The 465,214-nt window shown below is 57.1% G+C and overlaps 126 protein-coding genes and 3 non-coding genes across 129 annotated transcripts; 54 read left to right on the top strand and 75 right to left on the bottom strand.

Annotated features, from left to right (window-relative positions):
- Nucleotides 1–1,027: 1,027 nt before the first annotated feature.
- Nucleotides 1,028–3,026, bottom strand: SYR1 (arginyl-tRNA synthetase; the record flags this gene model as incomplete). Its single annotated transcript, XM_066778801.1, has 2 exons — nucleotides 1,028–2,686; nucleotides 2,739–3,026. 2 exons carry the CDS (start codon nucleotides 3,024–3,026, stop codon nucleotides 1,028–1,030), a joined length of 1,947 nt encoding a protein of 648 aa, XP_066631238.1.
- A 3,374-nt stretch (nucleotides 3,027–6,400) lies between these two features.
- Nucleotides 6,401–7,615, bottom strand: SLS55_007383 (uncharacterized protein; the record flags this gene model as incomplete). Its single annotated transcript, XM_066778802.1, has 2 exons — nucleotides 6,401–7,497; nucleotides 7,612–7,615. 2 exons carry the CDS (start codon nucleotides 7,613–7,615, stop codon nucleotides 6,401–6,403), a joined length of 1,101 nt encoding a protein of 366 aa, XP_066631239.1.
- A 7,312-nt stretch (nucleotides 7,616–14,927) lies between these two features.
- Nucleotides 14,928–15,289, top strand: SLS55_007384 (uncharacterized protein; the record flags this gene model as incomplete). Its single annotated transcript, XM_066778803.1, has 2 exons — nucleotides 14,928–14,933; nucleotides 15,044–15,289. The coding sequence occupies 2 exons, from the start codon at nucleotides 14,928–14,930 to the stop codon at nucleotides 15,287–15,289; spliced, it is 252 nt and encodes an 83-aa protein (XP_066631240.1).
- Nucleotides 15,290–16,412: 1,123 nt separating this feature from the next.
- SLS55_007385 (uncharacterized protein) lies at nucleotides 16,413–17,768 on the bottom strand (the record flags this gene model as incomplete). The annotated part of the gene is made up of 1 exon (XM_066778804.1): nucleotides 16,413–17,768. One exon carries the CDS (start codon nucleotides 17,766–17,768, stop codon nucleotides 16,413–16,415), a length of 1,356 nt encoding a protein of 451 aa, XP_066631241.1.
- Nucleotides 17,769–19,080: 1,312 nt separating this feature from the next.
- On the bottom strand, nucleotides 19,081–20,820 carry SLS55_007386 (uncharacterized protein; the record flags this gene model as incomplete). Its single annotated transcript, XM_066778805.1, has 2 exons — nucleotides 19,081–20,471; nucleotides 20,529–20,820. 2 exons carry the CDS (start codon nucleotides 20,818–20,820, stop codon nucleotides 19,081–19,083), a joined length of 1,683 nt encoding a protein of 560 aa, XP_066631242.1.
- A 1,917-nt stretch (nucleotides 20,821–22,737) lies between these two features.
- On the bottom strand, nucleotides 22,738–23,956 carry SLS55_007387 (uncharacterized protein; the record flags this gene model as incomplete). Its single annotated transcript, XM_066778806.1, has 2 exons — nucleotides 22,738–23,318; nucleotides 23,452–23,956. The coding sequence occupies 2 exons, from the start codon at nucleotides 23,954–23,956 to the stop codon at nucleotides 22,738–22,740; spliced, it is 1,086 nt and encodes a 361-aa protein (XP_066631243.1).
- Nucleotides 23,957–25,064: 1,108 nt separating this feature from the next.
- On the bottom strand, nucleotides 25,065–27,129 carry SLS55_007388 (uncharacterized protein; the record flags this gene model as incomplete). The annotated part of the gene is made up of 5 exons (XM_066778807.1): nucleotides 25,065–25,749; nucleotides 25,801–26,012; nucleotides 26,072–26,298; nucleotides 26,355–26,676; nucleotides 26,764–27,129. 5 exons carry the CDS (start codon nucleotides 27,127–27,129, stop codon nucleotides 25,065–25,067), a joined length of 1,812 nt encoding a protein of 603 aa, XP_066631244.1.
- A 2,122-nt stretch (nucleotides 27,130–29,251) lies between these two features.
- Nucleotides 29,252–30,232, top strand: SLS55_007389 (uncharacterized protein; the record flags this gene model as incomplete). The annotated part of the gene is made up of 1 exon (XM_066778808.1): nucleotides 29,252–30,232. One exon carries the CDS (start codon nucleotides 29,252–29,254, stop codon nucleotides 30,230–30,232), a length of 981 nt encoding a protein of 326 aa, XP_066631245.1.
- Nucleotides 30,233–32,248: 2,016 nt separating this feature from the next.
- Nucleotides 32,249–33,637, top strand: SLS55_007390 (uncharacterized protein; the record flags this gene model as incomplete). Its single annotated transcript, XM_066778809.1, has 1 exon — nucleotides 32,249–33,637. One exon carries the CDS (start codon nucleotides 32,249–32,251, stop codon nucleotides 33,635–33,637), a length of 1,389 nt encoding a protein of 462 aa, XP_066631246.1.
- A 6,010-nt stretch (nucleotides 33,638–39,647) lies between these two features.
- Nucleotides 39,648–40,529, top strand: SLS55_007391 (uncharacterized protein; the record flags this gene model as incomplete). Its single annotated transcript, XM_066778810.1, has 1 exon — nucleotides 39,648–40,529. One exon carries the CDS (start codon nucleotides 39,648–39,650, stop codon nucleotides 40,527–40,529), a length of 882 nt encoding a protein of 293 aa, XP_066631247.1.
- Nucleotides 40,530–43,900: 3,371 nt separating this feature from the next.
- On the top strand, nucleotides 43,901–44,470 carry SLS55_007392 (uncharacterized protein; the record flags this gene model as incomplete). The annotated part of the gene is given in 2 exon segments (XM_066778811.1): nucleotides 43,901–43,909; nucleotides 43,928–44,470. The coding sequence occupies 2 exon segments, from the start codon at nucleotides 43,901–43,903 to the stop codon at nucleotides 44,468–44,470; spliced, it is 552 nt and encodes a 183-aa protein (XP_066631248.1).
- A 1,277-nt stretch (nucleotides 44,471–45,747) lies between these two features.
- Nucleotides 45,748–46,356, top strand: SLS55_007393 (uncharacterized protein; the record flags this gene model as incomplete). Its single annotated transcript, XM_066778812.1, has 1 exon — nucleotides 45,748–46,356. One exon carries the CDS (start codon nucleotides 45,748–45,750, stop codon nucleotides 46,354–46,356), a length of 609 nt encoding a protein of 202 aa, XP_066631249.1.
- A 1,943-nt stretch (nucleotides 46,357–48,299) lies between these two features.
- On the bottom strand, nucleotides 48,300–52,144 carry SMC3 (Structural maintenance of chromosomes protein 3; the record flags this gene model as incomplete). The annotated part of the gene is made up of 5 exons (XM_066778813.1): nucleotides 48,300–48,607; nucleotides 48,663–49,079; nucleotides 49,166–51,842; nucleotides 51,898–52,057; nucleotides 52,107–52,144. 5 exons carry the CDS (start codon nucleotides 52,142–52,144, stop codon nucleotides 48,300–48,302), a joined length of 3,600 nt encoding a protein of 1,199 aa, XP_066631250.1.
- An 897-nt stretch (nucleotides 52,145–53,041) lies between these two features.
- Nucleotides 53,042–54,592, bottom strand: SLS55_007395 (uncharacterized protein; the record flags this gene model as incomplete). Its single annotated transcript, XM_066778814.1, has 1 exon — nucleotides 53,042–54,592. One exon carries the CDS (start codon nucleotides 54,590–54,592, stop codon nucleotides 53,042–53,044), a length of 1,551 nt encoding a protein of 516 aa, XP_066631251.1.
- Nucleotides 54,593–57,128: 2,536 nt separating this feature from the next.
- Nucleotides 57,129–58,437, bottom strand: SLS55_007396 (uncharacterized protein; the record flags this gene model as incomplete). Its single annotated transcript, XM_066778815.1, has 3 exons — nucleotides 57,129–57,303; nucleotides 57,403–57,746; nucleotides 58,027–58,437. 3 exons carry the CDS (start codon nucleotides 58,435–58,437, stop codon nucleotides 57,129–57,131), a joined length of 930 nt encoding a protein of 309 aa, XP_066631252.1.
- Nucleotides 58,438–59,277: 840 nt separating this feature from the next.
- Nucleotides 59,278–59,951, bottom strand: SLS55_007397 (uncharacterized protein; the record flags this gene model as incomplete). Its single annotated transcript, XM_066778816.1, has 4 exons — nucleotides 59,278–59,563; nucleotides 59,693–59,741; nucleotides 59,799–59,855; nucleotides 59,906–59,951. The coding sequence occupies 4 exons, from the start codon at nucleotides 59,949–59,951 to the stop codon at nucleotides 59,278–59,280; spliced, it is 438 nt and encodes a 145-aa protein (XP_066631253.1).
- Nucleotides 59,952–68,093: 8,142 nt separating this feature from the next.
- On the bottom strand, nucleotides 68,094–69,407 carry HSV2 (Phosphatidylinositol 3,5-bisphosphate-binding protein; the record flags this gene model as incomplete). Its single annotated transcript, XM_066778817.1, has 2 exons — nucleotides 68,094–69,083; nucleotides 69,162–69,407. The coding sequence occupies 2 exons, from the start codon at nucleotides 69,405–69,407 to the stop codon at nucleotides 68,094–68,096; spliced, it is 1,236 nt and encodes a 411-aa protein (XP_066631254.1).
- Nucleotides 69,408–69,842: 435 nt separating this feature from the next.
- Nucleotides 69,843–71,373, top strand: CDC11 (Cell division control protein 11; the record flags this gene model as incomplete). Its single annotated transcript, XM_066778818.1, has 7 exons — nucleotides 69,843–69,851; nucleotides 69,949–70,024; nucleotides 70,084–70,200; nucleotides 70,271–70,358; nucleotides 70,417–70,554; nucleotides 70,609–71,076; nucleotides 71,130–71,373. 7 exons carry the CDS (start codon nucleotides 69,843–69,845, stop codon nucleotides 71,371–71,373), a joined length of 1,140 nt encoding a protein of 379 aa, XP_066631255.1.
- A 2,313-nt stretch (nucleotides 71,374–73,686) lies between these two features.
- On the bottom strand, nucleotides 73,687–75,398 carry SLS55_007400 (uncharacterized protein; the record flags this gene model as incomplete). The annotated part of the gene is made up of 2 exons (XM_066778819.1): nucleotides 73,687–75,096; nucleotides 75,180–75,398. 2 exons carry the CDS (start codon nucleotides 75,396–75,398, stop codon nucleotides 73,687–73,689), a joined length of 1,629 nt encoding a protein of 542 aa, XP_066631256.1.
- Nucleotides 75,399–76,990: 1,592 nt separating this feature from the next.
- On the bottom strand, nucleotides 76,991–77,819 carry SLS55_007401 (uncharacterized protein; the record flags this gene model as incomplete). Its single annotated transcript, XM_066778820.1, has 2 exons — nucleotides 76,991–77,312; nucleotides 77,446–77,819. The coding sequence occupies 2 exons, from the start codon at nucleotides 77,817–77,819 to the stop codon at nucleotides 76,991–76,993; spliced, it is 696 nt and encodes a 231-aa protein (XP_066631257.1).
- Nucleotides 77,820–78,103: 284 nt separating this feature from the next.
- Nucleotides 78,104–79,984, bottom strand: DIP5 (amino acid transporter; the record flags this gene model as incomplete). Its single annotated transcript, XM_066778821.1, has 4 exons — nucleotides 78,104–79,092; nucleotides 79,145–79,463; nucleotides 79,525–79,730; nucleotides 79,780–79,984. 4 exons carry the CDS (start codon nucleotides 79,982–79,984, stop codon nucleotides 78,104–78,106), a joined length of 1,719 nt encoding a protein of 572 aa, XP_066631258.1.
- A 3,907-nt stretch (nucleotides 79,985–83,891) lies between these two features.
- Nucleotides 83,892–86,645, top strand: cwf29 (RNA-binding protein Cwf29; the record flags this gene model as incomplete). The annotated part of the gene is made up of 3 exons (XM_066778822.1): nucleotides 83,892–83,987; nucleotides 84,070–85,007; nucleotides 86,039–86,645. 3 exons carry the CDS (start codon nucleotides 83,892–83,894, stop codon nucleotides 86,643–86,645), a joined length of 1,641 nt encoding a protein of 546 aa, XP_066631259.1.
- Nucleotides 86,646–86,936: 291 nt separating this feature from the next.
- Nucleotides 86,937–87,978, bottom strand: SLS55_007404 (uncharacterized protein; the record flags this gene model as incomplete). Its single annotated transcript, XM_066778823.1, has 4 exons — nucleotides 86,937–87,228; nucleotides 87,298–87,343; nucleotides 87,419–87,725; nucleotides 87,829–87,978. 4 exons carry the CDS (start codon nucleotides 87,976–87,978, stop codon nucleotides 86,937–86,939), a joined length of 795 nt encoding a protein of 264 aa, XP_066631260.1.
- A 3,162-nt stretch (nucleotides 87,979–91,140) lies between these two features.
- On the top strand, nucleotides 91,141–92,348 carry och1 (alpha-1,6-mannosyltransferase Och1; the record flags this gene model as incomplete). The annotated part of the gene is made up of 2 exons (XM_066778824.1): nucleotides 91,141–92,239; nucleotides 92,302–92,348. The coding sequence occupies 2 exons, from the start codon at nucleotides 91,141–91,143 to the stop codon at nucleotides 92,346–92,348; spliced, it is 1,146 nt and encodes a 381-aa protein (XP_066631261.1).
- A 2,984-nt stretch (nucleotides 92,349–95,332) lies between these two features.
- Nucleotides 95,333–96,610, top strand: SLS55_007406 (uncharacterized protein; the record flags this gene model as incomplete). The annotated part of the gene is made up of 1 exon (XM_066778825.1): nucleotides 95,333–96,610. The coding sequence occupies one exon, from the start codon at nucleotides 95,333–95,335 to the stop codon at nucleotides 96,608–96,610; it is 1,278 nt and encodes a 425-aa protein (XP_066631262.1).
- Nucleotides 96,611–97,522: 912 nt separating this feature from the next.
- SLS55_007407 (uncharacterized protein) lies at nucleotides 97,523–99,858 on the top strand (the record flags this gene model as incomplete). The annotated part of the gene is made up of 3 exons (XM_066778826.1): nucleotides 97,523–98,168; nucleotides 98,247–98,954; nucleotides 99,020–99,858. 3 exons carry the CDS (start codon nucleotides 97,523–97,525, stop codon nucleotides 99,856–99,858), a joined length of 2,193 nt encoding a protein of 730 aa, XP_066631263.1.
- Nucleotides 99,859–101,037: 1,179 nt separating this feature from the next.
- On the top strand, nucleotides 101,038–102,265 carry SLS55_007408 (uncharacterized protein; the record flags this gene model as incomplete). Its single annotated transcript, XM_066778827.1, has 4 exons — nucleotides 101,038–101,171; nucleotides 101,232–101,285; nucleotides 101,370–101,634; nucleotides 101,807–102,265. 4 exons carry the CDS (start codon nucleotides 101,038–101,040, stop codon nucleotides 102,263–102,265), a joined length of 912 nt encoding a protein of 303 aa, XP_066631264.1.
- A 639-nt stretch (nucleotides 102,266–102,904) lies between these two features.
- Nucleotides 102,905–104,332, bottom strand: SLS55_007409 (uncharacterized protein; the record flags this gene model as incomplete). The annotated part of the gene is made up of 4 exons (XM_066778828.1): nucleotides 102,905–102,930; nucleotides 103,094–103,210; nucleotides 103,266–103,440; nucleotides 103,496–104,332. The coding sequence occupies 4 exons, from the start codon at nucleotides 104,330–104,332 to the stop codon at nucleotides 102,905–102,907; spliced, it is 1,155 nt and encodes a 384-aa protein (XP_066631265.1).
- A 1,541-nt stretch (nucleotides 104,333–105,873) lies between these two features.
- Nucleotides 105,874–107,334, bottom strand: SLS55_007410 (uncharacterized protein; the record flags this gene model as incomplete). The annotated part of the gene is made up of 3 exons (XM_066778829.1): nucleotides 105,874–106,246; nucleotides 106,306–107,194; nucleotides 107,268–107,334. The coding sequence occupies 3 exons, from the start codon at nucleotides 107,332–107,334 to the stop codon at nucleotides 105,874–105,876; spliced, it is 1,329 nt and encodes a 442-aa protein (XP_066631266.1).
- A 585-nt stretch (nucleotides 107,335–107,919) lies between these two features.
- SLS55_007411 (uncharacterized protein) lies at nucleotides 107,920–109,181 on the bottom strand (the record flags this gene model as incomplete). Its single annotated transcript, XM_066778830.1, has 6 exons — nucleotides 107,920–108,009; nucleotides 108,065–108,558; nucleotides 108,608–108,724; nucleotides 108,776–108,890; nucleotides 108,945–109,043; nucleotides 109,098–109,181. The coding sequence occupies 6 exons, from the start codon at nucleotides 109,179–109,181 to the stop codon at nucleotides 107,920–107,922; spliced, it is 999 nt and encodes a 332-aa protein (XP_066631267.1).
- A 1,044-nt stretch (nucleotides 109,182–110,225) lies between these two features.
- SLS55_007412 (uncharacterized protein) lies at nucleotides 110,226–111,199 on the bottom strand (the record flags this gene model as incomplete). Its single annotated transcript, XM_066778831.1, is given in 5 exon segments — nucleotides 110,226–110,317; nucleotides 110,336–110,569; nucleotides 110,623–110,804; nucleotides 110,854–111,081; nucleotides 111,141–111,199. 5 exon segments carry the CDS (start codon nucleotides 111,197–111,199, stop codon nucleotides 110,226–110,228), a joined length of 795 nt encoding a protein of 264 aa, XP_066631268.1.
- Nucleotides 111,200–111,455: 256 nt separating this feature from the next.
- Nucleotides 111,456–114,309, top strand: SLS55_007413 (uncharacterized protein; the record flags this gene model as incomplete). The annotated part of the gene is made up of 6 exons (XM_066778832.1): nucleotides 111,456–111,592; nucleotides 111,843–112,795; nucleotides 112,877–113,016; nucleotides 113,065–113,276; nucleotides 113,336–113,369; nucleotides 113,623–114,309. The coding sequence occupies 6 exons, from the start codon at nucleotides 111,456–111,458 to the stop codon at nucleotides 114,307–114,309; spliced, it is 2,163 nt and encodes a 720-aa protein (XP_066631269.1).
- Nucleotides 114,310–115,121: 812 nt separating this feature from the next.
- Nucleotides 115,122–116,953, top strand: SLS55_007414 (uncharacterized protein; the record flags this gene model as incomplete). The annotated part of the gene is made up of 2 exons (XM_066778833.1): nucleotides 115,122–115,242; nucleotides 115,299–116,953. 2 exons carry the CDS (start codon nucleotides 115,122–115,124, stop codon nucleotides 116,951–116,953), a joined length of 1,776 nt encoding a protein of 591 aa, XP_066631270.1.
- A 1,550-nt stretch (nucleotides 116,954–118,503) lies between these two features.
- SLS55_007415 (uncharacterized protein) lies at nucleotides 118,504–119,299 on the bottom strand (the record flags this gene model as incomplete). The annotated part of the gene is made up of 2 exons (XM_066778834.1): nucleotides 118,504–119,232; nucleotides 119,291–119,299. 2 exons carry the CDS (start codon nucleotides 119,297–119,299, stop codon nucleotides 118,504–118,506), a joined length of 738 nt encoding a protein of 245 aa, XP_066631271.1.
- Nucleotides 119,300–123,512: 4,213 nt separating this feature from the next.
- Nucleotides 123,513–124,389, bottom strand: SLS55_007416 (uncharacterized protein; the record flags this gene model as incomplete). Its single annotated transcript, XM_066778835.1, has 2 exons — nucleotides 123,513–123,598; nucleotides 123,657–124,389. The coding sequence occupies 2 exons, from the start codon at nucleotides 124,387–124,389 to the stop codon at nucleotides 123,513–123,515; spliced, it is 819 nt and encodes a 272-aa protein (XP_066631272.1).
- A 2,568-nt stretch (nucleotides 124,390–126,957) lies between these two features.
- SLS55_007417 (uncharacterized protein) lies at nucleotides 126,958–128,008 on the bottom strand (the record flags this gene model as incomplete). Its single annotated transcript, XM_066778836.1, has 2 exons — nucleotides 126,958–127,900; nucleotides 128,004–128,008. The coding sequence occupies 2 exons, from the start codon at nucleotides 128,006–128,008 to the stop codon at nucleotides 126,958–126,960; spliced, it is 948 nt and encodes a 315-aa protein (XP_066631273.1).
- Nucleotides 128,009–130,207: 2,199 nt separating this feature from the next.
- On the bottom strand, nucleotides 130,208–133,115 carry CTI6 (Histone deacetylase complex subunit; the record flags this gene model as incomplete). The annotated part of the gene is made up of 5 exons (XM_066778837.1): nucleotides 130,208–130,896; nucleotides 130,955–131,205; nucleotides 131,312–131,608; nucleotides 131,814–132,257; nucleotides 133,111–133,115. 5 exons carry the CDS (start codon nucleotides 133,113–133,115, stop codon nucleotides 130,208–130,210), a joined length of 1,686 nt encoding a protein of 561 aa, XP_066631274.1.
- Nucleotides 133,116–133,895: 780 nt separating this feature from the next.
- SLS55_007419 (uncharacterized protein) lies at nucleotides 133,896–135,965 on the bottom strand (the record flags this gene model as incomplete). The annotated part of the gene is made up of 2 exons (XM_066778838.1): nucleotides 133,896–134,830; nucleotides 134,897–135,965. The coding sequence occupies 2 exons, from the start codon at nucleotides 135,963–135,965 to the stop codon at nucleotides 133,896–133,898; spliced, it is 2,004 nt and encodes a 667-aa protein (XP_066631275.1).
- Nucleotides 135,966–138,749: 2,784 nt separating this feature from the next.
- On the bottom strand, nucleotides 138,750–140,256 carry SLS55_007420 (uncharacterized protein; the record flags this gene model as incomplete). The annotated part of the gene is made up of 3 exons (XM_066778839.1): nucleotides 138,750–139,206; nucleotides 139,260–140,135; nucleotides 140,189–140,256. 3 exons carry the CDS (start codon nucleotides 140,254–140,256, stop codon nucleotides 138,750–138,752), a joined length of 1,401 nt encoding a protein of 466 aa, XP_066631276.1.
- Nucleotides 140,257–145,959: 5,703 nt separating this feature from the next.
- SLS55_007421 (uncharacterized protein) lies at nucleotides 145,960–147,136 on the top strand (the record flags this gene model as incomplete). Its single annotated transcript, XM_066778840.1, has 2 exons — nucleotides 145,960–146,773; nucleotides 146,838–147,136. 2 exons carry the CDS (start codon nucleotides 145,960–145,962, stop codon nucleotides 147,134–147,136), a joined length of 1,113 nt encoding a protein of 370 aa, XP_066631277.1.
- Nucleotides 147,137–148,099: 963 nt separating this feature from the next.
- On the top strand, nucleotides 148,100–149,806 carry SLS55_007422 (uncharacterized protein; the record flags this gene model as incomplete). Its single annotated transcript, XM_066778841.1, has 1 exon — nucleotides 148,100–149,806. The coding sequence occupies one exon, from the start codon at nucleotides 148,100–148,102 to the stop codon at nucleotides 149,804–149,806; it is 1,707 nt and encodes a 568-aa protein (XP_066631278.1).
- A 302-nt stretch (nucleotides 149,807–150,108) lies between these two features.
- On the bottom strand, nucleotides 150,109–152,142 carry SLS55_007423 (uncharacterized protein; the record flags this gene model as incomplete). The annotated part of the gene is made up of 5 exons (XM_066778842.1): nucleotides 150,109–150,715; nucleotides 150,774–151,104; nucleotides 151,163–151,936; nucleotides 151,975–152,073; nucleotides 152,127–152,142. The coding sequence occupies 5 exons, from the start codon at nucleotides 152,140–152,142 to the stop codon at nucleotides 150,109–150,111; spliced, it is 1,827 nt and encodes a 608-aa protein (XP_066631279.1).
- A 1,735-nt stretch (nucleotides 152,143–153,877) lies between these two features.
- Nucleotides 153,878–155,659, bottom strand: lag1 (Sphingosine N-acyltransferase lag1; the record flags this gene model as incomplete). Its single annotated transcript, XM_066778843.1, has 4 exons — nucleotides 153,878–154,570; nucleotides 154,606–154,968; nucleotides 155,075–155,388; nucleotides 155,476–155,659. The coding sequence occupies 4 exons, from the start codon at nucleotides 155,657–155,659 to the stop codon at nucleotides 153,878–153,880; spliced, it is 1,554 nt and encodes a 517-aa protein (XP_066631280.1).
- Nucleotides 155,660–156,741: 1,082 nt separating this feature from the next.
- Nucleotides 156,742–158,481, bottom strand: MDM34 (ERMES complex subunit; the record flags this gene model as incomplete). The annotated part of the gene is made up of 1 exon (XM_066778844.1): nucleotides 156,742–158,481. The coding sequence occupies one exon, from the start codon at nucleotides 158,479–158,481 to the stop codon at nucleotides 156,742–156,744; it is 1,740 nt and encodes a 579-aa protein (XP_066631281.1).
- Nucleotides 158,482–161,047: 2,566 nt separating this feature from the next.
- Nucleotides 161,048–161,626, bottom strand: SLS55_007426 (uncharacterized protein; the record flags this gene model as incomplete). The annotated part of the gene is made up of 2 exons (XM_066778845.1): nucleotides 161,048–161,284; nucleotides 161,333–161,626. 2 exons carry the CDS (start codon nucleotides 161,624–161,626, stop codon nucleotides 161,048–161,050), a joined length of 531 nt encoding a protein of 176 aa, XP_066631282.1.
- A 1,078-nt stretch (nucleotides 161,627–162,704) lies between these two features.
- Nucleotides 162,705–164,386, top strand: SLS55_007427 (uncharacterized protein; the record flags this gene model as incomplete). The annotated part of the gene is made up of 3 exons (XM_066778846.1): nucleotides 162,705–162,828; nucleotides 163,757–163,986; nucleotides 164,042–164,386. 3 exons carry the CDS (start codon nucleotides 162,705–162,707, stop codon nucleotides 164,384–164,386), a joined length of 699 nt encoding a protein of 232 aa, XP_066631283.1.
- A 2,749-nt stretch (nucleotides 164,387–167,135) lies between these two features.
- Nucleotides 167,136–167,611, bottom strand: SLS55_007428 (uncharacterized protein; the record flags this gene model as incomplete). The annotated part of the gene is made up of 2 exons (XM_066778847.1): nucleotides 167,136–167,292; nucleotides 167,343–167,611. The coding sequence occupies 2 exons, from the start codon at nucleotides 167,609–167,611 to the stop codon at nucleotides 167,136–167,138; spliced, it is 426 nt and encodes a 141-aa protein (XP_066631284.1).
- Nucleotides 167,612–169,969: 2,358 nt separating this feature from the next.
- On the bottom strand, nucleotides 169,970–170,829 carry SLS55_007429 (uncharacterized protein; the record flags this gene model as incomplete). Its single annotated transcript, XM_066778848.1, has 3 exons — nucleotides 169,970–170,185; nucleotides 170,240–170,553; nucleotides 170,616–170,829. The coding sequence occupies 3 exons, from the start codon at nucleotides 170,827–170,829 to the stop codon at nucleotides 169,970–169,972; spliced, it is 744 nt and encodes a 247-aa protein (XP_066631285.1).
- Nucleotides 170,830–171,825: 996 nt separating this feature from the next.
- On the bottom strand, nucleotides 171,826–174,590 carry SLS55_007430 (uncharacterized protein; the record flags this gene model as incomplete). Its single annotated transcript, XM_066778849.1, has 3 exons — nucleotides 171,826–173,124; nucleotides 173,181–174,206; nucleotides 174,261–174,590. 3 exons carry the CDS (start codon nucleotides 174,588–174,590, stop codon nucleotides 171,826–171,828), a joined length of 2,655 nt encoding a protein of 884 aa, XP_066631286.1.
- A 347-nt stretch (nucleotides 174,591–174,937) lies between these two features.
- CBC2 (nuclear cap binding complex subunit) lies at nucleotides 174,938–175,678 on the top strand (the record flags this gene model as incomplete). The annotated part of the gene is made up of 5 exons (XM_066778850.1): nucleotides 174,938–175,003; nucleotides 175,065–175,177; nucleotides 175,229–175,273; nucleotides 175,327–175,518; nucleotides 175,570–175,678. The coding sequence occupies 5 exons, from the start codon at nucleotides 174,938–174,940 to the stop codon at nucleotides 175,676–175,678; spliced, it is 525 nt and encodes a 174-aa protein (XP_066631287.1).
- A 402-nt stretch (nucleotides 175,679–176,080) lies between these two features.
- SNO1 (Senecionine N-oxygenase) lies at nucleotides 176,081–177,017 on the bottom strand (the record flags this gene model as incomplete). The annotated part of the gene is made up of 2 exons (XM_066778851.1): nucleotides 176,081–176,678; nucleotides 176,734–177,017. 2 exons carry the CDS (start codon nucleotides 177,015–177,017, stop codon nucleotides 176,081–176,083), a joined length of 882 nt encoding a protein of 293 aa, XP_066631288.1.
- A 622-nt stretch (nucleotides 177,018–177,639) lies between these two features.
- On the top strand, nucleotides 177,640–178,732 carry SLS55_007433 (uncharacterized protein; the record flags this gene model as incomplete). The annotated part of the gene is made up of 4 exons (XM_066778852.1): nucleotides 177,640–177,680; nucleotides 177,761–178,180; nucleotides 178,300–178,560; nucleotides 178,624–178,732. 4 exons carry the CDS (start codon nucleotides 177,640–177,642, stop codon nucleotides 178,730–178,732), a joined length of 831 nt encoding a protein of 276 aa, XP_066631289.1.
- Nucleotides 178,733–179,866: 1,134 nt separating this feature from the next.
- Nucleotides 179,867–182,317, bottom strand: SLS55_007434 (uncharacterized protein; the record flags this gene model as incomplete). Its single annotated transcript, XM_066778853.1, has 4 exons — nucleotides 179,867–180,511; nucleotides 180,797–181,657; nucleotides 181,762–181,828; nucleotides 182,298–182,317. The coding sequence occupies 4 exons, from the start codon at nucleotides 182,315–182,317 to the stop codon at nucleotides 179,867–179,869; spliced, it is 1,593 nt and encodes a 530-aa protein (XP_066631290.1).
- A 1,519-nt stretch (nucleotides 182,318–183,836) lies between these two features.
- On the bottom strand, nucleotides 183,837–186,345 carry SLS55_007435 (uncharacterized protein; the record flags this gene model as incomplete). Its single annotated transcript, XM_066778854.1, has 3 exons — nucleotides 183,837–184,947; nucleotides 185,198–185,595; nucleotides 186,235–186,345. 3 exons carry the CDS (start codon nucleotides 186,343–186,345, stop codon nucleotides 183,837–183,839), a joined length of 1,620 nt encoding a protein of 539 aa, XP_066631291.1.
- A 911-nt stretch (nucleotides 186,346–187,256) lies between these two features.
- SLS55_007436 (uncharacterized protein) lies at nucleotides 187,257–188,459 on the bottom strand (the record flags this gene model as incomplete). Its single annotated transcript, XM_066778855.1, has 1 exon — nucleotides 187,257–188,459. The coding sequence occupies one exon, from the start codon at nucleotides 188,457–188,459 to the stop codon at nucleotides 187,257–187,259; it is 1,203 nt and encodes a 400-aa protein (XP_066631292.1).
- Nucleotides 188,460–190,898: 2,439 nt separating this feature from the next.
- SLS55_007437 (uncharacterized protein) lies at nucleotides 190,899–193,946 on the top strand (the record flags this gene model as incomplete). Its single annotated transcript, XM_066778856.1, has 1 exon — nucleotides 190,899–193,946. One exon carries the CDS (start codon nucleotides 190,899–190,901, stop codon nucleotides 193,944–193,946), a length of 3,048 nt encoding a protein of 1,015 aa, XP_066631293.1.
- A 2,697-nt stretch (nucleotides 193,947–196,643) lies between these two features.
- On the bottom strand, nucleotides 196,644–198,271 carry SLS55_007438 (uncharacterized protein; the record flags this gene model as incomplete). Its single annotated transcript, XM_066778857.1, has 2 exons — nucleotides 196,644–197,988; nucleotides 198,054–198,271. The coding sequence occupies 2 exons, from the start codon at nucleotides 198,269–198,271 to the stop codon at nucleotides 196,644–196,646; spliced, it is 1,563 nt and encodes a 520-aa protein (XP_066631294.1).
- Nucleotides 198,272–199,063: 792 nt separating this feature from the next.
- Nucleotides 199,064–199,481, bottom strand: SLS55_007439 (uncharacterized protein; the record flags this gene model as incomplete). Its single annotated transcript, XM_066778858.1, has 2 exons — nucleotides 199,064–199,098; nucleotides 199,157–199,481. The coding sequence occupies 2 exons, from the start codon at nucleotides 199,479–199,481 to the stop codon at nucleotides 199,064–199,066; spliced, it is 360 nt and encodes a 119-aa protein (XP_066631295.1).
- Nucleotides 199,482–200,260: 779 nt separating this feature from the next.
- SLS55_007440 (uncharacterized protein) lies at nucleotides 200,261–202,685 on the top strand (the record flags this gene model as incomplete). The annotated part of the gene is made up of 6 exons (XM_066778859.1): nucleotides 200,261–201,134; nucleotides 201,190–201,372; nucleotides 201,427–201,776; nucleotides 201,836–201,903; nucleotides 201,958–202,246; nucleotides 202,491–202,685. 6 exons carry the CDS (start codon nucleotides 200,261–200,263, stop codon nucleotides 202,683–202,685), a joined length of 1,959 nt encoding a protein of 652 aa, XP_066631296.1.
- Nucleotides 202,686–202,769: 84 nt separating this feature from the next.
- On the bottom strand, nucleotides 202,770–203,577 carry SLS55_007441 (uncharacterized protein; the record flags this gene model as incomplete). The annotated part of the gene is made up of 4 exons (XM_066778860.1): nucleotides 202,770–203,191; nucleotides 203,247–203,314; nucleotides 203,367–203,484; nucleotides 203,535–203,577. The coding sequence occupies 4 exons, from the start codon at nucleotides 203,575–203,577 to the stop codon at nucleotides 202,770–202,772; spliced, it is 651 nt and encodes a 216-aa protein (XP_066631297.1).
- Nucleotides 203,578–205,075: 1,498 nt separating this feature from the next.
- Nucleotides 205,076–207,058, top strand: SLS55_007442 (uncharacterized protein; the record flags this gene model as incomplete). The annotated part of the gene is made up of 5 exons (XM_066778861.1): nucleotides 205,076–205,348; nucleotides 205,462–205,705; nucleotides 205,810–205,934; nucleotides 206,082–206,861; nucleotides 206,954–207,058. 5 exons carry the CDS (start codon nucleotides 205,076–205,078, stop codon nucleotides 207,056–207,058), a joined length of 1,527 nt encoding a protein of 508 aa, XP_066631298.1.
- Nucleotides 207,059–207,314: 256 nt separating this feature from the next.
- On the bottom strand, nucleotides 207,315–208,519 carry SLS55_007443 (uncharacterized protein; the record flags this gene model as incomplete). The annotated part of the gene is made up of 3 exons (XM_066778862.1): nucleotides 207,315–207,836; nucleotides 207,899–208,072; nucleotides 208,340–208,519. 3 exons carry the CDS (start codon nucleotides 208,517–208,519, stop codon nucleotides 207,315–207,317), a joined length of 876 nt encoding a protein of 291 aa, XP_066631299.1.
- A 2,408-nt stretch (nucleotides 208,520–210,927) lies between these two features.
- Nucleotides 210,928–212,726, top strand: SLS55_007444 (uncharacterized protein; the record flags this gene model as incomplete). Its single annotated transcript, XM_066778863.1, has 4 exons — nucleotides 210,928–211,153; nucleotides 211,210–211,932; nucleotides 211,998–212,457; nucleotides 212,552–212,726. 4 exons carry the CDS (start codon nucleotides 210,928–210,930, stop codon nucleotides 212,724–212,726), a joined length of 1,584 nt encoding a protein of 527 aa, XP_066631300.1.
- Nucleotides 212,727–213,617: 891 nt separating this feature from the next.
- On the top strand, nucleotides 213,618–214,945 carry SLS55_007445 (uncharacterized protein; the record flags this gene model as incomplete). Its single annotated transcript, XM_066778864.1, has 4 exons — nucleotides 213,618–213,737; nucleotides 213,816–214,060; nucleotides 214,193–214,584; nucleotides 214,689–214,945. The coding sequence occupies 4 exons, from the start codon at nucleotides 213,618–213,620 to the stop codon at nucleotides 214,943–214,945; spliced, it is 1,014 nt and encodes a 337-aa protein (XP_066631301.1).
- An 828-nt stretch (nucleotides 214,946–215,773) lies between these two features.
- SLS55_007446 (uncharacterized protein) lies at nucleotides 215,774–216,936 on the bottom strand (the record flags this gene model as incomplete). The annotated part of the gene is made up of 4 exons (XM_066778865.1): nucleotides 215,774–215,960; nucleotides 216,041–216,464; nucleotides 216,524–216,591; nucleotides 216,647–216,936. 4 exons carry the CDS (start codon nucleotides 216,934–216,936, stop codon nucleotides 215,774–215,776), a joined length of 969 nt encoding a protein of 322 aa, XP_066631302.1.
- Nucleotides 216,937–219,140: 2,204 nt separating this feature from the next.
- SLS55_007447 (uncharacterized protein) lies at nucleotides 219,141–219,743 on the bottom strand (the record flags this gene model as incomplete). Its single annotated transcript, XM_066778866.1, has 1 exon — nucleotides 219,141–219,743. One exon carries the CDS (start codon nucleotides 219,741–219,743, stop codon nucleotides 219,141–219,143), a length of 603 nt encoding a protein of 200 aa, XP_066631303.1.
- Nucleotides 219,744–222,713: 2,970 nt separating this feature from the next.
- TAL1 (Transaldolase) lies at nucleotides 222,714–223,921 on the top strand (the record flags this gene model as incomplete). The annotated part of the gene is made up of 4 exons (XM_066778867.1): nucleotides 222,714–222,752; nucleotides 222,877–223,191; nucleotides 223,245–223,628; nucleotides 223,682–223,921. The coding sequence occupies 4 exons, from the start codon at nucleotides 222,714–222,716 to the stop codon at nucleotides 223,919–223,921; spliced, it is 978 nt and encodes a 325-aa protein (XP_066631304.1).
- Nucleotides 223,922–224,366: 445 nt separating this feature from the next.
- Nucleotides 224,367–225,282, top strand: SOD1 (Superoxide dismutase [Cu-Zn]; the record flags this gene model as incomplete). Its single annotated transcript, XM_066778868.1, has 4 exons — nucleotides 224,367–224,379; nucleotides 224,707–224,886; nucleotides 224,953–225,201; nucleotides 225,260–225,282. 4 exons carry the CDS (start codon nucleotides 224,367–224,369, stop codon nucleotides 225,280–225,282), a joined length of 465 nt encoding a protein of 154 aa, XP_066631305.1.
- A 637-nt stretch (nucleotides 225,283–225,919) lies between these two features.
- Nucleotides 225,920–228,751, top strand: SLS55_007450 (uncharacterized protein; the record flags this gene model as incomplete). Its single annotated transcript, XM_066778869.1, has 3 exons — nucleotides 225,920–226,060; nucleotides 226,195–226,558; nucleotides 226,614–228,751. 3 exons carry the CDS (start codon nucleotides 225,920–225,922, stop codon nucleotides 228,749–228,751), a joined length of 2,643 nt encoding a protein of 880 aa, XP_066631306.1.
- An 884-nt stretch (nucleotides 228,752–229,635) lies between these two features.
- On the top strand, nucleotides 229,636–231,432 carry rio1 (Serine/threonine-protein kinase rio1; the record flags this gene model as incomplete). Its single annotated transcript, XM_066778870.1, has 1 exon — nucleotides 229,636–231,432. One exon carries the CDS (start codon nucleotides 229,636–229,638, stop codon nucleotides 231,430–231,432), a length of 1,797 nt encoding a protein of 598 aa, XP_066631307.1.
- A 789-nt stretch (nucleotides 231,433–232,221) lies between these two features.
- atg17 (Autophagy-related protein 17) lies at nucleotides 232,222–233,942 on the bottom strand (the record flags this gene model as incomplete). Its single annotated transcript, XM_066778871.1, has 3 exons — nucleotides 232,222–232,499; nucleotides 232,591–233,599; nucleotides 233,649–233,942. 3 exons carry the CDS (start codon nucleotides 233,940–233,942, stop codon nucleotides 232,222–232,224), a joined length of 1,581 nt encoding a protein of 526 aa, XP_066631308.1.
- An 801-nt stretch (nucleotides 233,943–234,743) lies between these two features.
- On the top strand, nucleotides 234,744–237,062 carry SLS55_007453 (uncharacterized protein; the record flags this gene model as incomplete). Its single annotated transcript, XM_066778872.1, has 2 exons — nucleotides 234,744–235,190; nucleotides 235,242–237,062. 2 exons carry the CDS (start codon nucleotides 234,744–234,746, stop codon nucleotides 237,060–237,062), a joined length of 2,268 nt encoding a protein of 755 aa, XP_066631309.1.
- Nucleotides 237,063–238,976: 1,914 nt separating this feature from the next.
- On the bottom strand, nucleotides 238,977–240,082 carry SLS55_007454 (uncharacterized protein; the record flags this gene model as incomplete). The annotated part of the gene is made up of 2 exons (XM_066778873.1): nucleotides 238,977–239,905; nucleotides 240,004–240,082. 2 exons carry the CDS (start codon nucleotides 240,080–240,082, stop codon nucleotides 238,977–238,979), a joined length of 1,008 nt encoding a protein of 335 aa, XP_066631310.1.
- A 912-nt stretch (nucleotides 240,083–240,994) lies between these two features.
- On the bottom strand, nucleotides 240,995–244,943 carry SLS55_007455 (uncharacterized protein; the record flags this gene model as incomplete). Its single annotated transcript, XM_066778874.1, has 4 exons — nucleotides 240,995–241,194; nucleotides 241,289–241,518; nucleotides 241,578–241,736; nucleotides 241,837–244,943. 4 exons carry the CDS (start codon nucleotides 244,941–244,943, stop codon nucleotides 240,995–240,997), a joined length of 3,696 nt encoding a protein of 1,231 aa, XP_066631311.1.
- Nucleotides 244,944–246,442: 1,499 nt separating this feature from the next.
- MYO1_1 (class II myosin) lies at nucleotides 246,443–253,613 on the top strand (the record flags this gene model as incomplete). Its single annotated transcript, XM_066778875.1, has 3 exons — nucleotides 246,443–246,652; nucleotides 246,703–246,846; nucleotides 246,897–253,613. The coding sequence occupies 3 exons, from the start codon at nucleotides 246,443–246,445 to the stop codon at nucleotides 253,611–253,613; spliced, it is 7,071 nt and encodes a 2,356-aa protein (XP_066631312.1).
- Nucleotides 253,614–254,489: 876 nt separating this feature from the next.
- On the top strand, nucleotides 254,490–256,012 carry SLS55_007457 (uncharacterized protein; the record flags this gene model as incomplete). The annotated part of the gene is made up of 2 exons (XM_066778876.1): nucleotides 254,490–254,768; nucleotides 254,843–256,012. The coding sequence occupies 2 exons, from the start codon at nucleotides 254,490–254,492 to the stop codon at nucleotides 256,010–256,012; spliced, it is 1,449 nt and encodes a 482-aa protein (XP_066631313.1).
- Nucleotides 256,013–256,510: 498 nt separating this feature from the next.
- On the bottom strand, nucleotides 256,511–256,880 carry N19M (n19m, NADH-ubiquinone oxidoreductase 9.5 kDa subunit; the record flags this gene model as incomplete). The annotated part of the gene is made up of 2 exons (XM_066778877.1): nucleotides 256,511–256,554; nucleotides 256,694–256,880. 2 exons carry the CDS (start codon nucleotides 256,878–256,880, stop codon nucleotides 256,511–256,513), a joined length of 231 nt encoding a protein of 76 aa, XP_066631314.1.
- Nucleotides 256,881–257,181: 301 nt separating this feature from the next.
- Nucleotides 257,182–258,720, top strand: WBP1 (oligosaccharyl transferase glycoprotein complex, beta subunit; the record flags this gene model as incomplete). Its single annotated transcript, XM_066778878.1, has 3 exons — nucleotides 257,182–257,323; nucleotides 257,391–258,229; nucleotides 258,289–258,720. 3 exons carry the CDS (start codon nucleotides 257,182–257,184, stop codon nucleotides 258,718–258,720), a joined length of 1,413 nt encoding a protein of 470 aa, XP_066631315.1.
- A 13,839-nt stretch (nucleotides 258,721–272,559) lies between these two features.
- Nucleotides 272,560–274,507, bottom strand: DBP9 (ATP-dependent DNA/RNA helicase; the record flags this gene model as incomplete). The annotated part of the gene is made up of 2 exons (XM_066778879.1): nucleotides 272,560–274,244; nucleotides 274,294–274,507. The coding sequence occupies 2 exons, from the start codon at nucleotides 274,505–274,507 to the stop codon at nucleotides 272,560–272,562; spliced, it is 1,899 nt and encodes a 632-aa protein (XP_066631316.1).
- A 548-nt stretch (nucleotides 274,508–275,055) lies between these two features.
- SLS55_007461 lies at nucleotides 275,056–275,145 on the bottom strand. The gene has a single exon. It is a non-coding gene; the product is annotated as a tRNA-Asp (tRNA).
- Nucleotides 275,146–286,617: 11,472 nt separating this feature from the next.
- Nucleotides 286,618–288,140, bottom strand: SLS55_007462 (uncharacterized protein; the record flags this gene model as incomplete). Its single annotated transcript, XM_066778880.1, has 2 exons — nucleotides 286,618–287,766; nucleotides 288,135–288,140. 2 exons carry the CDS (start codon nucleotides 288,138–288,140, stop codon nucleotides 286,618–286,620), a joined length of 1,155 nt encoding a protein of 384 aa, XP_066631317.1.
- Nucleotides 288,141–289,025: 885 nt separating this feature from the next.
- Nucleotides 289,026–290,080, top strand: SLS55_007463 (uncharacterized protein; the record flags this gene model as incomplete). Its single annotated transcript, XM_066778881.1, has 3 exons — nucleotides 289,026–289,092; nucleotides 289,616–289,727; nucleotides 289,780–290,080. The coding sequence occupies 3 exons, from the start codon at nucleotides 289,026–289,028 to the stop codon at nucleotides 290,078–290,080; spliced, it is 480 nt and encodes a 159-aa protein (XP_066631318.1).
- Nucleotides 290,081–290,994: 914 nt separating this feature from the next.
- Nucleotides 290,995–291,381, bottom strand: SLS55_007464 (uncharacterized protein; the record flags this gene model as incomplete). The annotated part of the gene is made up of 2 exons (XM_066778882.1): nucleotides 290,995–291,353; nucleotides 291,378–291,381. 2 exons carry the CDS (start codon nucleotides 291,379–291,381, stop codon nucleotides 290,995–290,997), a joined length of 363 nt encoding a protein of 120 aa, XP_066631319.1.
- An 829-nt stretch (nucleotides 291,382–292,210) lies between these two features.
- On the top strand, nucleotides 292,211–296,097 carry SLS55_007465 (uncharacterized protein; the record flags this gene model as incomplete). The annotated part of the gene is made up of 5 exons (XM_066778883.1): nucleotides 292,211–293,031; nucleotides 293,090–293,499; nucleotides 293,807–293,865; nucleotides 295,226–295,421; nucleotides 295,520–296,097. The coding sequence occupies 5 exons, from the start codon at nucleotides 292,211–292,213 to the stop codon at nucleotides 296,095–296,097; spliced, it is 2,064 nt and encodes a 687-aa protein (XP_066631320.1).
- Nucleotides 296,098–297,553: 1,456 nt separating this feature from the next.
- On the top strand, nucleotides 297,554–299,457 carry SLS55_007466 (uncharacterized protein; the record flags this gene model as incomplete). Its single annotated transcript, XM_066778884.1, has 3 exons — nucleotides 297,554–297,764; nucleotides 297,836–298,236; nucleotides 298,327–299,457. The coding sequence occupies 3 exons, from the start codon at nucleotides 297,554–297,556 to the stop codon at nucleotides 299,455–299,457; spliced, it is 1,743 nt and encodes a 580-aa protein (XP_066631321.1).
- Nucleotides 299,458–302,492: 3,035 nt separating this feature from the next.
- On the top strand, nucleotides 302,493–304,894 carry SLS55_007467 (uncharacterized protein; the record flags this gene model as incomplete). Its single annotated transcript, XM_066778885.1, has 5 exons — nucleotides 302,493–302,599; nucleotides 302,651–302,718; nucleotides 302,772–302,777; nucleotides 302,825–303,078; nucleotides 303,131–304,894. The coding sequence occupies 5 exons, from the start codon at nucleotides 302,493–302,495 to the stop codon at nucleotides 304,892–304,894; spliced, it is 2,199 nt and encodes a 732-aa protein (XP_066631322.1).
- A 1,995-nt stretch (nucleotides 304,895–306,889) lies between these two features.
- On the bottom strand, nucleotides 306,890–307,607 carry SLS55_007468 (uncharacterized protein; the record flags this gene model as incomplete). Its single annotated transcript, XM_066778886.1, has 2 exons — nucleotides 306,890–307,539; nucleotides 307,601–307,607. 2 exons carry the CDS (start codon nucleotides 307,605–307,607, stop codon nucleotides 306,890–306,892), a joined length of 657 nt encoding a protein of 218 aa, XP_066631323.1.
- Nucleotides 307,608–308,868: 1,261 nt separating this feature from the next.
- SLS55_007469 (putative NRPS-like protein biosynthetic cluster) lies at nucleotides 308,869–312,208 on the bottom strand (the record flags this gene model as incomplete). The annotated part of the gene is made up of 3 exons (XM_066778887.1): nucleotides 308,869–311,793; nucleotides 311,846–311,903; nucleotides 311,955–312,208. The coding sequence occupies 3 exons, from the start codon at nucleotides 312,206–312,208 to the stop codon at nucleotides 308,869–308,871; spliced, it is 3,237 nt and encodes a 1,078-aa protein (XP_066631324.1).
- Nucleotides 312,209–316,559: 4,351 nt separating this feature from the next.
- Nucleotides 316,560–318,229, bottom strand: SLS55_007470 (uncharacterized protein; the record flags this gene model as incomplete). The annotated part of the gene is made up of 6 exons (XM_066778888.1): nucleotides 316,560–316,594; nucleotides 316,650–317,344; nucleotides 317,411–317,772; nucleotides 317,891–318,006; nucleotides 318,066–318,092; nucleotides 318,142–318,229. The coding sequence occupies 6 exons, from the start codon at nucleotides 318,227–318,229 to the stop codon at nucleotides 316,560–316,562; spliced, it is 1,323 nt and encodes a 440-aa protein (XP_066631325.1).
- A 1,246-nt stretch (nucleotides 318,230–319,475) lies between these two features.
- Nucleotides 319,476–320,676, bottom strand: SLS55_007471 (putative secondary metabolism biosynthetic enzyme; the record flags this gene model as incomplete). Its single annotated transcript, XM_066778889.1, has 3 exons — nucleotides 319,476–319,505; nucleotides 319,570–320,553; nucleotides 320,623–320,676. The coding sequence occupies 3 exons, from the start codon at nucleotides 320,674–320,676 to the stop codon at nucleotides 319,476–319,478; spliced, it is 1,068 nt and encodes a 355-aa protein (XP_066631326.1).
- A 6,146-nt stretch (nucleotides 320,677–326,822) lies between these two features.
- SLS55_007472 (uncharacterized protein) lies at nucleotides 326,823–327,751 on the bottom strand (the record flags this gene model as incomplete). The annotated part of the gene is made up of 2 exons (XM_066778890.1): nucleotides 326,823–327,493; nucleotides 327,553–327,751. The coding sequence occupies 2 exons, from the start codon at nucleotides 327,749–327,751 to the stop codon at nucleotides 326,823–326,825; spliced, it is 870 nt and encodes a 289-aa protein (XP_066631327.1).
- A 2,858-nt stretch (nucleotides 327,752–330,609) lies between these two features.
- SLS55_007473 (uncharacterized protein) lies at nucleotides 330,610–332,743 on the bottom strand (the record flags this gene model as incomplete). Its single annotated transcript, XM_066778891.1, has 6 exons — nucleotides 330,610–331,169; nucleotides 331,243–331,344; nucleotides 331,411–331,672; nucleotides 331,721–331,823; nucleotides 331,879–332,221; nucleotides 332,566–332,743. 6 exons carry the CDS (start codon nucleotides 332,741–332,743, stop codon nucleotides 330,610–330,612), a joined length of 1,548 nt encoding a protein of 515 aa, XP_066631328.1.
- Nucleotides 332,744–333,702: 959 nt separating this feature from the next.
- On the bottom strand, nucleotides 333,703–333,796 carry SLS55_007474. Its single transcript has one exon. It is a non-coding gene; the product is annotated as a tRNA-Glu (tRNA).
- A 5,576-nt stretch (nucleotides 333,797–339,372) lies between these two features.
- SLS55_007475 (uncharacterized protein) lies at nucleotides 339,373–340,609 on the top strand (the record flags this gene model as incomplete). The annotated part of the gene is made up of 2 exons (XM_066778892.1): nucleotides 339,373–339,564; nucleotides 339,623–340,609. The coding sequence occupies 2 exons, from the start codon at nucleotides 339,373–339,375 to the stop codon at nucleotides 340,607–340,609; spliced, it is 1,179 nt and encodes a 392-aa protein (XP_066631329.1).
- A 504-nt stretch (nucleotides 340,610–341,113) lies between these two features.
- On the bottom strand, nucleotides 341,114–342,321 carry SLS55_007476 (uncharacterized protein; the record flags this gene model as incomplete). Its single annotated transcript, XM_066778893.1, has 2 exons — nucleotides 341,114–342,063; nucleotides 342,318–342,321. 2 exons carry the CDS (start codon nucleotides 342,319–342,321, stop codon nucleotides 341,114–341,116), a joined length of 954 nt encoding a protein of 317 aa, XP_066631330.1.
- A 1,979-nt stretch (nucleotides 342,322–344,300) lies between these two features.
- SWS2 (mitochondrial 37S ribosomal protein uS13m) lies at nucleotides 344,301–344,776 on the bottom strand (the record flags this gene model as incomplete). The annotated part of the gene is made up of 3 exons (XM_066778894.1): nucleotides 344,301–344,612; nucleotides 344,674–344,718; nucleotides 344,774–344,776. 3 exons carry the CDS (start codon nucleotides 344,774–344,776, stop codon nucleotides 344,301–344,303), a joined length of 360 nt encoding a protein of 119 aa, XP_066631331.1.
- Nucleotides 344,777–345,240: 464 nt separating this feature from the next.
- On the top strand, nucleotides 345,241–346,506 carry CPR2 (Peptidyl-prolyl cis-trans isomerase B; the record flags this gene model as incomplete). Its single annotated transcript, XM_066778895.1, has 6 exons — nucleotides 345,241–345,351; nucleotides 345,413–345,490; nucleotides 345,547–345,563; nucleotides 345,628–345,812; nucleotides 346,005–346,220; nucleotides 346,295–346,506. The coding sequence occupies 6 exons, from the start codon at nucleotides 345,241–345,243 to the stop codon at nucleotides 346,504–346,506; spliced, it is 819 nt and encodes a 272-aa protein (XP_066631332.1).
- Nucleotides 346,507–347,283: 777 nt separating this feature from the next.
- Nucleotides 347,284–349,390, top strand: DED1 (DEAD-box ATP-dependent RNA helicase; the record flags this gene model as incomplete). The annotated part of the gene is made up of 2 exons (XM_066778896.1): nucleotides 347,284–347,492; nucleotides 347,551–349,390. 2 exons carry the CDS (start codon nucleotides 347,284–347,286, stop codon nucleotides 349,388–349,390), a joined length of 2,049 nt encoding a protein of 682 aa, XP_066631333.1.
- A 1,679-nt stretch (nucleotides 349,391–351,069) lies between these two features.
- SLS55_007480 (uncharacterized protein) lies at nucleotides 351,070–352,981 on the bottom strand (the record flags this gene model as incomplete). Its single annotated transcript, XM_066778897.1, has 3 exons — nucleotides 351,070–351,717; nucleotides 351,771–352,742; nucleotides 352,859–352,981. The coding sequence occupies 3 exons, from the start codon at nucleotides 352,979–352,981 to the stop codon at nucleotides 351,070–351,072; spliced, it is 1,743 nt and encodes a 580-aa protein (XP_066631334.1).
- A 1,507-nt stretch (nucleotides 352,982–354,488) lies between these two features.
- ATG1 (Serine/threonine-protein kinase) lies at nucleotides 354,489–357,389 on the bottom strand (the record flags this gene model as incomplete). The annotated part of the gene is made up of 2 exons (XM_066778898.1): nucleotides 354,489–357,185; nucleotides 357,285–357,389. 2 exons carry the CDS (start codon nucleotides 357,387–357,389, stop codon nucleotides 354,489–354,491), a joined length of 2,802 nt encoding a protein of 933 aa, XP_066631335.1.
- Nucleotides 357,390–359,066: 1,677 nt separating this feature from the next.
- SLS55_007482 (uncharacterized protein) lies at nucleotides 359,067–362,241 on the top strand (the record flags this gene model as incomplete). The annotated part of the gene is made up of 3 exons (XM_066778899.1): nucleotides 359,067–359,274; nucleotides 359,328–359,422; nucleotides 359,797–362,241. The coding sequence occupies 3 exons, from the start codon at nucleotides 359,067–359,069 to the stop codon at nucleotides 362,239–362,241; spliced, it is 2,748 nt and encodes a 915-aa protein (XP_066631336.1).
- A 633-nt stretch (nucleotides 362,242–362,874) lies between these two features.
- Nucleotides 362,875–363,307, bottom strand: RPS28A_1 (40S ribosomal protein eS28; the record flags this gene model as incomplete). Its single annotated transcript, XM_066778900.1, has 3 exons — nucleotides 362,875–362,936; nucleotides 363,038–363,121; nucleotides 363,247–363,307. The coding sequence occupies 3 exons, from the start codon at nucleotides 363,305–363,307 to the stop codon at nucleotides 362,875–362,877; spliced, it is 207 nt and encodes a 68-aa protein (XP_066631337.1).
- Nucleotides 363,308–363,936: 629 nt separating this feature from the next.
- HIS1 (ATP phosphoribosyltransferase (ATP-PRTase) (ATP-PRT)) lies at nucleotides 363,937–365,128 on the top strand (the record flags this gene model as incomplete). Its single annotated transcript, XM_066778901.1, has 5 exons — nucleotides 363,937–363,953; nucleotides 364,018–364,052; nucleotides 364,138–364,629; nucleotides 364,697–364,837; nucleotides 364,893–365,128. The coding sequence occupies 5 exons, from the start codon at nucleotides 363,937–363,939 to the stop codon at nucleotides 365,126–365,128; spliced, it is 921 nt and encodes a 306-aa protein (XP_066631338.1).
- A 2,272-nt stretch (nucleotides 365,129–367,400) lies between these two features.
- On the top strand, nucleotides 367,401–370,260 carry SLS55_007485 (putative NRPS-like protein biosynthetic cluster; the record flags this gene model as incomplete). Its single annotated transcript, XM_066778902.1, has 7 exons — nucleotides 367,401–368,717; nucleotides 368,819–369,131; nucleotides 369,189–369,448; nucleotides 369,499–369,563; nucleotides 369,620–369,794; nucleotides 369,847–370,195; nucleotides 370,241–370,260. 7 exons carry the CDS (start codon nucleotides 367,401–367,403, stop codon nucleotides 370,258–370,260), a joined length of 2,499 nt encoding a protein of 832 aa, XP_066631339.1.
- Nucleotides 370,261–372,194: 1,934 nt separating this feature from the next.
- SLS55_007486 (uncharacterized protein) lies at nucleotides 372,195–372,823 on the bottom strand (the record flags this gene model as incomplete). The annotated part of the gene is made up of 2 exons (XM_066778903.1): nucleotides 372,195–372,523; nucleotides 372,748–372,823. The coding sequence occupies 2 exons, from the start codon at nucleotides 372,821–372,823 to the stop codon at nucleotides 372,195–372,197; spliced, it is 405 nt and encodes a 134-aa protein (XP_066631340.1).
- A 2,952-nt stretch (nucleotides 372,824–375,775) lies between these two features.
- On the bottom strand, nucleotides 375,776–377,643 carry SLS55_007487 (putative NRPS-like protein biosynthetic cluster; the record flags this gene model as incomplete). The annotated part of the gene is made up of 4 exons (XM_066778904.1): nucleotides 375,776–376,104; nucleotides 376,167–376,763; nucleotides 376,828–377,445; nucleotides 377,544–377,643. 4 exons carry the CDS (start codon nucleotides 377,641–377,643, stop codon nucleotides 375,776–375,778), a joined length of 1,644 nt encoding a protein of 547 aa, XP_066631341.1.
- Nucleotides 377,644–378,010: 367 nt separating this feature from the next.
- SLS55_007488 (uncharacterized protein) lies at nucleotides 378,011–378,972 on the top strand (the record flags this gene model as incomplete). Its single annotated transcript, XM_066778905.1, has 2 exons — nucleotides 378,011–378,104; nucleotides 378,161–378,972. 2 exons carry the CDS (start codon nucleotides 378,011–378,013, stop codon nucleotides 378,970–378,972), a joined length of 906 nt encoding a protein of 301 aa, XP_066631342.1.
- Nucleotides 378,973–385,291: 6,319 nt separating this feature from the next.
- Nucleotides 385,292–387,489, bottom strand: SLS55_007489 (uncharacterized protein; the record flags this gene model as incomplete). The annotated part of the gene is made up of 5 exons (XM_066778906.1): nucleotides 385,292–385,712; nucleotides 385,807–386,020; nucleotides 386,082–386,185; nucleotides 387,190–387,236; nucleotides 387,289–387,489. The coding sequence occupies 5 exons, from the start codon at nucleotides 387,487–387,489 to the stop codon at nucleotides 385,292–385,294; spliced, it is 987 nt and encodes a 328-aa protein (XP_066631343.1).
- A 689-nt stretch (nucleotides 387,490–388,178) lies between these two features.
- SLS55_007490 (uncharacterized protein) lies at nucleotides 388,179–388,703 on the bottom strand (the record flags this gene model as incomplete). Its single annotated transcript, XM_066778907.1, has 1 exon — nucleotides 388,179–388,703. One exon carries the CDS (start codon nucleotides 388,701–388,703, stop codon nucleotides 388,179–388,181), a length of 525 nt encoding a protein of 174 aa, XP_066631344.1.
- Nucleotides 388,704–389,099: 396 nt separating this feature from the next.
- Nucleotides 389,100–392,184, top strand: PEP3 (tethering complex subunit; the record flags this gene model as incomplete). The annotated part of the gene is made up of 4 exons (XM_066778908.1): nucleotides 389,100–389,316; nucleotides 389,372–391,113; nucleotides 391,170–392,032; nucleotides 392,115–392,184. 4 exons carry the CDS (start codon nucleotides 389,100–389,102, stop codon nucleotides 392,182–392,184), a joined length of 2,892 nt encoding a protein of 963 aa, XP_066631345.1.
- A 2,071-nt stretch (nucleotides 392,185–394,255) lies between these two features.
- On the bottom strand, nucleotides 394,256–396,660 carry SLS55_007492 (uncharacterized protein; the record flags this gene model as incomplete). Its single annotated transcript, XM_066778909.1, has 2 exons — nucleotides 394,256–396,599; nucleotides 396,656–396,660. 2 exons carry the CDS (start codon nucleotides 396,658–396,660, stop codon nucleotides 394,256–394,258), a joined length of 2,349 nt encoding a protein of 782 aa, XP_066631346.1.
- A 1,241-nt stretch (nucleotides 396,661–397,901) lies between these two features.
- On the bottom strand, nucleotides 397,902–398,801 carry SLS55_007493 (uncharacterized protein; the record flags this gene model as incomplete). Its single annotated transcript, XM_066778910.1, has 1 exon — nucleotides 397,902–398,801. One exon carries the CDS (start codon nucleotides 398,799–398,801, stop codon nucleotides 397,902–397,904), a length of 900 nt encoding a protein of 299 aa, XP_066631347.1.
- Nucleotides 398,802–399,342: 541 nt separating this feature from the next.
- On the top strand, nucleotides 399,343–403,180 carry SLS55_007494 (uncharacterized protein; the record flags this gene model as incomplete). The annotated part of the gene is made up of 4 exons (XM_066778911.1): nucleotides 399,343–399,571; nucleotides 399,622–399,953; nucleotides 400,032–402,503; nucleotides 403,148–403,180. The coding sequence occupies 4 exons, from the start codon at nucleotides 399,343–399,345 to the stop codon at nucleotides 403,178–403,180; spliced, it is 3,066 nt and encodes a 1,021-aa protein (XP_066631348.1).
- An 8,482-nt stretch (nucleotides 403,181–411,662) lies between these two features.
- On the top strand, nucleotides 411,663–412,466 carry SLS55_007495 (uncharacterized protein; the record flags this gene model as incomplete). The annotated part of the gene is made up of 1 exon (XM_066778912.1): nucleotides 411,663–412,466. One exon carries the CDS (start codon nucleotides 411,663–411,665, stop codon nucleotides 412,464–412,466), a length of 804 nt encoding a protein of 267 aa, XP_066631349.1.
- A 569-nt stretch (nucleotides 412,467–413,035) lies between these two features.
- SLS55_007496 lies at nucleotides 413,036–413,158 on the top strand. Its single transcript has one exon. It is a non-coding gene; the product is annotated as a tRNA-Val (tRNA).
- A 553-nt stretch (nucleotides 413,159–413,711) lies between these two features.
- On the bottom strand, nucleotides 413,712–414,515 carry SLS55_007497 (uncharacterized protein; the record flags this gene model as incomplete). Its single annotated transcript, XM_066778913.1, has 2 exons — nucleotides 413,712–413,762; nucleotides 413,862–414,515. 2 exons carry the CDS (start codon nucleotides 414,513–414,515, stop codon nucleotides 413,712–413,714), a joined length of 705 nt encoding a protein of 234 aa, XP_066631350.1.
- A 610-nt stretch (nucleotides 414,516–415,125) lies between these two features.
- Nucleotides 415,126–416,956, bottom strand: SLS55_007498 (uncharacterized protein; the record flags this gene model as incomplete). Its single annotated transcript, XM_066778914.1, has 4 exons — nucleotides 415,126–415,547; nucleotides 415,601–416,625; nucleotides 416,676–416,803; nucleotides 416,855–416,956. The coding sequence occupies 4 exons, from the start codon at nucleotides 416,954–416,956 to the stop codon at nucleotides 415,126–415,128; spliced, it is 1,677 nt and encodes a 558-aa protein (XP_066631351.1).
- An 813-nt stretch (nucleotides 416,957–417,769) lies between these two features.
- On the top strand, nucleotides 417,770–419,886 carry SLS55_007499 (uncharacterized protein; the record flags this gene model as incomplete). Its single annotated transcript, XM_066778915.1, has 2 exons — nucleotides 417,770–417,778; nucleotides 417,802–419,886. The coding sequence occupies 2 exons, from the start codon at nucleotides 417,770–417,772 to the stop codon at nucleotides 419,884–419,886; spliced, it is 2,094 nt and encodes a 697-aa protein (XP_066631352.1).
- A 98-nt stretch (nucleotides 419,887–419,984) lies between these two features.
- On the bottom strand, nucleotides 419,985–420,492 carry SLS55_007500 (uncharacterized protein; the record flags this gene model as incomplete). The annotated part of the gene is made up of 3 exons (XM_066778916.1): nucleotides 419,985–420,083; nucleotides 420,144–420,346; nucleotides 420,432–420,492. 3 exons carry the CDS (start codon nucleotides 420,490–420,492, stop codon nucleotides 419,985–419,987), a joined length of 363 nt encoding a protein of 120 aa, XP_066631353.1.
- A 510-nt stretch (nucleotides 420,493–421,002) lies between these two features.
- On the bottom strand, nucleotides 421,003–424,933 carry SLS55_007501 (uncharacterized protein; the record flags this gene model as incomplete). The annotated part of the gene is made up of 8 exons (XM_066778917.1): nucleotides 421,003–421,337; nucleotides 421,394–421,609; nucleotides 421,686–421,771; nucleotides 421,823–421,963; nucleotides 422,032–422,401; nucleotides 422,681–422,919; nucleotides 423,735–424,362; nucleotides 424,900–424,933. The coding sequence occupies 8 exons, from the start codon at nucleotides 424,931–424,933 to the stop codon at nucleotides 421,003–421,005; spliced, it is 2,049 nt and encodes a 682-aa protein (XP_066631354.1).
- A 3,087-nt stretch (nucleotides 424,934–428,020) lies between these two features.
- PGN1 (glycoside hydrolase 28 protein) lies at nucleotides 428,021–429,185 on the top strand (the record flags this gene model as incomplete). The annotated part of the gene is made up of 2 exons (XM_066778918.1): nucleotides 428,021–428,834; nucleotides 428,896–429,185. 2 exons carry the CDS (start codon nucleotides 428,021–428,023, stop codon nucleotides 429,183–429,185), a joined length of 1,104 nt encoding a protein of 367 aa, XP_066631355.1.
- Nucleotides 429,186–430,463: 1,278 nt separating this feature from the next.
- SLS55_007503 (uncharacterized protein) lies at nucleotides 430,464–431,582 on the top strand (the record flags this gene model as incomplete). Its single annotated transcript, XM_066778919.1, has 2 exons — nucleotides 430,464–430,472; nucleotides 430,869–431,582. 2 exons carry the CDS (start codon nucleotides 430,464–430,466, stop codon nucleotides 431,580–431,582), a joined length of 723 nt encoding a protein of 240 aa, XP_066631356.1.
- A 1,217-nt stretch (nucleotides 431,583–432,799) lies between these two features.
- SLS55_007504 (uncharacterized protein) lies at nucleotides 432,800–434,535 on the bottom strand (the record flags this gene model as incomplete). Its single annotated transcript, XM_066778920.1, has 2 exons — nucleotides 432,800–433,913; nucleotides 433,964–434,535. The coding sequence occupies 2 exons, from the start codon at nucleotides 434,533–434,535 to the stop codon at nucleotides 432,800–432,802; spliced, it is 1,686 nt and encodes a 561-aa protein (XP_066631357.1).
- A 940-nt stretch (nucleotides 434,536–435,475) lies between these two features.
- SLS55_007505 (uncharacterized protein) lies at nucleotides 435,476–436,943 on the top strand (the record flags this gene model as incomplete). Its single annotated transcript, XM_066778921.1, has 3 exons — nucleotides 435,476–435,485; nucleotides 435,536–435,640; nucleotides 435,694–436,943. The coding sequence occupies 3 exons, from the start codon at nucleotides 435,476–435,478 to the stop codon at nucleotides 436,941–436,943; spliced, it is 1,365 nt and encodes a 454-aa protein (XP_066631358.1).
- A 6,872-nt stretch (nucleotides 436,944–443,815) lies between these two features.
- On the bottom strand, nucleotides 443,816–444,267 carry SLS55_007506 (uncharacterized protein; the record flags this gene model as incomplete). The annotated part of the gene is made up of 2 exons (XM_066778922.1): nucleotides 443,816–444,099; nucleotides 444,261–444,267. 2 exons carry the CDS (start codon nucleotides 444,265–444,267, stop codon nucleotides 443,816–443,818), a joined length of 291 nt encoding a protein of 96 aa, XP_066631359.1.
- Nucleotides 444,268–452,995: 8,728 nt separating this feature from the next.
- On the top strand, nucleotides 452,996–454,165 carry SLS55_007507 (uncharacterized protein; the record flags this gene model as incomplete). The annotated part of the gene is made up of 1 exon (XM_066778923.1): nucleotides 452,996–454,165. The coding sequence occupies one exon, from the start codon at nucleotides 452,996–452,998 to the stop codon at nucleotides 454,163–454,165; it is 1,170 nt and encodes a 389-aa protein (XP_066631360.1).
- Nucleotides 454,166–455,056: 891 nt separating this feature from the next.
- On the top strand, nucleotides 455,057–455,683 carry SLS55_007508 (uncharacterized protein; the record flags this gene model as incomplete). The annotated part of the gene is made up of 2 exons (XM_066778924.1): nucleotides 455,057–455,062; nucleotides 455,117–455,683. The coding sequence occupies 2 exons, from the start codon at nucleotides 455,057–455,059 to the stop codon at nucleotides 455,681–455,683; spliced, it is 573 nt and encodes a 190-aa protein (XP_066631361.1).
- A 1,051-nt stretch (nucleotides 455,684–456,734) lies between these two features.
- On the bottom strand, nucleotides 456,735–459,034 carry SLS55_007509 (uncharacterized protein; the record flags this gene model as incomplete). Its single annotated transcript, XM_066778925.1, has 2 exons — nucleotides 456,735–458,973; nucleotides 459,030–459,034. 2 exons carry the CDS (start codon nucleotides 459,032–459,034, stop codon nucleotides 456,735–456,737), a joined length of 2,244 nt encoding a protein of 747 aa, XP_066631362.1.
- Nucleotides 459,035–461,930: 2,896 nt separating this feature from the next.
- On the top strand, nucleotides 461,931–462,752 carry SLS55_007510 (uncharacterized protein; the record flags this gene model as incomplete). Its single annotated transcript, XM_066778926.1, has 2 exons — nucleotides 461,931–461,937; nucleotides 462,058–462,752. The coding sequence occupies 2 exons, from the start codon at nucleotides 461,931–461,933 to the stop codon at nucleotides 462,750–462,752; spliced, it is 702 nt and encodes a 233-aa protein (XP_066631363.1).
- Nucleotides 462,753–465,214: the final 2,462 nt, after the last annotated feature.

Raw genomic sequence — 465,214 nt, forward strand, 5'->3', positions numbered from 1 at the left:
ATCCTATGACAGCATCCAGACACAAAAATTCATGTGCAGGACTCAATATCTCTGGAGGGACAGATTTGAGAAGGGTAACGCTCACCCCAAGCCAAGCCATCCCATTTAGGACGTCCCAGGCAGAACCTCGAGAAAACAACCATCACCGCCGCCGCCACAACGGCCAAAAGAGAGAGAGATGAAATCAAATGGTGGCGCAAGGCTGCCATGCTTCGCCCCCCGTCACCACACCACACCACAGTCACAGTCACCATCTCGAAAAAAACGCACGCGCCACACGTCCCACGATCCACGACAGTGGCGGTGTAAGTCAGCGCTAACCCCCACTCGATTCTCCGAGTCCGATCCTTCTCGTCCTTCTTCCTCCTGTCGAAACTGTGGGGTAGAAGGATTGATTTTCCAGGCCACGGTCCAAGCCGGCTAACAGATCGTGGCTGAGCATTATTGTTATCGTGACGATATGCAATATAATGAGGAGGGACCAAGCATTTCTGCCTCGTTGCGGTGTGGCCCCATTAACTACATACCTGGGGAACCCTTGACAAGTGATCCTTCATGGCCTGACTTATGTATTGGTTTCCTGAGTCGACTCGCGAAGCAACATGCGTTCATGCGGGTCCATGAGGCTGAACATTTGCCTTTTGCAAAGAGGCTGTGCAAATTGCACGGTCCTCAAGTCTCGCTTGTCCACTGTGGGAGAACACCTTGAAATGGTACAGGCGGCTTATTAAATGTCCACAGGATGCAAGTAAAGGGTCCATCGTGATGTTTCAAATGCTGTCATTTCACGCTGTCAACGTCTAAACTGCCGTGGCAGAACTTCTCTTCTTTTTTTCTTTCTTCCCTGCCATATCTCGGGCCATATGATCGAACCTTCCTCCTCTTGATCCAACAGCCATGCATGCCTTTCGTTTTTTGTTTTTCAGTCGTAATTCCGTATTGCACCAGCCACAAAGGCGGGGGCGGTCATCATCCGCCATTGCACACAGCCTCATCCAAGGCGCTAGGTCCATTTCCGCACAACCGTTTACATGCGCTCAACGGGAGTGATACCCAACAGGGCCAGGCCGTTCTTCAGGACCTGCCTGGCGGCAACGTACAGCGCCATGCGAGCCTTCTTGACAGACTCCTCGGAGCCGACGACCTGGAGATGGTCGTAGGACGAGCTGACCGCGTGCGTCATCTTGAACAGGTATGTCAGCACGGTGGCGGGCTCCTGCTTCTTCAGCGTGTCGTTGAAGACGTCGGGCCACTGGGCGATCATCCTGAGAACCTCTTGGGCGTGCTTCTCCTTCAGCAGCGACAGGTCCGCCGAGATGAGGTCCTCTTCCTTGATCTCCGCCTTGCGCACGATGCTGCACAGACGCGCGTGGGCGTACTCGAGGTACGGGCCGGTGTCGCCCTCGAACGACGTCATGCGGGAGAGGTCGAAGTCGTAGTTGTTGATGCGCTTGCCCTTCATGTCCTGGACCATGACGGCGGCGATGCCGAGGATGTCGGCCGTCTTCTCCGGGTCCGCGACCTGCTCGTACTTGGCCTGGTTGCTCTTCATGACATCGTGCATCTGCTCGCCGACGATGTTCAGGACCTCGTCGAGCGCCTTGGCAGTACCAAGACGTGTCGACATCTTGTTGACCATACCGAAGTTGATGTGCTGGCACTTGTCGGCAATGTCCTTGCGGCCCATCAATTCGATGATCTTGAAAAGCTGGGCAAGGTGCAGGTCCTGCTGCGTCGCGACAACGTAAATCATCTTGTCGAAGTTGTAGGTGTTGTAACGCTCCACGGCAGCGCCAATATCACGGGTCAGGTAAAGCGAGGTGCCGTCCTTCTTCTGGACCAGAGCCTTGCCCAGCTTCTTGCTGTGCTTGGTGAGGTCGACGATGACGGCGCCCTCGGAGTTCTCAGACGTGCCCGACTCCTGGAGCTGCTTGGCAGCAGCCTCCATGCTCTCGTTCTTGACCTGAGACTCGCCAGAGTAGACGTCGTAGTGCACGTTCAGGCGAGCGTACGACTTCTCGAGGGCCTCAATGGAGACGTCACGGCACCACTTCCAGAACTCCATGGGCTCCTTCTCGCCGTCCTCCATGCGCTTGAAGTAATCACGAGCCTGCTGGCTGACGCTCTTCTTGACAAGCTCGTCCAGCTCGGGCTGTGCCTTGGCAGCCTCGTCGTCCTTGCCCTCCTTCTTCAGCGCCGCAATGGCGTCCGTCTTCTGCTTGATCTGCTCATCCTCCTCCTTCTGGATCTTGGTCATCTGCTGGTACACCTCGACCAGGTGCTTGATGGGGTCCGCCTTGAGCTTCGCCTCGTCGCCGAACTTGCCGTAGCCGACGGCCAGGATACCGTATTGCCTGCCCCAGTCGCCCAGGTAGTTCATGCGGATGACCTCCCATCCCGCACCCTCGTACAGTTTCGCGAGGAAACCACCAATGATTGTGCTACGGAGATGGGCGTAACCGAAGGGCTTCGCAATGTTGGGCGAGGAGAACTCGATGATGATCTTCTTGCGGCCCTTGGAGGGGTCGGATTCGTCCTTCAGGCCGAAGGTCGGGTTGAGACCGTAGGTGCTGCCGCTCTTGAGGATGGAGGGGATCACGAGCTTGCTGAGCGGCTCGGGCTTGAAGAAGAACTGGAGGAAGGTGCCGAAGACGGTGGGCTTCTCAACGAGCGGCGATTCGGGGAACTGGGGCGCGCGTGAGTTCAGCATGCGGAGTAGTGCGGTGGTATGAGCTTACCTTCTCAGCAATCTCCTTTGCGAGCTCGTCGGGCTTCTTGCCCTTGAGCCTCAGAGCGGGGACGGCGAGAGTCAGGTCGCCCTTCTCGAGCGACTGGGTCCATTGGAGGGTAGGGTATATGATCTTGGGGTCGACGCCGCTGGCCTGCGAGAGCAGCTCGGTAATGTGGGAACGGTAGATGTCGAAGGCATTCAGCTCCGGGTGGGTGTTCGGCGCCTTGGGAACGTCGCTGAGGCCGAAGTTCTTCAGGGTCACAGCGACGTCGTCGACGGATGGGGCTTGTGCCATGGTGAGGGTGCGGCGTACGGGGCGGTTCAGCTGGTGCGGGAAGGAATGGCGGAGCTGAAGCTTCGGGGCGGACAAGGCGAAGGCTCGGCGCAGCGGTCGAGCAGGCTTGGGGTACAGGGCACAGAGACTAGAGTCCAAAGGCCTACGCAGAAGATGGCGGTGGTTTTGCATAGGCTCGTCGAATTCCAAGTGGGGTCGCCGCAATTCAGTCATCGATGGCAGCCCGCGCCAAAATTTCTTCCCATGACTCAGGCAGCCTTGAACCCCACCAGCCACTCGGTGCACCACGCCTCGCGCATCAGGGCCCATCGCCTGGCGATCTGTCAATGGTATCCATGCTCATCCAGGACATTTCTCGTGAATTACGAGAGTATACGGCGGTAAGCGGAGGCTGCAAGGTAGCAATGCTCGGAGAAGGATCAATATCGATGGTGGCATTGCAGTCAGCACGTCTCTATCTTCACAAATCTGGAGACATGCTCCGGGAGATTCAGCGGCAGCGGAAGCGCTGTGCCGATTTCGCTATTCCTTGTCCGCACACACCTTCTGACAGGTGTACGAGCGTCATTGTTGACATAGCGCGCGCTTAGGAGAGGGTCTTTGCGGGGGCTGCGCTTCGCTATGGCGCGCGGCACGGTCACATTTAATAGATGGGCGCTGCTACATAGGGCCGTGATCAACTATGTGCTGCGCCTTTCAGGCAGATCGTCTACGCTCACCGCTTGGTCATGGCAGTTGGAGTATGACGGGCGCCTGTGGCTGAACTCAGCCCCGCGGCACAGGCGCCAGTCGACCCCACCAGCCCGTGGAGCAAGCGGACAAGGCACACATTTTGACGCCCAGCGGATATGAGCCCCCAACACTTAGCCTCGTAGCCTCACGTGAGTATTGCTACGTACATACAAAAGGGTTCTGCGGTAATCACAGTCCTGCTTTCTTTCTCTTGTGTAACCCGAGAACCATCCACTCAGACACATCGCCGCTGCCTCCTCCAACAACTCACCCCTCACCCACCCCATTTCCGCCCCCGAAAGAACAAACAATGGCCGCAAACCCCGCCACCCTCACCACCACCACCACCGCCGCAGGGCGCAATGCCAAAATCTACCTGGCGCCGAACTACCCGCCCAAGATCGAGGGGCGCTCCATCTTCCTCGCGGGTTCCATCGAGATGGGCAAGGCCGAGGACTGGCAGACGGTCGTGACGGACCGCATCGCGCACCTGCCCGTCACCATCCTCAACCCGCGCCGGCCCGACTGGAACAACGACTGGAAGCAGAGCAAGGACGACGCGCGCTTCCGCGAGCAGGTCGAGTGGGAGCTGGACATGCAGGAGCGCTGCGACGTCGTCGCCATGCACTTCCACCCGGACACAAAGGCCCCCATCTCGCTGCTCGAGCTCGGCCTGTTCGCCTCGTCCGGCAAGATGGTCGTGTGCTGCCCCGACGGCTTCTACCGCAAGGGCAACGTCGAGCTCGTGTGCGAGCGCGCCGGCGTCCCGCTGTTCAACACGCTCGACGAGTGGGTCGAGGAGGTCCTTAAGAAGCTGCAGGCTTGAATGGAGAGAGATGAACGCTCGCGGCTTCTTGGGGCGAGGAATGCGTGCAATGGAGTTGGGGCTTTTTGATCCAGCGTTGAAGCGACGACGGCGTGCAGATCATGGCCTTTTTTAACAGTTCTTTTCCTTCTTTTCCTATCTGCCCGTCTCTGCCTATTCCCCATTTACTCGCGAAATCATGCCTTTTTCTAAGAGATATCTTAAGTATCCGAGGGGGGACGACATTACTTCTACTCTCAAATATACATACGTTGTCCGACTCGACATCTTTCCATTCCCTGTTCAAAATCGAGACAAACCTGTCTCCACGGTTCCGGGAAGGCCATCATCAACCACCGGGCTGAGCCACGCATGAATCTTACAGGATCCCCGAAAGGCTGAGGGTAGCTTCTGCCCGATCGCGCAAATTGGGCTCCCAGGACAAAAGCAAGGATGACTTCGCAGCATCTTACCTGCCTAATCGCTGTCTTATCTCGCATATCACCGTTGCTCCGAATCTGCCCGCAGAGCACCTCTTTCCTTCCCCTTACATCATCGTTCTCGTTCCCAGGAGCACGCCCTGCCTCGGCTCCAGAGAGCTGGGCTTCACAAAAACGTGTGACTCAAGCGCAAAGCGGTTACCAGAGAAACGACGAACACATGTCGGCGAGGCGTGCGTGCTTGCGGTAAGCGGTGGCGAGGATTTTGATAACATTATATCCGACTCGGTCTGTCTTACAGCTACACACTGAGGTTGCCCTCACTTCATTGCTGCCCAATCATTCTTCCAATCGCTTGGATCGGTCCCGCTCCGTTGCGTCCAAGATTCCGAATGCGCCCTTGCCTCATGCACGCGGTGTCAGACGTTCCACCTTCTTCCTGCGTGTACTGTGTGCTATTTTTTGCCCTTTTTCGGATACTAGAGAACGAACCTTGACACGAAAATTGCAAACACTCATTCGACGTTGTTGAAGGGAAACCATCGTATCAAGAATTTGGCCATGTAAGACACTGCCCCCATAATGATTTAAAGATAAGGCACCAAGCCGCTTAGTCTTTGAGAAAATTCACCCCAAACAAGAATGCTAAAAAGAAGTCCGCCCGCTGATTTTGCGTCCCAGTACAATGCGATCCCTTGAACGCACTGAAGAACAGATGCCGCGGAGAGGGTATGAAGAGAACTTTCAGATATTATAGGAGGGAGGTTAAGAGGATTGAAAAATGAGCACTCGCGCTACCTTGCTACCCGTGAAAAATATGAAAGACGAGAAGTTGCATAGTCCAGGCGTGTGCTAAGAGAATAGAAGCGGCGGATACGGCGAAGGAAGCGCAAAGATAAATATCGTAGTATCAATACCCATGGAAGCGCTGCTTGTGAAAACACATGCAGCCAACAAGAGCTTCATCTGGGATTTTGTCGTCGTAAATGTCGTTCGTAGCGTCGTAGTCGTAAGCGGCCATAAATCGTGATCTTCCCATGTTGCCCTCCCCGAAAAAAACAAGAGAGAAAGAAGCAACTTTTCCCTTTTTGGTCCTCTTGCAAGAGCTGTCTTTTTTTGCCACCCAGGTTTTTGGTCGGCTCCAATCGCCATTTTCCACCAACGACGAATAGAGACAAGACTGTGAAAGGGAAATGATAGACCACCCGAAGAACAGATTCTTTTCTGGACGATTCAAAGATCAAGAGGTATGGAGAAAGAAAGAAAAAAAGGAACGCGAAGGGGATATCAAATAGCCAACCATGTCCAAACCTAGATCCATCCGAGTAAATGCGAAAAATAGCCGAAATTGAGTTCTACACCTTCAATCCACGGTAACAATACCGTTATTGCGGCGCTTAGAACCGCTCGGGGCGGTAATACTGTCGGGGGTCGTCGGCATAGCGAACCCTCCTTTGTTGCCTCATGGGACGTTCGAACTCGGGAGCAGGATCGTAGCCACTGCGACTACTACCACGCGGCAGAGCACTGTCGCGATCGCTTCGAGACCGGCTACTGCTGGTGTTGGTAGTCACGCGACTGCCTTCTGTAAGGTATTGCTTCTCTCTGCCTTTGGTCTCGGAGATGATAATCTGTTGATTGCCGTCTTCTCCGGTAGTGACTCTGAAAACTTTGCGGCCCATGTCGCCTTCGACGAACATGTCATCACCCTCCATTCTGATCACCATGTTTCCATCTTTGACGGCCTTGCGTGTTGAGGTGCTGCGAGATCCATCACTGATGCGGCTAGCACCGTCATAGCTATGCTGCGAGTGACTGCTGCCTCGAGGGCGAGTGGCGTTGCTGGAGGCGCGACCGCGAGTGTTGGTGCGAAGGTTGTCAACGCCAGCGCCAGAGCTGCCGTTCATGCTGTTCAAGTAGGCCTCGACCTTGTTAACGTCGGTGTGCAGTTTGTTTTTCCTTCTATCATCAGCAGTAGCGTCGCAGCGAAGAGCGTCGTCGAAGTCGGTGTGAACCACGTCTCTGTTGTACATAGTGTTGCGTCTAGTCCTCTCACGCTCAGAATCCCTAGGTCGGTCAGAGCGGGAAGGTTGGATCATGACACGGTCTCCTCTGGATACTGAAGGGTAATACTGGTTTCGATCGGAGCCAGCGACGGAAGAACGTCTGCCGGGCAGTTGAAGCGATTGAGTCATCTCGACTAGGTCCTCTTCGTAGTCAGCCGCTCTGTCATGGTAGTTGACTGACAATGGCCTGGCACGAAGGACGTTATTGGTCGTCTGTGACCGCAAGCTTGGTCGCCGTGGCGGAGGCTCAACAGCGGTTGGACGAGGCGGTGGTGGCATAATCATCCTGTTTCGCTCGGTTGGGGTATGGCGGTAGTAGCCATCCTCGTCCTCATCCTCATCCGAATGATCATCGATGGGTGCCTGTTGGTACAGAGCAGGTGCCATAGCAGGTCCGTAGCGGGGGTTCGGCAAGTTCTGTAGAGGCGCTCGAGGAGGATACCCGTCACTCCTTCTGCTTATCATACCAGGCCGAGCTTCATAAGAAGCGCTGAGGGGAGAGTGAGGGACTCCGGGAAAGTACCCGGCATTAGATGCTGCACCCATCATGGCAGCGTACTGAGGAGGATTCCACATTGCAGGCGGTGGGCCGTGAGGAGTATTCATCTGGGAATAGTTGTGGCGGTCTGAGAGACTAGATCCGCCGTAGTAGCTGTGTGGCCTCGGGTGTGAGTAAACTTGCGACCTTGTCGACCCTGCAATCTGAGTTTCAACAAGCGGGTGATGGTAGCCAATTGGAGGTCTGCTTGGAGATGGAGGCACACGGGGCGATTGAGGGATGTACGAGGAGTAATTGTTGTCCATTCCAGTCTTCAATGGCGGTGGCCTTTTCCTCAACCTTGCCAGGCACTGGTCACAGTTGGGATCATCGCAATCAGGACCGACACTGTCGCGACGCGAGCGGCTAATGGATGGGGCCCTGTTCCGTGTGGAAGACTGTCGCACTACCACTGGTTTCTTCTCCTTGTGTGTTTTGGAGGTCTTGGAAGGCTTGGGGGTCTCGCGAGCCTGGGTGCTCTTCTTCCTGGAGCTCTCGGAAAGTCTAGGGCGCGCATGGGTAGGAGCCGGAGCCGGAGCCTCTGGGACGGCAGGGGGAGCCTCTTGTTTCACGGGCGAGCGTCTTCTATTGTTCGAGCTTGGGGCGGAATCAGCGCTGCTACCCGTGGCGGCGGTGCGGCTCGAATACCCTGAATCACTTGTGAGGTCCGTCGGGCGGGCGGCGCCATGAGTCCTATGCAATTCGTTCTGCGAGGCGCGCTTGGCGGAGACATTGGACTGAGGTTGCGACTTGGGCTCGGTGTAGCCTTCGTCGGAAGACTCGTCCGTCTCGCAGGTGGGTTGGAAGCGCGGAGCCATGGTGGTGGAGAGTGGATCGGCGGGAGTCGGTTCGGGTAATCGATGGCGGCGGCAAGCAGACGGGCGACAGCTCCAAACGCTCGTCGCAGCAGGCGGAGTGCGCGCGCGCTTGGTCGTGGATGGTGTTCAGCAGTCGAACAATGCGCGCGGAAGCATGGCGAGGGAGATCAGCCGGGCAGAGAGGGTGAGGCCGGAGGCGGGGTGATGCGAGGAAGCATAAATTTAACAGCCGACGGGAGCACCAAGGGCCGTTGGGCCGCCTGAGGGCAGGTTGGGCAGGTAGGGCTGCTGCAACCCGGGCAGATTAACAAGCACGCCGGCAACAGAGGCAAAAAGCGCGCAGCGAAGTCCGCCAGGACCGAACGGGCGCGGGGCAGAGCTGGATCTGGGGAGCGACGAGGGAGAAAGAATCGAGGGTTGCAGGCGACAGGAGCGGGCAGGGTAGTTATTAGTCGGGCGACTCATCCAGATCGCAGCCTGCGCCTGCGTCGCCCGGAGGCAGCAGCAGCGGGAGAATCTCAGCAGTCGCACACGCCCTCGCCCACATTGGCCCGACGACGGCCAAGCCAGCAATCACGTTTCACGCCTTCCGCCCGAGTGCCTGTGTGGCGGCGCGCCTTCCACCCACACCTCCCCCGGCCGGACGCGCCCCAGACGCGACCATCCACCGCACCACCTCGTTCCCACGAGCCCACGAGCCCCGGGCGCACGGCGCAAAGCGCGCTCTTGATCTTCACGCGCCCACGCACGCGCTGCAGCCTGCCGCCCGTCGACACAACGTGTTTGCAGTGCGATGTATGCCGGTCCACAGTCACGGGCCTGCGCCTGCTCGCGGTGCTCTGATGCCGCGCCCCGGAATTTGCAGAGCGTTGGCTGCCGTCGCTCCACGCCCCCAACCCACCGTCGGCCGGTGAACCGGCGGCCAATGCGTGGCCCTCGATCCGCTCACCTAATTCCAACCTTATGCGCCCCGACTGAACAGCCGCTCTGCTCCGGCGACGCCCGCTTCGTCCATGCCGCCCTGATCGGTGGCCAGATGCCGGACCTGACGTCGGCCTCCTCTCTGAGCACCGCTGCGACCACGGCCCCAGCAGCCCCAAAATCCGAGCTTTCGCTCTCGCCGTTCGATAGGCCGGGGCGTCTGCAGCCTTCCCCGGCACCCCCGGATCGTCCTGACCATGCTGCTGGGGTGGCGTCAACGAAGCACACATGATCTTGTCTCGGTCCCGTATTTGCGGCTCCAACGCACGACGGCCAGCGCATCAGTGCCCGGTATCCCCCCGCGCAAACATGTCGAGCAGCGTCAATCAGCGCCCATCAGGAACGTGCGAGGACATCTGGCGCCGCCACCCCTGGAGTACTCAGGTACCTGGCTTATCCGCTTGTAGTCTGGATCACGGCTGAACGACCACGGCCGCTTCCGGTCAGTCTCAAGCCTTCCGAGAGCCAGCCACGTTGGAGCACCGGTCGCACTTCCCCACATGCCAGCTAAGCTGCTGGAGGAAACGTGGAAATTGCGAGTGCCTGCTCACTGGCCCGTCCATTTCCGAAACATGGGGAGGCGGGCCAGATCAAACGTCTAGACTACTTCACCACTTTCCAGTGCACTCTGGTCGATGAAGCACACTCAAAGCTTTGCCGGTCCAGTTAGACCTCCCGTCAATCGCCAGCTACGTGGATCTGTGCGACGGACAAAAAGGCTCACTCCCGGGCCGCCGGGGCCGCCAGTAGCTGCCTGAGGATCCAATTCCAACCTAAGGCTCCCGTCATTTGGCCGATGCAATCATCAGCTGAGAGCTCTACAGTCTTACAAGAGCCGCCGAGCATGCCGGCCTTCGTATCTTTTGGAATGCGTTAGTGCCGTCTTGGATCCCAGCAATTGCTCATTTCTATCGTCAGTTGGTGCGCTTTAAACAATACGCGCGTATGTTCGGCTTAAGCTTCGTACTACTCCCTACCATTACGGCAAAGAAGGTTATGACTGAACCGTGTTTACTGAAGCATACAAAACAATGACCCTTTGGTTGAGCGGTGGACAGTATGGCGTCTTTGTATCGTCATAATTGGGCTTCCTTCGCATATTCTGCGGCAGTTCCAGAGATGCCTAGAACATCTTTATGCACGCCAGCCACTTGTTGCAAGGCGCCCGTGCATAATTTGCATCCGTCTCTTTCAACCGGGGCCTATTGCGGATCAGATGACCGGTACAACCATGACGAATAGGAGCACCCACGACGCTCGGGTGCAGCTGGAGACGGAGGGCGTCCCGGCAGCTGCGCCGGCCGTCACCACTGTGGCGACTGGCGGCGACAGAGGTCGTCAAGCAGCGGCCAGACCGGAGGCTTCGTCATACAGTCGACCCGCCTCAATGAGAGTGGTTCCAAAAAGGCGGTCACAGTCAGCAGTCACCCTGGATTCAGTCGCCAGCCCTCCCGACGGGCTGTAGTCCAATCCCCAACCGGCGGCCTGCGGTCGAATGACGATCGTTATCACGATCCGGCTGTTTTGAGCAGTTCATGCAGCGGCACTAATGGCGGACTGGCCGCATTGTATGTGATCCTGCGGAGGCCGGCCCTTAGCAACAGTGGCCTCCAACCAGCCTTCGACGACCCGATTACCCGAAACAACTTTTGCGATAAGTGGCAGAGCCTGCATCGATAGCCTCGGCGGCAGCAACCCCAAGATCCATTCCTTTAGGTAACAAAGGCCTCCGGTGCATATATTGCCTGCCATATTGTAACGGTGAAGAAACCAGCCCGCATACATTCCACGCGGAGCTCTTCCCGACCCTGACGCCGGCCTTATCCCGCTTTTCTGGCCGCCCTAGTTGTCTTTTACTATCACGTTATCAGCATGCTTCGCAGCCGGCGGTCACAGCAGCACGCGCATCAGCAATAGTTGTGGACACTCTGCCGGCCTGCAGGCATCCGTGCTCGGCCCTGCAGTACTACAGCCATGTCGTGGTAAGTCTGGGGCAGCAGGTGCAGGGCAGCAGCAGGAGCACGCACATGACTTCTCGAATCGTCGGTGCGAGGGAATATCACAGCCTGTACTGCCGAACCGGGGGGGTGTTCAGCCCACGCTACACAGCTGTTAAGAAGCTAGCTCCGTCGGCTACAGAGCTAAACAAAGAACCAACAGGTAGAGGACGGAAGCATTCGCAGCTCGTATTTCCGCCTGTTGCCGTGGCAAGCTGCGCTGACGTCGCTCCGCAGGACTCTAGCTCCGCATCGTGCCGTATGCCGTGTTACTGGGAGCGTGGGCCTAAGCGATCTACCACCTGAAGCCGAGGGCAGAGCAGTGTTTCAGATGGCTCAAGAGGTCTGAAAAAGCAAAGTGCGCGTCCTGGCGGGTGGACAAGTGCGGTAGGTGAGAGAAGAGAGGGGCACGGCCATGTCCCCTCACAACATTGCCCGGAAGCGCTGAGGATCACGACGGTAGGCATTCCTTTCATTGGACCTCTCTCCTGCAATCGAGCAGGCAGCAGCAGTGGCATCGAGCGTCACGAGATGATCTCCTTCACGATGGCGTCAGTCACATCACCCTTTCCCGGGGTTCTCTTGCCTCGGTGCCCAATGGTATTCCCATAACTTATCCGTAAGAGCCTCATGTGCGGAGTAGGTTGGCCGTTTCCCTGTTTCTACCCTGCGTCTGCAGCGCATCCGGCACTGCCGTTCATTTTCCCGCCGTTGATGAGACGAGCATCGATATCATGGTAGAAACGGGGCGACGGCGGCGGCGGCGGCGGCGGCGGCGGCGGCGGCGGCTGATGATGAGGGCCAAATGACTCAAGCCATGAGACGAGGTTTGCATGATGGTGAGAAAAGTGTTGGTGTTCACGCGACGGGCAGAGCGTCGCAGCGCTTGGAGGCGGCGGAAATGCCGTTGATCGTGTGGTTGGTTGGTAGCGCGACCCCGCCCTGGGCAATGCAGGTAAACACGCCAACACAGCAGCGCGTCAACGTGTGTTTACATGGAGCCTGCATGCGGCCAGCGGCAGGCGGCTATCCGTTGAGCCGTTTCGAATTTGTTCTTATTGTTGTTGGGTTCGGTTCTGCGCAGGATCGCGGATGCCTTATTTGTTGTGATGTCACACTACAAGTGAAGTGTCCATTGACTCACGACTTGCTCGCCCTTTGAACCATACACTACCATACTGAGTCTTCCACTTTATCATCGCCATGGGTCAAAATCAGCCTGTTCGCTCTTGATGTCACATCAGGAATGATATGCATGACAATAGAGCAGTGTTCATTTCCAAGACGGCAGCAAATGCCGTGTGTATAGATGACGATGTTGACATGGCCTTTACCAGCGCTCTTCGAAGCACTCGAGTGTTTCTTCGCTCCCGTAAGGATCCAAACGCCTACGTGATTTCAACCAAAGCGCAATTTTCAGTCCAGCGGTAGTGCTCCGCTCATCAACACTCAAGCTCTCACACAGCGGCGGAACCGTAGACACCCCTTCACAGAATTGACGACCAGCCACTTCTCTTTTACAACCTGAAAGCCACTGTCTTATCCATCGCATTTCTGCTGACCAGCTCCGCGTTACAGCATCTCACCAGAGCCTCTAAGCGGCCGCTCACCACATACACACACTTCACATCCCACCCTCCTCTCCTCCTCCGAAGAAAACCCCACAAACAACCCACCATCATCCGTCGCACCGCGCCCGATCGAAACGCACATACACGCAGCTCAGCTGGACAATCGCAGCGAAACGCGAACCACCAATCACAAACACGGCATCGGGAGGAAAACCCCTCGCTTCTTCCTTACCCCATTCGCGATATACGCGTGCGCAGCACCGCTCAGATGAGGTTGGGCCGGCCGGCCGTTCCCCCCCACCCCACCTCAATATTCGCCGGACCCGCTCCCGTCGCCATCGTCGTCGTCGGCTTTGGGCCATTTCAGGAGTTCCTGGCGAGAGAAAAACGCAAGTCTCGGGTTGGTTTGTCGGCAGTAACACCCGCGGGGTCGCGCGCGCGCGCGTCATGTATCTATAAATAAAACCCCGGGGGAAAGGCGGCACGGGAGGGGGGCGGCTGGGAGGTAGGTACATAGGGTAGCGTGGGCCGGGCCGGGGCCCCATACGTACCTACTTTTCTTTTTGGCCCCGTTGATCGGCTCGGCTCCCCCGCCCGCCCCCCGCGTTTCAGCGGGCGTAAACTAGCGCATCGACGCGAGCTGGAATTACCGGGACGTTTTTCGGATCGCACGACTGCGCGATGCGGTTTGACGTTGGCGTGTTGTTGGAACTGGATAGGTGGGTGGGTGGGTTGGTTGGTTGGTTGTTGGGTTCGGCGGAGGGGCCGGGCCGGGGATGGGGTGGGAAGTAGTTGTAGTTGTGGTTGTGCGATAGTGGTGGGGTGGGGAGAGCTGAGGTGGGACGGATGGGATGGTTGTCCGAAAGTTTGTTTTGGTTTTTTTTTTTTTTTTTTGGGGGGGGGGGGGGGGGAAGGGTGCTGGTGGCGGTGCTGGTGTGGTGCGGTGCTGGAGCGGAATGGCGTGGTGCCGGCATTCTGGTGGGGGGACGGCGCAAGAGGTTGTTGAAGATTTGAGGGGGAGCTTTCTTTTACCCAGCCTTGCGGACGGGGTTGAGATATCTGGATGTAAGTTCAAAGTTATGTAGTTAAACTTGCATGTTGACACCGTGACGTTGGATCAATGCCCACTTGAGGGCGTGACTTCTCTGTTAAGATGCGTTGGGTAAGGGTGAACTCTTCCGCAACCCACTATGACGGTAGGGTCTGGGCAACCAGGACAATCGAACGTCATGTTCACTACCATTCAGAAAGATGCTTACTGGTACGTACAGAGAAGGCTGTGGTATTGTCACTGCCGCTTTTCATTCTACATGACCACAAACCACCTCTTCGGCGGCCACAGATTTTCGGCTTACTTTAAGTTCAATCGAGTCGAGGACGATCTCCACATCTCCAGTGCACAACAGCAAGCACGGATGAGTTTAATCCATGATTCTCCACACAATGATGCCACGGTCAAAACCTGTTGCAACCAACCCAGCAAACCACAAACTTCATGGCACAAAGCATTCAAATCAAATCCTCCTCTTGCCGCAGAAGCATACGAGGCCACTACGCTACATGTTAACACATTGATTCAAGCAACATTGAAGAAGTTCACCGGCCGCGTCACTTTTTAGAAAGTGCGCTCACCTCGACATGAACGAAGGATTAGTTGACAATCTCTCCAAGTTAAATCTCGGCGGTGTTATTATGGGTGATGAACGAGAACAAGACGAAGAAGAGAGATACGATGAAAAACACGAAGAAGACGAATCTTCCGAAAACACCTCCGATAACTCCTTCAAACCATTCGAAGACGAGGTTGATGAGAACAAAACCTTAAAAGAAGTCATCCAAGATCTTGACCAGCTGGAAGGCTTCGTCAAGAGGCTTCTCAGAGTTATTCCTGAACTACGGGATAAACTCCAGCCTCGAGTAATTTGTAAGTAACTAATTATAAGAGGATAAAATATGTATGTAACAGGATGGACAAGTAGCATTCGGGTAAACAACAAAAACTTTCAGCAGCTATGTCGTTCCTCCATGCCGTGACGCGGTAAAGCAAGCAGCAGTTAATCCCCCAGCAGGTACACTCCACCATTTCTAAGGATACCGTCTACCTCATCAAAGGAACGATTGGGGAGAAGGTCACTACCGTGCAGATGGATTGGTGCCTGTGGCGAAACAGGGGGATCGAGATCCGTAAGCTGTCGGAGGCGGAATACCTCAAGCAAGTCTCGAAAGAAGCAGTTACGCCCACCCGAACCGTCAAGATTGGCGAAATGGCCGGGATCTCCGAGGACATAAAGCCAACGCACAGGATCGGCTTATAGGCCATGGCCCAGGTGACACACGCAGTAAACCTGACGGCACAGAAACTTGCCGAAATCGACGCTGCGTTGAACCGTCAAGAAACGCTCATGGAGGAAGCAGGGAGCAGACCCTCTAAGTCCAAGATGCGTAAGCTGCTCGAGGAGCAGTCGCAGGGTACCACCCGGTGCAGAGAATTGCTGCAAGAGGCGTACGATGCCCAGAACAAAAACATGTTCCGGAACAAGTGGTCAGGAACGTGGCGAGCGCGAAACTCGTATGGGAGGTACGTAAGCTACTCGAGGTAGCTGTCGTAGGACACCAGCCGAAGCAGAGAATTGCTGCAAGAGGCGTACGATGCCCAAAAGACGGGACAGAAATAGATATAAATATACAGATACAAATACAAATACAAACGGCCGGATCAGGTTGCTATTACAGCGCAAAGAAGAAACTGAGATTCAAACAAATGGGGGTATCGCAAATAATCCACGCCCACCAGCTCTGGCCTGGTTGGTCATCTCCACTCCTCTCGTACGTCGTCGTTCCTTACCTTCTCCTGCCTCTTCCCACCACCTTCCCCCACCTCCCTCCCCTCTCCATCTTTCTCAGCCGCTGCCACCCCGCCCCCCTCCAACTCCGCCACCTCCCTCTCCGTCCCGTCCGCCTCCACCGGCTCTCGATTCGCAGCCTTCACTGCCCCGCCAAACTTCCCCGCCGGCCCGTGATAATCCCCTTGCACCTCTTTCACTTCCTGTGCCGGCAACTCCTGCCTCTCCGGGCCCGTCGGCAGCTCGTGCGGCTGACCGCCACCCGCTTCCTGGTTGGTGGCAGCGGCGTTCGGATCGTTGCGGCTGAGACGGCGACGGCGATGGCGGCGGCGAAGGAAGAGCACCGAGACGATGAGGGCGATGCCGCCGATGGTGCCGACGACGGCGCCGACGATGGCGCCGGTGTGGTTGTTGGAAGATGAGGAGGATGAGGTAGTGCTCGAGGAAGAAGAGGTGGGGGAGGAGGAGGAGGACGAGGTTGAAGTGCGTGTGGTTGCTGTGGGGGGGGGCGGTTGGTTAGAACGGAGGAGGAACGGATATGGAGAAGATGAAGGAGAGGAAGCCTCGACAGTAGTGTACAAGAAAGCACACCGCACTACTCACCATTCGCAAACAACGCCTTCACCGCATCCGAGCTCCACTCGGGCTCCGCGTTCCCACCCGAGCCCGCATACCACTCCCGCACCACGCTCGGCACCTCGTACGCTGCCGCGTCCGCATCGTACCCGTCCGCCCACCGCATCTCCGTCATGTCGAATACGCCCAGCCCCTGCTTCCACGGGTCCGCCGTCGTCCAGCGCGCCGCCGTGTCGACGTTGTTGTCGGCGCCGCCCACGCTGACGAACTGGCGGCGGCCGGCACCTACGGCGTGGCAGCCGTGGTTGAGGCGCGCCGCCGTCGCGTTCGGGCCGCGGAACCAGCGGAAGGCGGGCAGGCTGAGGACGTACGTGTCGTTGTACGTTGCGCTGCCCTCGGCCGCGTTCCAGCCGCCGTACAGGAACAGCTCGTAGGAGCCGTTGGCGCCCGCGGCGCCCGTCTCCTGCGCGCCGACGAGGCAGAAGCCGTCGCGCGTGCCGGGCACGTCGCCCGTCGCGACCTGGCTGTACCACGTGTCGTTCGCGGGGTCGTACACGGCGATGGTGTCAAGGTCGAGCTGGCCCGCGGCGTTGGACAGCTCCGTGCGGCTGCCGCTCTCGCCGCCGAGGAAGACGAGCAAGCCCGGGTCCCCGAAGGGCACCGCGGCGGCCTTGCCCCACATCTGCGTGCCGTACGTCGTGAAGCCGGTGGCGCTGCTGTTCGTCCACTCGCCGGATGTGAAGTTGTACGAGACCAGCCCCGGTACGGGGATCTCGGAGCCCGTGTCGACGGCCGGGTCGGTCTGGGACGAGTGGAAGCCGCCGGCGTAGAAGGCCGTGTCGTCGCCCAGCACCGCGCTGTAGCCTCCCACTGGCCGCGTGAGGTTGTTGAAGGCGGCGAGGTTGCTCTGGCCAACCTTGGCCCAGGAACCGCTGCTTGAGTCGTCGGCTGTGAACTTCCATAGGCCGAGGTTGGGCACCGCGTTGTCCGGCGCGCGCATGCCCGCCCAGAGGTAAAAGGAGGACGAGCTCTCGGAGGGCCAGAGAGTGGGGAAGGTGAAGATGGGCGTGTCACCGCGGTCGATCTCGTTCATCTCAACCGAGTCGTTCGTCCAAGAGGCGCGCATGTCGATAGAAAGCGTGGTGTTTTGCACGCGCGGGACGATGGTGTCGAGCTCGCCGCTGATGTTTTGCGAGAGTTTGCCGCCGTCGATGTAGAGGAAGTCACCCACGACAGCGGAGCCATGCTCACTGCGGCGGATGAAGTCGGAGGCAGATGGCGCTTCTTTCTGAGCGTTGGCTGTCAACGCAGTGTGCAAGAGAAGCGCGACCAACAAGCTCCAGCCCGGCGGTTTACGGTCAAAGGAGGGAAACATGCTGGATGCTTGCCTTCCTTTCAGCACATTCGAGACGACATGAAAGTAAGATGAAAAGACGAGCAGAAGCGAGAGAAAGGAGCAAGGCAGGCAATGCCAGCAACAGCAGGCAGTTCGCCCCCAAACTTCGCCCATCCGTCAAGGTTGAAACCCCTGCAGCGGCAGTCTCCATGCTTCGCTTCGGCTAGCGCCTGCTGCTGTGCTGCACGCAGGGTGTACAGTATGCAGAGTGCTGAAAATGTAGCCTGCACATACAAGCGCTCAGCAATCCTCCGAGCCGTTGGGTGATCCTGGTCTCCCCGCTGACAGGCACCTTCCCCTGTCGGATATATTACCGACTTCCGAGAGCTCCGGTACGCGAAGCTGCCAGTGTACATCAATTTAGAGTCCGGGGAAGTTCGTGTGTGCGGCAGGTACGAAGGCGTCTCGACAGTGTAGCGCAGGCGGCTGTTGTGGGGTCATGGCGGGCCAAGTTGGTGCGAGTCGAAGCTCAGCTCCCCCCGGCCGGTGCCACGAAGAGCGTCACGCATCGGAAGGGATTCGGTGGCGCAAGGCAGCAACGAGGGGCTGCGTCGTGCATGTGTCGGAACGAGCGTGTTGATGACGACAAAGAAGCGTGGTGGGGTGACGCGGAACTGCGGAGAGTGAAGGCTGGTCGGAGCCCATTGGTCCCCGGCCGACGCACGCTGCCCAACACGGCAATGCTAAGCCATTCTTCCCGCAACTTCAAACGTCGCAATCAGAATACTGATTTGCGCACTTGCGCACTTGAATGCGCGGGGTTGCGCAATCGGGCCACTCACCGCGAGCAATCCCGAGTCGAGCCCGTCGAAACATACCGGCGCAAACCCGTCGAAGGCAAAGTTGGGCAATTTAAGAGCTCTTGGTGAGTGTTCCTCAAATTCAGCGGGTGGTGGGTGAATAGCAAAAGTGGTGATGGCACAAGTTGGATTTCTTGCGTGGAAGCGCAGGCGCAAAAAGTTGCAAGGGACGGAGTCACCAAGGTGGGGTTGTGCCCAACACCGGCACACGGCTAGAAGACGTCCTTTTAATATTTTTTTTTTTTTAGAGAGTTGACGTCTTTGTCTAGATGTAATTGATGAATTCCTCCATCTAGATGAGTGCGTCATCTCTTCTTTATTCTGTCACGCATCACTTCACTGTACAGTAAGTGCCTTTAGGATATCAGAACTCTTCCCATAATCTTCGTCTATATTGATAGCGCATATAACAACATGAGGTATCTCAAACATCAAAACAAAAGCCATAAAAGGCGTACCTATACACACCGGTTTTTTCACCCACGCATCCTCTAGTACAGCGCATTGATCAACTCACTCGCCCTCTCCGCCGCCACCATGATGCCAAACTGCGGGTTCACCGTCAGCGGCGCCACGATGCTACCGTCCACAACGTGCACGTTCTCCGTGCCCTTAACCACCGCATTCTCATCCACACACTCGCCGATCCTGCAGCTGCTGCTCCAGTGGTTGACCATGCCCTTCGCGTACGCCGACGGGGTCGTGATGTACGTTCTGATCTCGTCCTTGGTCGCGTTGCGCTTGATGTTCAGCGGCTCCAAGCCAGCGGGCAGCTTGGCGAAGAGGTCGTGGATGAAGGTGGCGATGTCGTCGGCGTCGCGGTTCGTGGCGTCGCTGTAGTACACGTCGTCGCTCGGGCCGGCGACGAACTTGTCGTCCAGCACAACGCGGCCCTCGGACAGCAAACCCGACGTGCCGTACACGTTGAGCGTGATGGTCCTGTTGTCGTTCCAGTCGCTGTAGCCGGCGCTGTCGATGGTGCCCTGCACGCCCGTGGGCGCGCTGCCGTCCGTGTGGTTGACGTACGTCCAGAAGACGCTGGTCTGCGACGCGAACGAGTACGGCCCGGAGCGGTGGTCGAGGTACATCTTCTCGTCCGACGCCACTGGCGCCGCGTAGCTGTGCGTGTACGACGACAGCGCGGGCCCGGTCAGCTCGATGAAGGTGTTGGGGTTGTCGAACAGGCGCGCGCCGACGGCCGTGTTGTTGATCCACGCGGACCGCGCCTCGTTGAGCTTGCCGCCCTCGGCGAGGCGAGACAGCGTCTCTTCGTCGCCGATGCCCGAGTACATGAGCAGCGAGGGCGACTGCACGGCGCCGCCGCTGAGCACGACGCGGCCGGCGTCGGACAGAGGGATGGTGACCTCGTTGCCGTCGACGGTGGCCACGACGCCGGTGGCCTTGGCCCCGGTGCGGGCGACGCGCTGCACGCGCACGCCGTGCTGCAGCTGGAAGTTGTCGCGGGCGAGGGCGGTCTGCAGGTAGGTGGTGACGGGGCCGCCGCGCTGGCCGTTCGCGTAGTCGTACGATGGGCGGCCGAAGACGCGGAACTTCTGGTCGGCGGCGTCGTTGATGACGACGTCCGAGTAGCCTACGCCGTCGACAATCCACTTGCGCGCGGCTTCGTAGCCGGTCTGCAGGTAGTACTTGCCGTCCATCGAGTACTGCTCGACCGACGCCTGGCGCTGGTACAGCCGCTGCGTGGCAGCTTGCACATCGGCGTTCTTCCAGCCATCCGGGTGGAAGTCGTCCCAATCAGACGCCGGGGGTTGGAAGTAGAGGCCGGCGTTGATGGCGGACGAGCCGCCAATGGTGCAGCCGCCGTAGGCGTTGACGCGGCTGCCGCAGACCAGGTCGCCTCCATCGCTGAAGATGCTCTTGTCTGATTTGAATTAGCCGGAATGCTTTGAAACGTGTTGCGGGGTTTATGCAAGCTTACAGAGACCCGGAACGTCGACACGGCTAAGGTTGGTGCCGCTCAGCCAGTCGGGGCGCTCGGTGCCGCCGACAATGCCATAAGACTTGCCTCCATCTTCCAGGAGGAGCGTCTTCTTGCCGGCCTCGCTGAGCCTGTCGGCAACAATGATACCGGCAGGGCCGGCACCGACGACGATGGCATCCCACTCCTGCTTCGTCCAGTCGGCAGAGTTGACTGCGACGTCGAGCAGGGGGGCGGCGACGGAGAGGGACGACAGGAAGCCGAGAACGACGGCCGTGGTAGGCGACCTCATGTTTGCAAAAACGAGTGACTTGGGAGAACCAGATATGAAAAAGCGAGAGAATAGGTTGGTCGACCTCGGCGTGCAGCTTCAGTCATCCGGGAGCAGGCGAGCCCTCTCATATAGAGAGCGCACACGACGGTCAAACGGGCGAGAGAGATGGGGTTCCACTCTGTACGAATAGTAGACCGTCTAAGCCGCTGATCCCCTGTGGTGTAGCATCGTATTCGTTCGGCGGGCGGGGGCGTGCGCCAAGCTCAATGAACCAGCCCTGCGCCGGCGATCTGCTTCGATTGATGAGCGGTGGGCTGCCTTAAGCTTTGGGGCCGTGGGCTTGGCCATGCCTGCAATTGGCAGCGTGCGTGTTGTGGCGCGAGAGTCGAGAATGTTAGCAGTGCGACGGTGATGTCCATGGCGAGCAGCGGGGGAGGCGGCGGCGGCGGCTAAGGCTGAGAGCCACTGTCATCACTGTCGAGGAACGGTTCATAGGGTTGCTAGCCTGGTAGCTAGGGGCTGTGCCGGCGTAGAGTGCTCGGTATTTTTAGCTTAGTACCTGTCTAGCGGACCTATGGAGCGCAGGTCGGGCTCACAGGCTCGCTCTTCCGGGCCAGAGCTGCCGTCACCAGCCGGGCCGAGCGGTAGCCAATACGACGACCCGGACCGCCTGTCGTCCCTCTCGCAGCCCCTGGGCCGGTGCCGTCTAACGGCCCAAATTTGACCGGGGAATAGGGCAGACTTGTCGTTAGTCAAGGAATCGCGACCCTTCCGCCTGTCAATCGTCGACAAGCTCCAGTCCCGCTTGCAACGGAGAAAGAAAAAAAGGATGGAGCGTGGAACAAGGAAAGCGCGCGCGCGTTCACGTTACCTCTTCATGCCTGCAGCCATCGCCTCTTCCCATCCTACTGCATCTGCACCACCTCGTGCATCCGGTTTCCGCGCTTTCTCGCAGACACAAAACCCTTGCTGATGACACCCTGCTACGGCCGCTGAACCACATTCATGATTTTTCTCCCTCGCTGCCCGACATCCGCATCTGCGACCATCTCATGCCACGTGGCATCCCCTGCTTGTAGCGGCGGCAGTGTTTTCCGCAGCGTATTCGTGTGTAGCTTCCGTCGGATGTGCCCGGCGATGCACACCGCATCCGAGAGCGCGTCTCAGCCTGCGCGACCCGAGTCCCTCAGGCTGACGAGGAAGAAGCGTTCCATGGGCGCTCCCGGAGCAGAAGCCCGGGTCCGAGTTCCTCGGCGGAAAAAATGGCGTGTAGGGCTGATGACGAGTGGGTCCTGTGCCCACGTATGACCTGCATCTGCCCATAGGATCGTCGCAGATAGCGCGTTCCTCAAGCGCTGCCAAGCTGTGGTGAGAATTGGATTCCAAAGAAACCCGGTCTTGTGTCGAGGTCGATCGTAATGCTTGCCGTTTACTTTCTTGCTTTGGAAAGTTTCTCTCATTTGCTGCTACCTTTTTGTCTCTTCTTCTTCTTCCCTCCGTTCGACCGCAGAATGTAAAATCTCCAGTTTTTTGTTCAAGACCAGGCCGTTGCAATAAAGAAGCAAATCGCTTGAAGTCCATGTGGTATCTCCGTCCGCTAAAAGCTCCGAAGTGCTGATGAAGAGCAAAATCCAACCCTGTCCGTTCAGCAGCAATAACTAACCGGCCCGAGAACTGTAAAAGCAGAAGACGCTTCAAAAATTACCCAGCAATATAACTCCTGGCTCGAATAGTGTCATTACCATGATGCTCTGTATCTCCCCTCATGCTGACTCTATGTATGATCTGCAGAAAGGACGAGTTTTGCCGTGTCCCACGGGCGTCGTATGAGCAAAGCTTGGGGTGGCGAAAAAGGGTGAGGAAATGTAGGAGGGAGGACCAAATCAGTTGCAAGAAGAGGTGGAATACACACTTGGGAGCCAGCTATCCGCCGGATCAGCTCGTTGTCGGCTTCTGGCCGTATACCATATGCAGCGTGTAGTACGCATGCACCTTCGGGTCCCTGATGGCCTTCCGCGCGCCGGCGATGAACACCTCCGTTTCTTCCCTGCTCCAGCCAAGCCCACGTTGCAGGGGACCGGCAGACGCAATGCTGAACGCGTCAATGACCGCCGCCTGCATGTACAAGCCGGCGGTCCTGAGCAGCTTGTTCTTGGCCCACGAGCCCAACGGCACCTTGATCTTCTGCTCGACGACGTTGACGAAGCCGGCATCGCGGATCTTCCCGGCGACCTTCTGCGCGACGTGGAAGTCGTTGCCGAATTTCAGGAAGCCCTCGCGGCAGGCGCGCGTGTACTGCATGTATCCCCAGTCGTCCGGCATGGAGCCGTCGTCGCTCTGCGGGAAGAAGTCGAGCTCCTGCAGCTCGATGTACGCGCCGGGCTTGAGCCAGTCATACGCGTCGGCCAGCAACTTGTTCCAGTTGCGAATCGCCGGCGCCATTGCGCGCAGGTGGATGAGGTCGAACGGCGCGCCATAGACCCAGTCGCTCTCGATGTCGTCGATCAGGAAGCGCACTATATCGCAAACAAAATCTCAGTCAGCAACCGAATCCCCCTCCAAGGTCCCCAATCCTTCTTCCTCCCCCGCCGCCCACGGCGCCCAGCAAGACAACTACAATGCAAAAACGAAGAGGCAAGGTTCTCTTACCATTCGGCGGCACGAAGGTCGGCTGGATGGGGCTGAGATCCACGCCGATGACCTCCGCGCTCGGATACGCATCGCCCATGTCGACGCACCAGATGCCCGTGCCCGTGCCGAGATCCAGGATGCGGCCGGGCGCCTCGCCGATGGGCGCGAAGTGCAGCTTGTCGCCGCACACCGCCACCGTCATCGCGTGCTTCATGTCCTCGCGGTCCTGCTCCTGCTCGTCGTTCGGCAGGCTGTACCGGCCCTGGCAGTACCGGTGGTAGCGCCGCCCGTTCTCGAACACGTAGTCGCGCACCGACGACGACACCGACGTCGTCGCCGACCCGCCGTCGTCCGACGAGTAGCCCGACTCCGCCTCCGACCGCCCGTCGTCGAAGCCTCCTCTGTCCTCGTCGTCGTCGTGCCATGACTCGACGTCGATCTGCGTGCGCGCCTGCTCCGCGGCCGCCTCCACGTCCTCGTCGGTCTCATGTCGATGGGCGCCCCCCGGCGACGAGCTGAACATGGTCGGGAGAGGAAAGAATAGGAGAGGAGGGCGGAAAAGAGGAAAAGGGAAGGAGGGGCTGCTGCTGCTGGGAAGCGAGCGGCAGGCGAGCGCGTTTCCCGGTACTCGGTGGGTTTCCCAAAGGTTCGTGCGCCCTCGCGCAGGGCAACAGCGGCGGGGCGGGCGTGTGCGAGTCTCTTTGTGCAACCGGGACGCGAATAGAGGTGAGCGCGTGTCGTGGGGGTGTCCGGTCGCTGGGTAGGATGCGTGTGCAGCGGGTGCAGAGCGGTTGCAGGTCGGGCTGAGGTAGCGGAGCCTTTTTGGGACGGATGACAGCGGTGGAGGCGAAAAAGTCGACTGCGCTAGGGTTATGGCCTGGTTCCTGCAAGTGTCGCGAATGCGGGTGTGCCGCGGTGGGTTTGCGTTTATAAGCGGAGCTGGCAGCGGCGGCGGCACTTGTTTCCTTCTCTTTTTGCTTTTCCCTGGCGTTTGCGGAAGGCGCGCGGTGAGTGGAGGGCGGGCGGCGAGAGCTGCAGCTGGTGATGCGGCGCGGGCAGCCGGACAGTGCCGCAATGGCCGACAGAGATCTCGCGTGGCCGTTGGGGTGGAGCTGGCTCGTTGTCCTCCCCCAGTTTCCGCCTCTAGTCCGCCGCTTGCCCCTTGCACGCATCGGCCCGCAGCCTTGTCTGGGCAGCTGTACCGACGCGCCGCCAGGAAAATCAGGCGCCTGTCAGCGCAGCCGACTCCGTTCCAGCATCGCCACTGTGCGACCTGGCCTCGTGTTTGTGGGTAATAAGCGTAGGGCGGCGACAGGATCCTGGTGCTGCTGAGCAAAAGCTGCCGGCTGTGGCATTCGTATCTAGCATTACATATCTCATCTCGAAAACGTACAGTACATCCAACACATGACCAATCACAACGCCCCGGCGTGACTTGAAGAAAGGGGCCACGCCTGCACCCACCGCCTTTCCGCCCGTAGCTCCCTGAACTCCCACGTTGCGCTGATCCAGGATCGCTCCGGATCTTCGGTCGGGTCTAATTCCGCTGCAAAACCAACCCGTCTGATCTGTCTCCCCCGCCTTGGCACCCACCTCCCGCCAACCACACCACACCCTCACCCCTCCCGGCTTCACGCCGCCTCCCGAATGTCCTGCAACGAGTGCCGAGGCGATGCCCGTTGCGGCGACGCCACAAAGTCTGCTGCTCTGTTGCCCGGGCTCGGGCTCTGCTGCATCTCGTTCGATGGGATGGTCGACAGGTCGCCCCGCGGCCCAGGAACGCCGAGCGGCCCTGGCCCAAATCCGCTCTCCAAATCGCCGACATTCGCCCGTCCCCCGGCCATCATCGACATGCGAGTGTCGGGCAGGTAGAAGCCGTTGTCGCCCATCTGCGGCGTGCGGTCGCCGTCGCCGCCGCCCATCTGCTGCTGGCGCGGCGTCGTGTTGATGTTGAGGCCCGACAGGATCTTGGCCGTCATCTCGCGCTGCTTCTCGCGCACTTCGTGGTACGGGTTCTTGGTCGGGTCGTTCTCGTCGTCACCGTCTTGGCCGGGGTTGGCCATCTCGTACTCGAGGATCTTGATGAACTTGTAGAATCCAATCGCGAAGGCACATCCGATCGCGGGCCCAAGCCAGTAGATCCAGTGCGCACTGTCCCACGTGTTGGTGACGATGCACGGTCCAATGCTGCGAGCAGGGTTCAGAGAACCTCCGGTGTAGTAGACACCGCAAAGTTCCGCAATGAAGAGGGCCAGACCAATGCCAACCGGAGCAATGAAGGTGGCCTTGTGCTTCTCCTTCGCCAACATCAAAATCCTGCGTGATGTATTAGATGAAGAAGTTTTGCTTTCGCCATGCTTTACTTACGTGAAGACAAGCTCAGCTGTCATGAACGCCTCGATGAACAGGCCTTGAGCGATCGAGGTTCCATCACTTAGCGTCGTGCGGACATTGAGTGTAGTCGGGAAAATTGCCAAGACAAGCGCCGAAGCCGTGATGCTGCCAGCGATCTGGGCAATGAAAAGACAGACCGAACGCCAGGCTCCAATGGCGCCCGTCGCGAACAGCGCCAAAGTGACCTGAAAGTGGAATTAGCTACTAGCTTCAACGGTGGCAATGCTGAGTGTGCTCGACATACCGCGGGGTTGAAGAGACCACCAGAGATACGGAAGAAGACCCAGACGTTGACCATCAGGGAGAAACCGAAGGCGAGCGAAATGTACAGCATAACGGCAGGGTCGAAGCCAGTCGTTGCGTTGGTCGTAGTCGCCTCGGAGGGTGCCAAACTCTTCGCATTGGCAACTTGAGTGCCAGCAAAGGCGAAGAATAGGAACATGGTCGTTCCAGCCCATTCACCAACAGCGGCTGAGAATTGTTAGCGGGTGAGACTATAAAAATGGCCGTTGTAGAGCCGGGCTTACCAACGAAGTGATTCTTGAAATCACTGTTCATCCACATTGTCCATGGCAGCCTTAACGCCAGGAGCTCACTGTCTCTATCCCGCGGTCGGTTACCGTCATCACCCCCAGCCGCAGCATTGAAATATCTGGCTGCAGCATAATCGGCCATGTCGCCATAGTTGTATGCGGCTGTGTTGTAGGTGCTCCTCCAGGAGTCTTTCGGCGCGGGGGAAGGCCTGACACCGTTGACGATGCTCTCTGCCTTCGCCTTCTTGGCTTGCTCCTTGAGGTCGAAGATAGAAAGCGGCCTTCCGTTTGGAGCGACGAAAGCGGAAAGGCTCGGCTCTGGTGATGTGCTTCCACGGCTGCGCCATGTATCCCTGTGAGCCTCAGCCGCAAGTGTAGAGGTATATGCTGAATTCGACCTTACTCGGCCGATTGCGTTGTTGTCATAGTTTGTCTGTGTGCCGGAGCGCTCGAGTGTCGAAGGGCCAGCAGTGGGCTCCCTCTCTGCATCCATGGTATAGTCTGGGAATGGGTAGTCCTTCATGCTACCGGGCCCTACGTTGGACCTGCGCTTGTTGCCCAGAAGAGAGGATCTGTCTTGAGACCTTCTATCCATAGAAGCATCGCGCTCATGCTCATACGGAGGGGCCTGGAAGGAGGTTCGGGACTGTGAGACCGGAGTCGAGGTCTTGGGCGGTGGGATAGAAGGGGAGGGTGTGCCGAGAGTTGGTCGCTCCATGGCATGTCCACCAGGAGAAGAAGCAGCAGGGATGCCTGCGAGAGGATTCATGCCGTCGAAGCGGGGTTTTGTAGCACGAAACGGTTCGTATCCAGTGCCGTCTCTGGACGCAGTTGCCATGACCCGAAAGTGCTATGGAACTTAAGCCGGGTGAAGTCTCTGTTGTGTGGTCAGTGACGTCGACGCTTGAGGCCGAGTAGCTCTCGCGTACCAGATGCCTTGTCGGCGGATAGAATATTGAGATAACGATGCCTTCCGAGGAAGAAACAGAGTTGACAGATGGAAAGTTGTAGCTGAATGGTATCGTGAAGGGCTTCACTTCAGTCCAGTCCAGTGAGGATTTATAGTTCCTCACAGACAGGCACCCAGCCAGCCTCTACGACAGCCAGCCACCAGAAAACTCAGACACCATGATCCTAACTGCAGCTAAGTGTTGGCGAAACGTGTATCTAGCGCGCGAGCGATCGACAAAGACCGAGTTGCCACGGTGAACGGACGTTATCCGGAGCGCGAGAACATGGAGACCCTCGACAGCGGCGTCAAGCACAGTGCAGCATGATGACAAGCGCAGTGCAGCATGATGACGAGCACGCGGAAACGGGAAGGGTCCTATGGGCCATGATTGGGTGGTTGGAGGCATAGGGCTGTTCACTGGCAGGCACAGGCCGGATGCGGCTCAATTTTGGATCTCGATCTAACGGTGCTGGGAGCGTTTCAAGGTTGGGCAGGACGTCATGGACGCTAAATCCAGGCACAGGAAAATGAGGCTGCACTCGACCGATAGACGGCGTGGTGGAGGGACCGAACGGGGGCCAGGATGGCATGTCGTCTGACCCTGGCGCCGGCGAAAATGGAGCGCGCAAGCCAGGAACGGCCGGCTCCCACAACGGCGCGTCCGGCTGTGTCTCTCCGCGGCCCGAGAACCTCCGCCAGAGCCAGGCGCTGCCAAACGCCGCCTGCTGGGCGCAATCCAGAATGTTTCTGAAGCGCTGACCGCCCTACACCGTTGAGCATGGCACCGAGCCGTTGTTTGGCATTCGCGCCTCGTGGTGACATCTGCTGCAGCTAGAAGCACCATGGAAGGCGGCTAGAAGGCAAGAAGGCGGTCGTCCAATCAGCCTGCGCGCCTCACGGGCCTGAAACGGCAGCGCGCTCGTGTGTTGGGCAGCGTCATGTTTGCGCGTGGCAGGAAGGTTTGACAGTGCCGGGTTGCCGGCGACATACGCGGGCGACCGGGGACGATTGCGGCCGGGGGGCGGGCATCGCGGAGGACCACGACAGTGGTGATGAGGCCCAAGGTGGAGGATCTGAGTCGAGCGCTGCGGGGAATGCAGCGATGGCAGCGTTGATATTTGTTGGCGACGCGCGAGAGCAGGGGGCCAGGGGTTGCCCGTCGTTATCGGCCGAGGCAGGTGCGGCCGGCGGCCGTGCGGCGTGCTTGCGTGTGCCTGGCACGTGACTCGTGTCGCAAACACATTGCTCTCGGCCTCGTATGAAACTCCACACCTCCTTCGGCTCCATGTCGCCCTTTTCCCATCCTTCCGCCTGCATGAAGCCGGCCTCGGCAACAAAATCACCGCACCTCGCCTCCCTCACGCCCCGTCTGTCAGGTCCGCTAGCCTGCCGCGCCCCACACTTATCTCCGATCATGTTTCAATCACCCGGCCTGTACGTAAACGTGCTCGGGCATTTTTGTGCCACCACAGCTTCTGCTGCGGCCTATACCGCTTCTGCACCCGCTATACTGGGCAACCACGACGCAAGTCGCAACAAAGGGTCACCCTGATGGCCTCCTGCTCCAACCTTATCCGCGGATCTGTTTGTATCAGCCCTGCGCGGGCACCAATCGATGAGATGGACTTCCCAAGCGGTACCTGCCGTCGTCAGATCCTTCCCAACGTGGAAACGCTGAGACGGGCCTGTGTACTGTGACCTGGAAGCATTCTACGGCCGGCACCCGCGCCAAAGCGGCACCACCCGGCCCCGTCGCCGCCACATCGTTGGGGAGCTCAGACGTTGGAAACATGCAGAGCCCGTCCGAAGGGGCTTTTAACCGCTGATTGCGAGCTACCCGATTCCTTCACTGAAGCGAGCTACTTAAAAAGCGCGCTGGTGTCGTGAAGTGTTTGACCAAACCCCTTTCAACGCTCTTTATTCTTTCGATTCTATCAAAATGAAGTCCTTCGCTGTTCTTTCCGCTCTTCTCTCTACGGCTGCGGCCTCTTCCAACCTGTGCGCTAGGGAGACTAGCTCGCGCATGGTCTATCAGTTCGAGGATGGTACATGGGTTGAGAACCTTGCCATCCGCCAGAATGGCAACCTCCTCGTCGACCTGGTCGACCGCCCTGAGATCTACCAAATCGACCCCAACGGCAACGGCTCCTCTCCTTCGCTGGTCTACCGCTTCTCTGGTGTCACCAGTGTCTTCGGTATCGCCGAGATCTCTACCGATGTCTTCACCGTCGTCACCGGCAACTTCTCCCTTTCCACCTTCGCTGCCACCCAGGACTCGTTCGGCGTCTACCAGGTCGACCTCAGCGGCAGCGAGACCGGGGTCAAGAAGATTGCGGACCTCCCTGAAGCCGAGTTCCTGAATGGCATGACCACCCTGAACTCCAACTCAGTGCTCGTTTCCGACTCGCAGGCCGGTGTTGTCTACCGCGTTGACATCGCAACCGGCGAGTACGAGCTTGTGCTTGACGACGCGACCATGAAGCCTCCGTCGAACGCCTCGATCCCCATTGGTGTCAACGGCATCAGGATCCTTGGTGGCTACCTTTACTACCAGAACCTCTTCGCAAAGCTCTTCTGCCGCGTTGCCATCGATTCGACCACCGGAAAGCCCACCGGCCCCTACGAGACCCTCGCCACAAACGCTTACGCCGACGACTTTGCCATCACCGACCAGGCTGTTGCTTACGCCGCGAACGGTTTCGAGAACGAGATCCTCAAGATCACGACTGCTGGTTCGGTCGAGGTCGTCGCCGGATCTCTCACCTCCACTCTCGTTGAGGGCGCCACATCAGCCATGTTTGGAAAGACCAGCCAGGACAGCAGCGTCCTCTACGTGACCACTGGCGGTGGTCTGGCCGCCCCGATCAACGGCACATATACCGAGGGTGGAAAGATTGTTGCCCTCAGCGGCCTTGTGTAAAACGCCTGTAGCTGCTGTAACAAAAATAATTACCTGAAATCTGAAGCTTCCGGCTTCAAGGCCACCACTCCGTTCCCGCTGTTTCATCTAGTCCCACAGTCGTCCGGCCGTAACCTAACTGCCTCGCCCACCCGCCCATCACAGCTCGAAGAACCATCCCACAGCTCTCCTGCTCCAGCTCCTTCCATAACTCAGCTCCTGGCACTTGTCGTATAGCAATCCCAACGTCACGCCTTCCTCGCACTCCACCCACGCCTTGACGCTCTGAAACATGCTCGTCCCGTAAATTACAACCTCGACCCTCCTGGGAGGCGGCTGGGAGATAAGCATCCGTCTCCACGTCGGCGTCGCCGCCGCGACGTCGATCACCGAATTTCCGTCTCCCTCTCCTTCCTCCGACACCGCCGCCGCCGCCGCCGCCGTACCCGTCGCCTTGATCCGCGTCTGCCGCCGCCGCAGCTCCTCCTCCTGCCTCTTCCACCCCTCGCTCATCTCCTCCAACGCCTTCATCGCCACCATCGGCATGTACCCGCCGTCGTGGTCCGCGTCCGGCTCGTCGTAGCGGCCCAGCCGGAACTTGCGGGCGAGGAAGTCGTTGGCGACGGGCACCAGCGCGCGCGGCAGCGCGTCGGGCGCGCAGCGGTTGGCCGTCGCCGTGCCCGGCTCGTTCAGCGGCAGCAGCGGGCCGCGGTCGGCCGCGGGCGTGAGGAACAGTGCGCGGCGCAGCGGCAGCGACGCGCGGAGCGTGTCGTGGAAGCGGCGGTTGACGCGGGTGGCGGCGGTGAGGAGGGTGCGGGGGTCGAGCGAGAGGAGGATGAGCTCCAGGAGCTCGGTTGTGTTGAAGACGGTGGTGACGGCGGCCGACATGGCTTTTGGTTTTATTTTTCTATTGGAATTCTCTACGGGATGCAAGGCGGTGCTGCTTGGGTCCCGCGGCCGTGGTTGCGGTTGATTATGATCGTCTTGTAACGGTGATTGCTTTATGATTTGCGGCGTGGGGTTGTGTTGATCAATGATGTGAGGTTATAGTAGGGTAGTGCGTATAACCCAATGCAGCCCAGTGCCTAATTGGTCGAGTCATTTGACACTAGGGCGCGCGAAGACAGGAAGAGTGTGTGCAGCAACACCAGTAACTTTAAATGCCTGGACGCTGGCTAGGCAGCAGGTCCAGACACGTCCGAAGTTGGTCCGCAGGATTCGTCCGGTCCAGAGCCATACTTAGAGGCCACTGTCACGGTCGTTGTATGTTATTGCAAGCTCCCCTTGACGCGAACCTTACAACAGGAAGCCAAATGGATAACTGAGCGCATGAGTTACTCGGGTGGCTCAGATTCGCAAATATATAAAGACAGGCCGTATGCGGATCGATTAGGGAGTTCCCCACGCCGCTGTTCTCGTCGCAAGTCACACGGGGGTGAAAACATTTGGAACGATTCGCACAACGTCCCTGGATGGCTGATCAATCAGGGATGTCCGAGGCACGGCATGAGGGTGCGATGCGGCCACGACTTTGGTTTCGCGGTCGCGGGGGGTTGACGGGGGAACGCGGTGACGCGGGTAAACAGCGCGTCATCAGATCAGGGCAGCGCCAGCCATCCCCAGCCTCCCGATATCCGCGCTCCACCAGCCACCCGCAACCACAGTTATCCACGCCCGCCGCCGAGTTGGACCCCAGACTTTTGCCTGCATTCTTCGCCCTTACTCACAGGCTAGTCTGCCTCTTCTACCCCAAATTCTCACATTCTGCTCTGCTTCTCCACGTGCGAGCCGCAGACCGGGTATCGTCTGAGCTTTGTTTACTTGACCGCCTTACCTCGACCGCGCTATCGTGCTGAACGCAACAACCCGCCCTACCTTCGAGCTGCGGCTCAGCCTCGAGGCACCTCCAACTACTCGACATCACATCACCGCATAGAAAAAAGAAAAACCATGGCGCCGCTCCCGCATCTCCTTAACGCGTTGCTCCGCCGCGGGGCCTCGCCCGACAGCCATGCAGCAACCTCCGCGTCCTCCAGCATGGAAGCCACCGTTCATGAAGTGGCCAAACGCGCAACGAAGTCGGTTGAATTCGGTTCAGGCGCGCGCCCGGCCACCGACTTCAACAACCAAGGCTTCCTCGCCCTGTTCGCACTGATTGGTGCCGGCATGGTCCTCGGCTCCATCTGGTTCTTCTTCTGGGCCAAGAACGGTGGCTTCAAGTGGCGTGGCAAGGAAGACTGGGACGACTACAAGAGCACTGTCCTGCGCCGCAAGGGTCCTGATGGCCGCACGCTGTCCAACGCGACCAAGAGCACCAGACTGGGCGGTGGCAGCGTCGTGCACGGCGGCACCTACGGCGCCCCGACCAGCGTTGGCTACAGCGACACTACTTCCATGGTTGACGAGAAGGAAGAGCAGCAGCGCAGGGCTGGCGAAGGCATCAGAGGCGGAGATGGCCGCAAGAAGCGCCGCAAGGACAGAGACCCTGAGCTCGCCGACTACCGCCACGAAAAGCCCGCTCGTGTCGGTGGCATCAATCGCGCTCCCGACGGCACGCACTACGACTACACCAACACTGAACCCTCTGAACTTGGCTCTGAGCTTTCTCAACGCCCTCTCGTCAAGGACACCAAGCCCAAGGACAGGAAGACCGCCAAGAAGGAAGCCGAAGCACGCGAGAAGGAGCTCCGCAAGGCGCAAAAGGAGGCCGCCAAAGTGCAAAAGGCCAAGCTGGCCGAGAACAAGAAGCGCGAGAAGGCCAAGGCCAAGGAGATGAAGAAGGGCAAGGGCAAGACCGACCGCTCCTACTCTCCCGCCGCGCCCGACTCGCCCGAGCGCCGCACCCACCGCCGCTACGATGACGAGATGACCGAGTTCACCGAGGCGACGAGCTACACGGGCGGCTACACGGCGACCGAGGATGCGTACACGGATGTCTACACCAACAATGACGACTCCTACTACTCGTCCTACCGCCCCAATGCCGAGGCTAACATTGCCCGTCCCACGCCCGCTGCCCGTTCATACGACGCACCGTCGTCTTCCCCTCGCCAACACCACCGCAACTCGTCCCGCCGCAGCCAATCCCACACGCGCAGTCAATCGCGTACGCGCAGCCAGTCTCACATCCGTCGCCAGAGCAACAGCAGCCCGCGCAAGCAAGGCAGCAGTAGCCGTCACCACAGCCGTTCCCGCGGCGGCTCGCGCCACGACCTTGGCAGCAGTGTCACTGAGAGCGACACTGGCACCAAGGTCTACTCGCACCACATCCCCGGCCTCAGCGGTCCCGCCGCGCCCCCGACCATCTTGCCCGACGAGAGCATCAGCCAGGTCGGTGCCCCTGGCCGCAGGGGTCGCAACGTCATGGACGGCTACAGGCGGACCGCGCGCCGCAACAGGAGGGATAGCTTGAGCGACTCGGAGTAGAGCTTGACTGGTTGTAGAGGCGCTCGGTGTTTGATCATTGCTAATGATCAGTGTCAAATTTGGGGGGAACCTTTCTCCAGATTGTTTTGTTTTTTTCATCTCTCTTTTTCTTGATTTTCCCACTTTTCACGTACATAATGATGATGGACGACTGAGATACCTTGCTCTCGAGGTCCGGGGTTTTTGGAAGGCAATGGCTAGCAAGCGGGCGTTCAGGGTTCTACCTGGTTTCGTCGTTCGAACCGGGATGATGGGTTTACGATCGGGATGATCAACACACGAAGTAGATGGGTAATGGTATGAAGGAAGGGATACCATGAGCATTGTAGATATTCTAGCGCAAATGTAATGCAAATGCAATGCAAATGCAACCGACGAAGTGACGGGGGACACGTGCGAATCGTGGATCTAACGTCCTTCCCCCTCAAAACAAAGAAAAAGAGGGACGAAAAGAAACCACAACTCCTCCGCAACAACCAAGCAGTCACAGGATAACTCTCCGCCTTGGTGTATGCCCCGAATGCTTCCTCCCTCCATGCTGCAATGCAAGATATCCCCCGCTCCAACCGCCACCACCACAGAACGGAAAAGAAGGAAGGAACAGGGAAGTTGTAAGACACAACACGGGACGATCACGCACCTCATGTCACAAGATACAAGAGATGAGAAAAAGGAAAAAAGAGGCAGGCAGGGAGAAGGAAAACCCGAGCCAAGGATCCAAGAACTCGGTTCATCCGAGAGCAACGCGACAGGGTCCGTCCTTCCTTCTGCTTGCTCCCTGGTACATGCATGGCCCTGTCCTTCCAACGCCTAAGACCGTTTTCTCTCTCTTTCCATTCTTTTTTTCTTCTTCTCTTCCAGCAGGTTTCACTCATGCGCTTGTCTCACTGGCGGTGAAGATCGCCGTTTGGAGGCCACGTCCATTGGTCGAACCGTTCGCACGGAGGAAGGACGAAAGAGAGAGAGAAAGAGGAAAAAGAGGTAGATGGAAAGAGAGGCTGAGCCGTTACACACTTACGCTCTCACGCCACATGGTCAGAGTCAGTGCTGAAGGGCACGTACATACATACATACGTACAAGGACTTCCCAAGACCCCCCCACATCAAACCCCAGCTCTGCCTGCCGCTCATACAGGTGAGACAAAGAAAAACCCTTCCTTAGCTTCCGTGTGGGTAGAGACGGGGACAAGGAGAAATAAGCGGTGTAAGGTTACCCTTCTTCTCGTTGAAAAGAGTAAGGCAGGGCGGGTACGTACATACATAGATGGCGATTGGGGTTGGGGGAGGGGAGGGAACCTTGGTAGAAGGAAAGAATGAGGAGGCCTTGCGACACCACTGGCTTCTTCTTCTCTTTTTTTACTTTTTCCTTTCTTTGGACTTCGCCTCTTTGCAGGGAAGAGAGGGCATGGAAGGACAAGGCCAAAGACGTGATGGATTCGGCTTCTTCTCAGTGGGAATCGTCGGAATCTTTTTCCTCAGACGTTCCTTGTGCGCGCAGAATCGAGCACCAAGAAGAAAAAAAGAGATTTAACAATATGAGACAGATTCTAGAACGTCCCGTCGCCGCGGCTGGCTACAGTACCGAGGCCGCGGTAGTCAGGTACGGCAACGGACTAAAGAACGGCATGGTCGCCCAGCGATAATGCAACGAAAGAGACACGGACTAACAGATGCAGGGCAGACCCTACCTGGATGGTGGGACTCGTCAGTGTCACGCCATTTTCCACGACACTGCTGGACTGGAATCCCGGTAGCCAGGTATGTAGATCAACAGGGTCCGCCCGCCCATTCCAATCTATCTACCTACCCTGCTGTCCGCCCGTGCTGATCCGTGGTCGCGTACATACATGCATGCTGTCAACGTGCATGTATGTACGATGCACACACACACACGCGCGCCTGTCGACGCAGGAACAACCCCCCGGGGCTCTACGGCCAGATGGGTAGTAAGCCTTGCTTTTCGACCTCCCCCATCGTATCGGCGGCTCGTTACGCTGCTGGCGCCATGCATTGTACCCGGCCCCAGCCTTGCGGCAGCCAATGCCGACTGCGGGCAAGCTGGCGTCTGTCACAGGCCGCGAAGCAAATGTGTTACTTGGTTTCTTTTCCGGAGCCCACTTGCAGCCGGTCCAGCCAAAATATACGACTTTTCTGATTCGTGCAGGGGTTGGGAACACGGCCCCGGCGTGCCTTTGAACGATCCGTATGCCATGATTTCGAAAGAGCGGCGGAACAACTTGCCAGCAAGATCGACGGTGGTCTAGACCACCGCCATGAGCAGCCACATTTCTCACAGCGTGGAAAGTGATGGATGGAAAGAGCGCCGCCGGACGCCTCCGCCTTACATTCGCCGGTTCGCTCTCACGTAAGACCCCGGCCAATCTATTGGATGGGGGACAGGAGGTGTGATTTCCTAAACGAGCAGGGGCGGTTCATCGGCTGAGGTGGAGCCGCACTAAGAGAATATGTGGGTGCGGATTTGGTTAGTTGTGTGATGTGTGCGGGGGTGATGGGGGCAGGGCTGAGCAGAGGGTTGAGTGCTGCGCCAGTCACACCGCTGCTCTGACTTTGCACACCATCAATAAACGGCGACAGTGAGAAACGAATACAAATGCGGGAATGTTGTTGCCTGAGTGTAGCGTGAGAGGCAGTGTCAATATTGATGACTGAGCAGGTGGCGAGGCGGTTTGCGTGTTTTGGAAGCCTGCGACAGTGACGGATATTGCAATAGAGGAAGAAAATCAGCCTCATGGGGCGTTGCCGGTCAGGAGGAATGGGGCAGGCAGAAGGGACAGGATACGAAGAGGGCTGTGGCTCTCGTCAACGGTGGCGACAGTTCAAGCTCGCTGGTGTGGGTGGCTGACGCGAGAATTCCGGAAGGGAATGGAAGCGAGCAAGGAAAGAAAGAAGGATTCAAGATGTTGAGGGGAAAAGCAAAAGGATAAAAAAAAATAACAGCGCAAGGCAACGAGGTAGCAAGGCAGCGAGGCATCTGGTGCAGGCGCGGAAGGCGGGCGCATAGAGCCGGGGTGAGGTAACCTTGGGTTGTTAGAGCCACAGGGGCGGCTGCTTGCAGCTTTCATGTACGACGGTAAGGTCACCAGGTAACTTACTGCTCACATCTGGCAGTCAGCGGTGAACGAACCTGGAACGACTCGAGGCAGAAACCTGCAGCTGCAGCTGCAGCCGGGGCAATCGATGACGCAATGTGTCGTCCGCGGGGCAACCGACAGTGTGGTCTTTCCTCTCGCTCCGCGTCCTTGGAGCTGTCTCAGGCCTGGCGAACGCGTGAAGGAATGACGGGCACAAACGAGGCTGGGGACACGGAAATAACGGAAGCGCGGCCTGGGCGGGCATGACTAAAGAAAAAGCAACAGGGGCGCAAAGCCTCATTATCAGCCGGGGTTGTCATGCTCCGCCTCACAGTCGTCCTGGGCTCGGTGCAAGCATCAGCGGCGTCTGGTGGATGAGGCGCGCGGAGAGAAACGAATTGCGCGGTAGCACCGTGCCTGTTTCATCGGGATGATGTTGTGTTCCGTGACCGACCGCAAGACAGTCTCTGCCCGGTTTAGGCAAGAGGGCGAGGCGGAGGGTGAGGAGTGAGCGAGAAGATGGCCCAAGAGGGCAAGGGAGGCGGTGGCGGCAGCGTCGCGACCTGCAGCCGGCGTGCATACCCGAGAGGATCCGCATGCGGGTTTGCAGAGAGGGTGCGGCGAGGTGACTGGCCGTGGGTGCAAGATCGGCCGCGATCTTCAGGCATCGCAGACTGTGACAGCGGGGAAGGCAGCTGGACCCTGACTCGCGCGCTGCCATCTGACCTCACGACCGCACACCCTCAGAGCAAACCCACACACCCTCCCACCCCTCACCCGCCCGCTCCGAGCGCTGTTGCCGAGTCATACGCCCGCGCTGCCCACCCTCCGCCGCTCTCCATGCATTACGCGCAGGACGCGCACAACGCGCCTGCAGCACTGCCGCCACGCCCTGATAGGCCGCACCCGCTGCAGACACCCTCTTCCCCTGCGTGCGCTCGCCACTCCGCACACGCGCCAGGGACGTTGCATGCAACCCGAAACCTTCTCCGCTTAAACTGGACATGCGGTCGAATATGGGGAAATGCAGCATGGCCGCGCAAAGACACCGCCATGGACGAGATCTCTCGATCGAGTCGAACATGGTCGCCCTGACCGCTGCTAGATTATCATCGTCACTCTCCTCCCCCCTCCTCCGTTTCTCCCCGGCGGAGGAGACGTATCGCCGTAAGTCTGCTGCCCAGCGCTAGCCTGTCGCATAAGCTGCCACAAGCCCGCCATCGGCGCCTCACATGATGGGATGCACGCATCACGTCTACGCCGCGCCTCCTCCCCTTCACAACCGAGCGCTCCGCCCTTACCCACCCAAGTCCCACCCTTTGAATATTAGCAACCACCATGGCATAGCTGAGAGCAAACCCATTTTCGGGAAGGAAGTGTGATAGCGCTATTGCCTTTCCAATGAAAAAAAAGTATTGTTTCCGTCCCGGACGGGGCGTGAGAAGGAAGGTCGCCACACCGCCGCGGTATCCTGGCTTACTACTACTTACCGCCCATTAACGTCGTCCTCACCGCAACCCAAAGACCTAGTCCCAGAGTCGCATGGAGAGCGAGTGAAAAGCCAAGAATTAAAAATAAACACACGTAAACCAAGGCTCAAACGTACCATGGCCATAGCCCTTTTTTTTTCTTCGCATCCCCGCTTCGGCCCAAGCCGACAAGGCTCGTTGCCCATAGCAATCCATATTCCTTCCATCGCTAGCGCCTCCGCTTCGTTCCGAAGGGTGGATTTGAGAAAGAGAAGAAGAGAAAAAATAAAGTGTAGCCGCAAAGAGCGGGAAAAATTAACAAGCGAGGCGTCGTTAGTTGTTCTGGGAGGGACTGGCGCCCGCTGAGCCCAGCCCAATACGCCGGATCATCAGGTAGTAGGAGGGAAAGGATAGAGGAGGAGGCGGCGGCGGCGGGCCCACGCGCCACAGCGAGAGAGAGAACGAACAAACCCCTGCATATTCGGCAACATCCACGGCCCTAAAAGAGCCGCATGATGCTAGCTTGGAGCTTAGCAGCCGGGCTAGCAGCTGGTCACTCGCCCAACCGCGCCGTGTCCACCAAGCACCTGCGCACTTTTGGTTGCAAGGACTCATACGCGTAGCCCATCATCCATCCTCGCCTACGCGTGTTGTGGCCGCCCGCCGTGTGGCTGTGACTTAGTGCGTGTTGCTCTTTTTTGTTTGCCCCACCCAACATTAATCACACAGCCGCCCAAGTCAGGCCGACGGATGATGGGCAATGAGGCGACGGGGGGATCGATGAAATGCGAAAGCGCGCGATCGTACTTCTTAATTTCTATTGATGCCTTGATTTACCCGCGATCTACGCCCGCGCCCGCCCGTGCTAGCCGGGGGTGGTGGCTGGGGTGCGGTGTGTGTGAGTGACTGTGTGAGTGTGCCTCGTAGTTGGGTGTTGCGGGCGCTGCGCACATGGGTGTGTGTGGGTGGGTGGGTGTGTGAGGAAAGTCCAGTCATCCACCACCTATCGTCATCTTCTGCGCCGCCCTACACCGTACATATAGTCCCGCCCACCCTCGGCCCCCGCCCCTCTCCCCCCCAAATAAGCTGAAGATCGCCCGTTATCCGCCCCGAGCTGGATATTTCTTTTTGTTGTATTTCATACAAACCTGGGACCGTCTTGTCGTGCCTAACCTCACGACGCGACACCTCCACCATTCTTTGATCCAGCTGGCGTACCAACACCTGCGCGGCTGCTGGCCCTTCAGTCGTTTGAGGAGAAGAGAAAAGGGAACAACAAGCGAAACCAGCGGCTTGCTAAGGAAGACGAAAGAGAAGAGGACGAAAGGAGCCAAAGGGAAAAAAGGAAGACAACAGTCGCTTACCGTACCGACGGCGGGTGACGCAAACCCGCCGCAGCAACAACCTACCTCGGAGCAAGAAGAGCCGGAAGGAAACGCAACCACCACAATGCCCACACGAAAGGCATCATCCCAACAACAACAACACCACAGCCGCCGGCACTCGTGGCCGCCCTTCTCAACGCGCCACCTCCTCGCCGTCGCACCCGTGCACTTCCACCTCAGCCCCTCCGGCTCGAAGAAGCGCGCGGCCGCCGCCTCCACCACCCCCTTCGGCCCCTCCTCCTCTTCATCGTCGGCCGTGTCGCAAAGACCGCCGACACCCTACGTCACGGTGTCGCCGCCGACGCCGCCGGAGCAGCCGTCGCCGCTGGAGCAGCAGCCGTCGTCGTCGCTCCCAGACATCGACGACGACCCATTCGCCCACTTCTTGAGCCCGATGAGCGACGAGGACGACCCCTACGACGAGCTCTCCTTCAGCGCCGGCATCATCCCCTCCGACGACAGTGCGACCGACGAGGACGACGACGTCGCCGGAGGCGAGTGGGACGCCGACGAGACGAGAAGGAGAGAGGACGACAAGTTGAGGAGCAAGTTGGCAAGGCGATGGGCCAAGTACATCGCCAAGTACCGAGCCGCGGCGGCGGCGGAGGAGGAGGAAGAGAGGTGGAAGGGGGATGGGCAGGAGCAGCGGAAGAGACGAAACGACGAAGTGGCGGTGACGGACGAGGGCTACATGAGCGAGGAGGGCTCCACGCCGATGCATGTGAGGAAGCCGCAGAGGCCTGGCCCTGAGCCGACGGAACCGTACAGGACCATCGTGCGCGAGCCGACCAAGGGCAGGGCTCAGGACCTGGTTGACGGGAGGATGAGGAAGAGGAGGAAGCACCGCCATTCGTGGAGGGCGCCGGACCATGACCTGTTTACGGTCGTCGAGGAGGGTGAGGGTGCTGTGGATTCCGAGATTGAGCAGCGCTACTTTTCTACGTGAACAAGGGTACGGGAGAGGCTAGGGCCATACAAGTGAGCAGCACTATTTCCCCAAGCGTCTGGTGCAAGAGACTGACATGGTTTGGTTTTCTAGTTTGTTAATGCGCAAGCCCGGAGTGGCTGTGCTGCCCCCAGTCGATTTGGATTCATCGTCATCAACGAGGCCCAGAACTTGAGAGGCAGCAACAAGGCCTTCGATGCAGGAGTCGGAGGCGCCGACCGACTTCTTTCGACCGACGCGACAGATCACGATCTGCTTTCCATCGATGAAATGCTCTTCCTGTTGGATACGATGCTGTGTCTTTTGACGGCAGGGATCCCTAGATTGTGCCGTGTGCGGGATGTGGACCTCGGGCGTGGGCTCGCAGCAATGCCGGAGGCCTGAGGGCCTCGCTTGCATCCGCCACTGTTGTCTTGCATTGAATCACTCCGACTAGCTGCACGGCGGCAAGACGGGCCGTGGCTAGTGTGTTCAGGACCGTGGAAGCAACAGTGGTGACGGCATCTGCAGCCATTATCTTTTTGCGAATCGTTCGGCGAGTGGCTATGATAAGCGATGGAGGTGGGGGGATTGATATGCGGGCAGATCTTTCTTGGTACTGTCATCTCGGCCGCTAGAGCGGGTAGTTGCTTCTTCGTTCGTGGTTAGGCCGGGGGTAGCTGAGTGTTTGGTGGTAGAGGTCACGTGGAGCCGCAGTAGTGGTTGACAGTAGGATATTAGTAGCATGTCTTAACGGGGTCTAGAATGCATCATCGTTTACGGCGCGGAAGTGAGATCTTGGAACCCGGCGACCGGTGCTGCAGCGGCAGGCGTTCCTGTAGGCTGCGAGGCCGAGTCCGTGGCTTGCAGGCGCAGATGTAGGCAATGGATGACGCGGTTGGTGAGACAGCGCAACCAGTGAGGCTTCGACGGCTCTCTCCAGCAGAGAGTCGATGCTGCAGGTGCTGGTGTTGGTGCCCGACGGCAGGGGTATCCTGATGATGCTCTAATCGCAAGGCGAAGCGGAGGCCCTTGGCCCTTATTGCTCTGCAGCAACTCAGCATCGACCGCGGCACCTAGCAAGAAAGCAGGGCTTCTGGCGGTGCAGCGCCAACCGGGAACCCATGGCAGAGGAGCTGGAGACGGAATGAAACAGTTTCAATTGAGGATACTTTGGGTAACGAGGGACCAGACCACTAGACGCCCGAGTTAGGCAGGCTTGCGCACGATTGGCCAGCGCGGGGGGCGTCCGTACGAAGAGGAATGGAGGAGCGTGGGTGGCCAGGAACAGGCTGCCGGGAGCGCAAGGGTGGTGGTGACGGGCACATGGCGCGGGTTAGGCGTGCAGGGCTTTTGCGGCGCCTTCCAGAAGCAGAGGCGTGCAGGCGCGGCACGGCCGGCGTGAGTGGAGCTGGAAGCATTGGAGACACAGGTGGAATCCTCGTATCACGGTGCGAGCCAGGAAGCCGGGGCGCATGTTTCCAGCACGACGGGCATGCTGGGCCCAGCCACCAGGCCACGGAGCGATCGGCGCGGCCCTGTGGCGCTCCGCGATCGCCCAACCCGGCGGGCCCTCGCGGTCGCTAGCCTCTTGAACTCTCCATCTTGCATCGGATCTCTAAGATCTGGCGGGCCCGCGGCCACGGAAGGGGGTCAGCAAGAGGTTGCATGCTCCACGCCACGCGCCTCGTGGCTCGCCCCAGCTGCAGCAATGCGCAATCGTGGCAGCGTGCCGTGCCATGCAGGCGACTATTCTGGCGAGACGCCGCGACCAGAGCAGAAGTGTCGCCTCAAGTTCCATCGCTGTCCTGACCATCTGAGTCCAATAGCGCAAGGGCGCGCGCCTGGCGACCACCTTGGCGGCCAGCGTCGTCTGCGAGAGCTGACCGAACCATCTATAAAGCCGGCCGCGGGGAAGCCGCAGCAGGAGAGCAGCAGATCGATTCCGCGGCCGACAGCTCCCTCCTCTCGCCCGCCTGGGACCAGTCGCATTCTCACGGCTCGCTGCAGACTGCACCCTCGGCAATCGTGCGCCTTAAGGTTGGTCCCGCTCTTCCGCCCAGCGCTAGCTCCTTGGGGTCCTGCTGCCCAATTCCGTGTGGGGACCAGCTCGTCCGGGGGGTCGTCCCGCCTTGTCCTCGCAGAGGTTGCTGATATTTGCTCCAGATCTCCAGGCCCCAGAGCCCCACCACGCACCTCCGGCCCGGACACCGTCCGCATCGAGCTGATCGAGGCCACCGCGGCCCCTGCAGGTACCGCGCAAAAGAACCGTGGAAGCGGCAAGCGACCCGCATACGGCGTGAATCTCCCGGTGTAACGTGGGACCGCGTGTCGAGAGCGTGAAGACGGACGTCATTTGCACCTGTGGTCGCACAAAGCAGATAAGCAGCCCGTCCGCGGCCGACGCGATCAATCTTCATCGGCGCACGGCCAGCGGTCCACGGCGACGGGTATTGGCGGACAGGCGAGAAAGGCTGCAAGATTGTGGTGAGCAGCCGGGGGACGACGCAGAGGTAAGCTCAAATCAATCTCGCTACGCTTCAGACACGCACCTGCCCTGTCACATCCCGGCCCATTGCGACATGTCTTGGGAGCATGCGGCGCACGCAAGATGCCGCCGGGCATGCACGCGCTCCCCTCCCCTGGCGTCGGGCTTTGGCCCTTCATCCGGCACGCCGTTTCAAGACTGCTCGCTTCGCACTGGCCCCGAATCTTGCATCTTGGGCCGTTGGCGGCGCGCTCGTGGCCGCAGCCAGCCTAGCACCCGCATGGCTCAGGAATGCTGATCGCCCCCGCGGCCAACACGCTTTCGCATCGTGCCGTCGAACCCCGCTGCAGCAGCGCCGGCGGCGCCAATGGCGGGCCCTGCCCGCCGTGAAATTAAGGATCGTCATTTGTCGAAGACGTCCTTTTTCGACGTCGCCGGCGGCCTCGTCCCGCCCCGACCATCCTTTTGCCGCGCTGCATCGGGCGTTGGCTGCGGTCCCGATGCTGTATCGTCTGGCTCGGGCGCAGCCTCGCGGCTTCGATCGCCGAGGCTGAGACGCATCGGCGCCTGGCTGGACTGCTTCTTTTTCCGACGATAGACTTTCTTTTGCGCGGGCCATCGTCCAGTCTCTCCTCAAACAGCAGCATGCAGTCGCCATTGGTTGCCCGTCTCTTCATTTTGCTAATTCCTTCCAGAAGCACTGTGCCGTCAGATGCCCAGCAGAGGCAGAGGTCGAAGAAGAAATATCAGCGACGCCAGTGCCTCGTCCAGAGTGTCGACTAGATCATCGTCTAGACAAGGGACCAACTCGTCGTCCAACCTTTTAAGACGTTCAAGCCGCATCGCAGAACGCACCTCCACCACAGACCTCAACTCCTCCTCTTCCAACAACGCAGACGGAACAATGGCTCACGTTGCCCGCCGCACGCAGACGAACGACAATGTCGGCGCCCGGGTGGTTGAAGACGTGGGGCGATCTCGGCGCATCCGGATCGACGGCGAGAATGCTGGAATGCGCAATCTGAGCTCGCGCGGTCGGGATCAGAACTCAATGGGCCGCCCAGGCGCATCAGGATACTCCATGGAGGTTACCGCACAGCCTCCGGGCACTGCCCGTCCCGGCCAGCCCATCAGGACCACCGTCACCATTCGCCTCCGCCGCTCCCGCGGGGCTCCCGACAGCGATCTCGAGGACGGGCGCCTGCTGGCTGTCGCCACAGTGGTGGCCAGGGGTGCCGACGGGGCTTACGTGCCCGTTGGCCCCGACGCCTTGACTGGGCCGAGACTGTTCGACTCCTTCCACCCAATCGAGAACGACGCGGACGATGTGGTCGGATATGCCTACTTCCCGGACCTTTCCATTGGCCAGGAAGGCATGTGCAAGATCCGGATTGCCCTGATCCGAGTCACAAGCGGTCAGGGAGAAACGACGGAGATCGTGGACACACGGTCGATCATTGTCGGAAGGAATTGAACGTGCAACCCCAGCGGTAAGGAAGCCCTTGACTGCGCAGTGATCTTCGGCTGACGACCGTAGGGATTGATTACTGGAGTTTGTTGGTTTCCGGGTCCGGACTTTTGGCTATGGGTTATCAGGCGGTGTTATGCTCGGGAGTTGTATGAGGAGTGGTATATTGTTTGGGGCCATTGCTGTACTGTTCAAGATGGGCGGGAACTTTGGAGCAACATTATCGGCTACGGTTAACGGGATAGAACTCAAGTGCGACAATCTTAAGACAAGTCGGTCATCTTAATTGGTTGTCTGCGGCGAGTGAGGCGCGTGAGAGCGGCAGGTTGGGTGAGGATGCCAATATTGAGCGAAAGGCTGTGCAACCGCGGCGAGTCACGGCAGGACGGCAATACGAAGGTACAGTCGCTGGGACTTTCCGCACCCTGGCGGGGGGTGGTGGAGCGGCGGGCATGTCGCACTCTCACGTAATATCTCTGGCGGTGGGATCCAGATCCAGACCTCGACAGGCATATGCCAGCATCGTCGGAGCAGTGGTTGCTAGACCCTGTGCACGGCGCGCCGCTCATTGGCGGGTAGAGGTGGTCGCGGAAGCGGGAGCGTGGGCGAGGGCGGGCGTTCCGATGGGGCCGTGGGTGGGATGGAGGCCATTGCTGAGGGCAAGAAAAAGCATCGAAGACGTCGTAATCGTTGAGTGGGTGGGGAGATGGGAGAGCAAAAGACGATGGGAGCAAATGGCGAGTGGAGACGGAAATCTTGGAAGCTGGCAATGACGCACGTCTCACGTGGGCCCGTGCGCCGGTGCTCAGTGCTCCGGTCCTCCCTCCGGCCGGCTTACTCTTCACTCAGCGGCGGTCGAGAGGCAGAGTAATGTCCGCTCGCGTAGTTTTGGGAGGCCTGGGGCGACGGCTTGCTTCTGTTTCGTTGCACATGGAGCGCATTGATTGAAGAACCTCGAGCCAGCCGGTTGCCTGGTTCTATATATCCTGCGGCCTGGGCGTGTGAAACTGAGTATGCACCACATCAGGCCACCGCGCGCCGACAACGTGATTTCGGGCGTCAGGATGTACAGGGCGGGGCAGTTGCACCCTGGCTGCACTGGCTGGACCCTTGCGGGGTAGCTGCTGTGCCTGTGCCTGCACTGCCTGACTGGACCTCTCCATCTTCCCCGCCCCCGCAATCCTCTCACCTGCTCAACTTCACCCGTCAACAATTTGTTTCTATCAATTAGGGTCCAGCGCATCAATTGACCATTGAGCCGCCATCTCCAACTCCACACAAGCATGACCGATGCCGCAGCCGCCCTTCGCGCCAAACAAGCGCCTCTCAAGGATTCCTACCGCAGCGACCCGTCCGCCGCTCTCGTTACGCTGAAGTCATCCGGCACGCTCGACAGCAGTAGCATAACCTGCAAGCTCTCGACGGGCGCCGCCGTCTCTCAAGCACAATCCAAGATCGCCGGGCTACACCCGCGCGCCGGCGGCGAAGACCCTACAGTGTCGGGCGAGCTGTGCAGCGGCGACATGCTGCTGGAGGCACTGGTCGCCTGCGCTGGCGTCACTCTCAAGGCCGTCGCTACCGCCCTCGCCATCCCGCTTAGCGGCGGCTCCGTCCACGCTGAGGGCGACCTCGACTTCCGCGGCACCATGGGCGTTGACCGCGAGGCCCCCGTTGGCTTCAAGGCCATCCGCCTCGGCTTCGACGTACAACTGGACGGTGACCTCGGCGAGGAGGGCGACGCCAAAATCGAGAAGCTGGGAAAGCTGACGGAGAGGTATTGCGTCGTGCTGCAGACGATCGCGAAGAAGCCGGAGATCAGTGTAAGCGTGAGGGGGAACAGTGAGGTGGAAGATGGCATCGAGAGGGGATACGCATGGGGACAGAAAGGCTAGCTCTTATTTAGACCTGTAATCGATTGTTGGCCTGGAATTACCGGTTGCTGTTTGTACATACATACAGCCCAGAACAATAATAATGCACTCACCACTGGCGAAATCGAGGGCACCCACAAAATACATTCATAATGGAGGGTACATCAAAACAGCAAAAAAAAACCCCACCGACCCCTGTTCCGAACCAACAACCTGACGGTTTGAATGTGATCCGCAAACATGAGTCCGTGGTAAAAAACCTCTCGACTGATGAGATTTTTGTGCTGTCAAGCGAAAGAGACAGCCGCTGGTAGAGCTTATATACCGTCAACCAACCATCCTCCCATCAACCAGTGGGCGCTTCACCCCACAACCATAACCTCCGCGTTCACTCTCACCGTGTAACGGGGTCCTGTGTGAGTAAGAGTAACTTCATTGTAACCCCCACTTCTTTTCATCGGCGCATTTCAACTTTGTCGAAGTCTCCATCACTTCACGGTTACACTAGCATCCGACGTCGCGGTGCATATGTGCGCGTCAGAAAAGTTCCTTGTATGGTAAGCAAAGAATCATGAGTCCATACCATCATCTCATAGTAATGTCAGACAATGTGGTAAAACGTTTGCGTCCGGTGCTGAAGACTCAGCTTTGGCCCGGAATATTCGACATGCAGCATTTATACCTATGATACTAGGCAACGATCCTAGATCGGAATCTTCCCGACCAGCTGCTCCGGGATGTTCTTCTTGCCAATCCACCTGATCCACTTCGGCGCAATCCCATCCAGCTCTCCTACCAGCCCAACCACGCCGACCTCCTTCTTATACTTCTCCCACTCCACCAACAACTCCTCAAATATCTTCTGCTCCTTCTCCTTTAGGTCTTCCCTCTCGCCCGGATCCTCAACTCCCAGCGCTGCGGGCCCTTGGGAAAAGGCACATACATAAGCTTCCACCTCCAATTGATCAATCCTGCGGATGAACCGTCGTCTCTTTACCTTCTCAATCAAGCCCTCCCAACTCGCGCCCCGCAGCGGCGGAATTTCCCTCCTTTTATACTCCGTCCCCGGATGGTTCAACCCCGCCAGCTCCAAAAAAACGTCGGCACAACATCCATCACCGTACAAACCGCCCCCGCCACCTTCCCACCCGCCGACCTGCCCTCTGCAGGCTATGTGGTTGTCTGTTCCAGTCCGGGGGAAAGAAAGTGTAAGCAGAACGAAGCAGAAGACACGTGCGACAGATTCACCATGAGCATCGACCATGCGTCGGCGAGCACATGGACGCGACGTGGAAATTGGTGAAGCGTGTTCCCGATGCATCCTGGACTAGGGCGTCGATGTTCGGGGTTTGAATCTGGGAGCCAAAGCAGCTGCAGTCAGAAAATCCAAGTCGTCGGCGACGATGACGAGGAAGTTGGGTCTTTTCTCAGTCATTCTGGCGGTTGGTTCGCTTTGAAGTTCTTTCTGAATGTAGGGAGAGATGCATCTTTCCTGTTGCAGGCCGGCTGCTTTCGAAACTCAGACGAAGTAGGAGAGGAAGCAGAATCTCAATATAAACGCTTCACACGCGCAACACGCGTCCTCGAACTCTTCAGGAACCTGCCGCGTATGCACATGCGCGACCTTATTAGTCCCACAATGGCTGAAATACTTGTGGGGTGCATTATCTACAGTGGCCAATTCGCGGCAATGAAGATTGGTGGCCGGCAAAGGAAGCCGACGAGGCATTGCTAGGAGGGATTCTCCACTTGTGCCGGAGAAGGGTAAGTTGCCGGTGCTACAGTATGGCATGCGCGATTGCGCTGTCCCCGGCAATCCCGCTCATCAACACCTCGCTAGATGAACGCCCAACCGGATGCAAGAAAAAAAGACCATCGATGATCCGGCTCCCTTTCCATGGCCTATCCCAAATACCCGAGTGATACAGAACACATTCCACCTTTCTCGAAACAGAGGTTTCCTATCAAGCTCCCGGCTTCTGTTGGCCTTCGATGAACTTCATGGCAGTGTCGCGGTCGACGACATCGATACTACTGGTCTTGTTCGTGTAGCTGACACCGTAGCACTTCTCCGCCACCATGACCATCTCCGGCCTGAAAGTCGTGCAGATGAACTGACCGCCACCCTCATTGTTGTTCGACAGCGTCTGCAGCATCTGCGCCACAGCCGTGCGGTACTGAGCATCCAGATTGGCATCGATCTCATCGAAGAGGTAGAAAGGCGCAGGGTCGCACTGTTGGATGGCGAAGACCAGAGCAAGGGCGCACAAACCTAGATAGTCGCATCAGATAATCAGTTGAAGAGGATGAGAAAGGTGTGGACTTACTCTTCTGTCCACCACTCAACTGCTGAATCCTTTGCTGCTCGTCGTGCTTCGAGTTGAAACTGACACTGATCCCAACACCAGTGTAGTTTTCGACGCTCTGCCTCCTCTCTTCCGCTTCACTATCCTCCTCTTCTTGTTCGGCACGGGCTTGGCTATCACTCTTACGCTGGATGATCAAGCGACCCTTGCCAGCCGGGACGAGCTTCTCGAAGACATTGGCGAACTCACGACTCACTTGCTTGAAAGTACGCTCGATTGCTTCGTCCTTCCGCTGATCGAGCACCTCAATCAGCTCTTCAATGGACCTCTGGCTGGAATCAAGCTCTGAGCGACGTTTCATGAGGGTGTCCCGTTGCTTGGTAAAGTTGGCGTACTGCTCGAAAGCCTTCTTGTTGACGTGTGAGTACTTCTTCAGCGCTTCGTTGATCTTGTGCAAACGCTTCAGTGCCTGCAGATCAAAAAGTCAGTCCAACCGTGCTCTACTCTGAAATGGGTTTGTCAACTTGCCTTGTTGGATTCCATGTTCTGGTACTTCTCGAAAGCCTCTTCCGGCAGCACGCCCAAATCACGAATATTCCTCTGGCACTCCTGATTCTTGCTGTTCAGCAAAGCCTTCTTGGCCATGCTCTTCTCCATTCGTTTTTGGTGACGCTCAATAGCGCGTGCCACCTCCTCCTGCTCAGTCTGTTTCTCAGCCTTGGTCTTCTCGAGCTCAGCAAGCTGAGAATTGGTCTGATCAATGTTTTGATCAGCTTCCTGCAACCTCTTCTCAGCAGTCTCAAGAGCCTTGTTGATGCGCTTGAGCTCGCGCTGACGGTCCTTGAGCCTCACAGAGCTGCCACCACCGGAATCCGTGCCATCTTCAAACCCCTGGGAATTGATCTGGTCCAACCGGAGACGGAGGTTCTCGCGAAGCTCAGACTCCAGCGTAGTCTTCTGTGCTTCAAGTTCTGCACGATTGGTGCTGAGTTTGGAAAGCTGCCGACGCAGATCCTGGATAGGTCCGGCCAGAGACTCAAGCTGCTGCTCCTCTTCACGAGAAAGAGCTTTCTTGAAGTCGGAAGTCAATTCGGAATCATAAGCCTCCTGTTGTTCTCCCAACTCGCGGACGTTGGCTTCGATGTTGTCCCTTGACCTCTGCTTTGACTCAAGAGCCTCTCGCTTGTTTTGCAAGTCGGTCATCTTCGCGCGGAGTTCCTGTCGCATTGGGCCATAACTATTCTCCAGTTGCTGCTGTTTTTGCTGAATCTTCGTGAGTTCGCCATATGCGCGCGTGATCTCCTGGTCCTTCTGCTCATTCAGACGCCGCAGTTCTACTTGGCGGGTCCTCTGCGTCTCGTATTCCTGGCGCCACTTGGCCACGTTACGAACACCATCGATACGGGAGTTCCGGGGGTCGTGGAAACCACCCGTCAAGGCACCCTTCTTATCGGCGCGGTCTCCCTCAGGCGTGATAGCGCTGACTGCGTGACTCCGGGCATATTGTGCGGCAACCTGCAGATTAGGGCAGATGATGGTCTTACCGAAGACGTGCTGGAAGGCGTTCTCGTACAACGGATCATACTGAAGCTTAGTGATCATATGCAGAGCATCGCTAGCCTTGGGAATGTTGATTGGCTTTGACCTCAGCCGGTTGAGAGGCATGAAAGTTACACGGCCAGCTTTCTCCTTCTGTAGAACTTCGAGGACCTTTGTTGCAGTCTGTTCATTGTCGACGACGTAATGGAATAAGCTGGCTCCAGCCGTCACTTCCACAGCAGTTTTGTATCTGTCAGGGACCTCGAAAAGCTCTGCAAGAGTGCCGTAAACGCCCTGAAGGTTCTGTTGCTGTTTGATACGCCGAACGGCGGCTAGACCACGGCTAGTGTTCTGGTCCATCATATGAGACAGAAATCTTTCCGCACGGCTGAGTTCGTGCTGAGCGTTGCTGATCACCGAATCAAGCTTGGCTTCTTCCCTCCACAGCTCCTTTCGCTGGTCCGAGAGTTGGTCGCGCTCTTCCTTCGCCTTCTGTACCTCTTCTGAGATATTCTGCATGTTGTCGCCGCGATTCTCGATGCTAGAGCGTAGTTTGGCAATCTCGGTATCCAGACGGCCAATTTCAGTCTCCAACTCAGCGATGTCCTCTGTAGTCTGCATAGCGATGGCCTTGCGGGTCGCCAACGAGATATTGACTTCGTCAATTTCTTTCCGAAGCCAATCGTCTCTCTCACGCTTCGACCGGAATTGTGACTGGCGTCCTTGCTTGGCCAGCAAGCGTTGTCTGGTGCCTTCGGAGTCGGCGAGTTGAGTCCTGATTGTGGTTTCTTGCTCCTTCAGTTGGTTGTATTCAGGCATAATCGTCGCAAGCTCCTGCTCGCGTTGCTTGATCTGCTTTTGAACCTCCTGTAGGTCGGCATCGTGACGGTTCTTGGCTTGCTTTGCGGCTGCCTGGCCATCCGTGAGCTCGTTCACCTCCAACTCAACTGCGGCTCTATCACGCGCAGTCTCACGCCGCTCCTCCTCCAACTGGCGCTTGTCGACCTTGAGGAATTCGATCTGCTGCTTGAGCTCCGCAATCTCAGCATCGATCTGGGAAATCTCTTGTTCGTTCTGAACGAAGCGCTCCCGGTTATCGTCGGTCTCGTCGACGCCAGCCTGTCTCTGCTCATCCATGGTTTCCAGCACCCTTTGGATCTCCTGCTGCTCGCGATGGTAGATGGTGTATTCCAAGCATCTTCGCTCGCGGTCCTTCTCTTGGTACGCTCTCAGTTCCTCCTTCTCTTCCTCAAGCTCCCCAAGGCGCTCCCTGATGTAAGCCAGCAGGTCGTCGATCTTCGAGCGCTTGTTGTCCGTTTCTTGCATGATCTTCAAACTCTCGCTTCTCCTCGCCTCGTACACTTGGGTACCCGCAACCTCCTTCAGCAAGTTCAACCTCTCGCCATCTTTCATGTTCGTCAAAGCGGTGACACGGCCTTGCGGGACAATGTAGTACGGGTTCGATCGCGAGAAACCGGCCGACTCCAGCAGGTTCATGACGTCAGCCTTGGTCGCGTTCTTGCGGTCAAGCGAGTATTCGTCCTTCTTGAGACCAATCGTACGACGGAGGATGACCTCGGGTTTTCCGGTGGGGAAGCGGTCGTCGCTGTTGTCGAAGATGACCTCCACGTACGCCGACATGACGGCGGAACCCGAACCTTCCTGCGCGCATTGTCAGTTGCGATGCTTTTATTGAGAAGACAGAGTGCGGGCTTACGTGGAGAAGAGCCTGGCGCTCTTCGCGCCCCATCTGGGTGTAGGCATCGCTAAGGACGAAGCGGATTGCGGCGAAGAAGTTACTCTTGCCCGAGCCGTTGCGACCGACGATAACATTGTGTTTGGGCGAAAAGGGCTCAATGACCGTCTGGTCCTTGTAGCTGCAAAACGGATCAGCGCGCTGCCGCGGTTTGTCTAGGACCGACGCACCTCTTGAAGCCTTGGATAATAATCTGTTTGATGTACATGGTGAGCCGCGCCGCGCGAGAGTGCTGGGTATCGTGCGCCTTGGACCGGAAAGTCGTCGACGGGTGAAAAGAGGGACGCGTGGGATGGGTTGTTAGATTCAGGCGACCATTGTTTTCGACCGCGAGCAGGAGGTGGTGATGCGCCCGGGCTGCTGTGGTTGGAGTGTCTGGAGGCAAGCTGCGGGATCAGCGACGCGTCGCGAGGAGCGCGTACACTGGGCTATCTGGCGCCCTAGATCGGCCAATCATCGGCGTTTCTGTGTCAACGCACGTGCCAGGGCTGCAGAGCGGCAGGGTACGCACTTTGTTCATCTCATCTTTCAATTAACCTACTCAGAATGGGTTTTCAGAAGCTCAGTATATTTCAAAATCTCTTCACTGGTGAAGGAATTTAGGTATTAGAAGTTTCCTAGAGGACATAAATGCTGAGCAAACGCAACCCATGTGAGTAGTCATGCATACTGATAGATACCATCCGTGACCTTCAAAGGCAGATTGATGGCTAAAGCAAACTTCATGGACATGTCGCCATGTGTTGAAGTGGAAAGGTTGGTCCGAGGAATGGCTGCCAGCTTACGAGAGCAGGACATGCACACTACTGACAATATACACTCTTCAATATACAACCACAGCCCAGAGCTTGAAGGAATTGTTGGTTTCATAATCCATGAAAGTTCATAAATTTTCACTGCAGTGAACCTGCGAGTGGGATATCTTGCGGTCTATCGCCGACCAAAGGCGCACCAAACCATTAACTCACAACCAAAACCCCAACCCGCCACTTTGCGACTCAGTCGCTTACCAAAACCGCAAACTCAAAAGCAATTTAACAAGAATGAAACGAAGTTATGTAAAGGATCTCAGTCGGTAAATACAGTCATCTGGAGGTTGACACCTTTACAGCGCCAGGACGGCAGCGACACCGCCAAAGAACAGGGCGTTTTTGACACCTCCCATAGCAATGGGGGCGGCCGCGCCAGTGAAGACGGGCGGGGTCGCGCTGGGAGTGCTGGCGGGAGTAGTGGCTGAGGCAGCGGCCGTCGAGTCACCGCCTTCAACATCGCTGGTCGCGGGCTCCGAAGGAATGGGATAGTTGCTGCCGCTCGGCACTGCAAGGGTCATGGTACCGCTGCCGAGCTCGTCGGTGGTGGAGGTAGCGACGCTGCTAGATGCCTCGCCGTCCACATCGGCAGTCGACGAAGGCGCAGGGGTGGTCTCTGCAGGAGTGGTCTCAGCAGTAGTGGTCTCAACAACCGGGACAGACACTGCCGGAGTGGTCTGAGCAGGAGCAGTCTCGCCGGGCTGGAGCATAACGGTCGTGGTAACGATGATAGGAGCACACGAGCCAGACTCGTCAGACCCGCTCACATCGGTGCCGCTGGCAGAGCCCGAGCCGGAACCAGCAGGGGACGTAGCGCTAACGTCGCTGCCGGTAGGAGTGGTGTTACCGCCCGCGGCAGCAGTCTCACTGAAATCAGCACCGCTACTCTCACTCGAGCCGGCGACACCGTCAGCAGAACCAGAGCCGGAAGCGGAAGCAGAGCCGGAGGCAGCAGCACCGGTGGAAACAGCAGTGTTGGACGAGGTGGACTGGGTGGGGCTGGTGCCAACAAGATCGCAGCCCTCGTTGGCGATGCTGATGCTGTCAGAGGATCCAGTGGTGTCGGTGAAGTTGTAGCTGCAGCCGGGGTTGTAGTTGGTGATCTTGACGTCCTCGACAAACATGCTCCAGGGCATGCCGGCGGCGGCATCGTACGTCGTGTTGCCACCAGCCCATTGAATGGTCCAGAAGTCGTTATCGGGGTCACCGCCGGCCCAGATGCCGAGGCGGATGTTCATGGGGGTCTGGGGGAAGTTGGTACCACCGTTGGCATCGGCGTAGTTGAGAGTGCGGACGGCGGTTCCGTCAATGGCCCAGACGATCGACTCCTTGGTCCAGTCCACCGAGTAGGTGTGGACAGTGTCCTGGGGGGTGGCGACGTCGAACTGCTGCATCCTGTCGTAGGTGGTGGTGTTGCCCTTGCCGAAGTAGTTGGTCTGGACGATGCTGTTGGTGCCACCCAGGAACTCCCAGTCAATCTCGTCCAAGTCCTCGGACTGCAGGACGATACTGCTGATGATGCCCTGGCCGGGAGCGGACTTCATCTTGACCTCGACCTTTCCGTAGAAGATGTAGAAGTCGGTCTTGATAGTCGGGGCCTCGCCACGCTTGGTGATGGTGAACTCGGCTCCATCGGTTCCGTACTTGACGGCGGGGGCGACATAGCTCCAGCTGGTGTTCTTTCCGACGGAAAAGTCGCTGTTCCAGGACTTGGTGTTTAGACCAGCGTTGACGGGGCAAGGGAACTGCGAGGCGTTCATAGGGTTGCACTCGGAATAGGTCTGCGCGGAGGCAGTGGGAATGACTGCTGCCAGACCAGCGGCAACAGCGAAGGCGGTGGAACGCATGGTGGGTGGGTTGTTAAGAATTCTGTTTGAAACACAGGAGAGAGCGTGACAGCGGCCGGGCGCTGGGAGAAATAGATACGGAGAGCGTCTGAATGAAGGAGTGGCGCTCTCGAAAGAAGAAAGAATGGCTCACACGATTGGCCAGCAAAAACAAAGAGTGAGGGTGGTGAAAGACTTGGTCGACAAGAGCCCCAGCGAAAACGAACACGGCGCCAGAATGACGGGGCGGCGCTGGGGTTTTTGAAGGGCGGGCAGGGCGCCCATCGCGGTATAGAGGCCGCCGCCCAGGAGGTGTTCCGGATGTTTCAACATGGCCAGGTCGCGGCGCTACTACGCGCATCGCTGTGGGGCTGTCGGTCGCTGCCGCACCATGGGCCTCTGGCGGCCAATCACAGCCCGGCCAAGCGACCCTGTCAGTGCCTGTTCCGACCCAAAACAGGGCCCGCCAAGACCGCACCTGCCCTGTGTCCGGCCAGCGCGCGTCGCTTGCCACTCGCTCGCTGCCGCCGCCCGCTGTCAAGCTGGCTGTGCAGTGGCGCTGAGCTGCTGCGCCTGCAGACTGGGGCCCCGACGCTTTCTTCGCTCTCCTCCAATCCTTCCTATACGCACCCCTTGATGCGTGACCGGCGCCTGAGTGCGACGTCGAACTTAACTCGGCCTGCCAAGCTGGGCTGGCTGCAGGGCACCCTCCGCAGTCATCTCGCATAACATCAATCTCGCACCACCAAATGAGCATGGGACGACGGGTGCACGTGCTACCTCCGACGCCTGGCGGCCGTTTATCCGGCTCGGCCGGGGTCCGATTGCAACGGCCTGTCCGCTGGTGTTTCGCGTCCCCAGCCAGCAGCCCTGTAGGGCAGTCGAAACCACCGGGATTGATGTCATGCTAGGCGCCCGCCTTCTCCTTGGAGCTTGATGCGGGAGCCGATCCGCCCCTGACGCTCGCGATTGATCTCCAGAACCGCCTCCACGGACACTTATCGACAACAGCCCGAGACGCGGCCTTCCGTAAGGCGGACAGCCGGTGCGAAAAAAACAAGAGAGTTCGACGTTGGGTCGCTCGGCCTCAAGCTTCGGGCTGCTTGCTTTCGTGACGCGTCGGAGTGCTTCTTGCGTTCCGATCATGTCGGAGATCCGTTGCTGTTTTCGTAAAGCATTAATGAAGCTCAGGCGCTTCGAATACGCTCGCTTGATGCAGCCCACCATGATCCTCGGTACACGGCCATGCCCAGCCTCGAAAGGAAGGCAAGATCGGCATTTGTCGATTCTCTCTTTGCGGATCGGAGCCTTCTGCCGACTCAAAATAGAAGTCTTGACGATGCATCCCCAAGCATGTCCAAAGTCGTGGTTTCGAAACACCACACCCCGATACTAATTTCCCGTTTTCACCGCAATTTCATCATCCACCTGCAGGTCGAAAATGGACTGGTCGCGGCACTTTTCAACTCGAGACGTGTGTTGCCGCACGCACACTTGAGTACTGATTGTATGTTACCTTTGTGCCGTTTTTGTTGGGTACGATGTGGTGGTCGAGTGGGCCGCTGATCGAAATAAAGCTGGAAGCGCAGATCGGCATCCCGGGAGACAGGTAAGCCCCTCGAAGCACTTTTCTGGTTGGATCGGCTCGTGGCTCGCCATCAAATCCTACCGGCGACGGACAAACAAAAGTCTCCATGATCCCCCAGACACAGGGAAGATCTCTACGTCACGCTGCAGATCACGCACTCTTTCCTCCCTGAGGTTCCTTCGCGCACTATCAACGATGACCTCAGGACGACGTCCATTCATCACATTTGTCTCGGCGGTCCTCGAGCCCCATTCGCCTGGCCAACCCTGCCAAGCACCCTTGGTGGATGATCGAGGGTCGTTGCAATCAGCACACCTTGCGATCGGCCTGTTGAACACTACCTGTATCGGTGCTGGATTTTCGAGTTCAGCAAGGGATTGCTCCTCTTGGCTGCATAAAGGACCTGGTGTGGCAAAGAGTCGTATTCATTAATCGGGTCTGCTTTGTGCGAATCACAACAGCCTAGAGCCTTTTACAGTATCTTGGTGGGATTGTCTACCGAAGAAAGAATGCCACGTGGAAACGGCGAAGTGAGCATATGCCGGTACGAGGAATGCTTGATACTGAACAGACAACCCGACGACACGATAGTGGTTGAATAGGCTCTCAATGGATCTTTTATTTTCTTTTCCCCCAAGGAGAAACCAGCTCGATGCATTATCAACGGCACATGCATCAGCCCATTGTGTTCTTGTATCACAAAAGCAAGAGAGCATGGATCTGTAATTGATAGAAAGACATTTGATCCGGACCGGGGTACCTGAAACCTCTACCAATAACTGACTCCTTCGGCTAAAGCCGCTCTTATCATGTGTTCTTCCCCGGTAAACCCAAGCAAAGAATACACCCAACCTCGTTCTTGAGAAAAAGATCCAGTTATCAATCTGCTGACTCAAGCTCGAAGATAAAAATCCATCAGGGTGCCAGAGACGTCCTACGGACAAAAAGTCTGGCAGGCTCTGTTTCCAGCTACACTGCCGCACTCTTCGCATCCTCGTCGTGGTCCTCATTTGTGGGAACAATCATGACTTGTCGGATACGTTCAATCTCCTCTGTGGAAAGGCCGCAAATGGTCCGAACATATCCTTCGGCACTCCCATACTTCTCACGGATCATGGCCAAGGCTGCGAGCATGCTGTCCTTCCTGCACAGACATCGTTAGTCATTATCTCTGGAGACAACCCCTCAGCAGGTCTTCACGCGACCAAAACGCAATAGATCAATACAAGAGATATCCACATACTTGCTGCCCGACATCCTCTCCGCGCCTTCCTTACCGGCGCCGGTCTCCTTGAATGCAGGATTGTCCGAAATCTTCTTGATGAGCAGTGGCTTCACATGCGCGAGGCCTACTTCGGTGAGGGCGTATTCGTCTGCGATCAGCTCATCCTCCACTCCGAGCATCGACAGCAACACCGCCACGAACACGCCGGTGCGGTCTTTCCCCGCGGAGCAATGCACAAGCAGCGCGTTCGGCTTCTCGGCCGATGCCTCGTTCGCGATGTGCCTGAGAATGGTGCCATAGGCAGGGCCGGCGGCGGCAAGGACCTCTCCGTAAGCTGCGACGAAACCCTGCAGAAGACGGTACTGCGTCAGTGAACGTGTGTGTGGACGAGGGGGGAAGCAGATTGGCGTTGTCAACGGAGCGGGATGCCGATATATGCGTGCGCACTCCATCCTTGATCTTTTGCCCTCCTGGCTTGACCCAAATGAGTGCTGCAGCAGCTCTCTCTGCACATCAACAGTCTCTTCACACGTCCCCTGATTGATTCCATTCACCCATCATCACCCATCACCATTACCCACCTCTCACCCCAAGTTACCGAGAGAAAAGCGAAAAAGGAAGGAAAACGAAAACGAAACTCACCTCCAACCCCTTGCTCGCATACTCCCTATACCTCACCGCCAGCCTCTCAGGCACGAACACCTCGTCCTCAAACACCGGCACCCACACCCTCCTCAGCATCTCCTCCTCGCCCTCGCCCTCATCATCCACCTTCCCTCCCCTCTTCTCGATCTCGGGCCTCGACCGCAGATCAAACACCCTCGTCACGCGCAGCCCGCGCAGGATCTCGCGGTCGGCGGCCGAGGCGTGCGAGGGGTCGGCGCTGCGGAGGAGGGTGAGCGCGCGGATCGCACCGCCGCCGGCGGTCGGCAGGTTTTTGCCCGCGTCGCGGAGGTTGGGGATGGAGGGGGTGGGGAGGAAGGGCTTGGGGAGGTGGGGGGAGGGGGGGATGGCTGTGGACGGGGTTTCGGAGGCGCCGTGTTCGGAGGGCATGGTGGTGTTGTTGTCGGTGTTGTCGATGATGATGTTGATGATTGTGGTGGAGGAAGGAATAATGGGGATGAGACTGGGTGGGACGGTGTTGCTGTGGAGAATCGAGTGGATCGATATGGTCCGCCTTTTTGGGGAATTTATACCTACGCCTGTGGTTTCTGGTTGTTGACGTTGTTGTGGCGCAGCTCCTGCAGACCAACGAAGCTGTCGCCTGCTGCGGGCCGCGGGGCCCTTTACCTCGGCTCGCGAATTGAGGCCCGTTTGGAGTGATTTTGGGCGGTGCCTCACCAAGTTCAAAAACTGTCACAAGAAAACGTGAAGACAGATAGATGGTCATAAAGTGCATTGCTCGGAACATGAGACCCGCGAACCAAAGCCGAATTTGACGTCTTGTCTCAGGCGTCCGGAGGTCGCATACAAAAATCGTTCCGTACAGGTCCAATGAGGCACTTCCTCACTATAAATGTCGTGACTCGCTATCTTACTTCACAATGCTTGACTTTTCTAAATGTGAGTTAAAGACTCCTACAGTTGACTAAAAACTATATGCCCAGACGCCGTGTCAACCGAGTCCTTCTTCATTCAAAGACAAAGGAAGGGTACTCTAAACTTTTGCGCCACAACAAATTAAACGCCCTCCGAGGCGCACCACGCAATTTCGTATAGAACCCAGATCAAATAAAACTCCCCGACTACTAGTACATCGATTTTCCCTTGCCGCTCGCTGTGAAACTTTCAAATGATAGGGAATAGCCTGCTCAACAAATTTGGCTGGTATAAAACTTTTCTGAGATGGTAAAGGTATCTCAGTGGGAAAGAAAAGAACAGTCGAATCCGCAATCACGCATCCCGCTCCACGTCACGTTCCGTATCAACATGTTGGCTGGTTGATCCCTCGACCTTCTCCGACTGCTCGTCGCTATCTTTGTGGAACGTAGCATGCGACGTGAGGCTGTTGTTTCGGGAGCCATCGGTAGTGCAGGAGCCTGAGGTCTTCGGTGGCTTCGCATCTGCGCTGACGTATTGGTCGTAGGACATGCCGATGCGCTTGGCGGCTTTGAGGGTGCGACGGTTGCGGTACATCCACGAAAGGTGCCAGACCACAATGCCGATTTCGAGGACCATGCTATAGAGAGTTAGTACTTGTTTGATAATAGGAAGCCGGCCAACGCTGTGTACACATGAGTGCAGGCTTTGAGGGGGAAATAAGAGAACCCCCAGGTGAGCACAATATTCGTAGTAGATGTTGACGTACCAAACGATATAAAGAACGCCTCCAAGGTAATCAAAGGTTTGCTGGACAACTGTAGCATTGGTTAGCATTGCTGCGAGCGTGTATAATTTTTGCCTGAAGCTCTTACCCAGGGCTATCAACGAGAAAGTAGCACCAGCGAAATCTGTGGTCAGGAAGAGGAAGCCTGGCACTGTAAGTAAAGGAGTGGACGTTTCGATGAGTGCAGACACATACTGATGTCCTTCGCCCTTCCATCACGCTTCCATTGTTCCCAGTACATGGGAAGCAAGCCCACAGCGAGCACAACAGCTGCGATTACGCCAACAGTAATAATTGGCCACTCCACACCTCTTGAATAGGGACCCTGAACCGGTTAGTTGACGAAAATCTCGTATGACCACATGCAGCGTACCCTCAGAGTCAAAATTAGAAGCGCCTCGATGCCGCCCGAGACAAGCCCTGTGACCACAGCAGCCAAGGTGGCTGTCCAGACCCTCCAATGTCTACGCAGCATTAGCAAACTGCCGGCGGTATTGTGGAGGCAAATGCGTACTCATGGTATATCAAGGTTTGCGCCCAGCAAATCAGTGTCAATGCGCAGAACACCTGGGGTTGGACTTGTAATGGGATGTTGAAGTTCTAAGGATTGTTAGAAAGAGCCCCACGACTCGCAGGCCTGAGAATACGAACCTGTACGATATTGTAGACGCCAAACGGCACGGCAGCTGAGACAAGTCAGACGGTGGCTGACGAGGATGACAGCGATGCGGCTCACCAGCAGCCCACAAGAAGGGCATGATCCATGGCAATCCATCGGTCTGCTTATGCCGCCAATTGGTGTATATTCTGTCTTCGGTCAACGACTGATTCAGCCACGTGTGCGCGCGATTACGTACTGTGGGAGGATCTATCACACTCGTATTAGAATCGGGCATCGAAGGAATCTTGGGGAGTCACGATGACATACCTGGACACACCAGCATCTGCAGTCGGCGCAGCAACGTTAGCAGCCTGTTGTGGGGGTGCATCGTGTCTTGGTTGCCTTACACTGCAAAAAGTTAGTGTCGGTGTCTCGGAATTGAAGTCGGCTCCATTGACCTACCAGTGCCGATAGTCTGCAGCCACGGGAACTGTCAGTGAGAAGAAGATTTGGAAGTCTGCATGCGGCACGTACACCTAGTATGCTCGCCGCCTAGTATCCCACGATGTCAGTGTTATGTTCAAGAGAGGGAGTTAGAATGCGGAACGTACCGGCGGGATGTGCTCCTGGGGTGCCATGACTCGTAGCTGAAAGTATTACAATGTAGTTCAGGAAGGACACGGTGTGGAAGAGAAGGCAGAGAAGGAGAAGATTGAATAAGTAGTGCACGACAACAAAGAAGGGCTGGCGATGGGGAGCTGAGTGTTGAGTATTAAAGCCGGGCAGCGGCTGGCCAATTCGATGATTGCATCAGCCTCCTAGCAGCATCGCGCCGCCACCGGTCCATAAAAGATGCACAAAGTAGGAAGAGCGCAGCATTTCGGTCCCGGCCGGATCAGGCAAATGGCGCAACGCTGGTTGGGCGGCGGGGGCGGGAGACAGGCAGGGGCTCCGGGGCTCCGGGCGAGCAAATGTGACGAGACATGAATTTTCGGCAGCAAGCGCAGTTGACGCAGGAATAGGCAGCGGAGAGTTAGGGTTCGTGAATGAGCTCGGACGTCACAGCAAGACGGGTCAGCCGTAGGTCTTTTTGCCCCCCTGCTCCCTGTAGCGCGGCGATTGGCGTGCAGCCGACAGCGCCACATCGCCCCAGCACCGCGCTCCTCGCCCGCCCATTCGACGCTGCCCCAGCTCCGTGAAATACTCAGCCTGCGATCCGCGTAGTCAGGCACCGTGTGCAGCTGGCCCAGCTCACCTGATGGCGTGGCCTCCAGCACCGACGACGGCCGACGGCTGCGATGCCATGGCCAGGTGGAGCCTGCTGGCCGGCAGGTGCCTGTACATCGGCTGCCACGGGGCACAGCACATGCAAGCGACCAGCGAGCAGCGCATCACGGCATGGGCGCGGTGGAGAGGGGCGCTGGCGCGGTGCTCCCGAATAACGACATAGTGCGCGACGGCCGCTGCACGTCATCCAGGGCCAGGGGGGGCGTTGGGCGATGGCCTGTCGCGCGACGTCGCCGGGGGTGCAGGCGTGCAGGGAGGGCGCGCTGCCGGCAAGTGAGAGAGCGCAGCGGCTCTCGCGCGGCCGCTGGATCTGCGAACACGCGTTCTCCATTCGCCAGCATCAGCAGTTGATCAGGGAAGCTTCGTGGCGTCGGAAGCGCTCCCCCGTTTCCGCGAGCGCCGTGCATGATGCACGGCCTGGACTCGATCGTGGAGGAGTGGAGCGGCCGAGCTGGAGGACGAAGTCATGATGGTGCTGGAGCTGGTGCTGTCGAGCGGGCAGGCGCCGGTCAGCGCGCGAACACTCAGGGTCCCCCGGAAGCGTGGCCGGCCCAGTCTTTACCATTTCCACCCTCGCACAAGCCCCACGGCCTGGCCCTGCGAAGCTCGCCGTCTGGTCCGGCGCTGCCGCCGATCGGCCAGTGGATGCACTTCCGCCCAACGCTCGGAAGCCCACCTGTCGTGTAACCGACACCGCGCTCTCCGGCTGCTGGCAGTGGACCTCCTCCATACTCATCTCGCCCGCAACCTTCGCCAGTCGCCGTCTGCCCGTCGTCCCAATTATCCCGCCAGCCGCGCTGGGCGCCGGCAGTGCCCAAATGCACGCCCGTCGTTCCACCTTCCCCGCGATACGCCAAAGCCCGTCTCCGTCCGTGGCTCGCCAGCATTCCGGGGCTATCACGATGAATCCAAGCCTTCCTTCTGGCCCACGTACGGCACTGCATGCACGCCCAAGCCTCGCTCTCTTCGAATGGTCTGGCCTTCGCAGTATCTGTCTCTTCGGCTGCACGCAGCAGCCGGTGGCTTGCCCACCAACGGTCCCACCAAACACTGGAAGAAGCACCCGACTGAAAGAGGACATGTTCAGCGGAAGGGGGAGTCAATGCTCCGGGCTCCATTGACAGCGTGGGCTGTCCCCGCCAAAGCTGCCAAAGCTGAGGTGCACGTTGCAAGGATGCCACTGCACCCGCACTTCAACACAGACGGTAGCTCGTGCTCCCGCCCGCCGCTAGGTGCAGTAAACGAGGCGAAGGGGCCCTCCCGAGGCATATGCACTCCGCAACCCCATCCACCGTTCGGATATAACTCAGCCCGCCGATCTCGTCTAGCCCTTCATCTCCGTCTGGGAATCATCAGCAAAACCTTTCAACCTTGATCACCCCATTGCCGTGATTCCTCGAGGGCTAGGCGTCCGTTCGCGCCGTTGAGCGATGGCCTGAGGATCTGCTAACCTGTTGGGCACACCTGCACCATTTTGAGACTTGAGCACACTAATCTGGTTAGCTTACTCGACCCGGAACCCATCGGGCCATTGGAAAAGTAATCCAGGGTCTCCGCAGCCCACTCGTGCTCTCCCTTTGAGGCCCGACTACCGAACAACACCCAGTGATTCGGAAGCTAGATCATCTCGATACACCCTCTTTGGAGTAAAGACTGGCCCGTCAATCTGGGTCACCAATCTCCGATGTCCACCTAACAACATGCCATGTCTCAACATCAAACGGCGGCTTTAACCTTACATGATAGGCTCACAGCGCCTGGAATTGCCGACTTGGCAATGGTCCTCTTTGACGGTTAACTTTCCTCATCTGTGGTCACGACAGGATGAGTGTTGCAGCACCCATCTCTCGTTCTCCCATACATCAGTGCTCTGGTCTCGCTCAGCTCTCTGACCCAGGCGGATTCCCACTGTTTTTCTCTCCATAACTCTATCACTCAGCCGCGGACGGCAGATACCGGGTTGCCCTGCCACTTCCTCCAGTAAGATCAACGACAACACGAACCCCCATGGACCGCGGCTCGGTAATGCATTCCTATCAACGGCTACGGGCCGCTCTTAGCTCAAAGCCTCTTAGCCTCACCGGAACCACTGCATCGCGTCCGTGCCTACTGCACTGCGAAGTTGGCGTTCTGCTGGTTTTCTGTTTCACCATCCTCAGCACTTGCGTAGTGCGCCGTCCACTTTTACCGGACTTTGCTTCTCCGCGCGTGCAATGGCACCTTTTGTTGCAGCCCCCGCTCAACAGGATACGTGTATCCTCTTGACCCCTCGCTTACCGCCGATCCCCAGCTTATTTCGCTATCAGCCTACCGGGTCAAGTCTACGAGATGCTTGTCCCAGACGCGCCGCCTGCATCCACGAGGTTGTTTCCAACGTAACCGGGCACTTGGGACTCTCGGGTTCGCAAGATTATTTTCCCTCATGGCTTGCAGACTGCTACGTCATGGCCATGGAATTTTTTTGCTTGGCGCATATTGAAGTGCCCCGGAGACGAGAATATTCTTGGGGTAACGGTGCGCGCCCTCCCTGCATCCCCCGCAGCAGTGGCAGCGCCAATTGAAGGTCAAGCTGCCCGCTAGGGTATGCGCCCTCGTGCGTTCAGCTGCTGGCAAAAACCATTGCATCTTGAAAACCAGCAGACGGATTGAGGATCCAGACGCGCCTGAACCTCATCATCTCGAAAACGGAAGTCACCTCCGATTGGTTTGCCTGAGTGTCATGCGAGTAACAGTATTCGGACACGCAAGCCACGACTGGAGCGTTGAAAGATCAGCTCTCGATGTCCACTTGCAATAATTGAATGACCCTTCAAGGGCAGTGACATAACTTCAACGGGCGCTCGATTATGGTTGGCCACTTTGTCGACCGACGCCAACTTCATGCCTCATCATGCCCCTGACCCTAGAGCAACCCGTCCCGCATTTGCACATGGTTGTACGTCAAGGTGCGCGACCAGCAAAATCATTGGGCTGGAAAGACCCATCACGGTAGACAAAGGGAAAACAACGAGGCTGGCTGACCGATTCTAGGCCTATGACGACAATCTCAGCATCGCATCCTAACCCTTGTGCGACATCCCAGCATACGCCAATCTTCGCTATTCAAACCAATGCCCCCTGCCACTCAGAAAGGCAGCGAAGATGCTATACGTCATGTCTAGCCTGCGTTCAATGTTCTGATCGGGCTCCCGTGCTTCGATTTGGGCCAGTGTCCTAGCCGACTCAATCCACGTACGACGCAGGTCCAGCCCAGCCCGCTCATATTCGCGACTCATGGCAACCGATAATCCACCCCACCACTAACCCCACCGATGCCCCACTCCTCTCACACACTTTTTGTTCATCCCGCATGACACCCCGGCTGCTTCGGGCCACGGCAAGAACGCGAATCGTCGGCAGACAGCGGCCCACCACGTTTGCCTTTCCGTAGGTCTAGACTTGAGTGGTGAGAGGCAGGGCACAGAGCCTCTGTGCCGCACGACTACCATTATCTCCGGAGCAAGGAAGGCAGCCAATCGTCAATTCTTTTATCCCAAACGCAGCTACCAGCTCTTGGTGGGCATACAAGCAAGCATGTGAAGATACGAGGCCTACGGCGAAAAAGCAAGGAGCACTTACCCAGTTGAAGATCCACGTTTCCCCAAGTCTCCCCCCCCAAGTTTGGCTGGCAGCACGATTGTCGTGGTCCTGCTCGATCTCCGTCTTGTCTCAGATCCTGCTCCGTGGCGGCGCTACCATATACCCATGATTCGTCTAGAGTCATGTCAATACCGGGTGTTCAGCCTTGCTGCCCTATTCGCCCCACAAGACCACTTCCTTAATCGTTGCTAACGCGGCGCGCAGATCACTTCTTGTTTATCCTTCGGGGCCTTTCACATAGCCACAATGTTCCAAGCGAGCACGTTTGAATCTTTGCCAGACCTATGTCAGCATGGGTACTGGAACGGTAGGACAATCGGAGAGGCATATGAGGCGCCCAGCAAAAGTAGAAGGATGATATGTGGGTCGTGAAGGCAGTGCTAATAAAAAACGGCGCAAACCGAAGGTACAATAATCGTCAACGGTCCCTGCAAAGATCAACAAGGTGAGGATGGATAGTCAGGTGGATCCAATGAGCTGGTCGATCTCGCCGGGTGGATCTTGCTAGTTCTACGCGTAAACCGCGACCATCACCCGAGCTCACACCGCGCCTCCTTCCGGGTTATGTATGTCTATTGATTCGTCCCCACAATTTCATAACATTAAATTTTTGGCTCCAGCAATATTAATAGCCTATGATTTCACTTTCAGCCTTGCGCACCCTCTCTAAATATTATTTGGCGGCTATCGCGGTTAGCTGAAAATTCCCGGATTGGTCAATTCACGTCGATTGCCTTTTTGGGAAAGTTTGAGAACGCTTCTTGCTTTTCCTCGGACCGGTCGGACCAAAGGCTAGAAGGGGATGGTCCATCCTGCTACGTTAGATGGCAACGATGCGGGATCAAGATCTTGAAGGTGTTGGTGGCCGTATCGTTTTGAAACCGCACGCGCAATCCCGGTGCAGCGTTTACGCTGTGCTTCGAGCGTAGGTGGCTGAACGCTCTGTCTGTTGTTCTCAACAATGCGAACAAACCGCCGCGAGGATGTGATTCATCGTTCTCTGTATCGTTTGAACTAGTCTCCTGTAGTGTATCGCTGCTTGTCGAAAGTGTCTCTCCCAGTGAGCTTTGAGACCCCCTCCCCGCCAAATTTCGACCAAACGCCTTCCTCTGAGGCACCGTCGATAACCATGAACGAAGTACGCGTCTCCTTCCTTCACAAACTCCTACAGTATCCACCTCCAAAATCCTTTATCATGCAGACCGCACACTCCCTCCGCTTTCGCATGCCAGGCCATGGCGGCACCCGCATGAGAGAACCTCAAACCCAATCAAACCCACCGCTACGGCGCGGAAACGCCATGGCCCGAGCCGCTGCAACCGCCTATGGCCAGACCAGTTTGATTGATCCCATCGTCCCGCATGTGAGGCCTTTTCTTGCGCTCCCCTCTCTCCAATCCCGCTTCCTTCCCACCAGCCGGAACCGCCACACCAAGGACTTGCCGCAATCTGTACAGCCCCCCCCCCCCTCTTTCTCACTCCACCGGAAAACGCCTAATAAGTGGGAACGGCGTTCGAGATATGCCGTGGAACACGGATCGGTCACATCGTCCCCCCATACCCTTCCTCCCCAGCCCGGAGATAAAGCCCATGCGGCATGAGGGAGGGAGGGAGCGGGAAGTTGGATGATAGCTTGCCGCTTCTTTGTGCGCGCGATGGACAGCGCTACGATCCTGATGCATGCACGTTCGTATCAGTGAGACATGAGCTGGCAACGGCTCTCACCCTTGCCTCGGGGTCGGCGGCTTCCTGCCCGTTACGTGGGGATATTTGGAATCAAATTGCTCTGGTGAGCAAGGGGTGTCTTTTGGTCGGTTGAGGAGAGGGATCCTTGAGTGGGTTGCGTAGGCGTTTTCCCTCTTGCTGGCATTCAGTGCCCTTTCGTGATCCTATTGCCCATTCCCCACGTCTGTTGTGATGGCGAGAGGTCTAGACACGGACTGGATGAGGCACATTGTTGCCCGGACCGAATCGCTGAGGAGCATGTTCGGTTGTTACAACCCCTTGTGTTTAGCTAGCTACGGACTATGTTCATACTACTTGGATATGAAATTCGCTTGTTGAGAGTCGTGTAGTGTTGGGGCGACCCAGTGTATTGTATGAGAGGCAGCTTGCGTAGGTGCTAATCCTCTTGGTGGGTTTCAGTGAGTGGTGGAGGGCTGTATCAGACCCGTCTCTCCTTATTATAACCACAATGGAGAGAAAGTGATTGTGTCGAAATCCTTTATTGATGTGTTGTGTGCCCCACCGCAAGCCGAGAGACAATCTTGGACGCAGTAATAGTTCAATGAGAGCCTGCTGAGCTGGGATGTGTGATGCGGCTATGGGCAGACGATTTGCTGAGTGAGAGGCATGCCTCAATCTTGAACACGCGAGCTTTGAACAAATTACCCTCACGCTGTAGACGAAAATCGATAAGAGGCAACGGAAGGTGAGGCTGAACGGCTGGTGCTTTACAAGCAAAGAGGATTAGTGAGGTCTTCATTGTCAGGGCGATGATTATAGCCTTCACCAGTTCATAGGTTTCTGTTTGATTCTTGCAAACTGCATTGTATTCATATGTACTGTCTATAACCGTGACGACTTGACACTCCTTCATTCCCGTTTCTCACGAAAACCTGTGGGACATGCAAAGGTTTCGCCAAGTCAGACGATCCATTTCGATGGGTCGGACAACGATGCCAAATACCACCCAAAAACTCCAGCTCTTCCTGGTATCCCAAGGCCCATGCAGTGTGTACGATTCGTTTCCCTCGAATCCAAAACGCCGGGCGTGGTCTATGCAAGTTTGTACACTTCTAGTCAAACGAACGTTAATGCAAATCTGTGGACTTCGACGGTGCCAGATGACTGGGCATCACTCCAGGATTTTCTTCCAGCCATCTTTCCAAACAGCTCTACGACCATCCTCGGCGATACCAACTCGGAACCTTTCCCAGCGCGCATCCTGGCCGGCGCCTATAACAAGGAGCTCCGAGTCGTTGATCCATCCGATCACACCCTTCGGCGGACGACCGCCAGCAACACCTTGGATGGGAGTATTCCAGTTGAGGCCGCCTCCCATGGCGGAAGATGTGTTTCCAACAGCAGTGCTGTTGGTCCCACGGCGCGTAGCGGACAGCTCAGGCTCATCCCCGATTTCAAATTTGGCAGATGCAGTAGAATACACGTCGGAGAAGATGCGAGGGACCATGGGTATCTTGGAAAAGAAGCCCCACTTGGATGCGTGCGATGGCTCCGCGGCACCGTTGCCGGACTCGAGGGCGCCAGAGAAGTCGCTGTTGACACTCGGAGGGCGACCGCCGGCCGAAGAGGGGCGAGTCGCATGGGGCAAGTCGAATATGTGCAGGGTCCCGGTATCTGACGTCACCGCCATGAAGGCGTTGGACGGCGAGAGCGCGATGGAGAAGATGGTAGCACTTTCAACGCCGCGCCGGTACTCACCGAACTTTGCGCCATTGTCAGCCATCCACAAGCGGATCAGAGTGCCTTGCTCGCTGGCGGTTGCGATGATCGTCCCGTCCGGGCTAAGGGAAAGGGCGCGGAGGGCGTTGGAGTGTGCGGGGATGATGTTGATGTTCCGAGTGGCGAGCTCGAGTATCTGCACCTGGCCGGGGGTGCGTCCAGGGAAAACAACGATATCTTGGTTCAGGCAGCACAGGCCGAATGGGTTGTTTGCCGTCTCAAACTCCTTCAGCTTCTCCGGTCGAGCCGACAGCTTGTAGACATGTATGCTGTTGAGCAGCACTGCGACGAGGTACTTCTGATTGAGGCGGACGCGTTGGACCGGGGTGTTGAACTCAAAGGTCAGAGTGGGCTCCTGCTTGCCCTCGTTCCAGAAGATGATCTAGATAGCACCGGGGCGGACCTGTTTAGAGAAGCTCAAGCTGGTCAACTCCAAGGGGACACGGCGGCCGGTGCTCACCTTGTTCTGGGCAAACTTGGGGCTCTTGCCGCCGCCGACGAGGGCGAGGTAGTTTGTCTTGCCAACCATCTCGACGCAGCCCAAGCCTTGGCCCAGGTCGCGCACCTTCACCGGTCTGCAGTCCGGGGCATCGTAGATGCGGAAGCCGGTCTCGAGGGCGACGCTGAAGTGCGAGAGGTCGCTGTTGTACGCGACGGACAGGGCCGGCGGCGGCGGGGAGTCGTTGATGGCAGCGCGCGTGTTCATGGCGGAGGCGGTGGGCGCTGCGGGCAGAGGTGCGGCCGCTCGAGTCGCGGTTGACTTGAGCCCGGCGGCAGACGATGAGCTGGCGCACGGGGCAGCGGGGGCTCATGGCGACTCGAGCTTGGGCGCGCGCCGTGACACGCAGCTCCTCCACGCGTCGGGCGGCTTCTGGAACAACGTCGCGCCGGGGCGCGCATCCCTGTCGCTTCCAGGAGCAGCGGAGGGACCCTTTGGAAATTAGGGGGAAGGAGCGGCCGACGACTCTCCACTGCCTTCTCCATCACCGCGCCCTCAGCGTCCTCCTGTCCTTCCGCCCACCGCACTCCACCAAGCCACACCCTCAATTGACGCCGACAGTCGCTCGCTCAAGTGCAGTCCTCGGCTCATTGACATTCACCCCCTTCTAAATCCTCCGGGCTTCGCCTGTCTCCGCCCAACATGAACGCCGTATGACCATCCCTGCCCTGTCTCGACCCGCGCCATCGTGCGCCGCATCCTGCGCGCGACCCTACTCCCAGATTCCCGCTGACCGGTGCTTCGACAGATCAAGATCCGCAGGAAGAAGAATGTCAAGAAGGGTATCCAGTTCTGTCTGATGGTCTGTGGCGCATCAGGCACTGGTATGTCGCTCCACACGTGTACATTGCCCGCACTGCGCTGACCTTGCCGCCCAACCCAGGTCGCACGACTTTCGTCAACACCCTCTGCGGCCAGGACGTCCTGAACCACAAGGACTCGGACGACCCGGCCAACGCCCACGTGGAGGAGGGTGTGCGGATAAAGCCCGTCACCGTCGGTACGATCCTAGACCCAGTATCCGCGGCCAGTCCGCCCATCGAGGAATTTCACTAAGCATTGTTCACCAGAATTAGAGCTTGATGAGGAAGGAACCCGCATCTCGCTCACCATTGTCGACACCCCCGGTTTCGGTGACCAGATCGACAACGAGGCCAGGTACGGACGCGACTGCATCAAGCCAAGGTGCTTCCATTTTTTGTTAACGGTCCCGCAGCTTCGGCGAAATCGTTGGCTACCTCGAGCGCCAGTACGATGACATTCTGGCCGAGGAGTCGCGTATCAAGCGTAACCCTCGTTTCCGTGACAACCGTGTCCACGTCCTTCTCTACTTCATCACCCCGACCGGCCATGGGTAATATCCTCGCTGTCCCGGCTATGAAGGTCATTGCTGACGTGGAATCTGCAGTCTCCGTGAGCTGGACATTGAGCTGATGAAGCGCCTTTCGCCCCGCGTCAACGTCATCCCCGTCATTGGAAAGGCCGACTCTCTTACCCCCGCCGAGCTCGCCGAGTTCAAGAAGCTCGTCATGGAGGACATTGAGCATTACCGCATCCCAGTGTACAACTTCCCCTACGACATCGAGGAGGACGACGAGGACACCGTCGAGGAGAACGCCGAGCTGAGGGGTCTCATGCCCTTCGCCATTGTTGGTGCGGAGGATTTCGTCGATGTCGGTGGCAAGAAGGTTCGCGCGCGGCAGTACCCTTGGGGTGTTGTCGAGGTCGAGAACCCGAGACACTCCGATTTCTTGGCTGTGAGGAGCGCTCTTCTCCACAGCCACTTGGCGGATCTCAAGGAAATCACCCATGACTTCCTGTACGAGAACTACCGTACCGAGAAGCTCTCCAAGAGCGTCGAGGGCGGTGCTGCTGCGTAAGTTTTCCTGTTCGAAAGACATGCAAAGAACAATCACTAACAAGCCATAGCGATTCGTCGATGAATCCCGAGGATCTGGCATCTCAGTCGGTGCGCCTAAAGGAGGAGCAGCTCCGCCGCGAGGAGGAGAAGCTCCGCGAGATCGAGCTCAAGGTCCAGCGCGAGATCCAGGAGAAGAGGCAAGAACTGTTGGCACGCGAAAGCCAGCTCAAGGAGATCGAGGCACGGATGCACAGGGAACAAAGCCAGGCGCTCGGCTCGGAGACACCCGAGATCCCCGAGGAGGCGGCTTAAGTGCATGCAATGACGTCTGGGGGCTAATGGCTACGGGGGTGTACCAGTACTGGCTTTTTTCTCTTTTTGCAGCGCGGATTCCCCCAATAATTGCGAATCCGACAAAACTTCTAACGCAGCAGGTGCAGGGAGCAGCTTTAAGAAGATCAGGGTTTCTTGTTTCTCGCACGAAAACGGTGAAGACGGGGAGACTCTGCTTGCCAAACGACAACCGTCTGCCGATCAACGCAGACGCTGGCTACCTTCGTTTTCCGCCTGTTTTCTTATGTCACCTGGCCATCGTTGGGACACCAACCCGCAACCCCTTCCTCTCTCTCCGGCTCTTGGCTTTTCTCTCAACCTTAGTACCCTCTTCTTGACTTATTCCCCAAGTTTCTTAAGTTCTGATATGTAGCTAGCTTTTTAGTAATCGGTTGAAGTAGCGAATGAGTCTTGAGTTGACGCTGAAATACGTGGTGTCTGCGTACTGGTGGAAATATGCGAGCGCGTGAGGGGACCCCTGCGCTTTCGGGTGGTTCGACTTTTCTTCGCTTTTCCCTCATGTTCTCTTGATACTGGCGTGACATATCGAAGCAATCTGTCTCGTCAAGCCTTTCGCAAGCGATAACGTGCATATGTGTCAGCACTCGAGGCTCGGTAAGAAGCTTGTTGTTGCTCTCACTACTCGGCCCGGTTTTGACGGCCGCTTTGGCCCGCCTGCGCTGTCCGTCCCGTCGTGCCGTCTTTCAGGGACCACTCGGCCCGGCGCTTTTTTCTCTCAGGACTTCTTTTCATACGTGGGATAGTACAACGTCTTAGGCGGCGCAGGTTCACTTGAAACGCGTTGCAGCTGCGATCGCTACCTGCTTTCTTCCTGAGGCGGACGAGGCGGAATTCGTTTCACAACTTTCTTTTGGTGGCTGATGACGGCCTCCGGGCAAACGCGAGGCTGAATTGTTGGTGTCAGGCTGAATGCGCGAGGCCGACTCTGCCATGCGTGACGCACATCCTGTGTGGGAGTCAAGCTTTGTTTTCCCCTTTGTTTGACCGCTTGGTTTCCAAATGGCATTCTCGGACGGAAACTGTTTGGGGGAGCACAGGTGTGGTGTTAGGTTTATGGTAGTAGCAATATGCTAGTCTGGATATGGTAAGGATAAAGGGGGGAGGATAAAGGTTTGTTGGTAGCCTCTCTCTCTCTAACTCCTTGGTCTTGTCTGTTTGATCATCCGGGTTTTCGGAGATAAACGTCGTCGTGGTCCCGTCTGATTGCTTTACCGCACGCTCATTCTGAAAGGACAGAGCAGAGCCGTGGGAAAGAAAAGATGAGAACAAGTTTGGATCAGCATCACATGCGTTCCAGCCACGAATGCGCGGACGGGCGGGCATCACCAGAGTCGGGCGTTATACAGGGCGGACGGGTACGACAGTAGTCTGCTGAACTTCGTTCCATCGTGTCGATTGTTGCGAGGCTTTTCTACGGCGCTAATAGCACTGCCTCCATATGAGGAACCAAAAAAAAGTATAAGCAGTAGTGAGAACAACTTCGTTGTCCACACCACCAACCCAAAACAAAGAGCTAGCCCATGGAGCAATATCGGCCAATGATAGCACGAACCAAGAAGAGTAGCACAAATGCAACCGAAGCGCATCGAGTCAACCCTTGGTTACTTGCGGAGAAAAAAGAAAACAAAGGGCGAGGAGAAATTTGTACCTCCTCCCCGCACGGCAAGGCAGCGGGGCCGGAGGATTCATGCAGTAGTCAAGCATCTGAAAGCTTACACGCCTGCAGACGCTAGTAATGACAAGGGTGGTAATATCAATCCTGCGATGCAGGGCTAGTAACTCGTGCCACGGGGTGCGCCGATAAGGTAGCCGGTCAGATTGACGGGAGGCGGGGAAGAGAAGGCGCAGTGAGCCAGAAAAGTCATGGGGATTGGCCCAATGAGACGGTCTGCGAGGCGGACTGCGAGGCAGACTTGAAAGGAGCCCGAGGCATATCCCAAAACCAGCGCGACGAAACACGGTTAGCCTTGATCGCCGTTGGTGTTCTCCGTCCGTTTGCGCTGTCCCGTATCATTCCACATGCTCGAGCCCCCTGATCCCGGCTTTCTGCGCGTCGTTCCCTGTTACTGCGCCTTACGGATAAATCTTTGCAAGCGTCTCAATTGGTCCTGTCTCTTATTTCTTCGTCGCTAGTCTATAGCTAAAAAAAAAAAAAATCTCTATGCTCCGTCTTATGCAAAATCGTAAACGCCGCCAATAACCCAATGATTCAATGCTCCATATGCTATGCAATAAACTTTTTTCCGCCCTTAGTCTCACTGTCTCACTGCATCACTGCCGCAGTTGGACTCCCATGTCCATCAGGTGTGCACACGCGTCCCATTGATGCTGGTCCACGGACTCCATCTTCGGCGCCAATGGCTTCGGTGCCTTGTCCGAAAACTGCATGCGTTTCGCAGCCCATTTCCGCTCAGTGTTTGCGCTGCGATCCCAGGTAGTAGGAGCGGCAAGGTCCTTGTTCCTCGCGGCAGCGTACTTCGCTGCTGCGGCGGTGGGGTCGAGGTGAGTAACGAAAGAGATCCAGTAGGCATGGATTGCTGATTGGAGGGGCTCCAGAGTCGCGTTTTTTCCGGTGAAGCCGTTCCAGACGCTCCAGCTCTCCGCTGTGTGGGTCGCTGAGCCGACACTCCACTGATAGGTCCAGACGTTGTTGTTCTGGCCGCGCGATGGTAGGGCCCAGGACAGAAACAGGTTGGGGCATACGTAGCGGATATCGCCGTAAAGTTGAGCTGCGTAGCTGCGGAAGTTCTCACTGTCGATAAGAGGCTTGTACTGCGGGTGCGAGTGGAAGAAAGTAAGGTTCTGTGGTGTCAAGTCCGGAAACTGGCTGGTGACGAAGGCGTCGGCGGCCTGCAGCGATTTGCCAGCGCTAGAAGGTGTGAACACAATGCCTTCGTTGGTCGTATCGCCCACGAGAATGGGGACTTTGTGCTCGTGATTAGCGTCGAAGCTGTTGTACCTGTATTCGCGCACGATGTCGCCGTCCATGACCGGTGCATACATGTACACCGGAGTAGCCTTGCCGCCAGGCAGTGCGTGGGTCTTGCTACGGGTATTGGTCTGAAACGCCGAGGTATTGAGTTTCCGCAGGCATGCGAGCGAGTCCCACTCGCCAGCGCATCCCGTATCGTTGAGGATGCTGTCGTACTGCCACTGAGCTTGCTCGGCTGTCTGCATGGCAGGCCACGAGGCAGACTCCAGTGCTGCTCCGACGAAGGATGCATTGTTCGTGGGATTGGCCATGTGGATAACGACTGATCCGCCGCCTGCGCTGGCGCCACCAAGGACAATGTGTGCTGGATCGCCACCAAATGACGCGATGTTATCCTTCACCCATCGCAACGCTTTGAGTTGGTCTTTCAGGCCGTTGTTGGAACTGAAATCAGGAGCCGACTTTCGCGACATGTTTGGCTTCGGCACCACGCCACCCAGGAAGCCGTAGGGGCCAACTCGGTAAGTGAAGGTGACGACGATCATGTTGCCTCCACTGGTTTCCACAAGCGATGTGCCGTTGGGTGACTTGGCTGATCCGCTGAAACCGCCCCCTTGCACGTAAAAGAAAACAGGCAGCTTAGCGCCCGCGGACGCCGCAGATGGGGCAAAGATGTCGAGCTTCAAGCAATCTTCGGACACACTGGAGTCGCCTGGCCGGGAGTCAACACCTATACAGGTTGGTCCGTGCTGTGAAATGCATTAGCAACGAGCATCCAAAGCGCGCTAGGTGTACGGGATAGAAAAGAATACGAGCTTGGAGGGAAACTTACTGAATCTGCACAATACTCCTTGTCTTCGATATCCAGATCCCTGGGAGCGGCGAAACGCAAGTCACCCACGGGCGGCGCTGCGTAAGGGAGGCCCATCCATTGCGTGACGCCACAGCCCAATGGCGTGCCGCGATATGAAGCGTAGGAGAGCTTGACCAAGGGGTCAACAGCGGCGACCTCGACGGCCAGGAGAGCGAACAAAGTGAAAACGGCACGCATTGTTGCTTGCAGATAGAGCGTGTGCTGGGGTCGGGCGACGAAAGAAATTTAAGTGTCTGCGCAGCACAGCCTCTGCTGGATGGTGTTGGTTGAAACGGCAGAGCGAGTCAAGCCATGTACGAAAGAGTTGCAGATCGACGGGCTGTGAGGTGGAAGGCGGAGTGCGATGTTATAGGGATTCCCAGGGTTGGTCTTTTTTAGGGACGCGGCCAAAATCATCAGACGCTCCTGCGGTAAGCTAGGCCCGGTAGACGGAGCCCTAACGAAGCTGCGTGGGAACAACAAGAGGCCAAATTTGGAAAGCACGATGCGGCAGCCCCGGTGGCTTGAAGCAAGGCCCGTGCTGAGTCCAGAGCAATACGACACGAGCCAGAGGCCGAAGAATGCAAGTCCGCGGCCGAAACTGCGGCAATAGGAGGTGCGCGCGCGACGGCAAGGAGACAGTCGAGGGTGCGCCGGGGATGTTATCATCCAGACGCGTCCGTCATCGCAGATCCACGCGGCAGAGGCAGACGGTTTCTGCGTCATAGATGGCAACCCCGGTGGGCTGCGGCTGAAGAGGAACTGGTCAAACAACGAACCCTGCTAGTAGGCGGTTCGTCTGGCACCGCACGAGTCGAGTGCAACGGCGTCCGAGCCATCGTATCGTGTGTTCGCCAGGCTGGCGGGCACAATCGACGCAGCAAATCCAGGGACCGGAAGCGCGCTAGCTCGCGGCGCATGTGCTCGACGGGGCGCGCGAATGGCCGTGTCTGGGCAGTCAGCACACATGGCCGGTCGGTTGCGGGTCGTGCTCGCGCCAGGTACGGACGGCGGAGGGAACCGCTAGGCCGGGGCGGCGCCGGGGCTGGGGCCCGTGGGCTCCATCGCAACAGAAAGAGGGTGTTGGCATGGGCAGTGGCAGTGGCAGTGTCGCGGGGCTGATTCGCGCGCGGCAGATCTCCAGCTATTTTTCCCAGCGCCCGGGCCAGGCCCTCGCATAACGCTCCCTCGCCTTGGCCTCCCTACCCGAAAGCTTGTCGCTTCTGCCTGGACGGGAGTCCCTTCTTCATCACGCGCAGCTCGTGTTCGTTCGACCCCGCCTGCACATGGAATGCACTCTGTCACCCGACCGACACCTGCTCCCTCTCCTTCCGCGCCTGGTGACACTCGGTCCTTTCTGGACCGGAGCGGAGGGTGTCAGCTCCTTCACCGCTGGCCGTAGCCACTGTCGCGCACGCTTTGTCATCGTCACACAGCTCGAGCCCGCACCCATGTTCCTCCTCGTACGATTTTTGGTGCCCCGCTGTCTGCATCTGTGTCGTCGTGGTCTCGCCGTGATGGCTGAATCCGTGCCAGTGTTGTCTTGAGGTCAATGTCGCCGTGGATTAGAAGCAACTGTCGCCATAACGACCGTCATAGCTGGCGTTGAGGATCGTGAATAAAGTGCCATTGTGCTGCTGACTCACATGCCGAAGCCGTCTTGGTCGTTTCTGATTAGCTTTTGCGGATCGCTAGACGTCGAACGGTCTTACCTGTGCCAAAGACAAAGACGTTTCAAGACTGCCGGACAACTCGCCTCGTAAACCTCTCCCATTCTTCTGTAAGTGCAGTTATCCATGTTCCATGTAAATAGCCAGCACGAGAAACGTACCGTTCAGCTCCGCGCTGTTGTCCATCGTCCAGAACCAATACTTGATCTTCCAGAAGATATACTCCTCCCTCTCAAGGTACCATTGGTCGCCCGACCACTTGGGTTTTTTTCTCTGGCACGACAGCTGTCGAGCCATGACATCGGCGACGTCGTGACCCTCAACGAAGCGCCGGCCCTTCAGAAACCGGACGACGACAGGAACACCCTGCGCCGCGAAGAGGTCGTCAAGTCTCTTGAGGCGCTGCAGAGCCGCCTCATTGGCGCCACCTTGGCCAGGCACCCTGTAAAGAGCAGTTATCTGAAAATATCTCGACGTCGGCAGGCCAACAAATGCTTGGAACTCACTAATCTCTGATCTCCTGCAGCGCAATGATGTTGTCCGTCAGGACAATGACCTGCTCCTCCACTCTCCACCTCTCCACGAGTGCAGTGCTCATGCACTCGTTGACAGCATGGGTCTCCATCTCGTCCGGAAACATCTTCCGCTTGATTCTGCGGCCGACAACATGGTACAGCTCCTCGTCCCTGCGCTTCCAGGCGGCGGCGACGCCAGTCCACTTCGGCTCGTATTGGTTCTGGTAATTGCCAGAACCGTCGCCGTACATGACAAGCGTGGACACGTGATTGGCAGCCCGGCGGGCGAAAGCGACGGACGCGTCGTGGTCCAGCCTGCCATCCGGCAAGCGGTCGGCGTGGACGAGCAGGTTGAGGGAACGGGCGCGCTGGGTGCCCCAGATGCGGTTGTCGGGCAAGCCGACGTTGGCGGGGGCGGGACCGGTGGTCTGCATGTTGGTGAGTTGGTTGTTTCTTGATTTAATCGAAAAGGCAAAGAGCAGTCAACGAAGAATCAAGGTGCTGGTGGGCGAATGCCGGGAGGCACTCCATCAGTTGCTTAAGAAGGTCACCCACGACGCTAAGCCCAGTTCGTCGATCATAATTCGTATTTTAGGAAGGCACGGCACTGGAAATCTAGCCAAACAACACAAGACCGGGCGGCCACGCACGCGCGACCACGATTGGTATATCCTCCTCTACCTCACCTGCAAAGACGTCTACACTCCAATACCGACCCTTAGAACAGCCAGGAAACGAATTTCGAGTAGAAGCTCCGCTCTCCCTTGTTGTTCGCCGCCTGCTGAGCCAGGAATTCCTGTTCTTCGCGGTCGATGACGTCCTTGCCAGTCCAGAGGTCGGCCTCGGTAGGCTTGATGCCCTCCGTCTTGTGCCACCACTTCCACCCGAAAATCATGATGATATAGAGCGGGATGCCGAGGTATCCAGTGATGAAGTTCTTGTAGTCGAAGTCGCCATAGTCCTCGTCATGGGTGAAGACGTTGAAGTTCTTGGTGAAGGCGATCAGGATGCAGAAGCCGAGCGCGACATAGCTACCCCAGATGCCGAACGGCGATACGTACGCCAGCGTCTCCTTCGGCACGTTCTGCGCCTCGCGCGCCCTGACGAAGTAGATGTGCGTCACCAGGATCGAGATCCACGTCAGCAGGCCGAAGATCGTCACCAGGTTGACAAAGTAGCCGAACACCTTCTTCGAGTCGTCCGACACGTTCATGTACGCCAGCAGGCAGAAGAGCGAGGAGAGCCCGAGGGCGTAAACCGGAACGCCGCGCTTGTCGGTACGTGCCAGGATCTTCGGGGCCTTGCCGGTGCTGGCGAGTCCGTAGATGGTACGCGAAGCAATGTACAGATCCGAGTTGGCGGCCGAGAAGACGAAGAGCAAGATACAGCCGTTCAGGATACCCGGGAGAGCATCGATCTGGGCAATCTTAATGGCGACGACGAAGGGAGAAGCAGCAGCGCTGTTGGACTTCTTGTTGGCGAAAGCAAGATCGGGCGAGTCGGAGGGAACGATCATTCCCAAAAGCAGAACCGACAAGCAGTAGAAGAAAAGGATACGGAAGAAGGTCAACTTGATGGCCTTGGGAATGGTGCGCCTGGGATTCTGGGCTTCGCCAACAGTGACACCGACGAGCTCAGTGCCAAGGTAGGCAAAGACGGCATTGATCATGGAGCTCCAGAAGCCAAGAAACTTGCCGGTGGAACCGGCTTTGTACCCAGTCAGTTGATGGTCAAGAACTCAACAGTGGGCTTCACTTACTGTCAATATACTCCTTGAACGCGCCAGGGTTCTTCCAGTATCTGAAGCCCGTTCTGTCATGGGTAGGGCCGCCGCCGAGTGCCAGGATAAGAGAGAGAAGGATCAAAGCGATAATGATGACGACCTTCAAGCTACTGAGCCAGAACTCGAATTCGCCGAAGAACTTGACACCAAAATAATTGATGGAGACGATCGCGATGAAGAAGACAGTGATAAATACACCTGGATTCACCTTTTCCGGTGCCACCCAATACTGGATGACCAACGCAGCAGCCGTGAGCTGGTTAGGGGTGACAATGATGTATTTGAACCAGTAGGTCTACACCTTCGTTAGCTTCCAGTTCGCGGAATGTTTGTTCCAGCTTTGTCCTCAGACTTACGTAGCCAAGGGCGAAACCAAGGGAGGGGTCGACGAAGCGGTTGGCGTAGCCAGAGAAGCCAGATCCGAGAGGAAGCCATGCAGCCATTTCACCGAGACCAGCCATGACAGCAAACACGAGAAGACCAACGAAAGAGTACGAGATCAGGATGGAGGCGGGGCCGGATTGCGCCAAAGCCTTGCCAGTGCCGATGATCAAACCCGTACCTGGCCAATTGTCAGTTTTGGTTTATTTCACAATGGGGGGGCCACATACCAATTGCACCACCGATGGCAATCATAGTGATGTGCCTGGCCTCCAGACCGCGGTGCAGGTTCTGCTTCTCGCCGGTCTGGTGCACCTCGCCCTCGGCGGGGTCGTAGGAGGCGTGAGCCTCATAATCGGTCTTGCCGAACTCGGCATCGCGAGCAACCTTGGGCTCGTCGGACGACGAGGTGCTGCTACGGTTCCAGATGGCCATGTTGGAAGACGTGGAATAACTCCTTGAAGTCGGAGGGATCCTTTATGTCCCCAGCTTATCTCACAGCCAAGAAAGCGATGTTCTCGTGACGGCTCCGGGATTGGTCGTATGTGCTCGATGCGGGATGCAGGCAATTGGGCTAGCCTGGAGCGGAGGACACTTTGCCACGAGCGAAGCCGATATACTTTCTCGCGCCCACCAGAAGCCTGAGGATGTCCAGAGTCAGGAAAAGGCTGGGGATTATAAGGGCAGCCGGCGGCAAATAAGAGTGGACCCACGTGAGGAGATGCAGGAAGGTCGCGCCCTGTGATGACAAGACCTAGGCCGATGTCGTGAGCAGTGCAGCAACCTTAGCTCGCAGTGGAGCGGCAACGGACGATACTCTCGATTTGGAGCGACGGAGAGATGGTCAGGCTCAGGCGACATGCCACGGGCAAGGCCTTATACATAGCGGGCGAAGGCGTCCTCCGCCGAGACATTTCTCGCGCTGTACGGGCTCGCCGGTTTGGACAAGGGTAAGAAGCCGCTGTGCGACGGTGGCATTGGCTGCGAGGGCGGAATCAGCGTTCGCCGCACGCAGACATCAGCCTTGACATGCCCGCCCGCGATCCTTGTGGAGGGCCAAGGCTGCCAAGTCGCTGCACCAAGGCCGCGGACTCATGGGTGCGACTCCATTTGCCGTGATTTGCGGAGTCGGGCGTTGATAAGGGCGGATTCTCTTAGCGGTTGCGCTCTTGTCATGATAGCGACGCTCGCAGATACGCCGCCAGCGCGGTGGTTTGCCCTCCGCATCGCGACTCTGCCCTGCTCGAGGCAACAGGGCGCACCGGGCGCACCGAGGCTGCTGGCTGCCTCGCGATCAGCCTCAGCCGTCAGCGTTGCACACCGGAAAGCGAGCTATGCCAGCAGCAGTAGGTTGTGGCGCCCACGCGCTGATTTGGCTCGCGCGACAGAGGCCGCTGCAACGCCCGACAGCCGGTCCTAGCCGGCGCCGCGCCGCGCGGCATTCCTGGCCGTTTCTTCTTTGCGGCAGCCTCCCGATGAAAACTCTTTCTATCTCGACTCCGGCGCTGCTATCGTGCCGTAATTGCATTTTGTTACCAGCTCACGGACCAGGCTCGGCATTTCCCTGTGCCGCTGAGTCGCGCCTGGGGTACACAGTACTCCAGAGATGCGAGCTGCGCGACGCTTCACGCGACCGGCCGAGGCCGTTCTTGGCCTGCGCCATCTGTCCGCTCGGCTTGCTGCTTCTAGAAGCTCAGCTTCCCCGCCGTCATCCTGCGCCGTGCTCTCGGCACCTTTTTTTTTTTTTTTTTTTTCGTTCCGCTCAGGCCTGCCGCTCTCACCACGAAAAGTTACTCATATCTTCGCTCACTGATCACTGACTTGTTTCTTCTTGGCTGCCATGCTCGATATCAGGAAGGGCCGAGCCAACCCCGTTGCTGGCTGACCCTGACGATTCCGGTGACGTTGGCGCGGGCCAGGGCAGTAGCTATAACATAACGAAAACCTCTTTCCACGAATCGTTTCCGGGTTGACGGGCTCAGGGACCTCAGCTTCTCCGCAATCCTCTCCGCAATAAGATCCTTCCCCGCAATGTTGGCGGCGCTCTTGAGTTCCTGGTGTGTCAATTGTGGGTCTGACATTCTGTCACCTTCGGCCTTTTTCAAGAATATGATTCGTCACCGCTGACGCGACGGATTGGCATTTCCGACACCATCGTGAAGTTTGGTGGATTTCGTGCATTTCCCGAGGTCCCCAATCCATCGTTCCGCTACCAAGAAAGACTAAGGCCTATGGCGGTGTTTACATAACGCGCTGGGCAGAGTGGAAGAGAGGCATGCGTTTGGTGCCAAGCTCAAAGCGCACAGACTGTGGAGGTGGAGCATTCTCCACAGGACTGATCCTCAAGGAAGACCGACTTCAACCTCTAAAGAAATCAGTATTGAGTAGTCCCCGATTGCCATCAAATTCCGAAGCACGCCTCATACACCTAATCCTGCACCGTAAAGCAGTGATTGCAAATGCTTCATCTTGATCACTCACTCAGGACGGACACAACAACCTCACCCCGTCAGGTCCACTTAGCTCAGAAATCTAGACACTTGCTGCAACAACCACACTTGCATCACCTTACTTGACAACGGCATCATGGCTCCAAGGCCACCTTGGGCCCAACAATCCGATATCTGGAACTCCGTCTCTGAAGTGAAGCAGAACCGGACGCTCCTAGGAATGCGAATACTTGACCAGGCTAACGGCGGCAAAATCAACCAGCTATTGACCCATGCAGAGCAAAGACTCGCTCTCGAAGTCTACGAGGTCTACTGCGGCGGACCTTATCCGAGACTTGAGGCCTATGCACACGAACAGTAAGGAGACTAACTGCTTTCGCGGCTCACTGACAGCGACGTCAATTTAACCTTCTCACTTGATGCCATATCCTTCATGTGAAGCCATCTATACTCACCCATCATATAGGTTCATCTCACCCTCTGCAGAGAACGACATCATCGAATCAAACCAAATCGGCAGCTGCATCGGCCAAATCTTCAACCGTGAGCACGCCTTGAACAACTGTTTCAGCATCTCCTCCCAGAACGCCGGTTTCCAGACCCGAACATTCCTTCAGTGCATCTACGACGAGCAAGTCTCCCTTCCCGCCTCTCAAGCACCCGCAAGCCGGCTAACAAACCCGCCCCACAGCGCCGGCAACCTCTTCCCAACCCTCGTCGAACCAGCACAAAACCCATTCAACGACGCCGACACCGACGACATCCTCCAACGCGACGCCGCCACCACATCCGCCCTCTCCAACCGCCACCTCGTCGGCGAGCACAGCTTCGTCTTCGTCGAGGGCATCCGAGTGCAGACCTCGCACCGGCGCCGCGGCGTCGGCCGCGCCCTGCTGAACGCGCTGCTGGCCGAAGCGGCGGCCATCCTCCCGTCCATCCGCTTCGCCGCGTCGTGGCCGTGCGCCAGCGACGGCGACCTAGACGACGTAGTGGACGTCGTGCACTTCCGTTCAGCGGAGACGGCGAACGACGGCGCTGGCTGTTCGCCGCGACGGTCCGGGCTGGGCCAGAAGCGGGCGGAAGCGTTCCACCGCGCGGCGGGGTTCCGGCGGCTTGGGTTGACGAGGTTTTGGGCGAAGAGCCTAGAATGATTGGGAAAAGCCTAAAAAAGATTGACGTGAGGGTGTATGGTTCGCAGGGGAACAAAAAATTTATTCGGGTTAAGGGTGCAGTGGCGGTGGTGGCTTTTCTGAGAAGGGTAGCTGACGCCGATGCATTATTGCCAAGCTGGGGGCGTGGTCTTGGGTTTGGATGGAGTGGCTTGGGCTATGATGGGGTTGGATGGATAAGAGGCTGGTGGTGCGCCTGAGATTTCACGAGAAATGCCGAAAAGGGAAGGTGATGCTGGTTGGTCAGAGTTGGGGAACATGCGGATGCGTGCATGGCGCGCGCCCGAGCCGAAAGCTCCATCTATCAGGGACTCTTAGTCGGAAATAGAGCTTTCCACCTGGCAAAGATCTATATTTGGAGAGCTGGGCCATTGCCGCATCATGATCTAGTGAACCAGATATACCCTCGTACCTCGTACCTCGTACCTTTTTTGTGTGGTTCGGACTACTAGAGCTTGTGGCTGGATAACGTCCGTCGGGTGGCTTTCTGGCGCGTCCCGCGTACCTAGGTTCCACCGACCGCTTAGTCAGGGGAGCTCTAGGTTGGGTAAACGTCGGCAACGGCGTCGCCAATATTTCGTAGCGCGCGTCATTATTCCTCCCGTCTTCCGCACCGCGCGGGCTCCCACGGCGCTACTGAAGCTCTCGCGCTACCAGCTTGAGCTTTCTTTCCTACTCTACACCAATCACACCTGAGGACTTCACCCCCGCACAACCACCGCCATGAACAAGATCCGCCAAGTCAAAGAGCTCAACAAGCGCGAGCTTGAAGCGGGCATCACCCCCGAAGCCTCGTGGCACGCCGACTACCGGGACACGGTGCGTTCACACCTTCGCTCTTCTCCCACAAATTGCTCCAGCCAGCGCGAATTCGAGCTAGCTAACACAACCACCCGCGCAGGCATTCATCTACATCGGCGGCCTCCCCTACGACGTCTCCGAGGGCGACATCGTCACGATCTTCTCGCAGTACGGCGAGCCCGTCTACGTCAACCTCGTGCGCGACAAGGAGACGGGCAAGAGCAAGGGCTTCGCGTTCCTCAAGTACGAGGACCAGCGCAGCTGCGACCTGGCGGTGGACAACATGAGCGGCGCGCAGGTCATGGGGCGGGTGGTGAGCGTCGATCACACGCGGTACAAGAAGAAGGAGGGCGAGGAGCTGCGGGACAATACGTACGGGTTGGGCGAGGAGGAGGGGGAGGGAGAGGCGGGTGCGGTGGTGAAGGCGCCGGAGACGGAGAGTGAGAGCGAGGAGGAGAGGAGGCCGGTGTTGAAGGAGGAGAGGGAGTTGGCGGAGCTGTTGAGGAATCATGATGACGATGATCCGATGAAGGCGTATTTGATCAAGGAGAAAAAGGTGGAGGTAGAGGAGGCCGTGAAGGCGTGGCAGGCGAAGAATGGCGGCGGTTCGAAGAAGAAGAAGGATGAGAAGAGGAAGCACAGGCATCACAGATCACGCAGGGATCGGGATGACGATGACGAGGAGAGGAGGCATCGCAAGAGACGTCACCGGACCCGCTCGCCATCGGAAGAGAGGTCGAGGAGTAGAGAGCGCAGGCGGCGTGATCATCCAGAAGACCGGGATCGGAAGTCCAGGAGGCGGGATGAATCTGAGGACAGAGATCGCAAGAGTAGGCGGCGGGACGATTCAGAGGATGGTGAGCGGAAGAGCAAACGTAGGGACGATGGGCAAGACAGGCGGGACCGCCATCGCGACTATTCGAGGGACAGGGAGAGGAAGAGCAGACGTCGTGGCGATTCGGAAGACGACTATCGGAGACGTGACCGATCAAGGGATGCAGACGTGAGACACAGTGACAGGAAGCGGAGGTCGCCATCGTGAGAGATCATGAGCTACATAGTGAGCTGAGGAAGCGTAATAACACTTCATTGCTCGTATATAACACATCAAAGCATTCAAGATGCATGTAAATGGCAAAAAGGATAACCGCGTAGCTCACTTTGCAATGTACGGAGTCACTTGGAATTGTTGACTCCTTTGTTATGGAAAAGCAATTTTGTCAAATATTGCGAGGATCAGGGGAAAAGAGCCGGTCATCAAACAACTGAACCAATTAACCGGTAGGCTTGCGTTCTTGTAGGCTAAACTATTTTTTGCAAAGGGTGGTTTGGAGAACGGAGTTGGTAGGTGTCAGCATGCGTGTTGGAAATATACGTTGTCCACTTTCACGCTACGACACACGTTCGAGATCAGATAGTAGAGCACTGAATCACATCTTCACGGCTACAACTAGGTAGTCCTTGAAGGTTTCACATAGCACATGAATTGATGATATTTTGTTTAGTTATCCTGACAGTTTCCTCTTGGCCTCTTTACGACCATGACGGACACCAGCGCAGAGTCGGGAAGTCACGACGTGCGTACCTTCCCCGTGTGACAACGAATATGTGTCGGGGTTTCAGACAAGCCTGGAGTCAAAGATCTACGCAGCCGCGTGTGAGACTGCAAGTAACGAAGCGCGCGTTTTGCTCCAAGCAGTGGGAGGTGTCGATCTGAACGGGATGTTTGCGCTTCCTTTTACACAGAGTGGCTACCTGCCGACTTTTGCGTAACCAGTCACATGCCCAGTCGTTCCCAAAGCGTGCGAAGAATCAGCTGCTCGTGTGGGAAGGCGCGCCTGGCTGGTCTACAAAAGTCAACACAAACGGCCCCACCTCACCGGCTCCTTAGTCTACGCCAACCTACCATCCTAGCTGCAGAACTGTCCACTCTGACGAACCCCATCGGCAATATGGGTGCCCGCTGCCTAATCTTCGTTTACTATCGGGGCGATTGGCACATAGCTCAGTACTGCCAGTATGAAAACACAAGACATCATCTTCACTCTTGATTAATGACCACTACACAGATGGGACGGCCAACCCTCCTCCCAAGGCATCAAAGTCCTTACTTTCGTCCGCGACCCGGCCAACATCGCCAAGCTCAAAGCTGTCATCAACGCCGGCCTTCTCTACGAGCCGTCGGAACAGCAACTGGACAACTGGAAGGCGGAGTCGCAAACTCTCGAAGAGGATTACCGAGTGCGCGATGAGGAGCACTGGAACAAGTATATGCAGTTCATCCAAGAGCAGATTTCCAAGGGCGCTACCCCACCTGCCGGTGGTGATGGCTACGAACCGCTCGCCAGGCCGCTGGAACAAGTGTGCCCCACGATGTCCTGCTACACGGGTGCGAGGATTCTGAAGTACGCGGCGGAGGCAAAGGCGCGGTTTCCAGTTTTGAAGTGCTTGCATTTCCACTTGGATATTCAGGGGGCGTACGTTGTCGACTTGGATGAGGGATTGCTGGAGGTCTGGGGCGACGGAATGGAGCCGGTTGAGAATGACCGATTCGACAAGTATGAGTGGGCAGTGAAGAGCGGCGGTCCGCCGGGTTCGTGTGTGGGCATGTGGGCGTTCGAGGAGCTGCCGAGCAAGGAGGAGTTCATCAAGCACTTCGAAGTCCCTGAGGAATGATGAGAAGGCGAAAGAAGTCGCAAGGTCAGGTTGTATGACATAGTACGGCAACAAGAGAAGTGGCATCTCTACTCCGATTCAAGACGGCACACATGCAGGCGATCCATGCACTGGAGGCAAAATTCAGGACAAGTGTTATTTCATAAATGACAAATAGAAATCTTTTACGATGGGTTGACATCAAGCGTGAGGTCGTTTGCGAACACCTGAAGTTGAAGTACACTGCGCATGCTTCACTTTTCTTTGCCGCTTCAATTTCCAATGGCTCGGCCTCCTGCCTTTTATCATCTCCTAAGCATGTACAGGTGCATGTTGTGGCTCAGGTCTCTCCTCATTCAACTGTCTCCTCTTGAAGAAGCGCTCCGTCGAGCCCATGGGAAACGAGAAGAACAGTGCCTCCTGACACATCAAGTGGCCCAGCGTGTAGTAACCAAACAGGCCGGACAAGAACGCAAACACGCCGCCGGCCTTCTTCAGTGCCACCGACGTGTCCGCATTCCCGTCTGCTGCGGCAAAATAGCTGGCAGCGACAAGGCCGAAGGCGAGCTCGACAGTGGCGAAGATGGCGATGTAGACGAGGTTTCTGTCCCGTGTCAGACCCAGTTTCTTGTAGGGGTTTGGAGGGGGTAGTCGAGCGGGACCGTTCACTTACATTGGCAACGCCCCTATCAGGAAGAACGTGTTGAAGACGGTCCACACTTTTTTTTGCCTTTGGTCAGCAGCTCCCCGATGGCCGCCTCGCGCCAGGCACACATCCCCCACCACAGACTTACATAGCATGAAGAATCCGAGCGCGTTGTTATACTCGACCGTGTCCGTCCCGTAAGAATCGGTGACGCCAAACGAGGGCGTGATGATGGCGCCGAAGCCCGCGTAGAAGAGGCCGAAGGCGCTCAGGACGGTGTAGCCGTACGAGTTCCCGCGCACGATCTCCCACTGCGCGGAGATGACCATGCCGATGCCGGCGACGAAGAAGAAGTTCCCGATGAAGACGTTGGTCGTCGTGACGCCGCGCCATTCCATGAGCGAGCAGGACAGCGTCGTTAGCGTCGTGGCGAAGGCGCCGATGGCGAGGGCGGTCTGGGGGAAATTTGGATGTCAGCTCTTTCCGGCATTCCTGGGTGCATGTATTGTTTCCAATTTTCTTTTTTTTTTCTCTTCGTCTTTGGAATGAGACACCTACCGGGCTGCCGAGATTCTGGCCAACGGCGGGTGATACTATGATTGGCCGGGAAAGTTCCGAAAAGGCATTCTCATGCTCGTTTCTGGATCCATTGGTGGCTACTTTCAGATCAATGGTGGGGAGATCACCGTTTGACCCTGGTTTCGACATGGCGCAAGTCGGTTTGAGCCGGTATGGGCAATTCGTACGGTCGTTCGGCGCGAGTGGTAACAAGTTACGTCATTCACAGGCGAGGAGTAATAGAGGAAAAGGCTGGGAGAGGGGAAAGAGAGCTTGATGTATGTCAACTATAAGCAGCTGCGCCATTGCAGACTGCGATTGCGTATGTCTTGGTGTATGCGTAGTTCGAGCGCCTCCATGCGCTAAAAATGATTCAAGTCTGAAGATCAACCTGTGTACGTGCAGAGATGGATCTGCAGTACTAGATACAGGAGACTTTTGGATCTTCTTAACCGGGAAATGTTCCTAGTGTCTGACAAGTGAATCGCGAAACGACGAATGAACGAATTGTCCAGTGTGGAGCACGGAGCCGATCGAGAAAAGTCGCGGTACAGATTTTGACGCTCCAATTACATGCGTGCTTTGCGTGTAGGGATCTTGTTGGCAACCCCTCCCGGTGGTCGTCGCAAATCGTGGTGGATCGGATTGTCGAAGTCCGGAGCACGGCATCAACTTCTCCAGTCACGTCATCCGTAGCCCCAAGGGCCCGCAGCGGGGTAGGGCTCGCCGCCTGAATCATGAGCGCGAGAGCCAGCTGTGACTTTATAAGTGCTGGAGTCATGGTCAAAGAACAGCTCCTATGCCCTGGCGCTGTGGAGGTATTGGCTATGTTAAGCTCGAGTCTGTCTGTAAGTCGCTCGGTTCCGGGGCTGGTTCTGTCGCACCGTCCGGCCGCAATCATGGTGTCAATGTCTGAAGCCTATTATAGCATCTTGCCGCCGTCTAGGATTTATTCATGCTTTATTGGCTAAGATTGCATGGGGTCTGGAGCGAGATTAGCAAAGGGCGTAACTTTCAAGAGACTCGAGACGTCGGTGCGTCGAAGCGGGGGAGAAAGCTGGGAAAAGGAAAACAAAAGCACATGTGAGTATACGGAAAAGACTAGTAAGAAGCAACATCCTTTGTATGCGTAGACCATATAAACGCGAAACGGGATTGGACATAGTGAAGACTCGGCAAGTTCACCTGTGAGCCGATCAGTTGCATCACCAGCGTACAGTATGAGAGACCAACTCCATGGTGATCCAGTCTTGTGTGTTGAGCACCGCTAGTACGCCAAAGCACACCAGCGACTCTCTTCCGTCATGGTTACCTCCCAGATTGCCGCTGCAGTTCCCTACGCGTGGCCTTTCGACGCGTCCTTCTCGCGGGAAACGACCGCATTCGTCATTATAGATATGCAGAACGACTTCTGCACCGAAGGTGGCTACATCACCCACCAGGGCCACGATATCTCGGGGGCGCGAGCAATCATCCCAGCAATCCAAGCGGTGTTGCGTGCCTTTCGAACGGCCGGATGGCAAGTGTACCACACACGAGAAGGTAGCGCTCTCCTTGGCCTTTTCGATGCTAATAACAGTACTAACGAAATGGTCCGCAAGGTCATCGTGCCGACTTGTCAACGCTTTCTCCTCGAGAGGGTTTCCGGTCTCGCAACAATCCCTCGGGTCAAGGCATCGGCGCGCCTAGCCCCCTCGGAGGACGACTTCTTATTCGGGGAGGCAAGGGACACGACATCATTCCTGAACTCTATCCAGTCGAGGGCGAGCCGATAGTCGACAAGCCGGGCAAAGGAGCGTTCGCAAACACCGACTTCGAGCTCTTGTTGCGCAACCGAGGGATCCGGAATCTCGTGATCGCAGGCGTCACGACCGACGTGTGTGTGAGCACCACGGTCCGCGAGGCAAGTGACAGAGGATTCGATTGCGCAGTGCTCAAGGATGCATGCGCCAGCGTGGATGTGGCACTGCACGAGGCGACGTTAAGCAGCATTGCCGGCGAAGGAGGCATCTTCGGGACCGTGCTAACGGTGGAAAACGTGCTCGAGGCTCTGGGCCAGGCCGCCGTTCGCTAGGGGCTGCGTATGCACGGCTGCGCCTTAGCCGGGTCCTGGTGAGACAAAGATAGCAAAATTGCATGTCTCCGTCGGACGGTATGATGCAACAACAACGGAGCTGTTGGTGCTGGAGCGTGCAGCGGCCGCTTATACGCGGAGTGTTTGGCATCTAAGCTTTCACAAGCTCTCTAGTGGGCGATCGTCCCTCCTGTCTCCGGTGAGCACAGGCAGTCGTAAAGGGCTCCACACATGGTGCCATGTCGCGGACAGAGTGCCGCTGATGATGTCCCGGCGCGCGGGCTCAGGACAGGCACGGCCGGCCAGTTGATGACGGGGCCCAGAAGCGGGCGCCGGATAGCAAGGGCGGCTAGGTCTGAGAGATGGACGATAGGAGCAGCGTGTGCCGTGCGTGCAGAAGGCGTGCATGTGGCCAGTATAGGAGCAGGCCGGCTCTCAGCGGAGTCGTAAGCTGCAGGCTAGCCAGACGCCTAAAAACGGACGCGGTTGAGACGCCGCGCAGCCTGCTCCGCTCCACGATGCGCGGCGCTCTGGCCAGGGCGGAGCGTGTCGCGACCCCGCGAGGGCGGTGCATGAAGACGGCAGGTACGGCGGGTGTATAACGCGTGTTGGTTCCTTGCCTGTGTTTGCAGGCGCGGCCAGGGTGCCAGGGCACAGGGTGCCAGGGGAGGGGCGCGGCCAGCCGGGGCGGCCGTGACAACAAGCCACGCAAACGCGTGGCCCCCGGCGCCGGATCGCGCGCATCGGCGAGAGCATAAAACCCTCGGCGGCCAACGGCGCGCAGGTGCAGGAACCTCGCTCGTGTTCGATTACCACAGGGCCGTCGGCAAGGACGTTGGCAGTCTGAGCAGTAGTGAATCTGTAACACTAGGCCCGAAGCGAGGGGTTCGAGAAGGAAGCTCACCACAATTTAGAGCACCAATCAGCCGCCCGCGCTGCCTGCACCGCCGCCGAGCCCGCCCTCAGCTGAGCTGAAACAACCCAAAATCCGCTTGGCAGGGCCGTGTTCGCTTCCTCGACGGCCGCCTGCTATAACAGATCTTCGAGCTCCGACTCGTGGCTTCCACCCTGCCCTATCTGTCTCCCCACGCTCAATCTCCGCCTCGGTCTCTGGGCTCCACTCAGGCCGACAGGCCTCCAACCACGCCGGCTTTCTTAAAATTGACCGCCAGCCGCCAGTTCACCCTTTCCAGATCCGCAAGCTCCAGTCTGCGCTCCGGCGGCCCCCGTCGCCCACCATGCTCACCTATCGCCGGGCCATCGTAATCGCCGCCGCCCTGCTCACCTTCTTCGTCCTATTGCGATCATCGCACACCACCGGCCCGTCGGCCAAGCTTGTGGTGCCCGAATCCAAGCCCGCCTCCAACGCTGCCCCCCAGCCCGATGCGATCGACGCTCAAGCCCAGGCCGGCCAATCCTCCGAGCGCAAGACAGAGAAGACTGCACCGCAGGCGGTAGCAAAGAAGGAGCGCCCGCAGATAGCTCTCGAGGATCTGCACACCAAGCCGTTGCGCCAGCAGCTCGAGTACCAGTTCCCCTACGACCCCCAGGGCAAATTCCCCGCGTACATTTGGCAGACATGGAAGTACACGCCCGCGTCCGGCGAGTTCGACGAGATCTTCCGCGAGCCCGAAGCCAGCTGGACCATCCACCACCCTACCTTCGTCCACGAGGTCATCACCGATTCGGTCGCCGTGCATCTGATGCGCCACCTGTACGCCTCCATTCCTGAGGTCTTGGAGGCCTACCACTCGCTTCCGCTGCCCGTGCTCAAGGCCGACTTCTTCCGCTACCTCATCCTGCTAGCCAGGGGAGGCATATACTCAGACATTGACACTGCGGCGCTGAAGCCTGCCACCGAATGGGTGCCCTCTGACGTTCCACGCGACGCGTACGGCCTGGTCATTGGTATTGAGGCGGATCCCGACAGGGAGGACTGGCACGATTGGTACTCGCGACGCATCCAATTCTGCCAATGGACCATCCAGTCGAAGCCGGGCCACCCTGTGCTGCGCGAGATTGTCGCAAACATCACCGAGGAGACTCTGAAGCGCAAGCGCGAGGGCACCCTTGTCGCTGACGTCAAGGGAATCGTCGAGTACACTGGGCCGGCGCTGTGGACGGACATCATCTTCGATTTCTTCAACGACCCGCAATACTTCGACATGAGCACAAGCACGAAGAACATTAGCTGGGAAGATTTCACCGGAATCACTGCCGCGAAGAAGGTGGGCGATGTCATAGTGCTGCCGATCACCAGTTTCAGCCCTGGCGTCCGCCAAATGGGTGCTGGGGAGGACGACGATCCGATGGCCTTCGTCAAGCACAACTTTGAAGGTTAGTCCCAGTTACACGACTGCTAGGTGCTGTCGCACAGGCATTTACTGATCATTTTCCAGGGACGTGGAAGCCCGATAGCGAGCGTCACATAGGCGAGATCTACTAGTCGCCGTCGCACTGCTCACGACCGACACGAATTTTCTTCAACAAAAAGCCGTCAGCCCTAATATTCTTGTAACTACCCGGGCGTGGAGCGCGATCGGTCCTGTCGCTGCGTGTCAGACTCTCGAAGTTGTTGCCATTGGACAAGCCCCACAGCAGCTCAAAGCCGTCGTCTAACGGGCTGTGGATTGCATCAGAGCTGACGCCCATCCCCAACGGCCGGACAGTATCAGACGCGCCTCCCTTCTCCTCCCCCTAGGATCTATTAAATCGTATTCTTTGGATAATGTGAATATCGCTTCTCAACCGTATGACACGGAGCGGATTCTTTTGGTCCTCTCCAGGCATCAGCAAAAGTTTCGGCGAGGCGGAGTTCGGGACTAAGTTGTGCCAATTTCTCTTCGTTTTTGGTCCGATTCTAGAATACATGGGCTCAAGTGCTGAGTCTTGTGGCGGCCATATCTTGCGTTTCCGGCTGGAAACTCATTTTTTGTTCAATACACTTGTACGTTAAGTGCTGATCTTTGTACCAAATTTTCTTCAGAGGCGGAATCGAGGACACATATACATGCTCAGGGAAAAAGCGGAATCGTCATTGTTGAACCTTCACAAGCTCTAAAGCTACTTGGTGACCATCGCACGTTGGTTGACGTTGTTGATACTACTCTGCTGCGTCCTCAGAGCTCAAGCAAAGTACTAAGAGTAAGTGATCGTTCATTCAATTCAAGGAGATGACAGTATACTAGGCAAGAAAAGCGCCGCCTTGTGTTTTGTTTCTCAATGCCCAACCCATGACTATGCAGAGAAAGAAACGAAATCAAACACAACAGTCTATGAGCCCGCCCAATCCTCATCTAATCCACAAATCAAACGCCTCGAACCCAACAGTACGAAAGTTGCATGCGAGATGTTTCTCCTCATGTGTATCCTCCTTCCCGGGTATCTAACTTCCATTTTGGGTTTCCTCTCTCATTACTCGACTTATATGCTTCGCCGCGGTCTTCTTCTTCTTCTTCTCCCTCTCCCATTCTGAAGGTGGGTGGAGGGTGGGGGAAGGAAGGGGCCCGCCGTTCAACTACGCTTCCCGGACGGCGACCGCACCGCGCCCCACATGACGCCCCAGAAGGCGAACAGCGAGTCGCCCATGGTGGGCCGCTTCTCGCGATGCTTCTCGTCCTCGTCGAGCCGGACGGACCGGCGCGATCGATGCGAGCGCTGGGAGCGTTGCGAGCGCTGCGAGCGGTACGAGTCCCCGCGGACCGGTCCCGCCGGCGGGGCCGTCCACGGCGCGAGGCTGGTGTTGGCGTTGTTGCCGCCGGCGCCGGCGTCTTGGTAGTAGCGCGAGAGCTGTTGCTGGTTGTTGACGGGTGGGGGCGCGGTGTACGCTTGGGGCGGGGGCACGAAATGCTGGGTGCCGTGGCCGGCGCGGTAGGGGTCGTTGCTGGCCATGGTGGCTGGTTGGTTGGTTGTGGTTTGGTAGGATGCTTCAGTGTTTGATGGATGTAGGAGAGTGTCGGATGGAAGAGGAGGCTAATTCCGGATTTTTAAACTCTCTCTCTTTGTCCTCGACGCCCTTGCTTTTTCGCCGTGCGGGATTAAAGTCTGCCTTGTGAGGGGGCAATCAGGCGGGGAGAAAGGATGCAGAGGTTATGTAGTGTAAGCGAAGCCAAGGCAGGATCGCCGGATCGCAGGCTAGAGATGGGAGTGAAACTTAGGGTGACGAGAGTACAAGGACAGAGGCAGTTGCATGCGTATGCGCATTGGCACCAGAGCGGTGCGGGAGGAGCACATTTAAACAGCAGGAGAACAGATCATCGGGCATGCTGCAAGTCAGCTGCTCGGTGTTGTCGGCGGGTCACTAGACTTTTTGCTTCTTCGTGATGGAAAAGCTTTCATACGCTTTTCAAGTATCGTCGAGTACCGACGAATGGCATGGCATCTGAAGAGACTCCGGTGACCCTGTGCCAAGAAGGGGCCACAATTCCCGGAATATATGACGTTTAGGGTGAGTCAGGCCTCTGCGGTGTGGAGGCGACAGCGGAGAGGTGGACACGCCTTGGACCGTGAGACGTGCATCCGTTGCGGAGTGCAGCAAGGCTGAGGTCGGGGCGGAGTGCGCGGGTACAATGGAGACAGCTGCAGGCATGCCGCGGGTATAGATACTCAGGCTGCTGTTTGCTTCTTCGGCATGCGTGCCTGGCGTGCCGCGAACGCTTCACTGCATCTGCAACCACCATCACCGGCTGCAGCCAGGCAGACATGGACGATCGGCTGGGCAGCATTTGCCGCGCTTGCGCAGGTAGCGCCTCGGCCTTGCGCCCGGCGGCCCATTTTGGTAAAAGGGGACCCTGGTCCAAGAAAGCGCTGACGGCAGCCTGCAGAGAGCAGCAGCAGATCCGGCTGCGTGCAGAGGATCGCGGCGCGGCCAGAGGCGAGGGTACCGGCGGGTACTTTGTTGGCCCCCACCCAGGGGATTTCATAAAGCGCAGACGACTGCGCCTCCGAACAATATCATGTGGTGTGCAGAGCGTGAGGGGCAGCCCAACTTGCAGAGGCGGCCACGCGACTTTTGAGTGGCTGTGACCAACTCAGCCTCGCGCCCTCGTCAGCCACCGCGCACTGTCGTCATCCGTCCTCGCCGCGCTCTCTCTTAACCCTCCTCCATCCGGCATTCCGGCACATTGCCAACCGCTGCCAATTGCTCCTTTCCTCTGCCGTTCCCTGCATACAGCTAGTGAATCACCACTCATGTCGTACTACCAGCAACCGCCACCCGGCGGACACCCTCCACCATTCCAGCAGCCCTGTAAGTCTCATTGCGCCCCAACAGCTCCCAAGGCTGAGCACTTGGCGCTGACGTCGCTCCTTCCTCGTCACTTTGTACATAAAGACTCCCCTCAGCCGGGCTACAACCAGCCCCCACCAAGCCAGTCTTACTCGCCTTATCCTCAACAAGGCTATAATCGACCACCACCGCCGCCACCCTCAATGTCGCATCACCAGTACCCTCCCCAGGGCGGTTACCCGCCCCAAGGCTACCCTCCTCCCCAGCAGTACGGCGCCCCCGGCTACCCGCCGCCGCAGCAGCAGTACGGTGCTCCTCAGGGCTATCCGCCACCGCAACAGCAGTTTAGCCCTCCTCCCGGCCAGTATCCGCCTCAGCAGCATGGTTACGGCGCGCCGCCGCCCGGGCAGTATGGCGCTCCCCCGCCAGGACCTCCTCCCGGGCAGTATGGCGCGCCGCCTCCGGGTCAATATGGTGCGCCGCCTGTGCAGGCCTACGGCGGCGGCCCGCCCGCGCCTCCTTCACTAGGATACTCCAGCCAAATGCCTTTCGTCGACACAAGTATGGAAGCTGAAGCCCTCCGAAAAGCAATGAAGGGCTTCGGTACCGACGAAAAGGCAGTAATCCGCGTGCTCTCCAAGCTGGATCCTGTGCAAATGTTTTCGGTCCGCAACACATATAACCAGCGCTTTATGAGGGACCTACTGCGCGATTTGGAAAAGGAGACGAGCGGCGACTTTAGAGAGGCGCTCCTGGCTTGTGCTCGCGGCCCTCTCCAGCAGGATGCCCACACTCTGTTCCACGCCATGAGGGGTGTGGGAACCAAGGAGTCGGATTTGAACGATGTGCTCTGCGGCCGTACCAATGCCGACGTCCACGCCATCAGGGCAGAATACAGGAAGATGTTTAACAAGGACCTAGAGGCCGACCTCAGAGGAGACCTATCCGCAGGCACGGAAACGCTATTCGTGATGCTTGCCGCCGGCACCAGGCACGAGGAGTCGACGCCGATCATCCCTCAGAACATCGAGCAGGCCACCACGGAGCTGCAGAATGCAATGGGAACCGGGCCGGTCGGCTTGAACAAGAATGCCGTTCACGCTTGCCAGGTCCTTTCGCAGCGGTCGGACGGCGAGCTCCGTGCCATTGCGGACACGTACCAGCGTCGCTACCACCAGTCGCTCACCAAGGCTATCGACTCCAAGTTCTCGGGCCACATGAAAGATGCGCTGCATCTTACCCTCACGCGTGCACTCAACAAGCCGATGGCGGAGGCTGAGCTTCTCGAGGATTCCATGTCGGGCGTTGGTACTCATGATAGGCATCTTATCGACCGTGTCGTGAGAGTCCACTGGGATCGCGGCTTCAAGGAGGCCGTCAAGCAGGCTTACAGGGCGAAGTATGGAAAGGATCTCAGGAAGAGAATCGAAGGCGAGACGAGGGGCGACTACGAGAGGATGCTCGTTGCTATGATCGAGTAAGCAGGCTTTTGTTACGGCGTTCATTGGCCACAATTTCCTTTGGTTGCTTTCTTGATATTATACCCCCTATGCAGACGATGGGAATTAGGACACGACTCCAGTGACCGTGAAGGACGGGTGGGTATGCTTTAGTGTTGTAATGAATTCTTCAGACTCGAGTCAGCTACCTGCTTTTGCTATAACAATGCCATATCATCGAGTCATACAAGGCCTATTAGCTTATTGGTGAACCGCAAGTGCAGCGTAGAACGGGCAATTGAAGTGTTAATATGGAACGTTTATAGACGGGGAAAGTGCCCAAAAAGAGGCTCGGCCACCCAGCATGGCGTAATTCTAGCGGTCTGGCTCGACTGAAAAGGAACAGCATCCAGTCGCCGGGTGGGGTGAAGTAGAAGTTAAGACGGCAATGGCCCATGCGGACGAGCTGTCATTTGAGGATCTGCGCGTTTGATCGGCGACTAAATTCGGCTAGCGTCCCGCAATTCTCAACCTGTTGGCCCAGCAGATTGCAGCAGCCAGCCAGGAGACGATTCCGACCGCTCCTGTTCAGTCGGCAGGAGATGTTTATCGGCTCAAAGGGGAGCGCGCTAGGCGCCGTGGCGTTGCTGACGGATTGCGCAGGGTGCTGACGAGCGGCGGCTGGCGGGGCGCTGGACGGGGATTGGGGATGGCTGCGCGCAGACGCATCGGAAATGGGCCGCGCGGAGGCCGAGCGATGGGCGCGAGGGAGTGCGAAGCAAGTAAAAACAAGGCGCTAAAGTGACGTAGAGGGCAGCCAGTGCCACACGTGGCGCCCGAGCGCCGCATCTGGCGGTCCAGGCGGGCTAAGTTATGTAGTCCTTTCCGGGGTCGCAGCGATCTGATTATTTACCTCTCGCCTCTCCATCGTCTCCTTCGATCGCGGAGGTAGACATGGACTCCTCCTCGCCCAACCGTCGCAATGGCTCGCCCCTGCGCCGCGCTCGTCGCGCCTCTGCCAGCTCTGCCGACGGCGCCGTCGCCACCTCCCCTGCGCGCGCTGCCCAACAGACCAGCCGGCTCTATCCCGTAACATCGCGCCCGAACCTGCAACCCCGCGAGTCGGCCATCCGCCTTCGACGCCTGCCATCGGGCCAGGTCGGCCGGCTGGAGACCATCCCCAGCCTTCGTCAACAGAACCAGCAGCAGCAAGAGGAGCAGCATGAGCAGCTGGAGCAGGACATGCGGCGCCAGGCGCTGGAGAACGAATGGCAGGCCAACCGCCGACGCTCGAGCTCCGAGCCGCACCGGCCGACCTTCGACGTCGGAGAGCTCACCCGCGCCCGCACCGGGATCAACAACATGCCCTCGGTGCCCGAGCTGCCGCAGAACAACAATACGGACGCCACAGCCTTCGAGCCCACCCAGCCAGCACGCCCGGGCTTGGCAAACGGGTCGGGTCGTTTCCGGCGGGCCAGCGTCGCCGCGCTCAACGGCCTTGGCCTGCATCGCAACGCAGACGGTGCACAACAGCCGCCCCACCAAGCCCTGCCCGAGAACCTGTACGATTCCAGGATCGTCGATCTGCTCGATGTTATTGGTATGTCGCTGCCGCCACGGACCACCACGCGATAAACGGGGCCCACGGCTTTCGGATGCTGACTCTCCCGTTTGATAGATCCCGAGGTTTCGGCGTTGTCCTCCTTGACCAACATCCAGAACTCCCTCTTCGTCCCCCAGCTGGGTAGGTTTGTGAACAGGCGGCCTACCTATGACTTGTCTCGTCTTCCGGCGTACCCCGCCGCGGCGTCGAGGCCTCAGACGTCGTCGAGGGAGAAGCAAGGCGAGTTCGAGGCCACTGCTGCTGGCGGCCCCCCCGTCAGACCACTGCAGCACATGCCAACGATGCCCGAACTGCGACCGGTCGGCAGTGCAGAACGACCAAGGACCAGTGCGGACCGACCCGGAACTCCGAGTGAACGTGCCTTTAGCATCACCTCCGCCTTGAGTGAGTCACGTTATGCGGTGCTGCCCCACGGGATCACGCTCGATGGCTGGACCGAAGAGGACAAAGCTGAGCTGAACGACTACGTGCGGCACATGCTTCACTCGCGCCGCTCCAGGTTCAAGCGCAGCTTGAAAGGCTTCGGCAAGTATGTCAGCAAGCCTTTGGGATTCCTGGTGACTCTATACGCCACGCTCATCACTCTCTTCGGTTTGGCCTGGGTGCTTTTCCTGATTGGATGGATCTATGTTGGTGACCGCCAGCACTACATCATCAACATCATCGACAATGTGCTGGTTGCCCTCTTCGCCATCGTGGGAGATGGCCTCGCCCCGTTCCGTGCCGTGGATACCTATCACATGATCTTCATAGCACATTATCGTACGTCACCCCTTAGCTCAAACTGACTGCTTGTATCTTTCGATGATGTACTCACACGTCCACAGACCGAAAGACCTGGAAGCTGCGGAAGGAGAAAGCCTTACCGAAACTTCAGGACAAGAACGACCTGCCCAACGAGCCGGTGCCGCCGGATACTGATGTCGAGGCTTCGAGACATGAACAGGAAGAGCTCAGCGTGCTCAACCCCAAGCAGCAGGCTACTTTGGTGCACCACCAGGAGAAGTTCGCCAAGTCTCATACTTTCTACAAGCCTCACGAGACGGACACGCACTTCGCGTTTCCCCTCCGACTCCTCATCGTTATCGTTACTCTTCTGGACTGCCATTCCTGTCTTCAAATTGCTCTTGGGGCCTGCACATGGGGTATTGACTACCATGTTCGCCCTGGAGCGCTAACCGCCGTCATTCTGTGTTGTTCGATTACTGTCAACATTACAGCTGGTATCCTGATTTCCGTCGGCGACCGAAGGACGCGCAAGAAGGACGTCATTGAAAGGATGTCCCGGCAAGAGCTCACGGAGGAGGCCATCCACAAGATGCAGAGACGGCAAGAGAAGCACGACGAGAGGTTGCGGCGACTGGAAGAAACAGGCGAGGAGACGGATTTGGAGGACAACAAGGAGAAAAAGGGCCGCATGAGTTTGGACCTCTTCGGCAGCAAACGCAGTGAGGACCGCCCGCGCAGGAGCTTCGACGTGCTCCGGAAGACCGAGGATAACTCGCGCCGGAGTCTTGATGTGTCGAGGAAATCGGAGGACAGGCCTCGTCGGAGTCTCAACATCATCCGGAAGACCGACGAGCCGCCGCCTCGGATTAGCGAGGCCGATTCGAGACCAGACCTGGGCGATGTCGACGTGACCACTGCCGCTGAGGACCATCGGTAGAAGCACCGGGGGAAAGATTCAAGAATCTCGTGTCAACGCGGCTCTTGGGTATCGTATTCTTCGTTGATTTGTGGAAACCTTTGTCTCTGGTCAATTAGACCGCGGTACATGACTGTCCAAGACCGGACATTAAAAATTGGTCTAGGGATGATGACGGCAGTGGATTCGAACAGCATCCAGAGAAAACAAGCGTATGACGGCGACTGCACCTCCACGTTGCGAGAGTGCCATATTTTCAAAACTTCTTTAGGATTACGACGGGATACTTTTAATTTCTAGTTCGATGAGATGGTTGGCTTACGGGTGGGCGTTGACACGATTGTTTGATGGAATACCCTTCTGGTTGCATCAGTAGTGGCTATCTCTGCCACCAACAAGGCTTTGATCAAACGAAAAAAGCTGATATAATGAGTACTAAACATGTTTGGAACCCCCTCGAAACGGTTGCTTGTTCATGTGCGTTTGTGGAGTTCCAGTGGGGATTGAGTCGGAAGTGAGTTGGGTCTCCAGACCATGGCGATATCAAGCTGTCGAACAATTAATGGCTCCCCGCACTTTCAGTCAAATCCGCAGCTACTTTAGTCACTTAAGCTAAGGACATCAGCTACTGGCGTCCGGCTAAAGCAGTAAGGGTTTACCCCGGATTCTTTCGACTAGCCTAAATCATTGACAGAGCAGAAATGTCGTCGGCACGGGATCCGGCACGCACCGAAAGCGGGCAAGGTTGACCTTTTGGCTAAATGCAGCGACGTGCCGAGCCGTTCGTTCTGCTGGGTGCTCACGGACACACATGCCCATGACTCTCCGCTTTCATCAGGTGGCTGCGCTTGGCTATGCGGCCCGAGTGCGGCGGTGTTTTAAGCTTTCGTTTCAGCACGACTCGAGCATGTTTTCCCTTCTCTGCGTTACGGCCCGCCTGCCGGCATCCGCTCGTCCATATGATGCGGCCTTCGGTACGCTTTACGGGCAGGGAGGAAAGTATTAACGTGGCCGACTAATTGCAAGCAGAGACAGCCAAGCCCTTGGAAGCCATTCCTCGGATTTGTATAAAGTCTCGAGTCAGGGAGCATTTTGGATCTGCTTCTGTCCATCCATTCCTCCTTACCGGGTTTCTTCTCGCTTTGCCATTCTTCCTTGTACACGTTTTCTTGGCAACACAGTCTATCCCCATCACTGGCCATGGCGATGTTCAGCTTCCTTTCGGTACTGGCCGTCACATTGCTGTCGACGTCGATCAATGCCATGGCGTTGGAGAAGCGCGCCACGCTACAGCAAGTCCAAGACTATGGTGACAACCCAGCCGGCGTGCCCATGTACGTGAATCAGTCTCCATTTGGTTCTCTACGAACAATCCGGCTAACCATAACACACAGGTACGTCTACGTCCCCGCCAAGCTTGCTGTCAATCCCGGCATCGTCGTTGCCATGTAAGTCTTTTTACCCAGACCGCCGACCCCCTGGTCTCCCGAAGACAAACACGTGTAGAAACTGACACGATAAACGACGGACAGCCACTACTGCACCGGCAACGCGCAAGCCTACTACAACGGCTCGCCCTACGCCACGCTCGCGGAGCGCTACGGCTTCGTCGTCATCTACCCGAGCAGTCCCCACGACGGCTCGTGCTGGGATGTGAGCTCGCAGGCGACGCTGACGCACAACGGCGGCGGCGACAGCAACTCCATCGCCAACATGGTCACCTACGCCATCGACAATTGGGGTGCCGACGCCAGCAAGGTGTTTGTGACAGGGTCGAGCTCGGGCGCCATGATGACGGTGAGTCCCTTTCATCTCCTTATTTCGCCACCTTTACCTGTTGGTGTCCTTCATCAACCAGTTTCCTATATCCGGGAACCCACCACCACCGCAATTGTCCAAGCGGTTTTTGAGAAAGAAAAAAAAAAGGAAGCACCATGCTAACAAGCCCGCTCCCTTCCACGAACAACAGAACGTCCTCGCCGCAACCTACCCCACCCTCTTCGCGGCCGCGACCGTCTACTCGGGCGTGCCGGCGGGCTGCTTCGCGTCGTCGACGGGCGCCGTCGACGCGTGGAACAGCACGTGCGCCAACGGCGAGTCGACGGCGTCGCCCGAGCAGTGGGCCGACGTCGCGCGCGCCATGTACCTCCCGACGTACGCGGCGCCGCGGCCGCGCATGCAGGTCTACCACGGCTCCGCCGACGCGACGCTCAAGCCCCAGAACTACGCCGAGACGATGAAGCAGTGGTCCGCCGTGTGGGGCTACGACTACGACGCCCCCGAGCAGCAGCTCGAGAACACGCCCGCACAGGGCTACTTCAAGACCGTCTGGGGAGAGGGCGTGCAGGGCGTGTTTGCGAATGGCGTCGGGCACACGGTGCCGATTAGGGGGGATGATGATATGGTGTTTTTTGGGTATGCGACGTGAGGTCGATTGGACGGGGGCGGAGGGTGGAGGGTGGAGGGGAGGGGGTTGTTTCTTTTGGCCCTGTCGTGCTGGTACCGCTCAGACCTGTGTTGTCTGGAAAGCGGGGTTGGTTGGTACCTCGTGAAATGGCCAACGTGTGTGTCGTGGAGGGACGTTGGCGGTCGAACGGGATTTCTGAATACAATGAGCCGTAAACACCAGTGCTGGTGGTCACTGTCATGCACTGATCAATGGTGAGGGGGCAGGCAAGATCAAACTACTGGCGTAAAGCACTGGCACCTCGAGCGTGAGACGGTAGTTATGGCAGCTGAGAAAGTACATTGAACTTCTGCGAGGACTATCGATCATCTTGGTGGCACGTCTTCTTCCCCACTTCGCCTTTCCGCGACATAAGTCTGAACAGCTATCGTGTTATGGATTCTCCACTCGTTAAGTCGTCTGTCGTAAACCGACATAGGTGGGATCTCTTCGAGCTGACCTTCCCCAATATCGAAAGCTTGAAGCACGCTTGGAATAAGCCATAGGGTTAATTCTTCACTGCCGGTCTGAAAATCCGCACACGGCCCCTCCTATGTAACGGATCAATGATCGACTTTCGGTAGTTTACATGCAAGGCTGAATTGGTAAGTGCTCATAGTGCTAGTAGACGAAAGCCACGTAGCTGTCTATCAAAGCTTTTCTGCGGTCGCAATTGGTGACACTGGTCCATTCGTAAATTTGAGGGCAGTGAAAAATGTTTGCACAGCCTGCAGATCTGATGGAGAGAAAGTCGCCGCAACGTCTACTTCGGTCAGCCAGGACTTGAAAAGACTGAATGGGGTCTCATACATTGATCTGGGCGCACAATGACAAGCGCACCCTGAGCGGGATCGATGCCGAAGTGCTTGTAGGCATGGCCGTGAGTATGCGTGTAATCCTCATCGTCCACGAATACTTTATGGAGATCTGCATCCAACACATGTTAAAAATCTTCCCACAACATCAAATATATCTTGCCTACCTCGCATCTTCCATTTCCCAGTGACTGGCTGAAAGTAGTCAGGGATCTGTTCCTGCTCCATTCCATGACGGCGTCCTGATAGAACGACGATTGGCTCAATCAAGCTATCGATATCAGCACCTTTGGGCGTGAGCTTGGCCACCAGCCCATGTGGTCCTCCGAGGAAGTCTGCGAGCTATGGGATCATATCAGTGCCGATGTCGAACTACCATGATGAAGCAAATGAATACCTTTTGCAGCCTCGAGACAGTGGTTTGACCTTCCGTACTACCAGCAAATACCACAAGTCTCCATCGTCCATCTGCGATTAAGGCTCTGGCCAGTTGCATAGGCCTTGCATCACAGAACCTCACGACCTGCGCGCTTGGGAAGCGCATGCCCACAGTAACGTTCTTGGCCAAGTGTTCTGCGCTGCCCTTGCTGTCAATGATGGTGGAATCGTCGTATCGTGCCGTCAATCCCGCCATGTAACGCCCGGCCTTGATGAATTGCTCGCTGACATATTCCGGTTTGGGCGCGTTGTCACCCGTCTTGAACAGCCGTGCAAAGCTCGTGTCGAAAGCAATGAGATCGGCCGCGACCTTCTGGCGCTCAGAGACGTAAGTGTCGATGATGGAGTGATGGACCTGTCCAGTCAATGCTGATCCCAGCTTCCAGCCAATGTTGTAACCGTCTTGCAACGAGACATTCATCCCTTGACCGGCCTTTGGGGAGTGCGTGTGGCACGCATCTCCGGTCAGGAACACACGGCCAGACTGCGAGAAGCGGTCTGCCAACCGTTGCCCAATGGCGTAGGCAGACCACCATGCCGTCTCGGCGAACTCCATGCTGTAAGGCTTGAACACGCGGCGGGCGGCCTCGTGCAGGTCAGCGAGCTTGACGTCCTTCGCCGCAACCCCTTGTGGGATCTCGATGTAGAAGCGTACGAGGGACCCGCCTTCTCGCGGAATGATGATCAAGCTACCAGCGTCGGAACGGATGATGGCCTTCTTGCGGATATCCGGAAAGTCCGTCTGCGGATAGACGTCCATGACCCCCCAGATGGTGTCGCTGCTGTCTCCGACCATCTGGATACCCAACGACTTGCGCACCACGCTATGCGCCCCATCGCACGCCTCCGCACTCCAAGTCAGCTCATCCCCACCAAGCCGAGGATTGTCCAGACAGGAAGAAGCACTCACCAACACATACTTCGCCCGAAACTCCTCCGTCACCCCATCCCTCTCCGCCCACACCCTCACCGCATACGCCTCTGGATCCGCCCCCGCCGCCTCCCCATCCACCTCGACCCCCTTCACCTCCCAACCATACGCAATCTCGGGGCCGCCGGCCTCCCCCACCGCCCCGATCAGCAACCTGTTCACGCGCGCCTGATTCAAAATCACATGCGGCAGATGCGACAGCCCGGCCGGGGCATCCGGCGTGACCCTCGTCCGCTCGATCCCTCCTTCTCCCTCCTTCGGCGCCCAGAACGTCACCTCCAGCACGTGGTACGCCTCCTTGAGCAGCTCCTCCGCGATCCCGAAGCTCTCGAAGACCTCGACGGTGCGGCACTGCACGCCGTCGGCCTGCCCTGTCTGCAGCGGGCCCCGCCGCCGCTCCAGCAGCGTGAACGGCACCTTGTAGCGCGCGAGCCAGGTGGCGGCCGAGAGCCCGGCGGAGCCGGCGCCGCAGATGAGGACGGGGGTGTGTTGCACCATATTGGATTATTTGGGGAGGGGAGGTTTTTTTTTTTTTTCTTGTTTCCCTTTTTGGAGATTGGTTGGTTGGTTGGGGCGGGAGGTTCGGATTGTGGTGTTGCGGGAATGTGGGGTTTTCAATGGGGGAAAGTGCGGGGAAGGTGGAGGGGTGTGGCGGAGAAATAGAAGAGATGGGAGGATGACAGCGAACGCCTTGATATATATTTTCTTGTAAAGATTCGAGGGAGTTGTGGAGTAGTAGTCTGCAACTCCCGATGTGTGCAGCCGCTGCATGGTCGGGGTAGTAGTCGTCAGCCGTTAGCGTCCCGTTCACCCTAGCGTCGAGCCGAGGCCGAAGCGTTGCTTCATCGGGACTTGCATATGGGAAAGAGACTGGGGTGCTTGAAGGAAACTGGCGGAAGGGGCAGGGAATTGGCGGAAACGGGGGAATATGATGGGGCACTTATTGCCCTATTTCAGTTTGATAAGCTTTGGCGAGTAGACCCAGAGATCCCGACTCTCTATCCCGACTCTCTGGGCATCAATCATGTACACTTCGGGAACCGGAGGTGTTATGACTTCCTGCTTTCATATCCTTGCCGCTTGTCATTTTGCATGAACCATACTGCTAGCAGTTCAGTCACCTGCTCGCATGAACAATTCACATCTTGAGACTCGAAATGATTAGCACTGAATTCGGCGTATCTCAAGCGCGGTGACGAAGACCATGCGTTTTCAGCACAGTCAATTGTGTTTCAGACGCTTTATAGAACTCCATACGAAGAGAAGCCGTTAAAAATTGCTTTTCACAGCCGTAACGGGTGGGGCATCTAAACTTTTCAATGTCAATATTATAAAAGACTTGGCCGCCACATCCACATTTTGTAGGAACGAGCGGCACCAGGACATGAAAATAGCCCAATGGCCCTCTATGCCCTCTGGACCCTCTTCCTCTGGCTCCTGCGGAGATCCTTCTCCCTCTCCTTCTCGAGGTATTTCCTCTGCTCATCGGCGCTCAGGTTCTTGAGCTTCCTGTCGCGCTCAGCCCTCTTGGCCTTGTCGGCCTCCAGCTTCCTTTCCTCCGCCTTGCCCTCCTCGTCGGCCTTCTTGATCTTGCGAATCTCATCCTCACGCGTCTGCTTGACGCGGCGCAGGGCCTCGGGCCGGAAGTGGGCGACGTTGACGAGCTGGTCGGGCATGCGCAGGAAGTGCTGGAACAGAGGCTGAACGTGGGAGTAATCGTCGTTGGACGGCAGGGAGAAAGACAGAGAGACGCGCTTGCGAGAAACGGTGTCGTCAAGCCTGTCGCGACGCGATTAGTAAAACAGGCCTCAAAACAGGAACTGCTGGTCTTCGCTTACTTCTTCGGTTGGTCCATTGGCTGGTCGGACACGACAATGGCCTCAAGCGCGTCACCAGATTCCTCGATGGCCTTCACAAGTGCCGGGGTCAAGAGAGCCTCGGTGATCTCAGCGCTCTCGCTCATGACAGTGTACGATATGGGAAGCTTGGGGTGATCCTTGGTGGACGTGAGGGAAAGATCGTAACGGTCGTCCCTCAGAGTCTTCATCAGGTTCTTGTGGACAACAGCCCACACGAAGCCATCGAAAGTCGAGTTCGAAACCTTGCCAGCGTTGGGGATGAGCTGGCTCTCCCTGCCGTCAAAGGCGTAGATGGTGGCCTCAACGCGCTCAACGGGGGCAGGCATAGTCTCAAAGAACAGGCCGAGGATTTGCTCGCCGTAGCGGATCAGGGGGTTGTAGCGCTTCAGCAGCGACAGCTTGATGTCAATGAAAGCTGCGTTCTGGCGGCCGGTAGCGTAGACCGAGTACTCATTGGCCGAGACCTCCTTCAGCGCCTCGTTCTCACTTCCAAGCTCCTCGGCGCTGAGCTTCGCGAGACCGCTGGCCTGGACATCGTCGACGGTCGGGGCCTTGCGGCCAGAGTAGCCGACGCTGGCGAATTCCTGGCGCAGGAGGGGCGAGTGGGCCTTGACGAAGGCTTGGGCCTTGCGCCTGTTCGCCTTGGTGCCCCAGACATGCAGAAGGACAATGACTATGATCACTGGCAGGATGAAGGCCTCCTGGTAGAAATCGGCGAGGGTGGTGCGCTCCCAGACGCGGTACCACTTGGTGTAGGGCACGGTGGCGGCGCCGGTCGCGAAGGCGTCCTGAGCAGCGTCACCGATCACGCTAGAGGGCGAAATAGAAGCCGGGCTGGGGTCGGGAGCGCCCGCGAAGTCGGCGAAGTCTGGGGTCTGGGGGTTAGCCTTCAATGGCTGACGAGAGAGTATAGCGAGCTGCGCTGCTGCAAGCTGACGTACCGGCATCGCCAGCGGCGGCCGAGGGCGAGGCCTTGGAGCCGAGGATGTTGTTGAGGAAATTGGCCATGGTCGCTGCGACCTCTGGAGCCACCAGTCGATGGCTTGAGCTTGCGTTGGCGGTCGGGAAGGGAAGGTCGGGGATGGAGGAACGGCGTGAGGCGGCGGTCGAACAACCTGGAAGGTCGTCTGTGTCGCCGGCCCAGCTGCGGCAAAGCAAACTTGGCGTGGGGCCGAGGCGTCTGTGCGGCCACGACTATCTATCTTCTACCCTATCACCGACCACGCTCCACAAGCCCTCTCGCTTCCTTGGCCCAGACCGCCCGGCGTCCCTTTGCCATTTAAAAGCCAACGAAGCCGCTTGTCTCAACACGAATTGCGCCGATAGCCTAAGGATCATGATTGCTGCCATCCATCCGCCGAAGGCAGCAGATTCGGGTTTGAGGCCTGAAGCCACCTGGCGCTTCCGGATATCCACCTAAGCTTCGATTCTAGTATGAGAAACGGCCCCGATCGGCGCACAACACTACCATGGCTCACTTAGACCCCAATGGCATCCTCCCCTCTCAGTTCCGACCTGCTTATGATGGTACGTTTGTCAAGGCGAAATGTCGGATTACATATATTTGTTGTCTAAATCTTGCTCTAGAGGGAATCACTTGCGTTGTTCGGGGACTTGGGTCTTCAAGGTACCCTGCTGCACGCCTAACCTCAGGTTCTCCAGCACCAGAAGCTCCATATCGCGCTATTGATGGAGTGGTCAGTGAAAGTGCTTGTTCAGGCGGCAATTGCGAACATACCTGAGTCTCGAAGGTTGCGGTTCCGATGTGAGGCAACAGCACAACATTCTCATTCTTCAACAGTCCAGGGTGAATCTTCGGCTCCTCTTCGAACACATCCAGGCCAGCACTCCACACTTTTCCAGAGTCCAGAGCATCGACCAGCGCCGCCTCATCCATGACGGGTCCTCTGGCCGTGTTCACGATGACAACACCATCCTTCATCTTGGCGAACTCCTTGGGGCCAATGATGTGTCTTGTCGCGGCGCTCAGGCCAAGGTTCAAGCTGATAACGTCCGAGGTGTTGAGAAGTTCGTCGAAAGAAACGTACTTGGCGTTGCCGGCGGCGGCCTCGGTGCTCTCCGGGAGACGCGAGCGGTTGTGGTATTGGATCTTCATGCCAAACGCTGCAGCACGCACTGCAACAGCTCGTCCGATGCCGCCCATTCCAAGGATGCCCAAAGTTTTCTGGCGCGGGTCATGGCCAAGGCCGAATCCAGAGCCTCTCCACTGGTCTGCGTGTTGTCAGCATCCTGAAGATACCAGTCCTGCGGGTGTTCTTACTCTGGCGCACGGCGGTGAAGGGAATGGTGATTCGGCGAAGAGCACCAAGGAGGAGGAAGAGAGCTACGTCTGCTGTTGCGTCGTCGACGGCTTGCGGCGTGTTGGCAACAGAAATGCCTGGACCACGAATCAGCAATGGTTATCCTTCATTGTCGATGGGGGGCATACCCTTTGCAGTGCATGCGGCGATATCAATGTTGTCGTATCCAGCGCCATTGTGGCAAACATATTTCAGGCTGCTTGGTAGTGCCTGGACCAGCTCTGAGTTGAAAGGGCCGGTGAACTATACAGCTATCAGCGCCGATTCCCAAGATCGCTTGTGTTGTACTCGGCGTACCTTGGTGGAGTCGTTGCTGCGGTAAATGGCGACGACATTGTCGTACTTGCCGCCCTTTAGATTGGAAAGGAAGTCCTCGCGCGTGCCAGTCGGGAATTCCTGTTTAGTGACTTGTTAGCAGCTGGGTGCCGAGCTGTCACATGCTGGGCCTACCAGGAGCTCTATGAACGAGGAGCAATCCTGCCACTCCTTGCGAGCGTGGGTGATGTCGCCAATGAGAAGGGCTTGTTGAGGCATTTTGGGTAAGAGAAGAGCAATTGCAAGCAGGAAAAGTACGGGCGGCGCGTTGCGAGTCGGAAAAGGCGGACTATTTATTCGAGCGGAATGTCTTGCGGGACGAGCCCCGCGATGCCTACTTGGCAAGGGCGCGTCAATCGGGAAAGCATTCGCGGGGTCAGGGACCAACACGTCATTGGCCGAGACCAAATGCCGCTCGGCCGCTTCCGCGGACAAACTCCCCCCAGACTTTCCTCCCACACGGCCCCAATCAATCAGCCCCAGCGTCCCCGGAGCCTTGCGACATCCGGCTATATCTGAATCCTGAGCCATGAAGCGAATCACTCGGCCCGCAGACGGCACCAGGTCACGCGAACTCGGTCCACATCTCCCTTTTCGTCCTGCGCCGCAACTTGCTCGAAGTGGATGCCGTGACGCACGGAAATCTCACGTGGGGGTGAAGAGGACGAGGTCTGGAAGTGTTGAAGATGGTCGGCATTTGAACAGCACTCTAAGCCCTGGGGAATCCCCGCGCCGCCAAGCTCCAGGCTTAGATGTCTCGTCGGCACTTCCTCCAGGTCGTGATACCGGATCCCGGAAACACCAAAAGCTTGATTGTGCTTCCACACAGCAAAATCGCGATGGAACACCGCCCTTTCTCAGCTATGTGGACATGTATTTGGAGTTGACCTACAATCCGTGGGAATCTTCAAGAAATGGATACGTAGACGGTAGCAGAAATCTCGGCCGTGGCGACTCTTTCACCACTTCGTCGAAGCATTGCCTTGATCTTCAATCCGAGAAAATCAACAATGTGCGCTTGCCCGAGGTTTACAATCATCAGTCTGATTCTGAGGCAGACCTGCCACTACGCCTTCACAATCGAGACCCAACCATGCCCACACGTACTGTACCCAAAAATGAGAGATAGTGTACAAGTCCGGCTGAACGTGGTATTCTACAACATTTGGTTTCATGCCGCGAGATCGCAATAGCTCAACTGGGTATCATTCATTTACTGCGAATCGCTTGTATCTGATGTTGCTCCTCTTCCGGGTACTCGCCCTACTTGTGCATGAGTCCACCAGCAACTACCACGCTCTGCCCGGTACAGTAAGGAGTCTTCACAAACATCTCGACTGCGTTTGCCACCTCGTCTACGGCCGGTCAGCGACTCTCCAGCTCGAACCGTTGGATAACACCCTTACCTGGTTTCCCAAGCCTTCCCACCGGAATGGTGTCGACAACACCGGGGACGGTGTCCGTGGAAGGGAACATGCCAGTATCACCAATCATTGCCGGTGCTACGTCGTTGACGGTAATGCCATGCTCAGCGAGCCTCGTGCTCAAGTTCTTCATCATGCCAAGCTGACCACCTTTGCTTGCAGCGTAATGCGCACCGTTAACTCCTTTGATGGCTGTCAGTAGTAATTTCTGTCAAGTCGAGTGCGTGACGACATACCAGCGCCATAGGCGGCAATGCTCGAAATGAAGACAATTCGCCCCCATTTCTGATCTCTCATGCCCTCAGCAACGCCCTTACACAGCAGAAAAGAGGCTTTGAGGTTCGTAGCAATCGTCAGATCAAACTCATCGACCGGGATGTCCCAGATCTGGGGATAACGCTTTCCTCTCCCAGCATTGCTGTACAATGTCAGTGATAACATCAGTACCTGACACGCATGCTGCTTACCTGACGAGGATGGAAATGGGTTTTCCATGGGCCTTGGCGGCCTCCTCACATAATGCGAGCGTCTGCTCGGTGTCGGAGAGGTCGGCCTGATGAGTAGTGATTTTCACAGAAGGAAATTCCTTCTGGAGCTGGGCAACTAGCTCGTCAATGGCCGCCTTGCTCGATGAGTATGTGAGGGCCAGATCGATTCCGTACGGGGCCAGTTTGCGAGCGCAAGCCCCGCCTATCCTGTAGGCCTGTTATTACACCAGGAAACATAATGCAAGCGAATCTACACCGCAACATACCCTCCAGAGGCTCCAGTGATGAGAGCCACGCGGCCCTTCAAGTCATTCTCGGCAGACATGGTTGCTCAGTCTGTACGTGTTGGGATTGCTCGTTCGACTGGCAAATGAGCCGGGGTCAGTACAGACTTTATGAGAAATGTGACGCAGGCTTGAGTTTCGTACGTGACGGAGCTAACTGCACGGCAAGCTACCTAGCGTCTCTCGCCGGGCGGGGTATCGGTGCGCACGGACGGGGCTCCTTCGGCAATTGAGCAGCGCTCGTCGTCGGCATCTGCATCTCACGTTTCCCTCTCCGCGAACTCGGTCTCCACCATCATGCAAGCACCACCGCCGCCGCCGCCTCCGCCGGAGCCCTCATCTCCCGCGAGGACCGCCGACAGTAGCGACGCTAAGTCTAAGCGCACTACCATTGCTTGCCTGACCTGCAGGAAGCGAAAGAGCCGCTGCCACCTGTGAGTCCCACCGTGCAACAACCCGTCGGCCCAATCGCGAGCGAGTCGCAAAAGCCGACAGGCGTCGCCAGTATCACCACTGCACGCCTTTCTTGAATGCCGAAGCCCAGACTCTCGCTCGGGAACGAGGGGGCGCCCGGACTTCGTTGCACTCGCTGCTCGGCCCTCAGGCCAACTCCCATACACCGGCCGCCGCTCATACCCCGCGTCCCGCGCTGTCTTATTTCCGGTAGACTAACACTGCGAGCAGTGAGTATGAGAACGACAAACCGAAGCTCCCGTGCGAGCGGTGCAAAGCTCAGAACCTTGAATGTGTCCTTGGAGGCTCCAACCGCGGTGGCCGGCGAGTAAGAAGGAAAACGCTTACTGACAGCATCGGCGCCACACGCAACCTCACAAGCGCCTTCTCTGTTCCTGGCGATAATGTAGCCTTCCACGGCCTCGGAAACATGGGCACTACCACCACACCACCGCTGGCTCAGCGGTTGAACTTCCCGAGCCTCGAGCCAAATCCTCCTCGACCGACTCAAGAAGAAACGTCGGCCCAAGGCACCGGCACGACTCCTATGGAGTTTGACAACCTTCAGAATCCCTCAGATGCTCTGGGAATCCTGGCTCGCGTGGCCGAGGAAGACACGCCCGCTGCTGTGCAGGATCGACAGAGCTTTGCGCGGCCAGTCGACCCGGGCTTGCGGGCATCACCATATCGGCTGCTCGCTGATGGCAAGCTCTCAGTGAACCAGATCGTCCAGCTCATCCAGCGCTACCGTAATCTATACCATCCATACTACCCTCTTGCGCCCCCGCATGTATTCGACCTGGCTCGGCTCCACGAGATAGCCCATAAGGAGCCACATCTGCTGACGGCTATTCTCGTCATCGCATCGAAAGACCTTGTGGAGGAAACACACATGTACGAAATCTGCGCGGACCACATGAAGAGCATGATCTCGGATCTCGCTGCTGGTGGCCCTGGCGATGTTGATGCAGTGGAAGGGTTGCTGTTGCTCGCCGAGTGGGCCCCTTTCACGCAGAGAGCCCAGTCCGGGAAAGTTGGCAAGGGTGAAGAGGACCGTGAAGCCTGGAATTCCAGCGGACTAGCCCTCAGGCTGGCCTACTTCATCGGCTTGGAGAAGTATTCCTTCAAGGTAACGGATGACGGCAAAGACCCACAGTTTAGTCGCAAGCTTTTGGTCTGGACGGGTATGTTCTATTCCCACCCACAAGTCGGATTATGATGTGTTTGCACAACGAGGCTGATTGCCCTTGAAGCCTGCTACATAGCAGATCGAACCATTTCCATCAGGATCGGCAAGGCATTCTGGTCGCGAGGACCTGGTCCGCTAACCAGTCTTCGCCGCGAACACTACCCCTCTCTGTTACCGCAAACCCCGAACGACGAGGACTACGCATCCATATTCCAAGTAGGCAGTCCGTCTTGAGACGGAATTAACCTGCTAATCCAAACACAGGCAACACTCGAGCTGACCTCCCTTTTCAGCAATGTGCATGACGTTCTATATTCCAATGTTGGCACCTCGTTCCGCTCCCACCTGAGCGGATCTTACATCAAATTCATTGATGACTTCCGCGCAGCCAGCTACAGCTGGAATGCAGTCTGGGGCACGTTGACGTGCTCGCCAAATTTGAAAGCCATGCTTCTGATGTCTTACAACTACCTGCGGTAGGCCACCATACCAAACTCATGGCACTCCAAGAGCTGACGGTTGGCGTGCGGTCCAGACTCTACGTGAACGCATTTGCATTCCAGGCGACGGTGCGCAGAGTACAAAGCACACTGGCGGAAGAGCGAACTTCTGCGACAAGCCCGATGATCCCCCAATCGCCGTCCCGGCTGTTTTATGTAAGTACGACTAGGGTCCGGCACATTCTACTTAGGTGGATAGTGAAATTCTATATCCGGATACATTTTTACAGTTACTAAATTTGCATCTCCATCTGGATGGTTGTTTCGACTACCCGCGCAGGAAGAGTAAACCAGGCACAGTACGCTAATTCGTCGGCTTTAGAACAACGTCGGGGCTGTCGGAGATGCACGCTTTATATACGAAGGCCTCGATGCAGCAAAGGCAATCTTGACGACTTGCAACAACTTCATCGACCCAGAAAAGGCCCTCCGGTTCATGCCTCTCCGCTTCTTCCTGTACCTGGTGTACTCGGGAGTCTTCCTATTCCGAGCGAAGATTGTCGGCGTGATCGAAGGCGAGGAAGAGCGAGGAATCAGGCGCATGATCGACGAGACGATTGACCGACTACAACGCTCGGCAGTGGGGATGCAGCACCTCGGAAGCCGCTACTCGCAACTGCTCAAGCTGCTTTGGGAGAAGGCCGACAACCACAAGCCACCTGCCCGCGGTAGCAGAGGCAATCACGTCGGAGGACACCGCAACAGCCACTTTGGCGATGCCGCCACGGCAGGGGGGTTGGCGCATGCCACGCCTGCGGCATCGTCACAGGCCGGCAGCGGTACCAGCATGGGCGAGAGCCCAATGGCAAACGCAAACAACGCAAATGTCGAGGGCATCGGCGACTTCACCTGGACCGACTTGAACACCATCGGAGAGTTCGCGGTCAGCCAGGGCCAGTTGACGGGGATGGACGTGTTCGGCGGGTTTCTGCCGATGGAAGTGGGTAATGTGTGGGATATGGGCCCATTTGATGGTGGCGGGGAGATGGGCACGGGGATGGCATTCTAAGGACATCACAACAGGTTACGGAAACTTGGACCATCCGAGCCCCGCAAATGGACACTTGACCATTCTTGCGGGAATACATAGCTGAATAGCATGGAGTGCGGGGATATGACAATCAATGAGTGGAGATGAGCTGGCATGCGGGGGAGATGCGGAGTTGTCTTGTCTCGTGCCATGGCGGTGGGCTGGCGATGCGGCGATGAGGTGTTGAGGCACGAATGAGAAGCGCAGGGAAGCAGCTGACTAACTGCATCGGGACAGCCGGCTGGACCATTGCAGTAAGTCAGCACGCGGGTCCAGACGGGAAGAAGCCTTCGGTGCATCTGACGGCTCCGAGACATGTCGCGGGCCCGGGCTCGCCGTGCGACGAGGAGAAATGGATTGGGAAAAAAGACCCCCGGCGAGCGGGCGACGTCACCGATTTTTGCAAGTGGTGGGGCGCATCTGGAGCTTGGGCGCCGGACGCGGTGAACAATCGGCACAGCCATCGGAACACCGAAGCCTTCGAGAGCGCCCCGAGTGAGTAATGCTCCTGTGCGCCATTGGCTGCGCGGCGTCGGTCGAGAGCGCGCTGCTGAGCTGATGCCCTTCGCCCCGCAGCACTCGAGCCTGCCGCTCGAACTGCGACAGGGTTGGCGGGTTGCCGTCATGCATCAAGAGGCAACACTGAAGCTATATAAAATGGAGGCCGCTCGTGGCTTCTTTTTCTCAAGCTTCTGCTCTTGCCTCTTTCACCACGCCCCCATCCCCTCGTCTGAGGCTGTTTCTTTCCCTTCAGATCTCATTAGTTGCTGCAAATCAGCACAAAAGTCAAGATGGCCCCCGGCTACCAGGTCAGTTTCCTCCCGGCTTCCCTTGAGAGCGCCTCATTGACGGCTGTGCAGATGCACGCAGCGGATGGCCGCAAGAACGGCGACATCTACAGAGATTACAATGGTCGGCGACGCCTGCCCCAAAAATCCACGGCACAAATTTCGGCTGACCAAACACAGACGACCGCAACGCCACTTCCGAAGACACGCTCTACACCACCAGCAATGGCGCCCCCTACCCCCACCCCTACGAGACCCAGCGCTGCGGCGAGAACGGCCCGTTGCTGCTCCAGGACTTCCACCTTGTAGACCTGCTCTCGCACTTCGACCGCGAGCGCATCCCCGAGCGCGTCGTCCACGCCAAGGGCAGCGGCGCGCACGGTTTCTATAGGACCACGGCCCCACTCGACGACCTCTCATGCGCCGACATTTTCAAGCAAGGCAAGCAATGCCCCATCACCGTTCGCTTCTCCACCGTCGGCGGTGAGCGCGGCTCGCCCGACTGCGCCCGCGACCCGCGTGGCTTCGCCGTCAAGTTCCGCACCGACGAGGGCAACTGGGACATGGTCGCCAACAACACCCCCGTCTTCTTCCTGCGCGACCCGGCCAAGTTTCCCCATTTCATCCACACGCAGAAGCGTGACCCGGCGACCAACCTCGGCGGCGGCGATGACTCGACTATGTTCTGGGACTATCTCTCCCAGAACCCCGAGTCCGTCCACCAGGTCATGATCCTCATGGGCGACCGCGGCATCCCCGACGGCTACCGCTTCATGAATGGCTACTCGGGCCACACCATGAAGCTCGTCAACGCCAAGGGCGACTGGGTCTACGCCCAATTCCACTTCAAGTCGAGGCAGGGCAACAAGTTCCTCACGCAGGAGGAGGCCGGCACCAAGTCGCCCGACCACTCGCAGAAGGACCTGTACTACGCCATCGAGGAAGGCAACTACCCGGGCTGGGACTGCTACGTGCAGACCATGACGCCCAAGCAGGCCGAGGACGCGTGGGAGCACAAGAAGATCAACGTCTTCGACCTCACCCACGTCTGGCCGCAGGCCGACTACCCGCTCCGTAAGTATGGCGAGTTCTTCCTCAACGAGAACGCCAAAAACTACTTCGCCGAGATCGAGCAGTCGGCCTTCAACCCGTCGCACATGCCGCCGGGCGTCGAGCCCACGGCCGACCCCGTCCTGCAGTCCCGCCTGTTCTCGTACCCGGACACGCACCGCCACCGCATCGGCGTCAACTACCAGCAGCTGCCCGTCAACGCACCGCGCGTGCCGTACCGCATGGCCAACTTCCAGCGCGACGGCGGTATGGCCTTCTACAACCAGGGCAGCCGCCCGCCCTACCTCTCGTCCATCCAACCCATCGCCTTCCGCCAGCGCACCATCGACCTCAACAAGACGCACGGCCACTTCGTCGGCGAGGCCGTCACGTTCCTGTCCGAGATCCGTCCCGAGGACTTCGTCGCGCCGCGCGCGCTGTGGGAGCGCGTCTGGGACGAGGGCGCCCGCAACCGCTTCATTGGCAACGTCGCCGGCCACATGTCGACGTGCCGCCGCGAGGAGATCATCAAGCGCCAGATCGCCATCTTCCGCGAGGTCTCGCACGACTTGGCCCGCCGCCTCGAGATGGCGACGGGCGTGCGCGGCTACGAGGGCATCGCGGGCTTGCGCTTCAACGGCTGCCACAACGGCATGGCGCTGCGGCCGGAGCTGCGCGCCGCGAATGGCCAGACGGAGGCCGTGACGTGCAGCGCGACGCCGAACAATGGCGCGCCGAGGGCGGGGACGCATAAGGAAGAGTTGCTGAACGCTGGTAACAGGTAGTGTGTGATTTTAAAAGGGGGTAATCGGGAGGTAAATTTGGGTTTCTTGGTAGGGATGACGGCTTCATGGTTCTAAGCTATGTGTATATGTATAGCCTTTTCTTTCTCTTCTTCTTTTACTACTTCTTTCGGTTCTTATCTCCCTGTGTTATGAGCAACGAGAATGAAAATCTTAGACTTCCTACATACACACACTTCTACGCGCAACACCGGTCTCACGTAAGATATACTACTCTACGTCATTTGTGAAGTCCACATACTTTTGTCTCGGCCTCTTTTCTTTAGGGCTCCTTCTATGTGTGACAGTCTCTCGGCTTTCTCCTCAAAGGTCCCTCGGTACCTCACCTCCCGCGTTTGAGACAAAGACACATAAGCGGTGTCTCATGACCATCGGCCGTTGCCACACACACACACGCGCGCGCGCGCGCGCGCGTAGCATGGTCGTTCGGTCGGTCGGTCGGCGATATCGATGATGTCACGAATGGCTTCGTGGCAATGGGGTGAAGACAACTACCGAATATGAAGGTGGGGGGAAAAAGAGGGGGAAAAAAGGAATGGTCGAAAAATGTGGTTGGCCAACCAGAGAGTAGCCATAGCCTAACCGCTGCTTCTTTACTCAAGTCACACCCGGAGGCTTCGTCCATAATCTATTCGTCCGGTGTCGTGTCGTGTCTCCTCAGGCCCACTTGCAACGAGACGGAAAACATAGAGTGCCTGCCTATCAGGCATATGGTTTCGAAGTTACCACGCTTTTGGAGGGGAGAAACGAGCATGGATGCTTTGCAGTGCTCTGGGGAGATATCCAGCTGGGCCACTCATGATGTCGTAATCAAGGTGAAATATACGGCTTGGGGGTTGGCCTCGCTGTCTCGGAGAGGTCGTTGGCGTAGTACGTCGGATGGGTTCGGAGGGAGCTCGCACGGGTTAGTATGGTCAGACTAGGCTTACGTCGCTTGTATGGGAAGGTAACGACGTTGGTCTAGCAAGCAACATGGTTGTAGACCATGACAAGTACGCGTTTCAGGTTTTTTTTTTTTTATCTTTCATGACCGGGGGTGTGCTATTCCATGAAGTGTTAGAACATGACAGAGGCCAGTGAAGAGCCAGACATACCCGCTGTTATCATTATTTGGATGTTTCAAATGTCTGGCCTAAGCGGTTCGTAGCGTTGTAGTCAAGTCAAAAACCAAGCCTTCTTCTCTAGTGCAGCGCAACGAGCGGTAGGTATGTTATCCAAGGTAGGGTATGATCCTTTGTAGAGTCCGATCAGCATCTAAGAATATCAGTCGCTATGTGCTCCAAACTTAAACCGGGCTAGTCAACCATACGGTTGTTCTTTGAGTTCGGAACTTAAATACCAGTGACTGGAGTGAATGTCCCGAAAGAAACTCGGGTCTGCATTTATATCGTCTACCCATGATATCATAAAGTATTTCTTCGTGGCTCAGAGGCCTTCTTCCACTCTTCGCGTCCTTGTAAGATGCCGAAGTCTATCATATAGCTTGCATCTCTAAATCTACCGCATCACACAACGTCTCATTCAGCCCGCCTCTATGAAGACTCAACCTTCTTCATGGCCTCATCGAACTCCTTCCAGTCGTACATGATGTAGATAGCACCACACTCCTCCTTGAGCATCTTGGCGATTCTCTCCTGCTCCTCACCCTTCTCATAGGGACCGACGTAGCCGATGAGAGGGATACCGGCATTCTTGGCGGCAGTAGCACCGCTCCTGCTGTCCTCGATGGCAACACACTCCTTGGGGTCGACACCGATGGTCTTGCAGGCGTGGAAGTAGATGGCCGGGTCAGGCTTCGACGTAGGCTTCGGGAGAGAAGAGGCAGCGCTGAAGACGTGGCCGTCGGGGAAGTAGTGGTCGATCTTGACCTTGCGGAGTGAGGCCTCGACACGGGACAGAGCGGACGAGGAGACGACGGCCAGGCCGTACTTCTTCTCGGCGGCCAGCTTCTCCAAAACCTCGGGCACGCCTGGGCAGGGCTGGGCCTTGGCCTCCAGCTTCTCGATGACCTTGCCAAGCTCACGCTCGACGTAGGCGTCGAATTCTTCGGGGGCGAGCTCGAAGTTGTATTTCTTGGTGAGGGAGACCATCATGCCACGGAAGTTCTGGCCGACGAAGTCCTTCAGGAGCGAGGGGCCCGTGTAGCGGTCCGAGATGCCTTTCTTCTCAAGGATCTCATTGGCAAGCTCGGCGCAGGCCTCAAAGGCCAGCTCCTCAGACAGGACGAGGGTGTTGTCGCAGTCGAACAGAATCTCCTTGATCTGCAACGCGTGAGAATCGTGACAGGGAAGGCAGCAAGTCAGAGTAAAGCGAGCATACCTTGGGCATTTTGGCGGACTCGTTGATTTTGGCGCGGAGAGGAATGGTGAGAGATTTGAGAGGGGTGCAGAGGTGAGAAGAGGCTCGGAACAGTGGAAGTTGGAGGAGAAAGCGGTGGAGCGGGGCAGGCCTGCAAGTAAACAATTTGTATGGGCTGAGGCAGTGACGCAAGCGGGGAAGCCAGAGTGGCCTGAGCTGAGGCCGCAGATTCGCCGAGCGTGGGGCGCGGGAGGACCTTGGAAATGCGAGGAAGGAACGGAGCAGCAGGACGCGTGAGAGAGCAGGAGCGGCAGGCGGCAGTCAGGGGCGGAGGGGCGGCGCGTGAAAGCTGGTGTGGCCGCGCGCTACCTACGGCAGCTGCAACGCTCAACGCTCCTCCAACTGCGGAACCCAGCAATCGCGGGGTCATGATCAGGCCCTAGCAGCGATCAACCGCTCATCAGCTCTCATCACCCTCAGCCTCCCACCACTCATCGACTTCTGCTCTGTCCTTCCTCCTCAACATTCTCCGACTTGCCGCCAATTGCTCGAGGGCGCGGTCGTCGCGGCTCCGGCGGCCGAGCACCCACACCCACACCCACACCCAAACCCACGCCCCTTGGCGCGGCGCCTGCACGGCTCAAGGGAGCCAATGCTCATCCCCCAGCAACCCATGCCTTCGCCCGAAAGTCCAATGAGAGCGCTGTGCTGCATGCTAGCCCCCCTCCGCATTCCACCGGCCCTTTCTGACGCAGCCCACGCCCAATCACTGCCCCGCCTTTCTCGCTAGGTTGAATGTCCACAGAGTACTGCATGAGGCATCCTCTGTGTGTCTGTGATACAAAACATGCAAGGCAGGCGTTGCAAGTGTCATCACACGTGTGCCTGCAGCTTCTCCCCCTCTCTGCCCGTGGTAGACAGGGACATGCCCGTCCTCACCAAACAGCGAATCATCGCGGATGGGACCTGCGGCGAGGCGTGTGTAACTGTCGCAAACTTTCTTCCCTCCACGCCTGTTTCCCCGAGGTATAAAACCCGACGTCATTTCGAGCAAACCCATCAATGCATATTTACTAACCCAATCAAGTCACCAGACTCAATGCCAAATCCTTCAACTTATTCCCGCACGGCCTTTGTTCCCCGCACACGCCTACAGCCCCGGACAGACACAAGTAGCTTGTAATGGGTTCATTGCAAGCTGTCGCAACGGATAATATATGACCCTCCTCCGTTTCTTGTCACTCGCAAAGGGTTCGTTGGAAGTAGAGCCGGGGAATGCATTGGCATAGCATTCATCCTGCGTGATTGGCCATCGAAGCGACGCTTCCACCCGTTCACATCGAACTATCTTACCTCATATCTCACCGTTGCTGTAGTATTTCCAGGAGTCAAAATTAGATCCTTGCCATAGGATCTCTCTTGGAGGGTGGTGAGTGGGCCCAGGTAAGACGTTTAGACTCAGAGCGAACATGTAATCCGATATACTGCCAGCCTACGAGTGGACGACAGCACTTCATGGGATTTGGAGAAATGTAACGCCACCTAGCTATCCATTGTTTGTGGCTATCTTGCCTTTGACCTTCCTCACTGTCATACACTGGCGAGTCATGTTAGTTTCTCTCTGTCAACCAGCCCGACCGACATTAGCTGAACTCGTCAACAGCACCAGCCAGGCGTGGACGCATTGCGCCGTCACTGTGCACCAAGAGCGAGACCATAGACCCGCCTCTCCCTCTTATGCCACCCCTCCACAAGCAGCTTCGAACAGCCACGTAGCAAACCACGGGCACGCCGATCGTTGAGTAGTAACCCCCCCTGCAAACGGCCAGGGTCTAGCGAAAGCGCTTGCCGAAAAGGGCAATTCCATTCCACTAATAAAGCCATCTTCGAAAGCCATATCCCCACCAGACACGAGGCCGAGGCTGAAGCTAAGCAGGCAGAAGAATGGTGGCAGCGATGAGGAGCTTATCCCCGGTAAACTTTATAATCGACCGAAGGCCCCTGAACGTAAACAGCCGAGGGTGTCTGCTGATGTTCGCGACGTAAGAGTACTGCCAGATCATCTCCAGCCGTACTCTTGCAGTAGGATGATCGACTGGTGAAGGTTGCTGGTGGTGCTTTATAATACCACCACCTGGTAGCAAACTAAGCTAAACCTAATCGATCTACAAAGCAAACAACCCGCTGTAGCCTCATAAAGGAGGCCCTGCCGACCACTCTCCAACAAAAGGCAGATCGGGTTGCCGAGTCGGCCAACAAGAAGAAGAAGAACAAGGGCAGGGCTACGAGGACTCTGTAGGCTGGATGAAGATATCCCGGGTACCGTCAGCTTCAAGATGGCCGAGGAGAAGGCCAATAACATCAAGCTGGGCCAGCGTTTGACGAGAAACGCCCCTCAACCGCACAATTTCGCTTTTGTGGAAGGCGTCTTCGAGAAGCGTTCGGCCTTGGAGAAGCGTGTGGCCCTTGAATACAAGACTGCCGACTCGTGGAGGCTTGTCGAACGGCGATTCTCGAATCTGGCGATCAAATATTTTTTAGTCCAGCAACTCATGGACATGGACCATGATAAGACCGGGGTATTCCTCCCGGAGAGATGGGACGAAGAGAACATCCAGCCGGACCAGGCAACTGACTGGAACGCTTTTTCTATTCTGGCCGAAGATGAAGATACTAAGCCATTCGGCTTTTCCCTCTCACCCGACGCTATGTATTGGCTATCTCTACAAGCCTTCAAGGTCCAATGGACCTCAATCGCAACGTTTAAATCCGCTGTGGATAATTACCGGAGGGGAAACTCTAACTGTTCTCGTACAATCCGCTGAGGGGCTGATTATGCCTGAGCCGGCATTCTAGGACTTCATGGTCGTGGCTTACCGCAAGATCAATTTCCAGTTGATCTTCCAGAATACCATTGTCCGGCATCTAAAGACGAACCTTCCGCGCCTGGAACCATTGCTGGGCCGGGTTGAATGATGGGGTCTTGCACAGAGGAGCTGACAAGATGACTCCTCTTGCGAAACTCGTCGATAGAATCTCCAGCATTGGATAGACGATGGCTTGAATAGCCGTCTTTGGGGGGCGTATGGCAGGCGCTGTCGAGTCCTTGACCCAGCTCTAGTGCTATGTGTATCTTCAATTACAGCTTCTACAGAGCGAGAAGAGAGGATCGGGATAGCTCAGATAGGAAAGAAATTGGCCAGGGTGGTTATTATTCCTCTGATGGAGTGTCTTGAGTGTTCGGCCACTCAACTGTGAGGGATCGATATGGGCTTAGCGTCGCGTACTATCCGTATATATTCTGCTTCGTGCTCTCTGCCTTCACGTTACTTGCCCTCTGGAAACTACTTCTCTATGAAGAGGTGCTATCGAATGTGACAGCGGAGTTTCTCTTACGTTTGCAATCTCCAGCCGGGAACGACCTCTATCTGCTTAGAACCACTTAGAAAATCTCCCACATCACTCCACCAATCTCAGTCAACCCAATCTATATCCTGGTATGTCCGTATCATATCAACAGCATCCCTTTCAATACACAAGTCCACAGCCATAAAATTTCAGGCCACCATGGCGACTGCATCCAAATTCATGCCAAACATGCCCGCCGATCCCGCACAGTGATGCGAGAAGCTGATCGAGAACGGTATGAACTTTATGGTTGGCGGGGTGTCATTCCCGATGGCTACTCTTGAAGTGTTTGTGGTATTGTTGGCGGAATCCTTGCACGAGATGTGTTATCATCATAGTAGTAGTGAGCTTTCGGTCCAGGCCAGGAGACTGATATTACCTGCGCTGCTAGCGAAAGTGGCAATTATCTACGACTGCGAGGATCGAGCTGGCACAGAAGTAGCGCTGATACCTGATATGAGGGAGAGGCGCTTCGTTGCGCTCGGTTCGGCGGTGGCGGCGAGATGTACGTAATTTGTTGGACTCCGGCTGTTTTCCTGCTGCCACTAAGGGTGAGAGGGGCGGCATGAGGAAGCAGATGATGGAGAGACTGTTGAATGGAAGACGCTCAGAGAGGTGGGGAGAGCAATAGGCATGGCGATGCTTACCGGACGATGGTCCTCTGAGTGATGGGTTTCAGACCTTGATCAATGGCCGGTCGAGCTGACCATCACATAAGTAGCGAAGTTTTGCATGGGAGTCATAATGTGCAATGGTATTTGTGTGCATCGTCTGCAAAAGCCCAATCTCCCCATCGTGCGCCTCAACCTCCCCTCACCCTCCCCTCCCTCGTCCTCTATGCGTTCGTCACATACTCCTCGTAGGTGACCTCTCCGGCGGCCAGCGCCCTCTGAAAAGCCGCATTTTCTTGGTCTAGAATCGCTGTGGTTGCTGTTATCTTGTTCTATGATAGGAGGGGGATCACGGTCAAGAAACTTACCAAGAGCCTCCTCCTGCTCCTTCTGCGCCTTCTCCTCCTGCTCCTTCTGCGCCTTCTTCTCATCCTTCTCCCGCTCATCAATCATGGTCCTAATCATGCGGAGAACCTCATCGCCAACAACCACTCTCTTCGAAAGACCACGGTCTACAGCGAAAGAGGCCCAATAGTCGGCCCAACAGTTCCCCATGATGGGCCGACCAGAGATGCCACCCTTCTTGGGCTCGTGAGCATGGGCCTTGACGAGGGTGAACCTCACCACGCAGGGGACACCGGCCTCTGTCCAGTGCTTGCCTTGCTGAATCTCATGGACGCATTGGTGAATGCTCGCGCAAGCATCCTCGCCCCAGCCGCCGTCACCTGGCTGGTAGTCGCGAATGCGATCCACCACGCCCTTGACCTCACAGTAGAGATCTATCTGCCGGTCGTCACTGCGCAGCAAGCCCTTTCCACGGTCAAGTCCGAAGTCGACCGCCTCCAACTCCGCTGGCCAGGACTTCATCTTGGAGTCGGGCTCAAGGCAGGTGAAATGCTCATGCCAGTGCTTGTCATCATGACGCTTGTAAGCCACTGCGAGGCCGACCTTGTAGCTGTCTGCTCGCTGCGACTGGTCCGTCCACAGGTCGAGACGGCCAGCCGTTGGCTTCACCTTGCGAGCGATCTTGACGCCCTCTCGCATGGTGTCGGCGTACTCGACCTTGCCGAGGAATTGGTAACCGGTCTGGGAAGAAGACATGATGTTGAGGGGGTCTGGGAATGTGTGTGTGGTGGTGTTGGTGTTGTTGTTGGGTTGTGACTTCTTCTGGTTGTCGAAAAAGGTGTGTCGAAGTTGAAGCCGAGGAGGAAGAAGGGTCGAGGGGAGGGTGGGCTTTTATAGATCGGCGGCGGCTCAGCCTTTCACACTGGTCAGCTGGGAAGGAACGACTATCGTCGAAGCAATTGGGAAGGAGCGACCCGCATTTCAGTTAAATTCAGTCTAGCCCGCCAACTTTCACAGTGAGTGAAGTGAGTCATGGGCCAGCATGGCGCCTTCTACATTCGCTCCAATTCCTCCAGTACGTGCCGTAGACACGCTTCAAACCAGCCTTTGGGAGCCTGCATGACAGCGAGCATCTCAGCCTGCTCGAGGCACATGCGTGCCATCAACAGCTGCGACAGCACACGGTGACCGGTGACGTAGTCTGCGCTCGAGTGAGATGAAAACTGTGGCAGCTGCTTCTGAGCCATGACTTGACGAGATTCCTGCCCCTCTTTCTTCCCGATGCCTGGAGGGTGCTGGCGGACACCCACAAGCGCGCCCGTGACACAAGTAGCCCTACTGCTGCGCTTTCCATCGCGAACGCTGATGCAGAGGCGACAAAATTTCTCGCGAAGGGTTGAAAAGATCTTGAACTGGCGAGACAGGGGGCGCCCGCGCATGTCGTCTTTTCCCTTTCTCCCAGCCTCTTGAGTCATTTCCTCCTCTGTCCTCGTAGCATCTCCCCTCACGCGGTGAATCGCAGCCACAGCATCCCGCTCCATCGCCCACACCCACTCCCGCAAGTTCACAAGATCCCTCAAGTCGTCCTCATCATACACCCCGACTCTTTCCCAATCTTCCTCCACCCCACCCCGACATCCCTCGCGAGGGCAGCCCCCTCTCGCAAACATGAAAGAGTCGCACTCTCCCCCCATCTCCCCATCATCACCACCCTCCCACTCGACCTCCGCAAGGCCCTCCGCGACCGCCGCGAACGGCCACAGAGTCTCCAGCACCACCCCGCCGCGCCGGCCTTTTCGCTGCGCCATCTTCAGCGTCGATTCCTCCTCACGAGCAAGCGCCGTCCCACTGCCACCCCTCTTCCTCGCTCCTCCACCTCCCCCGCCATCTACACGGACAATAACAACAGCAGCAGCACCGCCTGCCGTCGTTCTACTCGCAACCCGTAGTTTCGTCGTCGTCGTCGACGAAGGTGGTGCAAGCTCCACCTCCTCTTTCTGCTTCCTCATACTCCCTCCATGGCTGGTGCGGCCGGTACGAAGAGAAGGAGAAGGCGACGGCGTGATGGGAATGCCGTGGCCGCACTGGAACAGTTCGATCGGGTAAGGCATCTTGGCGAGCGAGTGTTCAGATAGTTTCATGGCAAAGGCCCCACGGGCGGGTGAAGCGAAAGAGAACGATGCGTGCAGAGAATAATTACACGTCTCGGCGGAGAGTAAGACTCCAGAAAGAAAAGAGACAAGGTCGAGGTCCGGCGTGATGTCAAAGACCGAAACGGCGTAAGAAGTAGTGTGAGTCGAAAAGCGAACTGATCGACAGTGACCAGGTCTAGCACTTTATATTGCTAGGAACGAGCAGTGTTGCAACTAACCTTCAACTTTTGACAAGCATCGTGCAGACGGGAGAGCCCGGAGACCTACCGCTAACAATTGACGGTTCACAGAAAATGCAGGAACGCGATCAAAGCCGGAGGAGCGAGACGGTAGGGTGCATATGATCATTGAAGGCATCAAGCATGCCGGAAGCCGTCTTCATCATGACAAGCAATCACCTCTGCAATGAGACACAAAGTCTAATAGTAGGGCCGAGAGCCCGCGATGGGTTAATATTTGCTTATCTCTGTAATGGGTTTGTGTCGTTCTTTTAATGTATGAGTGTGGAGGGGATTGTGTATGATTGGGGGGTAAAATGCAGTCCACAATGCCGCGCAATGATTGGGGATAGTCTGAAGTGAAGCATATTCACATCCGAATCCCCCTTCTCTGTCAAACAAACAAGCGACCGAGAACAACCATTCCTTCCGTCCCTTCAGCCACGATATCAAGAGTGGGGTTTCCTTTCTTTCCGCCTCCTCCCCGTTCGTTCCGTCCAGTCTCTTCCGCTCTTCTCCAGCCACCGCTCCCGCGTCGTCCTAAAGTACTAGCTTTCCACTTCTCTTTTTTCCGTCGTATGGGTCCGTAACGTAACCGTCGTAGCCAAGAATGCTATGCCATGCCAACTGTGTGAAAGCCATGAGAGATTGAGGGCCCTGTAGGTGAAGTCGCCTGAGGGCCTCTGATCACTCAATGGCACGATTCAGCCCAGGGCCATTGCCTGAGCCTCAGTCTCGGCATCGCCGAGCAAGAAGTGTCGTCAAGAGAAGCTCGTCCTAACCAGGAACGCCCGAAAAATGCAAATGAAACCAATCCACAAACCTGGACAAGTAGGACGCCCAGCTCTCACCAACCAGGGCCACGCTCACCAGTTCCTCAACGAGGGAAACGCTTTCAACAACAAGCAGAAAAACAGTGACAGAAAGAGGCAACGAAACGGGAACCCCGGATGTCAAACGCTCTTGCCCAGCGCCACAGGATCGGGGTCTCTGCAGGGGCCACCTCCGTCGCTGAGTTCGTCGGTTGTGGCCTCATTGCCATGTTCCTGGGATATCAGAGCATCATCTGGAGGTTCGGAAAGCGCTGGTGGAGGTACATACCCAGCATCGACATCGGCATCAACGTCAGGCGGACCCACGCCATCATCATAGTCATCCTCAAAGTACTCATCTTGTCCATCGATGGTACCATCGGGATTGACTTGCTGATCGTAGTCGTGCTGAGGTGTGTGCTGCTGCTGCGAATGCTGGGCTTGCTGCGCCTGCCGCGGGCCGGTGCCCTTCGCTGCCTTCTTTCCCTTCCGACCTTTCATCTTCGCCTTCTCCAACAGACGCCGTTTCTCCGCCATGCGCTTCTGCTCCTTGCGATCTTTGATTTCGTACTGGCGAATCAACGCCCGCGGAGGCTCACCGAAGATATCCTCGTATTCGCAAAACTCGCAGATCCAGATGTCATCGCGCGCTGGCGGGTGGTGGTAGTTTGTGTATTCCTGCTGCAAGCGACGGCGGCGAGCCGCCATTGCGTAGATCTTTTCGGGTTTGCGACGCGGCTTCTTCGGCTGCTGTTGTGGCGTGGCTTGCTGGGTATTGGGAGCCGGCGGCGGCGCCTGCTGACCCGACGGCGGCGGGTGCTGCGTTCCGTTCATTTGTGGACTTGTTTGTGTACCGTGGGTCGACCTCGCAGCTTGTGTCGGCAGAGGTATGCGTGATGCGGATGGCGGACCTGCAGATGAGGGTGCAGGCGGAGGTGCGCGTGGGTCAGCAGCAGGATAAGCGCCGTTTGCACTGGGCCAAGCAGGCTGGTTGAGCGAGCCGCAGGTGAAGGTGAACTGCGTCTTCTGCGGCGTGGTTTTGGCTGCTTCTTGCTGCAGCAAGCTGACGTTTTCCTTGCCCTTGCTCTGCTGCTGCGAGGAGTGGCCGGCGGCGTTTGCGTTTGCAATGGCAGTAGAGATGATGCCGTGGTCGTAATTAGCCGCTGCTTCGCCGTTAGCCGATTCACCTCATGCGCGCTTGGACGCAAACGCGGGCGAGTGCATACCCTTTCCGTTTGCCAGCGCACCGTTCGTTCTTGCTCTGCCAGCGCCGCCGTTAGCATAAGCGTTGAGACTAGACGTGGAAGCTCCCAACGGCCGTCGTTCGTTCGAGGACCTCGCTGCTGATCTGCCATACCGTCCTCTGCCAGCTCCCGATATGCCCGTGCCCGAGCCCGGCGCGGGCATGGCCGACGAGCCGCTGCCGTAATATTGCCCCACGTTGTTCTCTCCGTCGTGCGCCGCGTCGCCGCCGTGCGTCGAGATGCCCATGCTCGCCATCTCGGCCGTCAGGTTGCCGTGGTGTCCCGCGCTGCCCGACACCGGTATCTTTCGCTTCTTCTTGTTGTTGGTGTTCTCGAAGGACTCGTAGCCGTCGGCCGATGACGTGGATCCAGGTGGGAGGGGTTTCGACACGCCACTGCCCAAGCCGCCTGTCGCTGCTTCAAGTGTCAGAAGACCCTGGCTAGAGATTTTTCGCCGAGGCTGAAACCAACCAAGCCGCTCGTCGTCGTCTTCCTCGCTCTCGGGCTCCGAGTGGTCTGCGCCGCAGCTGCACTTGTGCTCTTTCTCCCCGCGCTGCTGGCGTGTCGAAATGCTCTGCACCTTGTCCGGGTGTGTGTAGGGAAAATCAAAGACCGGCGACGAGCTCACGGGCGGCGACGGGTAGGTGATGGAATCGGCCTGCTCGGGCGACAGCCGGGCGCGTAGGCGGCGCTTGGGGAGCGCTGTGGACTCAATGTCAGCGTCTGCGGCACAAAGTTTGCGGTGCGAGAAGCGTCATACGCCTGATAGGACGGTCTGGGTAGAGCGGAGAAACTGTGTCTGGGGAGGAATGGCGGATGGAGGTGGATCGCCAATCGTAGCCTGCCCATGAGAGTATACACATTAGCGAATAAGTCGCAAGGCGTACGAGGTCGCTGATTAAGGCGACACTTGGGAAGGCCGGACGAGGCATGGCTGGTTGTTCCCTGGCGCGCGGGCGTGGTGTGTGTGGGTGGTGGTAGTGGGGCGCGACGAGGGTTGGGCACAAGGAAGCAGCTGGGTGCAAACGAACCGGATCCTCGATAGGCATCGGTGGCGGCTGCCATGACGGAGACTGTCTCCTTCCGCGTGGGGGGAATTGCAGTCAAGCGGTGCGCGCGCAAGATGCAAGCTTCTTCCTCTGGAGACGGCTCACACAGTTAGCTGCAAGATTCTCGCTTTGCACTCGCCCCTTGGGCCGCCACACGCGAGCACCCGGTGGGTCCGCGCCGGGGAGCAGAAGCGCGGGCGCGGTACTATGCACGCGGGCAGCACAGGCGGGCACCGATGGGGGGTGGGCCGCCGTGTGGGCGCGGGCGCCGTGGTGTGCGGTGTATCTCGAAATCTCTCGGCAAGCTGGCAATGATGCGTTGGCCCCAGCTACCTTTGCGCGGGCCGGGGCTGCTGCTGCCGCAGGGAAGGGACTGAGGGCATCGGAGAGCACGGGCTGACTTACAACTCAACGTCTTCGATGAGGGTGGGCGACTGTACAACGATTGTTCTGGCTTGCGGTTACGTCGCGGACATGGGGAAGAGGTCAAGTCGTCGGAGATCCCATGCCACTTGCGCTAGCCTCCATCGGGGAACGGTCTTATAAATTGGCCGGATGTCCATCTCGCAGGTTCCGACGTGCGTCATGCCGCGCTTCCCTGACCGGTCCTCGTCGAATGCCCCTCTCACCGTGCTCCCGAACCCGTTGCGTTGGTCAGGGCTCCATGGCGACGCCGACCTGCGATCACAGAGCCCAGCACAGCTAAAGCCGGGACCGATGCCACGCCAGGGTCCAGAAGCCGAAGCGCCGAGTCGTCAGCGATGAGTTAAATTCCATTCATTGCTTTTGAGCCGATATACACCTCTTCGCGACAAGCTGCAAAGCCATGGCCCCCGCGAGAGGCGCGGTCTCGCTCCCAAACGCCAATGCTGTCAATACCGCCAATTCCCGGTCTCCACCAACTTTCCGTAAACGCCGGCTAATAGGTACAAACGAAATGTCGAAGCTTATGCAGCAGGCCACAACACGTGGAAATCGGATGAAGCAGCAAGGACGCCGGGGCATCAAATCCCAACCCTGAGCGCAAATGCAGGCCCATATACTACCGCTTGAATATTCCCAGAACGCCTGATTCATCTTCGCACATTACCCCGGATATCATTTATCCCGATGTTCGCCAAACCTCTGCTGCCATAACACCAGGTTTCGTGTCAGCACGTCCATCATCTCAAGGCTGTTCAGTGTGCCGTAGTTTTCCTCTTTTCCGTCTGTTGTCTTGACGAGGGAATTGTTGCCGTCAGTGGGAGTCATCTTGTCCGGGGTGTCGCCATTGACCACATGGAGCGTCTTCACAACAGCCATAGCCGAAGTGGTCGTGGATGTCTTCTCGCTGGCCATCTCGACTTGGACACGCGAGATGTATTCTAGCATGTGTGAAGCCGTTCCGTTCATGTCTTTCCAGCTGATCTTATCGAGCTTCGACACGCCCATCTTCTTTCCACTCTTGGTGTTCCTTCCAGCTACAGGGACGTCGCTGCCGCTGCCATTTGCTGCTGTATCTGTCCCATTCACTGGCGACCCCTCTTCATCTTTGTCTTTGTGATTGCGCACGCCATTTCGACCTGGCGACCCCGGTGCCTTGTCGACCGAATTGACATCGCGATCGCGAGTGTATTGGTTTCGTCCTATGCGGTTACCGCCGCGCTTCTGGCCACCGGACTTGCCATTTCTTTTCGGGTTTGTTGCGGGCGCGGTAGGGGTATCGCGGGTCTGGTTTGCGGGCGTCTCGTTCTCTGGCTGCTCGGATTCCTGTGGCGTCTCGCGCGCGGGATGTTCTGTCTCCATGTCTACATGGAACTGGTCAGCAATCGCGCCACTACTGAAGCACTCCAATCGATCTCGTACCGTCACCACGCCTTCTATCAGCGCGTCCTTTCCGTTTACCAGCGGCTTCTGCTCGCTCCCGCTCCTTTTCTTTCTGCTCTCTCGCAATTCTCTCCTGCTGACTCCTTGCTGCCGCACCACGTGGTTTTTGTTTCTGGCTTGCCGAGTTGCTCTTCGAACGGCCATCCTCGTCCGAATCGAGACCCTCTGAAGGGGCGGGAGAGCTAGAGGAGCCTGATCCTGTTCGTTGTCGCTTGATGCCTTGTTTGACGCTGCACGCAGGAACCAGTCAGCAAAGCAACACGGCTCTTTCGACGCTGCATGCCGTGGCCGACAAAGCCACGTATTCGGCAGTCGGCAGCAATTGACTCCACTCACTCTTCGCTTTCGTCGCGGCCTCTTTTGCCTTTTCTGGTGCCGTTTTCTGATGCGGTTGCTCCGCCTTCGCCCTTGCTATCTTCTAGAACTTGACGGAGGACCTCGTCGTCGTCGTACGCCGCCCGACTGTTCATTGTAGAACGGCGCTTCGTAAAGGCTTCAACGCTCGCCCGTGACGCTTTGTCCTTATCTCTCGAATTTCTCGACTCGGACTCTTTGGAAACGGACGACTTCCTTGCGGTGTGTTTCGAGGGCACCTTGTTGCCAACAACTGGGATATAGTGGGAGTATTTCTGTCTGAATGCCGCTCCCGTTAGCAGATGTAGACGCATGCAAATGGCGATTGGTGGTCTTGAGGGTTGGAATTGGCGCCGGTGGCGTCAGCTGAAGGCGAGCAGGAGGCAGCGTCGCGACGCCTTCCTGGAAGCAGGAACCGTCGATCGACTGAACGACCTCCAAAGAAGGGGACAGATGCGCTGCCAGAGGCGGGCGCCCTACTCACCCTTTGGGACTGGACAAGAGGTTGTGCAAATCCTTGCGGCAATCCTCGCAGAAGTAGTTCTCTGGCACCGATTTTTCCTCCATGATGCCCACGCAGCCGCCGTGTTGCCATACTTTGCATTTATCGCACTGAATGAAGAGGCCGCCGACATCCTCGGCCTGGAGGTCCGAGCCGACCGCCAGATCCTCATCGTCTGACGGCGGGCCCGGGTACTCCTGGTAGCCGCAAATGCAGCGTGTTGTCTCCTCCTCATCGTCGCCGACCTCTTCGTCGAGCTCCTCGTCCATTTTGGCAGCCTCCTCCTCCTCGATGTCTTGGGCGCGTGTGCGGCGGCGAGTCTGAAGCTCCTCGCTATGACGGGTGCGACCGGTGTCGTCCCCGTCATCGGACGAGAGCGAGCCAGGCGAGTCGGATTTGCGCGGCGAGGATGCTTTGTTGTTGGATCTGGTTGTGCGGTCGCGGGAGGAGAGGGAGGACGAGGAGTTGCTGTGCGCTGGCGGTGGAGCGCGCGACGAGCGGCGTAGCGTCATGGTGCAATGCTGCGGGAGAAGGGCGGAAAGAGTGAGAGCGGTGGCTCAGAGCAGAGTCTGAGGTCTAGAGAGACTCGACGAGGCGGGTGCACGCGTAGGGGCGCCGAAAAGAGCGGCAGCCGGTGTGCGGAGTCGAGTGGAAGCTGCCGGCGTGGGAAGGGCGGAGCTTCAAAGCTGGGAGACGATTGCGGGGGCAGAGTGAAGCTGGAGAGCGGAAGTGGGCATTCTCTCAGCAGGCACGACGACGGCGAGCGTCTGGTGGGCTGTGCGAGGCGTAGAGGGCGAGATAGACGGGTCGAGTCTCCAGTGCGGGCAACTTCAGAGCACCGCGCGAGAAACGCATTCCAGGCCGAATGACGGCGCTAGCGTCCGGTTCGGCTTAGCGCTCGGCATAGGCCCCAGCGCACGTCAGGACCGTCGGCTGTGCGGGTCAGGCGCCGGGCAGCTGAGAGCTGCGAGGAAACGACTTTCTGAGAGTGCAAACATGGCGGCAGTGCGCAGCAGGGTCGGGCATGGCGGCGAGAGAGCTGCGGAGAGATTGCTGTGAGTTTCGGCGAGGCTCGCAGGTCGGGGCGGACGAGGGGTGAGGACGAGGGCGTGTTGGGGGCTCTCGGTCGGCAGCGCAGGGCGAGCGCGGACGCGCTGGTCGGCAGCAGGAAGCTGGCGGTTAAGCGAAGTCTTGGCCGTTTCCGGGGCGGCCTGCTGCGTCGCTGCGTCGCTGCCTCTCTGAGGTGATGGAGCTGTTTCCCCAACGCCCCCTCTGTGACGGCATCGCGCGGGGGTCGTGCACGTGGGCGCTGGCCTGCACGCGCCGGCCACTCAGCCCGCCTTGCATCCATCTGCTCGAGCTTCTCCCGCCGCACAATCTTCTGCACCTCCACCCGCTGAACTCTTCGGCTCGTCTCGTCATGCGCATTGCCTGTAGGATCCAAGCGGCCATCAACCCTTCCAGCATTGTGACGCCACCGGCGAAGATCGGCCATTACTACCAGCCTTCGTCGGCACTAGGCTCTGCCGTGCCTAGCTTCTGTCCCCTGTCTCTGATCATGATCTCCCCTCACCATCAGATCACGCGGCGATGTCGGTCCGCGGATTGCAGCAGTAGAGGCACTGGAATGGATGCAATTGAACGACTAAACTGCCAACAGAGGTGGCTGGGCAAGGCTCAACCTTCCCAACCACGTTGCAAAATCAAGCAACCCGACCTCACACTCTCAAACACCAATTCTCCGGGGTATCGTCCTTCCTCCTCTCTGATATCATGTTTTCTCTTGTCTTAACGGACTTTCCTCGTCCAGTCCATGTATTCTCTGGCGCTCGCCATATCTCCATTACTCGAAGCTGGTACACGCTTTCGCTGCGCTTGAAGTGTTGGCAAAAAATGACGCGGAAGAACTGACATAGCGAGAAAGAGTGTACGCATCGAGCATCGAACTTCGACTGATCCAATGGCGGGCAACGCCTCGCAACGCGACGGACGACGACCTGTCGGAACCGGCAGCCATCTGCGCAAGTACCTTGCAGGCGACTGCTGGCCGGACCGCTTCCAGGTTCAAGCGTAGTTCGCGTACCTACTGCGCGCGCGCACCTTTGCGCCATACTTGTAGAAGATCCAGGGAGCCGGGATCAGCACTGCCGCAATGCTGCCGATCATCGTCAGTGTCCACTGCACTCCCAGCGTCTCGAACATCGGCCTCGAGGCTACGTTCATCCCTGCAGCGAACCCGTATCTGGCCACGGTGATGCCCCCCAGCGCGCTTGCCGCATACGGACCGTAACTGTCGATGATATACTGGAAGCTCGAGATCTGGATCGAAATGAGGGCGTACCCGAAAACAAAGCACGCCCCTATGCCGGACCAGGGAGAGATGGACGGGTAATTTGTCCAGGCTAGCCAGAAGATGCAGATGGCGAAGAAGGGCGACGCCACCATGCAGGGCCAGAGCCGCGACTCGGGCGGGAACGTGGCTTCCGGTCCGTCGATGACTTGACGCTTGGCCAGAGCACGCATATCGAGCTTGTACCAGATGGGTGTCAGGGCCGTACTGAAAATGGTGCCGGCGCCGATAGAGAGGAAGACTAGGGTAGTCTCTCCGCTGGAGAAGCCGTACGTATCGGCGAAGATGAACTCAAAAGCAGACAGGAAGACAAAGAGCAGGACGTTCAACACGACGGTATAGATACCCAAGATGATGATGACGGGCTCACGACACCAGAAGATGACGGGCCGAGGCAGCGTCTCTTTGAGGCGAGACCACAGGCCGCCACCCGTCTCCAGTCCGCTCCTGTACCGGTGATCGCCAGTCACGCGCCGCAAGTGCTGGGCTTTCCAGGTTTGGAGAAGTGGAGAGTATGTTTCTGGCAGCCAAATCAGAGCAGCAATCCAAACTGGAACACTGATGAGAAAGGTGATCCAGTCAGCCCAGTAAAAGCTCACTTTTCCGTACTGGACGATCCAGCCGCCTGGGATCGGTGCGAGTGCGGTGGCTGTGAAGTATGTCAGAACAAGTATCTAATTCAATCCTCGCTGGCTTGGAGAGGTCGAGTACTTACGAAGTGTATTCATGAGTGCCAGTATAGGATACATGATACTTCTCTCCTTTGCGTCGAACACATCGTGCATAACGCTTCCACTCACCGCACCCGTCACACTCGAGAACAGCCCGACGACCAATCTCGAAATTACCTGCCCGGCCAGGTCTCTCGAGAGGGCGGTCCCCATGACGGCGAGGAGATACACAAACCCGGCGATGAAAAAACACCAGCCCCTGCCGAAGGTTTCGGACAGGGGGCCCACGAACAGCGATCCAACGGCGATACCGATCGAGAAAGCAGCCGTGTTGAGAGAGGCAGCAATGCGGCTAATGCCCAACGCCTCGGCCGCTGCGGCCGTGTACGACGAGTCGGCACTACCGGACCAGGTCTGCGTAAAGGAGAGCCACGTCACAATCCAGAAGGCGGCCATGCGGCTCTTGAGCGGCCAGTTGCGCGGGTTGGTGGGATCGTTCACCCCGTTGCTGTGGACGGGGATGATGCGTTCCGGCTCCTCAGGCGGTACAGGTGCTTCCCGAGGCGATTCAAAGAAGTGCGACGGATCAATCACTTCTCCAGGGTGGCGGGAGAAGTGGCTGATGATGGACTCGGTGGACTCCCTCCGCGGCGGGATCACGGAGAGACGTATGACGGCGGGCGCGAAGTCGTCGGAGTTCATGGAGCTCGTTGATTCGATGATCGGCAGCGACTTCTCGTTGGTGGAGGCGTACCCGCTGTCCTGCTGCGCCTTGACGGACTTGGACGAGGAGCGGATGCTGTCTCCATCACTTTTGGACTTCTCGCTGTTGACCGAATAGTAGCTGCTCGCGGAGTCCTTGTCGGAATGGATCGACCCGGCGCAGCTGCCCGCATTGGACTTCCAGACCTGCGAAGACGAGTAGCTCTGCAGCTGCCCCTCGACGTCGGACTGCCACTGCCGTTCGATGTTCGGACCAAGGTTGGGCAGGGGCAGGGTTGGCGTCATATGTTTCTTGACGACATCAGGCGCCTCCTTGGACCGGTTGTCCTCCTCGTGGTAGGTGTGCTCGACGTAGCGCCCTATCTCACGGTACTGGCGTATTGACTGCATGACGGAAGCTTTGCAAAGGGAGGTATGGGTAAGTACTCTCTTGTTCCATCAACAGGCTTCCCAAGAAGCACACTGTATGTTCGAGACAGGATATATTGCAGGCAGAGAAGGCAGCGAGGTGGTAAACAACAGGGGAGCAAGAAGAGGAACTTCTTAAGTACTTGGGAGCAAGCAAGCAAGAAAGAAAGAAGGCCTACTAGCCAGGCGTGTTTGAAGTTTTGGGGAGATTGAACCGAGGAGGGGCGACATCATACCAAAGTGTGGCGCTAACGGGCTATGTCACTCCGCCCAATGTCCACGATGCCACTCCCCGTGGCCGCGCATTTCGACCACCGCGTCTTGTGCCTGTTTTCCCGCTTAGTGTTCTCTCCAACCCCCCTACGCAGGACGGATATGGGTGTGCGATGGCACCTTGCTCCACCCGGCCTCTCCGCTTGTCGGCAATCTACCTGTATTCGCCTCATCCTCAGCTGGACCGTGTATGCGGTGGATGGGCGGCAGGAGCGGAGAGCGAGGCGAGAGATCGAGGGTAGCGAAAGAGAGCGCAGGGGGTCTTGTGGACGAGATGCCCTATGGCTATTGGTGCCCTGCATTTTCCGGAGGCATGCAACATGAAAATTTAAGCGATAAGGAAGCACCGCCTACATGCAGGTATCGGTATCAGATCGGCATCGATGGTGCGTGTAGAGGCGAGGGCCTAGAGCCTGGGTGCTGGGGAAGGGGGAGAAAAAGTGGAGTAATTCTCCGAGAATGGGAGGGAGGAGAGAGGGTAAGAGTGTATGGTAGCTTCTAATGGTTGTATCGAGAGGCGTCAGCGGACTTTACACGACATACGGTGCGGTGTTGAAAGGCCGTTCTTCCTTGATCGACACGCATCCCTGCTCAACGTCCCCAAGCCGAAAAGCACGAAATCCACCCACGTTTGGCAGCCCGGATCTGTCAATATCGGCAGTGCTTCCGATGCCGCCGTCTCAGACTGCAGGTGTGCCCCAGCCCGTGCATCTTGCCGTCTTCTCTGAAAGTTATACGCCTGGGTGTGACGATTGCGCGGCCGGCCCCTTACTTCCTGATGGAGCCACAGAAATTGAAGTGACTAACTACTGTCGCGGTGCGGCGGACCGAGGGCCGCGTTCTTGTGTTTCGGAACGTCGAAGAAACCGTGGGAGAGGTCTGGCAAGCCGAAGGGTCATCTGCATGGACCCGGGTTCCCGGTGCGGCATGCGCCAACGAAAGGAAAAAGGGAGGCAGAGACAGCGCGGCTGGTGATGTGACCGAGCAGTAGACGCCTCAGCCCTTTGGCATGTCTCCCTCTCGGATTGCTGCAGCCGCACACAAGCGCCGGACGAGTGAGGAGGGACTGGGCCCGTCCATGAAGCAAGATAAGCATTTCGGTTGGCAGATGCGGCGGATCTTGGGACGACACCAAATGACGGCATCCAATAATCACACGCATGCCATGCCGCCACTTGCCTCCGTCTGTTCCTATGTACACCTCCCAGACCCTCTCGCCTTTTCCCCTCCACTAACATGTGCCATGATTACGCCCGAATGTGAAAGCTCGCCGTTCCTACATACGTCCAGTGCCCGGTTGCTCCAGCGACCCATCTCCCCCAAATCATCCGTACTATTTTTTTTTTTAAACTTTCGACTATGACGTTCCACGTCCCCTCCCTCCCTCCGCACGACCGCAGCATCAATCAGCAGGAAGTGCGAAAGGCCAAAAAAATTCTTGCGCAACATGTGTCTTGGTGGTTAGCAGGTGCAACCGCCACGTGGGAAAGTGATCCGGCAATCGGCCAATACGCGTTGCGCAACGGCCGTTGACTGAAACCTCGTACATGTCAGGGGGGGATGAGGGACCTATCATTCAGCAAGGGTGTAAAAACCTTGATCGGCCCGCCGTCATGACCTGCGCGCCACTGACAAAGAAGACGCTTTTACTGAAAGACCGTCGGGGAGGGCAGGGAAACGCGGTCGTCGGCAGCTTAGGTCCGGCTAAGTTGCATGCTTGCTTTGCTAGGCGGAAATATTTCTCCCTCCAATTTTTTCTCCGGCGTGACCGCAAATCAAGGTAGAAGGGTGTGATGTGAGTGAGTGAGGGAGTGGTCCAGAGCGGACTCAATTGACTGGCTGCTCTCTGCCGTACGCCTGCAGCGCGTCCTCGGCCGCGGAAAAGACTGGGAAGAATGGCTTGCCAGCAGTTGTGCGAAGAAGGTGCCTGCCTGGCAGATCGGCGCTAACGATGGGAGGAGTCACTGTGCAGGGATGTTGGAGGTGGACGGACGTTTGCCTTCTTCACGGTATCAAGGTTCAACCTGGCTTGTCACGTACCATCTCCAACGGCCCTCGGCGCCTCACTGGACCGGCGAAGTCAGCATGAAAGAAGAAAAAAGTGTCTCATGCATAGAGGAATGCGATGGGCGCAGCGCAGGCTGGTAGCCACAGCTTGATGCACGGATGGGGTAGACTGATAAGCAACGTAGCACCACATCGACTATCCATGTCCAGCTGAAAGGTCTGGCGCAAGTACCGCCTCTGTGCAGCAGGAATGATTGTTGTCCGCTAAGTTAGCCTTGATCGCCTACGCTCGGTTGCAGTTGTGCTACCGGAAATCAATGGGTGCATCTCAAAGATCGTGAAGATCGAGGCAAGTAATGCGAGCAAAGAATTCTTCATTTTGTACAAAAAGTATCCACAGAGAAGGGTAAAGGGTCGGCCTAGGCGCTTGAAGGCATCTCTCCGCTCATCTCGTCCTCGAGGCGCGTAGACAAGGTCGTTGTGCGCTTAGATGCATTGAAAATAATAACGGTTCCACTCCTTGCAGGTCGCGCCACTCTCGCAGGTGGTGGAGCCGGAGTAGCTCGCACCGCCACACTGGCCGTACCTGGCAACAGTGCTGCCAGAAGCAGAGCCGGCGCTGCCAGTGGAGGCAGAGGGAGTGGCGCTAGGGGTCTCCGCGGCAGTCTCGGCGGGAGTCTCGACAGGAGTCTCGACAGGAGTCTCCGCAACCTCGACCGAGGTCGCAGACGTAGCGACTACTGCGCTGCTCGAAGTCTTAGTGGCAGTAGGGGTGGGGGTGGCGGCAGCCGGAGTGGTAGTCTCGACTGCGGGAGTGGACGTACTGCTGCTGTTGGTGCCAGCTGCCGCCTGGAGAGCGGACAGAATAGCATCGTAGGCAGGCTTCTTCTCCAAGTTGTCATCCCACGGAAGGGCAGCGCCGTAGCCGGAGAAAGTCGAAGGCCTGTCAAAAAATTGGTAAGCTCAGAACGTCGATCAAGGTTGTTTGGTACTTACACCCAAGAGTACTTGTCAGTGTAGTCCCAAATGGTGATGCCCTTGCAAGCATCCTTCTGGTTCAAGCAAGCATTGACGATGGACTTGTAGTCGGTAGCCTGCTGCTCGAGGTTGGCGTCGGTAGCCGGGGTCTCCATGCGAATGTCAAGCTCAGTGATGGCGACCTCGACGCCAAGCGACGCAAAGTCCTGGATGGTGGTCTCCAGAGCATCCTGGCCAACAGTGTTGCCAACAGTGAAATGGGCCTGAAGACCAACACCGTCGATCTTGACACCGTAAGACTGGATCAGCTCAACAATCTTCTTGGCAGCCTTCTGCTTGTTGCCGGACCACTCAATGCTGTAATCGTTGTAGTACAGCTTGGCGTCAGGGTCGGCGGCAGCAGCAGCGGCGAAGGCGATGGGAATGTAAGCCTCGCCAATGGTGTTGTAGAAGACGAAATCGCGGTGGTTTCCGTCGTCGTCAAGAGCCTCGTTCACAACGTCCCAGTGGTCGCAGCGACCCTTGTAGTGGGTGACCTCGTTGGTGATGTGGTTCTTCAGGATCTCGACCAGAGTAGCGTTGTCGAAGCCACCGGTCTTAACCCAGTTGGGCAACTGGTTGTACCACACAAGGTTGTGGCAGCGCAGCTTCTGGCCATTGGCCTCGGCGAGATCGGCGATGACATCTCCCTTGGTGTAGGAGAAGCTGTCCTGGGAGGGCTCGATGGTATCCCACTTCATGGAGTTACCAGGAGTAATCTGGCCGAAGTCGGCAGTGTTGTTCAAGCCGGCGACATAGTCGGTGTCGGTAAGCTCCGGATTGTCAGTAGCGGAGCCAAAGTACTCGAGACCGGCGGCTTGCGCAGCCGTGTTCAGACCAGCTGCAGCACGGCGCCTACGTAAGTTCAGTCAGCGTCGAGCAAAGTCGACGTAAATGGGGGGGCTCACGAGAAAGGGATGGCCTGAGCGGCCTGGACGGCAAGCAGAGAAGTGAAAGCGGTAGCAACGAATGACATTTTGGAATAGACTTCAAGCCTTTACAAAGTGAAGAGCAGTGTTTGAAACATGCGGAAACACAGGAGCCCATATATACTCCTGGCCACGGTAGGGAGAGAGTGCGACGCGCCGCAGTTCCGTGTTAAGAGGGTGATGGCGCCAACGAGCAAGCGAGGCCCGACGGCACTGCGGCGCTGGCGGAGAAACAGCATCAGAACAGCCAATGAGCTCTGGCGCCGTGTATATTGAAACGGCGTTAACTGGACAAAAGAGTAAAACGCACGGGAAGCAGGGGCGAACTTCCGCCAAGCGAGCGGTTCTACGAAGCGAAACGGCCAGAGTGACGTTTGATCGCCCGGAGGCGAGCCTTAGGCCGTTCCTTTCGCAAATGAAGGCGGAGAAGTCCAAAGTTCCTCCGCCCACGGCTCAGCCTCGAGAGAAGGGCGGAGCGGAGGGCTAGGCCCCCATCAGCCTCGTAGCTCCCGCCCGGCGTGCTCTGTACGAGGCGTGGCAAAGCGCAGCCCATCGAGTGGGGAGGGGAAATACGTGGCCGTCGGTTCTCCGGTGAGGATGTTGTGCTTCGCGTGACTACCGACTCCAGTAACCACAAACGAGCTTGCTCCGTACGATCAGGAGAGTTCTGGGATTAGATACTGAATGCCCAAGCAGCTGCACGTTCTGTGGGTTAAACATAGACGTCTACCTGATTCGAACGCTTGCTTCTATCTTTCAGGGCCATGCTTCTTACCTACCATGCGGGCGATGTCCTCTGTAGGACTGGGACGACATGCAGTGCAATGGCCGGGTGCGGAGGCCTTTCATACTCCGGAGGCCCTGGGCAGAGGCGCAAGGCCAAAACGTAGTCTCCAAGCCTGACACATGGGTCAATAGATCAAACGGACACGCAGGCCAGACACGGCCGACGATGTTTCACAAAGACAGCGAAACGGGCGGGCAGAGCTCGATTGTTCGCTTGGCTGAGGGCGAGGCCGCAACGGGGCGAGGAAAGCGAGCGTTTCAAACGCCAAGAGGGCGTTGCAAAGTGTGCAGGAGCACGGCATGGAAACAGTGCGGCGGGGAGCAGTGGGTTCGTGTCGCGTCAAGCCGGTGGTGGTGCGCTGTCGCAGGACGCTGGACGCTGGACGCTGTAAGCGGGAGCATGAGCTTGAGCCCCGCATTGCATGGTGGTGGAGCAGGTCTGGAACATGAGCTTGTCGGAGGTCTGGCCGCCGTGCAGGTCGCCGGTGAGCCATGGGACGATGCGCACGACGGTGACATCGGCCGCGGAGCAGCGGCGCCAGCTGACTTTTGACGGCCGAGGAGAAGCTGCGTCACCTCCGCTGCTCGCTGGCTCCGTGGCTCCCCATCATCCCGCACGGGCCGAGCGAGCCGAGATAGCTGCTGGTTTGGCGTTGATGACTGGCGGGCACGGCGGGCGCCCTAAGGCGGCGGCGCACGGGCCCCGGGCAGCTGCTATTCCGAGCACGGTGGTGGAATCACAGGACGCTCGCAATGCCGGCGACCCGTCTGAAGAGCCTGCAGCTGATCCGACCGCCCTCAAACCCTCGCGAGTTGACGTACCCGCGGCGAGGCCGGGCGGGCGACTGCTGCTGACCGGCAAAGCTGCAGGCTGGCGGTAGCGTGCAGGGCTGAACGACGCCAGGCAGCCGTCGATTGGCGCACCGTGTCGCATGCGCGGCGCGCTTCTTTTTTGCTCATGTGCGCTGGCGGGCCCGTTGCAGACAGCGCGCGGCCCGAGTGGTGCGCGACGGCGAGTCACCGCAGGGGCGTCGGTGAAGGTGGGCGGGCCCCCGTCAGAGTCAGCCCTAATCTAACAGAAGGCAGCAAGGCCAAGCGCGGGTTATTGGCCAACCGATTCCACTACTCCCCTAATCCCTGCAATCTTAACCCCAGACACCGTCCCCTCGGTGCCGTAGTCCGACTGCCCTGCAAGCCAAGCATTCCGCCCTCCCACCCAGGTACGCAATCAATGGTTATATAAACACGCCTGCCCGCTGCTCTTTGTCCGTCTTCTATCGACATCCTCAAACACCAGTGCGACCTGAGAAGCCAGACAAAACCAGCAAACAACTCTCGACTACGCCTCACCAACGCTCAATGCAAAACACTTCCACCTCCACCACCACCACCAACCCTCAGTCCGCCATGGCCCACCGCACATTCACCCAGTCCTCCGCCTCGACAAGAGCATCCGTCGAGGCCGGCTCCCCCAGCGCAGACTCGCAGACCTTCTGCTTCAACAACAACAAGCCCATCCCCCGCTCCGTGCCCTCGGCTGAGCAGAACTTCTTCGGCGCCATCAAGGAGAAGATCAGGGAGCGTTCTAGAAGCCGGTCGCGCGTCCCTCGCTCGCGCTCGCGCTCGCCTATGCCTCCCACCCGCCTCGACTCTTCCGGCTCGCCCTCGGCCTCGCCTGTGAGGAGCCACGGGGTGCGCCGTGTCGACTCGTCGTCGACCACCAGCTCCACCCTGTCGCCCGCGCCCTCAAAGCGCCAGAGCACCGACAGCAGCTACTCGTACTACTACGGCCGCCACACCAACCAATGGCTGTTTGGCGGCTTCAGCGTGCGGGAGACGGTCAAGGACGCGTATCACCACATCCGCGGTGAATCCCACTAAGCGCAGTGGCGACGATTAAACTTCTTCTGTTCAAACCAAAATTGCGGTGCCGGCATGCTGCTTCTTTCAGAGATTGACTCTCTGCCTCGTTCATTGCAAAACACCAACCAGCTTGGCTCTGGGAACGAGATCGACGACCCATGATCAACGAAGAACGAGAAGCAAGAGGGGGGACCATTTCGAGTTGCAGGGGATGAGCACGGATTGTATGGAATCTTAATGCGGAGAAGATATTTCTGGATTTGTACAGTTTGATTAGACACTCTTATACCCCTTGGAGAGATTCTTGTACCAATAGTTCTTCATCATCTTTGGCTCCATGTTCTGGAGCCCGAATATTCAACACTTGTTTGATTGAACCCCACTGCCCCCGCCAACACGTGAAGCCAAAATTGGAACCTTTGATTGCGTTCGATAAAGCTTGGATGTGTCTCTCTCGCTTCATTTGCCACGCGCATTACGATGCCCCGTTCCACTTTGGCGGCAGATAACAGGGCAGGCGCAATGGGCAGGGTCTCGGGTGATCTCATTGGCTTGGCGGCGACAAGGTTTAGCGCGCTTGGCAGCCCCTTCTCCCTGAATAACTGCGCCGTAGGGCTGAACATCACCGCCCATGCCACCAACCGGCCTCCCCGAGCTCTCGAGCGTTTCTGCTGGCTCCACCCGTCGCTCATCCAAACTCCTGATGTCCTCATTCTGCGCTCCACGCTGCGACGGCTCTTGTGTTCCGCTGGGCCGCCGCTAGCAACTGTGCCCCTGTCATCAGGGATCATCTGCATTCGGTGCGCCTTGCATGCCGCTGATTATGAGTCTAGCAGGGTTGAAGGGCTGAATGGCATTTGCCATGTTCAGGCAATGTGTGATGACACAACCGCGGCCACGTCAACCCCGTTTCACGGCTCTTCCGGTCCTGTTCAACCCGCATGTCGTTGCAATGCGCGTCTTCCGGCTGCCTCGACAGAACCGTTGGCATATCTGTCCTTTGCTCCGACTTCTACGGAAGCCGAGGACTATTCCGTCGGGTCACTCGGCGGCGAGAGATCATCACTCCCCCACCAAGCGCTACGATTGACTGCAAAGCTTGTCTTCCGAACCAAGAGCGAGAATCATTTTGATTGCGAAGGTACCTCCGTTCGCTCGTGACTACTAACTCAATCCAGCATGTGCTCTTAGCTTTCTTCTGAAGATCACACAGCTGTGGGGACGGTGTTGTCGATCGCTCCTACGTAATCCAGCTGAAAGCATGCAGGATCAGTTGGAAATTCCAAGGACGCGGTACCTCGATGATTCGTCCGGTGTCATCACACAAGACGGCTCTTTCCGTCTGGATCGACCCGCCTCTGCCGGTTAGCCTTCTCTACGCACATGGGTCCTCGTGGAACACTGTATCAATTGACCATTGTCCAGGCTCGGAATCTGTCTAGCGTCTTGGTGCAACCTTCGACAACCAGAATGTCGGTATCTAGCCTAGACGTTAGCTGAATGGAAGAGCGGCTGGTTAAGTGCCGTGTAAAGTCAAATATCCTCAACCAATCGCGGGAGAGAAGACTGCTTGACGGACAAGAGCGATCGACATGAAACATGCATCGAGAACACAAAGCAAGACTCGACATACGCCGCACCGTTTTGCAGCAGCTAGAAGACTCTGGGTCTACGTCATACAAACCTAACAATAACAACAACCTTTCTCGACTATTTTTAGACAAATGAACTGGGGTGTCAACTTTCAACCAACGTTTTCCCGAATATTTGCCCTCCCTTCTCCGTCCATCCTCGAAGCAGAGAGCTGAGACAAAACCTACGGGTGTGACGACCTGATGAAGAACCATTGGCCTCTCAGCGCCTCCGCACTTCGTGCCACAGGATTTTTTTTTAGGCCCAAATGTCGACTCTTCAGCAAGAGCCGGACAGTAACGAATGTAATGTTGGCAAGGAAGAGAAATAAACGATCTTCCATTCCAACCCCATCAGGAGGACCAGACTTTTTGGATCACTTCGGTTCGGGAGCTCAAGGTAGTAGTAGAAGTGCCAACGAAACAAGTGATACTACAATCACACTGGACGCAGAATTTGCGGGCAGTCAACATCGTTACATTTTCCAAGAAGAGCTAATCCGGGCACCGTACTTGAGTTGGCTACCTAAGATTCTTAGATGTTGCTGGGGAAACTCACTCTACGGTAAGGGTGTCTCATTCTGCATTTTATTTACCCGTTGTTTTAGCCCAGAAATGGCGCTCGGAAGGGGAAGCACACGCCGAAGGAATGACTGGCACTGACGTCAAAACAGTCCCGAATCGCGGCAGTCGGCCACCAACTCCGAAGGGTCAGCCTCTAGAGGGCCGGACCGCACCCTGCAACACCGAACACCGGGCGAGGCGGGCGCAGTCCTTATCGGAAAGTGGAAAGGCGCGCACGAAAGCGATGAACCCTGAGCCCCGCAGCGGAGTACTGCGAATCATGCAATCCCACCCACTCTTCCAGCCACGGCCCTCCTTCAAATGCTCCCCGCGAAACTACTCCGCACCCAATTCCGCATCGCGCAGACCTCAATCGTACTTAAGAGCTGCCGTGGAACGCGGGGAAAAACAAACCGACAACACCGACGACAGCTGCCATGACATCATCCGAGCACAAGCCCGCGGGGCTGCCTGTCCCCAACTCCACATCGTCCTTCTGGCACAGCGAACCCAACCAATTCCTCCTCGGCCATCGCACCACCGCAGAGCTCCCCGCCGAAGCCGACTTTGTCATTGTCGGCAGCGGCATCACAGGCACCTCCACCGCGCGCTTCCTGGCCGAAGATGAGCGCACCACGGGCAAGAGCATCGTGCTCCTCGAAGCGCGAGAGGCCTGTTGGGGAGCTACAGGCCGCAACGGAGGTAGCTCACCATTACTCGGATCCCTCCTGACCGGCTGCTGACCACCCACCAGGCCATTGCCAAGTCCTCCCCGTCGCTCGCGCCCTTGATGTGACCCAATTCGAAGTCCTCAACTACAACGCCGTCAAAGCCTACATCGAAGAAAACGACGTGCCCTGCGAGTGGCGCTCGCTCGACGGCTGCCGCGGCTACTACTCCGCCGACATGTTCTCCGTCGCGCAGGCCGAGGTGGCAGCGCTGCAGGACAAGGACCCGGAGCTGGGCAAGCTGGTGCGCGTGGTGACGGACAAGGACGAGCTGGCCGCGCACCGCATCAGCAAGGCCGTCGGCTGCACGCTGACCAGCGCCGCCGCCTCGCTGTGGCCCTACAAGCTGGTCACCTTCATCCTCGAGAAGCTCGTCAAGGCCGGCCGTCTCAATCTGCAGACCAACACGCCGGTCGAGTCCATCTCCTCCACCGGTACCGACGCGGCATCATCATCATCGTTATCCCACCCACACACCCTCCACACCCCGCGCGGCGCCATCCGCGCCCGCACCGTCATCCTCGCTACCAACGGGTACACGTCGCACCTGCTGCCCAACTTCGCCGACCTCATCGTGCCGGTGCGGGGCGAGATGTCCTCCCTGCTGCCTCCGCCGAACGCGCCGCGGCTGGCGGACTCGTACGGGCTGTGCGGGCAGCCGGGCCAGCCGTCCCACGGCGACGACTACCTCAACCAGCGGCCGTACGAGGGCGTGCCTAACCCTGCCGGCCACTACATGTACGGCGGCGGCGATGGCGCGGCGCAGCACAATCGCCTCGGCGTGTGGGACGACAGCGTCGTGGACGAGGGCATGGCGGGGTGGCTGAGGCGCAGGCTGCTCGAGTACATGGAGCTCGGGGGCGAGACGGAGGGGTTGGAGGAGCTGAAGGCGACGCATCAGTGGACGGGCATCATGGGCTATTCGAGGGACAACGTGCCGTGGGTGGGCAAGGTGCCGGGGGTTGGGGTGTGGTTGGCGGGTGGATATACGGGTGAGGCCGCCTCCTTCCGTTCTTTTCTTTTTCCTTTTTGAATTTTGACTGACCGGATTGACAGGCCACGGCATGCCGAACGGCACGCTTTGCGGCAAGGCTGTCGTGGAGCTGGCACTGGCGGACCAGGACGGCGTGCCTGCTTCCGAAGCGCAGCAGAAGGTCGTCAAGGAGGTCGGCTTGCCGAAGGCCTACCTCATCACGGAGGACAGGTTCGCCGAGGTTCGCAAGATGCCGACGGTTGCCGAGGCGGATGCCCTGGGCGCAATCGGGAACCATGCCAGGCAGGAGGCGCAACCTAAGCCGCGTACGTCGGGCATCTTTGAGTATGTGAAGAGCTTTGTAACCTCGTCGTCGAAGTAGTGAGGTTTGTTTCGAAGACGGGAAGGCGCAGTTGGGCTGATTGGATAGATCAGAGTGGTGAAGGTCTTGTACAGACGGTTCTGTCAATACACTTTCCGTAGATTGATGCTTCTACTGTTCTCTGGTAGTTGCATCTCGTCTTGCGAACACTTGACGAACTGGGCACTCGATGCTTAGTTGTCTACCGTGCTTCACGCTTGATATCTTGTAAGTGATATCCAAACAGGAACGCAAGATGGGTTCCCCTGGATTCCAACTCCTGAAGAGCATAATGTCAAGTCTGTCCCGTGAACAAATCGGAGGTCCTGGACGGGTATGTTAATATTTCAGGACTCCATATATACGCGCCGGTCGTTGGAGTTCCATCTGTATGTTGATGAGCTCCCTTAGTTGCAGCATGATGGTTAGCGACATCGAATTTACAACCTGTTACCAAACTCGGTAACCAGAAAAGTGGCCTTGAGGATCGGCCATGCATCGAGCCGAGGAACAGGGAACCTCTACACTTTTGCAAAGAGTCAAGCCCTTCCTGAAGCCTTAGTCTGTTGCTAGGTTATAATCCGCTCTTGGTGTTTACATTGCAACTCCCAGCTTTTCCTCTTCAAGCCAGGGCCAGTCTAGATGCTTCGCCCGCACGGACCACGACGGGAGACTGCATCGTCTCCCGCACCAACCAACGTTCAAAAGTTTGTCTTCTTCGATTGAACAACCCTTCAGTAGGCGAACCCTAGGCAGCACTTCCAAGAAATAGGAGTATTGTGGACGCCACATCATCGAAGCTTTTACACCATCATCAATGGCTTCAGGCAACAGCCCAATTACAGAGTAGCGCGCTTTTAGCCGCGTGGCGTCGGATCCTTCCGAGGTCTGCATTTAACATGCCGATATCCCAGTGTTTTCCAGAGCTACACTTGGTACGGGAGGCCAAGGCCTGGGAAGACAACACATACCTAAACGTCAGCCATGTGGAAGTGGACCAGGTCGCGGTCTCGACGGCCAGACGTACCGATATGCGAACCACGCGATACACTTCCACTTCCCGCCGAGATCACGCGGCGGATCCTATTCTTTGTATCGGAACCGACCATCACTTACGACCGCCGTGAACGGACGTACAAGTATGGAGGCCCACGCAACCTTCACCACCCATCGGACGACATCGAGAACGCCCGGCTCGTGTGCAAGGCCTTCGCCGACCTGGGCGCCGAGTTCCTCTTCCGGAATCTGATAGTGTCCGCAGACTACAAGCAGCTCGCGCACGTTAAGGAGATAGCGGAGCATCCACGTCTCTGCAAAGCAGTGCGCTCGCTTTACTACGACTGCCGCACCTACGACAACATCTGGACGAAAGCAGACGGCACCGACATCGACGACGGCAGCGACTTCGAAGAAGACGAGGACCTGGCAGTCTACCGAGGACCCCCCTGGGCGCCGGACCAGCGGCTCCTCTACAACGAGCAAGAAGACATCTTCAACGAATCATTCGACACCGAGTGCCTGCGCGCCGCCCTCACCACCCTCACCGCCGTGACCCGCGTCCGCTGCAAGCCGCGCGAGCGGTCCCACCACGACCCGGGCGACGTCTCCTCGGCCGGCCGGCGCGGCTACGACCACGGCGGCGGCACCCCCAGCAGGGACCGCGACGCCCGCCCGCTCTACCACCTCGCCGCGGCCATGACGAGCGTGCCCGGCGGCCACAACATCCGCACGCTCAACCTGACCTTCCACATCACGCTCCTCGCCGACGCCCAGCTCGCGCCCGCGCGCTTCGCCTCCCTACTCGCCGCCCTCGCCCCCGTCACCAGCCTCACCCTCGGCCTCCGCACCGACGAGGTCGACCTGTGCAAGTCGCGCGACCTCGCCCGCTACGCCGCCGCCTACGGGCCCCACGCCACCGCGCCCTCCCTCTTCAAAGCCATCCTCGCCCACCCCTTCTCCTACCCCTCCCCCTCCACAACCACCACCTCCTCCTCCGCCGACGACAAACCCACCACCACCCCCGCCGCCCTCGGCCCCCTCGCCGCCCTCGCCGACGCCCTCTCCCCCTCCCTCCACCGCATCAAACTCATCCTCGGCCCCGACGGCCGCCGGCGCCGCTCCACCTCCCCCGGCTGGCGCTACTCTTTACCCCTCTCCACCTTCCTCGGGGCCGCCGCCTCTTCCACGTCCACCACGTCCACCACGTCCACCACCGCCACCCGTCCCCTCCGCTGGCCCAACCTCCGCTACCTCGCCCTCGGCTGCCTCGACGCCACCGAGCGCGACCTGCTGTCCTTCGTGCTGCCGCGCCGCCATTCGCTTGCCTACGTCGAGTTCGACCGCGTCGCGCTCACCCAGGGGCAGTGGTGCGTCGTCGGCGCCGCCGTGCTGGAGGCGTGTCCGGTGTGGCGCTGGAGCAAGGCGAACCGGCTGACGCAGGTCGAGCCCGTGCGCGAGGAGGTCGCGTTGCCGAGGGAGGTGGCGGAGGCGGTGAGGGAGGTGCGGAGGGGGCGGCAAGGTGGTGGTGGTGAGGATGGGGGAGGGGGAGAGAAGGAGGAGGAAAAGGAGGTGATGGTGGTGAGGTGGGATGAGTGCTATTTTGAGGCGGCTGAGGAGGATTGCTGTTCGACGATGGGGGGAGGGCAGGGGCCGGATGAGATGCGGGGGCCGGGGTACGGGTGGCCGGTTTGAATGGGGGAGGCGTTTTTGTTCTTGTTTCTTTTTTTCGTTGTTATGTTGGGGTCTGAACATGGTCGGGTCGTGGAAGAAACGATAGCACGGCGTTAAATGGGGTGGGGGGAATCGCAAACGGGAAAGCGAAATGAGCGCATATATACGTCTATAACTTGGAGCTTTCAGCCTTTGCAATCATACAATACATATACATTACCATATAAATAACCACGACCGATCTCAGGGTATCTCTGAACGACCACCTCCAACCTCCTCCCCTCCATCCAACCCGACCTCACACTTATTCACTCCTCCCTCCCTCACGTCCGCCTATACACATCCTTCGGCCCATCCCCCTCCATCTCCGCCACCATCCTCCCGTCCGCCTCGCTCAAATGGCCTCTCCCGTGCTGCCCGCCATCCGCCTCCAGCACGCCGGTCCCGGGGTCCAACTCGGCCGGATGCTTCTCCGCCGCACCTCCATAATGCTCCGTCGTCATCCCTCCACCCGCCGCACCATACGCCCCCATCGGATGGTACTCCCCACTGCCACCACCACCACCACTGCCCTGATGATGATGCCCGTCGACCCCCGTGGCGAGCGGACTTGTCCCGTCGTGCTGCGGCACGGCCAACGCGCCTGCGTTCTTCTTCTGCTTCTTCTTGTGCCGCAGCACGAGCCAGGCGACGAGCGCGACGGCGGCGAGGCCCGCGACGCCGCCCACCACGCCGCCGACGATGGCGCCGGTGTTGGTTTTGTTGTTGTCCGAGTCGGACGAGCCCGAGGAGTCGGACGCGGAGCCGGTGGCGGTGGACGTCGCCGAGGCGGTCGAGTCGGCGCGCGCGACGGTGGTGGCGAAGATGCTGGCGACCGAGGTGTCGTTGAAGCCGCCGTCGGGCTGGGTGAGCTTGGCGTTGCCGGAGCCGCTTGGGTTGGAAAGGTCAGTTTCGGGAATCTCTGTAAGTAAGGGGGGAGACGACGTACTCTCCACCGATCACGGCGTAGACGTCCTCGGGGACGCTGTACTCGGCGCTCGCGTCGAAGCTCTTCTGCCAGGTCATGGTGGCCAGGTTCAAGACGCGCAGCGGCGGCAGCTGCGAGTCGCAGACGTGCTCCTGGTCGGTGCCGTTCTGGTTGATGAGGCCGCCGAGCACGATCATCTGGGCGTCGTTGTGCACCGCGCAGTGGTGCTGGTGGCGGCCCTGCTTGTTGCCCTGGAGCGCCTCGGTGTTGGAGCCCGTGTAGTTGGCGCTCTCCATCTTGATCCAGCGGAAGCTCGGGACGCTGAGGATGTACGTGTCCGAGTATGCCTCGCCTGCAATCCGGCTCTGATTAGCGCAGTTCCGACCTTTCTTCCGGCGCCAGGAACCAACCTTCGTAAAGATTCCAGCCGCCGTACATGGCGATGTTGAACGAGGAATAGTCCGGTGCCGCGGAGACGACGGAGCAGGTCTCCGCTCTCTTTCCGGGGATATCGCCCTGCGCTTGGACAATGTTCCAGCTCGCGCTGGCAATGTCATACACAAATATCCTCCGGTTGTCGATGAGCTGGAACGAAAATGCTGGAGCTCCAGTTGTAGAGTTCACCTCGGTGCCGTTGTACCCTCCCCACACCAGAATCACACCCTGCTCGCCCATGGGCACGTACACCATATTCCCTCCCACGCGAGCGGGCACAGACACACCCGAGCTGCTCTGTGCCGTCTCGTTCCGCCATGTCAGCGCGTCCGGATTCGAGGCGTCAAAGCGCAGCATGCCGGTGGGCTGGCCGGGCTTGTAGACTCCCGAGTTGCCGCCGCCGCTGAAGAACGACAGGCCGGTGCTGGGGACGCTGGCGGTGCCGGCGAAAAGACGGTTGAGTTTGTTGTATTCGCCGCCGGATACGGTGTGGCTCGACCACTGATTGCTCGTTCTGTTGTACGCGGCGAGCACGTTGTTCTCGGTCGTGGAGTCATCACTCAGGCCAGCGAAGACGTAGAACGTGTCCAGCGTGGAGAAAAGAGCACCGCCCTGGTTGTGGGTCTGCTCTTCGAGAGTCGTGGTGGTGTCGAAGGGCACGGATATCTTGTTGAGAGAGCTTGACGCTATTATGGTCTCAGCCTGAATGTCAGTGTTTCCGCTGAGGTCGAAGTAGTAAAGACTGTCGCCTGTCACGGTCAGCGACTGTGGTGAACATGAATGGGACCGAACTGAGCCCGCATACTCGAGAATGTTTCGCCGCTGGCATCGCCGTCGAAGTGATAATCGCCGCCCATGAAGTATAACCTGTCATCGACCTTGGCAACTGCGAGGGTGGGTTAGCACGGGCTACTGGCGGCCACAGTGAGGCACGCTCACGCTTCTGGTTGTTCATGTAACAGAGATCGCCGTCACCACGTCGCTGCAGCTTGCTGCCATCCTCTACTGGAAGCGCGCATGCGTGCCGCGCGACCAGCGACACCCACAACGGTGTCCTCCACGAACCGCGCATTGCAACCGCAAGCTCCCGCAAGGGCACAAATGACAGAAACAGAAAAGGAGGATGCGGTACTCTGCGGGATGATAGTAGTAGCCGCAAAGATGAGTGGGTAACTAGGCGGTCCTACCGCAACTAGGCGACCAGAGAGAGGGGGATGGCAGAGTTGTGAGACTTGAAAGAGCACCCGCGCAGTCGGATTGCTCCCAAGGACCAGGGAAGCAGCCGGCGCCAAAAGGCGAATCTTAACTGCCCAACATCTGGGACACGAGGCGCTATCATCATTGGCCAGGCCCAAAGCGTCGCAGAGATGAAAATAACCGGGGGCGAGCCCTTTGACTGGCCCATTTTCCGGCCCCCATCCGTGGCGGTGTCGTCGGCTCCAAGGATCGTCAAGTGAGACGGAGAGGCGGCCGGTCGATCTGCATCTGGCGAATTGGTCCGGAGAGGTCTAGCTCTGTCTGAGCGAATCCTTCTGAGCATTCGAGAGAGGAAAGGACGCGCTGAGACGGACCGATGACGCCAGTGAAGCGTGCCGTCCGCGAGGTCTGCGGTGCGTTGTCAATTGCCCGTGCAAAGCGCGAGGCGGGCGGCCGTCAACAAGCGGGCAGGTGGCAGGAAGCTTTAAATTTTGCCCCTGCAGCAGGCTCCGGCCGGGGTGGGAGCCGCGTGCGTCACTGGCTCACCAAATATAACATGCTGACTCAGCGCGGCCGGAGCCTCTTCCGTCCGGGCGTACATACCACACTGTGGTAGCGTGCCTCCCCGCAGTCTAACGAGAACAGCAGCGAGGCCCGGTAGCCGTTGCTGTTCATCGGCAAATTTACCATCTGCCACTACGGAGTATCGCCGCCGACGTCTGTTAGCACCCGTACGGATCCTCTAGCGAGCCCGCAGCCGACGGAACGTCCCTCTTAACAACCAGGTCCCCGCCAAGAAGCTCCTCCTCGTAGTGCTCACCCGCTCATGTCGTCATCCTCACGCCGCCGTCAGCCTGTCCTTCAAGGCCACTTGAGTCGATACACACAACGGAGAGAGAACAATGTACATCCATTCGAATCTTTTGCCGGCATTTGCATATCCCGAAAACCCTTACCTTACCTGTCTCCCTAACCGGCCGTCTTTTAAGAAAGAGAAATCAATGCCTTCTTCTTTTTTGGAATTCCATTCCCGCTTTTTTCCCCGTCTCGAATTCCGCCTTTACGTTCCAAAGTGGTCTATCCGGTAACTAGAAAACTGCAGGATGACGAGGGGTTGCTGGTGTGGGGGGTATGTTCTAGTAAATGCTTGGAGTGCTCGCTTCCGCAACCTATGCTTTCCTTTGCGAGCCCACATTTTCTTCTCTTCAAGACTGCTTTAATCTGATGATGATGATGAAAGATAAAAAATTTGATGGTAGGGGGGATAGCACAAAAACAAAACAAAACCTATATACGCCATCAAGTCACCCTTTCCTCGGAGCGGCAACAGTGGGTACTCTTGCAGTCATACCGATTTCATAACCTTGGAAGGTGTCCAAAAAACGAGCGACAGAAGGCATACCAGGTGGGACAGGATCAACCCATTTCCTTTCCTCAGCCTTGAAGCCGAAATCCGGTTCCGGCGGTTGGACCTTCGTCCGTCACCTGTGGTTCTAATCCTTCACCGGCTTCTCGCATCCGATTCTTCCAAGCAACTCCTTCCGGTCGCTGGTACCAGAAATGCTGATGCCGCTGGTACGGCTGCTGCTGCGCTTGTACAGCCTCTCACTCCGTCTCCTCGTGGGAGTGCCAAAGTGCAGACCCTCGACGCCAACCTCTTCCTCGAGGGGTTTCCCGTCAATCGAAAGGGCCGCCGGGCCGTTCGTAGGCTTCCCGTGCTTGCCAAGGTCGCCCTTCTCAGTATCGTCGACGGACTCGTCCTCGTCGCCCTCATCATCGCTGCGTGTGTCGTCGGCGCCCTGGCCGGTCACGACCCTGTATGCGACCTTGATGATCATCCACAGCCACACGAGCGTGATGACCTGAAGGCCGCCGAGCAGACTGAGGAAAGCCCAGCGGATGCGCATGTTAAAGCAAACCGGTCCCGCCGGATCCCGGAAAGGCTGCCACATGTCGCGCCAGATGTCGTTACCGCCATCGGCCGGGGTCATGGGTGAATCGGGCAGGCGGTCGCCGGAGACGGTATCGTAACAGCCGTAAGGAATCGCGCTCGGGACCGTCGCGTACAGCGACCAGCAGACCATCACGTACAGGACGTGCCGTGCGATGACCCAGCTGGCGATGAAAATACCAAAGCCGACATCGCAGGCGGTCTGGTATCCGAGATACTTGAGGAGCTTGGCACCCTGCAACGTGGAGAAAATATCAGCAACTGCGTAACCTTGCTTTGGAATGCCGGTATCCTCGCGATCGCGACCGCGACCGTGATTTGGCCATGACTGGGGCTTCCACTTACCGCGAGGAAGATATCGACCACATCCATGAGGCACAAGATGACGTTTCCAACCCTGGTGTGATAGTAGCTGTAGCTCATGGACACGAGCGCGGTCGTGATGATGTGGTGCGTGAACATCTGCCAGTGGTCCTTGCGCCTCTCTTCCATGTTTATCACGAGGATCTGCTGCAGCCAGAAGGCAAACTGGAGGAGGTAGTAGCCCTTCATCAGGCCGGTGATCTGACGAATCGGCCAGTGGTTCCACATTTCGAAGAGATTCAGCCAGTACGGGGAGTTGTAGTTGATGTACTGCGGTTACACGGCGTGGTTAGCTCGAATCCAGCAGAGCGTGGCTGCCACCACGCGAGGCGGTGACCGCACGACGATGGCGCAGCAACGAAGAAAAATGTCTCACCATGCCCAGCGTCCAGGAAATGGAGCAGTAGACCAGCAGCCAGCCCTGCTCGGCGAAGCGAACCGTCGCCTTCTTCTTCTGGATGCCGCCCAGACGTGCCAAGGGCTTCAGCACGAAGTCCATCGTGGCAGCCCGGAGCGCCGTGAAGACAACGATGCCGAAAAAGACGAAAGGGAAATCATCCCAGCCATGCGTGTACTTGCCCGTGGCGGCATCGTAGTAGGACAGCTCGAAGAACTTGCGGGTGGTAGTGCGGGCCCGGGGGAAGCAGGCGTGGGTGAGTGCGAGAAGGAGCAACAAATTGACTGAGATGCCTGTAGGGGATGCTGTCAGCTGAAATTCTTACGGCAGGAATCGAGAGGCTGGGGCCGTACCAATCTGATGCGCTTCGAGCCAGGCACAGAAGGCGCCTACCAAGCTATCATCGCGGGCCTTCTTCCTGCGCACCTTGACCAAATGGGTGCTGCCGTCGGCTGCGACGCCAGAGAACAATTGAGTCTTGGGCACAAGAGTCGGCACGCCGTTCGGATTCTTGTCCAGCAGGACACGGGTCTCCGTCGTAGGCGAGGCGGCGGCGTGCTCCATGACGGGCGAAGCTATGTCACGACCGCTGGGAGCGGTCTCGGTGAGGGCGGGGGGCGGTAGAGGGGTACGTTGTGTTGAGGGGAGCTCGAAATAAGCAGGCCCGTACTGGCATGCGCAGAGCTGTGGTTTTGTAGGTTGAGTGGGGAGCTCGCTGTTTCAAGTCGAGGCGGTGTACCTGGCCTGAACGGGGATTTTAATGCGTGTCGTCAGCTGCCTGGGAGCAGAGGCTCGGGGTCAATGGGCGGGCAACGGGTGAGAGGCGTGCGCGCGAGGGCTAACTGAAGGTGCGGACTCTGTTGAGGACTCGGGCGGCGTTGCGGGGAAGCTTTGGCACTCAAGTGCGCTCGTCGGCGTGGACTGAGATGCGCTCAAAATTGGGCGCCGTGGGAAATCTGCAAGGCCGCGGAGCCAGCAGCTCCAAGGGTCTCTGCCACAGCCAATCTACGCCCTCACAACTCCCCTCGTGCGCCGCGCCACGCCCAAAATGCAGTAGGCGCGGCGTGCGCGCGTCGATCCGCACAGTTTTCCGCGTTTTGGTCACTGCGGTCTGCGCCAACTGTGCTTTACACGAGGCAGATCTCCGCCCGTCGTCTCGCCCAGCGCGCGTCCGTGTGACTGGCCGGGCCTCACCCGTTGCCAGCCCAGTCCGAGCTCCCCAGCCCTCAAACGTCACAGATCGCACGTTGCATTCGAAACAGGCCCGTCGTTGTTTTAGACGTCGTTGCCAAAAGAATGTGTGTCTACAGTCTAGGTGCTTATGCCGCGCTATGTATTCACCCGCCCGTCCGCGCGCTACTGACCGCCACCTCCTTTCCCGCCGTTCTCCCAAAGGGTATCAAAAAATCAGGGAACTTGCAAAACGAACGCCAATCGCGCGGTGCCAAGAGTATTTCTCGCGCGTCAAACCACCACCCGCTAATAAGCCGAATGTCGATCAACAGATCCCCTTCCAAACTTTTGTCCTGTACAAGCCAACCTCTTGCTCTCATCTCTTGCTTGCTTGTCGAACGGTAGAAATACAAAATCTACAGAAAACGATCGTAACTCGTGAGCTCCGCGTGGGGAGATATACAACAAGGAAATTAGGCGGCGTATGCCGGTGGTGCTTCCAGCTCTTCGTCGCGACGATCCCAGAAGCCCGTCATCGGGTCGGTGCTACTGCTACCCTGACGGGCTTCGCGCTCCTTTTCGTCGCGCACCTTACGCGCAATCTCGTTGGCCATCTTCATCATCCACGCCTGCTCCAAGATGCCACCCGACGTCGCCGCCTCACTGTACGGGAGCGCCGAGCCTTGCAGTCTGACGTTGGATGGGGTAGATGGGTTGTAAGAGTGCGCAAAAGGCGCCTTGACGTCTCTCGGGAAAGACCGGAGCGGATGCGAGGATGCAGCCGAGTGCTGGGTTTGCGGGCGAGAAGATGATGGAACGTTGGCAGTAGATGCGCATTCGTGTTCGTTCTCCTGAAGCTTCGACAACGCCGCGGCGGATGGGACAGTCGCTGGCGCTGGCGATTTCTCGAGGCTGTTTTTCCGGGTGCGTCGGCCGGACTCGCGTGGAGGCGTCGTCGGGGGCGTCATGAGATCCTCCTCTCTTTCCTCAGGGATGACGGACGAGCCTTCCACGCTCGGCTCCGGGGTTGTGGTGTCGGTCGCGACACTGTCTGTATCTGCACCATCCTTGTTGCGGCGCAAATTGACGACCCTCCTCTTCGCCTTCCTCTGCGCGTGCGCGCGAGACCTGCCGCCTCCCAACCCCAAGCCAGAGTATGTAGAGTTGGAGCTCGCAAGAGTTGGTCGCGAGAGTGTACTTCCGTTGTCTGTGCCATCAGAAACACTGGCCGTGCTCGGCGACGCAACGCCGGAAGAGGAATGGACGCGCGAAAGGGTCGACGAGGTGAGCGGGTGGAATGTGTGTGCACCTGAGGTCTCGGCCCGATCCGCGCTGCTTGCCCAAGCACGGAAAACTGTGTCACGAATCGAGGGAGTGAAAAGCGACAGCGTCCGATGTGAGTCGTTGAGCGTGGCAAGCCGAAGTAGGTTCTTCTGCGAGAAGGATGCGTGGATCTCGGAGGACGAGTCTAGGGAAAAGGACGAAATTTGGCTGTCGTCGAGCGGGTTGCCGTACAAGTCGACGGGGTCCTGGGGAGGACTTGCAAAAGGATCCACAGGCGCTGGAGTTTCGGTTCCGCTTCGCTTCGCGTTGTTGACCATCTCGTCCATTTCCCTGTACTCTGGAGACCACAAACGCAACGACAGGCGGTGCAGGATTGCGGGAAGGTCCTCCATGAACAGTACGCGTAATTGTTTCTCAATCTCCTTCTGTAGGTAGTCCCGCACGAAAGGTATCGTATCGAACGTGGAAGACACTTTGAGCGACTCAAGGGGGTCGTTTCTGAAGACCAGAGTGAGGCCTTTGTGGCGGGAGAAGACGAGGATTACGAAGCCAGAGAGGCGAATATCGGAAAGGGTGATTTGTAGAGGAATAGTCAAGCCGGAGTCGGCGGCGAGGGGTTGGGGCGACGCGAAGTTCGGTTTTGTCGACAATAAGGTGTTCAAAGGATTCGCTTGCACGCGCGTCTTCAGGGTAAGGAAGGCGTCGCCCGAGTAAGTCATCTTGAAGATGCCACGGAAACGATCCTCAGCCAGATCGCCAATCTCGAGTATCTCCAGCTCCGGCGGAACAGCTCCAAGGTTCAGCTCGGTGACGATGATGTCGTCGACGATGATGGGCGGCTTGGGCGACTTGTTCAGCGCAGCCGTCAGCATCTCGCGGGCGCGCGAGGTGTCCGCAATGAGCGGCGACCAGTTGAAGTTGAAAGCCATGGTTGGTCGCGGATGGGTGGCAGCGCGAAGATTTCAAGGGTCTCGCGCGTCGGAGGCCGGTGCGCGGATGACGGAAGGTTTGGTGGACGAGGTCGCGTGCCGGGTTTGTCGGAGCTATGTCATCAGCTGGACATGGGAGGCGGACTGATGCAAGACTCGACTCGGGGCCTGGAAGGTAATATAGCTAGGGCTGAGCTTGTCGGGGACGGGTGGGCCGGATGACGGGGGAAGATGGGGGAGGGAGAAGTTGTGGTGTGACGACAAGAGGATGCGCGCGGAGAGAAGGCAAAGGATTTCTCATTCTCGTCGGCCGGGAAGTCACGGACCACCACTGCTTCCCCGAGTGCTCCCGCCCGCTACAGCGCCCTGCGTCATAGCGCTAATCATTTAAGGGTTCCGCCAACACGGCCGGTAAATTGCAGTCACTGCCATATCCATGATAGCTACACTCCCGTTATAGGCTCGCGCATGAACATACCTCCAGCTAGTTGCCGCTTTGGGGCGGGTGAGTCAACCGCTTCCTGATTTGTTCACGCCTGCTTCGTCCTCTGCACAACGCCGACCCCACACCGTCGCCCCTCCTGGGCCTTCCAACACCAACGAAGCTCCTACGCCAGCTTCCATTTGAGACGGCCCCGCTGACTCGAAACGAAACTCAGGAAGCTGATCATTGTCAAAGCTCGCTGGCGACAGCGGTAATGCATGTTCTCCCGGACCCCGACGAGGCGCTGCGCTGCCTCTTCTCCGCACTTGACGACAACCGCTAGCGCTGATGCCGTGGTCCGCGGCCGCGAGGATACCCCTCTTGCCGATGAGGACGACTTCATCAGGCGTGCAAGATGGGCTTGGGGATGGTGCAACTCCTCCTTCCGTGAGATGAGGCACGCAACGGCCAATTGGTCTGGGCCTTGGACAATGGCAGGTTTGGCAGTTCTCACATGACGCGCTGTCAGGATACCCGTTGCAAACGGAGATTGTTTGGCCTGGCCTCAGCGTCAACTCGGCGTGCGGAAGAGCTTTAGCACCCGGTGGCCCGCGCTTGTGGCCCAGTGCCAGCGAAGCACGGTTGAAAATCGGTCTGAGACAAGTCTGGCCGGACATCAGCCCCAAAGGCAGGAACATACCGGACGATGGTCATCAGGAACGCGTACAGCGCCTAAACATTCCATTGCAGGGCTTCCAATTACCTTCTACACTAATCTTAATCACGATAGAGAGCGTGCAAGTCCCTTTCCCATCCGGCGTATCCAACGCCAGCGAAGCACAGGTGAAGGACCTGAGACGAGACCCACAGGTAGAAAAATCAAGGAACGAAGAGGTTGGTAGCTACCCTTGTGGTCGCCGGTTGGACGGCTTCGCTTTACATGGAGCCAATGGACCTAAAGTTGCTGGGCGAAGTAGCAGCGGCAGCGAGGGGGGAAGCGACTGCTAATGGACCGCGCACCGCCACTGAGTCATCACTGCATCCCTGTGGAGAAAGAACAGGGTCGAAAACCATGTCAGAAAACCGAGGCCGATGAAAAATGCCGTGAACATGCCAACGTATTCGAACGCCGATTTTGCTCCTGAATATCCCGGAGACTGTTGTAAAAGAGCTTTGTGGGACCCAATACTCTGGCGCTGAGCTTCGTCCATGTTATCTCCATCGAGATGTTGCGGTTGGATGAAGGCATTCTGTGCCTGAATTCTCGTATCGTCTGTCCTGATGTTCACAGTTGACGACCCGGGAAAATATGCAGAATGCATCTTCCTTTCGGCCCCAGGAGTTTCGTCCAGAGCATTCAGGGCTTCATTGGTGGCGTGCAAAGTATCGTTTCGTGCACGTCCAAGGTTTTGGAGCCGCGAAGTTGCAATGACTGCTCGCATGACCTTACGGATGCTCGTCGAACGTTGTCTAAACTCCCTGAGCTCAATCCCATGTAAGTCCATTCCTGCATCTGTGCATGTTTTGGGAAGACTTCGTCAGAGCATCGATCTGCGCTTCCGTCAGTGTCTTACAACTCTCGCCAAACGCAAAACGCAGTGTCAGGAACGAGGCGCTTTGCTGTTCATTGACCACTCGGTTGGATCGCTGCTCCTTCTCGCGCTCACTGCTGTCTAGTGGGCTGAGCCGGATGTACCGTTCGTTCTGCTGCAGCCGGTCATAGACGTACGAAGGGCTGCTGTGCCTCGGAGGGTGCATATTGATCCTTTCGCATAGCCTCCATGTTGAGAACGGCCTGTTCTCCGCTCGAAGATCGCGTAGCACCTTGATCAAGGCTGCGGTGAAGGAATTCTTCCCAGGGCCCGATGTGACCGAGTCGTGGCCACAGGCAGCGAGAAGCTGATAGGTTCTATTCCCTTCCATAACGCTCTTGTGGGCGTGTGCAGCGAAGCAGGTGTCCAGAATAGCGAGCGCATCTGCCTTTGGTCCTTCAAGGAGACTCTTCTCCGCTTGATGCCACTGTGCTCGAGCTGGTTCAGCACCTCTTCCAGCGAATGGCTCTGTTGCTTGTGGGCTTCTCGGTGGTGTCCCACTAAAAAATTTTAGTTTCCTCTTTGGGTATTTCGCTTTTGTGGCAAGCACTCACGCAAGGAATTCCAGTAGACCTGGCTCGGTAGCTGAAGCTCTCCTTGCTGTTGGACGATATTTGGAATGCCCGGTGTAATACACAATCAAGAGAGTGCGCGGCCCATCAAAGTCATACACAAACTGTGCCATTTCCTTGTTGAGCTGCAGTTGCGGAGATGACTTTGTGTGCAGTTCGATTGTCCGCGTGGTGTAGTTGAAGTCGTTCCTGAAGACATCCTCCAGCTCCTCAACCTACTTCTTAGTCAGTAGTTGAAAAAGACAGTAGGACATCGTACGAACCTCCTCTTGGCACTTCAGCGTATCCAAATCACCGTGCCACTTGACAATGAGCACAGCTACATGATCATAGCCGTCCGAAAATCCGATATACTTCGCTATTCCCTCGTTCCACCGAAGCTGTAATTCGGAAGCTTGCTCCTTTGTCCTACTCTCCTGGCGAAGGCTGAGAGGCGAAGATACGGGAACGCCGTCTGTGAGTGGTGACCGCAGGCTACCGGGGCTTGAAATGTCTGTTTCTGAATGGCGCCGAAGACCAGTCGTCTCCAGACGCCCTGGCTTGCTCTGGTTGCTCATATCGCTGCCAATGAAGACTCTCGGATACCGAGATGGTCTGTTTGGATAAAACAACTTATTTTAAATCTTCGAAGCGCTCATTTGGCGCCCCGCTCAACTAAGGTAGGCTCTGCATACATACACAAGCAGTGTGGCATTGCAGCGCCCCATTGTTCCGGACTGCCAGTCTTTCAGCCTTCTTCCGGCTGAAATAAGCCTTGTGTGGATGGAGAATCGTCATGGTGTGCTGCTTGTGGTTTGAAGATTCTTTTTGCTGGCAAGGCTTGCGCTCAAAGGCGTTTGGGAACGTTATCGCTGTTGCCGCTGCTCATGTGGTCGATGGTCAGCACGCCCACGCCTCCTCCCACGCCTTCTTGTACAGGATCGTGGCGTTTTGAACAGCAAACGATAGCGACACTCCACCCTCCAATACAAACCAGTTCCGGTCAAGCTGACACTTCCCGTTTGCCTACTTCATAGCCTTGCAAGAGGATGTTACAGGCAAACCCTCTGAGCCAATAGCAACAACAGCCGCAGCGTACCACAGACGCGGTCATCCGGCCCCAGCCCCGCTCAGCCCCCAAAATGGCGTGCATAATTAATTGCGATATGGTGCACAGCATCTCCGATCGATCACAGGGCTACCTTTGCGCGTTTGGGGGCAAGGCAGATTTTGGAGCCGCAAACAGAAGAGGATGCATTCAAAAGCGGAGGAGGGCCAATGAAGCTGCCACGGCACGAGCGCACTAACCGCACTACACACCGAGCTCTTGCGAAAAGGGAAGTCCAACCACCTCCTATCAAAAAACTCGAGTCTGCCTTGCCGAGCGCGTTCCCGTGTTCTGGAACGGTCAGAAGCATGTCTGAACAGGTGAGCAACGCCCAGGGTTCTTCGGATTCCCGCATGTGTTCTCCGACAATGCACTCATACGCGCAATAACCTCAGCTGCCAATACCTCCTCTGTCTCCGAAGAAGTCGGGCGTGGATCGGAAGGATAATCCCGAGTTGGTAAGTGCTCTCTTCACCTTGCATGCACGGCTCCGCTGACGAAATTATGAGGCGAACCCCGCCGCTTACGAAAATGACGAAGAAGTCATCATGTCAGTGTGGCAGGGCGAGGGCGAGGAAAGAGGGAAAATCAGCAAGAAGTTCAAGATACACAAGTCGCAGTGGCATGGAGACAGCAATTCGGGCCAGCGGTTGTACCAACTGTTGGACGACGGTAACATCTACAAAGAAGATGGAACCTCTTGGTTTCCGGAGAGCAAGATCAAACCTTCATGATGATAGGCTGCCCGACATCCGAGGCTGACGGGCTTGCCGAAACACATGTAACGTAGCGCTTGACCGGCATATCATAAAGCGAATTGATAAACCCCGCATTGTCCCCATGCAGAGAGTTCTCGTGTCAAGCCTCTGCTACAATCTAGTGCGTGCTTCTTTCGAGCATCCCTTATACCATTCGGCGAGATGGATTCTCACCAAGGCAGATCCGACAGCATTCCGGTTCTGTCTCCGAGCAGCACAGCCTTTTCCGGCGAGGCCATTATCAACATTGGCGACGACTCCAAAGGAAGAAACCAAGGTGCTTCCCCAGGAAGTAAGCCGCATGAGCGCGAACTGACTCACCAACGCGCGCTAACTTCTACCAGGGCGGTGGGGAAAAAGGTTCCCATTGAGATTCTGGAAGTCCTCGCCGGCTCGCGTTCGTCGTGTGAGAAATCACGAGACAACCGTGCGAAAGCGTATGTGACTTAAATTAAAAGAAGGATTTCCGCCAATTGACTATCAATGCAGTAGAACAATGTCCTAAAGGATATCCTCTCGTGGCTGCTTTCCAGTCAAGCGAACCAGCCTTCAGCATCTACCGAGGATTCGGCTATCTTCATTCTCGCGTGCTCCTGGATTTGCAATGCGAACTCACAGAGCTGGAGGCAGAATTAGACGAATTCGATGATGGAGACAATATACCAAGGAATCAAATTCGTCTCCAGTCAAGATCCAAAGATCAGCGTCACGCAAAGAAAACAGCATCTGAAAGGAACCGTCGTGATGTTCTGACAGAAGTCCGAAGGCGGCTCGTAGAGTATGGTACGTCTCCCGCTGTATTGAGGGATGGCTTTATAGCCGTAGCTGATTGGGTGGTACAGATGAGCTATTGGTCAAGTCTCGGGAGACCTCATCCTTCCAGCGTCCGTCGGACCGAGACTACAACAGTGTGAGAACATGGTTCAACAATGTGAAGCCTTTGACCGACAACGACAGCCGGTCAGTAAAATGCAAAGAAGATGTGCTCACATTACGCCAAGGCAGAGAATGGGCCGGGTTTGACGGTCTGATCGAATCGTCCTTGAGAAAGTTCGATTGCAAACTTGTCAGAGTATGTGCGGGAACATATTGGCCAATGCTCGATGCAACATACTAATCTCTGACAGGCAATTTTCCAACCTCGTGATCTTGCTCAGAAAACCAACGATGAGAGCATCTACTACTACTCTGCCAAGCGAGTAGAAACCTTCGTGGCCATGATCATCACCATCATCATCTTCTTTCTTCTCGTCCTCCCTGTTGTGGCAATGTACAAGTTGACAAGCGTCGGAGACAAAGCATCAACGTTTGATGCTATCGGAGTCCTGGTGGTCTTTACTCTCCTGTTCTCAGCTGCGATGTCTTTGCTCACCAAGGCCAAACGACACGAATTGTTTGCTGCATCTGCCGCTTACTGCGCGGTGTTGGTCGTGTTCATTTCCAATTTCAGTGGCTCTGCAGGCGATATTTAGCGTCGTCATCGTGCTCGGTCTCCTTGTGTCGACACTAAAAATACAAATGATTATAGGGTCCGGAGAATGCCATTGTGTAATCCACTGAAACAGGCGTCAGAAAGTCGCTAGGAAAAGCCAAAGACGCATTAGAGGTGGCGGCCGGACACACAGGTGAACAAACTTCAAAGGTGGGACTGAAAGTATCTGCGCTCAAGTGCTGCACGGATGTGCTGTACCGGACAACGACACTTGAGAATGTGCAACCACTTCGTCCACCAACACTTCCACTCAACGTCCCAAAGCAAGTCCACAAGGGCACTTGAAGTATCCAGCAGCTTTTACTTTTAGGAGGCGTGGCGAGGCTGAGCTCGGGGTGAGGCGTTGTTTCCCTGAAGGAATCCATTGTATCCAAGCCTCATTTGCCTAACCATGGTTCGTTGATGGCGGTCGCCTCAAACACGAGGGAGCCAGATATCTTCGTGCCAGTTCTGGTTACTGAGCTATCGCTCACCGTCCTGGCCTCGCACCGAGCCTTGTCTGCAAGGCATACGTCGGAGAAGCGCTGAGCGAGCGCCTACCATTCGTCTTACTGGAGAGCTGAAGGAGGCGCAGAGAGCATCCACATCTACTACATACGGATCGGTCCTTGCTCACGTCATCTGTGCAGGAATGAGCCACAAAGTGTCTTCACATACGGGGAAAGTGGCCCGATGGGACCAATGAAAAGCATCTTACACTTGCGTCCGTATCCACCCCGCAGGTAAAAGCAAATCACGATGGGCTGATTGTATGCTCCTTACCCTTTACCCGTCAGTATTGCTGCCTAATCCTCACCAGCCAATCAACGTAACCTCTGGTCCACCCCACTTACAAGCCGAGACCAGCTCGTTCTCATCACACCCCACAGCGTCATTCAGCAAATCTTTTTCCTCTTCGGGAAGCGCAACCAGTTGAGCATCATGTGAAATCAATCCGCGAATAGATGCACGCAGAACCGGTCAGACATGCGTCGTGAAGCGGGGCTCCCCAGCCGAGCTTTTATGCAAGGCTGAAGCATGGCCATCGCCGGGGTTTCCTTATAAATGGGCACCGTAGCAACTGTTAATCAGGACCGCCTGGTCCGATTTTCACTCTTCTTCTTTCGCCTCAGCTTTTTAGAATGGCCAACGAGATCAACCAAGTGGGTGTTTCGTCGGACGTTGAGCTTGACCAATTACCCACCACCTCCGTTGCGAGAGACTGGGTTGTGAATATCGAAGAAGGAGGCGAAGAAGCTGCTGCTACTTCTGCCATAGAACAAAGGCTTACGGGTTTTAAACCGATTTACCACTACAGTAAGCTCCACCAGACTCGGGATGGACAGTTGTACCTATATGTGGTGATGCTAAGCCCTTCACAGGTAGAGATTATGCTGTAGGATATCCTATGCTTGCAGCTTTTCAGTCGAGTGACATCGACTTCAGCATCTATCGCAGTTTCGGATACTTGCACTCTCGTGTGCTCTTGGACCTACAGTATGAACTTACAGAACTAGAGCAAGAGCTGCATAGCAAAGATGATGCCGACGACACGTGCGACAAAGGGCGGAAACGGCTCAGATCACGGATGTTTGACGACATAGAGGCAAGAAAAGAAACGAGAAACGATGAGACCATCAGAACTCGGCGGCAGATACTGACCGAGATTCGGAAGAAACTGGTGGAATATGGTCGGTGATCTGAACGGTGCTCTGTGTCCTCATGTGCTGACGAATCACGCGCAGATGAGGTACTCATAAAGTCTCGAGAGATCGCGACGTTCCAGCGTGCAAGCAAACGCGACTACGCGAGCATCAGACAATGGCACATGAACTGGGTGCCGTTGATCAAGAGAGAGTGGCTCTCTGTACTACACCGAGAAGATATGCTTACTCTTAGCCAAGGGAGACAATGGGCGAGCTTCGAAGGGTTCATCGAGGATATGCTGACCCATCTCGACAGCAAGCCCGTCAGAGTAAGTGCATCCACACTATTAGTTTTGGACGGAACTAATTCGAATTCCGATTTCACTATATAGTGGATCTTCGGGACACGTCCTTTGTCTGAGAGATCAAAAGACGAGAATGCCCGCTACTACGACGCCAAAAGAGTCGAAGCTTTGACCACCTTTATCATCGCTATTTTAAACTCTAGTATTATACTCATTCTACTAGTGTTACCCGTGGTCATCATGTACATTTTGACTAGTATTGGGGGGCGGTCATCGACCTTAAAGGCTGTTGGAGTTCTTGCAGGATTCACACTTCTCTTTTCGGCGGCTATGACATTGCTGACCAAAGCTAAACGCCATGAGGTGTTCGGTGCGTCTGCCGCGTACTGCGCTGTGCTGGTTGTTTTCATTTCCAACTTCAACGGTTCGAGCGACAGCCCGGCTACGCGCTGATTGATACCTGTTGCCTGGGAGCTTGGTCTCGCAACTGCTGCTTTGTACAGAGAGCTTCTCCTCCCCAGCCTGCACTTCCTTCCTTACTGGGCGTCAGATGCTCATGGTTAACGATTGATGGTTTTATTTGGAGTTTTATTTGTCATACTTCATTTTTTTGATCATCGCCTCTACATTCATATTAGCCTGGACAACCATCGTTACCGGCGGGCTTCTTACCTTTCCGTAATGCTATGCTGGGGGGTATATGCGGCGAGCTGGAACTAGAAAGACGTTGATGTCTGTACTTGCAAAAACGTCTCTACAAACCTGGCTGTGCGCTCATTGCTGCACTCTGAAAGAAGACCTACGACTCCTCGGCGGGCTTTCTCCAATAGATCATCTGGCCCGCGAGCGCATGCTCGTGGAGCTCGAACTCGGGTAGCGTCACGACCTCCCTACCCTGTGCGAGGAACTCGTCGGCAACCCGGATGCACCTTCGGGTGCGCTCATCGACATCACCGCTGCTCGAATGCATCAGCCATGACCTCCCCAATGATCCAGCAAAACTCACCTGTACCGCACCTGGCTCCTCGCCAGTTCGAGCGTAGCCAGGACATCGTTCCCGACGTATATCGCCGGGTCCCGGTCCGCCAGGAAGTCCTCCAGCACAATGAAGCTCGGCATGAAGGGCGCGAAGACGAAGCTGTCGGGCTCGATGAACTGCGCCGCGCCCTCCTGCCTGCTGCCATCCGTGCTGCGCAGCCCGTGCACGACCGTGATGCCCAGCTCCTCGAAGACCTCCACGTCCAACGCGTTGAAGACCGGATCCTCCGCGTACATCTTCACCGGCCCCCCGGCACCGCCGCCGCTCAGCATCCCCACCATATCCAAAAAGCACACCAGCTGCCACATGCTCCTCACGCCCGCCGCCACGTTGTCCACGCTCAAGCTCCCCAACCCGACGCACACCGCGTTCCTTATCACCACCCTGTTCTTCTTGTTGTTGTCCTTCTTCGCCTCACCACCCGCGCCACCCTCACCACCATCCTCGCCCTCATCATCATCCACGTCCGACTCCGACTCCGACTCCGCTCCCGCGACCCCCGCCCTCCCCAAAACCTCCCCGATCCCCCTCCTGCACGCGCACTCCCCCCACCGCTCCCGGAACTTGCCCAGCCGCTCCAGCAGCCATTCCTTGCTTGCGCCGGGCATGAGCTTCGCCGGGCCCGCCGGCTCGTGCGCGGCGCGCAGGCTGGCGGGGCTGGCCAGGCCCGAGTATCCACCTCCAACGCCGCCGGTTTGCATGCTGCTGCCCTTTTTGTTCTTCTTGTTGTTGTTCTTGCGGAGACGGTGTTGCTGGCTTTTCGTCGTGCTGACGAGGGTCCAGCCGTCGGCGAGGGGGATGGTGGTGCGTTTGGGCGGGGCGGTGTTGTTGTTGTTGTTGTTGTTGTTGTTGTTCGTTGTGGTGGTGTTGGGGCGGTGGATTTGAGTGGTGGTGGGTGTGGTTGTTGTCGTTGTGGAGGGCGTCGTGGTGGCTTTCGGTTTGGTCGGGGCGGTGGAGTTGTCGCTGTCGTTTGTGGTTTTGTCGGCAATGGTGTGGTGGGTGGTGGTTGTCGTGGTTGTGTTGGTGATGCTCGAGGTATGGTCGTTGCTGGCGACGTCGACCTTGTGCGGCATCGTAGCCATGTAACAGAAGACAAGGCGTGATCCGGAGGGGAGTGTATATATGGGTGTTTCGCGTGCGTGGGGTGAAGAGGCGGTGGATGTCTTGGGATTGCTACCTACCCTGCCGGCGCACGCAGGGAAAGAGAGGGTACGTGCGGCGATCCCCGGCCGAATTCCCTTTTATCTTTTTCCTGTTTTTTAATTCTCTCTGTCCCCACGATGGCTCGCCCCACGGGAGAAAGTGGAGTGGCAATGATAATGAAACGGAAGAAGGCGTATGATGGGGGCCAAGGTATCGTCGTGGGTACTTTGTTGGCCGATAGTACTTCGGAAATGCCGAAAGCGGACTCTCTTCCCTTCTCGTAGAGAAAGTGAAAGGCTGGTGCCCTTTTTGAGAGAGACCGGTCAGACGGGGTCCCGGAGCTCGGAGCGGTGGTCGCCTTCCCCCAGGTGGATCGCGTCAGGCGGGGATGGCCGACGTGTTGTGCTACAAACGCGTTGGCGCCGAAGTCCAAAGATGGGGAAAACTGTCTCGAAGGGCCAGTGGCTCTGCCTGTTTGAAACCGTTTTGAATTTCTTTTCCTCTCCGACCAATTGATTTACTTTCCAGGGTCTCGCGGCGTGTTTGAGGGCGTGCGGGCGGTTTTCTAGCGTTTCTCAGAACTTTTAACTTTTCAGGCCTCCTGCCGCGCCTTTCTCGCCGCAGGTGCGGGGTGGACGGAGAGAAGAACAACGGTGTGGGCGCAGCGACCTTTGTTTCCCCTTGCTCACGCGACAGCTCACGGACGGACGGGTTGGACGGGATTTAGACGGGCAGTGAGGATTGGAGATCGCGGAAAGTGAAGGGCGGCAGCGGCGAGGAAGCGCCGAGCAAGCATGTGCTTTTGGGAGACCGATTTCGTGGCCCATGACGTAGCCCTCCGCGGCGCTTGCAGTAGGTACCCTGACTCGACCACACACGTCCCACTGGGTCTCGGAACGCAGTTTTGACGCCGCAACCCCTGATGCACATAGCTTCCAACTGCGCAGTCCTCTCGACGCTTGGCCGTCGCACAAGGAGTACTGCTCAAGCCAGCAGGATATTGAAACATATTCTAGTCTTGAAATAACGCGAAAGCCACCGGTGCATGGAAATGGGTTATGATTGGAGAGCGGAAGCAACGTCCACTATATCAATTAACGAGATGTCGATGATATCTCTGCGCCGGCCAATATCGAGACCGTTTCGCGTTAAAACGTCGCATCTTTTGCGCAAAACCAGAACCCTGACGCCCGCCTTCGAGCATATGTACAGTTTGAGCCGGGTATTTTCAAGCGTACCAAACGTGGCTGCTTCGTTGCCGAACATAAACAAAAGGAAAAGATACTGAAAAGGAAGTCATCGGATGGACCAAATGAGGTATCAAATCTTGCGTCGGACGCCCCAGCCGGCTTTCTCTTTCTTCCACCCACAGCGCACTAAACAATAAGGGAAGGATAATATGTTCCCCACATTCCTGATAGGTCCGGCCCTAGAATGGTGGAGAAAGGCATTTACAGCATGAAGAACGCGAACAGAAGCGCTCCAGCCGTCGGTAGCGCCGCCGTAAAGGCGTTCATATGGAGGAACAGAGAGCTCGCAGCGCTTAGACTCGACGCGGTGAAGACGGTGTCGTAGGTGATGAGGGAATCGGTGCCCGTGGTGTTGACGCAGTTGGTCTCGTTGACCTCGGCAACGTCGTGCGGCTCCGCAAATGTGATATCGACGCACTATATTGCTTTGTTCAGAAACACATTTCCAAGCGGGATTGGCCATCTACTTACGCTGAACAGGGCGGCGCCGTGCTGCGCAATCTCAACGACCTGGATCGTCGCGTTGTCGCCCACGTTCACGCTGATATTCGCGGGAAGCGGCACCTGCAAGAGACAAACGGATCCAGGGTACATGTCGTTGGTGGGGCCGTTGATGGAGAACATGGGGACCATGTTATGCGACATGTTGAGGGGCTCGGTGCCCAGGCCCAGGTTGACGAAGAGGAGCGCAGTCTTGTGTCCGGAGAACCAGCCGGGCTGGAAGCCAACTGCGCCGCCGGAGACGGGCCATTTTGTACGGTTTTGGGCCGTGGGCAGGCCACCACCTGGACAGGAAGTCAGCGAGAAGTCGACGAGGAAGCATGCACGCGTGGGGGCGAATACTGACATGGATACATCCACTGCATGCCATAAGGGTAGCCGACGGTGCCATTGTCGCTGTAGTCGATTCCTATCGAGCCGGAGGGGATGGAGCCGTCTTGATTGGTACCGTTGGTGTGCAGGTTGTTCCCTCTCCAGCCGGGGTAGGTGATGACGACGTGGGCGGCGACGAGACTGCTCCACCACAGCGCCGCAATGGCGATGAGCGGCATCCGTAACATGGCGATTACTCGAGGCAAAGAAGGAGGCGGTTTCAGGCGGGGGCGATCCGCGAGGCGGAATCCGGGAGGCAGGCAGCTGAAGAGACGGCGGGCAGTGGGCAGGAAGGCGGCAGACAGGCGGGCGGCGTTTAGACTTCGATTTGAGCTTGCGAAGAAGTAAGAAAGCTGGGCGCCAGCGCCTTAATGGAACCGGCCGGCGCTCGCGCGTGTGCAACAAGCTTTGCGCATCGATTTGCAGCGGCCAGGCCCCGGGCGGCGGCGCCATTGGCAGCGACTGCACGCTGTTCTGCAGCTGTCAGCACGGCGCAGCTGGGCAAAGCGGAGCTCCGGCTGGCGAATAGCCTCACGCCCTGCATATTGCCGATACAGGGACGGTGGGGAGCGGCCGACCAACGAGCGGGACGAAACTGCAAACGCCGTGATGGGCGGGCGGGAGCGCCAAACCCGTCGCGGCGTAGCGCGTGGTGAGCACCAGCGCTGCGCCCGCTGATTGGCTGCGCGTGGCCGGGGAAGTGTGATGGTCGCTGCTCTGCTAAGCGCCCGGCGCTCGGCTGGCCGGCTTGCGTGCGACCCAGGCACCCTCCATATCTCAAGCTCTGCCCTCGCCCTCTGAGCGCCGTGTGATCTTGCGCCTTACCGCGCGCCTTCCGCCGTGTCACGGCATTGTGATGTGACCTTGGACCTTGGATCTCCGTGGCCGCATGTACCGCGACACTCAAGCACAAGGCCGCCCTGCAAGCTTCTGGCCAAGCGCCCCACCATCCCAGCACTCACCACCCCAAGCTCGGAGAAGCTGCGTCCGCAGACTACGTGTCGCTCTTAAGTCCGCGAGCTAGCAGCCACTTCTGTCCAATCACGGCGCAATGCGGGCTCGAACAGCTTGGTATTATTTCCCATTTAGGTATCTCAGACTTGACTTCTACTCCAACCGATATCGCCGCCTAACATCCAATGCCGTTGCTCAAACCCGTCCAATACACCAGCCGCCCCCTTTCCCTAATATCCCGTCGCGCCCACAGTCAACTTCCTCAACTTTTTGGTAGCCGCCTCCACCATCGCCGTCTCGCGTTCCAGCAGCTCCATGATCTGCTTCACCTTGGCCTTGCGGAACTCGCTGGGCACCTGGACCCCCGCGTTGGACTGTTCCTCCGCCACCGTGTCTTGCAGCTCGCTCGCCTGCTGGAGCAGATCATCCTTGAGCTCCTTGACCTGCTGCAGGCGCCTCATTGGTGTCGGCTCCACTTCGCCCTCGTCAGCCCCGTTGCGCTCCGCCGCCCCGCTGGCATTGATGATGGCTTGCTTCATCTTGTCCACTTCCACGAACCAGGCTCTCTCCTTGTCGCTGAGCTCCCGGGTGCCGGCCTTGTTGAGCTTGTTGCGCAGCCGCTCCGTTCGTTCGATCAGTTCCTTCTGCTTCGCGCTGACCTTTTCGATCCTGCTGTCCAGCTTGGCGCTGCCGACCTCTCTATCTCCGCCTTCCTGTGCCTCATCGTCCTCACCTGTGACATCTTCAATTTGGTTCGCGACATCGTTGGCCTTGCGGATCTGATCCCTTAGCTCATCCTGGAGGCGCTGGCAACGCGTGTACAGACTAGACGCAGCCTGGCCCAGCTGCTGGGTCTCCTTGACAAGCACGCGGTGAGCCTTGGTCAGAACGTCTAGCGTAGCAGTTGAGAGGCGGATTTCCTGCTTAAGCATGAACTTGTGGCGTTCAGGAACCATTTCAAGCATCTTGGGTAGCTGTGATTGGTAGTCGAACAGCGACTGCGGAGGCTGATAGGCCGGCCATGGCTCCGGGATGTTGAGTCGCCCTGCCTCATAGTCGCCGCCGTACGGAACCAGCCCGTAGCCGTCCCCGTAGTAGTCCGACTCAGGCGAGTCGAGCACCACGGAATGTGGCTGAGAGCCTTCAGACGTGAGCAGGAAGTATCCCAACTCGGAGTTGGAGATTGCGATGCAGGCTGATGTGGACTGCAAAAGATCGCCGTGCTGATCCTGACGGTACTGGACGATGCTCTCAAGAAGGCTTCCAGATCCCCTCATGATGGCGTCGATCCTCATACCAGCACCTTCTGAAGCAGGATTGCTGAGCTCATCTTGCAAAGGTCGGAACCAAGCCGTCAGGCTCACATAATAAACGCCCGTCTCGGTTGAGATAAACACGGATGAGCCACCCTTGGCGTCCCCGGTGATGATGGGGTTGCAGGACGGCTCTCCATCATCCGACGTCTGAAATTCGATTGTCTCGAAGTAGACCAGCGGCGGACAGTCGTAGTTCGGGATGATCGTTGTGGCCTATATTTGATGAGTCAGCAAGATACGTGCCGCTAATGGACTGCTGAAGTAATCACCTTTTCTCTTGGAAGCCACTGTCCCTCTACACCGTCAAAGTCAATGAAAACGTGCATCTTTCCCTGACTGGTAACCACGCCAATAACAGTGACGTCGGGGTTCTCCATGTCAGCAGCAGTATCAACTTGCTCTAGCTCGTCAGGATCGGGCTCTCCCGAGGTAACGACAATGATATCCGTGAGTTCATGATCGATGTCAAGGTCCGGGTCAGGAATGAAAGGACCTTGGAGCCTGGGGATAGGTCCAGGAGCGACAGGACGAGAGTAGACCTCAACAACGTCGCCGGTGTTTGGGTCATCTTCAAGCTCATACCTGATTCCCTCAAACCACTCTGCCTGTTGGTCAAGGGTCTGCTGCTCGAAGTCCTCATCTTCGGAAGTCCCCAATGCTTCTACACGAGACTGGATGGGCAAGGCCAAGCTACGCAAGTATTGCGGAGCGGAGTGCTGCGTTGTGTATTGCCACTTCTTAGGGAGAAGAGGACAGAGCGCATAGATGTCTCCGTTCTTCATGGCGATCCAAAGCGTCAAGGGGCCCCAGCCACGCTCTCCCTTCTTTCCGCTCGAGCCAAAGCTAGCAGCAGCGACAGCCATCTCAAAGGAGTCCGGGGTGAATCCAGTCTTGTCACCGATTCTGGAAGCCCTAAAATCCTCCATTGAGTCCACACCACTGGCCAGCTTCTTGAGATCGATTGCCAGTTCAGGCTCGCTGAAAGACACGCGGTTCTCTCTACTGAATTCCCAAAGACGCACATTTGCGTCGGCAGTCACAGTCACCAAGCAACGACCATGCCTTCCGAGTGGGTGCCATAGCGCGGAGGCCAAAGGAGCCTGATCCAGAACGTGGGATGTGGGTCCGAGTTGGAAGGTCTTGAGCTTGATTGGGCCAGTATCCTCAGCGGAAAGGTGAGCCGGGTCGGGGAGCAGGGCAATGTGGATGGTATGCGACGTGCAAATGGCCATGTAATCCTCATTGGGCGAAATGGAGAGCTCAGTAATTCCTCCAGAAACGTTCGTTTTCAAGGTCTGCAGAGCAAATCAGTAACAGCGCGATGTCTGAGCAGCGTGGTATGGTGTTACCCTGTAGGCTTGGCCCTCGTCCATGTCTAAAGACGCCTCGCGGTCCCCGCGGGCGCTTCTCCAACTGCGGCCAAAGTCGCGTCTGTCCTTGAGCAGACCACGCTCCCGCAGATGCAACAGATTGGCCCAGCGTATCTCGTTGCCAACCACCACGAATATCTCATTGCCGCGATGCGCGATGGTCCGCTTGGGCCCAGGGTTCTGTAGTTTGTTCGTGCCGTTGGTGAACTTGCGCGGAGACTTGGACTTGGAGGACGTCTGATCGAAGACCTCGAAGCCTGGCGCGCCGCGTGAGAGCCACGCGGGGGTATGGCTGAGGACCCTAGGCATGGCGGCGGCGTGATGGTGTGTCGGGCGGAGGTCAAGAATGCGTCGCGAACAAGGTGGGGTCCAGGTGATGCTTCTGCGACGCGTCGAACAACGCGGAGCTCGAGCGGTGACTCGTGGGCGATCCCGTGCGGATGGCGATTTCCAATGGACTGCGGTTGTGGATCCAGGGCACGAGACGTGGTCGGAGGAGCTCCACGAGACGCGCCTGCTGAAAGTTCAACGATGATGCGCGGCGGCGTTTCTGCGGCTAAACTTTGCGGCGCCTGAGCTTCAAATAAACGCAAGGAACGCAAGCTTCGAGCTTGCGCCGACACACTTCGCAACACTCCCGACCGCGCGCCGTCACCATGCGCCAGACCACGCGCAACACCGTCGACCGGCTTGACAAGCCTAGCTCCTATGCTGCCAGCAAGGTAGGCCTTTTACGACCCAATCGCGCCTCGCCTGGGCCTTCTTAGCTCACAAGTACCACAGCAACGCAGGAGGAGGTACGTTCCAGCCGACGAGGAGGCCCGTGATGAGCGCGAGAAGACCCCGGACTTCGAGGACAAGCTGAAGGATGCGACTACTCTCTATGTCGGTAACCTGTAAGATATTGTTTCCGCTGCCGCGTTGATGCAGATACTGAGATGACGCAGGTCCTTCTACACCACTGAGGAGCAGATTCACGAGCTTTTTGCCAAGTAAGTATCGAGATCGCCCTGACCATAGCACCAGTGCTGACATTGGACACCAGATGTGGTGAGATCAAGCGCCTCGTCATGGGCCTGGATCGCTACCAGAAGACTCCTTGCGGTTTCTGCTTCGTCGAATACTATAGCCACCAGGATGCCCTCGACTGCATGAAGTACATTGGTGGTACCAAACTGGACGAGCGCATCATTCGTACCGACCTCGACGAAGGATTCGCCGAGGGCCGTCAGTACGGGTACGTGGAATCACATTTGGGCTTGGTTGAATACTACTGACGGAGTTTTAGACGCGGCAAGTCGGGTGGTCAGGTCCGTGACGAGTACCGTGACGAGTATGATCCTGGCCGTGGTGGCTGGGGAAGGGCCAATGACCCCTACCGTGACGACTACAGGTAAAGGTGTTTGGTAAACATTACCAGGGAGCTTATGGAACTGGGGCGTTTTTTAAGGTCAAGTCTTTTAAGGTTTGGCTATCATGATCTAACAGTCGGCTGCGGTTGGGAGGGATCGAGTGCCCGCGCGTGAAGCACGCGCGCGTTTCCCTCAGCAAGCAGATTCGACTCCATTTACCGAAGAATCAGGGTTGCATCCGAGCGGCAACTCATAAGCCACAAGGAGGATGCTGCAGGTAAACATCTAGAGGGTCAGAACCGTTTCCTCCAAAGGCAATCAAGGGGCGGCAAGTATAAGATGGAAGAAAGTCCTCTGAAATCTATTCATTTTACAGTTCTTGCCAAGGCCTTCTCCATGAACGCCGTGAGCCAAGCCCAATCTATCTTTCTATTGACACGCCATGCCCTACCGTACTGCTAGGCTCTGCCGCTTTTCCAGTGCTACGAGCACTTGTTCCAGCCACCACGCATGGATGCGCGAATCGCCCGTCAGCTCCGGATGAAAGCTTGTGCCGAAAACATTCCCTTGTCGAACGGCAATTATGTCGCCCGCTTCGCCCTCTTCGCTGGCAGTAACGTCGTGCTTCCCAAGAGCCTTAGCCCGACCAGGCAATCTTGCCAATATCTCAACATCTGCGTTGAAATCGGCGCGCGCGACGTCATCCTTAGGAACCTTCGCAGGCGCGACGATGGTTTCATCCTTGGCCGCCTCTTCAGTCTGAATACCATCCATGTGTGGTAGCAGCTTCTCTACTACTGGTGCCCGAATGAAGACGCTTGGGAAAGGCCTCTCGTCGGTCTGAGTTTCTACCGCCTGAGCAGTGCGAAGGAAGGGGAGGTCGAGGTCTGCGGTAAACGACTCGGTTTGACGGCCAAAGTGGTTGCGGGATACGCGGACATCGAGGCCACCAATGAGCTCCTGGCCGCCCTTCTTGGTACGGTTCGCAGATTCGGCGAGCAGGATCAAGCCGGCACAGGTTCCCCAGGTGGGTTTGCGTTGCACCCTGCAGATTGCGACGCGTTAGTCATAATTGGTTCTGAGGGCTGAGGAATCCTTACTTGACAAAATCCCGCAACGGCTCCAGCATGCCTGAACGCTCAGCAACGAGGGACATGGTGGTACTCTCGCCGCCGGGCAGGACCAGAGCATCGCAGGTTGCGAGCTCTGCGGGCGTGCGCACCTCGATACAGGACCAGTCAGCTTGGGCGGCGTCATGGACTTTGCGGGCGCGCAGGCTTGCGATGGCCAGGCGCAGCAGCTGGACGTGCTCGCTGAAGGCGCCCTGGAGGGCGAGCACGCCGACGGTGACGTGGCGCTTCGGGCTGGCGTTCGTTGCGGTCATTTCGGCGGCGCAATGGGTTGTCGCGGAGGAACCTAGGGAGTCACTCTTTCGTGGGGAAAATTGGCCGACGTGACGGGTGAGTTCGCCGATGACGCCCGCTGCAAGCCGCGCTATCTAATCGCCGCCCTAGTGCCGCTCTGCCGCCTCTTTCCCGCCTCCGTCCATCCACCGCCCGCTGCCGAGTCCGGATCCGGCGGGCCGTGCGCAAGAATGCTCACAATCATGTCTCCCACTTCAAGCTTCATGCTCTTTACTCATGCTCACACATATATTCGTCGATACTGTATGTGTCTACAAGTATGCAGAAAAATCAATACCTAGCTGTCAAGAAACCTCATCCGTTCCGGTACTTTCCTTCGGTGGCTCCTGCCATGAGGAAATAGACAAGGACTGAAAGCACCAGGGGCGCATATACTGTACAGCGTCGTGCTTTCTCTTCTAATCAAGTGTTACAGTCGACGATATCCTTACGTCCCACTGCACTTCTACTCTAACTCTCTTCAACAATCCTACTCAGCATCCTCTCGTGCTCGATCCCCTACCAACAGATTGTTTACTCGGTATCATTGTCCTTGAATCCTACTTCACACCAATGAAGCTCCCAATTCTCTCCCTACTGGCCATGGCCACCGTCAGCCAAGCCCATCTCAAAGGTTTCAACGTGTAACTGGCCTCCATGTTCTCCCGTCAACCCCTCCTCCACCCACAAACTCATACTAAACCCCCATTTTCCTGCCCCCCAGCGCAGCAAAGAACCCCGACGGCTCCTGCAAAACGCAAGCCGACTGGGAAACCGCCTTCCGGCACCTGCAAGCGCTCCCCATCTCCAGCGGGCCCTTCAACCAAGTCCGCGTCTTCGCCTCGTCCGACTGCGACACGCTCGCGCTCGCGGTTCCGGCCGCGCTCGCGACCGACACGCGCATCCTCGCCGGCGTCTGGGCGGAGGACGAGGCGCACTTCGAGGCGGAGAAGCAGGCGCTGCTCGCCGCCATCCTGGCGCACGGCGGCGGCTGGATCACGGCCATCAGCGTCGGCAGCGAGGACCTGTACCGCAAGGAGGCGGATCCGCAGAGGTTGGCCATGCAGATTTACGACGTGAGGGGCATGGTGAGGAGCGTGGGTGTCGGCGCGGCGGTGGGACATGTCGATACGTGGACGGCGTGGTGAGTTGGTTTGGTGGTGATACTGCTGCTGCTGTTGACTTCTCCCGTTTTCTCCCCCCACACTCTCTCCTTTTCCGTCTGTTCTTCTTGATTGTTTCCGCTGATCTAGTTTGCCAAAGGGTCGATCCTGCCAACGAGCCTGTTGTCACCGCCGTCGACTTCGTCGGCTGCGACGCGTATCCCTACTGGCAGGGCGTCACGGTCCCGGAGAGTCTCGACACCTACTTCAAAGCCATCGCGGACACCAAGGCCGCCGTCACCGCGATCAAGACGGGCCTCGAGGTCTGGGTCACGGAGTCGGGCTGGCCGGCCACGGGCAGGACCTTCGGACGCAGTTTTGCTTCGACCGACAACGCGGAGGCTTACTGGAAGAGCGTCGCGTGTGCTTCGTAAGGCAGTCTCGTCCGATGGGTTCTAGCGCCGAGCTAATTGCGCGTGTATAGGTTCCAACAGCTGAACACCTTTTGGTACGCGTACCAGGACTACAACGACGAACCCAGCTTCGGCGTGTTTGGAGAGGACGGAAACCCTTTGTATGATTTGTCTTGCTAGAGCTTGGTAAGCTGGTGTATGGCAGGAGTCTGTCATAGCTGGAGATGACATGATCCATTTAATTGGCGTCACGCAAATTGGAGGCGCAAGGTTGGCTTGTTTCTTCTCGTTCTATCCTCTTGAAATACGTAGAATGGCATCCGACCCCTCAACTTTCATCACTGTCCGCTCCGCATGATAGCTGATGCATACACATCGAAGTAACTGCGAGAGGGAAGTTGAACGGTTAGTCAATACCAATGAAGTGTAAGGTAGTGGAAGGAAGTCAGGGGTGCTGCTCCACTTGAACACATCATCCTTACAGATGTGATATGTTTGGCTTCATCATGGAGTCACTTGGGGAAATAAGGGATAGTCTTCGAATGATCATGTTCGTGCTTGGAAGTGGGTTTATCTCCGGAGAGTTTGAATGTGAAAGCTTTTACAACTCCCGATTTCCAATTTGAGAATTACATTGAAATAGCTGAATGTCCACGAATGTCCACCTCTCCGCTTTAGATTCTTCCATTTATGACCTTCGCGCTGCCACGCTCTCGCAGTTCAGGGAAAGCCGAATATAGTCCCCTTTCTCGCGCTGACGGATGGAACGCAAGACTCTCGCCCAGTTATTCGCGTCCATTGTCGTCGGGCAGGGCAAGTCCGTCCAGAACACGGATGGAGGTACCATCCAGACCCACCTTTCGTGCTTGATGGACTGCACGCGCCAGTGCAGCCATGTCAGTTCGTTACAGAAATCTTGGTACGTGTCTGGAAACGCGATGTCGAGAAATTCCCAATACCGCTGCGTTCCGTTGCCTTTGGCCACATCCAACGCCACTCTGACCTGGATGCGCTCAGCGCTGGGCGTTTCCTGAGGCTGTGTGTCCTGAGTGGCATCTTGGTTGGTGTCCTGGGCAATTTCTTGGCTAGTATCCTGGGTGGTGCTCTTGGTGTCTTGATCTTGGGTAGCCATGATGGTCCGCGGGGATGATCGGTTGCTTTTGTGCTCTTGCATGAGCCATTTTAAACACAGGGGGACCACCTATATATAGCACAGTGGACAGAGTGTTTGACGAGATCATGATTATTGCTACGGACACAATCTGTTTTCCAAACCACAGCGCAAACTCGACCGGTGATCAAACCACGACAGCGCTAGTACTCCCCGGTTTGCGTCATGAGGGAGTCTTCCTCGGTTTGCGCCAGGGAGTTCTGTCCGGTTTGCGTCAGGTAGTTGCCCGCCACAGTAGTGCTATCCCCCCACGTCCTTCCCCCGCGGTTCCGGCTGTCCGGCTGATAATCACTGTCCTCCACCTTCACCCCCATGGACAGTTGGCCAGTACGCGACTTTCTCACCCGGCGGCCCTTCGCCTCCCATTCCACCATCGTATCGGTCTCGACCTCCCAACCTGGCTTCCCCGCCCTCTTCTTGATATCTTCCACCTCGATGATGATGATGTCCCTGCAGTCCCTTTGCTCCATCATCCTGAGCACCTGCTTCCAGTTGCTCTTCCTCAGGTGTGACTGGAACGGGGGGACGCCCGCACTGGTGTCCTTAAGCTTTCCGTGGTGATCGTGCGACAGCCACAGGATGTGGAAAGGGTAGACCGTGGTCCAATCCTCGCCAAGGAAGCGAGACAGGTCTGTCTGCAGTCGGAGGATGTGGGCCATGAAATCTTCGTAGCTACCCTCAGTCGAAACTTCGAGGACGTCCGTCTGCCAGTGAAGTCTGCCACAGACCGGCTTGTTGAAGTGGAAGGTGACAAGCACTCTCATGGTCCTGAACTGCGAAAGAAGTTGCTGTAGTAAGGAGCAAAAGAAAACGGCACAAGTAATTGAAATCTGTACCTTCCAAGGTCGTTTGGGAAGATGAACCCGTTCTCGCCCGAATAGATCGGAATTCAAAACGAGAGCGTGCGGATTGAAATCTTAGTGTGAACTCTATGCTTATATTTATTTACTCAATTTACAGAAGCCGTACATACAATTGGCCGTGAGTAGCAAATAACAAACGACGCAATCGTACTTACAAACAACCCGTCAATCATCAATCATCAATCAATCACGTTTCCATCAGACAGACACCCCGCCCATTCTCCTGCTGATCTCCTCCGTCCCCGTGCTATCCTCCCACTTCCCACCCGTCCGCCTCGCCAACGCCCGCCTCAGAATCCACTCCTTGGCGCTCACCGCCCGCTCCTCCCGCTCCCTCCCCAACACCTGGCCCGTCTCCCGCACCTTCTCCTCGATCCGCTCGCTGCCCTCCAGCACCCGCAGCACGACGTCGTCCTCGGGCCGCGCAAAGTACACCAGGCTGTAGCGGGTGCAGTCGGCCTGCGCGCCCGGCGGCGGCGCCACGCGGTGGATGTTGGAGCGTAGGATGCCGCTCGTCATCTTGACCAGGGCGTCGCCGAGGTTGACGATGGCGTGGCCGGGCAGCGGCCGCACGTACGCCCACGTCTCCTTCGCCGGCTGCTTGCCCGTGGTCGTCGTCGTCGACGACGTCGATCCCACCGTCACCGCGTTGGCGCTGTCTCTCCTCTCCTCGCGGTCGACCATGGGGACGCCGCCTGGATCATCGCCCTCGGTGGCGGCCACCGGCTCCATGCCCGGCGGCAGCAGCACCTGCAGCCCGCCGACGCGGTTGAACAGCACCGTCACACTGCCGAAGTCGGTGTGCTCGCCGAGCGCGACGCGCGCGTCGTCGCGCGGCTGCGGCGGCGCGCGCACGAAGCGCACCTGGTCGCACGACGGCGCCGTCAGCCGGTGCAGGGCGGGCAGCGTGCCCGCGGGCAGGCCGAGGCGGGCGTCGAGGATGCGCAGCACGAGGTTGACGAGCGAGTGCGAGCCGCGCATGAAGGACGAGAGCACCGGCCGGTGCGGGCGCAGCATGGCCGGCGCCGGCAGCGGCGACGCCGAGCGGCCGAGGATGTCGTCTTTGGAGGTCTGGTGCCACGCCAAGGAAAAGGCGGTCAGTTGGGGGGAGCTTGGCGGATGTGGTGGGTGGGGTGGGGTTGGGATGAGGGTGAGGGTGAGGGGGCAAGACGTACGTTGTAGAACTCGTTGCGGTCTTTTGTGCCGTCTTTGTCGATGATGCCGGCGCCGTAGCCCTTGTAGCTGTAGGGACGGTTGTCAGCGCATGGTGTTCTCCTTCGACAGGGGCGTTGTGGCCAAGTGACGCCTCGGTATAGCACACGGAAACCACGACATGCACACCCAGGAGATAAGACTGAGGAATCACTCACCCAAAATAGCTTCCCTGCTCACTGAAATCATACTTCTCCTTCTCCTCCACCGGCAATTCGAAGAAGCCCTTCTGCACCTCGAACAGCGTGTCCGCATCCTCCAACAACTGCTCGCCATCCACATGCACCTCCACCTGTCGCGAACTCCTTCTCACCGCGCCACCAGCACCGCCGCCACCTCGAAAAACAACAGCCTCGTCGACATCATCATCGTCGTCATCGTCCTCAATCTCCTCGGCGCGCAGATCGATGTAGAAGAACCCCAAATCGCAGCAGGCCCGCCATAGCGCGTCTTCCTCGTCCTGATCGCCGTGCAGCAAGCGGGCGAGCGATATGCGCACGAGCGGGCAGGTGGGCACATCGGCGGGAAAGGGCGGGATGTCCGGGAAGGAGGAGAAGGGTTTCGTTTCGGGAGGAGGCGGAAGAGGGCTGCTGTCGCCGGGGAAGGGAGAGGTGTTGGAGGAGGGGTCCAGGGATGGTGCCATGATTGGATGGTAGTGGTTTGCGTGTCGTGCTAAGCTGGTTTGCGTCTACTCCTGCTTTCTCTCGAGGTGGTTGCTTGGATTCGTTTTCTCGGCGAATTGGGAGAAGATAGAAGCAGAGAGTAGCTGGTAGAAGCGGGCTCGGGATTGCCTTTGCGGAGCTAGAGGGACTAGCCGGGATGTGGGGAGGTGGCTCTGCGGCTGCTATTCTGTTGCAACGTATGTACCTGAGGAGGAGCGAGTCGCGGTGGTGTATGTACTGAGAGGCAATGGCACAACCGGGCCGCGATTGGGGAAGGTAAGCCGAGAAGGGAAGGAGGTTGAAGATTTGAATTGAGATGGAGAGCAACCCACAACCGAAGCCAGCGGCTTTTAACGACAGTCGGAGTTAGCTGCGAGGATCAGCGCGACAATAAAATCGGCCGCCCGCTACACCAGAAGAAGGCGCGCAAGCCACCACCATCTCAACACAATCCTACCACACCGACGTGTGCTGGGCCCCGCCCTGCCCCGCACCAGCAGAAAAGAGTTGTGCGGCGCTCATCGGATAAGGCGTCCCGGCATTGCCCCAGCGGCGATTGGAGGGAAGGACGACAGAGGTCGGGATGGTGCGGAGTGTAGCGCGGTCTTAGCGGCCGAGTGGATAACGCCTCTCTTCCCGCTCTTTTTGCGGGGAAGCCTTCACCTGCCGAGCCATCGCCCTTACATAATCCGCCGACTGGCCTGCGAGATCTGGAGCTTGGAGGCGCGGCGAAGGACAACACCACGGATACGTAGCCAGCGACGTGGGATCTGGCCTCCGACGAGCCTCGGTGACGCGCCGCCCCTCCAATACGTGACGTCGTCATCACGAAGATCCTCCGCAGCGGTGAAGGGATGGGCACTGATGGACAAGCACGTGCGCCCTCACATGACAACCACGTCACTGGCCAATGGCCCAAGAGGAAACTGATTTTAGAAGGCATCAACTTCATTAACTATCCACAGGCCGATCGTTTCCTGCTGTTCCCATCGTCGCATATGCTTCGTTACAGTCCCCACGTCCAGTCATTACCCCATGGGCAGCCGACTAGACAGCTGCCGGAACGCCGTGCAGAGATTGTTCTTTTGTCTTAAAGGAATGAGCCAGAAGAAGCACCGATCGAAAGGAGGGAAAGGCGAGCAGCCAAGAAGTCGGGCCCAAAGACGATGCTAAGTCGCCGTCGTTTGGCAGCATGGGCCCTCTGCTCCTATTGATGCAAATCGTAAAAGGGTGTATGAACACAAGTTGAATGATATCCCGGTTCAAGATGATCCAAGACTCTTATCTAGAAGTTTGACGAGTCGAAGCCTGCCTCGTACGTCAGCATGAGTCGACGAGCATGCGCTATGGTGACAAGCTTACCATTGACAAGACATCTACAGCCTGGAGCCGTGGACGACCTTGTAGTCGACGACAAGCTCGGTGCCAGAATCGCTAATGACGAGAACACGGATGCTGCCGCGACCGTCATCGAAGGCGTCGGTGAGCTTCTTAAGCAGACTGCTCTGGTCGAGCACAGGCAGGCCCTGCTTGATGTCGCCGGTCTCGGTCATGGCAACGACCTTGCCATCCTCGCGGATGTCCAGGACGCGGTACTGCTTGAAGACCGGGCCGAGCATGTTCTGCACGATGACCGACGGGCCCGGGTTCGAGATGAAGCTGGACTCCTCATGGAGCTGCTTGGTGAAGAGGTCAACACCGAGGTAGCGGTGCTGGCCAGTCTGAGCAGACGTGGTGATGCGGATGACCTGGCAAGGGCGGCCCTGAAGGATCAGGAGGTCGCCAATGCGGATGTGGTGGCAGGGGATGGTGATGGTGTTGGCGGAAGACATGGCGCTGGTGCGGGCGGACTCCGTGTAAGAGGAACGGACAGGCCTGGGTTCGGGGAAGAAGGCGGCGGAGGGAGGAGGCGCGGCAGCAGAGGCAGACACGCGAGACTTGGAGGGAGCGGTGTAGGTCTCCTTGATGACTACTTCTTCCTTGTCGGAAGGGTGGTCGTGCTTGTCGTGGTGGGAGTGGTGGCTGTGGCCGTGGATGGGGTGCAGAATGCGATCGGCGGCCCTGTGAAGACCGTGACGGAAGCTGTGGTAGTGACCTTCGTCGTCGTAATATCCCATGTCACGCTTGTGCTTGGGCGGATCAGTGGTCGTCCGAGAGGTCGTAGACTCTACTCGAACCGACTGGGGGTAGCGGCTGTCGGCAACCTCGGGGGCGCGACCACCGTGGCGGGACTGCTCCTGCGCAGTCTGCGAGAAGCGGGACTCCTCAAAGTCGCGACCGAAGCGGGACTCGTCAGCAATGGGACGGGTGCGCTCGCGGAAGTCACGCTCAGTGGCGTCGAGCTGCGACTGGGCGAAGGTGTTGGAGGGGCCGTGGACGGTGCGGTAGTCGCGGTCGTAGGTGCGCTCCTTGAAGTCGTTGACGTCGTAGGTGCGATCCTTGACGTTGATCTGGGCTTCGTCGTACCGCTGGTAGGGCTCTTGGTAGCTGTGGGTGTGGAGGGAAGATGTCAGTGACGATCAATGGCGGATGAGAGGCAGGCAGGTAAGGTAAGCGAAGGGAGCTCAGCTCAGGTGGGCGGCCGGGCCGCGAGTGTGGGCCATACGCGAACAGGGTGACGAAACCCGGCGCCCGACCGATCCGAGCGGAGCCATTGGCGGCCTATGTGCTGGCAGTGCTGTGCGTTTGTTTTGGGGCTTGCGGCGGAGGGCCAGGCAGAAACATGCACGCGACTTACCGCTCTCTCTCGATGTCTAGCTCGTAGCGGTCGCGTTCAATGCGCTCGCTTGGAGGGTAACGGCGGTCGTCGCGCTCGTAGATGCGGATGTCCTCTTCGCGGCGACCGGAGGGTCGGTGGCGGTCCTTCTCGTAGACGCGGACCTCTTCTTCGAAGCGTTGCTCCTTGCGACTGGGTGCGGCAGAGGGGGCTTCGGAGGCGGAGTAGCGACCTTCGTGACCTTCCCGTCCGACGCGCGAAGCCTTTTCAGAGACGTGAACTTCACTCTCTACCTTGACCTGAGAGTCCTCTTCTTTGACAGCGTCACTCCGATACGAGGACGGGAAGACACTGAAGGGGATCGGGACGCGAGCTTCAAAGTCCAGATTGACTGGAGTCGGGCGTTCCTTCTTGAAGCCCTTCCGAACCGGAATTCGAAAGGAAGACAAGAAAGAACTTCTTGGCTCCTAAGAGGGGATGTGAGGAAGATATCTCACGGGCGGGGGATGAAGAAGGTGAGGTCTGGGGCAGCCAGCGTCACGATCTTATGAGCTTGCTCGGGCGCCGAAACGTAAGGGTGTGCGATTGGCTGCAGGCGCGGGAGGCGGGAGCGAGTGATGGAGACGGAGGGATGAGTGGTAGCGAGGAATTGACTGGGCTGTTGAAGTAGGCCGACGAGTCGGAAAGAGGGCGCTGGGTGCGAAGTGGGTACGGCGAGGGAGCTTAATGCACGCGGCTGGCAACGCGCAGGGGCCAGCGCCAGCGATCACAACAGAGCTATGCCCAGACGAGACAGCTTTCCCCAGCCCCGCAGCCGCCCACTGGCCGCACGCTGCCTTTGCATGTGTTTCCAGGCACGCTCGCGACGCCCGTCTCGCTGTTGCCACACCAACATCCGAGGTCTCTGCGCCTGCCGTCCACCGCGACAGCTCGTCGTTCTTTGCGGTGGGCAGTGTCGCGCTGTGCACAATGTGCGCTGCACAGGACAAAGGGCGGCGTGCATAACGCCAATGCAATAAGCACACAGATGCCGCAGCCGCCCGCATGAAACGACGCACCACGACGGCACCTTGCTCTACCCGGGACGCCGGCCGCCCGCGCGATCGTAGACAGCCCTCGCCGCGACTCCACCGCTGCAGCTGCTCCCGGTCCTCGTGGTGCTGCGCCATTGGCGTGGACTCGCAGCCGCTGCCAAAGTCGGCGCACGCTGACGCGCTGGGAGCTCTGACGGCAAATCCGTTAATCATGCCCACAGCTCCCCAGCCTCCAAGGCCGCACGATCCGCTCGCCATTGGTCGCCGGGGGCACCGCGATGCCTGCGCGGCTGGGCGGTGGCTTGCAGCTTGCAGCTTCTGCGACTGCTCTCCACGCAGCGCCGCACCAACGGCCAACAGGCCCGCAGATGGCTGGCACCAGCTCCAGCCGCCAACCTTGGCCTCACCCTCACGCATCGGTGACGGCGTGCTGCCGGGCCCTCGTCCGCCGCTGCAGGCCCCCAGAACGGTCGTCTCTGCCCACGCAAACGCCATGGTGCAGCGCGCCTAGCCGGCCTACCCTGCGGTCCAGAAGCTTCTCAGCTCGCAGACCGCAAGGCGTGCCCCCTGCACATGCGATTTTGGGTGCTGTTGCATGTGCAACCGTAAATAAATCACGCTCGCTCGACCGACCCATTAAATTCGGAGCCGCCTGCCTCGTCCAAGCGAGCCTGTGTGCCGCCGCCGGCCGAACGACGCGTGTTCTGGCCTCTGGCCTCGCTTGACGCCATGAATCGCCGTCCCAGCTCAGCTGAAAAATACGAAAGATAACAACCACGACTGTCCGGCGTCCTCAGCAGCCAAACTTGCGGTAGTGCCGCTCAGCGCGCCGGCCCGCTCTGACCTACAGCAGAGATCTCAAAAACACGTGCGAAGCTTCTGTATTGGACTGGTTGCCGTGGAATCTTAGGTGATGTCTTGCTTTGCATACCTAAAACCTACATCCTCATTGCGTAGTAATATCTCAAGGTAGGGTTGGCGTCTAGGTCCCCAATGTCGTTCACCACTCCCAGATCTGCATCGGGTCGGCCGCATCCGAGCTTCTCCTACAAGCTCGTCACAAACCTCAGGATCTTCTCAATGACCAGTTCCGGTTGCTCTTGCTGGGGCCAATGGCCGGCGTTATCCACAAAGGAGACTCCCCTGAAGTCGCTGCAGCTTTCGGGGAAGTTCTCCAGTGCTCCAGGCACCTGGTGATTTCCCCAGTCGGCCTTCCCCGTCACGAATGTGCTCGGAACGTCAATCTTCTTCCCCGCAAAAAGCTGGAGATCTCGTGTCTGTTTCGCGTCGGTCTGGCACCGGTACCAATTGAGTGCGCCTTGGAAACCGTTTCGCTCCCATTCGCCCACGTACACCGCAAGCTCCTCGTCTGACAACCACTTCTTGGTCGCACGTACGTCTTCGTTGGCCATATTACAGGACACAACGTCAGGCATACTGGCCGAAAGCGGCATGACGTAGTACTCAGGCATTTTAGCCAGCTCCGATGCACTCCACTCGCCGAGAGGATGTGGCTTGTTGGCTGCCCAATCCGCACTCTTAAGATGGAAGTATCCCCGCAGAAAGGCATTCAGCCCCTGATGTGGATTGTCCCAGTCCTGCGCCGCTTGTGCCGTACTGTTGTACCGCTTGTAGTGCATTCGGGGCGGATCGAGCGATGCGAGGTCGGTTTGAATGTCTCGTCCAACAATCGTATCTCCTCGCGCTTGCTCCGATGGCGATAGGTTTGCAGTATTGAATGGAAGAGGCGGGGGAGGCTTGAACGGATGGCTCATCATAACCACGCTCTTGAACACGTCAGGTCGCATCAACGCACAGAGACTTGCACTGACAGCCCCGAAGTCATGGCCAACGACGCATCGAACCTCTGTGTACCCAAGAGCGGAGACCAGCACCAGCATATCTCCGACCAGCCGAGTCATGGTGAACTGGGACAAATCAACGGTAGAGTATGGCGAATCATCCCAGCCTGTCGTTCGCCCGTAGCCACGCTGGTCTACGGCAACTACGTAGAAGCCAGCCGACGACAGTGGATACATGACTTTGCGCCAGGAATACGCAAGCTCAGGGTAGCCATGCAGCAAGAGAATGAGGGGTTTGCTGCGGGTTGGGTCGAAGCCAGCCTCCAGGATGTGAAAGGAGAGACCGCAGGCAGTGTCCGGAATCTGGCGCGAAGCGATGCCTTGTGGAAGAGGGAGCGGTGGAAGATTGGCAAAGCCATCTGCGGCCCTGGCTTCAGGTAGGGACATGGTAGAGTCCGAAGAATTAGAAGGGAATGAAGCAAGGAGATGATTCAAGTTGTTGGACGTTGTGGGGTTGTTCAAGCCAAAGCAGCCTCGCCGGGCGGATTGGTCGTAGACAAAGGTCAAGAGAGCCAGCTCTTTGGGAACTTAAATAGAACAAGCAGTTGCAACGGAGCATGGCAAGTCGGAAAGGGAACTGCGGGGAAAGAGAACGTGCCTAGGGCAAGACCCTGACAGGCAGAGCACGCGGACAGGGCAGGGAACCGATCTGCATTGCAATCATCCGCATTGGTCCAAAGCAGCAATCCTCAGCGCTATGTATGAGTGGCCTGTGGAAGACTGCGCACAGTCCGCAGAAGACTGTGGGACGCACCAACTCCGGTGTTCCTCTGGGTTCCGAGCAGGACGACTGGAATGAAGTGCTCAGTCATCAGAGGCTAGACGGTGACTTGTCACGACGCTTGCCTGTGGCTCGAGGGCGGCGCAGTAGCGCCACCGCGAAAGACTAACTAACGCTACGCTGCTCTGGCGGGTCCTCGTCAGCCCTCCCGCCCGCCAGGAGCGTCATGCTCATTCCTCGTCCACGCAAGGTACCGGTACAGGCACAAGGCTGAGCGTGCGCGTGTCCAAAGCCGGGCGCCGTAGCGGTCGTGGATGCATGGCAACCATTCATTCGCTCCAAAGGGTCTCGCCTGGCACGGCCTCCAATGCGTTTCAATAATAAGATGCTGGGATACCTAGCCCAACGAACCACCGCGTCGCCGGCGTCATTTTTTCTTGCCCGGCGCACAAATGCCGTTAGTGACAGACGAGCACTGCCGTAAAAGTCATTTGGATGGGCGTCGACGGCGGTCCGGCCGCTTATGACGACACGGCCAGTGCTTGCACCCTTGGTGACGATCCTGGGGCGCATGCTTTCCTTTCTTTCCGGCGAGCCCACTTCAACACCACACGTCGCCGCTGATCGCCCGCCGAGACCCTCTCCTCCACATCCGCTCTCCTCTGCTCCGCGCCCCCGTCACTCGCCGTTTCAAACCTTTGCGCGCTGCGTGTCCTCTGCGTTTCAGCTGCGGCTGCGTGTGTCAGACGAAGCGCCGGTCGCGTTCCACTCCTTTAGGGCGTCCGCTGGCGCCTGTCCAGCACATCCGTGTCCCCCATGACATCAGCCCGCTGAGCCCTTGCTTCCACGACACCACATCCTACGTCCCGCGGCTGCTATGACTAGCTAGCAACGCTCCCAAACAACCTCCGCCCATCATGTTTAGGTCGCGCCGGCGCGCGACTTCGAATCCGGTATGCGCCGCGACCCCGAACCGCCCTCCATTCGCGCATGCGCTTGCCTCGAGACTGACCCAATGTGCTGTGTAGCCTCCAAACCGTTACACCAGCGCCCCGACTCCGACAGCTGCCCTCGCTGCCAGCCAGGCATTCCTGAAGAACGCAAACTCCAATGCCTCCCTCTCCTCGGCCGCAGCGGCTACGGCCCTGCGCACCCATAGCCCCTCGCCGGTCTCAGTCGGCAGCATCCAAACGAAGCGCATGCAAAGGAGGGGATCCTCGGGGAGTGCCGCGAGTGCTCCTGGGATGCGGCGACAGCCCAGTTCTGGGTCTATGAGTGAGAGGACTTTTCGTTCGCCGTCACCGTCGGGGAGGGCAGGGGCGCCAGCACCTGTGGATGCTAATGCACCTCCAGTGCCGGCAATCCCAAAGGACCTTTCACCAGCTTCCAAGCACAGACGCGCCGCGAGTGAAGCTGTGATAGGATCAGGCAAGCCAAGGGATCAAAGCACGGGGGTAAGCCCTGAGTGGGCGTCACGTAATTCTCCGGATGCAAAAGAAGGGACTCAGAGGGGGTCAATCAATTTTTCACGACCTATGTCGCCTCGGGACACCCCTCCATCGAGTCCACCTCCTACCAAAAAGGGCCACAGTGGGTGGTTTACCACTCCGGTCACAAGCGACCAAAAGCCTAGGCAGGACATCCGCACGACAGCGCCCATTACCCCAAAAAGCTCGAGCACAGGCGCAAACGGGTTGGGACTATCGTTACAAAATGCTGCGAATGCACCAGTAGCCAAGAAAAAGAAAAAGAAGGCAGTTGGCACAGAAGGGCGCCATCTATCGGACGGAGGCATGGCTAGTAAGCCACGAGGGGGCGCTATATCTCCGGAAAGCTCCCCATCATTGCCAACACAATCACCACAACGTTCAGCTCCAGCTCCAGCTCCAGCTCCGGAGCTTCCGCCGAGTCCCCAGAGCCCGCATAGCTCCGTCTTGTCGGATAGCTCGAGCGAGTCCGAGGCCTCCGCGCCGCAAACGAGGCCATCACCACTTGTTAGGCAACCGTCGGTTGTCATGGAGAATCCTGAGGTTGAAGAAGAGGCGGAGAGAGCTGAATTGGGAGGCCGTGCTGGGGTGGCATCCGAGGTGCCGACAAAAGCGACAATGTCGAAAGAGCAGGAGCAAAGAACAGCCAGCCCGCAGAACGAACAGCGCTTGGGCCGTGATGCGGATTCAGAGAAGCTGAAGCCTGGTACTGGACGTGCTAAAGGTCATGAAAGACAATCCTCGCTTAGCCCAGCCCGGTCAGCGCATTTTGCTCCAACCGCCGTGGACATCTCCACTGGTGTGAAACACCAACCACCACCAAGATCCATATCGCCCGCGAAATCAGCATTGAAGCACTCACCCTCGTCTTCAATTCGAACCGGCTCTCCTGTTGCACCTCATGCAACTGGACGAGCTCAATCAGACATCAGTTCGGATGCTGGATCCTATGACGGTTACAAGCCCAGTCCTCGCAAGAAGAAGGGCGTCCGAGTTAGCTTCGAAGAGAACATTACTCGAGAAGAAGATTCACCATCTTCTCCTTCCTCTCCTGCCGGCTTAGAATCCTCTCGCTGGAGCGGCCGCACTCTACAGGGTATGGACGATGACCTGGATGATATCATGAAACCCAGACCTGAATTGCCCTCCTTTGGAAGCATCAGAAGAGAACGTCGTCCTGTCGGCGAGGAAATTGCTGAGAAGGTTACAGAAACTATCCCATCGATGTCGAATTCAACAAGCACCATGGCCGAGCCTCTTGAGGCTTCAAGCGACCACGCCGTCGGTGGCGTTTTTGCACGGGATCTTGAGAACAAAAGACGGGCCAAGGATGGAAATGATCCACTTGCACCAGAAGTCACTTCTGTGCATGGCACCGGCTATGACTCGGACGACACAGCATCGAGCATGGATGAGTCGGAAACAGCAAGCAATCACGAATCAACAGCCAATGGCGTTGGAAGCGGCGGGAATAATCTCCCTGCCATCCCTGAGAAGAAGTCAGCCGAGGCTTCGCCTGCTCTTGATGTACCTCCGGTACCTCAAATTGCGGTGCAGCCTGCAACGCCAGGGACGGATGCTGAAAACCAGGAGCCTCCGTTTGAGATGCCTGGCGGATGGTCAGACCTGGAGGACGGGTCGGGAGACGAGAGTCTAGCTGCTACGACTGCTTCATTGGCATCGCAAGAGCATTCCGATACCACTGACCCAGCCTACGGTGGACAGTTTCAAGTTTTCTCTGCAAAGGATCTTCAACCGGTCATGTCACACCAAAGCAGCATGGACCGCTATCTCAATCACTCTGCCGATGAAGGCTCAGATGATGACAGCGAAAATAGCAGCATCTACAGTGATGCCGCTGAAGACCTCTCCGAGCTTGAGGGTGGTTTCGCGTCATTAGATGCTATAGTCGAAAGCCCCGTTATTCGACCGCCCTCAGAGATTGAATCTGCATCACCTCCAGAGAGCCCGATTGCCGACAAACAAGAACAACAGCTCAGTCATCCTGAGGAAAAATCAGCTGCAACGCCAAGCCCGATCGATACGAAGCGGGTAGAACAAACAGACAAACCTGTCTCAGGCAAACCCAAATCCAAGCCTAAAGCGACCGCAAAAGCGGCAGCGCTTGAATATGATGCGGCACCGATTCTCAAAGCTCCTAAGCCGAAAAAGAAAGCGACGGTGGTTCCTGAGCCTGTTTTGGTAGCCGCTGGACCTGCACGGAAAGCAGCTCCATTGCCGCATGCACGCGAAGCGCCACAACCGAAGAAGCCAGCTTTGAGAACGAGTATGCGTACGGGTAGACCCGCAACGGAGCAAGACGGAGCGTCAGTGCCACCTGTGCGGAAATCGATGCGGACGTCAATGCGGGATGCCCCTGCGGGTCTCGCAATTGCCCGGTATAGCGAGCCTGCAGTAGTCGAAGCACGCGAGCCAAAAGGCGCGCTTCAGAAGAGAAACATCCCGCTTGCTTCGACGAAGGCTGCCCCCGCGCCGAACCGACGAAGCGCGCCTGCGGGCATTCCGGCTACCTCGAATCGCGTATCAAACATGCCTGCTCTCGGCCGTTCCCTGTCCAATGACTCGGATGCGTCTGACAGCAGCTTCAAAAGACAACGCCGTGCATCTCCGTCTTATGCGGAGGGCAGATACTCGATGCGGCGGAGTATGCGTTCTGGACCATCACCGAGATCTCACGCGCCTGCTGCTGCTGCTCCAACTCTGCGAGCAGCTCCGCCTACCGCGGCTGCTGCACCCCGGTCCTCGAGACTGAGTATTCGGTCATTGTCCCCGACCGGCTCCCTCTTCGGCAAACGGAAACCGATGATCAACAACCAAGAGGCCTCATACCCCACTTTACGGACACAAGGTCCGCCGCCTGCAAAACCATCCAGATTTTCCAAAGGCAAGGCTTCGGATAAAGACTCACCTAAGTTGGGTTCATCGCGCTTCCAGTCGCGCTACGAAGACTCCAGCGATGACGAAGATGGTGGCAGGCTGCCAACCTTCCGTTCCCGTTTCGCGGATTCAGATGACGAGGACGATGTCACTGATCTCCCGTCTGGACTGAGACCCGTGAGGGGTATCCCGCGACGTGCTGATGATGACGGAGACTCGACTGAGCTCGAGGATGAACTAAGCGATACGGAGGGCCCGTCATCACCACCTCAGAAGGCCAAAGGTGCTGCGGTTGCCACCAATGGTAACACCAACGGTGCAACAGCAGAGCTCAAAAGTTCTTTGCGCGAGGGCAAGTCAGCCACGGATGTTCCAGTTAGCCCAATCCGCAAAGAGAAGCGTGGGTTTTTCGGTCTGGGCAAGAAACGTCGCGACTCTGCAGACGTGCCCCCAAAGACGCCTCCAGAGACCGCCGCCCCTGGGGCGGCTAGCTCGCCACGCGCTAAGCTTCAGCGACGCGATTCGCATGGCCGTCGCACATCAGAATCATGGCCCCTTCCGCCTGCAATTCCGGACGAGGACCCCAGTACGGCGGCTGGACGGCCTACGACTTCTGACGGCTCGCCAACAAGACCGCGCCTTAGCAAGCGACAGAGCACTGGAGGCGAGACCGCCGAATCAGAGCCAGCAGGCAACGTTGCCATTGGGCGCAGCGGCAAGAAGAAGAAATTCCCGATGCTGAGAAAGGCGTTCCGCCTCAAGGATTGAGGAATCTAAACGTAATTCGTATCCCCGGCCTCTAAACCGCGGTTAATCTAACTCTTCTCGGCTCTGCATAATTGCAATACATCTGGAGTCCGGGGCCATTCATTTACATTCAGACTTTTGTTTAATGTGTTCGATATCCATGTCTTCGATCATTTCGACTGTCGTCCTCTCTTTACTTTTCCTTTTTCTTTCTTCACCACACCTTCATTTTTCTGCGTGGCGGACGGAGACGGAGTTCTGATACCAAAGAGTGGGCATCTGTTGCGGGATTAGACGAGTGGTTTGGCGCTCTTCGCGAATTTCTCCTTTATTTTCTGGCAAACCGCCGTCCGCACCTGTCGCTTTCGAAAGCGTCGTGCTATTATGCCCTTTCCTACTACCTCATCATAACATTACGTCTTTCCTACATTTTTCTTTGCAATAATGGACGGGCTTCTCATATGAGGCCTGTAATGTTTTTCTTTCCGAGCTTTCCTAATACCCGCGAAACACACGATACCCGCGGATCCTGTCCCTCGCGCATGAAGGACTGCTGTTTCCTCTTTTGCTTTTTCCCTTTATTTTTTTCTTTGGTTTAGTTCCTTGTTGCATGTGTCATGGCTAGATACCGAAAGCTGCGCGTGGCTTGCAGCTGCTGAAATGCGAATTCCCGAAAGGGTCATTGTGCCCGATGTTCTACTTGCCTTCTGGAAGTTCGTTCCTTTGGTGACATATTTGATGTTTTGAATGCCTTTCTAATTATTTGGGCCTTTGACATCAAAGATGGTTCCTTGGCCAACCAGCTGCGTTGATCGTATCCCCATAAGCATGCATGCCACGCGAGAGGCTTTTCATTGAGTGGCAACTTCCAGCCTCCATTACACAGAAAAGCCACTTCACGCAGGCAGTCGTGGATATAGCTGCATAGCCCCGTTCTGCAGCCCCGCCTCAGCCTCGCTCGCACGCATATAACAAGGCAGCCTACTCGCACAAAGCCGTTCAGGAGACCATCAGCCTCAGCCTTGCTGTACCACAACCAGCCCATCAACTCAGCGACCATGGTTAACGCTTTCACCCCCAGCTGCACCCTCCCGCCCGAGGGTACGAATTTTGCCTCTACACCACCCGTACGCGGCACCCTCGACATCGTTTGGTCCTGCCTGAGCATCTTCGTTCTTTGCACGTGGTCGGTCTACCGTCCAAATGTGCCGAGTCAGACCGAGCCCCAGAACAAAAAACAGACGTTCAGAAGACAGTGTTATCTCCTGAAGCGCCAGATGATGTTCGCTCTCAGAATGCTGTTCGTTCCTGAATGGGAGATGTCTTCTGCCATTGTGCAGTTGAGGTCAGCCCTTCACACTTCCAAACTCGCGAAGAAAAACGACAAGGCATGGTCTCTTGCCGACAGTTTTCTGCTCGATATGGGAGGTTTTGCAATCCGCTTCTCGGACGCCTTGGGGACTCCGCGAACAGTCTCCGGTGCTCCCGCACTTCTTGACAGCATGTCTGGAAATACTGCAGAGGGTGGTTGCACCGATGGAAGGACTGAAAACCGCGCCAATGGGGTTTTGAGGGCTGTGGAGTCAGCAAAAGTGATAGATTCAATCGATGCGTCGAACATAGATGAGGGACCATGCGAATATACGTGGCGATGACTGTTCCGAGCTTAGGAAAAGGAAACTGAAAGCATGGGGCCATACGGACTTTGTCTGTCCACTGGAAACCGGGCCGTTGTCAGAGCGACGATCAAACAATACCTGGATGAACAACGCGAGATTCCAAAAGAATGACAGAGGTCGGCTTTTTTTTTTTCAGTTCAATGCGTGGGTCCTCAACGGAATCCAAGCAGAATTTGCAGCACAAAAGGGTATAATCGAACATATGCCCCGACTTTCCACGGCAACCTTAAGTGCTTGGGATAGAGGAAATATCCTCGTCAAATCTCTGGCCATCCTCCAGGTACTATGGCTCATCGCGCAGATTTCAGTTCGGGCGTATAACAACCTTCCGTCAACGCAGCTCGAAATCCTAACGCTTGCTTATGCTGCATCTGCACTTCTCATCTATATACTTCTTTGGGAGAAACCACAGGAAGTCATGACCTCGAAAACAGTGGAAGCACGCAAATTTGCCACAGCCGAGGAGTTGGGACGACTCTTCAAACTAACCCCTGACGATTCCTGGAGCTTTCGATGTACACCATGGATGTCGACTTGTGCAATCCATCCTACTGGCCCTTCTGGAGATGGCCGATTTCGCGAACAAGCCATAGGAGCAGTATTTGTTGCTTTCGTCTTTGGGTCAATCCATCTGATCGCTTGGAATTTTGCATTCCCAACATCTGTCGAAAGGCTGCTCTGGAGAATAGCTTCGTTGGTGACAGCCGGCCTTCCAATGGGCACCTTCTTCCTACTTTCTTCTTTTTGTTCTTTATTCGGACAGGCTTCAATAATAAACGATCTCGTCAGTGGTCTTTTCATGTATGTAATGGCAGGTTTTTATATACTTGCGCGATTGTTCATTATGGTCGAAGCATTCCGCACGTTATGTTTCCTTCCGGCAGAAGCGTTTCAGTCAACCTGGGCGACGAACGTACCACACATTGGATGAACGGTTTTCAATGCCTCACTAAGATAGTTCCAATGGAATTACATCTCTGCCACACAATCACGTTCTCTCCCCTTTACAACAATCCAGCACACCGCCTCAGCAAAGCCTCTACGCCGTCTGATACCCCTCCGTCACCCAGTCCAGCACAAAATTCGACTCTTTCAAATACGCCCCCTCCTCCGCCCTCAACCCCGCCAGCGTCCGATTCCGACACCCCTTCTCCACCGGCACGCCCCGAAATCTGTCCTCCACCCAATCCAACCACACCCGCTGCCCCGCATACATCACCGGCACATGCGTGACGCCCTCAAACGTCACGACCTCGACCGCGCTCTCCGGATTCGCCCCGCACGCCCTCCTCGCGCTCTCCGCCGTCTGCGCCGGCACCACGACCGGGTCCTCGGTCCCCTGCAGCACCAGCAACGGCGCCCCGCCGACGTCCTCACCCACGTAATCCGTCGCCTTCGCAAACGCCCGCGCCGCCCAGTGCCCGGCAACGTCCGGCCGCACCCATTCGGTGTCCCCGACGCTCGCGTTGCCGTCGAACAGCTCCGTCGCGACGCTACTGCACCCGCCCAGCTCCCGCAGCAGCTCGAACCGCGCCAGCCCCGCCGGCGTGAAGAGCTCCCCCGGCGCCACCTCCGGGTACAGCGCGCGGATGCCCCACGCGACGTACGCGGCCAGCGCGAGCGTCGCGGCCCCCGGCGCGTTCAGGAGTGCCAGGTAGTTGGCGCCCGACGGCGCGGGCGAGCCGGCGACCGCGCCGAGGTAGCCCGGGAAGGCGGAGGGGGGCGCTTTGGCGACGGCAGCGGCGGCGGACCACGCGGCGCCGCCGCCTTGCGAGTGCCCGACGACGACGTGGTGCGCGGAGAGGGCCGGGAAGGCGGCTTGCGCGGCGCGGACGCCGTGGAGGATGTCGAGGGCGTGCGAGGGGTTGGAGAGGTACGGGTGGAGGATGCGGTTGGGGTTGTCGGCGCTGGCGGCTCCTTCTTCTTCTTCTTCCTTTTGGTAGGAGGAGGAGTAAGAGGAGGAGGGATCTGCTGAAGCGGATGACGGGGCGGGTTTGATGGTGGAGATGCCCAGGCCGGCGTAGTCGGGCGCCACGACGACGTAGCCCTGTAGCGCCATGGTGTAGGGCCCGGCGAACTGGTACCAGAGGTTGCGGATGTGCGAGGGCCCACACTCGGACACCACGCCGGACGTGCCGTGGCCCCAGCCGATGACGGGGAGGCCGGTGATGTTGGGGAAGGTGCGGGGGAGGTACGGCCAGAGGACGTAGGCGGAGGCGGGGATTTTGGTGCCGTTGATGGTGGTAGTTTGGTAGATTATCCGTGACAGCGAGACGGCGGCCGGGAGCGTGTAGAGGGAGGTGTTGGTCACGTTTTCGACGGCAAAGACGGTTCCGGCGGGGATGGAGGAGGTCCAGTTGATATTGCTGGGGAGGTGGTAGAAACTGTGTTCGGATACGTACGTTAATAAGGATGCAGGGAGGAAGTGAAGAAGGGATGGTTGACGAACGGGTCATCGGTGACGGATGGAGTTGCCCAGTTACTGCGCTCAAAGTTGAGTGCAATCTCGACATTGTTTGCAGTGATGTTACTGATGCCGGCTTTGGCGATTTGCTCGGCGGAGAGCTTGTAGGACGAAGCGAAATCCTGACATTGAGGCCCGGGGATGGCGGAGATCTGCTGGCAGGCGACGAGGGGCGCGAGGAGGACAACCGTCCACCATGGCATGGTGGGAGAGATCATTGTTGTACGTTGATGCCAATGCACTATGCCCTTCGCCTTGCACAACACTCTATTGGCGGTGAGCTGTGGGCCTTCCGCGGTGACAGACACCAAATCCGGAGATGTTAATGCAAACGAGGTGCAACTGCTGACCAATTTATAGATGTAGTAGGCTTACGCCAAGACACAGACCGACAAGCTCGAAAAGGCGGAGACTGTAATTAAGACAACTCATTTCCTCAGTAGGAACTAGTGCAAAGGCGCCCCGCACCGCCGCGAGGCAGCCGCACTAAAAGACCGGCTGTGGGCCATGACGGGATTGGGTGCGGTACTTCGCTCCTCCACAACCAGTCTACGCAGGTCCTGTTATTCATTCGTTGATTCCGGATCCCAAATAACTGAATTAGTGAACTACCGGGAAAGTAGCGATGATCGTACACCCCGCACAACCTGGGCCTTGATGCCTGAGACCTGTCCGCATCTCGTGCGTGACTGTGGCGCAATCACGTCGTACAACTCTGTAAAACAAAACAAAACATTCATTGGATATATGAGATTGACTGCGCCCAAAATGCCCCATTTGACGATGACTTCATTGAGAAAACGCCGCCATGTCAAGGATGCCGGCACCAGCACGCCTTAGCCCCCACGTTGCCAAAAGGAGTAAGCCGATGTCAGCAGCGTTGTCGAGAGGCCGGGGCTGCATGCGACTCCTAAGTAAGTAAAAGAAGCCCGTCCAAAGGGCGTTGTAGCAGTGACTTTTTTTCTCTCTCAATTGTGCGCTCAGCGGACTGATGCCTAGCCCATCAGGCGGGTTGCATTCATGCGTGGAGCTGCAGGCAAATGTTAGCCCTACAAGGGCGCACAACTCGCAGCCTTGGTGCTACGTACCGGAGGACAGCAGGTCGACGTTCATTGGCCTCTTGGGTGACGAGTTGCGGGACGAGGAGCGGGACGAGGAGGGCTCAGAGGGTGCCTTGCTTTGCTCGGCGGCCTCCCCTTGCCTTGCGCGAGACTCCTCGTGGCCGTCCTCGCTTGCGGCACGACGTGTCGGAGGGTGGGGTTCAATGATCTGGGGGCCACGTTCCTTGTACAGGGTGGTGGATGAGGAATAGACGGAGGAGCGAGGGTTGTAGGCGTAGGAGGTGGGCTCGGCAGCCGTCAGGAAGCTAGCTTCGAGGGAGCCGTAGAAGCGGAAGGGCATCTGGGGAATCATGGCGGCGGCGTGATTGGACGAGATGTGATGAAGACGGATTGGATAGAAAGCTGGTCAAGACGGAGCGGGCTGGTGTCTGAAGCAGAAAGGCAATGCTCTCAATCCGAAGGCCATTATATACACTCTGGCGCATGTTGCTCAAGCTGGGGTGCAAAGATAGGTGTTCCAATTCTGGACGCGGACCCACGCACGATGGCGCTCAGCTGGGTCAGTCAGCAATGGCACACCGCTGGCGGATTGCAAAACGTGCGGCTACGATTCGCCAGGGGTGCGGAGAATATCGAGGCTTGGTGGTGGTAGGGCTGTGGTGTGTAAGCAGTCTGGCGGCGGGCTGAGGGCCAGTGAGGCCGGCATGTGCGGGCCGAGCGGGAGCTGCCCGTTTGCCTGATGGCTGTGTCTGGGAGCGTGGATGCGATACGCGTGCTGTGCTGTGCTGTACATGTAGCTGTGGCGAAAGCGGCCAGTACTTTGCGCTCAGCGGGCCTAGCAGCCTGGCAGCCTGCGGAATATACGGCGGACCGCAGTCACAGCCCGCGTCGTCCGATCCGCCCCACCACTGCGACACACTCCCCAACTCCGATCGAATTCCGTGCGTTGCAGATTGCGCTGCAGGATTCCCAGCCCCTGTCACGCAATCGCCGTCTCGCACGCTCGAATCGCCTCCTCCCAGCGTTATGTAGAGGCCGACCCCGTTTCCGCTTCTCACCCTTTCCGCGTTCTCCTGTCTCTCCGTCTCCTGGAAACTCCGTCTTGAAACCGGGACACACTGCGACATCAACATGACTCGATTCTCGATACCCAAGCAGCTCAACAGAGACTTTGAGACCCCCAGGCTCAACCCCTCGTATCGTCGGAATGGGAAGCTGCAGTCGTGTGAACCATGCCGCAAGGGCAAACTCCGCTGCGACCACGTTATGCCGACCTGTGGCCGATGTGCACGTCGCAACAAGCAGGACCAATGTGTCTACCACCCCGCTCCCTTGACCCGTACTCGCTCTGCTGCCACTCCCCGCCTGTCTGGGTCTGAGCCTGTGCTCAGCCCCCCGCAAACCGCTTCCCCGGAGGCCGCCTCTCCTCGTACTGCTCAGCTGGACTCCCGCACCACCCCGTTGCCCGCTGTCGATGATGATGCAAACGAAACGGAGCTCCAGTGTATTGCGTCGTCGGATGTACGTCACCATGCTGGCTTCCTCGGATCCACCAGCTATTCCGCTGTCCTGACTGAAAATGAGGGTAGCCTGGGTTTGGGCCAGGATGAGACTGCCTGTCATTCCGGTGCCAACCCCAGAATCAGTCCCGAACACGTCCAAAAAGGCGTCGAGATACTCAGTCTTCTCAAGGACATTCCCATCTTCGAGCGCTACATACAGCGATGGTACACCGTTACTCAGGGGTTAATCACCATCGAGCCTATCATCAAACAGTGGATGGCCTCGCTATGGTCCGAGTATGCAGAGGTGCTGCAAGATCAGAACCTAGAACAACTCAAAAGGTTGTCAGAACACGTCTGGCTCAACACCGACCAGAAGCTGCGGAGCGAAAGCGTCAAGACATCTCGCGAGTGGATTGAGCTGTCGACGGCCAAAAACATCCGGTGGGAGGTTGTGGGCATCATTTTGTGTCTGGTGGGCGTGGTTGCCACAACAATGCCAGGTAAGCTCGGCTTTACACCACACACCTACCCGAGACAAGACTGACTCTTTGTCAGAGTGGGACCCGCTCTTGGCCTTCAACCGCAGGTACAAGAGCAAGAGAAGCTTGATCGTTGCCATGTACCGAGCTTCCGACACGTGTCTGAAGTTTTGCGAAGAGACATGCATTCCAAACGACATCGGCATGTGGCTCATGTATGAAACCAACTTCATGTATCTCTTCTTGCATGGCGATTCCTGTAAGCTTCTTCCTCAACATAAGACCAAAGCTTATTACTGATGCGGGTTATTAGGCTATGATAGCTGGCAGAGATCGGGCCGGATAATGAACGCTATCATGGCTCTTGGCTGGCATCAAGAAGTCAACTCAAAGGATCTGCCGTTCTTCCTCGTGGAAATCCGAAAAAGACTTGTCGCGTCGGCCTTCGCCCATGACAAGTGGCTGTCTGCTTTCCTTGGCCGGCCGCCCCGTCTCAGCTACCGCTATTGTGTGGTGCATCTTCCCCTGGACCTTACTGATAAGCAATTACTCTCACACGGTCCTGACCTTGAGGCTGCGCTTGCAACTCTTGACAGTGAAGGCTGGTCCAAGGGCACACGGGTCCAAAGAAGGACTTGGACCCGTGCTTGGGTGCAATATTGCGTATGTGCATTTTCTTTCGGCTCGATCAGGAACGTATACATGCTGATCTTATACTCTAGACAATTAGGGAAGATATTCTGGAGCTCTCTATGGGCGCACAAGTAAGCAACATTGTGGAAAGGGCAAGGTAAGAAGCTGGGCTTAAGCACAATCCTTAATTTGACTGACAATGACATCGCAGAGAAATTCAGCGCAAAGCAGAGCAAACATGGGACGCACTCCCTGCGTATCTCCGCCAAGAGCCAGAACACATCTGGAACAATCAAAAGCCTCCTATCGAGTGCCTCTACCTTGTTTTCATCCATATCGAACACCTCTACAATGAATTTCTCCTTCAGCGGGCGCTGATCAAGCGAGCTGGTGCAGATACGAGGGACCTCCTGCAGGTGGCGGTCAGATTACTCGCGGACATCATCACGGTCGCTGGGAAGCGGGAAGTCCTCGGCGAGTTTCAAGATGCCTACTTAATGGTAAGCGGTCGTCGATCATTTCTTATACGATGCCTCTCCTGACAATCATGCTATCCAGCTCTCAAGCCCTGGCCTCCCGGCTGCATGTGTTGTTGCAGTCGAGCTTCTTCGCCAGGAGCAATATCCACACCAGCCCATTTCCTTTCCGCTCAACCGATCCCAGACCATCCAAGACTTGAGTGTTTTTGCGAACGCTCTTGCATACGTCCCTGCAGATGAGCCCAGCTCCTCGATATGTGCACAGGGCCGGAAATTCATCAAGCGTATCCTGGATAAGATCCTAAGCCCAGAATCGCGCAGCGATGTTCACATGGCAGATAATGGATCGTCGTCGGTCAATGTTGACTTCTCAATACCGTTCTCCGGAAACGACGCCGAGTTCATGCCCTGGCTGGAAAGCGTTGACTGGGACAGCCAGAGCTGGACCATGTTCAGCTAATTGGGGATGTATTTCATTATCTCGTCAAGCAACGGGAAAGCTCCGAAGACGTCTTGACGGTCATCTTGTATTGCCTCCTACGTCCTACCTCCTCGACCGTTCGGCCGCACTTTCTGCGAGCGACGCTGATCTCTTTGAATGCGTGTCAATCTCGGTTATGACAGTTATACCACCACTTCTTTGATTTATCAGAATGTCCTCGTCGCTGCCTTGGCGTTTGGTCTGATCCATCCACGTATCCATGACTGAGCCGCCGATAGACGTTTCATTGAGACCCATCTTCGTCGATCCCTTCTTGCGTTTGTTGCTGTTGTTTCCCATGTTGTCAAGGGATATACCCTGAGCCGGAGTACCTCCACTCTCACCTTTGTCGTACGGCTCGTAGCCATCGGTGCTACTCTTACCCCGGATCTTGTTATAGAGAGGTCGGAGCATTGGCATGCAGGCGGTACACAAGGTGATGCAGAGCTCGGTAGACGACCACAGAATTGGACTAACGCTTTCATCTATCGAATGCGGCCACTGTTAGTGCAGGCCTTTCAAATGGAACTCGGAACTTACAAGTATAGTCGGATCTCCCTGATAGGCGCTTCAATTCAATGGCGCGGACGATACCGGACGCTCCAGCACTTCGAGGGATCAGCTTTGCTACAACGTTAACCTGCTCCTTGATATACTTACAATACTCCCAAACTCATAGAGATGCCGATGAGTTTCTTCTCCTTTTTCTTCATGTTGAGGTTCCAAAGGATCGCCCATGGCAAAAGGGCCAGCACGAAGTCGCATATTACAGAAGTCACTGCGGCAAAGTCAGCAAACCCATTCATCTTCCAAGTATAGCATACTGACCTCCGACACCAACAGAGAGATCGGTGAACGCTTCGGTACCCATCCAACAATTGGCCTCCAATGTAGGGTTCCAAACTGCTGCGACCGGATCGCATCGTATGAAATCAAACAATGCGCACAACACGCAAATGATAGTCACAGCAACAACACAAACCCACAGAACTATTTGGTGCCATGTGAAAACGACAATCCGCAGCAAGAAAAAGGCCACGCAAGCCTTGCTCGTCGCAATGCCGATGATACCTGAGAGGTCAGCAATAGCGCATGAACGGAGGGGCCAATTCCTGAGGCCTACAGAAAGTCTGGCCGATAATAGTGATCTTCGCCGCCACGGCGGCCTGTTCGCCACCCAGCGCTTCGGCATGCCGCCCATACCCCTCGGTTGCCGCGTAAGAGCATATTGCAGAATAGAGCAATAGCATCACCTGGATCACGTTCGTCATGATTCTTTTTGCGGTTCCCAACGGAATGATTTACCCACGAGAATGCTGCCATATGGTCGTCCCATCCCAAGGAGCGGTTGATTCGCGCCTTTGTGTATAGCCTCGGAAAGATAAAGAGCATGGCGAACACCGTCTGTCCAAGCATGACGCCAATGATGGCCGGGCCGAAGCCGCCTATCGTCTTCATGGGGGTGATGGTGGAGAGGAGTTTGGAAGAGGGGTCAGTGCCAGAATGACAAACGGCAAAGTCTGATACTTGAGCTGTGAGGGAGCCATAGCAGGAGTCGTTTCGCAGCACGGGTGAATCCCGTGGGCGAAGTTCGAACAAGCATTTGAGTCAGGGCCAGTAGGAGACGATGGCACACCTGAAGGCCATGTCTCTGCTACCCGACCGCACACTCCGGGATGTGGACCCAAGGCCGAGAACATGCCTAAGCGAAATTCAGCGATCGAGAGGCCTCAAATCACGGAGTTTAGGGCGTCTGCAGCCGCGCGGAGGGCGGGCCGCGCCGCTGCCTCGGTTCCGTGACTAGCCAGATCGGGAAATGGGTCCACAGAAGTGGGCGAGTCAGATCTCTTCACAACCCAGAGCCAGCCGTTGCAATTATGCGGGCCCTGCTCCACCGCTATATCACAGAATCAGCCCATAGCTTTCGGCAGTTGTAATCAGGCCGACAGCGTCGCTCTGATCTTCAAACCTCAATGGCAATGAGTGCCGACGTGCCCGCGCTAAACGCGTAGTCCCCGGATCATCACCTTCCCTTGCCCGCGGAACGGTCGAGTACTCCTGAATCCGTTAGCCAGGTTCGAGTAATGGCTGCAGTTACTGTGCCGCAGACCCAGTTCGCCATCCCGCGTCCATGGCGTGGTGCCCCTTGAGGAATTAAGGGCCTACTGTATTAATTGCATTGTTGGGTCGTCCCTTTCCCAAGTGCTCCGAAAAGCTGCTGCTCTCCACAGCTCCTTGTACCATTCATACCGGAAACGGACTGCGGGGTCTCGAGTTGCACAGTATTTGCATACCGCACTTCCCACTTCGCCTCACTTTTCCTGCCTTGAAACTCCAATCCGCCCCCTCCCTCCCAAACGAACGGAGTCATGGCCCTCCTTACCGTGGTCCTGGTGCTCGCCGTCACCTTCGCGGCCTATCGCTACTACTTCCACCCGCTTCGCCGCATCCCCGGCCCGCTGCTGGCCAAGTTCACCGATGCCCAGCGCTTCTTCGACACGGCGGGCGGCCGGGCGGAGCTTACCCACCGACTGCTACACGCCAAGTACGGTCCGGTCGTCAGGATTGGCCCGAACACGGTCAGCTTGAGCGATCCGCAGTGCATCAAGCTGATCTATTCCAACAAGGCAAACTTTCCGAAGGTGAGCAGTATCGTTGCCACATCACTTCATCATGCTCCACTCCCTCCTTTTCTTGAAGTGTTCTAATGGAGTCGTGTTTTACTGACCAACTGATAACCATTGGAGAATAAAAGAGTGACTTCTACGCCGTCAACGACATAACGCAGGGCAACCAGCGCGTCTGCACCCTCTTCGGTACCCGCGACAATGGCTTGCACCAGAAGCTGCGCGCGCCGGTGCAGAAGTACTACAAAGTCTCGGCGTTGCTGAAGTTGGAACATCGTGTCGACAAGGTGGTGGAGGATTTCTGCACGAAGCTGGAAGAACGCTTCTCCAAGCAGGGCAAAGCGTGTGATCTTGCCGAGTGGTTTCTCTTCTGTGAGCATCGACTTTCGTTTTCTTTTCTTTGCCGCAGGCTGGAAGGTTGAATGCATATTTGGCAATTGCTGACTATATCTTGCCTTGGCTGAACTGAATGACAGATGCCTGGGATGCCATCGCGGACGTCACTTTCAGCAAACCAATCAAAGAGGGCTTCTTGAACAAGGGAGGCGACATCGACGACCTGCTTTCCACCGCCGAGCAAGCTCTCGACTACTTCGCCGCCGTAAGTGGTTGCTTCTCCCTCTCCCCAGTGCCGCCCCAACGCCCTCCCAAAGTAACATTGCATACACGCAACCATTCCCCCCCCCCCCCCCCCCCCCCCCCCCACACATTAAACTAACCACCATCCTCCTCGCCCCACCACAAACAGATCGGCCAGATCCCCATCCTCGACGAGCTCCTCGACAAGAACCCGGTCCACCGCACGGGCCCGCCCTCGTTCCAAGCCGCGGCCGACTTCTGCGTCAAGAAGCTGGTCGCGCGCACGACGGGCGCCGAGGTCAACGAGACGGAGAACCAAGACTACCTCGACCACTTCCTCGCCATCAAGGCAGAGGCGCGCGCCGAGGACAACATCACCGACGGCACCGTCGTCGGCTGGATGCTGCTCAACATCCTCGCCGGCGCCGACACGACGGCGACGACGCTGGCCGCCGTTATGTACTATCTCCTGCGCAACCCGCGGGCGTGCGCGCGGCTGCGGGCGGAATTGGATGCCGCGGGGATGCCGTCCGGGGTGTGGCGGTACGAGGACGCGGTCCGCCTGCCGTATCTGGACGCCGTCGTCAAGGAGGCGCTGCGCGTGCATCCCGGCGTGGGGCTGCTGCTCGAGCGCGTCGTGCCCGAGGGCGGGCTGGCGCTGCCTCCGGACGTCGGCGGCGGCGGTTTCCTGCCGCGCGGCACGGTCGTCGGGATGAATGCGTGGGTGGTGAACAACGACAAGGCGGTGTTCGGGCCGGATGCGGAGAGCTTCGCGCCCGAGAGGTGGCTGCGGGCGGAGGGCGAGGCGGAGGAGGCGTGGGAGGAGAGGGTCAAGCGGATGAAGGACGCCATGCTGAGCTTCGGCGCCGGGAGGAGGGTGTGCCTCGGGAAGGAGCTGAGTTTGTTCGAGATTTACAAGGTCGTGCCCACGATACTGGGGAGGTTCGATGTGAGTGCTCTCTCTCTCCCTCTCTCTCTCTCTCTCTTTCGGATTCGTTTGTTTGGCGGTTAAGATCAGATTTGCTGACGCCGTGTGGGTAGTTCGAGTTGGTGGATCCGAGGAAGGAGTGGGAGCTGACGAACTCGTGGTTCGTGAGGGTCAAGGGAGTGGACGTGAAGATCAAGCCGAGGGCTGTTCCGAACTGAGGGTTGGTACTGGAGTTGAAGGAGCTGTCAGGCCGTTGATATCGTTGTTGCGATTGCCCAACGTGTACGTCCGGACAGCTGCCTCGGCCTCACATGTCTGGTAGCGGCAATGTTTCAATAACATCGAAACTAATTTCGGAAGTAATAGTAAATTAAGATGACAGATTCAGAAGACAGGTAGCCAAAGAGTCAATCAACAATCCGGAGGCCAACGACACTTCAACAGACGGAGACATCAAAGCGGGGAGTGGAATTTTCAGATGATCCCCCTCGGGAGATTCACCTCAGTCCCTTCCGCCGTTCCATCCTGTGTTATCTCTTCATCACCAGATCCCTCTGAGGCCACGGCCACAGCCTCCTCTGCTCGAGGCTCCTTTTGCTCTTCGCCTTTCTCACGACCGTTCTGCCGCGCCGACTCTTTCTCCACCGGACCAGCAAGCAACTCATCAAACACTGGAGGCGGAGCTTTGAGCTTTGGGTGCTTCATGTCGTCCAAGTCCAAGACGGCAAGCCTCTCTCTTCGTCGGGTTCTCGGGACATCTGCGTCGCAACACTCCCACTCACCCAGTCCAAGCTCTTCATGAGCCATGCGCTGGAGCTGAAGCGTTTGGTTCATGGACCACTCCACGCGAGCATAAACATCGAGGTTGCGGCGTCGTTGAATCCATATCACGAGCGGCTCCAAAACGTAGGATACGATGATGATCAGACCACCCGCAACAAGTGTAGTCGCGAGGCCGAAGATGGAGAAGTTGGTGTAATCGCTGCTGAGGATTTTCTATCCATGTAACATGGATGTTAGCCTGAGTATCTCCGAGGACGTTGGTGGTTGGTACTGACCTGGTTTCGACACGTCCTTTTGTCGTTCTCATTGCGCGGGAGAATCGAAAATGGATCCATCCTTGGATCTGAGGGGCCAGTTGCGATGTCGACAAAGTATTGCTGTAGCCATGCCAAGCTGATATTGTTCAGCTTCTCAACATCCAGTTGCCACTGGTAATCCGGAATTGGTGCCTGAGTTCCGCCTCCTCGGCGGGAACTTGAGTCTAGACATGCCGTCCCCAAGTTAGAAATTATACCCATGAATGCCACGTTCCACTGCATCGTGGAGTATACAGGAAGCCCGACGGAACTACCATCTCGAGCCAAAAGTGTTTGCACCGAGTCATATGCGTCTTCAACGCCTTGGAGTGGAGTGCAGCCAGTGCTTGCCGGTAGATTCGGATTGCAGTACTGGACCTGGCAAGCACAGGCAAGAGGAGATGCCGGCTCATCGCTCACATAGACCTTTTTTCTGTCCTGTCCCGTCGGATCGATAGCCACATAGGCTGCGTAACCGGCGACATCATGTGCTGAGTACCACGGGTCGTTGGTCTCGTTCTGGAACAGTATCCCGTTCGTCGAGAGGAATAGCAGGTATACATCCGCATCTGTCCGCTGTAGCTGCTGGATCGGGGTCATGTCTGAATCTCCAGTAATCGAGCCGTTATAACTTGCGATTGCTGCCCCACTTTGCCATGTCAGCATGTAACGCGAGTTTAGTGTCGAAAGTCGGGGTAGCTGTGCTTACTCCAAGGTCATGTCAGGTGGTGCACTGATGAAATGAGCGGTAATCGAGCTGTTCGTCGAAATGATGGGATACTGGTACGTAAAGTCGACTGATCTCGGGAGTTGACCTAGGTTCCGTTTTCCGTAATAGTACCGCATATAAGGCACATCTTGCCCAGCAACCGCAGCAGGTATCTCCTTTTGGAACCCTTCTGTCACCAATGGCGCACACTGCACCACACGTCTGTAAGTGAACCGTTCGTTAAGAGGTGTGTTGAGCCCGAAGTATTCGTCGCTGGCAAGAGGCCCGGTGTCCAACAGAATGTTTGACTCCTGGCTTCGGCATAATTCCTTGTCAAACGGGCAGGTTGCGTTGCGGATTATCTTTGCCGGAAAGTTTCTCTTCACAAAACGTTTGCAGCCGTCCATGTTGAATGCGTTTGCATAGCATGACTGTGCATAGCTGAGGCTTGAAGTGAACTTTTGGTAAAAGTAAGGCTGGAACACATCGGCTGTCTCTGTTGTGTTTGGCTTGTTATAGTCCAACAGGCGACAGTTGTCGCCTACAATGAGAACTTCATTTCCAGTGAGACTCGAGATGCGAGACGAGAAAGTACTGGCGATGGCGAAGGCTGCGAGTGTGGCTGCAGTAAAAAGAACGAGTGGAGCAATGCGTCGATAAGGAGTCTTTGCAGTGTTCCGCCAAGTTTTCAATACTTGACATAGGCTCCAGAGGCCGGTAGCACCGTTGGCTGCATTTCGAAGAACCGCTTGTCGCTGGTGATATAGGCCATCTTTTGACACCTCGGCCGAATGGATGTAGTGAAGAATGAAACAGCCGATCCTCCAAAAGCTGGTACCAACAACGGTGATGAAAAGGGAGATGAAGGCAATCAAAAGACTTCCATTGGTACGCGTAGTCGTCAAGGTGGCCCCGAAGAGTTTTCCATGTGACCAATTCGTCCAAGTGCCGGTGTGGATGCTGTAGTAATCAGTTGACTCGGAATCCATGTCGAAGGTTTTCCTTGGGTTAAGGTAATGTGTCTCAACTTTGGCTTTATGTATTCGTAAAATGTGAGAGGCAGCCTGCGCTGAATGACGTCGTTGGGGGGCCATGAAACTATTATCAGCTTGAAGAACATCCGAGGGCATCCTGTAGGACACAGTTGCCTTTTTTCGGGAAAACCCAGCCTTGCACAGCTTCTATTTCTAACATGTATGTATAAGGCGAAAGGTAGCCTTCCTGGTGCCTTTTATAGAGAAAGAAGGAGGCTTAGAGATGGTTGCATCGCTTGCGCACCTCTGTCGGAGTGATAATTAGTCCACGCGTTATACCAAGAGGCTGAATGCTGCTGACTGATGATGCTTAATTGCACAAGGCTATGGCGCAGTAATCGTCACTGCTGTCGTCGGGTCAATGCCGTTACAGCCTTATGCCACAGTGCTTGGAAGCCTTCCGAACAGTGTTAACGAGAGGATAAAAAAAAATCCTTGCGACATCTGCAGCCCCCACACAGCAGTAGTGCAACGGAAATAGATGTGAAATGCCTGTCTTTCCTATTTTTGCTGCTTGTGCGCTGCAAGAGCTGCGCCTCATACGGTGTCACAGGGACACATTCCCTTGAACTAGAAAACCGTTCTAGCTATCATTCCAAGCTGCGGCTATCAGGGAGGGTTGTCGGGATAGCGAGGAGATTGGTAGACGAAGTTGCAGCTCTCGAAAGAGATAAAGCGCTTGGTTCGAAGACATTCAGTAAACAGATGAAAATTTGATGAGTACCATTCAGTGGCTGGCCAGAGGACTTTTCCTCAAATGATCTGTCATGTCATGCTGAAGAGTGAGTTGGTAAAGATGGTGCAGGAGATTGTCACAGTGGGGCAGTGAAGGATCGTCAAGCATGACAAGCGATTCTCGCGGGAATATCGATGCATGACTCAACCGCTGCCCCATGCTCCTTCCCTCCCAGCCGCCGCTGTTCCCGTTGGCTGTGACTGCATGTCGGCAGTCTATCGATCCTGTGAGTGCCCCCTTCCCAATGGTCTGGTTTCTGCCCGATCGACGCGGCTGTCGCAGGCTGCATCCAACCAGGGGTGCGTTGCTGTGTTGACAGAAAGTGACAGGTCCCGCGTCTGCTCGAACATGCGGCACAGACGGCGACGGGTCGAGGGCGGGCGGAGAATTAAGCCCGAGCCCAGCGCGATTATGGCAATCACCCCCGCGCCGATTGCAATAGGGAAAGGGGAGATAAGTAGGGTGCCAATCGCGCGGGATCCGTACATAAGTCCTCTTACTCGCAGCATCTCCTCCCCAGGCCACGAAGATGACGGAGCTGCTCCAGAGCCTGACGACGCACCCCTACGCGGCCTGTGCGGCGGCGGTGCTGCTGTACTGCCTGTGTGGCGCCGTCTACCGCCTGTACCTGTCGCCGCTGGCCAGCTTCCCCGGACCCAGGCTGGCGGCTCTGACGCTTTGGTACGAGTACTACTACGACGGCATCAAGGGCGGCCAGTACACTTTCAAGCTGAAGGAGCTGCACCGCCAATATGGTACGCAATAATCATCGACTGCCCTCCTCCTGATCGAAGCTCAAGAAATAAAAAAGGCCCCATCATCCGCATCTCGCCGCACGAGCTGCACGTCAGCGACCCCTCCTTCATCGACACCCTCTACGCCCCCGGCGGCAAGGCCAAGCGCAACAAATACGCCTTCTACACGGCCCAATTCGGCCTCTCGCAGGCGGGCTTCGGCTCCGTGCCGCACGACCTGCACCGCCTGCGCCGCACGCCCTTCAACCGCTTCTTCTCGCGCCAGAGCGTGCAGAAGCTCGAGCCCCAGATCCGACGCGTCGTCGACAAGCTGTGCGCGCAGCTGGAGAAGAACTTCGCCGGCAACGGCTGCCCGGTGAACTTGCCCGACGCCTTCGGGTGCATGGCGACCGACGTCGTGTCGCGCTATGCCTTCGGCTACAGCTACGATTTCCTCGAGTCGGATACCTTCTTGCCGAATCTGACCAAGGGCATTGATGCGGGCATGGCCCTGGGCGCGACGGTGAAGCAGTTCCCGTGGCTGCTGGCGTTTTTGCATGCCTTGCCCGAGGACTGGACGCGGAAGTTGATGCCCGACATGGCGCCGTATCTGGACTTTCAGCGGAGCATGATGAAGGCCATCGATCAGGTGCACCGGGAGGAGGATGCGCGGGAGGAGAAGGAGAAGACGGCCGAGTCGGGGACCACCATCTTCCACGAAATCTTGAGGGGCGACTTGCCCGAGGAGGAGAAGCAGACGGCGCGGCTGTGGCAGGAGGGACAGGCCGTCATCGGCGCCGGTGTGTTGCACCTTCCATTCCATTCCCCCCAAAAAAGAACCGCCAGTCGGCTAACCAAGCCTCAGGAACCGAAACCGTTAACTGGGCCATCTGCGTGACCATGTTCCACCTCCTCTCTCAGCCATCCACCCTCGCCACCCTCCAATCCGAGCTTGCCCGCGCGATGCCCGACTCGGCCGTGATCCCTCCCTGGCACTCCCTCGAGCAACTGCCCTACCTTTCCGCCACCATCGCCGAAGGCCTGCGCCTGTCGTACGGCCTGGCGACGCGTCTCGCCCGCGTCTCTCCCGACGAGCCGATGCGCTTCATCAATCGTAGCAGCGGCGACGGCGATGAAATCCTGATTCCGGCGGGTGTGCCCGTCGGCATGTCGGCTGTGCTTGTGCATCACGACGAAAACATTTTTCCGGAGAGTGAGAAGTTCAGGCCGGAGAGGTGGTTGGATGATGAGGGCAACAGGAGGAGGGATCTGGACGGTTATCTGCTGAGCTTTTCGAAGGGGAGCCGGCAGTGCTTGGGGATGAAGTAGGTGCCACGTTTTCCTCTGTTCTTTTCCCTTTTCCCTCGGTTTCTTGTTCGTCTTTACTCATTCGGATGTGTCGAGCTAACGATATGACAGTCTTGCGTATGCTGAGATGCACATTGCTCTAGCGACGGTGCTTCGACGCTTTGGTGATCGGATGGAACTGTTTGAGACTAGCATCGATGACGTCCGGGTGCAGCGGGATTTGTTCATCCCGAAGGCAAAGGTTGGTTCGAAGGGTGTTCGTGTTCTCATTAAGAGCAAGGCATAGCGTGAGGGAGACTCCTGTTGCCACAAGTAAGAGAGTACCTAATCGATTAATACTAATCTGTGATATGTCACAAACACCCCAGAAATGGTCGAGTTGGTCAGTTTTCTCGGGGTTTTACTAAACCAGAAGAGCTCAGAATCCAAGTAGAAGCAGCGAGCGCCGACAACTATCGGCTACGTTTTGACCCAAGGTTTGCTGTTACTTACCGATTACTCAACCTCCGCCTGGCAAGGGACGGGAAGACGCTTAGCCGAGGCTCGCTTCTGCGAAACGGACGCAAATCCATTGGCCGGGCCAATAATCTACCCGTTCAAGAGCAGTCCAACGCACGTATAATTGTACAGTTGCGCCATCATTCTGGTTTCAAAGCAAAGAAGCGAGGACTATTCTGGATGAAATCGCGACCTTCTCCGTTACTCTTTCCCCCAAAGAGCAATTACCGAGGCACTTTCAGATACTTTGGAAAAGGGAACATTCCCATTGGCTATACAGTCTCTGACCCTTCTCAAGGTTCCCAACAGAAATCGGGTACCAGTCGAGTGTAGACCCTGTAACCGTTGGAAAGTTCGGGCTATAGCATTCCCGACTCCCTTTCCGCATTGAGTTAGGAAGCTCGCCGGTGGAACCTAAGAAAGTAGGGCACATCACCCAGATTGCACGACAAGCGATCCAGGAGACTGCGTCAGCAATTCGGCAACCAAGCCAGCACCGACTCAGCTGACCGACTTTCATGAAAGAAAAAACTTTTGATGGAAGGGAAAGGAGTGGGGATCCTCGACGAAAGTAAAGCAAGCAAGAGAGCGTAGAAGTCAGAGTCAAACATCATTACACTTCCAGCATCTCCAACTACCGAACACACTCACCTGCCATCCCAAGATGCCCTCACAAACCATGGACACCACACCCAAGCCTAGAGTAGGCGTCGCCGGGGGAACCGGAGGACTTGGTCGAACCATAGTCGAACACATTGCCAACACTGGCAAGTACTCCGTCTACGTGCTCACTCGGAGCGTAAGTGAATGGCCTCCATTGCTTCCGTCCACGTCAGGACAACAACTTTGATCGATACACTAAAGTCTTCAACAATAGGCCACGGGTGCCATCGCCGGACGCCGCGGCATCGAGGCGCTGGAGCTGGACTACTCGTCGCCGTCGTCCATTGCCGAGCGGCTGCGAGCCGAGAACATCGACACCGTCGTCTCCGTCATCGGCATCACGTCCGAGGACGACCATCACGCGCAACTGAACTTGATCGAGGGCGCCGCCTTGTCCGGCACCGTGACGCGCTTCGCTCCCAGCGAGTACGGCTGGGACTACGAGGAGGCGCTGAAGCAGTCAGTATTTGCCCATATCCTAGAGATCCCACGTGTTGCTCGCGGACTCTAGACAATTGCTCCTGTTCCCCTTTCCTCTCTCTCCATCACTCCGACACGACCAATCCACCTAACACAACCGCACCACCACAGCGGCTTCCCCCCCACCATCCCCGACCTGGGAACCTACCACCCGGCCGCCTACAAGGCCGCCGCCGTCTCCAAGCTGCGCTCGCACGGCGACCGGCTGACCTTCACCCGCTTCATCACCGGCCTGCTGATGGACTCGTTCGCGCACCCGGTCGAGCCCGCGCCGGCGCCCGGCTTCCCCCCCGTCGCCGCCGTCGTGCTGGACGTCGAGAACGCGCGGGCGGCGCTGCCGGGCGACGGCAACGCCCACGTCGTCACGACGCACTCGCGCGACGTCGGCGCGTGCGTGGCGCGCATGCTGGCCGTCGAGCGCGGCGCGTGGCCCGAGCGCTGCTGGGTCGTGGGCGAGCGGCTGACGTGGAACGAGGCGCTCGTGTGGGCGGAGAGGGCGAGGGGTGAGCATCTCCATCCTTCTTTCTTTCTTTCTTTCTCTTCTCTCGGGAGGGGGGAGTGGGAGGATCATGGATGATTGGGTTTCTGAAAGCTGAACCACGCGCAGATCAAATGTTCGACATGACGTACGAATCCGTCGCCGAGCTGAAGGCGGGCCGCGTCGCGGAGCTCCCGGCCAACGTGCCGCGCTACGCGCTGGCGTCGAAGCGGCAGCTAGACGGCCTGCTGTGCGTCTGGGGCCTGGCGTTCGCCGAGGGCTGGCTCGACTTCCCCGGCGACACCATCGGCGAGCTGTTTCCCGATATGGAGACGACGTCGTTTGAGAAGCTCATGCGGAGGAGTTGGGGGTCTTTGAAGAGATAGGGAGAGGGAGAGGACGGCTTGGGTCGTGGTGGATGTGGATGGGGATGTGCCTGGTCGAGGGTGCGTTCGTTTGTTCGTCTTCGTTCAACGTGGTAAACCAGTTGTAGTTGCCGAGTAAAAGATGCTTTTTACCGCTTGTGCTTGCCTCGTGGCAGGCCGATCAACTTGCCATATTTGATTGAAACAGGCAGCATGTACGGGGGGCTCCTGGCCGGCATGTAGCCCAAGCGGGAGCGATGTGCCAGGATATGAAGACTGCGGAGCCCGTTCCGTTTCACCGTGCTTTTCGAGTAAGTATCCCGGTTTCTCAGCCGTGCTACCATACGAAAATGATAACGACCACGGAAATCGAAATAGGTAGCATTCGCCGTAGGCAAAGGGGCCGATCAGGGGCATGGCTGGCGTCTAGCGACGGGGATAAGGCCGTGGCCGAGGCTGCACGTGGTGCGATAAAGTTCTATTTCTGTCGCCCACAACCATTAACGCCCCCTCTCAGGCATAGACAACCATACCTTCATTTGGAACGCATGGCAATCGGCCCGCTGTCAAGCCTCGATGTTTCACAGAACGCACGTCGGCTGCATCGAATACCGCAAACGGGATCCACTTCACATGGCAAGCTCGGACCGGCGGACCGTCCCGACGACGTGTTTGTTGTTTCACAGCGCAGCAGGATTTGATGAAGCGGATGGTATTTACAAGCATGTATTGACTCGGACCGAGAGCATGCTCGGTTCCGAAGCTACTATTCGTCTCGTCTTTCTCTCGTCGTCTCGCACTTGCCCCCCGGCAACCCGGCCCGGTCCGGATGAGACAACGCATTCCTGCCTACTCTCCAGAAGGTCCAGCGAGACTCGTGCCCAGGGCAGCTGCAGTGCCGAAGTTGGGCGTGCCGTCCGAGTTCCAGTTGACCTTCTGCGCCGCCGTGTACCTGTTGCCGTCGCACGCGCCGCCGCTGTTGGCCGTCGCGTGGTACACGTTCCAGATCTCGGTGCCGTCCGGGCTGGTGAAGAAGCTGTGTTTTCATCGATTCAGGTCAGCATGCTGTTCCCAGCTCTCGAGGGACGAAGATTGGGATTGGGCGGATCAACGTACCCGTTATGACCAGTTCCGTAGTTGCCATTCGCCGAGCTGAAGACCGGCCCGCTCTTGACCCAGCTGCTCGACGAGGCGGGGTCGCCGCCGTTCCAGGTCAGCAGGCCGAGCTGGTAGCTCGAGGTCCAGCAGTAGCTGGCCGAGTAGGTGATGTACGTCTTGCCGCCGTGGTACATGGCGGCGGCGCCCTCCTGCACGGGCGCGCCGACCGTCTCCCACGACTCGGTCGGCTGCGACAGCACCTTGCTGGTGCCGATGCTGCCGGGCGAGTTGAGCGGCGCTATGCACAGCGACTGCAGGCTGTTGCTCATGCACGAGTAGACGAAGTAGTTGCCCGTCGTGAAGCGCACCACCGTGCCGTCGATGCCCCACGTCGTCGTGAGCTGCGCGAGGTACGACCAGGAATCCCAGGGTGTGGCGCCGCCTGCATTGAGTCGTTTTGTTAGCGGGAGCCTGTTGATGGAGATTGGAGGTTTGGCTTACCTTTGAGCACGTGCGGACGCTGGCCGTCCAGGTTGGCGCTGGTTCCCGCGGTGTAGTAGATGTACCAGCTGGCATCCACGTCAGTGCCTGCTGCTGCAACCTTGTGATCTTCCGGTTACTTACACTCCATCAAAATAGTGCAGCTCCGGAGCCCAGACGTTGCAGCAGCGCGCCGAGTTGGTGTCTGTCCAGACGGTCTTGGTCTCTCCAGTCTTCAAGCCGCCCAGCGTCGTGGCCCGCGTGATCTGGAGGTCGGTCCAGGTGGTTGTCATCAGGTAGTAGTAACCACCCGTCCACACAATGTGGGGATCCGAGCCATTGGGGTCCTTGAGCGGGTTGGTGAAGGTTGCGGCGCCGACAAGGGTTGCTTGAAGCCAGAGCAGCCAGCAAATCAGCGAAGTAATCGGCCTCATGGTGTCGGATACGGCAAGAAGAGTTGCGTGCAGATTTGCTCAACATGGAACGATTTGCGGCTGCTTTTAAGGTCGCGAGCCATGGGTAAAGTGGGTGGGCCGGTCAAGAAGCATCCACCGTCTGATGGCCAGCATTTCCGCGAATGAAACACCATGAAACACCAGTCCAAGCGCTGCTATAGGCTGCTAAGCGTGGGCTGTGGGGTTCCGCGAATCGGCTATCCGCAGGCTCGTCGAAGCGCGGTGCCGGTATGGCATATTTCTCCGGGCTCAGTAAGCATGCGTTGGCCTCGTGACTTCTATTGTGGCGCCTACTTTGGGTACGGCGCCTATTCGTTCTTGTATATATTGCGGTGGGAACTGCGCCAGCAATGCGTCCCACATATTAAATTTGCGCGCTATCCACCGGAACCTTGGGGTAACGCGGGGGCCGATGGACGAAGGAAGCCGGAATGGGCTGAACACGAGAAGACGCTGCCTGTATTAGGAAGGTACCTCCGCATTCCGGTGGAGTCCCTGTCAATCCCCAGATATTGTTCCTTGGAGGTACTTTAGCGAGAGTCGATAAACTCTATTCGAACAGATACTGGCCGTCGAATCATTCGGACAGGTTTGGATTTCTGGCAAGCTCCGTCAAAAGCTTCAACTGAGTAATGTTGATTTCGCACCTATGCGCACAAAGGTCAGCTCATAATGGTTCCGGCGCCTGTATAAATGTTGAAACAACCACGCCCCTCTCAAAACCATCTAGATGGTCGGCTTTGAAGTCACGCATTGTACACGGTCGCAGTGGTATCACTCCAAAAATGCCTGTTAGGGCAATACTGGATCCGGAAAAGCTTTGGCCATTGGCATGATAAAAGTAAAAAGAAACTCGAGTGTTGGCATCCCGCCGTCCACTCCGATGCTGTGATGTTGATAGTGAAGAAAAATAAGAAAGAAAAAAAACCCCCCCCCCAAAAAAAATAACTCCAGAAAGGCCGTCGGTCCGGCGAAGAGATTGCCCTGGCTTCTACCATATCAGTGAGCTAATCTTCAAAGGCTGTATGCTTGGAAGACTCACGGAGAAGAGAGCCCAGGGTCCAATCGGCGCCCGCGCCCACGCCGCCATTGTGCATCCCCATCATGTCCTTGTACCGGAACGGGTGACAGTTGCTATCCGACAGGCTGTCCTCGATGGTGGCGCGCACATGAGCGAAGATCCGAGGTTGATGCAGTTCCAGGCGGCAACAACTCACTAGGGCAAGCCCGCCACCAGCTCGCGCTCGAATTCCTGGTCTGTGATCGCAGTTATCAAGTTCCTCAAAAAGGGAAAGACGTAAAGTCCACCTACCGCGCTTGCGAGCCTCGTCGCGCTCGTTGCGCGCCCACCACTTCTTCTCGATCCACTCACAGGCCACCCTGTCCGTCCACCGCAGCTCGTGCGACTCGTAGCCGTTGGCCTTGTGGGCGATGAAGTTGGCCCACTCGTTCCCCTCCACGCCCTCGTGGCCGGGCACCCAGTTGATCTCGACCGTGAGGCCGTATTGCTCCGCCAGCTTCTCGATCTCCACGTAGATCTCCGCTACGGGCCACTCGGCCCACTCCCAATAGCGGACACGCGATCCTCCCGGCTGCTGGGCGATCTTCTCAACGGCGTCCAGGCAGTCCGTGTAGACGACGATGGTGTGAACGCCCGCGCGGGTGCGCGGGTCGTTCTCAAAGATGTGGCGGACAATGTTGTGGAGGCAGTATCCGACTCCGAAGAGCTCTGCCTCCCGCGCAGATGTCTCGCGCTTTTCGTTCTTCACGAACATGTCGGCCCAGTCTACCACCCCGTCGTCATGGACCACCTTCCACGCGAACGACGTCACCGCGGGCGAGCCACGCCTCTCCTTCAGGTTGCGGACAGAGCCATCGATCCAGATTGCGAGGCGACCCTGCCTCTCGTATTCCTTCAAGGCGTAGTCCTTGGCAGGGGCCCTCTCCTTCATGTTGAAGCGGAGGGCGGATGGGAGAGGCATGAAGAAAGACATGGTGGAGATGCTGCTGGTTTGAGGAGGATGTTGCTGAAAATGGGGATATGTATGGGAGTTTGGTGGAGAGCGCTGTTCGGAGTTGGAGTTGCGAAGGTCGGTCGAGATGTTCGAGTCGGAGGTGCGCGGAGGATCAAAACAACAGGGAAAAAAAGATCAATATTTATAGTGCGTCACCCACGCGCCTGCCTACGACGGCTGCTTACTTTTTCCGAACCCCAGCCCCTTCCGTTCCTGGTAGCCCTCCCTGAAGCAGAGACCCGGATGGAACGCGTTCAAGCTCAGCACGGCCGCGCCCACTACTGCGCCCTCCAGACCGATAAAGTACTTCTGCGTCTCAATCAGGTGACCCGTCCAACCCTCACTCAACTCCGCCACGCGGTACACGCTTCTGGTGAAGATGCACAACGTCGCGAAGGCCAGCGCCACCAGAAATCCCTTGAACGGCCAGCTGTTCCGCAGCTGTTCGTGCCTCTCGTCCAGCGCTTCCTTGCCCATCCTGCGCACGCGTGTGAACGTCCGGAAGCTGAAGTCGGTGGCGAGGATAATGAAGACGAAGAGCGTGGCCACCTGGAAGGCTAGACCGGCAATCATGATGTTGTTTCCGGTAGTAGGGTCCTTGTTGGCGTGAGACTGTGCCGATGCGAGTCCGCCGCCGGCCGCTTGCAGGAGCAGGGAAATAACGTCGCATGGGATGAAGATGCGCGGGTACGAGAGCGGCTTGATGCGTGAGTTCTCTGCGCCGAAGGTCATGACGATGCGCGACAGGCAGAAGTAGATGCCAGCGGCCATGAAGGCGGGCGCGATGGTTAGACACACAATCTGCATCAGGAAGCCGTCCTGCGAAGCGAACGGTCAGCATCCACACATGTCTCCAAGCTTGGATCTGAATACCTCTTTGAATGGGTTATAGTAACTCATCACTCTTCCCGCATACCCCAAGACTTCAAGAATGTTTCCAGACACCATGGCAATCGTGAAACCCAGGAAACGTTTACTCAGAATTCCTTGGCACAGAAACAGCACCAAAGAGAGAGAGAAAATTCCAAGGAAAATGCCGTTCGCGACCAGAGACGGTCGATATGCCCAGTAGGACAGGCTCAGTGGGCAAGTGTCCAGCGTACAGCTATCACGGTAGTCTTTCCATTCTTGGTAGGTGGAGTTGCCGCGGGTAACGTTCGCCTCGGCCCGCGAAAACAGCTGCGCGGAGAGATCGAAGCCTGCCGACATGGCGAGGCTAAGGGAAGACTGTGGGAAACACGCGGGGACAGATTTGTGGAGACGGGCTTCTACAGTAGAGGTCTGAACAAAGAGATGCGGTGGCCGGAAAAGACGTCACCGGGGAGGTAAAACGCCGACTGAAGCGAGCAACGAGGCGGAACAAAGAGAAGACAATAGGGGACGGCCTTGAATATATCTCATGAGCAGTTGAGACACGCACAGCCACCGTTCCTTCAACTCCCGTGTCCCGGTCGAGCAGATAGGTAAGCAAGGCTCCAATCGGGGCCCTCGCTCTCGGGTTCGGGGCGCGGAAGGCAGCGTTGGTGGAGGAGATGGCATTCGCTTCTGGCGAATCCGCGACCGCAGGATCCAGAAAAGTCGCAAAGCTTGCCTGAAAGGGTTACGTGGACGCCTTCGGTTAGAGCTTGGTGCAGTGCTTCGGTCTCTGCCAACGGTCACTGGCTGCTTGTTTTGTTCGGGATTACGACTTCCGGAGATAGTCATTGCCACACGCCCGGTCTCCGGCCTTCTTTCGCCCGCACGGCTTGACGGGATGATGTCGAAGCCCGAAAACTCTGTCCATCCGGCCCGGACCTTGGACGACGATCCCGCTGTTGATCGTCGACGGACTCTGTTCTCTGAGACGCGCTTGCGGGATCCCGATTGGGCCTAAACCCCATCCGCTGTACCACACTAGAAGCGGCGGAACCCATTGCTGCCGGCGATGTTCAAGTAAGATATACATCTTGACAGATTTCTTTGCAAAGAAATCGGTCATGACTTGTAGTGCAAGCGTCATACTTTGTCATAATAATGATCGGGCCTTGGTGAACGCAAAGACCGGATCTCAGGGACCTCGCGCCAGAGAAGGTCATTCAGGGCGGCGTTTTAATTGGTTGCAGGCGCAGCCGAATCAATAAGGAACGTGTTATTTATACCTTTCATGTGGGTTCAAGGGTCCTGTTTGCGGCGTTTGCCTGTTGTAGCACGGAAAGACATGCGATTGGTCGGCTGACTACACTTATTGAGCCTCCATCAGCCTTTGGTCCAAACGCCATATAGGCGTTTAGTTGCAGCGGTTCCTGCATCATCTTGCCAGATCGTAATCTTTATCACAACCATGGTTGCGATCATTCTCGGTGTAGAAGGGGTGGCAAATGTTGCTTGCGGCGTACCACGTTCCAATGGCCTGGGGCGCATGCCTCTGCTAAACCCATTGTATAGTTGTCCTTTTTGTCGAGGTCCCTTACGCCTAGCTGTGGGGATATCTCAAATAACATGTCGATAGACCAAGAGAAACGTCGGATTTTTTAAAGGACGTGATTGAACACTGGCTTTCAACGGGTGCTTATCGGTGTCTCCTTGAACAGAGTAGCGGAAGTTGCTGAAAACCACGATTTACTATAAGCGTACAAAGTAATCGTGGCATAGCGACATGATAACAATTTGAAGTGCTGCGGAAATCCCGAATATTCGTGGCCCTCGAGACGCCCACGTTTAACATCGAGGCCTTCAATTCGCAGAAATTCCCCTCTGATACGGCGAATCTGAGATAGGCCAGCAGGAGATGGACGGGACACGCAGTTCTCGGTTTCAGGAGCCGCCAGAGACCCGCTTGTCGCATTTTGCCGGTTCTATGTTCAAATAGCCGTGGGTGACACTGGAGCTCCGTGGAAAAAAGCACTCAGCAAACGTATCGGCCTTGATTGGTCACAATATCTTCAAGAAGTACTCCGGTGGGCCGGCCACCGGGCAGTCTGCGTGGGATGAATCAACGGATCGACAATTTTTGAGGCAGCGAGATGCAGGAAAGTTGTAATCTTGAAAGAAACATGGCGTGCTTCCTATGCAGAGGCGGCGGGACTGGTCCGATCCTCGCGGAAGTGCGAGGTGTGATGCCAATGCGACGACAGAATCTGCATGGGCGGCCTCGCCGCTTATGAAGAGCGGATGGGCCGGGTTGATCATGGAGCAAGACGTCACAAAGAGATGGCCGCTTGGGCCAGTGAGCGATGACGGATGCGCAGCCTCTGCGGGCGGTGACCCATTCAGAAAGACCGGGCAAGCTAAGCGTCCAGGCCGCATCGAATGACCAATAACCGCGGAAGCGCCGGCAGATTCCCTTATTGGCGCTCGCACTCTTTATCCGCGCCGCCGCTTGGCAGACGCGGCGGCGGCTGCTTCTTGGGGCCGCAAGGTGGAAGTTATCGCGAAAGGGCTTCTAGCCGGCCGCGGACATGGCTGCGAAGGAGAAGCGCCCACGGTCGCTGGAAGCGGCGGCGGAGAACTATCGGCGCAGGATGCAGTGCAGGGCCGCCCGCTGCCAGCGAAACCGCGGCGGCGATTGACGTGCGTGCGACCATCCACTTCCCTGCAACGGTGCGCCGTTCGCTCCTTGCGCCACCCTGTGACATCGACGGCCGCTCACAAAACCCCACCAGCCCGCCCTATTAATCCTCTCTCCCTCAACACTCAATCGTCATCTCTGCACCCCTCTTCTGATACCCTTTGCACCTCTACACATCACCCAAATCCACCACAATGCCTAGCTCTCTCGAACAATTGAAGGCCTCCGGCACCGTGAGTCCACCCCGCCACCCTCTACCCCGCGGTCGCCGGCGTGCCCACCGCGCCTCCCGCAACCCAACATTTTCCCGCGCAGACTTTGCATTGAGCTCTACTGACGCTTTGCGATCCTTTACAGACCGTCGTCTGCGACTCTGGTGACTTTGCCACCATCTCCAAGTACAACCCTCAGGATGCCACCACCAACCCCTCCCTGATCCTCGCCGCTTCCAAGAAGCCCGAGTACGCCGCTCTGATCGACGCCGCCGTCGCCTACGGCAAGGGCAAGGGTGGCAGCATCGACGACCAGGTCGATGCTACTCTCGACAACCTCCTTGTCCAGTTCGGCAAGGAGATCCTCAAGCTCATCCCCGGCAAGGTGTCCACTGAGGTCGACGCCCGCTTCTCCTTCGACACCGAGGCCTCCGTCACCAAGGCGCTGCGCATCATCGACGTACGTGCAACTACGAGAAATCGCGTGTTGTTTGCAAGCTAACATCCTTCTAGCTGTACAAGGAGCAGGGCATCGGCAAGGACCGCATCCTGATCAAGATCGCCTCTACGTGGGAGGGCATCAAGGCCGCCGAGATCCTTCAGAGCAAGCACGGCATCAACACCAACCTGACTCTCATGTTCTCGATCGTCCAGGCTATCGCCGCCGCCGAGGCCGGTGCCTACCTCATCTCCCCCTTCGTTGGCCGCATTCTTGACTGGTACAAGGCTGCCACCAAGAAGGAGTACTCCGCCACTGAGGACCCCGGTGTCAAGAGTGTCGAGCAGATCTTCAACTACTACAAGAAGTACGGCTACAACACTATTGTCATGGGCGCATCTTTCCGCAACATTGGCGAGATCACCGAGCTCGCTGGCTGCGACTACCTCACCATCTCCGTAAGTGCACTGTGAAATCAAAGACAGGAGAAATTTGTGCTAACGAACCGTAGCCCAACCTCCTTGAGGACCTCTACAACTCTCAGGAGGCCGTCCCCAAGAAGCTCGATGCTTCGAACGCCAGCAGCCTCGACATCGAGAGGAAGAGCTACATCAAGGACGAGGCTCTCTTCCGCTTCGACTTCAACGAGGAGCAGATGGCCGTTGAGAAGCTGCGCGAGGGTATCTCCAAGTTTGCCGCTGACGCTGTTACCCTGAAGGACATCCTCAAGGAGAAGATCCAGAAGGCTTAAATTGATCCGATATCGGGCGGAAGGCACCAAAATGCAAATTACGATAATGGAAGCTGGGATGGACGATCATTGCAAATGAGTTCTGGGCGTTGATGATAAACCCTTAGCTAGCAGATGATTTTCGCTTGCAAACAAAATAGATGACTTTTGACGCGATGACTGAGCAGTGTTGAAGCTTATGCAAGAATGCGAGTCTAGCCAAGCAGCGCTCGGTGAAGCCCAAGGCGGGACTGGGACTGTGGACCCCTGCGGGGATGGCCGCTTCTGATTGGTCGGAAGCTGTCGGAGTTAGTGATTTGTTGATGACGAAAGCGAGGAGGGAGTTCGAAGCCCCGCACATGAAGAGAGGTCGCGGCGGGTCGCTCACTTTCTCTCCTCTTCATCCATCAGCAGAAGCTCTAATTCTTCACATCAACCCCCCAAAACAAACATTAAAACCGCCAAAATGGTCAAGGCCGGTAAGTGCGGTAACTTTCCTTTGCTCAGCCGTACCATACGCCAGCTCTTGCCGGAAGTGGGGCAGCTGCAGCGGCGCCGTGAGACGGTTTGAGCATGTTCTTTGACCGAACGGTCCTCTCGTCGCCCATCAGGGAGTCCAATTGGCTGGTTCGAGTACCTCGAGCGACACCTTGATGGTCTCGAGGGCCTAAAACGATGAATACCGTACGGCTAGGGGCTTCCTGGGATGGGATTGACAGATTGGCACCCGTCGGTCGCACCGTTCCGCCCATCAAGGTGTCCGGGGCAACAGCAGCAGTAGTGGCTGACGATTCAAACAAAAACAGTCGCTGTTATCCGTGGTGACTCCAACGTCAAGGGCACTGTCACCTTCGAGCAGGAGTCCGAGTCCGCCCCCACCACCGTGTCGTGGAACCTCAGCGGCCACGACTCCAACGCCGAGCGTGGCATGCACATCCACGCCTACGGTGACAACACCAACGGCTGCACCTCCGCCGGCCCTCACTGTAAGGAGCCGTGATACAGCGCTGATGCGCGAGCGGGAAGGTGCAGACGCTGACGGGATCGTGCAGTCAACCCCCACAGCAAGGGCCACGGTGCTCCCACCGACGAGGACCGCCACGTTGGTGACCTTGGCAACATCAAGACCGATGGCCAGGGCAACGCTGTCGGCTCCACTACCGACAAACTCATCAAGCTGATCGGTGCTGAGAGCGTCATTGGCCGCACCGTCGTCTGCCACGCCGGCACCGACGACCTCGGCAAGGGTGGCAACGAGGAGTCCAAGAAGACCGGCAACGCTGGCGCCCGCCCTGCCTGCGGTATGTTCCCGGTGTTACCGTGTTCAAGAAGCGTACAGCTAACGTTGGTACCACGCAGGTGTCATTGGTATCTCTGCTTAAACGTTCGATACCGCGTAATTTTGATGAGACGCATGCAGCTGCAGCTCTTCGGATACCCCGAATGTCGCAGTAGTAGATAGGCAGTAAAATTTGAGACGATGACGCCCCAACTACCGTGCAAGAGAATGGTGACAGTGACGTTGATGCATCTTGGGAGGGTCGAAAGCGACGTTCGCAAAATTGACGTGAAATAGATTGCAGTGCATAAACGATACTACACAGTACCTTTGCGCTCTTGCCGTATGGGGTGCGGGCTGCCTCGGCCAGCAGTGACGTGCGGCGGAGGTTCGCGTGCGGGAGCCGTCGGTCCTCGCGTGCGAGGGACCCTCGTCAGTGACGCCGAAAAGGCCAGATTCAACCCCACAGCTCCTCCATTCGCCGCAACGACTCGCTCCGCAAACACCACCTTCCTCCCAGCAACTTTACCTCCACTGCACCTCCAACAGTTGTACTTTCCAACCCGCTCCTTTAGCTCTCGACCGCGCCAATTGGCATTCCTGCTCCGGCTTTCTCCCCTCCGTCTTAAGGTTTCAGCTCGAGTGAGTGTCACGCAACTTTGTTCCGGGAGCTATAGCTTGTGTGAAGTGGCAAAGCTGACACCAATTGCGCCTGCAGCTGCATCGCCCCGTCCTTCATCATGGCTCTCTACCAGGCTATGGTCAAGTCTGTTCTCTCCGGTGACACCGTCGTCCTGCACAACGTGAACAACCCGAAGCAGGAGCGCGTCCTGAGTCTCGCTTTCGTCTCCGCCCCCAGGATAAGGAGGGAGGGCGATGAGGTAGGTAACACCCTTTCCGAAGCCGCCTTGTGCCTCTGTACCGCAGGCTCAACCCGAGTTGCGCATGCACTACCTACGCCAATTGTCAACGTTTCCATCCATAAGAACCATGCTTACGCTTTTTTCTGCAACAGCCCTTCGCCTTTGAATCTCGCGAATTCCTGCGCCGCATCCTGGTTGGCAAGGTCGTGCAATTCAAGGTTCTGTACACCATCCCGACCACGAAGCGCGACTATGGCATCATCAGCCTACCCGGTGGCCTGATGCTCCCCGACGCCGCAATTGCTGAGGGCTGGGTCAAGCTCCGCGACGACGCCGACCGCAAGAACGATGCCGATTCGTCGCAAGCGATAGTACAAAAGCTTGAGGTCCTCGAAGCGCGCGCCAAGGCCGACTCGAAGGGAGTCTGGTCCGATACTCCGAACCGCCTCGAGACTTCGTACGACTTGCCTGATGCCAAGAGCTTCGTTGAGCAGAATAAGGGCAAGGATATCGACTGTAAGGGACCTCCAAAATGAAGTGCTTCAGAACTGATCCGCTAACTTGGGAACAGCCATTGTGGAGAAGGTCCTCAGTGGCGACCGTCTCATTGCGCGCCTACTCCTATCACCGACCAAGCACGTGCAAACCATGACGCTCATCGCTGGCATCCGCGCACCATCGACGAAGCGTGTAAACCCTTCAGACGGCAAGGAACAACCCGCCGAACCTTTTGGCGACGAAGCGCAACAGTTCATCGAAAGTCGCCTGCTGCAACGTACTATCAAGTTCACTCCTCTCGGCGTGAGCCCGCAAAACCAGATTGTCGGCTCCGTGAAGCACCCTCAGCGTGGAAACGTTGCGCCCTTCTTGCTCGAGGCTGGTCTCGCACGGTGCATGGACCAACATACTACACTCTTGGGCGCTGAAATGGGAAAGCTGAGGCAGGCTGAGAGAGCCGCCAAGGAGAACAGGGCAGGTGTTTTCCAGGGCCACGTTGCTCCCAAGCAGAGCACCGCGGGAGCAGTCGAGGTTGTAGTCAGCAGGATCCAGAGTGCGGACACTCTCTTCCTGCGCAACAAGGCAGGTGCTGAGAAGCGCGTCAATCTGAGCAGCGTCAGACAGCCCAAGCCTTCGGACCCCAAGCAAGCGCCCTGGCAAGCGGAGGCTAAGGAGTTCCTTCGCAAGCGTCTCATCGCCAAGCACGTCAAGGTCAGGACTGACGGCAAGCGACCTCCCTCGGACGGCTATGAAGAGCGTGAGATGGCTACCGTCACCTTCAACGACAAGAACGTCGCCTTGCTCCTGGTCGAGAATGGTTACGCCTCTGTGATCAGGCACCGCGCAGACGACTCGGACCGCAGCCCCATCTACGACGATCTGCTCCTTGCTGAGCAAGAAGCCCAGCAAGAGGGCCGTGGTATGTGGGCTGCAAAGCCCCCGGCCACCAAGGCATACGTGGACTACTCGGAGAGCTTGGAGAAGGCGAAGAGGCAGCTTACTCTGCTCTCTAGGCAGAGGAAGGTTCCCGCCATCGTTGACTTCGTCAAGTCCGGCTCGCGCTTCACTGTGCTTGTCCCCCGTGAAAACGCCAAGCTTACTTTGGTCCTTTCCGGCATCCGCGCACCTAGGTCGGCTAGGAACCCGAACGAGAAGAGCGAACCTTTCGGTCAGGAGGCGCACGACTTCGCTAACAAGCGTTGCCAGCAGCGTGACGTTGAAATCGACGTCGAGGACTGCGACAAGGTCGGAGGTTTCATTGGTACGCTCTACGTCAACCGCGAGAGCTTCGCCAAGGTCCTGGTTGAAGAGGGTCTTGCGTCCGTCCACGCCTATTCCGCTGAGAAGTCAGGTAATGCTACCGAGCTCTTCGCTGCGGAGAAAAAGGCCAAGGAGGGCCGTAAGGGCATGTGGCACAGCTGGGATCCGTCGCAGGATGAGGAGGACGAGGGAACTCCTTTCGAGGCAGTTTCCAACGGTGCTAACGGCAGTGGCGAGCCGGCGGAGCGCCGCAAGGACTTCCGCGACGTCATGGTCACCCATGTGGATGAGGAAACCTGCCGCCTGAAGCTGCAGGAGGTTGGAGCTGGCACCACGGCTCTCACGGATCTCATGAACGCCTTCCGCAGCTTCCACCTCAACAAGGCCAATGACAGGCCTGTGGAGCAGGTTAAGGCCGGTGACTTCGTATCGGCGAAGTTCACAGAGGATGAGGAGTGGTACCGCGCCAGGGTCCGCCGCAATGACCGTGAAGCCAAGAAGGTTGAGGTTCTTTACATCGACTACGGCAACTCGGAAACCATTCCTTACAGCCGCCTCCGCCCTCTCGACGCCAAGTTCAGCACTCAGAGCCTCAAGCCCCAAGCTGTCGACGCTGTTCTTTCTTTCACGCAATTCCCCACCTCCACCGACTACCTTCGCGACGCTGTTGACTTCATCGGTCAGGAGACCGCTGGGCGCCAGATGGTCGCCAACGTCGACCATGTACAGGACAACACGCTCTACGTCACTTTGTTCGATGTCGCAAGCAACAACTCGACTGAGACTGTGAACGCGGACATCATTTCCGGTGGTTACGCCATGGTCCCGAGGAAGCTCAAGGCTTGGGAGCGCTCGGCCTCCGACATCCTGAAGTCCCTGAAGCAGAAGGAAGAGGAAGCCAAGGCCGACAGGAAGGGCATTTGGGAGTACGGTGACCTTACCGAGGACTAAACAGTTCTCTCGTCTTGTCAGTCGTGAAAAAGTGGAGGTAAAAACAACTTATGTATTAATTCGTGCGTGAGGAAAACGTGTAAGGATGGGAAGTACGACCTACAAAAGAAAACGGGTGGTGATTCTTCTTTTTCTTCTTCTTTTCCTGTCTTGTAGGAATTCATGGGTTATTGACGGCTACTGTTTTTGTGTGCATATACCCCTCATCCGAAAAGTGGTGGTTGGTAGGGACAGGCGGTGGTTGGATGGGGGTGCGCTTCTTTTGCATAGCTGCATGATGGACTCATGGGGATGCGATTGAAAGGCAGGTGTGCAGCCTGCATCTGACAGTAATATGGAATTGAAAAGTTGTCTTTTTTCTAAATCTTTTCCTGATTACGTGACTGATTAGTCACAAGGTGAACGGTATGAGCCGGTACGACAAGTGCTTGTTCAAAATGAAAGGTCGGGACATTGCCAGGACGTCTGAGGCCGGGATGTGGGTAGGAAATACATCTGGTATGAAGGAGATTCGTATGTCTCTTTTCTTACAGCAAGTCGATGACTGGGCTTATAACACGACAGGAGAGCCCCACGGGGCATGGCAATTGGTAAATATATTTGTTGACTTTCGATTGTCCATGACACTCTTCGTCTTGACCGACAGCCATTGCCAGAGTCCGCAGGCATAGGTGATCACCGCCTTCCGCAATGGGCTAGCGCGGGGCACGGCCAGTATGACGCCGAACCCATGAATTTTTTGAGAATCAACACCCGCATGTCGCGTTGCCACACCTCGAAGAATCCCCGCCGATCCTCCAAAGTTTTTAAAAATCTAGGGGCAGCAGATCCTAGGAATTGTCCGCCGAAACACATTTTCTCCGCATCGAGCCAATTTCGCCATCATGGCATCGCAGGAGATTTCTCCAGCGGCCGCACACGAGCCCACGCACGAGTACGCCCCCCACCAAGGCTATGAACCCGAGGCCGACGGCGGTGTGTCCCTCTCCACCGCACCCCAGCCAGAGGAGGTGCAACAGCCCGCGGACGGCGAAAATGAATTCTCGGACGGCGACGACTACGACGACATCTTCGAGGATGCCTCGGATGAGGAAGCGGACGACGAATTCGCCGCCGACGCGCTCGGTTCGGCGAACCCCAACGACTTCACGAAATCCTACAATCGGCAGCGCAAGCTGAACGACCCGGCGGTGCCGGCGGCGTACAAGCCCAAGACGAACCCGCAAGGCGCGGCGCCCAAGCCGTCGGCCAACACCAAGACAGCCATCGACGACCAGATCCGGTCGCTGTCGGTGCACGCGAGCAAGATCCGACTCGACGACTCGCGCTATGGCGGCGGCGGCGGCAGCGGCAACGGCAAGGGCAGCGGCAGGAACGACGACGGCGGCAAGGACAGGGCGGACCGGGCGACGTCGGAGCAGGTGCTGGACCCGCGCACGCGCATGCTGCTGCTGCAGATGATCAACCGCGGCATCGTCAGCGAAATCCACGGCTGCGTGTCGACGGGCAAGGAGGCCAACGTGTACCACGCGCTCTCGCTGCCCGAGGACGAGGACGCGCCGCCCGTCCACCGCGCCATCAAGGTGTACAAGACCAGCATCCTGGTGTTCAAGGACCGCGACAAGTACGTGACGGGCGAGTTCCGCTTCCGCGGCGGCTACAGCAAGAGCAACAACCGGGCCATGGTCAAGGTGTGGGCGGAGAAGGAGATGCGCAACCTCAAGCGCCTGCACGCGGCGGGCATCCCGTGCCCGCAGCCGCTGCACCTGCGGCTGCACGTGCTGGTCATGGGCTTCGTGGGCGACCGCAAGGGCTGGCCGGCGCCGCGGCTGCGCGACGTGCCCGCCGACCTGGGCCTGAGCGACGCCGACGAGATCGAGCGCCGGTGGCGCGACCTGTACCTGGAGCTGCTGTCGTACATGCGGCTGATGTATCAGGTGTGCCGGCTGGTGCACGCGGACCTGAGCGAGTACAACCTGCTCTACCACGACGGCCGGCTGTGCGTCATCGACGTCTCGCAGTCGGTCGAGCACGACCACCCGCGTGCGCTCGAGTTCCTGCGCATGGACATCAAGAACGTCGCCGACTTCTTCCGCGGCGGCCAGCGCGGCGTCGACACCCTCCCCGACCGCGCCGTCTTCGCCTTCATCACCAACCCCGCCGGCAGCACCGACATGGCCGGCGTGCGCGACACGCTCGAGGAGCTGTACCGCGTGCGGGCCGAGCAGGGCGAGGTCGCCGAGGGCGAGGACGGCGGCATCCGCGACGACGAGGTCGACAACGAGGTCTTCCGCAAGCAGTACATCCCCCAGACCCTCGAGCAGGTCTACGACGTCGAGCGCGACGCCGAGCTCGTCGGCGCCGGCAAGGGCGACTCGCTCGTCTACCAGAACCTACTTGCCGGCGCGACGAAGGAGGGCGGCGCCGCCGGGGGCCAGGATGGCGAGGACGAGGAGGACGAGGAGGACGAGGACAGCTCGGGAGAAGAGGGGGAGAGCGGCGAAGAGAAGGAGTGGCGCGACAAGGGCCCGCCGCGCGGCAAGCGCTTCGAGGACAAGGAGGACAAGAAGGCGCACAAGCTGGCGGTCAAGGAGGAGAAGCGCGAGAAGCGGAAGACTAAGATGCCCAAGCACGTCAAGAAGAGCTTGGTCAAGAGCACTGGAAAGGGCCACAAGAAATGAGCGAGAGATGATACGTCGATCTTTCTCGTTTCTTCCATTTCCTCTCGTATCTTTTTTTCTTCTTCGCTTTTTGCGTCAATCCTATGTGTTCTCTACGGAAGAGAGATCCTTATGATGTTTGGAAAATGGTTGGGGGTGTGCTAAAGAGGGGGTGGGGGAAAATAAAAACGGTCTGGCATTATTGCATCCACGAAGGCGTTAAAACGTGTCTTTCGTTCCTGGGAACCATGCTACATCGCAACTGAACGAGGCATATATGGGTTGGTCATGGTCGGTTTTTTTTCCCATTGTTTTTCTATTTCTCGTCTGCCATATCTAGACAGGTGGTTGCCCAGGGAAGGGTATATAGCGCGCGTATACAGAAAATGTGTGCTTAAGTCATTCTCGGTCTATACAAGAGGTTCAAAAAAAAAAAAAAAAAAAGACCAAAGAAGATAGCTGCGCTTGAGCGCCGATGCGGCATCCAATCTATCTTTGCTGCAAGAGATGAGTAGTAATTCCATTATTCGCCTGTGTTCAGTGCTTTCCATGTTCTATTCCACATGCGCCTTCATTCGCCACAAACTGTGAGGTCAGCCCACTTCTCGTTGCACCCACAGTTAAGATAGCGTTAAGGCTGCTCTCCGGATCTCATGCTCTGACGGTCTAGCTGAATACTTGCGTCCTGGTCAATGCTTCAACTGCCCCTGTACGGTGGCTATGGGCTGTAATCAGACTGTCGCTGTGCACGTATATCAAACCAACATACCCGTCCCCGGATGGCTCCGAAAACTTCGAGTTGCTCACTCATCATGCCCGCCGCTCCTCCATGCGGCGGATGGCTCCGTCGACCACATCGTCCGGAAGCGATGGGATGCTGATGTCCCGGATGCGTCTTTCCATTTCCTCGACCTCGGCCTGTTGCCTGCTCTGCTTGTCTCTGGTCATTGTTGCAGAGGGCGCCGTCTCGCGGTCGGCCGATATCACGAGCTCGTAGCGAGGAGGCGGATCTACCAGACCGGGCCAAATGTCTGAGGGCAGGTGTTCGCCCTGCGTAATGTGAAAAGTATTGCGCGCGGCGAGGTCATCTTAGAAATGGGTTAATATCCATGTTTCTCCTTTGGATCGTGGGACCTCCACGGGGGAAATGCTCAAACTTCAACATGCGTGATCACTTACCTTCGTAGAGCCGCTCGATCTTTCTCAGGGCGTCCCGTGCATATTGCTCCATCTTTATTCTCACCGACCTCCTCCTATCCACCTCGACGAGCAATCCATCGTACGCATCCAAGAATCCGTCGTAGAACTCTCGAAGACCTTCAAGAGCCAATACGCCCTCTTCAATCTTGGTTTTCTCTTCTCCCCACCGCGCCTGGAAGGTGCGGCAACTAGCAAGGTATTCAGGAACTTCTTTGCCAACATCGACCATGAGACGGAAAGCCTGGAGATGTGCCGAGTATGATGCCTGGAGGGCCTCAATGTGGCCGGCCATCTCAGCCGCAAGGCCTTCCATATCGGCCACCCGGTCCCGAATTTCTGCCACTACGTCGTCAACTTCTGCTGCATCATTCGCCAGAACGGCTAGCATGTCTGCGCGTTCGGCCTCCGTCATCGGCGGCGGAGGTGGGGCATCAGGTCTCAGGCTCGCGACATCGATGTCCAGTTGGTCGAGGTTGACATGCAGGTTCGGGTCTAGGTCGTGGGGCAGATCGTTCGAGCTCGGCAGGGGAGATTCGTCAGACGCGGCTCGCGTCGCCGCCTCGTTGCCTCCTTCCGTGTGTTTGAGCGCGGTGACGCAGAGATCGTAATGCCGGACGAGGGATTGGAGGAGAGAGGCCGTCTCGGTGGCATGACCTTCGAGCTGGCGGAACGAGGGCGGCAGGGGCGAGGGCGAGGGATCTGGAGGCGGTGGACAGGTGTCGATGGCATCATCAAGGCGTGCCAGCGATGCTCCGAACGCGTCGATCGTCTCAGTAAGCACCGAGTCCGCCTCGCTGCGGCGGTCTATGCAGCCGCGGAGAGAAGCTTCGAGATCCTTGACGCTAGACGAGTCGATAAAATCGAACAGATATTTCTGAGGCGTGCCCGGCGGCTGGAGGGTGGTGTGGATTGGTGTTTCCTTCAGCAAGTGGAGAGTGTTGTGCAGATGGTGCGACGACTCGTCGAGGCTGGCCAGCATTTCCTGGGGCTGTTACCATCAGGCGGTCCACAACTAGCTAAGGTGGGATTATGGGTACCTGGAACTCGTCGTGGCCCTCGACACCCACCATATCCACCCCATAGCGCAGTGTTCTCAGCGTCTTGGTCTGTTCCTCGAGGCCGCGGCCGAGGAAGGCTATCTTGCTGGTGAGCACGGCGTCGACTTCCAGCAGCTGGCGGGCCTGGGTGACGACCTCGTTGGCGCGCCAGACATGGTGGATAGAGGCCAGGGAGCGCTTGGCGCTGACGAAGTGGGCAACGAGCTGTTCGAGGGACGGCGGGCCGTTGTCGAGACTGCCAATCGAGGCAGCCGGGGACTGCGGGGACGCCATAACGGGAGCTATGATGTCATGCAGGGGGACGGGTAGCCGGTGGTGTTGCTAGGACATGGATGACGGGCTCGCGTGCTGGCAGGCAGCACGGCGGTGTGCTTTAGCTGTGGTGAGCTGCTTGGTGTTGGCGACGGCGCGCGTGCATTGGCGTAGGTTGAGCGGCAGGACCCTGGTACCCCGGACTGACGACTTAGCCGGATCGGCGGCGGGCGGTCAAGCGCGGGAGATGGCGGCCGCACGCCGCGCCGACGGAAGCCGCGATGCTCGAAACAACGCTGGAAGGCCGGAAATGAACGCCGCAACCGCGGTCGCGCAAGGACGGGTGCGCTGCGAGACATGTCCGAAACCACGGGAGCGCGCAGACACAGGCTCGTCACCTCATGAGCCACGCGGCTGGCGAAAGAAGTTTGCACCGCGGTGGCCGAGACCGCGACGATGACTTGATTGCACGTGACTTGCACCATCGCCGCGACGATTGCGTGCTTGAACCGCTCGGGCCTTGCAACCTCCAGCACGCCACTGATCCTCTATACTGCCTGTACCGCCCTGCGCCAATCCGCAATAAAGGCCGCGCCCGCCTGCAGCTGTCGTGCCACGCCCCTGGAGAGCACACAATAATAGCCGTCTGCGTTGGCCCACGGCGCAGCCCTCGCATCGCCTCCATCCGCCCAACCTCCGCTCTCGCACGCCATTCCCTCCGCCAATCTCGACAGCGTTCCCGCATGGCCTGAACCACGTCTCAAACTCTAATACCTCCTTGCGCCGCCGCTCCCGATCAGTGCGCCCGTCACAACCCCAACAATGGCGCAAAGCTCGCAACCGCCCGCGGCCTCGACGTCGCTCTTCCACGACCCGCACGCGCCACCTGCCAGGAGGCTCTCGCTGCGACATCCACCCCAAAAGGAGCTGGCAGACGTGTCGCCGACCCAGCACCGTGACGGCCTGTCCTGGGAACACGACCTCCACGACCGCCCACGCTCACGACACCATCTTGGCAGCGAAGAGGCAGACAAGGAGGCCGAGGACAAGGACGACTCGATATCCATCTCCTCCACCAGCAAGCAGGCCGCGAAGACGGTCCAGCCGTTTCTGGCTCAACACATTCCCAGCCAGTACAATCCCCTCGGAAACAACCCGCAGCCCAGGATCATGAGCAACAAATCAAACACGAAATACTGCTACCGCCATCGCCCCGATGTCAAATGCAGGAGGCAGGTCAACGAGCCGTCCATGGAGCAGCTGCAGAAGGTGTGCTATTACCTATCAATCCTAAATTGAATCCTACTGACAATCCACGAGGAGCTTGCGACGCTGTCCCAATCCGACCAGCAGGGCATCGCCCATGTCTGGTCCCTTTTCTCCGCTGCCCCCGCAAAACACCGCAACCTCATGCTCCAGGGTATCCTTGCCCAATGCTGTTTCCCTCAACTTTCCTACGTTTCTGCTGCCGTCCGCGATCTAATCAAGATTGACTTCCTCGCCGCCCTCCCTCCGGAGCTTGGCTTCAAGATCCTCTGCTACCTGGATACCACCTCGCTGTGCAAAGCGTCTCAAGTCAGCCGGCGATGGCGGCAGCTTGCCGACGATGACGTGGTTTGGCACAAGATGTGCGAGCAGCACATTGACCGCAAGTGTACCAAGTGTGGCTGGGGCTTACCGCTCCTTGAGGCCAAGAGGTTGCGGACCGAGAAGCGCCAAATGCAGCTCAGAGCGACGGGGAGAGGATTGAACGAACTGGCCGAGCCGTCAACCGAGTCCAACGGTGCCGATGCCGCATCTCGGACTGCCAGCCCCAGCCCCGGACCCAGCAACCTGAAGCGACGCATCTCCGAAGACTCCTCGGACAGCACTGCTAAACGGGCCTGCACTGCCGGGCCTAGCTCAGAGGCTCAAGACGTTGCATTCCAGCCTCGCACCAAGCGGCCATGGAAAGATGTCTACAAGGACCGTTTCAAGGTCGGCACCAACTGGAAGTACGGTCGCTGCAGTACGAAAATACTGCGCGGCCACACCAACGGCATTATGTGCTTGCAGTTCGACGACAACATCCTTGCAACCGGCTCTTACGACGCCACCATCAAGATCTGGGACATCAACACCGGCGAAGAAATCCGGACACTCACCGGGCACACGGCGGGAGTGCGGTGTCTGCAATTTGAAGACAACCGGCTGTTCAGTGGTGGCCTTGACCGCACCATCCGCCTGTGGAACTGGAAGACCGGTGAACTGCTCCGAACTTTCCCCGGCCACACGGGGGGCATCGTCTCGCTCCACTTTGCCAATAACATTCTCGCGACTGGATCCATGGACCACACCATTCGGGTTTGGAACTTCCCCGATAAGGCCACCTTCAACCTCAAGGGCCACACGGATTGGGTCAATGCGGTGAAGATCGACGGGGCTTCACGTACTATTTTCTCAGCATCTGATGACTGCACCGTCAGGCTGTGGGACCTGGACACAAAACGCTGCTTGAAGACCTTCCACGGCCATGTTGGGCAGGTCCAGCAGGTGCTGCCAATGCCGCCTGAGTTCGAGCTGGACGATGAGGAAGCCGACCCTCACTCGGATCACGATCATGAGCCAGACACTCCTGAAGCTGATTCTCAAAACATGCTGCGATACTTCAACGGCCCCATCACCCCTCCTTACGCTTCAGACGAGTCAAAGGCCTTCTACCCTGATCAACCACAACGCCCACAGCCGCCGCGCTACATGATTACCGGTGCTCTCGACGGCACGATTCGCTTGTGGAGCGTGGCAACAGGCCGCTGTCTTCGCACCTTCTTCGGCCACGTTGAAGGTGTGTGGGCTGTTGCAGCTGACACCCTGCGTCTTGTCTCCGGTGCCGAAGACCGCATGGTCAAGGTGTGGGATCCGCGAACGGGCCGCCATGAACGGACTTTCACCGGACATGCCGGTCCCGTAACCTGCATCGGCCTGAGCGACTCCAAGCTTGTCTCTGCAGGCGAGGATTGCGAGGTCCGCATCATGAGTTTCGGCTGCGGCGGCGAGCACGGTGTAACCACCATCGGTCCCGCTCGGGAACGCACCGAAGACGCGGTGGCGGGGGAGACTGACGCCAGCCAAACCCCAGAACCTACGGCTGGAGAGGTGTAATCCAGCACTTGATGATTCGGCCCTGCTCTTGGCAGGCTCTTTCTATTTTCTTGTACAAACATTTTGACAAGGGCGAACGATGCCCATGTTTTACTACTACTGTCACATCCGATCGTCGTAACTTCAAGCGAGGCGCTCACTTATTTTTTCGGGACATTTGGGAAAACGGTATAAGGAGGAGTTCCTCCATTTGGGATAGCGGCGCGGGATTTGTTACTACTGCGCTTTTTCTTTGGCTCTCGGCTTGCTCGCACTTGGAAGGAAGGAGGGAAGGAGGGCAAGGGGGGACACGTTTCGCGGCCAATGAGCATGAATTCATATCGGGATACCCGGAAGGTAGCATTAAACGAAGGAGGAGTGGAATCACTCGCGAATATCACACGTTGAACGGAAGAACCTAAATGTCTTGGGATGCTTGCAAATGGGTGTGTGATTGTGCATATGGTAGTTACCGGGTGGACGGGTATGTATGGCTTGGATGTTCGCGGATGCGCATGTGAAACAAAAGTATGGAAATGACACCAACGCCCGGCTGTCGGAGATCTGTCTCCTTCCAGAATGTGGTCAGATATGCAAGGGTTGTTGGAATAGTGACTGCGAAAGCCGGCAGGAGGAGTTGGCAGCAGCGCAGGTGGTTTTTGCCAGCATCTTGATAAGAGATCCACGCGGCAACGCCGTATCGTGGTGGCTTTTCCGTTTTGGTTATCTGAGCGCCCCCCCCCCCCCCCCCCCCCCCCCCCGGGAAGATATGATAAGGGGAGCGGTGGGAGCTCCGGTCTGACGGCTGCTCGAAGGTGTGATTGTGCTTGGATATTGGGCAATATCACTGCATTCTTGCACCAGCCGGTTGAGATCAAGATGACCATTTTGCGTTAGATAGGCGCACACGGACGGTCGATAGGTGGTGGCTGTGTCATGATCATGAGCATCCTGTCCGATTGACGGTGTCCGTACGCGTAGATGGGCCACGCCAGCTAGAACAGGACTTTGCTCGACGTACCTATGTAGTTGCTAATTAGTCAGCCCTGACAACTTCCAGAAGCTGTTGCAGCGAATAGAAACAGTAGTATGCTTCGTACCTGCGGCTTCCTGGTAGTCGGGTATTGATGAAGTTAGATTGTCGACGAGCCATCCTCATTGATCCATGAGCTAGCTGCAAGTATTACACGGTCAGCTTCGAAGGCAGCAGGTCATCTTTAAGACTGATGTTCTCCATCTCGGTTAGCAGAGGATATATAGAGCTGATGATCGCGTAGTAGTGCGCTGCATCGACGTAGATGACAGCGCCAACCATTGTTCAAGACTGGCAATCATCTTGGAGAAGAGCTGTCAGATTGTGGCTCACAAAAGACGTGTGTGGCTTGCTTAAGAAAGCCTCCGTGTCTTTCGTTCGTCACGCCTCCCGCATCACTGTACACCGAAGGTGTCAGCTTCGGGCGACAGAAGTCCGGAGGTATATACACCGAGAACATGGGTGATAGCAACCTCACGACTAATACGAGACATCTCATTGGTCGGTTACAAAGTATAGTGCGAAGCTTACTTGCCGTCATCAGCAATTAATTAGGTCGTTATGATCGGCCTTTCGTCTTCCGACTTGGAATAGCTCTCTGTAGTGAAGTCACGCCAAAGAAGTACTGGCTATCACAGCATCTCAATTCTCTCATTCCAAGATCAGTATTTGTACATGGATTATATTTTCTGTACGCTTGCTTTCATAACGAGGTTTGCTCTCATATGGTTGTTGGCGATGAATTCGATGCACAATGCGAACATTCGACGTTGCCGTATCAGATCAGTTTTTACGCATCCTGCAATTGAAATCGCGCAAATATCAGTGATATTAAAAGAATCTGTTCATCATTGTGTACATATAGTTTAGGCCGTCTCAGCTCACAATCCCATCCCACCCTCTTACAACTTATCCTTCAACCCCCAAACGGACTCATCCCCCAGCCACCCCCAAACCTCCTGCGTCCCGTTCGCGCTATTGCTCGCGACGAGCCCCTTCCTCGGATCCTGATCGGGCCCGGGATCGTTGAACGCGGCCACGAGCCTCTTGTTGTCCTTGCCGACCTCGAGCACGGAGCCGCCGACGAGGCCGGGCTCCTCGACGCATGCCAGCATCGCTGCGGCGACCTCCTCGGGCGTCGCCCAGCCGTCGCGCGCCTCGTCGACGTTGGCCAGCTTCTCCGGGTGCTCGGTCCACAGCGGCGTCTTGATGATTCCCGGCGCGACGGCGTTGACGCGCACGCCCGCCGTCGGCTCCAGCGGCGCCATGCTGCGCACGAAGCCCGACACGGCGAACTTGCTGGCCGCGTACAGCGGCGCGTTGAAGTTGGGCACCTGCCCCGCCACGCTGCTGATGTGCACGACGCGCTTGGGGTTGAGCGGCGTCGCCTTGACCGGGACGACGCCGTTGCTGCTGCTCTCCTGCCCGGGCGTCGGTGGATGCAGCCACAGGCTCAACGCCAGCTGCGTCGCGCGGATCGGATGCGTCACGTTGATGTCGAGCAGCTTGTAGCGGCCGCCGTCGGCGTCGTCGCGCGAGGCGTCCGAGCAGCCCGGCGGGTGCCAGAAGTTGGACCAGTGCGGCTCGTACACGCCCGCGCCCGGGCAGAGGATGTCGAAGTCGCCAAAGGCGGCGAGCGTGGCGCTGAAGAGCTGGCGCAGCTCCGGCCACGACGTGACATCGGTCTTGACGAAGAGGGCGCGCGCCGACGAGGCGTCGTCGGACGTGTGCTCGTCGACGAGCGATTGCGCCTCGGGCCGGAGGGCGAGGTCGGCGAAGACGACGTTGCAGTTGCGGGAGAGGAGGAGGCGGGCGAATTCGAGGTTGATGCCTGGGGGGGTGTTAGGCCTTGTCTTCTGGCTTTTTGTTCTGTTGGTGTGCCAATGGTGACGGTTCAGAGGCAATTGTGGATTGGGCATGGGAACTCACCGGAGCCAGCACCAGTCACGATTGCGGTCTTGCCGGAGACGGAGAAAGGAAGTGGAGCTGAGGTTGGAGCGGCTGCCATGTTCGTTAGTCTGTGGGGGAAATAGCTGGTGCAGATGGGCGAAGGAGGGGAGAGACGGACGTTGAGATATATGGAGTGGCCCGGCTTTTTGTGCCCCGCGAACAACAAACAGACTCGCCGGTTACGGACCGTTACACGTTGTAGCTGACATAGTTTCGTGCGGCAGGTGGGGAGTAGTGGGGTGCGTCAGACTTGCGGGGAGGCCCAGGTCCAGAAGCAGAATACCATCGGCAAAGTTTCCATCCGTTTGGGGCAAATCCAAGCGCCAGCCCGGAACGCCGTCACCGAGCTCGGGGCGAGGCGGCCGTGTGCCAGTCAGCACTCGACGATCACATCCACACCGTACAAGCATTGCCGAGGGAAGGCGGACCGAGGGGTAAAGCCAAGAATCGATCTATTGCCTTGATCAGTCCTACCTGCAAGGCTATGTATGAATGCTACCTATTTTAAGCCCCACCCAAAATGCTGTACAGAATCCGCCCAATCATTATACGGATTGATGTTCCTTTCATCCGTTCAGCCAACGGCTTGCGCAGTCGCGCTTTTGTCCTCCATTACCCCCGGCTGCTGGGGTCGCGAATGGATGCCAAACGCCTTGCCATGCAAATGGGTATCTTTGCAACTACGCCAAACTACTTCGTTGCTCGTCACGAGCTTCTTTCATCCACTCTTTGCTTCGACCCCGTTTTTCTTTTCTTTTTCTGTTTCTTCTTCTCGCTTTCATTTTCCTCTTAGCCGCACAGGCATTGGGGGAGGGGAGGGGATAGAACTGGGGTGTAGGAATAGGGGAGAAGACCTGAGCTTGGCAACATCACAGCAGATCTGGGGAACCGATACTCAGGTCAGGGAGAACCCAGGCACCCAACTAAGGGTCTGCGTCACCTGAGGCGCCCTACTTCCACAGGACGAGGCTCAAATGTTGAGCACTCTGCTGGGGTCCTGAAGGAACTCTCGGCGGTACTTCGTAATGGCCGCGGCCACGGACTCGGCGTGCCTGACGTTTTGTTCACGTAGACCTTTCAGCACTTGCTTCAGGTCCACTCTCCACTTGTCCTGTTCCTCAGGAGTCCGCCCGGGATTCACAATCCCCAGTTGGACAAGGACCTTGTCCTCTGTTGGCATCGCGTGCCCGTGTCAGCTTGGGCTCTTGCGCGTTGCTATGGGGAAGGGATGGGGAAGGTTGTGATGATTGGCCTTTTAACGCACCGCTGATGCCCATGGTGCGGAAATGCTGTCCATCACATGCACTGTCATTGCAGATCCCCCCGGCCGCCTCAAACGAACAGAGCGGCTTCATGGGATCGATCTCGTGGCTGTAGGTAAGTGATCTATATCCACCTGGGACTTCCTGTGAGTATTGCGGGTGGTAGCGATACGCCTTAAACTGTTTGAGAGGGCTTTCGTAGGGTGTATAGAACGAGTGCTTCTTCAAGTCACTGGGTGCTGGTGCCTAGGTACGTATCAGTCACGGAACTCGTCAGTACGGTGGACATACACTTGGCTCGCACGCTTCCGGTCCAGGTTCACGCCCTTGAAGCTCAGGCGCCACCTCATCCGCAATGATGGATATGAGAGGCGTTCGCGGCGCTGAACTTGTCGATCCGGAGCCAACGTCTCTTGAGGCTTGGCTTCCACTAACTGATTGAGGTGCTGGCTGTGTAGCGACGGCCTCGGTAGACGAGGTTTGAGGTGTTGGGTAGTCGCTCGCTGCGGCCGAAGGCGACGGATGTGGGAGCATGTCCGCAGGATCATACTCATCCTCATCTTCATCCATACCCTCTGACGAGGCATCACCCGTCTGCAATCCATCCGTCACATTTTGATTCGTAGATCCAGACATCAGGACATCCGTTGCGGGCTCCAAGTGCTCCAAGTGAGCTTCATTCTCGCTTTCAAGGGCCGCATCCGTTAGCTGTCCTGTTTCACGCTCCTGCCTTTGCGCTTCAGGCTCCGCTTCGGATGACTCAGACGAAGCAGATGACGTGGATCCCGACTCAGGTTGTTGTCCGATGTTGCCTGGTGGCACATAATCACCCACATCCTCTGCAGTGCCATTGGCATCTGCCTGAAGATACTGCTGGTTGCTCCCCGCCGATGTGTGATCCGCTTGGGCAATAATTGGCCCGGGGCCAGAAGTCGAGTCCTCGGGCCTGGGCTCAGAAGAATAGAAGTCCTCCGTGTCTTCTTGCTCAGATGTCTCTGCAGGGTATGTGGCTGGCGGCTGGGCCTCTTCCGCAGGTGCAGGCTCTGCCAGAGCCCCCGAGATTTGAGTTGTCTCCGTGTTAGATGCTGTCTGAATCCGGGCAGGCCCTTCCGTTTCGGCATCGCTGTCAGACATGTCCATCTCTGCTTCGGTGGTGTCCGACTCATTGTCTATTTCGCCATCAGACATGGGCATTCGTTCGCCAGAGCTTTCCGAAGCGGCTTTGTCGGCGGTCGCGGCAACTTTAGGATGCATCTCAGAGGCCAGTTGTGACGGGTTTCCTGCTTCGAGCATAGGATTGGCAGCAAGGTCTTCGGCCAACGCTACATTTCTGGTCAGATCGCCTATGTAGAAACTGGGAAGCAAGGGACAGGGCTCACCTTCAGCTGCTGCTGCATTGGCTTCTTGTTGTTGATGCATGATCTCATCCTTCTTGGCCTGAAGCTCCTCGTGCGGCATGCCTTCGGTATCGATTCCAAGTCCCTCAAGCTCGTTGATCAGAGACTCTTTTTCTTGCTGCCGGCGCTTGTTCTCTGCTTCAATTTGCTCCATCTCCCTACGCAGCTGTTCGAGCCTGCTCATATTGCTATTGAGATCGGCGTCAAATGCAGAGATTCCAGACTGGATTTCCGCCCTTCTTCGAAGTTTCCAGCCATGCTCTGCTGGAGATTGTGGGGTGCTCCTCAGAGCTGCAGAAGGTGTGTCCCCTCTACCTGCCGACTCAGAGCGAACGTCCGGCTGCACCCGCGACAACTCTTTATTAATAGTTGCGTTAAGTGCGGGGCTGGAGACCGGCTGTGGAATCTGAGAAGGCGGATACGTGGGAGTTGCCGGTGTCTGCGCACGGCTAGATTGCGCTTTAGCCAGCCGCTGGCGCTCCTTCTCGGCAATGAGCTTCTTCAGAGCAGCAAGCTCTTCTTCCTTGCGCTTCAGATCGGCGACTCTGGCGGCCGGTATGGGCGGCTGAGAAGCAGGAGGAGTTGAATGCGCCGACCCTTGTCTGCTGAGGTTTGGTCGGGAGGGGAAGTTGGTCAGCGAGGGCAGATTACGGTTAGCACCTCCTTTAGGAGGTTGCGCGGACGGCTGAGCAGAAGGCTGCAGTTCGTCAGCTTCATCAATATCCATGACGCTGCCCGCTGTCTCGTCGTCACTAACTTCGATGATCACCTGCTCGTGATCATTTTGGCTCTGACCGAACGGACGCTTGAAAGCTGTCGGCGCCCGAGGCTGTTGCAGATCATCGAAATCTGCTGCCACCGGGCGCTTGCGGCCTCTATTCGCGGACACGCCTGAGGAATCTTGGGCAGGTTGAGGAGCGACCTGGGGGACGGTCGAAGTCATGAATAGACCCGGTATACCCCCAGGGGATGGTAGGGGCAGTGAGGGTGAGGATTGAGCATCTTTGCGAGGTGTAGAGGACGTCGTCGCTACTTCCTGCTGAGCCGGCCGAACAGGAATCTCAGACTTGGGCATGGCTGTCGTACTTGCACCACCAGAGCTTGATGGCGTTCGGCTGGCACTCAACGATGCCGCTACAGCCTGGGCTTTGGCACGCGCTTCCTCCTCGGCCTTCTTCTTTGGAATCTTAAGTGCCTCGATTTTTCTGCGCAACAACTCATTTTGTGCTTCTTTCTTCTGCGCTGCCAGCACAGCAGGATCTGCGACAGAGGTGTTCTCCTGCTTCGAATTTTCTTGTTCTTTCGGAGACGGCGTTGAAGGGGGTTCAGGCGGAGCCTGAGCAAGAGCGGCCGATGTAGGCGCTGGAGAGGGAGTGGCCGATGACGTTGCGGCCGCCGTCGACTTTGTAGAAGCCTTGCTATTTTTGGCGGCCATGAGACGAGCAATGTACGCTGCCCGATCAATGGGCGAAGACACTGCTGCACTCGCACTTGGCTTGTTAATGCCCGTAGTACCTACAGTAGGTTGAGGCCTAGATGGGAGTTGAGTGGACGGTGCCGCTTGCGCCGCTGGCAAGACTGGAGCAGATGCTGGACCAGTCTTCGGCTGTGAGGAGGGCGATGCTTGCTGGGCCCTTGACTCCGTAGCAGAGCTACGCCTACCATCAAGAGATTGCTGTTCAAGAGGCAATCCGAGTGACATCCAAGTCTCTTTCACAAGCTTGGGATCGAGACCATGCTTCTGCAAATCTGTGTATCCGTACCCATGCTCATGCAAGGCGGTAAGAAACGACTCGGCCTCTCGTTTCTGACTTTCGAACTCTGCCTTGTTCAAACCAGCCCGCTCAACGGAAGGCTGGTAAGGTTGCGACCTCGTAAGGTCTGTAGTCTCGGTATTGGTGGGGTTATGCGGCATATCGGCCGGAATCTCGCGGTATGGGCGGTCTCTCGAATGGAGGGAAGTGCGGTTGTGCCGTTGGTCCGACCATTGAGAAGATCTAGGTCTCCCACCGTCTCCGGGAATGCCGTTACCATGCCTCTCGTTTCCTACAGTTCCTCCAGAGTCAGTGCGGCTAAGTTCATTAAACCGGTCGCTGTTGCTCGAGCGCCCATCTAGACTACTCGATACAGCTGCGGAAGGTCTAGGATGGTAGAGATTCACCTTTTCCAACACGCTGGGCACCCTCTCGTGACCATGAGCGGCCCGGCTCTTCCTGGGAGCCAGGTTCGTCGCTAAGCTCTCCTTCCTCCTTGTCCCCATGGACAATTTCCATTACTCTGTTGTTGGAAGCAGGCGGTGCCGCTGACGCGCCCGGCAGCGGTGGCACGGGGGTAAGCCCAGGGAGTGCTTGTGGGGGTGGAAGAGGGAACGAAGGTACAGCTGGAGGCTGAAAGCCAGGTGGAAAGGGGATCGGCGGAGGCGGCGGAGGGGCGAAGCCAGACTGCGGGGTGAACGGAGGCGGAAAAGGTAGCGGGGGCGGAGGAGCGCCGCTCTGAACATGCTGCCAAAGAGCCGCGAGTTGGCTGGGGCTCAGCCCAAGCGCCTGGAAGTCCGGGGTAGGGAGGGACGCGTTCTGCTGAAAGCTAGACGCGCCATGCGCCTGCTGCTGAACCGGTTGCTGCGGCGGCAATTGCTGAGCATTCTGGTAGGCAGGGCCGCCGCTCGGAGGCGGCGGTGGCGGCGCGCTTTGCGAGGGAAAAGCCTGAGGATATGGCGGCATGCCAAAGAAAGGCGCTGATGGCGGATAGTTCGCCATAGCAGGGTCGCGGTGAAGCGGATCTGGGCGTTAGCAGCAACACAGGTCACGTAAGCAAGTGTCTACGAGTGTCGAGGATGCGTGGTGACAGCGATGCATGGGTGTCGGAATCACAACCGCATGAGCCGCCAAGCCAGCAGGAATGGGCAGTGGACAGGCGATGCGGCGAGGCGATGGACGCGTGCGACGGCACTCTCAGACTCGACGCAGACGGGCGGACGATGGAACGGGCCAGCAGTCAGCGCGACTCCGACGAGGACAGGAGCACGTGCGCGATGCGCTCGAGGGTGCTGGCGTTGGGCGGCGATGAACGGAAGGAGGAAGGCGTCGCGAAGACTGCTGTGTTGGCGGTCTTGAAATCGGCGGGAGGAGTTTCTGGAGAGCGGCCCTTCGGCGGCGAGTGCCCGATCGCCGCTGCCGCTGACAGGCAGGTGCCAGGCTTGGGCCCATGGTTGGGCTGCACACCGCCTTGTGAAAAAGGACAGCATGGTCCGTGCGCGTCACGCGTCATGGGTGCCGGCGCCGCTGCCAGCGCGTTCATGGCGTTGCCCGAGCACCGGTAAACACAAGCAAGCGGCTGATCGTCCGCCTCTCCACCCGCGCGTCGCTCCCCAGACACTGACGCATCCACGCCTACCCACGACCATGCAGCCCTGTACATACTGCATCTGATTGTGTGCGTCTTTCTGCTTCTTCGTTTGTCCTGCGCGCAGGCCCGCGGCATGCGATTTCGTCTTGATACCCTCTTCCGGTCAACACCCTCCCGTCCCTTTGCCTCGCCATGAGCGTCCCACCGCCGAACGGCTCTCGATGGAGGGCCAGCCCTTTCAACCGAGGATCAGCATCTCCCTCGCCGACCCCGGTATCGACCTCGAGCCGCCCACAGTCCATGGATCTGTCGATTCCCAAGTCACAAGTCCACGCCCGGGCTCAGTCGATAAACTCGTTAATACCCACCCGCGACGGCTCGGTGCGCGTGCGATCGAATTCGCATCGCAATAGCATGCTTGCTGGAGGCACCTTCGCTCCCAAGTTCATCAAGTCGGAGGAGATGCAGAATGCGCCACAGCTAGTCCGCGGCATCGACGGCGAAAATGACTTCTCCGGCAAGCGTTACGTCTGGCTGCGCCATCCGGAGAAGGCTTTTGTGCGCGGATGGGTTGTCGAGGAGCTCGAAGGAAACAATCTGCTCGTACAATGTGACGATGGCGATGTAGGTGTTGTACCTTGCAGGCTCTGAGCGAAGGCTGACTTCGTGCATAGCAACAAACGGTGGACGCAGACACTGTCGACAAAGTCAATCCTGCCAAATTCGACAAGGCTGATGACATGGCCATGCTCACACACCTGAATGAGGCGTCAGTAGTGCACAACCTCCACCAGCGGTACCAGGCCGACCTGATCTACGTAAGCCATAGCACAAGATAACGCCCCGGCATTCGCTGACGTTTGTACAGACTTATTCAGGCCTCTTCTTGGTTACTGTGAATCCCTATTGTCCCCTGCCAATCTACACGCGTGACTACATCAACATGTACAAAGGCCGAAGCCGAGAGGATACCAAGCCGCATATCTATGCCATTGCCGACGAGGCTTTTAGAAACCTGGTCGACGAGGGTGAAAATCAGAGCATCCTGGTAACGGGCGAATCCGGTGCGGGTAAGACTGAAAACACGAAAAAAGTCATCCAGTATCTGGCTGCGGTGGCAACCGGCGACAGCAACACACCAGGCCGGAGGAAAGCCAGTGGTCGGCAAATGTCGAATTTGTCGGAGCAGATTCTTCGGGCCAACCCGATCCTAGAAGCCTTCGGTAACGCGCAGACGGTCCGGAACAATAACTCGTCAAGATTCGGAAAATTCATCAGAATTGAATTCACCCGCACTGGGCAGATTGCCGGAGCTTACATCGACTGGTACCTACTGGAGAAGTCGAGAGTTGTGCGAGTGAACTCAAGCGAGCGCAACTACCATGTCTTTTACCAACTTCTTCAGGGGGCACCCGCCCAAATGAAACAGGACTTCCTCTTGGATGGCAAGGATCTCGAAGATTTCGAGTATACCAAGCACGGCAATGACACAATCAGTGGGGTCTCTGACTCGGACGAATGGAATTCTCTGGTCGAGGCCTTCATTATCATGGGTTTCTCTGAGAAGGAGCAGCATGAGATTCTCAGAACAATAGGCGCGGTCCTCCATCTTGGAAATATCACAGTAATCAAGGAGAGTATCCGTGCTGACCAGGCCGCTTTCGATCCCGACGCAGAAGCACAAGCCGAAAAAGTCGCCCGTCTCCTCGGAATCCCTGTCGAGCCATTCATCAGAGCCCTCTTGCATCCAAGGGTGAAGGCTGGCCGGGAATGGGTCGAAAAGGTCCAAACACCGGAGCAGGTCCGTCTAGCAGTTGATGCACTTTCGAAGGGTATCTACGAGCGCGGCTTTGGTGACCTGGTCGATCGGATCAACCGACAACTTGACCGCTCGAATGCCGGCTCTGATGACTCGCACTTTATCGGAGTTCTTGATATCGCTGGTTTCGAGATCTTCGAAGAGAACAGCTTCGAGCAACTGTGCATCAACTACACCAACGAGAAGCTTCAGCAATTCTTCAACCACCACATGTTCGTGCTGGAGCAGGAGGAATACGCGAGAGAGCAAATTGAGTGGAAGTTCATCGACTTTGGCCGGGACCTACAGCCTACCATTGACCTCATCGAAGTATCGAACCCCATTGGTATCTTCTCCTGTCTTGACGAAGACTCCGTCATGCCCAAAGCTACCGACCGGACCTTCACGGAAAAACTCCACCAGCTTTGGGACCGGAAGACACCGAAATATCGACGCTCCATGCTTCGGCAGGGCTTCATGCTTACCCATTACGCCGCCGAAGTTGAGTATTCGACAGAGGGTTGGCTGGAAAAGAACAAGGATCCGCTCAATGACAACGTCACCCGCCTGCTTGCCTCGTCTACTGAAAAGCACATCGCCAAGCTCTTCGCCGATTGCGCCGACACAGAAGAGGAGGCGGGTGCGACTCGCAATAGGGTCAAGAGGGGCCTTTTCCGGACTGTTGCCCAGAGGCACAAGGAGAACCTTTCGAAGCTCATGGGTCAATTGCACTCTACTCACCCTCACTTCGTGCGCTGCATTCTGCCTAATCACAAGAAGCGGCCGAAGCAATTCAGCGCACCACTCGTTCTGGATCAATTACGGTGCAACGGTGTGCTTGAGGGCATCCGCATTGCACGCACTGGTTTCCCCAACAGACTGCCTTTCGCTGAGTTCCGTCAGCGATATGAAATCCTCTGCAGAGATATTCCGAGAGGTTACCTGGAAGGACAGGTCGCGGCTAGGATGATTCTGGAGAATCTCGATTTGGACAAGTCTTTCTATCGCGTCGGTCTCACCAAGGTCTTCTTTAGGGCAGGCGTCTTGGCCGAGCTCGAAGAGCAGCGCGACGTTGTGATCAGCAAGATAATGGCTCGGTTCCAGTCAGTTGCGCGTGGCTATATGCAAAGGCGTATTGCACACAAGCGACTATACAGGGCCGAAGCAACACGGGTCATTCAGCGCAACTTCCAGGTTTACCTGGACCTCCAGGCGAACCCATGGTGGCAGCTTTTCGTTCGGATGCGTCCTCTTCTTGGTGCCACCAGGCAAGCCCAAGAAGTCAAGAAGCGTGACGAAATGATTCAGAAGCTCGAAGAGCAACGCCAGGCTGAGCTCGCTGAACGCGAGAGGGTCGAAGATGAACGCCGACGTGCTGAGGGCGAGATCCAGCGGATCCAGGAGACTTTGGAGAGCGAACGTGCCCTAGCCATCGACAAGGAGGAGATATTCAAGCGCCTTCAAGTGCGCGAGGCTGAACTCGTTGAAAAGCTTTCTGAGGCGGAGGCTGATTCAGAAAACCTTGAGGAGCAGTTGAGCGAGTTGATGATCGCCAAAAAGAAGACTGAAGAGCAGGCCGACGAGTGGAGGAAAGAGCTAGAGCAAGCTGGAGATATCATAAGCGGTCTCGAGACAGAAAAACAGGAGCTTGTCAACCAGATTACGGAGCTGGAGCTGCAGGTCTCCGAACTGGAGAATTCCCGGACTCAAAGGACTGCGGCGGAGGAGAAGCTTCAGCAAGAACTCAACATGCTCAACAGCCACCTCTCTCTCAAGGACAAGAAGCTCCGGGATCTGGAGGAGAAGATGTTGAAGAACGATCAGGAACTGGATATCAAACTGGCGAATGCAACCAAGGACCTCACCTCGGCTAAAAAGCAAGTCAAAGACCTCATCGACGAGAACCGCGAGGTAAGGAAGCAGATGACCGACTTGTCGAACAGCGCCACCAGTTACGAAGACCTCGTCCGGCGCAAAGATAGCGAGCTTGCTATACTCAAGTCGGAGAACAGGCAATACGAGTCCGATCGCCAAAAGTTTGATACTGAGAAGAAGTCCTTGACGACCCGTCACGAAAACGTCCAAGCACAGCTTCGTGAGGTCAAGGCGGAGATGGAGGCCATCCAATCTGCCAAAGCTCAGCTTGAGCGTGAGGCTGCCGATGCGAAAAAGCTTCTCGACGCAAAGCTGTCTGAGGACGCCGAATTTGTGGAGGACCGCAGAATCCTTGAGCAACAGCTCCAGGATCTCAAGGCTGAGCTCTTCCAAATCCAAACCGAACTCAGTCGGGAGAGGCAATCGAGGGATGACGTGGAAATGCTTGGTGAGCACAAGTACAACGAGCTCAAGCAAGACTACGACACTCTGAAAGAGGCCAAGGTCACCATCGAGAAGGAGATGTATGTCCAACAGGACGTCCTCCGCCGTGCCAATGAAGGCAAGGCGGCTGCTGAAAAGGAACAGAAAAACTACCAGGATGAGCTTCGGCAGATCAGGCAACAGTATCTCCAGCTCCAAGAGCAGAAGTTGGAGGCCGATGCGAGCGCCGAGCAAAATCTGGTGAAGATGGCAACCGAGCGCCAGACTGCCTTGCGCCAACAATTGGAGGCCAAGGACGCTCAGATGGAGGAACTTGAAGCTGAGCGCGCCCGTTTGAACACTGAGGTTCAGGGTCTTACTCAAATGATTGCTGAATCGGACACGTATCGGGCGTACAATGATCAGCACAAGGAGCGCCTTGAGCGCGAGCTTGTCACGTTCAAGGGACGCCTTGCCGCCTCTGAGAATGACAACCGCGCCCTGCTCAACAAGATCCAGCAAAAGAACCTGGACATTGCCAGATCCAACTCCAGGGCCGGCGACAGCCAACGTACGAGGATCTCTCAGCTCACGAACGAGAAGACCAAGCTCGAGGATGAGAATAAGAAGCTTCAGCGCCAGGTAGAGGATTCCCAGCTCATGTTAACGTCCCTTGAGAAGCAGAAAGAAAAGCTTTCTCTCGGCTTGGAGGACCTGAACCACGAAGTCACTCGCGAGCAAATGGCCAGCCGGAACGCCGAAAAGTCGGCCTCGACCGCTAATCTTCAACTGGCCGATGCGAACCGCAAGCTTGAGACGGAGAGACAGTTGAGGACACAAGCTCAGGCAAACAACAGGACCCTTCAGTCAACTTTGGAGAATGCGGAGAATGAACTTGCCGAGTGTCGCAACCAGCTTGTACTCCTTCGCAAGGTCTTCGAGCCTGATGCGAATGAAGACGAGGAGGCCACCTATGAGTCCGCGAAGGCCGGTATTGACAAGGCCGTCGACCTAGCGAAGAAGCTCGACGCGGCTCAGATTGCTCTGCGACAGGCCAACGAGAGGGCAATTAACGCTGAGATCCTGGTTGAAGAACTTCGGGAGCGCTATGACGGAGAGATCAACGATCTTGACGCCAGGCATTCGAACTCGAAGCGTGCTCTGCTCGAGGAACTGAGCCAGAACCAACTGAACCAGGCACATACCCGACACACCCCTAGTGCCTGGAGAAGGGACTCTGAGATCAAACGCCCCTTCACACCCCCTAACGGCACCTTCGCCCAGCGACAGCTCAGCAATGCCACGCACGACTCTGCTCGCTCGGAGAAGAGCGTTGACACTGTCACATTCAACAACAAGATGGACATGGCAGCCGAACTTGAGATGGTACAGAACCAGCTCCAGATGTCAGAGATGCGCTCTCGCCATTTGCAAAACCAGTTGGACCGCTCGCCCACTAAAAGTTGGGACGAGGAGAGCCCTAGCATGCGGAGAATGCAGAAGCTTGAGCGCGAGAACTTCCGCCTGCACGACATGCTCGATGACTCGGCAAAGAAGGTCTCGTCTTTGGAGCACGACCTCCGCAACGGCCAACTTTCGCTCACCGAGGTCCAGACGAAGTCGTACGAGGAGCTCTATGATCTTCTCAACTCTCAGGAGCATGCGAGGAAGTCGATTCTGCAGTCGCACAACTCTCTTGTGAATGAACTGGCCAGCGCAAAGATTGCTTTCGATGAGCTGAAGCAGACCAGGCGAGAGATGGAGGTTGAGCTTCGCGACTCGCGGTCTGAGCTTGCTGATGTGAACTATGAGCGCGAGCAGGAGGCTGCCAATCACTCCCAGCTCCTACAAGAGTTCTCTGACCTTCAGATCAGGCTGGACAACGAGCAGTCCAAACTTCTCGATGTCACCTCCAGCCTCAACCTTTACAAGAGCAGAGCGGACGAGTACTTCAGCAAGCTTGAACAAGCAGAGATTGCCGTGCTCAAGGCATCCCGTGCCGAACAGTTCGCCAAGACGCAATCCCGCGAAGCCGAAGATCAGTGCGCCAGTATCATGGCTGAGCGCCAACAGATGGACAACATGGTTGAGGATCTGCAGAGACAGACACAACAGTACGAGGAACGTATCGAGGATCTCTCCGCCGACCTTGAAGCCGCCCTTCAGGCCAAGAAGCGTCTTCAGAATGAGCTTGAGGACTACCGCAGCCAGCGCGCTATCGACATCGAGGACACTGAGGCATCAATGGAATCAACCCGCAAGAAGTATCAGGCTGAAATGTCGACCCTCTCCGAGGAGCTGGAGCAGGAACGCCACAACATCATCCGTGTGCGCGAGGAGAATGGCCGCTTGCACGAGGAAATTGAGAACTGGCGCGCCAAGTGGGATGACGAGATTCTCAACAGTTCGACTTGGGCCAAGGAGAAGGGCCGCTTGGAGATGACGCTGCAGGACCTCAGCAATTCTCGTGATGAGGCTGTCAGCGCGCACAACGAAGCCCAAGGCAAGATTGTCAACCTGCTCTCTCAGGTTAGAAGCCTCCGGACCTCCGTTGATGACGCCTCTGCAGAGCGCGACTCTCTTCTCAAGGAGAAGAAGGGACTTGAGTCCCGCCTTGCCGAGGCTGCTGACCGCTTGGACGAGCTGGCCCGCAGCGAAAGTCCCAGCCTCAGGAACGCCGCTGAGGTGGATCGCGAGCTGCTCGAACTCAAGTCTGGCCTCGCCCAACAGGAAGATATTGCATCGGCTGCTGTTGGCAAGATGAGGCGTGCTGAGGCTTTGGGCCAGGAGCTCCAAAAGGACCTCGTGGCCGAGCGCGAGGCCAACGTGAAGCTTCACACGGAGAAGGCCAGCATCGAAAAGAAGGTCAAGGACCTGCAGCTCCGTCTCATCGACTTGGAGACCAAGAGCTTCTCTTCCGCCAGCCAGGACGTCAAGTACCTGCACGGCCGTATCCAGGAGCTCGAGAAGTCCCTCGAGGAGGCCCACACCACGCGCAACACCGAGTCCCGCGCCAACCGCAACATCGACCGCACCGTCAAGGACCTGCAGCAGCAGATCGAGCGCCGTGAGCGGGCCAATGCCAGCATCAGCGAGGACCTCGCCAAGTCGCGCGAAAAAATTTCCACCCTCCTGTCTGCCATCGACGAGCTGCAGTCGTCTGACTCGACGCACCAGCTCGCGGCCAAGCGTGCGGAGCGCGAACTCCGCGAGGAACGCGAGACACGGCTGCGCGTGGAGCGTGAGCTCGAGGGCTGGAAGGGTCTGCGCATCGAGCGCAGGAGCGCACTCGGCGTGCCCGGCAACGGTCAGTACGGCGGCGGGAGCGATTACGGCGGTGGTGTCGGCGGTGGTGCCGGCTCCAGGCGCGATAGCTACGCGGAGCTGCTGAGCGAACTGCAGCCGCCGAGGGCGCTGGGCGGTCCCACGGGCAGCATGAGGAGCAGCATGAGACGCGCGAGCAACGGCACAAGGAACAGTTTTTTGTAGATGGGTCCGCCCTTAGCGGGGAGAGCGTCAGGCGTACTGCTGATGATGGCGCGAGGATCGATAGTGTGGTTATGGACGACGGGGCATTGGATGGTTTGGTAAGCGCTAAGGGCGGAGGGTATCGTGGTAATGAGGGTGGGCATCATGATGGATTACTATACGATGACGACGACGACGCGAATGATGATGGAAACAACCACCGGGGGCCAGGCGTCACTGTTGGGCGGAGGGGCACTATAAAGGTCATTATTCGGTCGATGGCGTTCTTGTGATGGGAGGATTTACCTTTTCTCGTTTTGTAGTATCCCGCTTTTCTTTTGGGGTGGTTAGGGATTCCATTGAACGCGAGGCAAAGAGAGAGTGTGTACTAGGTATTTACTTTTACGCTAATTCTACATCTTCTACTGAGTATCCTTGTTTCCGACTGAGGTGTTTGGAGTTTCCCTTGTGCGTGTACTTGCAGCTGGGCAAGAGATGGAGCCACCCTTCACTACAACATTGATACATTCGATAGGGAAATTCCAAGTGATAGTATCGTGCTTCAAGAAAGCCTTGTCAGCCAAAGGGTCTCAATTACAATCCAAGCGAACTTGGTCAGATCCGACATGTGAGCCTGAAGTGGGTGACTGGTTGCGAGGTCGCACTTACCAAGTCTATCCTGATGACTGCTCCCGCTCCTGCCTGCAAATGCTAATAAGTGAGGGACGCACCAGATGACGCACGGGTTCGGAACTCATTCACAAACTTTCTGCACCGTTAAATTCCTCCACTGTCTTCCATCCCCCCAACCTCTTTCTCTACCCACTCCAAACAACTCCAAGTTCAAGCACCGAAGACGGACAACTGAACAAGGGTCCACACAGAGCACCCGCGGCAATGGCTCCACACTCTCCATCGGCTTCTCCTCCGCGAGATGCTTTCCCTTCGTTTGCCAACGGAGACGTCGACATCGTGCTCACGCCCGTCCAGAAGCTTCGCCTGCACTCTGACGTCCTCCGCGGCGCATCCGACAAACTTAAGGAATTGCTCACCATCGAGTACGCCGCCGTGCTGACTAAGAAGGCACTCAGCGAGGGCGTCAACGTCCGGTACCGCCTCGAGCTCGTCGATGTTTCGACCACTCCTGGCGACAACGTAGGCAGGCTGGTCAAGATCGTAAGCAACCCGCCTGCGCGCCCTCCCTTTCTTTCTTCTTGGAAATTATCTAATGGTAACTTTCCCGATCGCAGAGACTCGACCACAACGGCCGCCCTGCGCCCAACCCAGGCACCCCCCGCGCATCCATGGCGCTCTCCTCCCACGGCGCCGACCCAGCCTCACGCGCCATCCTTTCCGCCTGGCTCTCCGCCTTCGGCGCGCTCTACGGACGCGAGATGCACCTTAACACCCAGAACCGATCCGCCGTCAACATGGCCGACGAGGACTACAGCGACTACAACGACGACGAGGAAACTCTCCACCACCACCATCAGAAAAGGAAGGCGACGACTGCGGGGACCATGACCGATCTCTGCGACATAATCGCCACAACTTCGACCGTCCTCGACGTCGTCGACTACCTCCAGCTACCGCCCAGCATGGTGGCGCCGCTGGAGCTGGCGCTCCTGGGCACGGAGCAGACGCTGTGGCAGAGCGTGTGCGCGGCGCCGCTGGCGTGGGTCGAGCTGGGCGCGCGGCTGCGCAGCTTCGCCATCTGGCGCGAGGCGGCGGTGCACGTCGTCGGCGGCTGGGGCGACGGAGAAAGCGGCGGCGGGAGCTGCGAGTGGAGCGTCGCCGAGAAGTGTGCGCTCAGGAGGGAGGTGAGGGAGCTGTGCGAGCGCAAGGCGGCGCGGTTCGAGAAGTGGAAGGAGGAGTTGGAGGAGAGGCTGGTCGGGTACATGCACGAGAAGCTGAGGTGGGATGTGGGTCGGGAGAGGGGCAAGGGCAAGAAGGACCACGAGCCGGACGTGTTTTACTGGCAGGCGCAGGTCCTCTGGGGACAGTGGCTGGCGGCGAGGTTCAGGGAGGGCGAGGGCAAGAGGGCGAAGGATGGCGGGATGGCGCTGTACCGGATGATCTGGGAGGGCAGGTTCTGCGATGCGGTCGAGGAGCAGGCGAAGCTGGCGCCGTTGACGCCGGGCGGCAGGAAGGTGGTGAGCGAGATCGTCGATGAGATGAAGAAGGACCTGAAGAAGATGGTCGAAGGCGCCATGATCTCGAAGCTCAAGCTTGACCAGAGCAAGATGTCGGCGAACAGGATGACCCCGTTCGTCATCGAGATGCGGAACGCGCCGTGGAACAAGAAGGAGATCGACCACCGGGGCTCGGCTCACCGTAACAAGCGGCCTCGACTGGAATCCGAGATGAAGCAGGTTCCGGACGAGGAAGACGACCTTGAGGATCACATCGCTCAATCCTAGTCCCTGGACTCGCCATGATTTTGGAAAACGGTGAAGATGGAACGGGAAAAAGTGATCTGAGTTCCTCTTTTGGTCATTGTTTCTGGACTGGAGCAACTCGCTGCTCGAGGACCCGTGAGACCAACGGCCATTTGCTGCTGCAAGGCGGAGGGAACAGATCGAAGATCGAGAACAATCGAGTTGAACCAAATTCCACTAGACTTGGCAACTACTGTAGAAAGGCACGGAGTAGACTAGAAAAGAAAATGGCACTGTTGATGACAGAGCCCAGCACCTTGCACCTTGGAATTTGGTATTGGTGTACCGAAAAACATACAGACCGCACGCAATCATGCTCCCGGCTGGTCTTGATATCAGCAAAGCCGACTTCTGCCCTACGCGTGGCATATTCTTCCACATCTATTCACACTCTCGACTGCGGAGACGGCGTGCATCTAGGCGGTGTCTCCCAATTTCAATTCTTGAATTCAGTATTATTCCATCCACTTCTCCATGGACCTAGTCATCGTAGCCCTCGGGAATCTGCCTGGGGCCCTTGGGGACTGCAGAATGACCCACACGTTAGTGATGATCCTGACTGAAAACTTGGTCTCGCCCTCAATGCCGATTTACGCTCTCCATCCCTCTACAGATGCCCTCTCGCGCGTCGCTTCCAGGGTCGTATTCCGCGGGCGCACTTACTCGGGTAGGTGAACGGAATGGGCGGGCGGCCGACCGCGTCGCCGAGGAGGTTGCGGATGGGAGGGACGGCGACGACGGTGGCAGGACCGCAGAGACCGACGACGATGGAGTAGAAGATGGCGGGCTTCTCGTGGGAGCACCAGCGCAGGTAGCGGATGGGCTGGGACCAGAAGCGCGGGGTCGACATGGCGGGCGGGTCGCGGACGAGTCGTGGGCTTTGGGCGGCGGGGCGCAGGCGGAATTGGAGGGCGGCGGGGGGCGCAATGCGGGATTGGAGGTTGATCGTGAGGTCGGCGTTGGAGGTCGCTGCTGACTACGCGGGCGGTGATTGGCGTTTGGGGCAGAGCGGCGGAGGGTGGGATTCTCCGTGGCGTCAGAGCTCCCCGGGTCTTGGCGCTGCGTGTACGTCTGTCCGCATACGTTGCCCCTACAAGCTCACGACACGCAGCTTGCCAATTGCCTCCTCCGCCCACTCCATTGCCAGCACAATGAAGTGGTTGACTTCGCTCCTGCTGCTCGCCCTCGTTGGCATTGCCAGCGCCCTCAGCGCCGCCGGCTCCCGGACACTGGTCGTGCTCGAGGACGAAGCTGACAAGGACAAGTATTCGCAATTCTGGTCCGACCTCACTGGTACCGCGCCCAATTGCCCCTCCCATGCTACTGAAGCTCGGACATGGCTGACTCCGCTTCGCTGCAGGTCGTGGCTTCTCTCTGACCTTCAAATCGCCCAAGGACGACTCGCTTGCGCTGCTCAGGCTCGGCGAGCGCGCCTACGACCATGTCGTGATCCTTCCCACCAAGTCCAAGGGCCTCGGTCCCAATCTCGCACCCCAGTTGCTCGTCGACTTCATCAACAAGGATGGAAATATTCTGCTGGCTCTCTCCGGCGAATCGGCAATTCCCAGCCAGGTCGTCAGCGTGCTGCTCGAGTTCGACATCCACTTGCCCACCGACCGCAATGCTCTGACCGTCGACCACTTCAACTACGACAAGACCTCCGCCGCTGAGAAGCACGATGTCCTTGTTGTCGACCGCCCCCAGAAGCAGAAGACGGGCGTCAAGAACTTCTTCTCTGGCGAAGGTGTTCTGGCTGTGCCGCACGCCGTTGGCCACACTCTGGGCAACGACAGCCCGCAGTTGGTCCCCATCCTGCGCGCCCCGAGCACGGCATACGTCTACAACCCCAAGGAGGACTCCGAGGCGGTTGAAGACCCGTTCGCCGTTGGAGAGCAGCTGGCGCTCGCTTCCGCTTTCCAGGGCCGCAACTCTGCTCGCCTGACGGTTCTCGGCTCGGCTGAGATGCTCCAGGATGCCTGGTTCGACGCCAAGGTTGACCGCAACAGCGTCAAGGGAAAGACTGCCAACAGGGAGTTTGCCAAGCAGCTCACTGCCTGGGCTTTCAAGGAGGTCGGCGTCCTCAAGGTCGGCCGCCTGCAGCACTTCCTCAACGAGGGTGCCGCTCCCGCCGGCCTCAACAGCTCTGACTTGAATGTCGTTGAGCACAACCCCAAGATCTACCGCATCAAGAACGACGTGGTGCGTACAATCACCTAAGCGCCATGAACTCCGGGCATTTCCGCTGACAGGTAATACAGACCTACCAGATCGAGATCTCCGAATACGTCGAGGACCACCTCGAGCCTTTCCTCCCGGCGAAGGGTGACGCCGTCCAGCTCGAGTTCTCGATGCTCTCGCCCTTCCACCGCCTCGAGTTGACGCCCCTGCCGCCGTCGCCGACGCACCCCAACTCCACCATCTTCACCGTCGACTTCCGCCTGCCCGATCAGCACGGAATCTTCAACTTCCGCGTCAACTACAAGCGCCCCTTCCTCACCAGCCTCGACGAGAAGCGCGAGGTTACCGTCCGCCACTTCGCCCACGACGAGTACACGCGCTCGTACGGCATCAGCGGCGCTTGGACCTGGGTCGCCGGCATCTGGGTGACCGTCGCCGGCTGGTTGGGCTTCGTGGCGCTTTGGCTGTACTCGGCGCCCAGGCAGGCCGGCGGCGCGAAGAAGTCGCAGTAAAGGGCTTGGGCGTGGTTGGAATTATGAAAAATAAAGGAGGCATATAGTTGGATTTAGCTCGGGGGCTTTTTTTTTTTTCTCGTGCTAGAGGAAAAGAAGAAAAACGGTGTTTTATTTTGTCACGGTCTCGTCCTTCTCTGTGATTGCTTCTGCGTGTGGAGATATGGTGTGTCAGGCGAGTATATCCAATATGTATATGGTTTGGAAGATGAGGGAATGAAAAACTTTGAAAGGCTTCTTGAATGCAGTTGTTTGTCTTTTGGGAAGCTCTTCAGCGTGTGAAGTCTGATTGAAGAGGAGGGATTTTCTCTTGCAAAGATTGTTGATATAGATAGTTTGAATTGAATATCAACAGTATTTAGCCTCTGCTTCACGTCATTTTGCGCATGTTAAGATGACCTTGGTATGGCTGCGCGATTCATATCATCAACCACACCATGAATGGTTCCAGGATATAACGCCATCCTGAACTTGTCTTTGAATGCATATGATTTCACTCCATGATCATTCGATCCCAATATCTAGATTTAGATGTACATTCAAGGTTCCACTGCTATGGTAAAGCTCAATTACACACGGCACTGCAAAAAATGAAGATTTCGACAGTTATCTGCGGCGCCAGAGGCAACGTGTGAGACACGATCAAATGACAGTAAGTAACTCATGGCGGGGCCCTGCACGTGGAACGGGGGGACAAAGGCAGGCGCACATGCGCATGCAATGGATGGTCCCGCCGCAACCGATTCCCCCCGGTCGCCTGCTCGAACGGTCATGAGAGTGGCTTTTTGTCACTGGCTACTCGCATCATTCAAATAGACAGCCCCACCTCGGCCCGCTGTCCAACTTGCTTGACTCTGAGAATGCGGACCACATCCTTTGGCCGTGTGAAGGGCAATCGAGCCAAACGCTTGACTGCCGTAAAATATTAAAATGTCAGTCACTTTGTCTGCTTCTCGCTGCTTGACAACATCGTGTTTTCGGAACTTTTTTCTTTTCCAGGGGATGGATGGTTGGACGGGTGGAAGTTGAGTAGTGGTGAGTGATGATGGTAGGCTGGAGAGAGAGACAGTGACGCAGTGCAGCATTGGATCTTGGTGACTGGCGACATCATTATGTCGTAGTGATGGTGATGCTAGGGAATGGTTGGTGCTAAGAAGGGGAGGTGGCGAAGATGGGTTGGTGGTGATGCAGGAAGAGGGGGGCGGGAGGGTATCTGCGTCACATGTTCCGAGAAGAGTAAATGAGGTAGTGTCTCGCTAGGATGCAGCCATCGTTGACATTCCTAATGGAGGTAAATCAAGTGGATGGGTGAGTGGATGCACTTATATAACTTTCAGATCGCAGACGGCAGTGCCACAGGTCATGTGCATAGCCATTGCACCTCCTTCGGTGGGAGGTCACTCCCTCGGCCGATGCAGCACCTCGTGCCGCACGTAGTTCTAGTCACCAGCACCAGTCCGGGCCCCTGCCCAATGCTTTTTGCCGAGGGACCTGCCTGCTGATATATACAAGCACGGTCATCACGGATAACATCATCTGAGCGACATCTAGCCTCTCCGCCAAGCCGTATATATACAACCCACTACGCAAGGTTCCCCCCTCCCTACTCGACAGCAGTGTCCAGATGGCTTGTCTTTCTTCGTGACACCATCTCCAAACTGTATAGCCATTCCTGTTCACTGGCTCCTGTGTCGGCACAGAGCCGTTCGCAAATGATTCGAGGAACTGACCGACTGTTGCGCGTGACGTTGTACCATAGACGACACAGGTCTCTGTTTGGGTGGTGGCAATAACGTTGAAGCTTCAGCAGCATTTTTCTCAAACGATGTGATGAGGCTGGCCTCTGTGATGGTGAATGGTAGCGGTTTTTTGCCATAATGGATATTGGCATTTTGGTTGAAATGTCTGAGTGTACAGTCTCGCTTCCTTGTGAATGTCTCCTCAAAGGCTTTCGTCAGCGTGATCTTGGAAACTCTGCGGTACAATCAATGATTTCGTATGACCTGTCACGAAGAAGGGCAACCAGTGTGAGGCATTTTATTTACGAAGGCCATCGTGAAGACAGTTCTGCTTATTTTGGGTTCTTGCGAGTAATTTAGAGGCATTTTGGTACACTTGACGTAGTGCTTCCTCGATCGCTTTGCTCCTGGAGCCCAGCATCCAACAGGGAATTTTATGACTCGTAGTCTCCAGTGTTTTGCTTCTAGCCAAAGATTCAACTATGAGGTGGTAATAGAGATGTAATACCAGCGGCGTATCCTGAAGTTACAGATACAAATATCCCACACGACTACATGGCAAACATAGCCAAGTGCACCATGTCGGTTAGAGGTTGAAGACGGGAAAGGAACTCTCTGAAGACTGGTCGTTTGATTTTTTGAGGCATGCTGAAGAGTGACAAGATCCTATACGATGCACCCGGTCAAGCGGTTAAGCCATTGGGACTACACGCTTGAAGGTCAACTACACTCCGGTCTCCCCACTCCTGTTTTGTCTGAGTAGTAATAGCAAAGGAGCTCCCGGAAAAGCAGATAGGAACAGCTAATATTTTGAATGTTGCCTCCTAGTCCGATGGACTCATCGAGGGACTTACAGTAGTTAGAGTGAAGCACAATGTACAAAAAAATTTGCACGCGGTGTTTAGCTTCAGCTCGGCGTTTCGGGGGTTGCACGGCTCTTACGGCTCAGGTAGATAACACCGACTGCTTCCAAATGAAAGAAAGTCTGGGAGGCGAAAGGTAAGAAGTGGGAGGAATAGTGCTCTGCAGGGCCGTTATAGCTTCCACTTGACACTTAACAGCAATATCCTAAGCGGACCGCTCAAAGTTTTCCGAAATTTACGATCCAGAAGTCTCGGGAGCCGATTGAGGAGCATTGAAGTCCTGAATCTGGAGGGTTTCCACATCTTATACTCCAGCAGCTGGGGCTCTTGCAATTTTTCGTTGGGGCAAACTGAGCCCCATCAGGTACATAGTCCGTCCAAGTGCCTTCGCTCCGGGCATCTCGAAGCTTCCGGAAGGCCACCTTGAGATCGACACGAAGTCGGCCCCTCTGTCCAGTTCCTGCAGCGAAAAAAATGAACAGAAGATAGCCGAAGGTCCACCATGATCGACGGCAAGGGCGGTCAAGAGTGGTACCTGCACCAAAACCGGTCAGGCCGCGTCAACGACATCGGGCGTCAAGCGGTAAACGTTTGAAAATTGCCGCTGGCACAGACAAACAGAAACACCGCACGGGCTAGATGGCACTTTGTCGTCCCGGCGGGCATCATATAGCGGAATTGAATGCCATGCTGGGTACAATTGGGCAGAAAAAGACCCATTGCAGTGGATCGCTTCGAGGCAATCCACAGGGTGAATCGCCTCTGGGTTTGAGCGACAGGGTCTCGGTTGGTCGAGGCTTTCCGGAGGGGCTCGTTAGCGTGGTCAGAATGGCATGTTTTTCGATTGAGGCGGACACGCCGGCAGACCAGGGACACGTTGTCCTCAGGCAACGAGGGTCCTGACTGGTTCGCCGCCAAGCGTGCGGCAGGTTATTTTGAGATCTGGTCCGACGACGATGAGAGGACGGAGTGCCTTGTGGGATTGCGCTGGGCAAGAGGTGGTGGCGGTAACAGTTGTGGGGAGCAGGGACCATGAGACGGACCAGACCAGCCTTTGCGATTCGAGGCGGCGGCGGTATTCGTTAGCGGCCGGGACCGTTAAGATGGGGATCTGAAAGTCCAACGGTCTCGGTGAGCAAGCAGATCATGTCGGCCTGATCTTCGTGGGACGAGCCGCCAGTTGTTCAGAGAGGTCATGGAATTTGGACGATGGAGTTCTGTGAGAGGCAGAGCAGGCGAGCAGCTGGTTGGGTGGGGTCTTGATCCGCGTGGCGGTCACGCCCGTTGACCCAATCTCCCCTGACCGGACCGTTTGTTGGTGGCGGGAACTAAGGTGAGCGAACAACGTGCGACAGGGTTGATGAGGAAGCAGAATACGCTGGTGCTCGGACGCAGAATCCGATCGGCAACTGAAGTGTGAAGACCTACTCGAAACGGAAGGTTACGCGTCGGCAACCGCGAACTCGGGGGAACCACGGCTTCCGCCACACGGTGCCGCGCCACATGTGCAAATGGAGCCTCATCCGTTGAAACCAGCTTGCGAAACACGGTGTGCGCGTTGCCTTGCCGGACTTCGCCTGGCGCCTCCAATGAGAATGGCGCAATAGCATGTCGCACCAGGGCCGGCATCGAGCGATGTGCCTTGGCTTGGCGCGAGTCGGCAAAGCTCGCTACGAGGCTCCACCGCAGGCGTTTGGGCATCCCGGTGCGCGATGAGATGAAGCGGCCGGCGCAGGAGCCCAGGGCAATCGTTCTAGAACTGCGCTATCAGCTTCCGCCGCTCGGGACAAGCTTTCTCGGACCGTCGATTGAGTGCTCCTCGGGCGCCCGTTTCAGAAAACTGGCTCTCGAGATAGACTCAAATTCGATGCAAATTTGTGTAAACAAGCCTGACTCGAATGCTGCTTTAGCGATGGCGGTATCCTGGACGAGCTGAGCAGCGCCAGCAATGCTCCGCCGAGCCCGCCGCGACTGCGCACTTTTCACCCAAGCCGGCGCGGATGGAAGCGGGTCCCTGGGAGCAAGGCGGAGCATGCATCTTGCATGCATGCCAGCCACGACGGGAGCTCGGATACGGCGCTCGTTCGATCCGCGGCCACGCAGCGGTGGCTTGCGTCTACGGAGTGAGACGGCACAGCGTAGCCGGCGGAGCGAATAATGTTGCTGCGCAACCGCTGTATGCAGGAACACGGTGGCGCATGCCGGGCGGTGGCGGAACCAAAGAAGTCGATGACCGGAGCGAGCGGATCGACGATGATAGCCGACTGGCGACCCCGAGCTGAGGAGAGCGAATTAGCAAGCTTTCCCGTCAGGCCTTTCTGGCGGAGTCGGGCTTAATGAAGGCCAGACGCAGGCTGCGTCAGCAGCGGGACGGATGGTTCGCCGGCACGACGGCAGCTCTAGGCAGCACCCATCCAGCCGCAGCGGCAGGATGAACCACGAGCCAGAGTCCGCGCAGCCCGAGGGCGCAGCAGACTCGGCGGCCGAAGCTTCTCGCGGCAGCGTGTTGGGCGGGGCGAGGGTGGTGTGAGGGTCAGGGCAGCGAGCGCGGAATATTGGAGCGATCTGGGGAAGCATGGGCGGTCGTCGAGAGCTGGCGGATGATCATCGCCGCACAGCTTGGGTGCGTTCCACGTGAGGCCGCGGCCTGGCACCTGGGTGCGTGCTGCTGGTGCTGGTGCTTGGTCCGGCCGGCGGCCGGGGGGGAGTCTGGAGTCTGGGCTGGCCGCGGTTTCACTGGGCTCTTTGCACGATGCGGCGTGCCGCTAGCTGAGGGTGCGCCCTGCAATCACAGCCAAGCATCTGGCCGCGCACAGGCCGCCAGCTCAGAAAACGCACCCGCAAGCTGCCCTGCTTTTGCACCACGCTGCTAGCGTCACAGGGCGCCCGCCTCTCTGCAGCCTCCTTGGTCCTTCAAGCGCCCTAGACCCCCACCGGCCAAGCGCCTGAATTTCCCACTTGGCCTCTGCAACATCTACATCATCGGCCCTGCTCCCTGCTCCCGTTGCGCATTAATTACCACCGCCTCCCGCCCCAAAGATAAATATATCCCCAGCCCCCATCTGTTTCTGGCCATCGCCGCCTTCCAGAATACCTCTCGACTCAAGCAAAGCTCAACCAATTCGCCAATCATCCGCCAGGCCCGCTGCTATATCTCATCTCAACCACCACCACTACCACTCACCACTCACCACCACAATGTTCTCCTGCGCCAACTACGAACGGGGCTGCCGTGGCCGCTGCAACGCGCCCAACGGCCGCTGCTCGTCCTGCATCACCCTCAACCTCCAGGCTCCTGTGCGCTCCAACAGTGCCTCCTCCATCTCGTCCGTCGAATCGGCTTCCTACTCGGCCATGACGGCGTCTTTCGCCTCTCTCGCCGCCAAGGGCAGATGAGAGGTGACTCCTGCACAGTACACTGCTGCACATCCACCATGACCATCACTACGACCACCATCCGAACTACTACTTTGGACTCTCAAACCCACACCAACCCACTCGTCGGCTCCTGGTCCAAACCACTCTCCCAACAAAGGCCGCACCCCGCCGCCTCCGGGAAGAGGAGTCTGTCGTTCCCTCGTACGATCTCTGCCGGAGTTTTCACGCATTGGGAAGGCGGATGGTCACCCCACGAAGGAAGGAAAGGGAGCGAACTTGGGCGCCCAGGGAGGCTAGCTTCAGGAATCACGAGACGGGGGTTTTTACGATTGACACGAAGCATTACTGGGAAGCGTTCTCACCATTTGGGGGCACCGAGGGCAACAAGGGCACATCTGGGTTTAGCGGGACAGAGGCACGGTTTTGGCCATTTCTCCAGGGTTGTCTAACAATGTTCCTGGTCATGATCACTGTTCTAGCGCAGGCGCCTAGAGATCATGTTTTCTTTTCTTCTGTTTTTACACTTCGCTTCACGATTGATATCCCGATTCCAAATACATTTAGGCTTGTTTAGTACTACCAATTTACACATCTACCAAAACAGCAAGTTGTCCCGCTTACTCCATTTGCATGCAGCGTGGCCTGGCAACGCGTCCCACCCGGCAAAAGGCCAAAAAGTTACAGGTCACATTACCGACAGCCCGTTCACTATTCTCACATGCAGAGAGCAGATGCATTACTCGGACAGAATGACCGCAGCAGCAGCAGCAGGGGGCCGTGTTGTTGCGCGGCGCATAACCTTGGTTCACTGCACTCGTGCCCACGAACTCATCTGACCATCCCCAATAGTCCGAAGCCGAACATTCGCCTCGTTTCCCTGCTTTCTCCACCCGAGCCCCCGGGAGCCGAGCAAAGAAAAAAAAGAGGAGAGGTCTAGAACGGGCCTCCTATACCGCTGATCGACGGCGGCAAACCACCGCAAAACCAAAAGAGCGAGAACGCAATAGTCCATGACGGTAGGACCACCACGCAGCAGATCATGATTTATCATCGCCCGCACTTTTTGCCATTGCGAAGAAACGCCTGTCGGCAAAACCAAAGAGTGGAAACGAATCGGAAGCAAAGGGGGCAGGAATGGAACAGCCGAGGCCGAGCCGCCGCGCGGCGACCTGGGAGGCCGACGAGGGAGAAATGGGGGTGCACTGGTCGTTGCGTGTTTTCCGGTGCGGGCCAAACGACGACCGACTCATGCACCGCAGACCCCCTCACCCTCACGCACCAACCGACAGCCACAAACGCGCAAGTGACGCACCGACTGATTGAATGCATTGCGCCATCATCCACATCCCTCTCTTGTGTCCTAACGCCGAGCTTCCCACAAGAAAAAAACAAAAAAAACAAGTGGGACACGCGCACGCACTCTGCTGCTGCTGCTAATCACTCACGCAGCACGGCGCTGACGGCGATCCAAGCCGGATGACTGGCAGTGGCGCAACCCTTGGAGGCTTGGGCTCTTGTCTTCCGGTCTGATTTTTGCTGGGCGTTTCGCTGCCCTTACTATAGGCCCTGTGCTTTTGTTATGCACGCGCCCGTCCTTTGCGTTGAGAGAGATGTCACTACTGCAATGGGCTTCACCGCGGCTCTGAATTTTTCAGTTGTGAGACATGGGAGACTGTCGGTCAGCGGGATTGATCATCCACGCACCAAGAGTGACAGAGCGCGTAGGCGTGCGCCTTTCCGTCTGTAGCTGAATTTTTTTTTCCTTCTTGGAGTTGGTTTTCCGGCCACCTCGCTCCTCACGAATCCTATCCATACAATCGTGACGCACTGACACGCTGGTTGCGGCGGTCCTTGCTCCGGAACTACCCTATCTTTCTGCAACCTATATACAGTGCAGTCTCACTAATGGGTAGTGGCTTTTGCGTGGGCCGTATGATTGGGCAAATGCAAGTGAGCCCTGGGGGTCATATGCAACCTCACAACCGCCTCCCCACGCTCCTGCTTTCCCCACGCACTTGGGGCCCTCGATTGTCCGTCATCCTTGTCGGGGTGGGTTTTGTGGGGGATGGACGCACCTCCGCTGTATGTACATATATGCAGCTGCTTACACGGGATGCATATTGCCCTTGCACGGGGTCTAAGGCACGCATACATGAATTGATGAAAGAGACTACGAAGTAGTATCGAATAGAGAGGGTACGTGCATCGACCCCATCGTCATAGCGATCATCACAATCACCACCTGCAAACCCTATGAGCGCAGCCTCACCACAATCAGGTCACCACTGACGACATTCGCAGGTGGAAGGGAAATAGGGACAACGTGACGTTCCCCTCTTCCTTCTCGGCGTCTTAAACACCAAGAAAACGCCGAAGGGAGCTGCCGGCTCCTCCCGGCAGAGCTAATAGCTTGTTGTGTATAGCCGCCACCGCTAGGTTGGATCCAGCCTTGTATTGAAAGACGTAGGCTCCTCTAGCCCCCCATCTGCATGATGACGCCGGGGCACGCTCTTCAAATGTGGTGCCATCCTGCCTTCTCAAGGCACCGGAGCGGGACCGGCCGCTCTCGCCCCACCTGGACCACTTGCTGGTTGGCCTTTGCTGCTGCACTCCCCCACAAGGTGTATGCAGCTGCGTTGGCGGGGGGATGGTGGTTGGTGTGTTTTGCGTCGTGCCTGTTGCCCTGCCTTTCGTTGCGTGGCACTACTCTGTGAAAGCAATCAATGCACAGATGCCTGATAACGTGCGTGCATGCAGAAACAATGAATGAATGCATGCTGTGCTCCGAAGCGCAATGCTAAGCGAGCTCTCCATTGAAGGCTCTCTCAAGTGCGGAGAACAAAAAGTGAGCAGATGGTATTACGTGGAACACTTAGACCAACTGCACCCTTTCCCCCTCTCTTCTGCTTTGCCCGTCGCACCGTTCGAGAAGAAGCCATCATAGAAGGTGAAAGAGCCGGCGACGGCAGCGCTAGCAGCGAAAGCCGAGGACCGAAGGAAAATTAACGCGGCCCCGAGAGCACCCCTTCACCACTTCCACATCTAGAAGCAGCAGAGTCGTGATGTCGGATAGTTAGTGCACGCGCCTCTCGATCGCGGTTTTGGCTGGCAGATCGGTGCTATTGTTAGCAACCCTGACACAATCACGAGGCGGGTGGGGAGGGGGAACAAGGGGGTGCGAAGGAACAGGAAAACAACGCGAGCGTGACGAAACACGAAAAGAGAGGAGACGAGAGAGGGCCCAGCCAGTCGTCCGGGAACGGTCATTGAACAACCCGACGTAGGTGGCTTGCGGTGGGATGGGGCAGCTCATCTCCAATGTGGTTCCAGCCAGCCAACCGACCAACGCCGAACAGCCAGCCAGCCAGCGCACCCCCCTTTGCCCCGGGTTATGGGAAGAAGCGGGGAAAGGGAAGCCAGAAAGATGACGACGCAACGCCAGGCACAGAGGCATGGATGGAGCTGCAGTGAGCGGATGGGGTAGGTGGTAGTTCTCTGCGGCGGTGTTACTTTCTGCCGTTTGGATGAGCGCTGCCACGTTGCTAGACAGCTATCGACAGCTGAACATCCCATCCACGGCTATGCCCGGAAGACCACGGAAGAGTGCGGCGGCAGTACCACTACTCGCGAGCTCGCAAGCAGCAGCAGAAGAGATGAGGAGGTTCGCGCCGACGTCGTCTTTGCTGGGAACGAAGGGCGAACCCCTCGACGGTAACCTCAGCGGCGCAACGGCCGCGGCGGCGTGCGGTCCGCGCGATTTGGGCCGCTCATTAGCAGGGCGCTACGGCTCCAGGCCCGAGCTCGGGGTCGTCGTCGTCGTCGACTCGTTGACGCAACAGGCATGATGCGGCCTCACTTTGGATCCAGCTGCTCATCAGCAATCGCCAGCCAGTCCCCACGGCGCCGCGGCAATGTGACTTGCAGCCAGGGCACGATAGGCCGCGGACAGCGAGGTTTCTTCTGCTCGCGGGCCCCGTCACACGCACACGCACGCGCGCGCAGTCGCAACGGGGCCTCAACAAAGGTGTCATGGTCAGGGTCTGGCGGTAATCACGCTAGACGGACGGTGAAGATGGCGCTTCGGGCGACGGGAGCTTGGACGGGATGGCTGAGAGGTGAAGTTGCTATGTTTAGGCGCGTCTGGTTGGTCGAGGCTGAAGCGGAGCGGTGTGCACGTGGTGCGGTCGAGGGCAATACGGACACGAGGATCTGTGGAAAATGAGGCAGGCAAATTTTTTCCCTCTCGCCTGGTGCTATTCGGGGCATTGCGCCGCGCGATGTGCCACCTCAGATGTGCACTCAGCGAGACAGCCGGGCAGTGTAAGAGGTGGGGATGGGCGATGCGGTGTGAGATTCTGGCGGTTGCGACGGCGCAGCAGCGAGGCGCCGAGGCAGAGCGAGCAGAGCCTGGGGAGCGCAGGCTTGAGCCCTCGGCCGGGCATCGAGGCGTCGAGGCGTCGAGGCGTCGAGGCGTCCATGAGCGCGCTGCGGGCCGGCTGATTGTGGTCGAGTCGTCGCTGCCTTCTTGAGTCAGGGACTCGGCCGCGGCTTCTGATCGTGTGCGGGTCGCTGCCTGAGTCAGGCACGCGGCCTTGCAGACGCCGGCCGAGTCTGCCAGCGTGCATCGGCCTAGCTACATGGTGAGCGAGTAAGCAGACTGCGGCTGTCCGACGCTCGTCGCGCGCCAGGCCTGCGCGACGAAGCTGAAGTCGACTTTGGATTGCCGCTATCCAGGATCGGGGCCCGACTGCAACGGACGATCGCGGCGATCGCAGCACCGCCCGCGCCCACGGCTCTCCTGTCACTGTGGCTGGTGAGTGCTGCGAGCCACCCCCCGATTTCGAGCGTCGACGATCCGCATTGCGCAAACCGCAATCTCCTGCATTGGCTGGTGGTCTGACTTCCCCATCCTGCAACTCCCGGATCTTCGCGGCCTAGACTCCAGACATCAGGGGATCGTAGTTTCGATCGTGTGGAGCAAGATCCACTGTTTCACACGCAAACGTAACCACGACGTACATACACCATCTGTACCTCTGCCACGGCCACGGCCACAGCTCTATTGCTCCACCTCGCTCCCGCCCTCTAGCTCTCAGATCGGTCCCGCGCGTGCATACGCGACTGCTGCAGCTTCAGGGGAACCCCAAATCTGCCACTCCCCGTGCTCCCCCTTCCCCGCTCGCTTGCAGAATCGACTACCAAAGACGCGTACCATGATCGGCTTTCCTGCTCCCCACCCCACCTCCTGGATGTGTAGTGTATAACGTCTCCCTGCCAACGTGCATCTCAGCGATCCAGACCTGCGTCTTCATCAATGCACGTGGCTGGGATGGACCAGCAACTGCACCCACTCCTTCGCTTACCCCCAAAAGCCAACATGATCTGATTCATCAATCCTACAATCTTGAACAGGTCTCGATGTCGAACTCTGTTCTCGCGCCTCGTTATTAGGCTTCCCCGGCGGGGCCGGTGCCAGCCAGCCCAGCCACATGGCTTTTGTGGCCGGGTTATCCCCCAGAAAGCGGCACGCCGTCGGTCTTTCTTTCGAAACACCAAACTTGCTCGTGTGGGGCTTTCGTCGGCGCCTCGCCATCTGCGGAACGTTACATACAGAGTTCGGGACATTATTCCATCGGCTTGGCCGGCGGAAACCCTAGGCTTCCGCGCTCCCACTCTGCTCGCCTCATGGTTTCACGAGGCTGACGTGCGCCGTAGTTGTCGAGTATTGGAAGTTACTCCCTTGCTTTGAGCTCAAACCATCTCTCTGCAACCCCTGGAAGGCCACGACAATCGCTGTTTGGGACCGAACCAGATAAATAACTATACCAAACGTCTTAGTAGGTTTTGAGACCGTTCCACGATTGTCGCAGTGTTGTTTTATTATAGCAGCATCTCCTTTCCGTCACATGGCAGGGAAAGCCAGCCCTACGAGACCAAGGTACAGGGAGAAGGTATGCCGCATGAAAGTATGGTACCGAAAACGGTAAGCGGAAGCCTGAAAGAAGCTTTTTCTACCACTCTAACGGAAATGCGCTTGTCGAGATTACCCCACTACTACTTCATGATCTAGATCATGCAGGCTGTATGCGCCAAAGCTCAATCGATAGTTCTCCACATGGTTGCTAGGCTAGCCTTTCTCCACGAAGCGTTCATGGTCGCCAAACGGGGGCTCACTGTCCACGAATCACAGCATCGGATATCTTCTCATCTCATGAGTGGTAATTGTTGCTCCGCACTTCGATAGCTCACATTCAAGATCCACAGACTGTTGTGAACGAGTACTGTGTTGTCGCGCTCGCAGAGTAAAAGAAAGAAATGATGAAGGACGGCTGTCTGTTCCGATGATGAAATGGAACCACATCTTCTTTCTCACGTGCCTCTTTTCATCTTGTGGAAGTGATGCTGAACAATTTTGTTGTCAAGATCATTGAAATTCTTCTCTGTGGCGTGGGCGAGAAATCTCACCTGTGTATGCCAGCTCGCGACTCGTAGTAATTCCTCTTCTTAATCATCCCAAGGTTTTGTTCTTCCTTCTTAACAATTACGGGTTTTCTTGATGTACAGTTTCGTGTCTCATGCCACTGTCAATACCAACACTGAAATTTCGTTCACCATCTATTCCACCAGTACTGGAGTACTACTGCGAGGATGCGCCTGATTCAGAATATATTCCCTCCCGCCGTGGCCGGTCCGACAACGAGTTCAGAATCTGTCCCGCTGCCTAAGCCGCTGATACGCACTACATGTTGCCTGTCACTCGCTTTCCTTACTGCTGGCTGTTCTTGTCTGTTTCTCTGCTTCAATTAACTGACCACGAGACCACCATCTTCATCATCTCAGCCTGCCAATCATCATCACGAGGGAACGAATAGAATCCACAGCAACATATATCAATGCTACTGTATTGGTAAAGGTTCTAATCGGGGCAGTGGCGAGGACGAATTAATTATGGGCAACAGCTTCGAAAAAGCAGTGTTAGCTCGTTTCGCAAGGGCAGTTTAATGAATGCGCTAGCTCGTATGAAGCGTTAAATAAAGCCTTCACACAGCTTGAAGAAGGATGAAAAGATTCACAGAGAATGGTGTGGCGGGCACTTTATATACACTTGAGCTGGGTTGCCTTGGTCTCGAAGATCGGTGTGATTCATTGATTATCACCATACAGTAGTAAGTCCTGATCATTCCGTGTCTGTTTAGGACTTTAGAGCCTTTCTCCGTGGGAAGCTGAAGTGAACATCTGGGCGTAGATGTAATTGTGTCCACCGTTCATGTCAGTCAGACGCAACATATTTATTCTACGAGACATGTTTGAGAAGTCCTAATTCTTTCGCAACTCACCGTAACCATCTTAGTTTGAGAGACATATCTTTCGACTTCCGACACCGTTATGATACGGATGTGTATCTCACAGCCAGTCGCACCCCGCCCATACTTCAATGACCATTCCGGAGAATCAGAACTATCTTCGCAAGCTTCCATTAAATTTCTCGACCCCTACAAACTTTCCAACGACCGGTAGTCATGCAAAAAGGCAAAAACTAAACCCTCCTCGCGAACGTCACCAACACCCGCAAATTTCCAGGCGGATGCACAAGAACACATCGCAACTCATACCCGACCTAGCCCACCCACAATAGGCACAATACGTCGCCGCCTTCACTTCACTCCACACACACATAAACAGCAATACTCGCAAAGCCCATAAAAGACACTCCATTTTCATTTGCACCCTGGTATGATAACCTTCTCGCCCCCTCCTCCTCAAAAGCCGCAACGCCTACAAATGCTTCTTTCAACCCCGCCCACAATGCTTTTCAATAACCCAATCTACCCCTCTATAGCTCAACAACCACCAATCACTCATTTCTTCCCCCTCCCTTTCGCATTAAACGTCTTCAGCGGATCCGCCTTCTTCGTCTTGACGATCCTGCCCTTGCCCTTGAACCGATTCTGCGCGCGGGCCTTCCTGATCCTGTTGTCCCTGCCCTCGTCCTTCCTGAAGCCGACGAAGCCGATCTCGCGCTCGACCTCCCTCTGGCCGCCGGCGGGCAGCAGATACTCGGGCACGTGCTTGAGGTGCGGCTGCTGGCGGGCGGTGCGCGCCTCGCCGTCGTGGCGCAGGTGCTGCAGGTCCTGCGGGTTCTCCTCGAAGTGCCGCTTCAGCTTCTCCGACTTGAGCAGCTCCTGGCGGAGCTCGCGCGCGCGCGCCTCGCGCACCGCAATGCGCGTGACGGCCCGCAGCGCGTCGCCGAGCCGGTACCGGAAGCCCTCGAGCTTCTTCATGTCGAAGAGGTACGGCTGGATCGCGTTGCCCTTCTTCCCCTGGCTCTTGGTGATCTTGGCCAGCACCTCTTCATCGTTCTTGCACGACTCGATCGAGGTGGGCTTGTGCTTGCGGTACTGGTCCTTGGGGATGACGAAGGAGATGGCCATGCCATTCTTGCCGGCGCGGGCGGTGCGGCCGATGCGGTGGGTGTAGGATTTAGACGAGGTGGGGAGGTCGAAGTTGAGGACGAGCGAGACGTTTTGGAAGTCGATACCGCGCGCGATTCCGTACTCTTTGTCCTTCTTACGACCTTTTTGCTTTTTCTTGGGAGGTTCGGTCGACTTTGCGCTTGCTTTTGCCTCTGCACCATCGGCATCCTCCATCTCTGCGTCCTCCTTTTCGCCATCGGCATTGTCCCCCTCCTCTTCCTTTTCACCTTCCTTACTCTTGCGCTTCTTCTTGTCCTCATCGCCCAATACCTCGTGCTCATCCGCTGCAATGATGATGTCGTAAACATTTCTGTTGAACTCTTCCACCACGTGAATTCTCGAGTTGACCGGTAACTCTGAGTTGAGAACACAGCTCTTGATGCCGAACTGCTCGAGGAACAGCTTCAAACGATAGCAGCGATCAATGTCGCCCACGAAGACAATGACCTTGCCCTTGACCAGCTTCAGCATGAAGATGGCGTAGATGAGCAGGAATTTCTCATCCTCGGCACACTTCACGATGTACTGGCTGACCTTGCCCTCGTCCTTCTCCTCCTCATCCAGCTCCAACAGCACAGGATCGCGGCAGAACAGGCCCTTCAAATCATCCAAGTCGCTGCTGAGGGTAGCGCTCATGAGGAAGGTCTGGGTTCCCTTGGGGATGGACTTGGAAATGCTCTCTAGGTCGTCGTCGTAGCCGTAGGACAGGACCAAGTCGGCCTCGTCAATGACCAAATGGGCGAGCTGGTCCAGCGAGAGGGCGGCGGCATTCAGGTTGACGCAAGCGCGGCCGGGCGTGGCCACGACAATGTCCGGGGAGTCGGCCAGGCGGGCGCGCTGGACGGCGTCGTCCTCACGCAGCGTGATGTTGGCGACGCGCACATGCTGGCCGCAGAAGGTGGCGAAAGCCTCGATCGTCTTTGTAACCTGGCCAGCCAGTTCGCGCGTCGGAACAAGGATTAGAGCGGAGGTGCATTTTGTGAAGGATTCGCCGTTTTTACGCTTTAGAATAGAGTGAAGGATGGGGAGAAGGTAGGCGGCGGTTTTGCCGGAGCCGGTCTTGGAGCGAGCTGTGGGGAGTCAGTAGGTAGAGGGCGAATGGGAGTGTAGAGGGCGTACCGAGGATGTCCTTGCCCTCCAGAGCCAGCGGAATGGCCTTTGCTTGGACGGAAGTGGGCGTCGAGAACTTTTGGCGCACGATTCCTTGAAGCAGGCGGGGGTCGAGGCCGAGGGAGTCGAAAGATGGCAGGTCGGGGTGGGCAGCCTGGATCGAGGCAGCGACAACCTCGGCGTCTTCGGGAACGTCGTGCTCGTTAAGCTTGCGTTTACCCATGGTGCGATCGGAATTGAGTCGGGCGGGTGTTGGTGTCGGGCGTGAGAGTCGCGGCCGACGACATTTTTTGGGATCTGGGGTTGGCAGAATCTCACCGCCCCGCACGGGCCTTGTCCGTGTCTTCCGCTCGCATTGCACTTCTTCACTCATCTAACACTTCACCCGGAGCTGCTTGGGTTATCAGCAATTGGCTCAGGGGTCGTCATCTGGATCTCTCCTCCCGCTCATAATTGTTTGTTCCTGTGTTTCTGCTGCGCCTCCATGTTGTCTGCTCGACCCCTCCGGCCGCACTGGCCATGCGCCGCACCGATACTACGCCAAAATCTCTGCAATCTGGACCTACATCGCGCCCCTACGATTGCACCTCGCTAACGATCTCTTGAGGCCTGGGTCATCGGAAGGAGAGCACTCGTACAGGTCGTTTCACTGTGTATAGCCAGACAGTGCGTCACTCACTGCCAGCGGATCCGCCCACCACCAAAAAAACTTCTCAACACCGCCACACCTCCCCATTAAGCATCACGATAGCAAATAGCAAAAAGCTAGGACTCTCCGACGGGGAATCGAACCCCGGTCTCCCGCGCTTGGTAATAGAGGCTATTGACAAGCGGAAATCATCACCACTAGACCATCGAAGAGGAAACTCCTTGGAGGAGCTGATGGAGCTGTTGTTGAAATTGGAAGTGAGTGCAAGCTCTATATAGAGAAGAAGAAAATACCATCTGTTTGCTCTTTGGACTGGACTCATGGGGGTGGTGCACACCATTGCGCAAGGGGCTGGCAAAGGGGGCAAGGGCGGCACTGCGGAAGTCTACACCACGCGCAATCCCATTCCTCCCTGGACATAGCATTTTTGCTTCTCACCACTGCGTGCAAGCTTGCTTGCATGATGGATATTAATAGCCTCTGCGGTTTGGCGAGGAGGTAGCAGAGACGAGTTTCGCGGCCACATCTCCCCGGCCACAGCAGGCGACAACACTGTTGAGCCCACCCGCATTTGCTCCACAGAGATGTTGCACCATACATAGGAAATTGGATCCAATATCCGGACGCATTTGCGCGGTTTCAAGGCTCACATGTACGTCCAGATATTGGATACAACTACCTATGTAGGAAGATTCCTTGATGGACTCAGAGGGCTCAATCCTCCTGCCCCTGCTGTGAGGCCCTGAATATACATATCTTCGCCGCTATTTAACCAACTACATCCCAACAAAAGAAGGAGAACCCTTGCGGCGTTGGCAGGAAACGGTGCCATGGAGGGGAGCCTGGGCGGTGAGCTTGGCTTGTGGCAGAGTCAGCCTCTTCATGGGTTTTCTATGTGTTGTGTCGGTAGCAGCGCAGAGGCCTCGTTTCCCACGGCTAAGTACCTTTGCGTGAGAGATCTACTTTGTTTTGTAGCTTCTTGAGCCTTCATCAGTTGGTCCCAAGACCGTACAAAGACGTCGCAGTACCGACACTTCAAGGCACTAGCTGTGTAGGAAGCCTAAACTTGTGTGCCAGCCTTCCGGAGGTTGACTACAAGAGATAGTTGTCCAAGGAGTGGAGGAGAGATGACGATCACGTGATCTGGAAACCCAATGCAGCTCGCCTAAAGGCGCACTGGGGCCGTGTGAGCGCAGCGGGCCGCCATCAGCACGTCCTCAACAGGGAATCACCTTGCCTTCCCCCAACCCATTGCTATTCTCTCGATGCCTTCCAGCTGTTGACTGTCTGCAGACATGTTTAGCAATAAGAAAGAGCACAGCAATTTGTCTCTGCATCAATGGGGGTGTGGCGCAACGGTAGCGGTAAGCAGCCATCAATCTCGAACACCAAAAAATCAATATTCTAATTCCCCTCATAGCGTCAGATTCCAGATCCATCTTGGAATATCCTGAAGGTTATGCGTTCAAATCGCATCATCCTCATCCTTCTTTTTGCTTTTTTGTCCCGTGGTATGCTCTGTGGGGGTGCTTGACTCTGCCGGGTGGATACCTCGGGTCTAGACTCGGATGTTGCGTTAGGTCGCCGGCCAAGCAACCGAGGGATGCTTCTCTTTTGGCACCAGAGAACAATGAGAACAAAGTTCAACCGAAGCATGCGGAAGCCCTACTATGGGGACCAACTCATCTGGATGCGTCGTTGTCGCGCCCGCAATGAAGGACTTACTTTTCTGGTGGAGGTATGGAGAATTGGAACTGTTAACCGATGCCATGCTCCTTCCTATTCCAAACTCGTTTTGCCAGATAAAGGCATGTTTCAGTTAAGAAGAGAAAAATGCCGCGGCATGGAGGTTGTGACGTTGCTCAGCATTTAAATGTGAAGAGCCCCGCACCGCTAATTAAGCGAACAAGATTTGCAACAGTTTTCGATCGGCAAGGGATGCCTTATTGTTTAGGCCGCCGTGGAACGTTCAATGTTGTGGCTTTATGCTGGGTGGTATACCTGTCCTCACCGCCTCCACTAAGTAATCACCCTCCACTCACAAACATTGTAGATGGCAGACGCGCCACTCCACTGATTGGAAAAAGTCGCGCATTTCACGTTCACGAAAGTCACATCACGAAGGAAATAGAATCCATTGAATTACGAAGAAGAGATCCAATCTCGTAAACGACCGACCGCTCATTGCCATCGGTGATTGTGCCTGGACATGAAGGAAAGCGGGATCGTCATATGGTTGTTACGAAATGAAACAGTAATAGTACGTATATCATCCGATGGTTCGTAGTGGCATGTAATCAATGGCCGTCACCTCCACGCTGCTAGTGATCATTACCAGCTTGGTCATCTCCACCGTCATCGGCCGAAGGCGAAGAAGACTGAGGGGCATCGGCCTCTCGCTGTAGAACGGAAAGGAAGTTTTGGCGCATGATGTCAGTCCATCCCGGAGCGACCTCGCCAAAGTCGAGAGATTTGACGTTATGTTCAACAGTGTATGGTTTCGCGTAATTCAGACGAGACATGGCATCCATCTTGGCTTGTGTTGGATCTGTGGCAACGACTGGGATTGCTTGTAGCATCTCCCCTCGTGGGTCCTCCCATTCGGGAATTTCCGGTGCGTAGGGACCAGTGTACACGACCGAGTGTTCTGCTTTGTCCACTCCTGGCTTCGCTACTCCTTGCCTATTGTACGTCTGGATTGATCTGGCAATTGACTAGGATTAGCCGAAGACTCCTGGTACTACATGAAGGTCCACTTACAAACAAGTGCAGCAGTCTCGGCCTTCCCGGATTACCACGAACCAACGGATCTTGTTGTAGATTGGCTCGTTGTATGCTCCCGTCACAAAAGTCACGCCGGATTGTGCATTCCCGGCTGGTTCTGGCCAGAGGACTTTGAAGACTTTCCCGACCTTGTAGAAGTCTCTTCCTGGGTAATGTCTTACATACCCTAGTGCAGTTAGTATTGTTCCAGCTGGTACTCCAATGTACTCACGTGGGTCGAGCCTTTCGGCATCGCCTGCACGTCCGCGCACTCTTCTGTAAGACCTGATTCCTGATTGTAGAGCTCGAGGCTCTGTCATCTGCTCCGGCGTTCCCCCTTCAACCCTTGTCAAAACATACTGAGAATTGTTCTGCTCGGGGTACACGCGTCCGTAGGTTTGGTAAACATAACAATTATCGGCGGGATCCCAATAGTAGTAATCTTGCCGAGTGGCATCCCATTGCCAACTGGGTTGCTCCATTGCTTGACAAAGACTGGTCCAGAGAAGCCGGACTCAGGCCATGGAGCTGAAGTGCGCTTAAGAAGTGGATGCGGCTCTGCTGGACAGCTTTGTACAGGAGAGTGGCATGGTGGGTGAGTGATGCAGCGGAGGTGCAGATCAGCATGCCGCCGTGGCCAGCGAAGGTTGCATTGCATCCGAGTGCGGGTTGATTGGCTAGGACTGTCCAGGGTACCGCTTATCGAGCGGGGTGACGAAGGCAAACGCTACGACTCGCCTCGCTTCAGCTAAACAGCCACGGAGGTGATCACCTGGTCGCACTGCGCCAGCTTGGCACGCCCACTATCTTCCCGGCCCGTGCCGTCGATTACGGTCACACACAGCCATCGCCTTGAAATATGCACGTAGCCCGTTTTGGCCGAAACATTTCCCCTCTTTCAATTCTCCAGCTCAGTTCCTCAGCTCCCGTGGCGCCGTTGGATCGCCAACACGCGCCCGAAAATACGCGGCGTCTTGTCAGGCAATGTCCCGAGACTGCACTAGTGCCCGAGCAGAAGCAACGGGTCGGCTGATTGGGTGAGCTGCCTTATAGCTGTTGGTACCCGATGCTAAGTTTCAGGTGCGACAGGCCTTGCAATGCAGACGTGTTTGAAGCAGAGCACACAGTGCGAAGCTCGTCGGGGGAACAACGCATCGAAGAAGTCTCGGAAAGCGGTGGAATGCGCCCAATATATGAAGGGAATGCACGCTCCCCGACGCACACAACATCAACTTCTCATGAGTCCAACGACCCCTGGACACACCAGATATCAAAGATCAGAGATCAGCTGCAGAGCCAGACATTAGCACAGAATCAGCGGGGAAGTGCAGAAATGGCGACCGATGACCGCGACAATCTATACAAACAGCACTTTGATTTGCAAGGCCGGCGAGGAGAAATCATCGACACTCGTTTCGACCTTATTGGACAGCGCTCGGCATTACAAGATCACATCTCTACGTTTCAGCAGGCAGAGGAGGAACTACTGGCTCAAGTTAAGGCTCTTTCAACAGACGATCAAACCGCATTGTCTTCAGCAATAGCTAGCATCCAGCGCTCGCGAGATAGCCTCTCACAACAATTGGGTCAAACACAGGCACTCGAAAAGTCACTAAACAAGCTTGAATACAAATTTGGTAAAGAAGAGAACGAGTTCTTCGGAAGCCTCAGGGCTGCTCTCCCAACACTAGTTAAGGCGGCACAAGCGCCTACTGCTTCTCCTTCACCCGCAGCCAACCTGACTCCGAGCGAGACATTGGAAGAGATAAGAAAAACCACCTTACAAGCTTTCTATGACAAGAGCTCGGACGTCCCGATTCTCGAGGAACGCCTTGTAGAGCTTGATCATACCTTTGATTCGGAGCGCGGTCACAGAGAGACCAGGACCACCCTTGGGCAGCCAATCCTTCCTCCTGACCTGGAGTTCTACACCCAATATCGTCAGGACCGAGAATCATTACAGGCCGAACTGGCTCAAACCAGGAGCGAGGTGAACAGACTTCAGGCCAGATGCGTCCAGCTTGGGCTGATACCTCCACCTCCGACACCACCAAACATCAACGATGACATAGCAGGCGTATCCAAGCAGGTACCACCAAAAGCTCGCTCATGGGTACACTCTTCAGAATCCGGAAAACACCTTGAGTATTCTTTCGTCTCAGATGGCCACCAGATGCCCAAGCTGTCCATGCCCAAGCTGCCCAACTTTGCCAACCCCAGAGATAGGATCAATCAATGGATAACGGAAGCCCGCGATACTGCTGAGCCTCCGGACGCTCCTGGCAGTGGGAACTCCTCAGGCGGTCAACATCCGCAGAGTGCTTCGGGTTCTGAAGCCAATAATGATTCTCTTCTGGGCGCAGCATCCCCGTCGGAATCCCGAGAAAATGTCGACGAGTCACAACTCGGACAGAAACGGTCCATGTCTCAATCCAGCGAAGTTTTGGAGCCATCACATTCGGACGAGCAGCCACCCCAGAAGTCCCCGAAACAGTCATGAAACGGTCAAATACGCCTTCGTTGACCGCTCTTTCGGTATACAATCACGTACCTCCAAATTCGGTCGCATGGGCTGGCCCCACAAACCCCGGAGAAATTTTTTGCAACATCTATCACAGTGGAGGCTCGAGTGGCTTTGTTTTTTCCAAGCCTATTTCAATGCTCGGTATGTAGCCTGCAAGTCGTCTCGGATTGCCAATTGTCAGACTGTGAGGCTCTGGAATCCATATAGTACAGTCTACATGTCGGACAAGCTTCTCCCCGAGTGAATACGTGTAGAATGACGTACACCCATGCAGGTCAGGCGGCCGCTATTCTCATCCCGCACCTGCTTCACAGCCCTCGGATGGTGCGATATCGTGTCCAATCAACGAACTGGGTAAAATGCCAGTGCACGTGGGGGCTGCTTATTCCAGCCTTGTCGACCAATGATTTACATCCCGTCACAGCCCGCAGGTGACTACTTCCGATCCACGCCCATGTTTCTCCCATTTCCCTGTCCGCTGCCGTGGGCAACCTGCCTGCTTATCTTCACCCACTGGCCTTTCCCACGTGTCACACCTCATTGAAGCGCCTTCACCCAGTCATTTGGTGTCAGCTGAACATTCCGCAGCATAGGCAGTCAGCGCCGAGCATGCGTGCGGCCTCGTTGCAGGCCGCAGTCGAACCAGCGTCGCAGCAACGTGGCTTGCATGGTTCCCCTCCATCCCACAACCGATGTCCAGACCAGCCCTTCGGTAAGTGGCTATGTACGATAGAACTAATGCAGGAAATGAACGTGCAAAGTGGGTCCCACAGCTTCCTGGGTCAGGGGCGTGCGCGCCTTGTGTGTGGCCCTACCGGTACTTCGGCAACAGGCTGCTGCTGCTGCTGCCGCCGCCCCTGCTCCTAAGGCAAGCCGTAGGCAAACAGTGCCGTACGCCGAGCGCATGAACTGACAAGCTGACTCACGAACGGCGTACAGGGCTGAAGTGAATCACTGCATTTCCCATGTCAGAGGATGTGCATAACGCTCTGCCGTACAACATCAACACAAGTCCGGCCGTCCAAAGAATTGCAAGAGAAAGAAGCGGTGGGGGCGCGTTCCCCCCCCAAATGCAGGAGGCGGCGGTGGTGGTGCCGCCGCAGCACGAACCCATCTATCAAATCACAAACATGACCAAACAGAGCTCGTACACAATCGGGAAAAAGAGAATTGGGGGAGTGAGGGGGAGGGAAAAGAGGCGGCCATCATCCGCCAGGTCCAGGCAACAACAAACAACCACTCACCCACTCACTCCATCCCTCCCTCCCTCCGCTCCAACCCAGCTCTCCATAGTCTCACACTCCCTCTGCCTGCCTGCCTGCCCAACGTCCCTCCCTCCCCTTCCCTCCCCTCCCCACCCAGACCAAAACCAATCCCAATCCCAAAATCAACCACTCACAACGCCTCCCGCCCCCCACCCCCTCGCCCCACCCAGTCAGTGATCAGTGCTCAGCTCAGAGGTCAGCTCAACTCCGTCTCGCGGAACCAGTGGCCGCCGTCGTACGCGGTGCCGTCCTCGGCGTGCCACAGCTGGTACTCCCACCGGCCGTGCGCGTCCAGCCGGCCGCGCCGCACGACGACCGAGACGATGCCCGTCTCGTGGTTGTTGTGGTTGGCGCAGCCGCCGTCCTCGACCGCCATGGTCGCCTCGTCGCCGTCCTGGAACCGGCGCACGTCCTCGGCGGAGCCGCGGCGGAGTTGGTGTTGTTGGTGTTGTTGGTGTTGCTGGTGGTGAGGGTTGTGGTGGTGGTGGTGGGGGTGGCTGTCGCGGGGTTTTTCGGCGGCGTTCTTGTTGTTGTTGTTGTTTTTTTCGACGGCTGCGCCGCCGCTGCCGCCGCCGCTGCCACCGCGGCGATGGGGGGAGGAGAGGGTTGCGCTGTCGCGTCGCTGCATGGTGGTTGAGGAGGTCTTTTGTTGTTGTTGTTGTTGTTGTTGGTGGTGGTGGTGTTGCCGCGCTTCCTTGTGGCTTTGGTTTGGTGGTGATGATGATGATGACTGTGGCTGTGGTGGTAGCTTGTGAGTGACTGGGGTGCCGTCGTCGTAGTAGTGAGTTTCAGATGTCAATGTTGCGTCTCTCTGAGGTGTTGTCGCGGTAGTAGTAGTAGTGGCAGCAGTAGGGTTTCGCGCACCCCTATTCCCAGCAACCTGACGTTAACAAGGTGGCGCAAAGGAAGAAAAAAAGAAATCAGAGGGAGAGAAAGTAAAAGTAAAAGAAATAGTCAACAACTGTTGACACGCGAGAGAAAAAGATAGTAACAGGACAAGCAATTCATTCTGCGTTGCGACGTGCTCATGCAACCAAGTCTATCTCACACCGACTGGGACGAAAAAAAAAAAAAGCTTTACCTTCCTTGCCCCGACGAGATACGGGTCTGATCCTGATCTTGATCCTGCGCCGTCGCGTCGCTCCACTTGTACTCGGCTCGGCCGTCGTCGGTGTAGCGGTAGCAGTAGTACCGTTGATGCTCGGGCGACCAAATCCAGTCAGAGTAGGACGGCAGCTGTGCGCTCATCCTCGAGAGAGGGGAATTAAAAAGGGGAAGTCTCAGACGAAAGACAGGGGGAAGGTCGAAAGAAAAAAAAAAAAAATCCCCGGAAGCCCGCGGTAATATATCATCACCACAGCAAGCAGCACACTGGGGGCTGATAAATGGCAAAGAGAAATACCCCCAATTGCTTTCTCTACCATTCCCGCCACCCGGGAGCCCCCAAAAGGAAGGCATAATCTTATGATATCATTCTTCCCCAAGAATGCTCTTGTACAGCTTCACCGGTCGAAGAGGGGAGCCAGCCACGCGGTTGGTGGATTGAGGGGGCGAGGCGTGTGCAAGTGCAAGCGCCGCGCCCTCTCACTTTCGCGCGCGCGAAGCGCAAATCTGGCGATCCGAATTCGTGCGTCGAGCGCGGGGCGGGCGGCAAAAAAACAAGCGTCGGCAAGTCCGTAGCGTGTGCGCTTCTTTCTTCTGTGGGTTAGATATTTTTTTTCTTTGCGTCAAAACGCCCCTCTTCCTCTCCCTCTCTCTTCTACTGCTGCCAATCGGTCGCATTGGTCTTGGTCGGAAAGAGGAGAGAGCGAAGCCGGCGGGGAAAAAAAGGCACTATGCTGCACTGCCACTGCCACGGCCACTGCCACTGTTACTGCCTCGTTCGACACGGCACGTTTGTGGGGGGAAGGGAGGAATCGAGGAAACGGAAGGCAATGGAAAGTGTGCACCCTCCCCGCGGCCGCCAGGGCGATTGGACGGCGGGTGTTTGGTCGAAGCTGCGTTTCGGTGAAACCTGCTTTGCTCGGATGGCTCCGGGATGCAGCGTTGCGTCACTGCATGCCTGGAAGGCTCTCGTGCTTCGCGAGCAGTCCCGTTCGGGCCAAGCACGTGCGGCCACGGCTGGGAGAGGCGATCGGTAGTTGCGCTGCCTGCATTGTGCTGCTAAATTCGGTGTACCGGTGGGGGAGCTGCTCGCGCAAGGCTGTGTGCGTTGGCATTTAATCCGAGCGTGGCACTGCAAGATCGATCGCTTTCCTCGTGTCTCGCGGGAGTGCCGGCAAACTCGGGCTCGTTGGTCTTGGGGGAAAACGAGCTGCTGCTGCCGCCGCTGCGGTCGACGGGGGGTTGGGCTTTAAGGGAAAACGTGCCCCGTTTGTAGCGTTTACCGGTGAGCTGCCCGATGTTCTGTTGGCGTGTCCCAGTACATACGTCAGGCTCGCACTTATCACACGGGTTTATGGCGCGAATAAGCGGCCCTACCCGCAGGGCTGATGGCTGCCGCAGCTAACGCGATATGTCAGTTCCTCGTCGCCGTCTTCCCTGCCAGCATCCCTGGAGTGCGGGGTCGCAGCTATGACGTATCGGCTTCTCTGTGGGCTATCGTCAGTTCGCGAGAAGCTCGCTTTCTTCCCTGTCCGATTGGCGTGCCGCACCAGCATTCCATCACTTCAATGCGAAGCTGCCATCTTTCATGTGAACAGCACGTGGACCCAGCGGCAATTGCGCGCAAACATGAAAATTCCATATGCACGGAGCCTGCGATCATTGGCATGTATAGTAGATGATAGTTGCTCCACTTCCACGGAAGATGCCCGCGAGTCAAATCAACGTTAATGAAGTACCGATGGAAGAATGTCAATACAACAACACTGCTAATGCAACAGCGCATGTCTCAATGGAAAGGGAAATGTTACTCATTAATGCGCTTAATCGATGGCGTCGAGGCATCAACGTGCAATGGTGCACACGGAAGAGGGCGTGCACTGAGAGAGCCCCTCCCTCGGGTCCAGTCTGGCTCAGAAGCGCCTACAAAAGGGACCTTGTGTTCAGCCATTCGGGACATGTACAGAGTTGCTGACTCCAGCTCTTATGCAGGAACACCCAGGCAATCACTGTGCTCGGATCGGGACCATCTATCTCTTGCATTTCCGAACGACCTTCCGAATGCGTACATGGCCTACTTGGGGGCCGTCCAAGTTCTTGTAAAACGGTATATCACGTACCATATCACCGCCGTGTACTAGGCTTTCCATTAGAAGCAGACTCAGCCTCCGATACCACGGCTGTGACCAGCAAAGCATCAATCTGACACGGCCTCGGACCAGCACGGAGGTCCCCAATCTGCTCATGCGTAGCAGTGAGTCACTTCGTACGAGGGAACGAATCTGCTTGAAACCTCCATCTCTCACTGCATGTTCCAGCGCAAGGCGTGGTAGGCAAACGAGGCTGGCCTCGAACATTTGCCTATTCTTTGCTCGATCTTCGATCTGGGGAGCTGATATTGCTTATTCGGGAGGGAGCTGAAGTGCGTGTGATGATGATGGATGGAGTCACAAGCTGGGCTGAGTGGCTCCGTGGTGAGCTCTCTCAGGATTGGAGTCTTCCAGAGTCCAACCCCGCACTTGCGATACAGCAACGCATCGATTGAGGCTCTGCTCAGCCAGTGGTTGTCGGTCGAACATGCGCAAGTGGTGTGAGGACGGCGGAGATGGGCAACACATGTACGCTGCAGCGCCCGCGACACCAATGGGCAGCGCCAACCGCCGGAAAGCTGATGCCTTGCTCCGACCGTGTCCGCTGCCTTGCGGTGCCGAAGCGAGATCGATGGCCGGCCACTGATGTAAGAGACAGACCAGGAAAAAGATTACTCGACGTCCGGAAGCCAGTGTGGCGGGTGCTCCCACGTCAGCACCTTGATCTTCCCTCGCATGGCCCCAGGTCAGGTGGACATGTTGCGCGTGGGAGACAAAACGGGCGGCTTGGCACTGATGCAGACCCTGCTGGCAGATGATAACGACATATGGCAGGCGCAGCAGCACATAAGGCTTGCACCGCAGTCCAATAAAGGCCGGCCGGACGGACAGCGCGGCACACTCCACCTTTCTTCCCCACCTCTTTCCAGAACGGTGCCGACACTTCATCAGCAGGTGAGTCAAGCCCCCCGGATAGCAGGTAGCGAGGGTGGGAGGGGGGTGTCGGCAATCGCGAGAAGAGTTGGCTGCGGCCGGGCTGTGCAAGCAGGAACAGGGATGGAGATGGCGCAGCCCAATAAGGCTGATCGCTCCGATTCGCACGCGCAGGAAAGAGACCAGAGAGTGCCGTCCCCCCCTTTGTGCGACCGCTCTATCTGACGAGCGTCGCGCGAGCGTGCCGCGCCTAGCGTCCGCGCCAGCTACCCGCCCCCCAGGGTTTGGCAAGATCCCGTCGTGAGCGCACACGTCCTACGCGGGATAGACACCGCGCTGGCACCGGGCTTGCTGACGTGGACTGCTGCGAATAGTGAACGACTCTCCACTTTCCCACCGCCGACGTCGAACCGGGGCGGACTTGAGCGGATATATAGTTTAGGCAGCTGAGAGGCGTCTCTAGTTGAAAGCCTAATCGCGGCCTTTAGGCTTTCCTTCCCAACCCCCCAGTCCGTCCGCTTTTTCACGGTGCGCGCACGTAGATTGCCTGTCCGTGCCGTAAGTATAACGGACGCGATGCAAGGCGGCCTGCGAAGAAGGCAGCCACACGGCGAAAAGCAGGCAAGGTTGCGGGCGGCTATCATGAGACGCCTGGCGGCAGCTAGGAGAGATAGCATGGGGCCTCCCGCGTCGGGATGCAGCGCTGCATCTTCCCGCGCGGCCCCACCTGACCAGCGGGACGGCCCAGCGGGAGAGACAGGGCCAATCACGCGGCCGCGTGTGGCTTTTGGCTTGCTGCGGAGGCCGGGCCAACCTCAGGCTGTAGACCGAAACAGGGGCAGCAGCTCTTAAAGCGGCGCGGGCGCGGGCGCGGAAAACGTCAGCAGCAGTGCGAAAGCTCGTGATATGGGGATCGTGCAGCACGCATGTGAATGCTTTGGACGGTCTTGAGGCTCTTGTTGTACACTGGCAGGGTATCTTGCAAAGGGACTCGTGTGAAAGAAACTAACTCCAATCAACCGAAACGCCTTCCTGGGATGCATCTTCGCGGCCGTCCGACTCGACGTTCACATAGTCGTCCTCCGCTTCGCTCGCCGCCGGCTCTTCATTCGCCGCGTCGGTGGACCAAACAAGCTTGAGCTGATCCCACCAGTCCTTTTCGTCCAGGTCGTCCATTCGCAGCTGCGCCTTGGCCAGCGCCTTCTCGAGGAGGGAGCCCTTCAGGGAGTCCAGGATCCATTGGCTGACATGAGACCGGATACTTTGCCAGCGTGGCTCCACACCTGCCAGATCCGACTCGCTCCTCGGCCGCCGCACTGGCCCCTTGGAACTCGGGGGCTGGAGAAAGTGAGGCTGGCGCCTGATGGGCTCTGACGCTCGTCTGCCGTCGTCAGCTCGAGCGTCCCTGAGAATGTCCATATGTGGTCGCACGGCCTCCCAAAGCTGATGTCTGTGTTTCGCCGAAGGATCGGCAGGAACAGCACTAGACTCGTCCTCCAGATCAGTCTGGTCGCCTGGATGACCTTCTGAGGCAGTCTCGTCTGTTCCCGGGTGAGCATCTTTCAAGCTGTAGCTTGCAAGTTCCTGCTGGATCTCTGGGGTGGTCGCACTGGGCGGTGAATCCGGAACTGGAAAGACCGGCTCCGTGGACTGGAAATCCGGGCTGGTGGCGGGCTGGGGGTCAGGTTCGACTTCATTCTCACGGACCGGAACTATTCTCAGTTCCTCAATATCTTCAATCAGGTTTCCGATGATATCACCTTCGTTCTTGGTCCATTGCAGTTCCAAGACGTCGTACCGCCGCTCTTCTTGGTCGTAGTCTTCCTCGTTGACCCCAAGCTCATCGTGGGCCCTCTCAACCTCGTCGTAGAGCTCGAAGATGGCCGCATAATCAGGCGGGTTGGCATTCAGGCATAGCTTGCGAAGCTCACTGATGAGGCCGGCTTGGACGTTGCGAGTTTTGATGCGCTTCTCCCGAAGCTCCTGCCTTTTCTTTTGCAAATTCTGGCGCTCCATCAGGGCCTGTTCCCTTCTCTCGTGGTGGTCTTCCTGTTGGTCTCGTGCCTCCTCCAGGAGATTCATAAAGCTGCGAAGACGTCCGGGCGACAACTCGGGCATATCAGGGGTTCCATAGTTCGGAGGGTATTTCGGCGGCTGCGAAAGGGGCGATGGATATGTGGAGGACGAAGATGGTGGGCGTGGAATGGAAGGAGGCGGAGGCGGGGGGATGAGATGCGGCGGTAATATCCACAGCTTGGAGTGATTGGGAACTGTGGCCGGCACAGCTGAGCCTGGGTAAAAGGGAGGCGGGGGTGGAGGTGGAGGTGGAGGAGGAGGAATAGGAGGTGATGGTTGTCGTTCTGGTTGAGGTTGGTTCTGAGACACAGCAATTCCATTCTGCTCGGAAGAAATTTCCGACTTGGCATCATACTGGTGGAATGATATCGAGTCCTGCAGGCCCGCTTCATCCGGAAAAGACACGCTGATTCTGGGGACATCAACCGAAGGACAAGGGGATCCACCGCCATTTCGAGTCGAGTGGGATTCGCTGGCTTCATCTCCATTCTGTCCATTCACCAGCGGCGGCCTTACATCCATCTGGTGGGGCGGCTTCTCTGTTAGGTGCATGTGGGCTCCGTTCGGTTTGTTGTTGCATGAGATGTCCGAGAGCTGGTGATGGCGGTCGGAATTCACGGACAAGCTGTCTTTGCGCTCGAGATTGTTGAGACACACCAGTTCCGGGCCCTCGTGAGAGTGAGGCATGTCTAGGCAAGTAGTTAGCCCCGAGGAAATCTTGTTTGGCGCAGCCATGTCGCTTGCCGTAACCTAAAGGTTTGGGTTGAACTGGCAGGCATCCTGACTCTGACTTGCATAACGATGCCGCCGGCATGGGGGAGAGTCTCGCGCATTTTTCTCCGAGGACAACAGCGCGCCGTCGAAGACAGAGAGGCCAGGGGTATGTATGTCTGCAACATCCGCGTGCGCTATTAAATACGTGGCTGCATTCCAGGGGCCGGGAGATACCTGACTCCCGGCGTGCAGCCTAGCGGCAAGGTGTGCGACAGCACTGACGCACGTACCCATGGCACAGCATGCCTTGTTTAAAGCGGCAGCAGCTCGGCTAGTAGGCGCCGTATCACCCTTGGCCGGCGATCGCCAGTACCACGCTGCCGAACCCACGATGCGGGGACCGCGCCTTTGGCGTTCATGCACGCTGTGATTGAGCCGTGGACCAACCCTCTATCGCAGGATCAGCGGTGCTGCGATGACAGATGGAGAGCAGCTCAGCTGGGGCTTAGTGCGGCTCTGCGACGAGCTGTCGAGAGTCGAAGAGGGAGAGGGGTATATTAGCTAGCTGCGCATGCAAGCTGCTCTGCGTCCCCAAGCACCGAGCCACAGGCCAGTCGTCGACCATGAACCAGAACACCGAGTGGGTGTGGCACCCCGAGGCGAAGAACTACTACAGGCAGCATTATGACGGTGGCACGTCCTCCTATAGCCTCGCTATTGTGCCATCTTGCTGACAGCCCCGTAGCAAATTGGCACTTGATATGGGCTGACCAGTAAGCTCGCCCCCATTCCTCTGCACTCTCCCTGCTGATCCATTGGCGTAGAGATCAGAGCGCGTCCCGCAACCTCGTCCGACGCGACTCCCTCGCTCCCTCCGTCCCATCCGGTACGAGCAGTATCCGGCACACGCAGCGCAACGAAACCACTGATTCAGCGTAGATCTCCAGGGCGCGGCTGCCAGCGGACTTGGCGAAACCATCCGTGGGAATGAAGAGGAGATCGATTCCGAATCTCTGGATCCTGGTTTGTCTGCATCGCCCCGTGTCCCGTGGATCCGCTGATCGTGGTTCGCAGGGTACATGATTCAGCATCGGAGGTTCTTCACCCAAGGCCGCGTAAGTTGTGCACCTCGTTTCCACCGCAGCTTTGGCTGACTTCCTTCAGATGTTCTCCGTCCTTTTCACCGAGCCATGTGGAGAAAACGCAACCGCAGACCCGAACAGACACGCCGACAACATCTCAACCGTCTTGTTCGGCCAGCGCGTCTTCAGTAACATCCGGCGTTTCATTGTTGTGAAAGAAGGGAGAGGGTTCGCCTACGCCTGGTCAGTCTCCCTGCACTAGCCGACAGTGACCATCAAGACTAAACCGACGCAGCCCGGTTTCCACCTACGGAGGACGTGCAACGACCAAACGTGGACTGGATCCACAACAACACGCCATTGTCTACATCACCGGCTCGGTGCCCCAGTACGTGGCCGGTGAGCAGCGCTTACAGAAGGCACCAATCCCCATCATCCCTGCTGAGGGATCCGTGACACTGAATGGGGCCTCTCGCGTTAACTTCGCCATTCACCATCCAATTCAACATAACGTCAAAGTCAAAGACCTGGGCATTGTCCATCCAGACTACATTCCTACCCTCATCTCATACGCAAAAAATGAATCTGGCTGGTGAAAGGATGCCTCGAGACGAGGCCGCAACTCGCTGAATACGTTTTCATTACCACTCTCCGGGGGAAAATGCGCAATATCACAGGAAACCACCCCTACCCAATCACTGCTCTCTTTCGTCACTTCAGTCAATATCTTCTCTCCAACCTCCTCCCTGATACGATCATATATACACAGACTGTTGACGTTTTATCACAATTCTCCACTTCATTCCATGTGGCTCACAACTTCAGCGAGGTTTCATTGTTTTTTGTACTCCCCGATAAGCTTCTCCTTCGAATTAATGACATGACATCTACGAAGTGATACCAAAAACCGCAATTACCTTTACCGTGTATGATGAATGCCGTGATACAGTGATCAAGTACGGAAGCTCCAGAAGTGCAACAACACGGGAATGTCAAAGTGCTGTGATGCTTGACTAACGTGATGCCTTCTTGCTTTGCTTCTGTTTCCAAACAAAAGCCTCATAGCCCCTGCTATCCTCTTGTCGCATAATACACCTGGATGATTCCAGTGATGGCGGATATCATTCCAAACACCGCGGTCACCATGAGGACGGTCATGGCCAGCCAAAAGTTCGTCCACTGGACTCCGTTACGCCTGTCAAACCACCACGCCTTGAAGCCCCGGGGCTCGGCGTTATCAAACGCTTCGGCAATGGCGACGAGTCGCTGTTGCCAGAATCTGAACGAATCGATCTCACGACCACGAGGGCCCAGAGATCGCGTTGTGGCTGTGCAATCGAGAACTCCGTTGGCACGTTTGCGTGCTTGTTGGTACCAGCGTTTGCTCTGGACGTCGAACGGAGGGAGAAGAAGTGCAAACGTCCGGCGGGTTTCTTCTGCCAAGCCGTCGGGAAGAATCGAACTGAGTAATGTTCAGCGAGCTACAAGTATATTCACGCTGTGGGTTTGCTCACTGCTGCTCGCCATTCTTCTCATGCAGATCTAGAACGGTTGCAAAGTGGTATAAAACAATGGTCATGGTCTCTTCGTCAAAGGCAAGGTGGTTCTTCAGGCTGCTCGTCCACATGATCTGGAATCCTCCTATGCGCTCCAGGTTGTAGACATTCAGGTCCTTTGGGAACTGCTCACCTCTGACGACTGGCGTAAGTGGGCTCGTCTCGAAGTTCGCGTCGAGGACCTGCACCAGACTCATGTGATTTGGCCAGTCAATGTGCCAACGTCCGACTCCCAGGAAAATGTCGGAGTTGGATGGACCCATGTAGATCATGAGCCAAAGTCCGACGGTAAGCTCGATTGCGTTGTCCACTTCTTCTTGCGTCGTAAATTGATAACGCATTGGCAGGGGTGTTTTCGTATCACCAAGTCCTACTTTTCCGCTCACCGAAACCCCTCCCTTAATAGCAGGAAAGAATCCAAGTACTTCTGGGGAGTCTCGCCTTTGATCCTTGCAACTGGTAAGGTGTTGTATCAAATCCAAAAAATCGCGGTAAGTGTCGATTGCGATGTTTTGCTTCGGGGCTGACCATAGATTGATCTCTCTTTGAAAGTGAGCAAAATATGCGACCAATCCCGTTTCAAAGGCTGTTGATGAGGTCAGGGGAAGCCTCCAAAGTCGACATGCAATCTTATTTTGCAGAGATTCCTTGATTGCTCCGTTTTCTGCGTAGCGGAGTAATGGTTCGTCCAGCTCTGTGTCACTGATTGGGGTCGTTTCTGCGCTGAGTCGGGGTTCAGTCACACCGTTTTCTGGAGATTGAAGTATTTGCTGGGCCAACGGATTCGTGTCGAAATCTCTTTCTCCCATGATCGTAATTTGCTGCTTCTGTTGTTTGGAAGAGTCTCAACTTTATGTAAGAGTGAGCAGCATCAACAATTTATGCGGCCAAACAAGTTTAAAGCCGAAAAGTGCTCACCGGTCGCCATGCAAGTAGGCTGTGTCTTGTGCGACTAATCGTACCCGAGCGGGGCTGAGTTGCAGCAGTCAGGCAACAAGGCTGATTACCTGAGCATGCCATTGCGGGGCAAGGCTGAACCTCTGAAGTGATCCTCTGGCCCCATCGACCAGACTTCAACAAAACATCACCAACTTGCAAACGAGCGCTCTTGTTACCTGAACTTACAAACCTGGACATACTTTCGCTATCGCGGGAACGTCCTTGCCACGCATGGCCAGCGAAACCTACTCAATACTACGCCCCACACCTTTGACGAGCTTGACCGAGAAAATCAAGCAACATGCTCTACCATTCATCACCGATGCCACGGACCAACGCTACGCGGATTCTTTCGGTCAGCAACGCAGTGATCTGGGCGACAAAAAGCGGTGGGCTCTCGCAGGAACTGCTCTTCAAGAATGGAAGGACAATATTCTCCCGCTGCTCCAAGAAGTCATGGAAAGCGGCAGAAAGGAGATATACAAGGGCGAGAGTGTAGCAGACTATCACATTGTTCGTTTGTGCTACATGCTCGGCTTCGACAAAGGGCATGCGCATCCGACAATAGTTGTTGCATGCGATGGTAAGAGATTCAAGCCAATACTTAAAAGGACAGTGAAGGTCATCCACAGGGTTGGCGACTCTGCGCTAAAGGGCTTCAAGCTCCTGCCAGCTCGGATCTCTGATCTAGAATTCAAAGCAAACTTGACAGACTGTCCTGCAAAGGTCAGGAATCTGTTGATTACCGAAGACACTCCTGGGCCGATTTCTTTGAGTGGACGGCAAATCTTGGCCGGCGATTTCGGAAGACTGGCAACAATCGGGGGTACTATCATCATCGATGACTCCTATTACGCTCTCACCGTCGCCCACCCTTTCGCAGAGGTCTCCTACATCAACAACTCCAGAACAGAGGGCGCGGAAGTGGAGCTCTTCACGATGGAGTGGGCCCTGAGTAGCGACGACGACAGCGACGACGACAGCGATGAGAGCAACAGCGGAGTTTCAGATCATAGTACTGGATTGGGAGCCATACACTCTGGCGTTTCACAGTATCCAGTACCAACAGGTATAGTCTCCCACAATCTGACTTACTGAAAGATCTGACAGGCTCAAAGTAAATCCAACTGTACATGTAGCCCAGCGTTCGACTTCGAGGCTAAGAGACTCGTCGTATTTGGATTCCTTGGCGTCACACAAGGATCACGAGCTCGTTGACGATTCTCTCGTCCTCCATGTCCGAAATTTCGAGCTATCGATGGATTGGGCGACTATGCGACTGGACGACAAGAGGTTCTTCGGGGCCAATGAGGTTCTGTTGCCTCCTCTGAGTACCACCGGGGACCATCAACACCTGTATTTGGAAGAGATAAAGTCGGAACCTCCAGAGGGAGACATCATTGTCCTTGACCGAAATCAAGTGTTGTACGCGAATGGTACCAGCACCATGTGTACGGGGAAACTGAGAAACTCAGAGACTGAGGTTACTTTGTGGTCCATACACTGCCAAACGACACTGCGTAAGTCCCTGCTCTCTTTACATTCTCCACAGTGGAACACACAGTCAGACCCACATTTACATTTCCTGCTACTGTGTTACTAATAGACGAATAGCAAACGGTATATGTGGCTCGTGGGCATTGGACGGGAAGACTCACGAGATACTCGGGCCTGTTGTTGCTGGCTCCGAAATCCTGGGAGAGACCTTCATCCTCCCCATCGGAGACGTGTTGAGAAGTTTGCAGGAACAACACGGGGCTCGTGAAGTTCGATTGCCTACCAAAACAGACTCTCTATGGCTTGCAGTCTACTTTGGGAACATTGCAGCTGTGGAAACACTACTCAAGGCTTTCGAGAGCCTCCCCAAGTGTGCACCCCAAGTACCTGTACGAGATCTAAAATCTCGCCGCATTATTGAGGAGGAAATGTCAATGCTCCACTGGTGCGCATGGAAAGGACATGGAAAGATCCTTGAAATGCTGATAGCGGCTGGTGCAGATGTCAATGAGAGAACAAGGACCATGAAAACTCCACTCCATGTCGCCACGACCCTCGGCTTTGCGGAGGCATCATCGTCCGGAAGGAAGAAGCAGAATGAGGAAATTGTTGATATCCTTCTCGCACAAGACAACATCGAAGCCAATCTAAAAGATAATGATGGCTATACAGCGCTCATGTTTGCAAAAGACTCAGGATTTGGGTATGCAAAAGACCTTCTCCAGCAGCGCTCGAGTCATCCCGGAATCTACCACTCGACGGGCTGGATATGGCATCCGGAAGCGTGGGACTACTACAGACAAGAGTATGATGGGAGTAGGTTATTGACCATCTTTCTTAAACTGAAGGATCACTGACATTAATAGGGGAATGGCACGTAATTTGGGCCAAAGGTTCCAATCCAAATGAGCACAAGAACTCGTTTAGTCTATGATCATTAGATCTAGCAGACTATAAAGACCCTTCAAGTGTTCTGAATGGGTTAGGGGGAACTGTTAGAGTCTACAGCGTCATCCGTATGGAAATCATTTATGGAATGTGGTTTTGCCGATTGTTGTTGTTCAGTCACGCCTTTTCCTCCACTGCCTTCACCCTTTAGCAACTTTATTTTCGTAGTCGACTATCAATTCGGTATCGTTTCTGTTACGAAAATATACCCAGGTGGAGACCATACTGCAAAAGTCCTATATGCAGGTGAGGCTTGCCCGATGGTCTTTTGAAGATACCAATGAACTATTTCCAGAGTGCACGTCTCAGGGCGGACGATTCCTTAGACAGGGCGAAGGAAGTATGTAATCCTTATTAGAGACGTTTCCCAAACGCAACAAGTGTTCTTTCTCTGCGCCAAGCCGACTGAGAAGCCGACTGAGAAGCCGCCTGAGTCTATGTATTATGACTTATGCTACTGTAAATGATCTTTAACAGTCCCCACGAGTTTTACGAACTCTGCGACAAGAATTTTGCCCGATGTAGGCGGACATTAATTCAGCTATGTTGGGTGAAATGCACATGCAGGAAGAGTAGCGTCTCCCGTCCATAAAAGTGATGGCCGCCATGACCATACTGTGACGTAGCTATGTTGCGTGTAACGAAAAGGCGCGGGGCCCCAGAAAACCAAGCCAGGGAACTCTCAGCTCTGGTCAAATCAACAATCGCAGCATGCCTGACTCAACTAACTCACGCGGTGTTGTCATCAGCGGCGGAGCGCGGGGCATTGGTCGAGCTTTGGCGCGCCATTTTTTGAACAAGGGCGACCGCGTCTTCCTGCTCGACATCGACGAGGCCGAACTGCACCACACCGTCCACTCCCACCTCGCCAAATTCCACCCGAACACCCTCTCCTCCGCCCTCTGCAACCTCCGCGATGTCGACGACATCCGCAATAAGGTCACTGAGGCTGCCGACTACCTCGGCGGCAAGATTGATGTCCTAATCAACAACGGCGGTGCGTCCATCTACCCCACATCCCCACATCTCTCCGACCCGGAGCACTCTCACTCACTCACTACACCCAGCTAACATACCCGATTGAACCACCCCCAGGCATCGCAACGCCCCAATGGAAGGACGGCAAGACGATGCAAGACCCGACGACCATCGACGAATGGCACGCCTACGTCGACACCAACCTCACCGGGCCCTTCGCCGTCAGCCAGGCGGCGCTGCCGTACATGCGCAGCGACACGGCGCCGCTCACCGCGCACGACGCGCGCCGCGACGCCCGCGACGCCCAACGCATCACCGGCCCGGGCCCGTGCGTCATCCTCGTCGGCTCCTTCCGCGCCCACCAGAGCGACCCGCACCAGGAGGGCTACGCCGCGACCAAGGCCGGCCAGCTGGGCCTGATGCACTCCATGGCCGTGAGCTGCGGCGCCCTGGGCGTGCGCGTGAACCTGGTCGCCCCCGGCCGCATCAAGGTCGCCCACGAGTGCAGGGACGGCGACGAGAAGGGCACCACGTGGGCCGAGACGCTGGAGGACAGGGATGTCGAGCAGCATCCCGCGAACCGCGCGGGCATGCCCGAGGACATCGCCCAGGCCGTCGAGTATTTGGTCAGTGCTGGCTTTGTGACGGGCCAGGAGATGATAGTGGATGGTGGTGCGTTGATGAAGAAAAATTAGTGATTTGAGAGGCCAAAATTGCGGGTTTGAGATGATCGTTGCTGAAGACTAGAGCCTTAGAGTTCCAAGTCCTGTCTGGCCTTGGTATGTCTTTCCACGACTAATTTTTCTTACATGTGTGTGTTTTGCTGTCAGGCTTATGAGCTGTCGAGGGCTGAAAACGTGACTGTCGCTCCTGCAAAGATAGTATAAGCTCGCTCTTACCAACCTACCTCCCAGGGACCGCAATGCATCCGATCAACCAAATCAGAGAAAGACGTCTGTTTTTGAGTTTCCTGCCCTATACGTTGGTGGTTCTAATATCGACAAAGATATTCCATGTCTATATCTGGGAGAAATCCCAGCATTCTTGAGAGCTAAGGTGAAAAAGACCCACTGAGATATGACACTCCGCTCGTCAAGGAATTTTGAAGAGCGTGATCGAAACCAAAGGGTCGAACTTGTCTTGTACCGGGGAAGCGGCCCGGCCGCCTCCCACCGTCAACGTCATGCTCATCCGCCGCCGCGGTCCATATGCTTATCGAGTTACTATCGGCTGGGTCCTTCCTCACGAAATGTGTTTCTGCGTCGTATCAAGAAAGAGGAGCATTCGGTGAGCGTGTGTTTGAGCGGGAGAAGGCGTGAGTGGGAAAAAGAAAAAAAAAAGGGGGAGGGGGGTAGGACATGCACCAACAGACCTAATGCTTTGTGTGGTGGGAACATGGCGCTGAACGGAGTTTCGGAGGGGATGAGACAGAGCCTTATTCGCAATCGTGAAGGGGGACTCGATCGAGATTGGACCCTGCGCTCTGTGACGGCGTTTGGGGTTTTATTTTTCTATATCTTCATTTTATCTGACAGCCTACAGAATGAGGAATGCAATGACTTGACGAGCAAACAAGCATATTGATGCTTCCTAAAGTGGCAGAAAAATCGCCATGGATTGTGCATATGATGGCTATCAGGGGTTTCCGCTTGACCAGTTCTCTCGACGTAGCATCCACGCGTCATGACCCTTCCCAAGAACTCGGTCAAATCACCCATCGAGCCCTTCACCCGCAGTCAATACTCCCAGCCTCAAGCCGAGACGTCCACTGACAAACGCTCGGGTAGTTGCTCTCAAATACCACAAAAGGAATTTCCGCGAATAGCGACGACGCCTGCACACGTATTCGCTTGCAATTGACCCGAATTGTGGCGCAGCCAAGCTCTGGGGCAGCACCCAATTCGGGGCAAACATGATGGCAGGAATTGCGGGGAAGGCAGATAGAGCTGTCGCCGCCAATCCCACGCGGACCCCATCCCGCATGGGTAAACGGCGATGGGCGTCTGCATTTTGTGGCGTCGCGCCGCGTTTACCCAGCTGCAGGTACAAATAAGATTTCGGGGGACGCCAGGAACAGCTCGATGACTTGCAGGATTCCGACTTCCCTCCACTCCTCGCATTCCGTTGTCTGAAAGACGTCAAGTCGCGACAATGTTGCGAAACACCGTCTTCCTGGCGACTGCGCTGCTGGCGCAGACGTGCGCCGCCGCCACGGGCCCGTTCCTGAAGCAGCTCAACGGCACGACGTGGGTCATCGGCAACGACCACTGGAACATGACGCAGAACGAGAAGTACGGCACGAAGCTGTATCGGAATGGCAAGGACCTGGTCGGCGGCGCTGTCGGTCACTACGTTAGCTACAGTAAGTCTTACCACCACCACCACCACCACCAATACACCACCGTGCACACCTAACGCCAAGCGTGACCACAGACGGCGCAGCCAACGACCTCGCCTGGCTCAACGCATCCATCGTGCACCGCACCGCCGACTACATCGACGTGCAGTTCACCGCCGACGAGGGCGAGTTCCACTGGGTCATCTACGCCGACCTGGTGGGCGCGTACCAGTACTTCGTCAACCGCGCGCTGCCCGTGCTGGGCGAGTTCCGGACGCTGTGGCGGCTGGACAACGGCTCCTTCCCCAACGGGCGCACGACGGAGCGCGACGGGCCCCTGCCCGCCTACGCCGAGTACCTCGACGCGACCAAGGTCCAGGACGAGACGTGGCAAAAGGCCGACGGGACCTACCTGACCAAATACGACTGGAGCGCCTTTATCCGCGAGCAGGACTACTACGGCGTGTACGGCGACGAGTTTGGGAGCTGGTACATCGTAAGCTTTCCCTTCTCCCCCAACAACTTCTACAACCCCAAGAGCACGCGCGCGCGAGGCTGAGGACGGAAGACTGACGGCCCCCATCAGAACCCCGGCAAAGACTACTACAACGGCAACCACCTCAAGCAGGAACTGATGGTCCACCGCGAATCCCTCACCGGCGACGCCGTCCAGCTCAACATGATCCACGGCACGCACTTCCAAGCCTCGTCGTCCGACGCCTTCGCCGACGGCAAGCTCTGGGGGCCGTGGCTCTGGTACCTCAACGACGGCGACCGGGCCGACGCCGCCGCGCGCGCCGCCGACGAGTTCGCCGCGTGGCCGTACGCGTGGTTCGAGAACGCGGCGTACCAGGACCGCGCGCCGAGGGTGGTCGGCACCGTCGTGCTGGCAGACGGCCGGCCGGGGGCGGGGGCGGCGGTGTTTTTGGGGGACAACCACCCGAACAAGACGGCGTTGGATATGGGTACGGGGCAGTACTACACGACATATGCGGACGAGGAGGGTGCATTCGTGTTTGAGGACGTGCGCGCGGGGACGTATGGGTTGCAGGCGTGGTCGAGCGGCGGCGCGCTGGCGGACGTGTCGACGTCGCTGTTGCAGAACGATGTGGTCGTCAGCTCTGCCGTGGGAGCCTCGCGACGCAGACGCGCGGCCGCCGAGGATGGGGAGACGCTCGACCTTGGCGAGTTCGAGTGGCCGCTGCACGAGGGCCGCGAGCGCGTGTTCCGCGTTGGCGCGTTCGATCGTAAGAGCTTGGGTTTTAAGTATGGTGGCGCGCCCTACCAGCATGCGCTGGTCAGCCAGTGCCCGACGGACCTGACGTTCAAGGTTGGCGAGAGTGTGGACGAGGATTGGTGTTTTGGGCAGAGCGCTCTGGGCACGTGGGATATCGAGTTCGAGCTCGACGAGGTACCGGCCAGTAACCGGTCGGCCATCCTGACTGTGTCGCTGGCTGGGTACTCGCAGGGAACCAGCGCGGATATCTTGGTCAACGGCGTGGCGAATAAGGTGGGTAATTTGACAAGTGGATCTATCCTGAGCGATCAGTGCTTGTACAGGTCTGCGACTACAGCAGGCGAGTGGCATTTGTTCGAGTTTCCGTTCAACGGCGCGAGCGTGCTGAAGGAGGGGTTGAATACGGTTTCGTTTAACGTGACGGCGAGCACGCTGTGGCGCGGGTTCCTTTGGGACAGCATCATCCTAGAGTGGGCTTAGAGAGTTATATGAATAGGTCCGGGTAGGTAGTCTGGATGCAATGTGGTGTAGAGTGTGCTTGAGACTCAGCTTCTATTCGTCCCCGCATCCCGATTTGGTCTGTCCTTGAGTGGATATGCACCCTCAAGTATTCTCGAGTGCGGGATCCGCCGTGAGAAGTTATGGCCCTCGAAATGAATGCTACATGGAGATTGTTTCTGTAGAGCGATTGCCCAGTGCTCCGAAGTAGCAGGTCCGTCAACGTCCACACTGGAGATTCCCAACGCACATCGTAGTCCAATTACGTCATGCTGTATGCATCGGCAATTCCGTAAAAAAAAAAAAAAAACGTGTCGAATTCGTTGGCCGGCTGTCTCTGCTCGCAACGCGCCGGAGGTACTGCAAGCCAGTAGTAGTTGCCCCGGCGGTATCCTCTATATAAGCGAGCAGTCGGCAGACTCGGACGTTAGGGCATACATACGTCGAGCATTAGAAGGAATCCAGTATGGATACGCTAATGCGTGGGTAAGCCAATCCAGAAGTATTGTGCCTCTCTCAAGAGCGTCGTGGACTGTGGATGAGCATAGCCTTCCTGCCAGTGCCAAGGAACACCATTTTGCTGGGGCGTTGCAGGAAGTCGTCGCAGGCCACGGATACGATGAGCATTTCGGACATGGTCAAATTCTCGTAAGCGCTTTCAGTGTTGTCGGAAAGTGTGCTACATGTCTGCTAGCAATGGACTGACGTGGTAGATACGGACGGAGTCGAATGCTGTCGGGAAGTTTGCCGCCCTAGGCCGTGTGATTGAGGTCTCTGGAGCATTAGGCGCTGAGCTCCATCGAGCCTTGGCGGGGTGCATTCTGAGAGTCATGAATGATCAGTTGCTGAGATGATTGGGTGTGATGTGTTGCGAGGATGCATGCGCTCGGCACTTGAGGCGGAGTAACGAGCCAGTGAGTTTTGCAGGTGGTCAAGGGCGTGTTGGTTGGTCCATGCGGTGCATCTTCATGTGAGCTCACAGCGAGCTAGGTAGACCACGTCTGTCTCACTACGACATGTTGGGGGCGGTGTTAAACATCGAGTCTCTCCAGCAGATGCAGAGCCAACTTCCGACACACTTGATTGGTGAAGAGCTCGTATGTTGCCTCATTCGGAAGTTTTGACAACGAGTCGTAGAATCTTCGTTTCAGGCGCTCGGAGGCTATGTATGTACCCTTGGCTAATCGTCTGAGCATCGACTCGTGTTTACTTTTGGGGGATGGGCCGGGCTCAGATGCCAGAGTGCGTGAGTGCTTTTACTGGTGCGACGGAGACAGCGAGGATCCACAGATACAGAAGGATTCGAGCAAGACGCATCTCCGCCGCAGAGAATCGGTTCGGATGGCCTCGAATGGCAAGGCGCGATCCCTAAAGGTGGTGGGGAAGTCGGCGTACATGGTATGGTGGAGTCTGCCTCGAGGTCACGGCAACTCATCTCGGCGCGACTGTGCGGTACGAGAATCCTCCAGGCGCACCAAACAGGAGTCCCGGCTTTCCTAAAACGGCCGGCATGGAGGTCGGAATTGGGTAAAGAAGACGCATAAAGCCAACAACGGGGCGTCTCATTGGCCAGGCAGCAGTTGGGCGATCGAAGCAACACCGCCAAGGCTCGGCGATGTCAGATCACTGGTGCAGGTGGAGTTCGCTCGGGGAAGACGACGGGCGCACAGCCGCGTGCGGCGGGGCAGAACGAGTCGAATGTCCGGTATAGCTGCGAAGCGACGGCTAGCCTGGGGGTGTTGCATCTGTATTGTGGCAAGGCGTCAGTGTGTGCTGGCGCTGGCAGGCGGGCACTGGCACACTGGCAACAATTTCCGCCCGGCGGCGGATCAACCTTTTCGCTCGCCCCCCAACAATCAAACTGAGGTGCGCCGCGATCAGCGCTCCAGCAGCTCGCACAGCCGCCCGTCTCCCTTGGCGTACCGCTGTCAAGCCCGTCAGCCATGTCAGCTCCCCGCCATCGACCTCCACGCCCAGGTGGCGGCGTGCCGGAGCGGCCAGTAGCCCAGCCCCCACGGGCCGAACAACGATGTGGCTCTCCCCGTCGCCGACCCGCAAAAAGAAGCAAGGCCTGTGCCGAGCGACGGCCCATTTTCGGGGCTGTGTCCATCGAAATCACACGTCCGTACGCGCAAGCCACCCTCTCGCCGCCGCTGTCGACGGCCGCGTTCGCGCCTCGTTGCCCGCTCGCCAGCAGCGCAAGGCGTGCCATGCAACTGGCAGTCGGCGGGCGAAGAGACGGTTGCCGTCCGCATCGGACCTGTCGCCGAGCACGTGGACCGGCCGTCACCTTGTCGTTGCTTTTAGCGTGCTTCTGAGTCGCGCGTCTCCGCACACCATCCCCAATGGCGGCGTAAGGGGCAGGGATGTCGGCAATGCTTCCCCATTGAAGAATTGCATCAGCCAAGATTCGACGCGACGCGCAACTCCCTTCGTCACAGCACGTCGCCAGCAGCGCGTGCTGCAAGAGTCTGTCTGCTCTGCGCATGGCTGGGTGCTCCTTGGGTGCTCCTCGCACAGCCTCCCGGCGCAGGATGCATGGGTGCTTATTATAGCCCGGCCTAAAGTGGTGCGGTACAGCCCTCTGCCTCCCTGAGGTGTTTCGAAATTGGGAGCCTCACGGCACGCCGCGCTACACCCCGAAACTAGCCCTGGCCGTGGGAGCTTTTGCCGTCTGGGGGAAAGAGCAGGCCCGGCCGCCAAATGAAAAGCCGCCCCTCGGAGCGTGCCTTCTGTTATAGAGGATCTGCAACCATGGCGCCTGCGACCCGATCGGCACCTGCCTGTTGGCTTTGACCGCCTGCTCCGTGTGCTCAGCCCGTGGCCCTGTTGCTGAGATGACCAACTTTGACGCGGTGGGTCAAAGGATCTGTGAATTGCGGAGCTCCAGGTGACGGCTCGACACCCCTTGATATGTGGACCGGCCGTTGTGGTTTTCGGCCTGACGACCCGACGCGGCTTCTTCTCCACTGCACCTGCCCTAGCCCTCCACGGCCGCGAAACCTCTGCGTCCCGAGATGGCTCTCCTCCTCAACCACCTCGTGTCCTTTGTGTCGAGGGACGAGATGTATCACCGGGGCAATGCCGATTTCAATCGTCCCTCACACGGCCTGATGGCCGTTAGGTTGGTGAATTCCGCCTCTACCTACTCCCGCAACCCCACTGACTCTGCCAGCCTGTGGACGCTTTCTGCCTCTATATCCATACTTTCGAGCAGATTTATACTAATAGAACTCAACTACCGTACGTGTCCCACTTGCCTCCACGGTAGATACATGACTAATTTGCTCTTCCAGATTTTCGTATGACGTCTCCTGCTGCTTGTCCCCTGCAGTGCTAACTCTACCAGCCCTTCATCTACTTCTGCTTCACCTCTTCGTCTTGTCGGCCATCCTGGTCAGCCATAAGTTTGCTTCCGCTATCAAAGCCCGCTACCAGACACCACGTTGGTTCCAGGCCACCGTCGAGTACACCGGCGAATCTAATCCCGATGAGCGATGGTACCATGGCCTCCCGACCGCCATCTGCGCCGCTGCCGCTCTCCCGCTCTTTATGCAGGCCATCCTTCATTGGGTGAACCTTTCCACCTTGGCTCTCATGCCGGTATGATTCAAGTTTCCGGTCGTCGTTGGGGACTAGGCTGACAGCTACTCAGGCCTTCGCCTACCTCTTCTGTGAGATTTGGACCACCATTTCGACCAAACAATCATCCATCTGGATCAAGTTCCTCGAAGTCATCCTCCAGGCCGCGTGCTGTGCGGTCATTCTTTACGATGAATACCGCTTGAGTCCCCAGGGCATCTTCTGCACATTGATGGCAATGCTTTTCACAGGCCTGGCTATGGGATTTAGCAAGAGTCCCCGTCCATCCTTCATGGAGTCTTTCTCTAGTCGGAGATCTCCTTCTCTCATCACTACAGCCGCCGTCTCATTTTTCATCACCTTCATCTGGTGCATCCGGATAGAGGAGACACTGAAAGCCGCAGAACATATCCTCGACGTGGACCCCATGGTTCTTGGCCTCAACGTTGGCTCCACTGTAGCAGCTGTTCTCTTTGGCGATTCATTCATCGTACCGATCAGCGTCGAGGACCATTTCTCGCCGGATACAAGCAGACAACGTGTTTTGATCGCCCAGGTGTCGGCATCTTTCGGCTTCACGGCCATTGTTGGTTTCGCATCCTCCTACTTGACCATGAGGTCGTACGCAACGGTATTGCAAGCGGGCGCGTTTTGTCTTGCGGTCGTATGCATCATCAACGGACCTCGACCAGCCGAGGAGCAGGATCGAACCATGTACCAGACGACTTTGTACGACCTTGAGCGCTTCCAGCCGTCGCTAGTGTCCCTGGACTCGGAGGGCTTGGATGATGATGACAGCAGCCCCGCGCAAGGATTGCTCGGAAATGAGACCGAAGCTGACCGCTTTGATTATGAGAGATGGATGAGCAAGATTGATACTCCTTCAGTACTCTCGATTGCTGCATATGCCGTTATCATTCTTACTTGGATCGGATTTCTGGCCTGCAATTTCGTATCGAGCTCGGACGTTTCTGAACCAATTGCCCAGCTCGATCTTGCTTATGAGCCCACTCACAGTTTCGACGTTGTCATCAGCATGTACAAGGAGCCTATCGAAGCCGTTACGTCCATTATGGAGGGCCTTTCCGCTATCCCGGCCATCGCGGAGCGTTCCCCGCGGCTGTTCCTTTACACAAAAATGGAGGACATGGGGCCTTCCAACATCACCGAGCTCCAGGAAGCTACTAATGCATACAAGGTTATCCACCTGCCGAACGTTGGTCGCGAGGGCGAGACGTATCTCGAGCACATACTCATCAACTGGGATTCCGTTGCGAAGCACACGCTTTTCGTTCAGGCCGACGTTCACAACCCGCGCGAATTCTTCAACCGTGTCCAGGATTACTATTCACCGAACACTGGCATGCTCAGCCTTGGCTTCAGCGGAAAGTCGTGTGACACGGCCAACTGTGGCGACCGCTGGAGCTGGTACGAAGACAGTTCGTTGTTAAACGATGTTTGCAAACGCGTGGGTGGAGAAGCTTGCAAGAACATCCTCCTCTCGTACAAGGGGCAGTTCATCGTATCGGCGGCCCGTATCCGGGCCGTAGAGCGCGAGTTGTACGAGGACCTGAAGACAGCAATGACGGACCCGGACAGCTGGGCACACAAGGAGCCGTGGCTCAACGGCCGAGAGGATTCGCTCAATGCCCCCCGATTCGGATATACCATGGAGCGACTGTGGTCCGTGGTGATGCAGTGCTCGACCGAGGAGATTGCGTGGAGGTGTCCCACGCTGCTGAGCCGCACGAGGAGGGGCGGTGACCTGACTGACTGCCAGTGCATGGACCCGGAGGATGACGCATCTCTTGGATTCAACTCCACCGTTCCCATTTGATCAAAAGCTACATGATACCCCTAGATTTGGATTGTTCTGTTTTTTTCTTCTTCCTCTTACGAAGGTTGCACCTGTGACGCCCTCTCCACAAGAAAATCCGCCGCGTCCTGGAGGTATTTCCCGACAGTGCCCTGTTGCACCGCAGCGCTCTTATCGCCGTCGCATACCACGTCGCAATACGATCGCACTCTCCCGTTGTACCAACGACACTGCCCACCGTCCAGCCAGCACGCCGTACGCACGAGACTCTCCAGGCCCAGAGAAACCGAAGGAACAGCAAACTGCTCACTCAGACGTGACGTCACCCCACGCCGTCCTGTCGACTTTCTCCACGCCGTCCCCGGATCCGGCCATCAGAACACCCCCGCCGCCGTCAATTGCCATTTTCGTCCCCGTTCATCACGGATGCGTAAAAAGCGAAGCGGAAAAGGAGGGGGGCGAAATGAACTTTGACGGTTATTACGCAACTCTTCCATATCTCTCCCAACGCCGCGCGACCTCCTCCGCCCCGGAACCCCACCGCGGTTTTCGGTTTTCCCGTCCGCCCGCCGTGGCGCTATGCCCCGCGGCCGATGTTCGCGGTGAAATCGTGGATGCCGGCCAGCGTTGACGACGGAGGCTTAGGTGGATAGGTTTCTCGTCGGAAGTGGATGGTTGTGACGAAGTGTCGTAGTAAGGGACGGGCTGGGGAGTTGGGGCGAGGGTGGCGTCGATGAGGGGATTGAGTGGGGTAGTGAGGATGAGGTGTAGGTTTTCGGAGCAGGTGGGTGGGGTCCTCGAGGGATATGAAGGCGATGATGAGGAGAAAGAAGATTGGATTGGTTAGTTGGCATTTTGGAGGGTTTGGAGTGATGGCTCCCGGGGACGGGGCTTAATTCCTTTTTTGGTCGGATGGAGATGAGATGAATAGAAGAGATGGGTTGGGAATACATTTATCATAATGTTTTTTTTTTTACGACGATTTGCACCGAGCTGAGGGATTCCCTTTGAGTCTATGGCTTTTCTTCTCAGCTTTTGGTTGGTTTGCATGTTCCTGCCCGTGAAGGATTGGGGTAACATGGGTAAGACATCAATAAACGAAGGGAAATACGGCTTTAGAGGTGACGCTCATCTAGACATTAGATCATGAAGAAAGATTTCTGTACGTTGTCGCTCCGGTGCCACGAGACATCCATTGGTTGTGAGTAAGTGTTTCGTGGATATCGTATTGATGGAAGCTTGGCGAATTGAACGGCGCCTTGCTGTGAGGTTGGAAGGAGTGAGATTGGAAGATACCGAGGACAAAGACATGTACGCCTTAGTCATGCAAAGCAAAGGGGCAGGTGAAGATTGAGGTTCTACGAATGGTGTACAAGGGACCTTGGCGTGAGAAGTGGAAGCACCGAAGACAGGATGCTGGTTCAGGTCTTCGATCAATCTGAAATACTAGTTTGGAGGCTGAAGACTTGACTAATAGCGCAGTTCCTGGTGAAGCATAATTGCAGATCATCGATCTTCTCATAACCTTCAGTGCCAGTGTAAGGCATGCTAAGTAAGTCTCATCCCCCAGTAAAGCCCAGAAGGATTGCTATCACCCAACACAGTTTACGACTTCGCCAAAACTCCTACTTGCACACCTTCTACCTCCGAGTCAGGGGGTGCAACTCCATCCTCGCCACCTTCCGTTTTGCCCTCCCCGGGCGCCCTGTCCTGCACCAAAAAAGCAGCCCAAGTCGTGAAGGGCACCGCAACGTAAAAGGTGACAACCGCCACAATGAGATTCGTCATCAACGACGCACTCCGGACCGACCCGACCGCATACGCAAACGCCTGGCCCAGCGACTCGGCCGAACGCAACACGCCCATGGACAGCGCGATCGTGTCGGCCTCAGTATCGAACGAGCCCAGCGCCCAGTACAGCCAAACGCCAATAATCTCATACGAAATCCTACATATCCACACTCGTCAGCCGGTCTTTCCCCCCCTTTTTTTGGACGTATAAGTCGAATCATAGCATCACATCGACAGCGGAAACACAAGCACATACCTGTAAATGATATAGATGCCCACCCCGACGCCGAAGTCCCCACTCCCCCAATCGATCTCGGGCGGGCTCTTCCGCGCCCAGCGCGCCTGCACGACGAGATTCCACGCCCACGTGGCGGTGAACAGGGCCAGCGCCGCGAACCAGCTCCAGCGCGCCTGCGCCGAGCGCCGCACGCGCCGCGCGTCCAGCCACCAGCCCGTCAGCACGTTGACCAGGGCGCCGACGACGGCGATCAGGAAGCCGGCCAGCGCGCGCGCGCGCACCGTGAAGTACGCCGCCAGGTAGTTGCCCTGGTACGTGGCGCCCCACTGCGCGGCGACGAAGGCCGGCACCAGCAGCGCCACCTCGCGGCGCCGCACGACGCGGCCGAGCGCGCGCGCTTGCGTCTTGAAGCCCTTGTTGGCGGCCGAAAAGGTCGGATGCGTCCCGTCGGCCCGCAGCAGCTTGTGCGGCGGGGAGAGGAGCAGTGCGAGCGGGAGCCCGAGGCATTGCAGGGCGACGAGGACGAGGTAGGTGCGCGGGGCGATGGCGCCCGTATGCGAGCCCTGCGCGTTGAGGGCGAGTTGGATGGCGGTGCCGATGATGGAGCCGAGTTTGTTGAGCGCCATCCAGATGCTGACTGCGGGGTGGGAAGGAAGGTCAGATGGTAGGGAGAGGGGGCGGCGGGGGTTCTCTCTTACTGCACATTCCGCGTCGTTGGACTTCAGGGTAGCCGACGCCGATTGCTGCTTCGGCTGGCCATAGTGCTGCGGCCTGTGGCTTGTCAGTGTTGTGCTGGTGGGCTTGTCGAATTGGGGGGCGTCAACGTACGGAGAGGCCGCAGGTGACGGAGCCGAAGATTAGGAACCATTGCGTTCCCCATACCGAGTTGCAGTACAGTGCTGCGGAATACGGCACGTAGCCGATGCAGCCGATGAACACCACCCAGCGCATGCCGATGATGTTTCCGACAATGCTGGCAAGCGGGGAGAAGAACACCATTACCCTGGCTCGAGGACTTAGCAATTCTGTACCTCGAACCGATAGTATCTTCCATTTCCTCCGGGAAAGGGGCGTAGGAGACCTACACGAAAGTGATGACATTGGCGGCGTTGACAACGTATGGCTCTGCCTGTCCACCGGCGCCGAGATCTGCAATTGGTCAGTTGCGTGCCATCTTGGCCGACACCGAAACGCTTACTGTTGAGAGCAGTCCATATCCCAGGCTGGGTGAAACTGATGAGGCCGAGAATCACTGCCTGGAAGATTGTTCCGCGATAGAACTTGCGCAAGGCGCCCGGCGGCCGACCGTTTCCTTCTGCTGTGCCGGCCATGGTCAAGTTGGCAGCAGTTAGATGTCCTGCCTGCACGTGGCACTATTGTAGAGATTTTATAGTTTGAAGAGGCCCTCATTATCATTGCTTGTCTTGACGGCCCATTCAAATTCACGCAAGAACCAAGAAAATGGTATCAGAAGTGGGATGGTCGGCAAAGCCTCCCTAAATGTATATGGTGGCATCGGAGAAGATAAGTGAGCTCTATTTCCGCAGCGGGACTCACTTTTTGTGATTATGATAGCGTGATTTATCCCCAGTATCGCGTTGGTTATTAGAGCGGGTCAACTTCGGGGTGGACACATGAGGGTGGAGAACTGCCGCGTGTTGCTCCTTTTGGTTAGCGGTGTCTCTGAATAAGGACTTTTGAGCACTCGTGTCGTTAACTGAGGCCGTGGACTATCCGAAAAATGATGCAGCCGCGATTGTTTCGGTCGTAGCCTTCCATAGGTAGTTACATGCTATCGCAAAACGACCCGCACAGCAGATCTTCCACTTGAGCGTTGAACTTTTGAAATCCAATTAACGATCTTCAGTAGTCTATCGATGTTCCCAAAAAACGCCTTCCGGTCTAAATGCTCCAGTCTAATTGCTCCATTCTATAGTCCAACTACCATCTCTTCATCGTTCGCACGTTAGAATTGCCACTGCTCCATCCAGTTCTCGAACAGCTTCCCATCGACCGCCTTCAGCTCCTGCAGGCACGGGCTCATCGACTGCGTGTGCGTCGTCGCCATCGGCGGCAGCGCGCCGCCCTCCATCTTCAGGCCGTCGTAAAAGTCAATCAGCTTGACGCCGGGCTTCCTGGCCACCTGGTCCGCGTCCGTCAGCGGCACGCGCCTCAGCTCGTCCAGCCACTCGTCAAAGTCGACCGCCTCGACCACCCTGCCGCGGGCGCCGTACCACTCGCGGATGACGGGCACCAGCTCCTCCCAGCGCGCGGCCCGCGGGTTCTGCACGTGGAAGACGTCGAGCCTGTCCACCTCGCCCTCGACGATGCGCTCGTGCTCGCGCACCTTGGCCAGCGACACCTCGACGACGGTGCGGCCGGCGGCGTCCATGGGCACCCAGTCGACGAGGTCCGAGTTGCCGAGGTGGGCGGGCACCTTGCCCATGCTGACGCTGGTGCGGACCAGGCTGGGCAGCCACTCGTGGCGGTTCCACACGCCGCGGCCGCGAGGGCCGCCCAGCTGCCCGCAGCGCACGATGCTGGCCGGCACGCCCGCGCGGCGCGCCGCCTCGGCGAGGATGCGGCCCGCCACGTGCTTCGACTCGCCGTAGCCCTGCGGCAGCGGCGTCGCGTCGTCGGCGAAGAAGGCCTCGGGCACGGGGCCGGCGCCCGGGTGCAGCTGCGGGTGGTTGCCGACCGACGCGACCGACGAGATGAAGGCGACGTGGGCGCGGTGCGCCGACGCGAGCGAGAAGTCGACGACGCGGCGCACGCCCGACACGTGCGTGGGCTCGTACGAGGCGAGGGCGTGGTTGAAGTCGACGGCCCAGGCGTTGTGGATGAAGAGCGTGGCGGCCGCGGCCATGGCGTCGTAGTCGGCGCGGGACAGGGCGAAGAGCGGCTGGCTGAAGTCGGTCTTGAGGAAGGTGACGTGGTCGAAGTCGGCAGGCTCGCCGCGCTCGGCGAAGGACTGGGCCTGGCGGGCGGCGGCGGTGGCGGGGTCGGAGCGGTTGAGGCAGTAGACGCGCTCGACGTCGGGCGAGGCGATGAGCTCCTGCAGGATGAAGTTGCCCAGCGCGCCCGTCGAGCCCGTCAGCACGACCGTGTGGCGGGCGGGCATGGGCGGCAGGTGGGCCGCCGAAGACGTGTTGGGCAGCGTCTCGGTGTACTTAGCCACCATCTCGGCCATGGCCGTCTCGCGGGCCAGCTCGGGCAGCTTCTGGCCGTCGTCGGTGGCCGACAGCTTAGCGACGAGGGCGTGGGCCAGCTTGTTCACGGTGGGGTGGGCGTAGATGTCGCGCGGGACGACGGCGGCGTCGCGGCTGCCGACGCCGTGGTCAGAGGCCTTGACGGCCGACGAGAGAGCGCTGGCCAGGGCCATGGCCTGCAGCGAGTCGGCGCCCAGGTCGAAGATGTCGGCATCGTCGGTGGCGTGCGGGTTGTTGGCGAAGTTGGTGATGACGAGCCGGAAGGCGGTGCGCAGGAACTGCTTGGTGGTGTCGACGTCGGCGTCGCGGTCGAAGGCGCCCAGCTGCTCGGTGAAGGCCTGGCCCTCGTTGAGGTACAGCGCGTCGATCTCGGCGTCGTACGTGGCCACGGTCGCGCGGCGCTGGATGGAGCCCTTGGCGGCGCGCAGGAAGGGCTTGTCGCGCTTGGTGAAGGCGATCTTGTTCTTCCACACCTGGGCGTGGGCGGGCGCGTCGCGGTTGGCCGTCTCCACCGCCGGCCACACTTCCTCCAGTAGCTGCGCTAGGTCCTGCTTGCCCGCCGCATCAACCCTCTCCCAGTCCGGCTCGATCAGCAGCGCGGGCTGGAACCGGCTCTGGCCCACGACGAGCGCGCCGCGCACCAGGACGTGGTTCTCGACCGTCTTCTCGAAGCTGACGGGGTTGAACTTCTCGCCGTTGCTCAGCACCAGCACGTCGTCGCGGCGGCCCTTGTAGCGCCACAGGCCGGCCTTGGTCGGGTGCGCCTCGAACAGGTCCTTGGTGCGCCACTCGGCAATGTCAGGGAAGGTGTAGAAGACGCCCAGGTAGCGCGGGTCGGCCAGCGGCTTGACGACGCACTCGCACAGGCCCTCGCCCTCGCCCGCGTCCTCCATGACCACGCCCGAGTAGGGCGACCACTCGAAGTACTGCCAGTCGCTGGGGTCGCGGTTGATCAGGCTCTGCAGGAAGCACGCCTCGGTCGAGCCGATCATCGACGTCAGCCGCGTCACCTGCGTGATGCGGTCGCCCGCCTCCTTGGCCAGCGGCGCTCCTGCGAAGAAGACGTACTCCATGGTCGCCAGCGCCTCCAGCCCGTGCGGCGTCTCCGAGATGTCCTCGAGCACCGACGGCGCGAACAGGCCCGACCACGGCTTCTTCAGCCGCAGCATGTCCATGGCCATCTCCGCCGTCGGCATGCGTCCCGGCGGCGGCAGGATCAGCGGCCCGCAGTAGATGGACTTGAGGATGGTGATGATGCCCATGGTGTGGAAGAAGGGCAGCATCGTGAACAGCGGCTTGTTGGTTGTCATGTACGTCGCCAGCGTGTTGAGCCGGCCGCGCGGCGCGTCCATGAAGCGCTGGTGGTCGAGCGTCGCCAGCCAGCCGTTGGTGATGTAGATGGGCTTGGGCAGCCCGGTACTGCCCGACGTGTGCAGCACCAGCACCGCCTCGGATTGCGAGTACGGCCGCTTCTCCACCGCGACGTTGCGGTAAGGCCTCTTGGCGCCCTCGAGGATCATCTCGTCGAAGCTCGGGATCTGGTGCCCCGACAGCTCCGGGTGCTCGCGGAACGCCTTGAGGTTCTTGTCCACGCCGTCCGTGTACAGGTAGTGCTTGCACTCGGTGCGCTGGATCAGGTTGATCTGTCCGTCGTCCGAGTTGCGCAGCGACGGGAGAAGTGCCTGCGCCCAGCCGTCAGTGATTGCTGACGCGTCGCCATGGGGAGCCACCTACCTTGCGGTTGGCCTTGATCATGGCCAGGATGACCACCGTATATCTCACGTCGTTGATACTGCCACCCCGTTAGATTCCGATCCTCTCATACGTTGGAACTAGACCCTACCCAAGATATGCCACGGTCTCCCTAGCGGTCCCTGCGCCAATGGTCTTCTCAATCCATCTTGCCATTCCGTCGACGGCCTGGGCAAGCTCGTGGAAAGTGATGTCCCGCCATTGGCCGTCAATCTCATTTGTTTGAGGGACGGAGACCCAGGTGCGGAATGGTGAGGAAGCCGCCAGCTCGTCAACACGACGGGTGATGAGTCTGTCGGCGAAGGGAGAAAGGCCTCCAGAGTAGCTTTCCGAGATGGAACCCATGGTTGAAGAATTAGATGGAATGGACTGGCTTGAGGTGGCTTGAGAACGATGGAAGACCGGGCGTTTGCTGTGGTTGTTGATGAGGGTTGAGCTTCGCAGACATCCTGCGCTTTTATACAAAGTCGCGCCGGACAGCGCTCTGGCTGGTTGTATGCTCCTCAGCCCGTGTTTTCTCCGTGCGTGTAGTGAAAGCTGCAAGCACCATCAGTTCTCCCGGTTGAGACATTTTCGAGAATCCGCAGTGCTGGAACAATGGAGTACGGGTTCGGCGTTCGTGCTCGGGCAGGTAAAGGGGGGAGCATACAATCGCACGCGTTGTTTCACGGAAGCTACCCATGGTCTGCAGCAGGTACCCGCCGGGGTCGTTGCGGTTCGGAATGAGCTCGGGGATAGGTGGCTGATCGGGAGCGGGTAGGGGATCTCTGTGGTGTTGTTCTCGCAGGCCCTGGCTGGTGATCGAACTTCGCTTGGGTCCCCTTTTTCGCCAAAAGAATTGGCCTTATCTTTCCATATCGCTTGACAACCAAGCTCTGAGATCCAGAAGTGGAGATTGTCCTGGGCACGGTCGATGGGCTGGCGTCGAACTGTGGACAGCCATCCCTGAGCGCCCCGACACGTCATCCAGAGCGCCCTAGGCAAATCACGACGGCCCTGATTTGCTCGAAAGGAGTCGAGCCAAGCCTCCCAAGCCCGTGAATTGAGCTTGATTGCTCGGGTTCCGTGCATCCCGACGTGAGGCGCAAGGGTCGGCCCGCACCCGATCGAGGGGCCATGACGAAAAAAGACGCATGGCTGTGTAGACGCTGTTTCACTCCAGCCGGCCCACACTTTAGGGAGATCCTGGTGGATGGAATGCCTTGCATCGGCGTCCTGGATGGGCCAACGGAACAGTGGAGTAGCCTCGGTAGTCGGACTTCTCTCGCACGGGAGCGGGGCATATGAATACCAACGGCTCCGCCCTGGTGGGCGCTTATGGAGGGGAATCATGCAACTGTCTTCTCATTGATGATGGGAACCCATTGCTCATGCCTGCAGAATCACACCGAAGCTGATAACAAAAGCGGAGGGTGAAGTGATAGTGACGGCCGCTGCATGTCCCGGTCAGACGAACATGGCTCTATACTCTTGCCATGTTTCGTTGCATGGTGCCATTCTTTCAAATTTCACGTAGACGGAATGCAGGTGCAAGCAACCACGTTCCAATTACAGTCCATACGGGAATGTGGGCTGTCCGATGCTTACATGCATACTGTCGCCGGGCAAGTGCGGCGCGCTGCAGTTCTGATTGGTTGGATCGAAGGACCGTCTTATGACGTCGACTCACTCCATGTCGCCTTCTCCCAACCCTACATAATATCTACAGATCATCATGAGCATGATGCAACAACACAAGTTGCACGGCATTTCGACGCCGCTATCGGAGGGAGCCCAAGAAAGACCGCAACAGTGACTGCCGCAGAGAGCGAGCATGAGCATTCGTCCGGACGAAGGCCCGCCGGTGTAGTATCTCCAGAAAATTACTTCAGTTCCCTGTGCGATGTGCTTCCCGAATCGAGCGTGAACTCTGACCAACACATGCTCCTGAGTCAAGGCAGATCAGATGCGCTACTTATTCAAGCGCAGAAGGATTCCCATCGTCATTTCGTAAGGCTTAGCGAAGGCTCGGCTCGCAACTCCCGTCGTAGATCACACATTAAATACGAAGCTCTCCCGCAGCCCCTATGAGAGCCATTTGGTCCTACCACAATCTTTGCCTCATTTTGCTTCTTTCTATCACTGCTACTGCAGTCCAATGCACCAAATTCTGCGATTTTGAGAGCAGGATATAAGACTGACAAAGGTCTCAAGGCAATCAAGGTCAGCTAAAGAGTGCAGCACAAGTTAGATGCTTTGAATAGAGACGTTGAACTGAACTCTGGAAAATCTGCTCCAGAAATGATGCAGTTGCATCTGCACGCCTTGCCCTTTCTTAACTTAGGGGCTGTGTTTAGCTCTTGTCTGTCTCGAATCGAGCAGATAGTCGAGGCCCCTAACGAGATCCAGACCATTACTTCCTATCGTCTCAAATGATTAAAATCCCTCATACCAACCCCTTTTCAATGGTCCTGTTTTATTTCTTATTTTTAGCTCACCCGGGAGCAAACATGCAAGTCCCAGAAGATGGTGTGCTTGATGGACGTTGGCACGGACGCGTGAGCGCTTTTTCGTCCAAACACCGCAGACCGACATCCCAAAGTTGTTGCTGGATCTTTCACTGCGAAGGGGCGCAACCACCCAGATTCGTAAACACCGCAACGATCTAAATCCAGACGTCGTAGACAGGCCGCGAATTCTGCTCAACACTGCTCAGATCCAAAGCACAGATCGACGTGCAGCACATTGCCAAACCCAACGTTGCCATTACCCACCAGCGGCCAGTCCGGGATGTTCCGGACACTTTTCCGCTGCTTGAAAGCGTTCCGGTGACCCGCCCGCGCCCAAAACACGTCAGAAGGCTCCTGTAGCCGTCGATGTAGCGGTCGAAAGCCTCATCCCGTCCACACACCCTCATCGACACAGGACTCCGACGCGGTTATTGTGAGGCACGGGACTCAAGCAGTCTTCGGGCTCGGGGGCGTGCGGTGCTTTTGATGTTTCTGCGGTCGCTAATGCCCGGGACCATTTGACCCATCGATCAAGGAACGATCTGGTGTGAGCGAGCTGGCTGTGACTGGCACTCGCGCGTACGGTGGTGTCTGGATTGGCAACGTGATGGAGTCGGTGGTCTTGAGTAGCGCGCCTGTGGCTGCCAAAGCGATGTCGACCGAGGCAAATGAGAGGAGCCGGCGTCCATCATTAGCTCAATCTGTTTTCGGGACGGAATCTCAAGTAAAGGAGACATTGTTCGCAGGAACGATAGCTGAAGAGCAAGATAGCTTCGGAATCATCTGCATCTTTCAGGATGGGTGGTGGAAGTTTCTGCTGTCGCGTTGAAGTTCTCGCGCAATTTGTGTGGTTGTTGTTACGTCATAGTGCCTGCAATGCTGCGCTGAAGACACTACTGAAAAGGGTTAACAGCGTTTAATACGAAGAATCGATTAAGCAGACTTCTTCCGTATGACCCTTTCACACGCCAGCCAGCCCAGCCTCCGCGAAAGATGAGATGAAATGCCGAGGTTCTACATCTGCCTAGGTATGTACTTGACGTTCGCAGGTCATGGAAGCTTTGTGTCGGCATTTGCGGATTGAGAACACCACCCTTCGCCCCAGGCCTGAAGCGTTACATCAGCGTCTTGCAATGAATGGCGTGCTGCTTGGCAATACACTTTCTCCAATTCCCTTTCTTCTTCTCCGTAGTCACCGTACGGAGGCGTTTAAATGAATGAATGTCTTGTCTCAAACAAGCTTTACTTCCGACGAATGAAATGCGGGCAATCCATGTCAAGTCGCCGATTGGCCCGCTTTCTCACACGCCGCTTGTACCAGAGGGATGCCTTTACCAAATTATTCTGACCAAGGGACGGCTGGACCTTGGCAATAGAGTAATCCTGCCGTATCAGACGACTCTTGGCTTGTCTTGGCCACAATGCTTACGCAGGTTGCCTGTCGTGTAGACTGGCTGCGACGATTCCAGATGGTCTTTTTTTGGAGGGCTGCCAAGACCGTAAGCAACGAATGAAGGAGTCCCTGATCCAGACTCAGACACGGTATGCGAGTATAATCACATTTCATCAGCGCGTAACAGGGTCGGCATCATGCACGCGCATAGGGAGAAGGGTCAACCGGAAAAGACTTGGCTTGCGCACTTCGCCTGCATCATAGAAGTTCGGTTGAGATTGAAAGTGGTATCGTGAAGCGTTATTGTAGTATATTTGCCCGTCATACGGTGCTTTTGTATCTAAAGGAGAGATTTCAGGAATGTGGAGGAGGTACAAGGAATCCAGCAGATTCAAGACCGGCGAAGGCCAAGTGGGCCGTTAGACGAGGTCTCTACTTGGCTAGTCCAGAATCACCCCCTTCTGCATATCCCGAAGATCGAGGTTTTGTTCTCATGAAATATATAATTATACACGTGTTCAAGCGTTAAGGAAAGTTCATTTCGTTGACAAAGCACCTCTAACCTCTACTCCCTTGTTTCCTTGGGTGTGCAGAACGAGAGGGGTATCGGAAGTGCTTTGCATGTGGTGTTCGCGTTCAGAGACAACGGAATGGCTTGGTGACGAAAGACTGGTTGGCTATTCGACGGCCGCCACCAACATGTACCATGAGGATGCACTGCATCCTCGGTTCATGTGTTTTCCGAGTTCCTATCGCGGCTCATGAAAAAAAGAGATAGGAGAGGTTCTGGTCTGTGTTTGCCCAAGCTCCTGGTCTAAGCGAAGGCACCGACGATGGACATACCGGCAGCTGTAGAAAATCAAATTAGCATCCTGTTTTCCGAATGAGGGAGAATGAGACTTACCGCCCATAAGAACGAAAATGAACGCCCAGGTCTTGTCCTTCTTGCTCATCAAGGCCTGCGCCTCCTCAGACAGGAAATCCTCCGCCAGCAAGTCCACCAATGCCGCGTAGATTAGCAGGCCGGAACTAATCGCGTTGAACGCGCCCACCATGATCAGACCAAACGCGCTGTTGATGTCGAACGAGTTGCGCGCCAGCAAGCCGATGGCCTGACCGAACGGCGCCGTCGTGCCGAACGCGACAACGAGCAACCATGGCTTGTACGAGCCCTTGGGATACGGCACAGCGGCGATACGGCTACCCAGACCCAGACCTTCGAACGTCTGATGGAACATGATGGCGATGAGCAGGACGATGAAGCCGTCGACGGTGGCGGATACAGTGATGCCGACGAAGACCGAGTGGAACAGGATACCACCCTCGAGGATGGTGATGTTGAGAGACATGCGCTTCAGCACCATCGGGTCGACGGCGCCCTCGCCGCCCTCCTCGAGGTCGTGGTCGTCGGCGTCGAAGAAGGAGACTTCCTGGTCTGTCGCCGAGGCTTGCTTGTTCTCGTAGCTCGGCAGCGTCGAGGCCATGCGGCGGTCGATGATGTCGAGCATCTCGTCGCGCTGGCGGACGTACTGAGAGTAGAAGGCAACGAACCAGGAGGGCATCTCCGAGGGCTGTTGGTTACCCATGGCGAGCTCATCCCTAGCTTGGGCGTCAGCATCCTTGCGAAGGGGGCAGGGTGTGAAAGGAGCAGGAAGTCAGGCTTACTCTCTCTCGCGGACGTAGGCCTGCTTGGCCTCATCCCAGGCGTATGACTTGTCGAAACTTTCCTCGGAGTCCGTCCGGCTGATCGGCTCCAGCGGCTCACGGAGCGGGCGTGCTGGCTGGGCAGAGGTGAGGCCCTCCTTCTTGGTCTGGGCGGGGCCGTGGACGTGAGCCGGGGCATTGATGCCGGCCCCAGTGGGGCCGCCGTGGCTGTGCCCGCCCATCTTCGAGTTGAGCCACATCTCAAGCACGAACAGGCAGAATAGGGAGCCCATCATGATCACACCAGGCAGAGCAGGGTAGTCGTCGGTGAAGAGCGGCGGGAGGCATGGGTCATTAAGCGATGCGAAGGCAGTAGGGAGCAACTGATTGGTTTAGAGTAGTTGATTAGCTTTCTTTCATTTCACCAACACCAACCAAATCACAGTCACGTCAAAGGTTCAAGATCAAAACCTCAACAGTGCGGAGGCAGAGTACACGTACGTGAACGAAGGCGGTGGCAATCAGGACGCCAGTACCGAAGTGTTTGCAGAAGAAGAAGGCCTTGGGAGGGATCTTCAGCTTAGGGAACTTCTTTGCCACAACTGGAAATGCGGCTCCTGTCTGTGCGTTAGATGTGGCTCGAGCGGGGTTTCAGTATCGCGGGTATATTGCATACCGCTAATACTAGCAAAGACGACAAGGACTGGGAGGCGTTAGCAAACCCCTTGGTGACGGCACTGGTGGGTACTCACAAAGAGCGACGACATGAATGCCAAGGTCGTATTCTCCGCCAGAACCGGGCTCGCTGCCGCACTGCGGACGCTGCTCGGTGTCGGACATGGTGAAAGAATGGTATTAGGGCTCCAGGCCGCGGTGGTAAAGGGTAAGGGGGAAAAGATCAAAAGAGCAGCACCAGCTGCTGGTAGTACAACGAGAAGGGAGAGAAGGGAAAGGGTCAAAGGGACAGACTCAAGCTGTCATTAGCCGAAAAGGAAGGTATAAAAAGGGTGGAAAGAAGGGAGGGTGCAGGTCAACTCAGCCGGGAGGAGTGCATCCGATGGAAGCTTTTGATCCGAGCGAGTGATGCGTTTCCTTTATGAAGCGCGCCAGCACCTTGACGCAAGCTGATATTTCTAAACGACTATCGGCTATGGTGTTGATTACCAAGGATGCTCGTGACAGAGGGCGTGTGTGGAGTGCAGCAGGTGGGCGTAGGGGCCACGGCGCGGACTGCAGCCGCGTCAATCCGCGTATAGGAATAGGCGGGCCCAGCAGGCGTTGAAGCTTCTTTTTTTTGGGCGGGGTCGCCGGTTTTCGACATGCAACGCAGCAGACTGGGCCGATCGGTATCGACTAGGCTCGGTTGGTGTGCGGGCCTAGCACATCTTGAGACGCGGCTATGCAGATCCTGGGCACCGGCATCCCCTTCTTGGCTGTTACTGTTCCAACAACAGCATCTGCATGGAAGCATGGCAGCGGGCGCTCGGAGACACTAGCGCGAGCGGAGAAGACGCGTCCCGAGTCGATGCTTGGAGCTTGGCGGGGTGGCCTGAGGCTTGACCGCCCTCCCAACCACTCACGACGCACCCTTTGGCGGCTCGCAGCCTCTTGCCAAGCGCTTCCCGGGCCGGCAGCGCGGCTGGCAATGCAAATGTGCAAAGTGTGAGTGGCGCGGGGCCCCGTGCGGCGAGAGCGATCGCCCGGATGTGAGACGGCGCCAAAGCGTCCCCAGGTCCTCCTCTGCAACATCTGTGGGTCGTGATGAACAACACCAATCCCCGCCGGCCCAGTCTTATGTGAGCTTGTCGTGTTGCAAGACTTTTAGTTCGGAGAAGATGCACGCAAGATGCACGCTCCTCGACGCGCAAGTTGTCGCACTGAGAGGTTGATTGCTGCATGTCGTGCTGCCGAGACCCGCTCATCTGCCCACAAGCCCAAGGCGAAGCTTCGCAGCGCGCATCACAAGGCGCAATTGGACCCGGCCAAAGTCAGCCTCGCGGCTACGACTGCTGTGTGCGTCGCATGAGCATCACGGAGAAGCGGCGCCAAGCAGTCGTCAAACGTCTTCGTTGCATCTTGAATGTGTCTACATCTTGATAACGTACTTGCCGGTAACCTGAACCGACCAAACTGTCAGCTGGAGCCGAAGGGAGAGATCTCAGAGACGGGCTGTCACCCACCTGTCCGGATGCGCTCTTCTTGGCCATCTCGGTTAAGTCCTCTAGCCTGGCCGTCTGCACGATAGGCGTGACCTGTTGCCGATCCACAAATTCCAAGGCCTCGAGCACGTCGCCGCGCGTTCCCACTGCGGATCCAATAATTCGATAGCCGTGGTCGATAAAGCTCAGCGGATGGAGGTTCATAGTCTGCGAGGGGGGAGGGATGCCAATGCAAACCATGGTGCCGAACGGCGCCAGCATGCCGAGCGAGGATTGATATGCAGCACCGCTTCCTGCCGTCACAAGAACCGCTGATGCTCCACGACCCTCCGTTGCCTCCTTCACAGCCGCTGCCACGTCCGACGCCTTCGTCACATCAATGTACGCCTCCGCGCCCAGGCTCGAGCAATACTCCCTTTTTTGCTCGCCGGCATCCACTGCAACGACGCGGAACCCCATGGCTTTCGCATACTGAATTCCAAGCGCACCGACACCTCCACCGGCCCCAGGGATAGCGACGAAACTGCCGGGAATGGCACCACAGATCTTAAGGGCCTTGTAGATGGTTAGGCCGCCGCACAGAATAGGGGCTACCTGCTCGTCTGAGAGCTTTTCAGGCAGTCTCATGAGGTAGCGGGCCGGCACGACCGTGTACTCTGCGAAGGTGCCGTCGACCTTCCGTCCGGACTGGACGGCGGCGTAGCAGCGCGTCTCTCCGCTCTCATGCATGCACATGGCGCATTCGCCGCACACATCGCGCAGCCAAGCGACGCCCACGCGCTGCCCCAGACGGACTTGGGCCTCGGACAGAGACGAGCCGAGCTTGACGACGCGGCCGATGCCCTCGTGGCCCAATATGGGTCGCACAGGGCCCAATTCGCCAGAGGCTAGGGCGAAGTCGGTGCCGCACACGCCCGAGGCAGTCAGGCGGACGAGGACGTCGTTGGGGCCGGGAGCCGGGAGCGGCAGGTCCTGGACCTCGAAATGAGGCTCGTTGCCCTGCTTCTGTGGGCAGACAAAAGTGGTTAGTGGTGTGCCGGAGCTGTGCTCTCCTGGCGGTCACGAATGGCATACCACGACGACCGCAGCGCGGTGAGTAGCAGGGAGACCGTCTTGACTGGCAGTCATGTTGCAGTCGAGGTGGAATTAGAGGTTGTTTACCGTCGGAGCACGGGATGCTTTGGGATGGTGGCGTCGCTGCGCCCGTGGTTGGAAACGAAACTGGAACAGGGGACAATAATGCGGGGAGTTGGATCACGAAAAGAGCAGGCTGCTTGAGGTGGTTGAGGTCTGAGGTCATGCACAGGATTGGATTCGGTAATTGTGAATAGCCGCGTGCATCCGAGGTTTGACGGTGCCTGAGAGGAGCGATGGAGTGGGGGCGGAGGCATGGCCGGGGGCGAGGAATGGCTTCCGGCAAGCGAGGAGTTGCCGGCGCGTGAGCCGGTGGCACAGCAAACGGCGGTAGGTGGCGGCGCGTCAGGACAGGAGCGCGCAAGAGAAGAGAAAGAGCAGCGTTTCTGCCGACCGTGCGGCGCTTGGGGCTCCGCAACCCTCATCCGGCCCGACCACGGCCGCCTTGGCGCATGCCTTGTTGCCTGATTGCTTTGCCCATGGCCGCTGCTTCCCCACAAACACACCACGTCGCCTTCCACTTGCTTGCAACACGTCTCAACCTTTTCTCTCCCTCAATTGCCACACCACAGTCTTCGTCCCTTTCCTCATTTTTGTAATTTTTGATCAGTACAGCGAGCACAGTAAACCGCTCGCCCCCGGCTCCATATCGCAGTTCCATCACCGCCGGCGCCGCCTAACAAGCGGCCCTTGGAAGCACCTCTCTGGTCGCGCGAAGTGGTGCTGCACTCATCACCCATGCTCGATTCTCTGTGGAGGCTTCCTCGCTGCGTGCATGATACACAGCTTCTCCTTACTGCTCCTCAAACGCCCCTACCTTTACACCATCAGTGCTGCCGTGCTCCGAATCCTCACTGCAGGCCGGGCTAGGATGTATTCCTAACCCGCAACAAGCCGCAGCCCATCTCGTCTCGGTATAGTCACGGCTAATTGCAGAATTAGTCTGCTATTGCCAGTCTCCCTGCCACAGTTCTGACGAAATAAGCGGTCGGCGAACTCTGGCTGTTTTCACTTTCACCGGGCTTCAGTTCGCTTGCCTCCACCGGAGCCATGTGGTGGGCGGCGCGCAAGTTACGATGAAGTCTCTGTGGAGCCATCTCTCAGCGACCGCCGACCCGGATTTCCTATCCTGCACCCCCGTCTCCTTCGGTCGGTAAGGTACTCCCTGGGATGGATTTGTGCTCACGGGTCCCCGCATGCCCAATAAGTTGGACATTTGATGGTTGAAAAGAAAGAGGTTGCACACCTCGATGGTCTGCGGAGGCATGCTCTCTATCTAGTGTCACGCGATCGCAGTCTGGTCGTTGGGACATGGTCTGAAAGCTCAAGGACCCAGAACAGCAGACCGCTACTTGACGACTTTTCGACAGCTCTTCACGATCGACACGAGCATCCGTACGGTCAACTTGGAACGTCATGGATGCGTGTAGGTTTGCATTGCGGGACCACGCAATTCTCTTTGCCGCTGTCAGCGCGCGTCCTTGCATCCAGACACACGGGTCTTCCCACTGTCAGCAGCAGCCTGCCTCTGGCTGACGGAATGTGTGATCAAGGCTCAACCATGTCCGATTCTTTGCTTCCCTCCGTAGAGTCCACTCCCTGCCACCCATCCAGCTGCGACCAGCATCCTTAGCCTGGCCGTTTGTGACAAAATGCTGCCATGCGACGGGTACGCCCTTTTCTTCCCGCTCCCGCCTGGGGTGCTGATTGGCTAGCATTGCTTTTTTCGTACTACGTTGCAACGGAACGAACCCAAATTTACTTTCGGACCATTACCAAGCACCACTTGCCAAGGCCCTTCTCTCCCGCCGCCTCTCAGTGCTGTCAGCACCAAAGCAATTGTCAGATGTACTCGAGTTCATGGCTTTCCTGCTTAATACCACGCACAACGCCTAATTTGGATCGGCCCGCTGTCCGTAACTTCCTGCACAGCGCAATTCTCCGCCCAGCCTCTACCGCTGCGTCGCGATGTGACCACTCATTATCGGGGTTTGCCACTCAGTCACCAACCCGCAGGACGCATCATTCATGGGCGCGTGGCTATCGGTCCAGTCGATGCCAAGGCCCGCTCTTGCCTGACATTGATCAGAAGGCTTGCCCCCTGCGGCAATCTGCCTCGGCCCTGCCCTGTACCACCACGAATACCGCCTTTTGAAGCAGGCGCCGTGCACGCCGGAAAGCGGGACTCGTGGCTCTGGGCATTAGGCGGGTCGTACAAGGATGACTTCAATCACATGATTTTACGCTGAAAGAAGCAATCCTCTTTCTTCATCGGAAAGATAGTCGTTTTCCGCAAGCGCCTTTACAGCCTACTAGGCCGGACCGTGCCTAAAGATTTTCGAATTCTGCAACGTTTTTGTGAAGAGCAGCTTTTATTGCGCCCACTGCTCACACTGGTCTAACAATTCAGCGCATAGCTCCCCGCCTGTCGCATACCCGACGTCGGCGAAGTAGTGGTCCGGCCTGCTTCTACCCACATCACCCTGGCCTTCTGTGCGCTCCCGTATTCTAGCGTCAATTGGAGAGTAGGCAGCCAAAAGTTTGCCTACTCGGCACGGAGCGTTAACAGAGCCCGGCCAACCCCAAGTTATCTGCTCAGTTCCTGGTTCCGTTTCACAGTGCGTAATACTACATTGTGCTTGGACGAGGGAGCGACCCAACATGGATGAGATGGCGCTGTCCCGACAGTCTTTTGCGCGGTAAAATGATTGAAGGCTCCTGTGTCTTTATATAGCCCGAAGCCGAGGAGAATTCCTGTCTTCTCTTTTCTACGTTGCCCCATGGAGAACTGAAAGCCAAAGCCATCAGGGCTCTCCACCGTTGCACAATTCCCTATACTGATATTTTTCGCTTCATTGGAAACGTAATCAATCACCCCATGCAGCCGTACTATCCAGACTATACTTTCGAGGCGGGCCCGCGTCCTCGCGCAATGATAGCGGTAAGACCGCCTGTATCTAGCCCTTTGGCAACGACTCCAGCTCGAATGTTCAGAGCCACTTCCAATTGACTTGATTTTTTTGAGCAGTGCGTGCATTGCAGGAAACGGAAGATACGATGTCATGGCCTGGACGAATCCGGCAGATGCCAGCATTGCCGAATATACGGTGTCGAATGTGTATTCAAACGGGTAAGTCTCGCCTCTACTTTGTTGGATTTTCTGTCCTTCACGTTTGGTGTTTTAACCGTTCAGCAGATGGGGACTTTGGAAGACGTGCCAGATTCCTATACACGGATGCGGCAACAGCAGACTCAACAAAACGCGTCCAACTCAGGCGACGGAGCTTGGACCCATGTCGATGCACAAGGACAACCCTGGTCTCCGCATGAGGCTGCTTACGGTGGAGCAGATGGCGGAAGCTACTCAGCTCCCATGGCCTACCATGGTCTTCCCAGTCTATCGCCCCACGCTGCTCAGCCAGACTACCACGCGCCCAACGGGTTCTCCACTGAGTATACCACGTCTACTCTACATCCTGCACTGGTTCCCTCTACTCCTTCATCTCATCAACACGGGATCACTAGGGTGCCTGCAAATGCTCCCTCAGTCTGGAATCCTCATGCCCCGCACCCGCCGCCACAGCCGAGGCAGTTCACCAATCCGTCCGCCATGCACCAAACCCCCCAACAACCGCCGCAACGCACCTGTTATGGCACACAGCCAAAGTAAGTGGGTGTTGTTCGTGTATTCCTAAAGCTACAGCTAACTCCTGTGGCAGCCACTACACCTGACCGTCCCAATGGACAGTTGGCGAATCCTCATGCAGCACTTACCACAATATCGCCCAGGAACGCCGTGTCTGCCAGAACTGTGCATGTTTCGACTTTTGATAGAATCATCTCCATAGAAGATATTATATTATCGGAGCAATCCTATGAGCTTTAGTGAGATCGAATATGATTTTTCGAAATCATTACCGTCAGCGCGGCTCTCAATTGCATCGTTGTGATGAACACGGATTTCATGCAGTCTTGCGCGGCTGTGTTACATGCATCCACACAAGGTCATCGGGTGATCATTCAGCCACCCCACGAACACAGCCATGCTTAGCGCCTGTATATACAAGTGGTAGAAGTCGTAAGTCTTTCGCCACACTTCCATGCACCGCAAGCACGGGAGATATGGGCCTCACGAAGTCTGCCAGTCTCTTTGTCTTAGCCCGTTACACGCGTTTTCATCAAGAAATATCGGAAGCTTCGGCTGAGTTTTAGTCCTTTTTCTGTGATGCGGTGTGGGCTTCGGGCATGTTGACTGTGTCACATTGTGGCTCAGCACCCGCGGCGATCTGTAGAACATTTTCTTTACTGTACTTTTCCTGCAGTGTTTAGTGATCGGGGTCAGTGGAGCCAATGGTTGCACATTGGACGGGCAAAGACCAATGGTTACACATTGGACGGGCAAAGAGCAAAGGGCAGCGAAGAAGAGAAAACTTCGGCGGACAACTTCCATATTCGGCTTGGACTGCATCAGGGCTTGACGTTTTAGATCTGACAGTTTGCTTTTATTCCGAGAGCCCGGTTTCCCAACGTGCAGGCGGTGTGTGGTGTATTCCAGTAATCTGCATCGGAACCCCGGACCCCAAGTTGCTGCGTCATTCACTTTAGGCGAAACCCGGAGATATGCGTCTTTCTGCGCCCGGTCGGGGCTTCTTGACGACTGCTGAAATGTCCCGTTTGTGTGTTCCCTGCTCTTCGGTAATCTCTCTGACAAGTGGCATGCGGGGATTGCGACAATTGCCGCCGAATGACAAGGTTGACGACGGCACATTGCCTACCATTGTATCAGCATCGTAAGCTTGCCCCGCCGTTCCCAATACATACAATACAGCCGGCTGCCATATCTTTCATAGCATGCGATTCCCATATTATGGCCCAGAAGAGGGTGGTCACCAGTTCGATACCGACTCATAACCAAGTAACCAGGGCCTTCAGGGGAACAGAGCCAGTCAACGACAGATCGAATATCGACTTCCTGGTGCTTTTCTCGTGACTCATTGGGAGACTGCCATTGGAGAAGCAAGCGATCTATACCAAGCATGCTGGTCGCTGCGTACACAATTCTTGAGCCTGACCACTCAGAGCGCACCAGGACCCGAGGCTCTGGTACAGGAGTCAAAGGAATGAACCCCCTCTTCAGCTGAATCGACCGCCATACATCTTCAATATTTCTGTCCCCATGCCTTGCCTTGCGAAAATGGTTATTTACCTCATAGTCCGATAAATACGTCTTACGTTGATCCGTTATTTTTTTTCCCTTAATCCTCAGAAAAGGGGCAAACATGTCAAATGGACTGTCATCTCCTTTGATACCAAATGAAGAAGCTCTCCACAAATATTACGAGTGAAGTGCCATACCCAAAGAGCTGTCCTCCTCTACTCACCCACGACACCTCTTTTGTATTCCGCTTCCCCAATTTGACCTCAGCAACCTCAAACCGCCTTCCTCGTACTAGTGGCATAATCGCATTCGCTTCCGCGTTCTCTCATCCCTCCCATCTATCAGTCTCGGCACAAAGTGAACCGAACAGCGAATGCTCCCATCCATGACTTAGCAGTACCCGGCCGGCAGTTTCCGACCATATATCGCTCGTAACGCATCCTTGTACATTTCCCTTGGCGCCGACGAACGTCCCGCCCGCCGGAAACAAGAAGCGAGGGTCTTTTGCTCCGCCCGCCCCTCCTTTCTTGGCGCCGAGAGGGATGCCACGGCGGGGCGGCAGTTGCCCAGACCCCCCGTTCTGCTCGGGTCTCTTGGTAAATCGTACGACACACCATGTAACAATTTAATTGAATTTAGCACAACCTGGTCTACTTTGATGCATTTCCTCAGTGTTGCTGTTATTGAGCGGGGAAGTAATGATGGTTGATTCGATTCGTCAGCACTGCATCACTAAAGCGGCAGCGGTGAGAAGACGGAGTTTCCGAAAATCCGGTACGGCATGGTTTTTATGTGCAGTATATGCGCAATTGAAGTATGTATATACAGTTTGAAGAATGGAAACCCAAGAGAGGTCCAAACAAGAGAAACAGAAAAAAGGTATCAAAAAATCCCAAGGAATTCGAACGGAAAGTAAATCCACGAGCCAACCCCTCAGCGCCTTCGCCCGGACCATGCCGTTACCGCCTCATGGAAGTCCGTCCTACACGTTGACACCGTGCAGCCACTCCTTCTGCACCGAGCGCGCCGAAAACGTGCTCACGCGCAAGATCTCGCGCATCTGCGGCACACTCGTGAACATCCTCTCGCGCGCGACGAACCAGCGCTTGCCCTCGGTGCACGGCGGGCTGGTCAGGCTGCCCTTGTACGTCCAGAACTCCTCGAAGCCGTTGACCTCGTCGAGGGCGAGGTCGAAGCGCATGGGCATGGCGAGCTGGCGGTCCGTCTCGTTGAAGTGCAGCATGGGCGAGGGCAGCTGGTCGACCCAGCTGGAGTTGTAGGCGGTGTCTTCGAGGCCGCCGTAGGGATCCATCATGAAGCCGAGGACGGCCTTCTCCTTGCCCTTAGCGTCGACGTGGACGAAGTGCAGCTCGGCCTTGGTCCACTCGCCGTCGATGCGGTGGTCGGCGGGCGCGTGGATGTGCCAGCCCGTCATGTAGACGGTCTGGTTGTCGAACTCCATCGACGGCAGCTGCGAGTAGTCGCCCTCCGGGTGGTCGAGGTTGAAGGCCGAGCCGTAGCCCCAGTTGAAGTACTGGCCGGCCCACTCACCGTCGTAGCCGGTGAAGCGCGGCGTGTGCACCATGTTGCCCACAGCCTCCGTCCTCAGGTTGATGGGAGACTGCTGGGTTCCGGTCTGGCAGAGCTCGTAGTCTTATTGGTGGCTTGTTAGCGCGCTGCAAATTTGGGGAGAAGTCCACGTGCGAACTTACCTGGGCTGATACGGCCCCAGTCGTAGGAAGCCTCGTAGGCCCAGTCCCTGGAGCTCGTGTTCCGGGTGGTCCATAGGCTATCACCGATGTCGGCAATGTTCTGTCGCTTGTGGATGGCATTGCGTGCGGAGTAGGAGTGGTCGGCGCAGGCAAGAATTGTGGGCAGGAGAGCTGCGAATGAGGCGAGATGAACAAACATCTTGATCAAATGACTGCTTTGTAGAGTCGGAAATGTTAAAGGAGTGTGGGTGGAGGAGGCTGAATGCTGGTGACGATGGAGAGGTGAGTTGGCATGGAGGGGTAGGCCGTTTATAAGATTGAGGAAATATCTGTATACACGCAGACGTGTGGCTCCAGAAGCCTCAAGCTTACCAGAATGCGCGTGGAATACGGTAAGCTGGGGTAGCAGGCTAGTCCTCACAGCCAAAGTCAGGCGCTCTATTGATCAAACGGCGATTGCCATTCACTACTGACCAGACGGTGCCCAGGCGCAGGACTTGGCGTACAATACCGACCCAGAAATGTGAACGAGACTTGGCAAGCTGTCTGGCAGATTGTAGGGGAACATGACAGCAAATGTTGGAGCAACGAGGCTGAAGGGCAGAGCGCTGGTTGGGTCGCTGGCACTACGCCACAGTTCGCCGGAGTGGAGCACGCGGCAGCCGGGGCCTCCTGCACTCGCCCAAACCGGGGAAACATAGCAACGATTAATGGTGCAGCGAGGCTGAAAGCACGGGGATGGCATTGCAAGGTGGAAGTGGCTGACTCGAGAGCTGAATATAGAGCACGCGCGAGTCGTTGCCGGACGGCGGAGGCAGGGCCACGCGGCCAGTGTTTCGCCCTTGGCAGCGGAGTGCGTCATGGAGGGAGATGTAGGGAGCGCAGATGGCGGGGTGGTCAAGGGACGGGGTCGAGGGGCGGAGCAGGGAGTTGGGGTTCGACAGGCCAAACAGGAAGGCGCAAGCCCAAGGGTGCGCTGCCTTCCTTCGCTCAAAGCCGCGCGGGGAGGACCCGACGACAAGCCCCAAGCCCCAAGCCATCCCTCTTCGCCTCGCCGTCCTCGCTTACTCTCTCCTCTCCATCTCACTCCATCACACCTCAGCGCAGTGTGAGCATCCCACTTGCTTGGGAGTTTCGACAACACGCCATGTCCCCACAGCCAAGACGACTGTCCCTGCGTTGGCTGTGCTGCGCCATCGTATCCCACGCATCTTGGCAGCCGAATCGCTGACACGCCGCCGTCTCGCCGCAGCGCGGCGCTAAGCATTGGACGATCGAGAAGCCTAATCTTTGAGTTTAATTCCAGCATCCCCTATGGCCTCCCCTGTCGAGAGAACGTGTCCGGGGGCTGACTGGCCCAAACACGGCCTCCGTCCTTGTCAACGCTCTCGGCACCCTCCACCCTAGGCTCTTCCACAGCTACCGCGCAGTCGTCGCGTTCCGCCAGCGGAGCCAGCCTTGGCCTTGGCGCTATCCGACTCACGCTGATGATGAATCTCCCACCGAAACACATTGACTCGAGAACACGACTCGTCATGACTCTCTCTCCTCTGCGCCAAGCCGATTCACCTGCCTTGCTACTCCTCGTACCCGCCTCTGCTCTACCTGCAACCACCATCTCTTCCAGCGTACATGCGTGATCTCCTTTGGCCGGCGACCGTTCACAAGTCTCGTTCCTCGGCAGCCCCGAAGCAGGAATCACAGGAGTCATGGATGCCATACACAGTACGGCATGTAGGTACTTCTGCCCCACATTCCGCCTGTCTGCCCACGATGCGGGCTGCACATCCGCCTGCCCCGCAGATCGTAGTTTCCGTCGAACAACAGATTGCCGTACTTGAAGTCGCGCCATTCGCTGCGCGCCCGGCCGGGTACGAACACCTCCCATCGGAACACTGATGGGAAACGGAACATGCCTATCTCCATGGTCCTTGGCAACGCTTTGCGCCAGGCCTTTTGGCGAACACCGCCTCTCTCTTCCCCCCTTAGCGCTGCCGTGAGGTGTGATGATGATCCGCCGTTGTGACTAGCATTGGCATTGACGCAACAGCTAGTAAGCCCCCGTCTGTTTCGTCAGCACCGCCCGTTCCAGCCCGGCTCTTCCTGCCCGCGCTAACTACCGATCATCATCGTCGGCATACCTACCGCAGCCCGACGCTCCCGCCGCCGGAAGCACTGCCTCCGTGGCACAGCCCTACCCGGCGAGAGGACACACGGGCCGGCTGTCGAACCGGATTTTGTTCGAGAAGGTCGAGCCAGAAACTCGCCGAGGAAAGCACCTTTAGAGCTCGAACCGTCCCCCTCCGCTGTCTGATGTCTTGGCTCCAGACGACTGTTGCTATTCATGTACACACCACCATTTTGGACTTACCGCTCTTTACGATCGTCTCCCCCATTGGAGGCCGTGTCTTCTTTTAGGGCGACACCGTCTGATCTCTCATCTACCAATTTTCGAGCCCAACAACCATCACGCCTCGTGTTCTCTCTCTGGTCGAAATATCACACCAATTCTGCGGCTAGTCATACTCTACGCTTTATCATTTCATTATTACACGTTTCCCCCTGCATCCATTGCAATCTCCTCATGGTTGTTTGACGGACGCCACAGTTTCGGCCTTCCTTCTACTCGTACATCCCTACCTCGAACCGAAATCGCAAGCATGAGGAACACCGGCTTCTTCACGAATCCCCATGAATGACGCGTGACAATTCTGATTTTCTTTTATTTCAGTTCGGGTTGGGACAAGACCAGATTAGTGGCTCATGGTTCGAACTAAACCAGCGAAGATTGTGCTGTTAACTACAGACCAGATGTTCACAGGACCCCTTCTCCTGACCAGGAGCCTGCTCTTATTGAAGTCAGCGACAAACGGACGACAGCTCAAGGTTTAGGATGCATTTAGTGGTACGGTTTGGTTCGCGACACATTTTCCATATCTCAGAAGCCGTAGGCATCTTTAAAATATCACCCACGCATTCATTCGTCTACTCATCACATCCTCCTCGTCGCAATAAAGATAGGTGCACACGGGTCGCTTCTTCTCACACCTTGCAGCTCTACCACCCCTGCAACATGGGCAGCCTCGCTCTCGCCCTCGCCTTCGCCTTCGCCTCACTGCTGCTGCTATCGCTCCCCGTCGCGCTCGGCAGCGGCACGTACGGCTCGGTATGGGTCGCCTGGGCGCCTCCCTCGGTACCCAGGTCGGCCGTGACGGGCTCGGTGCCGGTGGCGATGTCCCAGTGGAAGATGGTGCGGTTGAACATGGCCAGGCTGGCCTCGGGCTGGTAGAAGGGCACCTCGTGGCCGGCCTCGTAGATGCGCAGGAACGAGAAGTTGCCGTACTGGCGCACCTCGCCGTACTCGGCGCCGCCGACGACGAAGGGCGCGTAGCCGGCCGCGCGGAACTCGGCCGCGTGCGCGTAGTCGACGGCGAGCGAGACGGCCTCGCCGCCGAACCAGTTGCAGATGTAGTCGGCGTCGCCGTAGAAGAGGGCCACGCGCACGCCCGCCGCGAGCAGCTCTTCCAGGTCCTCGAGGAAGTACTCGTAGATGAAGTCGCCCGTCTGCTGGAAGGCGTAGTAGACGTCGTTGTTGGATTCCGAGTAGTTGAGGTTGACTGTTGCACTGTTAGCCCCCCCTGTGATCTTGGGGCGTTTTCAATTGGATGGGATGGTGAGTCTTGAGCGTACCTCCGAGGGCGTTTTGCACCCAGCCTTGATTCAGGTAGTCGGGGAAGTACTCTGGAGGCGTGGGGTCGTCATAAGGGTGGCGAATATCGTAGACACCGCGGTCTAATCCATGTGTCAACATTTCAGTACTTTTTTTTTTAATATATGTAAGCAAACTGGATACGCTACCTCCAAAGTTGTAGTATACTCCCTCAACGTTGTCGCGGCACATGGACGCGGCCTCGGCGCAGAGGGCTTGGCCGGAGAGTGTGGACCTGTCGGCTTCACGGCAATACTCGACCATTTGAAGACAGCCATTCGGCATGTTCAAGGCGAGCTTCGCATAGTTGTAGATGGTGTCGTTGTAGGCCTTGATTCCGTACGTGTTGTTGACGGCGAATTCGGGGTAGTATTCCGCCTGGATGGCTTCGTCGATGATTCCGTTGCCAACCTATCTCGTCGTCAGACGGGAGCATTGCATACAGTAGGATCAGCTTACGCCAAGAGAGTTGAAGTTCAGTTCGACGCCGGATGCGGAGCCATTGGCGATGGCTTGGTTCTGCTCGTAGAAATAGTTGTAGAAGGCAGGTCCGTAGTGGCCGCTGGCGTGGAGTCAGCATCTGTCGCAAGTGTGCCCGAGAGGATTCGGCTGCTCACCCATAGCTCTCCGTCCACAGATTGAAGTCCTTGCTCTTGACTTCGCTGTCGAGCGTAGGCAGTGCGCTCAAGAAGCCCTGCAACACGTGGTAGGCCGCGACTGCAGCCAAGTTGGTGGTGTCGATCTCGGTTGCATTGATGATAGGGTAGCGGCCGTAGTCCTGACCCTCATTGTCCGGTTCGAAGGCACCGGTCACGTTGTTGAAGCTGCCAACAGCCTCCTCAGAGTACGAGAAACCGACGCCGAACGGCTGGCTGAGGAAGAGCAGGTTGGACACCTCATTCCAGGCGTACGGGTTCACGGCCGACGTCAGGTTCGCGGTGATATTGCAAGGGCCGAGCTCTGTGCAGGAGCGGTCAGCATTGAGGACGGCTCGCGGTGTTCGGCTTTGACTTTACCTTGGAACAGTCCAATCAGGGAGTCAGAGCCAGGGCCACCGTTCAACCAAAGCGTGATTGGGTCATTGGCTGGGTCCCTCCTTGATTCTGCGAATGTCAGCAATCGGATATACCCTGATGGTGCTGTTTTGAAGCCCACCGAAAAACCAGAAGAAGGTGTGCGCGTCGGGAGCAATGTCGATATAGCCGGAGTAGCTGGTAGGACGACTGGGTTAGCTGCAACGGGCACCATGCTCGGCCAAAAGGAAGAGGCTCACGAGTTGACACCCGGGGTGGTCTCGCACACACCGTCCTTGCCGGGCTCCTTGTAACGAATGGTGACATTGGTCGGAGAAACAATTGTCTTGACATCGGTAGCATTGGCTGGGAGCTGTCTCGCGTTGAGCGGCAGCTTCATGAAAGCCGACGCGCCCGACGCCGAGAGCAGCGCGGCAGCGGCAGTGGTGCGGAGGAGTTGGCTCAACATGGCTGCGCGGCGAGAAAGCAGCAATTGACAGGGGAGAAAGGATGCTGAACACAAGGTGCAAGCGTCAATGGAGAACAAAGCGCAAGTACCCGCGGGGAACGGGGAAGCAGCGGCGGGGTCATATTTAAAGACAGCGGCCCAGGTGGGCAGCGACAGTGCAGAGTCAGTGCCGTCATAGAGCAGCGGTCAGGGTTGGAGCTCCGAGCCTGATAAGCAGCTACCGCTTGGAGCCGGCATGGTCGGCCTTACCCGAACGGGAAGGTGTATGGGCCAGACGGCCGAACGGGGAAGCTCGTCGTGTCGGTCACCCAGTTCCTGCGTGTTGGGGTGGGGAAGAGGCTCCCTCAGGATCCGGCACCGTGTTTTCCTCCAATGCGCAAGCCTCGCCAAGTCGCTGCCAAAGTCGCATTGGCGTTGCGCGGCAGAAGCTTGCGTCGCGAACCCGGTCGGAGATTGCGGATCTGGCCGACTCTCTGCACGAACAGGCTAAAGGCGACATGGAGTGACGCGATCACATCGACGCGTCAGTGGGCCGGTACTTTGGAAACAAAGTCTCGTTTCTTCCGCCGTGCCACCGCGGCGTAAAGACATCGAGCCATTGGCCCATGGCCTGCCAGATGTCAGTCAGTATGCCGTGAAACAGTAGAGACGTAGAAATACTTGGGTGCTGCAGCAGGTCTCAAGCCATTGCCACTCAGCATTTTCTTTCCTCTGCATCGCTTCGGCATACAACGAAGAATCAAATCGAAAAGAACCTCCTCGGAGGATCGCAGTGACTCTTTTAACTAGGTTTGCTTATTGTTGCGCCGACATTTGGGCAAAATTGAACCCTCATCGCGCCCCTCCCCCCTTGGTCCAAGTTCGTGTCACCACGCCCCGAATCCATTGCAACAGTCGAAAAAGTCTGCTAGGGCCAGCTCCTACGGGTAGCAAAAGAAAAGGCAAAAGAAAATCATTTGTTCCGTTACCGGGAATCGAACCCGGGCCGCTCCGGATCTTCAAGTCGATGATGACTTTGAAAGCGGAGAATCCTAACCCCTAGACCATAACGGAGGTTGTTATTGATGAAAGACTTGAAATGCGTGTTTAATATATATAGTATAATCCAAAGAGCCTTGCTGGCTTCATGGCCTCTATTGGTCCCTTCGTCTCATGGCCATGTTGCTGCATTGTCTCTTCGATGGACTTGACCTATATCAACCAAAGAAAGCGAAATTTCCAAGACGTAGACACTACTGAAGTTGAGCAAATCATCAGCCGTTTGAACACTGGGTCGATGACGTGATGCTTCACGTCGGCAGCCTGCTTTTCCGCCGCCCGCCACCACCAGGCCCTTAACGACTTCACATATCACATCAACACCGATTATGAAGCCTCCCAAAAATTCGCGATCGAGCTCAGAGTCCATTTCAACAAAGGAAGCCCCATTTCTCCGCGCGATGTATCCGGGAGCTTTTCTGTAGGCGAGTCCAAACTTTGATTGTTTCACAACTATTTTCTGCACGCTCCCAGAGCAGCTTTCCCTTATGTGGACCTCTCGAAACTGCCATAGCTCTCCTCTGAAATATACATTTCCGTGAAAGAATGCGACAGAGACCCGCCATTCCTCGCCTTAGCCCATGTGTCCTTGAAGGGTTCGCATTCTGACCGCAACTCAAGTTCGCTTCGATGCCGTCACCAAAGTTGAAGGAGAAAAGACGATACCATCAGGGTTTTGCGGGGCTTCAACTGGAAAAAAGTATAAATGAGATGATTGGCGAGCTTTCCAGCGCGGGATCGCCCACACTGGCCACAGGAATGGTGTAGAGGCGGCGCGGTTCGGCGCATCTTGGAGCGCGCCAAATCACATGCCACTTCGCACCGGCGCTTCAGAAAAGCCAAATGGCCGCGGGGAAGCATGTCGTCAGCCAGCAGCGCCATAAGCCCCGAAGGGAATAGCAAACCTTATCGGAAATAGTCCGCTCAACAGCTGTGGCCCAACGCAGCGGTCTGGGCATGCAAGGAGGTTTATTTCCGCCCAACTCCCGCCAGACCAGAGCTCGAATGTCAGCTCATTCTGGCCAGGCTTCCACGGAGATCTGCTCGCGCAATGTCGTAACATTTGGATCTCCGGGCATCATGGAGCAGCTCGGCTGTCTCAAGGGCCATCTTCAACCCACAACTTCCATCCGCCCGCACTCTCACAACACTTTGCAGCCCGCCATCGGAGGATGACACGCACCATCTCGCATCGAGCCGTAGAGCTGACATCAACATCGAACGTCTAGCCAAGACTTTGGCTGATTTGGGTCCAAACGGGCGTGTCTGCTGGTCGGTGATGTGTAGCACTGCATGTCAAGCTCGTTCCCTGGCTTCACGACCCGCGCTATGGACCGCTCGAAGCTTTTCCAAGCTGCCCGATCAACTCGCTAGCCGGCTGTGGCGGCCGAATACATCATCTTCGGACGTCGGGCCAAGACCTTGGCTGAACTTAAGGCCACTCACCAACTGCTTTGAGCATCCACGAGGCCAGACTGGTGTGTGTCACGGCATTCAATATCTCGCGCCTTGCGTTCCGGAACGATGCCGCGGTATGGCAAATGTTCTAGACGTCCATTTTGCTGGCGCATTCTTCACTGAAGGGTGGTATGCAATGAATCTGCACGTTCTTCCACGTTCACTTGGATTGGGTGAGAGCTGAACGTAGGATCTCCTGCCCTGTCTCGTGAGCTTAGCTGCAGTCACGGCCCCGCAATCGCCGAGAGTGCTGGCAGTCAAAAGGGATCAAGCGTATCGCTCGTAGCTGCTCTTCAGCGGGGTGCAACTCACCTTCCCTCCCCTTCCCTCCCCTTTCTGCCCACTGTCGACTCCATCTCGCTACGTGAGTATCGGTAAGTCTAAACAGCTAAGCTAATCAGCAGACTTACTTTCACACTGTACGGCTTTGGACAGAACAAGTGCCTCGAGGCATCATGGAGTCTTGGTCAATCGGTATCAACATTTGCTGTCGGATACGCGAAGGGTTATAAGTGTGCATTCATCTCCATACCGCTCGCTATGTCTAGAGGTTTGGCCCCGTTGGTTGTATGTGGAAGTATGCATCTCCTGTTCGAGCACTCGACTGACGGAGTAGTTCATCCCATATACGAACCGGTAGTAGAATCTCGACGAAGCGGAACGGAGGATATTCCTTCACACACGAACACCACACTCGGCGTTGCGCAGAGGGGGTTCCAACTTTGCAATAACTCGTTTCAAAGCCCCCGACTCTTCGCCCGACCATTCGAGCATACACCACGTCGTTCAAGAGATCAGGCTCACCCCCATACATTGATGCCAGTCTCGAACTCACAAGAGCAAAACGAACCGCATGCATGGGCTGTAAAGAAAATAAGCTCGTACAGGCCAGTACATTCACCATAGGAGGTTGGTAACAAAACACAGGGACCTCACAAAATAAGCAACGCGTCACGGTCATTTCGGCCCAACCGTGGAACGAGGCATGCTCTTCAGACACAGTATCCGTATTATCCTTCGGGGAATGTGCGGAAAACTGCCATCAGTCCCTCGAATCATTACGCTTCGGTCCTTCTTTGATACGAGCTCGAACTATCCCTCAAAGCCCGTCTATCGAGAATGCCAGTCATGAATGCCGCTATTCGGACTAACATTGCACGATAGGTTCCCCCCACCCCCCCCCCCCCCCCCCCCCCCCCCCCCCCCTTTTTTCACAAAGTCCACGGTCCAGACTATGTTTTCGCACATTCCCCTCGAAGCTTCCAAACACGTTTGAGGTTCTCAGCCAAGCAAAGCTTTTGCAGCTAAGCCACTGACACACTTCCCTCCTTCTAACGAACAGAACACAGTAGCCAATACCCGCCGATATAATTGATAATTGGGCACATTCCACACCTCTCCTTCTTTCCCTTCATGCCCGTAGTCGCCCACATACAGACTTTCGCTTCACTCCTTGTCCATTTCACGAGATTCGACCTCGCAATCTTTGCCTCACTTTCCCAAAAGGACAAAAAAAAAAACAGATATCCCACCCCACCTGTATTCCAACGCTGGACATTGGACCGCTGTTATCCGGCCAGTCGACCACCGGGGTTCGGAGTCTACTCGTTGCATGTTGAGCTCACTGGGTTGCTATATATACTCGGCCTCTGTTCGTCTTCACGGGCACTTGGCCTGTCTCTTGCTGTGCTCAGAACTACTCAGGTAAATTTCAACTGGAGTGGAAATTTATGCTAATATCATGTCATAGAACCTACGAAGTCACCATTGTCGTTTGAGCTGATAGTGAAGTCGCGCGGGAGCCTTTCAGCAGAGAGTACAAACCAGAATATTTCCAAAGCTTTGCCCCGTAGAAATTTCGAATAGACAGGTAACAAAGAACTTGCAAAACACTAAACATCGAATAGGTACAGAAACTGAATTTCTTTCATCCCCACACGAGCTTGCCTACCACACTTCTTTGTCTCCCCCCACACCTTCGCACCGTCAAAGCATCCGTCGTCACCTCCACCCTTCAGCCCCCAACCACCACAACCTCACCCAACCCGGGGCGCCACGACAACGCAGAGAGACAAAATGCCCTTCCTGTCACTCCTCTCCCTCCCGCTCCCCCTCCGCGCCGCCTTCACCGCCCTCGCCTCCATCACCTTCCTCCTCACCACCGGTAACAACTTCTGGAACACCGGCTTCGTCGCCGTCGTCGTCGACACGACCAGTACAAACGCCGACGACGACGTACGCCGAACAACAACAACAACAACCATCGCCGCCCCCTCCGCCCCCGCCGCCGTCGCGCACGTCGCCGTCAGCCTCTTCTGCTCCGCCGCCGCCGCGCTGGCCGCGACGCTCTTGGTCGGCGGGCCGGCGTACTGCTGCGTCGCCTTCGTCGCGCGGGCGGCCGAGCGCGTCGTCGGGTTCGCTTCGAACGTCGTTTTCGTGGGGCTGGTCGTTGGCGTGGGGATGCAGGCTTGGGGGGGCACGGACTCTTCTTCTTCTACTACCGGTGGGGCGACGGGCGCTGGGAAGGGGGCCGGACTTTCGAGCGGTGGTGGTGGTGGTGTGGATCTGATGGGATGGAGAGATCGGGTGGTGGGGCTTTGGGAGGAGCAGGGGAGGTGGGCGGTGTGGGAGGTGGCGAGGAGGGTGAATGAGAGCGATTGGGCGAGGGCGAGGTGGGATGTGATACGCGATGGGTTCGGTGGTGGTGGGCGGCAGGTGATGTGAGGCTGGGTGGCTAGGAATTGTACCCGTCTACTGCAAGGTGGTATGTGCTCGCTGCTCGAAATCGAAGAAGCGCTTGTGGTGTGTCCGGTAATGTCTGATTTGTTCGGATCATTTAGCTAAAAGGCCCTTAGGTACGATCATGACCTCTTGACCGCGGCCATGCCAAGATCAGCTCGAGGTCTGCTGTTCAGCAGACCAGAGAAAAAACACTTCCATCCAGAGAAAGTACTGTGAGTCTTTAGTTGCAAACGTTGCTTCTGACGTTCATCAAATGCTCTTCCCGCGTCGAGGCGATGCGTGTTATCGCCGTTACGCAGCCCGTTCCTGCAGCGGAGCCTTGAAGGAAAAAAGGAGAATAATAGATTAACAACGTTTCACCTTGCATAGCGGGAAATCTCGGAACTTGAAAGCATGTGGCTGGGACGATGTGCATGACCGATGTGACGCATAGCACCCCTGTCCGCAGATCGGTGCTGTTGCCTGTTGACACTCATGTTTCACGGCTGCATGTAAGGACCCATTTGCGATGTTTGTGTTTGCTTTTCGCGTGGCCACTCATTGAACGACTATCGCCATCGTCTGTTCGGCAAGTACTGGTTGTAGTACTGCATCGAGGCGAGCGGCAAAGACCCCGCAGTTCTGCAAAGCAGAAAAAGCAATCAGAGTACCAACCCCGTGCTGCAGGCAGCGCGCGTCAATAACGCACTTGCAGTCTGCCTACTGGGTAGAGTCTTGCATTGGATATTTTGTGAGCAGTAATTTTCGCCACCGTTGAGCTTTGGTTCAATATGCCCTTGTGCCACTGACGGCAACGCACGCAGCTCAACTCAGGACATGACCGGGGCACTGAAACAGCTGCGTCTACGTGATTCAATTTACAAGGACAACAGGGGCAAGACCACGGCCATATGTTCACTTCCAGGTCTCTCAACGGTTGAAAAGAAAATTATAGACAGTGCCACACGTCCGGCACCTCTCCGTGCTGTTTCTTACGACATTCACAGCCAACCCAAATTCCTCCAATCCATCATGGACAACAAGCGAAAACTAGTAAGTCTTATCTGTGCTGCTAATGTTGTACGCGAGTTGATTTTGATTTCTTCCAGACAGACTTGCAGAGTCCTCCGTGCTGCGAACGCCGCAGAGTTCGTCAAAGGCTTGAGCCTACCCCTTCTGCTCGGCCAGACGCCCTAGCCACACAGTCCAATCGCCAAAGGTACGAGCCCGCCGACGACCCGTACAGCCCCGAAAACGCCCTACCCTGTAAGAGACCCTCGGATATGCATTTCCGTAGGGCTTATATCAGGAGCAACCGGGACAACGCAGCGAGGGATCCACTTGTGCGCATCTGCATCCAAGATTACCTCAACACGAAATTCGCGAATCAGGACATCAACCCATTTGCGGTAATGGCCGAAATGGACGTTTATAACGCCAACATGTCGGACAGTACGTTGCTGGAAGTTGAAGACCTTGTGGAAGAAGAGGCTGTGCACAAGCTTTCGTGGCTCCTGGCCCAGAAGTTGAACACCCCGGCCAGATTTGATATTGCGATGAGACAGTTGGCCGAAGCTGGCGAATTCCTCCATGGATTCGGTAGAGTATGTGCCCCCATCAGTAACAGGCGTTTGCCTGAAAAACCTGACTTTGTGTCATCAGGAACAAAACCTCGATGAATTGGCCCCTGCCGGCCAACAACCGAACCGCAGCGGTTTGGACCCTATGGAGAAGCAAAGAAGTCTCAATCGGATTGAGCTTCCCGACCAGCCACTTAACCTCAACGGACTTGAGCCTGTCAATCAGCAATCGAACCCCAATGGCCCGATGTCTGGAGATGCATCAAGCACAATGGCACCTCCTTCTCAGAGCAAATCTTACCACGACACCCACGATGGTTCCCACCATGATGCTCAAGCTGGATCTCAACCAACGGTTAGTTCTGCATCCGATCCTGTTACGACGACAGAGCCAATCGAGAGACCTTCCCACAGGAAGAAACACCGTCGGTCCAAGAGAACTAGGCATGAAACAAAGCCCGAACCAGCAACAAATACTAAACAGAAGAAGCCAGTCGTCAGGAACAGTCTCCGAAGCAGAATCAAGTTTTTCATGTCTGAGAAAAACGATGTTGCTTCTCTCTCCCGAGAAGAAGCCAAGTTGGTTTTCGAGACGCCGAAATACCTCTTCGCGTGGCGTAATCTTCACCGCGCTGTGGACCTTTTTGATGGCAAACCTTCGCCACAACAGGTCGAAGAAGAGATCAAGGAAATGTACAGTACAACTGATCAGCTCACAGCAAGCGTGGAATGGACAAAGTTCTGGGATAAGCTCGTCGATGATCAATACGACTTCAGAGAACTGCTCCATCCGAAACAGAAAGCCGATGGGAAACAACAATGTTCAAGTCAAACACCATCCACCAGCACAGCCGATGAAACACCAACCGAGGTGGAAAATGAACAGGCGGTGAAGGTCGGAAACTCAGACAATGACCTAAGTCTTTTCGTGGGGCCTAATTCACCCGTTTCTCCTGTGATGGGAGACTCAAACACCGAAATGAAGGAAGTGGACTTCACCTCGATCCTTGCGGACATTGACAGAGTAAGTACACGCAAATATGGAGATTACGATGAGGCTTTTCACTAAATCCCGTAGCTTCATGAGACGGAGCACTTTCCATCTGAGGCACGCCGGCAGTCATAAATCGATACGAACTCATCACCAGGTAACTGAAGTTGTGCAACGGCCCAAGAGCTACTGTGCTCACCAGCTTCAACACTGGAGAGGCTACACAATTTAATTGTTTGGCTATATGAATCTTGGTCTGGAAGGAGAATCACGTCAGCCTGGTCGTTTCCTGGATTCGAGAAATGAAAACGGTTATTCTGGGTGCAAATGCAATCCATATCAACTATGGCATTCCCTGTGCCAGAGGCACATTTCTTAGTATCTCTTGTTGTCGATGTCATTGGGTTTCCATCATTTCATTGTCTCTTTGGCTGAAATACACTTACAACAAAGATTGGAACGGAATTTCATGTCTGGTGCGAAAAAAAAAAAGAAGTAAGGCTTGTAACTCCGTTTGAGCTCAATAGCACCACCACTTCTACAGCCCTTCTCTATTCGAATGCGTACTCTGCGTGCACGCTACTACGACACTTCCAGCGTTATTCGTCTCTTCTCCCCATTGCCAAACTGGCCATCTTCGTCCACCAAAATCTCAGTTCTTGATTCCTCACAGACAACTCCATCCGCGCCCCCTTCCTTGTCTTTGACCACCACCCTCAGACTATCCTCCAACTTCAACCCGTTCAGCCTCGCCGTTCTCTGAAGCGTCCCCAAGCTCCTCGCCACCGCATGCACCACCGCCGGCGCATCCGGTCTCAACACATCAAACGCCCTCTGCGCCTCGGGGCTTCCGGCCGCACTCCCCGCCCCGCATGGCACCACGAGCAAGAACCTCGCACTCCTCCCACCCGCCCCACCGCCGCCGCCGAGCACGCCCGGCAAGAAATCCCTGTCCACGGCCTTCATCAACGGCGTGTCGCCGGCCAAGTACGGGCCCCACGACGTGTAGCTTTCCAACGCGCAGTTGCGCACCAGGCTCAGCTGCAAGTGCGTCAGCCGGCCGCTGCGCGCCGCCATGGCGACCAGCGCGCCCGTCACGCGCGCGTAGCTCTCGAAGCCGTCGCGCGCGGCGCTCCACTCGGCGCGGTACCAGCGCTCGATGAACTTGTCGGGCACGTCGACGTTGAGGCGGCGCACGAGCGCGAAGCAGCGCGGCCACAGCGCGAAGCGCGGCGGCGCCGCGCGCGACCGCAGCAGGTTTGGGATGTGGCACACGGAGAAGCGGTTGCGGCGCCCGTACAGCACCGGCAGCGCCTCGAGCGCCGCGCGCCGGCACGTCGCGAGCACCGCCGGGTGCAGCCCGTAGCGCGGCGCCGGCGGCAGCCCGCCGTCGGCGACGCAGAGGATGACGCCCGCGTGGGTGAGGAGGTGGGAGAAGATCTGCTCGCGGATCTCGGGCGGCAGTCTGGCGAAGAGCGGGGAGTGCGGCTGCGGGGAGACGGGGCGGGAGGTCAGGGAGTGGTAAAGGGAGTCTGGAGAGGCGAGGTGGTGGGAAAGCGGTTGGCGGTGGGAGGAGGGAGGGGGAGGAGGGGGCGGGGCGGCAGGATTGGGGGGCCGTGTGGCGTGTAGGTCCGGGAAGCAGGTGAGCTCTGTTGACCAGGCGCGCTGAATCTCGTGGGAGAGGTCGAAGGAGTATTGGGGGTCGATGGGCCCGCTTCGGAGAAGGCTGTACCTGGTGTGGCTTTGTGGACTTGTCCTTGTGTCGTTGGATTTCGGGCCGGGAAACTCATCGTGGATGTTCGTGAGAGAGTCGGCTCTGCCTTTGAAAATTGTATCGGCCATGTTGGAGTCCGGAATCCGAATAGGTGTTGATGGTGGAATTGAGATAGCACGACGAAGGAGGCAGGGAGAAAACCGAATGAAGCAGGACTCTGGAAATCGGACTTCGACTGTCGCTTCCTACTTGGCTTCGGTGGACTGGATGGGGTCTCTTTTACATGGGTCTGACGTTGGCGGCGAAGCACCTTGAAGTCCTCAGTTTGCTTCAAAATCGAGCACCTTGATGGGCACAGGTGAAAGCCGGCGCACATGCTCTCTTGCGATTCTGCAGAGTCTCTGTTATCACATACATTTAAACTCGGGAGATCAGCACGAACAGTCAAAGTAACATGGCAAATGACAAAGATCGGGTGATGTGTGCGACTTGGCTGAGGCTTGCTTCTGTCGATGTGGAACTACCGAGGTTGTACTACCAAAAGTCGTTGCCAGAAGACCTTCCCATCCAAACATCGTGCGGCTCAGATGGTAGCTTGCAGGGTTTGAATAGCTTGTGTCATCCATAGCTCCCACCAAACTTCCAATCTTCTGCGGCCTTGGGAAAGGAGCCTCTCCTCCATCGGAGGCTGGAGCTCGCCCGAACGGGAGTCTGGCAAGCCTTTGACCGAGATTGTCAAGCTACCCAAAACGACCTATTCGGACATGTGGCATAGACTTCATGACCATGCCACTGACGTTGATCTCGCTTTGACAAGCTTTTACAATTGACATGGAATTGTGTGCCAAGATACCTATCGTTGCCGCATGTGCGAGGGGGTACCGAGCAAAACAAAATCGCGAGATTCCAAACAAAGCCTGTGACCACAGTCACATTCGAGCCATCATTGAAGGCGTTACGCCAGCCACTTCTCTCAGGCCCACTATGTTGATAACCCCGCGATTCCACATCCGGCGCTCGTCGTGGCCGATTTCAAGGCTCTTGTCCGACTCTACCCCAGCGCTGCACCACTGCGGGCATCGTGTACCACCCATCAAGCGCCATTTCTCGAGCACGATCGTGGCCAAATCTTATCATGAAACCGTCAAGATGGGGATATTCGAAACGCATGTGGTTCAGCCGACGAAACAATCATCGGGAAGGTCGATAGTCTTCCTAGTAAGCGGTAAGCCTAATTCTCTCGGAGAACCGCTTTGCTATTCTCTAAGTGGACCTTGCCTACAGCTCAAAGTCTTGCACTGCCTGCCGTCACGAGACTAGCTGAGCGATGCGCAGAACATGGCTTCACCTGCTATACTCCATTGTTGGATGAGCACAGCATGAAACTGCCGAAATGGTTACAACGAATCGAGGATCGGATCGACCCCGACTGCTTCCCAGGTTTCCTACTGTCCGACGGTTGGATTGTTCTGACCAAAACACGGAAGATGTGCAATTTCATGAGAGCAGTGCACACAATTCCTGGCACCGCGAGCGTTGGCATCATGGGCGTTGGGCGCTTCTTCAGCAATGCCATAGCCATCGCTTCAACTTCAATGACACGGCCGTTTACCAACGCCGTCTTTCTATGCACACCCCTTTTCTACAAGGTTGCGGCTGAGATTACACGTGGACAAGTCTTTACGGTTCCGGTTTGCACGCTGATGAATAGAGACTACAAATTACAAGTTAGACTTCAAGAAGGGGCCCCAGAGCTAAAGCTCCACATGGTTGATGCAGCTAAACTTGCTGCGGGTTCGGATGGGTTTTGGGGACTCCTGCAAAGGGCATTGAGGAGCAGGCAATTCGATGGTCCAAGAAACACCTGTAACGTAGCGGAGAGCGTCCGGATTAGACGACTCCTACGTGTCGCTACACTTCAGATGCAGGCACCACGCGAATGGCGTCCGCCTCAGTCTTCTAGACAATTGATCTCGATCTTGCATTCCCATTTCCATTGCGCCGCCCATATGCCTAGACAGGAAAGACAGTACAACATACTCCAGCCACCGTTGCTCAACCTCTGCGCTCCACCTTGTTCAACTTCCGCGCGGTGCTGATCTGTGTCCTTGTCCTTTGTCCTCTCACGGGCAGACCCATGGCGTGTCTCCTTCCTCTATAGGTGCCCATCTCCCTCAAGCGTGTGATGTTATCAACAAGGTTGCGGCGCAAGTCGTTTTCAATCTTCAGGGTGGAGAGGTGGGCGTTCAGGTCGAGGATCTGCTGGCTTTCGAGCTCGCCGACGGTGGCACGCTGGTGTATCAAGAAGCGGCCCATGACCTGCTTCGACACATTGGGGCCGATGCCATAGAAGGACTGGAGGGCTTTCTGCACGGCGATGCACGTTAGTCGGGCGCGGCGGAGAGGCGGGCTGTCAGGTCGCGCATACTTTGACCATGTACCCTTCGGTGAAGTTGAGTCCCAGGATGAAGACCTGCAGCATTTGATCAGCACCACTGTGTTGCGCGATACGGGAAGTCGAGCGGTACCATTGTGGCGGCAAATGGCTTCCACGGGAGGCGGTCGGTGGTCGCGGCGGGGTGCTCTCTGCTCTAGAAGACAGGCGCGCGATTGTAGGTATCGCGGCGCTCTCGGAAACAATTTCTGGGACCTCCGCGTCACGTGCAGCTTCAGTGAATAAGTGGTTGCCGGTCTCACGGTAACAAGGACCTGACACTTCAGGGTCTGGTTGCGTAGCACAGCGGGGAAACCCAGGGTAAGAGCTCCTACTGAAACAAGCGTTCAGAGCACGTCGAGTTGCAGTCGCGATGACTAGCGTTTCTTCAGATTCGTAGCTTCCATCGGACGCGGCAGAGCAGCACCAGGCGGCGTGCCCAGATGCGGGCGGTCCCTTGCGTTTCAAGGGTGCGCGGGACGCTGGGGCACCCGCGCACCTACAAAAGCTCCCCGCCGCCATCCTCTCCACCCCTTCCAGTCCATTGCAGTCCCATTCACAATGGCCGGATTTCAGAAGCTGCTCGTTTCTTTGCTCGTCTTCCTGGGCGTCACCTTCGTGTACTTCGCCCAGACCGCGGAGGCCGCCAAGGGCCCCAAGATCACCCACAAGGTACGCATATGTGGCTTCAAGCTCAGGAAACACCGAGTACGGGCATTGACGCTTCCCACAGGTTTTCTTCGACCTCAAGCACGGCGATGAGGACCTAGGCCGCATTACTATTGGTCTCTACGGCAAGACCACTCCCAAGGTATGACCTACTGCGTTACCGCTCCATGACACGTTGCTAATACGGGCCTGCTGCAGACTGCGGAGAACTTCCGGTACGACACGATCCTTACCTGCCGCCCATGCGAGCTTGGAACATAATCGCTGACTATAGCTCAGTGCCCTTGCCACTGGCGAGAAGGGTTTCGGCTATGAGGGCTCCACCTTCCACCGTGTCATCAAGGACTTCATGATCCAGGGTGGTGACTTCACCAACGGCGATGGCACCGGCGGCAAGTCCGTCTACGGCCAGAAGTTCCCCGACGAGAACTTCAAGCTCAAGCACACCAAGAAGGGCATTCTGAGTGAGTGCCCCTGTCAAGCTACGAGATCAGACGCAAAGCGTTGCAGGCAGTCGGTGGTCCAAGCACATTCGAATCAAGCAGCTCGTGGTTTGCCATCACTCGAGATGGCCTTCGTTCTGCTCGAAAGTGCCTGATGGATCTACTGCTGCAACACCCTTCCAGTACCAAGCACAGAATGCTAACGAGATACAGGCATGGCCAACTCTGGCAAGGACACCAACGGCAGCCAGTTCTTCATCACCACTGCCATCACGTCGTGGCTCGATGGCCGCCACGTCGTGTTCGGCGAGGTTCTCGAGGGCTACGATGTCGTCGACAAGGTCCAGAATGTGGCGAAGAAGCCGGGCGACAAGCCTGTGGTGGACGTGGTCATCGCCAAGAGCGGCGAGCTGGAAGTCCCTGAAGAAGGTATCCATGTTGAGCTTTAGACGGCGCCTTTCCAGCACCCGTTCCACCATCGGCTGATACTCGAAACCCTCAAGATACGACTTTCGGCACAGCAGAGTTCGTGGCAGGAGGCGAGGAGGAGCCCAGCGTAAAGGAGGAGTACAGCAGCAAGGCGGAGATCAGCAGCTCCTCTGCCGGATTGAGCCTTGGGCAGAAGTTCATGGGCTTGGGCGTCATTGGAGGGCTCGTCTTCCTCTTTGTGCGGTACTCGTCCAGGGCTGAAAAGTGGGATAAGACCATGGCTTGATGATGGGTCGGGCTGCGGCTAGCGCAGGAAGCGACCGTAGGCTAGAATCAAGTTGCTTGCGACTGGGTGCCTTGCACGAGTGATACGCATGTGACGGCGGCTATGACGATGACGGAGCAGCGCGCCCCATCAGAGGCTGGCGACAGTCAGCAGCGGCGGCGACCGAGCAAAGGCCGCGCCGCACACAATGCCGGGCGCGCAGAGCCATCCGGCGGGAGCGGCAGGGACGCGCTGCCTTAGGCGGCTGGGGAAGGGTCGGGGGCGCCGTGAGATTCTCGTTCTGACCGCTCCCTCCGACAAGCGCGACGGGTGACTGGCTGGGCGCGGCGTCGGGTGGCAGCCGCAGCGTCGCGCCGCTGCTGGTCGCGCTCAAGCGTTTGCGGCGCTAAACCGCTTCCAGCTGGCTTTCGCCTCCTGCTGCGGCCCTTACAAAATTTCACAGCACTGGGCCCAGGCTCTTCTCACCACCTCTCCCTCGCCCACCCATCCTCCTCCCCACAACATCGACCGCTTTTCTTTGCATTTGCGTTTTCTAATATCCCGTCGTTCGAGAAGATAGAGGCCTTTCCATCCTCTCTTTTCTCGTCAGGAACCGTTTCAGGCGCGTTTCTGCCTCACAGACTAAGCTCGTCCTTTCGACCATCGCGTGGCCCGTCCGCGTCCGTCGACCGTAATCGTCCTTAATCGACTTGTCGGTCGCTCTTCCGCACACACGACACGCTTGAAGCACCAACACACGCAAAAACAACAACAACAACTCAGCGACTTCTGCCCAACATGGCTGACCAGCTGAAGATGGGAAACCTTTCCCTGAACGAGTCGCAGCACGCCCCTCAGAATGGCGGCTTCACTGAGCGCGCTGCCTACATCCCGCCTCACCTGCGCAACAGGCCCCCGCCTGCTATGGACGCTGGACCTCCTCCCATGCCCATGAACGGCGGCCCTCCGCCCATGAACGGCGCTGGCGGCGGCTGGGGCGGCAGAGGGTAAGTCGCCACTCAACAAGACCCCTCACTTGACTACAGCAGCTAACGAGGAATGCAGTGGCTACGGCGGCGCTCCCCGCGGTGGAATGGGCGGTCGCGGCGGCTGGAGCAACGGCGGCTCTGGCGGCGGATTCAGCGATAGAGGTAGCAACAACAACGCCCCAGCCGGAGGGTCTTGGAACACCCAGCCCTCGGCTTCATTCGACCCAAATGCTTACGGCAAACCCACAGGTGGCAACAACGTCAGCAGCGCACGGGGTTCTGGTGATGGATCGTGGAAGGATGGCAAGCACATCCCCGGTCCCAGCAACCCTCGCGTTGAGCGTGAGCTTTTCGGCGTCGCCAACGACCCGTCCAAGCAGCAGACCGGTATCAACTTCGAGAAGTACGATGACATCCCCGTCGAGGCCTCCGGCCAGGGCGTTCCCGAGCCCGTCTCGGTCTTCGAGAACCCTCCTCTCGACGACCACCTCATCACCAACATCAACATGGCCGGTTACAAGGTCCCCACGCCCGTTCAGAAGTACTCGATCCCCATCGTCATGGGTGGTCGTGACCTGATGGCTTGCGCCCAGACCGGTTCCGGCAAGACCGGTGGTTTCCTCTTCCCCATTCTCTCTCAGGCTTTCCAGAACGGCCCGAGCGCCATCCCCCAGCAGGGTGGTGGTGTCGGTTACGGCCGCAGCCGCAAGGCCTACCCCACCTCGCTCATCCTCGCCCCCACCCGTGAGCTTGTCTCCCAGATTTTCGATGAGGCAAGGAAGTTTGCCTACCGTTCGTGGGTCAGGCCGTGCGTCGTTTACGGTGGCGCGGACATCGGTTCTCAGCTGCGTCAGATCGAGCGTGGCTGTGATCTGCTCGTCGCTACCCCCGGTCGTCTTGTCGACCTGATGGAGCGTGGCCGCATTTCTCTCCAGAACATCAAGTACCTCGTTCTTGACGAGGCTGATCGCATGCTGGACATGGGTTTCGAGCCCCAGATCCGCAGGATTGTCGAGGGCGAGGACATGCCTCCCGTTGATGGCCGCCAGACTCTCATGTTCTCCGCCACCTTCCCCCGCGACATTCAGATGCTCGCCCGCGACTTCTTGAAGGACTACATCTTCCTGTCGGTCGGTCGTGTCGGTTCCACATCCGAGAACATTACCCAGAAGGTTGAGTACGTCGAGGACGCCGACAAGCGCTCTGTCCTGCTCGATATCCTCCACACTGTCGGCACTGGCTTGACCCTGATCTTCGTCGAGACCAAGCGCATGGCCGACTCGCTCTCCGACTTCCTGATCAACCAGGGCTTCCCCGCCACTTCCATTCACGGTGACCGCACTCAGCGCGAGCGTGAAAAGGCTCTGGAGATGTTCCGTAGCGGACGCTGCCCCATTCTCGTCGCTACCGCTGTCGCCGCTCGTGGTCTCGATATTCCCAACGTCACCCACGTTGTCAACTACGATCTTCCCACCGACATCGACGACTATGTTCACCGTATCGGTCGTACCGGCCGTGCTGGTAACACTGGTATCTCGACTGCCTTCTTCAACCGTGGCAACCGTGGTGTTGTTCGCGACCTCATCGACCTCCTCAAGGAGGCCAACCAGGAGGTGCCCTCGTTCCTCGAGAGCATTGCCAGGGAGGGCTCTGGCTTCGGTGGTGGCCGAGGTGGCCGTGGCGGCCGCGGCCGTGGTGCTACTGCCACTCGTGATGTTCGTCGCTTTGGTGGCGGCAACGCTGGCGGTTGGGGCGGCCCGCCTGCTGCTGCTGGCGGCTTCGGTGGCGGCTACGGCGGTGGTCCCGGTGGCTACAGCGGTGGTGGCGGTGCCGGCGGCTACGGCGGTGGTTACAGCGGTGGCTACGGTGGCGGCTACGGCAACCCCTCTGGCTCCGGTGGCCAGTCTTGGTGGTAAATACCACTTTCGAAACGACCGTGGTGCATGGTTCACCTCACATGCGCCGCTCGGCCCATTCTGCTGAGGTTTTTCCTTTTCCGGTTTTGCTTTTCTTTTCTGGTTTCTACTGGACTCGTCAATTCCATTCGAAGGTCCGGCATTTGCTTTCTCATACCCCGATCAGCATATAGACAGCGTTGACTTCAACTGCGACACACCTTCCACGATGAACATTTCCGATTCGAGACGGGAAGATCGACGCAGGTTCGACAGCCGACGCTTCACGACTTTGTACGCCTTTTGCTCCATCGACGGTGCTGCCCGGGGAGCACAGCAAATAGACACGTCCTCACTGGCCCTTCGGATGCCGACTAGTTTTTCATTTTTCCTTTTTTTTCTAATACGGTCCTCTCTCCGCAAAAGCGATCCTGCAGCCCTTGCATATGCCGGTCACGTTTTTATCGTTTCACATGGACGACGGGATGGTGGGAAAGACTTCTTCGATAGGTCGATTTCTCTGGTTTCCGTCGTGCAGGGCACGTTCACAAATGGCGTTCATATCGAGTGGGAAGGCATACCAAAAAGAGTACTGCATGGATTTGTTGCGCTGCCTCAAAGTTTTATAGACGGGGCACGGCGCGATGGGTCCTCATGGCATGAGGCCTTCTCTTTCTTCTCAGGCTGGATGGAGCGCCATAGAAAAAACGGGTTTGCCGGTTCTTTTTCCCTTTTGGCTTTTAACGAGGTTACGACGAACGAAAGAAAGCGCGGGTCTATTCTCTTTTCTTCTTTTATTCAATCTTCGGGTTAGGGTGAAAAGAAGAGGAGAGGTCCGAACTCTCACCTGGGTCCGGGTTTTCTGCAAAATGTTCGTTTAGAGAGGGGGAAAAGCCAACGAACTTGACTTGCTTCTTTTATTTCTCCTCTGAGCGCGGAAATTATGTAACAGCAAGCGAGGGGGCTGCAATGGGATCGGATCCTAAAAAAAGTGATTTTCAAATCTTTCTTCTCTCATTTCGTTTGCATCACCTGGATTGCTGTTTTCTACAGTCTTCATTGCGTGCGAGTGCCTATCTGCGGTTTCTTCCCGTTGTTGCTTTGCGATGAAAGACTACCTTTTTCGAGTTTTTTTCTCTCGCGATAAGGTGGGAGTAGGAGGGTTCTGGACTCCTGGTTAAGCTGCGATAGACCATCAAATTCGACAGTTAGTGCTGTTACCGTGGAATACCTGTTGGTCCTTGGTGAAAACGTCTGGCCGTGATTGTGCTAACATCAGTCTTCGGTTCTCCGCCCTTCAACTATCCCGTCGTAATTAGCCTCGGCCATAATCTGATGTAGACGATATAGTTATGTGATATCTATGAAGGTGGGAGAAATGCTGGGGGAAAGCGTGCCGTTAATCACGGACATGTCGTTATCTTTTCTACATGTGACATGATGGTTGGTGTGAGGAGCCCCAGAGCAAGTCAGCGAAGTGGTGTTGAATTCCAAGTAATGTGCCACTGAGCCATGACGACGGCGTGAAATGTATTATGTGTACACAGACCTCGGTCCACCACGCGAGAAGAAGCGCCATGAGGTTTTGTATATCATCGTTCCCAACCATCAAGCAAAAAACGCGCTCCAAAAAGAAGAAGAAAGAAAAATTACTATTATTTCTTCCCCACCATTCGATCCCTCCCTCCCCACATCCCCCATCACCGCAGGTGCAACAACCGCAGCAGATCGTACCTCGCGGAAAGGCTGCGGTTCCACTTGCCAAACACGTACATGGGCAGCGTCAGGGCGCACACGGCGACCTGGACGCTGGCGACGGCGACGAAGACGGGGCGCACGCCGGCGCCGACGATCCAGTCGTAGCCCTTGAACGTGAGGGCGAAGGAGAAGACGTTCTTGAAGACGAGCAGGCAGGTGAAGGCCTCGACGGCGACGTCGCGGTGGGCGTCGACGACGTACAGCGCGCTGGCGACGGCGCCGAGCACCATGCCCGCGACCTCGAGCGCGAAGAAGACGTCGGGCCAGATCCAGCCGTAGCGCGGGATGTCGGCCGCGACGACGCCGAAGCCGTAGAGGCCGGCGCAGCCGAGGACGAGCTGCGGCAGCACGAGGACGAGGCGGAACTCGGGCTCGTAGACGCCGCCGTTGAGGCGGGTGAGGTACGAGGGGACCGAGTCGGCGAGGAGGCCCGCGAGGACGAAGCCGACGAGGGCGCCGACGAAGGCGCCCGTGTACATGTAGCCCGTTTCGACTTCGGTGAAGAAGAGGGGAGGCCCCAGCATGACGGCGGCGAGGACGACGCCGATCATGACGGTCCAGCCGATGAGGGTGCCCTGGATGAGGCAGGACTGTTGGGGAGATAAGCATTCCATTCGATCAAGGGGGTGAAATCTAGACGTACCCATAGGATACCGGGCTGCAGGAACAGAGGGAATGGCCGCAGCGCCAGCTTCCAGAAACTCTCGTCCGTCTTGCGGCCGTTGAACGGCATCAGCGTCTTCACGAAGCTGTCCTTCTGCGGCCGGGGCGAATGGGGTGTTGTTGCCGCCGCCGTGTGCGTGTGCAGCGCCTGCGTCTCCGTCTCACCGCCGTGGCCTTTGCATTCTCCGAGCGAGCCCTCCTGGCTGCTCTTCTGCTGCGAGTTTCTGTTTGCGCCACCATCGCCCTCTTCGACCGTCTTTGCCTCGGCCAGCTCCGTGCCTCCTCTACCGTCCTCGAAGCTGCCACCGCCCGTTCCGCCATTCCTCCCTCTACTGCCCTGATAATCACCCATATCCAGATTCAGCCGTTCGTCACGCCGATACGCCGTCTCGGGGCAAAACAAGACCAGCGGCGGCAACAGCAAACCCGCGAATATCGCGACAAAGTAAAACGTCCACCGCCAGCCCATCGTATCCGTCATCTTGCCCACAATCACAGGGGTGAAGAAGGCACCGCCAAACAGCGCCAAGTTGCTCAACGCCATGCGCTTCCCCCGCTCGTGCACAAAGTACAAGTCGCCAACGACGGCGTTCACCAGCGCCTCGAAGGGCGCGAGGCCGACGCCTTGGAAGATGCGCGCCCACAGCAGCGACGTGTAGTCGTGGCCGGACACGGCGCCGCCCCACGCGCTGCTGAAGATGAGAAAGACGGTGCCGAGCAAGAAGGCGTGGCGCTTGCCCCAGATGCGCGCGGACGGCACGAAGAGGAAGCCGGCCAGCCCGACGCCGAGCAGGTGGTAGCCGGTCAGCAGCGCCATGTCGGTGAAGGTGCGGTGGAACTCGAAGGCTAGAGTTAGTGTGTTGGCGGCGAGCAGGGGGGATAGCGTCGACGCGATGACGGAGAGGAGCGAGAGCACGAGGAGGATCACGTCGCGGCGCCAGAGGGGCCAGTTCTACGTTGCGCATCAGCCCAGACAGGTCTTGCTGGGGGGTTTGTCTTTTTTTATTTATTTTATTTCTCTGGTTTTCATTACAGGCAGAGTTTGGAGCGAAAGGAAAGACGACGTACGAGTGGGTCGTTTGGATCATCGCTGGGCTGCGGGACCAAGAGGATCGGATGCGGCCCGCTGCGGTCATACTTCAGGCTGGGGTCCAGGGGTACGCTGTCTCTACGCTGTGCGTCCTCGTCCATGAGGACGGTGCCTGAAGGTATCGCAACGTTGTAGTCAGCATCGCGCGCAACCGAGGGTGACGTGTGCGGCAAGGGGCGCGGGCGGTGGTGGTGTTGGTGAGGTTAGAAAAGAAGTGGAGAGTGGAGTGCTCAGCAACGCACCAGGGACGCGCTCGAGCCAGCGATCTTCCAACACTCCGAGCCCCATCTTTTCTGTGCGCGCAGCAGCCGTGGGGGGAGCGACGAGAGGAAGGCGAGAGCAAGCGCAAACAGCAGTCGCGGTATGTGTACAAATGACGGAACGAAGTCGTGGTAGCGACGGGCATTAGCTTCCCGTGCGTCTCCGCCGGCGTGCATTTTAGACTTTGGCGCCAGGGTACCTTGGTGCTAAAATGGAACCCGCCGCCGCTGCACGCCACCCCATGTCGCGCTCATCTCCTCCCCATCCCGGTCTAGAGTCGTTCGATCCTGGAGCCAAACTCGCCTGCCGTCGACTCAGGATAGGCTTTTGCCGTATGTTTCTTAGCTCATCGCATGCACCGGAACATTCTCATCACGCCTTGCTTGTTCGCATCCTTTGCCAAGGTCTTCTTGACGGCCCGCTGAGTCGGGTAGCCGGGTGGGCAAGACATGGCTGTAATATTGGTCTCGCCCAAACTGCCGCAATGGTAAGTCTGTTGTTCAACTTCACCGCGGATAACTTTGTTCCACCGCAATTACTTCAGTTCGTATTCAATCTGCCCGACCTATACACAAGAGTGTTCCCTTTCTACCTACCCCGTGTTCGCCGTCCGAGAGGCTGCGCCTCGTTTCCCTGTACACGCCTATCCTCCCGCCCAACCAGCCATACCCAATCCATAGAGAACCCGAAACCCATCCTGACTGTGTCGAGCTGCTCGACGGCTACCTGACGCTACGCTGTGCTCAGTGCATTATGCGCCAAATCTGAATTCTGTAGCCAAGGAAACGAAGGAAATCGAGGGAGAGAAAAGGAGAGAGAAATCAACATCTTGTGCAAAAGCAGAGGAAATGGAGCGCCCCAGATGTCTGCTACGCCTTTGAACCCACTCTCCATCACCGACCTGCTGATAAAGGAAAAGAAAACGAGAAAAAAAAAAAGGCTCGTAATGCTTGCGCCGATGACCGTGGTATCATGCTCTGGTTCTGCCAACTGTGGCTTCGTCTGCCTGTGCGCCAGGACCCAACATGCGCCGTGTCGAAATGACAAATGGTTGGGATGTGCTGTTTCATGCAGAAAGGAGACCGGAGAGCTCCATGTGAAAAAGCCATGCCCAAAACTCCGTATCGTGAAATGATGCTAAGGTGAACTGTATTGTACCTCGTCTGACTTAGACGATCGGTCATTGTAGAATGCTGCGTAACTCAGCGAGGCGATGCGTTGGCTGCCACTGGCGTTGATGAGGGCGACCGCCCCGTCAGTGAAGCTCGCTTCTGCGACCTCTGGATCTCGATCTTCTTGCGAAGTGCTTTGAGTCTGGCTCTCAGGCCCTCAATCACTGCAAGGCGGTTAGCGGCCGGCACTTCGGTGTACTGTAGGTGGGGTAGATGACTCACACTTCAGAACTGACGCTCTGTCTTCCTCCTCCAGCCCTTGAATCACGTCATCTTCTTGCTTCCTGCTGCCTGGCTTGCGGCCCAGCATTTCTTCCTCGCTTTCGAAGATGGCCTCGAGCATGCGAATCGCAGTAGTGTAGTTGAGCTCGCAGCCCGGTAGATCCTCACCAACCAGCTCGTTGACAGCCGCAGCTCGGCTCATTTCGATAGCTCTGTCGTACATGAGCTTCTCAGCTGTGATGCCCGTGGGGAGATGGATGTTCTCCACAGAAGTGCCCGCGCTCGTGATCGAAGTCGAGTTGGATGGCAGATTGTTGGGATGAGCTGGGTGGTCGGGCGGCAACAGCTTTTGAGCCTCGAGAAGCTTGCGTCCGACAAACTCAGACTTCTCCACACACTCATTGAAGCGTGTGCGCACCCACTGCACGATTTGGTTCATCTTCGTACCGACCGCTGCGACGTTCGCATTTCCGGAAGTGCGCGACGTATGGCTATCGCCAATAATTTCTCCACGGTGGCGTTGTCCCCACCAACTGCCCGCAAGGTCGATTGACTTTGCTAAGAGAGCCAAAGCCTTGACATAGAGGACTAGCGCCTCCTCTGAAATTGCCAGTATCGCATCTGTGGTCAGATCTTCATCCAAACCTTCCTCTTCATCATCAGTTCGAGGGTGAGTGCCTTGGATGCCCAGCCCGTGGTCACTGGGAGGCGGGGGCAGCAACTGTCTGTACTTGACTTCAGCGAAACCATAGATCACATGGCTGCGTTGAGCGAGCTCCTCCACAACGTCAAGAACCCTTGTATCTTTGTCCCTCGTCTTGTCGCTAGTCGGTTTGCCCCCGTCACCGACGACTATCGTGCTGCTTTGTGCCGTAGCCGTAGGATATATTGGGAACTGAGGGTAACCTTTCGGCGGCGAAGGGCCACGGCCTGGAGGAGAAGCACCAGTACCGAAAATCCTGTAGCTGGCCATATTAAGGGCTTTAGAGATGGCTGATGTGGCAGAACCTGGACTAGCTGCATAACGCCTTTCATAGGAACTGTTCCTATGATGAAGTGGTTCGGGGCGCCTGCCTGTCGCAATCTGGATCGCACGGGAAGTGTTGTTTTGAGCACCAGTCGTGGATGTAGGTGTACCCTGCGTTGTTGCCCGCCGAACCATTGCTCCTTGCTGAGTCGGGTGGTCTCTGTTGAATTGAGGGCTGGCTGCCAATTCATCTGCAAATGCATTCACTTCGACGGTCCGCTTTTCCACGAGAACATAGTCACGCTCGAAGGCAATGTCCTGAGCAGCACGCTCCTTTGCATCTCGAGCTGCCCTTTCGTCGGACCTTTGAGGGTTGCGTTGCGTGTCAAGGTGTTCGCGGAGAGCTGAAGAGCTTGGTGAAGGCGAATGGCGACTGCTCCGTCTGGTCATGGTCACAGCCGCTGCAGTGGGTCGTTCCTGAACCATGGGTGCTCTGGCAGGAGCAGTAGCGGTGTGTGTGACCGTGGGACGACGTTCTGCTTGAGCAGAGGGTGGACGATCCTGAACTTGGGCAACGGTGTTGCTGACGCGCCTGACGTGCTGGTTGGATGACGAGGGCGCTGCAATGGTGGGGCGGGGCGAGGGACGTTGAGGCGGGGTTGTGCCTGAGGCAACTCTGGGCCTGGGAGTCATCTCCATCTCAGTGGGTTGGGGCGTAGCAACTTGCTCGTTGGTTGGAGCACGTCTCTCATCAGCCGATCGTCCAAGAGCCTCATGAATCGAGCCCTGAGCTGCATCTTCGGGGTGCAAGCCAGGAATATCGCCGGCAATAACCACGTCGCAGAAGAACTTCTCGTGAGAGATTCGTTCTGTTGGGGTCTTCTTCAGGAGAGCTCGTACGATGTTCTTCATATCTCTGCTGATCGGAATTTCACCAAAGCTGATCCTGTCGTCCTGCTTTTCAATACGACGGAGCAGCTCAACGTGGTTGGACGCACGGAACGGTGGCTTTCCAACAAGCATCTCGTGTAGAACGGTTCCCGTGGACCACAGGTCAGCCTTTGCATCGTATTTTTCGTAGCGAAGAATCTCCGGCGCCATGTAAAGGGGAGAGCCACACAGCGTTTCCGCCAGTGATGATTTGGGGAGGAAGCGGGCGAATCCAAAGTCAGCCACCTTGAGCATTGGCAGGGAGGCGATACCAACGGCCGGAACCATCGAATCTGCCGCAGCAGCATAGGGAACCTCATTCGGACGATAGGTCTGGTAGTAGAGTGGCGAAGGGTTGAGAAGGAGGTTCTGAGGCTTCAGATCCCGGTGAACGTAGTTCTTGGCGTGGATGAACTCGAGTGCGCTCGCGATCTGCTTAAGGAAGTGGCGGCAAAGGACCTCGTTGAGACCGCCGACCGGAGGGTTGGGATACTTCTTCATCATGTGTGCAGTTGCGGGGTGATCTGCAAGGGTTGCTCGCTTCTTGATGAAACTCGAGAGATCCCCCAGCTCACAGAACTCGGTCACGATGTGTATGTACTTGGGTACCTCCTTGCAGTCGATGAGCGCGACGATATGCGGATGGGTCAAATTGCGGAGGATTTGGATTTCGGTCGAGAGGTTATCCTTGAGCTTCTTGTTGAGCTTGGTTGTGTCGACCGATTTGATGGCTACGACGAGCTCCCGCTTCTTCTACAGTAACCAGCTGCGTTAGATCAGGGTGGCCGACCATTTGTTTTGGCGCCACTGCGCAACGCAGAGGGCGCAGAGCGGGAAGACGAAGTCACGTACTATGTGGACGCCCTTGTAGACGGTCGCGAAGCTACCCTTGCCAATCTGGTTCATCCTTCGGAACGAGCCCACCATGGTGTCCGAGTTGTCGGCGGCGGACTGCATGGTCGAGGACCTCCGCGGGCTCGCGGCGTGAGATGGGTGAGTTGGAGTTGCCATCGTGAACGACGGCCGGCAGGCTGGACGTTGTCTCAGCCGACAGCGACGGGGCTAGTGAGTCGCTGCGATCACCGGAGGTGAGGGTACGTGGACGAGGCAATGACGTGGGACATGGGCCGCGGCGACTAGTCGAGAGGCGAGAACGCGGAGCTTTGAGCGAGCGAGCGAGCGTAAGGCTTGACGGACGACGGCTCCGAGGTGGGACGGCAGGAAGCGCAGGCAAGCGCGGCTCGGGTATAGCGTCTGGTTGGCCTGGTCGAGGGTGGACGCGGCGGCGTTGTACGGGGATAGGCGGTCGAGTCAGCGAGCGGTTGGAGCTGCACGGGCAGCTATCGGTAGGCGCAACTGCGGCTCGGACGGGCGCAGGAACAAAGGAAAAAGAAGCGCGGGGATGGCGAGGGGAGGCCGGGGGGCGAGCAGAGGGCGTATTTAGGGGAGGTGTGCTGCGGTTAGAAGTGGAGGGCGAGCAGTCGGTCTGCGCGAGAGGTCGCGGCCGGGGAGCTTGCGGCGGCACGACGAGTCACGGGTCACTTGTCGATAGGGCGCTAAGATACGAAGATAAGTAACATGCGGAGGGCGCTGCACCTTTTAAAAGAACAGGCATCGCGAGCAGCCCAAAGCGAATGCCGTCATCGCGCTCCCAGCGCCTCAGCCTCCGCGACGGCTGCTGAGAGCACTCGCTGGTGGCGCATGCCCGAGAGGCCAGTCGTGATCACGCCTTTGCCATCATTTCTTACACTAGTGCGCGGTCGCTGGCAGCAGACGCGCTGGAGATGCCGCAATACTGCCGCGCGCAGCCCAAGCCCACGCCCGCCGCGACCCAGGTGCTGATGCTCCTGCTCCTGCTGCTGCTGCTTAGCCGCCTGCCGTGATAGCGCGCTCTAATCTCTCTGCCTGCAGACCCTTGCGGTTGCCTGCACGCTGCAGCTCCTCAGCGACGCAAGGATGCGCCACGCGCGGGCGAATCACTGCGCTTGACGAGACCCTGGCCGGTGGGTGTCGCGGGGAAGCAGGCGTGTCGAGCCGGCGTTCTCTGCGACCACGGACCCAGATGTGATGCGATGGGCTGGGTTGCCAGCAGTGCAGCTGACCGAGGCCTCCCGGCCAGTGCGCTCGATGCGGCCAGCTGCGCCCGATCTTCCTACCTACCCATGTCTCGCAGGCCCCGGGCATGGGAAAGTGACAAGTGACTTCGACCACGACGGCCGCCCTCGTCCCATACGCGTGGCCGAAGGGCGAGCGTTCTTCGTGTGGCCGGTCAGTCGCAAACACGCACGCACTGCATGCTGCACAACAAAGGGGCTCCTCCAGGCTGTCTGCTGCGTGGGCCACCTAGAGCCCTGACTGCGCGTTGTTACCTGCGAGACTCGCAATTGCGGGGACTGCAAGGTGACCACCGGTCAAGCGAGAGCCTGCCCTTGTCTCACCTCGCCGCCCTCCACGCCATGCCTTCAGCCTCATCACGTGAAACGGCGTTGTTCCGCGGATCGACGGACGCGAAACGGTGGCCTTTCGAGCTTTTCCACGTTCGCGCAGGCAAGGAGACGCGACACCCAGTCCCACACACCCGCCCCATCTGCTCAACACCAACGTCGCTTCCAGCTTCGGACGGCGTGCATCACGATGGCAGGATCAAACCGCAAGCGTACAATTGATCTGACCGCGGCCGACATCGGCTCGCAGACGCGCAAGAATCCCCGGCTAGGTGACGTTCCAATCGGCAGCCGCCCGGACGATGGCGAATGGGACGAGGGCGTCCTGGACGAGGACGAAGTCGTCGACCCTTCGCAGGAGTACAACGACCGCGCCTTCATCCAATACATGCTCTATGGTATTCATAGCCTACTGGCCAGCAGAGATGCACGCTAAGATTTCCACGTCTAGGTACCCTCAATGCCAAAATCGTTGGCGTGAGGTACTACAACGGCTATGCTACCATTGGCGAAATGGTCATGCTGCGCAGAGAGCCGCACAATCCAGTAAGCCTGGTTTCTTTTCCTCACATCTAGCTGCCCCAATCTTCCTCTTCTCTCACGGTTTGTCATGAAGGGCTGTCGTCATCGACAGGAAGCTTTAGCGCATTGTCAATCACGGTACCGTACAACGGTCGGAATATTCCTCCGGCTGAATCCTGCCGGGCACCATGAGCCCTACGAGCCACTAGCACATGACCGAAGATACACCCTCTACTGCACAAGCGGTGACCAGCAGGCGTGAAGAACCAACCCTCTGATCACACGCATACCTTAACAATGCGTTGCTGCGAACATCAAAACCTATTTTCTCCACCAAGACTTTCTAGTCACCCAACTGACAGAAGAGCATTCGCTTACACTGCGCTAATTCACTACAGTATGACGGCAATGCCATTCAAGTGCTCAACGTCCAGAGCCAGCAAATCGGCCACATCCCACGCCAGATAGCTGCAAAGCTTTCCCGCTACATGGATAACAGATCCCTAATCGTAGAGGGTGTGATCACTGGCCACAAAGGCACATTTGACATGCCTATCGCAGTTAAACTCTACGGGACCAGTGATCCTGTTGAGCGCTTGAACTTGACCAACGAAATGAAAGCGGATAGGCTTCCGTTGGATGCGTTCAAGCGAAACGAGAAAGCCGAGCGAGACAGGATCAAAGCGGCACAGCAAGCTGCCAAGAAACAGAAAGGCACTGCCCGACAAGGCAAGTCCAATGAGCAGTGGGCCACCGGGGCGGCGCCCGGCTCCTCGCAAGCGTACGAACAAAGTCTCGATGACATTGTGGGCGAGAGTGAACGTTTCAACCCGCGGAACGTCGATCAGATGGTTGAGAAATTCGGTGCCCAGGAGACCGATCTTCAGAGTCTTCCGATGGCTAAGCAGCCCACGGAAATTTCAGCTGAGCTGCTGCCGTACCAGTTGCAGGGCCTGCAATGGTTGCTTGATCACGAAACTCCTCAGCTTCCTGCTGCAGGATCTGCAGATGTCGTGCAACTGTGGAGGCGCGCACCGCATCAGGCAAACGTGTTCACCAACATCTGCACGAACTACTCGATCAAGGACAAGCTCCCGGAACTAGCTTCCGGCGGCATCCTAGCCGATGATATGGGCTTGGGCAAAACCGTTCAAATGATTTCCCTGATCATGGCAGACCGTGCTTTGAACAAGGAAGATCACACTAGCAAGGCTACGTTGATCCTCGCGCCTCTGAGCGTCATGAGCAACTGGAGCTCTCAGATTAAGCGCCATGTTAAGCCAGAGCATGAGCTCCGAGTCTTGACGTACCATGGCACTCGAAAGAGGCCTATTGACCACAAGACAATCGCCGACTACGACGTGGTCGTTACGACGTACGAGACAGTCATGACAGAGTTCTGGGCCAAGCAAGGCAAGAGCTCGCAGAGCGTTCCCAGGAGCAATGGCTTGTTCTCTGTTCATTGGCGCAGAATTGTGCTTGATGAAGGACACAACATCCGGAACCCTGCGTCGAAGAAAGCTATTGCTGCTAGCAACCTGCTCGCACGCTCGAGATGGGTGCTTACGGGTACGCCGATCATAAACACTCTGAAGGACCTGTACTCTTTAGCCAAGTTCATCCGTCTCTCTGGTGGACTAGACCGGTTTGAGCTTTTCAACGGCGCCTTGATCCGCCCTGTCAACCAAGGAGACGAACATGGCAGTTTCTTGCTGCAGATGCTGATGAGCAGTATCTGCCTCAGGAGGAGAAAGGATATGCCCTTCATCGACCTTCGCCTGCCAGAGCTATCGGAATACGTCCACCGTATCAAGCTCTTGCCCCACGAACAAGAGAAATACGATGCCTTGGAGGCTCAGGCGAAGGGGACACTCGATCGATATCGTCAAAACCTTGCTGGCCATGACGCCGCGAAGACCTACCGTCACCTTCTCGAGATCCTCCTGCGCCTACGCCAGGTATGCAACCATTGGAAGCTCTGCGGTGAAGAGCGCATCACCGGACTCATGGAGCTGCTCTCGGAACAAAAGACAGTAGACCTCACACCCGAAAACTGCGCCGCTCTCCAAGCCATGCTCCAGCTGAGCATCGACTCGCAAGAGGACTGCCCCATCTGTCTGGAGCCGCTCCACGACGCCGTCATCACTTGCTGCGCGCACGCCTTTGGCTACAGCTGCATCGAGCGCGTCATCGAAGGCCAGCACAAGTGCCCCATGTGCCGCGCCGAGCTCCCCAGCACCGGGACGCTCGTCCGGCCGCCCAGAGAGGCTCCGGCCCCTCCCCCCATCGACGTCGACGCGAACAGCTCGAAGATCGAGGCGCTGCTCAAGATCATTAAGGCCACGGCGTCCAAGGACAAGGGCATCAAGACGATTGTTTTCAGCCAGTGGACCGGCTTCCTCGACATCGTCGAGCCCCAGCTCACGGCTGCCGGCATCCGCTTCGCCCGCATCGACGGCACCATGTCCGCGCTCGCGCGTGACGCCTCGCTCGAGGCCCTCGACACGGACCCGCAGTGCACCGTCCTGCTGGCGTCGCTGGCCGTCTGCAGCGTCGGCCTCAACCTTGTCGCGGCGAGCCAGGTCGTCCTGGCCGACAGCTGGTGGGCGCCGGCGATCGAGGACCAGGCCGTCGACCGTGTCCACAGGCTTGGCCAGAAGCGCGAGACGACGGTGTTTAGGCTGGTGGTGGAGGGCACGGTCGAGGAGAACGTGCTGAGGATTCAGGAGGATAAGAGGAAGCTGATGCGTCTGGCTTTCTCGGAGAAGAGTAAGGAGAAGAAGAAAGATAGAGGTGCGAGAGTGGCCGACTTGGAGAGGCTGTTGGGTGCAGGCTCTGGATGAGGTAGGCGTCGAGCTCGGAGTATTGCTTAAACGTGGCGAGAAACTAAGATGGGGCTGGAATTTGATAGTAGTGGCGGCCTAAAGCTATCAAGAGTACTAGTAGCTTATGCGATGATTCTTTTCACAAAAAAGCGGGGGTGAGCTTTGGCTCCTCACTGAACAATCGATCAGGCTCAACTCAGCCAGTTGAAGAGTGACATGATTAGCTGGCAGGAGTAGTATTTCATGCATTTTCCTGGATCTGATCTTGTGAGGTATGCGTTGCTTTCGACGGTCAGTATTTCCCCGTAAAATGGCGCAATCACAAAATGTGTCCAGACTTCGAAAACAGGAGCCACAGTATCAGATCATGCATTCATTCCCATGTCTTTTTCCGCATGACTCCCGAGTTTGCCGATGCCGCTTTGTTGCAAGCAATGAAGAAAAAACACCGACCCAAACTTTCAAGGTTCCCGATCAAGAAGTGCCCTTTATCTTTTTTGAGGTGTCCGTACAAAAAAATTGCCAAAGCACCCGACGTTCCTCCCCTAATCACCACCAATCCAGCCGCAGAGCGCCATGGCGACCAACGACTTCCGGAGTATAGTGGAGTGCGAGGACGATGATGGCGATACCGGCAGCGACGGGCAGCATTTACCTGAGCCTCCTGGCCTCGCGCTCGGACTCGAGAAGGCAGAGGATGTCGTTCTCACGGACTGTGTAGGCATGGACGTTAGCGGTTCATTCCTTTCTCCGATTCGCGCGTGTGGGACGATGTGTTTTCGCAGTGAACGGTCGGCGGGGGGGAGCGGCATACCAGGGCCCTTGACGTTGCGGATGATGCTGCGGGTGGTGTCGTCCATGAACTCGACGCGGACCTGGGTCACACCGCCACGGGAGCCTGTTCACAGCACAGGTATCATGTTAGCCAGGAGGTCCTTGGTTTCATTGTAGACGCGATGGCGCAAGTCGTAGCGAGGGGACAGAGGCAAGCGAGGCGGTAGTGTGCGAGGCAGGACGGCGTACCTGTGCGGCCGAGGACGCGGGTGACCTTGACGAGCTTCACGGGAACCTTGGCGCTATCCATTTTGTGCGAGTTCGGTCAATGCGACGTAGTAGTATCGGTATCGAGAGGGGCGGTGGTCGGTGAGCAGTCTGGTGTCGCGGTTGGATATTCGTCGGTGCTGGCGTTGCTTCGAGATGTGGAGCTGGAATTTCGAAAGTGCGGCCGCGCGATTCTTGGCGCGCTCTGATCCGCCCGCCAGCCCTGCCGGCCGTCGGCCAAACGCCTGAGGCCCCCGCGATAGCGTAGCGGAACAGCCTCCCCAAGGCCGTACACGGCGCTGCCCGACGCCGGAGCTCAGCGACAGGAGCTCTCGGCCGGACATATTTAGCGTTTTCATTCGAGCTCTTGCACAGCGAATAATGTCCGAACTTTGCACCGCGTGTCGCGCACCCGACGAGTAACAGGCATCGTCATCTCCGCGGCGGAAAGACCCCACCAGCGCGGCGCTTGACTCACTCAGAAATTATCGTGGTTCCGCAACACCACCCGTCACGCCGAACATACCCACGCCCGCCGGATCCGCAGTGTCGTTCGTTCGAACCAATTGGGCGTACCTAACCCCGCGACCTCTGTACAACCATTGTACTCTTCTTCTCGTGCCCAAAACCTAAGACAGACTCTGCACGAACTTCCTCCTGCGATTGGACACCATGGATCTCGTCAACCAGTGAGTTGGGCCTTTCGCATACGCACTCTTGCCAGCTCGCGCGCATCGCTAACCTTCCCGCTAGCCTCAATGACCGTCTTCTCTTCGCCGTGCCCAAGAGTCCGTACACCGCCCGCGCAAGGCCTCTTCCCGTCCGACCCGAAGTAAACAACCTGCTGACGCCGGCGTGACCGACACACAACAGAGGGCCGCCTTCACCAAGCCTGCCTGGACCTGCTGAAGGGCTCCGACATCCAGTTCCACCGCCACTCGAGGCTTGACATCGCGCTGGTCAAGAACCACCCTATCGCGCTCGTCTTCCTGCCCGCGGCCGACATCCCGACCTTCGTCGGCGAGGGCCGCGTCGACCTGGGCATCACCGGCCGCGATCAGGTCGCCGAGCACGAGGCCGTCTCGCCGCCCACCGACACCACCGGCGTCGAGCAGGTGCTCGACCTCGACTTCGGCGGCTGCAAGCTCCAGGTCCAGGTTCCCGAGAAGGGCGACGTCGCCGACCCGAAGCAGCTGATCGGCCGCAATGTCGTTACCAGCTTCACCAACCTTACTGAGCAATATTTCAGACAGCTGGAGGGCATTGACGCGGGAGAGAAGCTCAAGACCAACATCAAATACGTCGGTGGCAGTGTGGAGGCAGCATGCGCTCTGGGCGTTGCGGACGGCATTGTGGATCTTGTTGGTGAGTGGAAGAATAGGGAGAGTGTCCGATTCGAGGGGCATCGTGCTAACGGATTCGTGCTCCACAGAGTCCGGCGAGACTATGCGTGCCGCTGGCCTCAAGGCCATCTCGACTGTTGTTGAGACGACCGCTATTCTCGTCAAGTCCAAGAAGCCTTCAAACCCGCAGCTCGTCGACTTAATAGCTGCCCGTATCCGCGGTGTCATCAGTAAGGGATTTGTTATATCAAATGCTACGTCATGGTCACTAATACGTGTTTGCAGCCGCCCAGAAATACGTTCTCTGCACCTACAACATCGAGCGCAACCAACTCGCTGGTGCTCGCGACATTACCCCCGGAAAGCGCGCCCCTACCATTACCTCGCTCGAAGACGACGGATGGGTTGCTGTCCAGGCCATGGTTGAGCGCAAGAAGATTGCTACCGTCATGGACGATCTCGCAAGCATCGGCGCTTCTGATATCCTCGTCACGAAGATCGAGAACTCCAGAACGTACTAGAAAGATAAAAGGAAATTTAGACTTGATTTCGAGCGTCTCTATTGGATATTGACCAGTCGAGCATTTATGGATCAGGTAATCTGTAAGCTCCATTTCGCTGGTCCTTGGATGGCAGGACTCTGGGGGGCCATGGGACTTTTGACCATGAAGTTTTAGAGAAATAGGAAAGCCAAGGCAAAAGCTAATAGACGGTTCCGAGACTTCATTCCACGACAGGTGTTCGGCACGTTTCCGTCGGGCTCGAGATATGTGAATTGTAGGGCAAACACCCCTTTTCCTAGGTCTCTCTCCCTAATGTGAAATCTCACCGGAACTATCCAGCAAGCGGAATGCATCGCTTCCCGCCTGTATGGTTGAGCCACGGCAGATCGCCAACGATTCTCCTTTCAACCGCGCAACCTTGATCAACGTAGTCGTAATCATCAACGTCCCCATCACCAGTGTCCCTGCCTACAACGCTTCACTCCTCCCACTTCTCCATCACAAAACACACTACCGCCAACGTGACGGCCACGACGAAGACGACGACGCCGAGCGTGATGACTATGGTGAAGCACCGCCGCGGTGAGGCCTGGGGCGAGTACGTCGTCGCCCACGGGCCGGGGGAGTCAGAGTCGGCTTGATTATGCGGATGGCGGTATGGTGGAGATGATGGTGGAGCCGAGGTGCGGATGTCGACGCGGTGGATTGATTTGGAAGCATCGTTGATGGCGTCGTCCTTGGTGGTGTTTGCGGGAGAGGTGAGGCGGATGAGCCTGGAGGGGCGGATGGACTGTAGGGCGTTAAGGGGGAGGTCGTCGGGTTGGGAGGGCGGGGAGGGGTGGAGGTGGAGGTGGGGTACGGGAAGAAAGTGATGACGGTGGTGTGTTTTGCTGCGCTTGCTGCTGTTGTCAGGGGAAGGGGGAGGAGCCGTGAATTTGCAGCGGGGGAGTCGGTGATGTTGGTGGTGGTGGTAGAAGTGGGTGGCCGGTTTTAGAGTCGTGCTGTGCGAGGATGAAGACATGGACGGTGGCGGAGCCGATGGTGGTGGTGGTGGCGAAGACGAGAATGGCCCCGCAGACGGTGATGATGATGAGGCTGGGCAATTGGAACTGAAGCAAGTTTTCGGTATGATCGAGTGGTAGACGTGGTTTTCATATGTCCTCATGGGAGAGGATATACAGTCGTAGGGGTGATCGAAGAGCGAGGTATTGCTATTAGGGCGAGATGATGGGCGCGGCTGCGTGATGGCGGCTATGGGTCGTCCAGAAGATAAGGCGCCGGTGCAGGAGACCAGTGATTTCGGGTGCACCGCCCGGGGGAGAGGGTGAAGAATGCCGATACTGGCCTCCTCGTCTGAGATTTCGCGCATGGCGGCGTGAGGCTGAGGGTCCATTGTGAGGATGAAGTATGAATCACTCGCGTATGTATTGTCCAGCGCGTGACGTTAGAGGCAAATGATTTGTTTTAAGTGATATACAGCGATTTGTTTTCATTCAGAAACGGACATCGTGCCCAAGGAGGCGGAGCACAACTGTATCACAAGGCAGTAAGAGCAAAATCCGCTCATGTGAAAGTGCTTGGCAAGGGATGTCGTGTCTGGTCTGCTAGATATACTTTTCCGTCTTTCCTCAGGGTGCCAGAGTTTGCCCATATCCTTTTTAGGTAGTGGATGGCCACCCAATAAAAAAGTGGCTCAGCACGCACAAAGATCTTACTTGTCTTCTTCTTGCATCTCTGTTAAGTATTCCGAGGCGATGTACACGACGAAGTGGGGGTTTGGCGCGGGTTGATAGCGCTGCGAGATATTTAAATCGCGCTTTCAGCCAAGACAATCCGATTCGTTCGCATGCTCGAGGAGGCGGTGACCTATGTCGATCAAACGCCAACTTATCGAGACTGACGAGCCATGGCTCCGTTTGTTGTGATACCAGGCCCGGGTCCACTTGCCCGAATCGACCATTTCAGCCCCGGGCCGGGCCGGTGACGTACCGTTAAACGCGGGGAACGTGATGGCAAAGGAGATTCTCGGCAAGCCATCTCCCGCGTCTTACAGGCCATTGGTGGTGTCATGGCTGAGATGCAAGATCAGAAGAACATCTTCGTTCTGGATTGATGGAGCAGACGGGGAGGCATTCGGTTGCAGCTCGAGCAGTTGCTGGTGCCAGGGAGATGATCTCATCACTTTCCGAACTAAACTCAATGCGCATTCCAACCCACAACGATCTCTTCTTTCGTTTTACAGCATCTACACTTTCACTCTCACATTCCTTGTTCTCACAGCCTCGACCTAATGGACACCAATTATTTCGTGTGCACGCTTGGCCAAGCTGCCAGCTTGGGCGGAGGCAAATCGAGCTTCAACAACATCAACGAGTTTTTGGATCTACAGGCGCAATCGGTGGGAAATAAGCCGGCTGTTGGCTTTTTCGAGCCTGTCAACGACCAAAATGCGCCGAGTGATGTTCCCTCCCAACCTGGCAATTCGTCGTCCCCAAAGCCGCAGTTGAAGCGTTGGACCATCACTTTCTCAGAACTCCAGAATGGCTCTCTCCTCGTCGCCGACATCATCAACCGCAAACTTGGAGAGCACCTCAACGGAAGGCAAACCGTCGGTCTTCTATCTCCCAGCTCGCCCACCTTCGTCTTCATCTGGCTGGCCCTGATCCGCCTCGGCCACTCCGTGCTGCTGGTCGCGCCGCAATGCCAGCCGCCCGCCATCGCACATCTGCTCCGCCTCTGCTCCGCCTCAACCCTCTTCCACGACCTCTCCCTTGAAACTCTGGCCGCCAAAACCGCCAAAATCGCCGAAACAAGCACTCTCTCCACCATCCCCCTCTCCTCCGTCATCCCAACCGACCTCTTCTCCTCCCTCAAAACGCCAATCCAACCCTCCACTCTCCCCGCGCACCCCATCCAGCAAACAGACATCGCCTTCCTCTTCCACACCTCGGGAACCTCCTCCGGCCTGCCCAAGCCCATCCCGCAAACGCACCGCGGCGCCGCGTGCGCGCTGCCGCAGGCCCTCCCCGGCGCCGGCCGCGACGGCGCCGCGACCTTCACGACGACGCCGCTCTACCATGGCGGCATCGCCGACTGCTTCCGCGCGTGGACGGCAGGCGCTCCCGCGTGGCTGTTCCCCGCGCACGCGCTGCCGGTCACGGCGGCGAACGTGTGCGCGTGCCTCGACGCCGCCGCGCTGGAGTCCGCAATCTCGTCGCCGTCCAAAGGCTCGGGCGGGGATGATGATGGCGGGTACTGCCCGCCCGTCCGCTACTTCTCCTGCGTCCCGTACGTGCTGCAGCTCCTCGACGCCGACGCGTCGGGCGCGGGGCTGGCGCGGCTGCGCGGCATGGCGCTCGTCGGCGTGGGCGGCGCGGCGCTGCCGGCGGACGTGGGCGATCGACTGGTCGAGCGCGGCGTGAGGCTGGTGTCGCGGTACGGGAGTGCGGAGTGCGGGTTCCTGATGTCGTCGCATCGGGAGTACGACAAGGGAGATCGGGAGTGGCAGTATCTGAGGTGCGGTGGGGCTGGTGGGGAGTACTTGCGGTTTGAGCGAAGGGAGGATGGGCTGGCGGAGTTGGTGGTGTTGAAGGGGTGGCCGCATATGGTGAGTGGCGCTTTTTTGCTGTGCTTTGGTGGAGACTGGAGTACCTGTGTCTTGGTTTTTGGGAACATGGGGCTGACAAGAATTACTTACTGTTGGAACAGGCGAAGAGTAACAGAGAGGACGGCTCGTTCGCCACGGCGGACCTGATGATCCCGCATCCGACGATTCCAGACGCTTGGAAGTACCATTCACGCGCCGACGCGCAGCTCACTCTCATCACGGGCAAGAAGTTCGACCCCTCGCCCCTGGAGTCGGCCATGACGGCGAGTCCGCTCCTCGACGATGTCTTGATCTTCGGGAATGGACGGCCATTCCCCGGTGCGCTACTGTTTCGAAGTGAAAGCTCTGCGGTCATGTCTGATGAGGGGTTGATTGATGCCGTGAAGTCGCTGGTTGAAAAACTCAATGAGGAGAGTCAGCAGCACGCGCGGATACCGCGGAATATGCTGGTGCCGATGGCCCATGATCCAGGAGCTCTGGAGAAGAGTAGCAAGGGGACTGTTATGAGAGGGAAGGCCGAGGAGAAGTATGCTGATCTGGTCGAGAGTAGTTATAGCAAGCTTAGTGTTGGAGACGGCTCCAAGATACCGGATGAGGATGTGGCAGGATTCATCGTTGGTTTGATCGAGAGTGTGGTATCAAAGCCGGGGAAGCTGGGTGAGGATGACGATCTTTTTTCTTATGGCGTTGACTCCGTTGCGTGCATGCAGATACGATATGGCTTGAATCAGGTAAGGTTTTGTCACGGTATTTTTGAGCGTGTAACTGAACTTCCCGGCAGCTCCTTCCAAAGTCTTCTTCGGAACTGCCGCTGAGTGTTGTAGAAGACTGCGGTACGGTCCAGAGGTATGTCACGACTGTCGGTTCAGACTAAGAATAACGAAGCTGAACCCCTTTCATAGACTAAGCAGTTTTATGCTAAAGCTGCGCCATGGGGAATCGTACGAGGAGAGCGAAGACGAACTTGAGCTTATGCTTAGCCTTGTTGAGAAGTACGGTAACTTCGACGGCATACGGCAAGATGGCTCCACAACAACCAATGGCGCTGTCAACGGCCAAGGCAATCGAGACGTCGTCGTAAGTAACACCATACTGCCTAGTAACGATGATCCTCCGCTCACGAACACAGGTCCTGACCGGGGCCACCGGCGCCCTGGGAGCGCACATCCTGCACCTATACCGCGCCTCCAACCAAACCTCCAAGATCTACTGCTTAGCCCGCGGTTCCGACGCGCACGCCGCCCGCGAACGCGTCGACAAAGCCCTCACCGAAAAGCGTCTCCCAGGCCTGACGGCGTCCGAGCACGCCGGCAACTCGAAGATCGTAGTCCTGCAGTCCCAACTGGGCGAAGCCAACCTCGGCTTGACCGGCGAGACGTACGCGAGAATCGCCGCCGAAACCACCGTCGTCATGCACATCGCGTGGTCGGTGAACTTCCGGATGCGGCTGCGCAGCTTCGAGAAGGACAACATCGCCGGTGAGCAAGCAAGCAAGCAACAAAAGCACACTTCACCCGTAAAAGAAAAGAGTAGACGAAGCTAACCAGACCGTCACTTACAAAAAGGCCTCCACAACCTCCTCGCCCTCGCTCTCCGCTCCCCGCGCCTTCGCCCGCCCTTCTTCGCCTTCTGCTCCTCCGTCGCCAGCGCAGCCAACTACCGCTCTTCTCCTTCGTCCCGCGTCTCCGAACGGCCCCTCCCCTACTCCTCCTCCCCCACCGCCTCCTCCCCGCTCGGCTACTCCCGCTCCAAATGGGTCGCCGAACGCATCTGCCAGCGCGCGCACGAACACCAGCAACGGCAGCAGCGTGCGAACAGTAAGAGCCGCAATATCGCCGTCTTCCGCGTCGGCCAGCTGAGCGGCGACGCCCGCGATGGCGTGTGGAACGCGCGCGAGGCGTGGCCGCTGCTGCTGAGCACGGTGCGGGTGACGGGGTGCCTGCCCGCGCTGAGGGGCGAGGCGCTGGCGTGGCTGCCGGTGGATGTGGCGGCGGCGGCGTTTGTCGAGGCGGCGGGTTCTTCCTCGGCTGCTGCTGCCGTTGCTGTTCCTGGAGAAGAAGAGGGTGGGATGGGAGAGGGCGGGGAAATGAAGGTGTATCACGTTTTGAACGAGCATTGCGAGCCTGATTGGATGCAGTTGCTGGAGTGGCTGGGGAAGGTGGAGGAGTTCGAGGTCGTGGAGCCGAGGGTGTGGTTGGAGCGGTTGGAGAAGGTGGCGGCAAGGACGGATGATGGTGGTAGTAGTGGGGAGAGGGAGCAGCATCCGGCTTTGAAGCTACTTGGACTCTGGAAGGACGCGTACGGGGAGAAGGGTCGGTCGGCAGGGGCTGGGATTGAACGGCGGACTTTTGCTACGGAGGAGACGAAGAAGGTTGCGCCCGTGTTGCGCAAGGTCAGGCCAGTGGATGATGAGTACTTTGGAAAAATCTGGAGATGGCTGGGTGATGTGAAGATGGTGTAGGGTAGAGGTATACGGTGCTCATAGAGGCCAGAGGCAGTGACTTACCAGGAAATGGACTTGGATATACCTCTCGGGATTATGCATGCAGCTTTCCAAGCCCAAAACAAACGGGACACCCCGCCCGGAAGCATTTCACCAACTTGATATTTACACACGTCACAGTAGATCGAAGTGGGTGTTGCATATGGTACAATCACAAGCGGTGGCGCCGGGCGCCGGCAAAAAGGATCGACACGGCGGGACATGCCTCGCGGTATCGAAACAGCATCCAGCATCCGTTCATGGTGGCAGCCAGACCGGTTGACAGGATGATTGGTGCTGGCGATGGACGTTTCGGAAAAAGGCCCGAGTAGTCCTGTGTGGTGGGATCCTGCAGACGGATCGCGGGAGGGCCGCACACGGCTGGCGGCGGCGCTTTTGCGGAACGGTCGGGGGGCGAGTGGTTTGGGAGGGGCTTTTTCATTGCGGATCTACGGTGGTGCGGTGGGGAGGGGATTGCGTGCGGCAGTGGTGAGGTTGTGCCGGAGCGTTGGCCCTATCAGGCAATTGCAGCTGTCCCCGAGGCCTGATCGGGGAGAAGGGCGCGGCGTTGGTGCGGATCGTCAGACTAGCCACGCGGCAGAGGAATGTCCCGTGAGTCTATTTTCATAGTTTTTGGCAGGTACGGCAGAGAAGAGCCGTGCCTACCTGGCAGTGAAGATTGTGATTTGCATCGATGATGCAGAAACATCTGTAGCTCCAAGTGCTGCCATAGGCCGGCCACTTCACGAGCGCAGCCCATTCCAGTCACCTTGGAGGACATGTTCTTATTAGCTCACAATGCAAAGTGAAGGCTTCGGTAAGTTTCTGTCCCGAACCATCCATCTTTTCTCTTGACTTACGAAGCCTTCTTTCCACCGACCAGCTCCCCGGGGGTATATTCCGCTTTAGCAGCCCAAATCCATGAAACGATAACGCACTCAGGTCCCGCCCCGGCGTCGGCCAGCAACAGTGCTAAGAAAATGAACAACTTCTTCTCAATGCTTCCCCTTGATAATGTTTTCCTGGCTCTCCGTGCCGCCGCCGATTCGCATCTCGTATGTACTTGCCACCTCGTACGTGTTCGTGATGATGATCTCGTCTTTCTTCGGACTTCTCCACCAGCCCTTCGATATCCTGCTGCCACCCACCACGCCAGTCGTTCCTTTGGTCATCATGGCGAAGGGGATACTGAGTCTGCTCAGACTGCGGCCGCGGTTGTTGGATGATTTCGGGTAGACGCCGTCGTCGAGCATGTTCGGCATGTAGTGTTTGATGAGGGGCTTCAACGAAATGAGGCATTGGCAGATGATGATGACGTTGATCTCTATGGTCCTGGAGGTAACTCTGTCAGCGTTTTGCATTCGGACACAATAGACAAAAATACTCACGACCACAAGGAGACGTGGGTCTGTTCCCACGTGTAATCTGCGAGTTTGCCGATATTCTGGATTGTAATAAGCCGTATTATTGCGGCGGCCACGGCGCTTTCTTCATGTCAGCTGCGCGGGACTTCGGAGCGGTTTCGTAGGGCGTATGCTTACAGAAAACCCCCGGCCATTACCAGACCCACGATCATCAATTGACCGACCGGGAACTGAAGCTTGTGAATAATAGACACGGGCATTATGACGACAAGGCCATCCGTGGAGATGTTCAGAATTGCTTGGATGAGCGTGAGGTTGTTAAGACATTGGCTCTTGGAAGCGTCGGTTGGTCTGCATATGGCTCCGACCTAAGTCCACCGTTAATACTTGGAGCTGGGCAGACAGCATGCTTGATACATACCACCACCGTTGATGCCAGTGAATAGCCAAGTATAATAGCTATCACAGTGTACACCACGACACGGAAAGCTTTGTTGGGATTCAAGCGGTGATATAGGAGAAGTATCGAAAACTTGGAGAGAATCGGCGCCCAGCTAACACAATGCTGTCAGCAGGTGGGATTACAACTGTGCGAGGTTCACATACCAATAAGTTGTGAGCACTGGTATGCTCCACTTGATCCTAATCAGTCTTCATTCCGGCTCAATTCATAGTCTTGGAAACTCACCATCGCATACTCCTTCGCCTGCGCAACGCTCACGTTCCACAAGTGGGAACCGAAACCATACTGCATCCCTTCGATGGCTGTCAGCATCACCTTGCAAGGTAGGACAAAGGAAAATACTCACATTGCACCTCGCAAACGAAAAACGCAACACTCAGCATCTATCCGTCTTCGTGTCAGCCCCATATCCTGTCCTTTTCTTGGTGTTGTTTCTCTTACCCAGGCTGCCACAACCGCATCTGTTCAAACACGAAGAATACAAATCAGTTAAAACGTTCCATTCATTCCTCCGTCATTTGCCACTTCACAACAACATCGATGTAACCAAAACTCTTTCTTTCTTTCTTTCGTAGGAAAAAAGACCTACAATCGTCCAGTCCGAAATGCCTCATCACTCCCGCCCGCGCCCATATCCGCAGCGCCAGCGCCACCGTCGCTCCTCCAACCAATCCGGCACCTGTCCGGACAAACTCCCACTGCGCATCCGTCATCGGCCCGTCGAGGGTCGATGTTTGCCCCGCGGGCGCTTGCATGGCGGGTGTTGCTGTTGTCGCCACCATGGCCGACAGGGAGGAAAAAGGTCGAGGGGAGAAACGAATAAGTGGGGATGGAGAATAGAAGAGAGGCAGAAGGGAAACGAAACCGAGTCAGCTGCAGAAGGGTATGCGTCTGAGATTGAATATGAACCCCGGAATATGCAGCAACGGGAGGGAAGGAAGGTGCAGAAGATCAAGCCAAAAAACAAAGTTAATCTAAAGTGTGGCGACACCAGGACTGGGGAAGGGGCCAAGGCGAATGGGGCGGTCTTTGTGGCTTCGGCTCCTGCAGGAATAGATGGGCGGCATGTGGCTGGGGAGTGGTCAAAGTAGGGCGGGAGGGAGGGAGGATTATTGGGAGACGGACGGCAAACGCGGTCCCGCGCGTGTGTGCCGAGACGGTAGAATATGTAAGTAACGATAGTAGGGGCGGCAGCGAATAGAAGAAGGCGGCATCGAACAATGCGAAACTGATTGACAGGAGTGGGCGGACGATAGCGCGATTGGAATGGCGGAAGACGGACATGGCCCGCAATGGGGAGAGGATCGGACTTGGATGCTTCGGTTTCGACCAGGCCGCCGAAAGAGCATGTTTGGGCCGTGGCAGAGGCATCAATTTCTTCAAGACAGGGCCCGAAACAGAACGAAACTCCGGCGCAATGGAGGCGGGCGGTCGAGCAGGGCTCTGTTGCAGGAGCAGGACCCCTGCACATGGCGAAACGCTGGGGTGGACGATTCCCTTACGCGGCAGTTGAGCGAGGTCATGGCCCCCGAGCCGATCATGCAGCGTCTGTGCCTCACACGGCTGTCTCCCGCCGCTAGCGCGCGGTTTGTTCGTAGGGAGAAACTTCCGCCACACGGACGGCGGCCTGGAACACCTTAGCACCGTGATCAGCCTGCTCACCTCCGTCAGCTATATGCCTTCTAAGTCCTCGTCGGAAATATCTTCTTCATACAGCCGTCCATTGCTATTGTTAACCTCAACAGCACGGCCCTGCCGCTGCTGCTTTTCGAGAATTATTGCAATCTCCCGACCCGCGACGCTTGGACGAGCTGCTACTCACGATGCCAATATTGCCTTTTGCCTCGACGCAGCTCCGGCAAGCATGACTTGTCCGAAGACGATCAGCTGCCAGCTTGCATGGGTTAAACTAGTCGATAGCTGAGACTTTTTACCCGAGATTCCACGCACGTAGATCCCCGCTTGCGCCGCAACCCCCGGCCGTTCCGCTCGACCCGCTTTTGGGCGGAAGCTGTCGTTGCTCTCTGCAATGGCGTCGGAGTACAAGAGAGGAACGGGACCTCCCCTCTGACACTTGCTGTGCCATCATCAGGCCAAAGAACAGCCGACGAACCCGACGGACGAGGAAACGAGGGGCCACGTGCTGATCAGAGCATCCCCGGTGAATTTAAATCCGACCAGCCCGCTTTACCCTTTACTCGCTGTTGTAGCAAGGCCTGACCGGGCTGCTGCTCGTCGAGTACGGATGTTGTAAGCCTAGGATCCCCTGTATAAAAACAGCCATACCATGGAGTAGCTCCTCGTACTACGTAGCCGCCCCGCGCATCGTATACGAGGGCTATCTTGCTGGTATTTAGCGTATAATTCCACCCGCCAGAAGCTTGGAGAGGCCTTTTGCCGTGTGGTGACGAAGGTTTGAGCGATTCAACAGACGCTGAGGCGAGGGTTGAAACGATGCGACCTCCTTCCTAAGCTGCATGAAGCGCATGGCATCTCTACGCGGGTTGATGCGAGACCGCGTCCGTGCGGGTGGGCTGATGATAACTGACCGTTCAATAGGTCGCCAGAGGCTCTCTTCTGTGTCCTCCCCAAACGGTTTGAACTCGATACTTGCTGAGGCAGAAGCTCGTTTCGACTGGGAACAAATGCGTAGAACAAACGCGACAAGGACATGCAACCCGTAAGGGCTTGAAGTATCCAAAGTAATCGATTGACGTACCTCTCTTTCCTCTATCTCTTCGTCTTCCTTCTAAAGCTTGGCCTTTCCAACCTTCTCTTCCTCCGCCGCCTGAGCCTTGAGAACTCTTCTTAAAATCTTACCGCTAACACTCTTTGGAATCTCATCGACAAACCGGACGCCACCTCTTAATCGCTTGTGGTGTGCGACCTTCTCGGTTAACCACGCTACTATCTCCTTCTCCGTCTTCGGGCTGGCCTCGATACCCTTCGCCGGCACAACGTACGCGCGGGGCACCTCGGTGGCCTGCTCTTTGTCGTAGATTCCAACGACGGCAACGTCCTCAATCGAGGGATGCGAAACAAGCAGTCCCTCAAGCTCAGCGGGCGGCACCTGGAAGCCTGTTTCACGATCAGCAAAAAGAAAAACCCTACCACCCTACAACATCCTTGAAGCGCCGCACCTTTGTACTTGATCAGCTCCTTCACCCTGTCGGTGATGTAGAAGTGGCCCTCGGAATCCTGGTGGCCCACGTCTCCGGTCTTGAAGAAGCCGTCTTCGGTCAACGCGTTGCGGGTCGCCTCCTCGTTGCGCCAGTACCCCTTGAACACGTTCGGCCCCTTGATCCACAGCTCGCCCGTCCCACCCACAGGAACCTCCTTCTCTTCGGGATCCATGTACTTGGCGACCTGGTTCGGCATCAGCTTGCCCACGCTGCCGATCTTGGCGTCCCAGTCGCGCCACTCCTGCGTGTGCGTCGTCGGGCTCGTCTCACTGAGGCCGTAGCCCTGCTTGACCTTGAGCTTGCGCTTCTTCCACAGCTCCTCGACGATCTCGCGCGTCAGCGGCGCGGCGCCCGAGTTGGACATGCGCAGCGAGCTGAGGTCGTACTTGTCCACGACGGGCGACTTGCTCAGCGCCAGCACAACGGGCGGCACCAGGTAGGCGAAGGTCACCTTGTGCGTCTGCACGTGGCCGCAGAACTTTTCGAGGTCGAACTTGTCCATGACGACAAGCTGCACGCCCATGTATATGCCGTGATGGACGAGGCACGTGAGGCCTGCGCGCAGGATGTCAGTCCATGCCACACAAGCACACTCTCCCCGGCCGATTTGATCACTCACCGTATATGTGGAAGAATGGCAAGAACGCAATGACCTTGTCGCTCTTCCAGTCGAGATTCACCCCCTCAAGCGCCCTGTTCATCAGCACATTGGCCACGATGTTCCGATGCGTCAGCATCACACCCTTGGGCAACCCTGTCGTCCCGCTCGAGTACACCAAAAAGGCCAGATCTTCGGCCGGATTCAGCCTCGTCCGGCGGAAGCGCGCCGTGCCCGAGATGTTGCGCACGCTGGTGAAGTGCTTCGTCACACCGTCGGGATCCCGCGCCTCGCCCATGATGATGACACGGTCCGGCGGTAGACCGGCGGCGGCAGCGGCTTTGCGCGCAACGGCTAGTTGCGGCAGCTGGGTGACTACGGCGGCGGCGCCCGAGTTGCGGAGCTGGAAAGCCAGCTCGTCGGCGCTGTAGGTGGGGTTGGCGGGCGAGACGATGCCGCCGGCCCAGTGGCAGCCCCAGGTGATGGCGGGCGTGTCGATGCAGTTGGGCGAGAAGATGGCGAGCACGTCGCCCTTTTGCCAGTCCCAAAGGCCCTTCAGCCCTTTGCCGAAGTCCTCGGCCGTGCTCTTGATTTGGGCATAGGTGTAGGTGCGGTTGGTGTTGGCGTCCAGGTAGATTACTGGGAGCGTGTCAGCAGTGGTCTGGGCGTTGATTGTATGGTGTTTGCCCCGAGCATCGTCAATTCTCACGGACACTTAAGAGCAGTTGTATGTGTACCTTGGTCATCGGGGTAAGGCTTATCCTTCCTATCGAAGAGGAATGCCCAGACATCCAAATTAGGCACATCTAAAGAAGGGTAAGGCGATGGAGTAGGCATTATGGTTCGTGACAAGCAGAGTGTGGGAGAAAGGGGAAAACGGCGGGGAGCGAGAAAGGCGGGGAGGAAAAGGCGGCACGCGAGCTCGTCCAACAATGCGGGCGGACAGATAGGAGCAGCAGCCGACGCTGGCCGCGCCGAAGTGGTGGCTACGGCGTGCCGGTGAGTGACGCAGTTGGTGGAGATGGGGCGGCGGGGACAGCCAAGATCCGGGGAAGACAACCGAGGCCGCCCTCTATGGGCCGAGGCTGGCCTTGCATCCCATCCCACACCCCGTCCGCTATCGCGTCACCGCCATGTTGTCGGGACCCGAACAAGCAGCTCTTTCTGCATCTCCCACGCACCCTCGTTCCCCTTTTTTCTAGTCATGGCTCCGTCGTTTGCAGAGGCCACGGCGGTGAAAGCTGTGGACTCGCACACCTACTCGGCCAGGTTCCATTCCGATTGGTGCGTCGGCTCAGGTACGTTGACCCCCGGGTGTAAGCTCTGCCGCCTCCACGTACTGACCGGGCTCTAGTTCCTCATGGCGGCGTCGTAACGTCGGCTTTCCTGCGCGTTGCCTCGCTGCACTTCGGCACCACGCTCGCCGCCCAGAAACAGCCGCATACCATCACCCTGCATCTCGAGTTCCTGCGGCGCACACAGGAAGGCATAGCAACGTTAAAGGTCAAGGACGCAAAGCTCGGGCGACAGACTTCCACCATCCACGTATCACTGGAGCAGGATGGACGCGAAGAAGTCGTCGGCTACATCACGAACTCGAACATCGACGCAGAGCAGGGCGTGTCCTTCGAAACCGGCTGGTCGCTCCGGCCCGCGCCGCCTCCCGTTGACTTGAAACGCCTGGCCTCGGATACGGATGCCCGCTGGGTGGAGGTGATAGATAAGCCATACTCAAACTTCCGGAAGGTGTGGAAGCGCGTGCGCATGTACGTGCCGCGCGAGGGTCAGGTCTTGAACAGCCTCGCTGATGAGTGGCTCCGGCTTGAGTCGGGTGAGAGGTTCACAAACGAGAGCATCGGGCTGGTGTCGGATCTATGGCCGCAGATCATTGAGACGTATCGGCAGGCGGAGAAGAAGGATGCTCCGTTCTGGTATCCCACGTTGCTGCTAAACTTGGATGTGAAGAAGTCGCTGCCGGCGGAAGGCGTAGAGTGGCTGTTCGTGCGGGTGCGCGCGAAGCAGATCAAGAACGGGAGGCAGGACTTGGAGGTCGTCGTCCAGGACGAGAGCGGTGACATCGTGGCGCTGAGCCATCATGTCGTTTTTACCTTGAGCGCAGAGCGGAACACGGCGAAACGCAAGACCCAGAACCAGAGTAAGATTTAGAGGGCTCTCTGGATACAAAGATGTAGAAGCGAGCATTAGAGTTTCTCAACGAGCCACCCTTCCCATCAGTTGGAGAACGCCCCGCCTCGGCACGTGCGGACGCGACGAGCGGTTTCCGTCCATGCACCTGCCCACGACGCGAGTCGCGTCTCCACCCCCGCTCCTTGCCTTCCAACTTGCAGCAAACACGTAAAGGCCTCATGCTCCATCAACGGCTTGAGCATCTGTGTTGCACCTCCAAGTTCACCTTTACCTCACTTTCGCCGAGTCAACAATCTACCTTGCCCGTACGTCAGTGCGCCTGTCTAACGGTCTCATCGACGACGTCTTCCAGCTCGAAACGCCGTCACCGCCTACCTCGCTGCAATCGTGCATGGTGCTTGCCTCTGTAAACCATGGGTATCAACGGGTATGCTTCTGCTCACCTCGCTCCACACACTAAGACTAACGATAAAAGTCTTTGGCATGAAGTTAAGGAAAGGGCGTCAGCTAGAAAAGTGGACCTGGCTGTTCTCAGTGCTGAATGCATGAAACAAAACGGCCGGCCGCTACGCGTGGCTGTTGATGTCTCGCTTGATATATACAAATACTCGAATGCTACACAGATCGCAAGGACGGCGGGTAAGCTTCCCGCGGAAATCTTGAATGTCGAAGCCGACTGACTGTCTTTCAGGTGGTAGGAACCATCCAACTCGCACGTTTTTCTATCACGTCCTCCACTACATGATGGCCGGTGTCCAGCCCATCTTCATCTACGACGGACCCCAGAAACCACCGATGAAGCGAGATCGATTTGTTCCTCACTCGCTCCCTCCCAAGTCGGCATCTTCGCTTCGAAATGCCGACGATATCGACAGGGAATATGAATACAGTCATCTTGTTGATCTGTATCGCCAAGTGTTGGACCTGTTGGGAGTGCCATGGCTCGAGGCACCCGGAGAAGCGGAAGCGGAGTGTGCCGCTCTAGAAAATGCTGGCATTGTTGATGCAATTTGCACCAAAGACGGCGATGCCTTCGCTTTCGGTGGAGCTAAAGTGTTTCTACCTTGCAACAAAGAAGTTCGCAGAGGTCGGACAGCCTTGCCCGTAGAGATCTTCGAGGCGAAGCCTCCGTCGAACAGCTCCGAGGTGATTCCAAAGGAAGATTTGGTGCTGCTAGCCATGATGGCCGGCGGCGACTATCATCATGGCATACCAGACTGTGGACCAGATCTTGCTATGGCTGCCGCTGCGAAAGGGTACGGAAAGTCTTTGAACGCCATCGCAAATTCGGGAAGTTATGTCACTGCAAAGCTCTCAGCTTGGAGAAACAACCTAAAGGCAGATCTGCGGAATGGAACGTTCCCCAACAGGCACCGCCATGTAGCGGATAAGATCCCAGACGAGTTTCCCATGACGACAATTCTGGATCTCTATCTCCTGCCGGCAGTGTCGTCGGAAGAGAACATCCAGCTACTCAGGGAGTCAATTTCTTGGAACCAACCAATCGATATTCAAAAGCTGCAAGACTTTACCAAAGAACATTTCCACTGGAAAGGCCGCCATTTTGCCAGGAAATTCATCAACGCTCTATGCTCACCACTCCTTGCCCGCGCTTTTCTGCGTCACAAAGAGATTGGGGAAGACGCAACGGCGATGTTTACCGATATCAAGCAAAGTAGGGATGCAGTCGCCGATGAGTCGCCTGATGAGCTTCGGCTCGAGTTTAGACCGGCAGACATCGTCAGCATCGACTGGCAGGCTGAACCCAGGATGATCGGATACGACACCCAATTTGACCAACACGAGAGATATGACCCTGGAGAGCCATTCAAAGATTGGTTTCCAGCATTTCTCGTTAAGCACGGAGCGCCCATCCAGTATGGCTCATGGGCAAAATCCACTACAAGGAAAAATAGCAAGACGAAGACGCGAAAAGACGATCCCAATCCCGTAGCACCCTCATCCACCGTGAAGCCACTTGGTCGCCCTCGCAAAACACCCAATGACCCAGTCTCAGAAACTGTAGACGGAGTACCGCCTCTTCCAGGAAAGAAACGTGGGCGTCCACCAAAGCATGATTGGATGAACACAACGGAAGTTGGCCCCTCGATGGTTTCGCGCGAGGAGTCCAATACGCATGATCTCTCCAGACAGACTTCGGTGCCCAGAAAGAAGATAAAGCTTCTACCGCCTATCCGAGATGAAGCCTTCATCGGAGTTGAGGTGGGGGGGAAGGCTCGCGAGAACCATCAAGCCGATTTTCCCTCGCCACTTCTCATGGATCCCCGATCTCACGACACTTTGCCATCTTCATCCAACAAAGTAGATGAGGATGATGAGGTGATATTTGTGGGCTCCCGAGCTGTGGGTAATCCATACTTGGGCGGTAGGATCGAGGGCAACCCCGCCCCTCAGAACGACGCGACTTCTCCAAGTCTCGCCAGCATACCGAAGAAGAGGCTGGAAAAGACTATTACTCCATTCTCCAGAGCCGCTGTCATTGATCCAGCGCCAAGGCGCCCTCAGCCAGAAAGACGACTGAATAACAGCGATTTCATCAGATGACTGCGGATCACTGTCTTACCTCCGTTTCTCATGTCGGAAAATCATCCAAACGTCAGTATTCATTCTGACGTCCCTCTACCATTGGTCGTATAAAGTGTATATTTGGTTTGTACTCTTTTAGCAGCCTCTACCAATCTCCTCTTCTGCACACGGTGACCTCAACCAGACAGCATCCTGTAGTACTGACTGCTGCACATTCCGAAGATTACTTAACACGATAGTTTAATTTTCAGAGGTTGAGCTTATTTGGGGGCTGTCAGTAACGAGAACTTGATCACTTCATAGGTTCCGTGTCGGATACTTTCGTTCAGCATGTTTGGAAACAGTGCAGATGCCTTCCTGGTCTTTTATATCAAAGCCGAATTCACAGAAATTGACAATAAGTTCCATCCAATAAAATTTCGTGTCAGTGGCGATTGTCTTGAAACAGCGGCAGTTACGGTTAAAGAACTTTGACAAACGGGGTACCCCCCCTCAAGCCCATGCGGGGCTTATCCACGTCGTCCCTTCGGCCGGATTCGCCTCTGGAACCGCTAAGTAGCCCTTCGCTAGAGAACAATACAAAAAGAATGAGCATTTGGAAGGTCTGTCTGCTCAATGAACAAGCTTCGTTATCGCCGGTGTCTACCGGTTTCGCCACCATCCATCACCGTGTCCTGCGCTTGGTGGTGTCTCCTTCTCCGTTGACCCGTGGCCATCGGAATATCCACCCGCGACGGTCAGGTTGTCCGAGTGCCTGAGTGCCAGTAGCACGGCTTGTCGCTTCGTTGGCAGTACTCGCACATCGGCGGCGCCTTTTTGTGCCCGGTGCCTTCCTGACAGACTTGTCCTGCTTCGAGCTCGTTCAGAGGCGGGTCGCCGTGGGCCGCTGCGTATGCGGCGACGTCGAAGCATGAGGGGTCTTCGGGGTGATCGGGGGTCGCGTCTTTGCTCTTTCGGCGCGTTTTGCTTTGCTGCTGCGATGCTTCCGGGACTTGGGCGCGCTCTCTTTTGCGCGTTTTCTTCGCCGTCGTCGCGGGTTCGTCAGAGATAGGGTCCGAGTGAGGTGTGCTGCAAGCGCAAATCTTCGCGCCGGACCTGCTGGCGCGATGGTGCCCGCCAGACCGGGGAATGAACTCAGCCTCTATGCGTTCGAAGTTGGCTTCCCATTCCGCATCAGACAAAGGGTCATCGAGATAGGCCGCGCTGTCTGCCCAGTTTATTGAAAACGATTCTGACCCGTCCGATGATGATGATGATGATAGTGGATCGTAGAATCTAGCGCAGACGCTCCCTTCCTCCTGCCGGGGCGCCGTGGATGTCCAGCAAGGTATGTGCTGTGCGCAGCGCCGTGGGCTGAGAGACGAAGACATGCTGTCGATGAAAGGGTACGCTCTTGTTCAGGCGGGAGCGGTTGGTAGATCTTAATTGTTCGCTACTGTCTTTGGTGGCTGCACGAGCCTCGCTGATGATTAAAATAAGATTCGAAAAATAAAACTTGGTGAACTTCGAGTAGAGTAATCTGATGGAAGCGTATACCGTATGCTCAAGTATGTACAGGCTTAATAAAAGATGACGGTGGGGTGTGTGGAATGAGGAAGGAGCGCAATTCCACCTGCCGCCGCCGTGAGTCCAGTAACTTCCAAACTGCGCGAGCTCGACAAACACCCGCATCTCAAGTCACGCCATATTTCTCCCATCTTAACCTTCCATAGGAGTGTCGTTTATAGTGAGTGTCTGAGTGACGCAAGCCAGTCGGCATACCACAGGGTCAGTATGTCCGGACCGCTCCCACGTCTCATCAAGGTTAAGCCACCTCTCGAAAACGTCATTCTCGGGACCTGCACGATCATCAGACCCTACATCGGAGAAAATGTTGTACTCAGCTAGCATCGATTGCGGGTCGGCTGTGTGAGACCAGGGATAGCAAGGCGGTTGGGGGCTGCATCTCCAGACAATGCGTTCAGAGTCCCGTTCCGCCTGGGCGTGCGGGAAGATGCTGTTCAACCGTAGAGGCGGGGAAGGTGCGTTGCGTGGCGGATACTCTGGTGAGGATGTAATCGGAGGCCAGGGTATCTGTCTGCGACCATATCCTTCACCCCCACAAACACCTCCTGGGATATCCTGCTGTTGGGTCCCGGCTTGCTCTTGACTTACGGAAGATAAAAATTCAATTTCATCATTGCCCATTTCCGCAGGGGCGATGAAGGATCCACGAATTCCCTCATCCTCAGCAACAGACACGCGACTCCACGGGTCAGCATCCAGCAGCTCGGTCATCCTGAGATCCACGGACGGACAAGCCGGCGGCGAAGGAGAGCGGTAACTGACGCCTTTCGGAGTCGGAGCTGCAGCAAGCGCATTAGCGTAGCACATCTTCAAAGTCCGGAAACGCATATTCCTTGCCATCGTCGACTGCCGCTTCGTCCGCAAGCTCCCCAGCGCCGCCATCATCACCTCCACCCGCACCTTCGACGCGACGACGGCGATACCGTTCAATCCTCTGTGCAGCAACCCGCCTCCCCTGCCACGCGAAAATTGTCTCTTTGCCCTCTTGCGCCCTCCGCTTCGCCGCCTTCTCGGCCATGAACCTCATCTTTGCGCTGGAGATGTTCTTCTCCACGCCCCATTCTTTCAGCTTGTTGAGGTATGCCCTTCGCCTTTGCAAATGAATCAGCGTTGGCACTCTGGTCTAGACAATTGAAAGACAGGGTTGTGGCGGACGAAAACTTACGACGGAGTGAAGCCGATCTTCTCCATTTCTCGCGCCATCTGCTGGTATCCTCTCGTCTCGTAGAGGGTCGCGATTTTGTCTTTGTGCTGCGCCCAATCATATTTCAGTGCGGATCTGGGCCGTTTGGCCGGGTTGGTGTTGGATGCCATCACGGGATTTGAAGGTGCTGTGAGTGCGTGAGGGCTACTGACGAGGTGAAAATCGAAGTCATGGCTATGAGCCGGCAGATTTACTGCGCTTAGATCTGCGGCTTAAGTATTGCAAGGGCTCGATGTATTGTAGACGACCGAAAGTGCAGCCAGGCTGCAAGTGCGCCTCTTGAGGTCAGAGATCAGCCTCGCAGAGACAACGATCCACAGCCAAGACGTGTGAACGGCAAAATTATTTGATAACTGCGCGCCATTAATGCTTGGTGCTACAGTAATTGAGCTGTGTTCCCACAGAATGCAGGCATTCATTGAGGATCATGAGGGCCTTGTGCGGTTGCACTGCACACCATGGCACCAGCAAACACGCACGACTCGCCCTGATTGGACCGCTGAGAAAATGCTTATCCTAAGCAGTTTTGGCCAATCACAAAGCGCTTTATTGACATTAAAATCAAGGACCAGGATTGCGCACTGTTCGACATTAGACTCTGTGGTACGGGTCTTGCCGCATTCCCACACCCTCAACGTGCTGCGCGGCTAAAAGTGCCTACAAAAGCGCCGTATGACAGCAGACTGTGTTTCGGTTCACAGATGAGGGATGGAGACTAGGGAAAATTCACGTTATATTAAGGGACGATACCGCGCTGGGGGTGAATCAAAAGGCTCATGTCCTGGACTCATCATCGAATGTCCCAACCTCGCCACCCTCTCGCGGTCCAAAAACCGGAACTCTCCGCGTTACCTCACCATGCAGCCAACGTCAAGAGGCCCCATTGCACATGCAAACACATGAATCGTTAGTTTGCGCATTTCTACCATCCCGTTTGCAGCAGCGACATATGCAGGATGCCTTTCGCCTCTCATGACACCTCTCTCCCACTTCCCTCAATCACACGCGCCCACATTTCCCTCACGCGTCCGGCTCGCCCGCGGGTCCTGCCATCACCTCCCCCACCGGGCTCGGCGTGCCGAAGTCCGGGCTCCCGTCGTCCGTCCAGCTGACCCGGTCCACCATCGTGTACCTGCTGCCGTTGCACGAGCCGCCGGGCATGTCGGTGGCGTGGTACACGTTCCAGATCTCGCTGCCGTCGGGCGAGGCGAAGAAGGCGTTGTGGGCGGTGCCGAGGTTGCCGTTGGCCGAGGAGAAGACGGGGCCGGACTTGGTCCAGGCGGCGGGGTCGAGCGGGCTGGCCGAGGACGCGAGGGTGAGCAGGCCGAGCTGGTAGGACGTCGTCCAGCAGTACGACGCCGAGTAGGTGATGTAGTAGGTTCCGGTCGTGGGGGATTGCAGGAGGTAGGGGCCTTCGTTGACGGGGGCGCCGACGCGTTCCCTGGCGGAAGGGGGTTAGTTTTGTGTTTTTCTTTCTTTTCAGGCTTCTCTTTTCTTGGAAGTGGAGGGAGAGAAGGATGGTTATGGGAACAAACCAATCTTCGAGCGGCTGCGAGAGGAGGACGGTGTCGCCGAGAGTGGTGGGCGAGGTCATGGGCGCGATGCAGAGGGACTGTATGTCCGTGTTCTCGAAGCAGGACCAGACGAAGTAGCGCGAGTCTTCGATGGTGGCGACACTACCATCGATGCCCCAAGTGTCGGTTAGGGTGGCGACCCAGGTATAGGCATCGTCCCAGGGATGAGCGCCGCCTGGAATCCCGGTGAGTTAGACAGGCGCAAGGTTGAAGAGGGTTGGCATGGAGTAACGCACCTTCCAGAACATGAGGGCGCTGGAGGTCCAAATTCTCGGCAGATCCGGCAGAGTAGTAGATGTACCAAGTGCCATCGAGTTGGTGGATCTCTATGCGTACGGGACTGATTAGCGGAAAGGTTCTGAATGAGTATACATGTTGGACATTTCTTGGATGGCTCCAACCACGGGTACGGTGATCAGACCAGAATCCACACCTGAGCCCAAAATCTCTCATTCTCTTTATACGTTTTGATTTGGAGAACATACCGGGAGCCCAAACACTACAGCACCTCGACGGATCACTGTCAACCCAAATCGTCTTCCTCTCTCCGGTCTTCAGTCCCTCGAGTGTCGTGGCCCTGGTGAGTTGGACATCCGTCCATGTCGTCGTCATCAGATAGTAGTATCCGTCATACCACACGATCTGCGGATCGCTTCCGTCCGTCTCTCTGAGCGGATTCGAAAAGTCTGCGGCAGAGGCCAGCTGCGTCAATGCCGCAAGGGACGCTGCGAACAAAGTTGAAAAGAGCATCGTGACGGGGGGCAGCAAGGGCTGTAGACAGATCTCCCGAGATGAGGTTATGGGCAGTGGAACTGTGGTAGGGAATCAAAGGTACGCGGAGCAAGGTACCATTTTATATGAACCACCGTCTTTTCCAAGACATCAGTCTCTAGTGCGTAAGCCTCATGTGCGGCCGACGGGCAAACAGCTCAAAAGAGAAAGCCCAGAGATACATCCCAAGCCCAGCGAGAAGCGGAGTGCAGTGGACAAAAATAGCGGATCACGCGACGCGGCAATGGAGGACAAGCCCGGTGTACGAGGGGCACGGGCACTACAGCATGAGGCTATAACCAGGCCGAAGCGAGAAGGGGACTTGTGGGTGCCCCGCGTTTTGCTCGTCTCGTTCCGGTGGGTGGTGTGGATCCCGGCGGGTTGAGTGTTGTGGGGGCGGGGCGGCCAAGACTTCGTGGCGCGACTTATTGGACACCGGGGTAGCAAATGCCGAGATGCAGCTTGGATTGAGGCTCAAGGCTTTGTCAGGCAGTGGGGCATCCCTTCGTAAGCCGGGGAGCGAAATCCTGGAAAGATGCGAAGGCACGCAAAAGCATTGAAGGGCTGACGAACCACAAGGCCGAATCGCCGAGGACTTTAGCCTCAACGGGAAGCTTCTTCTTTTTTGGTGCCGCAATGATCAGTACCAAAAACCCGGCCGCCAGCTCTCACAGCAGCGTAGTACACCTTCGCAGTGCCTTTGCACAGAATCCGCTTGAAGAAGCTAAGCTCCTCGCAAATGTCCTCCAGATCGTCCTCGAAAGCCTTGTCCACCTTCTTGCGTAGGTCGTGGTCGAAAATGCACATAGACCCGAAGTTTTTATAGCCGAAGTCATGACGTATGCAGGCCTTAGTGAAGGATGCGCCCCACATCTTATCGGGAGCGTGGGTGCACCCGTCCGACTGAGGGACCCAATCTACGCAGGCCGGACTGCGGGTTTCGCGGCGCTCCAAAAACTCAGCGAGAGAGACGTCGAATGAAAGGTGGCGGGCCCAATAATCCCGGTCGCAGTCGTCCCCTCCCTCAGGGTCCTCAGAGGTAGGCTTAGGCCCCGCAGAGATAAATCCAGGGTCATCGAAGACCCAACGGACCGCAGAGGTAGACTTGGGCCCATCAGAGCCCGCAGAGCCCGCAGAGCCCGCAGAGATAAACCCAGGGTCATCATAGACCCCAGGGACCGCAGAGGTAAAGCTCGAGAGGAGTAAAACGGTAGGAAGGGCGAGAACCAAGCGAGGTGACGCCATACTTGTGCTACACCGGGTCGTCAACTATAGAGAGGAACAACCATCAATGATGCACTCACCTGTGTCTGACGTAAATCTGAGTTGGGGTGTAGGTCTGTAGAGGAAGGGAAACGCGGGGATCTTATATATGTGGCCACTGTCTCCCCATCAACAAATTTCAAGGGCCCGAAGTCTCAACAAGCCCAACAACTTTCGGCGATATGTACTAAGCGTAAAGACATTAGGGACGTCGTCGGCGATCCAGGCCCGCGATGAGCATGAGAGGAGAAGCTCTATCCCTCGTTTGGAGCTGGCAAGTGGTTGGGGCAGTCCTGCAGCTACAAGCCATCTCTGATTGGCTTCCAATAGACGTCGCTTTCCTCCATCACCGTCTTGTCCAGTCCTTCCAGGGGCCCCAATATCTGTATGTCCTTCTGGCTGCCTTCGAGGATGTCGCGACAATGCCATTTCATGGTGAAATTCTCGGGATTGCCCCTTCCGGTCAGCTCGGCCAGCTGGTCGTTGGTGGCGGCATAGACGATTCTCCCAATGTTGGCCCAGTAAATAGTGCTTGTGCACATTGCGCAAGGCTCCCAGGTGCTGTACAGCGTGCACTTCCAAAGAAACTCCTGGGTGTAGTGCAGAGCAGCCAGACGCGCAAGACTCGATTCGGCATGGTCGACGTGGCTTAGGGAGCAGTGGGTGAGCAGTATGGTCTCATTGTCGGGGCCGATGAGGGTTGCAGCGAAAGGTCGCTTGCCTTGAGTCATGGCAAGGCGTTGCACCCTAAGACAAGCCTCGATGCCAGCGGCCTGCTGGTCAGGGTTCGGCAGCGGGGCACGCGGAGGAAAGACGGTCGACATGATGGATTGCGCATGACGAAGGCGACACTGGATGGTCAGCGCCCGTTATATGTAGACGGCAGGAGTGGAGGTCGGCGGGGGTCTGTTATCGCGCTCCATCCATCCCACTCTTCCTGCCAATGGCTGACATGTTGCAGTGACGTGGCGCATGCATTCGGGCAACGATGCACAAAGACGCAAGAAAAAGATGAGAAGCACGAGAGACGTCAAGCCTCGGCGAGTGACGCCATGGTCCGTGCGCGCAGCTTCCGTTGCACCAGGCGGCCGCACAGCTCCCGCTCCCGCTGCTGCATCGCCGCAATCGCCGCGCGCAACTCGACTTCACCGCGCGGCAATGCACTGATCTCCGACCTCTGAGCATGAGCATGAGCATCCGCGCTGCCTCGTGACCCGAATATGGCCTTCGAACCGTCCAGCGGCTATGTCGCGTCCAGCAGCCTGCACGACCTCGGCGACGCCTCGCTGCCCATCTTCAACGTCGAACTCGTCAATCTCAAGTTCGACCGCCCCTCGGACTTCGTGGCTGCCCAGGTCGCCAACAATGTGCTGATCCTGGCCTTCGAGACCGGCCGCATCCTCCGCTTCGACCTCGACAGCCCCGAGGACATCGACGGTATGCCCTCCCCGACCCGACTCTCCAACCGCCTCTCTAACCCCCCCGCCTGCAGATGTTGACCTCCCCAAGAGACCCTCGGAGATCGGTGTCATCCGCCGCATGTTCCTTGACCCGACCGCGTCCCACCTGATCATTACCACCACTCTTGCCGAGAACTACTACCTCCACACCCAGAGCCGCCAGCCCAAGGCCTTGTCTAGGTTGAAGGGCGTCCCCATCGAAAGCGTTTCGTGGAATCCCTCCGAGCCCACTGCCTCGACCCGCGAGATTCTCATCGGCGGATCCGACGGCACCGTTTACGAGGTTTACATTGAGCCCTCCGCTGAATTCTACCGCCGCGAGGAGAGGTATTTGAAGGCTGTCTACAATGCGGATGGGCCCGTTGTTGGCCTATGGACCGATGCCATTCCGGGGCGGCCCGATGTGCGGAGGGTTGTGGTGACCACGCCGTCCGATATGCAGCACTTTGTGGGCAAGGTTGGAAGACATGGCCGGGAGGGCAGCGGTTCTATTTATGCTCGGCTTTTTGAGTCGGAGGCGCCCACTCCATATGAGCTCAATGGGGGCTCCCGTCCCGGCCCGGCCATGCTTGCTGTGTCTCCGGATACCCAGGAAGTGGCTTCGTCCACGGCCACCGAGAACGAACGAGCCTTCGCATGGCTAAACTCGCATGGCGTTGTGCATGGAAAGCTTCTGACCAACGCTGACTCTTCGAACCTGGGGAACATGGTCATCCAAGGATCCAAAATGTTTCCCAGGTCCAGGATACCGCCATCTCAGACGGCTGGCGGCCGGCCACGGGCGATTCAAGATCCTGCAAGCTCGATGATTCTAAGCCATTGGCACATCATTCAACTGGTAGAAGGACGCATTGTGTGCTCCAACCGGCTCAACGACAACATTGTCTATGATCAAGTTGTTCTCGAGCCAGGCGAAACCGCGCTGGATCTGGTCGCTGATCAGAAGAAAAGCACTTTCTGGCTGTTCACCAAACAGGAAGTCTTCGAAATCAGTGCGTACGACGAGAGTAGGGATGTATGGAAGATCCTCTTGAATCAACAACAGTTCGATGCTGCCTCCCAGTTCGCGAAAACCCCGTCTCAGAAAGATGCTGTTGCCACTGCTTCCGGCGACTTTCTAGTCAAGAAAGGCCAGTTCCTGGAGGCCGCGAGTGTCTACGGCCGGAGTACCAAACCTTTCGAGCAAGTCGCTCTGACATTCATCGACCATGGCGAGCAGGATGCCTTGCGCAAGTATCTGACGACCAAACTTTCTACCATCAAGAAATCCGAAACCATGCAGCGTATGCTTCCCGCTACTTGGCTGGTCGAGATCTATATATCCAAGCTAAACGCACTGGATGACACCATCGGCACCAAGGCGGAGCTGTCCGAGGGTATGAACGCTCGGGATACCGAGGATCAATTGTCGGTCACCCGGAGGGAGTTTCAGGAATTTGTTTCGAAACACAAGTCCGACCTTGATAGGAAGACTGTGTATGAAATCATCAGCAGCCACGGAAGGGAGGAAGAATTGCTCTACTTTGCGACTGTTGTGAACGACTACAATTACGTTCTCGCTTACTGGGTCCAGAGGGAACGCTGGGTCGAGTCTTTGGACGTGCTGAAGAAACAAACCGACCCTGAGATATTCTACAAATATAGCTCTGTCCTGATGGCGAACGTGTCCGTCCAGTTTGTTGAGATTCTTATGCGGCAGGTAAACCTGGATGCCAGGAAGCTGATACCTGCCCTTCTCAACTACAACAAGATGGTGCAGGTGCCCTTGGCTCAGGTACGTAAACCAAGGACCAAACAGAAAGGCTGCGCTCTACTAACGACATCTTGCAGAACCAAGCTGTCCGTTATCTTCTGTTCGAGATCAACCAGCATCATTCCGCCGATGCCGCAGTGCACAACACCTTGATCTCGATATACGCGTCTCACCCCTCGAGGGACGAGTCCGCACTACTTCAATATCTCGAGGCCCAGTCGTATGCACAAGAGCAGAACTACGACGCTGACTTTGCCCTTCGCCTCTGCATCCAGCACAAGCGTGTGCAAAGCTGCGTTCACATCTACAGCTCCATGTCGCAATACGTCCAGGCAGTCGAGCTCGCACTGAAGTACGACGAGATCGACCTCGCCAGCTCCGTCGCCGATCGGCCGGAATCCAACCCGGCACTACGCAAGAAGCTGTGGCTGGCGGTGGCGAAGAAGGTGATATCGCAGAGCACAGGCATCAAGCCGGCGATTGAGTTTCTGCGGCGGTCGGAGCTGCTGCGGATCGAGGACCTGATCCCGTTCTTCCCGGACTTCGTCGTCATCGACGACTTCAAGGAGGAGATATGCGCGGCGCTGGAGGAGTACAGCCGGCAGATCGACGCGCTGAAGCGCGAGATGGACGAGAGCACGCAGACGGCGGAGCACATCAAGCGCGACATCAAGCAGCTCGAGTCGCGCTACGCCATCGTCGAGCCGGGCGAGAAGTGCTACATCTGCCGCCTGCCGCTGCTGGCGAGGCAGTTCTTCGTCTTCCCCTGCCAGCACGCGTTTCATTCCGAGTGCTTGGGCAAGCGCGTCGTCGAGCAGTCCGGCAGGAGTAAGGCGAACCGGATCGGCAAGCTGCAGACGGAGGTGATGAAGGGCATGAGCACCGGCGCGAGCAGGGAGAGGGCGGCGAGGGAGTTGGACGAGTTGGTCGCGGCGGCTTGGTAAGCAGCTTCTTCTTCGTCTTCCCCCTTATTGAAAGTTGATCGTGGCTAACGGTATGATTGGAAACAGCATTTTGTGCAGCGAATTGGCCGTCAAGCAGATTGATGAGCCGTTCGTACCGATGAACGAGCCTAATGAGTGGGCGCTGTGATGATGAGGACGGTGGAAGGTAGGATTGCATTGAGGTTCGAGGATGACTTTGTATTCATGAGGAACGTATGGGAAGATACCCTTGTAGAAATCGAGCTGATCAGCTTGCTGCATTTGTTGTGCAATTCCGGGACGCCACAAAGTACAGCATGAAGCCCGGTATCGTACCGCTTGAATCTAAGTAAGCCCTCGTCAACAAAGCATCACCATCGTACATACCGTGCAGCCCGCCATTGGCCAGGACTACCAGCCCCAACAGGAGAAGTAATTACATGTATCAATCCCATCCCACCGCAAGCAACGAAGCACTCTCACGCTTAAGATGCAAACCCCCTCGAACCGCACGCATCACTTTTACCTCATCCCCCTATCCGCCGCCGCCTCGTCCCCGTACAACTCATGCACCGCATCCCTCACCCCAGGCAACTCCACCCGCTGCGCCCTCCCGTCCACCTCCGAACGCCCGAAACCCCTGGGCAGCGGTCCCCCCTTCAAATCCCCGCCCGGGGAAAACACGTGCTCGACCGGGCTGCCTGCACCACCGCCGCCGCCTCTCCTCTCCCTCCCTTTCTGCTTGTTCCTCCGCCCCACCAGGAAGCCCAACGCCAACGCGCTCACGACGAGCAACACCGCGCCGATGCCGATGCCCACTTTCGCCGCGGTGCTGAGGCCCGCGCTGCCACCAGTAGAGCGCTCTGCCGAAGCAGAAGACGACGAAGTTGCGGTCGCGGTCGCGGTCGCGGTTGCGCCCTGGTGAATATCCGAACCCGTCCGGGCCGGCGTCGGCGTCGACGACGACGACGACAACGCCGTCGACATGGTCGTTGCGGTTGCCGTCGCGGACGAGGGCACGTTGTTGTCGGTCGCCTGCCGGCGGACGATGACGCCGTAGTTGTTGATGGCGTCGAGCGAGCTGACGGTGCGGACGGTGAGGCTGGTGACGCCGTTGAGCAGCGCCGTGGCCGTGACGGTGGTCGGGCCGCGCCCGTCGCCGCCCGGCCAGTGCGACTCGCACGGCAGCGTCGACTGGAAGTCCCAGCCTTGCGAGACGGTCGTCATGCAGGCGTAGTTGCTGGGTGGTGGAGGAGAGGCGATTGTCAGTTTTGAGCCCCCCTTTTGGTAGGATGGTTGAAGGGGGGGAGTTTGTTACCGTGGACAGCATGTGGCTACTGTTTCTCGCACGGCGGCGTCGTCTTGGTTGGTCGTCATGGACCAGCACGCCGTCGTGTAGCCCCATGGACATACCCCGGGCGAGTAGTAGAATAGAGGGTCGGCTTGGTAGCTGGAGGGGAGACAGTCGGATGTCGACGGCGGACCGAGCTGGAGTCTGGTTGAGCCGTCTTCTTCGAAGTAGTATATGGACGAGAGGCACGAGGCGGCTGGAGTGAAGGTGGTGGTGAGTGCGAGCGGCATTGCGTTCGATCTGGCGACGATGCGTGGCGCAACCGGTGCGTCACTTCTATCTGTAAATGTAGCCTCTGCGTCTGTCAGTGGGAGCAAGGGTTTCTCGGATTGTCTGGGAGCTGCGACGGGGTGGTGTTGTATAAAAAGACATGGTAGTTTGCGCTGCGCCGCAATAGCCGCCGACCTCATCTTCTCGCCGCTCGCTTCGATTCGTCCATGAGCACGCCCGTAGCCGCCGTCGTATTGGAGCCGAGCGACAGTGAGATAGGCCAAGCTCATTCTGAAACTGTATCTCCTTGTCTTTGTCCGCCAAAGGCTCGCTTATCGCGTGCCAGAGAAGTTACAAGCGCCGCCTAGCCGTGGTGCTAAGCAGCTGCGCCGCAAGGCTGATCATGCGCATTGTAGATCGGAAAGAGCAGCGTTTGACATGAACATGGAACTCTTATTACATACCTGCAATTCATGACGGAATGATATGGAAATAGTGGATATAATTGATATATATGCTTATACGTCGCAATGAAAGTTGACCAGACATGTTGAAGCCCAGGGTAACGCGTACAGCTGTAACTCGAATAAACGATGGAATAGAAGAAGAAGTCTCACAAGGAAAACCAGACATCAACAAGGAGAAGCGAATGAAGTCAGAAAACCAACAGCCGCGCATGTTACAGCGCCAACGAACTCCTCCTCAATGTCTTACTTGGGCTCCCGACTTCTGCTACTTCGCGCTCATCCTCCTCCCTCTGCTTCCTCTTCTTTTCCTTTTTCTCCCTTTTCTTTTCTCTCCTTTCTTCCTTTCTTTTTTCCTTCTCTCTTTTTTCCTTCTTCTCCTTCTCTCTTTTTTCCTTCTTCTCCTTCTCTCTTTTTCCCTTCTTCTCCTTCTTGTCTTTCTTACTTTTCTTCTTTTTCTCCTTATCCTCGCCCCTATCTTCACTTTTCTCCGCCTCCTTCTCCTTCTTCTCAATCTTGAAGTTCACATGCGGAAGCCTCGTAAACCCCACATTGACCAACCTCCCTGTACCCACGTCCCTCGCCACGCTGGGGCTCCACGGGCACTTACACTCGCTCGTATGGTCCGTACTCTTGCAGCGATAACAGTACGCTTTCAAACCACTAGACCTCTTATACTCTCGATCGAACGCCTCATTTGCCTCCGCCGCAGACTTCCTCCGCACGGTTCCGCCCGAGACGGCATCGGCGAAGGTGGTGGCGGCGGCGGTTTCATGCAGCGTCTTCTGCTGCCTGTTCGTCTTTGCCGCCTCACGCCGCTGCTTTCTATTCAATTCGGCGGCCATCTTAGCGCCACGAGCCCGCCGGACCGCGGCGGCGGTGCTTTCGATGTCAGAGTAGGGCTCGTTGAGATCGCGAGGCACAACATAGGTTGAGCTTGCCGTCGAAGGGACGGATGCAGCTGCAGGAGGAGCTGAAGGGGAAGGGCCCGCAGACGGAGGAGGCCTGGTCGAGGGCCCGGTTTTGGTCGAGGGCATAGGGACGGCCGATACGCTTCGAGCGGAATCTCCGAGGACTTGTGCCACTCTTGCTGGAGATTTGGCGAGAATGACTGACTGCGATGATGAAGTCTTGCTGCTGGGTGGCTGGGGTTGAGTTCCTGGGCGCATAATGGGTGTTTCCGACACCCTCAATATCTCGTTCAGCCTGTGAACTTGATCTGGGGTTGTGGAACACCTGTTCCGAGTGCTGGGTTCCACTTCTAGCTCTTCTTTTTCTTCTTCTTCTGAGGAGGAGCTCTCGTCAGATTTTTCGTCTTCAGTATCCTTCACTTGCAAGACTACTTTCTGTCGCTGCTCTTGTATCTGTCCATGGTGTTCTCCATCAGCTTCCTCTTCGCTGATTTTCTCGCCCCGAGCAACCAACCCTGCCGGAAGCTCTTGCTCATCTTCGTCTGAGCTCTCATGCTCCTCCTCTTCCATTTCGCTGGAATCAGCCTCATCAGACTCCGCCGAGTCTTGGACATCTTTCTGCAGCCTCCTTAGCTCTTCATCCGCAATGGATGGCGATGACTCCACATCACCCTCCACGGACCTCATTCTCCTCTCCGCCGCATCCGCTCTCTTTGCCCTCTCCTTTGCCTCTTTACTTTCTTCTCGGATCCACTGATCCCCCCACTCCCTCTCCTTCGCCTTCATCTCCCTCCCACCCTCACCCTCCTTCTCCAAGCTCCTCAGCACGGCATCCACCACCTCACCCTCCTGCTCCTGCTCCTCCTTTTCTCTCAACCTCTCCGCCTCCTCAATCAGCGCCTCCCTCACCACCGCAAATGACACGCCGCCACCGCGAGCACCGCCTTCCTCTCCCTTCCACAGCGCCTCCCCGTACGTCTTCTCCAGCTCCTTCACCTTGGGGCCGAGCTTGGGCTCCAGGTTGTACAGGAAGTGCATGTTGAGCATGTAAGCCGGCAGGTGATAGCCGAGCTCGCCCATGCGGTGCACGATGGTTTCGAGCTGGGCGGCGAAACGGGTGATGTTGCCGTCGAAGAGGGCCAGGGTGCAGGAGTTGAACCTCTGGACGAGGAAGTAGACGCGGCCGCTGATGGTGCTGAAGTGGTTGGAAGGAGGAAGGGAGGTGGGCGGTAGTGGTGGTGGCGGGGCGGAGGGGAGGGAGCAGGAGGATGAGGAGGGACCTGCGGAGGAGGAGAAGGTATTGATAGAGGAAAAGAAGGAAGGGGTCGGCGTGGCGGTGGGGATGGATGTGTGGGCGGCGCGAATGTGGTCCCAGAGATCGTCGGCGGGCATGTGCAGCGTGTCGCGCAGGACAACCGGGTCCTTGCAGTCGCCGGCAGCGGCAGTGTAGGCGTCGCGGATGAGATCGGCTGTTTTGATCTCGGCATTGCGGTAGAAGCGCGTGCCGCGGTGCACGGCGGCATGTGAGCCGTCGACGAACTTGAACATTTCGCCCTGAACCAAGGCGTTGCGGACGATGGTTGCCCATTGGTTGTAGGCGTGCTCGTCGGGCGTGTCCGAGAGCAGTGGCATGTCTTGCTTGGATCGGCTGATGAGGTCTCGCGCGACTTTGGCCTTGATCTGGCAGCATTGTAGTGGTCGGACGGCATTGGGCGTTGCTGTCCTGTTTTTCGGTGCAGGTGTTGGCGACTGGTCGCATTCAGCCGGGAGCTGGGAGGACGGGGGCGGCGTGGTCTCGAGCTTTATGTCCTGTTCTTCAAAGCTGAGGCCCCACGGAGTGTTCAATGACTTTACCGGTGTCCGGTGACGAGAATGTGCGGGTGTATTGTGGCTCGAACCAGCGAAGTCTGAGGTTGGTGGTGTTGAGTCGATTTGGGGAGACGACGAGAAGAAGGCCTCTCTGAAGAACGACGAGCCCGGGTCCGAGAAGACATCATCGTCCATTGTATCAAGGCGCTCGCGCATCTGCGAATATTCCATCCCTATGGAAAGCCTTTCAGCCAACGTATGGTGTGAGTGGAAGCCTGGGAATTCGGGGAGTGGGCGTCACGCACGAGTCTCAGCACACCGGTGAAAGCCTCACCACACACGGCGAAGAAGGCGTAGTAAGGCAAGTTTGTAAATTTGATTGACGAGTTTGAAGATTACGATGTATTGGGTATGGTTCCAAATGATTGATGGTCTGATTACGCTTGGAGTGGGGGAAACAACCCTTCGCTCCCCCTCCTGTGCTGGAAGAGACTGAGCGATATACCGCTCCAGTCCAGCCATCTTCAATTACCTCGCACCACATTTCGCCATGCCGCAGATATCACATCTCGGCTATGGCTCAGTATATTACCGCTATCTCTGCGAAACGCCTGCTCTGGGATGTCCCTGGGACTCCGTTGATTGCTCTGCCGCTTGACGGTCGGACAATGCGACATGTTGAAAAACTGTTGAGCTCGAAAAGTGACATGGCAGAAGGGTACTGCGGTCGTTAGAGTGCCACAGCTTCTGCTGCTGCGGCACGGGACGCTTCCTATTGGCCGAGGGGGCCTGATCGACCGTTGCCGTGCAACGTGCCAGCAAGGGGCGGGCGAGGGCCCCGGCCGTCAAACGTCCGGGTCGCCAGGAAAGGCCGGTAGTAAATGCGCCGGGATCGAAGGAAACGCACGATATCCGACGCGTCCGGGGTGGCAGGAATGCGGCTCTGCAGCCGACGACGCTCCGAGGCGACGACACCGACGTTAGCTGCGGTGACTGTGCGACGTGACCGCACGTCGATCAGCCGTCGTGTCTCATGGCGATCAACGGTTCCTGCAGCACCGCTGCGGCATCACACCGCATTCGAGGCGATGCAGTGGAGAGGCCGGGGAAGGATGCTGTTGTGGGTGGTGGTGGGTGGAAGTCATGTTTCAGTCTTGACTCTCTTCGACGGCCGGCATTGCTGGTCCAGCCTCCTCTTTTCATGCCAGCCCGAGGAAGGAAGCGGCAACGCAGGCTGGGCCGGGGCACACCGCAAGCCAAAAGTAACCATGGGCTCGTCAGGGATGAGGTCCACGCAACGGCCGCCGCTGCCCAGCCTTGCTTTTGCGGCCTCGGCATCGCGCTCAATCTGGGCAGTTCGCACGGCGGCAGTGGCCACGCCGCGTTTCAGCGTGTCTTCGCAGGCCGCAACCTTGCGCTGCAACTCGCCGAAATCCATGCACTGGCCGGGCTTGGTGTCGAAATTCTCGCTGAGCGTGTACAGGAACCAGGCGTTCATCTCGAGCGTGGCCTTGGCGTAGGCCTCGTGGAGCTCGCGGAGGTCCTTGTTGATCTGCATCAGCTCGCGCGCGAAAGGGCGGGCCCCGCTGACGCAGGCGGCCATGGTGACGCTGTTCCAGCGACGCAGCAGGCCCGAGTATGTCACCTCGCTCAGCCAGCCGTGGGCGGCTTTCAGGAAGTGCCACAGCTTCGCAGCGGTGTTGATCTTGGCCTCGCCATCCTCGGACAGGACCGAGTGCAGGATGGAGTCGGCGCAGGAGCTCTCGATGATCTCCTGGGCCTGCGCGTCGCCGTGGCGCCACCACTCGGTGCGGTCGAAGTGGTCCCAGGTTCCGTCGATGAAGCCCTTGTAGCCGCCCTCGGCCAGCGCGTTCTCGACGTTGCAGGCCCAGGAGTCGTAGGATTCGGGGCCGTCCAGCTTCGGGGCGCGCTCAAGCAGGTGGTAGGAGAGTTCGGGGCGCAGGCGCACGGCGAGCGAGTCGGTGGGCTGCACGCCGGGGAGCCGCAGGGTGAGCGGCGCGATAGTAGTAGTCTCCATCATGGTGAGGAGACGGCCGCATGCAGCGCGGCGGGTTGGTGGTCGGTGGGGTTTGCGAGTGTCGTCGGGATCGCTGCGATCGACGGCGACGGGAGCGATGGTGTGGAGAGCGGACCGGGGACGGCAGCGAGATGGATGCGGCTCAGCACACGTTGTCGCGGAGTCGTGGCGGATGCAGGCAGGTGGTCGAGAGGTGCCCAGGTCTGTGTAACTCGAGGGCGATCGCTGGGGCTCGCGAGGACGGGATAGCGAAGGTGTTCAAGTGGGCTGGAGCGGCGCAGAAGACGCGAAGGGCCGAGACTGCGCGACGGTCTGGACTCTCGATCGCGGAAGCTTTCCCGACCCGCACTGAGGCGTGTGCGCGTCCGCTAATAAATGCATTACATGCTGGCCGGATGGGCAGCCAACCGCGGGGCGGCGGCTGCCCGGCGAGCGCAATCTAGACCTGATCGCCCGCCTTTCTGCCTCCTGGCCAGCGGCGCCAGCCCCAATCGGTGCCCCGACCAGACACCTCCGCCGTTGCTTCGCCCACACGCCCGCCGCCATGTTCTATCCGGCCTACGTCGATCTGGCGGCCGCCTTCTTCTATCCGCTCGGCAACACGCCCGCCGCCTGTCTCACTCAGCACCTGCCGCCCGAGCTGCCTGCCCGCGTGCTCGCCCTGGGCTGCGGAGACGCGCGCAATGTCCTCTTCACGGCCTACTGCGAGGCCGCCCGTGCTGATGCCCGCCCGATCGATATCACTAGCTGCGACCTGCAGCGCGCCGTCATTGGTATGCCGCGTGTGTGAGAGCTGCTCCGCCCAGTCCTCTGACGTGCACAGCCCGCAACATCCTCCTCTTCAGCCTGATTCTCGACGACCGCGACGGCCGCAACCAGCACGCCGTCTGGAGCATCTACTACCACCAGTTCCTGGACAGTGCTAGTTTCGAGCTGCTCCAGCGGCACGCCAAGACGTTGACTGAAACCTCGTCCTCCCTGGACGAATGGCACCGCGGCCCCCATGGCAGCTGCCTCCGCGTGTGCGATTCCGCGACTCTAGCCGCAGTCCACGAGGTCTGGCTCTCCTACGTCAATGCTGATGCCCGCCCCTCTCGCGCCGAGTTCGAGCGCGCCAAGCAGGCCCAGGAAGCTATCGGAGGGGCTGGCATTAATGTTAGTATTACCGCAGCCCGGTCTGCCGCGCCCTCCGCCGTGGACGCTGTGCTAGATGCGCCTCGACTGTTCAAACAGTACTGGCGTAGCGGCACCACGGATGGCCCTGGCGCTACGGCAAAGACGGACGTGCCTAACCCCATGTTCTCTGGCCAGATGGACAACCTGACCCTCCATTATGGCACCGATCCTCTGCTGGGCTTCCACCTAGCGACTGCGTATCTGCCGCTAACGCACGCCTCTCCGCTGAACCCAAATCAGGTGCAACACGGCCTTGGCTTGGACCCGCTCGTGAAGACGGCCCGTCTGCAGTTCGAAGCCTGGTGCGACGCGTTCCGGAGGCGCTCTCGGCAATTCACACTACGCTTCTTTGTGGGAGAAGCTATGACCTTCTGCCATGTGCTGCACCAGAAACTGACCGCCGCTGACGACGCTGCCCAGTGGTATCGTGGGCCTTACATGCCGGACCCACTGATTCTTGATGCCGATGACTACAGGTCAGGCCAGGCCCCGACCGTCTTCAACGTTATTGACACATCCAATCTTATCGACCACTTTGGCTCTCTGAACCTGTTGGTGGCTACTGCACCCCTGTTGGACGGTAGCCAAGCTGCTACCCTTGTCACAGAGTCTCTCGTGCGCCGCCACGAGGCAGACCAGCCGCCGATGGATGCACTGCTCTGCGGCAACGCTTCCGCCTTATCGACTCTTCTAGGCCTCTTTCCTGTGCAGTATTGGACCAACACGTCACTGGTGTCCTCGACTCAAGAATCTCTACTCCAGTCTTTTCAAGATGGCAATGCTACACAGCTTCATAGTAGGTTGACTTGGAAGAATCGCATTCCAGCTGGCAGTGTCCAGCCATCACGCCTTCACTACGATGAGACCGATCTGGCCCAACTCCTTTACCAAACATACTTGACCATGTTTGAGGGCGAGGATCCAAGTGTTCTCATGGCTAAGCGCAGTGCACGACATGTTTCCAACGTTTCCACGCCGTACTACACGCGCGCAAGCTTTGCGGCGTTCCTTCGGTTCGTCAAGGGTAGAGTGGAAGCAGACTGGAGCAAGGCTGCAACACTCCTTCTCGATCTCATTGACAAGGATAATAAACTTATGCTTGGGCAGGATTACCTGCAGGAGCTGAGGGTCCAGATGCATCTCTTTGATGTATGCTCTGGCCTGATACCGGAATTTCCCTTGGAGCAGATGGCTAGAAGGTGCCGTGAGGCATCCCAGCTGGCCTGGAGCTCTCTGCCGAACATTGTGAATGTGACGTTGAAAGTGCCGCGCTCGAAGCTCCGCATGTTTCATGAAGTTGGGAAGGGACAGCTCGGCAATCCCCCGTTGATCTGCCACACATACACGGCAACAGAGCGCTCGTCTTTTGCGGCCATCCATTTAGCGTTTGGAACCGAGCATTTCACCGGCGAAAGGAACACACAGGATTTCGCCTTGAAAATCCAACAAGACGGTCGAGGATGGCATGGCGAGTCGCCGCTCTGGGTATCGTTCCTAGTCCCTACTGTTATCCTACTGAGCAACGCGCGAACTCTATCGATAAAACTCGCTCTCCAACCTACGCCGCACGCCATTGGATCTTTTGCTTCGAAGCTCGATGACACCCTAGGCATCTTTGACGTTTCTCTCGACAACACTGAACATGTCTTCATAACGCGATGTCGCCCGAATATTTCTGTAGCACCGCACGTGTTGCCGCCGGTCAAGAAGCAAGATAACGATGGACTCACAACGCAGACCAATGTCCGGATACAGATCACTGCAAACTTCCTTACAGGCACGGCTCGTATATCCAACTTGACTGGCCGCGTCATACTGTTATCCCACGACCTGAAGACCAAACTCAGCCATGGCGCCGCGGTGGACACTGTCCAGATTTCACCCTGCGTGATTGCAGTCAAAATTGGCACGGAGTCTTCACATCCTCAGCTGCATTTTCCAGTTCCAATTCTCAAGGTCCAGAGCAAGGTTCGGATTGCGCGCAAGTCTTCATACATTGAGGTCATCGTCCCAATCGCCTCCCCCTCAATGAAGCACTACTTTCCCAACTTCATACATCCCATCTTCCCAGAGCGTAGTGGTCCCATCACCTGGAATGCGCCTTATCTGCCTGTCTCGAACCTCCCCGTCATCGACACAAAGGCGTCCCACAAGACGCCGTGGCTAAACATTCATCTTTCGTCGGCATGGTCACACCGTGAAATCCGCATCCGTGACGCCTCTCTTGACTCGGCTTCACCAACCGGCGACCACTTCGAAACCCGCATCGCTTTCAAAGACTCCCTCCTCACCATCTTCTCTCATTTTGGCGACCGTGACGCCAGCACCACGCAGACTCCGTTTTTCACCCTCTCCAACCCCTCCGCCGGCGGCGTGCATGTGCTGATCCTCGCTTCAGCGATCCGCCTTGACCTCGCGTCTCAAAGCGTTGTCCTCGACGCCGCGTGCATCCCGCTAACGCTCGACATCGTTCGCGACATCGCCCCTGCATTGCAAGAGCTCCACAAGCATCCGCTTTGCCAGGTCAAGGTCGACGGCGCGGAGCTTAGCGCGTGGAAGGCGGCGCTGCCGGCCATGGCGGAGCGCGCGCGCACGTGGGCGCACGGGACCGGCGGGAAGTGCGCGTACAACCGAGGGGCGAAGAGTATCCCGCTTTCGTTCGCGGACGGAGAGAGTGTACTCTGCGCGTGCGGCACGGGCGTCTTTCCAGATGGCTACGGCGACGGGTGGGGGTTGGAGGCGTCCGCCGCCGCCGCGCTAACGCGGGTCGCGGTGCGCGTGGCTGTTGCGCCGGTCTTCTCGAGCGGAATGGTGGAGAGGCAGCAAGAGGTTCCCGCGTTTTCAGGAGATAAGGATTCCTCTGGCGGCGGCGGTGCTGCTGGTGTTGCTGCTGCGGGAGTAGGGGGCAGGGGCGCCACTACGGAGGCACCGCCGGGCGGATGCGCCGTTTGTGGGCGGAAGGAGAGGGATGGGGGAGGTGAGCTGTTGAGGTGCTCGCGCTGCAAGACAGTGAAGTATTGCTCCCCTGAGTGCCAGCGGAAGGATTGGAAGGCGCACAAGGTGGGTTGTCGCGCCGCTACACAGTAGTGTCACTTGACGTCTGTCTAACGAAGAAGGAAATGGGGCTTGGGCAGGTGGTCAAGCGAGATGGATTGCTCCTCTGTCGATATCAGGTGATTGTTGTTGGTGTCAAAACGGTCAAGTGATTCTTCTATGAGGGACTGATCACGGCGAGCATGAAGTAAGCACTTGCTCGCGAGGACTGTAGATACTTGCAAAGATGAAAGTGATTCGGGCTCAGACGATTTGAGCGTTGGATTCATGTCTGCCTAGCACGCATTCATTAGATGGGAGAACTTTCAAAGGGAAGTCCTCAGGAACCTTTACAGCGAGACGTGTGATTGGAAGGGAAGAAATTAAAAGGCCGACTCCCCCTACGTCCTGTCCATCGCGGGCTAGGCGTCCACGCATTCTCTCTGCTCTGAATCGTTATCTCCCAGATGTAACCCAAGAATCCCATTGTCATCCTGCGAACGATCTGGCCCGACTCGTCGTCCATTTTTATCACAAGCCTTGTTTCAAGTTTTACCCTCTTTTCTTCCATCTCGGCACGCTTGGCCATCCTTCATGCTCCAGCGAGTGGGGATGGTGTGAGAAGAGGAGCAAAGAAAGGGAAGTTCCCACATCCAATACATATACCCCACCCTTCTGACCCACATGCGATCCACCCCGCCTTTCTCTTGTGTCTCGGACACACAGACGCGCGGAACGCGATCTCGATCGTGATCGGCCGAGGCGTCGTCCCGCACGAGTGTCTTCCGACTTCTATGTTTTTCTTCCTCGACCTCCCGCAAAACAAGGCGGGAGCATCAACGAAAAAAAAAAAGTGGGATTTGGCCCACCATCGCAGAGGATGAAAGTAGTAAAAGTTTTTTTCCCTTCTTCCCAATCCACACGTCCCGACATCTCTCCCCACCCCAGAGGGCACTTCGAAAAGCTTTGCTTCGCATACTTCTCTTTTTCTTTCACTCAGCTTTGTCATGCTCGAGCACGAATTGTAGTACGGCTCCCGTCATCGGTGAACGAAGGCCCGTACCTATGACTGTATTCTTGAACAGCGCGTCCAGCCACCTTGGCTGGATCGTCGCACAGTCGGGCCTAGGGATCTTCTCCACAGACGGTATTCTTTCTGACAGCAGAGGCAGTTGCTGGTGAACGAATGAGACGCCTGCGAGCCACGAGACCCCACTGGACAGGGAAAGGAAGGGGGGAAGTGAAAAGGGCGGAAGGAAAGGCAGAGGCAACTCGAAAGCCACCAGCTCCCACAGGGTTGGCCCTCTTCTTTGGCTTTCTCAACCCAACGGCCCACACCCGTCAAGTTCTTGACATGATCGAATGCATTTGAGGCAGGATGATTTTAGCTCTCGCACGAAATCCGTGTTGCAGCCGCACAAGACAAAAGACAATGCCCATTAGGGTAGCCAGATGTGCAGGGGGCCACAAACGACGCACTGGAGCGCATCCATTCTCTGCTGAGACGATGATCTTGGGGAAGGCGTGTGGCAGGAGAAAGGAAAAGAAAACGGCCACGCCCCTTGAACCTGACGGCAAGGCGCGGAGCAAAGCTCTATTTGTTTGGGGTTAGACTTGAACGCCAAGGTATCGGCAAGTCCAAATGTGTCTGGTAGTAGGAAGCTCTCCGCCAATGGTGACGGGATTGAACAACCTGACCGTAGTAGTGGTCTTGAACGACCATCGTACTTGTCTTGAGCGACTATCGTACTTGTCTTGAGCGACTATCGTACTTGTCTTGATTGACCGTCGTATGTGGGTCTTGATGATCCCTGGGTCGAACACTCTTTCGAGTGGACCGCTGGGAAACACATTGGCCCGGGGTCAAACACTCACACAAGAGACTTGGCCTTCTTTGGAGTGAGTGGACTTCAACCGGGAGAGAACAGAGCCCTCATGTGTGATCTGCTGACTCCGGGTCCGGAGTCAGCAGATGGTTCTCAGTGTGCCACAGGCCTTTCCTGCGCTCCTGATGGCATCTGGTATTTGATGATCGTCGGTACAGCAGGCTTCCGCCATGCTCGCAACAACATCTTGAATGAAATAGCTCTCAGTGTGCAGCAGACCTTCTGTGCTCCTCATTGCATCTTCATCGTAATGATTCTCAGTGTGCAGCAGGCCTGGTGACCTCAGCTCCTGATAACATTGCTTGGGTGTTTGTCAGTGTGCAACAGGCCTTTCCTGTCACTCCTGATGATACCCCGATTCGGATGATTCTCTTTTGCGACAGTTTTCACTGCGCTTCGGATGACATCTCCATGAACAGTTTTGCGTACTCGTCAGCTAGGTACAGCTTTTGGAGCAGCATTCCATTTCGGTCTTCTTCCAATCAACCTTGCAGTCGGAAGCAATGGCATGCCCTTCGCAAACTCTTGTCGTTCCTGACTGTAGGGATTGACCCTTGGGGGTTTTTCTTTGCTCATGCCTCAGAAGTTCGATGCGTGTTCGCTTGTACGGTTTGTCATGGTGCTGCTACGATGGCAAGCACTTTCACCCACAGCTTCACTTTCTGTGCTTCACCCTTGAGCTTGTCTTGACATGCTCTTGGTCCTTCGCAGCCCATCGCCTCATCGGATAGCTTCGTTCTTGCACCTTGATAGGTGTCATCGTCATGCACCTCTGTAGGTGATGATTCTTTCGCCTTGCACCTTGATTGATGAGACCCTTCGGCTTGCATCATGACAGGTGATGGCTGTAATTGACTTGCAAGTGCAGCATACATCTTGGCTTGCAAGTGCAGTATGCATACATCATGGTTCGTCCCGTAGGCCCTCTACGTATCCATGCTCTGCCGGGCCCCTTTGGCACCGATGAGGCTGGATCGCGTGTTCCGGCTGTAGTGGCTTGACTGCGTTCAAGGCAAAAGGATTGGCCCAGTGGCTTGTACGGCAGTGCGCCATTGTAAGCTTCTGGTTCTAGGCCTTTGCAGGCCAGACCGTCCGCCGATAGCTCTCCAAACCCATTGACATGAGGGTCGACCCGCGATGAAGTGGTCGCGATCGGCTGAGCCGAGCGGGACTTCGAGTTCGGACGTTGACTTGCACCATCTGAGATCCATGCGCCCCACGAAAAGGTAGTTGTGGTAGAGTGTAGCTGATTGGAGCAGTCGAGGGACTGGTTCCGCTCAGTTGTTGAGCCGCTTGGGTTGTGTTGTGTCAACCATGGCTATGGCCGAAGCCGAGGGATCGGTTGCCGAAAGGCATGTTCTGAACATGACCCGGTGAGCGAGACCAGATGCGACGGAGGTGTGCGTCGAGGAAACGGGGTCGATTGGGTGACGGGCGCTCGCTGCAACGAAGTTGGAGACTGATGGAAGCGTCTGTTGTGGTTGCGCAGGAGGAAAAGGAGGAATGGAGGGATGGCTCCCCGAGATCGTGCTCTCAGGTTACCGAGGATGGAAACAGTGGCATTGCTGCCGAGGGTGAGCACGGGTTGCTGAAGAGGAAAAGGAAGGGAAGGGGGAGAGGAGGCGAAGGACTTAAAAGGGCGGCGCCGGGGTCTGTGCATGCGCTAGCGGAGCCCGCCTCGAGAGCCAATGAGAGCGCGGTGACACGGTGGCCCCCAGGACACGACGCCTTCCTGTCCGCGTGGTGCGCCGTGCCCGGCTGACCTGCCGCGGCTGCCTGAAACACCTGCCTGGCACCCCTTGCCGGCCACATGCTACCTGCGTGCCTCTTGACTGCGCACGCGGGACGCTGTCGAAGCCGAATGTTGTCGCCATCAGTGTCGCAACAGCAAAGATGCAATACGTCAGCGGTCGTGCAGCAGAAATACATCAGGATGAGCTACTGTTAACCGAACCCATGGTCAAACGCTTAGCACCGCATCATCGGCCACTGCCGTCAGCTCGACTTTGCGCCCGACGCCTCCTCCACAGTACCTAGCTACGCCGTCTGACGTCTCGGTCACACCGTCCTCTCCCATCCGTACATCTCACGGCCGTATATTCCCAACCCTCCTCAAGCGCTGCCGTCCACTCAGCACATCCATCGCTGTCTTTGCACTCGTCCTTCCCACAAGCTGTATTGTACGGTAGACGCGCTCACGGGGGCCCACCATGTCAGGCACATCCCCCGCGATTGCGACTGCCCTAGTGCACATCTGCCGGCGAAGAAGGCAATCTCGCACCGACAACGGACCAACTGCCGATGATCGTGGCTGATAGCTAGAGCCGGATGTGGGTGGGCCAGGTACCAGTGGTGCAAGCTGTTGCGAAAAGATTGGTAATTCCGACCTTCAGCCCACCTGCCCGACTTCGATGCCTGCAGCGGGCGCTCAGTCGGTATCTTGGTCCAGCCAATCAGTGTTCGCCAGTCTTCCAGCTTCCTCTTCAGTTCACCTCTGCTCCTCTCCAGGCCTTTGTCCGTCCATCGATAGGGTGTGTGACCCGCCAACCCTGTACATGGCCGGGACATTTGCGAATCATGGATCTGCGGTGCCGGCAAGCCAGGCGTGCCCGTCCGCGCCGCTGCGCCCTGCATATATTACCTCGCCCGGTAGTGTGGCCGCTACCACGGTCGCTTAGCGCCGCCTCTTGCCCATGCTACTACTGTAGACGCTCCTCGCATCGGCTGAACCGCCGCAATAGGAAGAGACTATGAGATAGCTTGTCGCAGGTGCCTCGCCCACTTTCTCGAACCTGCGGCTGCGGCTTAATGCGTGCTTCTTATATCCTGTGCCGTTCACTTGCCTTACCCTCGGAGCCTGCTCATTGCATCGTTTGCTTCCGCCCGAGTCATGGACGACTTTATATCCTGATCATGCCTACAATGTCTGGCCAGCTTCCCCAAGAGGTCTTCGGGCTCGCCATCTTCGTTCATATCCTCAGCTTCACCGCGGTTTTCCTTGGCCTCCTTCTCTGTTTTATGTTGTGGCGACATGGCGAGGGACTCAGCTGTAAGCTTCTTTCTCTCTAGATCCCCATCGACACTTTGCATTGACAATCCAAGATATCCTGTTGCTCGGCGTATCGACTACGCTTGGCGCGGCGCAGGGAGTGGTCACCCACCTTGACTATACAACCAACTGGCGGCAAATACAGGTGGAAAGGTATGAAGCGTCTCAGAACCCACAACACGACCAAACCGCCATGTTTGGCAAAGCCGATTCCGGATGGCGCTCGGTCTTGGCTGCCGTCGGTAAAGAACCCTGGTGTTGAGCGTTGCGAACCCTGTGCCGAACGCTGACCGCTTCGATAGCTATTTACCTCTACAATGTAGACTCACTTCTGGTCTTATTCTGGTATTTAGCCTTTGTTGTTCGGGTGGTGGCCGCTCTGTTAACCTTAACTGCCAGGGCAATCACCCTGTTCATTGGGACCTGGAATATCCGCATCAAGACGCAAAAGAAGAGAGTCATGGCCATCGTCTTCAAGTCGACTGCCACTCTCCTTCCAGCGATCATGGTATCTGTCTGTCAGATCAAAGCTTTGAGAAACCACCCAGTGCTTTTCTTGGTTGTCGTGAACATCATCAGTACGTCAGTTTTTCCAATGTCGAGCTCGGCCTGCTGACCCAACGTAGTGACTGTGTCGCTGATCATTGGATTCTTTCTCGTGCTCGCAATCCTCTACAAGTACTTGCTCGCTCGGAGCGTTTTCAGGCGCTTCTTCACGCGTGACAGGTCCATGAACGGCTGTTCATCCAGCTCAGGCACAGTGTCAAGTGTAACCAGTAGGAGCCAGGGAAGAACCACAGACAAATGGCTGATCATTCGTTTCAGCATAATCATGGCCATCTTGATGTGAGTATGCGTATCACGCCTTCTTTGATTCCAACTGATGAAGGATCGTAGCGCCTTTGAGTCTGCTCTCGTCATTTATGAACTCGTCAACTTCCAGCGCAGCCGCCACTCACAACAACCTTCGACAGAAGCTCGCGGTCCCAATCTTAGCATCGAACAGGCCCGGGTCGATCTTTTCCAATACATCCCCGGAGTTGTTCCCAGCATTGTTGCGTGGTGTATCTTCGGTACGACAGCCGCTTTCCGAAGAGAATACATGGCGTTCCTAAGAGCCTGGTGTTGTTGCTTGTGCCTCCCTTCGAGGCATCCGGACAGCATCTGGCGCAGGCGTTCATATGGGCGCCAGGGGTCACTTGACGTGGAAGCTCCCTCACATCAGGCATCCTTCCCCAAGGAGAGGGAACCAAACAGTTCCATTGAAGTCAACACAGAAATATCGTTATCTTCGATATCAAGCCACAAAACACCGCCCATGAACACCCGCCGCGTTTCGTTTGGCGGATCGTCCTTGCTTCCGAAGCAAGTCGGCGGGCCCTGGAATCCGTGCACCAACCAGACCAGAGGCCAAGTATCCCCTATCTCATCGAGCTCGCGAACCATCTCTTACGGCGCATCATCGAAAGCGTCGGGTCCCTTGCCGTCGATGGAAATCACAAGACACCATTCGCTCCCCCGGAGCTCTCGCACCGCCTCAACAGACAAGACGCTGCCCGCGTTGCCTCCTCCGCAAACGCCCCTCGCCGCTTATCCCGTGCACGGCCACCCGGCCGTCGGTGTCGGTAGTGCACTCAACTTAGAGCCTCCCGATGTTTCCTGGCTGTCCACCAATCTAGACTCGAAAGCCAGCTCGGTCTATTCGGGGTCGGAATATGCGCCTACGCAGTCGTCGACGAGCGATCTATTCCCGCCCCCGCTGGCGGTGCGTGCGCCCGTGCGGGGTGCGGCGTCAATGTGAGCGATTCTCCTCGTTTTCCTTTGTTTGGGTTTGCTTTGGAGGATGCGAGGGCCCCGGATGGGCAGGGCCATTGGTGCGGTCGCTTGAGTGGGACGACGAAAGGCAGATGCGTGCCCAACACATTTTCTTAGGGCGTTGTGACGGAATACCCGGATGTTTCCACTTGGTTTGGTTTGATGCGTCATGACCTTCTATTACCCGTGAAATACACATATCCCGCTGAAGAAAGCAATTTCAGTTACAACTCCACATGTATCATTTATGCTGTGATTCCGGACAGCACATCTCGAATCACAAATGCTTATCCACAACAACTGTGAAAGGCTGTTGGTACGGCATCCGTAAAAATTTTGCTTCTCGTGGAATTTTACCAGTTCTGTGATTGATAGGGCGCTGAAAATCGTCTGGAAGCCGAGAGTAAAAGACAACAGCTCGCTTGTCAAAGCTTCTCATTCTTGCGGAGAATCATTTGGCGGTTTCTGGACTTCAAAAGGGTGGAGTAATATTAATAGAAGAGCGAGAAGCTTAGCTGGACATGGATGTATTATGTGCTGCTGGTGGGGGCAGTGCGCTGATTTGATTGGTGGCCCCAAGCGAAAGCTGAACTCAGCATCGTCAGATATCTTAACCCAACGTGTTCATCGGAGTAACGCAGGGGATACATGGATTGTACACTTTCTTGAAATATTTAAGCAACAATGGGCATCCATTATTACATATCATCACCTTTCCTACCTCAAGAATATTACCTTCTCGGGTCATTTACAGACACTATTCTCCAACATGGACTCGAGAGAGGGGCCACCAAAGAAGTCCAACCGCACGAACAGACCTTTTAACCATCAAGTGACCATTGAAAGTCCGGGAAACCTGCGGCCGAAAAATCGTGGCTCGACCGAGCTTGCTACAACCCAAGCTCCAATCAACGACCAATACTATCAGAGCCACATATTTGGGAACTCAACATTACATCACACGGCGACCACGAACGTTGCGTCGAATTTCAATCAACAGACCTCTGGAACTACGAAAGCTGCCTTTGCGAAGAACACCAACGTCGCTGCATCGACTGTTCTTTTCTTTCATCGTACATGGATTGGATTGTATGTTCAGTCCACCACCAGCATGACTCGCTCCGATCCCATGGAGCGCCGGCAGCAGGAGAGTATGCAAGAGCAGATGTGGGAACCTATTGCCGATGTGTATGCTTCAGCAAATAGCTACTCAGGGCAGACTGAACAGCAAAGGTCCCGGATCTGCGTGAAGAGGAAGATACGGAGGCAACCTACAGGCTTGCAGGCATCGAATCTCAGTCAGATGGTCCACGAAAAAGCACAGACGCAAAGAAGAAGCAAAATCAATGCAGTGGTTGAGGCAACGAGAATCTCCAACTTTATTTCTCTGTGACCATCTCTACATCTTTACCGGATTGCTCGGCCGTTGCAAGCCAGAGCGGGAAGGAAGCAGAGGAGTTTCAAAGCGGTCAAGCTAAAGGCAGCGGCTAATCGTGCTCGGTCAATACATACCAAGTTGGGAGTCGGGCTCCGGCTATGCGGAAAGGTGATTTCGCTTAAGGAAGCTTATGCAGTTAAAGCCAGCAGACTAGCAGGTTTCTGGCAAGGCGATTGGCGCCATACCCCTGCCAAGCTACCGCTTGTGGCGCCACTGAATCCGCATCAACCATCTGGCCAACAACCGCCGCACGAAGCTGTGGTCAGTGCTGGGGCTGTTGCCTTGAGGCGTCCACTAGTCACTCCGAGAGGATTCATCGTGAGGGCGTATGGATCATGCGGCTGCAGGCTGTCGTGACAATAAGATGTCTCGCTTGCCCGTCTCCCCGACACCTGCATCCTCGTCGTCCCACACTCTCGTTCACCCGTCGATCTCTATACACCCCAGTCGCTCTTTCGGACACAACAATGTACAAGACGCTCCCCATCATCTTCGCGGCCGGCGCCGTGGCCCAGAGCACCATCACCACCAGCTGGTTCGCCTCGGGCTTCGACAACACGCCCGTCGCGTCCGTCATCGCCGCCGACTCCAACGCCGTGACCTACTCGATCGGCTGCAGCTACTCGGACATCCGGGAGGGCGAGTGTGGCATCCCGGCCTCCTTCATCGTCACCCAAGGCCCGTCCATCTTCGAGTACCACTACACCGACGACAGCGTCGCCTCCGACTACACGGCCGACTTCACCATGGACGCCAGCTGCGCCATCGAGGGCACCACCCAGGCCGTCTGCGTCGAGTCGGCCGCCGGCTCCGAGGCGAACTTCCCCGGCGCGAGCACCGAGACTCTGACCGGCACCGACGTCGAATGGGGCCCGCTCATCATCACTGCCGGCGCTGAGAAGCTGAGCGCCACCGCCGGTGCCTCCGCCACCGGTTCTTCCTCTGCCTCCGAGACGGGCGCTTCCGAGTCCAGCAGCTCCGCCCAGTCCGGCTCGAGGACCAGCGCCGGTGCCTCCGCCACTGGCTCGTCCGCTTCTTCTACCGGTAAATACCCCTTCCGGTTCTCCAACGTCGCTGCGCATGTATCTCGTGCCAGCGCAGTGCTCCACCGTCATACTTGGCACTATGCTGACATCCCTCCAGCCACCGCCTCCCACAGCGGTAGCGCTACTGGCTCCGCCGCCCAGTCCTCGTCCACCGGTGGTGCCGCGCAGTTCGCCGCGCCCGTTGCCGGCGTTGCCGGTGTCCTCATTGCCGCCCTGGCCCTCTAAATGGCCTCAGCATGGTGAAGTGTACAACAGCCGGAGGAAGATGACCCCTTACGTCGTACATATTTTCATGAAGTATACAAGAATTCCTGGACGCGATTAGACCTTAGCAGATACCCCATGGCATGGGACATTCATTACGTATACAATAATCAAGTAATCGCACTTTCACTCGGAGTGGGCATCCAAATACCTCGTTCTCTGTTTTCTGCAGTCCAGTGTGCGTTCGCCTGGTTGACGTCTGAATTTTCCGTTTGCCGATCATGATAAGATCGGCATAACACGAACGATGGCTTCAGTCATACTTCTCAACGTCACTGACTTTGCAGTGAGCCTGTTCCGGAGAGACGACTTTCGTGTACATTCCTTCGTGATGGCAGATCCGCTCCTCATTTCCAGCAGGCGCCCACAAAGTATTCAGCTAGCCTCGGCCTCTTGTAGCATACTATCCGCCGAAACTCGGCGTAATCGCTTCGGTTGCCGCGGCCAAATCTCGCACTTCCTCAGCTCAACTTTCCTCGGAGGATTGTCACACTACATAGATTAGCATAGCGCGCTCTTCTTCAACAACAAGTCCTATGGTCTAGTGGTATGACGTTCGCTTCACAGCTTAACAAGTTCTGCTCCCCACGGAGCACGAACGAGCAAACCTGGAGAAGCGCGAAAGGTCCTGGGTTCGATCCCCAGTGGGACTACGTACTCTTTTGCAGCTCGCTCTGCATTGCCTTTTGACCGTTGGACATGTCGGGGGTTGAGGGCTGGGCGGGTAGACCAAGTTTCGACCAGCCCGCACTTCTTTTTGCGGGGAGGAAAGGCCCAGATCTCTCTTCTTTGCGTTGGACAGCAGTGGATGCTTGCCTCAAGCGTCGCACGCCCATGCGAGAAGTATTTATTTGTTTGGGTGTAACGTCTTTTTGAGTCAGAGACTATGAAAGACGAGCCAACTAAGCTAAAATATAGAAAAGCAGGTACGCTAAGAGGGGGGATTTCACCCCGTTAGCTTGTTCGAGGTAGGTACAAGGAACATTAAACTTAAAATAGTAGAAACGAAGGGGTTTAACGTCCAAAAAACGAGAAGCATTGTTGCGTAGCGTTTGTCCCACCATGCACGCCGTCGACAGTGAGTGAGCCCTATTGCATCTCGTCTCTCACCGAGACCATCGCCATTGCCGTCTCGATGAGCATTGATAACTCCAAGAAGATGGCCTACAGACTATGGCTTTTTTCGCAAAGCATCCTATCCCTAATCTAGGCCGCAACGATCTTCCTCGGTGATGGGCCAGGTTTCCTCCACATGCACTGCACGACACTCATCAGCACGAGAAAGCAAGCAACAATAAAACATCCCAAACGGGATTCACGGCCATGTAAAAGGAAAGAAAGGGGAGAAAAGCTTACCACATGCTCGACCACACCCCCCTCCCGGTCCCCCCACTCGCCCAGATCGAACGGCACCCGCCTCACCACCTCGAACCCGCTCTTCCGATACAGCCCCTCGCCCATCGGCGACGCGTCGAGGTACGCATCCAGCCCGCGCTCGTCCGCCCGCTCCAAGCCCCAGCGCACCAGCGCGCCGCCCGCGCCCCGCCGGCCCTCGTCCGGGTCCGTCACGAGCGTCACGAGGTGCGCGTGCGGCCGCGCGCCCATGACCTCCGCGTGCGCCGCGCGCAGCGGGCCGAACAGCGCGCGGTACACGTCGGCGCGGAACTCGGGGATGAGCTCGTCGTCGGCGATGGCGGCGGCCGCGGCGACGGCGGACGGGGAGCGCGCGTGCGGGTGCAGGTCCCAGCGCGCTGCGGCGACGATGGTGCCGTCGGTGTTGGCGGTGTCGACGGCTTTGATGAAGTGGGCGGCCGGGTCGGTGCGGAAGGCGTGCAAGCGCTGCGCCGTGGTTGCGTCGAGCGAGCGCTGCGAGGGCGGCGTGTGGTAGAGGAGCCCGCTGATGCCGGCGCCGGTGGGCGAGTAGTAGGCTTTATGGAGGAGTTGCGTCATGAGGGGGATGTCGGCTTCGGTCATGGGGAGGACGGTGAGGTCGTTGGTGGTGGTGCTCATTGTTGTGACTGGTGGGATGTTGCGGTAGTGCTGTAGGACGAAAAGTTATTGATGGTGGGTTGCGGGAAGTGTTTTAGGGTGTGGTGCTGGGATTTTGCATTCGTGCCTCTTAATATACATATGAGATGCCCTCCGTGCTTCCATCCAGCCCCATGTTCCCATCCCAGGCACAATGGAGGTTGATGCCTAATGGGGTTGCCTGAATAGGAAGGTGGAAAAGCAAAGGAAGGAATCCTTGGCGGAGGTTTCCGGTTTGCGTCGAGCACGAGGACGAAGCTTGTCCAAACAACCTGCACGATCTTCTCGGTTGTTGTCTATCTGGATACCCGAGGGCTTGTACGCGGGTGGCTGGGTGAAAGCAGGATTCAGGTGCAGCCGGGAAATTATCCATTGATATGATGTCTTTCTTGGATGTTGCAGCGTCGCTTTCGATGCTTGTCACTGTACTTGACGAAAGAAAGGCTGTTTCTCTCTAAGCCTCGAGCTACATCAGCTCCTCGAGTCTCGGAGTCGCCGGATCATCTCTACATTGCCAGCCAGACCAATGGGAAAGGTCAGATCGTTGCTGTTGGATGCTGATGGCTTTTGTACATTCAAAACCTTGCATGGTTCAATCATAGCCCTCAAACCCCTTAACGTCCTCCTTGTAGTGCTGTTTCGTACGCTCAAACGCCGAATCCAAGCACTCTTCCGTCATGCCACGATCTCGGGGAATCAGCCTGACCTTGAAATCCCTCGGGATGGCGACAAGTGCTGTTTTGAACTGATTGTAATCGACGTAGTCCGTGTTTGGCGGCTCCGATTCGCTCGCGATGATGCGGTAGGACGAGATGATGCGGATTAGGGCGGCGTACAGCAAACGGACGGCGATGTACTGCCCAGAGCATGCACGAGCGCCAGCACCAAATGAGTGATGGGCTGTGCCATGGAGTGGCTTCTCCACAAACGGGCCCATGTCGTTTTCCGCGGTGATAGGCTCCAACCAACGCTCAGGGTCGAATTTGTTGCCCGTTGGGCCGAAGTGATTAGTGTCTGCAATATGTTAGTACGGGGTCAGCGGACGCATGGGGCTCTGTTTTACGTACCGTGGTTGCCAGCTTGGGCATTAATGAGGATCATGGTCTTCGGTGGGATGATAGCACCGTTCCAGTTGACCTCAGTAACCGTCTTGCGTGGGAGACTCATGGCGCTGACGGTGTAGTATCGACCAGCCTCCTGAATCATTGCGCGGAGATATGGAACCTTCTCTTCCTGATAACTGTTCTCCCAAGCATCATTGATGTTGGGGTAATGTCTTTTGATGTCTGCGTAGGCACGCTCCTGGAAAATCTGACCCTCGGGTGTGGAAAGAGATCCGATGCAGGAAGTCAGAGTACCCGGAATGGTTTCAAAGCCGCCAGATACGAGGGAAAGACAGATGGAGCTGACCTCGACTCCCGTCAACTTGGTTTCCTGGTCCTTTAGGATGGCAGCAGAAATGCAGGGCTTGTCTGTGCCATTCTTGATCATCTCGCGAACCTTGTCCAGAAGATGGTTAAGGTACGCATCTCTTCTTGCCCGAAGCTCCTTGGATCTCTTGTTCTTTTCGTTGTTCGGCAGGTACCTCAAGGCTGGAATATAGTCCTGGTAGTTTTCCGAGGCACTGCGTAGGAGGGAAATGGCGGAACCAACGTGGAGAATCTCGCGCAGCAGAGTATCATAGACTTCATCCATACGGATGCCATAACAGAGGGTCAAAGTGGTGTTCAGGGCGTAGCGCTGAATGTACGGCCTGACGCTGATCTCACACTCGCCAGCCTTGCTGTCTTTCTGCATGTCTCGCACGATGCAAAAGCTCTCCAGATCAAACATGGGATAGTAGTTCCGCAACGCAGGGCGGCTGAGAGCTGTGCCAGCAGCCTTCCGCTTGTTCTTACAACTAGCATCCCAAGGTGATGAGCCGATGGTAAATCCCTGAGTCGAAGAGATGACACCGTGAAAGGTGTAGAGCTTTGGGCGATCAATGACGGCTGACTGGTGCTTGATGAGAACATCGCGGCAGTCTTCAAAGGAGTTGAAGACTACGGCGCGAGTGTTGCCAAGACGGATCTGGAAGACGGACCAGCCGTAGCTGTAGGAGGGTGAGCAGGTGGTGTCTTCTAAAGCAATGGGGAGACGTACTCTTTCCACCACTTTTCGCAAGTAGTAGCATGATCCTCCCCGAGCTTGAAGAGGTGGCCGGCAATCGGAATCGCACCGGGAATCTCCGGGATGCCCTTGATGTAGGGTATGTCGGTATAGGTTGCAGCCTGGACCTTGAATCAGCATTGGCCGAGGATGACCGAGCGTGGAAACGGCACCTTGTACAATGCATAAGCCAGCACAAAGACAGCGACGAGATAGAGGTATTGGTGGGGGAGCACGGCCCCGTGAGCACTGACGTCAACAGCTGATAGGGCCATGGTCGAAAAGGGTATGCGAGTCCGTCAACGTCTGGCAAGCGGGCGGCATCGCGGCTCTTAAGGCGCGGTATGAACGGCGCAACCGACAAGCAGCAGGACGCACCCGCCGCCGCTGCTGGGCATTCGCCGAAGGGCAAGCCGACATGGTGTGTCGGCAGGACCGACGGCAGCCGCACCAACACGTGACCTGCAGATAAGCCGGTACAAGGTGGTTGCAGGCGGGGGAGCAGCGCGTTTGCCGATGCGGAGCTGGCTGCAGCGAAGGATCGCGAGTGGGGCCAGACCAGAGGACGCGTTCCGGGAGGGCAGACCCGCGTCACCGCGCCGTATTGGGTGCTCGCGTTTTTGAATGCTGCTGCGTCGATGTATGCATCATATTCGCATTCCCTTGGAAAAGATCGAAGGGGTGGATGAGGCGTGAGCGCGGCCGATGTAGGAGGGGCGCCCGGGGATGCGCTTGCCCTATCAAGCACCCCGCCTCTGCCAATTGCGATAACGGATTTCCAATCACCCACCAGCCCTCAACTTCCTCCACTCCACCATGCCTGACGCGCCGCCCTCGCACCGCCTAAAGCTCGCGATGCCTGCGACACGTCCGCCATGATCACCACCGCGCCCGCCCGTGCCAATCAAGCCTGCCGGCGCTGCTATAATCGCAAGAAGAAGTGCTCCAGGACCCTCCCGCGATGCCAGGCATGCGAGCACTCGGGCGTCCAGTGCAGCTTCGAGGAGCAGCAGGAGGAGACTGGCTTGTTCTATATCTCGTGCGTGTCTGTCACTTTTCCTTCATTTGCAATTGCTGATTGCACAGCTATGTCCGCGGTCTTGAGAAACGCGTAGCCCAGCTTGAGGCCCAGCTTCGCGATCCCTCTTCCACCAGCCCAAACCCCTCCGTGGCCACTCCCATCGAGGCCAGTCCCCCAATACTGGCCGACCAAGACCGCCGATGGTCAGTTGCCGTCCAGTCGGACATGGCAACGGATACTTCTAGCGCTGCAGGCCAAGGATCCAGAATCAGTACGAAAGATGAGCGCGGGGATCACTTGGCGTCCGAGCTAAAGCAGCTGTCGTTGGAAGCCACTGCCGACAGATATCTGGGTTCCTCTTCCGGTGTCTCGTTTGCGCGCTTGACTCAGGCAGTCTTGCGTCGTTTGAAACCGGATCAGCTTCCCTTTAGCTTCGAAGTTACTCAGCAGGACCAGCCTTCGGAGCATGAAATATCCATTTCTGCTCTGAGCAGCAATGCGCCCGGGAGTGAGACATCAGCTCTACAGTATCCAGCTTGTCTACCGCCCAGGGAACAAGCATTTCGCCTGGCTGAGTTTTACTGGTCGCACACGCATACGCTATACCCTTTTATCCGGAAAGTGTGGTTCATGGATCGCCTCAAGTCAATGTACTCCGGGGCAGAACACCATAGTCTGGAAGGCTCGGCGCCGTGGCTGTATACCATGTGGATGGTCTTTGCAATTGGATCCACGACTTGGTCAGCAATTGTTCCCGATGGGACAGAATGCGAGTCTGCTCGATTCTTCAACAACGCCATGGCTTATTTCTACGGAGCCTTGTCAAGCGGTAATATGGCTGCCTTGGATGCTCTGCTCTTGCAAGTCTCGTATTCGTTCTTCAACCGCGTTGGTTCCAACACATGGTATTTGGTGGGCTCTGCTATCCGGCTTGCCGTAGGCACCGGACTTCACACGGCGCCAAACGACACCACTCGGCAATTGCCACTTGACGTGCAGGAATACAGAAAGCGTCTCTTCTGGAGCTTGTACATGATGGACAGAGTCGTTTCCATTTCTCTTGGTCGGCCTTTTGGAATCCGCGATGACGACATCGAAGTTGGCATCTTCACCGAGGTCGACGATGAGAATATCCTGCCCGATAGGATCCTGCCACAACCTCCGCTCAAGGCGTCTGAAATGGCCGTACCGCTGCACATACTCTCCCTGAGGAAAATCGCCGGCGATATATTCGAACAGGTGTATTCTAACAAGAACCGATACCTACCTCCTGCTGATCGTGACGAGATTCTCAGAGGACTTCACGCCAAGTTGGTTGAGTGGCGCCGCACGATGCCTTTCCCCTTGCCTCAAACCCGGATACTGCAAGTCCCCCACACAAGCACAGCCTGGTACGACCTCAACTACTACACGCACCTCATCATGCTCTACAGGCCATCTCCGTTGTGCCCTGTCCTCACTCTGGAGAAAGTCCATTTGATTGCAGAAGCATCCGCAATGGCAATCAGGCAGATTGAAATCATGCATCATGACCAACGATACGCGTTCAACTGGCTCAACCTGTTCAATGTCTTTACCATTACTCTGACCCTCATCTACTCTATCACCGCGCAACCAGAGGCTCTTTCCGCGTATTTACAAAGATCAGATGCTCTGAAGGATCTGGACAGAGCAAGTAGCGTCCTTGAAAATTTCGCTACCAAGTTTCCGACTGCACTGAAATGCCGCGCTATTGTTCACGATGTTTCGCAGAGGTTGAAGTCTCATATGAACCCAGACGACATGGCTGACCCAGGCGGTAATCATTCAAGCCCTCGTGTCGATAAGCTCTTGCCGAGCGGATCTCCAGGAGGACTGAACATACCGCCTGGTGGTCCGCAGATGGACGAGATATCATTTCCATCCTTTACCACAGGCAATTTGTCATTCGATGAGCTTCAAAACCAGGTAGCCGGTACAGGTTACTCTCCAGGGGCCAACAGCGCTGTGGGTGACTCCCAGAATGTCACCTCGGCCATGTCGGACAGCGGGTTGCCCCCGGATTTTCGTCTAGCTGCAACGACGACACCATTTGGAGACGCTGCCGCACAGTTCATGGCGGCCGGCATAGGCACTGTTGAAACAGCCGATATGGATCTGGATGAAGAGTTTATGAATCTCCTTGGTGGGAATTTCGAGTCGTGAAGACGGAGAGCAGGAGGTAAGATCGGGAAGAGTGTGTCATTATTTCCAGATATCGTTCAGCCATGATACCAATCAAAAGTTTTCCGTTTTCCCCCTCTCTATTTCACCGCAGCTACCATTTCCATCTCGACGCTTGCACCGGCAGGTAGCCCCTTTACGAACACACAGGCTCTCGGCGGCTTTGGATCCGGCATCATCTGAATCCATGGTCAGCGCTCTCTTCTTCTCCGAAATTGCGAAGCAAGACGACCACTCACCGCTTTGTACACTTCATTCATCCCAGCATATTCCGACTGATCCACCATGTAGATGTTCACCTTGACGACCCGCGCCAAGGAGCTGCCGGCCGCTTCGAGGATGGCGCACAAGTTTTTGAGAACCTGCTCCGTCTGCGACGCGATGTCTTTGCCGACGAGGGTGCCTGCGACGTCTGCGCCGATCTGCCCGGTCGTGTAGACGACTCCATTGAAGATTTTGGCGTGGTCTTGCCCGCCGCTTTCTTCAGCACTTGCAAGAAGACATCGAGCGCCTGCGGCGGTACTTACGGAAGAGCCCGGCGGGGTAGGCACAGGCTTTGTCGGAGAGGACGGGAGTGATGTCGGACATTGTGAATGGCCGGTTTGGAATTATCGCGGTAAATGAAGAAGTAAGAGGTCCTGCTTGGTTCTGGCTGACTTAAAATAAAAGTTGCAGTAAAGCCGCATGCAACGGCTGCTCCGCTCCGGGAGGCGGCGTCGGTTCGGCCGCCAGTCCGACAGCTCGGGTTGATCGACACGTACGCCACCCCCACTGTTGCTTTGACAGCTCTAACTCTACATTCCGTCCCAGATGCAGTGGTTGAAGTGAAGGTGCTTGGAAAAGCCGAAAGGGTCAGGTCGGAAAGTTCTAAAGACAAGTAGTATTGAAACCCCATACTGACTTGATCGTAGTAGCTGAGAGCTGCCAGGATCAGCATTGGCACAGCTGAGTGCAGTGGTAGCAAGGCACGGTCTTGAAACGATGATTTGGGGGTACGACTACTCCATCTACTTGACCGACAATCATCCAGAGCACCACGATTCCAGACAGAAGTTGAAACGCCGCCTCTATCTCTCCCAGAACAAGCGCAACCAGGCTTCAAGTCGTGTACCTGAAATGCGGATTTCCCAAGTCGGTCACATCGCCCTCCCCCATCTGCCTCCCCACCCTCTCGCGCTCCTCCTCGCTCACGCCGCTCTCCGCCGCCGCGCGGTCGCGAATCTTGTTCTGCCTGACGTAGTAAACGCGCCAGGCGCAGATGAGGACGAATTCGGCGCCGAGCGCGACGGACGCGCCGATGGTGCCGGGGATGTAGCGCGGGGCGTCGGCCGACTTGAAGATCTGCGAGCCGCACATGTTGCCGACGCAGTAGCCGAGGAAGGTGGCCGAGGAGATGATGGTTTTCTTGGTGCGTCCGGCGACGTTGGAGGGAACTGGTATGGCGTCAGTGCCTTTTTCTCTGTTGGGGACGAGGGGGAGATGAACTCACTCAGCGTCCACGCCAGGAAGAGGGAGAGCACGAAAGGTACGGTCATGAGGTACATTCCCCACTTGATCCATCGGTTCTCATGCGTGTTTTCCAGCAGCGCCAGAGCGAGCATACCGATGAAGGGCGGGATGGTGGCAGCAGCCATGATATACATGCGCCTGTTGGCCACTTTGCGCGTGTAAATGCCGACAATCAAGAAGATGACTAGAGACGTGACTACAGCGGAGAGGCAACAGCCATGTCAGTACAGACACGACGAGGTGTTGGATCAGTGCTTGGGAGGGAATCCTACCGGAGCGTGGGATCTCGATGAGCAGAACCTGGAGCTCGTCAAAGCCGAACGACTTGTACATGAGTCCTCCGAATGTTGTCAAAGCGCTTTGTGCCGTGGTTAGCCTATGGCTTGTGCCACTGCTCTGGATGACTTACCCGTTCGGCACGGAAGACAGAAAGGCGTTGATCATGCTGAACCACAGCTGCGGGTCACGGAAAGCCTCCCCGACCTGCGGCCATGACCACTTGACGCCAGTAACGTCACGCCCGGCCTTGTTCTTAAGGATACGGGCAGCACTGTTTGGAAGAAGCGGGCGATCAGTCTGTGGCTTTTGGTTCGGGACACGCGTGATGGGACGACTCACGCCATGCGCTTCTCTTCCTTGCTCATCCAATGCACCTCTTTCGGGCTCCCAAGCAGAGCGAAGCAGATCAGCGCCAGCACAATCGTGGTGCTACCCAGGAAGAGCGAGATGCAGCGCCAGGGTGCCAGGCCACCGTACTTCTCGGCATGCGAGCCGATGCCGTACATGACCAAGTTGGCGATGATGCCGAAGCCGGCATTGGCCGACTGCCAGAACAGAGCGCGCGAGGAGTGTTCTTCTCTCCGGTACCATGACCCCACCACGAGCACGAACCCCGGCGAGATTGTGCATTCGAAGAAACCCTGAAGGCCGCGGATCGCCATAAGGTGGTTCCAATTTTGCGCAGCGGCGATGGCGATGACGCAGATTCCTGGTTGGAGGCGCATCAAGGTCAGTTACCGGGTTCTGGGTTTGATCGGGAAGAAAGAGCTGTCGACGCACCCCAGCAAAGCATGTATATGCTAAGCGACCGGCCCAGCGCCCAGCGTTGCAAGAGGAAGTTGGACGGGAACTCTCCACAGAGGTAGGTGATGTACTTGAGACCAGGGATCACGTTAGCTTGTCGCTCTCCCGCAAAAGAACTAGCGGTCGCATACAAAAATGGTCGTCAGCCATGAGTATTGCTGCCCCACGAGGCCAGTGTCCTCACGCAGGCCGAAGATGGCTTGCGTGCTGAGCGCCGTCTTGTCCGTCTGCTGGATGCCGTAGCAGAACCACATCAGCGGCAAGAGGTACCTGTCGATCTTCCGCAGGAGCTTCTTGTATTGCTCTTCCGTGTAGTCCGACTCGCGGATTTCGTCTCCATCCTGGTAGGCGACAACGACTTCGACGTCTTCCTCTACCGCGGTGGCGGTGCCCTTCTTCTCGTCCACGGCCTTCTCATCGCTGCTGCGCGAATTGTTTAGTGATGTGCAGCCGTCACTAGCATCGGCTTGAACCACGATTTGGGACCGATCGGGTGTCGAAGTCATGGTTCGAAAGGAAAAAAAGGGACAACAGGAATTCAAGCCGAACTGACGATGGGTAGAGCATGCTCAACGCTCGAAACCCCGCTCTTAAATACAACAGTGCGACACGCGTACTTCGCAGAATTCCGGCTGCGAATCCCGAGAGCATCGGCAGATAGGTTGCGTCTGGGGCAATCGAACGACCTTGGCGAGCCAGATAGCTTGGTCGCCAAGGCAGTATACAGATAAGAGGCAGAAGGCCGAAGTCTGCCGCGCCGCACAAGAGGCGAGAAGCGTTCAAAAGGCGTGTTACGATCGAGGAATATCCCCGAGATAACAAAGCCTTGGCGCGTTGCGACCACTCAACCGCCGTTGATCAAAAGTGGGAGGCAAAGCTGGGGTAAAATCGGGCTTGGTCTGGTCGGTCTAACCCGTCTTGGCAATTGGCCCTTGTCATGCCTTTGTTCGACGGTTCGTTTCTGATGAGCTTGGTCGCGCTTAATTCGTTGCCTTTGATCGCCGGTGCTTAGCGGCATCTAATGCACGAGGCCTGTTTTCACCATGCAGGAAACCGCTGTGAGGGGAGAAACAAGCTTCTCAGAGATACATTGCCAATGAGAGTCTGGAATTCGGATGGATATTTATGCTTTCATTCTTCCAGCAAGCGCTGCGACCAGTAAGCCACACAGTATTCCAGGAAGTCCCGGGCAGCAGCTCACAGCTCATCCTCATGATGAGCTCCTCTTCAAGTAATACGCCGGTGCGGTCCAATTGCCCTGCTCTTCAGCGCCTGCAAGCCCGGGAACTACCCCACAGTAACTCGGTAAGGTGATGACCTGACCAGGTTCCAACGCATTCGAATCAACGCCTGGGTTGAGTGCCAAGATCTGACCTGCGGACGTCAAGTACTTCTCCGCGAGATCCACGAACACGTCGCCAGGCTGAATAGAGTAAGGGCTGATGTGGCACTGTGTGCCGGGGCATATGGGGATATTAACGACCTGGCCAATCTCAATCAAATCGGGATTGGGAATGTTCTGGCTGTTGGCCTGGATGATGGAGTCGAGGGTGATGTTGAAGAGGATGGATAGCGCCGACAATGTGTCACCGCTCTGCACAATGTAGAAGCCCGGCCCACCCGGAATGCAGGTCGCCGTTGGCGTCGTCTGCGGTCCCAAGCAGGTTGTGTCATCAAGGAAACAGGTCTGTGGGGGAATGACGAGCGTGTCGCCAGTGACGATGAGGTCCGGGTTGGTGAGGTTGTTGGCGTAGAAAATATCGCAAATGCCGCGGTTGAACTGTTCCGCAATGGTCGTCAGGGTGTCGCCGGACTGGATAACATATTGCTGGGTTGAAGTGTCAAGGGAGATGGTGCCATTGCAGACTGAAACGTATCAATATCACTCCGGATGGAGGTGGCAATCTGGAGCATTCTTACGTTGACGGGCTGTCAGCTGCACCCCTGTGTTTGGTAGGAGTCCTGCTGCTGCACCGGATCCTAGAAAAGCTGCCGCTGTGGCAAGGATGTATGCCAAGAGCATGTTGGAACGAAGTCGTGAAATGTGACTTGGAAAGGAGCGTGTGAGTTCTGAACTCTGAGAAATCGGACCTGAAGTCGAAAGGAGTGTACAACGGATGCAGCGAAGATATTGGAACTGCAATTGGCTCGTAGGCCTTTATGGGATTCGCATATTGCGTCGCACCGGATGAGTGCGGATGACAAGAAATGAAAATGCAAGGGTTATTTGTGAGCAATGTATGAGAGCTGCAGAAGAAGCATAGTTTCCAAGATTGCTCGGTGATTTTTGGACCAGGTTCCCGGTGGTGTTCTAGTCAGATCCCGTTGAAGGAGTCAGTTTAAGGTTTTGATTGAGAAAAAATCCAATTAGAAGGACTGATGACGCCGCCGTGCCGCGGGTACCTGAACTTGCAATTAATCCGAGTCGCAGCGCCATGGAGGATGATTGATGGTCGCGAGCGAACAAACTCACTTAGACCACTGCTTGTGGTTTCCCCTTTAGAGCGGACTAACAGATTTCGGAGGAGATGAGGCCTGGGTTGCACGTGAGAGTGGTTCGAGGGTGGACGAACATTGAGGATAGTCTAAGTTTGAGCAAAGTTGAATGCGCGTCATTGCGAGCAATTGCGGAAACACGATGCCCCAGTGTGAGCCATTGCCGTGCGAAGTACCGCAAATCAACGTTCGCGGCAAGAATAATGCCGATGAAGGAGTAGTCGAGTCAGAAAGGGAACACGAATCGGCCAGTGAGATACGAGTAGATCAAGCTTGGCGTTGTGCCAGCTAGAGAGCAGCACAAATTGGCGCACCCTCGCTCGTGAGAATCTTCAGCCGAGAACGATGGTGTTGTGTGCTGTTCGGCCGGCTCCACAACCACAGTTCGCCGATCGATGACATCATGCTGTGCGGCTCCAGGAGCAAAACAGGTGGAGCCATATAGACCCGCAAAAAGAGCAGTCCCGAAAAGGGCAAAAAGATGATTCTTCGGTATTATGCGACACCTGTGAGATTCGAACTCACGCTCCCGAAGGAACTGGCTATCAACTTCTTCCATCTAGAAAGTAGCAGGCCAGCGCGTTAACCACTCCCTATTTTAATGTTAGAATCGACATTGACGATGAGAATTAGTTGGGGGTTCACATACGCCAAAGTGCCGAATCACTTGTTGATGGAAAAAGCCAGAATTGATCAAAATATATCCAGTAGTTGAGCCTGGGATGTAAGACGACAGGCGCCGCGGCGGCAAGGGAGGTGCGGGGCAGCGGGACACGTTGCACACCACGAAGTACGACTGAAGGCTTCACGAAGGCTGTCGAACTACCCATTGCACCTGCGAGATGAGGGAGAGGCACCCCGCAAGGCGTAAGCACAGTTCAGAAACCCTGTAAACGTAGGACAGCAATGCAGGGAACGAGAAGGCGAGCTCATGGCAGCGGGGTTGTCGGCTAGGTTGTGCGCGGACGTCAGGGCAAAGCCAGAATAGGCTTGGCGCCAGCTATTTCTGCACGCCCTCTAAATCTCAACAACGAGCTTGAAGTCGAAGCCATCCTACAACAGGCTCTTTCCCATGTTTGCTCATCTTCCACCACGAAAGGACCACCACGATCGACAATTGTGGATTCACGACGGCATGTATGCAGAAACCACATCGCTTTGACGGTTTTTCAACCCCCATGGCGGCAATGCACACCGTCAGCTGCTATGTCTGACTTATAAGAGTCAACCACCGTTCGGCTGAGTTCTCTGCCTCAGGGTTACCCGTAACGGAACTTTGTGTGTATTTCGCTTCGAAGGCCATTCGATGCCATCATTGTCCATCAACCCATTCCGAACGCTCCTCTCATCCCCGGCACAACTCTAAGATGACCGTGGCCCCGGCGAGCGAGATGCACTCTATCAACAACAATGTGGGTCTGAACGATCCATACGATCACGGACTTCAGCCTCCGAAAAAGCCCTCAGCTATTCGTGTGAAGACGCTGCCAGTGTCCGCCCGTCGCCCACTCGTGTTGTCTCCTGAGAAGAGTGCCGCCCTCCTTCGAGACGGACCGATGGCCCTACACTTCCGTAGAGATTGCAAACGAGCAGCACATCCACCACCATCATCCTGTTGTATTCTAGAATACGGGAGGCTCCGCAGTGGGGTCCCCGGCGTTCATCTTACCACTTATCGCCCGCCGCTTTCGTTGTAACGTCTTTCACCGGGTTATGGGACAGACCGGGTTATGGGACAGCCAACAAGAGAGCCAGATTGAGTCGCTTAGTATTGGCATCCGAAGAAAATCCACGATTCACACCGCAGCATTTGGTGGGCTGTCCCATAACCCGGTCTGTCCCATAACCCGGTGAAAGACGTTATGTCGACGGGCGAACAGGCTCAGGCGCCAAGTCGGATCAAAGGCAGAGCACGCTCTTGGCAGCGTGGTCCATGGAACGATGGACCGGCAAGCACGGGTGCATCGCCGAGCAGCGCGGACCATGATTCTATCTACACGGCCGACTTATGCGCACCGTGACAGCGAATCCAACAACCCATCAAGGACGAAGCGGAACGGCGTCGAAAGAGGCGTCTGAGGCGCCTCAGCCCTATATTGCTGGCTTATTTCCGTTCAATGAGCGACGCCGCAAGCCTGCTGACCCCTGTGTTAGCGTGTGTTTGGTTAGTTGAGCCGCAGTATGGCGGACGAATGCATATGGGCCAGTGTTTCAAGTTGATCGTTTGCTGCAGATGCGGGGCCTGCTCGGGGCCCTGGGTGATCTCGTTTCGGTCCTCCGGCTCGCCTGTGAGATTGAAACGCCCACAACCAAACCACCACCGGGCCCGTCTTCCTCCAACACCGCTCCGCCCCGCCCGCCGCCCGGGCAAAACCCGCTCGCATTGTGCGCGTGGAACCCGGCCCTTCGGCAAATGCTCACTGTCACCGCCCTCTCTTTCCCCTTGTGGCAGATGCCCCCACTCCTCGCCTGACGTCTGGAACCAGCCTGCCCTCCCCTCACCGTGAGGCCTCCGATTGCCAAGGTGCATCAGCAAGCCAAGCTTCCATTGCTGAGCTTGTCTGTCAACCAAGCTGCCGTGTTCCGTCTCCTGCGGAACTTTGTGCCGGTCCTCATGAGCGAACGCCGCCATGTTATCACTTCCGCTTCCCGAGCGCCACCACACCACTAAGCGGGCGTGCGCCTCTCCCGTTGCGCGGCGCCTTCCGTCGGCAATTCCAGAAGCCGGCGCTGCATTTCGCTAAGCGGGATGCAAAATAGCCAAGCTAAGAGAGAAGCAGCTGTCAATGCTGTCCCGTGCGTCACCATCCCTGCGCGGATCTGGTCTTAGCAATCTTAGCCCTCATGGTGTCTGTATCACGGTACGAGGTCGGCACAAACCTACAGACCACCAGCTCTGTATATAAGTCCATCTCAACCGCGCCCAGAGTCCTCTTTTCTATCCATCATCACATTCATTCTCTCGTTCTCTCACCAGCATTCGCTCTTTGCAACCCACATTCGTTGAACGAATTACCACTCTTTCAAAATGGTCAAGGCTTCCACTCTCCTTCTCGGCGCCGGCGCCGCCTTTGCTGCCGCCGCTCCCACCGAGCTCGCTGAGCGTTCCAGCTGCACCTTCACCGATGCTGCCTCCGCCATCAAGGGCAAGAGCTCCTGCAGCACCATCACCCTGAAGAACATCAACGTTCCGGCTGGCGAGACCCTTGACATGACCAAGCTCAAGTCGGGCACCCACGTTATTTTCGAGGGTACCACCTCCTTCGGCTACAAGGAGTGGAAGGGACCCTTGATTTCCGTTTCTGGAACTGACATTACTGTTACCGGTGCCTCTGGCCACGTTATTGATGGTAACGGTTCCAAGTGGTGGGACGGCAAGGGCACCAACGGTGGCAAGACTAAGCCGAAGTTCTTCTACGCCCACTCGCTCAAGGGCAAGTCCGTCATTAAGGGCCTGAACGTCAAGAACACTCCCGTCCAGGGTTTCTCCGTCAACAGCTCTGAGGGCCTTACCCTCGATAGCATTAAGATCGACAACACCGCTGGTGACAAGACCAACGGTGGTCACAACACCGATGCTTTCGACGTCGGTAGCTCTTCCGATATCACCATCAGCAACGCCAATATCCAGAACCAGGATGACTGCCTTGCCATCAACTCTGGCACCAACATCAAGTTCACTGGTGGCACTTGCTCTGGTGGTCACGGTATTTCCATCGGCTCGGTCGGTGGCCGCAAGGACAACACCGTCAAGGGTGTCACTGTCGAGAACTCGACCATCAAGAACTCCCAGAATGGTGTTCGCATCAAGACCGTCTACGGTGCCACTGGTTCCGTCTCTGGTAAGCATTCCTACATTCCCCGTCTGTGGAGCCCATTAGTGCTAACAAAAAACCTCCCCAGACGTCACCTACGACGGCATCACCCTCGAGAACATCGAGAAGTATGGCCTCGTCATCCAGCAGGACTACAAGAACGGCTCCCCCACGGGCAAGCCCACCACTGGTGTCCCGATCACCGACGTTACCATGAAGAACATCAAGGGCACGGTCAAGTCTAGCGGCATCAACGAGTACATTCTTTGCGGAAAGGGATCGTGCAGTGGATGGACCAGCTCAGGGGTTTCTATCACTGGAGGTTCCAAGAAGAAGACCTGCTCGAACATCCCGAGCGGCTCTGGCCTTTCTTGCTAGACGGCTCGCTCATGGGACTGAGCCATCTTTCATGGACCCACGGATCACAGCAAGCCTGCAGTGGGAGGAATCCCGCTGAGAGCGACCGACAGCCAGTGGGCGAGGGTTGGAGTTGATGATACTACTTCCTTGACCATTACTTTCTGTAAATATCTGATTTTACCACGCTTTTAATCAAAAAAGAGCGCATTTGCTGCTTGCAGCACACACAAAGCTACTTTCCAAGCACTTCAAACGTGAAACCAACCCATGAAGCATCACTGCTTGACAAGTTCTTTCGAATGCAAGTTGACCGCTGGTTGGGTGGCATGCCGTCCACCGCCCCTTTTCTGACCGCCATCACCACTAACCACCCCACCTTTACACAACCACGCCGCAGCACGGTGATAAGACAGTCGCACGACCACCAAGCACTTCTGGCATGTGACCCGATGGAAGTGAAGCCTATAATACAAACAAAAATGCGACGCCGAAACGCATCAACCCAGCCGACGTGAAACTCCCGGTGCGTCGGCCCTCTCCAAAAGAAACACCAAACATGAGAAACCTCCCCAAGCGTGCCGACCTACCCGTGCCGCAATCGCTCGAATACGAAGTGGCCGAACCAGGCAGGTCGGAAAAGGGCCGAGCACTGACGACAATGATCCCGGCGAACCGATCGATTAGAGGTGAGACAAACGACGACAAGCTTCGGTCGATCAAACAGCTGCTGCATGGGTGGATGTCTTTGGCGGCCGGGCCGGGCGCGTGCGCATCCCAGCGCCGAAAATAGAGCGCGGTTGTCGCCGGTACGCGGTGTATGCACGCCGGGTTCCCCCCTTCCGCTTTTCCCGGTCGGATTTGCCACGGAGTGTGTTGAGGGAGGAGTAGATCCGACGATGACGGGAAGCTTTCTCTCTCTGCAGGCGCCTGTGCGCGCGCGCAGGGGGTGCGCTAAGTAAGTGGTGGCCGCCGCTCCAGCTTGGGTTTGGGTCGCTGTTGTCGGCTGCACGCCTATCGCACCCATCGATGAACATCTCACCGATTCCTACAAGAACATCTCGCAGATCGATAGGTCGAGGTGTTGTGCGCCCGTAGTTGCAAAAGAGGCAGAGGTGCGAAAGTCGTGGCCGCTGCCCCTCTCCGCCCACTCTTTGTCGGCGCGTCCGACGAGGATGCGGGTGCTACGACACAAGCGCGGGGTATGCGCCATGTCTGTCTTGCGAGTACATGCTTCCATGAGGAACTGTTTCCTCACTCACACCATTCGGCTCTTCTGCAGTTCGAGTCACCATCGAAATGGCTACGGTAATTGGGAATCTATTTGACGTCAAGGGCCGCATTGCTCTTGTCACGGGCGGAAGCAGTGGGATAGGGCTGATGATCGCCAAGGTATGTACCGTTCATACTTCCTTGTACGCTTCTGCTCCGAGCCGTTTCTTTGCTTTTTTTGCTTTGAGAAAGACAGTGTGAGAATGGAAAGAACATCTGAACAGGTTACGAAATCATTGGACCTTTTCACGTATTTCATATTTGCAACCCTCACATCTGCGTCCGCGTATTTGCTTCAACTACCCACGAGAGAAGATTGCAATGTCCTCCTTAATGTCCTCTTTTCATTTCTCCCCAGATAATTATCCATATCAGTAGCGGTACCAGCAAAACCCTCCTCAACCTCCCCTCCAACTAACCTCCCCACCGCAGGCCCTCGTCACCAACGGCGCCCGCGTCATCATCACCGCCCTCCCCACCGACCCCATCGACGCCGCCGTGCGCGACCTCAACGCCCTCGGGCGGCCCAGCGGCGGCACGGCCGAAGGCTTCCCGACCGACCTCTCCAGCAAGCCGGCCATCGCCGCCCTGGCCGCGCACCTGACCGACACGCTGCGCCTGCCGCGCCTCGACGTGCTCGTCTCCAACGCCGGCATCCGGCGCGACCCGCCCGCGCCGTGCGCCGTGACGGCGGCCGCGCTGCCCGAGCTGCAGGCGAGCATGTGGTCGCACCGCGCCGCCGACTGGGCCGACACGTTCGCCGTCAACACCACCGCCCACTACTTCCTCAGCGTCGCCCTCGTGCACCTGCTCGCCGCCGCCGCCGAGCGGGACGTCGAAGTCGTCCAGGTCTCGGCGGCACCGGAGGGAGGAGGAGAGGGGGAAAGTGTGACGACGACGACGACTACGACGACGGTAAAAGGCAGAGAAGTCGGGTGTGGCAGCGTGGTGGTGACGAGCTCGTGCGCGAGCATGCACAACTGCACCAACATCGACTTGACGAGCTACGCGGCGAGCAAGGCCGCGACGGACCATCTCGTTGCCATGTTGGCGGCCAAGTTTGCGCGGTGGTATGTGAGAGTGAATGCGATTAATCCGGGTTGTGAGTCCTTTTCCCTTTCGCGTTTGGCTGGGTTGGGTGCGTGAGGACCTGAGTACTGATTTAGAGGGGACAAACAGTCGTGCCCAGTAATATGAATCCGATAGGTGCGGAGGGAAACATGTTTGCCAATTTGTTTGACAAAGTCCCGGCGAAGAGGGCGGGAAGCCTCGAGGACATCGCAGGAACAGTACTATATCTGTGCAGTCAAGCTGGGGTGAGTTCCAAAATCAGTATTCGGACTACAGCTGATGACATCTGTAGGCATATGTTGATGGGCGCTGTCTATGTGTGGATGGAGGCAGAGTTCTTGTAGCAAACGGCCAAGAGTAACCCTTAAGAGCGAGTCGGGGTACACGTAGCTCATGCTGGTGATTGTGGCAACCACCTTCGGTAAAACTACTTGCCTTACGGCCGACATTGTACTGCTTTCCCACGCCATAGCGGCTGACAAACGAAATTGGCCCTTTCAGCTCACCGAGGACGATACAGTCGAAGACAATATCCAGACGAAAATAAGCACATTAATACTTACATTTTTGCCCAGATCTTATGCTCAACTACCCAGATTAATATGATGATGCAGTATCGGTGTAAGGCAGATGCGGGCGGACAATTGCTTCTGTCACCCGCTGTGACGCCCTTCTTGGGAGGAATAGGCGGACGTCTCCTCCCCCGAAGATCTTCATGAGCTCCAGCTCCCGTGCTGTGCTGTCAATACCTGCTAAAGTAAGCTCAATCGCGGTAGCCTCCTCTACCAGTGAAGATAAGCGCGAAGTGATCGAGGCATGGCGTATTTGATACCTGTAGTAAACCTGTACCAGAAGGATGGATCTAAGGCACAGAGCTTACGAGGCGGGGTGTGTAGCGAAGTGTCCAAAAACGCACTTCTAAATGGCTCAGCCGCAACTGCTCGGGGACCACCGCCACCGCCCATGCCCGCTCTACCAAAACATTCCGACTCCACAACAGAACGTCACTGGGAATTCGGAGCAAAAAAGATCAGGTGCCGAAGCCCACCGCCATCAGGCGTGGCAATCCAAGAATATGATTCGTGCACGTAACCAGATGTAAACCAATCCACCAACGCCCGGCTAACCCGACCAGTACTGTATCGCAGCACGCTCGCATTCCTCCCCAACGCCTGGGACCCAAAAAGGACAGATTACAATCCCACCATTTGCACGTCGTATACGACAAGGGAGCGAAGCATTCACAGCCGCCAATATTGAATAGAAAAAAAGATGAACCCGTCTCTCTGCCATCAAATCTCTCCTGCCTTCACTGACGCCGCGCAGCCCAGACTACATGCCCTCCTCAAGAACGGAAGGAAAGCGTCGTCGCCGGAGCAGACGAGTGAGTCGGGCACGTAGTGCCAGTATTCGATCCATTCGGCTCGCGGGAGGATGTACTCCTTCTTGCAGACGGAGCACAGCTGGCCGCCGTTCTGCTGGACCTTGATCGCGTCGTCGAGAGCGCGGAGGACGGGGTTAGGAGTATCGAGGGGAAGAAGATCGCGGAGGAATTCCGCATTAGGAACTGCGCGGGCGGCGGAGCGGAGGGAGAGCTCGAAGAGAGAAGGGACGCGGGAGGATGATGGTGGAATGTCGGCGGCAGGGGTGTGTCCGACAGAAGGTGTCGGGAAAGAAGTGGTTTCGTAGGAGGTGGAGGACGGCTTTTGAGGCGAGCCGGACCCAAGGCGGCCGTCGAACTCCAGTACGGTTACTGTAGTCGAGGCGATGAAGACAGGCTCCTGCTTCCACGCCGGAGGCTTGAATGGCACCTGCGACGATGAAGTTCCATCGGCGAACTTTGATGCATTTGCCTCCTCTCGCATCTTCTGAAGCAGGGACTCGTGAAGCCACAGTGACCAGACCAGCTGCTCCTTCTCATCGCCATTCTCGAACTCATCCTCCTCTAAAGTTGCTTTCATCCCGGCCACTACCTGCTGCATCTTGGCCGGGTCGGTAGGGATATCAAATCCCTGGTAAGCGCGAAGCCCCTTCACAAAGGGATTGGGCGAGATACTGAGTCGCGTCAAGTTGCCGTTCGGTGGAACGAGCCGCAAAAGCTCCCAAGGTAACCAGCGCAGCCTATTGCCGGCCAGGTTGAGCTCCTTCAGGTTTTTGAGATTGGAAATAGCTGGGGATAATGTTGTCAGCTTATTGATGCGCAGGCTAAGGACTCCAAGGTTCTCCAGCTCCCAGATGGCACCCGGCAAGCTGCGGAGCTGGTTGCTCGACAGATAGAGCTGCAGCGACGGCGTGAACGGCTCGTAAGCTTCCTCAGAAGGAACCTCGGGGCCGATCTTCGGATGCCGGATGAGATGGGTCAGTGGCTCGAGTAGGTCATCCGACATGGAGCGCAATTGCAGAGCACTGTCGCAGTTAGCGACCCGTAAATACACATGACGGCCGCCGTAACTCACGATAGATCGACTCTCTCGTTTCCTTCTTCAACGCACTCGTGCACCTTTGCATGAGCCACGGCGTGCTCGGTCGGCCGCGACTCCGGCACGTGCACTCGGCGCGCGACAGGGAGGGGATTCTCCTCAGGCTCGCCGGGTGCGCAGGGGCGCGGGACCTGGCCAAAGAGGGGCGGGCCAGTGCTGGCGGCAGCCAGCTTCTCAATCAGCGAGTCATCAGACGAGTCGCTGGGCAGCCAGACGCCACTGTCTTGATTCCTGGAAAAGTCGGCCTTAGCTGGCGTCGTCCGTTCGGACTTCGGCTTGTGGCCGTGTGCGAACCATGGGCCTGCATACTGCCTCTTCTTGCGTGCGGGGCTATTGTAGTTCTCGACATCCTCGGGCGCATCGTCGCTGGAGAAGACAAAGGGGTCGCTGGAGGCGTGGTAGCACAGGTCATTGGTGTCATGGTGCTCGTGCAGCGACTGGGCGCGGGCGCGCTTCTTGCACGACGTCGACGTCGTTGTTGGCAGCGGAGGAGAGCTTGGGGGCTCGGGCTCGAGGCCCGGAAGCGGCGGGCTGGAATCGCGCGACATGGCGGCTGCGCAGGACAAAGTTGTGTAGCAGATGCGACTGGAAGAAGAGAGGAGCAGGAGCGGCGCGGAGCGGTCGCGTGAGGCGGCAGTCGCAAAAGCAATATGGGAGGCTGGCGACGCGTCGCGCAGCGATACCGGGAGCACAGGAGGACGCGGCAGCGGAACGCAGTCACGCAACGAAGGGGCGGGCCGAAGCCCTGGAGCACGCGCGGGCGATCTCAGGCGCAGATCGCGATAGGCGATGGCAGTGGCGGAATGGAGTTGCGGGCGGGCGCGAGGGCGGGGAAGGCGTTGTTGTTGCACGCGTTCGTGGCGTTGGCGCTGGCGCTGGTCCCTGGGCGGGAAGCCGAAGCCCCTAAACGTAGCGTCATCGATGCCGAAACCCGCGCCAGGCCCGAGCCGCGCATGTCGCTGTCACAGCTGTCTCGCACACGACGGGTAGCTGGGCTGTGCACGTGGGCGGCGGTGTCATGTCTCTGGCTGTAGGTGGTGTCGAGGACGCGGTGCACGCGGTCCAATCATGCTTGCCGCCGACTCACCTGCTCTTCTGGGGCGGCGCCTGCTGCTTACGGCCCCGACCGTTGCGCCCCGTTGCAGCGCCTGCTGATGCAGATCACGGCCCGCCCATTGGCCGCGCTGTCCGCCCACCCTCTATACAGGCTGGACTATCGCCCTGTTTCAACCTGCCGGGCCAGCGCGCCTCGCTGATTGGGCCCCCGCCTATTGCACCGCCATGTTTGCCTCCTGCTGGCCTCAGGGACCATGTGTGAGCTGGCTGACGGCTGCAAGGCCGCCCTGAATCCACCCACGAGCGCATTCCCGTCTGCTCTCCAGACATTTAAAGCGTCGCCGTCTCCCGCCCTGCAGATCCATAATCCAGTAACTCGCTCTGGTCAATTCCTCTCGTTCACCAAAGAAGCAGTCTCTCGCTAAGCCAATCATGGGTCAAGGTATGGTCGCGCCTCTGCTGGCAGCCTCGCCCAACACTGACGATTGCTAGGCGGAACCATCGACTTGATCAACGGCACCCCGTACCCGTGGACTCTCAGCAGCCAGAGCTCGTATCAGATGAAGGCTTGGTCCTTCCCTTCGACCGTTGCATCCGGTACGTTCCACCAGTCACGTGCCCTCCCCGCTGGCTCGTCTCATTTTGCACAGGCGCCTCCATCCCTGTTTATGTCGAATGGGACCAGGATGCTGGCAAGGACCAGAAAGATGACGGCGGCGAAGCCGTGTATTCCATGGGCGGAAGCTCGGCCACTTTCCAGGTCCATGCAAGAAACACCGACGGTTTCAATCTCGAAGTGTACCTTGAAGCCGTCGAGTCGCAGAATAACCCCGTTGGGAGTACCATCAGTCTTGGCTGGAACCATAATAATGCTGTCAACCTGATCTTTGGCGGTGATGATGGCGCGTTCACCTCGAACAATCCGTCTGTCGATTGGATGCACCAGTACCTGGCGACTCTTGGTGACCGCCCGCTGCGCCAGATCTGCATGCCAGGCTCGCATGATGCAGGCATGAGCGAGTTCAACGCACATACTGGACTGGTAAGGGACACCAACACCTTGACGCAGAAATTCAACATTGCCGACCAACTGGCCGCCGGGTCCCGCTGGTTCGATATCCGCCCCGTCATCAGCTCTGGGAAGTTCTATGCAGGCCATTACTCCGATACGAACATCGTTGGCTGGCAAGGAGCAAACGGCCAGTCTCTGAGCGACATCATCGATAACATCAACTCTTTCACTTCCCAGTATGATGAACTGGTTATTCTGGACATCTCGCATACCGTGGACACGGACAACGATTACGCCGACTTATCTCAGGATCAGTGGAACACTCTTTTCACTCAGCTCCAAAGCATTAACCATCGCTTCAACACAACCGGAGTCTCCACTTCAGAGGACTTGTCAAAGCGCACGCTCAACCAGTTCATCGAGAACGGACCTTGTGTTCTGATTATTGCCGAGCTTCCCGACGGCATCACGCTCGGTGGTTACTTTGCCCAAGGAATGGTGGCAAGCTCGCCCAACTTTCCAATCAACAACGATTATTCGAATACGGATGAGTTGGACACCATGGTTTCCGACCAACTCTCAAAGCTCTCCAGCAGACGGACGACGCCTGATGACGAATTCTTTTTGCTATCTTGGACATTGACGGAAAGCGTCATCGATACCATTTGGGGCAGCGTTCCTATCCCAGGAGATTTAAACTCGATCCTGGAGCTTGCTGGTCAAGCATATCAGCCACTCTTCGAGCATTTTGATAATTTCACCTCTCAAAGCTACCCCAATGTCCTGTACATGGATCTCTTCGGAACCTTTGATCAGGATGCCACAACTCCCACCACTGAGCTCGCCGCATTGGCGCTTGCAGTGAACGGCATTGCGGGCCGCACTTAATGATTCACGGTAATGTCTTTCCACTTGTTCTGTAGTTACGGGAACGGAATTACTCTGATGTCTGGAGGTTGTCCTTGTTCTCTCTCCATTTGTTGTATATACCCCAACCTACGCTTGAATACCATCTATTTATTGACAATCCGCCAGCTCCTTTGCGGCTCTAGCCACCATGGATGTGTTTCGCTTGACCGTTTCGTATTTGGCACTCGTAACTGCCCGTCGTTCACTCACCAGACGTCAGGGCCCACCGTTGCGAGTGACGCGCGCCTAGCGAAGACCGGCGTCTCGCAGAAAGCGGGCGGTGAGCATGTGGGTTTTCCGCCGCAAGAAGTTGTAGGACGAGGCGAGGATCGCATTCAAAAACATTATCGTCCATATCGTGCGATGCGATAGCCAACACCAAGTCAAGGAGTATGGAAGTATATGAAGTATGGAACTTGTCGAAACCCAAGAGAATTCCGAGCTGGACCACAACGACATTTCATTCACGATCCTTCTAGCATATCTCAGGACGAACACCACATACAACTCCGCTTATGATCACATAACTTGCAGCATGCCTCGGTATAAGGGTGAGAGAACCTTTACTGCCGTAACAATCAAGACCAGTGCAGAGTTGCACACGGCCTGCAGCCGGCTCCATCCCTTGAAGGGGGAAAAGAAGAAGATCGACTTCGAATAGGTATGTATTTATTTCTCTGCTTTACCCCTCGAGCTCCCAATTCCCCCTCTGCATTGCGAGGCCTCGAAGCAGCTGGAAACGATGGCTCACCAGCAAACGATGATGTTGAGGACAGTGGCGAAGGCCTGGCTTTCACTTATGACGACCATAATTCAGAGAAGAAGAGGGTGACTCAGCCGGCTTGGCACTCATCTCAAGAGCGCACACAGCAGTACGTCCAGGATCAATATGGCACGGAGGAGAGCGTAACTGGTGCATCTCGCCACTTATCTCGGCATTCATTTCAAGAGCGTGCGCACGCTACCACCGCCAACGCCACCGCTGCTGATTTGAGTTCCGATTCCAGGTCTAGTTTGAGTCACGCCTTCTCTTTCGACGATGATACTCAGCTGCCGAGTAATTACCATCAAGTAGCGACCTCATCAGGCCCTACGCCTAGGCTGTCTAGTGTGGTCTTGTCAGGAGGGAGTCTCGTCCGGACGCCTACGTCAGGGAAGGTCGGTCTGCCAGGTCGTAAGCGGGCCCATGATGATGTTGCTGGTGGTAGTGAGGATCCTTCTGAGTTTGATCAGGGCATGTCTTCCCCATTGCCGAAGAAGAGGTATGGTAGTACTACTCAGTCTTCGCCAGTTTTGACTGTGTCAAGTTCTCGTGGCGGCAGACTTGTTAGGCGTCAACTTACTGTTCAGGGGCCTCCTCGAAGGTCAGGTCGTATTCGAAAATAAACATGTTGTATTAGCAATCTGTCAAGACATCACCGCCCACGTGCACAGCTCAGCCGGGAAGTTGATGTTCTTCAGGGTGATGGTGCTGCAAGAGCTCTTGCCCTTGATGGCGGAGGTTACATCGAAATGTGCGAGATGATCAAGGAAGCCTGTGAAGGGGACCCGGGAATGACCCGGTCAGACGGTTTTGCGGGCACCTTTTCGGTATTGGCGCTCTCTGTAGGACGTAGCAACGCATAGTTGCTAAGTGGTTGATCCAGAAGGATCATGGGAGCATGGAGCGCGCTTCGATTTTGCCAGAGTACGCGTCGACCGACGGTGCCAATTTACGTGAACTTGCTGACCAAAGATAAGATCCGGACATGGACGCGCCGCTGCCGAGAGTTCGTTCGGACCGCCGAAAAAACATCGCAAATCCCCATAGAAGCCCGTCCACCGGTTATCTGTCCGGAAACCGAGGGTAATCCTCTGTTCCCACCACCGAAATTGCATGTGATGGTCGTAGGCTGGCGAGGGCAAGCTGCGTACTGCAAATGTCTTGGAGAAATCGTGTTGGCACGCTGGGAGCATTGCAATCCGGTGTTACAAACGAATCTACTCGAGTAGTTTATTTCCGGAGGTGGCGGGTGTACTTCTCCCCTCTGGCGTGGACGACTTGAACATTGAGCTGTGTGCTTGCGTTTTCTTCCTGAGGGCCCTCTCTATCTTCTGGTAACCTTTTCTTGCTTCTGTTTCCCCTAGTTAGTATATCATGCTGGCAATGAGAACAAATGATGCAATCACACAAAAAGGGAAGCGAAAACGACGGGAAGAAGCCCATACAACAGCAAATATCGCGATTGCAACGAACCAGATGACCACGTGAAGAGTGAAAGGAAGAGATAAGAAAAAGCGCAAGCTGCCACATAACCAACCTGATCCTTCCGAGCCTTGACCACACTACAGCTCAGGGTCCATCGTTTCCCGTTCCCCCTTCGGCTCCAGCAGAGACCACCGACGCGCATACAACACGGGAAGCGGACCGAAGCGAAGGTACCATGCTGCCACCTGCCCCCTTTAGTTCCTTCCTCCGTTCTTCTCCTCTTCTATTCGGACAGCAAAGAAGGGGGGTGCGGGTACGGGATCGAAGAAGTGTGGATACTCCTACTCTTTCCAATAGAGGCGGGGCGCGCCGTCGGATTGGTGTCCCCAGAAAAACACGTCACTTGTTATAGGGATAGGCGTGGGAATTAGCTAGCGTCATTGATCACCCGGTTGGGGAAAAGACGAGGTAGAGAGATTTGCCGCGGCGCGGTTGCGGCAGAGATGCCTAGGGCTGACAGGTGAGAAGGAAACCGAAAAGAAAATCCCCGAGCGATTGTCGAGCTGATGAAGATGGTGCGAAGATCCGACTTTGGCAGGACCCCCTTCCTTCCCTGCAGTATACAGGGCATGTGGGGATACTAGCTGGGAGCTTGGACGTGAGGGCTGCATACCTGCCATCGATCATGTTATTCGATACGATGAGGCTTCATGCACTTAATGCATCACCAATGTCCTTCCTCGCAACAGCTCGTGTCGAGCCTCCAGCCTCGACTCCGCTCGGACTACCTCGTAACGCGGCAAGAACTCAAGCACTAGGCAGATCCCACGTGCGCACGTATACCGGAACAATGACCTGCAGCGGAACAATTTGACGCAGATCGCGCGGGCATTCTGTCTGCTTTCTTCGAAGCGGACCGGGGGGGAAAATGGGATGCGGGAAGTGGGTCTCCGCGTAAGGAAACCCGGGTGCGGCGCAGCAGGAGGAAGACTTATGGATTCACATGCCTGCCAGGCCACGCTGCCGATATCCAGGCACGCGTTCCTTTTCATTGGGGGGCCGCCTCCTGGGAGTAGCGGGCAGTTAGACGCATTCGGGGACGCACGGTGAGAGCCGTTGGAGTACATACGACTTTTCGACCGCCTGTTGTCTCGTCAGGAGACCTTTCGGGCTCACAACGGTTAGCATCGCCTCAAGGTAGCGTCGCAGCCAACGCCACAGCCGTGTCGCGGTGGTGCGACAACGTCGCGACTCGCGCCGTCCAGAACTTGACAGCCGGCGGCGGCGGACGGATGGCCGGACGGACGGACGGCGTGTGGGAAGGCAGAAAACGGTCCGTTGGCGAAAACCGGTCGACCATGCTGTCAAGCGGCTGGGCAGGCGATCGGAGGTTAAAAAAAATTCTAAAGTCTTGGAGTGGAAACTTCTAAGACTCTTTGTCCCCGCTGTTTCACGGGATGACGAGATCGCAAACTCTCCAGCCCTTCGGGCTCTCGTCAAGCTCCCACTCTCTCACTCTCCGTATTCGGGTGCGGCCGACGACCGAAAGTGCTGCTCGTGCCGTCCCTTCTCTCCGTCTGCCCGGCAACCAGGTTGCCTTTCATCAATCTGCTTCTTGCCCCCCTCCTGCCTCGTGGCGACTTGCGCAGTAATGATCGTGCTGCCGAGCCGTGACGAGGGCCGCTCGATGGCCCCGGCGCCCTGAATCCTGCCGATATGCGAGCTCCAAATCTCATCAAACCCAAAAAAGCCCCCCAGTCTCTCAAACTGAGACGGGCAACGCGGATTGGAAGGGGGACCTCGACGAAAGTGACACAGCAAGCGAAGGAGTGGGCTGCCACGAGGCAGACAAGGATCACCCTTCCTTCTTGCCAGTGAGACGGTGACTCTCTGACCTCTGACGAACCGGCGGGGCCTCGTCATCAGCCATACGCCATTGTACTCGTGTTTGTTCCCCATCGGTCATCAACGAGAGAACACGCAAAGGGTCTGACGCCGTCCTTCGCCCCGAGTACAGCGGTTATGTTTCTGGCTTGGCTCCCCCATTCGGCCATTCATCTCGCTCGCCTGCTCTCTTCCCCTGCGTCTCGAGTGTCGCCCCTCTGTCCCCATTCGTCCCGCTACCCTGACTCGCAACCCAGCCCCCAAGACCCTTTTTTCTTTCTTTCGAAGCCGAAGTTCGGACGATCCACCGGGCTCACCCTGATTTCTGTAGCGTCAGAGGCGTTCAAGGTAAGGCGTCATGCTGATCCCGCGCCCGTTGAGGACGAGAGCAAGGGGCAGAGCTGACGATGGCGCATATGAAGGAGCGCTATGGTCGAGGTCCAGAGTCCAAGTTGCGCCCGGAAGAGCGCATTGGCAAGCCACACATCATGCGGGAGACGGGAGTGGTAGATGAGGAGCAGCGCTCCTAGCGGTGAGGTGACAGGGAACGATGCCGATTGCAGTTTCTTTACCCCTCACTCTGCGAGGTGTTGACGTCCTAGAGTTGTGCAAGAATGGGGGTGCCGATGAGACAAGACAACGTGGAGCAGCGGCGAAGAACAAGAAATGATCTCCCTTGGCTGCCTTCCTCTTGCTGCGCGATTGAAAGCTGGCGGGAAGATCAGGCGTGCCGTGTGCGTTGCAGAGCAGCAGCAGCAGGAGGGCTGGCTGCACACCGCACGACACTGACTCGCAGTGGCGCTCAAAATGGACGTCCGTTCGCCTTGATGTGGTCGCGCGCGCCCCGAGGAGAAAAGCAAAGACTGTGAGCTATTAGCCGTTATGGAAGCGCGCCAAGGATCGAGAAGATGGGGTTTGACAGCAAACGCCTTCCTTCGCGCGGCAGTCAGACGTTGATTGAGCGCATGAACGGCGTGGGCGCTGGGCGGGGCCAGTTTGGCGCGCCCTTTCTTCGCTTCTGCGATCCGATTTTGGGAGCCGCGTCGCAAGTATACGCAAAACTGGGAGAGGGGCGGCGGGTTTGATATCGCGTGTGCTCTCGTCTGCTTACTTGGTTGTGAGAGACGAGGGATAGGATTAGTAAACCGGGGCGGCGGAGGGATCAGAGCACGTTTCGGCCTGGTGAGGAAGCTTGGGCCGCCTGCAGAAGTTGAGCGATGGAGTGACAACTGCCTGCCACCGGCTATCTGGGCTTGGACTGCGCTGTCGGCCGCCGGCCGGCCTTGCCCGGTGCGGCCATCGACGCGTGTGGCTGCCTGTTTGACAGCAGCGGCTCCGCGTCTGTGCTGCAACTGCCCAAATCCGTCGCCGAAGTCTGGATGCGTCAGTGCGCGGTGCAACCGCACTCCCGCCGAGGTCTCTGCACGTGCGCCACTGACGCCCGCTGTCTTCAGTCGTTTGGAACCTTGTGGTATATTCGCCCTCGCTGGAACGTAGGGGTATTAGCTATAGGCTGTGGCTGCTAACTTGGCCAGGGAGCGCACGTACACGTCGTTACGCATTTTGGTAGGCTGAAGTGTGAAGAGAAAGAGAGAAAAAGAGCACAAAAGAAAGACAAGAGGTATCTGATGCCCGCCGGAGACGCCTGAAACCCTGTGCGCGTGCGCATCCTTTCGCACGCAGATCAAACCCAAAATATCCACCACTTTCGCGAATACACTGCCGCCTCTTTTCCATTACCTAACCCTATACGATGCTGTCGTCTGATCGCCGCCTGCCGTGCTGAGATGGAGGTGATGACTCGGTGATATGCGTCACCTCCACGCTTTTGCTGATGTTCATACCGCCGCTTCTTGACTCTGCAAAGATGTGCTCTTCGGATGATCCGTCGCTTTGCGTGCGCCAGCCCTTGTCGCCGACAGTAATCGTCGTCCGGGTGCCAGTGCCGTCTGCTCGGAGGGTGTCCATGCCGTGGGAGTAGCTCGGGCTGCGAATGTATCCCGTTTGCTTCTTGGATCCGAGCGCGTTGGCCGAGCCCGCCCAATTGGGAGTAAACCGAGAGGGGTTGGTTCGGGAGGGCGTCGAAAGGCCCGTCTTGGAGAGAACCCTTTGCAGGAGCGGACGAAGCGTGGCGACACAGGCAGCCGTCATACCAACACCGGGCTCAATGGTAGACCAGATGGCCACGTCCGTAGATTCATCTGCGAGACAGTTAGCTGGTAGTCATCAAGATAGATGTGCAGACTGGCCACATACAGAGGAAGTTTTCAGTGGCCTTGAGGCCATGGATGAAGGGGATGCGGACAAGGGTCGCCGTACTGCCGATGGCTGCAAACCCAAGAATGATGACAACCACTCCTTTCGTCCTCGAGTTCATGTGAAGATCCCAGACAATGAACCCCGGAAGAATTCCTGTTCCCAACTATCAGCATTGCACGCAAGAGTCGAAAGCACTCGATGAGATCCGTACCGAAGGTCCAATCCGCAATGGCCGCGAGGGCACTTGCGGCGTAAGTGATGTTTGCCACCGTGTCCCGCGGCAGGCAATGCTCGTTGTTGGGCCTGATGGTCCAGAATGTGTGGATTGGAGTGCACTGGAAAGTGACAACGCAAAGGTAGGCGGTTCCGAAGACGATTGAGGCGCCGTTGACGAAGTAGATGATCCAGATGTGGTACTTGTTGACTGCGATGCGGAGCAGGAAGATACCAATGGCAACCTTGAGCGTCGAGGATGCTATGACGTAGAACAGTTCACATATGTACCAGAACTGCAGAAGCGTCAGCGAATGCGGAAGTCCAAGGCGCAGCAGTGGAAGCTTACCCGTAGAGCTCTTCTCATATCTGCTGGATCTAGATTTTTATCTAACCGTCCCGAGCCATAGTAGACGCCTCCGAGCTGAGCAACAAGGTAGATGGTGAAGCAGGCCAGGGCGAGCATCATGACCCAGTCATCGACGCCCCACGACTTGATCATGTAGGCGCGGACATAGACACGGAGCATGACAACAATCCAGGCGAGAATAAAGAAGGTGGTACCGATGGCCAGCACCTGCTGGCTTCTGTCTTCCATCATATTGGCGAGCGGGAGCGGCGGGACGAGGGGAGTGCAGGAGATCTGGAGGAGAGGGGGGCAAGGGAGCACTTAACCTCGACCACGCCAAGGCCGGGAAGTGATGAGAAGCCGGTGTGCTTGCCATGTAATAGCGGGCTGGTCCGGGACTGACGGGCCATGTTTGGTGATTAGCGCGGCCATCCAGCGGGTTTAGCGTGAGCGGGAGGGCTCAGGAGGTAGGACGTCTGCGGAAAGAGGTGTCGCAGAACGAACGGCCAAAGTGGAGCGCGGCATTCGGCTGTGGCATGTGGCATTCGGCGTGTATGGGCCCTCTCGAGACCAGTTCGCCGGCGGCGCAATGGCTGGATGTGCACGCAGTCGACCAGCACGGCAAGGGCTCCGGCGCCCGGCCAGAGCTAACCGCATCCGCGCTCTGGGGGGCATCCAGGCAGAGGGCGCGGACAGGGTCAGAAGACGCAGGGGGCACTGCAAGAGATCGTGCGGCGCTGGGGCAACGCGGAGATTTGTGAGGCCAGCAGGCATTGCGCCCTGAACAGGCAGCTCAACCTGGCTCTCGCTGACCCAGCGCCCGTATGCCGGATCGCCTATTTTGCGAAACAGCGCTGCGCCTGCCGATTGACAACTCTATCCTCGGACCCGTGGGAGCGACCATGACTGCTCGTCTGCCTCGCCAGCAGCCAGCCGGGCGATCTTTGCGCGAGTTAGCGGCGGCAGAGGTCTGCTGTGCCGCGCTGGGCTGGATCTGACAGGAGGCACGAGCACACTCACCAAGACCGCCGCTGTGGACTGCGGCCACACGCCCCCGCAACAGCTATCCTGGGAGCCGGCCGCCAGAATCTCGGGCACGACGAGCCGATCGTTGCTGCGCTGGGCCCGGCGCACCCACTCGCCGTCGTCCCGCCAGTGATGATTGCCTCTTGCCGACGACGTGTGGCGGACGGAGCACCCTGCGCCCGGCGACGAGGGACGCGAAAGCATCGAGAGGTGCAGCTAGAAGAAGGCGGGCGTGCGTGCGCGGAGCGGTGCGACGCAAGGCTAGCGTTGGCGTGGTTTTCGGCATGCAAGGAACCCGAGGCGCCGTGACGCCGCAACGGCGCCCCCAGCCGTGCTGCCTCGTCGGGTGCCACAGTGCCTCTGTCTCGACGCACCTGCGGGGCGATCCTGCCGAGGCCGAGGTGCGCAGAGCAGGTGCGACCATCCGCCGCGACGTCGCGCTGGGTCGCTGCTCGCTACTCGCTGCTCCGACCGCAACCGTCGCGGTGGGCTGCAGGCAGCAGACTCGAAGTGACGCAAATTTGCTTACGTGGGTCTGCTCGAGTCAGGACAGCCACCTCCCCATCTCTCCCGCAGCACAGCCTGTCAGCGCTGCGCGGTGCTCCTCATCATTCACCACAGACTGACGATCCCCAGCAGCAATGTCGCTTCGAGGCGGCGTCTAAGTCCGCTTGCTTGGCGACGGTGAGCACGATCAGCGTCTGGGCACCGCCAAGCGCCACGCCATCACCAGCAGATCTTCTTGCTTCCTTGGGACCCTGTCCCGCTCCCCTGGATTGACAGCTGCCGAGTCGTTTTCCATCTGATATCTCTCTCGTTTTGGAGCACCACGCCCATACTTACTTACGTGGACCTCGCTCACCTGGAAGATCCATGTATGCCATTCCGTGGCGTGGCCGGCTCCGAATCCGTTGTTTCCAATGGACGCGCTTGTCTGCGGGCTTTGTGCTTACACTGTCATCCGGCGCCACGCCCCCTAGTTCGATGTCGACACTGCCAACGCTCTCCGCCTCATTTCTTCGGCAATCTCGAAGCACAGTCGAGATTCCGACTTCCCGCCAGTTGGTCGCTCAGCAGTCGATCTGGCTCGCTATCGGCGCAACCGGCAAAGAGCTTACCTTCCGAAGGATCCGCCTGCGCGTCGTGACTGCCCAACTGAACTGTCGATCTGTCTTCGCTACCACTACCAAAGTGTCCCAGTGCCAGGGCAAGATTGGGCGGCCCGCCGTGTAGGCCCGAAGTCTGATCCTAAATCCTGCGTGGCGCGGTATCATGGGGAGTCCGAGTTTGGTGGCCAAACCCCCATGCAACGCTGATCACCTGCCTGAGCAATATCTGATCTACTGGCCAACTCGTGGTCTGAGCAGAGTGAACTCACCGCGAATTTTTGCAAAGTGTAATAGGCGCATTAGAGTTTCAGCGCAACTGCTCTCGAATCTGGCCGGTTGGTAAAGGCAACTACTAATTTTTCTCACGTCCAGGCCCCACGAGCCCTGCTTCGTTGACATGCAGCGCACGACGAAGATACTGAGGTTTTAGCCAGAGTTTACTCGGCTGTAACGAGGGCGCGATCATTGCCATATGTGCGTTGCAGGCTCGACCTTTCGCCTGACCGCTCATCTCCAGCTCAACAATGCTTGCACCTACTGATGACATCCCGCAGTGCAGCCAACAGAGTGGCACTCACACTCAAATGTACTATACAGCTATAATAAAGAACTGATTCAGAGCTCAGATCAGAAGTGTCTCGACGAATTCATCTTGAGGCAGACTCGATCATTCTGGGAAGCTGCATCCTGACGTGCATCAAGCGTCGCCTCCACTTACGTAGAAGAAAGAGGCTGCACGCTAGTGATACCTTCTTCATGAAGCTTATCCGCACTGGTAACCATACGCGTCAGCAATCGCAACGTGGGACTTGACATTTCGCAAATCTACTCGTCTTCTTATCTCGAGCCAAGCGTGCGCAGCTCTGCCCGTGTGGTTCCTGCCGCTGCTTTCTCCGGCCACTGCCGGATATACCACCGGTCGTTGAAGCTTGTCGATCTGTTCGAGACCGTGACAACGCAGCCTCTGCATGACTCTCCGGCATGTGCGGAGGAATTTTCTGACCTACAATGCCCAGCGCGTAATCGCAGCCCCCTGACTAGACTTCCGCAGCGGAACCTCCTAAGCGACTGGTTCCCGCCCGTTGGACCGTCGCACAGGGTCTCGTATTGCCATGCGCATCGTTTTTCTTGTTACTTTTGCCGCGGGGTCGTAGGCACATGATTCGTCTGAACTTTGCTTGCTTGGGCTCTACATTTTTGCCAGATGAGACGTGGGAGCGCTAGATGATCCAGTGCGTACATAGAGTTAGATATGGGGTAACACGAGAATCCTTACAGGCGCGCCGGTTCTGCCTAAGCAGCATTTCCCACCGCGCACTTGTCGCCGCCGGCTATCTCGGAACCTGCAGCTTCCGATGTTGTGAGGACAGGTTCATTGTTGCAAATAAGGTAATCAATGTAGACAACGGCTGTGTGATGCGGATTACTTTGCGCATGGCGCAGGTGCGATCTATTCGGAGTTGAGGTGACGGGACTGTCAGGTACAGGAGGCGAAAGTATTGGCCGCAATGACATGATGGATGTGTGCCTACAAAACGAGATGTGGCTCAGGGATGGGGTGGCGGTAGAGTTACTGGCTGTATTTATTTTTGAAGGGCAAAGCATCTTGTTGCCTTCGGGCATTTGGTCAATTTTGAAACGATACAGAGAAGATTAGCATGGCCCCTGCACTAAGGATGACACGCTATACAAAGAGAAGCTACCAGTTTTTTTTAAGTTTTTTTTCTCGTGCAGATTCCCAGTTCGAATCTCACAGTCGCGAGAACGCGCGCATAACCCGGCAAGAGGAACGCTGTTTACTACAGTAGTTCTCCCTTTCTTGACATGTGTAATTATTCCGGGCCCTCGGTAGCCGTCGATCCGGTACCCGTAGTATGGATTCTCCAGTGGACGGGCTCGCTTAGCTGTCTCGCCTTGTCAGCACTGTTGCCGTCGTCCCAGTTGCGTCCACGACCACGCATCTAAGCGCGACAACTCCATGCATCATGCCCAATGAGCAGCGCGTTTCGGGGAGAGGCAGTCGGCGGGCGCCAACTTGCACCGTGTGCGACCGCGTTTTTGCACGCAGCGAACACCTGCAACGTCACCTCAGAACCCGTGCGTCCCTCATCCTCTCCCCGCCTGCGCACCGACGGCTGAGCCGAGGTTGGATGCAGATACCAAAGAGAAACCGTATGCCTGCCACTGCGGACGCTCGTTCACTCGACGCGATCTGCTCACTCGCCATGCCCGCATCTACCACAGCGCCTCGTCTCCGACGGATGCACGTCTCAGACCGCGGTGCTCCGCGTCCGACACTACTTCACATCCGACCACCACGTCCGGAGCCCACAGCTCCGCGCCTGCAACAACAACAGCAGACTTCCCAGTAGGCAGTTCTGAAGACTTGTCTGCCTTTGGCCCATGGGGCGTGGCAACACCGCACTTCCGCCCTGCGTTGGACCAAGCCGCTTTGACCCCGCAAGCGCCCCTTCCTGCCGCCCAACTCCACGGATATGATGGCACCATGCTTGATTTTTCCATGTTCATGAACACCGTGGGGCTTGACTTTGATCTGGGTATCATCTCCGAGCCCCTCTGGAACGGTGGCGAGTCAGCGGCAGTGGGAGGGCCTATCGATCCTGGCGATCTTTCAGCGGCGGACAAGGAGCGTGAAAAGCCACGTCGAATCCCCGACGCTTCTATAGGCGATGGTGATCAACTCCATTCACGGCGCATGCTGCAGTTGACTGACTCTCGCGCGCAGATGACTTCCACGAACTGAAGCCGCTGCTGCATCCGTGGCAAGTGACCGAGGAGCACAGGCGGCAGTTTCAGCATTCCCTGGCTCCGTTTAGCGACGTGCTAGGAAATTTCACGCTACCGTCCAGGCTCTCGCTAGCCCGGTGCATCGCTGGCTATGTAGACGGCTTCAGCAATCACCACTCATTCATCCACGTGCCCACCTTCAACGTCGCCGCCCATTCCAGGGCTCCCGACATGGTCCTTGCGGTCCTCGCCATTGGCGCACAATATAGATACGAAAAGCGCAACTCCTTGATGCTCTACAACGCTGCCCGGTCCATCGTGCTTGAGCGCATTCGCAGAAGGGACCCATACCCGGATGGGCCCAGCGGCCAGAATGGAGCCAATCATCGGCAGGCCACTCATCAAACACAGTCTGGGCGCATGGATATCGTCCGGACACTTCTTCTTCTGGCAACCTTCTCCACATGGCAAAGGGATCAGGCGCTCGTCCGTGAGTCCTTTGAGTATCAGGGGCTTGTTGCGAGATACATCAGAGAAGACGGGCTGTCTGAGTCGACACAAGACGACGGAGATGACTGGCTCGAATGGTCAAGGGTCGAAGTTGACCGACGCACGAAGCTCTGTGCATTCGGCCTCCTTAACCTTCAGACCTTAGCATACAACCTTCCCCCTGCGATCCTAAGCAATGAGATTGACCTGCGGCTGCCAACTTCGTGCGAAGAGTGGTCGGCCCGTGAGCCCTCGGAGTGGCTCAAGGCAAGGGAGAAGGCGCCGAGGATCATCTCGTTCAAAGGGGCGCTGGCGGCGTTGCTGAGGAACACGAAGCAACCTGCGGCAGAGCCAGCACTTGTGACGTCTCCGATGGGAAACTTCATACTAGTGCAAGCGTTGCTACAACGTATGTACATTACTCACCAACTCTCCGTGGAGCCAGATGAGAAGCCTTTCCGTGACCAGGACGTGAGTGACTTTGAGGAAGCGCTCGATCGCTGGAGACACGGCTGGCGGAAAGCACCGGAGTCCGTCTTGGACCTGAAGAACTCCAAAGGATCAATGTCGTTCGCCTCTACCGCTCTCCTAGGCCTCGCCCACGTGAGACTCCACTTCGAGTTGGGCAGCCGACGACGATTGCAGAGCGGAGATCCGGATATCGTGGCCACGGCTGCCTTCGAGGCGCCGCCGCCGCAGCGGTCACCGCGCTTGCTGCAAGCCCTGCTGCACTCGGCTCACGCTATCAACATACCCGTCCAGCTGGGAGTCGACTATCTGACCAAATGCCAGGCCTTCTTCTGGGGCGTCCAGCACTCTCTCTGCAGTTTCGAGTGTGCCGTCTTTCTAAGCAAGTGGCTCTGCAGGTTATCTAGCACTTTCTCTACGCAACCCCTTACAGGTGCGGATGTTTCTTTCCACAACACCCTTCCACTGCATCCTCCTTCCGCACTCACCCTCTTTGCTGACATTGGGCATGAATAATAGAACTCGAACACCAGATTATCCGCTGGCTCCACAGCATCGTGCAAGAGGCCAAGACTTCGCTCGACCAGGCTGACGAGATAATCTACACCGGCGACGAACTGACGCCAGACGATCACTACTCAACAGAAATCAGCATCGATCTGTATCGTCTGAGCATCGCCGTCGTCAGGGTGTTCGCGCACATGTTCAAGCGCTGCAACACCACGTGGCCGGTGGTCGAGGTCATCGGGCAGAGCTTGGAGCGGTATGCAGATCTACTACAGGAAAAGGGGGCGCCACAGGTGTGAATGACTGAAGGTGATGGTGGAGGTAGGCACACAGGGAATAAATAGGTCACGGAGACCTCGGTGGGTGAGTTTATGGCAAAGTCAGGTCAAGCCAACAAGGAGGCCAGCAAACTTTTGTTGGCACCGGAAAAGCGATCTAGTGGCTGCCTAGTATTGCGGATCGATGCACGAAGGAAGCGACTCCAGACGATCGGGTCGTTCGAATTACGAAGAGCAGAGGCCCGCTCTGTTTTTGTGGGTGTTTTTTCCGTTCACTTGCCTTCGCCCAGAGGTCAGGGTGTTCGAAAAGTTGAAACCTATTGAGTGTGCATGCGGTCGCTTGGAAGAACTGGTGGTTTGCTCCCATTTCGGAACAGAGATAGAGGGTAAATCATCACACCAACTTTGGGATGTTTGCCCAACAAGGCAAGAATCCCCTGGCTTTGCCAGCACTGACTCCACTTTACACACCTCTCGAGTTGCCAAAGAGTTCGGACACGGTGGAACTCAAGTTACGCACTGCATTCATTGCGCCAGAAATCTTTATCCTAAGTCGTGTATGGACCAGCTGCGCGTGCGACCCCGACGTTCCGGAGTCTGTGTCGATTGGAGTAACCGGGATGATTTCGATCACCTTGGTTTTCTTTCCAAGGACTGATCCGCACTTCTTACACGTTTTCACCTCTCCTCCCCATTGCTCACCTGCGGAGCCTTGGCCACATTATCCAAAGACCAAGGAACGTCTCCTGGTATTCAGTCCTCCGTTATCCCGGTGACGGAACTTCCACGTTTCCCATCCAAATGCTCAAGTATATGGCGGAGGAAGGCGAGCGCCATGGTTTCCAGGCCCCGGAGTTGGAACGATGCTGTGCAACGGTATTGGCGGCAATGCGGACTGTCGACCGATCACAATTGCACTCAATCGGCGGGCGAAGAAATTGAATTCGGCTTGCCTCTGTGTTCGCCTCGCTCATTCAGCAAGGAGGATTGTATGCGCCGTTTGTCGTTCCTGGATCGCCGCAGTTGGTGCCTCCTTGGCAGGAGTGGCCTGAACGCCACTACCGCAGTTCATTCGAGCTCCTTCGCCCGATAGGTGGTCCTGCACAACAAGAGCAGCCACTCAGCGGTGCCTGGCAGCAAACGGTTCGCGGAACGGTGGGCGGGCCGTTGGCGGGAAACTGATCAGATGGAGTTCGCATGGATCGACAACGTGCAACGGGAGGGGCTGGCATGTGGAAAAAGAAACTAGAAAAAGAGAAGGAAGAGTCGTACAGACGCAATCAGCATAGGTGATTTGGTGTTTGCTGGGGATCGAAGTGAAAGCTCTTTCGCTGCCTCGGTGCGATCAACGCGGGAACACAGCTGCTTCCTGGACTTGGGATCAACATGCCCAGAATCTCTTGCTATGCTGATGATATGCAGAGGGCTAAGCATGTCTGGGACCGACGCAACCCGTTCATCCCGCGAACGATCAGCCTCTGGCGACCAATAATAGGAGGATTGTGGTGGGGGCCGAAGTTGAAGCTTTTGGCAGTCGTTGCTTTCGCCTCTCATATCGACGCAGAGCACGGGATGAAAAGTGATACGTGGAGCCGAACGAGCTGCCGAATGCGGTTATATCACTATTCGCTTAGGACCACAACGGTTCGTGAGCTGGTCGGGACGCCGGCCCCGGCGGAGTCGCTGGCGCTTGGCTGTGATGGGGCAGGATCTGCTCGATCTTGGAAGCAAGTCGATGTCGGCGGCGGAAGGATATGATTCGTGCAGGAAGACATTTCCGACAGGTGAGTTTAAAAGCTGACGTCCGGCGTGACAAGTTCTGGATTCGGCCCGACGGCGAATCCTTCGCCCTCCCCAAGGTACGCGTCGCCACTGATCGAGAGCAAAGAGTCGTTACATATGTTCGAGTGCGTTCAGGCATTGCCAGCTCATGCATGTCGGCGGGGGAGCGCAGTGCTGGAGACTGCCTTCTGCTTGTAGGTGATTGTCCAGCGGATCGACGTGGCGGAGCACGAGCGGCGCATCGGGTACATCCCCCAGATTGATGTGCCGGGGAACTCGACTTGGCTGGACTCTGGTCAAGGAACCCCGCAAATAGCCTTCGTCATCGGCCCGCGGAGACGGGTACGCCTCGACAGCTTGGCCACATCGGGGCTCGCACTGCTCCCCTTCGCGAATTTCTCCGCAGACTCGGATACTCAAACGATCCTGATCCTCTGCCTTGAGGATGTACATGGGCCCTGCAGATCGATAATGCACGCCTGAGTCTTCCAGAGATCCGGACAGTCATCCGCCAATCCAGCATTGCCAATAGGCAGTTAATCGCCGCCTTCCCTTGCGGCTCTCTGTGTGGCCAAAAACCCCAGACTGTCGATCACTGCCGCGAGGCCTCGGCATATATACACGCAGCCTCTGTTGTGCGCGTCGCCAGGGTCATGAACCTTCTGCACCCTCTTTCCCACTCTCTTTTTCCGACTCTTGCCTTTGCTCCGCACCGCTTCCCTCGGCTCGCCATGTCGACAGGCCCAGTTTCCAACATGGCGACCCGCACCCAAAGCAATACAGGCGATGCCGGCCAGACAACCTTCGCCCTATCACTGGTCATGATCGCCTTCCTGGCCATTGCTCTGTTCAACGCCGCGGAGCTCATCGTCATGGTTCTGATCACGTTCAAACGGTACAGCGGGCTCTACTTCTGGAGCGTTCTGGTAGCAGCCGGCGGGATCCCCATCTACTGCCTCGGCTTCACGCTCAAGTTCTTCGTGACAGACGTCCCGAACATGAACTACATCGGGCTGGCCTTTGTCATCGTGGGGTGGATCCCCATGGTCACAGGGCAGTCGCTGGCGCTGTACTCGCGGCTCAACCTGGTGGTGCACGACCACCGCAAGCTGCGCTGGGTGCTTTGGATGATCATCGTCAACGGCTGCGCCTTCCACGGGGCGACGACGGGGCTGGCCTTCTCGGCCGAGGGCTCGACACGGATGGCCAAGATCTACTCGGCGTACGAAAAGGCGGAGCTACTCGCGTTTGCGGTGCAGGAGTGCACCATCTCGGGGCTGTACATCTACGAGACATGGAAGATCCTACGGCCAACCTCAGCGGCGCAGGGCAAGCGCATCACGGCAGTGCGTCGCAACCTCATCTGCGTGAATGTCATTGTCATCCTGCTCGACGTGGCGCTCATCGGCATCGAGCTGGCCAACCAGTACAAGCTCCAGACGACATTCAAGGCCTTCGTGTACAGCGTCAAGCTGCGCCTCGAGTTCAGCGTGCTCAACACGCTGCTCCGCGCCATCCAGGGCCACGCCAGCAGCTCCTACGACAATGAAAACACGGGTTCCGCCAACCCCAACACCGGCTTCCGCTCCGGCGGCCCCGGCACCTCGCACGGCGGCGTCGACACGTTCCGCGGCACCACCAAGACGCGCGTCGGCCACTCGGAGCACGCGACCACCTACTCCAACGCCGGCAAGAGCGACGGGCATGCCGGGGCGTGGGAGATGAACGACATGCACAACATCATGAAGACGACCGAGGTCTACGTCGACTCTAGCGCCAGCGCGGCCGCCGACGACGACGACGAGGCGCAGAGCACCAAGGACGGCCGACGTGCCGAGTCGAAGGCGTCGTCGGAGATCCAGTTGACGGGCAGCGGCGCGTCGTACCTCGGCAGGGATTGAGCGACGCCGGATGGGACACAATACTCTTTTTTTGATAGCCTTTTTGACGTAATATCATGGATACCCAAGAGGGCCAATAGACTAGACATTGGCCGTACATAATCAAGAGCCTGGCAATGTGCCACTTCAACAACCCCAGCTTTATCTCCATTGTGTTATTTCCCACGCAGCGCAGGAACCGCAGTCTGGGCCGCTCTTGCCTTTTCTGGATCCCTCAACCAAGGTACCGCGTAGTGCAAGGAGAAAAGGGAAACCGACCTCATTCCTCCGAGCATGAAGAGGTATGGGGCCTCGGCGAAAGCTTGCAGATGGCGTCACGCACGATTTAACCTCAAGCGGCCGTTTCAAGTGGGCTAGATGGTGCGCCTCGGCCGCCACGGACCCCCAGCTTCGGCATAACGCAGGCTGGTGGGTTTTGAAACCGATATTTCCTTCAGTCCTCACCGGCCGCGTCAGGCAGCAGACGAGGGCTTTCGTTTCGAACGGGCGAGGCAGATTCGCGACCGAGGCAAAACAGCCCATGTGCGAGAATAGACTGCCAGTGCTATTACCGGAGCAGCGGAGCGACGCAACCGTTTCAAAACGGGCTGCCGGCTGCCTCCTTGATCAACGGCGTCGCCGTGCGCCCGGGGGATGAAACTGCTTCAGCCAAGCGCAAATTGACGCCCCCCTTCAGCCCTACGATCCCCACGAAATATGAACCGCTGTTGTGCCAACCGTCCTCTGCTTTCGAGAATGTGAGAACTGCGCTGGCCGCCCCACACGACACTTCATCTTCCCCACAGCGCGCATCCGTATAAGACGAATAATGCGCCCCCGTTGTCCCGTCATCGCCACGCCCTCCTTTCCCTCATGATGCCCTTCTGCTCCTTCCCCAGACGCCGGGGCGACATGCTGGTCGCCGTTGCCAGCGCCCCCCGGGCTTCGCCATTGCCCACCAGGCCGCACAAGACCTGGTCTTTCCTGGGACTCCCCGGCTGCGACACGCCGCCCCCGGAGGACCTGCTGAAGCAATTCTTCCACAACGAACCCCGCGCCGCCAACCCTTGCGGCGAAGCGGAAGAGGAATCCGACTCCTCCAGCCTGCACGACGACGGGTCCTCGTCCGGCAGCGAGGAAGACGACGAGAGGCCCCGCCGTATCTCGATCGAGGCCCAGCTGTTCCCCGCGCCTCTCCCGATCCCGACCCTCACCCTGAAGTCCAACCGCACGCCGCCGCCGTCGCAACCACCGCCCGCGGCCGCGGCCGCCACCACCACCTCTCTCGTTCACGAAAGCAACCGCCAGCTCCGACGCGGCAGCGGCGGCGGCAACAACGACCACCACCCCCATCACCCCCATTTCCTTCAGCCCACCATGCCCATCCCTGTCGATCAGCACGCGCTCGCCCATCGGCACTACCGTCGCCGGTCTCGCCGCCGCCAGCCCTCTCTCCTCGGCCAGCTGCAAGGAACCCAGCCCCAGCCCCAGCCGCGCCAGTGGCAGTGGCAGCAGCCTCCTCACGCCCGCTATTACTGATTGCGCATCGACACGCCAATGTCGTGCAGCGCATGCGCGTGGCGACGCTCCTGTTCGGCAACGAGAGAGATGGACACCACCCTGGTGCACGCTTCGGAGGGGGGGGGGGGGGGGGGGGGGGGGGGGGGAAGTGAAAAGTGCTTTTTCTTTATTCATGTATCTATATATTTTTACTTTTTTACTTTCGGGCCTACCTAGCGCAGGGGGGGTCCGTCACGAAAAGGGATGGATGGGTGTCGCTGTGCGACATTGTGGAGAAGCGAACGATCGAACGAGTAGTAGTCAACCGATGAGCGCAGCACTACCGGCGTTGTGGGCAACGTTTTCGGTTCGCCCAAAAAACAAAAAAGTGATCGAGGATGGAAGAGGAGGGCGTTATTTGGGCTGCATTTTCGGCGTTTCACCGAGAGTCCTTCATATCATCGGCTCGGATGGGGAAACAGAAGTGGCGTTTCGAATTTCTTTGATTATTTTTTTTACTTTGCGCTTTAGATGATGGTTCATGTAGACATGTATGATCAGCACCTCCAACGTGTGACTGGCCGCCGCGTCACCTTTCATTATAATATACAATATTGTCGAGCGCCACTACTGAGAACTGAATGACCTCGACCTCCAATCCTCACATGCTCATTAAAGTCGATGACAACAACACAGAAGCCTGCAGCATCAGCCCCACTCCCCAGGCAAACAGCATCATACAAGATCCCAGTATAATAACACCTGACGGAGGAGGCACAATGTGTGTAGGTAGATTCGGTAATTTCGTCCATAAAAACGGATTTACAGTATTTCCGTACAAATACATGTATTACATGGTGGTGGACAGTCGGTGTCCAATTTGCGAGAAGAACTCCAATCTTGCGGTCAAGGTTTTCTCGAGTGCGAGTCAAGTTTTAAATAAACCCGATCCGGTGGGGGGAAGTCGCTAAACAAAGCATCCGGCGTGGCCAACTTCCGTCTAGCGCCGGCATGAGCCAAAAGGAGAAGATCAAAGATCAAGGCGGGGAGGAATCGAGGGGAGAGATTGATGGCTCAAGGCGCGCGTCGATTAGAGCGCCCAGTCTTCCTTCAGCATGGCAATCCAAGTCTTGTAGTGAACCTGTTCGCCGTCGAGGAGAACAAAGTCCTTGGGCAGCTCGTGCGGGGCGGGTCCACTCGTGCGGAAGAAGTCGTGGATTGGGCTACAAACGCGCACTTTCAGGGTCGTATCTTCCAGAGACTTGTGGCAGGAATCGCAAAGGTCGACCTTGCAATACCTGCAGGTTTGGAAGTGGCCCCAGGAGAGCTCGTTGTCGCAGGTCTCACACGCGCCATACGTCTGCGCCTTGTTGGCAACGCTGCTGTCGCCGTCGACAGTGTCGAGACCGACAGCGTAGTGGTGCTGGAGGAATAGCGACATGGCTCTCGTCGCGCTCTCGTCGCCTTCCACGTGGCCGTCCCAGTTGTCCGCCGCGGTCATGAGCGTCTCCGCCAGGAGCAGGAACCCGCTCTCGGCATTGGAAGAGGCCCTGCTCTCCAGCTTTCCGATGGCGCACTTGGCGTTGAATCGGAAGTTCTCCAATGCCCTGTACGAGTCTTCATCATGCATCTGGTGCCAGGCCGTAAGCATTAGTGATGAGCAGTGGGCGTACCACCACATGGTCGTAACGGGGTCCGCGCCCCTTCCGGCTGCCTCCTCCAGTTTCTTTGCGTACTTGGAGGGGTCCTCGCCGGCAATGTGAGCTTCCAGAGCCTTGGTGAAGTAGATGTTGCAGAGTGATCTTGTCGCATTCGTCCGTGCCCGGTAAACGAACTTGTCACTGTCGCCGTTGGCCGTGTCCCCGAGGACCTTCCTCCAGAGCTTGATGGCCTGCTTGTCCTTGTGATCCTCCCAGTAGAAGTGAGCCAGCTGTTCCCGCAGAATGGGCATGAAAACACGGCCTTCAGTCAACTCGGCTTCGCTCAGGCAATGCTCCAACATGCGCGTCATGATGACCTTGCTCAGCTGGGCAGCAGAGTCGTCTCCGTTGGCGGTTGGCTTGGGGAGATACTTCTGGACGATTTTCCAGTCGGACCTTCCGTTGATGATGTAGGACTCAATGACTCTCTGGAGGATGTTTCCCTGCCTGTTGTGGGGAAACAGCCGAGGCATGGAAACCTTCTGGTCCGACCCGTTCGGAATGACAGAATCTTCCCTGGTGATGCCCGGCTCCGGGCCATCGGTGGTGTGCGACGATGCGTCATCTTCGTCGTCGGCGTCGTCGTCAGTCGCTGTGCCGGTGTGGGTTTCGGAATGGGTGTCTTCGTCCTTGGTCAGAACAACAGGAGGGTCGACCGGGACAACCTCGCGCGATTCGACGATGGATTCCTCGGCCTCGGTGGCGGTGATTCCAAAGGTCGAAAAGGCCGATTCCTCCTGCTCCTGGATGGTAACAGCGTCGTCGTGAGTCTCGTCGAGAGGAGCAGCGGGGGTTTCGGCCGGCAAAACCTCGTCCGCAACGCTTGTTGGGACTTCAGGCGTCTCTTCAGCGACTTCCTCCTCCGAGAAAACGACCGGCTCCTCTGCCGATTCAGAAGCGGCCAACACCGGGACAGCATCCTCAACCGGCTCGGCAGGGGGGTGCTCGGAGACTGGCGAGGCTGGGGACCTGCTCCGCGACTCCGACTTCTCTGGAATTGCCGGGATCTCAACAGACAGCGGATGCTCTTCGGCCTTTTCCTCGGCCGGAGTGAAGAAGGCCTCGGCAGGTGATTCAAGGTCTTCGGGCTCCTCGACGGCAGGCGCAGCAGCGGGCTCGGCAACGGCAACGGCAGGCTCAATGGTCGACGGAGCATGCTCTTCAGCAGCAGCGCCGATTTCCGGATGCTCCGCAGCCGTGGGAACGGCAGGTAGGTCTTGCAGCGAGGCAGCCGGGGCCTCGGCGGCGTTCTCGGTGGCCTCGACGGCAGGACCCGCGGCGACTAAATCCTCCTCTGCGGCGGCGGCTGCAGTAGCGGAAGCGGCGGGAGCATCAGCACGTGCCGGCTCCCTCGCAACGTCCTCGGTCTCAGTAGTAGTGGTGGGAACAGGCGTTTCAGCGTGCTGTTCCTCCTCTTTGGCCCCTTCCGGTTCGGTCGTGGAATCATCCGGCTTTTCGGCGGGTAAATGGTCCTCTGTGGCCTCTTGCTCGCTTGTCGCAATTGCAGCCTCCTCCGTCGATGCGCCCTGGTCGCCGTCCTTCGCGCCCGCCTCCGCTGCCTTGCCGTCGTCTTGCTGTTGTTGTTGCTGCTGCTCCTTCATGGGCTTCCCGCTCGACGTCACCCCAGCCCTGTCGACTTTCTCGGCCACCTGCTTCGCCGGCTTGACTGGAAGGTCTGCCTCCACCTCATCCTTCGGTCCGCAGCAGAAGAACCGCCGCATGCCTCGGCGCTTGGGCGGCATTTTGGTCCACAAGATTCAGGAAGTTGGGGTAGCAGTAGATATCTCGACAGGGGGACGAGGGACTGCGCCGTTTTTCAACTTCTTGGATTGCGGGCAGCGCTTTGGCCGCGCTCTGTCCGTTATAATGGCAATATAAACGCCCCACCACGCCTCCGATTCGTAAGCGCAGCCGCCGCCGCGGTGGCAGAGTCGCGAGAGTCCTTAAAAGCGGTGTGGTATGGGTGTAGATCCGGGTGTGCCTGAATCGGTCCCCGCATAAATCTCTTCCAACGTCTGCTTCCGCGCTCCAATGACGAGTGCGTGGGAGGGGTTGGTGGCTTCGGCCCGCGGTCCCAGCGGTTCTGGCTGCGACGTCGGCCCACGCAACCAGGGGGGACAATTGCCGCCAGTAGTCGTACAAGCGAGCTGCGCCAATGAGGTGGTAGTTCCGTTGCCAAAATCGACTTAGTCAGCCTGGTGATTGGTCCAACGCTCCGCTTGGGCACTGCCTGCGGCACCGGTGAGTGTTCGGGCCCTGGGCAATCGTAATACTGGGCTGATTGCAAAGGAGGCTGTCTTGTGACCGGCGGCAGGCGACTTCTACTTACAATGAGTAGTCCGTTGCGAGGGCTGCAGGCGGGAGCTGAGACGGCAACGAGGCAGAGAAGAGAGTACAGAGTCACGTCTGAAACTGAGGTGCTGAAGATTCTACGTCAAGAAAGATAAATACAAGTAAAATGTGCCTCGTCATTAATTGTTTCAATGTTGTCTTAAGGGGTCTCCGTCATCCCAATTCTCGTTTCAGGTCGTAATATCGTCGCCCGTCGCGTTCCATGCCTCTTGTTTTCTTTGCAATGCAAGGCCACGAAGCGGATTGCTGCTTTGCGCTTCCATCTCCCGCTCGCAGCAAGGACCGAACCCTGGGTCCAATTGCGCCGAAGCCTGAGTTTCTGGGCGCGGCTGTTTGCGATCGCTGACCGAGAAGGGGGCAGGTGGAATGAGGCTTCGGCACGCGACACCCTCCTGAAGGCAGATGATATGTGTCCTCACGCGGGGGGCCGAACGTTCCAGAAAGCGTCGGCTGCTCGAGGGAAGCCCGAGCGGCCAGGAAATGAACACGCTCCGGATTGCGTGCAGCGGGCGGGCCCGCTGGCGCGCTGCGGGTACTGCGCATTGATATGCCGGTAGTCGGATCAGCCATCTCATTTTGAGGGGCTCAGGCCTCAGATGAAGTGCTTCGCCAGGCTTGCGAGGCTCATCAAGCTGCCAAGGTTCAGGCCATCGCCGCCTCTCCCGTAATCATCACCGTAGCCGGAGCTGCCGTAATATCCGCCGCCATAGCTCCTTGCACCGTAGCTGTTGTGGCTCCCTCCCATCGAAGCACCGCCAAGCGCGCTGTTCAGCGCGCGCGGCAAGCTGATGCCAAATTGTCGCAGGACGCCGTGCAACGCTCCGCTGCTCAACAAGGGCATGACGACCATGAAGAACAGCTTGGCCGGATGGCGGCGCGCATACTCATAGAGTTCGCGCAAGAGCTGCTTCAGCTTGTAGAGCAGGCGATTGATGTAACCATCGCGCGGACGTCTTTTATAGTAGGAATGGGAAGAGAAGGTGCTGGCGGGGCGTCCCCAGTTGGATCGGGAGTAGCCGCCACCACCGGAGCTGTAGGGGGAGCGCGACGGACCGAACCAGCCCATTGTCGATGGATGGTGATGGCGTGAAGACGTGTGTTGTATTGGGCGCTGCCTCTGCTGCGTCGGATAGTGGTAGAAAGTTGACGTCGATCGTATGTCGCTGGGGGATATGTGGCGGCTTAATGGCGTATGGAGGTAGTCGTTGCGGTGGTGCCTGCGAGCGATTCCTCGAGGGCGTGAGACAAGCATTGAGGGCGATCAGGGCGAAAGAGCGAACAATACCTGTATGAGCGGAGCTGCGGCAAGCAAGGTGCGCTCAGAGAACCGCGAGCGTGCGCAGTCTTGTAGGGCGGACGGACCGAGCGGGACGCACAGGTTGTGCGCTGTCAATGCGCCCTGCAGGCGGCGCCGGTGAACCTCTTTTGTCTGGTAGCACGTTATGTAGGGAAGGATGTTGCGCAGCAGCGACAGGTGTGTTGTTCTGCGAACGTCGCAGATCCCATGAATCGTCGATCCTGCATCGGCCCTGGTCTCGAACGAGTGTATGCGCGGTCAAGCGTCCGTGTCTAAGCTCTTGCACCAGCCAGGATCCACCGCCTCAGGCCATCAAAGTTGGGTAAGACGCTGGGCGGAGGTTGATCTCGCCAGGCTCGTGCGTCGCGTGGACGGAGATTCTACGCAGTAATAAGGCGCGCGTCATGGCAGCGGGAGCCTCCCCGCTGAAGAGTCATCTCGGTGGATCAGTCTGCCCTTCCCGTGAAACGAGCAATCCGCTCTGCGTGACGTGACCTGTGCTGTTCCTGGTATGGTGATCTCTGGCAGATTTAATGCTCATGAAGATGAAATGAGGTTGAGGCATCGTGTCACAGATGGCAATAGCAGCTCCGATATACCTGGCTACAGTGGGTTGCTGAACGTTGGGCTCTCTCACGTGGGCAGTTGAAGCAAATGTCCGGGCGTAGATGTGAGTCTTCTTTGGTGGGAAGTTGAGCTAGACACCCAGGGACAAAAACATCCTGACATCGGATTGCGCGACCCACGGAGGCAAGAGGGGACTCGACTCGTGAGAATAGCACGTGATGGACCCTGATCAGCCACTTCGATGTGGCGGTGAAAAGTGCTACGTCATGGGTAGGAGAGGTGTCTAGGCAACCCAGTTCCATCGCTCTCCCACTCTGGCCAGCCTCCAAATACCTTCAGAGCTTCGACCAAATCTCGAGACTTTGCGACAATGTCTAGTAAGCCAACCTACCACGCCGATACCTCGTGATGCGAGCTAACATGCTGCAGCTCCAGACTACTGTACGTTCCGATCAAACCTGGAAGAGCCGAATCCCGGTTAACGTATCCGTGGCTAGACAAGATCCTCGACATCTCACCAAAGGCAACCCAGCAACAGATCCGGGATGCTTACAAGAAAGCCGCCTTGAAGCACCACCCCGACCGCGTCCCCGCCGACTCTCCTGAGCGCGCCACACGGACCAAACGTTTCCAGCAGATCAACGACGCCTACTACGCGCTGTGCGATCCAACCCGCCGTCGCGAGTACGATGCTGCGCGGACCTACAACAACTACACTGGAGGGTTCGATGACGATGAGCCAGAGGAGGAGATTCCCCGGCCTCAGGCGGGCCAGCAAGGCAGCATGCCCGGCGGCTTCCCTTGGTCGTTCTTTGGAGGAAGCACCTCGAGTTCCGATAACAGCGGAGGGGCCTCAGCCGCCAACGAGCACGAGCGCTTCAATAACGAGCAATTCGGCAGCGCCTTCGAGGAGATGCTGCGCGAGGAAGGCTTGGCCGAGGGTGAGCAAGCGCAGCCAAACGGCAAGTTCTGGAGTTTCGTCGGCGGACTGAGCGGCGGCGCCATGGGCTTCATCATCGCAAACTTTCCGGGGGCGGTTGCGGGCGCAGTCGCAGGGAATAGGCTGGGTGCGGTGCGTGACGCCCGGGGGAAAAGCGTGTATGCAGTCTTCCAGGAGCTGCCACAGGCCGATAAAGCTCGGCTGCTCAGCGACCTAGCGAGCAAGGTGTTCGCGCACGCAGTGAGCGCCTGAGAAGGTGGGAGGAGCTCATGAGACTGCATGCTGCGGAGGATGGCATGGCACGGCGATGACGATACGGTAACGATTGCGATATCCCTCGACTTTGCTGTTGTTTGGATGTTTACTCGGCGTTGTATTGGTTCTGGGCTTTGTGGATTAGATATCGCTTGCTTAATCGAGCTTACTTCTGGGCCTATATATCTGTAATCAGAAGGGCTGCTGAGTTGCCTCGTGACTGCACCACAGCAGGTGACAAAATAATTGGGTCTTCCTCCCAAAGATATTGCACATACTCATAGGTAGTTGGATCCAAGGTCCGGACGTAGACGAGAGATTTAAATACCCGCATCTGCGCCCGGACCTTGGATCCAACGACCTACGTACGAAGGAGCGTCGTTGGCTTTGAACCGTAGACGAGGCGCTCGAGAGATTCAAGGCCGTGGTAGGATACCTCACATCCACCATAAATAACCACCACCATGCCTCACTTCATTCTACCCTTACCAAATCACTGACTCACTCATATTGAGACCAGGCCCAAGGTTGACAACAAGAGGCAGATGGAGGAGGCAAACGGAGTTCCGTGAGTGATGAATCACAAATGTTAAACCACTGGTACTTTTTGCTGATTGGGGAACGCCAGCGGACTTCCCCTTAGTTGCAAGGCGATTCAGGATCCCGCGTCCGCCAAGGACGACGATGCTGCTTCTAAGGCTCGGTCTGTTGCTCGTCTGTCTGCACGTACTTTGGAAGTATGGACTGATTGCTGGCATGATCAAGCTGCTGCGCGGTGTGGAACAAGTGGCAAAGTTCATTTTGTGGTGGCCCAATAGTGGTCTGCTCGAGGGCGAGGCCGACTAAGATGTCTGCTTGAAGCGAACAGCTACAGAACTGGCTGATATAATGACTCAGTTCGGAACTAGCTCATGTAAAAGTGACCCGGGAATGGGCCAGCCGCTCACCCGTCGTTTTCCAGGGCTCCGATTGGCTCGCTCGTACAAAACCACCTTGTGAAGGACGAGAATTGACAGCGTGGACAGCTGGCTGTCCATGATGAGGTTGCGCGAGAGGAGAGGAGCGCTGGGCACAGAATGTTTGCAATTGTAGGCGGGTCTGGGTACCTAGTGATGCTTGCGCAGGCCGCCGCGAGTGACGTCATGGGTGAACGCTGCTCCTGGCGTCCACTGTGGGATTGTTTCTCCCACATTCGCTTAGCCTGCATGCAGATGGAATGCAAGGTTTTTAACGAGGAAACAGAGTCCTTCGAAGACAGGAGTTCAAGAGGACTCATATTCGCTAGGCGCCTGCCTGCGTCGTCCGCGCCCTCACGCTGCGTGAGCTACGGTGCCGCCCCATCGACATATTGCTCAGATAAGACGCTACGCGAAGCCACTGGGAAGCGTGCAGCGACTGGTGAGATTCCTTTCTCGAGACCAAGTCACCAAGCGTCTGCCTGCTACCGGACGCCGCCGGAACGCATATCCGCGCAGATCTCATGTCCCATCCAAGACACAATGCAGGCTCCAGAGCGGGATTAAAGACGGCCTTCTGCTTCCTTTCTCACTTTTCCCGGTCCAGGTGGTGTGCGGGGGACGCGTCGCGAAAGCAAGCACTGGGGCCGACGCAACTCGCGACTGGCGGCAGGGGCTTTGCGCCGCGCTTTGTCCGAATTCGCCGCCGATTTCACTCTTGCTCCTTCAACCCTCTTGCAAGACCCCCGTGAACATTGCCGCAACCATGACGAACAAGACGCGCGTGGCGTACATGTACGACCCGGACATAGGCTGCTACGACTATGAGCCAGGCCACTGCATGAAGCCCTTCCGTATCCGCATGACCCACGACTTGGTCATGTCTTACGGTCTCTACGGGCACATGGAGGTCTACGTGCGTCGGCCTTGTTCCTTGCTGCATTTTGCGCGGCTCTCGCTAATCCAGCTGTCCCGCAGCGCGCAAAGCCGGCTACCGCTCTGGAGATGACCCAATTCCACACCGACGAGTACATAGAGTTTCTTCAGCGCATCACCCCCGACTCCATTGGCGGCTGTCAGCAAGAGGCCTTGAAGTACGACATCAGCGGCGATTGCCCCGTTTTTGACGGCCTGTTCGAGTATTGCTCCATCAGTGCGGGCGGCTCAATGGAAGGCGCCGCCCGTCTCAATCGCGGCCGCTGTGACATAGCCGTGAACTGGGCCGGCGGCCTGCACCACGCCAAAAAGGGCCAAGCCGGCGGTTTCTGCTATGTCAATGGTATGCTTCCGCCATTCTCGAGATGCTTTGTGCGCGGTGTTAATGGTTGCAGACATCGTCCTGGCTACCCTGGAACTGCTGCGCGTCTATCAGCGCGTGCTCTACATCGACATCGACATCCACCATGGAGATGGAGTGGAGGAGGCCTTCTACACCACTGACCGCGTTATGACATGCTCGTTTCACAAGTTTGGCGAGTTCTACCCTGGAACCGGCCACTTGCT

Source organism: Diplodia seriata (genome assembly GCF_021436955.1).
Source record: "Diplodia seriata strain FDS-637 chromosome Unknown scaffold_7, whole genome shotgun sequence".
In the NCBI taxonomy this organism is placed as follows: Eukaryota; Fungi; Ascomycota; class Dothideomycetes; order Botryosphaeriales; family Botryosphaeriaceae; genus Diplodia; species Diplodia seriata.